Genomic DNA, 550,861 nt, shown 5'->3' with positions numbered 1-550,861 from the left:
TTTAAAACTTTCTACAAGTGTAACGTAATCATTAAAAAAACAATGTCAGGTTTTGTAAAAGCTCCATTTAAAAAATACAAAAAGACGATTTAATTAAATATCCTTTTTGTGTGTCATAATAATCTTCTAGGCTGTACTTACGTGTATGATAAAGTAAAAGGTGCACAATGAGATATGTGTGATATATATATCTCCTTGTACAACACACACACGCACACGTATATATATAATAAAATGCTAATCCCATATTATATAGAATATATTTCAAATAAATATATTAATATACTTTAAATTTACACTGTAAATTGTAGCCTGAATTAAAATTTATGATAATACCATATTGTGTTTAGTTTTGATACTCTTGAAAAAAAAAGCCACGGGCCCAAATTGCTACTTAACATGATTAGTGGAGAAGCCACCTACTAAAAAATATTATTTTGATTTTCCTCAGTTAGCAAATAGCATTGAATGTTTCCTTTCACAGTGCAGTGAGTAGACACTGTCATTTGCTATAATTTGGACTACTTGAATGAGAAAGTTTAGAAATGAACAAAAATACTCAGATAAATCTCTGTTTCTCATGTAATTTAGGTTTAGATGCATGAGATTTATTCATCATATCCTAGTTTGTACTAGGGCACATTTTAACAACAGAATGCTTAATTATGTGTTAACCTCTCCAGTGCCTTGGTATATGTGTGTATGTGTGTGTGTGTGTGTGTGTGTGTGTGCATACACATTATACATATATATACATATATGTATACATATGTATGTATATATATACACACTAAGGGTTATATAATGATAGTGTACATAGTACAAGCTTGAACGGAACATTACATTATATGTACTTGGGTCAGAGAAGGGAAATCTTTGCTAACTACTATAATCATGTATTTTGCCTGATAAAGAATAACAATTCATTTAAGCTGAAGTATATTAAAGCAGGGGCATTTTTAATTTGTTATATTGCAACAAGTATTTATTTCAAATACTTTAGTAGATAATGTAAGTATAATGTGTACCCCAACATGTACCATCCAACACTGTTTTTAAGGGAAAATAATCAGCGTATCATTTCTTGCCCATTTTTCAGGCATGTACCAACTAAGCGTTTTAAAGCCTTTGATCACAAAACTCATTCGGCAAGAAGAAACGTAATTCCCTGAAAATAAATGTCAATCCCATATTCATTAGGTCAGCAGAGAGACTTTCCTTTTGTACATTAGTTTAAAGTTAGAGATTTCCCTCATTTTCTAAAGCAAAGCTTGTCATCAACTTTGTTTACATGGCATGCTGGATTTGAGAAATGCTTGATTTATTACTGTGGAAAAGTAATCAGCCTAACAATGATTTAGAATTATCACTACAAAGCAGCAATGTGGGGAAGCTTTAAAAGCACAAGGACGATCTCGTGCTTAACTTTTTAAGGTAAGTGTCGATTTCTGATAATATTAACACACATGTTGCTACCCTTAATACTGAAGTCCTGATGACTCTCCACAAGGAAATGCTTTATTCATCCCTCTAAAACTCTTGTTTATGATTTATTCTTATTCCTGAATACTTTAAAATCATAATTCACTTCTTTGCACATTTGAAGTTGCTTTTAAAGATAAATAAAATATTATAAATGTTATATATTTTATACCTATTAAAATGCAATGAAAATACCAGAAATATGAAATGTATTTATTTCATTTTTAATTGTTTTGGTGGATGTTTGTAAAAACATTACCTGTGTTTTTAATTAATATCTGTGACAAAAGCTTGTCACTTTGTTCTTTAAGTTCATTAACGTACTACTAGTAAAACTGTACCTTTTTTAATGATGCATACTGGAAAATAAAAACAGATACTTTTTTCTACATCTGTGTTTTCACTTCTTGGGTTTGATTTGTAAGTTTTACAGATATTTAGAGCATGACCTTGGAAGACTTAGCTGCCATGAACAGGGCCAGTGGTGAGCGGCCTGCCTTGGGTTCATACCTCTTAAGACATGATTTCTTCTTGTCCATCAATATTTATGAAGATTACCTATCTGACCCCTAAAAGGCCTTAAAGACTAAACAAAGATGATATTTGCCAAATTACTTAAGCAATGAGAGTTACAGCATTGGAAAACAAGACAACTTTGATAGCCTCACAATGGTCCATTATGAGCTGAATCTATACCGAGAGGACTGGTCTGAGTGGGCATCATTTGCTGGTCATTTGTACCTGAGAAGAAGCTCATCACTTTATGTCATAAAAGACCACAGTTGTCTTTCAGGTAATTACAGTGCCATAAGCGTGAGTGATCATAGAAATAATTTTAAAACAACTCTGATATCTACATTATTCTAGTTGTTGAATGCACATCTTTACCTTCTCTCATTTTTTTAGTTTCAGAAATAACTCTGCTGAAAAATTAACACATGTTCATCATAAGTAATTAAAGCAATTAAAAAGAATACAAAAAATTCAAATAGATATCGTATTAAGTCTCACCACCACAAAAAAATAAGCACAATTCATTTTTGATGAACTTTATTCTATACATATATCTATGTTTACATAAAGGTAAAAAGAAATATAATTAGTTGATGTACAACTACATAGATTTAAATGCTTATGTAAATATATTGCAGCAAAAAATACAATATAAAATAAATAGATTACTATGTCTTGGAGGAATATATGAACAAGAATAGCAAAATGTGAATTTTTGAAAGTTACCTACATATTAGCAAAAAGTGAAATTATGAATATATTTTAAGGGGATCATGACCTCAAGAATATTCTCTTTTAAAAAATTTTTAAGATAAATTGAGGCAAATTTTTAAGATAAATTGAGGCCAATTTTGGACATTACAAGAAAAATCAAACTTTTCAGAGTGTAGTTTTGTAAGTTCCAAATAATGAGTATGATTGGGAACAACCACCAAGTTCAAAATACAGAACAGTTCACTCTCACCTGTAAGTCCCTAGTGTCATTTTCTAGGCAACCCCTCTGCTACTCCTGAACCTTGTCAACTATAGATCTTCTTTATGTCCCATAGGTTTCCCTTTGCAAATTGAAATGTATGGGATATTGTCTTTTGAGATTATTCTCTTTTTGGGGATCACTTCTCTCAAGAAAGTCTTTCTGGGAATGTTCTCTTAAGAGGATACCTGAACATAATACTAGCAAACAGAATCCAACAGCACATTAAAAGGATCATACACCATGATCAAGTGGGGTTTATCCCAGGAATGCAAAGATTCTTCAATATATGCAAATCAATCAATGTGATACATCATATTAACAAACTGAAGCATAAAAAGCATACGATCATCTCAACAGATTCAGAAAAAACTTTTGACAAAATTTGACACCCATTTATGATAAAAAAACCCTCCAGAAAGTAGGCATAGAGGGAACATACCTCAACATAATAAAGGCCATATATGACAAACCCATAGCCAACATTGTTCTCAATGGTGAAAAGCTGAAACCACTTCCTCTAAGATCAGGAACAAGACAAGGTTGTCCACTCTCACCACGATTATTCAACATAGGTTTGGAAGTTTTAGCCACAGCAATCAGAGTAGAAAAAGAAATAAAAGGAATCCAAATTGGAAAAGAAGAAGTAAAACTGTCACTGTTTGCAGATGACATAATACTATACATAGAGAATCCTAAAGATGCTACCAGAAAACTACTAGAGCTAATCAATGAATTTGCTAAAGTAGCAGGATATAAAATTAATGCACAGAAATCTCTTGCATTCCTATACACTAATGATTAAAAATCTAAAAGAGAAATTAAGGAAACACCCCATTTACCATTGCAAAAAAAGAATAAAATACCTAGGAATAAACCCACCTAAGGAGACAAAAGACCTTTATGCAGAAAACTATAAGACATTGATGAAAGAAATTAAAGATGATACAAACGGAGAGATATACCATGTTCTTGGATTGGAAGAATCAACGTTGTGAAAATGACTATACTACCCAAAGCAATCTACAGATTCAATGCAATCCCTATCAAACTACCAATGGCATTTTTCACAGAACTAGAACAAAACACTTACAATTTGTATGGAAACACAAAAGACCCCAAATAGCCAAAGCAATTTTGAGAAAGAAAAATGGAGCTGAAGGAACCAGGCTCCCAGACTTCAGACTATACTACAAAGCTACAGTAATCAAGACAGTACTGTACTTGCACAAAAACAGAAATATAGATCAATGGAACAGGATAGAAAGCCCAGAGATAAGCCCACGCACATATGGTCACCTTATCTTTGATAAAGGAGGCAGGACTATACACTGGAGAAAAGACAGCCTCTTCAATACGTGGTGCTGGGAAAACTGGACAGCTCCATGTAAAAGAATGAAATTAGAACACTCCCTAACACCATACACAAAAATAAACTCAAAATGGATGAAAAGCCTAAATGTAAGGCCAGATACTATAAAACTCTTAGAGGAAAACATAGGCAGAACACTCTATGACATAAATCACAGCAAGATCCTTTTTGAACCACCTCCCACCTCCTAGAGAAATGGAAATAAAAACAAAAATAAACAAATGGGACCTAATGAAACTTAAAAGCTTTTGCACAGCAAAGGAAACCATAAACAAGATGAAAAGACAACCCTCAGAATAGGAGAAAATATTTGCAAGTGAAGCAACTGACAAAGGATTAATTTCCAAAGTTTACAAGCAGCTCATGCAGCTCAATATCAAAAAAACAAACAACCCAATCCAAAAATGGGCAGAAGACCTAAATAGACATTTCTCCAAAGAAGATATACAGATTGCCAACAAACACATGAAAGGATGCTCAACATCACTAATCATTAGAGAAATGCAAATCAAAACTTCAATGAGACATCAGCTTACACCAGTCAGAATGGCCATCATCAAAAAAATCTACAAACAATAAATGCTGGAGAGGGTGTGGAGAAAAGAGAACCCTCCTGCACTGTTGGTGGGAATGTAAATTGATACAGCCAATATGGAGAACAGTATGGAGGTTCCTTAAAAAACTACAAATAGAACTACCATACGACCCAGCAATCCCACTACTGGGCATATACCCTGAGAAAACCAGAATTCAAAAAGAGTCATGTACCACAATGTTCATTTCAGCACTATTTACAATAGCCAGGACATGGAAGCAACCTAAGTGTCCATCAACAGATGAATGGAAAAAGAGGATGTGGCACATATATACAGTGGAATATTACTCAGCCATAAAAAGGAACGAAATTGAGTTATTTGTGGTGAGGTGGATGGACCTAGAGTCTGTCATACAGAGTGAAGTAAGTCAAAAAGAGAAAAACAAATACCGTATGCTAACACATATATATGGAATCTAAAAAAAAAAAAAGAGGTTCTGAAGAACGTAGGGGCAGGACAGGAATAAAGATGCAAACATAGAGAATGGACTTGAGGACATGGGGAGGGGAAGGGGAAGCTGGGATGAAGTGAGAGAGTGGCATGGACATATATACACTACCAAATGTAAAATAGATAGCTAGTGGGAAGCAGCCGCATAGCACAGGGAGATCAGCTCGGTGCTTTGTGACCACCTAGAGGGGTGGGATAGGGAGGGTGGGAGGGAGACACAAGAGGGAGGGGATATGGAGATATATGTATACGTATAATTGATTCACTTTGTTATATAGCAGAAACTAAGAGACCATTGTAAAGCAATTATACAATAAAGATGTTTTTTAAAAAAGAACATAAAAGGTAATAAATGAAATATACAAATAAAAAAAATAAAAAATAAACATAAACAAAAGAGGATACCAATCCTGACCCGTTTCATTGTGTCCATAAATATTCTACAAACACCTTTGCCCTTTGTCCACAGGAGCCCACCTGTCTTCTGTCAGAGACACCACAACCAGCTTTAGGGTTTTCCAGGCATCAGTCAGGAACTACTCCCTTCACGAGCAAGTACAGAGGGAAGCAAAGAAACACATTCTTGTAGAGTGAGCTCCATTCAGGAAAAATCCACAATCCAAACATTTGAATTCAAGGGGATGCACGAGTTCACTTTTTCGTAGACACAAGTTTTCCACTTATTTGAGGAAATACCAAGGAGGATGATTGCCAGATCACATGGCAGGAATATGTTGAGTTTTTCAAGAAACTGCCGAACTGTCTTCTAAGTGGCAGCACCGTTGCGCGCTCCTGCCAATCACGTGTGAGTTCCCGCGCTCCACCTCCTCCCCGGCACCTGGTGGTGTCAGCGTTCTGATTTTGGTTCTTCTCATAGGTGCGTCGTGTCTGCGTTTAACCACGAGTAGAATAAGATTCTCAGGTCTCAGTCTGGCAGCTCCTATTCTTCCCAGCTGTTTCAAATGGAAACTCCTCTTAGTCTTTGTTTGCTAGGCTGCTGTCACAAAGTACCGCAACCTGAGTGGCTTAAACAACCGAGATGGATTAGCTCACAGTTTGGGAGGTGGGAAGTCCAGGATCGAGGTGTCCTGGGGCCGCGCTCCTCTGAGGGCTCTAAGGAAGGCTCTCCTCCCGGACAGTCCCAGCGCCTGGTGGTCCTGGGCTCGCATCCGTGTAATGGCAGTCTTCACATGGCGTTCTCCTTGGGTGCGTGTCCTTTTCTGCAAGGACACCAGCCAAACTGGATTAGGGGTCTGCCATTCTCCGATATGACCTCATCTCAACTAACTGTATTGTCAACAACCTTATTTCAAATAAGGTTGCATCTGATGTCCCGGGGTTAGAAATTTATCCTATCAATTCTGGGGGGGGAGGGCACATTTCAACCCATAACAGTCCTTTAGGTTTCAGCTTAAATGTCCCCTATAATGGAAAGCTTTTTTCCTCTTCTCTTCCACCAAAAAAGCTGAATTTTTTTCTGACATGTATTCATGTTGCTTGGCCACCTTTACTGCTCTGGCTGAATTTACCATCTCTCTCTCTCTCTCAAGCCTTAGTTTCTACAAAGGCAGTGACTCTGGCTACTTTGCTTACCTTTGTACCTTCACCACTGAGCTCCATGCCTGGAACACAGAAGGTGCTTAGTGAAAGGTGTTACTGCTAAAGGATTTTAATAAAAATAATAATTAAAAGGGAGGTTTTGTTCAGAATTAAAGGGAATGACATTACAAATTTATCCTGACATAATTGCTTACTTTTCCAAGAAAACACCTAGTTGGAGAGTTTGCTCTTATAGGGAACTGCTAATTGTATAAACAATACCTGACAAATAGGAAAACAAGAATTGTTACTACTTCATACTTTTCTTCTCTCTTTTTTTAGGTCTGCTGTTTCTTGTCTTGCATTATCCTTTTGTTCAAAGCGTCATCCAGTAACATATATAATGTGTGTTAACAAATTTTCAACACTGTCAAATTTTAGTTGTTCTCTACAGAACAACTAAGTTCTTTATTTAAAGTGAATTTTTCCAAAAGCAAATGTAAAAGAAAACTCTGCAAAATTAAGGCATTGCAAAGTAAACAATGAAAAATATATACGGATATGGAATTGTACAGAGGAGCTCAATTTACTATTTTTGTGAAGTGCACTCTGAAAGATGAAACTATCAGAATCCCTCCCATGGAGGGTTAGGTTCTTCTTCGCTATCTAGCAGAAAACAGCTACCTTTCTGAAGAATATTCAGGGTAAAGTAAACTACGTCCACTCTTCTCTTCTTGATTTTATTAGCGATTTTATTCAATAAACAAGTGAAACCAAGGAATCAGAGTCAAATAACCCTGAGTATGGTATGCGGACATTCCTAATTGACTTTGAACATGCAGTAATAGGAATTGCAGATCGGCTTTGCAGCACTTCCCACAAATGATTATGTGGAACAAAATTATATCATTCCTGAAAAATGATTGCATTGGCATGGTCACCTCTGTCAGGAACACTAGATCTAATTTCTTATTTTCAGTTGGTTTTCCCTTTATACAGAGCACTTTCAGCTCCATGATCCAGTTAAGTTCTAAACTTTATTGTACGGTAATTATTTATGACTCTGTATATGGGAATCCATAGAAAATGTTGTAAATGACCACCAACTACTCTCTTAAGTAACGTATTGAGGTGAAAGACACATGACATAAAATTAACTATTTTAAAGGAAACAAGTCAGTGACACTGAGGGTCATCACACTGTTGGCTATGCCATCAGCCTCACCACCACCTCTGTCTAGTTCAAGTCATTTCCCTCATTCCACAGTAAACTCCCTGATCCAGCGGCCGTTTCTCCCCCTCCCCCTCCCCCAGCCCTCGACAGCCATCAGTCTGCATCCTGTCTCCATGGGTTAATCTCCTCTGGTATTTCCTATAAGTGGAATGACACAGTTTGTGGCCTTTGCGGCTCCTGTCACTCAGCTGAGCGTGTTCCAGGCTCATCTAGGCTGTTGTGTGAATCGCTTCTTCATTCCTTCTTATGGCTGACTAGCCAACCACCCAGATAACACACAAAAGGCAGGTAATAATTCTGCTCACCTGAGCTCCAAGTCCCCGTGGCAGGGGAGACTCTAGTGCTGGGGGCAGAGGATACAGTGGAGAATCCCACGTCCATGGCTGGATCCGGAATGGCCACTAGAAAGCAAACAAATGGACACAATTTGTCTTTGAAATTGAGCCAGTTTTCCCCTCCTCCTCCTTGCATGTGCGTGCATAATTTGAATAATTTGTATAGTGCTCGAACCTTCTCAAGGCTTCTTGTCTTACTGTTGCCTAGCATGCTCCAAAATTATGATATTTCCATCTCTATTTTATCAAACTTCTTATTCCCTAAGTTCCAATAAGCTAAGAGAAATATTGGGGAAAAAATCTGAGTGAATTCAAATGAATGGATACAAATGACAACAGGTGACACTTTGATGGCACTTACTACGCGTCCAGCATGATTCTAAGTTCTTTACGTATATTAACTCATGTAATCCTCATAACAACCTCTGTAGTAGGTACTATTATTATTATTATTACAAGAATATAGAGTTAAGATAGATTTCCCCAAATCCTCCAGTAAGTTATAAAAGCAAGAAGAATGAGTAAAGCATTACTAGCATTCAAATTATTTTTGGATAGCACTTAAGTGTGATTTTAGTTCCACTAACTAATTGAAAGGAGGATCACCAAAAAAATCGGTCAGCTTTTTCACTTGTTTGCTTTTTGCTTGGGATCAGACCAGGAAGCAGAGGTCAGTGACACTGCCAGTGATGGACGGTTTGGCCTTGTAGACTCCCCGGAGGGGTTCACGGCTCAACACGTTTTCTGCGGGATGCTTGGCGCCTCAAACACACTGAATTCCAAGCGGCTTCTCCGGGGAGGAATCTCCGGCCCCGTTAGCGGGCAGCAGGGACATCCCTCCGGCCAAGACCGTCTCTGTGAGCTGGGAGGAGATTACACGAGACTCCCTGCCGTGTTGTTTAGTAACCACATGACACTCAGGAGGCCCCGAGACGGGCAGGCGCTATCACAGCAGGACCTTCCTGGCCTCGGCCCTGTCGCTGGCTCACCTGTGTGTCCCCTGTGCCCCCCCCCCCCGGGTTCCTCTAAGCCAGGTCCACTTGACCCACCCTCTCCGGACTTTTTCTAGGTCTCTGTTGCCCTGTGGTCCCCACCCCGCCTCCGCCGGGGACTGTCGACTGAAATAAAATGCACAGCGTGAGAGTTGTGAGTTGTCTTGTTTAGGGCAAAATGAGGACTAGCGCCCAGGAGTCAGCATCTCGGGGAGCTCTGAGGGGCTGCTGCAGAGTGCTCGGGGGGAGTCCGTGTAGACAGGATTTTAGTGAAGGGCAGGCGTGCATCAAGCGCACACGTTGCCAGAGGCCAGCTGCTTGTCACGAGGAGCAGACGTCACCGTTCATGATTCTAGTGCTTTTCTAGATACGACGAGATGCAAGCATTGGGCTCATAAAATCTTCCCCTGAAAGTATAGTTTATCTGAAAGCCTGTTCCGCCAGCTTTTCCCAGAGCCCAGAGCACCTCGTTCCTGATCTCCACCCTGAGCTCCTTTCAGGGGGTGCTGAAGCCCGGCGGCTGCAGCGACACCTGATTTAATCCTCGTAGAGGCAGGTGGCGAGTGGCAGTTTCCAGTTGGCAGGGCTCATCCACCGACACACATGGCTCGCTTCTACTCACCCCAGCTTCATTTCGTTTGAAATGTCACTTTCAACACATCTTTCCCTGACGCCACTCCTTCCCGCCACCATCACCGAGACCTGTGAGTCACATTTCGTGACCTCCTTTTTGTACATAAGGAAACTGAGAAAGGCAGCTTGTTGGTTTGTACAAGGCTAAGCAGAGGGTGAACGAGACAGGCCGGAGGTGACAAGTTTCTTAGCTACAGGAAGCACGGACAGCAGACGGCACCCTGGAAAGTCAGGACCCGAGCGAGGGAAAGGCAGGGGATTCCAGAGCTTCCTGTTGTCTCCTGTGTCCCAGACGGGCTTCTGGAGGAATCACAGCCCAGAACACCAGGGAGCACGGAAGAAAAACGGCTCCACGGAAAGCATGTTCTCTGCAACCCTGGGGGCCAGTAACGGATGAGCTAGCCAGACGGAAAACACGTGGGCAACAGAAGTCATCAACAGGTGTGAAGACAGGATGGTAGACGTTATGAAAACTGGACAAGAAAGAGAAAAGAAACTGACTGAAAAGAAACAAGCAGAGCCTCAGGGATATGTGGGCTCACAGCCAAAAAAATCTAACATTTTTGTCGGGGGAGTTCCAAAAGGAGAGGAAAAAGAAGGCAGGGTTAAAACAGTATTGAAGAACTAATGGCTGAAAACTGCCCAAATGTGCAAAAGATACACACATAAATTCAAGAATCTGAGTGAACTGATAAAGTCAAAGAAATCCATGACAAAAATATGTCACAGTCAAACTGTATCAAAGTCAAGACACTTCTACTGTCAAACTAAAGGCAAAGAAACTGAAAGTAATAAGAGAGAAAGGATGCTTTCCCTATAGGAGGAAAAAAACAATTATAGTGATAATAGTTTCACTTCAGAAACCTTTGTGGCCAGAAGCGAGTAGCACAATACTTTGCAAGCACTGAAAGAAATGCATTAACAGCCTACAATCCTATATCCAGTGGAAATATCGGAGAAATACAAACATTCTTAGATTAAGTAAAACCAAGAAAATTTATGGGCAGCACACTTATCCCAAAAGAATGGCTGAGGGATATTTTCTAAACAGAAAAGAAATTACTGTTAGGAAAGAAAGAACAGCAGAAAAAGTCAGCGTATGATTAACGACAGTAGACTTAGCTTCTCATTTGAGTTTTCTAAATTATGACTAATGGTCAAAGCAAAAATATTAACACTGGTTGATGAAGTTCTCAAGGCAATTATAAATGGAGAAGGCTAGACAGATGTAAAGGAAAGTAAGAGGGCTATGCTTCACTTTAACTGGTAAATGACAACAGAAATAGACATGTTATGAAGATACAATGTATCACCTACCACACTCAAGGAAAAAAAGCTATGCAGACACACACTTAAGAACACTAAAGATAAATCCAAATAAATAGAATTCCAAACAAATTGTTCAAGAAAACTATAGTGAGGCAGAAAAAAGGATGAGAAAACACACACACACACACACACACGAAAAAGAAACAGAGAGAACAAATAGAAGTCATGCAAACATTAGCAAAAGGAAGCAAGAGTGGATATAGTAATTGAAAGATATTCTGTGTTAATGGATTGGAAGACTCAATATTGTTAAATTGTCAATTTTACTAAACTTGATCTATAGATTCAAAGCAGTCCCCAACTGAAACTCCAGCTAGCTGTTTTATGGATAACCAAAAACTGATTTACAGTTTATTTCAAAAAGAAAAGGCCCAGAAAAGCCAACACGATACTGCAGAAGAAGGACAAAGTTGGATGACTCACATTATCCAAGTTCAAGATTTAATATAAGGTTATAATAACCAGTGCAGCATGATACTGGTAAAATAATAGACACAGAGATCAATGGATGTTGAATGTAGTGCCCAGAAATAGACCTATACAAATATTACCCACCAATCTTTGACATGTAACAAAGACGGTTAAATGGAAAAAGGACAGACTTTTCAACAAATGGTGCAGGATCAGTGGTACACCTACATGCATGGAAAAATCAGGAAAGCAGGACAGGTCAAGGGAAAAAGACAAACAAACATGCGATTACAGTCAAATCCCAGCTTTCGCTCAAGTCCTCAGGGAACTGATTTGTCCAGGAGGTAAGGGAGGTGGACTTTCATACTTCCAAACTGGTGAGTGTGCAACTAGTGCACACTGCTTGGTTGGCACAGAATTATTTTAGGAGTGAGCTTTAGGAACAGAAGCACGCGGAAGTGAGGAGATGGGCCCCTAGAAACGTTCAAAGGAACGTGATGGGATCTGAGAGAAGCATCACCTGTCATAATTCCTATACGTCACCACGTTCAGGCTACTATCATCTCCTGCTGAGAATACTCATCTCCTTCCTGTTTAGTCTCTGGGCTCAAAGTTTTGACCTGTCCTAAAAACCCACCATGATGCAGCCATAAGGACCTTTCAGAAACAAAGATCTGACTGTGGTGTGTCACCCCCTATTCGATAGTTTTCAGGAACGTCCCACACCTTTATTGTAAATTTCAATCAGTTAACGTGACACAGAGAAAAATGGATGACCTGGCTCCTGTCTGCCTTCTCACCGCTTCCCCTTTACAGTGTGTATTTTAATCATACGAAACTATACGGGACAACTGGCCGTGTCATATCTGTTTTACACGGCGTTTTCACATACATCTTCTTTACTTGGATGCCCTCTCCTGTACCTGTACTGCTCTTCCTTGTCCTTTAGAACTACTTCTGCTATTTCATATAGTGAAGAGGCTCTTCTGACTTTTGTCTACCTTGAAACTCCAGCCAGAAGCTCCTTTACATGCCCTGCTTTTGTATTTCCAGGATAACTTCTGTAATGTCTCAGAAGATTGTAGAATATACTTATAATTGTCTATTTATCAGTATCCACAGAGACTATGAGTGCATGACTGCTGGAGCTGTTTCGTATCCGTCAATGTATCCTCTGTGTAAGAACAATGCTTGGGGTCTAATAGTAATTCAATACATACTATATGCAAATTAAAAATTAATAATGAATGTCAGAATAAGGATGTGGGATCCTTCATATCACTTTGTCCAATATAAGTCCTTTCACATGAATAGTTTCCCCTACATACATTTTATAAAAGTTGCTTATGAAGCGCTGTTATCTGTAACTCCTCTTCATTATAAAATTTCCAGAAGTGTGAGCAAGAAGAAATAATTTCTTCACCTCATTGAGAATAGACGTAATCAAAACATCACTCAAGTATGATTCAATTAAAAATATGAAAACTACAAAGATGGAATTCTCAGCAACACTTTTTTTTAATATATCAAGCTCAATAAATGCCTTTTATCAAGGGAAACAAATATTTAATGAAATGATAGCACCTCAAACAAGTGTGTACATTCTTTGAGATTGCTTTGATTGAATGACACACTCAGATATACTTCAAACTCATGGACTCAACCTCATCAACCCCATGTCTCGGAAACAGCTGAAAGTAACTGACATTAACAAGCTTTGCTAAATGTTTCATATTTACCAGAGAATTTACAAGATCTAAAAGGTTTATAAGGAAATAGAACATCTTAAAAGTCTACAGAATCAAGAAGTTTGCTCTGCCTTACCAATTTTACAGATGTCACTTGTTTCCGTGGAGAGCAATATTTTGATGAAATACGTCTCCATGCAGCTTCTGGGCAGAGTGCTGTGGATTTCAAGATTCTTGGGAAAATAGCCAGAGAAAGCAGTTCTGAGGTGGTATCTGCAATCTGCATGTGTGGATTCAGGCATTTTTCAGCCATCCCTTTCTCTGAGAAAAGGGCATCCACGCCAGAGAACATTTGTATGAATTAAATATGTTAGCTTTTATTTTTAAAAGGGTTACTTTTTTTAAGCATGCTTCGTTTGAATGACTGTGTAGCTAATTGAGCTCACAGCTGTACTTGTTCAGACATTAATATTTTCAGCAGATGGTATGTTCAAATCTAAATTTTTGGAATTCCTAATGTTCTTATGGCAACATTTAAGTGAAAGATTTGGAGAATCACTGTTTAATTCTGTGGGTGTGAGTCATTATGTGTATGTATAAAATTATTGCTTCTTTTAGTTTAATTTTTATAATTTAGATTCAGTTCATGTCTTTTCTAATGGAGATAGCTTAATAATTAATATCTTCTAATCTTCTACCTATCTGAAATATTAATATGTAAGACCTCCAAATGTAGAACACATTTTCTTCAGCCTGACCTAGTCAAACCGATTTTGATTCCTAAATTTATGCATAATGAAAGTAGAAAGCCATTTTTTATATTTTGATGACATGTAGAGTTGAGATGATTTTTAGTGTTATTATAAGAAAACATGTATCTGTCACATGTAAATAAAAAGCTTAATTCTCTGTGCTGCTTCTTTCCCAACACTGAAGTTTTAAATTTTTTTCTAAAAACTGTGTCTATATTCTACTTATTTTTATTATTGTATTATGCATTTCTAATCATAGGCCTAGTCAATTATGTTATACTGTCAAAGACCCCAAAGATTTTTTTCCTTTCTTTGCATAAGTGTATACACTCATTTTCCCATTCCACTGATTTTGCTATGAGCTTTCCAGTTATTAATATGAGGAGCTATTATTGATTGGCAGTGTCTACAAGATCATTTTTTCAATTGCTCATAAACTTCTCAACTATTTTCAGTAATTAGGTCAGGAAAAAATCCTGTTCTATTCCTTCTGTAAAAGACACTGATAAACAAACAAGCAGGGACTTCCCTGGTGGTCCAGTGGTTAAGTAATTCGCCTTCCAATTCTGGCGGTACAGATTTGATCCCTGGTCAGGGAGCTAAGATTCCACAGGCCTCACAGCCAAAAACCCAAAAACATAAAACAGATTGTAACAAATTCAATAAAGCGTTTAAAAATGGTCCACATCAAAAAAAACTTAAAAAAAAAAAGCAAATAAAAATACTGCTAGAAAAAAAAAAAAAAAAAAAAAAAAAAAAATACTGCTAGAAATAGCCCTTTTATTAAATACAGAGATGAATTCATTCAAAATGGATAAAACAAATATATTGAAGATGGCAAAAAAGGGCAATAAGAAGCCAGAAGTTACCGTTTTAAACTATTTTTCCTTCACTCACAAGAAACTCTCTCGCAAAAAACAAAATTATGAAAAACACTTAACATGTACCTAAAATTTTGTTGTTTTTACAGTCATGTATAAAGATACATAAAATAAAATTTTAAAGTTTCCTATAACTTACCTTGGCAGTGTAAATGGAATATGTTGTCTAAATTTATGTTTAAAAAAATCAATGAATTTTTCCAAAAATAAATCTAAATAACAGAAAGTTCTATTTAGTATTATCAGAAATAATTTTAATATAAGATCTGGAAAAGGTTTTGACATAAACTTTCAATATTACATCTTTAATTCCAAACATACATCAAATTTTGGAAGCAATCAGTTCTGTTGTCATAGACTTTAGTCTTAGACGAGCATATCTTTCATGTGTGAATCCAGCATAAACAGACCATTCAAAGACAGATACAAGAGTATACGGAACTTATTTTATGAGCTTTGTGATAAACTTAGCAGCTATATCCAGTGGTATTACTTATTTTTATTTTGCTGTAAACTGTACAGAACATTTTTATAACTTTTTCATTGTCTCTGTTTATTATAAATACAGCAATCTAACTCATACTTGCTACCACATAAATGTTAGTGTGCAAACTTTCTAGTGACAAGCAATAAACAGTATTACTAATAAAATAGGTGACATTTTAAGAATTATGTAAATTTATATTAGTTGAGCAATTGTTAGCTTGATTTCACACATGTATTTGCTTTTAAGTATTATGAAGGTCTTTTTTTAAACAACAGGTTTATTGGGTATAATTCAAATAATACAAAATTCACCCTCCTGAAATGTCCAATACAGTGGGTTTTTTCAGTCTTCTCAGAGTAGTGTAACCATCACCACTGCCTAATTCCAAAATATTTTCATCACCACAGAAAGAAACTCCAGACCCATTAACACTCCCTACTAAATGACCCATTTCCCCAGTCTCCAACAACTACTAACCAACTTATAGACAGACCATATGTGCTCCTTTTGGCTGTCTTCTTTCAGTTATAATGCTGTTTCTAAGGTTCACCCATGTTGTGACAGGATCAGTACTTCACTTCTTTTTATTGTCAAATAATATTCTGTTACATGGATAACATATTTGGTTTATCTAGTCATCAATTGATGGACATTTGGGTTGTTTTTTACTTTCTGGTCTTCTTTACTTTCTTGCAGCAATGTTTTGCTGTTTTATGTATACAAATCTTGCGACTCTTTATTAAAAATATATTCCTGAATATTTTATTGCTCTAACTAAAGTTGTTTTCTTGATCTCACTTTCGATTTTTCATTACTAGTGTTTACAAATAAATTTGATTTTTTATGTTGGCCTTGTATCCTGAAACCTTTCTGAACTTGTTTATTAGTTCTAAGAGTTTGGGGGTTTTGTTGTGGGTTCCTCAGGAATTTCTCGTGTTCTACAAGATCACAACATCTGTGAGTAAGGATAGCTTTATTCTTTTTTCTTTCAAATCTGGATGACTTTTTTTTTTTTCCTTTTCTATTTGTCCTTGCTAAATCCTCCACAAAAATTTTGAACAGAAGTGCAGATATCCCTGTCTTTTTCCTGATCTTAAAGGGAAATAATTAAAATTTTCAGCATGAACAATGATGTTAGCTGTGGGTGTTTTTAAATGTCTATTGTCAGATTAAGAAACTTCCTTTTCTTTTTTAGTTTGTGGAGTGTTCTTATTTTGAAAGATGTTTTGATTAGGCCAGTGTTTTTTCTGCATCTGATTGATATGGTTGTGATTTTTTTGGTTCTTTATTCTACTGATATGGTGTATTACCTTAATTTTTTTAACATTAAAGCAACCTTGTCTTCTAGGATAAATCCACATTAATGCATTTATTTATGCATTAAAGATGCTCCTTCATTCTTGATTTTAGTAATTTGATTCTTCTCTCTTATTTTTGGTCAATCTAGCTGAAGGGTTTTCAATTTTGTTGATCTTTCCAAAGAACCAAGTTTGGGATTTGTCGATTTTCTATATTGTTTTTCTTTTATCTATTGTATTTATTTCTGCTCTAATCTTTATTTATATTCTTCTTAGACCTTTCTGGTTTTAATATAGGCATTTATTGCTATAAATTTTTGAACTCTCTTTTAATTGCATCAATAGGTTTTGGTATGTTGTGTTTTTGTTTTCATTCATATCACAGTGCTTTCTTACCTCTTTTCTGTGTCTTCTTTACCCCATTTTTTATTTAGAAGTGGGTTTAATTTTCAAATAATAATACATTTTCCAGCTTTTCTTCCATTATCGACTTTTAATTTCATTCCACTGGGTTCAGAAATTATACTTTACATGGTCTCATTCCTCCATTTAAAATTTATTTTAAATTCCCTGTTGTTTTTCTTATTATGTGTTTATCATTTTCTTAGTAGATACTCTGGGGATTAAATTAATATCTTAACTTGAAACAATACAGCTTGGATTAGTACTAAATTAATTTCAGTAGTATACAAAAAAATATGCTCCAATAGAGCCCCTTTCTTTCTCCCCTCCTTTGTGCTGTTACTGTCATATTTATTGCAGCTTGGTACATTAAAAGATCAATACAGTTTTTCAATTACTTTTATGCAGCAGCCTTTTAAATCAGTTAGTAGAAGAAAAGAGTTACAAACAAAAATTCGTACACACTATTTTTTAACTTCCCCTGTGTACCACCTTATCAGAGCTCTTGATTTCCTTGTGTGGATGGAAGTTACCACCCTAGAGCCCTTTCTTTTCAGCCTGAATGATTCCTTTAGTTCTTCTTACAGGGTAGATCTGGTAGCAATACATTTACTGTTTTTGATTACCTGGGAAATCTTAAGTTTTTCTTAATTTTTGAAGAATAGTTTTGCTGAATAAAGACCTCTTGGTTGACAGTCTTTCGCTTTCTTCATTTTGCAAATGTTATCTCCCTGATTTCTGGAACTCTAAGGTTTCTGATGTGAATTGAGCTTTTTATCTTATTTAGAATTTCTTGTACATGATGAATCACCTCTCTCTTGCCTCTGACTTTTGATTGTTTGACAATAATATCTGGGTGTGGATCTCTTCTCGATTAAGCTTCTTAAATCTATAGATTAATGTTTTTAATTAAAATTTTAAATGAAATTTTGGATGTTTGGGCCATTATTTCTGCAAGTGTATTTCCTATCTTTTTCTCTCTACCTATTCCTCAGTCTTCCTGTTACGTTATCCTTGCTATTGTCATACACGTGGCTGAGTTTCTGTTCCTTTTTTCTTTATCCTTTCCCCTTTCTGTTGCTCAAACTGGAAAATCTCACTTGTCCTGTTTTCAAGTTCACTGATTCTTTTTTCTGCAAGTAAAATCACTCTAGGAAAATTTTTATTTTAAATCTGAAATACCTATTTGGTCTTTATTATAATTCCTCTTTGTTGATATTCTCTGTTTAATAAAATACTACCATCATACTTTAAAAAATTCTTTAGAGAGAGTTTTATTTAAATCTTTGTACATTTTAGGAAGGGTTGATCTTTGTCTCCTCACCCCAGCGGCCGGGCTTACTTCGGCGATTTTGCCTGTTTTTCTTCCTGTGTATTGGACATACTTTCCTGTGTTTTTGCATGTCTTAATTTTGTTGTTGTTGACAATTGTACATTTTAAGTTGTATAATGTGGCAACTATGGAAATTGGATGCTCCCTTCCCAGTGTTTGTTGTTGCTATTTGCTGTAATGTTGTTGCATTTGTTTGTTTAGTCGTTTCTCTGCACAATTCGGTGAAGCCTGGGTTTTGTGTTAGGAGTACCCTCTGGAGTCTCAGCTTGCTTAGCTTACTGACCGGCTAATGGCTGGACAGAGATTTCCTTAAAGGCTTTGGGCTGAGGGGTCCGTGTGTGTCGTGGCACGCCTGTGTCCTTCTGGAGGTTACAGCCTTTGCGCGCTGCTTTTGCACAGAGCCTGCGGGTCAGCCGACCTGACACCTCAGTGCTCAGCCCTTTCAAGTCCTGTGCATGGCCTGTACATGCCCCTGGGTTCCAAGCACTATTTTGGAGCTTTCAAAGCCCCGTATGGATATGTCATTTCCCAGATTCTCCTCTTAAGTTTTGGGGACAGTCTTTTGCTAGTGCCCGCTGGGGATAACATCACTTCAGGTGGCTGCGGTGTTAAAACATCGTCATGGATTCTATTTGATAAATGCCGTGGGAATAGGGCTCTTCCAAAGGAACAAGCTCTGGTGAGTCTAACAAAGGGAATCCCTGAGGATGGAGCTTTTCAGGGAGCTGCCAGGAAGCTCAAACTATTAAAATTCTCTGGGGATGGGAGATCTCCTGGAGGAGCTCTAAGCCACTCACCCTCTCAGGTGTCCGCCAGACTGTTTTCACACCTACCATAGTTAAAAGGCTGTTGATATTCATGCCTGCCTTGGCATTGGGCATGTAGGGCAAGGTTAAACCCCACAAACCTTGCTGTCTCTACCATGATGCATCCATTCTTTTTTTTTTTTTTTTTTTTTTTTTTTCCCCAAGGATTTTTCTTTTTTATTTATTTATTTATTTATTTTTGGCTGTGTTGGGTCTTCGGTTCGTGCGAGGGCTTTCTCCAGTTGCGGCAAGCGGGGGCCACCCTTCATCGCGGTGCGCGGGCCTTTCTCTATCGCGGCCCCTCCCGTTGCGGGGCACAGGCTCCAGACGCGCAGGCTCAGCAATTGTGGCTCACGGGCCCAGCTGCTCCGTGGCATGTGGGATCTTCCCAGACCAGGGCACGAACCCGTGTCCCCTGCATTAGCAGGCAGACTCTCAACCACTGCGCCACCAGGGAAGCCCCATCCATTCTTTCTTGATAAACACTTTTGGGTTTTTACAAGCTTTGGGTTAATTTCCTGTGCTCTGAATAAGTGTATTTTGACAATTGTTTCTAGTACTCTTTTTTCTTTATGGAGGACTGGATTGTCAGAGGTCTTTGCCCTGACATTCTAGATGCGCTTCCTTCTGTCATGAAGTTTTATCTTTCCAGGGAAAGCGAAGAGAAGCAGAAAAAATGGTAGGCACAGAGTTTAGAAAGAGGAAGGAGTATTTTCCCTTTCAGAAAAATAAAACTAAACAAGCAAGGAAGAAGCAGGGAGTTGTTAATGGGATTTTCGTCCTGTAAGGTTTTTAAAAATATACTTTAAATCGTTATTTTATTGATTCCATATTATGTCCATACTTTCAATTTTAGACTTTGTTTTATTGACTCCTTTTTGATAGAAAATGATTGTCACCTTCTGTGTAAAAAGAGTGACCAGAGTTAGTCTCCAAGGACCCAGTGTCCTTTTTCTAGTCTCTTGGCGTGTCCTTTGTCTTCTTCCTCCTAAGCTCCTGCTGTATCCTGTCTTGAGCCACACACCTTTTTTTCTCTAATACTCTATAGTTTGACTCCTTTGCATATTTTTTCTATATAGGTAAATATTGTCTCTCCAAATACTGTTTACTTTTTGGAAAGTGTACTAACCTCCCTTCTTTCCTTCTGATTATTTATTCTTTTGGTTGGTGAATATATTATGATCACTTATTACATGCCTGCTGAGCACTAGAGAATTTCCACAGTGTAGATTTAGCACAGTGCACTATAAATATTCAATAAACATTAATTCCTGAACATAGCTATATATTGTAATATACAGAAGCACTTGCCTATTCAATCATAATTAATCATTTTCTGGCACCTATAATAGACACACTTAATATAAACAGACATAAAATTTATCCTCAAATGACTTAGCAATTCATTGTGGCAGGTAAAAAGAAAAATGTAAAACTCAACTAGCAGGGCAAATGGTTTAATTTTGATGATCTCCAATTTATCATTTTTTGTTTTGTTTTATGCCTCATGCTTTTGGTGTCATGTCTAAGAACATCTCACCAAGCCCTAGGTCCTCAAGATTTTCTCCTGCGTTTTACATTTAAACCTATGAACCATTTAGACTTAATTTTTGTATAAGGTATAAGGTGTAAGGATTAGATTGCATTTGATTTTTTGCATATATATACTATATATATTGGAGAACCAAGCCTCACCCATCAGCAGGCAAGCAGATTAAAGTTTTACTGAGCTCTGTCTACCAGAGCAACAGCCAGCTCTACCCACCACCAGTCCCTCCCATCAGGAAGCTTGCACAAGCCTCTTAGATAGCCTCATCCACCAGAGGGCAGACAGCAGAAGCAAGAAGAACTACAATCCTGCAGCCTGTGGAACGAACACCACATTCACAGAAAGACAAAATTAAAAGGCAGAGAACTATGTACCAGATGAAGGAACAAGATAAAACCCAAGAAAAACAACTAAGTGAAGTGGAGATAGGCAACCTTCCAGAACAAGAATTCAGAATAATGATAGTGAAGATGATCCTGGACCTCGGGAAAAGAATGCAGACAAAGATCGAGAAGATGCAAGACATGTTTAACAAAGACCTAGAAGAATTAAAGAACAAACACCTAAAAGAATTAAAGAACAAACAGAGATGAACTACACAATAACTGAAATGAAAACTACACTAGAAGGAATCAATAGCAGAATAACTGAAGCAGAAGAACAGATAAGTGACCTGGAAGACAGAATGGTAGAATTCACTGCCATGGAAGAGAATAAAGACAAAAGATTGAAAAGAAATGAAGACAGCATAAAAGACCTCTGGGACAACATTAAATGCAACAACATTCACATTATAGGGGCCCAGAAGGAGAAGAGAGAAAGGATCTGAGAAAATATTTGAAGAGATTATGGTCAAAAACTTCCCTAACATGGGAAAGGAAATAGCCACATAAGTAAAGGAAGCGCAGAGAGTCCCAGGCAGGATAAACCCAAGGAGAAACATGCTGAGACACATAGTAATCAAACTGACAAAAATTAAAGACAAAGAAAAATTATTAAAAGCAACAAGGGAAAAAAAACAAATAACATCAAGGGAACTCCCATAAGGTTAACAGCTGATTTCTCAGCATAAACTCTACAAGCCAGAAGGGGGTGGCAGGACATATTTAAAGTGATGAAAGGGAAGAACCTACAATCAAGATTACTCTACCCAGCAAGGATCTCATTCAGATTTGATGGAGAAATCAAAAGCTTTACAGACAAGCAAAAGGTAAGAGAATCCTGCACCACCAAACCAGCTCTACAACAAATGCTAAAGGAACTTCTCTAAGTGGGAAACACAAGAGAAGAAAAGGACCTACAAAAATAAACCCAAAACAATTAAGAAAATGGTAATATGAACATACAGATCAATAATTACCTTAAGTGTGACTGGATTAAATGCTCCAACCAAAAGACACAGGCTCACTGAATAGATACAAAAACAAGACCCATATATATGCTGTCTACAAGAGACCGCTTCAGACCTAGGGACACATACAGACTGAAGGTGAGGGGATGGAAAATGATATTCCATGCAAATGGAAATCAAAAGAAAGCTGGAGTAGCAATACTCATTTCAGATAAAATAGACTTTAAAATAAAGAATGTTACAAGAGACAAAGAAGGACACTACATAATGATCAAGGGATCAATCCAAGAAGAAGATATAATAATTATAAATATATATAAACCCAACATAGGAGCACCTCAATACATAAGGCAAATGCTAACAGCTATAAAAGAGGAAATGGACAGTAATTTCCTCTAATGCAATAATAGTGGGGGACTTTAACACCTCACTTACACCAATGGACAGATCATCCAGACAGAAAATTAATAAGGAAACACAAGCTTTAAATGACACAATAGACCAGATAGATTTAATTGATATGTATAGGACATTCCATCTGAAAACAGCAGATTACATTTTCTTCTCAAGTGCACCTGGAACATTCTCCAGGATAGATCGCATCTTGGGTCACAAATCAAACCTCGGTAAATTTAAGAAAATTGAAATCATATTAAGCATCTTTGCCGACCACAATGCTAGGAGATTAGAAATCAATTACAGGGGAAAAAGCATAAAAAACACAAACACATGCAGGCTAAACAATACGTTATTAAATAACCAAGAGATCACTGAAGAAATCATAGAGGAAATCAAAAAATACCTAGAGGAAAATGACAATGAAAACACGATGATCCAAAACCTATGGGATGCAGCAAAACCAGTTCTAAGAGGGAAGTTTATAGCAATACAATCCTACCTCAAGAAATAAGAAAAATCTCAAATAAACAATCTAACCTTACACCTTAAGGAACTAGAGAAAGAAGAACAAACAAGACCCAAAGTTAGTAGAAGGAAAGAAACCATACATATCAGAGCAGAAATAAATGAAATAGAAACAAAGAAAACAATAGCAAAGATCAATAAAACTAAAAGCTGATTCTTTGAGAAGATAAAGAAAATTGATAAAACTTTAGCCAGACTCATCAAGAAAAAGAGGGAGAGGACTCAAATCAATAAAATTAGAGATGAAAAAGGAAAAGTTACAAAGGACACCACAGAAATACAAAGCATCATAAGAGACTACTAAAGCAACTTTATGCCAATAAAATGGACACCTTGGAAGAAATGGACAAATTTGTAGAAAGGTATAACCTTCCAAGGCTGAACCAGGAAGAAATAGAAAATATGAACAGACCAATCACAAGTAATGAAATTGAAACTGTGATTAAAAATCTTCCAACAAACAAAAGTCCAGGACCAGATGGCTTCACAGGTGAATTCTATCAAACATTTAGAGAAGAGCTAACACCTACCCTTCTCAAACTCTTCCAAAAAATTGCAGAGGGAGGAACACTCCCAAACCCATTCTACGAGACCACCATCACCCTGACACCAAAACCAGACAAAGATACTACAGAAAAAGAAAATTACTGACCAATATCACTGATGAATATAGGTGCAAAACTCCTCAACAAAATACTAGCAAACAGAATCCAACAGCACATTAAAAGGATCATACACCATGATCAAGTAGGATTTATCCCAGGGAAGCCAGGATTCTTCAGTATATGCAAATTAATCAATGTGATACACCATATTAACAAACTGAAGAATAAAAACCATATGATCATCTCAATAGATGCAGAAAAAGCTTTTGACAAAATTCAACACCCATTTATGATAAAAACTCTCCAGAAAGTGGGCAGAGAGGGAACCTACCTCAACATAATAAAGGCCATATATGACAAACCCACAGCAAACAGCTTTCTCAATGGTGAAAAACTGAAAGCATTTCCTCTAAGATCAGGAGTAAGACAAGGATGTCCACTCTCGCCACTATTATTCAACATAGTTTTGGAAGTCCTAGCCACAGCAATCAGAGAAAAAAAAAGAACTAAAAGTAATAGATTGGAAAAGAAGAAATAAAACTGTCAGTTTGCAGATGACACGATGCTGTACATAGAGAATCCTAAAGATTCCACCAGAAAACTGCTAGAGCTAATCAATGAATTTGGTAAAGTAACAGGATACAAAATTAATACACAGAAATCTCTTGCATTCCTATACACTAATGATGAAAAATCTGAAAGAGAATTTAAGGAAACACTCCCATTTACCATTGCAACAAAAAGAATAAAATACCTAGGAATAAACCTACTTAGGGACAAAAAAGACCTGTATGTAGAAAACTATAAGACACTGATGAAAGAAATTAAAGATGATACAAACAGATGGAGAGATATACCATGTTCTTGGACTGGAAAAATCAATATTGTGAAAATGACTATACTACCCAAAGCAATCTACAGATTCAATGCAATCCCTATCAAATTACCAATGGCATTTTTTACAGAACTAGAACAAATCATCTTAAAATATGTATGGAGACACAAAAGACCCCGAATAGCTAAAGCAGTCTTGAGGGAAAAAAACGGAGTTGGAGGAATCAGGCTCCCTGACTTCAGACTATACTACAAAGCTACAGTAATCAAGACAATATGGTACTGGCACAAAAACAGGAATATAGATCAATGGAACAGGATAGAAAGCCCAGAGATAAACCCACGCACCTATGGTCAACTAATCTATGACAAAGGAGGCAAGAATATACAATGGAGAAAAGACAGTCTCTTCAATAAGTGGTGCTGGGAAAACTGGACAGCTACATGTAAAAGAATGAAATTAGGACACTACCTAACACCATACACAAAAATAAACTCAAAATGGATTAAAGACCTAAATGTAAGACCAGACATTATAAAACTCTTAGAGGAAAACATAGGAAGAACACTCTATGACATAAATCATGGCAAGATCTTTTTTGACCCACCTCCTAGAGTAATGGAAATAAAAACAAAAATAAACAAATGGGACCTAATGAAACTTAAAGGATTTTGCACAGCAAAAGAAGCTATGAACAAGACAAAAAGACAGCCCTCAGAATGGGAGAAAATATTTGCAAATGAAGCAACTGACAAAGGATTAATCTCCAAAATATATAAAGAGCTCATGCAGCTCTATATTAAAAAAGCTAACAACCCAATCAAAAAATGGGCAGAAGTCCTAAATAGACATTTCTCCAAAGAAGACATACAGATGGCCAAGAGTCACATGAAAAGCTGCTCAATATCACTAATCATTAAAGAATTGCAAATCAAAACTTCAGTGAGGTATCATCTCACACCAGTCAGAATGGCCATCATCAAAAAATCTACAAACAATAAATGCTGGAGAGGGTGTGGAGAAAAAGGGAACCCTCTTGCACTGTTGGTGGGAATGTAAATTGATACAGCCACTATGAAGAACAGTATGGACGTTCCTTAAAAAACTAAAAATAGAATTACCATATGACCCAGTAATCCCAGTACTGGGCAAATACCCAGAGAAAACCATAATTCAAAAAGGTACAAGCACCCTAATGTTCATTGCAGCATGATTTACAATAGCCAGGTCATGAAAGCAACCTAAATGCCCATCGACAGATGAATGGATAAAGAAGATGTGGTACATATACACAATGGAATATTACTCAGCCATAAAAAGGAATGAAACTGGGTCATTTGTACAGAAGTGGATGGACCTAGAGACTGTCGTACAGAGGAGAAAAACAAATATTGTATGTTAACGCATATATGTGGAATCTAGAAAAATGGTACAGATGAACCGGTTTATAAGGCAGAGACAGAGACACAGATGTAGAGAACAAACGTATGGACACCAAGGGGGGAAAGCTGTGGGGGGGTGGGGGTGGGGGTGGGATGAATTGGGCGATTGGGATTGACATGTATACACTGATGTGGATAAAATACATAACTAATAAGAACCAGCTGTATAAAAAAATAAATTTGAAAAAAGAAAATATACTGAGGATATTTTTTCTTCTCATTTCATATTTCTTATATAAATACCTTTGATGACTGAGGTATCCTTTGTCTATTATTTTAAAACAGTTATATTATTTCCCACCTGGATTGATACCAATTGAAATACCAACCTCTTTAAATTCACTTATTATGGATCCACATATATAAAGATTTCTTATAACAGAGCTGGACAAATTCCTGAAAGTAGAATTATAAGATCAAAGGTAAAAATAATTTGAGCAGCTCTATTTACAATAGCCAGGTTATGGAAGCGACTTAAGTGTCCATTTACAGATGAATGGATAAAGAAGATGTGGCACATATATACAATGGAATATTACTCAGCCATAAAAAGAAATGGAGTTATTTGTAGTGAGGTGGATGGACCTAGAGTCAGTCATACAGAGTGAAGTAAGCCAGAAAGAGAAAAATAAATACCATATGCTAACACATACATATGGAAACTTAAAAAAAAAAAAAAAAGTTTCTGACGAACCTATGGGCAGGACAGGAATAAAGACTCAGATGTAGAGAATGGACTTGAGGACACGGGTAAGGGGAAGGGGAAGCTGGGACGAAGTGAGAGAGTGGCATGGACATATATACACTACCAAATGTAAAATCGATAGCTAGTGGGAAGCAGCCGCATAGCACAGGGAGATCAGCTCGGTGCTTTGTGACCACCTAGAGGGGTGGGATAAGGAGGGTGGGAGGGAGACGCAAGAGGAAGGGCATATGGGGGTATATGTATACGTATAGCTGATTCACTTTGTTATGAAGCAGAAACTAACACACCATTGTAAAGCAATTATACTCCAATAAAGATGTTTAAATATTTTAAAAAATAAAAAAACAAAGGTATAAATAATTTGAAATGCTTCATACATATTTAATGAATGTCCCAAAGAAATATTCTATCAATTTACATGACTTTTAGCCATATATATCCATAGGACGAGAACTGATAGGACGAGAACTGATTGTGGTATGATTGGCTTATTGATTTAATAACTAAAAGGGTTGAAGTTTCTTTTCAAATACTCACTGATTATTTTTTAAAGTATCCATTTATGCCTATAGCGTTTTTTGCAATTTGTCCATTGATTTATTACATATGGTCTTGCATGTACATTAATATACAATATTAAAATTTATTTTACAGTGTTTATAATTATTTTATATTGTTTTCCAATTTAACATTTGCCTATTATTTGAGATGTCGTTTGCCTGTTGTTTGACATGTGTATGTCTCAAATTATTACCTAGTTAACACCCACCAACTTTTTCTTGATGACTTCTTTTATTTTTAGATATAAAATGCTTCCCTCCTGCTCAGATCAGTTTTTGGAGAAAATTTTCCCCTATGTCTCCCATGATTCACACATCTTGCAAGTGAGGCACTGCCTGCCTCTTTTTCTGAATTATATTAGCAAGGATGCTTTTCTAGCCAAGTGCCTTGGACGGTAGAACTAGTGGCTCCCTAAATAGCAAATAACATTTTGGCTTTCAGCCGTGGGAAATAGAGATAATGGCTCCCCCCAGAGCAGAGGGCAGGCACGCTTACTACTCAGTATAATAAGATAACAGGGTCCACTGAAGCCCTGTTCAGGAGCGCTTACTGTCTTTACAGCTCTGGGCTTCTCTGTAGTGAGGCAGCCCTGGTCATGTATCAGCCGGCCCTCTTTTCACTGCTCCATGGGAACTGAAGGTCAGGAATCCAGTACCAAACTAATGAAGCTCTGCCTGTTGCCATCACTGAGACTAATAAACTAACCATCAGCGCATACCTGGGAGTCTCCTGTCTTCTGCCGACAGCCATGAGATTGAGAGCTGGCATTCAGGAAAATCTCAGAGCCTTCACAGTTCTTGACAATCATTATAATACCTTGCAATATTTTTCTGTTTCATTTTCTATTTCATTCAGTTATTTCTTTATTTAACATTAAAATAGTTTAGGCATTTCTAGGCTGCATATTTGAGACAGTAAAATTCTTAAGAGCAAAAACTGTAGGGCCAGACTACTTGGCTGAAGCTTACATGGGATTGATATGTACATTTTTTAAAAATTCTGATTAATCTATGATTATTCCAAAACAAAAAGTTAAAGAAACTTGGTATTTAGCCAAAGAAGTTGAAAACTTACAGCCACACAAAAACATACACCCATATGTTTATAAGCTTTATTCATAATGGCCAAAATTTGGAAGCAATTATGATGTCCCTTGGTAGGCAAATGAATAAATAAACTGTGGTACAGACCATGTCATATTATTCAACCCGAAAAAAATGAACTATCAAACCATGAAAAGACGCCTTCCACATGTGTTTTTCCGTATTTAATTGGTTAATACGTGAATTACACTAATGGATTGTCAGATTTTGAACTAGCTTTGCATTTCTCAGCTAATCTCCACTTGACAGTAGCACATATGTTTAAGATGGTCAGTTTCATCTCAGTGAAAATTTAGCTACATCCCTTTCTCTATCTTTTTTTTTGGTCATTCTAGTAAAAGATAACCAGAGCTTCCACATTAGCTAATACACAAGTTCTGGGAGGAGGTGCACCTAGAGAAGGCAGGGAAGCTCCAAGCTCCCGCCTCGCCATATACATCTCTTCCAAAAGTGTGTCTGAAGCTGAGAAACAGAGTGTGGTGAAAATTTTAGGGAAAAAAAGTGTAGAAGTTAACTTCACAGAAACCCTCTGTGTACGGCAGCTGACAATGTAAAAAAGGATATGACAACTACCAGAGCTAGAATTCCAGGACCTACGTGAAAAGGCACAAACAAATTATCTAAGACTGCAGCTGAGAGCAACGACAGAGAGATGTTTCTGCAGACAAGCATATAAAAAGTGCAAGAAAAGAACTTCTTGATACAGTGAATGTCTTCAAGAAATATCCATACCAGAGGCACAGAGTGCTGGATCACCAAAAAAATAAAATAAAATAAAAAGAAAAGAAAGAAAGAAAAAGAAATCATTATAAAACTAAAAAATTTCAGTGAAACTCTGAAAATATATTTTAAAGGTGGCAAGGCAATAAAACTGTTCATAAGTGCCCACTAACTCATTCATCAAACAAACTTGATGCTTCAGACCTTCAAAACTGTGCACTGAAAGTCATACATGTTAAGAGACGCACTTCTCACTGGCTGTATTCAACTGCCTTTATCTGTAAATGTTTGACTCTAAAAATGATCAGTCCTTTCTGAAAAGATCTAACTGAGGATGTGAATGGGATTTTTACCCTTTTATACTGTATCTTTGTAAAATGTAGCTTAATCATAATCTCACACTGAGAATTTTGCATTGCTTTTGGTATTATCATTCTTTTAAGAATTATAAGCCAACAGAATTTATACCTTAATGTGTCACTGTATAACATTCTTTAAAACAGTTGTAAATATTGGCTTTCATTTCTGACATTTTTAAAAAATTTATTTATTTAATTTATTTATTTTTGGCTGCACTGGGTCTTTGTTGCTGCGCGGGCTTTCTCTGGTTGCAGGGAGCGGGGCTACTCTTCGCTGCGGTGCACGGGCTTCTCCTTGTGGTGGCTTCTCTTGTTGCAGAGCATGGGCTCTAGGTGCGTGGGTTTCGGTAGTTGTAGCACGTGGGCTCAGTAGCTGTGGCTCACGAGCTCTAGAGCGCAGGCTCAGTAGTTGTGGCGCACGGGCTTAGTTGCTCCGCGGCATGTGGGATCTTCCCGGACCAGGGCTCGAACCCATGCCCCCTGCATCAGCAGGTGGATTCTTAACCACTGCGCCACCAGGGAAGCCCTGTTTCTGATGTTTTAACTCGAACATGGTATGTGGTGAGATAATGTATTTAACAATATTTGGTGATATTTAATAAATAGTTTACATGTGTTTAAGAAAGATAATCAGTCTAAACTGGAAAAGAATAATAAGAAAATCTGTCTACTACTCTATCTATTAAAGAGTTTTAAAATTCTATAATAAGGTACCTTGGAGTTCACCAACCACAACCTAATTTAGGAGCCAGGAATAAATGCTTGGGGAAGTTATCCATATCCTGAAGCCTGAGGATAACAGATTTAATCTGTTGAAGTAGGTGTAAATGAGATAAGAAAAATATTCCTACAGACAGGAAGATTCACTGACAAGGTTATAGACTATGTTGCTAAAATAAAGAGATCCCAAGAGTATCTTTAAAAAGATGAATGTTTATTTCTCTCTGTAATGAGAGTTTAGAGTTAGGATATGCCCCAGAGCAGACAGGCAGCTCGAATACACGGATCACTCTTGGTCAGATTCTTTCCATTTTTCCTTTCATCATTTTTTGGGTGATTTCCTTGCTGGGATCCAAGATGCCTGGATTCACATCCAGATTTAACTCCCAGAGGATGGAGGAAAAAGAGAATTTTCAGGAGAACTGGCCTGACTTTAAAATTGGAGAGAAAGTAGGTGCTATACAAATACCTCTGCTCACATTTCATTACCAAAAACAGGTTGCCATGGCCACACCTTACTTGTCTAAGATAAATTGCATGGGAGAAACTCTGGAGTCATGGTGAATAAAACAAAACAAAACTGGAAGGATTTGTCAAGAGAGTCTACAAACTGTCCATATCTGGGTTTTTTTATTTTTTTGTTTTTGACCATTTTTCCTCAGAAAAGTTTAAAAAATTAGAAATCCATTGAAGCTGTTTTTTCTCTTCTTTAATGCCCTCCTCCTCTTCCAATCATAGGCTTTGATACATAAATATTTGGTGTGAGTATCTGTGTTTTTTTAATAAATTTATTTATTTTGGGCTGCGTTGGGTCTTCGTTGCTGAGCGCAGGCTTTCTCTACTTGCAGCGAACAGGGGCTACTCTTCGTTGTTGTGCACGGGCTTCTCATTGTGGTGGCTTCTCCTGTTGCAGAGCACGGGCTCTAGGCGCGTGGGCTTCAGTAGTTGTGGCACACGGGCTTCAGTAGTTGTGGCTCATGGGCTCTAGGTGCACAGGCTCAGTAGCTGTGGCGCACGGGCTTAGTTGCTTCACAGCATGTGGGATCTTCCCGGACCAGGGCTTGAACCCGTGTCCCCTGCATTGGCAGGCGGATTCTCAACCACTGTACCACCAGGGAAGCCCCAGTATCTGTGTTTAAACCAAGAGTATGGTAGCATTTTTTATAACACTTTGTGATTTAATTTTTATTTTAAGACATTGTAGAAAATAAGTTCACGCAAATTTAGGTTCTAGAAGCAATTAAATTAAAAATATATATTTAGTTGTGTACACACTGCCCAAGAGAGCCTCTTGCACAAATTAGACACTCAAAGTTTCTTGAGAGGCACTGTGAGAGTTGTCTTATTTTTCTTAGTTTTATCCATCCAAAGTGCCTTTGTCTTTACTGTAATCCATGCTGTCAAAAACACATGTATCTTTAATTGCCTGGTGTCAGCAGCTGGAACTAAAATTAAATGATATAGAATGAGCTAAGCGGCCACTTTATTACTTGCCCTTGATTTTAAATGTCCTAATAGCTATGGACTGCCCCATTTATACTGAGATATTTTCCCTTCTGGATTTGCCAACCCCAGGAATAAGATAGGAGATGTTCAGGCACAGGCATTAGGGAACCTAGTGAAATGGTAGAGAGCCTGATGACTTTACCTATTTGCATTTTACAAGCATTTAGTCTCCTTGTAGAGCTAAGTGCACATAATAATTTCATAAATAAAGAACTTGATTTCAGAAAGTAAATACAGCAAATAAATTGTTTAATTTCAATTGTGCAAATATTTATTGAACCTATAGCACCACAGACCTATGTATTAAATTACCTCTTCTGCAACACTCAAAAAGAATACTAGCAACTAGCTAGAGTCCAACATGGTCATTTATTCTAAATGTGTACTTTGCCTTCAGAGAATCTGTTAATTTTGCAATTTTTAATTTATAGAGTTACAAAACTTCAATACTTCAGTATAGATCATCTTTGTAAACTGCCTATTTCCTGGATTATAGTCAAAAATATGAAAGAATAAAAGGTTAATAATGAAAAAAAGCAAGCATCCTTCTAGAGAGACTTTTCTCCCAGGACATCTAGATTTTGTTTTCCAAGGACTGAAAGTTAAATTTTAAAATGTTAATTCAACTGCTAATAAAGAAGCTTTAAAGTATGCTCGTTTAGAACAAAGTTTTTACACACATAAGTTTTAGTAACACCACATAGTGTATGAGTTTATCTGAATCTTTGTCATTGTTTTTTCAAACTTTCTTGAGCTCAACAGAAATTGTAAGGCAAACACTCTGTAGCTTTGAGAGGCTACTCAGCATCTTGGGAGCTTGGTGAACGAGACTGTGATCGGATGCTGATGGTTTTGGTTTGCAGACACATAAAAGACATATGCCCTTGACTTATTCCAGGGAATAACGGAGCAGATTTTAGAGAGTCTGAGACTGTGATTGATGCATCGAAGTAGCAGAGCAGAATGAGGAGACCAAGCCCGGCTTTAATTGCTGCACAGAAGCAGCTGTTCACCGTTATGGGCCACGAGTGTCATTGGCTTCATCTCCGTCCTCCCCTCACAGGTACAGACGTGATGTCTCCAGGTGATGGAGCACAGCTGTTCCATGAAGAAGCCAGTAGCTGCCCGATGCTGTAGAACGATCGCGTCTACCAGGGCACCCTCTGGCAGGCTCACGTCTCACAGGGGGACAGTGGCATTCACCTTATGGCAAGCATATCTGCACACCTCTCCCACGAGTCCTGGAGCTGAAGAACGAATGCCTTTCAAGAGCCATCGCCCTCTGCTTGGCTCTACCAGTGGGCAGAATGAACAATACCTGGGTGCTCAGGTCATAAATGATCCTGTTTATACAGTCCTTTATGCAGAACTTGTTTTCCTGAGGTTGTAAATGATCAAATACAGACCAAAAAAGCTTCTAAAAACAATAAAATCATTAGAAAAATCATAGAAAATATTTTTGTTATGATATTGGGACAGGAGGAGTCTTCCCTGGGAAATATATGTAACCGCAAAGGAAAAATAAGACAAATACAGCTACTAATAATTACAAATGCTCGTAACATGAAAGTTACCGTAAGTCGAGTTTAAAACAAGGGGAAAAGAGAAAATATTTGCAAGTCATACGACAGATGAAGAATACAGTTTTCCTTATATGCAAAGACTATTCATAAGAATGTGACAAAAAATCTGATTAAAAAATGGGCAGAGGACCTAAATCGACATTTTTCCAACAAGCACATGAAAAGATGTTCAACATCACTATGTATTAGGGAGAATTGAAATCAAAACTATAATGAGATATCACCTCACGCCTGTTAGGATGGCTATTATCAAAAAGACAAGAAATAAATGTTGGAGAGGAAGTGGAGAAAAGGGAGCCCTCGTGCACTGCTGGTAGAATTATACATTGGTGCAGCCACTATGGAACATAGATATGGAGATTCCTCAAAAAGTTAAGAACAGAACTAACTAACATGTGGCCCAGCTCTTCCACTTCTGGGTATTTATCCAAAGAACATGAAAACGCTAATTCGAAATGATACAGGCACCCCTACGTTCATTGCAGCATTACTTATAGCCAAGCTATAGGAACAACTTAAGTATCTATCAGTGGATGAACTGATAAAGAAGATGTGGTGTATATATTCGATAAATATTACTCAGCCATTAAAAAAAAGAACGAGATCCTGCCATTTGCAACAACATGGATGGACGTTGAAGGATCATGCTAAGTGAAAGACAAATACCATGTGATTTCACCCATATGTAGAAGTTTAAAAAACAAAACAAAGTAAAACAAAAACAAACTCATATATAAGCAATCAGAGGGGAAGGAGATGGGAGGGCAGGCAAAACGGGCGATGGAGGTGATGGATGGTAGTTAATCTCACGGCGATGATCACATTGTGGTGTATGCAGATATCATATTATAACGCTGTACACCTGAAACTTATATAATTTAAAAAAAAAGAAATTCTTTTTCTAATCTGATTGCGTTTCCCCTTTCTCTGTTTTTTCAAACATTTCCAGAAGTTGCCTTTTCCTTTTGAAATTCCTTTCTCTACCTCCAGGCTTAAGATGAAACAAACAAACAAACACAAAAAAACACCAATGTTAATCATTTGAAGACTTTTGTTTTCTTTTTCTCCTCTTAGAAACTCCTTTGAAGTTTACTATCCTGTCTGTTATACAGAAGGAATCTAGGCAGCAATAATTGAACCCGATCTGTAGAGGAGTTTGAAAGTCTGGAGGTTGGGATAAAGGACTTGAAGCTATTCCAGCAGCAAGCTGAGAAACCAAGAACTTCTCCAGCTACCCGGGCAACCAATATTCTCCTAGGGTAAGAATTTTTATTAATTGCTCAACTCACTAATTTTTTAATGTCGTGACGCAGTGGCATGTGTGTGTATGTGTGCACAGAGAAAGTGAAAGACAATTCATTTAGCTTTCAAAAATATAAATGTCAGTAGCAATCACCTTAAAAATTGTAATTTAAGTGTACTCTGTGTAAAGTACTGTATTCCCAATATATTTGCTTTAAAAAGGATTCTTCAATAGCTCTATTACCTGCCCGTCTCTCTAGAAATGTCTACCTTGCATCATCTATTCACATCCTGTCCTTTTCCTGACTTAGAAGTTTTTACCGAGTTTCATTTTGTTTCAGAGTTTTGTAAATTATTCTTTTTGTGAACCTGAGATTGATTTAAAAACAGCATTTCTGAAGTATGGAAAAGATTTGCCTGTGATAGAAAGTTCAAAGGAAGTTTTTGTTCAATTATGAACACCAAGTACAAAAGAGTCAAAGTATTCCTTTAGGATTCCATGGCTTGATAAGCAGCAAACAGAAGCAAGCCTTGAGAGAGAGCTTTGCCTTTTCCTTGACATTGGATGTATTCAGAAGAGTAGACAAACATTCAGTGCTTCCTTTCTGATTCACTGGATTATTGACTCAATTCAGTCCGTCGGCTTCTCTCAAATAACGCTCCTGTAACCAGGAAATAGAAAAGGGTGCAATAGAGAATTCAAAACTGACTCTGAGCCTCAGAAAAGTATATTTTTAAAAGGAATCAAATAAATATCATCTGAGATATATTGGCTGTGTGTATTCACAGCTCCCAGTTAGGCAGTAGGTCTTGTGAACTCTGCTGCAGCTGATTCCTAGGAGATTTCTGGCTGATGAAGGTAATCAACCTCAGGAAGAAAAGAGAAACAGAGGGAGAGGTATGTAGCTGGAAACATGACTATTTCCTGTGTTTCCTAGTAAGCAGACTGCCAGCGCACCAGAGCCCACGTGTCCTGGGTTAGGGAGAGCACACCAGGGAGAGGGGGTGGATTTGTAAAAGGGAAGGGAAGAAAGAGTCTTTACAGCTGTCGGCCTGTGAAAGAACCAGAGGGAGAGAGAGAGTCAAAAAGGGAACATTTTAGAGATCACATATGTATTTGCTAGCCTTTTAACAATCACTGGGAGACTGTCAGAATGCATGAACTTACTTAGTTAAGGGAATCAATGGCCTATTGAACGATCTTCGAAGGTCACTGAATCTTCCTTGGCTCTGCTCATTCTGTTGATGAGACCGTCGAAGGCATTTTTCATTTCACAGTGGTGGCTTTTTTTCCAAGCATTTTCCTTTGATTCTTTCTTTGAGTTTTCACCTCTCTGCGTACATTGCACACTTACTCCTGTATATAGTTTGCTTTTTTCCATTAGAGATCTGACTCTATTAATCAGAGTATTTTTTAATTTCCTGTAATTCCAAAACCTGTATCATATCGGAGTCCAGTTCTGATTGCTGCTCTGTCTCTTCTGACTGCGTTTTCTTTTGCCTTTCAGCATGGCTGATAATTTTTGTTTAAAGCCGGACATGACTTGGGGACAATAGTAACGGGGTAAATAGGCCCTTAGTGCGAGGATTTGTTCTGTGCTATGTTTCATGTTTGTTTACCTGTACATGTGGGAGCTTCAAATTCCCCAAGTGTCCTGGGTTTTGTCTTGTTGTCTGGGGCTTCTCTGAGAAGTCCTTCCCAAATAGAGACTGTGTCATGTAGTTTTTACAGCCGTAATTCACCGTTATTTCACTGGAGCCCTCTTTGTGTGGTGTTAAGGTGTAGGGGGGAAGCACTGTATAATTTTACTCTTAAATCTGAATCTTTAGAGGTGTGTGTCCCTGGTGTGTGACTTACTCAAGTGCTTCTTACCCTCAACCACTCTTAAATGAGACAGAAACACTGGAAAGGGCTGTGCCTTTTAAATTACACTTGTTTGAAACTCTCAAACATATTGACGTAAAATATATTCTACATCAATGCTTAGTACTTTCAGATTGCCTTAAGCATTTTTAAAGCAAAAGATTACTTCTAAAATCTCTTTATTCAAATTATTTTTTAACATACAATGCTTTAGGTATCCACTAAATTATATGTAACAGGTCAAGAATATATGTTAAGAGAAATATGTTCATTTACAAATTTTTTCCTGAGTTCTGGGTTCTTGATTAAAATGTAGCCTGTGATTCAACAGAGTTACAGAAATCTCTCAAACATACATACAACCCTGATAACTGATAGCCTGAAAGCAAATAGTCTGGCTTCAAATTACGAATCCTGATTCCAAAGACGACGCTAGACAGAATTTGCTAATTATATTTCACGAGTATGAACATGATTTACTATTCATTCCTGTTAGATACACCGTCCACTCTAGATTTCATATGTTAATGAGTAGCAGGAGAGATGCTGACATATGTACATTCAAAAGATGATGATACCAATAATATTCATATTTAAATTTGGAATGTCAAATGCACAGTAAATCTCCATTTATGATGTAAGAATAATGCAAATAGACACATAAACATTGCAGGCTGATTATTTGAGTTTTAAATCATTTTTACTCTATTTACAGTGTTAGTTAACTAATCAGAATCACTGTTTTTGCTCTTTTGTACTGTGTGTAGATATATTTTATTCACTTGGTATTAGTTTTCCAGTGGCATATTACTGAGCTAATACTTCCATTTTTTTGAGTGGTGCTTTATTAAAAGATAAAGATGAGTATTTTGTAATAAGTCTACATTTATAAAATACTAAAGAAGTAATACCTGTCTTAGAAAAGTCTATGTTGAGTAACCCAAAATCTTAGCTTGAGGGTGACCAGATCATTTAAAGTTGTTCATGTATCTTCTTTATTTCTATTGATTGTTTCTACCAAATTGCATTGTTGAAGCTGTAGACTGTCTTCCTCAAACCCAAGTCCATTACGTCAGGTTCTTAGGGAAGCATCACTACATCTGTCATCTTAGCAGCAGCTGCAGTGCTGTCTACAACGAGACCTTGACACTCCTCTTAGGGGGACTTGGGGGATACCTCAGGCTCACTGCCCTTTTTTCATTCCCTCAAGTGTCACCAGGCTCTAAAGCACAAAAAGCTTCTGTTCCATCTCACTTAATTTTTCCCTGACATGCGAAGGTGACAAGGTCGATTTTATCCCTGTAAAGTTGAACTTGCCTTTGACTAGTGACCTAGAAGGCTGTGGTCTTCTTTCCCTACCTGAATGGCGTCCACCCCACCCCCTTATCCTCAGGGTAATTGTCATCCTTGATGTCAATCACTGTTTTAGTTTAAAAAAAAAAACTTGACTATTTAAAGTCTTTGAACATTTTAGAACATAAGTTCATCCTTCTCTGGCATTAATCATTTTCAGGCTATGATCAAATCTCTCAGCCTTTACCAGAGTTTTCATCTTTTAATCTTGCCTCAAAAAAATCTTTCCATTTTTCTTGATCATTTTAGCTCTCTATCTTTGACTTGCTAGAAATATGTATAAAGATTATTCCAATCTCAGACATACTAGGTTTCATATACAAAATAAAATTTCTCCCTTGCTTGCAATAATGTCTTAATTGATCTCCCTGGGTGTTTTGCTCTGGCTGGTTGCACTAGCACAATGAGTTAATATATTAAGACTTTGGAAAAAAGTCATTTTATGACATTTATCATATTCAATTATCATTTAAAATTAGAAGTCTTTCATTGTTATATCCACAGTTCCAGATATAAAGTAGACTCTCATTCAAATGTTTTAATTATCTATTATATAATGGCTTATTTCTTAATTATAGCTATAGCTTAAATGTAAGATTCTTCTTTTTAAATTGAATAGACAACTGAGAAGTAACATGTTTCTAGGAATAATAACCTACATGTTATATAATTATCTTTGTTTATCCAAAAAATATTATTTCTCTCCTACTCTTCAAGCTTCCTAAAGAACTACAAAGTAGGTAGAGTAGATGTGTGAATTTTACATTTATCCGCATAAGTAGTTCTTCACTTATCCATTTTGACTGGATAATGAAAAACTTCGTACCTTCCACAAGAAAGGAGGAGGAGTGACTATTACCATTGCAGATTTCACAGAACTTTTGTAAAAACATCATTTTTTATATTCCTTTTTGCAGGGCTGGGCACGTGCTGCCACACTCAGAGTTTTAACTCCTTCTTCTGGTATTCAGAGACAGAACACGAGAAGTGGAACAAAACGAACGCTCGAGTCTTCTTTCTTCCCTGTTGAAATCAGACATACACCCCCAACTTGCTCCCCACTTCCCTCTGCAGAACAATTCTTCCCAGCTCCATATATTATACCCTCCAATTTTTATTCTCCAAGATATCAAGATATTCAGTCTACACAATTCTCTCCCTTAGAAGACAACAGAATTTTACATAACAAGGAAAACAGCCAAAGTCTTATACCAGGTAACATAGAGAAGCAGACATCAATCTGTTTTCACCTATGTCCTTCAGAAAGCCACTTCCAGGGTCGGGATTAGCAAGGAAGGCTTTTCACTAGAGTGACCGAGTTTCAGGTCATGTTCAGGAAAAGACATCTGAGGAACATCACGCCCCCTGTTCCACCAAGGTCTCCGCGTCCTTTTGTGCCTGCTGTTTAGTTATACAGCTGATTCAATGGCCTTTTTAAATTTCATACACTCTAAAACAAGGTGCACATTCTACCGCGCTAAACCTTTCAAAGAGTTCTTACACATTTAAAAATCTTCATATAGAAAACTTCCGTATATCTAGCAAACTCAATGTCCCTGCTTCCGGAAATAAGCAGATTTGTCCTTGTTCTGTCCTTCTTATGGGTGGGGAACAGCCGGGCGGTCTCCTCGGTGCTGATGCTTTCTACCTAGAGATAGTTAATAGGGCAACGTTCAATCTTTCTTTGGCTCACTGAAGTCATCCTAATTGTTTTACTTTTCCCTTGGGTTTTACAAAAGTCATACACGCATATCTCATTTCCCTAATTCATAAATCACTTTCATTCTCTTCTTTTAGATCATTTCTTCCAATTTTATTTTTAAAAGGTGTAACAATGTAGCCAATAAAAGTGGATTAGGATGGTAATAAAAACTGGAAACGGTAGGCTGAAGGCTTAAGGAATCTAGGACAGCAAACCCTACGCCTCCGTGAATAATCTCACTGCCATCAAGTTTTTCATTAGCCAAGTGGTTAAATTATTGTTTTCAAGTGTTTTGGAGGAAGGCATGTCACAAAACAGCAAAAGTGGGGAGATAAGTAGAGGGTTATACTGGTCAAACTGTATAACACTCGGGTTTATTTGGTCAGTTACAGTGAGTAACGTGAAGTTATTGTATAACATATATACACCCTAGATTTTCCACTTAAGTTCTTTAACAAGCAAAAGTATAATTATATAATCTTTACAGGTTCATCTAGCAGTAAAATGTATCTGTATTGTTTTCAGGTTGTCACACTAATTAGACTACACGTCACTTGGCTGAGCGTAAGAAACGTGTCTGTCTGCCTATTGGATTGTTTACAGTATCTTGCATAGTTTTGTATGTGAATAAAATAATTTTTTAATGAGTGTGAATAAAATGAAGTATGTTTACTGCAACCAAATATCTTTTTGTTTCATCCATATCTTTGCCCTCTATAAACATTCACACCCACACATTTATATTTATATATAAATGTGCATAAATATTTATAAATAAATTAATGTTCATATGTACACTATATGTGTGCACATGTATATATGCATCTGTGTGTTTATCATTCATATATATAGAGACATTTATATATATATGCCTTAAAAGTGAAATAATTTCATGAGCTTACAGTTGGGATAATCATTTTATAAATGTAGATTAATATATTCTAAAGGGAAACATTTTTGTCCTATGACCAAACATAATTATTACTTTGCTTTTCACAGACAAATGTAATTAATACTCAGTTTTGGATGACTTACAAAGGAAAAGAACAAAAGGTGTTCCGTGTGAGAATACTTCTCAGCGATTTTAACATCTCTTAAAAATTATGGGGGGACGAATTGTGCTTTTTTCTAATGTGGGTTATGTATATATCACTATTTCTCATAGAAGTTAAAATTTTTTTTAAATTTTAAGTGTTATATGTTAATTCAGTGAAAATAGCAATATTGAACTTATTACATAATGTAAATAATTCAAATATTTGAAATACTTTAATATAAAGTATTTCAAGAATAAAATATATAAACAAAATATCTTTAAAGAATAATAACCATTTTTAAAAAACAGTGAACTGAGTGGTCGCATTGTTTAGTTTCATAAATCCTTAACATACAGCATAAAGAATGCAGCTGGGTTCTGCATGCAAACTCTGTGCTAAGTTGCGTTGGTTCAAGTCAATGAAGCCAATCTCACGTCACACACATGTATATTAGTTTGAAGAGAGAGGCCTATTTTAATAGTCTTTTTGGACAATTGTGGCCCTTTCTCTTTAATACTACCCTGAAACGCAACAAGTGGTAGTTTCTTAGTAGCAACGTGGAATCTGAAGCCACTTCAGTGAACTTTTTGCTGGTTATTACACAGCATGCATTATTCTAAGGCTGTTTGAATCTACCTTTGACTCATGCATGGTTTTGCAAGTGCATGCATTGATCCTTTAACAACTGTCCTTTCACTCGGTTAAGTAGGTATTCCAAACAATGGCACGTTTCATTATATCACAGTAAAAAAGTCCCTTTCATAATACCATTCCCAATCTCATCCAAAAGTCTTTGCATTATCAGAAAGCTGCCTGGCTGCTGGCAGATACAAGTTTTCCAAAATTTTAACTCTTACTTAAATGCTTGCATTTAGCAAAGACAAAACATCAAACAAACCTATTGGTGAATTTTCTGGATGGGATACGCTCACTTTTTCCATTTTTGTGAAAATATCCATCAAGAATCCAAATTTGCCTCAAACTAGTTTGCGTGTCCATCATTCTTTCCAGTGAAACATGATGTTTGTTCCGTGAAAAAAGCAGTTAATTCAGCTCGGAACCCAGATGAGCCCGGACAGTCCTGGACCACTTCTCCTGGAGAAAAGGGTGGTATTTCAGGTTGTGTCAGAGATGCTTCGTGCATGTTTTCACACTAAATACTAAAACCCAGTGTATGCAAGGGTTGAGGTTTAATAAAATTGAACATTTTTGCTGAATCCTCAAGGATATTCCACCGTGAACCTGACTTTCCTTTCCTTTCCATAGCGTGTGGCAGTTAGGCCACAGTGGCTAGTAGCATAGTTTGGTGCCAGTGACTGAACTCACGCCAACCAGCAAGCAGGTTAGTCAGCATTGTGTATGTCACGTGTTAACACAGTGCAAAAGGCCAACTACATTCTCTCATTATTATGAAAGTAGGTTTTCCACTTAAAGACCCTCCGAACAAACAGGTCTCAGAGGCCCTGGGGGACCACGAAGCACACTTTGATTATCACTACCTTGGAGGAGGGGAAGGAACTTTGAAACCCAGAAGAGAATGAGCTAGAAAAGAGGTGGAAGCTTCTGTGTCCAAACTCACAGGAGGGGAAAATCTATAAACAAGGTCTCAGGACCAGTGTGGGGCTGCGCAGAAGGGAACCCCCCGAGGTGTGTGTCCTTGAGGGAATCTGAGTGCACACAGGTCCCCAGATCAACAGCACCGTTGCCTCTGTGAGGGTCACACCCCATCATAAGGGGATAAAATGCTACTCAGGTATTATGTGGTAACTAGTGCTTCTCAAAGATATTAACAATCTTTAAAAATTAAAAAAATAACTTCAAAAAAGACTTTGAAAAAGAAATCATTCAACCCACATTTTATAGGAACTTCTTATAGGATTAGAAACTCCTAGAGTTTCTGAGCAAGAAGGGGTTTTAGGTATCAGACACCTTGTATTTCAGCACCACGCGTTTTACTAATGGTGAATTTACAGGTGGTGAAATTAAGGTTAGGTGATGTTCTCACCTTGGAGTCTGTCAAAGGCAGAGCCACGTCTTACACTCACTTGAGGTTTTGGATTTCACAGCTCTTTCTGTGTTTACTGAAGTGAAAATGATTGTTTTCCCACCATATGCTTTAGGTCTACTTTTACCTGTCATAACAGAAAACCCAATTACACTGACCTGAGCAGTTGTATTTTTCTCACCCAAGGAAGAATCCGAAGGCAGCAGTGGAGCTGTCTCAGGGGCCCAGTGATACCGGTGGGCATCTCTGTGATGCTCTGGCTTTTCCCTCTTGATCACAGGACAGTGCTGTGGGCAGCTGTCATACGTGCTTTACAGTAGGATTAATGAGGAAAACAGGGTTATATCTCTCAGAGAACTGGGCCTGGGAGGGAACACACCCAGAACGGTGGTAACTGCCAGCCCCTGGGAACAGTTGGAAAAGAAGGGGAGGATTTGGTGTGTTGGGGAGCACCCTGGGTGCTCCCTCAGCACCCCTGTTCTTTTCCCTGCAGACCCATTGCCTCAAGGAAGCTGACCCTTTTCCTAACGCTTAGGTGTGCCTGATGGTCTAAGGGTATTTCTCCCTGGTCCAGGTTCTGTGACCCAGGAAAAGCACTCACTACCTGGCGATCCATTTGCAGTAGGGATTAGAATCAGCATAGGCATTTTACTCAGTTTCTGTCAATAAATTCCAAGGAAGTTTTCATCCTAGAAATTCCCTCTGCTTCGAGGAATAATCTGCCATAAGAGGCCGTCTCTATTCCTCTGTGTAAATCCAGACACGTGCACCAACCTAGGACCTGTCACAGCCTGAGACTAAAACTGTATTTGGAGCAGGGCAGAGACAGGGCATCATCTGAGAAACGGGGACATTGCAAGCCCCGGCCTCTTCATAGTCCTACACTTAGACTTTATCAGTTTCAGGAGCCAATACCTCATTTTTATGTCTTAAGCCATTTTGGATTTTCTATTGCTTGTAGCTTAACACAACCATCTGATAAATTGACTGGTGCAACTAAGAACTAAAATGGGTATGAATGATTCAAGTTTCTGTTCAATCTAAAAATATTTGCTGAGAACCTATCACATAAAGCACTGTCTAGGTGGCAGAAGGATAACAGGAACCCAATATTTCTTTTAAGATTTTATTTTAGTGTGTACATAAAAGTATGACTTAACTATTAAATAAGAAAAATATGTATGCTGGATAAGCTGTCTTAGGGTCAAGGTTTTTTATGATGAGGCAGAATTTGTAATATGGGTCTAACGTCCGGGTAGAATTTTGTCAGCTATAGTCGGATGTAATAACACGAGCAAAGGCATGAGCTCGTAATGTAAGGGAGCATATATGCGGAGTAGCCACTGTTTCGTTTTTCAGATGTTTAGAACACATGCGAGGTAAGCTTAGAATTTATAACTAAACGTAAAGCTCCAATCATATTTCGAATGCTGGTCTGAGGCATACAAAGACTATTCAGTAGGAAGTTTTTGAATAAGTGAGTGACATTAGCAGTCCTGATTTTACAATGCACCTCTGACCATAAGGTACAGGGTAGACAGGGGAGGACAAATCAGGACGTTACTGTAGTATTTCAGGTAAATCCATAATAAATGCCTGGGCCTGTGTGGTCATTGCTGAAATGAAATTAAGGTGATTATGGGGAAACCAGCTTGATTTCTGACCCAGTGTGCTTTCTACTATTCCACACAGTCACAAAAATGGCACTCAAAGAAGGGGCCTGCCGAGAGGCGTGGGCACCGCTCTCACAGCATTTTATGGTAGCATTTTTTTTTAGCTGCAAGTAACTTAATGGGCTCTGATTATGCAAGCAGGGTTGATTGGACGGACACCTGAGTATCTCAGAGAATCAAATAAACATACTTTAGCAATGACAGGGACGAGGCAGCTCTGGAATGGTGAGCAATGGCTAGTGTCCAGCCATCTCAGGAGACATCGCTTCTCTCTTTTATTTCTAATCATCCTCTTCTCAACACTCAGATTCTTTGTAGAGCAAACCTGACCTCCCTCACTTGGTTCCACAGCCCTGTTAGAAAATCAGCAGCAGGTTACCGCGGATGAGTGAATTCCTCAAACGGGCTCTTATCTAAACAGCAGAGTGGGGAGAAACTGAAAACAGTCAAATGAAAGAGCATGTTCCTCGCTGAAGAAAACAAGCCAGGTAACTACCAGATGCACTGTGGCCTCAACACAAAGTAATGCACAAGACAACAGACAATATTCAAATGTTCTTTTGTAAGAAAGGTGCAAAGCAGATTAATCAAAGATATAACATAGCTTGTCCAAGGACAAAGATATAGTTCTTCCAAAAGAAAACCTAATTCTTCTTTTGACTTCTCTCCTTGTGCTTAAAATAGGATGCTTTAAACATAAGCTTACATACTAACATAAATCACCATGTCACTCTCCAATTTTCAAAAATGGCATCACTTCGCATGAGCTTTAGAATAATGTAGATTTAGTCATTTCTGAAATAACCAGAGACCAAGAAGAATCATGAATTTATGTATCACAACTTAGAAAATTTTGTTAGTACATCCACGGAATTTTAAAGACGTGAGATTGGAAGTCACTTCAGAGTTTCGATTTCATTTCAGTTAAATATGTATTCGTGTATCACATTGATACTGAATCTTCATGTTTTGGCAGGAAGTATTTATAAAAAATTAAAGGGGCTTCCTTGGTGGCGCAGTGGTTGAGAATCTGCCTGCCGATGCAGGGGACACGGGTTCGAGTCCTGGTCTGGGAAGATCCCACATGCTGCGGAGCAACTAGGCCCGTGAGCCACAACTACTGAGCCTGCACGTCTGGAGCCTGTGCTCCGCAACAAGAGAGGCCGCAACAGTGAGAGGCCCGCGCACCGCAATGAAGAGTGGCCCCCACTTGCCGCAACTAGAGAAAGCCCTCACACAGAAACGAAGACCCAACACAGCCAAAAATAAATAAATAAATAAATAAATAAATAAAAATTAAAAAAAAAAAAAAAATTAAAGGAGCTCTTGACCAGGGTGGTCATCAGGGAATTCCATGAGGACCCTGAAATGCAATGTAAATGTACTTACGCATTTTGAGGATCTACAGCACAAAGAATGTTTATAATTATAGTTGGTGAACTCATGATTTTCTATTAAAACAGTTAATGGGGTCAATCCACATAATAGTTTTTAAGGGTTGGATTGGGTTTCCTGCAAAAGACCATGTTCGTTAGTCACCTTTGCTGGAACAACAAACAATCCCAGAATATCAGCGTCTTATAATACGTTATTTCTCATTTTTCTCATTCCAAGACACAAAGGAGAAGAAGCTTTCTGGGGCATGGTCTTCTTACAGCACATGTGAGAGAGATGGGAAGAAACACCCACTGCCTTTTAGAGCCTCTGTTCAGAACTGGACCTTCTACCTGCATTAAGTTGCGTGGAAAATCTCAGCGTCCTCCAGGGCAACATGCACACTGCTTCCAGAGGCACTGCGAAGGCCTGGCTGTATAATCCTGCCCTATAATCTTTTTTTTTTTAATTTTTTGGCCATGCCACGGCTTGCAGGATCTTAGTTCCCCAACCAGGGATTGAACCCTGGCCCCCGGCACGGAAAGCACCAAGTCCTATCCACTGGACCACCAGGGAATTCCCAATCCTGCCATATAGACAGATGCAGATTATTAGGAACAATGTCTGAGTCCATCCAATTGGCCAGGAGTTTCTATTTCTTTCAGACACACAAAATACACTCAATCCTCCTTCCCCAAATCACTCAAGGCATTTTGGGCATCACATATAAAATTCAAAATCCCATCATCTACATCACGTCCTAGTCCGGCTCCTACGGATCCAAACAAGCAGAATGTCTATCCACCTCTCACAACCCAGTGTAACGGCAGGGGATAAACTCAATCATTCCCGTTCCGTACGGGAAGGGGCGGAAGCCCAGAGCTGCCCCTCATCCCTTGCAATTCTGAAAGGTCACTTGGAGACCTGGTAGTTTGTGGATAGAGAACGTACTTTTATCAAGTGCTGATTTGACTCCTAGGGCCTAATGACTCCTGATTCATTGTGCCCCCAAGCCTTGGTTCCGCTCCTGTAAGGCCCTGTCTTTTTCATTTCCTTCTTGTCTACATCTAAAGAAGGTGATGGGGAAAGTACCACGTGTTACTATGAGAAAACTTCTCAGCTAACTTGTGGGCCTGTAGAAATTTGGGACCAAAGGTGGTTATATATATCAGTTACCAGCAGCCATCATCTCTTAGCCCAGGTGGGGCTAGGTTCATGTGTGTGTTTGTGTGTATGTGTATGCACACGTGCACATGTGTATATGTGTGTCTGTATTACTGTAGCTTCATAGCAAATTTTGAAATTGATGTAAAAATACCTTTGGGGCATTGATCTCAATTTATCAGTCTTACTAAATTTGTTTTTTATTTTAAATAATTTATCTATAGATTTAAACAAATACAATGAATCTATCTGCAAATGATAATTACGTGGTATTTATTGCTGGTCTTTTAGTGGATGTCCTTTTCAGATAAAAGGCATTATATTTTATTCCCATTTTGCTAAGGAGTTGAATCTTCTAATGAATAGATATTGAATATTATCAAGTGTTCCATATTATTTATTGCAATGAAATATAATTTTTGTCCTTTTCTCTTTTAATATAGGAATTATACTGACTAATTTTAAAATGTTAACATAAATATGCATTCTTGCACAATCACACCTTGGTTGTGATACACAATACTGTTTATATGCTGGTAGCTTTCAATTTGGTAATATTTTGTTTATAACTGTTGCATTCCTGTTTATGAGTGAAACTGGCTTCTATTTTGCCTTTCTTGCAATGCCCTTGTTGTGTTTTGGTATAAACATTACACTGCTATCATGCAAACGGTGGGCATGTCCTCCTCTTTTCTAATCCACGGCAAATTTTGCACAACATTAGACTCATTTCTCTCCTGATGTTAGTAAATATGAATAGGCAGAGCATCTACTTTCAAGAAATGGGATTTTCTACATTTTAAAAATATCATTCTTGTTTCTGAGAATTAATGTTCTGAAATCCAGTTATTAAATCTTTTCTCAGATTTCATGTTTAGAAAGTAAGGGAGCATAAGGCGAAAGTCATGCCCATTCAACAGACGGAAATGACCGAGGCCTGACGTGCAGCTACACGTGAATGAAGAAGTCGGCATTTACTGGCTGTGGAGGAAGCGAGGAGGCCGATGGGGCAGGGGGAGCTGGGGGGGGGGAGCTGGGGGGGGCCCGGTGGGGGGAGCTGGGGGGCTCCCCTCCCAGGCTGAGAGAACCGAGTGGGCAGAGAGGAGACTGGAGAGTCAGGGGCTGGGCCCAGTGAGGACCAGCGTCCTGGAGACCTGCACGCCCCTAGGAGGAGGTGCCCTCCTGAAGTGTGGCCGACCCCGCCGGGCCTCTGTGGGGCTCTTCCAGGGAGGAAGCCCTCAGCGCAGACTCTGCATTCCCTAGCCATGTGGTCAAGCTCCTCCATGGTCAGGGGCTGACCTGTATTCTCAGACCTTTCTCCCCGTCCTCTGCTGTGTGTTTTTTTACTCCAAACAAGTGTGTGCACGTGTCCTGTGCTGCAAACACTACCCCACAAAGCGCCCTTTTTCACAACTGGTTCACACCATTTCCTCTTGCTGAAATGCCCTCCCATCTCTCTTGCCCTTCTGCCTCTGGCACAGACCGACCCATAGATTGTGACCTAGTTCTAAAGCCACCACCTCCAAGAGGCCTCCCCCAGTCCTTCCACATGTATAGGGTCTCCCAAGGCTTTGAACCTCCCTCAGAAAGAAAGAAAGAAAGGAAGGAAGGAAAGGGAGAAAGAAAGAAAAAAGGAAGGAAGGAAAGGAAAAGAAAAGAAAGGAAGGAAGGAGGAAGAATAAACCAGCACTAAGGCCCACTTAACAGACTGATGCTGACCAAGGTAGTGATTATTCAGAATCATACATCTTGTTTCTAACAGTTTTCATAACAAGCCACTGCCAGGTGACAGCTGGACAGCAGCATGTTGATAACTATTTTATTCAAAAAGGAGCATATGGTCTGTCTCGTCTTTGCCTACATGGGAAGGAGGGATGTGTCTGCAAGTGGAGTGGTGGAGATCAAGCTGGACCTCTCAGTACACTGAATACATTTGATTTTTTTTTAAACAACATTAAAGGGTTTTAAATACCTCTTTCTCATATAGATGCACAATCACATATAGGCAGTTCTAACTTGATTGCCTGAAATCTGCCTGGGATGTTATTACCACAGCAAGTCTTATCTCGGAGTAATAAATAATTACCATGGCAACATGGCCCTCTCTCAATGGCTGCAATGAAAATGAAAGGAAGGAAGTGAAAGACTATCAGACATTTTTTGGCATTATACATATAATCACTGAAGGGAAGGATGCTTTTAGAAAATCTAATTACTTTTTCTTATTGAAAGGACCTTATTGTTATTGCAGCCATCTGTCACTCAGGCATGTGTGAACATTTAGAACACGTATGTCAGGACACACACACACACACACACACACACGTTTCGTTGGTGAGGAGTAGCTTCCAAACCGTAAATTTTCTTGCTTGATAGTTAAGGAAACTAACATACTACTTGAAATTTTCATAAATAATAGGAAATGCCTTTGTGACTCCACATGGAAAATTATAAAGACAAATATGAACTTTGAAAGCATTAAGGAATATTAATGTATCTAATCAGTAAAGCTGCTTGCAAATGGGAATTGGGGAGCAGAATCAGGGTCAAACATCTAGGCTAAAATTGGCAGGTCATCACTCTACCAAGTTTCCCAATGATTTTATAATGTTTTACAATTTAAAATAAGCTCCCCCAAATTTGTAGATTGGTGCGTTTATGAAAAACTGTTTAATCCTTTGGTAAAAATGAGAAAGAAAGACTAGAAACAATTATTTTTTAAAAGTAGTGAGAATAGAGATTAACCAAGATGGCGGAGTAGAAGGACGTGCTCTCACTCCCTCTTGCGAGAGCACCAGAATCACAACTGGCTGCTGGACAATCATTGACAGGAAGACCCTGGACTTCACCAAGGAGGACACCCCACGTCCAAGGACAGAGGAGAAGCCACAGTGAGACGGTAGGAGGGGCGCAATCAGAGTAAAATCAAATCCCATAACTGCTGGGTGGGTGACTCACAGACTGGCGAACACTTATACCACAGAAGTCCACCCACTGGAGTGAAGGTTCTGAGCCCCACCTCAGGCTTCCCAACCTGGGGGTCCGGCAAAGGGAGGAGGAATTCCTAGAGAATCAGACTTTGAAGTCTAGTGGGAATTGATTGCAGGACTGTGACAGGACTGGGGGAAACAGAGACCCCACTCTTGGAGGGCACACACAAAGTAATGTGTGCATCGGGACCCAGGGGAAGGAGCAGTGACCCTGGGGGAGACTGAACCAGACGTACCTGCTGGTGTTGGGGGGTCTCCTGCAGAGGCGAGTGGTGGCTCTGTTTCACCGTGGGGATAAGGACACTGGCAGCAGAGGTCCTGGGAAGTTCTCCTTGGCGTGAGCCCTCCCAGAGTCTGCCATTAACCCCACCAAAGAGCACGGGTAGGCTCCAGTGTTGGGTTGCCTCAGGCAAAACAACCAACAGGGAGGGAACCCAGCCCCACCCATCAGCAGTCAAGTGGATTAAGGTTTTACTGGGCTCTGATTGCCACAGCAACAGGGAGGGAACCCAGCCCCACCCATCAACAGTCAAGTGGATTAAGGTTTTACTGAGCTCTGACCGCCACAGCAACAGTCAGCTCTACCCACCACCAGAGCCTCCCATCAAGCCTCTTAGATAGCCTCAACCACCAGAGGGCAGACAACAGAAGCAAGAAAAACTACAATCCTGCAGCCTGTGGACCAAAAACCACAGTTACAGAAAGACAGAGAAGATGAAAAGGCAGAGGGCTATGTACCAGATGAAGGAACAAGAAAAAACCCCAGAAAAACAACTAAATGAAGTGGAGATAGGCAACCTTCCAGAAAAAGAATTCAGAATAATGATAGTGAAGATGATCCAGGACCTCGGAATAAGAATGGAGGCAAAGATTGAGAAGATGCAAGAAATGATTAACAAAGACCTAGAAGAATTAAAGAACAAACAAACAGAGATGACCAATACAATAACTGAAATGAAAACTACACTAGAAGGAATCAATAGCAGAATAACTGAGGCAGAAGAACGGATAAGTGACCTGGAAGACAGAATGGTGGAATTCACTGCTGCGGAACAGACTAAAGAAAAAAGAATAAAAAGAAATGAAGACAGCCTAAGAGACCTCTGGGACAACATTAAACGCAACAACATTCGCATTATAGGGGTCCCAGAAGGAGAAGAGAGAGAGAAAGGACCAGAGAAAATATTTGAAGAGATTATAATCGAAAACTTCCCTAACATGGGAAAGGAAATAGCCACCCAAGTCCAGGAAGCGCAGAGAGTCCCATACAGAATAAACCCAAGGAGAAACACGCCGAGACACATAGTAATCAAAGTGGCAAAAATTAAAGACAAAGAAAAATTATTGAAAGCAGCAAGGGAAAAACGACAAATAACATACAAGGGAACCCCCATAAGGTTAACAGCTGATTTCTCAGCAGAAACTCTGCAAGCCAGAAGGGAGTGGCATGAAATACTTAAAGTGATGAAAGGGAAGAACCTACAACCAAGATTACTCTACCCAGCAAGGATCTCATTTAGATTTGATGGAGAAATCAAAAGCTTTACAGACAAGCAAAAGCTAAGAGAATTCAGCACCACCAAACCAGCTCTACAACAAATGCTAAAGGAACTTCTCTAAGTGGGAAACACAAGAGAAGAAAAGGACCTACAAAAACAAACCCAAAACAATTAAGAAAATGGTCATAGGAACATACATATCGATAATTACCTTAAACGTGAATGGATTAAATGCCCCAACCAAAAGACATAGACTGGCTGAATGGATACAAAAACAAGACCCATATATATGCTGTCTACAAGAGACCCACTTCAGACCTAGGGACACATACAGACTGAAAGTGAGGGGATGGAAAAAGATATTCCATGCAAATGGAAATCAAAAGAAAGCTGGAGTAGCTATACTCATATCAGATAAAATAGACTTTAAAATAAAGAATGTTACAAGAGACAAGGAAGGACACTACATAATGATCCAGGGATCAATCCAAGAAGAAGATATAACAATTATAAATATATATGCACCCAACATAGGAGCACCTCAATACATAAGGCAACTGCTAACAGCTATAAAAGAGGAAATCGACAGTAACACAATAATAGTGGGGGACTTTAACACCTCACTTACACCAATGGACAGATCATCCAAAATGAAAATAAATAAGGAAACAGAAGCTTTAAATGACACAATAGACCAGATAGATTTAATTGATATATATAGGACATTCCATCCAAAAACGGCAGATTACACGTTCTTCTCAAGTGCACACGGAACATTCTCCAGGATAGATCACATCTTGGGTCACAAATCAAGCCTCAGTAAATTTAAGAAAATTGAAATCATATCAAGCATCTTTTCTGACCACAACGCTATGAGATTAGAAATGAATTACAGGGAAAAAAACGTAAAAAAGACAAACACATGGAGGCTAAACAATACGTTACTAAATAACCAAGAGATCACTGAAGAAATCAAACAGGAAATCAAAAAATACCTAGAGACAAATGACAATGAAAACACGACGACCCAAAACCTATGGGATGCAGCAAAAGCGGTTCTAAGAGGGAAGTTTATAGCTATACAAGCCTACCTAAAGAAACAAGAAAAATCTCAAGTAAACAATCTAACTTTACACCTAAAGAAACTAGAGAAAGAAGAACAAACAAAACCCAAAGTTAGCAGAAGGAAAGAAATCATAAAGATCAGAGCAGAAATAAATGAAATAGAAACAAAGAAAACAATAGCAAAGATCAATAAAACTAAAAGTTGGTTCTTTGAGAAGATAAACAAAATTGATAAGCCATTAGCCAGACTCATCAAGAAAAAGAGGGAGAGGACTCAAATCAATAAAATCAGAAATGAAAAAGGAGAAGTTACAACAGACACCGCAGAAATACAAAACATCCTAAGAGACTACTACAAGCAACTTTATGCCAATAAAATGGACAACCTGGAAGAAATGGACAAATTCTTAGAAAGGTATAACCTTCCAAGACTGAACCAGGAAGAAACAGAAAATATCAACAGACCAATCACAAGTAATGAAATTGAAACTGTGATTAAAAATCTTCCAACAAACAAAAGTCCAGGACCAGATGGCTTCACAGGTGAATTCTATCAAACATTTAGAGAAGAGCTAACACCCATCCTTCTCAAACTCTTCCAAAAAATTGCAGAGGAAGGAACTCTCCCAAACTCATTCTATGAGGCCACCATCACCCTGATACCAAAACCAGACAAAGACACTACAAAAAAAGAAAATTACAGACCAATATCACTGATGAATATAGATGCAAAAATCCTCAACAAAATACTAGCAAACAGAATCCAACAACACATTAAAAGGATCATACACCACGATCAAGTGGGATTTATCCCAGGGATGCAAGGATTCTTCAATATACGCAAATCAATCAATGTGATACACCATATTAACAAATTGAAGAATAAAAACCATATGATCATCTCAATAGATGCAGAAAAAGCTTTTGACAAAATTCAACACCCATTTATGATAAAAACTCTCCAGAAAGTGGGCATAGAGGGAACCTACCTCAACATAATAAAGGCCATATATGACAAACCCACAGCAAACATCATTCTCAATGGTGAAAAACTGAAAGCATTTCCTCTAAGATCAGGAACGAGACAAGGATGTCCACTCTCACCACTATTATTCAACATAGTTCTGGAAGTCCTAGCCAAGGCAATCAGAGAAGAAAAAGAAATAAAAGGAATACAAATTGGAAAAGAAGAAGTAAAACTGTCACTGTTTGCGGATGACATGATACTATACATAGAGAATCCTAAAACTGCCACCAGAAAACTGCTAGAGCTAATTAATGAATATGGTAAAGTTGCAGGTTACAAAATTAATGCACAGAAATCTCTTGCATTCCTATACACTAATGATGAAAAATCTGAAAGAGAAATTATGGAAACACTCCCATTTACCATTGCAACAAAAAGAATAAAATACCTAGGAATAAACCTACCTAGGGAGACAAAAGACCTGTATGCAGAAAACTATAAGACACTGATGAAAGAAATTAAAGATGATACCAACAGATGGAGAGATATAACATGTTCTTGGATTGGAAGAATCAACATTGTGAAAATGAGTATACTACCCAAAGCAATCTACAGATTCAATGCAATCCCTATCAAATTACCAATGGCATTTTTTACGGAGCTAGAACAAATCATCTTAAAATTTGTATGGAGACACAAAAGACCCCGAATAGCCAAAGCAGTCTTGAGGCAAAAAAATGGAGCTGGAGGAATCAGACTCCCTGACTTCAGACTATACTACAAAGCTACAGTAATCAAGACAATATGGTACTGGCACAAAAACAGAAACATAGATCAATGGAACAAGATAGAAAGCCCAGAGATTAACCCACGCACCTATGGTCAACTAATCTATGACAAAGGAGGCAAAGATATACAATGGAGAAAAGACAGTCTCTTCAATAAGTGGTGCTGGGAAAACTGGACAGCCACATGTAAAAGAATGAAATTAGAATACTCCCTAACACCATACACAAAAATAAACTCAAAATGGATTAGAGACCTAAATATAAGACTGGACACTATAAAACTCTTAGAGGAAAACATAGGAAGAACACTCTTTGACATAAATCACAGCAAGATCTTTTTCGATCCACCTCCTAGAGTAATGGAAATAAAAACAAAAATAAACAAGTGGGACCTAATGAAACTTCAAAGCTTTTGCACAGCAAAGGAAACCATAAACAAGACGAAAAGACAACCCTCAGAATGGGAGAAAATATTTGCAAATGAATCAACGGACAAAGGATTAATCTCCAAAATATATAAACAGCTCATTCAGCTCAATATCAAAGAAACAAACATCCCAATCCAAAAATGGGCAGAAGACCTAAATAGACATTTCTCCAAAGAAGACATACAGACGGCCACGAAGCACATGAAAAGATGCTCAACATCACTAATTATTAGAGAAATGCAAATCAAAACTACAATGAGGTATCACCTCACTCCTGTTAGAATGGGCATCATCAGAAAATCTACAAACAACAAATGCTGGAGAGGGTGTGGAGAAAAGGGAACCCTCTTGCACTGTTGCTGGGAATGTAAATTGATACAGCCACTATGGAGAACAATATGGAGGTTCCTTAAAAAACTAAAAATAGAATTACCATATGACCCAGCAATCCCACTACTGGGCATATACCCAGAGAAAACCGTAATTCAAAAAGACACGTGCACCCGAATGTTCTTTGCAGCACTATTTACAATAGCCAGGTCATGGAAGCAACCTAAATGCCCATCAACAGACGAATGGATAAAGAAGTTGTGGTACATATATACGATGGAATATTATTCAGCCATAAAAAGGAACGAAATTGAGTCATTTGTTGAGAAGTGGATGGATCTAGAGACTGTCATACAGAGTGAAGTAAGTCAGAAAGAGAAAAACAAATATCGTATGTTAATGCATGTATGTGGAACGTAGAAAAATGGTACAGATGAGCCAGTTTGCAGGGCAGAAGTTGAGACACAGATGTAGAGAATGGACATATGGACACCAAGGGGGGAAAACTGCGATGAGGTGGGGATGGTGATGTGCTGAATTGGGCGATTGGGATTGACATGTATACACTGATGTGTATAAAACTGATGCCTAATAAGAACCTGCAGTATAAAAAAACAAACAAAACAACTAATACTAAACTTTCATTGGGTTATTTGTATGGAAATATGTTAATATAAATGTTTCAGACATTACATGAAATTTCTAAAAATCTTATATTTGTATTTGTATGGAAATATGTATGGAAATATGTTAATATAAATGTTTCAGACAGTACATGAAATTTCTAAAAATCTTATATTTGTATTTGTATGGAAATATGTATGGAAATATGTTAATATAAATGTTTCAGACATTACATGAAATTTCTAAAAATCTTATATTTGTATGGAAATACAAATGGAAATATGTTAATATAAATGTTTCAGACATTACATGAAATTTCTAAAAATCTTATATTTGTATTTGTATGGAAATATGTATGGAAATATGTTAATATAAATGTTTCAGACATTACAGGAAACGTCTAAAAATCTTATATGTTCTGGTATAATGTTATAAGTAATAATCCTAGTTATTACTTTAAAATGTATATCTCAGAAATAACTAATTTTCTTGTCAACTGCATTATTATGAACTTTCATCAAATCTTTAACCATGGTCATTTTTAAGTCTTTTGTCATTTACAGACAGTTCTGGGTGTACTCTGATGATTTTGCAAATATGTTCCTATAAAAGAGTTTCATCTTCAAGAAATTCATGGAAAAGACTCTGACAAGTACAGGTTTCTGGTAACTGACTGTACTGCTGAACTGAATGAATAAGCATTTTCAGAACTCTAATGAAAAACTGATGAACTCATAAAAGTGCTAACAAAAGATCAAGATGAAAAAAAAGAAATTAATTACATGGGACTGAGTGAACTGATGAGGATGAGTATAATTTTTGTGACTTTCTGTCTGAATTAAAAAAAAAAAAAAATCCCACAAGGACTCAGAGGAAAAGAATATACAAATCAATTTTCACTGCAAAGTAAAGGAGCTGTTACAGTGGAGGATTACTGGACTGAATGTCAATGTTATGACATAGTATAAGTGTGTTTCATGTTTGGTAATTGCAATCATTGTTGCTTTTGTTGTGGTCATCCATGTACAATGCTTGGTGTCAGTCTATCTATCTCTTGTAAAAATAAAATACAGTGTGTGTGTGTGGAAAAAAAAAAAAAAAAGTAGTGAGAATAGAACTAACTTATGATCCAGAAACTCCACCCCTGGGTGTCTATCACGAAAAAACAAAACCACTAATTTGAAAAGACACGTGCACCCCAGTGTTCATAGCAGCAGTATTCACAATAGCCAAGACATGGCAGCAACCCAAGTGTCCAACAAAAGATGAATGAAGAAAGAATATGTGGTACATATACACAATGGAATATTACTCAGCCATCAAAATGAAAGAAATTCTGCCATTTGCAGCAACATGGATGGACCTAAAGAATCTTATGTTTAGTGAAATGTCAGGCAGAGAAATACAAACACTGTATGATATCACTTATATATGGAATCTTAAAATTAAAACAAATGAATATATATATATATATACACACACATATATATATAGCAAAAACAGAAAAAGACTCACAGATATAAAAAACTAGTGGTAACCAGTGGGAAAGGGGAGGGGCAAAATAGGGGTAGGAGATTAAGAGACATAAACTACTACGTATGAATAAATAAGCAACAAAGATATAATGTACAACACAGGGAATTATAACCATCATCTTGTAATAACTTTTAATGGAGTATAATCTGTAAAAATAATGAATCTCTATGCTGCACACCTGAAACAAATATAATATTGTAAATCAACTGAACTTCAATTTAAAAAAAAAATGTAATTTGTTCTTTCAGAGTTTCAAAAAACTGTTGCGTGTAAGAGTTTAGTATCTACCTATTTTTAATTCTATATCCATTCAACATATTAATTTTGCTTCTAATTTGTGCAGAGTATTGTTCCTGTTGTCTTAAAAATAAGAACATACACACACACACATGCACACACACACATACACACATGCACACACATGCACACACACCAACAAGAAAAGTAGAATCTTTTATTTAGTATTCTTTTTTGAATAATTATATGAAATACAAAAACAGTGCTAACGTATCCGCTACAGGTATCATAACTCTCATGGGCGATACCTTCTAAGGAACTGATGTGTTACAGCATTAAAAGTAATCTATATCTACGTCAATTTTTTACCAGATGAGTGATCTTCCAGGAGAACACACAATTTAAGAGAGTATACCCTGGTGGCACAGTGGTTGAGAATCTGCCTGCTAATGCAGGGGACACGGGTTCAAGCCCTGGTCTGGGAAGATCCCACATGCCGCAGAGCAACTAAGCCCATGCGCCACAACTACTGAGCCTGCGCGTCTGGAGCCTGTGCTCCGCAACAAGAGAGGCCGCGACAGTGAGAGGCCCGCGCACCGTGATGAAGAGTGGCCCCCGCTCGCCACAACTAGAGAAAGCCCTCGCACAGAAACGAAGACCAAGCACAGCCAAAAATAATTAAATAAATTAATTAATTAATTTTTTTTAAAAAAAGAGCGTATACCCAATTTTACATGCTAAGAAAATATTTCTTTTCAATAAACATCCTCAAGAAATATCTTGAAGAAAAACACTGAGATAGAAGGATTTATGAATAGTAATTAGTAACGTACTTGAGTATTATGAGAAGTGACTCTATTAGTTTATACAGATTTCCATCAAAAAGTGGCAATAAATGAATTTAATATTCAAATGAGAATATTTTATAGTGGAAAAAGTAATTTTAACTATGCAATATACTAAAATTTTAAGCATATTCAGGCAGTAAATCTCTGAACCCAGGGAGAAAAACATTCTGTTTCGATATTTTTCTTCTGAAGAAGCAAATTAAACAAATGTGCCTTTGTAATTGTATAAAAAATATTAAAATTAATAAATTTTTAAAAGGACATTTATAGTCAAAATTCTTAAGCTCCTTCTCTTCCAGGAATAGAATTTTATTAATCATTATGCACATTAAAGTAAAAAATGTCTCCTTTTGGGAAGAGAGTGTGGCGACTATTTTGAGAGGTGCCCCCTATATAATTCTACTGAGAAAAAGACATTTTAGTGATAATTTTATAAAACAACTTTAAAAAGACTGAAATCGGTTGTATCCTAGCAACAATAGTGCATTTAGTCAGAGAGAAGAAAACAATGTTTTTCTGTGTAATCTTCTAGGAGTGGCAGATACAGGGCAGAGGAAATTATTACAAGTGTATAATGTTCTTTTGAGAAATGTTAAAGTAGATTAAATTTATTTTAACATAAAATGTGAGACTATATATTTAGCAGTTATTTTAATTACATCTTATTATTCTTATCTTTTCTCATCTTTTAATCCACAAATTATTAGCAATTCACACAGCAGCAGGACATATTTTAGCAATTTTAATCCAACTGACTACTTCAGTGGCCCTCATTTGAGTTATGCGAAATTTAAGTACTCAGGCATCATTCACCTTCTTAACTTACCACAGTCTTAAGCAAACATAACTATGGTAATAAGAGGAAGCTAAATTCATTCCAGAATACATTACATATTAAAGGATAAGGAATAAGTAAAATGTTAAAATAGGCTATGCTAAAATATGGTATTTTTATATGTTACACATAGAGAATGTAAGAATTGCATAGAAGCATAAAGACCACTTCACCCAATATTCTTAGTTCATGGATCAGAAATAAAAGCTACACAGATGGTAAATCAAGTTGTTTGGGAAGTTAAGTTGAAATATTCTACACTGAATAAAAGGTTCAAGTCTAGTGGTTTATTATGCGTAGTACACTTTGCGTCTATCACCTGTCTTTACCTTATGTAGAACATTTATCATCAGTGTGAAGGTAGAAATAGAACATGAGATACACAAGTCAGCTGCTCTCACATGAGGCTACAATCACAGGCTCTTGTACAGCACCAGATTGCAATTTAAGAAAATATATTCTTTTAAAAACTATGCTCAGAAACAGATGTGTCAAACGTAATTAACATAAGGATGTTGTTCTTCATTTAATAGAATAATTCACCACGACTTAAAAGTTCTTAAGTGGATTTGTTTTTGTAACAATTGTTAGTATCCACTCCATAGAAGACACAGCTAAGAAGAATTTGCAGACGAAATTATGACAAAGTTAATTCAACTTCTGCTTTCATCCATGAGAGTATCTGGTACCAGACTTGACATATTTCCTTAAATAGCTATAAAACTGCACAAAAAAATGAGGTAACGTTTTTCAGGTATTAGATGGTCATTAGAGAGTTGTCAGCCCCAGGAGAAGGGCAATACACAAGGAGCGCCTCAGGGTCCCTGGCTCGGCCTGGGGACAAGGTCACCCTGCAGCGGGGGAGGGGAAGCAGAGGTCAGTGGTGCAGCGTCCAGGGCTGCGGGAACTTGGGCAGAGCCAGCTTCACGGCCCGTGACCTGGGCGACTGTGCAGGCCCCGTGCTCGGAAGGGCCCCGCTCTTGGTTTAATCCTCTGCTGGTGTCATCTTGAAATTCTCAATACTTTGGTCTTTGGGTTGGTGTTTGGTACTTGAAGCCCCGCGGGATAAAGTATCCTGCACGGGAGCAGAGGAGACACAGTGTACGTGTCTGCTGCTCCGGGCTGTCTCCTTCCTGAGAGCATCTGTGATGCCCCCCGGGCACAGCATTGGTGGGCTCAGCAGGTGGGGGCCTCACGGAGTCGGCGAGCGCCAGGTGAGCCCGTCGCCCCTGTGACCGACTATGGCGGATGCTCTGTTCAAACTAAAACCTTCTTCAAACACAAAAAGAAGGAACGTTCTAAGGAGCCCTGTCATGTCCTTTTTTATTCATGTTATTTCCATGTACTAACCAAACACTGATGCTGAAAATGATGACAGAGAAAGAAGGCGAAAGACTGGTCAATCCAGTTACTACTTTCCTTTTAGTCCTTTCTAACTAATCAGTAAACCAAGGAGATCAAGCCAAATTCTGTGTCATCTTTGGATTTGATAATAAAGATAGCACTGTTGAAAAAAGTCTTGATGAATTTCATCTTAAAATTCCCTGAGGAATCAGTGGATTAAGGAGACAGCAATGTTAGAATAATGCACCATAATGGACGGGTTCCCCCCCATACTCACCAGTGGGACTTTAAATCTTCATTCTGTTACTGATAAGATTGTCATTGATGATACCTCTTAAGCATCACTGCTAAATCAGGAGAAATGAAATAGAGGAAACTCTAATGAAGATAGATTGTTCAGATAGATGATAGATAGACCAAAAAAAATAATAAAAAGAAAATAGCAAATAGATGATAGAAAGATAAAGAGACATCTCCAAATAGACTGCTCCAAGGAAAATAATACAATCATAATATGAATTCCCAAAACTCTGATTAAGCTGGCATTCCTGAATAAGATATCTGTGTATTATGCCTTATAATGCTCTTATTACTTGCAGAGATCCAGTGAATGAATACTGTTTGAATCTGATAACTTATGCATTCTATATGAAAATATATGTATTATTATCTTGGTAAAAAAATCAGAAAAATAGCCAAAAAACAAATGAACTGATTTTTTAAAATCCTGAAATGTAGCAATTTAAAGAGCCTTCGAAAAAGAAAATGAAAGTGTAGTTCAGATAGTATTTTTTTCTATTTTGAGTGCTAAATATGAATTTAATCTTCCTTTATACACAGCGACTTAAAAACTGAGACAATAAAGGTACTGGTAAATGCTTATGATTTGATTTTTAGTTAGTAAAGTCATACCAAACAATTACCAGTGGCATAATTTAAAAGAACTCTGTTGCAAACCATCTGGAAGGAAACGTTTTCCTCTAATGGGAATATTTGCAAATATAGTTTTTTTTGTATATATGTATGTGTGTATTTCCTGTATGCCAAAAAAAAATGAATCTTAGTTGCAAATAACGGTGAAAGATACATAAAATACTTTTCTGTGTGCTTTTATTTTCCTGGCACTTTATATGACATGGATTTCTTTTTATGTGAGCACTATTGAAAGAAAGTAATTTTGGCTTTGCGTAGTTAATATTTTGCTGAAAATCTTGGGGTTATGCACCAATTCCATTACATGAAAGCAAAGTTAAATGACCTGAGCCCCATTGTTACCAACCCTCCAAGTCAGGCCCCAACAAGAGTCCCTCTGCCCAGTGTCTCTCCCACCAACAGGAGGAGACCGAGTCTGGTTCTGAAGCAGGGCGAGCGTTACTCTCTGATCCAAGAATGGAGCGCTGGGAGCGCGTTCCGCGCCGTAAGGGCTGAGAGCGCGGCTGCTTTCCAGGGAGGCGAGGCGCCGCGTGCGGGCAGAGGAGCGCCGCTGGGCTGCTTGCAGCTCCAGATCTTCGTGCTGGGCGCAGCATCTCTGCCTGCGGCCCGCAGCCGAGGTGTCGCCGGGGCCATTTCCTCACCAGGAACTCGCGTCCCAAGGGCCCAGGCGAGGCCTCTGCACGCGGTGCCCCGTGAGCTGGGAAACTAGACTCAGCACAGAGGAAAACACGTAAAAAAGGTTAGACTTTATTTTGTTGCCCAGATTCTATTTTTCTTCCCCAGGAATTGTTGGTGGGCTTGGCTGGTGACACAGTGGCTACCACTTTGTCTCTTAAAAAATAGTGTCACTTGAATTGAAATGTGCTTCATTTGTTAACTCTTTCTCATATTCACACCCTAGAAACTTAATTTTTAAAGAATATTTTTGGGCGTACCTAATGGTCTCAAATGATTGCTTTTACTGCTCTCAAATTCACTTATATAAACAATTAAGACACTAGAAAGTTATCCATGCTCTAGGCCCTGAAAAGGCATGCCAAAAAGTAAGATTTTTTAAACTTAACCCATTTAAACAAATATTTGTAATTACATTCTATTAAATGTAGGTAGTATTGTATTATTAGTAATATGCCATTAGTATTATTACTATTATTATTATTACTGTTTTAGTCCAAAGAGGATTTCTGTTTTAATCTCTACTAAATAAAAACATTTTAATGTTGAATTTATGTATAACTAGTTGATTCTTTGTAGCTGCCAAGTAATAAGTATTCAGAGTTAAAAGATTGTGAGAACAACATATAAAAACACAAAAACACAATAAAATGAAACAATGTGATGAAATGTTGAGAAAATAAATACGAGAGGACACTTGTTAGATAATTTATAGTTCGTCATTTTTAACCCAATAGAGTGGAATGCACATTAAACCTCAAAACTCTTTGGCATTTGCTGATTGATCCCGGTGTCTCTAGGACTTAAATAGATGGGAAGTCTACTAAAGCGTAAGTGAATTGACAACAGAAAATCTCCAGGTCTGGTGAAAGGAAGTCTCACTTGAAGGTCGCAGGAAAGTCACGGTCCCTTAACCAATTCTCAGACTTGAGCCAATTCACAAACCCAGAGATCCTCAAAAGACAGAGGCCAGGACTTCAAGGAAGGACCCTGCACATCTCCAAAAGTGTATATACTGTAAATCAAATGCCAGCAAACTTGTTCTCTGCAAGGTAGGAAGGTGACTATTTGAGGCTTTGTGGCCAGTACTCAGGGCTGCAGCTGCAGAGCAGGAGAGAAGCTATGGACTGTGTATGTGGACGGGCAATGGCTGTGTTCAAGCAGAACTTTACTTATCAGTCGCTGGGCCCGATTTGGTCCGTGAGCCGTAGTTTGCCAATCCACGCTGTAAATCGTACGACTGACCTTCATCCACAGAACTTGAAGCCATGGACCGGGCAACTGTGCACTGAGGAAGAGGAAACAGCCCCACTTCGATATTCCTGGACCCTGACTCAGATCTGTCACTAATTCCTTAAGGTGCAAAACAACACCGTGACCTAGCTGCCCAGTGATTCCTAGAGACAGATGATGAACGGAATTTTGTCCCCGCTCAATCCCCAAGTGGTACATATGCTGGGACCCACCCAGTGGGTTTAGCCCCACTTCTGAAACGCAGAGTTGAGACGGACGCATTCAGTAACCAGCAGAACCCAGCCCACGCCCTGGTTCCCTGACACGTGGCGCAGAGGCTCTCCTGACGGTGAGATCTAAGTGCACCCACCAGGCCGACCTCTGCCCACCTCAAACGCAAGCCAGCAGCAAAACGGGACTTCAGAGCAGTGTCACCAACACCCAGAAAGGTGCAGGTGCGGTGATTTCTAGCACATCACTATTCAGCTTGTCTGTTTGGCCGGGACACAAGACAGAGCGGCTCAGAGGATAACGACAGAGTCACTTAAACACGTGGTCTCCAGGAGCTATTCCAGACACGTTTGGTGGAGGGAACCCTCACGTGCCCGGCACCAGTATTCCCCCCTGAACTGACAGACTCTCTCTCTAGTGAACAGTGGAAGCAGTTTGGTTGAAGCAGCAGAGGTACATTACCCTTCTTCTGCTGTCCTGTGGCAGGTCTGCCACCCCCTCTTCAGCCCTCTGCCAGGCTCCAGGGCTCAGGAACTGTGATTTCCGATCTGTCCACTGGACCTCATTCGAATCCACTACATTGATGCCCTCGGGGGATGGGAGTAGCAACTTCCCTGAGGCATTTTGGTGAGATACACGTGTGCCGATGGTTAGGGGGGAATCCCACTGAAATTCAGGGACACGCTGCCTTGGAAATCTTAGAGCGCCCGTTATAAGACGTGTCAAGATGTATTTGCAAGAAGGACAATTGTTGCACCTGCTCCCTCTTTCCATCGAGGAAAGGTTGCAACCCTCAGTGGCCTCCTGGGATTTTGGAAATGGCACGTACCTCGTCTGGGAATGCTGTTCCAATCCGTTTAGTGGAAAAGCCTCCTTAATTTGGAATTGAGAGAGGATACTTTGACAGAGTGCATATGTGTATGCCTCTTGATTCAGAGTTACAGAAAAGTAGGTGTAAACCTCACCAAACAAACACAGAAAGAAGCATCTTATTTTGTTTTCAAAAACAAGTAAACTCAAAAGTGAAACAATATTTTTTACTGGCTATTTTTAGATCATCAACAAATCCAATATTATCAGTTTGTCAGTGACATCTGAGCAATTACAGCAAAAACAAAACCAAGGAAAATGACAAAAACTGAAACAGAATGGGCACCGAAATCACATTTTTCTAAAGTTCAGGAATCCTGTTGTGAAATATTTGCAAGCACTCCTGGTGTTGTGTTGGATGATTATCTATCTGTTTGTAGTTCACTAAGAAGGGCTGCTTGGCATAGAGGAATGAGCATGAAGTCAGGAGATGTGGGCTTCCTTCTGCACCCAGACAAAAACTTGCTTTGAGAATTTACCTGTCAGTTTTTCTAGGATTCAATCTATGCCATGTAAAAGTGAGCCATAGACTTCATGACTTCCAAAAACCACTCAACTAGATTAAAAAGTAACAAGGTACAGTGGAGCTACAGACTTGGAGTCAGAAGGCCTGGGTGGAAATTCTGCATCAGCTGATTTACTAGCTTATCATAGGTGAGGATTCCAAGTACCTAAGCTTCAGTTTTCAAGCTTTCAGTTGTGAATAATAATATGTTGTCTAACACAAAGACAGCAAATATTTTTAAAGATCTTTTAAAAATTAATTAGGGGCTCCAGATAAGTGTACTGACTGTCTGCCAATTCATTTATTGTGTGATGTCACCAACCTCTTGCACGGTGGTCTCCATCAGATGAATCAACTTTGACTGGCTCATATTTCCTGGTAATATGACTCATAAGGTCGGGGGGCTGGGAGTTGGAATGCCTTAATAAGGTATCAAGGCCCATTCACATCCCTTTACAAAAGGAATATTGAGGGCTTCCCTGGTGGCGCAGTGGTTGAGAATCCGCCTGCCAATGCAGGGGACACGGGTTCGAGCCCTGGTCTGGGAAGATCCCACATGCCGCGGAGCAACTGGGCCCGTGAGCCACAACTGCTGAGCCTGCGCGTCTGGAGCCTGTGCTCCGCAACAAGAGAGGCCGCGATAGTGAGAGGCCCACGCACCGCGATGAAGAGTGGCCCCACTTGCCGCAACTAGAGAAAGCCCTCGCACAGAAACGAAGACCCAACACAGCCAAAAATAAAATTAATTAATTAATTAATTTTTTTAAAAAAAGGAATATTGAAAAAGCGAGACCAATATTTTCCCTCTAGTCAGAAACATATCATAACTAAGACTATCACAACTACATTAAGACTAAATAAAAATCATGTGGGTAAAGACTTCTTTATGTGGAATTTAAAACAAATTGAACACAAAAGTTTGAATTTGAAATTAACTAAATGGTGGCAAACATTGGAATATAGTGATGGGACTTCCTTTCAAATTACCTTACCATTAATAAAATAGCTTCCTTCGAATGTGAGATTTGAACATGGGTTTAGTTTTGTATGAGGGCTAAAAACTAAATTAGATTATTTCCTAAGACTTTTGTTAATGGTATGGAATTAAAAAGAAGATAAAGATATTTCTGTGTTGTAGTAGTAGACACAAGGTTTGCTGCAGTAGAATAAACTATAAATAATGACATTACTCACCTTTATCATGCTTTCATGTGTTTTTCTCACCTCATTTAATGTATCTTATAAACAATAAATATAGTGTCTCCCTAATCTCGATAACATTACTTGCACACAAAGCCCATGAGGTAAACGTGAACAAAAAGTGTTATTAACTGTTAGAAAATGGCTAAGCTAACACTGTCAGGGAAATAGCAAAACCCAGAATATATATGCTTTTAGTTGAAAAATTCTAGGTACTTCATAATTGACCTTTTGATACAAAATGACATCATAAATTTAGCAGTGCCTATTTATCAACTCACCTTTCTGTTTAGAAATTTATGTTTACCTGCTCTATGAAAGCAGTGATTCAGAAGACCTAAGAGAAGACTGATAGCACCTGCTGTGCTTATTTGGGGTGTGGGAGGTGCTCTGCTCTAACCGGACAACCGCCTTAGCTCCTTTCAGCACTTTTTATACTAAGTTTACTGTTCGTCAAGCTCTGTGATAGGCACGAGGTGTACTGCTGTGGAAGGAAGGAAGTTCCAGTCTACAAGAGGAGATAGATAATGTAAAATAGAGAAAAATACAAGTCATGAGTAATGAAGAATGAGTAGGCGTTAGTTAGGTTAGGAGGAGAGAGAAGATGGAGAGAGAAAAGGAACGGCGATATTTCAGGCAGCTAGAAAAGCAGCAGCTATGATTTAGCGCTTAAAGGAAATGCACTATCAAGCCATGGAGAAAACTGTAAACGCATATTCCTAAGTGCAAGAAGCCAATCTGAGAGGGCTACACACTCTACGCGCTGTACGACCTTCTGGAAAAGGCAAAGCTATGGAGACAGTAGAAAGGTCAGAGGTTGCAGGGTGCAGTGGCAGCAGAGAGATGAGTGGGAGACAGAGGATTTTAGGGCCGTGCAAATACTCTGTATGATATTATACATTTGTCCAAACCCACAGGATGTACAACACCAAGAGTGAACCATAGCGGACTTTGCGGAATAGTGATGTGTCAGTGTAGGTCCATCCTTGGTAAAAAATGTACCATTCTGGGGAGTGATGTTGATAACGGCGGAGGCTGTGGATGCACAGTGTCAGGGGTTATGTGGGAAACCCCTGCAGCTTCCTTTCAATTTTATGGTAAACCTAAAACTGTTCATGAAAAACAAAGGCTTAAAAGAAAAGCAGCTCCGGAACCAGAACTAGAGGTAGGTTGGGGTCTACGGTGGACTGAAAACAGATGTAGTTACTGTTATAACCAGCCAAGGACAGCCAGCCAGCAAGGTCAAAGTCATCCCAAGGAAAGTTGAGGCCATTTTTTCAGAACGGAATTATTGTCAAAAGTAATGAGTATTTTTTTCTTACAGCCATATATATGGGAATTAAATGTACTCATTTAAAAAGTGCAAATCAGTTATGTAAATATCAGTTTATTTAATACCCATTTAATTCTCAATGACAAGCGATGCTTCCTGTGTCACACATACTAAAAAATAATAAATTTGGAACCCATTTATTCTGCTCCATTTTGTTTATTTTTATGTTCATGCCACACCACACTGATCTCTCCATTTAACAAACTGATATTCATGTGACACTGACTGTAGTAGCATTTTCTTGGCCCAGTTATGTTTTCATCACATAAATGCTGATTATTCAGTCATTTTCCTTGGTAGATATATTTTTAAACCCACAATATGACAGGCATTATGTTAGGCAAAAATTCTTTGTTTCCTTCCCTCCTGGGATCTGCAGTCGGTAGGCTAGAATGACTTTAATAAAAGAGCCACTCAGATAAATACACAGTTACGTTCTTTAAAGTAAGTCTCAAGTAGGAATACAAAGCGATGTAATTTTATACTATAAAGAGAACAGCCCAAGGAGGAAAGTACAGGATTCTCCCATGAGGGCATGGAGATGAGCCCACATAGGAAGGAAGAGTGGCATGACCTGGAGAAAGAGGGGGAAGAGATAACATCACAGCGAGCACAGAAGGTGGTCCAAAGGTACGGCTGATGGAAGGGAGCACATGAGGGCGGGGAGGCAACGCCCAGCACACCCACACTGGCCGGGTCTTATCCCGAGAGCATCCCAGCTAGCAAACATTCTGAGAAGGTGGAGAGGAGGTAACTGAGACATAAGGGAATGAGTGACATAATTAGATACGTATTTGAAAAACAAAATCCTTCTACTTACAGCGAGTGAGGGTGAGGAGTTGAGAGCTGGTATAAGGAGGCCAGTTTGGAAGATACTGTAGAATCCAGAGGAGAGCTGACGGCCATCTGGGAGAGGCTATGGTGGTACCATGGAGGAGAAGAGATACACTTGAGGACTTCCCCGGCAGCCCAGCGGTTAAGACTCCGTGCTCCCACTGCAGGGGGCGCGGGTTCGATCCCTGGTCGGGGAACTAAGATCCCACCTGCGGCATGGCCAAAAGAAAAAGAAAAGAGATGCGTTTGAGACAGAAGAACTTAGGATGAAAAATCAACTAAAGTTGGTGACTATTATTTTATTATCTTTGTGCTTTTGTGATGTGACCTTTTATAAGCATTTTATATTTTTATATAATAAATATAACACCTAAAACACTTGGGGATCTAAAGTTGTAGGGACAATATTTCTACTCTGTTTCTACTGTCCTTCATTCACTGTGGCTTATTTCCTACGCTGGATTTTGCTTGTGTGTTTTTTTTGTGCTCAATCTTCATTTGTGTGTGTTTTGAGGGCTTAAATTAGCCAAGCTTTCTTCAGAAAGAATGTATATACCTTCTTATGGAAAGCAAGGGTCACTACCAAAATTGGATCAATTTAGTATCACTCAAGATTCCTAGGCTTAACATTCCAGATTCCTTTTGTCATAATGTACCTTAGATTTATAAAAAGGTCCATTTTCCTCACCTGGCTACTACTGCAAAGTTTAATTGCTGGGCTGCAGAGCTGCTATGGGTGCACACCTCCAGATAATCCTTTTCATCCTCTGTGGTTAACTGTCACTGATACTTGTTATCAGGTAACAATTTTGGAGGAGAAATTCAGATGAGAGAGTCCATTTTCTCACCTCAGTTCAGGACCTTCCTTTATCTCCAGATAAAAAGTCTACCAGCATCCACTGAACTTTTAGTTTGAGCTTTTTGTGCTGTTAAAAGAATTTGCAAGAATTGGTATTTCGTTATTTTATTCTTATTTAGATATCATTCAGAAACCAAAAATAAAATTTACTATTGCTGCACAGAAATTATTCCCAAGGAGGCTAAAATACACTGAAATAATGAGGCAACAAAAGAATTATGGCATCCTTAAACAGGTCTGGCAGACTGCAGCTGTGGGTCAAATCCAGCCTTCCTCCTGATTGTATAAATAAAGATTTATGAGATCACCTCCAAGTGCATGCATTATATATTGTCTACATCTGCTTTCACGCTGCAAAGACAGAGATGAGACAGGATGACACAGACTATATAGCCCCCAAAGCTAAAATATTTACTGTTTGGTTCTTTATAGCAACAATTTGCCTACCCCTGCTTTAAAGGATGATATAAAAGTACAATAAACTATCGCTATTGCATTATCATTCAATTTTCTTATTGCATTGCCCAGAGTTCTGCATTTTCAAAAATGTATAGAAGACTGGAGACACCATCTTCAGAGACTGTTTTTTAAATTTTACTGAAAACAGCTGAGAATGAATCTTGTATCCTTCACTAAAAATGGCAAAGAGACAAAAATTGGCAGTGAAAGACATGTCACAATTATTTTAAAAACTCAGAAAGGAGAGCAAACAGATAGCAACACTTGAGACTGTAATGATGGTGATGAATTTGATTATATAAATGAGATATCAGAGAAATACTCAGATGACAACATCCTAGACGAATCTTCTCAAACTTAGGAATAATGGATAGACAACGTATGCCTAAGTTAAAAAGGCAATATGATGTTCGTATTAGTTTAGCCATTCAACAGGAAGGATTTCATCATGCAGTATTTTGTGACAAGATCCTGGCCCATCCCAATTTACATTTTTCATTCTTCATTATGTTTATGTGCCAAAAGTTACTTGACGCTTTTTGGAAGTTGACAAATGATGAAGCAAGTGAATAAACAAAGGTCATTGGAAGGAAAAAAATGGTGTAGATATTTTAAAATTATTGGATAGATCATTCTGAGTGATGCTTACAAATAAAAATTAAAGACATGTAGTAATATAGAAAGAAGATGGTCATCTTCTCTTCAAGATAATTATGAGTGATCAGAGCTTTTAAAAATTATTCAAGTATTGTACTTTGATGCTGGAAATGCAGGAGGAATCACTAGTAATGATAAGCTGGAATTGACATATTTGGAATCTAGTATTAGCATTTACAGGATGGATATTTTTCCAGATCCATGATGATGATTATGAGCAGTTAATTTGCATCCAGAAGACATTGCCCATTTTGGGTACATATAAATTGAAAACAAGGGAAATGAGGAATAAATTTGGGGTTTGCTATGGTTAAATTTTATCACAATTTCTGATAAGTTGCTTTTCATTATTCCTTTCATATAAAGTGAATAAAATGACTTAAAACATAAAGAATTTAAAAGGGTTCATTAGACCCAAAAGGTAAATGATGATGACTTTATTTCCAAGTAATTGATTCCTTGTAATCATTAACTTTTTTCCATGTCTATAATTTTGTCATTGCAAGAATGTTATGTAAATGGAATCATACATTATTGACTCTTTTGAGATCGACCTTTTCCATCAGCAGTATCCCCTTGAGATCCATGCAGTTGTTATGTGTCAATATTTTGAGTTTTTCACTGCTGCGTAGTATCCCATGGTATTGATGTTCTATAATTTATTTAACTATTCATTTGCTGATGGACATCTGGGTTGTTTCCTGCTATTGACTATTATAAGTAAACCTGCTATGAACATTCGTGCACCATTTTCATTTCTCTTGGATAGATACCCAAAAGTTCAGTATATATCATAGTAAATTAGTCTTTCCTTTCGATATTAATAGATATTTATGTAGCTTACAGTTTGTAACACATTTTTTCCTATGAACATTTTTGAAACAATTTTTCTAGTGAACTATCTCATAAACTTTTATGATCATCAGTAATTGGGAGATAGTGATGAAATCCTCCTCTATTCTTATGGACTTAATATCTCCTTGTAGGTCTGTTAATGTGCAAATTATGTATATTAAGGCTATGGTATTCATTGGCTACGAGTAGCAAATTATGTCTTCTTGATTAATTACTTTCTCGTCCTTATGTAGCAGTTACATTTATCTTTGGTAATGCTTTCTTTTTTATTTAAGGTTTACTTTTTCTGATACTAATATGGCTTTACAACTTTATTTAGTGTGGTTTATTATATTCCCACATTTCAGTTTCTGCTTCATAGCTGTGTTATGCCATATTTTTAAAAAGCTAATTTGACAATCTATGATTTTTCAATGGATAGTTAATCCCTACATTCATTATGCTTAGTCATACATATGGATTTATTTCTACCTTCTTATTTAGGAAATTTCTGTCTAGGTTTCTCCTTCTCTGCTTTCCGGCATTTCTCTTGATTTATTTCCCAGTCTGAGACTGCCATGACTGCAGTCTGTGACTCTGATGTCTGGTGTTCCTTCTGGCTTTCATGGTATTTGTTTTTGTCTTGTTTTTTGTTTTTGTGTGTTTGTTTTTGGTTCTGTTTTGTTTTGCTTACTTTGAGCTCATATTTTTGGGCTTACAAATTTCAAATATTATGAGTCCTGGGCTAAAGGTCTGTTCCTTGGAAGAAAATTAGCATTTGTTTCTGCCAGGTGCCTAGAGGCACTATAGACCAGAGTCTAGCTCTAAATAAGTTGTCTGAGGTTTTCAGAAACACAGGGAGTTGGAACTCAAGCTCCAAACTCATGTGAAGCCTGGATTTTGGTTACAAATTCTCAGGGGAATATTTTTCTATTCCTTCTATCAGCGCCGAGTGATAACCATAAACATTCCTTTGCAGTCCTCTCACAGCAGAGCAGACCTCTTTAAATTTATTCAACAGATATTTACTGAGCATTTGTTCTCAGCCTCTATGACCCTATGAAGCACTGTTCTAAGTTCTTTGATGCATCAGTAAAAAAACAGAGAAATGTCCCCTCCTCTGTGGAATTTTACATCCTATATGAAATAAAGTATAAAATAATAAGCAACAAAGTAAATTGCATGGTACCATAGAAGGTGAGAAGCGCTGCTGAAGAAAGAAAAAAGTAGAGAAGCTGAGAGGGGTGTAGAAGCAGTGTTGTCTTTCTCTTCATCTTCCCACTTCTTTTTTCTACCAGTGTGAATCCTGAGCAGAGTCTTGTTTTACATGATATGGTTTTATAACTGCATGTGTCTATTAAGTGCTTAGTTTGTGCATGCACGGTGTCTTTTAATCCTCAAACTATTTAAGATATAGTTGCTATTGTTGGTAGTGAAGCAAATTTTTCATGGTCAAAAAAAGCTGGGAAGTGATAAAGCTGAGACACAAACATAGACATGACCCCAGCAGGCTTTAACTTGTACAGGATGGAACGTCCAACCATTCTTAATTAAGCCGACAATAAAATGCACTGGCTCTTATAACTGGGAAATCTGGGAATAAGTCCTCTTCAGAGAATTCAGAGAGTTGAAGGATATCCACTAACTCTCACCTCACCTGAATTCTTGGTTCAAAATCGTCCCTTTTTTGTCAGCCCCATGTTCCCCTACTACATGCATACTTCCTCCAAGTGTGGGTGGGAGGTGTAGAGGGAGGGCAAGGCTACAGACCCCTTCAGGGTTGTGTCATCATTGATCAGTGATTCCTGATCAAAAACGGTTTTGTTCTCTCGTACACCCATGGATAAATAACTAAACAAGCTAATGAGATGTGATTATTGGAAGCCCTATCAGAACCAGATAATGCAAGAAAGGAGGATTTCCCCAAATAAAATTTAGAAAGTACTAACACATAGAGCTGTGCAATGCCCAAGTTATATACCCATCTTGGTGATGCCCAAGTTATACACCCATCTTGGTGATGAGTGCAATCTTTAAAGAACTAGAAGAGAGTAAAAATACAAAACCAAAACAACACACAAACCACGTGCCTGAAGAAAATACAAGCATCCACCTACAGGACAAATACTAAATGACTTTTTTAAAACAGTTCATGTAATTTTCCTTCTTTAACATTATTTTAAGAACTACAGTGACTCACTAAGGTACTCCACGGCCTCGCGAATATACTGATTGTCATGTTTGAATAGAGGAAGTCCAGAGAGGAATCTCGCTATGCAAAGTCTGGCTCTTGGATTGGAGGAGCAGCTTCGGCACCACTGGGGACTCATCAGAGACGCAGGATCTCAGGCTCCGCCTCAGACGTACCGAATCGGTGATTCACGTGCACGTCCGTGTCGGGTAAAGGTTAGAGACACAGTCTCTGGAGTAGCTCAGTGGGGCTCTTATCCAGACTTAAACACTTACAGGCTGGGTGATGTTGGGCAAATTTCTTATGCTTTGAGTTTTATTACCTTTTAAGTGGGGTGAGTCTAATATAGCAAACACTTCAATATTAAAAAAACTGAAATATGTATTGTACACTTAGTGCATGACACATTTAAATAGTCAATAAAAATGACATATTTTTATTGAATCTGTAAATGTAAGCCAGTTTATTCATAACCTCTTCTAGTGGAACATTCATGTGAAAACCATGGTAGGGAAAAAAACATGTGAGTGAGTATGCTCTTTGGTATTCCAGGTACAGTGAAAATTAATATTCTCTTTGACTAATTTAGTTTTTGACTTTTAATGACTAGCTCCAGTGCTAGTTATTACAATTTTGTTTATATAAAAACTCAACAGATCTAGAAAATTGTATACCTTAGTATTTATGAAATACTATTTTCTATAAATATTTAAAACTTATAATAAGGCTATTTATACATTAAAAATATAAATGTTATACTTCCCTTTGTATTGTTATAAAAACTATAAATAACTATGAAGCAGAAATTTATTTTTATATTTAATACTATATAATATATTTAGTCCTAAAAGTAACAGAAATATGACCTGGTAATGTACTTTCTGCGGATTTGTTGCAGCACTCACTGAGTTGCATGTCTGCTTCCCTCTGCTTACCTGGTACATGGATCTTTCCTTCTCTCAGTGGCCCTCTCACCAACCTCACCCCACACAAACCATAACAACTGCAGCAGTCACTATATATTTATACCTCCTAGTAGAACTCACCTTGCTCATAAGTACAGAAATCTAGCACAAATCAAACTGAAACAAATACACAACAAAACTAGAACATGCCTCACCCATCGTTTTCCTTCCAGATACTTCCTTTGCTTGGGTTTTATCTGCTGCCTTGGTGTGAGGAATAGACCATTAACCTCTAAAATTCCTCAACTTCACTCAAAATTCTAAAGTGCATTCCAGGCAGAAAAGGCATCCACTAAAGGCCTCCAAATCCAATAAGCCCAGGAAGGTCCAGAATATCTCAGAGGTTCAAACACAGCTGTTGGAGGGAAAACACTGTGGTGTGATGGAGGTTGGAGACAGGGCCACAGAAGTGAAAATGCAGGTAATGCATCAACCTTTGGCTTTCTGTGTCCAGCCTACCCCATTTGCGATTGTAGACCATGTGTTTCTTTGCTTCCTTCCTCCTTGGCCCAGTAGAATCTGTTGCCCCTACTAAGGAAGGATCACCTGCAATGATCCAGAGCATGTGACCAGAGCTGTAGTGGACGCCCCCTGGCACCTGGGCAGTTACACCTGGATGCTGGCAGGATCGGGGCCCAAAGAGCAGACAGCACATTTTGCTGCAGCAACACTCGCTGGGGGTCACTTCCCCCTGCTGCCAATCTGCGCATCTGACTACTGCTGACCCAGACCTGTTGAAGGCGGGGGATGGCATCAGGGCTCAGGACTGTCTTATGAGATTTATCTGCGCTATTTTGTGCGACACACCCTTACCTCCACCCAACAGGACTTCCCTGCCTTGGATCAGCTGGAATGGTTCTACCAAATCCTTATGTGGTTTACAGGACCCACAGGGTACCTGCCTGCATTGTCAAACCTACAGGACTCAGGTCCCTGAGCTCTAATCTTTGATATCTGCCCAGGTGGCACCTCCAGCCCTCCTGGTATTAATCTGCTTGCCTTTGCATCACCTCCTTTTTGGACTCAGTTATACAGCCCACTGTCTGGTATTTGGTAGGAAACCTGCACAGCCTAGGATTTCATCTTTGGGCCTCCTTGGTTTTAGGAAAACAACCCAAGCAAAACTACGGTTTCTTATGGGTTTTTCACAGTCTGTGTTAATATTTAGGTATTCTTTTCTGAGGAAGTCTCCTTCCCTACCTCACGTCTCCACACCTATTCAACGCGCTTCTCTCTTTAAGAGTTAACATTTTCCTACCTTGTTCACAGTTGATCAAATAACATAAAAACTAAAGAGAATAATGGTTGTCACAAAAGACAGGATATATATCAGGCTGAAGGGCAGGGAATGTTACTCTAAGTAATTGCATTTTAATGGAAAATTTAAAGGACCGGCAGTAATTAAGAAAAGAGTAACCAAATTCACCTCTTCAGTGAAGAATTAAACACATTGACCAAGTAAAGAAAAGGAACACAAGGGTAGTTGTAGGATTTTATGGATGGAGAACAGTGAAGAAGAATAGAGGTGAGGAGAGAATACATCATCTCCATCATCAGTGGAGAAAGATGGGCACCTCAGCTTTCATAGTCCTTCAGCATCATGAATCTTTTTCTAACTATTTAGACACCGGCTGTTATTCTCCCTGCCCTTTGCTCGTAGATGGCTGTATTGACTTTGGATTGCTGCTCTGTGTAGCTATTCTTTGCTATTCTTTTCTTTAGTGGCCCGATTTACCACACCTAGGCACCGACTTCTCACATCTCTGTGTTCAGATATTATTTGCATTCTAATAAGACTTTCTACAGTATCCAATAGCACTTTAATTTTAAAATGTAAATCAGGCAAGGAGTTTTAGGTCCTGACAATAGTGCCTCGACTTTTTCTTTTCTGTTAATTGTGAAGAAAAGCTGATAAAGGATTCTGAACAAACCGCCTGGACTGCTGAAGTAGCATTAGGAATATTCTTTTATATCAGTAAAATCTACTTTTATTTTCTAAAAAGTCCAATTGTAGATTCAATTTAATTTCTTGCTTTTGCATCTGAGTTTAAGTGCTTTGAAAACAACTTCACGTATCACACCTCATTAGATGATTTTAATTACAGTTCTTAATATATATGAATGGCAAATTCATTCTGTCTTGCACGGATAGAACTTCAAATAATACTATTTTTATTATGTGAAGCAGGCATAATATTTGGATGTTATTCATATCTTCTTTAAAGTTGAAAGCCTTTTTCCCCTTGGCTTTCTCTGCTTTCATATTTTTTGGGTCTAAACTATACAGCAAATTATTACTCTTATAGAAAACTAAATTTCAAAAGAAACACTGACATTGATGCATTGAAATTGATTTCAGCCTCAGGCTCAAATCATCCTGTCCCTCAGGAGGTGTTAGCAAGCACCAGTGTCTCAGTAATGTCTGTCAGCTAAATATGCTTTAAGCACCCAAGAACTGGTTAGGCACCAAATGCATTCCTAGCTTAAGAATCTAATTTAATACTGTCTTCCCAATATCCCTAATGCTAGTAATACATTTTTTAAAACTACTTAGAATTCTCTGGGTTTTTTTACTTCATTTTTTCTATTTTCTAATTCTAATAAAAAAAAATTACTGGGAACAATTCAGTGGTACTCAGTACATTCACAATGTTGTGCAATCACCACCTCCATCTTGTTCCGAAATATTTCTATCAATCCAAAGTAAAACCCCTACCTATTAAGCAACTTTCCCCATTCCTTACTGCCCTCCCCAACGTCTGCCCTTGGCAAACAACCAACAGCTTTCTGTCTCTATGAGTTTGCTTATTCTGGTTATTTCACATAAATGGAATCAGTGCAATATGAAATTTTGTATCAGGCATCCTAAAAATGTTACTGCATACATCCATGTTGTAGCATGTTCCAGTTCTTCATTTCTTTTTATGGCTGAATGATATTCCATTGTATTCACATGCCATGTTTTGTTTATCCATCCATCAGTTGATGGGCATTTGGGCTGTTTCCACATTTTGCTGTTGTGAATAGTACTGCTCTGAACATGTGTGTACCTTTACACTGGTCTGAGAACCTGTTTTCGACTCTTTGGTTATATACTGAAGAGTGGAATTACAGGGTCAAGTGGTAATTCTATGTTTAACTTTTTGAGGAGTCACCAAACTATTTCCACATAGGCTGGAGCATTTTACATTCCCCCCAGCTATTTGTGAGGATTCCAATTCTCCTTAACTCACCCAAACCTGTTATTTCCTGTTTTAAAAAAAACGTAGTAGAGCCATCCAGTGGGCATGGAATGGTACCCCATTGTGGTTTTGACTTGCATTTCACTAAGGAATAATGATGTCGAGCATCCTTTTGTGTGCATGTTGGACATTTGCATACATTCTTTGAAAAAATGTTTTTCAAGTCCTTTGCACATTTTCCTAATTTTTGTTTTGGTTTTTATGTGTTGTAAAAGTACTTAATATAATCTTGATACTAGTCTTTATCAGGTCTAAGAGTTGCAAATATTTTCTCCCATTCTGTAGGTTGTCTTTTCACTTTCTTGATAACGTCTTCTGATACACAAAGTTTTAGCTTTGATAGTTAGATTTATCTATTTTGTTGTTGTTGTTGTTGTTTTTGTTTTGTTTTTTTAACATCTTTATTGGAGTATAATTGCTTTACAATGATGTGTTAGTTTCTGCCTTATAACAAAGTGAATCAGTTATACATATACATATATCCCCATATCTCTTCCCTCTTGCATCTCCCTCCCTCCCACCCTCCCTATCCCACCCCTCTAGGTGGTCACAAAGCACTGAGCTGATCTCCCTGTGCTATGCAGCTGCTTCCCACTGGCTATCTATTTTATGTTTGGTAGTGTTTATATGTCCATGACACTCTCACTTTGTCCCAGCTTACCCTTCCCCATCCCCATATATTTATCTATTTTTAATTCTGTGCCAGTGTTTTTGGAGTCATATCTAAGAATCTACTGACAAATCCAAGATTACAAAGGTTTACCCCTGTGTTTTCTTCTATGAGTTTTATAGTCTTAGTTCTAATATTTAGGTTGTTGATCCATTTTTAATTAATTTTTTATATGATGTGAGATAGGGGTCCAACTTCATTCTTTTGCATGTGGATATCCAGTAATTCTAGGACCACTGAAGAGACTATTCTTTTGCACTGAATCGTGTTGATACCCTTATTGAAAATCAGTCAGTCATAGGTGTATGGACTTATTGTTGTACTCTCAATTCTATTCCATTAGTGTGTGTGTGTGTGTGTGTGTGTGTGTGTGTGTATACGTATATAGTTATCTTTACTAGAGATCTTTGTTTCTTCTTGTGGCTTCAAGTTGCTATATAGGGTCCTTTTATTTCAACCTGTAGGACTTCCTTAAGCAGGACTCCTTTTAGGGCAGGTCTACTGGTAATGAACTCCATCAGCCTGTGTGTATCTGAGAATGACTTAATTTCTCCTTCATTTTTATAAGATAATTTTGCCAGGGGCTAGTATGGAATTCTTGACTGGCAAGATTTTTTTTTTAATATGTTATCCCACCTCCTCTGGCTGCCATGATTTATGATGAAAATTCAGATGCTAATATGCCTGAGGATCCCTTGCACATAACACACTGCTACTTTCTCTCTAGATTCAAGATTCTCTCTTTGTCTCTTTACATTCTGATCATACGCCCTTCACTGTGGATCTCTCTGAATTTAGCCTATTGAGTTCGTTGAGCTCCTTAGATGTGAGGATTCATGTATTTCCTCAAACTTATAAAGTTTTTGGCCATTTTTTCTTCAAATATTCTTTCTGCCTCTTTATGGCTCTCTTCTCCTTCTGTCTCTTTACTGACTCTCTTCTTGTAATGTGAATGTTGATCTGCTTGATGGTATCCTACAGGTTTCTTAGAATATGTCAATCATTCTTCATTCTGTTTACTTTCTGATCCTCTGGATATTTTCAATTGTCGTGTCATCATTTTCACTGATTTTTTCTTCTCATTTGAATACCCAGCTTTTCCAGTGCCATCTGTTGAAAATGCTATTCTTTCTGCATCATATTGTCTTTGCTCTTCTGTGAAAGATCATTTCTTTGTCAAAGATATTTTTGCAAGTTCTTTCTGAGGTCTCCATTCTCTGCCTTTAATTTATGTCTATCCTTTCACCAATAACAAGTTGGTGTTGATAGTCTTATAATAAGTTTGAACTCAGGAAATGTGAGTTCATGAAACTTATTTTTCTTTTTCAGAATTGTATTGGCTATTGTAGGTCCTTTGCCTTCTGATATTATAAAATCTCGGAATCATTTTGTCGACACCTACGAAATACCTTGCTGGAATTTTACTGTGAATTTTTTTAATCTATAAATCTACTGGGCAAGATTTGACATCTTAAAAATATTGAATCTTCTAATGCATGAATATGAACATGTCTCCATTTATTTTGGACATTTCTCAGCCATTATTTCAAATATTTCTACTGCTCTGTTCTCATGTTCTTCTCATTCTGTGACTCCATAAAGCTGAGTGTTCCATAGCCCCTGGATGTTCCTTTTAATTTTCCTTTCTTTTTTCTCTTTGCATATCAGTTTGGAGGAGTTTCTTTTAACACATCTTCAAGAACACTTCTTCTTTCCTTGGCCCTGTTCAGTCTATAAATGAACTCATTGAAGATATTCTTCATTTATGATACTGTGCTTTTAACTTTCTAACATTTCCATTTTTCTTAGCATTTCCATCTCTCTACTTATATTATCTAACTGTTCTTTTAAGCTGTCTGCTTTTTCCATTAGAGTTCTTAAAATATTCATCATTGTTATTTAAATTGTCTATCCGGTAATCCCAACATCTGTATTATATTTGAATCTAGTTCTGATGGTTGCTTTGTTTCTTTAAACTGTTTTCTCTTGGTTTTTGGCTGTCTTACAATTTTTTATTATCAATATGAAATGTTATATAGGTAGTAGAATTAAAGTAAACAGGTCTGTAGTGTAAGTATTTACATTAATTTGGCTAAGAGTTGGGCTGTGTCTACTGGTTTTTTCGGTATAGGTACAAGAGTCTTCAAATTTCTCTACTATCTTTGTTTTTGCCTTTCTTCTGGACTGTAGGCTTCCATATTGTATGCTTTAGTAAGTTTGTGGGAAGGACTTTCTATAATGTCACAGCTAAGCCTTAGTGTTTTATTTGGCCGATGTCTTGGGTCTCTGATCTTCTTGAGTGCTTCTCCAGTGGCGTGGTTTCTTTTTCCCTCCTCTGGATCCTACTCCTTTCCCTGCCTGATTGATTTTCAATGCATTTCTATGAACTATTAACTCCTGACTAAGGGTTACCCTCCCCCAGGTAATATAAGAAGGCTGGGGAGGGCAGGAGTAAGGTCCCTTCCCCAGTTTGGCATAAAGTTTCAGGGTTGGGCTCTGGCACTTTTTCCCCTAGAGTGTAGGTCTTTGGAGAATTCTCAGTGTTTCCATAGTGGTCACTTTCTCCTTTCTCTGCCAGAGCCAGGAAGACACCCTTCCATGCGGATCCTGAAGGGGTTCCTGGAGGTGGAGCCCAGGGAAGCAGACCCCTCACGTAGACTGTGGTCTCCAGGAGCTTCTCACTCTCACCCTAGTTCACACTCATCCTGAAGCGCTGTTCATCAATATTACCATCTAAGTGTTACTATCAGTTTATACCTCCTGTGACTTCCGCTCCAGCTAAACAAATCTGTATCTTTTTGTATTCACTTGTCTCTCCACAGCCTGTGATGGTGGTTTGCCCTGTTAATTTAGGATACTGGGTCAATAATTTTCTAAGTCCTTTCTGAAACATCTAACAACATTCTCAGTAAAAAGAGATAATTTTGCAAGGATATGAATACATTACTAGCTTCTGACTTTTCCTAAAAAAGGAAGTTTGTTTCTTTATGAAGTACGTAAAATTCAGTCATTCAAAGAATATGTGTCCCTCATTATCTGGAAGAAAATTTTGCTGGAAAAATTAAATAATTTAAATGTTTGGTCCTGTTAAAATGACAATTTGATTCTACATGGTATTCTTTCTTTAAAAAATGGGTATAACATTTTCCTCTTCAAATATTTTTGCCTTACTTTTATAAATAATTCATAAATTATACATACCTTTTCTTCCACTGAAAAAATACTAAAAATTTATCCTTTACATTTATCCACTCCCAAATTAAGTGTATTTTCAGCCCACTGTCTCCTTAAATATGAGTTGCAAACACAGTATTTTCCCTAATAATTTGCTTACTGCCTAGAAGACTGCCTCAGAAATTCTAGCCTACAAAGTTTAGATAAAAGCAGCTGAAGAAGTGTGAAATATTTAATTAACAGTTTTATTGAAGACAAATGAAAGATTAACATTTATGATCACACCTTTAAATTGAAGAGAGTTTTATTGAGATGATGAAATTGTGCACCTGATGTATTCAGTCTGTTTTCAGCCTGAAAGAGGAAGGATAAGTAATATTATCTATTTCTCCATTTAAAAATGTCAGGGAGCATCATAGGCTAAGATGAGGGTAGGCCCAAGTAGTGTTAGTAATAATCTTAAATTTTACTTTGGAAGATGATTAATCCTTCTTTAACACTAAAATACTGAATAATGTGTTTGATTCATTCTGCTTCATTTTATTGCAGTGGCCTGAAAAATTAAACCTCAAAAGAAATACTTTTTAACATCTCAAACTAAGTCTACTAGTCCCCATAATATTAAGTTTCACAGTGTTTTAAAACACTGACATACGTCACATAATGCTAGGGCTATTTAAATTGCCCCAGAGCATAGAAAGGAAAGGAAACATTCCAACTTCTTCTAAGAAACAGAAATATAACTATATCATAAACATTGCATACAATAGACAACTCTAAGCCTATCTCACTTCAAATATTAATACACAAATCACAAATAAAATAGAAACAAACAATTAAATTGCATATTGAAATACATAACAATAAATGGGACTGATTCTAGGAGTGAAAAGTTCTTCGTAATTAAGATATACTATACATTCAAACATTTATGTTTATAAATCTTAATATAAAAAGAATGTGATAATCTATATACTTGCACAGAAAACATTAGGCAAAACACCACCCTGAAAAAATAACTAAACAGTATATAAAATAGGAATTCGTGTATCTTTTTTAATATGTAAAAGATATATTCTCAGCCTAAAATCCAGCATCATACTCATTTACTTATTTAATGTTCGGCTAAAGTCAGGAACTAGGCAAGAACGGTCATTTCAGTTAAAATGGCATAGTAGGGAGCTCCAAGGACCTGGCCCTCGACAGAAACATTGAGGGAAAAACAAGCCAAATCTGTCTGAATCAAATTTGTCAGAACTCTGGAAAATAATCAGATTTATAGAAACACAGTGAACACTTAATCAGAAAAAAGTTGACTTAAACATAGTAGGAAGGCTTTGTGACCTTTTAACTTAGTTGTTTCACTTCCCCTATCTGACTCATTGGTGGTGAGGATGGTAGCCCATGTTCCCAGGGTGGCAGTCTGGTTATGGAGGGAGCAGAGTGGGCTTTGTTTTCAAGGAATTGTGTTGTCTGTTAAGCCTTTCTGATGGTTCCCTGATTGATGCAAAACATTTGCATCTGTTTAGCCTAATTTGAATTCTCTTAGGGAGTGAAAATCCCTAAGTGAACAGCATTGCTTGACAACATTGAAATTAACAAGCTGCTGATGCCTGGGATGAAAGATTACAGTTGGGACATAAATAGACATGCCAAAAAGCCTTGGAGGGAAAGCCAGGGAGAGAGTTAATTTAGGGTATAAGGACTTCAAAATTCTCTGGCATATAACAGGGTATCTAGAAAGCTAGCCACATACTCAGGGAAAAAGTCATGCTCAGGAAGAAATGGAGAAGACCCTAGGCTTTCACCTCCAGCTGATCTTTTGACTCAGTATAAGCAGAGTGGAGGCTAAGGAAGACAACTAAACAGTCTGGCTAAGCACCAAAGGAGTGCCACAGCACAGAGCCAATCAGCAAATGCCAGGCACTAGAACCTTCTTCTCTTCTTTCTGTGTCTCTAGACATTAAAGGAATTCTGTGTCAAGCCAATAGTTTACCATAAGCTAAAGGAACAGAGACTTCAGAAACCACACATGACAAAGAATACAATCTATAAAAAATAGGATAGCAAATGTATTAAACAACAAATGACTACGATGTGTAGTAAAGAATAACAACAAAACTGAAAGAGGTCAGCAATTTGATTTTCAGATTTATCACATCATAATATTCAAAATGTTTAGGCTTCAACATGAAATTATGAGACATTCAAAGAAATGTAAAAGTACAGCCCACTCAGAAGAAATACAAGAATTGACAAAAATGATCGCTTCAGAGGACAAACTTGGACGTACTCAACAAAGACTTTAAATCAACTGCTTTATATATGATCAAAAGCTACCGGAACCATGCACAAAGAACCAAAGGAAACCAAAATAATGGTGTCTTGACAAATTGAGATTATGACTAGAGCTAGAATTCATAAAAAGGAACCAAACACAAATTCTAGGGTCAAGAAGTACAATAAGTGAAATGAAAATTTCACTAGAGGCGTTCTAAAGTAGGAGAAAGAATGGTCAATCTTCAGAAAAAATTGAAATTACCCAGCCTGAGGAGCAGAAAGAAAACAGAATGAAGAAATGTGTAAATATTCTAAGAGGCTTGTATGACACCATCGAGTATACCAACACACACAGAATGAGCATTCCAGAAGATGAGAGAAATAAAGGAGCAAAGGTGTATTTGAAGAAATAACAGCCAAAAATTTCCCTAAATATGAATCTACAAACGGGAAACATAGTCAAATAGCTGAAAGTCAAAAACAAAGAGGGAATCTTGAAAGCAGCAAGAAAAATGATGCATAACTTAAAAGTTCACCTCAGTAAAATTAACAGCCAGTTTCCCATCAGAAACTACAGAAGACAGAAGGCAGTGAGACGAAACATTTAAAATGCTGAGAGAGAAAAATGTTAACCAAGAATTTTATATCCAGCAAAATATTCTTTAAAAATGAGGGATAAATTAAGACATTTCTAGGTACACAAAAGATGAGAGAGTGTATTATGAGTAGACCTGCCCTAAGCGAAATGCTAAAAGGAGTCTGTCATGGTGGAATCAAAGCCATATGAAGAAATAAAGAATCCTGCTAAAGGTAACCACATTAGTGAATAAAGACTGTTATTACTGTGCTTTTGATCTGTAAGCCCTCTTTTTTCCCCTGTGTGATTTAAAAGACAAATGTATAAAAACAATTTTAAATCTATGTTAGTTGTACATGTGTAAAAAGTAATTTGTGATAACAACATAAAGGAGGAGGATGGAGCTGTCTAGGAGATGAGTTTTAGCATAAAATTGAAGCGAGGTGGATAATTTAACTGCTTTGTTATAAGTGAAGATGTTAACTGTCATCCCAAGGGTAACCAGTAAGAATATACCTTTAAGAATATACAGAAAACAACGTGAAAATGGAACCAGGTGAAGAGATACATGGGGGAGAGCTTCCAAACAAGGGGCTTCCGTCCTCCTGGAGCTTGGGGCCCCATCCACGTGGCAGCAGAAGTGTTCTGGATCCCTGATGTAGAAGCTCTCCAACAAGGGTGAAAAAGCTCCCCTTTGAGGTTTTTTTTTTTGGTTTGTTTTTGTTTTTGTTTTGCAGTTTGATTGCCATATAATTGACATACAGCACTCTAGAAGCTGAGGTGTGCAGCATAATGATGGGACTTACATGCATCAAGAAATGATGACCACAGTAAGTTTAGTGAACATCCATCATCGCATATAAATAAAAAGATAAAGAAAAAGAAAAAAAATCTTTTCTTTGTGATGAGAATTCATAGGATTTACTCTCTTAACGTTCATATATAACATACAGCAATGTTAATTATATTTATCATGTTGTACATTACATTCCTAGTACTTATTTACCCTATAACTGGAAGTTTCCTTTGGGGTTTTTAATGGAAGCTTCATTACATAGTCATGATGGACTAAATCATTGGTCAATGATGACTGATTCAACTTCAAGCCCCTCTCTCCTCCCTGGAGGTCTGGGGGTGGGACTGAAAGTTCCCACCCTCTAATCACGTGGCTGGTTCTCCTGACAAACCAGCCCCACCCTGGGGTAGGATCCAAAAATCACCTTCAAAAACATAAACCCCGTAATGATGGAAAGGGACTTGTTGTGAATAACAAAACACCCATTTCACCTTTATGGTTCTGAAGCATTTTCAGGAACTGAGGACAAGAGACCAAATATTATAACAAACAATGTGCCCATTGCTCTTATCAATCAGAAAATTCTGATCTGGGGAGCTGTGAGCCAGGAACTATGCAAGAAGACCAAATGCACCTGAGAAATATATTTTGGACACCTGAATGACCAAATATATATATTTCACATAAATCGCAATATCTCAGAAGCCCGTTGTCAAAAGAGGATTTTTAGCGATGGGAACAGATTGGCCTCAAGTGCATGCTGAGGGAATGAGAATAGGAGAGTACATAGCAGTGGCTCTCACTGTTTCTATGTCTCCTCAAAGTACGTACCATGAAGTGTAATCTCATAGACACTGGCAATACATCATTCACACAACAATTCCAGGGCTAGGAAGGGTGATTGAGAGGAGAGCAGGTGAACCTAGAGCTTAGCAGTGGTGAGTTCTGTGTGGCTTGAGCCCGCTGCCAGCCTCTCGCACACTCTCCAAGCCCACCCCCAACTCAGTCACCTCTGAAGAAAGCTGTGTGCTGTCACCACCTGTATGCCATACAACTGCCCACATAAGAGAAATGATGTTTAACTTATTTAAAATTTAAAATTGGGGACTTCCCTGGTGGTCCAGTGGTTAAAACTTCACACTCCCAATGCAGGGGGGCGCGGGTTCAATCCCTGGTCAGGGAACTAGGATCTCACATGTCGTATGGCCAAAAAAAAATTTAAAAAATTAAAATCGATCGCTCTGAAATATTTGTAGAAAAATGGGAAACCATATACAGGAAGATAAAAGAACCAACCAATAGATGTGCCCATTCACTTTTCGAATAAACACTAGAAACTGATGCTTAGAAAAATAAATAAAATTATCTTTAGAGTTGAAAAGAAGCTTTGCATACTTTCAAGATTAAAAAAAATATGACAAAATGTAGTTTGGGGGTAATTCTTACTATTTGTTATTAAAATAAAATATAACAGCCTGAAAGTGATAATAACCACACAAGCCTTTGGTCCACACACTGACTCAGCACGTTTCCTTCTTTTCCAGCACCTCTCTGGCTTTCTTTTCATTTGAGATGAATGCTCGTGTATCTAAATGAACAGAAGATTAAAGGAATGAACAGAACAGGGAACTACTGTTTCTCTGTTACTTCCCTGTACTTTAGGGAAAAGTTATATCCCAGTAATGCTCTCAAGTTATTATCTGTTTACCCTTTCCTTTAAAACATACATATTTGAGAAAATGAAATGTCAAGGACTCCCATGGTAATACTTTCTTTTGCAACCCTCATGCTGAAAGAAGTTTCTTGGTAATGTCTCAGCTAAATTGCTTCTATTACAGTTGAAGCCAATTTTCTTCAGCTCTATCCTTAGTGAAAATAGAGGGCAGTTCCCCCCAAATACAGTGCTCTTGAATACAACTTAATTTACCTTCAGTCTCTCCTATCCCACATAAACTGTTTCATTAACCTTTTTCCAAAGAGGCTGCTTAAGTCTCCTCATCACCTTATGAATCTGGGAATGAAGTTTCCCCCAACTGCAAATAATAGATGTCACAAATCCTAATTAGAAAAAGCACAACCTCAAATTATTTTTATTCTATGTTGCTGCTCTACATATATCTGTATGTAACTCTGCTGCATCCAAATATATTATCGCACCTGCATTTTAAAAATGAGCACTCCGTTACTTTCTCACTTTTAGTTTACTGAGCACTGAAATCTGTGCACTTTCCCCAAAAAACAGTACCGAAATCGACTAACTGTGTAACTCTCATTTCATAGTGTAAAGAGAGAAGAGGCTTTACCTCAGTGCAAACAGCTGTGGGCAGAAAAGCAGAAGAAGAGACCTTTAGAAAAAAAGACTAACAATGAATCTAAAATATTTGTAAAATCAACAACTAAACATACACCAATAAAACAATGATGTTCTTCATATGGGCTACAATAATAAGGCCAAGAAAGAAAAGCACGAGCCAAAGATAAAATAGTGAGTTTTCCTCACCACTCCTCTGGAGCTCTGCAGGTCTCTTCAGGAGCAACCTCCCCTCTGAGTGGTGGAGAACTCCACTGTCTGGGGAGAGGATATGTCCAACAGGGGAGTCGTTAGCCGCCCGGAGCTACTGGACAGTTAAAAGGAAGCTTGTCTGAATTGAGATGTGCTGTGATGCAAATTATACACTGGAATTTGAATGTTTTAGAATGAGACCAAGGTTGTAAAGTACCATTAATAATGCTTTGTGTCGATTATATGTTAAAATGATAAAATTTGTATATTTAGATCGAATAAAATATATTAAAATTAATCTCACTTTTAAAACTTAGGTGGCAAGTAGGAGGTTTAAGAGTACATATACATGTTGCATTTATGGCTGATGTGTCATCGTTACAGAGTGACCTTCTTGTATCCATTTTAATATTCATTTCCCTGAAGTCTGATTTTCCTTGTGGTTATTTAAATTAGATTTCTTTTTGACAGCATGGAGTTGAGTCTTTATTCTATCCAATCCAACAACCTCTGCCTTCTAAGTTGCCCACTTAGATCTGTAATTATTGTGACTATTGATATTAAGCTTAAATCTACCATCTCAATATTCTTTTTCTATTTGTCATATATGTACTTTGTTCCTTTTTTTCTCTACCTCTCTCATCTCTTGGATTAACTAAGATTTTTTTTTTTACTGTTTCTAGTTTATCTCTATTATTATTTTATCATTTCCTCTCTTTCTCTCTTTTTACTGGTTGCTTTACATTTTTAACTTGATATAAGCTATTGTAATTAATATTATATTTCACTTATTATATAAGAAACTTACAACAATATACTTCAATTCCTCCAACCCATTCTTTGTCCTATTGTTTTTAGATCTTTTACTTCTACATATTCTATAAGCCCCAAGCTACAATGAGTGTTTTTTTAACTTAAAATTTAATAATTTTTGAAAGAGATTAATAAATGAGAAAAGTCTTTAAACTTGCTTACACTTTTACCAGTTTCATTCCTTTGTGGAGATTTTAATTTCCCTTGTGTATAATTTTTCTTCTGCCTGAAAGACATCCTCAATATTCCTTTTAGTGTAGGCCTCCTGACAATGAAATCTCTCAGCCTTTGTACGTCTAAAAAAGTCTTTATTTTTCCTTTAACTTTGAAAGACATCTTTGGTGGATAAAGAATTTTAGTTTATGTATATTTTTTCTTTCAGTTCATTCAAAATATATCTTCATTTTGTTCTGACCTACACTTTTTCTTAACAGAAATCAGCTACTATCCTTCTTCTATATTTAATGAGTGTCTTTTCCTCTGGTTTCCTTTATGATTGCCTCTCATAAGTTTTCAGAAATTTCACCATGCTTTTGTATAGTTTTGTTTATGTTTATTCTACTTTTGTTCATTGAGTTTCTTGGATATATGTCCTCTCTCTTTCTGGAATCCCACTATGCCCACGTGTGACTGTTTAATACTGTCTCACAGATCAGGAACTCTCTGTTCAATTTTTAAATTCTTTTTTTGAGGAGGGAAAATTTTTGGATAATTTCTATTGCTATGAATTCAAGTATGCTGCTCTTTAGTTTTGCATCAACTAATTGTCTGTTAATTTTACCCGAGAGGAATTTTTTTAAATTTCAGATACTATATTTTTCATCTTTAGAAGTTTAATTTGTCTTTATATCTTCTATTTTCACCTTATAATAGTTATGGTTTCTTCAACATTTTAAGCATATATAGTGTGTTTATAATTCACCTTTTGATGTCTTTAGTAGTTCCATCTTTATTATTTCTGTAAATGTTTTTATTGATTGCTTTTTCTTCTGCTCATGTGTCTTATTTGCATGCTTTTTTGAATGGCTGAACATTTTTGATTGTATGCCCTACATTAAATTTTTTGTTGGTGGTGGCTCTATTTTGTTGTATTTCTTTCAATAAACTTTAACTTTGGGCAAATAGTTAAGCTTATTTGAATTAGTTGCATCTCTTTGAGGTTTGTTTTCAAGATTTGGTAATGTTCATCCAGGTAATGTAACCTTAGAAGTTTTATCCACTCTGCCTTGTGTGCACACAAACTCTTCCCAGCCCTGTTAGGACACTAGACATTGTCTGTCCACCCATTGAGGGTGGTTCTTTCCCTTGCCTCAAACACTTTTATGCAAACACACATCAGTTCTCAGCTAAAGAACCACGGGGAGCCCTCTGCAGATCTCTGGGGTTCTGTCCCCCTGTGAAGCTCCATCCTCTGTTCGAGGTGGCCTGTCCTCCCTGAAATCAGAGCTGTGCCTCTCAACTCAGTGAGGTCAGCGGACTCCCTGGGGGCTCCTTCTCCCTGCGCTGCAGACAGAACGTTGTTTCTGGCACGAACTGGGAGCTACAGTTGAACTGACCTTGTTTCTTCCCCTTCTCTGGGGATATAGTGTGCGCTGTCTTTTGTCTCATGCCTGACCACCAGTATTTCATATATTCTGTCGTTGCTGATTGTTTAATGCATTATTGCATATTGTTCAGAACTGGAAGTCCCTTAGTCTCTTTCTTAAAAAAGTTTTACAGTTGCCCTTCTCTTCATTTTATCTTCCCTTTTAGCCATTTCCCATTAGGTTTACTTGCTTTTGTGTTCCTTTTAATTTTTTTCTTCATCTTGAAATGTTTTTCACTTCCAGTTCTGACATATTTTATTTTATTCCTGAGTTTTCCTAATTTTACTGTGCTTTATTTCTTCTATCATTTTCTAAGCGTGTTCTATCACATTTGGAAGCAGTAGGTGACATTTAATCTGTTTTATGGGGATGTCTTCCTGGCATTCTTTCACTGTCAGTGGGGTGCTGTGCTGCCCCCCTGTCATTGTGAATGACTCTGGGTGGAATCAGAAGTTGACACTTTTCTGCACCTCACGGTTTATATTAAATTAGTTTTCCTGAAGTCAACGTGAGGCCATATTTAGCAGAGCTTTTTAACTTCTTAGAGCCCTCTCTGCTGTTGTTTCTTGTTTGTAGGTTTTCAAGCTTCCCTAGATCTGTTTCTTCCATTAGTTTTAGCTGAGATTTTGCTTTCCTTTGTTTTAATATCCTGGTCCTACTCAACTTTGTTTCCACCTTGAGTCCTTTCCCCTCAGTGTGGGACTTAAAGCTGACCAGCCCTGACTGGTCAGTTTCCAGAGACCACAGAAGTTCAAGAGTTCAGGCCCTTCAATCCGTGCTGCACTGGACCAGTGATCTCAACTTTAAGACGGAGCAAAAGTCGTCCCAGTTTCAGCTGCTATACTTGCCCCACTTTATTTGATTACCGGTGGGCTATTTTGTTCTAAGTTTATCATCCACCTTATTTATTCCTTGTGATTATTTCTACACAGATGCCGATTGCATGCAGGTGTTAAGGATATTCTCCAGCCACTTGTACTTTGAGGTTTGTGAGGATATTTTGTTTTTATTTTACTGAATTAGAGATTCAGGGAAATTAAACAAAAACATACCACCACTGCTGCTGTCCTCAAACGCTAACACCCTTCATGCTCATTATCTCTCCTGTTTGCCTTTGCTCTATTTTTAAAATCAGAAGATTAGTTTGGACCATGGATAACCTTCATCCTAAATCAGTTTCTAAACTGTTGCTTCAGTCCCCACGTGCCTCTACTTCTTCTGTAGTTGCAAATGTGTTTTATATTATTTTGTTGTTGTTATTCAAATGTATTTATACCCAATTTTTTAAAAATAAATTTATTTATTTATTTATGGCTACATTGGGTCTTTGTTGCTGTGCACAGGCTTCCTCTAGTTGCGGCGAGCGGGGGCTACTTTTCTTTGCGGTGCACGGGCTTCTCATTGCGGTGTCTTCTTTTGTTGCAGAGCCCGGCCTCTAGGCACACGGGCTTCAGTAGTTGTGGCATGTGGGCTCAGTATTTGTGGCTCATGCACTCTAGAGCGCAGGCTCAGTAGTTGTGGCGCGCAGGCTTAGTTGCTCCGTGGCATGTGGGATCTTCCCGGACCAGGGCTCGAACCCATGTCCCCTGCATTGGCAGGCGGATTTTTAACCACTACGCCACCAGGGAAGCCCTATACCCAATATTTTTACTTTCATGAGAGCTTCGCTAAGGCTTCCCCAGCCAGTGTGGTTCTAAGATGTGAAGTCTGTGAATAGAGCATCCGTCATCTAAGTGGAAGTCGTCACCAAAATCTAGAGAGTATGTGAAGCAGCAAGTTAGTGTAAAAAAGCTCATGAAGGAAAACAATGAGTTTAGCAAAATACAGAAGGTAATCTAAAAAAATCCCAAAAATACCATTGTTCTGTGTGGTGGAAAAGGAAGCATTAGGATTCAGATTTCTCTAGGGAACCCTTTTTGGCTGCCAAGTTTGAGGTGATTTGAAGTCTTTTTTAAATTGGCTTATGTTGCTTAGACACCCTCAGGGTGATGGTTACCCCATAAACATCCCACGGACATTGTGCAGTTAAATAAGCAGTTTTTTTTTTTAATATTCTCAAGGTTATTTTTTAAAACTGTATCTGTGTAAAGTTTAAAAGCGATCAAGTGTACATATTAAAGCTTACACATTCTTGGGGCTTTTGTAGAACCCTTAGCTATCTTTGTCACAAAATCTGCAACACTCTGTTAAAATCATCTGTGTTTATGTCTGTCTCCCTCCTACTGGCAGGGACCATGTCTTTTCCACGATTTTGTATCTAGTACCCAGAAAAAGAAGATATAATATAAAAATCCTCACATAAAAATCCCAGACCAGGGCTTCCCTGGTGGTGCAGTGGTTGAGAATCTGCCTGCTAATGCAGGGGACACGGGTTCGAGCCCTGATCTGGGAAGATCCCACATGCCACGGAGCAACTGGGCCTGTGAGCCACAATTACTGAGCCTGCGCATCTGGAGCCTGTGCTCCGCAACAAGAGAGGCCGCGATGGTGAGAGGCCCACGCACCGCGATGAAGAGTGGTCCCCACTTGCCGCAACTAGAGAAAGCCCTCGCACAGAAACGAAGACTCAACACAGTCATAAATAAATAAAGAAAAGAACGTGAATTTCTTTAAAAAAAAAAAAAAAATCCCAGACCAATGCACCAGACCAGTCCGTAAATTTAATTAATTCGTCTGACAGTATGAAAATGGAAGAGCTCACTAAAAAAACTGGGAGCTATAATCCAGTTGGTGGTTAGACTGTGATTACCTGCTTGAAGCCTTACTTTGCTTGAGGGAAACTTTTCATCGATTTCTACAAGAGCATGATAGGATCAATGAACTTGGGACGGCTGCAGAATTTCCCAAATGGTTAGTAGGTGTCAGGTAGATGTGATAGGAAGAAAAAACTCACAAACTTGTGCTAATTATATATCATTTGTCCGGACTACTCACAACTTTGGTCAACTTTACAAACCATGGCTAATATTAGTCACAGCAGTTAAAGATATTAAATGATATCTTTAATCCTCTTTGCCCTTTTGTATTTTCCTCTTCTTATATTGAATATTTTAAAATCATTAAGTCCATTTTCTAAAAGAAATTCAATGTCTGCAAGATACCTGAAGCTAACCTATTTAATTAATTTATATTATCAATGATTGACTTCCTTTTAAAGTATTAAATGACCTCTTGGATTCCCACACAAACATTTCTGAGAAATGAAAAAAAAAATTCTCTTATGAGACTAAGAACGAAAACCAAGATTTCCTAAACAATTATTAGAATACAGGGCAAAGTTTATGCAAATTGAAAGGCATATGGGAATAAAATGGGGAATATAATTGCTATTTTGCTATGTCAAAAAATACACAAATGACTGAAAGTTTTATGAGAAGACATTTCATCCCTCAAACCCTCTTTTCTCTGGTCAAAGATCCAGGGTTTATTTCTAGCAGAGAGCTAGGCATCTCTGTCCCTACAGATGGCATACGGTCCTACATCTCCTCCATCTACACCCTCCCAGCACCATTTTAATTCTACACAACCCCTGAAAATAACAAACAAAGACTGAAAAAAAAACATTGTGTTCTAAACTTTCTCAATTCCATTGGACCCAAAAAAGCTATGCTGCTTTTTTTTGGATTACTAATTGTGTATTGAAAACAGTAAGAGGTTCCACGACACCAAATAAACCAGTTCTGAGGTTTTCCCCAAGATAAAGTTTAACAGCTCCAGCTTCTTCATTGTTTATCAAAATACAAAAGAAAAAAGTAGAGGTTATCATTTTTCGAAGGCAAATCTGACCCCTGCAGGCTGAGGTAGTAAAAGCACACGTAGACAGGGGCTCCGAGGGGCTGGGGCTCAAGGATGACCCCCCGCGCTCCCGCTGGTGAGACCCCAGAGAGCCCGGAGCAGGCAAACAAGGGGATTGCAGGGCTCCCGCTCAAACCAGAGCATTCCAACCCAAGTGCCCATGCGGACCCAAGAAAGGCTGGCGTTCCTGCAAGGGGTCTGAGCGCGGTGGCTGCAGCCCCCAGCCCGTCTCCTGGGCGGCCACGTAAGCACAGATACAAGCACAAACGCTATGGGGTGTGGGAAGACCCAAGACAGAGCAGATCACAGGGACCCTATTGTGACCATGCAGAATGGATCATGGCTGGTTCTGACCCGTTTCACGTTCCCAATGGGAAACAGACCACTGGTGGAGTGGACTCAGGCCATCACTGCAGAACCTACACTAGGCACATTCCTCCCTTCTGTGTGTTCAAGCGTTCTCCTTATCCTGTATTTGTAACTATTTTTAAAAATGCACTGAGTTTGGGTTAAAAACCAACCACCAAAATGGATCTCAACACAGATGTAAAGCCCAGAAGAGGAACGTCAGGCTTGCCTGACACAGCGACTCCTGGATGACCCGTGTGCCTAAAATCCCTTCTTGGTACTAAACAGTGGGTTGATTTTCTTTCTACAATAAAAAAAGCTGAGTAATATTTCATAGGAGTACCAGAAACTGCCTCATTGGAAACAAAAACTATTTACATTAAATAAAAACCCAGTTGCAGGCTGCGTCTGCACATTTATAGCATGGTGAAGCACACTGTGACCGACCGTGGAGATAGCTTCTGGCGCTCACAGCCCAGGGGCACGTTTGCCACATGAGAGTAAAGCGAGGGTAGAAGGAGGGAGTGAGAGGGGAGGGCTGCCATTTGTCATGTGCTCCGTTAGACTTTATATCGAGGTGAGGTTTTATTTCCATTCTTTGGACGGATTCCAGATGAACGGCTACATAGCTCATCTTCCAGCTGTAGAAGGTTTAATTACCACCAAATACTATGGCAGTCACGTGCTTGTTCTTGTTTGGAAAATTGGGTGCTTGTGTTTTCTCCATTGGAAATAAGAATAAGGTCTAAAGTTCCTGATAAGGTTGCCAATTGAAGATGAAAAGATGAGTCAGAATGCCCAGTATTTTTCTCAAATCTAAGAGGTTTACAGCAAGAGTCAGCAAACATTGCCTGTAATGAGCAGTTAGTAAACGTTACAGGCTTTGCGGGCTGTACAACTCATAACTCTGAGTTGTAACTTTGTTACAACTCATAACTCTGTTGCTGTATGACACTGACAATATGAAAATGAATGAGCCTGGTCGTGTTCTAATAAAACTTTATTTGTGGTCCCTGAAATTTGGATTTCATATAACTTTCACGTGTCATGAAATATATTCTTTTGATTTTTTTCAATGAATTTTAAATGTAGAAAACCTTCTCAGCTAGTGGGCCGTAGCAAAATAAAAACCTATCCAGTGCCATTATAAATATACATTTACAAAGTCTTACTACATGAATATTTTTACATCACAACTTAAGAATGCAATCTTAAATTAGTCTTAATTTTAGTTTTAGTTTATGAAAATATATTCAGAAAAAATCCTGGAAACATATGTGAAAACATTAGCATTTTAATCTCTAAGAGTAGGAATTTTGCATTCTTTCCACTTAGTCTTGTATACATTTTAAGTATTTTTCCAAACTATCTGATCTGAATTATAATTTTAATTCCAAAACAAAGTAGTCTCAGTCACTCCAATGTGAAAGATTGAAAGGATTCATAATTGCTATTGTATAATACCATGTGCTCCCACACATGCTTTGTTTTCGTATAGTAAACACATATTCACCTTCTAATGATAAAAATGTTAACATTTACTAGCACTAATAGTGGTTTGTTTTACTACCTTCTAACATTTTGCTTTCTTAGGGCTCTATTGCTTTTAATTAGCAAATGGGTAGGCCTGGGGGTAGCGGGCACTCACCGTGGGAGCAGAGCTGGACCAGGAGACCGGGCACGCCATCAGGTAGCATCTAATCGTCCATCAGGCCAGATAAACGAATTGAGGCAGAGGTCAGAATTGCTTGTGTGAGGACTGGCTCTGCTGTCATCACCAGTGGTCAGGTTCTCTAGTAGACAGGTAAACAAAACCACAAACAAAGTATCAGTTAGCCAGAGTCGACCAACTCTCATTTAAAAACTCCCACCCAGGTGACGAGTCTCACCTCAAGACCAGTGGCTCCCGCGACCCTCCCCAGGGCGCCCCTGCCTGATGTGGCAGGTGGAGGTGGCTTGGATGGAGCCCTTGGACAAATGCAGGGGAACCTCTTTGGTGTAACGTATAAGAGAAAATACATGTGATTTGTAAGGAGAGATACTTGGGGGCTTTTGAACTGTCGAAAATGTACGTTCAAATGCAGACTCTCCGGAAGCGTTTATGTTGATAACATCTTTGTGTTGGCTGTCGGGGCCGTTGCTTCCAGGGTGCTCCTTATGTGGGTCTAGTTCATCTATCGTCTGCATCTCTGGAGCATCGCTCTAGCTCTGCCACCAGCATCGTACCGGGACCCAGTCTGGAAATGCTCAGGGTCAAAGCCTCGCGGATGCAGACTCCCGGCTCCCGCGAGCCTCTGGGCCTCAGCCTCCCGTGCTCGGCAGCCTCTCCTCCGCGTCGTCCTCGGCAGCGTTTCACGTCAGCATCCCTCTAGCGGGCTTGCGTTCCGCGCTGCAGCTGCAAGAGGTCCTGTCTCGCTTTGCTGGAGGCCCCTTCCCGCTCTTGTCTCGGTTTCTGAGGATTTCCTGTGCCTCCCGCTGCGTCGTACAGCAAAGGCACTGACGCTGGCGGCCGAGTGGCTGGAGCCTCTCAGCTCAGCTCCTGGGTTTTTTTTTAATCTTTCTGAATCGCTCCCTTTCTCTCCTCAAAGCTTCTCTGCCTCTTCTGCAGACGCGTGGGCTTTCTTGTTTTCAGATCCTGACTTCTCTGTGATCACACCCTACAGAAAATACTGACTTAACAGATGTCCAGACGTCGGATTGTTACAGTAGGCAAGGATTTTCTGTAACCAAATACATTCCCAGCAAGAGGTCAGCTTTTCTAGAAGATAAGCTTTGAGGGCAAAAGGGCTCGACTTCTTGCTTTGTTCTAATGGTATCCACCTCCTCCGGAATGAATGAGAATCCCTGGGCCGTGTGGTCTGAGCCCTCAAAGCAACAGCCTCTAGGCAGCCTGGCAAAGCACCTGCCTGCAGGTGCATCTTTTCTGCATCATAATGTTGTAGCTTCAGGCCTGTGAAACTTGGATGAATCCTACCATCTCTTCTGCATTACGTGGGGACTGTCCTGAGTGTTTCAGGAGGCAGTGGCCTGGGTACAAGCAGACGCCACGATCGCAGTGAGGATGGTCACAGGCAAAGAGCGCTGGTGATGGAGGAGCCCGGGCCCCTGGGGGCTCAGGCGTGGCCCGTGGAGCCCGCCACCTGTGCTGAGACAGGACTCGGGGCCACGTAAAGGCCACTCGGGGTCCCCTGTGCTCGTGCTCTCTGCTGCCTTTCCCTCCGTCAGGACTCATCTCTTCAAATCCGTGACCACCTCTGGACATCCTCTCAGTAAATGTAGCCAAGTGCCTCGGACAAGATGCTGGCTCCTTCTGCCATGACCTCTAACTGGTTTTCAGAATTTCTCTGCAGAAACCATTCGTCATGACTCATTTCTCCCTGAATTTTGCCACCAGAGGACAAATAGTGGCAATGAGAGTTTTCTTTTCAACGTGTTTGCTGCACTAAAATTCTAGCTTTCTATCTGTGCTTGGGGAACATTCCGTCTTCTCTTCATATTCAGAGATAAAATAAGGTCGTGTAATTTACAGTGGCATGATCCCAGGTGGCACAAGTTCAGAGCCGAGAACAGTCTCTCCTCCAGAGGACACGTGACCCATGCCTCTCCTTTGCAGGACCTTCAAGGGCCATCTTCGACAACTGCGAAGTAAGCTTCATGTAGGTCAACTGTGGAGCCTGTAACTCTTAGCAAGAGATTGATTGGCCAAATTTGTGTGAAGCCAGAGAAACTTATTTTTTGTGAGGCAGGAGAAGTTGGGATGATGGGAGAGAAGAGATGACAAAGTGAGCAAATTATAATCACACTTTTTATTCATAACTTACTGCCCAGTAAAAGAAGTGTACTTGTAGGAAACTGGACCACGGGAACCCGTAGTGGGACAGGAATGCGTGCATTTATGGAAGCAGGTGAGCGTCGACTCCAGTTACCTGGGCGCGATGATGCCACGCAACCACACCACCCACCCTGCAGCAGACGGGGCCCGAAAGAGCCCCAGCTTACAGACACGTGCATGACGCACAGTGAAGTGAAGAACGCGATGTGTGCTTTTATGGAGTGCCGTCCAGGAGCATTCTGTGTTACTGCACTGAAAGAAGCCAGATGTGCCCAGAGATCACATATTGCCTTGCATTCCATTTAGAGAAAAGCCAGCCTAGAAGACTGTCCCCCGTGTTTAAAAGCTAACAAAAGAGGCTGTTAACCTTAACCTTGGAATAACCTTGATTCTGGGCCCAAATTCAAAATGTTCACAAAAAATCCTACTTAGCCATTAATTATTAAATTAAAAAAAAAAAAACCTTCAAGAGAATAATGGTTTTTATCGAATGTATTAGTTTACATACATTTAAATACATTGGGGGGAAGGGTACATTTACTTTTGATCATAAAAACACGTCAAAGGCAAAGATGTCAGATAGTGTGCGTATACACAAATTTACAAATGCTGAACCAAAAGTTAGCACATCTTTGAAAAGATATTTCTTGTCCACAGTAAAATGAAAAATAAAATAAAATTTAATTTAATTTAATTTTAAAAGCTCAGAGCAAATTTGTAACAAATTTAAGTATCTCTAAAATGTGACTTTCATTCTGAGATTATGTCATTGCCACATTTTTCACAGTGCCTACCTGTAGAAAGTTGCTTGTGTAAACTATCATTGCACAGTGATAAAGAGAGCGGGATCTCCTGTGAACCGACATGGGGTGATTTCTAGCACATATGTAACAACTCACTAAATTCAAATGTGAGCTATAACTTAGATAACAGCATTTTGTCAATGTTAAATTTTCTTATTTTATCAATTGTGCAGTGGTTATATAAGGTGAATATTCAGGACTTTGGAATTACATGTTAATGTAAAATGTGTGTGACTGTCAAATTTAAATTCCATTTTTCTTTATCTTAAAATTGAAAAAAATTAAAATATATTAAAAATTAGCATAAACTTATAATCTAATGACACTTGAAAACTAATAATTCCAATATGAGGAATTTATGCTAGGGAGAGGACTTTAATTTGAAAAAGAATTCATAAAGCCGAATCATAATTGTGAAAAACTAGAATCTTTTTCCATGTCTGAACATTGGGAAAGGTTAAATAAATTTAACTTTATCCAGGTATTAGTTATTTATTAGGAGTCTGTGAAACATGATAAAGACGTTTGACTCAGTTTATGGAAAAAGCAAGATACAACTTGCTTTAAACTCTTTAAGAAGCAAATACTAGTAATAGACAAGAAATGATCCCAGCATAGCAAATACAAATAGCAGTTGACATTTTCATATTTTTAAAGATTTCTCTTAATGGAATTAGCAGCCCTGTGTTTTCTGGTTCTCTGGGAAGCTACAGGCAAAGATTTGAGCAGGAACCCTGCTTCCTCCTTCTCTGTGACCAATTTCCCCCTTAGAAGAGCTGAATTTGATGTACAAACGTGTGCAACTGATATTTGAAAATACCTAGAGGTGAGGCTACATTTCCCTGAGATCATGAGGTCCCATAATAAGACCTGACAAGGTCCTCCTGCCCTCAGAACTCAGGGCCCAAACAAGGGACATGCGTGGACAGGCAGAGCCCCAAAAAGCTGGCATGTCCAGGAAGCAAGGCCGCTACTTTCACAATGTTATAACCATAGGAGACGTCTCTGCAGGCCATTCGGGAATCCAAACAATACTGCTTTATATCTTGATTTATCAATTATCTCCCAAAATAGTTCAAACAGAGATAATTCTCCCTATGCTAAACTTTCTCTCTTTCTTGTTCAGACATCTGTTACCTCTGATGAAAAGTCAAAACCAAAGAAATAAAGAATAAATAGCTCCTCATCAAAAATCCAAGACCATTCATTGAAATAAAATAGCATGCCTGCAAGATAAACCAAAACAACTTGTTGGAATAAATGTAGTGGAAGGAATAATGTGAGAAACAAAATAAAACGAGGTTTATTTTTTTCTCACCCCACTTGCCTAACTCCAACTCTGTCCCTCTTTCTACCTCTCTCTGTCATGTGTGTGTGTGTGTGTGTGTGCACACGCGTTAGATGGGCTTTGCCGTGGTTGGGGTCCAGCAGGTCATCTGAATCTTTGAAGTCACCTGCGGTACCACACAAAAAATCCGCAAATGGAAAGACACCACTGTGCCCTGAAAACATTTAAAAGCCAACTTGGCTAACAGGCCCCTGGGAAAATAACAAAGCTTCTGCTCATTTGAAATCTTGCAGGAGAGGAGAAAGGAAAAAGGACACTGCCACTATATCAGATGCAGAGGTGACAAAAGAAATTTCCCAGCTCTGCAGGATGCAATGTGGTTAGTGCCTAATGCTATGCATCTTGGCTGAAACCTGCTGTAGTTGACAATTACAGAAACGATTATTTATCGTGGTACCGATGGGGTAAAGCTCGGGACAGCGGGGAACAAGGAAAGGCTTGCTTCTGCTCTCGATGATTTCGGTTTTGATTATGGCAGAAAATGGTACCATTTATCTTACTCACCACTTTTAAGAAAGAGCCTGGGGTATGGTTCATAGAAACCAAACTAGAAAAGATAACAGTGATTTACTAGGGAATAAGAGAATAGCAAGTTTAAAGACGAATTCAAAGGAGGCTCAGGATGTGTACAATATTTATGCGAGTATATAGAATGGCATATTCCACTTCTCCAGGTGTACACTTCATGTGGCAACTGTAACACCAATCGGCAGAAATATTTTAACGCAAATTCATGAATGGTCAAACCTAATATTTAATATATAAGTGTTTTAAAGTTAAAATGTTGCATGTTAATCAACTTTATCAGCAATCGCAAGCAGTTTTTCTTTTATGTGAAATCTTGACTTTATTATAAACATTTCCTGGCTCTCAGGAACATTACTCTTGAATTATATAGTGGGATTTCTAAACAGAAACACACCGGTTAGTGGATATTTTCCCAGGAGGGTTCTCTCGCTGACTGAGGCTTTTCTTCCATTATCTTTCCCATGGAATATTTTTCCCCAGAAACTACTATAAAGAGGACCATAAAAAATGAATTTTCTTGTTTGATACCAATTTTTTATCAGTATTTTAACTTTTGGAAATCTAATTGCACACTTTGGTGATGTATGAAGGCGGCTGCTCTCTTTGGGTAGCATTTCAACACAAAATCAATTCTGTTCGTATTTTAAAGGAGCAAATGGAAAGCAGCTATAAAAGACAACATTCACTCGACAGAATTAGATTCTGCATCTACCAGCCCAAGGCCAGCACTCCTGTGCCCTGATTCATTAAGTCCAGTTCGTGAATCCATGCCGAGCCGTGGCCAAGAGGCTCTGCTGTGGGCCAGGGGCTGTGTGCGTGCGACCCGCCTGCCTGACCCCTACCTCCGTCACCAACCTCTCCCCCACTAGCGTCCTCCCAGAAGCCTGTAATCTAGTCTCTCCGCCCCGAGACAAACAAAAGAACTCGGCTGAGTCCTTGAGCTTGAATTTCCTCACCCACTGCTCCTCTCCAGGTGGATTTCTCCTCGAAGCCCCGTCTGCGTCCACCGCCTTCACGCCTTCTTCCCTCGGTCACCCCACTGTCCCATCCCACCTTCAGGTCTGTCCCTCACACTGTCCTCAAATCTGTTTTGCAAAATTCATCAGTGATGTTGTGAACATCAATATAATATTCTGCCACATTATTGTTTTTATTATCCGCAGGGTTTACTGTGTCTATCTTGGACTCTGCAATGTGCTAAATGCTTTATGCTCATTACAGGATTTCTATTAACCATAAAATGCTTAGCTGAAATATTGCTATCTCTGTTAAGTCTTCCTTAAGTTCCTTAAGGCAAATCAATTCCTCACTCCCGTTCATTTTCTTAACACTATTTCTCTCATATGGCATGATTCATATTGGTTTAATAAATAAATACTAAATTACACAACATTTGACATATGGATAACTAAAATTTAAATTTATTTATATATTTTCTTCTGAAACAGAAAAGGTCTCTGGGGTAGGAGGGTGGAATATGTGTATCCCGCAATGACTGTATAGTACGGTGTACATTGTACAATAGGTGAGTGTTTATTAAACATTATTGGAAAAGTTGAATAATTAAATTCAACACAGACATTATCAAAAATAGCTAATACTTATGGCATTAATATACTTAATATAGTCGCAGCACTCATGCCAAAGCCATTATTGAGTTTAACTGCCTTGCCCTTTTTTAGTTCTTTGACCAGTTTACAACCTTTCTATTTGCCTTTACAGACCCCTTGTAAAAGATTCAAGCTACTTGAATTTAAGGATTACCGTGTTGAATAAAATACAGTGATCCTATTCAAAGTAGAAAATAATGATTTGTTTCATGATTAAAAACAAAAATATCTCATTCTTTCTTTTTAGTATATAAAAAATTGAAAATTATATTTTCTTATTAAAGGATCATGTTTCATGAAAAAATGTATATTTTTTTCAGTTGAGCCCCTTATAAGGTTTTCTCAGTGCTTTTGTCAAATAGTGTCAGCATGTAAAATTCCCCCATCTAGAAACTCCTAAATCAACAAACATTTCCAATCAGAGGTCTGCAGTGGCCTCAACACCGGATGACAGAGGGAGCTTGTGTACCTGGGGCAGGACTGCCTGCTACAGGTGTGCCCGTGTGTAGTGTGGGTGTGTGTACATGTGTGTGTTGGGGCAACAATGGATACTGTGTTGGGGTGAGATGTTCTATTGTTCTTCATTTTCATAGGAACGTATTTTCTTATTTTCAGCCTCAACTTGCTCTTGGGTCTTCATTGCACAGTAACAGAAATAAAGCCATTGGGTGCTGAGTCCACAGTTAGCCACTGGGGCGTTCAGCCCCTTTCCAAGAAACACAGGCAATAAAATTTCTCGCATTGATTGATAATCACAATGTAATAATTTTAATTCTGTTTTCACTGTCATCTCTTAAAGAGGCCATCAGATAGTGCACGGTAAGAACCAGGTAGTGTCGGAGATGATGAAGATTTACTGGGCATTTAGTCTCATTAAACAGGTGACAGGTCATAGCCATTATAATTTTTAGTGTCTAATAAAATTGTTTTCTACTGCTTTGGTTTATTAGCCAAGTCATAGGGTCCAAGCATTAAAGTCAAATAAAAGTTACATCTCTTTTAAACAAAGGTACATTGCCAGCATTTTTAACTAGAGTATAATAAAACTGCCCAGCACATAACTGGCTGGAGGAGTCTTTTAGTATCATATTTACAGTGGTCTATAATCAAAGCTGATAAAAAAATCATTTGAGGAAGCCAAACAAGAAGCTAGCAGTACTGTGAACAGTTTTATCACATTAATTTAACAATTAGCGTGAAAAAAAGTTTAACACCTAATATATGTCTTTCAGTGCTCCCATTAGAAATAATCTTCATTCCCTCATAAACTTAAACATTAGCTCTGAGTACATTCAACTGACTTTAAAGCTGTTACATGTGATTCTCCTTTTTATCCTTATAGATTTCTTTCTCGTTAATGTCCACTGATATTATGAGGCTGTACTTTTTAATAATATATTCCTTTTATTCCACTGCCAAAATAATTTAGCGATATTGTAGTTTTCTATGAAACTTTCATCAAAACAATGACACTTTCTTAGAATTCTTATGATGAGTCTTTTTTTTCCCTACACTTGACAGAAAAATAATACAAGTTTCTGATTCCCAGCCATCCTGAAGTCTATCACATTAACTAAGTCTTCATAATGCAGAACTCATTGTACACAGGACAGACCTCAGCGAACAGTCAGAGACAGGCAGGAACTGTACGAAATGAGAACTGGAACTTTTGTTATGGAAAATATAAAGGTCAGAGCTCTGTTCTTTGATTATGAGTGTGCTTGGGAAATAACGCTGGGCCTTAGTCGTTCCCAGCATCTTACAAACTCCCTGACAATTAGTCAATAGGTGTCAGAAGTCTATTAACTCTTTCAGGATTTTGGGAGCTATTTAATATTGTATAATATTTTCTATTACATTTCACTAAAGTAATGTGATACCATTAATATGTGTCCTCCAGAAGCTGATATACCATCACAAGATGAAATGAACTAGTTTGTGAGATCACTGCACACAAAATTCATACCTCAGTAATGTCTCCTGGTTTGCTGAGAAGTCTGCCTTGGCAATTCGATATCTCTAAAACCACTGCTTGGGGCTTCCCTGGTGGCGCAGTGGTTGAGAATCTGCCTGCCAATGCAGGGGACGCGGGTTCGAGCCCTGGTCTGGGAAGATCCCACATGCCGCGGAGCAACTAGGCCCGTGAGCCACAACTGCTGAGCCTGCGCGTCTGGAGCCTGTGCTCCGCAACAAGAGAGGCCGTGATAGTGAGAGGCCCGCGCACCGCGATGAAGAGTGGCCCCCCCTCGCCACAACTGGAGAAAGCCCTCGCACAGAAACGAAGACCCAACACAGCCAAAACTAAATAAATAAAGAAATAAATTTAAAAAAAAACAAACAACTGCTACATTTCCCTTTTCCATTTGAGTCCCAGCAATTTGACAAGAATAAAGATTTGAATATAAACATTGAAAACTTGCAAAGCTGTGAGTTTAGGCATTTACCTTCCATAGTGACCTCAAATATGTATATTAAAGATGAACACACATATACAAACCTTATTTTAAAGTTAAAAATTAGAAATAGTTTTTGCAAACCACAATCTACCACAGGTTATCAGGAGTCTTTCTTACAATTTTTTTTGTAATTTCAGCCAAAAAATAATACAATAAATATAAAACTAGTACTTTCAGTTCCCAGTACAACTACAGCTATCTGAAAAAATATAATGCTTTTACAAAGTAGATAGGATCAGAACCACCTAATTTTTATCCAAAGATAGCATGCCAGTTCTGTGCTTTGCCCACATTTGTTAACCTCTCTGAGCCACTGATTTTCATATAAAAACAGAATAAATCCACCATTCTCACAGAACTGTAAAGATGAAATAAAATGATGTATGTGAAATCCTAGCAAAATCCTAGTTACATAGAAGAAGTCAATAAAAGTTGTCTCACATGTGTTATATGGATGATATGAATCCCTGTATATCTGCAAATATTTCTCTTTAATCCCAACAGGGAAGACATCTTGCTTGTATATATCATTTTATTAGTTTCAGTCTTTTAGTCTCAGTATTCTGATGATGTCATTTCAACTTTTCAGATGAGAACGCTGATACCAGTCTAGTTTTTTTTCCTTAATAGATAGTATGTTCTTTCTAAGATTATCTGTAGAATTTTATCCTTATCTTTGAAATCTAGAAATTTGAGAACATTTAGGAATTGTCCATGGTATGCCACAGTGTATTTCTCTTCTAATCAATCTACCCTAGAGGCTGGACTCTGAATCTAAAATTGTGTATCTTTCTTTAGCTCAGGAAAACTGTATTTTATTGATTTAATTATTTCCCTCCTCTGTCAATCCCTTTTACCTCTTTGGATATCTTATTATGCATATATAAGATATTCTGAATTTATCATCTTATCATCATTGTGAGTTTTTTCTTGTATTTTTGCCCTGGGCTTAGAAATATGTCTTCCTCTTGATCTTCCAGGACATTAATTTGCATGTAAATAGTAACCATTGAATAAACCATATCTACTGAAATTTGCATTTTAAATTTTAAGATTCTGTTATAACTAAAAAAAAAAACTATGCTTAGATCGCAGGTACTTTCATTATATTGTTAAGTTTTAAATTTATCGTTCAAGTTACATCCCTTCAAGAAACTATACTTCCTTTTTTGGACATCTATTCTATTTGATCTTCTGCCTGGTTTCTAGGTGTCCTTAGGTATGCAAGTAGTTAGTTTGTTTTTTATTTTGCCCACTAGCAATTGGAGTAAATTATTGGGGCACCATATCAGCAGCCTAAAGCCCCGTAAAGTGTGTGAAGATAAAGACTCTTGTGTTAATCCAGGTGCCTGAGAAGCAGATAGCAAGGTGAGATGCTGAATGTGCAAAGAGACTGATCAGGGGAGACGCTTGTGGGGGAAATGGTGAACCAGCCAGAGGAGGGTGCCTAGCTGACCGACAGCGGTGCCCATCTGGACAGGTGAAGTACGGACTGTGGCGCACGTTTAAGGAGGTCTGGTAGGGCTGATGAGAGCTCCTCAGGCCAGAGTTCCCCACTAAATGAGACGCTGTCTCCCGGGAACCAGCATGCCTTAGCATCCCTGCTGCAATTGGTCTTTGGCCAGGAGCAGCCCCTGAGGGTTAGTTGGCCTCTGCAAGGAACATGGTGATGAATGTCAAAGTACTGAAGCCTTGGTCAGTTGTGCTTCCCAAAGTACAAGTTCTGAGAAGTGCAGTTTCAGTACTTCCACAAATCATCTTCCTACCAATTTATATCCGCAGTTAGATTTGCTGAGCCCATTCTCTCCGGTCTCCTTGAACTCGGTCACCTGTTCATCTTCACCTAGACTCCTGGGGGCCAGGAAGCCCCATCACCCTGTCCGGTGTCCGTGCTGGTCCTACGTCTGGAGGACCGTGGGGTCACCCGGGGTCCTCCGGGGCCTCAGCCTCGCTCACACACATACCCTGCAGCCACGGCGTGTCCTTGCAGCGGGGGCAGCAGAGACTGGAGTTACGATTAGTGAAGGTAGAGATGTGCTCATGTCATCACTGGCTTTGAATCTCTAATGACAGGGTTCATTGCATGTTTCTCTCTGCCTTCTTAGAATGTGAAATTCTTGGAGGTGAAGCCTGCGTGCTACCGCTCATTAAATTGCTCACATCTATCACAATGCTTCTATGTCAAGGCACTTGAAGGCATAATTAGCTATCTGTGGGTTGTCATTAGAGTTTGGATTTACTTTAGTGAACATGTATCCCGGTAGTTTATTTTGATGCTTCCATTTTTTCCCTACGGTTCAACCAGTGACTATATTATAATCCCAAATGCTCAGTAATTTATAGTAAAAAACCACTGTCCCCAAACTGCACACTACATTAGGATTTAGGAAAGCTTCACACAATTTTTATATTATTTTCCCTGAATTACAAAACAATAATTTTGTGCTCTCCTCATAGAAAAGACTTGCTATTGCTTTAAAAAAGCAATACTTAACATACTTAAAATTATACGATTTCACTTTCTAAATAAACTTTCCACAAACACACCACCCTATTATCCAGCAGTTGCTGTCCTTGTCAGCCGTGGGAAAGTTCACTTGTATAAAAATCAGTTATTCACCTCAGAGTTCAGCTATGACAGGGCAGAACAATGCTTTGAATTACTTTCTATCGTGTAAAAGGAGCAGATTGATGACTCTGGGCAAATTTTTCACAACGTTCTGGTAATAGAAGTATGCAAATAAAATAACTGAAAGTGCTAGAATTACTCGGCAAATTCCTTGACTGTGTTTGCCTCGATCTTTCCACTGAAAACGGGAGCATCTGCACTCCATGTGGGAACAGGAGTGAGGGCCGCCCTCCTCTGTGTTGGGAGGTGCTCTGGAGAAAGGAACCTTTCACTCTGACCTCACGTGACCTTGGCTGCCAAGTTTTCTCCCCCTGCCTCTTGCTAAACCCAAATTCCCCAACCACCACTGTTAAACCACGAGAGCAACGCCTCTTTCTTTGAAGAGCCACACCTGGACAGCTGTTCCTGAAAGTAGCTGAACTTGGGCTGACCGCCTTGCTGAAGCTCCAGGGAGGCCCCACCTTGCCTTCCCAAGACTGTACCCCGTTGGAGGGGTTCCCACCCTGAAGCCTGCCTGCGGGCGATCTGGTTGATTTCTCTGACAGTTTCTAGCGACATGACTCAGATGAGGTTTGGACCTTGTGTTTCTCCACCACGTCGGCCACCTTAACGAGGGCAGAATACTCTGGGGACTCTTCTCAGAGTCCTAGTGAGTGGACAGCCAAGTCATGCCGTAACAAATTCTCTGCACCCCTGCGCTGAATGCCACAGAACTTTAAAATTTTTCCTCCTGTCTTTGGAGAAAATGTTTAATTTGGTTTGTTTTCTTTACTCAGGAATCTGACCAGTGAAGTGAAATTGTAGTGCTGAGATTTTCAAGCCCTGATCATGTGTATTGATTGCTCCCAAAGTTATAGTATGAGTAATAGGAGGCATATCAATGATCCTTTAAATCATTGTCCGGCTTCTTACACGTGTAATCATGGTGTCAATAGCACCAGACGTTTGAAGCTCAGGTGGATATATTTTAAATTAGATGTTTATTTTTCAGTAACTGTAGATTTACCTGTGGTCATAAGAAATAATATGGAGAAATCCAGTCTATCCTTGACTCACTTTCTCCCAAAGGTAATATCTTGCAAAAATATAGTACAATATAAAAACCAGAATATTCGTATTGATAAAATCCACTTATATTCCTCAGATTTCCCCAATTTTAGTTGTATTCATTTGTGGTATATGTCTATTTAGCTCTATGCAATTTTATCACATATGTAGATTTGTTTATCCACCAAAATAATGAAGATGACAGAACAATTCCATTAAAAGCATCCCTGTTATAATAGCAATGCCAATCTTTGCCAAGCCTTCTCAGCTGCTAGGTCCTGGCAAACACTAATCTGTTCTCCATTTCTAAAATATTGCCTTTTCAGAAATGCTGTACAAATGGAATTACAAAGTGTGTAACCTTTTTAGATTGGCCTTTTACGTCCAACATATATCCATGGAGATTCGTCCAAGTTGTTCTGAGTTCCTTTTTACTGCTGAGTAGGAACCCATGATAAGGATATACCACAGGTTGTTAATTCAACAATGTTGGGAACATCAGGGCTGTTTCCACTTTTTGTTTATGATGAAAAAACCTAATATGAATATTCATGTCTAGGGTTATTGTGAAGAAAACTTTTCATTTCTCTGGGATAAGTGCTCCAAGATTGGAACTGCTGTGTTGTATGGTAGTTGTACAAGAATATTTTTAATGAAAGAGTCAAACTTTTTCTCAGAGTGGCTACACCATTTTACTGCATTTACGCTCTACTCATACATTTCCACTGCCAATGTGTGGGTAAAACAGCTTCTCCACAATCTTGCCAGCATTTGATGTTGCCACCATTTAAAATAAATAAATAAATTTATTTATTTATTTTTGGCTGCATTGGGTCTTCATTGCTGTGTGCGGGCTTTCTCTAGTTGCAGTGAGCAGGGGCTACTCTTCGTTGCTGTGCACAGGCTTCTCATTGCGGTGGCTTCTCTTGTTGTGGAGCACGGGCTCTAGGCACGTGGGCTTCAGTAGTTGTGGCACGCGGGCTCAGTAGTTGTGGCTCACAGGCTCTAGAGCGCAGGCTCAGTAGTTGTGGCACAGGAGCTTAGTTGCTCCGCGGCATGTGGGCTCTTCCTGGACCAGGGCTCGAACCCATGTCCCCTGCATTGGCAGGTGGATTCTTAACCACTGCGCCACTGGGGAAGCCCATGATGTCGCCACTATTTTTAAAAATTTTGTTTTAGCCATCTGATGGTGCATAATGATTTCTTTTGCATTAAGTGAAAATTAATGTAACATTTTTTTCACTATATTGTACTACTTTTTTCTTTAGTAGTTACTCTAGGGCTTGCCATATACACTTTAACTTAGCAAAATCTATTTCATATTTATACTATATATTAATTCCAATGAGATATAAATGTGTTATTCTATGTAGCTCAATTTCCCTTTCCCTATTTTTCACTTTATAGATCTTGTTTATTGGTGTAAAATACAAGAATTCTTTGCCTAAACCTAGATCCCAGTAAAAGAGGAATAGAGAAACAAATAAGATATGACACTTACAGAAAACAAAAGCAAAATGGTGCCACCTATATTAATAATAACGTTAAATGTAAATGGGTTAAATAATCCAATAAAATAGAGATTGTCAGACTGGAAAACGATCCAGCTAAAAGGATGAAGAAAAATATATATTATGCAAACAACAACCATAAGAGAGCTGGAGTGGTTACACCAATATCAGACAAAACGGACTTTAAAACAAACAAAAGTAACTGTAGATATAGAGGGGAAATATAAGAGCCAAAACTATAAAAATCTTAGCAGTAAACATAAGAGTAAATCTTCATGACCTTGTATTTGTCAACAGATTCTTAGACATGACATCAAGATCACAATGAACACAAGAAAAACATATAAATTGGACTTCATCAAAACTGAACTACTACGCTTAAAAGGATACTATCAAGAAAGTGAAAAGACAACCCACATAGTGAAAGAAAATATTTGCAAGTCATATATTTGATAAAGAACATGTGTCCAGAATATATAAGGAACTCTTACAACTCAATAATAAAAAGACAAAGAAAATTTAAAGTGGGCAAATTATTTGAATAAACACTTCTCTAAAGAAGATATGCATATGACCAATAAGCACATGAAAAGATGTGCAACATCATTGGTTAGGGAAATGCAAATGAAAAATCACAATGAGATAACCTCTTCACATTCAGTAGGATGGATGTAATCATAAAAACCACATAATCAAATAAATAAATAAAAAGATCCATCCTGAAAAAAAAAAACAGATAAGTTGATGAAAATGCGGAGAAATTGGAACCCTTATAAACTGTAATTTATGTAATGTAAAATGGTACAGTCACTTAGGGTTACAATCTGTAAGTTTCCCAGAAAATTACCAAAACGTGACAAAGGGACATGAAATAAGCAAATGCTGTTGGAAAATGGCACCGATAGACTCGCTCTACACGGGGTTTCCACGACTCTCCAGTGTGTGAATCTGTGAAATGCAATAATTCGAGGTGCGCCTATCCTCTAAAAATCCACCCTACCTGAAAAAGTTATTTATTTTCACACAAAAGTGATCTTTTCGGGTTCATTGGCCAAGACTGTCAGGACTGTCACTTAGAGCAGAGCAAACAGACCACGATGTGAATGGTGTCCAGTGACATGCAGGGCACACCCCCAAAAGGAGTGCTGAGGTGGTCCTGAGCACAGAAAATGGACTGTCGTCAGAATAACGGGCATCCTCTTCTCCTTCAACTAAAAGAACGTAGGACGGTGAGTTGAAAGGGTGTGGGTTGTAGGCTGCATTTGAACAGAAGAACACGCTCCAGAAGGTTGGGCTTTCCTGCACAGTAGAGTGAGGAGCTTAGTGGACCCTCTTCTCAGCAAATCAACCATTTAACTAGTGAAAATTATAAAAATAACTGCAGTCTCTGGGAATTACCCTGAGGGCATACAGCAAATGGAGATAGAATCATTCAGTTAAAACTGCTCACTGTAAGAATGGGGCCAGTCTCTGGCCACGGAGCAGAACCCACTACCTTAACCCCAGCCGAGCTCTGTTCCAGAAACTCTGCTCTAGAACCTGCCACCCCAGGAGGCCGGCCACTGGCATTTCTCATCCTCTCAGCCCCCGGTTGCGAAGCTCCCTTCTGGTTGGTGCAGCCAGAAGGACTGAGACCCTGCTTGTGGGAGGGAGCTCTCCCCGGGGGCTGCCTGCCGGCGGTGAGCTTAACCCAGGGAGCTCCATGTCCCCACCCCAGCTCATGCGAAGCTGGCACAAGGGGCTGACCTGCAACCTTGACCAACACCAGCTCAGCAACAAGCAATTCAGACTCAGCAATTAACTTCTCGGTAAGTACCAAAAAGGACATGAACACATAAGACCTTGCAAAAGTCTGTGTAAAATATTTCTAGCAACGTTATTCCTAATGGCCAAAAAGTGGAAACAACCGAAATGTCTACTGAATGATGAAAAGATAAACAAAATATGGCATAATCTACACCAGAGAAGATTATTTGGCAATAAAAATAAATGAGGTACTGATGGGCGCTACTACACGAATGAACTCTGAGATCATGCCGAGTGAAAAGCTGGTCACAAAGGGACACGTCCTATATGATTCCATTTATTTAAAATGTCCAGAATAAGCAAATCTTCAGAGACACAAGGTAGATTACTGGCTGCCTAGGCCTGAGATCTAGGGGTTATTTCATCAATTAATTAAAATTTGTCAAATTTTCTAATTCACAATCACAACTGTGTAAAAGGTTGAGGCTTTATTTCTCCATATTCTCATTTTCCGCTCCTCTGCATTTTCTTTTGCAATAATAAAAGTTCAAAACTGGGTTTGCGGTATATCTTTATAATCCCTAAATCCCCTTGCAATAACATGCTTTATCCAGCCTAATGTAGACTCTTAAATAAGCTCTTTTTTAAAGATGTTTATTTAAATCTAGTTACAATAAACTTTAATAGATGCTCAATTTTTTTTTCATTTGATTAAAATGGTGTTGTATTGAATACAAATAAATGGCCTCAATAAATGTCAGGGCCCAGAAATCTTATTACATAGAGATTTTCATTCTAATCTTTAGAAAAAATAATAATCTAGTCATTGTATAAGGATTTTCTTCTCCTTTTTAAGTCCAAGCTCACTTCTGATAAATCTGGATATCAGAAACCTCTAGATAAGCTGTTGACTTCCATCTCACACAAAACTGCTTTCTTCCTGCTAACCTACTTGTAAATTTCCTACTGTGAGCATCCCATAACCCAAGAAGATTTTGCCAAACTTTAATTTCACTGGTTTATATCACAAAAATAATATTTTTGTTTGGTTTTCAAAATATAAAATATTATAATTTTGAATACACTTCCCCCAAATAACAATGATCTCTAAGAATATCACCCAATCCACCTGCCCAGTGATCGCCACTGTTGTCATGTATAAGTGCATACATATATACACTTCATACATATATACAAACAGATATATATCTTATTTTTAACAGCAGTACTGTAAATCCTCTTTTGAACTTTTTTTTTAACCTAAGTATATTTAAAAAGTTATTTGTGACATTTTACTCAATATCATGCCAACATCCCCATTTGTAGATATATCACACATTAGGGACCTAGTTCTCTATCGATAACGTTTATATTGTTTCCAATGTTTTCCTATTCCAAACGATAATGTGGAAAAATCCTTGGAGTTATGTTTTTTTAATACAATGCTTATAATTATTTTCAGGAAAAAAAAAAAAAACAGGGAAAAGGCTTTTAACTAGACTAGAATGAACTTCCAGTCAAGTGAAATAAAGACAGCTTTGCCCCTGAGGTCTTCCAGATCGAAGGATTAGAGTCACCTGAGAAGAGGCTTTGAAGGGGCTCCAGCCGAATCCTGTCCCCTTGGGTCCCCTTGGGTGGCTGCCAGGCTTCTGGTTTTCACCCTGGAACTCTGGGGAGGAGAAATGTTCCCTTCTACCCTTTTAGGTTGTGTGGCTGGTCTAAGTATTAAATTGACATAAGACAGATTAAAAGAAGAAAATACAAATTTAATTACTTACATATGCATGGAAACCCCACAAAGATGTGAGGCCCAAAAGGTGGCCAGAGACGGAGGCTTTTACACCATCCTGAGCTGAGGAAAGGGAGAGCGCTTGGGGGCTTGAGGACTGGGGGCCTTGGGGGTGGGGAAAGGAGGAAATGATGATGGACAAAGGTTGCCCTTGGGCTGACAAATCTCCCAGGTGAAATGTCACCTCCAGTATAGGCCCCCTTTGTAATGGAAATTTCTTTTATAAATGCAGATTCCCCTTACAAAAGGGCAACTTCTACTCCTCTGCAGTTTCTCAAAGTAATTAACTCAGAATAATCCCATGCCAACGAGGCACATGCTGGGATGACACAGTCTGCCACCCTTCACTGGGCTGTTGGTTTTCAAAGCTGGGGGCAGGGGATGGAAATTGACCAGGACCAAAAGCCGCAAAAATTGCTGTTCTCACCAAGATTCAGCTGTCTTTCTTTAATAATGCTCAACAGCCTGGGGTTAATTTCTAGAGTCTGAAAATGTTGATTCTGACAATTTTGGCCAGTTTTTTAATTCTTGTTGCTTTTATGGAGGAGAAGATTTTCGAAGTTGTTACTATGGCATTTTCACTGACACCTGAGAACAAATTGATTTTTATATTGACTTTGTATCCTGGGTTCTCACTAAATGTCACTGTTACTTTTATGTGTTTTCTTAGTATTTTCTACATTGATTATTTCATCTGCAACTACAGTAATGGCTCTTTTAACCCTTTCTTTCTAATCTGTAATCCTTGGTTTCCCTTTTTTGCTTTACACTGATTCAGACCTCCAGGACAGCTAGATGGAGGTGATCAGAGAACTACATTGCTCATTCCCCAAATAAAGAAGAAAACATTAAACCGTTCACCATTAGGTATGTCGTTAACTGTAGTTTTTCATAATTGCTTTTTATCAAGTCAATAAAGTTTCTTTTGTTAAATTATTAAACAGGAGGCCATCAGACTGAGGTCTTAGCAGCCTATGTAAGCAAACCAAAGCCTCAGCCTGAAATACTAATTGAGTTGCTATGAAATGATCCTGTAATATATTGTTAAGCTAAACTCTATTCTAATTATGCTAAATACCTAATCTTGAAGGAATAGAATATAAAGAATAACTACTATCATTAATGCTGTCGACTGAAAAAAAAATGCACAACCTGAAAGTTGAGAGTTATGCTTTACTCAATGGACATTCTGAGGACTTCAAGCCCAGGACACAGCATCTCAGATAATGCTGAGAAACTGTTCTGAAGAGGCAAGGGTGGGAGCCAGGATATATAGGAGTTTTTACAGCAAAGCCCAGATAGTTGGAACATTGAAAGATTACTGTTAACAAAAGAAAACCAGATATCTCAAGTTAATGAATTTAGCACTTTTCTTTGTATGGGAAGATGCAAGCATCTGGGCTCATTGAAATCATTCCTTTGATATGCACCTCAGCTGTCTGGGGCCAGTCTCCTGTGTTTTCTTGTCCTGAGTTTCCCCAGGGTGCACTGTTGCAGGGGGAGGGTGGGGGGCTGCAGTGTCTGATGATTCGATGGCGGGGGATTATGTTTCCATCCTGAGTTCCCTCAGGGCTCACAATCGGGAGGCTGTAATGTGATGGCTTAATGGCTGTGACATCCTTCGTTTACTGATACGGATGGCAGGTGGCATTTTCAGTTCACAATGCTTTAGGTAGTTTTCTTCCCTTAGGTGACATCTTACCATCATATAATACAATAAGGGGATTTAATTTACCCAGTAAGCCTACCCTCCCAGGACACATGTTTGCAGGTATTTGTCACAGATAAAGAACAGTATATATCCTATAGTTGTACCTTAGTTGGGGAGCTAATCTTGACTTTGAAATTTACTCTTTTCAAGAATTAATTTCATTAAAGAATGAAATATTGGTATAGTCACAGCAATTCTTGTTTTTGGCTTTTTTTAGACACTTCAGAAAGTTATCTATTTTTCCTTATGAAGTTTTGATGACCGTTCTTTAAAAGACTTCTCTGTGGGTCCAATGTCATCTTGTCTCAGTGCAGACAAAGACATCACAGGTTTTTGCCTCAGGTACATAAACATAGTATACAAAAGGGCTTCACATTATTTTAGTGGGTATTTTCCAGTGATAATATCTTACCTCTATGAATTTTCTAATTAATATTTTGGAGTGGGTAGAAAATTTTTGAGTCAACAAAGCCATGCCCACTCTTCCAACATTATATTAAACAGTTATACCTTTAAAAGTCCTAGGTTGTATGTCATAAAATCCATTTTCTCACATATAGTCATAATACATTCACAATCTGTTTCTGAGCCAGGAGTAAATCACCACTGAGGTCTTTCACCAACTAGGAATAGAGAATAGACCACTTTAACCTTAAAACACCTAAGTCTTACAAAAGTTCATATTTTATCTATTTTATGATGTCAATTTCCACATTTTAACATCTCTGCAATTGAATATATCTTTCCATCAATGTGTCTGAAAATCATGGTCAGTGGCTACAAAAAGTATCTCTCAATGCATGTGTGTATTCAAATTTGGACAGAGATGTCCATATTGTCATTTACTTTGAGGAATGTATATTATTAGTTGAACATGTGTTCAGCTTAACTGGTGTTTAATATGTCTTTAAAATTATGCTACATTTCAACATTGAAGTAAAAAAATATGGAAATAAAGCAGAATCTAAACAAAACTTATAATCAATAAATTTGATAAATATTCATCATTTGAGGAATGAGCATAATTGAATATTGGCTCGTGACTCAAAAACCAACCTTTCAAGGATGTAAGAAGATACTTTGAGGTAACTTTGTTGTGTTCTGTTAGAAATATACTGCAAAAAGATTGTCTTTTATACAGCATCCGATGTGAATTAAGGTAAGAAAACATTGCCCAATTCTTCCTAATGGATATAAAAAATCCACAGCAAAGAAAGTCCAATTCATGCACAATCTGGTACTATTTTAAAGGCATCAGACATTAATGTGTTAGAAATTTCCTGTCTACTTTAGTAGAGCAGAAGCTACTTAATTTTCATTGTGACTTACATCAGGAAAAAATAAAACTCTATACAAAATACTGGTTTATCCAGTTTTTGACATGCCTTAAAGTTGCAGTGTCGGTGCATTGAAGACCAAGGTGATGAATGCGGGTCGTGAAAAGCAGCACGTCACTGGAAGCCATGAATCACTGCTGGGCACTAAACGTTCTTCCATATTTAAGTCTAACCTGTACACCAGTTCCTAGGAAGGAGATCCTCCCCAGCGATTTGCTGTGTAGGCACAGAACCTGGAATGGGGGTCAGGTGAGCAGGGAGAATTGGCTAAAAGTTGCACAGCACGGAGATCCTGGAGCCCTAGACTGAGCCCTCACGTGTCTTGGTTCTTAATGCAGTTCACAGGCATGTATTTGAAAAGGTGAAAAATGAGATGAAAGATGTGGTGACTCAGTTCTATTCCTGGCGACTTGTGTGGTCAACTGCAGCCCCTCAACATGTCAAACAACAGGCCTCTGAGGAAAGACTATAATTGCAGTCTATTGTCGGAAAACATTCCAATAACACCTTTGATATCACCAAGAAAGCACCAGCCTCAAACCTTGCAGAGTGGATGGCAGCGATGTGGAAGAAAACATCAGAGGGGAGCCTACTTTTCAGAAAATCTCCATCACTTCAGATCTTTGTAGCAGAGAGAGGAAAATAATTTGCAGGAAAGCATGGACATAATGACTTTGAATTAAAAAGTTATAGAATTCAGTTGGACTCAGAGTCAGGTTTTTGTAGGAATACCATAATCAATACATTGATCTTATTTTTTTTTACTAATGCGCACGACATGAAAAAAGTCCATGTTTAAATAAGTATAGAATTTTTAAATTCTTGAGTAAAAGACAGAAATACGAACGACACAATATTATGATGTAATTTATTTTACAGCGCTTTTTTCGTGGCCGCCCCTTAAATACTGACAAATCTTATCGCCTATGGTACCATATGTTAAATGGCGTTGTAATATTTTCATCCTTTTGTCTTATGGGATTTTTAAAACCCAGATAATTAAGAAAAAATGATTTTGCGTTATACCTTGAGGATCGAGGAGATGGCTCTAAATATTTTTTAGTATGCCTCTTGAGTATAATTAATTGAAGAGTATAAAAACAGAAATATGACATTACATAATAATATAAAATTATATAGTATTATAATGTATATGTTTCCAAAAGCTATTAGACTCCCTACGGGTAGAATATTGCTGTCTTTCATTCATTCTTCTTTTATTAATTATCACTATGGTTTACCAGAACACAAGGAAAGTATCCCTGCCATCAAGATATCATTTTACCAAACACAATGAATTAACATGTGAATAAAACTCAGTATCTTCCCTAAAGATGCTGTGTTCTAGGGTGATGTTGTTGAGTAGAACTCGATTTTGCCATGAAAAACAAACCTATCAGCTTCTGGGAAATTACTTCCCATTTGTGAATTCATTCAACATTTACAAAAAGCCTACAATGTGCTAAGTACACTACTAGGTACAGCAGACAAAGATAAAGAAACACGGTTGCTGCACCCAAGGGAATGATGACTTGTTCACAGTATAAACATCCTCAATACTGTTGACCCTTGAACAACATGGGGGGTAGGGGCACCAACCCCCTGCCCAGTCGAAAATCCACACGTAACTTTCGACTCCCCCAGAACTCAACTACTAATAGCCTACTGTTGACCAAAAGCTTTACTGATAACCTAAATGGTTGATTAACATGTATTTTGCATGTTATATGTATCACATACTGTATCCTTACAGTAAAGCCAGCTAGAGAAAATAAAATGTTATTAAGAAAATCACAAGGAAGAGAAAATACAGTATTGCACTGTATTTATCAGTACCATAACTTTACAAGATGAATTGTCAGAACCTACAGCATGAGTTTTATATGATATAAAAGATTGTAGATGTTGTGTGTATTACTAACCCTAGACATCAAAAAATAAAAGATAATGTGAAAAAGAAATTCGTATTTATTTACAGGTATAACTATCTGCGTTGATAACAAAGAAGCAGCAGTATGATTGTTTCATGGTAGCCTAGAGTCATTGATACAATTGCTTCATAGCTCAGCTTATACACTAATGAACAATAGTTCTAACCTTTTTCTGGCATGCAGTATTGCAGTCATATTCAGAATACCGTATTGGAAACATTGTTACATTAAAAAAAAAAAAACCACACACCTGTGCTGATAGGCTGATATGCAGTTTCTCCAATTAGGATAAAGAGAGGCATACTGTCCAGTAATATAATTCTTTAAGAGCAAAGTTATAAGACAATAAGAAAACTAACACATTATCATATCACTCCCCTTATGCCTATGTAAGGCTAGGCTATCCACTTCAACACAAACCTTGCACACGATGTTGTACACGATGAATACTTAGGTGGTGACGATGACACAGAAATGTCTCATACAGTTCTTGCCTTTCAGTTACTAGATTTTCACACGAAGACACATAAATACATAACATGCAAATCTCCTAAATTGCACTGGGAATTTTTGATCAGTATGCAATAGATGGATCAGATGCTTTAGATAAAAAGTTGCAGAGACACATTCTTTGATAATTTTTTTCTTTCAAGGTTTTATTGTTTTTATATATTTACAACACTTTGAGCTTAAGTCTACTAAGAACAATATTGAAGAAAGGAAGCATGAGATTTCCAGAATCAGGTCTAGATTGTGAACATATTGGAAGAACAGACCTATTAGAACAGAGAGGCGACAAGTATGACTTCACATACTCCGTCTAACTGGTAATGACCATCCGAGGCTCCGGCAGTTAGAATTCAGACAGGATGCTCACTTAGGCTTAGTGAGACCAAGCGCTGGACAGTGGGAGCCAAAGGCACACACCTGTGTGCAGGTCGCCCTGATCCTAAGCTCATCCTCTATGTTCTAAAGCACAAGATGATTCTCAACCAATTTTCTTCATTTTATGGGAAAAAATCCATATGTAGGACTTTTTTTTCTATGGCAGGGATTTAAACTGGGCACTCTGGATCTATAAGAAAACAACAGCCAGCATGTTGTTAGGTATTTCATATCAGCATATCATAAAGTGAATAAGTCACTTGTACTACATTATGAATGGGTATGTTTAAAAACTCGTTTGTTTTTATACATTGACATAGACATTTTATAATCCATGCATTCAAACTCTGAATTGTTGGGAAGAATGTCATAAAAGTTACATAAATAGCTCGTGAGATTCCATTTGTGTCAACAGGAGGGCAAACACAGAATAACCTATTTTTTTCTAATTCACAGAAAAAAGAATAATGATGATATAAAATTTCCCCAACCGTCTTCCCATTAGGGGGATGAACACAGCTGAAAATATAACTCCTTTCGAATCCCTCTGAAAGATTTGCAGAATTTACATAAATTCCGCAGGGGACAATATTAATTGTGCTTCATCAGCAGGAGTGTTCTGTATTTTATGGCTTTCTCTTATGCAAATATACTCTTAAGGAGATATATTTTAAGTTACATGAATTAAAAAAAAAAAATCGTGAGTGCCATGCACCTGTTAGAGGTACATGTAGGACTCTACCTGTAGGTTGTACTCTTTGATTTTTTGCACATCTTGTATTTTATATATTGAGAAATAAGTCCTATCTCTGAAAAATAACCCCTTAACAAAGCCATTTAATATTTTTTTCAAACAATTAAAAATTTCACAATGGTTAGTTGCAAAAAAATATTTAATATCTCAGGTGGGATGCCCTTGACTATAAGGAAAATAAACCCTCATTTCATTTTGGCTTAAAAAATGAGGTCATTGGGCTTCCCTGGTGGCACAGTGGTTGAGAATCTGCCTGCTAATGCAGGGGACACGGGTTCGAGCCCCGGTCTGGGAAGATCCCACATGCCGCGGAGCAACTAAGCCCGTGAACCACAACTGCTGAGCCTGCACGTCTGGAGCCTGTGCTCCGCAACAAGAGAGGCCACGATAGTGAGAGACCCGCGCACCGCGATGAAGAGTGGCCCCCGCTTGCCGCAACTAGAGAAAGCCCTAGCACAGAAACGAAGACCCAACATAGCAATCAATCAATCAATCAATCAATCTTTAAAAAAAAAAAAAATGAGGTCATTAATTATCTCCCAAACAGGAGGCCTGGAAATAGGACCGCTCCGACGATGGTGTGGCAGCACTCAAAACACACTTCTCTGCACACGTTTGACTCTGTCCTCCTGATGTGCTGGCTTCATACTAAGTCTCCAATCATCAAATCCATTGGAGGTGCAAGGAACAAGGCAACTAGGAAGTATTCATTTCCCAACACCTTCCACCAAGAATTCCCTTCATAGTGTTGAGTCCCCTGGTCATTCCTAAACCCATCGCTCTGGAGGAGAAAGAGATTAAGAAGAAGGGCTTAATTTGAGGATCCAATGGGTGTTGAGGAGACAACCTCCAGAAGTCCCACATCTTAATCCTTGGATGTGATACCAGGACCGGAGCTTTCCTGGGGAGAACCCAGGGGCTATGAAAATAGTGCAAATTAATAAACATGAAGTTTTAGCTTCAAATCTTTATTATTCAGCTATCAATTACTAAAACAAACATTCTTTCCAGACAAATGAAAACAGTTGACTGACAAATAGTCTCTGACGATTGATAAGCAACAGAATCTGAAAGACAACCAGGACACCCACTTCTATTAAAATCTTGTTCTGGGCTGTTTTTGTAAACTCCAGCATGCCAGATGGTGAATGCACAGTGCCGCACTAGTATTTAATGTCACTGTCACAGTCAATGTAAGAAGCTGCTATCTAATACACACACTGCGTCTCGTTCCACATTGCACACGCTGCACTCTGTGGTCCGTGGACACTTGGGTTTGCATACAATGAACACAGAAGCTTTGGTAGGTGAATAATATACATGAATGGACTTTCTCTCTGTAAAATTGTTTGGGACAAAACAGCATGATTCAATAGTAGTCAGGGTGCATAGTCTTCAGTCAACCAGGTAGATTCCACCTATGTCAATAGAGGAGCAGATACAGAATAACCTCTGTCTTAATTCACAGAACAAAATAATAATGATGGCCTGACTTTTCCCCAACTCCTCTCCCTAAGCAGTGAACATGGCTGAAAATATAATTGTCCTCCCTCCCCTTTGAAAGATTTGTGGGATTTGCAGAAATTCAGCAGGGGATCATATTAAGTGTGTTTCAATCAGCAGGAGAACTTTGTATTTTATGGTTTTCTTCTATGCAAAAATGCCCTTAGGGTGACATATTTTAAGTTAGGTGAATATTTTAAAAATACAAGTGCATGTACATATTAGAGCTGAAGGTGAATGCATGAAAAATTGCTCATAATTTTAAAGGAAACCTTGCATTGATGACCACACTCCTCCCTTTTGTGGGAAGTAATGAGCTTTGATTATAACCTGGGTTTTGATTTAAACATCCTCCTTGACTATTAGTCTTGAAGCTGTATTTCTAATATGTCACTTGAGGAGCAAAACAGGAAAAAAATTAATGAGGGAGTGAGAATAAGGAAGTCTTTTATACCTTGTTGCTGATGTAGAAGCAGAAATTTGTGTGGTAAAATAGAGTGGCAACAGCAGGTGGCAGTGATGAAAAAACACAAATGTTCCTGGTATAATATACCGTATCCAGCACTCCTGATATTGGGGGTAGCTCTTAGAGCTGAAAAGAAAGAGATAAAAGATAAAAATCCACTAAAATTTGGTGCTTAAACCTTAAAAAGGTCAGCATATGACTTTATGATCTCAAATTAAATAATAGCAATGCTGGATCCCTATCAGTTTACTAGCTGGGGTTACAGTTTAGCTCCCAGTCTGGCTTTCAAGTCATAGCCAACCTGTAGTACCCCTGGGACTTGCAAATGGTGTATAGCAGATCCGTGTTTTGGAGAAGGAGATACAGAAGAGAACTGTTCCAGTTTCTCTGAGGATTTTCCCTCTGTTGGCATAATGAATGGCCCTGGGAAACCCAAATGTCTTCCAAGATCTCCCTTGCTAAAGTGACACAACCTGCAGTGTGCAGTTAGCACTTACTGTTTGCTTAGAGTGTAATCCAAAAACCTCCATTCAAAATAAGGTGAAAAATATTAAAACGTTTTTGTGAGATAGTTTATTGGATGACTTACCAATTTTTTTTCCAAACACAAAGTGCAGGGATAATTGCATCTCCAATAAGTTAATTTTCATGACTGAATTTGGGAGGTGATAGATTTGGCGCCTATATCACTGATTTAAAAGGGCTTCTTTCAAACATGTGAGCTAACACTGTAAAGTCCCTACAACTAAACATATGAGAAAAACTTTTTGAACTTAACACAGGTAAAGATTTCTTAGAGAGAACAAACACACACAAAAAACTCTATAAAATCAAATAAGTAATAAATCAGACCTCATTTGAATTAGAATCTTCTGAGCATCAAAAGACACTGTTGGGCTTCCCTGGTGGCGCAGTGGTTGAGAATCCGCCTGCCAATGCAGGGGACACGGGTTCGAGCCCTGGTCTGGGAAGATCCCACATGCCGCGGAGCAACTAAGCCCGTGAACCACAACTGCTGAGCCTGCACGTCTGGAGCCTGTGCTCCACAACAAGAGAGGCCACGATAGTGAGAGACCCGCGCACCGCGATGAAGAGTGGCCCCCGCTTGCCGCAACTAGAGAAAGCCCTCGCACAGAAACGAAGACCCAAGACAGCCATAAATAAATTAAAAAAAAAAAAAAAAAAAAAAGACACTGTTAAGAAAATAAAAAGGTAAGCCCCAGTCTTGGAAGAAAATATTTATAATACATATATATGACAAAAACTTATATTCAAAAAGTAAACTCGAATCTTAAGAAATGATAATAAAAATACAAAATAAGGACAATGAAAAAGCAAATAACCAGAACAGATACTTTACCAACAAAGCTTTAGAATGGCCAAAAAAGCACATGCTCAGTGTGGGAACACAAATTAAAACCACAGTGCAATACCTTGGAATGGTTGAAATTAAGTAAGAGGACAATAGTAAATATTGGCAAGATTGTAGAGCAATGGGAACTTGCGCACTGCTGGTGGGAATGGTTTGGTAGATCCTTACAAAGTTAGATGTATATAAACAAAAAAATTTAAAGGGCTGATCTCCATGGGTGTGAGGGGTAGATTACAACGGTGGTCCCCAGCATAGAGGGTGCAGCAGAAAGCACCGCAGGCACTAAGGCAAATGTTGTAATGCCACCGTTTGCCTTGACAAGCCCTACTCTACTCTGTGGAGTCTATCTCTGTTCAAGATCCCTTGTCTTAAAAACACATTGCTTCTATTTATAGTACACAATGTTCATTTTTAATAACTGTTAAATAATGTCAATAAACAGAAAACTCAGATTTTGCAGAAAAAGATGGATTCTAAATTACTATACAAACTGTTTTATACAAGTAATTATCTAAATACAATAACTTTTTGTCCAACATATACCTAGATATTCCTTAGAAATTATAGAAACCTATTAATACTTACAAGGTAGAGTGAGTATTAAATTACCTATTTCCCCTAGATATAAGCTTATATCTGCAACTACCTGCTGAACTTCTCAATTTTGAATGCCAAGTAGAACCATATATCCCAAAGAGTTACATATTTGAGTTTAGCACCTATAGACTCATCCTTGTTCCTGAATCCTGTTGCCCTGTTAGACGTGTTTCCTAGGTTTTTATTCCTGGTTCCCTCACCTGCTACCGAGTTGTCCTTGGGCATTTGCTTTAACCACTCCTCCCCTGAATTTTCCTACTTGTAAAATGAGATTAATAACAGTTTCTACCTCACACCTTTTTAATGAGGATTAAGTGCGTGCTTATATGACACGTCTATAGAAAATATTACACAATTGTTAGCTTTTGGTATTCTTAGACTTATTTAACCACTTCATCTCACATAGACTCAAACATGGAAATAAAGATATGCCATAAAGAATGGAGAACACCAGAAATGCTTATTGAATATCAATTATATCTCAATATTGCTATTAAAACAAAAGAGATAGGAGAAAAACTCATCCCATAAAAGACAATTAACATACCCTACAAGAGGAAAAAACAGAATCAATCAAGCTATCTAAAAAGAATGCTATAACTAGTATGTTCAAAATCATCCCAAGGATAAAGGGAAAAATAAATTCCATGAAATAAGATCAGAAATTTGTGATGAAAAAATATAAGATGAGAAAATTAGTTACAAAAACTAGCCAGGTAGACTATAAAAAATAGACAATAGAGTTTAAATTGCCTAAGAACAATTAGTTAACAGGACGTTGCTCCCCAAATGAGAAAACTGGCAAGTAGAACTTTAGATATTATAGAAAATAAGAAACTATGGAAGAGGAAATAAGGAAATGGAGCATAGATGGAGAAGGTCTAACATATGTCTAATAAGCTTTCTGGGAAACAAAAAATAGAGAACACAGTGAAGAGGAAATACTTAATGGATGTTGCCAGGAGTGTTTTGAGAAATTAAGAAAAACACAAATCCTAAAATTGAAAGATGTCCCCAAATAATAATCAATTGGGATAAATCATAAATAAACACAAAATACATACTTAAGCATGCGGAAGGCAACTCTACTGAAAAAAATATTGAATTAGAATGGATTTCCTGAAAGACTCAATGTAGACAGTAACTCATAAATCAAGCTGAATTTATTTCTCTCCAATAAATGGAAGGAAGCCTGCATAGTCAAGGGTTAATGTCTGAAAGTTCAGAAAAATTGTCCTGGAGAGACAGAAGTAGAAGCTTCCAGACCCTGAAAGGTTTACAAGGCATGTATAGAGTTTTGAGTGAAAGCAGCTGCTGAGTGAGAGGCCTATCAAAAAGGTCAATTCTGCCTCTGAAGCCTCAGCCATATTTGCACACACGCACACACACAGAGGCAGTCAATTAGCTTGAGCATTTCTGTAGGGAGGCGAGTCTGGATATGTGTTAGGGACAGCTCCAGTGGCTTCATTAACCTTGAAGATATACAACATAAAATACAGCCATAGCAGGCACTGATGTTGTTTACAGACATATGCAGAGTCCCCAGGTATTAATTCAAAGCTGTAGAATGAGGAAAAGAGTCTGATACCCAAGGTCTCTGTGAGTCAGGCCAACGGCCCCCTGCAGAATAATAGAGGAAACGGCAGAATTTTAAAAATAAAATAACAACATTAAAAACTATAAAGGGACAACATTCAGAATAAACAGTTGTTTCCAAGTTGATAAAATGCTATAAGACAATGTACTAACATCCCCAAAATGTGAAGGAAAATTACTATTTAAAATTCTATGCCAAAGTACAACCCAAAGTGAGAATAAAATAGACTTTTTTCAGATGTAGTAAAACAAAGAAGACTTTATATGTATAGACCATCTTCAAATGAGTTACTGGCTAGAGGATGTAATAAAGCAAAACTAAAAATAAAAATGAACCCAAAAAGAAATGGTGAGTAAAGTACCAGTAAGGCCTGCACCACATCCACAGACCGTTGCTTAAAATGACCATCATGCTGCCAGCAACTGTGTGTCTGTGTGTGTTTATTTAAAGCACATTAGAATACTAGAAAATAATATCATAGGGCTTGAAAGAAAGAAGTATAAAAAGGTCTCTTATTCTCAAAGGAAGTAAACCAAAGGGTTAATATAGTACTCCTAAAGAAAATTATATATCTAGATATGTATATTAAATATTTATGGGTAACTACCCCCAATATGCAAAGGATAATGTTCAAACCAGTAGTGAAAAATGGGACAGAAATACTCTAAAGAGAAAGAGGTAGGCAGCTTTTATCAAAAATCACAACACCTTAGGGCCCGACTCTTCATTTGTCATTATATATATTTTTTAAAATTCCAGAAACTCGACAACAGAAAAACAAACCCAATTCAAAATGGGAAAAGTATCAATATTTGAATACACATTTCTCCAAGGAAGGTGTACAAAAGGCCAAGGAGCACAGGAAAATATGTTCAATATCATTAGCCAATAGGAAAATTCAAATAAAACCACAATCACACACCACTTCACACCTACCTGAATGGATATTTTTTTTTAAATAAATAAACTGGGGAAGAGGATGTGGAGAAATTGGGACCCTTGTGTACTGCTGGTGAGAATGTAAAACAGTTCAGCCTCTAGGGAGCATAGTTTGGTGTTTCCTCTAAAATGAAACAAAGAACAACTGTGTGACTCAGCAATTCCACACCCAGGTATATATCAAAAAAAAAAAAAAAAAGAAAGCAGGGGCTTGAACAGATATTGGTACCCCAGTATTCACAGAGCACAGTAGCCAAAGATAGAAACAGCTCACATGTCCATCAACAGATGAACGGAAACACAAACTATGGTATTTTATACAGTGGAATGTTAATCAGTGATAAAAAGGAATGGAATTCTGATACATCAACAGGATGGATCTTGATAACAATATGCTAAGTGAAGTAAGGCAGACACAAAGGACAAATATTATATAATTCCACTTAGATGAGGTACCTAGAAGAGACAAATTCAAAGAGACAGAAAGTAGAACGGAAGTAGCCAGGGACCATGGGGAGGGATGAATAGGGAGTTATTGTTTAGTGGGTACAGAGCTTTTGTTGGAGATGATGAAAGTGTTTTGAGAAGAGACAGCTGTTATGATCACACATTGTGAAGGTATTTAATGCCCTTGATTATATAGTTATAAACGGTCAAAATGATAAATAGTATGTTACGTACATTTTGGCACAATAAAAAAATTAGCAAACATGGGGAATCTGTCCACAGTAGGACGAAGTTGGCCCCTTTACCTCATACCATGTCAAAAACTAACCCAAAGTGGACACAGACCTAAGTGGAAGTGCTAAAACTGTGAAGCTCTTGGTAGAAAACAAAGGAATAAATCTTCATGACCTTGGCTTAAGCCAAAAGACATTAAAACAGCAAATCAATCCCTGTGAATATACGGAACAAAATGTACCCACGTGTTGAAATCATTAACTTTGTGTGGTGAGATTATGAGTACACATTTCATGTTTTCTACTTGTATGTTTCCAAATTTACTGAGTAAAGATGGATTTTTATGGAAAAATATCAACTTTATTTTTAAAGTATTGGTAAGTTTCTTCTCCAATCATTTTAATTTCTCTCTCTTCATCTCTCTTTCTATTTCTCTCTCTCCCAAATATGTGTACGTACTTTTGAAAGTTTAAAATATTCAGAAGATAGACACTAGATGAATAAGAACTATTATTAAAAGATGGAGATTTCTCAGATTTTGAACTGCATTTTTTTGCCCCCAAATGATTTGAAGAGCAACTAATAAAAATTCTCTCAAAAACTTTTTTTAATGCCTAAACCTAAAGAAATTTCTACAAGTCCAGTTAGACTGTGATTCTAACCACATTTACGTTAAAGTAACATTCAGCAGCTATTTGTTTAAAACGGCATTTGTACATTATTAATTAGTAGGTTCTCTAAGAGTGATACATATTTTTAGCTACATGTCAGATGTTTCTTCAATATTTCCTGCATCTTCTTTGCACCTATCAAGTAATAATAATAATAATAACAACATTAACAGCAAAAGCCTTCCTATGTGCCAAGCACTTTCAAAATGTTTTGCATTCATTAACTCATTTAATCATGAAAACGACCCTTTGAAATATTACTAATCCCTCTTTATGGGTTGAAGGGACGGGGCACAGAAAGGTTGGGTAACTTCCCGTGGTCACACAGCACATACATGGTGGAGCTGGAAATCCAGGAAGAATGATTTCAAGGTAAACTTCTCACCAGTGTGCTCTACTTTGGATCTTCCTGTAACGCACACGCACACACTCGCACACACGCACACGCTCGCGCACACGCACATAGATGACTTCCTTTAAATTTTGTTTAAATTGCAACCTTCCCCAAACCGACAACTCAGTCTTTTCCTTTGTTTCATGTAATATCCCACGGAGCCCCCAGTGGACCGTTACCCTCAAGGTGATGAGTCAATAAAGTCAAACTTGACTTTATTGTTTGCAGATCTGTCCCTGGGGGTCTTAGGCTGATTACATACAATAATTTCCACATATACTCTAGGAGGTACCTTATTATATGCCTACTTTATCGAGGTCAATTAATGTTCTCAAGTTTACACAAATAGTAATTACCAAGGACAAGACTCACATCCCAGCCTGATGTCTCTAGAATCCTTACTCTTGGTGATGGTGGTGTCAGGACCACAGTCAAGACTGGGGATAAGAATTCTTGTATTCTTGTCACCAACATTTTGACAGCTAAAACCAAAAGAGAGTACAAAATTGCCCAAAGAAATCAGGTAAATTAAGAAGAACTATGGGCTGGGTTTGTAAAATATAAGCATTAAAGATAGAGGCCAAAAAAGGGAGATGAAGACAATGTGAAAGGTGGGAAAAACACCAGCTTTGGGGAGGTGGCACACAGAGCCCAGAAGACAGCCTGGACAGAAAGAAGGTGAGGTGTTGTCACATCTGTGAGCCTCAGTAAAGTTAAAAAAAGTCTTTGCATTGAGTAGAAATATCCATAATCCAGAGAGGTTTTAGCAGAGTGATGGGGTTGAACCCTACATTTCAGGGGTAGAAGTTTGGGGAGGGAATTGGATGTAATAAAATAGACATAGCAGATATAAAGCCTTTTTTTTTTTTTTTAAAGAAACTGGCCTTAGCAAAGAAAAGGGGCTATTTTCAAGTGTGATACAAGGTCATTTTTTTTTACATTTGGTTTACAGAAAAGTAAGAACGTTTATAGCTAGAGGAAAAAGTTCTAGTCCAGAGAAACAGGTTAAAAATAGAGGTGAGAGAAAAAGAGGGAACACTTACTAGAGGAAATTATGGGAGGAGATAAAAAATAAAATCAAGATTATAGTTTTGGAAGCTGACACTCTTGGCTATTGGTAGAGAAACTGGAAACAGATAAATGCTCCCACTGAGAACAATTAGAAAAGTTAAATAAAATACCAAAAATAGTTTGAAGGAATTAGACGGTTTCTAGCATACCCAGGACTTAAATGGCCAGAGCTTGGAGGAAATGGGAGCTTATGTGGGAGAGTTTAAGTTTAGGCAACTGCAGTCCCGAGGAGACATTGCCCACATTTGTCTACATGATGGACAGTAAGCCAATCATCCACTAATGCAGGAGAGTAAGGAGCAAAGCACAAAGGATTGCAAGCAGAATGGAGCTGCTAGGACACAAAACAGACTGTGGGATCCAAACAGAAGGTGAATCCTCAGAATCAGTTCTGTCCCTGCGGTCCTACCCTCCAGGAACGTAGATGAACCGAACGGAGACTGTGCTTTGCAAAGATGATAAACTCTAGGCTATAAACCACCAATCAGGGTCTAAGAGATTTAAGGTTATCTGCCTTTCCGTTTCCTGCCGTAACTGCCAGAGTACAGGATAAATCTCCTCTGAAGGTAGAGAACATCACCTGTAACCTCTTCATTTTTTCATATAAAATTCCCCGCAGTCATTCAAAGAAGTAAAAAGCATGCTAAGACAAACAAAGGAGAAAAACAGACAACAGAAACAAAGCTATAAGTGACCAACATCAGAGTGGGTAGCAACAACTAACTACAGGTATAATATTTATATTTCAATGAAAAAAATAACCATGATACCAGTGGAAAATGGGCAAAAACTTGAGTAGACACCTTACAAACAGAGATTTCCAAAAGGTCAATAAGCATCTGAAACTGTGTTCAACTTCATTAGTCATCTGGGAAATGTAAATTAGGATCTCAGTTAGATTCTATAGAACACAGTTTCAGAGAATTAAAATGGCTAATTTGGGGGGTGGGTGCATACAATTATGCATCAAAAGACACGTACAAAACTGCTCATATCAGCACTGTTCCTAAGAGCTATGGCATGGAAATAGCCCAAATATCCATCAACAATACAAGGATAAATTGTACTATAATCACATAAATTTACACTAAATAATGAGAATGAATGAAATAATGATAAACAGACAGCATAGTTGAATGTCAAAAATACAACCCTGAAAAAATCTAATCACAAGCAGTTTGTATTATATAATTCCACTTATGCTAAAGTTTAAAAACTGGGAAACATAACCTAAGCTGTTAGAAGTCAGAATAACAGCAATCTTTGGGGTGGGTGGTGACCAGATGGGGACACAGGAAGGACCATCTCTCTGCCCCAAATCACGTTGTCTTACCTATCTTTATGCTTTAGCCATGGCTGTAGCCTTGAGCTCTGAAGGCAGGTGCTCTCTGGCTACGTTTACATCACTTGCCTCTGTGTCTCTCATCGTGTGCCCGGAGCATCTCTGCAGCTGCGCTCGGGATAACTACGGGAATCCCCTCAGACACTCTGGAACCGTAAACTTTCCCATTTGTAGAACTCATTGTAATTATGACTAGATATTCGATATTTACATACCTTGTGAAAGTAGGAAATGTCTGCTCTGTTCAGTATTTGCCTTCTTTAGGTTTGTTGAATGAATACAAAACTCACATCCTCTCCAAATGACCCCCTCCCTCCCCACTTCCTCCCTGGTCTTGGTCTCCTTCCCCAGTCTGCTGAGTTGGATTGGAAATGTTCAAGAAAACCTCAACAACTCCAAGCTTTATATAAAAGATACAGATGTTTTAAATCCATCAGTAAATGCTATGGATAAGGTATTATGGGGATACACGAATGAACACTGTGATTATGCCGGGCGGGGTAGACGAGCAGCTCTCCAGGGAGGATTGAGGTCTTGAGATAAATTTTGCCGAAAGAGAGCAACTTGATTTGACAGGAAGAATTAGGACAAGAAAAGCCCCCAAAGGGAAAACATGTGGCTTCTTCCACTCAGGGCACACAGTTCCGGGGCGCACAAAGATAAACACCCATCAGCTGCTCCATCAGATGCTGAAGCAGCACGGGAGAAAGTGACCGGCCAATGACAGCAGCGACACGTGCGCAGGGCTCCCAGCTCTCCGCAGCTCTGTGGCGTGTGAAACCGCTTTGGCTGAACACCCGAATAAAGAGGCCAGCACGGTACGGGTTTATTTCTTCCATATACGGAAAAGTCCGGGCTAGGCGATTCCAGGGCTGCTCAGAGACTCGGTGTGAGAACGCGGGGTCTGCGCGCTGCGATCCCACAGGCTGGGGCCGGGCCTGCAGTGGTACCGGCGTCTCATTCTGATGCGATGGTGCCCCAGGCGGCCTCCTCTCCTGCCTGCTCGGAGCAGGCGGCGGAGCAGGTAACAGGGCGGGGGCAGCCCTTTCCCTGAGCCCTGCACCCACCCCGGCTCGCGCCAGCAGTGGTTGCACCGCCAGGCCTTCCCCGGAGCCCGGCTGGGAAGAGGAGTCACAACACCCCCTACCCCGGGAGCAAGAAAGGGAATGGCAGCAAGTGTGGGTGCTGGGACCCAGCCCCGCTGTGCGCACGTGTGGAAGCAGCACGGATATTCACCCCGAGCTCCGACTGCAGAGGAGGGTCTTCAAAGAGGGGGCAGGGAGTTAGTCCGTCGACTCACGTGGCTTGAGCACCGACACCGCTCCTGGAAAGCAGGTGGCACCGAGGGAGAACTTGGGGGCGCAAACAGGCCCTGCACCTGCTGGAGCATCTCCTGCTGGAGCATCTTCTTCAAGACACACACGCGGCTGCCTGCGTCCGGTCCCTCCACACCTGCTCGCGAATCACACCGTCTGTACCCCTGCAGACGTCTTCGTTACCAGGGCAACCTCCCTTCATCTGAGTTTTATTCCTTCAACCTGCATTTCTTTCCTTCGATGCACGTAGCATTATTCAAAAACATATGATTTGTTTTTTCTTCGTTTTCTCCAAGAGAATTTAATTCTAAGCAGACAGGGAACTATTCGCTGGTGAACTAGTACATGGTTATAATGTGCTGTTTAAATTATAAAGCCCTTCAAGTTAGGGCCTGTATTGTTGGTGGTGAGACCTGTGGGAACAGACTAATAAAACTTGAAGAAAGACAAAAATGAATGTCCAGATAAATGATAGAAATAGATGGATAGGTATAGATACACACGCATATTCTCCAGTTTTAATGATTACCTATATATTTCTAATCTTAAACCTTTGGCTTCTTAGTTGTGTTTTTCCTACCCTCTTTTACTTTCAAGATTAGAATAAAACTACAAGGATACAGTTTGAATTGTAATAACGACAAAATGAATGAACAATGAGTAGAAAAAATGGCTTGATGCTTTCTACTTCCAATGGCTGGAAATCACACAAATGTTTGGACTTAATAAACTTAGTGATTCAACTTTTCAAAACTATTCCAAGTTCTGTCTCTTATAGAACAAGCCAGCCATAAAATGTCTTCTCATGCTTTGAGCCTCTCTAAAAATTGAACTGGAAAATATTCCACTTTCATTATTTTGCAATGAAAAAATGTGGTACCCTTAAATGTGGTCGTTTTATTTCACATGTTATTTATTTGAAATCTGAGCTACTCTATGCCCTATCAACCTATGTAACTCTCTTCTACCCTGACGAAAACTTGCCTTTTACGAGGTCATGATTAATAGTCCCCAATTCTAACGCCATGCTGACAATCAAAACAAAAATAAACCACAAACTACTACACATTTATATACAGACAAAAATGGTAAGTAAAATATAAACAAATAGAATGACATTTCAGGAAAATAATAATAGACCCTGACAGAGTGGCTTTGTTCTCAGAAAACAAAGATCAATTGCAAAGACAAGATTCATTAATGTAATACATACAAAAATGGCCAAGGAGAAAACACATTATATACTTGATTGTACTTGAAATCCCATGGGAAATAATGCAACATTTGTTCTTAATAAAATCTCATCGTGAACCAAAAAAAGGAAAATTTAATTAACATGGTTATTCAGTCATCAGCATCATGCCTAACCGGGAAATCACCACGGGGATTATTTTATGATAACATGAAAGCCAGCTTGAATAAAAATCAAGAGTCAGCTACACCCACCCCAGTAACTACAGTGACGACTCACTAGTGCTCACGGGGATAAAATCTTAGAATTCTCTCAGGGAGGAGCCAGTGTCTCTCTCTGCATCTCCTGGGAAGGGGCCCCCTGAGGTGGGAGAGCAGGAGACAGATGGGAGAGAGGCCCCCATTAGACAGGAAGATGAGAGGCCTTGAACCTTCTACCTGGGAGGACGTAAAGCAGAAGGTAGTTAGGGGAGGGATGGTCCAGGTAAGGCTGGAGTCTTGGGTTCTGACCCTCGTCCCACCTGTGAGGAGGAAGGAGAGAATAATACGGTGAAGAGAAAGCCAGAGGGGGAGGAGAATTCCTATTTGGATTTCTAGGAGGAGATTACCCCACCTCTCTTTTTCCACTCCATGGATTTGAAGACATGCCTCCCACAGACACACACACACTCAAGGTGAAACGTGGAAGGAACACACGAAAGTGCTACCCTATTTCCCAGGACTGTTCTGCTCACCTGCCCTCTCCCTACCGGGAAGGATCCTGGCTCTCAGAAATGCAGGCGTTAGAAATCTGAGGCTCACGCGCATGTGGGGAAGGGGGACCCCAAGGTGGAAGCAGCCTCTGCATGATGGCCAGTGCTCCCTGGGTGAACCTGTGCACCAGGACTGCGGGGGGGGGGGGGGCGGACCTGCACAGCAGCAGGGGGAGCGCCATTCCCCGAAACCAGCCGCTGGCGCCAAGTCCCATCTCACTGCAATCGCGCCAGCTCTTCCATGTCACCGAAAACACTCAAATCCTCCTTTTAGCTGCATCTTAAGACCATCAGGAGTATGTTTTCCAAAATTTCTTTTAAAATAGGATACGCATTTTCAGAGTCTTTCCATATCCAAGAATATTTTTCTGCTGACTTCGGTCATGACATACAAATTTCTAAAACTGAATCTCTCCAGTGAAAATCTCTTCTCACTCAGCACTCTCTGAGGCCATTTGGATCTGTTTAGCTTTAAGTCCTTTTCGGGCTGACTTCCCGATGCATTAGTTAGCTCTTTTGTTCAGAATATTGCCAAGGCAGCAATTTTTTTTTGTAACATGCTGTGTTATTGCTTTAGCTTCATTTATTAGAAGATCGTCCTGGGGTCCACCCCTTGTTTTCAGTCTGGTTCTGTTCAATATTCCCCATAACTCCTGCGCCGGTTCCTGGTTTTGATGAGGATTGGCTCGGGTGTGCTGTTCAGTGCTGAGGGGTATTTTCCCATCACTCCCCCCAGCTCCCAGGCACAACCAGGGATGGAGCTAAAACACCAGGTCGCCCTCCCTGGGCGTTCGGTGCTGCATGCCGCCGTCTCCACAGCTGAACGACAGGACTCAGCGACATTCTGTTTCTTCCTGCGCTTTGTTTCTCTTCCGTCAAATTAGCGGATGCCCACAGCCTCCGTTTCTTGTAATGAGGTCATTGAATACCTACTTATTCCAACCACAAACGCATGGACATAGGAGGGAAACTCTTCTTTTTTTTTACAGATCTTATTATTAAACCATTCTCAACAATGAATCAAGAGATGAAGTTAGTCTTTTGGAAGATTTTTCTGGAGGTACTCTCTCTGAAACATAACCACTGTCAGCGCTTGTTTACAGTGGCGCTTTACATGTTTATTAAATTTGCTTAATTATAAAGTCTTTTTAAAATTTTATTTAATTAATTAATTTATTTTTGGCTGCGTTGGGTCTTCGTTGCTGTGCACGTGCTTTCTCTAGTTGTGGTGAGCAGAGGCTACTCTTCGTTGCGGTGTGCGTGCTTCTCACTGCAGTGGCTTCTCTTTTTATTTATTTATTTTTATATTTATTTTTGGCTGTGTTGGGTCTTCCTTTCTGTGCGAGGGCTTTCTCTAGTTGCGGCAAGCGGGGGCCACTCTTCATCACGGTGTGCAGGCCTCTTCACTATTGCGGCCTCTCTTGTTGCGGAGCACAGGCTCCAGACACGTAGGTTCAGTAGTTGTGGCTCACGGGCCTAGTTTCTCTGCGGCATGTGGGATCTTCACAGACCAGGGCTCGAACCCGTGTCCCCTGCATTAGCAGGCAGATTCTCAACCACTGCGCCGCCAGGGAAGCCCGGTGGCTTCTCTTGTTGCAGAGCACGGGCTCTAGGCGTGCAGGCTTCAGTAGTTGTGGCATGTGGACTCGGTAGTTGTGGTTCATGGGCTCTAGAACACAGGCTCAGTAGTTGTGGCGCACGGGCTCCGTAGTTGTGGCATGCAGGCTCTAGAGCGCAGGCTCAGTAGTTGTGGCGCACGGGCTTAGTTGCTCCACGGCATGTGGGATCTTCCCGGACCAGGGCTCGAACTCGTGTCCCCTGCATTGGCAGGCGGATTCTTAACCACTGCACCACCAGGGAAGCCCTAATTATAAAGTCTTGATACTGCTTAGTAAGATAATGTGATTTCAGTCTGAAATACTCATGTTCTATGTATCAGATTCGTCATCTGGCTTTATATCTTCAATTGAATAAATGTAATATTTTATGAGAATTTATTCATTTTCTCAATAGTCAATGATTCATATTCTTGTCATTAAAATGTCTTTCTTTGCACTGCATCAAATTGTCATTGATAAAGTTTGGGGTTTTATTAGGGCAGATATCCTTTGTTCTAGTTTTGGGAACAGTGTTTTAAAACGTGAGTTCAATAATTCATGAATAAGTGAATTTTCAGATAGTAGTCAGGAAATGTCATGAACATTTTTCAGGTTCTTTAAATTTATTCTTGACAGTTAATGAATTAAGTCTTGTCCTTGAAATGTCTCATTTTATTTTCCTATTCTGGTATGAAATATTTACCAGTGCTTCACCTGGGGATATCACTTTACATTAGAAATAGAAGACAAGGGCTTCCCTGGTGGCGCAGTGGTTGAGAATCCGCCTGCCAATGCAGGGGACACGGGTTCGAGCCCTGGTCTGGGAGGATCCCACATGCCACGGAGCAACTAGGCCCGTGAGCCACAATTACTGAGCCTGCGCATCTGGAGCCTGTGCTCCGCAACAAGAGAGGCCATTATAGTGAGAGGCCCGCGCACCGCGATGAAGAGTGGCCCCCGCTTGCCACAACTAGAGAAAGCCCTCGCACAGAAACGAAGACCCAACACAGCCATAAATAAATAAATAAATAAATATTAAAAAAAAAAAAAAGGGCTTCCCTGGTGGCGCAGTGGTTGAGAATCTGCCTGCTAATGCAGGGGACACGGGTTCGAGCCCTGGTCTGGGAAGATCCCACATGCCACGGAGCAGCTGGGCCCGTGAGCCACAACTACTGAGCCTGCGCGTCTGGAGCCTGTGCCCCGCAACGGGAGGGGCCGCGATAGTGAAAGGCCCGCGCACCGCGATGAAGAGCGGTCCCCGCACCGCGATGAAGAGTGGCCCCCACTTGCCGTAATCAGAGAAAGCCCTCGCACGAACCGAAGACCCAGCACAGCCAAAAATAAAATAAAATAAATAAATAAATAAAGTAGCTATAAAATTAAAAAAAAAAAAAAAATAAAAAAAAAAAAATAAAAAAAAAAAGAATGGTGGTGTCTGCTGTTGCATAAAAAAAAAAAAAATAGAAGACAATAACAATGACATTCGACAATTACTTTATTGTGACAGTGATTATACAGTGACCATATAAGTATATATTGTTTGTCTGAAAACTTTAGGCAGCTATCAATAGTTACCTAGAATTCCCTGCTAAGTTATTGATGACTAAGCTATAGTAATGCAATTCCCGAAAGAGAAAAAAACACCATTTTAATAGACTGGCCGGATGATTTGCACAGGTACCCAACTCATGGACAATAATTTGATGTGATCTCATTTCTTTAAACTGTCTACTGACCAACTCTCTCAGGAGACATCTCTTTAGATGTGTGAGTTAGTAATGACTTTTTAATTAATGGTACTTTATCAGTTCATTTACCTATTCTGAGGTAGATCTGATATGTCTGAGATATATGAACATGTATTTGAATATGTATGAACTGAGCAGGATAATAACAAGATGCTTTCCAAAGGCGACCAAGTCACGTGTCCAGTAAGATGTGAAAAGTCTGAGTTAGAACAGGGTAAGTAGAGCGGCTCACTGGTCACAATAAAATCATAAAAGAAACCTTCTAAAGCCCCAATTGCATAGAATAGACACAGAGAAACCATTATGTACCAGGTACTGGGTGTCTGGGGACAGAGAGGTGAAGAGGACGCTAGTGATTTATGCTTTCCAGATGCTTCCACTGAACCGGTAGAGGACACATGTAAACACACACATGAATGCTCTGGAAGACCATCAATAAATGTGCCTGGCAAATATAAGGAGTCTTTCCACAGACGTTAGGCATTTGGTTTTCATGGAAGTCGGACCTGAATTACAGTGCGGGCTCCCTGGAGGAGGTATTCACTTAGCCCAGCCAGCCAGCCGGTCTTCAGTACTGAAGGAGTCAGTTTTCTGGAAAGACCAGTGAGGACCCGGCAGCCTCACCCTCCTGCCTGTGCTCACGGCGGCCTCTCTGTCGTCCCAGCACCCTGCTGCCCTGTCACTGCTGACCAGCGACTCCCTGGGCTGGAGGAGTTCCCGTCACCTGGCGCTGGAGAAGCTGAACTGGTCTTTGAGAACAAGCTGATTTACCGGTCATTTTTCCAACATCCTCTGCTGAAGTCATCAGCCAGGTTAAGTCAAGGGGAGGGAAAGTGTGTCCCTCTCAGTTAACATAGATATTTCAATGATAAAGTAAGAAACAGACAGACGGCATAAGGTCACGGCTCATTGGGTACACTTAGCCTTCAGAAACAAAAGCAGTAAACTGGCTGAGGCCAAAGCTGCCCGTTCTCCCTTCACTGCTGTGTGCCTCAGAAAGTTCTTCATCCTATCCGTGTCTATTTTTTAATCTACATAATGGATTTAGGAATAATGCCAATTTTATAAGTTACTCTGAGGATTAAATGAGGTAATCCATATGAATTGACTGTTGGGATTCACATAAAAGCTCAAATTATGTTACATAGTATTGTACCCTGTATTAACCTAGTAATGGACATGTGTTTAAGTGACTTTAAAGAGCATTTCCCACGTTTGGGGTTTTTTTTAACATCTTTATTGGAGTATAATTGCTTTACAATGGTGTGTTAGTTTCTGCTTTACAACAAAGTGAATCAGCTTTACATATACATATGTCCCCATATCTCCTCCCTCTTGCGTCTCCTTCCCTCCCACCCTCCCTATCCCACCCCTCTAGGGGGTCACAAAGCACCGACCTGATCTCCCTGTGCTATGCGGCTGCTTCCCACTAGCTATCGATTTTACATTTGGTAGTGTATATATGTCAGTGCCACTCTCCCACTTCGTCCCAGCTTACCCTTCCCCCTCCTCGTGTCCTCAAGTCCATTCTCTATGCCTGTGTCTTTATTCCTGTCCTGCCCCTAGGTTCTTCATGAACTTTTTTGTTGTTGTTGTTTTTACATTCTATATATAGGTGTTAGCATACGGTATTTGTTTTTCTCTTTCTGACTTACTTCACTCTGTATCACAGACTCTAGGTCCATCCACCTCACTACAAATAACTCAATTTCGTTCCTTTTTATGGCTGAGTAATATTCCATTGTATATATGTGCCACATCTTCTTTATCCATTCATCTGTCGATGGACACTTAGGTTGCTTCCATGTCCTGGCTATTGTAAATAGAGCTGCAGTGAACATTGTCCCACATGTTTTAAACAGTGTTACTATTTATTATAAATCAGTAATGTTTAAGGTGGGTAACTTAGGACCTCGGGGCCCACCACGGGGGTGGAGGGGAAGCTAAGCCCTCATTCATGTCCGGGAGGTCTGAACCATCAACGTCCCACTGCCAATGTTTAAAACTCATTATAACTTATTACATCCTTTGCAGGTGTGGGCATTTAAACATTTTTATAACATACACATTGAAAAAATGTTGAATTTTCTTAAAGAAAGGGCATTTTAAGCCCCTACAGCAGGTGTTAGCTGCACCTACCGTGCAATTGTGTTTTACCTCCTATGCCTCCTTTTGTGGTGAGTGTTGACCTGAACACTTACACTGAATTTTAGAGCTTTAAAAATACCACTCTATCTATTCATTCAGAAAGCACATAAGGCGCCACTGTCTGTACCGCCATCATGCTGGGCCTAGAGGTACAAGTGTTACCGGTGCAGCCCTGGCCTCAGAGCCACACAGCCTGGAGGGAGCAGGCCAGGGACCATGCCCAGTCGACAGTGGTGAGAAGGACCTGCAGGTCTGTGAGCATCTAGCATAGGAACTGGCATCCTTCATACACTCAGAAAAGACTTGCTAGACTGAATGAATGAATAGATAAACTACGGGCATAACAGGGCTCCTAGAAGCCTTTAAAGTTGTAATGCAGAATTACCTAAATTAGATTGAAAATGCATGTATGTACATATATTTTCTCTCTTGAATATTTTTTCTCTAAGAATAAAAGCAAAAAAATGTACATTATGGATGATTAGGATGATTTAACAAGGTAAATTTATAAAATAAATGCCATCTGTATTCTCAGGACTTTGAAGTACATTAAAATTGTTGATGTATTTTCTTCAAATTTTATTGTGTTGAAAATTTTCAAACAAAATAAGTTATCACAGAATGTATTAGATTTTGATCCCTTTTTAATTAACATTATGTAATGAACAACTCAATATTTTTAGACATCATTTTAAGCCTCATAATATCTCATTCTGTGTATCAGTACATTAAACTTTGTTGACGATTTCCTTACTATAAATGATTGCTCCCATTTTTGTCCCATTAGTAAGAATATGATAGATGAAAATGTGTTTCTAAATGTGTGTTTCTAGTTATCTCCTAGCTACAGTTTTGTCCTAGTTGCTGTTGTTTTCCTTTTATTACCAGTCTACCACTGAAAAACTACCAAAAATAGAAAAGGACTAAAAAGGATGAAAGATCAATATACAAGTTTTATTCTAAGCCCATGAAAAGGACTTTATGATGTTTCTGAACAGTAGAACTCTGCAAACAGAAAAAGGAAAGGATCATGATATTTGAGCTCCCTGAAATGAAGTTTTGATCCATTTTACTAAGATCTCTGATTATTTTCAGTAACTGCTGGAACCAAGCAACGTAGCTGGAGTCTAGACAAGAATTGATCAATGTAATAGCGCTCTGTTGGACCATTAAACTGTGAGGGAGAAGAGGAGGTAGCGTGACCACTAATGACTGAGACCCTAGTGCTGAGTGAACACAGGCTGACTGGAGTGACCACCTGTAGATGCCGACATTCCAGGGGACAAGCCAGGCTGTTTATGTGATGCACACCAGCAGCTTCTGTATAGATAATGCTCCTCTTTGCTCCTCTAGAGTTCAACTGGAGATTTTAAAATGATTAACAGTAGCTGAGAATCTATACCTGGCAAGATACTGGTAGGTAAATAAAACCTCATTCCCAAGGCATTTACAGATCAGAACTGCAGTTTCCTAAAAACATAAACAATAGCTGAATGGGGACAATTGTAATGAGAATTGCAATGAGACGAACTACCATGTAAATAAGACAGCTTTGTTCACACTGAGGAATTCAGGTAGAAACATGTGGAAAGATCATTTAATTTGACATCTATTCAACACATGTTCATTGAGTGCCTCTCATATTTTCTAGATGTAAGGCATGTAGAAATGAACAAAGCATAAGTCTTGATCATGGGTAGCTTATATTCCAGGAGAATAAGGCAAGCTAAAAATAAAACAGGAAAAAAATAGGATTATCAGTTCCAGAGACGGGCAAGAGAAAGAAAGGCCTGACTTGAGGCACGGGGTGACAAGAGTTCGGTTTAGCCAGGGTTAAGTTTAAAACTTGAAAGCAAAGAATGAATTTTTAAAGATAAGAAAGAGAATTTTGTATAAAATGAGAACTGTAGAATCAATTTCCTGGAACTCTAGAAACTAATCCAAAACTTCCAGCAACCAGAGGACTGTTTAATAATGAAAAGGGCAGGTAAGTTTTGGTAAGAAAGTGTGGCGTTTCTGTTCACCTATCTATTGTGCCACCCCCTTTTTCACACCAGTGGAAAAGGAGTGGCTGCCACGATGGGTGTGGAGACCCACGTTCCCGGTATGCTCCATGGTTCAGAGGCTGCTATGGACCTTGTTTTTTAAAATACTGTGGTTCTTAAAATACATACTCTTAAAATACTGTGTTTTGAACTTTCAGAAGTTCCCTGAGGGACAGGCACAGAAGCTGACCTTGTTTTTCCTCCCCGCTGCCTGGGGCTGGAGCTGTTTTCCTGACAGTGGCACTGGTGTCTGTCAACACACCAGCTGTGTTGACATCCACCACCCATGCCCACCTGGGGCGGGGACAGCAGACAGGTTGTTCAGATAGACCCAAGCATGAGGAGGAGCAGAGAAGGACGTCTGCAGGAAGCATGTCCCAGAACAACCACCACATACACCAGTGAAAAAGGGAGTGCAGACTGCATGCCCAGCCCCGGATACATGCTCAGAAAAGACAGGAGGAGACCTAGGCTTGACTCTCTGGCAGATCTGTGGGCACCCAGAAGCAGGAGGAGATGGCAAAGCAGAGCTGCAGGCAGTCCAGCTTAGTATGGAAAGATTACTCCAGCTCAGAGCAATGGAAAATAACCAGTGCTGCGGAGGATGTGGAGAAATTGGAGCTCTCATATGTTCTGGGTGGGAATGTAAGATGATGAAGCCCCTGTGAAAACAGGTGGTGGTTCTGCAAAATGTTAAATGTAGAATTACCCTATGACCCGGCCATCCACTCCCAAGTATGGACCCAAAAGAAATGAAACTGGTACTCAAGCAAATACCTGTACAGGCATATTCATAGCACTTCTATTCACAGTAGCCAAAAGGTGGAAATGACCCAAACATCCATCAGTGGATGAGCAGATAACAAATTGTGGTATATAAATACAATGGACATAAAAATGAGGTACTGAAACATGCTACAATGTGATAAACCTCAAAAATATCACATTGAAAACTGAAACAAGGCAGACACAGAACTTCACATATTGTATTATTCCATTTGTACTAAATCTGTACAGATTGCAGAGAGGTATTTGTGAGGGGGTGAGACCAGGGAGATATGGAGGGAAATGGTGATACAGATGTTTTGGAACTAGACGCGTAGGGTGGTTGCACGACATTGTAAATGTGCTAAAGGTTGCTGACTGAATTGTTCCCTTTAAAACGGCCAATGTAATGTTAAATGAATTTCATCTTGATTTTAAAATGTCTACAAACAATAAATGCTGGAGAGGGTGTGGAGAAAAGGGAACCATCTTGCACTGTTGGTGGGAATGTAAATTGATACAGCCACTATGGAGAACAGTATGGAGGTTCCTTAAAAAACTAAAAATAGAACTACCATATGACCCAGCAATCCCACTACTGGGCATATACCCTGAGAAAACCATAATTCAAAGAGTCATGTACCAGAATGTTCATTGCAGCTCTATTTACAATAGCCAGGACATGGAAGCAACGTAAGTGTCCATCGACAGATGAATGGATAAAGAAGATGTGGCACAGATATACAATGGAATATTACTCAGCCATAAAAAGGAACAAAACTGAGTTATTTGTAGTGAGGTGGATGGACCTAGAGTCTGTCATACAGAGTGAGGTAAGTCAGAAAGAGAAAAACAAATACCGTATGCTAACACATATATATGGAATCTAAAGAAAAAAAAAGAAAAAAAAATGGTCAGAAGAACCTAGGGGCAAGATGGGAATAAAGATGCAGACCTACTAGAGAATGGACTTGAGGATACGGGGAGGGGGAAGGGTAAGCTGGGACGAAGTGAGAGAGTGGCATGGACATATATACACTACCAAACGTAAAATAGATAGCTAGTGGGAAGCAGCCGCATAGCACAGGGAGATCAGCTCGGTGCTTTGTGACCACCTAGAGGGGTGGGATAGGGAGGGTGGGAGGGAGGGAGACGCAAGAGGGAAGAGATATGGGAACATATGTATATGTAGAGCTGATTCACTTTGTTATAAAGCAGAAACTAACACACCATTGTAAAGCAATTATACTCCAATAAAGATGTTAAAAAAAAAAAAAAAAAAAAGTAACGCAGGACATCCCTGGTGGCGCAGTGATTAAGAACCCACCTGCCAATGCAGGGGACGCAGGTTCGAGCCCTGGTCTGGGAAGATCCCACCAAGGAGCAGCTAAGTTCGTGCACCACAACTACTGAGCCCACATGCTGCAACTACTGAAGCCCACATGCTCTAGGGCCTGCGTGCTGCAACTACTGAAGCCCGCTCACCTAGAGCCCGTGCTCCGCCACAAGAGAAGCCACTGCAATGAGAAGCCCGCGCACTGCAACGAAGAGTAGCCCCCGCTCGCCGCAACTAGAGAAAGCCCGCGCGCAGCAACAAAGACCCAACACAGCCAAAAAAAAAAAAAAAGTAATGCAAATGACCTCAGTAAATTAAATTAAATGAATTCATGAAGAAAATAAAGGAAAGAAAATTATCCAATGTCCAATAATCCCCGATTATTTCCTTTCTCCCAAGTACAGTTTCCCTGGTAAAAGGCGACAGGTCCCTTTGGAGAAGGCTAGGAGAAAGACGGACAGTATGAATTTTCAGCCATGTGTCAGGGTCCTTCCTCTAGGGAGCCCAGCCCCCCATGCATTCCAGGGGCTCTGGGTCTGTAAATTGGCTCAGGTCTGAGAGCTCCCTTTACTAATGGAAGGGGCGTCGGTCAGGTCTTTAAATCAAATCATGTTCAAGAGCCAATTCTGAGCCAATAAGGTGTCAGCTCCTGTGACTCTGGAGACTGAGGAGGCCCAAGAGCTGCTGTCCAGGAGCTGGAGGCCAGGAGAGCTGGTGGTGGGGTTCTAAGCCCTGGGAGCGGAGAGCCCAGGGTGTAGACGCCACTCTGGGTCTGAAGGCCTGGGGACCAGGAGCACGGGGGCAGCCAGGCCTGGCTCACAGCCAGGCAGAGCAAAGCCTCCCTGCCTCCACTTGCTTAGACTGTCCCTGGGAGGCTGCGTCCGGGGGACAATCTGCAAATGCTAACCTCCCATGGAAACCCCCTCCCAGACACATCCAGAAACAACATTTAATCGGGTATCTGGTGTCCCACGGCCCAGAAACCATCACAGTCTGCGTCATAACCTTGTACTGAGGAAATCAGAATGTCACTCACCATAGAGATTTAAATGCTAAAATATGAGAGATGTATCTTATAAACCATTGTGTGACGCAGAAAAAGATTTTACATTTTTTTTCTGGAAATATTGAATTAATTTTCTAGGCTCTGCAACTTCACATGAGTACAGACCACATAAAGAGGAATCACTTCACTAAGTCTTCAAACACTTCTGCAGCGAGATGTACATAAATATTCATATGCTCATTTTAATTTTAATTTTTTAAAAATCCAGAGAATTGAGACTTTTCAAAGATTGAAACTAAACTAATCCCAGATTCATATAAAAATGCATTTTCTGCCTTTTAATTAAAATGATTAATGCAATTAATAGTGATTATTTTTTCTAATGAATACTTAATTTACTCTTTGGGAAATCACTTATGATTACAACTCATTACCAAATAATTACATGCAATTTAGTGATTTGTGTCATGCTGTTAATTCATACTGATGAAGGGGATCAACAACCCTAAACTTAAATTTCTAGCCTTCTGTATAAATAGTTTCTTTTGGTAATAAAAATTAGTATTAATCCACATACTCTTTTGCAATTGCCCCATGTGTCTTGAAAAATCACTGATGGGATAGAAATATTATTTTTGTGTCAATAAGGTATCAATATTGCGGTATGGGTTAGGCTGGATTTTACTTATTTTGGATTGTGGACGAATTGTCAGTAAAAGAAGGGACGTTTTGGAATTGGAGGCCAGATCCCTGTTGCTTGCACTGCAGATACAACCTACAACCTGCTTCATGTGTATCATTTTTCTTGGAGGAGATTCTCCCGTGAAAATTTCCATTATGCGAATATATATGTATATGCAGAACTGAATCACTGCGCTGTACGCCTGAAACTAACAAGACATTGTAAATCAACTCTACTCCAATAAAATTTTTTTTAAAAATTTCCACTTTGCGTTGAGTGCAATGTGCTGTTCCCCTCTGCCGGGGAGTCCGTCTACCCAACAGCCACTTCCACCCTGAGGCCCTCTGCCTGCATCCATGTCTTGAGTGAGTGGTGATGGGAAAGGTGGATTGAATGTCGGGGCTCAGGGCATCGCACATCTGTCAAGTCAAACATCTGCGTTAGCTCCCAGTGCCACCAACGGTACGCCATGCGGACCTCGGACAAACTTCGTATGATGTGTTAGCTTCCGTTTCTGCATTTGTAACAAGGGGACAACCACAGTATCGCGCTAAGTGAAAACTGTGCAAGACTCTTAGCTCCATTCCTGGCAAATTCACGTGTCCACAGCTGAAGGCCATTGTCACTACTAGAACAGTCATTGCCTGAGTGTATTATCCACAATGATTGCTACGTGCAGACTGTGATACACACGACATAATATTCTGTATATTTTGCCTTATTGGGAAGAAAACTTCTAAGTGAGGAAGTTCAGTTACAAATACACAGGAAAATGAAGATATAGATTATAGAGCCATCCAATTTACACTGGATATTTTGCAACAGCACTTTCAAGGTTAAATGGCAGTATTTGGCACTAAACCTGCATTCTTAGTAAGGGCTCAAAAGCACCCAATTTTTAATGTCTGCAATCTTTATCATCGAAGTGCCGTGTTCTAACATCATTTTATTAAATAATTTTAAAATGTCATGCTAGGGTCTTAAAGTTTGTAGTATTTAATTGTATTTGATTTACACTCATCAGAGTTTCTCAAAATGGGGCCTCAATATATTCTTAGCCATCTAAGAACGTTTGTTGCCTTCTTTTTGTTACTAGTCTCGGGTGTGTGTGTGCGCGTGTGCGCTGCACATGTGTGTGTGTGCGTGCGTGTGTGCTGCACACGTGTGTGCCCAGCCTGGGTCATTTCGACAGCCACCCCCTCCCAGAGTGCCATCAGGCAGTAAGTGTGTGTGTCCTTCTGCTGAGGTTGGGTCACTGCTAAATGACACTTGACTCTGCGGTGGTCTGTTTTTGATGTTTTGTTCTCAAAATGGGAGCAGAGGACACTCGGGGTCCCAAGGGGGATCCTATAGTTCTCCATCGACTCTGGAAACTTGTGTTTGTGCTTCAGCAAGACGGCCTCACTGCCTCTGTCATCCTCCTGAGCTGTAGACCCGGCTTCCAGGAAAGACCGTCAGTCTAACTGCCACCATGGGGTCTGTTTCCTGAGTCCTGAACAGCGTATTAGGAGAAGGATTTAGTCTGGCCTTTCCATCCTCATGAGTCTGAACAATGGACTTCTTTAAACTTTTTAAAAATTTTCAAAAAGCCTATTGTGCATCTTAATAAAACATCACAGATGAACACTTAACTCATTTCAAACATTTCAAAAAATGCTACATAGGAGGCACATAATGTTTCGGAAGGAGTAAAAACAAATCAAACACGTGGGGATCACTGAATGAAATGTATTGATAACAATTTTTATTGACTCTATCTTGGCATATATCATTTTTACAGACCTTAGAGATGACCATTAACACGGTCAGACTCGTGTCTACGTACTAGACTGTCAGTCATGTGCTAATCTCTGTATCTTCTGTAAAGCTTTGCAACTTCAGTTTCATACACACCACATAACGGAGAGTTTTAGGATGGGAAGATGTGAATGATGTTGATCAGCACAGAGACACAGGTTAACACCATAAATACAAAGAATAATACAAGACAGACAGTCAGATGGACAACAATAGTACAAAGACATCACTGACAATGGATAGCTAAGAAGGGCTTAGCTGGGACGCACCAGGAACTAAAATGAGTTGTTAGCGGAATACAGTTCCAGTTGGAACAACAAGAATTGGAACTGTGAAAAGTCATTCAAAACCAGAGGCTGAAAAATGCAAAAAGATACCTTCATCAATTATAATCACTTAATTTGAAAAGTCTCTCTTACAAATGAAAAGTCGATACGAGCATACTGAGATGGAAATAAACACTAAGTAACTGATGCTCTGAAGGAGCAGCTCTCCGAGGGGCTGGAGGAACGTTCCACGCCCTGCCTGGCTCACCCCCAGCGCCTAGCAGTCCAGCCACGTCCGCTGGGCAGGGCAGGCCTGGCCACACGGAGCCGGCAGCCTCTGCATGGATATCGCGTGTGCATCGCCTCTGACCCCCTTCTCTGACATCTACCCCGGTCCCAATACTAAGCCCGGAATAATCTGCAGTGTTTTGTTTGTCAGTGACTTTGCTGGTGGAAGGATCATCTGACAGAGGGTACAGAACCCCTGAAAGTGGATCGTTTGAACATGGGTAAAGTGTGACAGTAACACATTGCACACTGTTCAATCATCACTCACTCAATTACTCAATTAAATCATTTCTCCATGAAGCAGGGGATACGTCCTTTTAATCACCAAATTTACTGTTAGTAAAGTACCCTTCATAACGTCATTCCAGAAACATTTGGGGGGCAGCACTTGTAAGCACCTTAGATCCAGAACGTACTGAGTTGCCAGATGGCCAGAATGACTGCGGGTGTGGTTTGCTGGCCCAGATGTAGGCTCCGCTCCCCCCGTACACGCCCTCCAGGCCTCGTGTCCAGGTGGCCAGAGGAAGATGCCATCAGCCTCAGGAATTGAAGGGAGAAACAGGAAGTCCCAAAGGTCAGGCTCTGTGACCATGGTTTTCCATCTTGTAGATGACAGAGCAGGAATTTAAAACAAGCCTCACCTACTTCACAACCATGTTTTATTTGTGGTTACTTTATCAACTCATCGTGATGAAAAAGACACAGACTTTCAGAATTGAACTCAGAGCCAAATTTCTTACTTGTTACCAAAGTTTCTGAGACTTTGAAACAGGCAGTACCTACAACAGCGTCTGACATATAGACGATGCTCTATTCATATTTGTTAAATGTTTTTATTTTACTTATCTGAGTTTCAGTTTCTCTAACCTCAGAATCGACTAAAGATACCACTTCTTGGTTTATTAGCAGAATTCAGCGAGATAACAGCCAATAAAGATCTACATGTGCTTTGCTTTCAATAAATGTTAGTTTATATTGCCTTTTCTCCCTCTTACAACTTTAGTATTTATTGCACTTAAACAAGAAACAACCAGAAGTATTTGATATCAGTCTGATTGGGTTAATATTGCATAACTTTTACATCACGAGGTAGCTTAGACAAGAGAGTCTGCTTCCTGGTGTATTACATATTCCATCAAAGTAAATGAGCCTGAGAATCTATCTCCTTATACAAGATTACTGAGTTTTAAGTGGAAATTACAGAGCATAACTAACAATGTAGCATGCATAATCTATAATCCAAAGGAAACATCAATACAAATGGAATTTTCTAATGTAAAAGAGATGACTTGGGTTTTTTTCCTTTTTCTTTTCACTAAATAAGAAAATTCCCGAGACTATCAGCAGGTAAGCAGATAAGGTGACAGTATGAAATGATCTTGCATTGTAAATAAGATTAGTTAATATTTTTTAATTTAATTGTTATCTTATATTGGAGCATAGCCTGACTCTGATTAAGGAAATATTTTCCTTCCAATGATCCCCGATCAGATTGTCTCTTCCAATCTTGTTTCACTTCCTTGTTTCAACATTGATTTACCCCATTTCTCAGGGACTTTCTATGGATGCCATGCAAGTTCATGGTGATTTCATTCGTGCTGTGTGCACATGGTGTGAAGAGTACTTGGAGAAACAGCCTTACTTTCCTTGGGAAATTAAAGAAAAACAACTACTACAAATCAGTATTGAAAACTATATTTAAAGGCATAGGTTTACACTGGAAAAGAACTCACAGAGAAGAAGAATATCCAGGGCTTCCCTGGTGGTGCAGTGGTTGAGAGTCTGCCTGCTAATGCAGGGGACACGGGTTCGAGCCCTGGTCTGGGAAGATCCCACATGCCACGGAGCGGCTGGGCCCGTGAGCCACAGCTGCTGAGCCTGCGCGTCTGGAGCCTGTGCCCCGCAACGGGAGGGGCCGCGATAGTGAAAGGCCCGCGCACCGCGATGAAGAGCGGTCCCCGCACCGCAATGAAGAGTGGCCCCCACTTGCCGCAACTGGAGAAAGCCCTCGCACGAACCAAAGACCCAACACAGCCAAAAATAAATAAATAAATAAATAAAGTAGCTATAAAGGAAAAACATAACCAGTAAAAAAAAAAAAAAAAAAAAGAATATCCACTAAAATGGCAGATGAGTGAGTGTAGAGAATTACCTTTTAATAATGAGAGGGTTTTTATGACATCTTAAATAGGGATGGCTTGGCTCTTGAAAGATAAAAGTTGGTATGTATTCTTAAAATTTTCCATTTGCAGCTGCAGTGGAATCTAATACATATCCAAGGAAAATTCTGTAATTTATTAATTGTATTTAGTAAAATAATAAGTCCATTGATGAATTCAATAAGCTTGAAGAGGGAGGCTGCTTTCTTTCATGGGTGGGGATTTGGTGACAAAACGGAGGAAGTAATTACCTTTGTCAAGATGGGTTAAGGGGGATTCACAGGGAAAGACCCTCAGTCTGGCTCAACAGATGTGAGAACCTTTCCTTCAGGAATGGCTGGAAAGAAATGGTTTATTTCCTGAGGCTCTAATAATTCTGTCATATTTTAATTAAACTGGAAAGAAAAACCAGGTTGTCTCAAAGGCTGGCAACAAGGAGGAAGAACATATTAATTCTATATTGCTCTGGAACGAATAACCACAAACTTAGTGTCGTAACACCACACCCATCCCAGGGGCTAAGAGTCCAGGCATGCTCTGCTGCATGCTCTGCTCAGAGTCTCACAGGCTGCACCCAAGGTGTTGCTGGGCTGCATCCTCACCTGAAGGCTGGACTGGGGAAGAGCCCACTGATTCCTTTTGTTGGCAGAGTTTGTTCCCTGGGGGCTGTGTGACTGAGGACCCTGGGTTTTGCTGGCTGTGAGCTGGAGGCCATCCATAGTTCCTAAAATCCACCTGCAGGTCCTTGTCAGGGGGATGCCTCCAACATGGCCAGTCACTGTACTGAGCCAGCAAGGAGAGCCTTTCACCTCAGGGAGGCCCTGTCCATCCTTCAAGGCCTTCACTTAATTGGGTCAGGCTTCCTGAGATGATCTCCCTCTTGGGTGACTTACCATCACCTGCCTTGGCACCTCAATTACATCTGCAAAATCTTTCACCTTGGCCACATTCTACTAGCCAGAAGCAAGTCTCAGGTCCAATCCACATTCATGAGAGGGGATTATAGGGGCGTTAATACAGGAGCAGAGTCAGGTGGGCCTCCCCAGGGTCTGCTCAGCAAAAGGGGAAAGAGAACACTGGAGATGAAGCCGGGGCCCTGTTTGCAGGGCTTAAAAGAGCAAGTCTGCTGTGTGGGCACAGACCTGTCTCCCCAGCAGAGGCAGGTTAAGACCTTAGGTACTGAAAGTATTTTGCCAATCCCATATGCAATTAAAAATAAAAATAATGCTACTTAAATTGAGAGTAAAGAAATAAAGTGTAAGGAAAACTACTTTTTCTTATGATAACTAACTTATCTTTTTAAAAAATATTTCATTAACTAATTTTAAATGTTCTTTTTTTACTGTTTCTCTAGGCATGTACGTGTTTTGTCTGCTCCCTGGGTCACCCAGTTTTGCTCATTGAAAAAAATATGTATCGTTCACCCATTCCTAAGAGAGAAAGAGGTACGTTGGGTTGTGTGTGTGTTGGGGGTGTGTGTGTGTGTGTGTGTGTACACTTTCTAATAACCACTTACAGGTTCACCTATCACCCAGAGGAAAGAAAAAATATGAGATAATCTATCATTTTCAAAAGTGGCTAAATCTTGGCAATTCACCACTTCTTTCCAAATAATTTCATGAAAGACCTATACTTATACTGAAAGGAATTTAAAACATTTTAAAATGTTACAATTCTCTATTGTCAATTTTTACTAACTGGCTACTAAATAATGTTACCTTAATAATTGCCTATAAAGCTGCTTTCTATCCTATTATTCTTAGACAAAAATACAATGTTCTTTGTTCTATGTCTAATGTTCTTATTAGACAATATTCAAAATGAAGAAAGCAGTATCAATTATTTTAAAAATTATCTCAATGTATTACACGTATTACATAAGTCCCTAGTTTTGCCTTGTGAACTATCTGGTTTTAATCACATAAAACTCCTGTGCAGCATTTCAGAAGAAAAGGAAACACAAATTTTGAGTTCCGTTGCCTCAAATGTCAAGGTACCTCACTAAGAAATTCTGGACTGCAAAGGTCTATAGATCTGCCACATATTGTAGAGATTTTTCTACTTTTTTCTCTTATACTCCCTCAGTATGCAACCTCACACCTGTAACACAAGCATTACCAGACACGTTATATTCTAGACGTAATTGTTGTGAAGTGATTGTCGGACAACACAGCAGTTTTCCATTCATCTCTCTGCTGTATTGTATGTGATGTCAATCTGAACAGCCCCTGGTTAGCGCTCCTATAGCATCTGCTTACGTTTAGTTAATGGGAGTTAACCTCCAATCTGAGCTCACTGCTGCGCAGGCTGATGAACCAATTTGCAATCCTCCTAGTCATCTTGCTTGTGGCTCGGTTTATTTGTGTTGCCTGAGGGGTTGCCAGGCTTAAATTGCAGGTCCCTCTGCACAGACCAGACCACACAGAGCCTCCACTGGGGTGGGGGAGGCAAACTCCCCATGGGTCCCTCCCCTCACTGACCGATTTCATCCCGAGATTATAGATGCAACAGCAGTGGCCACTGTGACTCAGGCCACTGTCTCTGCTTTTATTTGTTTTAACTTTAATTTTATAGTGGAGTAGAGTTGATTTACAATGTTGTGTTAGTTTCAGGTGCACAGCAAAGTGAGTCAGTTATACATATACATATAGCCATTCTTTTTCAGATTCTTTTCCCATATAGGTTATTACAGAGTATTTTAAATCATAACGAGTAAATACCAAAAAAAAAAAAAAGTCACAAAAACGGCATTTTAAAAATCTGGTACTAGAATAGATCCCCCTTAAATGATTTCACATCAGTGCTCAACTCAGACCCACCTAGAGATTTTGGAAAGCAAAGATCTTACTTTACCTCCCAAATGGAAATCCACAGCTACTGATACGGAGCTGGCTGTACATTCAGTTCTTGACTGTATAACAATATCCATTAACCATGTGAATGAGCAGAACACCTACCAAATAACATGGCAATAGAGATTCAAGAAGAGACAGACCAAAGATTCAAGGTAAAATATGACGTTAAGCCTCTCGAGGATGGTTTTGTGTTCTAAAGCTGGCAGTATACGATTCTATAGCTGCCTAAAATCATATTAAACAAAGAAATCATACTGTATTTATCACTGAAGAATGCAAATGAACTGCTGAAAAATAAACTCGTGTCTAACAACACATTACGAACTGTGTCCTAGCAATGAGAAGCAACCATTTTATTATTAATCTAGTTTTCTTTGCAAAGCAACATTATGCAGCTCAAGGTGAATAATATACAAAGTGAAGCGACTGCGCTAAATAAAATCAGAACAACTTTGACTATTTTCTACAAAAATGTCATCAATATATTTTCCCATCTTTTCTTATAATGGTTCTTGCAAGTAATACTAGGATCAAAACATTATAAAGCGTGAAGTTGTAACTCAGCTGAAAACCACTGAGCTGATATCCACAGGAAAGTGCTTGTCCCATCATCTGCTCTGACAGACACTGGGAAGTTTTTGGCAGACAAAGAACGTAGAATGATCATTTACCAAAGTGTTCTATTTCCTTTAAGAACAATTGAAGCAAAATTTCTAAGATGTTTAAAAATTGTGTAGGTCCAGGTATCTTATGGCTGTGCTTTTCTTCTACCTCTTTTTTTGCCAAATCATCCAAAATGGGTGACCCATCTCAAATCTAAAGGGAACTCAAATATGTCTGGCCACTTCATGTGGCCAACCTCTCCTTTACACTTACTTTCAAAGGAGCTGAGGCCATCTGGGAAGAGAACTCATCCTCGGGGGAGAAAGTTCGGGAAGCAGTGAGCCTGGCTCAGGAGGAGAGCCCGCGCCGGGGAGGGAGGTTGTCCCGGCCGGTGTCCATCACTGCCGTTTTCCTCCGCAGGGTTCATGCAGCCCCGTCCCGGGGATGGAACTCACTCAGCGACTGTAACTAAAAACAGAAAGATCAATTTCGTAAAAACTAAGACGCTGAGATTCTAGGAGCACTGCTAAGGCACCTCTCCATCAAATGATCAGATTGTAACATAAAGGGGGCGGGGAGTTCTTACAGAGTCTCAACAGAACTCTCCAAAGCTTTGCCCTTGAGCTTTCTCACACTGTAGGGACGGAGGGGACAGGTGATGGTAGTAGGTAGAGATGGTCGTTCTCACACTACCCAGTGGGAAACATCTGGTCTTGGCAGGGCATCCATGGGAAATCATAAGAGATTTTTCATGAACTCTTAGGAAGTACCCCATTAAAAACTCTAGAAATACTTGAATACCACTTTATTCAGGGATATAGATGCAGAGAACTCATAGGATGTATAGTTTTATATTAATTTTGATTGTATTGCTGCAGTTCTATTAAACAGGCTGATGAAGCCTGGGAAGACACAGTTACACATTGGTATGACCTCTATCTCAGCTTTTATCACACCAGACCCTTTACCTCCACCCTATTTTTTTGCAGCCTAGCTTTGTTTCTGTTTTAATAATATAAATCTATTATAAACTTCTGAATTTCCTCTTAAATATGTGTCTGTAAATTTGTAAGAAAACTATTATAAGTTGGGCTTTTTTTAAAGCAAGAAGATTGCTTACGGGCTCAGGTAGCAGGATGGACACAGGAGGACGCATGGAGGAGGAATTATGACAGGAAATTGGGGGCCAGGGCCCAGGCGATGGTGGACGTCGGTCTCCCCTGATGTTTCTCCTCCCTGTAAAGCAACTTTCCCCCAGGGAGGGGACATGAGCCCAGCAGCCATGTTTCCAATCTATCATCCAAGCAAAGGACCACCTGTCCATCCCAACCCGAAATATCCAGGGAAGAAGGGCCCAGGCTGAAGTCACGTGTTCATACTGAGCACAGGAGAAGATGTCCAGGTTATTTTCCATTTCTCATAAAAGTGAATGCTCAAGCAACCTGAAGTCCATCAGATGAATATACTTATTATAAAGACTCGGATAAGAGAAGCACTTCTGGAAAAAATGAGGTCTTGATCAACACATGACATTTTTGTGTGTTTTACTTTGGTCTTAGAGTCAGAGCAACAAACAATGTGAATTTGATTTTAAAAGACACTTACACATATAAAAACTTAACAAGTCTATTGATTTAAAACATTTATCCGATTCTTTCATCCAAGTCGATAAGTTATTTGTTAGTTTTTATAACTATGGAGACTATCACACTCTACTCATTAGAAAAACCTTCTTTGGCTGTGTCTTCCGCAAGGGCTGTGATCTTTCTGGTGTTACTGTCATCACCTTGCACCAAGTGCAATTTGCCAATGTTGGCAATCGCATTTAGTGATATGTCATCAGTACTTCTGATTCTGACCTAAAATAATAGCAAGGATGCAAACTTCTTAACAGTGGAGGAAGAATGAGACCAATGATTGAGAAATGTTCCATAACAAAAAAAGTTTGTAGAACCCACATCCAGGATATTCTGAGTTTAATTTCTATGGCTTTTGTTCTGTACCAAGCTGGTTTCCTGTAACCTGTAAGTTATGTTACTTTCTTTTGGATGCTTAATACTAATTTAGCATGTTTTATGAGAATCTTTATTACCCAGCAATACTATTTTCTTTATATTACATGTACACAGTATTACATTTGAGCAGAATGTATTTTCTTATTCTTACCTCTTTTAGTACAAACAATGGAAATGGACACTTGAAACCTGGATGAACAAACATTTTAGCATCTGAATATTACGGTCATTCAGTAGCTGAGTAGGTCAGACACATGCTCTGTAGTGACATGAAACTCCAACGGTGCCCTTACATTGATCTCAAATTCAGAGCTCTCCTAGGTAAGATTAATTCTGATATACAGGGAGGCCAATGTTTGATCAAAACTCATAAAGCCGATCCTGGTTCGCTAGCAGTTTTATTTCGGGCTCGACTGCCAGCAGGCAGGGTCATTACCAGCCTTCTGCCAACTGCAGTGAAATCCTCTCCCATTCCCGTGGTGTTTGGGGAGGTTTCTTCATGTACCAAAGGCAGGAAACCTTTCTACCAGCACCTAGCAACACTGCACACACCAACATTAACACCTGAACTTGAAAGGTGACAGCCCACAGCTAACATTGAGCTTTTACAGATGTTCAGTATATTTTCAAGCTCCTCAGCTGATCAGATTTTCATGAATTATTCAGTTGGAAACACTAGGAGGGCTGCCAGTTCTGCTCTGACAAGGCCATATGTTTCACGAATCAAATTCTTACACCTTTCTCTGCTATTTAGTGATGACATTTGTCATGTAAGTGCCAGCACCAGAACCTTGCCTGCCCCTTTTACGTTTCACTTTCAAATTCTTTAAAAATATAATTATCGCTCTTCACAGTAGTTGATCCTTAAAAAGAGAGACAACATTCTAAACTAATCCTTCTCCCATCCTGGAGGGGTCGTACTTAAGCTTTAATTATCAAGGCATTTTGACATCTTCTATGTGGAGAGCTAAGGAGATGCTCTCACCACCACCAACGAAACCTTGCCCATACTTTCAGGCAGCACTCAGGTGTGTGTATGACTATATGATCCATATCTATGATGAGAAAAGGGTGGGAGAAGATATTTGATTCCAGGTCACAACCCACTGAGTTAGTAGTAAAAGAACAAAATGAAACTTACTAAGGTCGAAATTGACAGGTTTGCTTGATAACATCAAAAAGCATCCATTTGAGTAATTTCACCCCAGAAGAAAATGCAGTTGGAATAAACACCAAGCTTTAGAAACTCCAATGTTCTGGCTGCCCTGGAGTCCTTAAGTGATTTCAGTGCGGTAGCCTCGCTATCAAAAAGGATCCTTTGTACCGTTTCCAAAATGCTTGGCCGTTCACCCAAATGACCAGTCAGAAGTGCGCCATGGATAACTGTGTGATAAAAGCTCCTCGCAAAAACATTTAGAACAGAAATGCAATGATAAAATAGCTCTTCTACAGGTTTCTGCTTATTTTATGTCAAAGGTATATTCCTTTTATAGAGGTACAGTGCCTCTATAAAAGGTGTCATTGGAATATTTAGACTATCCTTTTGCTTACGTGTAATTCTTATACCTACATGCATTCTCTCTCCAAATTCTATAACTTAATATTACTTTTTCATTCCATTTAGGTTTGATATGAAACATCACTTAAATCCCTCCCTGCTTAAGCTAAAAAGAAAGAATTTGGTGGTCTGCCACTAATAATTACTGGCCATTACAGTAACTGGTATTAGAAACAAGGATTTAATATCTGCTCTGATTGACTAAAGGCCAGTGAGAATTAGCATTAAATTATAGGATATCTGGCAGCTCTGGATACCAGCAGGGAAACAGATAACTAGAATGAAGTGTCAGCAAAGGCTTTGTCTAGACTGTGGGACTATTTCCCTAAGCTGTTAGGATGGGCAGATAAAATGCCAGGAATGTGGGATGGGACGGCCATTTTTACCTGCATTGTAGAACTTGTAATAAAAAATTACAGTGTCAGATTTTATTTTTTTGGCTTAAATTATGGTCATAAAATGAGCATGTTTTTATAACTGCCTCAGAATAATTTATAATCTCTGGTGCCTTGTGGATCAGGGCAAGGGGAGAAGAAAATCAGTCACAGAGTCGGTTCTGGATATTGCTGTATGCATAGCTGTCTTGACCCTTTTGCTTCTCAAAATATAAAAACTTTCGTTAACATTTTTATCTCAATTGCCAGAGTCAGACAAGTAATCCCAACGAGAGCCACTTTGAGATGGCCGAGGGTTTGCTATCAGATCCATTTATGTGCATCTCATGACCTTCAGGGCAATTTCTGATCCAGGAGTCTGCTTAGTCTTCTGGCAAAATGATTCTCCCCACAAGGCTACCAGGAATCTTCTTTGCAAACCCAACTTAAAAACTATGAAAGGAATGACAATCTTTCATTTTTCTGTAGACTTGCTCCTTTGACTTATGTTTTAAAGCGGTGTATGGGGAGAAGAGGTTTGGATCGTGCTCTGGTCTAGCTCAGGGTTAGTGGGTTTTAATCCAGCAGTCACTCTGAGGTTAGAGGTACAGAGCATCCCAAGCACTGAATTGCTCTGCTCACACGGGAGCACCGAATCCTCTGGGGTCACTTCCTTCACCTTCAGCGGCTACAGGAGCTGCCCCCTGAAAGAGGCACCCATCGCTAAACCAACACTCATCAGCTACGATTCAGAAGAGTTCTTCTCCAAATTAGGACCCTAACCTAGACCCATTTGCTGCGAAGGTGCTTTTCTTTGTACCCAGGTGAGTGGCATCTTCTCACCAGTGACACACCATCACTCCAGGTCGCTCAACCCTAACACTAACCACCGCCCTCACCAAGGATCACAACCTACCTTTTCCAGCGAGAGTGGGTACCACCACCCACACTCGGCAGGCTGATTTTGCTGGGAGGAAGCTGCAATTTCAACTTATTGAAAGTCATATCATTGCCATAATTCATGCAACAATAACTCCTCTAAATTGGAGTCATGACATGAGAGAATGAACCTCAATTCCACATACAGTAAACCCAAAAGTTTACCCGAATGCTAGCAGTAAGTATACACCAACATCTTATCAATATCTTCATTTGCATCTTGACACAATTCTTCTTTAGATCAATACTCAACCAACTACATCATTTCAACAGTGTCACAGGACATTTATGCATTGGCTAGGGGAAAATCACTTCTTTATTTATAGTTTTCTTCATTCTACTGTTGGCTGTAAAGCTTTCTTCAGAAAACTTAGATTTTGACTAGTCTTGACTCACTGATGCATTCCTCATTTTCAGTTCCCTAAATAATTCCATTCTTTTCTTACATAACAGAATGAAGAAAGTGCTAACTCGTGTTGCACTAAAGTGCCATAATATTCTCAGATTATATTGTAAAAATCTTGTTACGCTTTGAGTCATTAAAGTACTGGCTTTGAAAGTCTGTCAGGCAAAGTGTTTATAGGTTTGTTCCTAAGACACCCTCAATATCATGTTAAACCATAAAAATCAAATTGAACTTGAGCTGGACTTGATTTAATTAGTTTTGTCTATTGGAAATTACAGTCAGGATTTTGAAGGAGCTTCTTAATTCCTCTAGGCTTTATTACTTGGCCTATTCTCAGCATGGTTTTTTCTTTCCTGTATCAAGTTATTAAAAAGCCCAGTGTAGCTGGTAAGGATCACGCTGTTTCTCAGGAGAGGTAATGACTCTCAGAAAGAAGGGATGTTATTTAATTCTTATCTTTGGCACACAACGGAAAAGAGCAAAGATAGTGTTTTTTCCCTGGGAGAATCTTTCTATTGCATATTTCATCGTTATCTTTTCTGGGCACTATGAAATAATGATTTCAGAGCTCTATTTGGCAAGAGACAGATGTTAAGCACCCTTTAACTACCACTGTGTATTCTGCTCGATTCGTAGAAAGAAAAAACGGTGATCACACACCTGACGATATCAGTTCTACTCCACTGAAATATTCACTTTTAACAGCTCCCAGTATACCCTTCCAAAAATTTTCTACAACTATAAAAATATAAGTGATTTTAACTAATGCAAATTTACCCATGTTTGCATGGTAATTTGTGCAAAGTTATCTAAATAACCTTCTCAAAATTGTTGCTCTATGTCAGACAAAACATCAGCCACTGGTAGGTTGTATATCTAAATGTAAAGGGTACAACAAAAAAAGCTTCTCAAATAAAACATGGGTAATATATTAGGATTCTCCAGAGAAACAGAACCTACAGGAAGTATATATATGGAGAGAGAAAGAGCTATCTCATGAGAAATTGGCTACTGTGAGTATAAAAGCATGTCCAAGTCTGTGTAACTGATGTCTCAGTTTGAGACTGAAGGCTGTTTGGCTACTGTAGAGCCAGGTAGAGCTGATGTCCCAGAGTGAAGACTGCAGGCAGGAAAATTCACTCTTACTTGGGGGAGGCCCGCACTTTTGTTCTATTCAGGCCTTCCACTGATTGCATGAGGCCCACCCACATTAGGGAGAGTAATCTGCTTTGCTTAGTACAGATTTAAATATTAATCTCACCCGAAAACAACTTCACAGAAACACCCAGGCTAGTGTTTGATCTGGGCACCCATGGCCTAGTCATGTTGACATATAAAATTAGCAATCGCAAGTAATATTTATAAAAATGTAGCTTGAAGAACTATTTCTTAACAGAAATTGGAGAGATTTTAACCACAAAGGAAAGATTGTTAACATATCACATTAAAATTAAAGTTAATAAATCCTGTTATTCAACAGACAACATTAAGAGAATGCTATTACACAAGGGAATATGGTGCAGCCCTCAAAATCAATTATTTACTGTGACAAGAAAGTTGAATGAAAGAAGTTAGATGCAAAAAGAGAGAATGTTCTTATATTTCCATTTATTTGAGCTACAACAACTAACAAATGTCATGTTTAGATTTAGAAATGAAGGATAGCAGTTATGTTTAGGGAGAATGGGGCTGGAGACATGAGAGTTGTTTAAATGCTTACATTCACTTTGTGATAATCCGCTAACATACAACTTTATATCTGTGCAGTATTCTTTATGTATGATATACATGGATAAAGAATAAGCTAGATCCTAATTTTCTTATATTTTCAAGCAGCAATTAAATTGGCCCTCTAAACTAAAAGAACAAAAAATAAAAATCTCTGTATCTTCTAGAGTTATTAAAGTAATGATCAGGGGAACTGAAGAGAAAGAGAAATACACAAATACAGGAGGAGAACAAAATCTATATGGCAGAAGAGCGTTGTAAACTCAACTGCAACATAAAGCTAGAGAACATAATTAGGATTAACATATCCATTATATTTAACAATGCTAAACCTCATATTAGGAAAATATCTGTCAGGTTTGTTTTTAAAAACTTACAATACATAAGATAAAAATAAGAAAAATTTAAAGTAAAAGAATAAGCAGTTATGTTAGATAAATGCAAACAAAGAGATGGTAGAGTAGTGAAGATTAAAATTAGACAAGCATAGAATAAGAGCCTAGAAATAAACCCACATAAACAGAGTCAACACATGAGGGAGGGCAATCTTCCCTACTCAGTCTATGAGGTTAAATGTCAATCTCATCCAAAACACCCTCCCAGAAGCACCCAGAAATATGTTTGGCCAAATATCTCGGCAACCCACAGCCCAAGAGCTGACATAAAATTAACCATCCCCATTATTAAAAATAATGTGGAGATTTACTCTTTTTCATGACATGTAATGATTTAATTGGCATAATAAGTTTTCTGTTTCTTGTAGATTTGAATGAATTTCATGAGGGACCAAACAGATATAATATAATAAGGAGTGGGTTTAGCTCTAAATTCAAACTGAAACATTTGTATTGTGTTGTACAAGCCACAGAGAGTATTCGGCCTGAAGAGGACTCATCACGTGGGTGGAGCCTGGAGAATCAAGTCAGCTACTATTATTTCCTTTCAATTCCTGTTATGTATTTAGATGCAAGGTTATGTGATACATTCAAATTCATAGCAATATTATCTTTATTACACAAATTTATTAGAATAAAATCTTTGTCTAGTTTTTGCTATATGAATATGAAATTGTCCTCATTTTTTCATAGACTTTATTTTTAGAGCAGTTTTCATTTGCATTTCTCTGACAATTAGTGGCATTGAACATCTTTTCATGTACTCATTGGCCATTCACGTATCTTCTTTGAAGAAATGTCTATTCAAGTCATCTGCCCATTTTTGAATAAAATCAAAGAAAAAAGCTAACAGAAAATTATTGTGACCTGGAGCTTGGTGAAGAATTCTTAGACTTGACACCAAAATAAAAAATTAGTTAAATTGGACCTCAATGAAATTAAATTTTTACCCTGTTAAGATAATGAAAAAACTTATAGACTGGAAGAAAGTATTTGCAAACCACATTTCTGACAGAGGACTCATATCTAGACTATATAAAGAAATCTCAAAACAACAGTAGAAAAAAACAACAGCAAATAAATTAGAAAATGGTTAAAAGGCATGAACAGACATTTCCCTGAAGAGGATTTACAGGTGACATCTAAGTACATGAAAATTTGGTCAGCATCATTAACTATTAGGGAAATGCAAAATAAACCATGACAAATTATCACTACACACCTATCCGAGTGGCCAAATTTTTTTAAAAAGACAACATCAAATGCTGACAACATCAAATGTGGAAGAACTGGGTCACTCATACATTGTTGCTGGGAATGTAAGATTGTATAACTTCTCTGAAAACAGTTTGGCAGTTTCTGAGAAACTAAATATGTCCTCACCCCATGACCCAGCAATTGTACTCCTGGGCATTTATCCCAGAGAAATAAAAACGTATCTTCACACACAAAATCCTAGACATGAATGCTTCTGAGAGCTTTATTTGTAACAGCCAAGCACAGGAAACAACACATATGTCCTTCAACAGTTGGATGGTGAAGCAAACTGTGTTCCATCAACCATGGAAGCCCATGTAGCAGTAAAGGGAAGAAACTGTTAATACACACAAAAACCAGGATGGATCTCAAGCGGATTTTGTTGAGTGAAAAAAAGTAATCCAAAAGGATTACACACTTTATCATTCCACTTATATAAAATTATTGAAATGACATGACTTATAAACATGAACAAGGCATTAGTGGTTTCCAGGCTTTAGGGATGAGCGGAGAGGGAGCTCTTGGCTTAAAAAAGGCAGCACAAAGGACCCTTGTGATGAACGGTTCTCCACCTTGACTGCGGTGGTGGGTCCAGGAATCTGCACACGTGATAAAATTGCATAGAATAAAATGTGCACGCACACACACACACCACACTCACACTGGACTGCCTATAAAAATGACAACATTTGAATAAAGTCAATGGATTGTATCAGTACCAATTTCCTATTGTATGATTGCACTCTAGTTAAGCACGGTGACCCCGCCGGGTCAGATGGGGTGAAAGGTATATGGGTTCTCTCTGTAATATTTCCTACAACTGCATGTGAACCTACAATTGTGTAAAAAATATAAATAAATCACTTAGACCAAACGCATATTTTAGTATGAACAAAAACTCAGAATTTGAGTAGTAGTGATGTGTCAACGTAGATTCATGGATTGTGACAAATATCTCACTCTGTGTTGATGGTGGAGAGGCTGTAAGTCTGTGAGGGCAGGTGGTACAGGGGAGCTCTCTGTACTGTCCACTCAGCTTTGCTGTGAACCTGAAGCTGCTCTAAAGGTTAATTTGAATTAAAGAAGTAAATAAAATAAAGCCTTTATTATTATAATTTATTATTATTACTAATCAATTGTATTCTGAAATCCAAGGTTGTCATCTTTCTCTCATCATCAAGTTGCAGCAAAGAATGGATCAAGTCTAGTTTCCTTCCAACAGGCTCATGCATCTCCTTAAAGACCATCCTGAACTGATTATCAATTACTTCCCTCTTTAATCTTTGTTTTGTTTCATTGAGTAGCAGCCTTGCAGCTATTTAAACAGAAGCCCACTTACGAGGCACTGAGCACTGTATCTTCCCCAAGAGACGTATCATTAATTTATATTCCATCCATTTGAAGTGATTCATTCCTGTGGTGACATTGCTTCAGTAATAGGGACATATTTCTTCACTATCCCTGGATCTCCCGCATGTGGTGACAAAAGAGACTCCTTCAGGACTCGTATTCGTGTGTAAATGACTCTCTCAAGTCATTGGTATCTTTCTGAACAAAGCTGAAAACAACATTTCTAGCTCTATTACTTTCCATCTACTTGACAGATGTTTCCCATTCATCATCCATTGGGAGAGAAGAGTTTTGAAATTAAATCAGCAAAATAGAAGCCAGAGAATCTCCCCACTCAATCTTCCTCACTGACTTCCTGGAAACATTTAAGCAGCTACAGAAGCTGTGTTTCTTTTTAAGGAATCAAATCAATATTCTCTCTCTCTCTTTTTTTTTGCAGTGGCAAGAATTTCTTTTGAATTAGCTCTACTTATCACTAAGATTGCTTGCTAAAAACACACATTTGAAACCACTTTTCCTTTGAAATATTAAACTATGATATATGTACAAAATATGTCCAGGTCTTAATGTACATTTTTTTCCAATTGATATTACTATGTCTGTCTTGCCTTGAGTTTTTTTTTCAACACGCTAAATGATGTTAATTGCTTTTTGAGTTACTTCTTGAGTTGAGATTTCTTCAAGACATTGAACCAATGGAAAGACCAGGTCAAATATTTTGAACAGAAGCTGTCTTTAGTACTGTTACCGCACCAACAGTTTGAATTTCATCTGATTACATTCTTTTGTTCCAAAAACATATGAATTTCCCACTTGTTGGTGAGCAGACTTCTTGGACATCGTATTCTCGGCCTGACTCCTCACATTTCTAATCTGAGTCTCCAAGCAGACGTCTCATGTTTAGGGGGCTTCACTCCTAGGAGGTGAAGTTGGAGGCCGCAGGAAGGCGGTTTAATCGCTGTGACAGTTGCCCACGTGTTCCCGTCACAGCAGGCGAGCCCGGGAGCTCTTGCTATCAATGGAAGGCGTGATTGCAATGCGGCCTCGTGCTTTCCGTGATGTGGGATTTCACGCCACGTTGTATTTGTCTTTAATCTTTTTCTGGCACGTTAACTATGTTGCACACATAATCTCTTACCTGATTTCATTTGCTCAGGAATCATACACATTTTATATGCTATTGAAAGAAGCTTGCCGTTGATGTAAGAAGCCTAGAGCTTAAATTTAAAATGTATGAATCGTTACTGCACATTTTTAACATGCTTACCCATATTTCAAACAAAATTCCAAACCAAAATGTATAACACTAAATATATTTCACCTTGATATGAATGATTTCATGTACGAACAAGTCCAAGTAAAAGAGAATTTATATAAAACATGGATGTTTTATTCTCTACTTAATATGCTTATGTATGATAATGCAAATGGAATAACCTGCATGTATCATGATGGAGTTTGAAAATGTAATTGTGGAAACTATTATCTTTATGAATGAAAGAAAAATAGAGTACAGAGTATTCCTTACTACATATAATGGAAGCAGCTGATATGTGAGTACAGCTTTACAAGTAATGAAGGGTGACTATCATCAAACAAAAGGGCATACACACAAAATACTGGTCCCTCCTATCAGAAAACATAAACACGGAATGGACAGGTTTTTCACGATGAATTTTCTTAGAATTTAATCTGCTTTTAGTCCCCAGTTGTCTATCAAGTGGTTCACAACTGCTCTGGTGGTTTTGGAAGAAAAGGCAGAGGTAATTTGATATGTAAACATTTCTCAACTTTCATGAATATCCTATTAATAGTTTTACATAGAGATTTTTCTGTATTTTGCAGAGCCATATGGGTGTCTCAGCAAAAAAAATAAAAATCAGTAATATTGATCTTAGTTTAAAAGGTTGATATTTATCATGGATTTCTGCATTAATTTTGATTTTTTAAATTATTGCATAAAGTACTATTGACCTGTTTTATTGTGTGTTTTGTACCCTTAAATTTTGCACCTGAGGGGAGAAATGAGTATGAGTAGTAAGTAAGTGAACTGGTCCAGCCAACCTCGAGTCGGGGGCACCATTCCCCTTCGTGTCACTCACACACCATTGCTTTCTTTGGTTACATTAACATTTGTAATTAAAATACTGCTTATGGGGCTTCCCTGGTGGCGCAGTGGTTGAGAGTCTGCCTGCCAATGCAGGGGACAGGGGTTCGAGCCCTGGTCTGGGAAGATCCCACATGCCACGGAGCAACTAGGCCCGTGAGCCACAACTACTGAGCCTGCGCATCTGGAGCCTGTGCTCCGCAACAAGAGAGGCCGTGATAATGAGAGGCCCGCGCACCGCGATGAAGAGTGGCCCCCGCTCGCCGCAACTAGAGAAAGCCCTCGCACAGAAACGAAGACCCAACACAGCCAAAAATAAATAAATAAATAAAATTAATAAAATTAAAAAAAAAATACTGCTTATGGATCAGTGACTCAAAAGGACTCATTAAAGCAAAAAGTAATAATTACCAGTGAAGAAATACTAACACATAAAGTATAAAAATAAAAACTGAGAATAACAATATAAATGGAGACTATGAGTCACAGAGTGTGATTTGAAATACCAGCGAGAAGTAAATATTTAAATGTTTTGGTTGCACCCAGGCTCTGAAGAAGTAAATTTTGAATAGGAAACACAATTATAATGATCTAAAAAGTGGGTTTTTTTTTTATGATACCAAAAATCCCTACTTCCCTGTATATTACCTTTTATAAACTTTGTCAGAAAATGGCATAAAGCCAGCAAAATGTGTATCATTTTTCTGAAAATTTTGGCTTTCTAAAACATGATCCAAAGCATGTTTTATAATAAGAAATGGATTGTTTTTTGCCCTGAAGACTCAAAAGAGACCCAAACTAGAGAAATTTCACTTAAAGGAATACTAGTCATGGCAAAAACGTGCCCAAGAAACTCTATTACTGAAAAGTTTAAAAACCAGTACCAAAATTAATGGAAAGGTCCTATGATTGAGGCAAAACCGAATGAATGTTGACCAACCTATTTATCATATGACACTGTGGAAATTACACATCGGTAGAAGAATGACTGTACTCATGCTGCTGGAAGAAATCACGAGAACGTGGATCAGCTCTCGGCATACATGTGAGAACCACTTCGGGGAGAGTGCTTATTCTGCTTTTCACTGAGTGGGAAAGGTTTTTTATTTATTGAGCAACTTTTTTTGTGAGCCATGGAGGAGACTGAAATCGTGTTTTAGAATCAGCATAGGTACAGCAAAAAATGCCTTAATGCCAATCTTCAGACTGTTTAACCACAGACAATTGGTCATAAACAATATACTTTATGGTTAAAAGAAACAGTGAAGTGTATGACGTTCGCAAATCACAGACACACCCATCAGCTGTCCATCACGCCACGTCCAGAAATGGGCCGTAGGGTCAAGCCTGCCCTAAACAGTTAAGTATGTTCTCTGCCCAGGGCACAGATGCGCACTTCCTTTGTCAAAATGAGCGATATGATTTCTTAAATTCTTCAGAAAGGCATATTTTAACATATTATGTTACACTGAAAAGCCTGACCCTCTCACTTCAGTCCTGAGTTAACAATTTCTTTTTCAACGTTGAGAAAAAGCTATCATCATTTCTTAAACAAACGGTGGAAAATCTTGATCATTGAGTAATTTTTACCCACTTCTTAAGTCTTTTTAAAACCATATCGAAATTCAACAACAGAACATTCAGAAATCTATTCCAGGTGTGACTGAAACCAAAGAAGTGAAAGGAAATCCTTTCTTTGCTTTCCTCCAAGCTTAAATTTTAAACTTCCAACTTTTAGGTTTTGTTTATTCATCTAATCTGAAAAATGTCTCTGAAGTTTTTAAAACTGTCAAAGGCAATTAATTCTGAGTTTCCAGTTTCCTGTTAACTGTTTAACAAAGGTCCCAACACTGTTCCTAAAAGTATAAGTATGAATTAGAAATGTCCACCCTAATAAAGATTTGTTACAGAACGTAATGGCACGTTAAACCTTATTTATTGCTCAAGCCCTCTCTTGAGTTTAATACGTGTGTCAAGAATTGCAATCAGTATAGCTTCCTGAAATGAGAGTATGCACACACACACACAATTGAAATGCATATTATTACAGTTTTATTTGATTTTTCTTAAATTTCTTGTCTCTTGTGTGGAACAACCATGACTAACTGATTCCAAATGTTTGAGAAACTTTACTTCAAATTTAATATCATTTTATTTTTACTTCAATACAATACCAATGTGATTGACAATAACTGACTAAATGTTAATTAATTGTTAATTGATTAAATATTAACAAAATGTATTTGGCTTTAAATCTGCAGTTCAAACAAATGAAATGGTATTTATTTTATGATTGTTTTCTCATCACAAGCATGAAGAAACAGCTACAGAGAGCTTCCTTACTCTCCCACGGATAGTCCTTAATTGCTAAGAAAATAAATGATGAATTCAGCTCATTTAGTACAGCATAAGACGTTGTAGGCCAGAGCTATAAGTCTGAATTTTTATCCTGAGGTGAGAAGGCTCGTAGGTTTCAAGCAGAGATGAGGAATTTTCTGAATTATGTATTTAGAAGATCTCTCTGTAGAGATAAACAAGGGTGACGGATAGAACGTACCATAGATGCCTGGATTAGAGTCAGGACATAGGTGAACTGTTAGCTTGACATAGGTACTGATGGGAGATGTATATATACACACACAATTAGTATGCATGCATGTGTATCCTAGCCCTGCCCACTAAAAGAGCTTAGAAGCAAAAGCATCCCATAGAGAACACCAAAAAATGTATGCAGATACTCTCCCCTCAGAGAGGTGGGACACCCTTGAAGTGTCCTCTACATGTAGTGACTTGTTTCCCAAAAATACAGTGTGGAAGAGGGGGGAGGGGAGTTAATGTTTCAGTGGAGAAACCGGTAAACTATACCTTAGTCAGGAGATCAAGGCCAACATTATTCACGATAAATCATGTTGGTAGAACGTAACTTTGACATGACGTGTTGAGAATTGCACTTACCTCTGTCGGCTTCCTCCCCAGAACACAAAACCTCAGCCTAACCTTAAGAAAACCTTGGACAAACCCAAATGAGGGACATTTTACCAAATACCTGAGAAACTGGCAAAGGCCAGAGTAGCCTAAGTAGATACAGTGACTAAATAAATATAACATTATGGAAGGGATCCTGAAGCAGAAAAAGGACATTAGAGAAAAACGAATGCATCTTAATAAAGTTTATTTTAGTTTAAAAAACAAAGATCACTCTGGCTGCTGTATAAAGAATGACGCTAAGAGCCTGGGTCTCTGTGTCTACACAGCTATCACACCAGCCTTTTATAACCTACTCAGGACTCCTTATTTTGTAAGAGAAAAGCGAGCCTTTACATGTTGAAGTCATGAGTTTTCTTGATGCGCAGTTTCTCCAGATGTGAAAATACGATGTGTATTTCATTCTTTTTCCATGAAAGATGACTCCATTGACACGTTACCATTTGGAATGCTGATTTCCCTTCTACACACAGCGCTCATGTTATCGCTTCATTCAAGACACTGAAATCCTAAAAAATGATCTTTTCACATTGAGGGTGACACCACTTTCAGTGACAACAACCTACGGAAATGTTTGCCAAATCAGTCATGTGTCTAGCGAGGGGTGTACTACTATTTTGGTTGACAAAAATGTATCACCAAATTGGGTAATTCTAATATAGAACATGAGACACAGCACTTTTCTACAAAAGTGAAAGAGTTCTATTTCAAGTCAGACCCTACTCAGTGGTTTGGAGCTAAACTTTCTAACCTGAACTTTCCCTTTGGCATGCCTGCTCTGTGTTCTGTAAACTTGTTTGCGGTCTGTCTATTTCATCTTGCTTTTCGACAGTTGTACTAGGCTCCTGTTAAACCTTGACTGCATCAGGATAACCAACAGAAATGAGTCAAACTGGACCCCTTGGGGAGCATTCACCCAATGGCTCTTCTGTGATGTTGATAACATCACCAATATCTGCATATAGATAAACTACAACTAAGCAAAAAACACAATTACCCTAGGTTAATCAACTAACAAATATGTGACCCATATTTATTTTATTTTATTTTTTAAACATCTTTATTGAAGTATAATTGCCTTACAATAGTGTGTTAGCTTCTGCTTTATAACAAAGTGAATCAGTTATACATATACAATATGTTCCCATTTCTCTTCCCTCTTGCATCTCCCTCCCTCCCACCCTCCCCATCCCACCCCTCTAGGTGGTCACAAAGCACCGAACTGATCTCCCTGTGCTGTGCGGCTGCTTCCCACTAGTTATCTATTTTACATTTGGTAGTGTATATATGTCCATGACACTCTCTTACCCTGTCACATCTCACCCCACCCCCTCCCCATATCCTCAAGTCCATTCTCTAGTAGGTCTGTGTCTTTATTCCCGTCTTGCCACTAGGTTCTTCATGGCCTTTTTTTTTTCCCTTAGATTCCGTATATATGTGTTAGCATACTGTATTTGTTTTTCTCTTTCTGACTTACTTCACTCTGTATGACAGACTCTAACTCCATCCACCTCATTACCAATACCTCCATTTCATTTCTTTTTATGGCTGAGTAATATTCCATTGTATATATGTGCCACATCTTCTTCATCCATTCATCTGTCGATGGACATTTAGGTTGCTTCCATGTCCTGGCTATTGTAAATAGAGCTGCAATGAACATTTTGGTACATGACTCTTTTTGACCTATGGTTTTCTCAGGGTATATGCCCAGTAGTGGGATTGCTGGGTCATATGGTAGTTCTATTTGTAGTTTTTTAAGGAACCTCCATACTATTCTCCATAGTGGCTGTATCAATTTACATTCCCACCAACAGTGCAAGAGTGTTCCCTTTCCTCCACACCCTCTCCAGCATTTATTGTTTCTAGATTTTTTGATGATGGCCATTCTGACCGGTGTGAGATGATATCTCATTGTAGTTTTGATTTGCATTTCTCTAATGATTAATGATGTTGAGCATTCTTTCATGTGTCTGTAGGCCATCTGTATATCTTCTTTGGAGAAATGTCTATTTAGATCTTCTGCCCATTTTTGGATTGGGTTGTTCGTTTTTTTGTTATTGAGCTGCATGAGCTGCTTGTAAATCTTGGAGATTAATCCTTTGTCAGTTGCTTCATTTGCAAATATTTTCTCCCATTCTGAGGGTTGTCTTTTGGTCTTGTTTATGGTTTCCTTTGCTGTGCAAAAGCTTTTAAGTTTCATTAGGTCCCATTTGTTTATTTGTGTTCTTATTTCCATTTCTCTGGGAGCTGGGTCAAAAAGAATCTTGCTGTGATGTATGTCATAGAGTGTTCTGCCTATGTTTTCCTCTAAGAGTTTGATAGTGTCTGCCCTTACACTTAGGTCTTTAATCCATTTTGAGTTTATTTTTGAGCATGGTGTCAGGGAGTGTTCTAATTTCATACTTTTACATGTTCCTGTCCAATTTTCCCAGCACCACTTATTGAAGAGGCTGTCTTTTCTCCACTGTATATGCTTGCCTCCTTTATCAAAGATAAGTTGACCATATGTGTGTGGGTTTATCTCTGGGCTTTCTATCCTGTTCCATTGATCTATATTTCTGTTTTTGTGCCAGTACCAAACTGTCTTGATTACTGAAGCTTTGTAATATAGTCTGAAGTCAGGGAGCCTGATTCCCCCAGCTCCATTTTTCGTTCTCAAGATGGCTTTGGCTATTCGGGGTCTTTTGTGTTTCCATACAAATTGTGAAATTTTTTGTTCTAGTTCTGTGAAAAATGCCAGTGGTAGTTTGATAGGGATTGCATTGAATCTGTAGATTGCTTTGGGTAGTAGAGTCATTTTCACAATGTTGATTCTTCCAATCCAGGAACATGGTATATCTCTCCATCTATTTGTATCATCTTTAATTTCTTTCATCAGTGTCTTATAATTTTCTGCATACAGGTCTTTTGTCTCCTTAGGTAGGTTTATTCCTAGATATTTTATTCTTTTTGTTGCAATGGTAAATGGGAGTGTTTTCTTAATTTCACTTTCAGATTTTTCGTCATTAGTGTATAGAAATGCAAGAGATTTCTGTGCATTAATTTTGTATCCTGCTACTTTACCAAATTCATTGATTAGCTCTAGGAGTTTTCTGGTAGCATCTTTAGGATTCTCTATGTATAGTATCATGTCATCTGCAAATAGTGACAGCTTTACTTCTTCTTTTCCGATTTGGATTCCTTTTATTTCTTTGTCTTCTCTGATTGCTGTGGCTAGGACTTCCAGAACTATGTTGAATAATAGTGGTGAGAGTGGGCAACCTTGTCTTGTTCCTGATCTTAGTGGAAATGGTTTCAGTTTTTCACCATTGAGGACAATGTTGGCTGTGGGTTTGTCATATATGGCCTTTATTATGTTGAGGAAAGTTCCCTCTATGCCTACTTTCTGCAGGGCTTTTATCATAAATGGGTGTTGAATTTTGTCGAAAGCTTTCTCTGCATCTATTGAGATGATCATATGGTTTTTCTCCTTCAATTTGTTAATATGGTGTATCACATTGATTGATTTGCGTATATTGAAGAATCCTTGCATTCCTGGGATAAACCCCACTTGATCATGGTGTATGATCTTTTTAATGTGCTGTTGGATTCTGTTTGCTAGTATTTTGTTGAGGATTTTTGCATCTATGTTCATCAGTGATATTGGCCTGTAGTTTTCTTTCTTTGTGACATCTTTGTCTGGTTTTGGTATCAGGGTGATGGTGGCCTCGTAGAATGAGTTTGGGAGTGTTCCTCCCTCTGCAATATTTTGGAAGAGTTTGAGAAGGATAGGTGTTAGCTCTTCTCTAAATGTTTGATAGAATTCACCTGTGAAGCCATCTGGTCCTGGGCTTTTGTTTGTTGGAAGGTTTTTAATCACAGTTTCAATTTCAGTGCTTGTGATTGGTCTGTTCATATTTTCTATTTCTTCCTGGTTCAGTCTTGGCAGTTTGTGCATTTCTAAGAATCTGTCCATTTCTTCCAGGTTGTCCATTTTATTGGCATAGAGTTGCTTGTAGTAATCTCTCATGATCTTTTGTATTTCTGCAGTGTCAGTGGTTACTTCTCCTTTTTCATTTCTAATTCTATTGATCTGGGTCTTCTCCCTTTTTTTCTTGATGAGTCTGGCTAATGGTTTATCAATTTTGTTTATCTTTTCAAAGAACCAGCTTTTAGTTTCATTGATTTTTGCTATTGTTTCCTTCATTTCTTTTTCATTTATTTCTGACCTGATCTTTATAATTTCTTTCCTTCTGCTGGCTTTGGGGTTTTTTTGTTCTTCTTTCTCTAATTGCTTTAGGTGCAAGGTTAGGTTGTTTATTCGAGATGTTTCCTGTTTCTTGAGGTAGGCTTGTATTGCTATAAACTTCCCTCTTAGCACTGCTTTTGCTGCGTCCCATAGGTTTTGGGTCGTCGTGTCTCCGTTGTCATTTGTTTCTAGGTATTTTTTGATTTCCCCTTTGATTTCTTCAGTAATCACTTCGTTATTAAGTAATGTATTGTGTAGCCTCCATGTGTTTGTATTTTTTACAGATCTTTTCCTGTAATTGATATCTAGTCTCATAGCGTTGTGGTCGGAAAAGATACTTGATACGATTTCAATTTTCTTAAATTTACCAAGGCTTGATTTGTGACCCAAGATATGATCTATCCTGGAGAATGTTCCATGAGCACTTGAGAAAAATGTGTATTCTGTTGTTTTTGGGTGGAATGTCCTATAAATATCAATTAAGTCCATCTTGTTTAATGTATCATTTAAAGCTTGTGTTTCCTTATTTATTTTCATTTTGGATGATCTGTCCATTGGTGAAAGTGGGGTGTTAAAGTCCCCTACTATGATTGTGTTGCTGTCAATTTCCCCTTTTATGGCTGTTAGTATTTGCCTTATGTATTGAGGTGCTCCTATGTTGGGTGCATAAATATTCACAATTGTTATACCTTCCTCTTGGATCGATCCCTTGATCATTATATAGTGTCCTTCTTTGTCTCTTGTAATAGTCTTTATTTTAAAGTCTATTTTGTCTGATATGAGAATTGCTACTCCAGCTTTCTTTTGATTTCCATTTGCATGGAATATCTTTTTCCATCCCCTCACTTTCAATCTGTATGTGTCTCTAGGTCTGAAGTGGGTCTCTTGTAGACAGCATATATATGGGTCTTGTTTTTGTATCCATTCAGCCAGCCTGTGTCTTTTGGTGGGAGCATTTAATCCATTTACATTCAAGGTAATTATCGATATGTATGTTCCTATTCCCATTTTCTTAAATGTATTGGGTTTGTTATTGTAGGTGTTTTCCTTCTCTTGTGTTTCTTGCCTAGAGAAGTTCCTTTAGCATTTGTTGTAAAGCTGGTTTGGTGGTGCTGAACTCTCTCAGCTTTTGCTTGTCTGTAAAGGTTTTAATTTCTCCATCAAATCTGAATGAGATCCTTGCTGGGTAGAGTAATCTTGGTTGTAGGTTTTTCTCCTTCATCACTTTAAGTATATCCTGCCACTCCCTTCTGGCTTGCAGAGTTTCTGCTGATAGATCAGATGTTAACCTTATGGGGATTCCCTTGTGTGTTATTTGTTTTTTTTCCCTTGCTGCCTTTAATATGTTTTCCTTATATTTAATTTTTGACAGTTTGATTAATATGTGTCTTGGCGTGTTCCTCCTTGGGTTTATCCTGTATGGGACTCTCTGTGCTTCCAGGACTTGATTAACTATTTCCTTTCCCATATTAGGGAAGTTTTCAACTATAATCTCTTCAAAAATTTTCTCAGTCCCTTTCTTTTTCTCTTCTTCTTCTGGTACCCCTATAATTTGAATGTTGGAGCGTTTAATGTTGTCCCAGAGGTCCCTGAGACTGTCCTCAGTTCTTTTCATTCTTTTTTCTTTATCCTGCTCTGTAGTAGTTATTTCCACCATTTTATCTTCCAGGTCACTTATCCTTTCTTCTGCCTCAGTTATTCTACTATTGATCCCATCTAGAGTATTTTTAATTTCATTTATTGTGTTCTTCATCATTGCTTGGTTCCTCTTTAGTTCTTCTACATCCTTGTTAAATGTTTCTTGCATTTTGTCTATTCTATTTCCAAGATTTTGGATCATCCTTACTATCATTATTCTGAATTCTTTTTCAGGTAGACTACCTATTTCCTCTTCATTTGTTAAGTCCAGTGTGTTTTGAGCCTGCTCCTTCATCTGCTGTGTGTTTTTCTGTCGTCTCATTTTGCCTATCTTACTGTGTTTGGGGTCTCCTTTTCACAGGCTGCAGGTTCGTAGTTCCCGTTGTTTTTGGTATCTGTCCCCAGTGGCTAAGGTTGGTTCAGTGGGTTGTGTAGGCTTCCTGGTGGAGGGAACTAGTGCCTGAGTTCTGGTGGATGAGGCTAGATCTTGTCTTTCTGGTGGGCACGTCCACGTCTGGTGGTGTATTTTGGTGTGTCTGTGGCCTTATTATGATTTTAGGCAGCCTCTCTGCTAATGGATGGGGTTGTGTTCCTGTCTAGCTAGTTGTTTGGCATAGGGTGTCCAGCACTGTATCTTGCTGGTCGTTGGGTGAAGCTGGGTCTTGATGTTGAGATGGAGATCTCTGGGAGATTTTTGCCGTTTGGTATTACGTGGAGCTGGGAGGTCTCTTGTGGACCAGTGTTCTGAAGTTGGCTCTCCCACCTCAGAGGCACGGCCCTGATGCCTGGCTGGAGCACCAAGAGCCTTTCGTCCACACAGCTCAGAGTAAAAGGGAGAAAAAATAGAAAGAAAGAAAGAAAGAGGCTATAATATAGTGAAGTAAAATAAAGCTATTGTAAAGCAAAGCTATACAGACAAAATCTCACCCAGAAGCATATACATATACACTCACAAAAAAAAGGAAAAGGGGAAAAATTAATATCTCCTGCTCCCAGAGTCCACCTCCTGGATTTGGGATGATTCGTTGTCTATTCAGGTATTCAGTAGATGCAGGTACATCACGTTGTTTGTGGAGTTTTAATCCGCTGCTTCTGAGGCTGCTGGGAGAGATTTCCCCTTCTCTTCCCTGTTTGCACAGCTCCCGGGGTTCAGCTTTGGATTTGGACCCGCCTCTGCATGTAGGTCGCCTGAGGGCGTCTGTTCCCCGCCCAGACAGGACGGGGTTAAAGGAGCAGCTGCTTCGGGGGCTCTGGCTCACCCAGGCCGCGGGGAGGGAGCGGTACGGAGGAGGCGGGGCGAGCCTGCAGCGTCAGAGGCCGGCTTGACGTTGCACCAGCTCGAGGCGCGCAGTGCGTTCTCCCGGGGATGTTGTCCCCGGATCCCGGGACCCTGGCAGTGGCGGGCTGCACAGGCTCCCGGGAGGGGCGGTGTGGAGAGTGACCTGTGCTCGCACACAGGCTTTTTGGAGGCGGCAGCAGCAGCCCCAGCGTCTCACGCCCGTCTCTGGGGTCCGCGCTGATCGCCGCGGCTCGCGCCCTTCTCTGGAGTTCGTTTAGGCGGCGCTCTGAATCCCCTCTCCTTGCGCGCAGCGAAACTAAGAGGCAAGAAAAAGTCTCTTGCCTCTTCGGCAGCTGCAGACCTTTTCCCGGTCTCCCTCCCGGCTAGCTGTGGTGCGCCAACCCCTTCAGGCTGTGTTCACGCTGCCAACCCCAGTCCTCTCCCTGCGATCCGACCGAAGCCGAGCCTCAGCTCCCAGCCCTGCCCGCCCCGGCGGGGGAGCAGACAAGCCTCTCGGGCTGGTGAGCGCTGCTCGGCGCCGAGCCTCTGTGCGGGAGTCTCTCCGTTTTTCCCTCTGCGCCCCTGTTGCTGTGGGGTCCGCGCTGATAGCTGCGGCTCGCGCCAGTCTCTGAAGTTCGTTTAGGCGGCGCTCTGAATCCCCTCTCCTCGCGCACCAGGAAACACAGAGGGAAGAAAAAGTCTCTTGCCTCTTCGGCAGCTGCAGACTTTTTCCCCGGACTCCCTCCCGGCTAGCTGTGGTGCGCTAACCCCTTCAGGCTGTGTTCACGCCGCCAGCCCCAGTCCTCTCCCTGCGATCCGACCGAAGCCCGAGCCTCAGCTCCCAGCCCCGCCCGCCCCGGCGGGGGAGCAGACAAGCCTCTCGGGCTGGTGAGCGCTGCTCGGCGCCGAGCCTCTGTGCGGGAACCTCTCCGCTTTGCCCTCCGCACCTCTGTGGCTGCGCTCTCCTCCGTGGCTCCAAAGCTTCCCCCCTCCGCCACCCGCAGTCTCCGCCCGCGAAGGGGCTTCCTAGTGCGTGGAAACCTTTCCTCCTTCACAGCTCCCTCCCACTGGTGCAGGTGCCGTCCCTATTCTTTTGTCTCTGTTATTTCTTTTTTCTTTTGCTCTACCCAAGTACGGGGGGAGTTTCTTGCCTTTTTGGAGGTCGGACGTTTTCTGCCAGCGTTCAGTGGGTGTTCTGTAGGAGCAGTTCCACGTGTAGGTGTATTTCTACTGTATCTGTGGGAAGGAAGGTGATCTCCGCGTCTTACTCTTCCGCCATCTTCTCCCAGAACCTTCTGTATAAATCACAGGAGTGTAATGACATCTCTCAAGTAGCCAATATATTTTGAGAAGAATCTCAGATATGTTCATCTTCTGTAGCGTTTAGGAAGGTGCAGAGGACTGAAGATTCAGCTTCCCAGGGCGGAGGTCCAGGCCAGACCCGGGCACTGCAGTCCCGCCTGGGCCAGAGGACGGCCCGAGACGTCCCGCGACGTCCCGCTTCTGCCCCCGCCACAAGAACGCCGCTCTCAGCGAAGCTTCAGGCCACGCAAGTCCTGCACCTGCCACGACCAAAGCTCCCGTGACCCATATTTAAATCCAGGTCAGCCAGCTTCCTAAGCCTGTCTGTCTTCTACTGATAACCTGATTATAAAATTAATAAATTATATGTTTTACATTTGCACATAGAAGTACAATTCCTCTTTACTTTTAAAGTCACCAACTCCAAAAATGCACTGTTCTGCTTCTAATTACTCTATATCGAATACAACCTGGAAGGCTCAGGAGGAAGAAAAATAAAGTGTAGAGAATGCCTTCTGTATGCCAGGCACTAAGCTAGAAATTTCACAAATTTTAATCATTTCCAACTGGCCACTTCCATCTAGCATTTTGTGGGAAATCTTAATCTCATGGGGAATTAGAATTAGATAGTAGGTTCTGTGAATTTAGAGGAGGCAATCTATCCTAGTGATCTTATTCACGATGTATAACTTCTCATATTCAATTAAAGACAAACTGGTTTAACAAAATAGTTCAGTTTGATGCATAATCATTTATTTCAATGATCTATACAATAATTTATAATCCTTGCCAGATAGAGGATCTTAAGGTTGTAACTAAAATCTTTAGTTTCTATCCTTTGATATCATGGGCTTCTATATACTATATGAAAGGCACTTTTAAAAAAAAATTTTATTAAAGTATAGTTGATTTACAATGTTGTGTTAATTTCTTCTGTACAGCAAAGTGACTCAGTTATACACATATATAATTCTTTTTCATATTCTTTTCCATTATGGTTTATCACAGGACATTGAATAGAGTTCCCTGTGCTCTACAGTAGGACCTTGTTGTTTATCCATCCTGTATATACTAGTTTGCCTCTGCTAATCCCAGACTTTCTAAGTGCTGGGAATTCAACAGTGAAGGAGGAAGACAGAAGCCCTACTTTTATATCTTATGGGCTCCTTTCTCGTGGGGTAAACAGGTAATAAATGTAGTCAGGTGATATTCAGTGCATAGTGCAAGGCCTTTGTGGGTTTTTTTTTTTAAGAAATCTCAAAGTTTTACTTTATATTTTCCTTTTGATGGGTGAAATTGGAATCATGTCTTGTGTTGAGAGTATTCTGTAATTTCTGAGAATTATTTATTCTTGGCATTTGCCCATTTCTCCAATGGATTCTTGATCTTTTTCTTTGGTTGGTAGGAGTTCCTTAATGTTAATTAATTAGCTTTTGTGATGAGTTGTCAACATTTTCTTGTTTTCTTTTTTTTTTGTCTTTGCCTCTATCAAGGCCTTTGTTTAATTAGGCCTTTCCCCCCCTTTATCCAGCCTTCTAACAAGGTGGATATAAAAGTTTAGGGCCCCTAAGTCTCTGTTTTATGCTTTCAGCCTACGTGGATTGAATGTCCACTTGGATGAGCAGTAGTCAGGAAGAGGAACTTTCAGAAACCTTCATGAAGTTGATCACAGAGGACACGTGGCCTTATTAATTACTACCCATCATTCAACCTGTGCTTTTAATTGCGACTCTCTCCACACAACCTGGCGGACGCTGTTTTACTTACATATAAATAAAAGTAATTTATGTCAAGCACATTTTTCCTCTGTTAACAATGGACAGAAGAACTAGGGTAAACAATGCTGATGTAACGTGTCTTTAACTTAAATCCTTTGATAAAACTGAGAAAAGAGAATTTAAGTGATTTAAGTGTTTATTTTTTAAGAGTGTGGGACATTCTGTATGTAACATTTATTTGTTCACATCTATTTTATAGACTCTCTCAGCTTAATTTAATTTTATTGATGCTCTAATGAGTCAAATTTTTAAAAAATCCTAGTTTGATATTGATATTGATGGACCATGATATGGGTAAAAAGAACACGTCAACCTCTTCATTACTAATTTAGTTTATAATTTTACTTTTCCACAAAAAAACAATTCCATGACTAACAGACTACCAGAAATGTTTGAATGAAGTGCTTAAACATATTGCTATTTTCCTGGCAACTGCCTGTCTACCTTCCTTTGAGAACATCTAATAGTTGTATTTATTGTGGTCAACTCTTTGGAGAATTAACAGCATATTCTAACTTGCTTTGCAATCATTATTAGCATCCAAGTGATGTCAACAAAGATGTGAACAAGGATGAGAAAACAAATCAATAATCAATAGGAAACACGTATTTGAAGAGTCAATAGAAAATCCAGATGTATGTAAATGATCACTGATGATCTAAGCCTGCCCTCTCTCTGATGGGAAATGCCATCCACTTCTCTTGTTGGGTAGCACAGCTGGAGGAGATCACCATAATGATACAGGAGAGTCATTGGTCATAGATAGGCTCTTCTATTAGCAATCCCTACTGCACAAGGCAATTTGCATTAACACAATTGCACAATTCCTCTTTGTTTACTTAAATGAATTCTCTCTTTCACGCTGCAGAGAGGGGGCTAGTGTCCTCAGAGCTACAGAGACAGTCCTGAGCCAGTTTCTTTGAGGTAGGACGACAAATTCTCTGACATCGAATCCCTGTGGGGAGCGCCTTCCATGGATGGCCACACAGAAGTAGACATAAACCTAAAGACAAAACTATCAAATCTCGAGAATAAACAAAAGAAGAAGAACGCTTTCTTCACCTTGGAATAGACAGAGGTTTCTTAAACAGAAGCCAAAAAAAGCATGAACCATAAAAGAAAGATGAATACAAGTCAGTAAGACTCATTACAAGAATCAATAGATGAGACACACTGGGAGGAAATGGGTTCCAATACATATTCACCTGAAGACTCATATCCAGGGTACATAAAGAACGCCGAAAAGTCAACCGCACGATTACAGAAAGCCAAACATAAGAAAATTAAAAATTAAAGTAAGAATGAAATGTCACACATAAGCGATATCATATGATAGTTGTCTGTCTCTGTCTGAGTTACTTCAATCAGTATGACAATCTCTAGGTCCATCCACGTTGCTGCATCTAAAAAAGAGTGGATATATGTACATGTATAACTGATTCACTGTGCTGTACAGCAGAAATGAACACAACATTGTAAATCAACTCTACTCCAATAATTTTTTTTTTAATTAAAAAAATTTTTTTAATTAAAAAAAAGAATGAAATATCACTATAAACATACCAGAATGGATAAAACAAAAATGAGAAACCAGTGTAACAGGGATGTGGAGCAGTGGAAACTCTCATATGTTGTTCGACAGGAGTGTAAATTGATCATCTATATTTTGGCATCTATAGTTTGACAGCATTTACAAGAGTGAATCCTATGTACATGTTATGACCCAGCATTTCCATTCCTGACAATGAATGCTTACGTTCACCAAACAATACATAAAAGAGTTTTCATGTGAGTATAGTTCATAATTGCCAAAACTTGGGAACAGTTCCCATGTCTATAAGCACCAAAATAAATAAACATATTCAGGCATATTCTTAAAAGTGCATTCTACACAGCAAAAAACAGAGCTAATTACTGATACAAACAAGCATATAAATAAATTTTACTGCACCAAAAAAGTATATATGGAATAATTTCATTTATCTGAAGTTCAAAATCGGGCATAACTAGCCTACGGTGCTGGGGTCTGCAGAGCACTGGGGGCTGACTCAGGGTGTCACGAGAGCTCCTTCTGGCGTCTGGTGATGTTCTACATCTGATCTGTGTGGCGACTGCATAGGTGTTCACGTATGTCAGAATTTACAGAGATACACGCTCTGGATCTGTGTACGTTACTGTGTATGAGTTTTGCCTCAGTATAAGAAAAGAAAAATCTCTAACGGCCAGATGTTCTGCAGAATTTAATATCAGAAAGATAGACAGGTTTTCAATGGCAATGAAGTTTGGATATTGTTTGTGCATGCCTCATGGAAAGAGAATAAATTAATGGATTTCTGGAGGCTAACAGTGAACCAGTGCATCAAATGGGCCACCTTGCGTGACGAAGAAAGTGATGGACTTCTCCAGAGTGAATGGCTTTTCATTTAAATATTAAAATTTTATTTAAATATGCAAAAATTATCATTCTTTTTGGTCCAGCGTGACATTTTATACAGAGATAAATGTGTAACACTTGCTCAGTATACCCTTACTGAATTTATTACTGAAATGAGAGCAGCGAGTATTTAGTAATTCATTAAATATTTACTTTGTGTCTATTCTGTGAAGAGCACTCTGTTTGCTACCTGTGTTGGTAGGAAAATCAGCAGTACTATTTAGACACAATTCCAATCCTTATAAAACAGTACCGACACATAAACCCATATTGCCTCGAAATTCGATATAAAACTTTTAATCCTACTATTTTACCCACGAACCTTGTTCTGATATTTATCTTTACTGGGCCAACACTCGCACACAAGAGTCAGGTACATTACATCATATGTTAATGATGATGAGTAATACCAGTTATAAAATAAACAACAAAGAACCTCCTCAATGAAAATCAAAGTTTCCAGACTTCATGCCCATCATATTCTGATGCAAGAATGCTACTATAAAATAAGGGAGAAAATATGTCTACTCATCCTTGATAAAATTGACCAAATGGTATATAGCTTTATATCTCATTATAATAAGGAACTTGGGACTCCCCTGGTGGTGCAGTGGTTAAGAATCCACCTGCCAACGCAGGGGACACAGGTTCAAGCCCTGGTCCGGGAAGATCCCACATGCCGTGGAGCAACTAAGCCCGTGCGCCACAACTACTGAGCCTGCACTCTAGAGCCTGCAAGCCACTACTGAGCCCATGTGCCACAACTACTGAAGCCCGCGTGCCTAGAGCCCGTGCTCCCCAACAAGAGAAGCCACCTCAATGAGAAGCCCGCGTATAGCAACGAAGAGTAGCCCTCGCTCGCCGCAACTAGAGAAAGCCCGCGCGCAGCAACGAAGATCCAACGCAGCCAAAAATAAAATAAAAAAATAAATAAATTTATTAAAAAAAAAATAAGGAACTTGGACATTTTACTGGAACTGTAAAATAAGACAGAAAAATATACTTTTATCCAAGAGGAAAGAAAATTTTGTTATTTTGTTTTTATGAAATTAGAATCTACTTATATTTTTTTAAATTTTCTACTTAAAACCACGTAGAAAATAACCCATGTTGTCCAAGTTCATTCGTTCTTTGAGAGAAGCTGTAACCTTTGGTTGAGGGATGTAGTCACCCAGGGACGACCTCATAGAACGTAACACCCCACCTCTGCTCCCTCCCCACCTCATGCTCTCCCTTTGGCCAAATCCAGTCCTAAGCCACAGGCTAAGAAACCCGCTGCCATCACCCCGTGGTCAGCCTCTGGGACAGAAAGCAAGGTGGGGAGAGGGGAGAGCAGCTCTGAGGGGGCAAAGAAGACACGCTCGAACTGCAGGTTCCCATCTCTCCATTTCACAATGCCGAGCCAGCATTTTCCAGAGCGAGTCTAGATCACCTTTAGTCAAGGGTAATGCTTCTCATTTCACCTTCTGGTTTCTTTTCTGGTAAAAACAGCATTATGAGTAATTAGGTCAAGAGACCGAATGCCACTGAATTAAGTCTGGAGGTATATGATACAAGTCGAGACATTCGATAGAGAGGTCAAGGGCTTGGGTTCTGGAGTCACGCCTGGGTTCTGATCTGTGCCCCAGTGCCCTTACATCCCAAGATCCACTGCTGACGGTGACCTCAGTAGGTGGGTGAGGGTTAAGTGAGATAACGTAGGTAAAGCTTTCAGCAGGAGCCCTGACACACAGGAAGTGGCAGCTACTTCTTGTAAGAAACTTACATTACAATACACGGAGGTGTCCCATTCCTAGCTCAGGTTGAGTAGGGAACAAATGACCCTTGGGCTAACCTTGAGATAAGTGAGGAAATGAGAGGGTCTGAAAAAGGAGTTAATCAAAGAGACTGGTCAAGCCAAGCACAGCAAGTGAGTGATTTAGAACATACACACCTGGAGCAGGGGGAAAGCTGAGTCACTGGACTGTTTCTCTCACCATGATTAATGAACAGGTACATATAACTGGAAATGGAAAATTGATTACAGGTCATTGGGAAGCCTTGTTACCAGTCAGCAGGACCCAGTCCAAAAGAGAAGGGCATCAGAACAGCATCTAGCTGAGATCACATTCCAGGCAAGAGCTGCACATGCGTGGAGAACAAGGGCTGTTGCTTCATTCTGAACCCCCTTCGTCCCAACAAGGCAAAACACTCTTAAAATCACTAAGGACAACAAAAGCCCACATAACCACAATGTCAGGAAATAGAGAACAACAAAATCTTCAAATTACTTTAAGCAGAAACAAACCAACAACAATTCCAGTAGCCCTCCAAGCTCCCACCCACTGGAGTCCTAGATCAGAATCTGTGCTGAAGGAAAATAATGCTACAGAAAACAGCACTGGGTCAATTGACAAAAATAAAATGTGAGGGGTAGATTAGATTTTTAAAGGACCGTTCTTTTTAAATAGCAAGCTGAATAGCACATCCGTGGAAAGACTTTGACATTTGAGAAAATGACAGCAGGGGTGGCCCTTTGGGGTAAGGAGCTGGTGACTGCTGTGGAAAGGGTCAGAGGGAGACTGACTTTTGTATTTTCTTAAAAGTTGTGCCATGATTGCGTGTGTGTTTATTTCTGATGACATATACTTTTTTTGAAATAAAGTGCGGGTTCCTGGAATGTGACATGCTCAGTTGCAAAGAGCATGGGCCCCGGGTCAGACAAACCCCATCGGTACCACTCATTCCTTGGCTGACCTCAGTCAAGTCATTTAACTTCTTAAGTCTGTTACCTAGACCATGCATATCTTGCACATATATATACACAATTAACTATGTGTTATCTATAAGAAATTCACCTTTAAAATGCTGAGATAGGTTAAAAGTAAAGAGATGGATGGGAGTTCCCTGGTGGTCCAGTGGTTAGGATTCTGTGCTTTCACTGCAATGGTCCGGGTTTAATCCCTGGTAGGGGAACTGAAATCCTATAAGCCGTGAGACACAGCCAAAAAAAAAAAAAAAAGTAAGAAATATGTGCCACGCTAATGCTAATCAAAGGAAAGCTGGAGTGTCTATTAATTTCAGACAAAGCAGCCTTCAGAGCAAGGCAAATTATCTGGGGGGAAGAAAGAAACATTACACAATTATGAAATGGTCAACTTTCCAAGAAAACAGACATACACTAAATGTATATGCATAAACAAAAGAGCATCAAAATATGTGAGGCAAAAACTGATAGAACTGAAAGGAGAAATAGACCGATCCACTATTACATTTGTGGGATGCCAACGTATCACACCAGTAATCGAAAGACGAAGCACCGGGAAAATCAGTGGAGATACATAAACCTGCGCTATCAGTTATAGGACACGTTCAACAACTGAAGAATACACGTTGTTCTCAAGCTCACAGGAAACATTTACCAAGATAGACCACAATCTGGGCCATAAAACACACCATTAAATTTCACAGAATTTAATCAACACAAATCCTCCTCAAACTCTCAAAATATTGGAGAGGGGAGAGTATTTCCAAACTCCTATGAGGCCAGCGTTACCCTGATAACAGCCAGACAAAAACACTACAAGAAAACTTCAGACCCCAAAAGGAGTTGGGTAGCCCTGTGTCTGGTGGAGAGTTTTAAGGCATCTCGTTTCCCTTTTCATGCTTGTTGCCAAGAATGTCTCGATCTTCTTTTTCTCTCCATTTATATTTTCAATCTTGATATTTTTCTCTATTTTGGAAAGCCACCTCAACTCTACTTGACAATTCCAATAACATGGATGAACCTGGGAGACATTATGCTAAGTGAAATATACCAGTCACAGGAGGACATACTTATATGTGATTTCACTTATATGGAATACCGAAAATGGTCAAACTCATAGACACAGAGGTAGAATGGTGGTTGCCAGAGACCAGGGGCAGACAAAATGGGTAGTTATTCAACAGATACAAAATTTCAATCATGCAAGATGAATAAATTCTAGAGCTTTGCTGTGCAACATAGTGCCGTGAGCTACCAATACACTGTGGTGCACCTCAAAATTTGTTGAGACCTGCTGTGTCGCACAGGGAACTCTACTCAATGCTCTGTAAAGACCTATATGGGAAAAGAATTTTAAAAAGAGTGCATATATGTATATATATAACTGATTCACTTTGCTGTACAGCAGAAACGAACACAACATTGTAAATCAACTATACTCCAATAAAAATTAATTAAAAAAATTTGTTGTAGTGTCCTTACCACAATTAAAAACAAAAAAATTTTTAAATGTAATTAATATAATTTTAAAAAGAAAAAATGTAGACCATTTATCCTTCATAGGAGAATGATAAAAAATACATACATCAAAACCATCATTAAATAAGAAGTATAATACATTATTACAAGTGGACGTATACTAGAAGTCCAAGTTTGGTGTAATATGAAGAAGTCAGTTAATGTAATTCAGTACATTATTTGTAAATAGAATAAAAGACTATGGGTACGGCTTAGCAAAAACTTTCCCCTTCTTCATGAGCATCAGACCTTTGGTTAATCTCCTACCTTTCTTTCCCTGGAAGCTGATGATACATATGAGTAGGTGGTGGTGTTTTTGATAACAGTAACCCTGGGAGATGAAACACTTCTGTTTAAGGATCGCTGTACATACACGACGGGAGTCCTCTATCTTTGTGCTTTTAGAGTGAGGGTCCTTGGGACTGGGCAGGCCCTTTTGGGGGGCACCAGAAGCTATGTTCTGGAGTCACTACTCGGATTATTTTCAGGGAGGGTTGCAGCTTCTAGACCAGGGGGCTCCTGCACGTACAGCAATTTGGTAAGGATTAATATTTAGGGTTTTGTATCTTCACTACCCCTTGACCGTAGCTCTTATTCCAGACACTGAATCAACACTTTTTAGGTAGGTCTATTTAATGCCAGCTAAACGGTTTCATACACAATCCACTGAACCATACACTTTGTTGTCAACACACTCTTTGGCAATTTTACTCCTCCAATTTTAATATTCAGTTCTTTTCTTAGCCAAAGGTTCTATGGTTTTAAATATGTACCTTCATTAAGAGTTTTAAATATATATCTTTGTTAAGAGTTAAGCCATGTATTTTCTGGATGGTGTGACAGGAACAATATTATATTTAAATAGACAACTCTAATTGATTTATTAAAGTATTGCTTTTAAAAAGATAAGCAATACTAATCAATTCTAATGATCAATCAGCTCCGCATTGTGTGACGTTTGCGATGCAGGCTATAGTCTATAATGAGCCTGTATGCTTTTCTGAGCCGAAATAATTGGGTTTTTAAAAGTCCTTTTCTCTACTAAAACACTGAAATTACAAGATTGTTCTCTTGAGTAAAAACATGTTAATATATTTCTCCTGCTAAGGTCAAACCATTTTATTGCGGCGGGAGGGTACATGCCCTGCTGAGAGAACATAAGTGGCTGCAGTTTCCTGAGAGTGTTTCATTCCAGTAACAATCCACTCTGCCCTACACCACAGCAGGTGCAAATGACTCACTTCTAAATCCAGTGAATAGCCAGACACATTTAAAACTTCGAAGTGTATTTTACAAGAAGATGTTTAATATCTAAGATATTTGATCAAATTTTCTTCATTGATTAGTGTATCAAGAAGGACCACTCAAATCTCCAGATTATAAGAAGTTATTGATTAATGCCACTTGTCAAAGGCTTAGAAGGTTATGGCAATTTAATAAAATTCACACATGAAAACACATTTCCCCTCTTTTGGAAAACACACAATTTTATCTCAGGTTTCTAGAACAACATTAGCTGAATGTAGGCTAACAATTTGTGTTAGGGTAGCTAGACAATTGATTTAAACTTTGATCTTTTAAATTTTCTGTGATATTGAGGGTGATATTCTGACACTGAAACATTATATAGCTATATCTTTTTTCTCCCCACTCTCACCATTTTTATTCAACATAGTGCTGGAAGCTCCTTTTTTTTTTAATTAATTTTTATTGGAGTATGGTTGCTTTACAACGTTGTGTTAGCCTCCACTGCACAACAGAATGAATCAGCCATACACATACAGATATCCCCTCCCTTTTGGACTTCCCTCCCATTTAGGTCATCACAGAGCACTAGGTGAGTGAGTTCCCTGTGCTCTACAGCATGTTCCCATCAGCTGTCCATTTTATACATAGTATCAATAGTGTATATGTGTCCACCCCAGTCTCCCAATTCCTTCCCTCCCCCACCCCTTTCCCCCTTGGTATCCATACATCTGTTCTCTACATCTGTGTCTCTATTTCTGCTTCGCAACTAAGATCACCTATACCATTTTTCTAGATTCCACATATATGCGTTATTATATGATATTTGCTTTTCACTTTCTGACTTCACTCTGTGTGACACTTATATCCTGCCGGAAAAGTTCAGGAAAGGTGACAACTGATATCAGTATAATATTGATGGAAATCAGACTGACTCCTGATTCCTACAAAGGTGCTTCCATGTATCAATCTTCCCCATGAAATAAAAAATATCTTTCTGGAATGAAGGAAGGATGGTATGGAAAACTGGGTGGTATAAATGCCTGCACTACTCCCTTCACCTTCTCTAACTTATTCTCTGCCCCTTTACCATACACATCGTCTTGGTGACAGTTTTTAATTGTGCCCATTCTGTCCACTTGTATATACTGTGAGTGCCTGATGATTTTGTGGTAATCAGTTGCTCTATTTGATTGCTTCTAATACATTCTCTACTTTATTAATCTCTGCTGACAGAAAAAAATAAAATCTTCCCAAACCACCAGATACAATAATTTGTGTGCAAATCCTCTAGGAACCTCTACACAATTTTTCAAGCTTATGTATAATGTCATGATTTGAGTGCTTTATTACACTTATTCAATTTAAGCTGATTTAGGCAAGTGCTATGTCTTATTCTTCATATATTTAGACTTTTCCTAGTCAAGTCTAGCACAGAACATGCTCAATCAAGGTTAGTTGAATTTAATTAAGTTCCTTTTCCATGGAAATACATTCTTAACTCCATTCAATAGTTGTTCTTCAATGTCTGTCCATTTCTCCAACACTCCTCTTGTCTCAACAGCACAGCCTAACAGACACACAAGTTTCCTCTCAGATAATATAACACATTCGGCCTCTACTGATCTTTTGCCTGCTTGTATACTCATCCAAGCAAAGATTATTGCCAAGGTCTCGCATGTGAAGAAATTCAATTAACGTGAGCCCGTTTATATCAAAGTACCCATGGCTAGAATGCTGTTTACACACTCATATTTTGTAATCAGAGCGTTACAGCGTCCTTTTAAAGTCTAGCCCTACTTCCATCTCTTTCAAAAAGCCTTCTGGGCTTCTAATTCACAATTCTTGCTGCTGTGTGAAGCCTCTGGATGGCCAACGTCAAGGTAAGAGATGGAGGCCTGCATCAGGGTGATAAAGACGGAGACTGAGAGTAAAATTGTTGCCATTTTGGTGATGGAAACCATTAGAATGAACAATGGTTTAGATGGATGTGGGGTAGGCTGAATAATGACCCCCCCCAAAGATGGGGGACCATGTCTGAATGCCAGCAGTTGTGGCTTGTTACCTGGTGTGTTCAGAGAGACTTTGCAGATAGGATAAAGTGGAGGATTTTGAGATGGGGAGAGTACCTGGGATTACGCCCGTGGGCTGTGTGGTCATATGGGTCCTGATAAAAGGGAAGCCGCAGGACCGGAGTCAGTAGTAGGAAACGTGACCATGGAAACGGGGTTAAAGTGATACGAGGAGGGAGCCCTGAGCCAAGAATGCAGGCAGCCTCTAGAAACTGAAAAAACATGGAAACGATTCTCTCCTGAAGCCTCAAGAAGAAGCACAGCCCTGCTACCATGTTGATTTTAGATCTCAAACCTCCAGAACTGAAAGAGAATAAATGTGTGTTGTTTTAAGCCACTAAGTTTGTGTTAATTTGCTGCAGCAACAATAGCAAACCAATATAGAAAAAATGAGCTAAACAATCAAAGAGATCTCCATCAGACGTGACTAAGACTCCCCCCACCACCAGTGACGTCCTGGAGGCCAGATGGGGAGACAACCTCCACCTCCACCTGGTAGTAATGAGGTCCCCCTCCCCTTCAGTACTGGGCTGGTGTCAGTGGAGACCAGTCAGTGGGAGCAGTGATGAAGCCCTCCTGACCCCCGGGGCAGGGAAGTACCCGTGGGAACGGGAACCTCCGTCCATGCCCAGCAACAGCAAGGGTGCTTCCCACTATGTATCAACGAAGGCCCAGTGGGGACCTTGGACCTCTGCCTACCCCTGTGTAATAAGGGGGGACCCACATTCTCCTGCTGGAGCAGTATTAGAGAGAAACCCCTGAAATAAAAGGTTTATATAAGCTCCTGAGCCTGGATTAAAATTACCGCAAAATTATTAATATTATCCATTTAAAATGAACTGGTACATCTACATAAATAAGCAATAGGTTGCTTAAAGAAAGAACTATCAAATCTAAAAGTCTCAGGCCAATATTCTCGGTTTACTCCAAGCTTCAATTTTGCTAATGTGGTTGGCTTTCTTGAAATCTTGGGCTTTTGCCAGTGGTGACCTCTTTGTATGGTTTTGAAATTTTTTAAATGTAGTGTATGTGAATGGAAGCTGTTAATCCAAACATTCTTTTTCTTGTGCTATAATTAGACTTCCCAGTCATCCAGTATTTTTAATAATAGCATAGTTTCCATCTTGGCCAAAATGTAAATGCCAACGAGGAAACACGTTTCTAGAATGAAGCTGCTTCTTTCTTTTCACCATGTCAGTGTGCAGGAGATGAGGCATTTGATTTCAATAACCTTAATTAACATGAAGAATGTTCTGCTTTGATGTCACTCATTTTTTACTAGCATTATTCGCCTACCTGTTAGTTTGAATCCAGTGACGGTTGAACTATTTTTAATAAACTTCCTTATCAATACAAGACATACATGTCCTTGGTATGGTTTCTGGTTCCCTGATTGGATGCTAAAGTTTTAATAAACTTCCTTATCAATACAAGACGTAAATGCCCTTGGTATGGTTTCTGGTTCCCTGACTGACACTGAATAAGGTAAAAATAAGAAATATTTACCTTAACCCATAGCCCCATGTCCTGACACTCCAAATATGTTCTGTCTCAGTCCCATGTTTGTTTCACTTATAACTTAACCATATTGTGAATTTGTTCATGGGTGTTTACTAGGTTTTTGTCTGTGTTCCTATCTAGACTATGACCTACAGCCACAAAACTCTGTCTTTTTACCGTTCAATTCTCACTGCCTTGCCAAGGTCATGGATTAGCCACTTAATGAATGTTTGTAGAAGAAATGAGTGAATCACAGTAAACAGTCAGTTGAGTTGCTTCTTACAGACTTGGATTTTTGTCTCACAATTTTTCCACTGCAGTAACTTTACACTATTTCAATGATTTCTGTAATTTGACTATGCACAAATTGGACAGATAGATAGATAGATAGATAGATGATATAAAAGTGAAAATTTTACCAATTTTAACCTGTTCTAGATGAGCAACATATCTTTTATGGTCTAAGTTGTAGTTCCTTGGTGTATTTTATATTTATGCTTGCATCTTGTTCACAAATAATTCTGTAAAAAAGGTGTGCTTCAAATAATCAAGTAAGTGGATTATGTAGTTATTTTCCTTTTAACCATTATTCCCAAAAATGCTGCCAAATTATAGGTTTCTGAAAAGAATCTCTTTATTTCCATTATTATAAAAATGATGTGTAAGTACACTGACATTCTTTCTGAAGTCTTTTGAATGCATTTATCTCCTTGTCAGGGAACTAATTTTTATCTTTTCTTCATGACTATCTTTGTAGGAAGATATCATTCACGCTCATGCCTTTCCTTTACACTCTCTGACCTCATCCGTAAGTTTTCTTCACACTGTAGCTCGCACGTGGTGTGTGCTGCATCCACACAGAATCACAGGACATGCATTTTGCTCTGAGCTTTTCTTCTCTCCCTAGTTCGAGAATCATTCACCTGATTTATAACTTTTCCAAGTTTCTTTTTACCTTGACTTCCCCATTTTTTAAGGCATTCGGCAATTTTACTTTCTTTCCGTTCTAAGTATTTTTCTCTTCATCACAAAGCAAATCAATTGTTTTAATGCACTAGCCCGAGGGCAGGAAAAGCTGCCAGGCAGACCCTGGAGCCTTGCATAGAGACTCTGACTGGAGGCGGGGGAGCAACCATGGGCTTTCGCGGAACAGGAGGCCCAGCACGCAGCCTCAGGATTGACAGGGAGGGGAAGCATGCCCAGCACCCAGGGGACACTGTCTATCTGGATCAAGGTTGCCAGTTCCTACCTTTGCCCTGATTTTTCAAAGATTGACTTCCAACTTGTAAGGCAGATGCTCTAAATTTCTGAGAGGGTTCATGAATTCTGGCATCTACTTTGCCCCAAGCCCAAAGACTGACATAAAAAGAAAGAGACTTTTAACAATGTAAGTATTTAAAGTCTTGTTTGTTCTCTCTCTCGTTCTCTCTCTCTCATTCTCTCTCTCTCCTGACTCTGTACATGTGTGTGTATCTGTGTGTGTTATATTGAAGACCCCTTATTAATTTGCTAAAACTGTATACATAAATGATGAATTAAAATCAAATTTTCATTTTTCTGGAAATCAAGCCAATATGTAATACATAATTTATAAAATTTGGAAAATGAAGAAAATAAGAAATATTTACCTTAACCCATAATCCCATGCTTGTGCTCCTTTGTGATTATTTAATTATTTTTATCTAATTAATTGTGTGTCTATTTTCTCTCCTTGATGGTAAACACTATGACAGCCAAGACTGTGCCTGGTTTTCTTCTAACTATTAAAATTAACAATGCTGGGCTTCCCTGGTGGCGCAGTGGTTGAGAATCTGCCTGCCAATGCAGGGGACACGGGTTCGAGCCCTGGTCTGGGAAGATCCCACATGCCGTGGAGCAACTGGGCCCGTGAGCCACAATTACTGAGCCTGCGCCTCTGGAGCCTGTGCTCCGCAACAAGAGAGGCCGCGATAGTGAGAGGCCCGCGCACCGCGATGAAGAGTGGCCCCCGCTCGCCGCAACTGGAGAAAGCCCTCGCACAGAAACGAAGACCCAACACAGCCAAAAATAAATAAATAAATAAATAAATAAATAAATAAATTAACAATGCTTTGTGTGTAATATGTGTATATACAATATGTAGTTAATACCTAAAATCAAGCCTTGCTTATAGTGTATGTATATCCAAATACAGTTTATACACACAGAACATGATTGTGTAATTAAAAATTGTATTATATATTAGTTAACATTCTGTATTTTACTTGTTCACTCAACATTATACCATAAGTTTCATCATAAGCATTAGATCTTTTAAACTCACATGTTATTACACTTCTCTTTCACAGCTGGGAAAATTGAGGCTCAAAGAGGTTAAGAAAGTTGTCCAGTATCACACAGATAGTAGGTGGCAGAAGTGGGACTCTCATCTAAGGTCTATTTACTCTGAAGCAGTAGTACTCAGCCCCTAGTTTATTAGTCAGTTCAACACTACTAAAAAAAAATTTTTTTTCTCTATAAAATCTTGATGAATATCTTTATTTTGCCAACATCTCTGATTATTTCCTTAGAATATAATCCTCAAGGAAGTCAAAAATTCATAGAGTATGAGCATGTCTAAAACTATAGGAAGGAACAGCCATTCATGATGTTTTCATGGAAGTTTCTATGTCACTGTGCCTATAATGTGTTAAGAATAATTACTTTTATAAATAATATTTGCCCACATGATATTCTTTTGATTGCTGGGTTTGGCATTTTTAAAAAACCTCTTTATTATTACTGAGATTGACTATTCCCTATGTGTATTGGGATGTATTTTTTTTTGTGAGAAACAAATTCCTGTTGCCTTAGAACAAATCCAAACTCACTCTCATTATCTCCAAGAACCTTCACATTCTGTGCAATAAAAGTGCATTGACTGAATAAATTGACGCTATGTGAATGTAACCCTTTTCCCCACTATATATCTCAATTGTTCATAGTTAATATGTTGGAAAATTTTTTTCCAATTTAACCTATATCTGGACATTTCACTGAAAACTCCTCTTGAGCATTCTCACTGCAAACTGACACAAAGCATTGGGGTCTGTGTCAGGGTTGAGGTTCTCTGAATGTTTATATTGCTTCTCTTGGTTTTCCAAGTATGTAATCACATCATTTGCAAATAGCAATCATGCTTTCCCCGTTCTAGCAATTATATCTCTCATTTATTTGTCCTATACACAACTTTTGGTCATGACAGTAGGCAATCTAGACCTCTCTTTTCCCAAATTAAAGGCACTGTTTTACTAATTTATAATGTTAACTAATAGTAGGGTATAAATATTTTTTAAAATGTTAAAGAAGATATTTCTATTTCTAGTTTCCCAAGGATTATATGGAAAAATATTTTTGAATGTTATTAAACGCATTTTCAATGCAAATGAATGTCTTAATTTGCAGTTGTTCTCATATGAAATATTTTATTATTTTGTTAGATATCTTAAACTTCATCTTTTTTATTATTGTAATGAATTATACTCATTTACGCTGACATTAAATACTGTAGAATATTTCAGTTTATATTCTAAGTTGGTAGATCTATAGTTTATTTTTCCTGTGTTGTTTCCATATAAGAGTTGTGCAAGATTTAAAACTTAGAAAGCTTTGCACATGTTTCTAGAATATAAAAACTGCATATAAAATATGTTCCTTAATTTTTTTCTTATGTAATTCCCTGCAGTGGTCCACTTTCTATGACTCATCATCATAAATGACTAGTGTTAGAAGATCGGCTCGTCTATCTTCTCTGTTTTACACATGAAGAAGTAGAAATCCAGGCTCTACATTACCTGTCCACTGTCACAGACGGTAAGGTGTCATCCGCACCCTCTCATAACATGTACACCTGCAGCCCCCGGCAACGGCAGAACCCGAGAAAGGGGTCTGGCTCCTGAATCACCATAGCAAGTAGCTCTGCCTGCCACACAGAAACACGGCCATTGCACTGCGCCTGAGCAAATAATAACAGATATGAATAAAAGGATAAATCCAGGTGTTCTGATTTCTAACCTGGCCATTTGTAGATTTAATGATCGCCCCATTATTTAATCATGGCGATCTAAATATAAAAACAAATAAATATTGATATCAACTACTTTTTGGCCATGTAATTTCAGACAATAGTTATATGACTCCCCACTTGTCCTAGCTGGTCAGCATGTTCCGCAGAACCTCCGCAGATAGAAGGAAACACCAACATGTGAATATAGCCTATCCACGTGTACAATATATTGAAATTAGAAGCAACAGGAGACAGAAGATAAACAGAGACAAATGACTCAGCTGAGCAAACAGAAATGCAGCTAAGGTCCACTGGACATATGTTATTGTCATTTTGTCTTTTTTGTTTTTGTTTATCTTCAATGCACCTGGGCAAAACTATGATTTCCAGCTATAGATGAGGCTGGCATTCGCCCGTAAATCCAGACATGGAGATAGCAAGCTCAGTAAGAACATGAACCATGCCCCAGAATCAACACTATAAATTTGCAATGCTAACATGAATAATTAAAAAGCAGAATTAGTCTGACACAGTTATTTCTTTATTATGTTAACATTTTATATAACCCTGGAAGGTGTGGTAATAACTGAATAAAATCCACATCCTGTATAATTACATAGGATTATCCAAATAACTGCTAAGATAATGACACCACCACCGCCTGCAATCAGTGACATGACGAAGGGCATGGGTAGCCAATCTGGTGGTTCCATCAAGACTAATATTAGGTGAACCTGGAAAGCAGGTAAGTGCCCTGCGGTAAGCAGGTATCTCACACTAAAAAGAGGGACTGGGCTGAACATGATGAAGGAAAACTGAAAATTCAAATTCTAAAACAGAGCTAAGAATATATGTGATACAGGGGAAAATGGGAAATCTAAAATACATACTAGTCTTGGGCACCAAAGAACTATAGGTGTGAAGTTTTATTTTGTCTTTTATTATTACTTTTCATAGCTAAGATAGTTAAAACTTAACCTGATATTCTTGAGCAGAGTTGAATTTCAATTATTTTTAAATTTGCACCATATATTCGAACTGCTTTGGAATATACATTCTCCACACATTTAAATGGCACTGTTTTGAAAGTATCATGGCTTAAGACATGGAAAGGGGTTGACAGAGTGTTGTTCATTACAACAAAATTCTTATAATTATTTTCAAAGACTAGCTGGAATTTTTGTGAATAATGTATTAACCTGAATTAATCTGAAAAGTAAATTATCTTTTAAACTTTTTTCCCTCTCATATAAATTAATGCTACTTGTGGGAATATATTGATCTGACTCAATCAAACAACACTTGTAAAGTTAATGAAAACCGGAGTATCTGTAGATTAAACATAGAGGATGAATTGCTTCATGATATTTTGTCAAGCGCAATGTGAGTATTGCTGTTGAATCCTGTTTTCCATTATCGCTGCAAAATGTTATTAAAAGTATTTGCGAATTCAAAATCATTAAATCTTTTGACCTCTACAAATGAAATAAGCCCTGAAGACACAGCATCAAAATTCTAATTCTCCTTCAAACCATTGTATATTTGAGGACTCTAATTAATTCATTAGTTTTTTTACACGATAAAGTTCATCTTGACTTTGCATTCCATTTTAATTACTTTAAGAGTTCAAGAGCTGATTTGAACTTATGATAATTTTACTTGAGATATGTTATCTTGAAAAATTTCCTCAAACTCTCATTTGCAAATACATAGTCTAAGATATCGCAAATATATTTAAAGGTAAAAGTAGCAAAAATGCAATAACCACAAATGAAAACATTGAAAATAAACACAAGGATGTGTTTGCCAAATCCCTTTATCTTATTTTCTTACCACCCTGGCCTTTTCTCCAAATGGAAATGCAAATGTGAAACCATAGTCGTCTGCCACTAAACCTCTTTCATGCCTCTTTTTAAATGTTTCATTCAGACTAGAGCAGGTAGTTGTTCCTGTGCTGAGCTGTGACTAGTTCTGAAACCTATTCTTTACAGACACTTCCCCAACACTCACCTCTAACATTGCATAATAATCACTCTTTAGGCGAAGGCTTTTAAATGAGCCTGTTAAAACACACATGTTGGAGAGGGAAACCCAGGGAAGACTAGATTAATTCAACAGTCCCAAGATATTTTAAAAGGATCGTAGGGTTTATGGATAATTTTTATTCATAAAGTTTGGCCAAATGTATTTGACTAATCATTTCCTTAAGACCCCACTTAATCCCACGTTCACTTATTCCTTCACTCCATAAATACTTATTTCCTGCCATGGACCAGGCACTGCCCTTGGTACAGAAACTGTTGAAGCACATTCTCCATGAGCACATCTTCCTTTGCTCCACCCCACGGGGCACCCTTAGTTCTCCTGTAGTCCCACAACGTACGGTCACTTAGCCTGCACTGACCCATATCCCTTGTGACTTCTGCTTCCTCTACCTGGACCGTCAGATCCTGGAGGGTGGTGGTCTTATTCCATACACAGCACTGACCAGCGTCTGATTGTAATGGTGCTGGAGATGCTGGTAGCCTAGAAGTTAAAAATGTGTTGTATACATGTATATTCTTTAGCTTCCAACTCACATGCTCTATTTCCTAATGCCCTGTTTGGGCTGACTGGCTTACTACCCACTGACAATTTGAACTGATTTCAGAATATCCCGATAGACTAAAAAAATATAGGGCAATATTTCAAAATCCGGTTTTCCAATTCCAATCTTGAGGGACAATTTTCATAATATATTTATTTCAGAGACTTTTAAGATATTGATTTGGGGGAGGAAAGGTGAATTTAGGAGTAGAATCTCTATTGCATTTAAGCTCTAGCTACATGGCTTTTCCCACAAAATAGCTTCCATTAACAACAGTGTTCACTTAGTACCTACTATGTGCTAAAAAGATGTGCAAGGTGTTATCTCATTGTAGTTTCGATTTGCATTTCTCTGAAAATTAGTGATGTTGAGCATTTTTATGTACTTGTTGATCCTTTATATGTCTTTTTTGGAAAAATGTCTATTCAGGTTTTTTGCCCACTTTTTCAGTTGGGTTATTTGGTTCTTTTGCTATTAAGTTGTAGGAGTCCCTTATATATTTTGAATATTAACCCCTTATTGGATATAGGGCTTGTAAATATTCTCTCACTTTCTATAGGTGCTGATTGTTTCCATTGCTATGGAGAAACTTTTTAGTTTGATGTAGTCTCACTTGTTTATTTTTGCTTTCTTTGCCTGTGCTTTTGGTGTCACATCCAAAAAATCATCGCTAAGATCAGTGTCAGTGAGCTGTCTCCCTATGTTCTCTTCTTGCTGGATACCTTAAATATGTGCAAGTTTAACACATCAATCATCCTCCGATAAAGCTGGGGAAACCAAAGAAAGAAATTATTCATCAAAATTGAAAAAAATATGCAAGACACTGAGGTTTTCATTGTGAAAAATATGGGATCCTTGTCAATGCACTTAGGGTCTAGGAACAGCTAAATAAACCATTACAACAACCATTAAGGACAGTCTTGAGGTTTGTACAGAAAGCAAAGGAAATACATGGGAAGCACATCTATTCTATTTTGCAGGATTCTTTGGAAAAAGATAGGGAGAAATTAGCCAAGAGGAGGAAGGTAAAGGATAAGCAAAGTGTTTCAGGTGGAATAAACTGGGAAGGTCCCGATGGCAAGGGCTATCGTTTATTGATTAAGCTCATGGGAATGTATGTGTCCCATCTTAAAGCAGCAGAGGTAAGACATGTATATCCATCTCACAAGGGTTTATTTGTAAAGCTCAAATGAGGTGAAAGTGTGAATGTGCATGAGAATATGGGCCTTTCTAACTTCACTAGGGTGGCTTATATTTACAGTAAAGACTTATTTTTAAATTACTATTCAATTTACTTAATTTATTGAAGTACAAGTAAAAATAATTTGTTATTAAATCTACTTTATACATATTACTCTATTTATAAGTATAGTACCACTTATCAAGTATTTACAAGGTTTTTATATCTTAGATGATTAAAATCCTTTATACATTGTAAACATTATAAATTTAATATATGCAGTTTCGTAAGTACCTAATTGTCTATCTAACAAGCAAAGTATTTCTAGTTATTAAATAAGTCTTATAAATCTAATGAGTTATGCTCATAAAGTTGATTATTATAAGTTCTAAATATTACAATACTGCTTAAAATCTTAGTGAAAATTCCTTTATAACTTTCAATCATAAATGTTAAGGTAATGAGTCTCTTTACACATTTCAAAAAGAAAAATAAGTTTTATCTGTTAAGCCTCTAACCTGCCAAGTTCTTTTAAGCATAATAAATAAAACAATACTAAATGTTTGCAGTTGTTCTCAATGGAACACAAGAATATTCAGAAAATGGGCTTGATTTTCTTCATAATGTTTCATATTTAGTTCCAGTTTTTCTGGAATTCATATTCAATATGCTTACCCACTGACAATTATTATCATTCCAAACAAATCGAGATTCCCTTTTCAGTATTTTTATATCACCCATAGAGATACTTGGCCAGGATGATGGCCTGATTTGTACCCCAGACACTGTTTGAGAGCAAGAAGCCCTATAGTCACAAGAACAGAACTCCACAACTACTGAGGACTACAGGGTCTACAGACTTATCTGAGTTAAATCTGAAGCCTACCAACCAAAGCTCTCCACCCACTGATTGAATTAAACACATTTATTTACCGCTTAATTCTGTTCTGAAGTAATATTCCTCTTCTTCGCATCTGGTAGGACCAGTTTCTTTAGATATTTCCCTGACGCCCCACTGGGCCCCCTTCATCCCCGGAGGGTCTGTCACCTCACGCACATCACTGATGTGTAGTCAGTGCCGGGCGCTGCAACCAACACACGGGAGACTCATTCTTTCATGAGGTTTCCATGCTAATGAATTAGTGTCCCACTAGTAGTTAGGGCATTAAATGAGATCGTGGAAGAGTAACTGAATGACTCCTTCCTTAGTTGGTCAGGTAAGCCCTTTTCAAAAGAAAATAAACAAGATGTGTAAAAATCAGAGAAGAAGAGGAGAGAAGGAAGCGCTAGTGAGTTGGGATTGAACACAATGTACTTCAGCGTCTGAACGTCAGTCAGGCCGGAACACAGTAAGTTAGGGAGAGAAAGGCTAGAGAGAAAACCACAGCCAGATCTTGCAGACACTTTTAGGCAAAGATAAATTTGGGGTAAAAAGCCATCAGAGATGTAAGCAAGGGTGCGGCATGGTCACATTTTAGAAAACCTTTCTATTGATTACTGTGTGAAAAACTGGTATCAAGGATTTAGAATGAAAGTAGTGGGACAAGGATGTAGTGAATCAGGTGACGGATGGCGGTGAAATAAAGGTGGAGGTGGTGAGAAGAGGTCGGGCTCAGGATGTTTTCCAGGCACAGAATAAGTAAGACTTGCGGATGGAGTGACTCTGGGCACTGTGTGTGGAGACAATCAATCACTGATGATGGATTAACTTCAAAACTTGGGCTTTGAGAACCATGGTTGTGGGAGCTCTACTGGGGGCATGTTGAGTTTGAAATGCTTATTTAACACCCAACTGGAAAAGTCAAGGGCACACCCTGACATACAGGCCTGAGTTATACGGAGACGAGTCAGGACTTAGGAATATATTTGAGAGTCATGACCTATAGGTGTATTTAAGCCATGAAAGAGTTGAGATCACAGACAGAGCAGGTAGACGGCCAAGGTTAAAGTGCCCGGGAGCCAGGTCTGCAACATTTTAAAGACAAGAAGAAAAGGAAGACAAACAAGGGAAAAGAAAAGAAAGGGAGCTCATGGGGAATATGGTATAGAAGGAAAAACTGAACTTTTGTTTGGATAGAAGCTCAGGGGAGAGAAAAAGTGTTCAAGATGGAAAACACGGTGAATGGTGTCAAATACTGAAAAGCATCTGGGTGAGGAATAAACAGAGAAGCAAGTGCTGGATGTGAGGACACGGACGTGAGGCCAGAGCCTGACCAAGGAGGGTCGCGGTGGGGAGCGCGTGCGGAGAGAAAGAGGACAGCGGCTCAGCAAGTCCTCTGGGTAAACACAGGCGATCTCGTGCTTCTACTCAGTGGAGCGGAGAGATGAGGGGACAGCTGGAAACCGTGTGGGCAAGGAGGCAAGTGCAGATGTTTTCATCAGGAGAAAACGTGGTTTTAGGATGAAAGAACTTAAATAATAAAAATAGCTGTACTGATGGTGCAGGGGAGAGGAGCGGTCCCAGCAGGAGCCAGGCTTTGAGAAGCGAGGCCAGCTCTCAGGTAAGGGCAGGTCTCTGACGGGAGCGGAGACAGCGATTCCCCGTCACGGGGAAGGAGGTGGAGAAGAGGGAGGAGGGGCACGCACCTGGCTGATGTGCTGGTTAGGAAACAGAAAAGGTGAAGAGGATTTCCATTTTTCTCAATGATACGTAAAGGAAGACCATCAACAGAACGTGGAAGGGGGCTAGATTCAAAACTTATGAAGAGATAGAAGTTGTCAAACAGACATTTAGCAAAAGCAAAAGACACAGTGAGAAAGTATGGACAGTTGGCTTGATCTGATGGTGTCCGTTTGCCATGTTCCCAGGCAGAGGAGGGCTTGAGGCATTCTGCCAACGTTAGCTTTCTCTCAGGAATTTAACAGGAGAAAGAGATGATGGGGTAAGAATGCCTGCAAAAGAGAAATTATAGCAACTTACCATGACATCCAAGCTGAGTAGGGAGGATTTGACAACAAAATAGTGAGAAAAAGAGGCAGTGGCTTTACTGGTGGTGATGGCGTGAGAGGTGTGACATGGAAATGGGGGAGGGAATATGCAAAATCAGGTTTTATACATATGAATATTTGACTTTACAAATATTTGAAATTGTAGCAACTAAATATGACTGAGTTATTCACAGTTGATTGTCCTTCTAAAGACACAGCATATAGACATACCCAGTATCAACATACTTATTATCAACTTTACACACATGTATGCCTTTCTAAGACATACATATTTCCCCCCTTTGGGGGGAGAATTTATCATCAAAATGAACTTAGAGGAGTTCATTCAAATAAATTCCCTAAAATAGAAACTTACAACAGCTATTCATGATTTAAAGGATGGAATAACAAGAGAATAAGATATTCAAAGTGGTTTAGGTAACTTCCAATTTCCAGTCGGGCATTTAAGGAGTTGGGAAGTCATGGCACCTACAACAAGAAAAAACTAAACCAACTGAAAATCAAAACTCTTATTAGATCCATCAGACAGGTGAGGTCAAACGGCACATGGCTGCCCCCGAAGTTAGAGAGAACAGGCAGATACAGAGAATCACACTCACCAGCAGAAGCTCAGGGGCAGACGTGCTGCTGGAACCAGTACGAGGACAGGAAAACCTAGCTAAAACTGACAAACAGCTAGAAGCTCAGTGCAGACAAGTTGAAATCTACACCTAGGCTTATCATAATCAAACTGCAGAACTGAAAGACCAAGAGATGATCTTGAAAGAAGCCAGAGGAGAAAAAAAACTTTACTTACAGAGGAGCAGGAGTAAGAATTACATCGGGCATCTCTTCAGAAACCATGAAAGCAAGAGAAGAGTGGGACAAAATACTTAAAATATTGCAAGAAAAAAACAACCACCCAGATTTCTGTACCCTGTGAAATTATCTTTCAAAAGTGAAGGAGAAATAAAGACTTTCTCAGACAAACAAAAACTGAGAGATTTTGTTGCCAGTAGATCTGCCTGCTTTGCAAGAAACGTTAAAAGAAATTCTTCAGAAAGAAGGAAAATGAGAGTGGTCAGAAACTAAGCTCTACATAAAGAAAGGAAAGACATTAGAAAATGAATAAATGGTAAAATAAAATCTACTTTTCTTATTCTTAACTGACCTAATAGATAAGAGTTTGTTTAAAATAATAACAAAACATTTGATGGTTATAGCTTAGAAGTATATGAAATGAACAACAGAAATGTTATAGGAAAGGGAAGGAGGAATTATGAACCCTCTGTAATAAAATATCTTCACTACCCATGAAAAAGTGATTTGTGTTGTTTGGAAGAAAACTTGGATTAGTTTAAATGTATACAATAAACTCAAGGGCAATACTAAAAAAAAATTGATATGCCAAGAGAGAAGAAATAAATGGAGTCATTGGAATCATATATCATTTTAAATGTCAGTGGTCTAAACTCACTAATTAAAAGACTCAGACTGTCGAGTGGATGGAAAGACAAACCCAACCATATGTTGATCATAAGAAACAGTGATTTAGGGCACATGTCATGATGTTCTGCTGTAACATAGTCTCTCCGTATATACTGTCCCACATACACACCTTCTTAGCCTGGACGCAGACTCTTAAGACATCTACTGATATAGTGATTAGAATATCCACGCTTCCCCACTTGGTGAAAGCACAGGGCATCTCCCGAGGCTGAAGGTTTAGTGTTCTATTTGGGTAATTACGTAATTCGGCTATTCACCTAAAGCGCCGTTGACACCTCTCTGATTTCCAGCTGGGCCCAGGGTCCTAGAAGAGTGCTCGTTAAGTGCCCCAAAGCAGTCTTTTCCATCAGGGTGATGTGTCTCCTAGATTTTGACCTGATTTAGGAACCAAGACCAGCGTCTAAAATCCCTAGAGAACATGGCGTAGCCCGGCCCACACTGACCAGGTGATCACGTGTGCCGCGCCCCTGGGCATTCACTTCCTCGGTGCTACTGGAGAAACGGTCTGAGCCCTAAGCTATCGTGTTTTCCACTAGACTGGCGATTAGGTGTATTTACCTCCCAAATGTGTCTCCACTTGGGAATGCCATGAAACCACCTGTGAACATTCTTTGCGTGCTTTAGGAGAGGACTTATACTAATATTGGGTCACCAGGCCACAGACTGAAAACTCCGGAGAGGAATTATCAGGCTAACAGAAGCATCCCAAACTCACCTCCCTTAGGCTGGCAAGTTTCCATTTCTGATTTCCTTACATGTGTTTCATCCCCAGACACAGTCTTATATTCAGAAGAGCAAATCTAGTCCTTACGTGCCACAGGCAACCACAATCTGCGTCCCGTTATACACAGCAGATGCCTTAGCAACAGACCATCTTGATTTACGGCCACACAGAATTATGACAGCTATGCCGTTTGGCATTTTCTACGCTAGATGGTCGTGGTATTTCTCAAAGTCATTGGAAGAAACTAAGATTGTACACATGCCCTTGAAACCACAAACTGAGAAGCAATGTGGTCATTTACCTAGAGGATGAATCAGGAGCATTGCATCACTTCTTTTCACCAAATTATCCAGGTGGGATATTTAGGCAGAGCTAAAAATATCCTCTCCTATGGACGAAACAGAGGTGTCTCCCTGTACTGGCTTTCGGTCAGCACCACACCCAAGAAAGGTAGCTCAGTGTATCGCTCCCTGGTGCTGAGTTACCCTCATGGCAACGTGCTGTCGCGTCCTCCTGGGCCTGTGGCCCGTGTGTGACTGAGGTCCATGGTCTCCCCACGTGGACTAACTGCCTGTCTCACCCCCATCCTTGCCCGGTGGTCAAGTTATCCACTTCTGACGTAGAGCTTACCCACGGCGCCTGCAATAGCGGGGACCTTGTAATGTGTCTTGGCCGCCCCCCGCCAAGGAGAGGTCGTGGGACTTGGCAGGTAAAGGATCACAGTGCTGCCTAGGTAGCCACTTACTATTGGAGCTGTTTTCACAATTATCTGTACATTGGCAAAGCTCTGACCCACTCTGATGTACCTTTAGGAAATTCAATGGAAGCCATTTAAGGACTCCCCTGGCGGTCCAGGTGTTGAGACTCCACGCTGCCAACGCAAGGCGCGCCGGTTCGATCCCTGATCGGGGAACTAAGATCCCACATGCCGCGTGGCACAGCCAGAAAAAACCAAAGGAAGCCATTCAATGCCAAGTATAAAGGGATGAGTGTCACCATGTGGCAGCTTCCAGCACCTCCCACACATACGAGCAAGTTTAAACATGGACCTGGGACCACTGAATTGGGCAAAATGAAAGAAACATTTCGTGAGGGTCAAATATAAATTTATATCATTGCATCCTTCCCCGCTTCTCCGGCCAGAACATGAAGTGCGTGCTTCTCTCCCCTTCATGTTCATCATAAAGGCAGGGTCAGCTGTGAGTCAGCCAGCCCTTCAAACCATTTTTCACCCTGTTTACGTAACAAGTGTTCACAGGGGTCATTGCAATTTTCAATGTGACAGCTGCTCTGAGGGTAATGGGGAATGTGGTCTGTTCATGGAATTATGTCTTTTTGTCTTAGAGAGACAACCACAGGCTAAATAGAGAACTTGCTGTTTTCAAACCTTTCATTGTTTTTTCCAGAGATGCTTGTGCTACAAGATGGGGAAAGAATAGGTTAGAATAAGCGTGCGTTTCAGTCAACACCCATTTGTCATCCCCCAAAGGAGTCAAAAGGCCAGCAATGCACTCACACCTTTTTCTCGGGAGTTCCATCAGCAGCTGTTTTCAAGTGTTCGTTTCCTATTGGCGATGGATGCTATTTCTTATCACGTCAGTGGTTTCCTCTTGCCCGAGTTCACTTGGCTACGACACAACACCGTAGATTGGGGGGCTCGTAAACATCAGAAATTGTTTTCTCACACTTCTGGAGGCCAAGTGCAAGTTCAAGGCACCAGCTTGGTTAGGTCTGGTGAGGGCCCTCTCCCAGCTTCACAGCCAATCCTTCTCACTGTGTCGTCACAGGGCCTCTCTCGGGTCTTTTTATAAGAACGCTAATCCCGTTCATGGGGGCTCCACCCTCAGGTCCTCATGACCCCCCCCAAGGGCCCCACCTCCCAACACCATCATCCTTGAGGGTTAGGATTTCAACATACAGATTTTGGAGGGACGCAGACATTCACACCTTAGCACCTCTGACGCGAGGAATGAGCCATCTCTCCACGCGGGGTGAGTGGCCTAAGTGCCTGCCTACATATTTCACGAGCTCGGCTAAGAAACAGGCTAAGGCACCTTCCTTCGCATTGCAATACCCTCTGAGCTGGTAACAGCTTTTTATGGGGGCGGGGGGCAGGGAGGGTGGACAACTACATGATCCAATTGAAATGTCATCGACGTTTACACACAGGGGACAATCATGGGGAGTGCTCCTTTCTGCCTGTATTTTCCTGACAGTGTATGTTTGATATCTGGATGTAACCAGAAGACAAACTTACAATGTCTCAGTTATTAACACGATAGTCATTAGTGCCACAGATTAATGTAATATCCCTAAAAAAATTTTAATAACTCACTAACCAGCAGAAGTATAGGTACTTTTACTTCAAAATTGTTACAATATTCAAACTCTCTGCCTATAGAGAAAAGCATTTCTAGTTTAACATCAATGATCAAAGACATAAGTCATGCCCTAGAGACCTGTGATTTAATATTTGGTTTTTAAAAAAAATTTTTGGTTGCTTCTTTGTTTTTACAAAATATTACTTCCCTTTAAAGGATCTAAAGCATCTGGTTACATTACGTAGCTCACCCTAAGATACTTTTAATAAAGTACTCCATTAAATTATCCTGATACATCTCACCTAAATATGGAGTCTTATGAAAATATTCCAAGGAAATTAACATGAGGAAACATATAAGTTGCCCCTTTTAAAGGAATGAAAATTAGGTAAAAAAAAAAAAAAGAAATACCAATGAAGCATCAATATTAATGCAATAAGAGAAAAAATTATGAGGTGGCAAAAGAATCCTGCAGAATACTAATATCAAGTGACATATCTCCCAAGTCAGAGATGAGCTGATATGACACTGACAGATTCAGCCTTTGCTCTCCGAGCTCAGCGAGTGCCGGCCGTCATGAATCAGTCCGCAGAGGCAGGCTGCAGGCAAAGCAACTTCCTTGGCAATGCCGATATACTGTGAGAAGCCTGAAGGAACCATTTCTGTCTAAAGCCCAACGAGTACGAATTCCACAGAATTTAATTAAAAACGTCTATGCATGTCAATTTTTAAAAATAATAGGAAAAAGATGATAGATTTGTGAAATAATCTCAAAAATACATCATTCCTTCCAGAGCAAATAAAAATGCCCAATTGGATATAAATAAATTGCACAAGGATTATGTCTAAATTTCCAACATCAGCAGAACTGAATATAAATAAGATTAGTATGGCTTTTTATGATCTGTATTAGGATTAATTAGAAGAATATGGAAGAAGCATCAGTGAGATCAAGTTAGATTCCATATATCTGGGAACCAAAATAACCATGGTTTAAACAAGATAGTGATTTCTTTCTCTCGTAGAAGAATTGGAAAGCAGGACATCCAATAATATCTATGGCAGCTCCTGACTATCGTCTGAGAAGCAGCCTGCAAACCTCTGTTCTCCCTACCTCAGCACAAAACAGCATACTCAATTCACCGCATGCTCCAACAGGGGTCCCTGGGACTCCGTCCTCCTGTCAGCCCAACGGGCAGTCAAAAGGAGGAGAGAAGGTGCAGCTCAGTCCAAACGACCTCAGGAAACTAGACTGAAATCCCACGGAATAATGTCGCTTCGATAGCATCACTTAGTAACAAGGCCACACCTAGGAGCAAGGATGCAATCTTTTAATAAAATAGCAAAATGTTAACATTAGGGTTTTTCAACTAAAGAAGGAGGAGGAAAAATAGATAATTTTTTTGGCAATTGGCAGTTTCAGCCGGAAAAAGGAAAATAAGGAATGTATGTTATTATTGTAATTGTTAAGAGACCAGTTTTGTTTGGAGTTAGACATCCTAGACTGAAATCCAGGTTATGCGAATTCCAAGGTTACAGATCAGGGCTAGTTATGTCAGCTCCCAGGCCCCCTTTCCAACTGTGAAATGGAAATAATGATCATACCTCCCATATGACTATTTCAAGGACAAAACAAGATAACATACTAATGAACAGCTAGATTTGATTTGCTAATACTTTGTTGAGGATTTTTGTATCTTACTTCATTATAGATATTGATCCGTAGTTTTGGGGCGGTTTTGGGATACTCTGTCTAGTTTGCATATCAGGGTAATATTAGCCTCATAAAATGAGTTGGTAAATCTTTCTTTTTCTTCTATTTTGTGTTTGTAAAATTGGTCTCAATTCTTTAAAATTTTGGTAGAATTCTTCAGTAAAGCCATCTGGGCCTGAAGACTTCTTTTTCAGGAGCTTTTAAATTACAAATTCAATTTCTTTTATAGTTACAGCAAGATTCAGCTTTTCTATTTTACCTTGGTTGAGTTTTGGTAGTTTATGGTTTTTGAGGAATTGGTCCGTTTCAGCTAAGGTAGCAAATTTATGAAAGCAAAGTTGTCTGTAGTATTTCTTTTTTTTTTTTTTTGTAGTATTTCTTTATTATCTTTTTAATGGCTACAGAACCTGTAGAGATATTCTGGTTTCATTCTTGATACTGGTGGCATTTGTCTTATCTCTTATCTTTGCGAATCTTGCTAGAGTTTTCCATTTTGATTTTCTCTAAGAAATAACTCTTTATTACACTCATTGTCTCTGTAGTTTTCCTGTTTTCAATTTTATTCATTTTTGCTTTTACCTTTATTATTTCCTTCTTCCTGTTAACTTGAATTAATTTTCTCTTCTTACTAGAATTTATGGATGGAAGAATTTAGACTATTAATTCAAAACATTTTCTTTTTCTAATGTGAGTGTTTAATGCTATAAATTTCCCTATCAGCACTATTTTAGCTGAATCCTCATCTTTTGATATGTTGTATATGCATTTTCATTCACTTCTAATTACTTTTAATATTTCCTTTGAAATTTACTCTTTGATCCATGGATTATTTAGAAGTGTGTAGTTTATTTTAAAGTGATTGGAGATTTTTCCTCTTATCTTTTTCCTATTGATTTCTTTTTTTTTAAGTTCTCATTTTTAAAAAAATTTATTTAATTTATTTTTGGGCTATGCCACACGGCACGTGGGATCTTAGCTCCCCGATGAGGGATCAAGCCTGCACCCCTTGCATTGGAAGTGTGAAGTCTCAACCACTGGACTGCCAGGGAAGTCCTCGCTTACTGATTTTTAGTTTGATTCCATTATTGTTGAAGAACATACTCTGTATAATTCAAATATTTAAAAAAATTAATTGAGATTGTCTTATGAACAATCATATGGTCTCTATCTTGGTGAATGTTCCATGGGTACTTGAGAAAAAATGTGTATTTTACTATTGTCGAGTGTGGTGTTTACACACATATGTGAGTTAGATTCTGTTGGGTGATGGGATTAGTCTTTCCTTACCCTTGCTGGTTTTCTGTCTGGTAGTTCTTCCAATTGTTGAGTGGGTTATTGGCGTTCTCAATTGTAACTGTGAATTTTTCTCCTGCCTGTTCTGTCACTATTTTTGCTTCACAAATTTTATAGCTTTTTTGCTCAACACATGCACATTTAGCATTACTATGTCTTCTTTGTTAATTGACCCTTTAATCATTATTTAATTGTCCTCTTTGTCTCTAGTAATTTTCTTTGATCTGAAGTCTACTTTACCTGATTTTAATATAGCCATTTATGCTTTTTTAAATTAGTGTTTTCATGGTATATTTTCTATTCATGTACTTTCAACCTAACTATATAACTGTCTTTTAAGTAATGTTCTTGTATATGGCATATAAATGATGGTGTTTTGTTTTGTTTGATCCACTGTGCCAATCTCTACCTTATAATTGGTGTATTTAGACCATTTACATTAATGGTACTTATTGATGTGTGAGAGCTCTAATCTGCCATATTAATATATACTTTTTGCTTGCATCCCTCCATTTCTTGACTTTCTGTTTCTCTTTTTTTACCTTTTTTTGGGTTACTTGAATATTACTTAGGGTTGCATCTTGATTTATTTATGTTGTCTTTTTAATGTTTTGCTTTATATAATCCTTTTAGTTGTCACTCTGGGTATTAGAACATACAGTACGTAATCACTGCCTACTGCTATCGATGTTTTATCATTTCAGGAGGAAATCCTACTTCCACTTAGGTCTCTGCATGCTCCCCACTCCTTAAATATACTTTTCTTAAGTATCTCTTTTGCATCCAGTGAACATCCTATCACTTGGTGGTTATCATTTTTTGCTTCAGCTATAAAATACCATTTAAGAACTTCTAAGAAAAAGAGTAGTCTATCATAGTTATTCTTATTTTTACTCATTCCCATGTTTTCTTCCATTTCTGAAGTTTTAACCTTTCCTCTGTCATCATTTCCTTTCTCTTTATAGACCTTCTTTAGCCATTCTTTAAGGGTAGGTTTGTTAGTAACAAATTCTCTGAGTTTTGTTTCTACTGAGAATGTCCTGATTTCCCTTTATACTTAGAGATATTTTTACTGGATAGAAATCATGGCTGGCAGTTCCTCTCTTTCAGGATTTAACACGTGAGCTGCTACTTTTATGGCCTTCATGGTTCAGATGAATCATCTGTTAACATTCAAATTGCTGTTTCCCTGCAGGTAAAGTGTCATTTCTCCTAAGACGCATCCAAGGTTTTTTGTTTGTTTGTTTTGTTTTTTGTCTTTATTTTTCAGAAGTTTTAGTTACGATCTATCAGCACAGAAGTCTTCGTGTTCATCCTTTTTGGGGTTTACTCAGCTACTTAACTGTGAAAAGGATCAGAATATGCCACCCCAAAATATGCCACTTTGGGATAAGGATTATTTTGACCTGAATATTTTTGAGATTCAATGATGAATGTAGAAAGAAGCCTTCCCAGAGTTTCCTTTATCTGACTGAAAGCAGAAACTTCTGATAAAGGAGGACCACCATAAATCCCCCCTCAGGGAATTTTTACGATAATGAAGAAGACAGAAAGTTGGCACCAGAATGAACCTTCACAAAGAAGCCTTTTTGCTAAGATAGCCCTTACCTTGCATTAGTCTCTCTAACACATCTACCTACCCACAGTTTGCAGCCCTTAGAAGCCTAAAAACCCTTTTTGTTTGTGAAGTCACATCTTTAAAGTTTATCACCCTATGTTAAAAATGGAATCTAAGCTCTTAGACCTTTTCTAGGAAGGTGCCTGTGTCACGTAAAAATTTACATCAAGTAAAATTTGTACTCCTTTTCCTCCTGTTAATCTGTCTTTTGTCAGTCTAATTTGCAGGGCTCTGCCAAAGAACATAAGAGGATTGAGGAAAAAATTTTCCCACCCCTACAGTTTTGTATATTTGTCTTTTACCCTATTGGAGAAGTTTTCAGCCAGTTTTTCTTTGAATACTTTTTGAGTTCTACTATCTTTCTTTCTTGGACTTCAATCCTGTGAACATTAGCTATTTTGTTACTGACTCACAGATCCCTGAGACTCTGCTCATTTTTTTTCATTCTATTTTCTTTATGTTGTTCAGATTAGGTAAATTCTATCAATCTGTCCTTCATGTTGCAGATCTACTCTCTGTCATGTCCACTCTACTACTGACCCCAGTCAGTGGGAGGTACATTCTACCCATCAGTGGAGCGCTGCTTTCTTCAGGGTGGCAGGGGTGGAGGAGGAGGAAGGTCAACTCCCACCAAAACCTAGGGCAAGGGAGAGAGCGGTTCCGCTGGTGTTTGTCTAGGAGATCACTCATAGGTTCAAGAGGGACTCTAAGACTCCACCCAAATTAACAAATGAGAAATGTGTACTCCAGAGCAACCTAAGCTGTAGGCAGATCAGCGAGAAAGAGTACAATGTCAACGCAAAACAATTGGAAAGAATAAAACCAAGGGTATAAGCTACTAAATTACATATAAAGAATAAGAATATTTTCTATTAAAAAATACATTTGGTTTGAACATCAAAACAAAGAATGAGTAGTATAATAAAATTTTTCAGGGAAAAAAAACTAAGGAATAAGTTTCAGGAATAAAACTAGGGACCTTTCTTATTTTTGCTGATTAATTTGTAGGTAGCTATTTCAGTAATAGAGTCATCTCCCTAGTCTAATAACAGGAAGTGGAATAGGAAATAGACATCTAAGAAATGGAGATTAATCCAGGTAGAGCACATATTGGCAAACTTTGGTAGTTAACTGAGACACCTGAACGAAGCAGTAGATGCAAAAATTAAGAGACCGTGCCCACTATACGGCACTTCCCGTCCATGGTTCACCTTGCCTTTCTCCTTAAACCAGGAAGGCAAAATGAGTTAACACTTTATAGAATACCAAAGGCCATTATCTAGACTAGGTTTTCAGATACTTGGTTAGGTCATCTATGTTTCTATTTCTGATTGATAAATACCCACTAAGAAGTTCACAGAAATTAAAAATACTATATAAAATTCACCTAAAATTTTTATAACTTAAATTTGATATGATGCATTTTTAAAAATTTAATCTTATGCCTCTTTTGCATAAAAATTATAATAAACTGCCTTACTTCCTAGTATTATGGTTCCATCAAGATATATGAAGTACATGACTGAAAATGATGAGCTTGGTATTTGGGGCTATATAACAGACGTCTATGTTGCAGAATTCTCTCACCCAGGATGAAAAAGAAGGAACAAGAAAAATTAAAGACTCTAAGCTTGGTGGCAAGATAGCAGAAGACAGAGAGAAAAATGAGAGAGAGAGATTTCTGAATCATTTAAAATCCTTTAAGCTACAAGTAAAAGAACCCAATTCCAAATATGTTAAGATATAAAGGGGCTTCCCTGGTGGCGCAGTGGTTGAGAATCTGCCTGCCAATGCAGGGGACACGGGTTCGAGCCCCGGTCTGGGAAGATCCCACATGCCACGGAGCAACTGGGCCCGTGAGCCACAACTACTGAGCCTGCGCGTCTGGAGCCTGTGCTCCGCAGCAAGAGAGGCCGCGACAGTGAGAGGCCCGCGCACCGCGATGAAGAGTGGTCCCCACTCGCCGCAACTGGAGAAAGCCCTCGCACAGAAACGAAGACTCAACACAGTCATAAATAAATAAATAAAAGAACGTGAATTTCTAAAAAAAAAAAAAAAAAAAAGATATAAAGTAGCAGGCGTTGGTCCGATATCCTTCGAATGGACTCCAGCTCAGCATCCACGGTTCTGTCCCCTCCCCACCTATGTGTGGCTTTTATCCTTCAGGTTTCGCACCAGGTCGGGCTCAGAGGAAGAGAGAATCCACCTCTGCAGCTCCTTCTGGAGAGTCAGACGCTTGATCCCCCCAAAACCCTCACGACCACCGCCGGGTCCTCCTGGCTTCTGGCCAAGTGTTCATTCCTGAACTAATCCTCTTGGCTAAGAAAATGGGAACGATTTATACCACCGGAGGAAACCACTGTCTGGAGGCAGAAAGCCCGTCCTGAGGCAGGAAAAAGGATCAATCTTCCCACAAAACACAAGCTGCCAGAGACGGGCAGAGAAAAGCGTTTTGGGGAAACACCCACTGTATCCATCAGACTTCCAAAACACAGAGCTCTAGAAAAAGAAGTTCCTAATTTGTGAGTCCACAGGTGGGTCATTTCTATCCTTCATTCATCCACCACCTGCGGAATCCTGAACCTCTGAGTACACATCAGGCCTTGCTAAGAAGGTGGCCCAGACGTTTATTTGATTCACATGCATCTATGATAAGCAAATACAATATAATGAAACATTGTATTTTTCATAAAACGACACACTGGTTTGTCTATTCAAGGTTACATAAAAATAGTACTAGGGTACTTAATAATAAATTAAGCAAACAAATTGATAAATATTTATTATTAGACAAACCAATTATATAATAATTGATTAAATAATTAATCATAGAATATTATTCTTTTAATTTTAGAATTTTATTTATTTTTTTTATACAGCAGGTTCTTATTAGTTATCCATTTTATACCTATTAGCGTATATATGTCAATCCCAATCTCCCAATTCATCACACCACCACCCCCTGCCACTTTCCCCCCTTGGTGTCCATACATTTGTTCTCTACATCTGTGTCTCTATTTCTGCCCTGCAAACCGGTTCATCTGTACCATTTTTCTTGGTTCCACATATATGTGTTAATATACGATATTTGTTTTTCTCTTTCTCTTTCTGAATACTATTTTTTTACATTCATTCATTCATTCTTTAATATTCATGAATATTAATTTAATATTCATGAACACATACTATGTTATTTTTCAATGCCAATAGCTTCATCATAACTCTAGGTGCTGTCAATTCATAAAAGCATGTCTATCAGTATTTGAGATAGTTCATTAATATGATGAATATCACTTCTAAATAATTATAAGCAATACTAGAAAAAGTAAACTGATTATCAAAAGCAGCAAAGAAAATCTGGAATGCATTTGTTTCATCTAACAACTACTTACCCAATAACCATAAAGCAGTTAGTATTTTATTATCGAGCATCAAACAGACGTCATTCCATGTCATTTAGAATTCTGACTAAAAGCTGTCTGTGTCGACTTATGTTTTAACAAGTTTTCATACTATGAAAGTAGCTATTTTCTCCCCGGAATTGACAGCTGGTTTCCCAAAGTGTAGCTGGTCCTTAAATTTGACATACCAGCCAAGCCACCAGGAAAGAACAAGATACGGAATTTGATACACCAGCAAAGCCACCGCAAGAGAGTAAAATGCGGAAGCCAGTATATATATTATGATAGAAAGGTGAAAATTAGAGATGAAGAAATTTTGTTTTCAAATAACAAATGTTAAAGAAGTTTCAAATGATCCACATTTAAGAGATATACTGATAATGACTTTTAAAACATTCTGCCTAAAACAATTTTTTTAATCACCCTTCCTGAGATTATTCAAATCATTTAGGATAAGACCTCCCCCCATCCTGCCTTCTCCCGGCCTCCTGCTGTAAGAGCCTTCGTTTTTCTTCACCGCAGTCCTTCCATCTCACAAATGAGGAAACTCACCAAGTCCACACCCAGATGGGAGGAAAGTCCCAATTACAAAACTGGATACTAAAGCCTCCTCTCCATTGTTCCAGACCATTTCTCTCCTCCAGATCATTTCCCCAGTGACCCCAGGTTCTGCCCGCTTTCACCTGTCCACACGCACCTGTTTGCCCTGAGCTCCTGTGGGTCTCCACTGGAATGTCTTCCAATAGGTGTCTCCCTAATCCTGCTTTCTGATAAAATTCAGCTTAAATTCTATAAATTCTGGGAAGCTCACCCAGATCTCTACACACTTCTTAAATTCCCTTGTCTCTGATCATTGAGATTGCCTATAAAATATAGAGAGGATAAATAGCACACTCATTTTGTAAAACCTCACCCGTTTCAGGATCTGCCCGCTTTGATCGCTACCACGGAGACAGGGAGGGTGCAAAGGGAGGATGTCGGAGCCACAAAGAGTTTCTTATCTGAACTGCACATCCAGCAGCTATGGCTCCTGGTTGTGTCCCATGCCGGCTACTCCAGACCTGGTCCACCTGCCCAAAAGGTAAAGCCTTGTTGCAAATAAACTTCACACCCACAAAATATAAAAATAAATTCTGGGCTTCCCTGGTGGCGCAGTGGTTAAGAATCCGCCTGCCAATGCAGGGGACATGGGTTCACCCCCTGGTCCGGGAAGATCCCACATGCTGTGGAGCAACTAAGCCCGTGCGCCACAACTACTGAGCCTGCGCTCTAGAGCCCACGAGCCACAACTACTGAGCCCACGTGCCACAACTACTGAAGCCCACGTGCCTAGAGCCCGTGCTCCGCAACAAGAGAAGCCACCGCAATGGAAGCCTGCGTGCAGCAACGAAGACCCAATGCAGCCAAAAATAAATAAATAAAATAACAAATTTATAAAATAAAATATAAATAAATAAATAAATCCTGCAGTTGACTCCTAGATTCAACCTTGTAGGCAAGACAATGAACATACGGAAAATAATGTTTACTACAGCAGACTTTAGAGTGAATTTTCATAAACTGGAAATTTGATCAGGATACACGGATACACTCACCTCAAGATAAATCAAGCACCCATTCACAAGGATGAGTTAGAATCAATGAGTCAGAATTATTTCCACAAAGTTTCTCACCAGAAGGATGAAGAAGAAAAACAGAATGTGGAAAAGGATGCCTCCTGTGATGTTATTTTTAAAAAGTTAACGCTGAAAAAAAATCAGCGTTTATAAATATGTATATGCTTACAACACAATGTTGGAGGACACACACAAGGCTGTATAGATCACCAAAAGGCAGACAACAGATGGCATAGGGACGGGGAGGGGATAAAAGATCCACGCAGAAACGGAAAAAAATATTTAAATACACTAAAAAGAATTCATATTCTCATATGTGTGATTAACGTAAAAGTCTGTTTAGGTGTGTACATGTGTAAAGAAATTAAATAGATGTTTAATTAAACAAGCAAATTACTATTCCTTGATGATCTCAAATTGGCTTTTCATAGCTACATGGTGGGCTTAGGACCATCAGAAATGAGTACACAGCGGTGTTGGTTCTCAAAGATACTCAGCGCAAAGCGTGCATGAGCAAATCCAGGCATACACACCCCACCCCATCGTCATCCTAGACTCTGTTCTGTTGTCTTAAAACTTAAAGAAAATCCACCTTCTCCTCCCATGTTAACGTTTTTAATGTTATGGGATATATGCCACCTGTTTCAAACTGAGACTATTCCAATCACTACTCTGTCTGTCCATTCCATCCACTTACCGATTCATACATGTATATATATTTTATTCACATGAATCTGTTATTTTGAAAACCATTTCCAATGAAAAAGAGTTATGTGATGAATTAGTAAATGCAGCATATATTCCTCAAGGTGGCAAATCTAAATTTTGTTATCTGGAAGTGCTTTAAACATGGGCTTTCACAAACCAATCACCTGCTTTCTTTGTCTCTGACTTTTTTTATATGTCAGTATTTTTGAAGATGCCAAGCTCATCTGTGGTTTTTTTACAGCATTTTTTGGAATTTTTGCTTTAGGTGAGAGCTGTTATTTTGACGGAGTCCTTTATATCCTTGGCCTGATGACAATCTACAATTTAAAGCAGCCAAAATTCTCTTTTGTCATTTTCAAAAGAAGAATCTCCACTTGCACTGTGCTACTGACCAGTGTATCCAAACAATTCACTTTGTTGTATCGAGGAATATGTTAGCATTCACGATATGAAATATACAAGGTTAGGAATAAACTTTGACATTATTCTATATATAGAATAATTAATAGCCAGAATACAAAACTAAACACTCACTTGTACTTTCTGAAGAAACACATTTTCTCTGTGTCCTCTCTTAGTGTCTATTGAGAATTTCTATTTGTTGAAGTCAAATCCTTAAACAGCCTTTGGGTCCTCAAGATTTTTCTAGGCGGCACTTGAAATTCCTGATGCTCTCAGTTTGTTGCCTGCAGTTTGCGCTGCTGCCTCACCTTGGCATCCTTAGTCCCTCTGCTTGTGGTCAGCACTTTGGTTAGGATTGGTTAGGTTAGGTCAGGTTAGGTTAGGTTAGGTTAGGATTGGTTAGGTTAGGTTAGGTCAGGTTAGGTTAGGTTAGGATTGGTTAGGTTAGGTTAGGTTAGGTCAGGTTAGGTTAGGTTAGGATTGGTTAGGTTAGGTCAGGTTAGGATTGGTGAGGTGAGATTAGGTTAGGTTAGGTTACATTAGGTTAGGATCAGTTAGCTTAGGTTAGTTTAGATTAGGATCAGTTAGGTTAGGTTAGGATTGGTTAGGTTAGGTTAGGATTAGTTAGTTTAGGCTGAGTTAGGATTGGTTAGGTTAGGTTGGGTTAAGTTAGGTTGGGTTAGGTTAGTTTATGTTAGATTAGGTTAGGTTAGGTTAGGTTAGGTTAGGTTAGGACTGGTTTCAGTGTGGGTTTTGGCTCAGTGAAGGGACTATACAGCACGTCGCTTCCATACAGACCTGACCTCTTCTCTGCAGTTTACAAAGTAGATATTCACCCTCCCTAAAATTCAGTGATTTATTTTTTCAGCGACTAATTTGTCACTCATGGGACTCACCACTGAACACCTAAATCTGATACTAAACCGCTGCTGGTTTGAAATATTCCATTTAGAAAATAATAAAGTTTTATCCGAGATATTAGTAATGTTAATATTCATAGGTGTGCAGGGCATTTTTCTATAGAATTCCAATCAGCCACATGTAACGAATCTGCTCTTCCTCGTGAATAAAGCAATGGCCTACTCTCTGTGGAGCGTCTTTTTCTGCCAGGTGAGTACAGAGCGGGCAGCAAAGAAGCATTCAAAACCCACAGGTGCAGGAAGTCAGCTGGTCCAGCCATTTCGCCCATCCCAAGTAAATGTAACGAGACTCTGATAGAAATCCATACTGATAAGAAGGAGGAATACAAATAAATGAACACACCAAAAACATTCTTGGTGTGTTTATTTGAAAATAAATAATCCAGTTCTAAGGTATGAGCATCTATTTAGATATAAGTAAGCACAGCAGCTATAATATAGATTACGTGCTCATCTAGGAACCACTATATTATTAAAAGTCTAAAAACTCTATTGTAAGATTTTTAATTTAAAAAACTTTATGCATTTAAAAAAACACTTAAAAATTTCAGGAAAAAGGCATTTTATATGTTTTCCTTATTCTTACAGAATATACAAATTTCAGGCAACTTGGGCTCCTCTTACAGAAGAAAACCCACCGTCGACGGCCTCATTTCGTAAACTGCAGATGAACATGTTTTAGACTTTTTAATTCAGTCAGTTTATAACTCAGTCAGCAAGTATCAAGATTTGTGAGATGCCTACTAAGGAAATGGGTAGTAGGTTAGACTGAAGGTAGATAAAGATAAAAGGGATTGTTTATTAGCACAAAGACGATAAGTCTCTTGCAGGTGACAGGTGTGGAGAAACGATTACAAGATAATAGACTTGTTAGAACTGACGTCCATATTAGGAGCAGTGATGTCCATATTAATACCCATCTGTGCATCTCACCTGAGCATGTGAATGCAATCAAGGTGAGAAAGACATACTTGTCCAGGGCGGATTTTAATTGGCCTTTTGATAGTATAGTATCTAATTAATGTTTATTCAACTTTTACCTTAAGAGGTAGAACTGGAGGAATTTCAGCTGATACGTGTTTAAAATCTCTCTTCCTTTTCTTTCTACTTTGTATTAAAGCCATTATAATGGCCACCGATGAGCCTTTATGGTAACTCGCGGAAAACTGTTCACTTCCGGCATTCATAGGACACATTTTATCTTTGCTGTCAAATAAGCACAAAGCACGCCAGAGTGAAAGTTCTGTAATGAGACTGAAGGAAAGGCAAAGAACATCTCTACCAGGAGCAGAGAAAACATCAGCCCTGCCAGGGCAGCAGCGACATTAGAAAAAAATTCAACAACCCACAGAAGCCATAAACCAAAGGTCTCCTAGAATAAGGATTAATAGGGGGCTTCAAAATTAAGTTCTACCCAATTTAACTACTTAGAAGTCTTTGAGTGAAAAATATAAACATTTTTAAAGCAAAGTCTGTTGCAAGAATTGGCTATTTTTTTTTCTGTTTTCATGGTACCTCTCTTTCACTGAATTATAAATAATATTCTCCTTATTCCTCTGCATCTTGTCTATTACCTCCTAATCAAAATGGTTCTCCCTTCTAAGACCCCTTACTTTACAACTTTTAGCCTTTTTATCACGGACCTTTAATCTTCTTCCTTTAATGCACACCTTGTTTTTACTTCATACAAGCATTTCATATCCATTGGAGAAAATGACTATTTGGATAGAGATTGAATAAGTGATAGAGACTTAAAATATATATTGGTAGTTAAATTTATTGATTATACATATCAAGTCTTTCTTACCATACTTCTTCAAGGTACTTATTTACTGAAAACCATATGACCTGTTATACGTTTTGAGACCTCGCAACAATAATCACTATTATGTTTGCTAAATGCCTCTCATTTACTGGATACTCACAGCCATTATTAACTCAACTTCATCATATAAGATGTAAAATGCACAACCGACATTTAAAAATAAAAATGAGACTTTGACAAGAGAAGAAGTTAGAATTTAAATTCAGATCTGTCTACCAAGTATATGCTGTTTTTTACAGTCCATTTAATTTCCATAAGGAATGAAACGCTCCAAATGCAACAGATTATGTCCATGAGAGGAAATAATTAGAGGAATCTGAGATGATTCCAGATAAGAATTAGCCAAATTACAAGCAGAAATGGAAGGAAAACAAGTAAGATCAGAAATTGGGTATTTGCAATGGTTGGAAAAGGTACATGCTTCTGAAGGTAAACAGCAGGGGATGCAGCCCTTACCTACTCCCCTAAACCAAATATATGCAGAGAACCACACGCTACCCATCCTCAAATGGACAGAAATGCTTAACCAGACGTAAGAACTAATTCCACAAGAGAGCTCTGGCTTGGGCTCCTGGCTTACAGAATCAATTGGGGGCCACAGATCCAAAGCCTACCCACCCCCCGGGGTCAGGTCCTCAAGGACCTAGAGCCTGCGGACAGTTTACGTGGAAGGTGTAAGCTCACGATTGTGACAGGGATAGAGACGGGAGGTGAGACAAAGATGCAGGTTGGCTGGCGCTCAGGATACGCACCGAGGGATGCAGCGCGTTTCTCAGCAGAGGCTGCGGCCGGCCGGACCACAGGGCAGCCCACGAAGGAGGGCGATGCATCTGCCTGGCCCCCTGCACCCCATGCCCCGTCAGTCACGTCTTCCTTGTGGGGGTGAATTCAGGTTGTGTCCCCAGCCCCGCGGTGCTGTGCAACGTTCACTCCCCCCGCCCCCGTGGACCCTCGCACCTGACCCTGGACATGGAGGTGACTCGGGTCCGCAGATGTGGACGGCGTGGGGACCAGTGTGGCCTCTGGGCAGCCTGGGGTGGCCCCGCAGCCCATCTGGGTAGAGGAAGCAAGGCCAGAATCTGAAACACCGTCTAACTTGTGCTGCCTATGAAACTCCGAGCTGCTACTGAAACCGTCTGTGATTTTTCAAGTCTTAAACTGCCTTTGTGCTCTCGAACTTGCTAGCCTGTTAGTTTTCTGCTCTTATTTTGAAGAGGATATTCAATAAATGTGTGTGTCAACAGAGCTGCACACAATTTGTCATTACCTCTGTCTCTTAATATCTATTCCAACGAGTGGATTTCATTAACAGCCTTGCTGATTCCACATCCGTGACCCTGTTACCCAGGATGTGAGATAACGTTGCTAAATGACACCAAGATTGTATGTGTGACTCCACTAGAAAATGAGTGCGTATGTTGGTCTGACCTCCACTCTCTCAAAAACTGTTCTGTTTGAACTGAAGCAGAGACAAATATGGGATTGAGACTGAATCGGTAAAAACATATCTCCACTGCCATTAAAAAAACAAAAACAAACTTCTTTTTAGTAAATGTACTGGATTCATTATTTTGGTAGAATCATTATTTCAGTAGCTTCATCATTTCATTCCTCATATCCCTCTGGGTGACTGAAGTTTCTTTGAAAGTTTATTTCATCCAATTTTATAACAGTTTTCCAACATGTATATATGGCATTTTTCTCTCTTGTCTACTGGCCCAAAGAGTTTTTGTCCTTTTCTTCCAAATAACCCAGAATTCTGCATTAAATATTCTAGCATAATCAGGATTTCTGGCTCTCCTTTCACACATAGGCATACACACATTTTAGGCTAATTCATAATCTAGGATAATTTGTAATCTTCCCAGAGATTGCAATAATTCACATACTACTGAAAACTAAATTAAAAACATTAAATTATTCCCTTCTCAGTTATGAATTTCACCAACTGAGATGGGATTTCTTCTTAGAAAATTTTTACAAATGGAGATGAATATTAAGTGAGATATTTGAACCACTTATCAATAATCTATAAACATGATCCCTAGAATTAGCTGACTTGACGCATTGGCTGTACCACGTTTTAGCTATAAACTTGTCTAAGTCTCTTAAGTAAAAGTAAGCTCTCTTAAGTAAAAGACCCCTTTTGTAAACCAGGTGCACGATTAGTTCTCACCTCCCTGGGAGGTGAATGTTAAAGACAGTCAGACACTGTCACAGCAGGATAGGCAAAGCCTGGTGGAAACGGCAGCTGTAGCCATAACAACAGGAGAAGTAGTGGATTTGTTCATTTAATACTTCTAAGTCCAGATGAACATTGAGGAGAGACCAGTGTGGCTGTCGGTAAGGATGTAACACTGAATAAAGTTACCCGAGGAGAAAGTGACAAGTAAGGAGAGAAGGATGTGAGGCTGAACCTAGGACAACTCCCACATTTGAGAGGAAAGTGGAGGAAGAGGACCCAGCATCAGAAAACTCTGAGAACAAGATGGGGGTAAGTCCAGTAGGAAGGAATTGTGACCCTTGCCAGACTCTGAAGAAAGTTCCAATAACTGGAACACTGGTAAAGTGTGGAATGGGCTGAAAAATTATCTCTCCTCCAAGTAGTGATGGTGAAACCCAGATGATAATGAGCTTAAAAAAAAAACTAAAATAGTGGCAGTAAAAATGATATCTCTTGAGAAGTCTTATGGTAAAAGAAAAGAGAAGACAAGGATAGATCAGTATTGGGAGATTTAGAGAACAGCTTTTTTGTGAATAAAGTTTTAATGAAACACACCACGCCCATGTGTTTACACAATGTGGTGGTCTTCTTGACTGTCTCATGGGGACAGAGCTGAGAAGTTGTGACAAAGACCACATGATCTACAAAGCCTAAACTATTAACTACCTGGCTTATTATAGAAACAGTTTACAGACCTTTGCTCCAAATGGTCCTAGAAACACTGACTTTGGAACTCATAGATAGAAACTTGTTCTTCTTTGATCATATATATTTTAAGATACAATATTTGTGCACCTACTGTATAGCACAAGGAACCCTACTCAATGCTCTCTGGTGACCTAAATGGGAAGGAAATCCAAAAAAGAGGGGATATATGTATTGGGTCGGCCAAAAAGTTCATTCGGGTTTTTCTGTAAGATGTTATGGAAAAACCCAAACAAACTTTTTGGCCAACCTAATATATGTATAGCTGATTCACTTTGCTGTAAGTAGAAACTAACACAACGTTGTAAAGCAACTATACTCCAACAAAAATTTTTTTAAAAATATTTGTGCAGATTTATTAACTTATTTATGTAGATACTACCTCTTGCCTCTTGACTAATTAGCTTCTAAATTCCATGAAGAATACACTCTGTACCCTGATAACTTATTTTTAGTGTCTCACGAAACAGAAACAAAAAACAATGTTGTTCCCTCAACTACATAAAACTAAATGTAATTTAAAAGTAAAAGAATTTTCATCAAAATATATTTTAAAGAAAGAACCTTATGAAAGTCAAATGGCTTCCCTTACCTCTTACCATTTGAAGTTTCTTTTTACAGTAAATGATTCAATGTAAGCCATATGCGATAAATCACAATTAATTAGTAAGTATGTTTAATCATTTCTGCATTAATTTTTTAATATGACGAGTCATTCAATAAATTATCATTCAAACAAGTAAGGCGTTATTTTAAAAAGTATTTTTCACGCAGATGTGTATAGTGTGATGAGCACAGATACCAACAATTTTGGTTCCACAAACACCATCTTGGTGAGTTATGGTTTCTATAGTGCCCAAGAAAAACATATACCAAATTCAATTCCATTTAATTGCAAATGTCTAAGGACGTGCTGGAGTATACTGGATTTCAGAAATGCTAAAAATTACTTATTGGCTCGAGGCACAAACAGTAGGTATTTCTTGTATCTTTTAGGAAATGAAAAGTAACATCTGACCTCTCAAATAATATGCATAAGAAGCAAAATTGAACGTGCTGTTCAAAATCTTAATGGTACATGTGCTGCAGATGCCAGATACTGAAGTTCCTATTTGATGAGAGTGTGCAGTAAAGGTTAAAGCGATGAGCCCAGTGATTAAGACGAAGCACACATATGGCTTCTATGCTTTCAGTGAGGTTTACAGTGCTTGCAAAGACTAAAGGCTGCAGCATTACTCTCATTGAGAGTTTTTTTATTACTGTCCTTTAGAGAGTCTGGGTATTTTCAATAAAAAAGAGAGTTACATATTTCCAAAGTGAATTGGGAGCAAGTGATTAACAAATACAAATATATATATATATATATATATATATATATATATATATATATATATATATATACACACACACAGACACATATATATATAAAACAATAAGATTAAAAAAAAAACCAGGACTTCCCTGGTGGCGCAGTGGTTAAGAATCCGCCTGCCAATGCAGGGGACGTGAGTTAGAGCCCTGGTCCAGGAAGATCTCACATGCCGCGGAGCAACTAAGCCTGTGTGCCACAACTACTGAAGCCCGCGTGCCTAGAGCCCATGAGCCACAACTACTGAGCCCACGTGCCACAACTACTGAAGCCCGCGCACCTAGAGCCCGTGCTCCGCAGCAAGAGAAGCCACCGCAATGAGAAGCCCGCGCACCACAATGAAGAGTAGCCCATGAGTAGAAGGAAGACCCAACGCAGCCCAAAATAAATAAATAAATTTATGGGAAAAAAATGAGATTATATTTAGTTTTCTAATTTTTTCTAACTATCCTTTTGCATTTACTTTGGCCTAATCAATTTTCGATCTAAGTTTCCAAATATTTAATTGCATCCTGCTCAACCATTAAGTGTTGTGATGTATTATCAGAGGAGATTCAATCCTACCATACGTTATGTGTTTGTACCAAGTAGTTATTTTCAGTGGTTTTCCCACTCACTTTTGCAGGATACAGAAGCATAAATAACTTTCAGACATGAATAATGCATCAAACAAAGTTCAGCTCAATAGCACTAATCTACTTTTATATAAAAATCAATTGCTCCTTTTTTGGCATTCAATTCCAGCTTACTGCCTATCAATATCTTCTCATTTGACATTCTTGAGGAAAAAAAACCAACCAAGGCAGCTGAAATGTACCATTATTTCTATAATAAAGACATGAAATACACATAGATCTGTCAGAAAACATCTCAATATAATGAAGGGACACTCAAAAGCCAGAATAATTGGTCTAACTTGTACACCTTATTGATTCTTGGCTGGAAATATACAGTAGAACCCAATCTCTTTTTTTTTGTTTTAACATCTTTTTTGGTGTATAGTTGCTTTACATTGTTGTGTTAGTCTCTGCTGTATAACAAAGCGAATCAGCTATACGTATACATATATCCCTATATCCCCTCCCTCTTGCATCTCCCTCCCACCCTCCCTATCCCAACCCTCTAGGTGGTCACAAATCACCGAGCTGATCTCCCTGTGTTATGCGGCTGCTTCCCACTAGCTATCTATTTTACATTTGGTAGTGTATATATGTCCATGCCACTCTCTCACTTCGTCCCAGCTTACCCTACCCCCTCCCCGTGTCCTCAAGTCCATTCTCTATGTCTGCATCTTTATTCCTGTCCTGCCCCTAGGTTCTTCAGAACCTTTTTTTTTTTTTTTTTTTTAGATTCCATATATATGTGTTAGCATACGGCATTTGTTTTTCTCTTTCTGACTTGCTTCACTCTGTATGACAGACTCTAGGTCCACCCACCTCACTACAAATAACTCAATTTCGTTTCTTTTTATGGCCGAGTAATATTCCATTGTATATATGTGCCACATCTCCTTTATCCATTCATCTGTCGATGGACACTTAGGTTGTTTCCATGTCCTGGCTATTGTAAATACAGCTGCAATGAACATTGTGGTCCATGACTCTTTTTGAATTATGGTTTTCTTGGGGTATATGCCCAGCAGTGCGATTGCTGGGTCGTATGGTAAGAACCCGATCTCTTGAATGATTTCTTCACCGATTTTATAATAATTCTGAGCCATGGAAGAAACTGATGTGTCCGTGACAGACGCTGAAGGTCCTCTGACCGGCTCTCACCCCCAGCTTCCTTCTCCCGGGCACCCTCCCACCACAGAAACCAAGAAGGCTGACCAGCATGGCCCAAGGCTCCTCTGCAGGTGGGTGGTCAGGTGACACGGTGCCAGCCAAGGTAGCCAGAAATCTGCTGGGAGCAGGGGACTCTGTCCGGGTCCTGATTCTCTACTGAAAGGGACAGAAAGCTTTGAGCATAGATATCTCCTGGTATCAGCACAGTCTTACTAAGACCCAGGGCAGCGGACGTGGGGGGCCCCAAGAGGGGGGCCCTGTCCCTACACCGGTGCAAGCAGCCACCACGTCCACAGTCCTTATTTTTAAGGCTTTATAATCAAGGCTAAATGCTGCTCACAAACCAAGGTATTTCTAACTTAAAGAGCAAATAATTCTGCCATCGATCTGGCTAGTTGATTTATAAAGGATTAGTTTCTATTATTTTCCTTTCAAATATCTCTTGCGATGACATACGATTTTTCATTTTTTCTTTATGGCTCTAGTTTAAGTTACCATCTCATGCCAAAAATCCAGTTATCACCGTTTATTTGTCATTGGACCACTTGTAAAAGAGCGCGTTGGGCTGATTGTGGATCCATGGCCCTCTGTTTTCTGGGTCTCACCCATCCTGTCTTTATATAATACACCCCAAGTGTAAAACTTGGGTCCATAGGATCAAAGGACACGTGTCTTAGTAGTTCTGTTTGATAGAACTCTCTTGTGACAGACTGTCGTTTATCTGGGCTGTATAATGTAGGAGCCACTTGCCACAGCTGGCTGGCAAGCGCCGGAAACGTGACTAGTGCAACTGCGGAAGGGAAACTTTCGCATCATTTAACTAATTTAAATGTATATATCCACATGTGGCTAGGGGCTACCATATTAGACAGCAGAGCCTAGAACAACTAAATTCACTGGTACCATGGCTTTCAAACTAAACTTTATACTTAATTGCCTCCAATCCTTCATTCTCTCATCCAACATGCATGTGTTCTCCAGAATTAAATTCCTTAGGCACTGGATAATTTCACCTACTTTCTCAAAAGTCTATGTAGGATTCTCATGTCCTACAGAACTGAATTCCAGCTTCTAAGACTGGCATTCAAGGTTCCTCAAAACTTAGACCTTCTTGGTCTCCTGAGGTTCCTCTAGCCATGTGATTATTCTTGCCAAAGTGGTCTGTTCACTGTGCTTGGAACACATTCATGATGTTCTTCTCTGCTCATTGTGGTTTTCTCACCTGAGATGGCCTCCATACATCTGGAGATCAAATTGGCAAGTACTGCCATCTTAATATTAATTCTTCACCTCATAAATATGGCATGTCTTTCCATTTATTTTGGTCTTCTTTAATTTTTTTAAACATACCATTGTTTCCAGAACTTAAAAGAAAAAAACTTAAGTTCCTTTTTTAAATGCATTCCTCAGTATTTTATTCTTTTTTGATGCTAAAAAATAAAATCATTTCCTTCATTCATTTTCACTGTGCTTCTTGCTAGACTATAGAAATACTATTGATTTTTATACAGTGATCTAGTATTCCTGCAACCTTGATGAATTTCTTTATTATTTCTAGTAGTTGTTAGTGGATTCCTTAAGATTTTCTACAAACAAGATCACATCTTCTTCAAATAGCGATAGCTTTACTTCCTTTCCAAGCTAATGCCTTTTATGTATTTATTTTCTTGACTTATTGCTCTGGCTAGAAATCCCAGCACATAAATGAATAGAAGTGATGAGTGGACAGCCTTTCCCAATCTTCAGGGGAAAGCATTCAGTCTTTCCCCATTAAGTATGATGTTAGTTCTGGGCTTTTCATAGATGCCCTTTATCAGCTGAGAAAGTTTTCTTCTAGTCCTAATTTGTTGAGGGTTTTTTATCCTGAAATGGTGTTGGATTTTGCCAAATGCTATTTCTGCGTATGTTGAGGTAATTGTATTTTTTGGTCTTTTATCCTATTTATATAGTGTATTACATTAAGTGATTTTCAGATGTTAGACCAAACTTGCATTCTTGGGATAAATCCCACTTGGCTGTGATATATGATATTTTATATATGTTACTGGATTCTATTTGCTAGAATCTGCTTGAGGATTTTTGCATCTATACTCGTAAGACCAGTACAGACACCTGAAAGTGCTACTTTCGGTGTTGTTTAACATTTGAGACAACTTGAGGCTGGGAGACTCTAAGAAGCAGCATTGGCTATTTTTCTAAGACTTTTAACCTACTGGTTCCACGACATTAGGCCATGACTGTATACACAAGGTATAAAACAGGCACTCACAGCTTGGCCATCATTCATTCTCTCCTCTGATTTTTAAAGATACCATTTCAAGTTCCTTGTCATTCACAATAGCAGTAATACCTCCACAAACAGGTGATTCCAAGACAGTTAGCAATTAGAAAACTGTACTTAAGCGTACTCCTCTCCCCACCAGTATTGCTCAAATCTTGACTAACTTTTGTCTGCTTGATATATGCCAGTTTCTGAGAGAAGTGAATGCAAATCTGAAGAAGGGAGAATTATAGATTTGTAAATTTCACCCTGTGAATCTGGCAGTTTTTAATGTGAACATTATGATGTTTTATGTGTATACAGGTGCAGGATTGCTGTATATTTCTGATAAATTGTTTTTGCTTCACTACTAAATGACCATATTCGCTTTGTATTATTCTTCAAGGGCAGTTGTAATAGAGTTCTTTATTTCTCCTTTCCTGCCTTCTTTGGAATTGATCATGCTTTTCTGAATGAAAATCATACATTTCTATTATTCCAGTCATTACACTTAAATTTTTGAATGCATGCTCAATTTAGAATATACTGTTAATCAATACCTCTATACACTTTACAAAAAATATAAGAACTTTAGAATTCTTCAACTCTCAATGCCTCTCACATTGTTATGTCATATTCTTTAATTCTTTAGTTTTATCCCATTTAAGAGTAGTCCAAAATTAGTTATTATTATTGTTACCTTGTAAAACCTGTTTAACATTTTCTAACTCTGTCATACCACATTGCATTCTGCACAATTCCCTTACATCTATATTACAGTTAAAAATTCTCTTAAACATTGCCTAAATCTTCTGGTTAAGCTAACTGGTATTTATTTTGATTGTTGTATTTTCATTTTTAGACATCATATTTGTTTCTTTCCAAACCTGACTCTCTTAAATTTGCTGGATCCTATTTTACCACAGCTCTAGTCCTTCTCTTCTTTCTTTAAACCTCTAAAGGTGGAGTCGTTCATTCTCTTTCAGAAGTTTCCATCAGCTCACATCCTCGAGTTTGCCGTGACCCTGTTCTGTGATGAACTGTTTCGTCACACGGTTTGTGATATCTTTATTGGCAAGGCCAAAGGTTTTCATTCACGTCTTGGCCTGGGGTGTCTACAGCCCAACAGCCGTGGGAACTGAACTCCACTTCTTCAAAGGGTCTTCAACCCAACTGGAACGTTCTCCAGACCCAATATTCTGTGTGGGTCCCGCCTGTTTCCTAACTGTTGTTGTCATAGTTACTCATACACCTAGCTTAGGTGCTTTACCCTTATCAGTTGTTTTCCTTTCTTCCTTCCTTTTTTTTTTTTTTGGTGGCAGGGTGGGGAGCAAACAGCGTCTATGCATTTGCTTCCCATCTCAAGCACGTCCTGCCAGCAAATTATCTTGTGTGCTTTGCATGCTTCTCGCTAAACAGATTGCTTGATTCTTTCTACTTTTTAGAGGCTTCTGAGTCTCCAAAAATCCAAGTTTTCTTCTAACTAAACTTAGTTCCTGTGCTCCCAAAGTAGTGTAACTACTTAATGTGGGAAACTTAGATCGGCTTATGGAGCCTTTATTCAGCTGTGTATCTGACACGGTATTTTCCTTTAAAATCTGAACAACTGGAATCTCCACCCATTCAAAATTCACTAGTAATTCTCAATAAGTCAAAGAGCAAACATTCTCATTCTAGGCCCTCTCAGCCTGCACATGCCGTGTATGTATTTTTAGTTAGCAATTGCTTTTCATTAAATAATGTGATATATAGAGATGGAAATACACAAGGCAATTTATTTTAAGTGTTGAATCAGAGATCCTTCCTTAAATGATCTCCATTTATTCCTCATATTTTAGGATATATTCATGTACATGGAATTAAGAGTAGTCTCAAGACTTCGTTGACAAAAATATGAATGATGGATGGCTGGATAAATGAAGAATAAATAATTAGATAGTATATTTCCCTTCCAAAGATAAAAATATAATTTAAAAGTTTTTCATTGGATCTTTCTCACATGTAAAAATTCTAAATGTACAACAATATTTAGGTACAAGGTATAAGAGAAGATATTTTAACTTTTGTTTACATATATTATACATATTATATATAAATGTATACAGTATTTATTATTTAGATAATAAATATATATGTATTTATATATACATTGTTTTATATACATGTGCTGAGTCTTAGAGTTGAACCATTTTGACTAATAATTAGTTTAAAGAAATTCTCTTCATTTGTTTTACAAAGTATATTAATAGAACAGAAAATGAGCTTCATAAATTTGGGAGAAATTATATATTTTCTCTCTCTTAGTTTATGTTTGAAATGCAAATTTAAGCATCAATTCATTTCTGATGCTTCAAACAAAAGTCAGCAAATTATCTGACACAAGGGATAAAAATACAGCCTACGGAGTTATATTTAAACTACAGATTTTAGCACTATTTATACATAGTACATCATCACTCATTTTGTATATTCATGAGGAACAAGTAGATTTTACATTGTTTTTGACAAACTCCATCAGGCCAATCAGTGTTGAGGACAGTCAACTAAACATGGCTGTTCTGGTGCACATCCCTCCTGAAGTGGAAGGCGGGATTTCTGGGTGAGCTATTCACAAACTTAACTTACTGATGGAAGATATTTCATTTGAAAATAAAAATGTATTATACCTGACGTTGGTCAAGGGACATTTGCAGAAATTGCCGTCCAGTAAGTCTGTGTTAACATCGTCTCACAAACTAAAAACAAAAGATCCTTACCAGAGCACCAAACAGTCGGCCCTCCCTCTGCCCTGTAATGTTCAATCTAGGAGATAAACAAGTCGCATTGAGACACATCTTCTCAGACACTGTTCCTTGCCTGACACGCATGTTAGACTGACTGTCGGATAAATGCTGTTTTCAGTCCCAAACCACAGTGTCTACACCCTCCAACTGCAGGCGTGTGGTTCCTCGTGCCTGAGGCCATTTGTGCACAGGGGGCTAGGACAGAGATGACAGCGCCCCTGCAGGAAAGGGAGTTGTTTTCTCCCTTTTCCCACAATCATACTGCCCAGTTAAAAACTTGGCTTTTCTTGATCAAAGGAAATCAGGGAAACAGTGAGCCCCAGAGTGGTTTCGTCTTCTTGGTGTGTACCGCCCCATCAGAGAGGGGGCCCCAGATTTATTATGATCAGAACAGTGTCACGTATTGGAAATGATCAAATCTCTCTGGATTTTGCAATGAGAGATTTTCTGCAACACTCAGAGTTCTAAAAAATATGACATGCCATTCTTTTTATTTGGACTTATGGTATAGGAAGCTGATAGGTTACAACAAGAAATATTTCTTAAGCTAGAAGAGTCCCTATGCACGTTACAGCCTTTAATTGTGCATTATTTCAAGGAGTGTTAGAAAATGAAAAGAGAAAAGATCTTCAGTGTGTTGAAGGCTTAAATGAACTCACTTGCTCTTAAATCAGCGGTTTCCATGTCAAATGTGTGACTACAGGTTAAATAGTAGAAATCCCCGCCCAGGGTTCAGGGGCGGGTGACACTGCCCGCGTTTCTCTGGGAAATCAGCGGGCATCCCAGGGTCTCTGCAAACCAGATAGCGGGTTCCCTTCACCAATTCAGGGCTGAGACATGGAGCCGGGGGGCAAATCCCCCCCCCCTCAACGGGTGACCTGGCCACTCTGAAAGGCAACATCCAAAAATTATCCCCGTGGGGTAAATTCTGGTGAAATTACTTTAAAAAAGTTGTTTATAATACATAATCTGATAGGCTGACTGCCTCAATACAATGAAAGTTACCCACGGGATGAGTTCATTCTTACATTAGTTCCTATGAATTCTTCCTCTCTACACATTTGCAGCGTGAAGAACGTGGCTAGAAGCGCTGGCCTATAACATGTCACCTCCCAAACCGCATGGCGTGGGGTGTGGGATCCACGGGCGGGGGTAGATGTAAAAAGCCACTAAATTAACACAGAGCTTTTGTCTTTATACAAAAGACATCATCAGGTGGATGATACCGTGACAACACCTTCTATATTCACGTAGAATTGGGTCGTTCACCCAGCGCTTTCAGGCAGCCTTTGCAGTGAGCCTGCCCAGAGAACCAGGAGATGAGTTCCAGCCCCAGCTCTGCCTCAGTTTACGTGTGTGACCTTGGACTACGTTCCGTAAGCTTCCAGAACACAGACCTCTCATTTGTTGGTGAGAATGTGAAAAGCATGTAGCATCGGTCAAGTACGCATAGAGAGTAGTCGTATTTATATGGAAAATCAGAAACCTCAAAGTCTCACACCACTACCCTGACCTTACGAATATGCCTAGAGTCTGTTCACCAAAACAACTTTTTTTTTTCTCTTTTTGAGTTGTTCGGGTATTTCTCCACTGGCGCTGGCCCACCCCTCGCAGACCCAGGAAGCGCAGTCTCCTTCCTCCCTCTGAATCTCCCATCACCCACGCATCCTGCCGCCCAAGTCCTGCCTCGAGCTTGTTTATCTAAAGAGGAGAAGGAAAGGAAAACGGAAATTGTAATAGCAGCAGCAGAGCCGATAAATAACACAGTCTGACGAAATGCTCTGTTTTGTAGGCACACACCCAGAAGGCAAAAGACACTTCAAAGTCAACACGATGTCTCTGCATTTTTACCCAAAACGTAATGAATCTGAATCATCCAGTGTCTAAGCTAAGAAACAGCTGCTTGTGTGTGGCAAAATATTGTATATGGATCTAATATCTGAAACTGAATTTATAAAGTAAATTAAAAATCAAATGAATAAAATGACCTCTTTGGAAAAATCTTCTCAGTGAGCACAAATACGAATTCAACTAACCAACCGTTTATTTTTTGTACCTAGGTTATCAAAAACAGCATTCTTGTAACAAGTATTTATTAAGTTTCATAGATAAAGCAAACACTGCAGGGTCTCGAGGAGCTGAAATTTGGTAGGAGACAGACCAGTAAACCACAGCTATAAGCCAGTTGGATAATGAGGGTCTACAGATGTCTGGGAGGAACAGAAGACTAGCCACTCCCAATGCTGCCTCAGGGCATGGGGGGCTCACAGGGGGAAAAGCACTTGAGCTGTAAGTGGAACAAAGACGAAGCCCTTCAGGAGAACAAGCAGGGAAAAGGCACTTCAGACAAATGGAAACGAGTTTTGGCCAAACCATGGGGACCCAGAGCAGGTGGGTATTTCAGTAACGTAAGCTGCGGTGGAGGGTAAAGGCACAGTGGGGTGTTGGTGGGCCCTAAGGCTGGGGAGTGGGCAGCAGAGAAAATCAGGACCTTACCAGTTGTATAAATTAATTTAGATATTTAAGTTAGTGTCTAGACCATGGGGGAAATTCCAGTGATCACTACATGCAAATGTGAGGGGCAGCCTTGTGAGAGCTGGGACAGAAAGCAGAGAAACTGGCAGGGCAATGCCCCTGGGCTCAGGTGAGGAAGGAAGAAGGCGTCAGCAGAGCCATTAGTGACAGAAGCGCTTGGCTGGCTCTGGGGGAGACGATACCAAAGCTCCACTTCTCATAGGTGCATAAATGACGGCTACTCTTACGTAATAATCCATGGAGTAATAATCCAAGGAGAAATTAAAAATGTCTAGTTGAGACAGATTTTAGAAATGATGAAAAGAATAGTTTTACAAAAGAAGAGGCCAAGTCCAAGAGTCCTGTGATGGGTGAAGGTGGCAGCTGCATTGTTACAGGCTGACGTGTGTCCTCCAAAAACCCATGTGTTGAAGTCTCAACCCCCAGCACCTCGGCATGAGACTGTATTTGGAGTTAAGGGCCTTAAAGAAGTAATTAAGTTAAAATGTGGTCACAGAGATGGTGCCTAATCCCAATAGGACTGGTGTCCTTACAAGAAGCGGAGATTAGGACACAGACACCCACAGTGGAAAGACCATGTGAAGATACAGAGAGAAGACAGTCATCTGCAAGCCAAGGACACACCTCGGAAAAACTCAACCCTATCAACACCTTGACCCTGGGCTTCCAGCCTCCAGAACTATGAGAAAGTACATTTCTGTTGTTTAAGCAGCCCAGACCGTGGTGTGTGTGATGGGAGCCCTAGCTTACTAGTACATGAGTCACTAAGCCTAGAGCCCATACTCTCAAACAACCTTTCTAGTGTCTCACACTCTACCCATGCATCAGTATGTTCCCATCCTCCGGTGAGCATTCCTTTCAGATTCTTCCAAACTCTGTTTTTTGGTTGTAAATTATAAACTAATTTCTAATACTTGACCAAGGTTGTTTATATGTAACAGAAATTACTGTGCCCAAGAAAACATCTGAGACAAACCATTGACCAGACTGGATGTCTTGAGGATCATCAAAGTGATGATTTATTTTTAAATAGTTGTTGAGCACCTACTATTTGTCAGCTCTGTCTAGAGGACATTGTAAGGATAAACAATCCTGGGTTTCTATTATTAAGGTATCTGCAGTCGGGTAGGGAGAGAGAATTTGTACAAAACTAAATGTGATAGAAGCCCAGATGTTGCATGCTATAGGAGGACACACACAATGGGAGTTCAAGGAAAAACAATTATTCTTAGAAAAATGGAGTGGGAAAGGGAGTAACCAGGGGAGAATTTATGATTTAATTGGTACTCGGCTAGTCCTTGAATAAAGGTGGCATTTGGCTACAGGAGTATTTATGCATGCAGGCATGTGGGTGGAGGGTCTAGAGCATTTCAGCTACAGGGAAAATGTGTGAATAAACTTAAAAAGAAGGGAGGGGAAACAGTGAGTATTTCAGTTTGAAAAGAACATAAAATATGTGAAACACTTATAAAAGATGGGTTAGGTCTACCTTTTAAAGAGCCATGAAATCCACGAAATTGGACTTCACCGAGGAAGCAAAAAGTCTTGATGTAAATAAAAAACAAACCAATTTGATTCTGTAAAGTATTTTACCACATGCGATTGAAGCAGGACAGCATTACGAAATTACCTTTGAGGTCAGTTAGTATTACAGTGCCTATGCTTGGGAAGTGGCATTCATTTTTCATTAATTTATTCATTACCCAATAGAATATTAAGTACCAAGTATGTGCCAGCTAAACACCAATGAGCTAAAAAGACCACTCCTTGGCTCTATGTGATCAGTGAGAATGGAGGGGATGATGGGGTAAATTAAAAATTATGATGGAGGCAGGAAGGGTAGGATTTTACCATGAGTAGGTGTAGATTGAATTATCCATTGCCTAAGTGGATCCAGGGTGTGAAGAATGAAAATCTCAAAAATCTCTAGAAATATCTGTGATTATAGCCTAGAAGACTAAGACAAAAAAAAAAAAAAAAAAACAAAACACAACTTTTATTTCTAAAAATACTGGGGAAATGAAATAACATTAGTCAAGTTGAGTAAATTCCAAAAAAATTTAAAAGAATAGAACTAGTTCTAAAACATGGAAAAGAAATTCAGGTGGTAACTTCTGTCCTCAAGAGGAAAAGTAGAGAAAATGAAAATAAACAAACGACAGCAACATACCCATTGTAAACTTCAGGCACTTTGAGGAACAAAATATTTTCAAATTTTAAAGAACTGACAAAGAAACTTTTTAAAGAAGGGAGACAGTCTGAAAATCTTCTGTGAGCCATAAATATGAGACATAGTACATGATGAAGTTTTGTTTTGGGCTAAGTTACAACATCTTGAGAGTAAAAAGATGTCTGGGGGGAGTCAGAACATGCTGGACTATACTTCCCTTTCCCCATCCTCCATGTGTTCACTGCCAGGATACAGAAATACAATTCATTTTTGTTTACTTATCTTGTGTATCTTGTATCCTGTGACTTTGGTGAACTTGCTTACTATGTCTAGAAGTTGTTTGGTAGGTTCCTTGTGATTCTCTACAGAAGTAACTGTATCATCTGAAAATAGCTTTGTTTTCCTTTTCAGTCTATAGACCTTTTCCTTTTCTTGCCTTATTGCACTGGCAAGAACTTCCAGCACCGTGTTTAATAAGACTGGTGAAAATGGACATACTTACTTTGTTTGCAATATTTGGGTGAAAGCATTTGACCGTTCACCCTTTAACCTGTTAATACAGTGGATTACACTGATGATTTTTGAATATTAAACAAGCCTTGAATTCCTGGGCTAAACCCTCTTAATTATGCTATATTATTCTTTTGATATATTGCTATATGCTATTTGCTAATATTATGTTAAGGGTTTTTGCATCCATTTTCATGAGGAATATTGGTTAGTGGTTTTCTTTCTTTGTGCTCTCTTTGTCTGGTTTTGGTAACAGAGTAAATACTACCTTCAAAAATGAATTGAGAAGCATTCTTTCCTCTGCTATTTCTGGGAAATTAGTGTTAATTTTTCCTTAAACATTTAGTACAATTCTTTAGTGAAGCCATTTGCACATGAGGATTTTTGAACTAATTCAACTCCTTATTACAAGGAAATATCCCCTATATGTGATTATTATTCTGCTATTGTGCTGTATCTCCGGAGAGTTATTGGACATGTTTCTTTAAAGTTTAGTTATTCCGATCTATACGACAAGGCATGGTACTTAGGGAAAAAACAAACTTGCTCTTTGAGAGCTTTAACAGTTTTTTGAATTTCTGCTGCAAAATTGCTGAAATCCTGAGCAAATTTTGCTTTTGCCAGAGGCCTTGCATTCCTACCATCTTCATCCACATTCAAGTTATCTTGCTGCCCGTTTATACAAGAAGTAAATGAAATGCTGAAAAATGGAAGTGGCATGAGGATAAAAAGAAAATCAACTAATATTCCCTAGGCATTTGGAACATACAAGGCATTGTGATTGCTGCTCTGTGTGATCACAGAAAGAAAAATATGTGACTGGGATTAGAAATTAAAATTAAATGCCATGTGAGAAGATAATCCAGAGTCACACCTGCTTCACATAGCTTATTTAAAATGATAACGAAGTATTTATTGTGAAATAAAGGGAACGTCATGTAGTATTACATACATATTTGACATATCATTCAGATCTCAATGAATTGTTCATTTCACTTCACACAGTGAAAGAGCGATGACAAATTAAATATTACATATTATGTAGCACCAGGTGGGAAAGACGCCTGCTCTATTATAAATTCATGGCAAGAACTAAATTAAGGACACCACGACTAACAAAAATCTAATCTTGTACCACATGCAAAATAGCTCAGTATTGTTGATAATAAAAGGAAATAAAAGTCTTGGGTTGAGTTTAAGATATGTTTCTTAGAGCTTAACTGACGTTCTCAAGAGACAGAGGGAGATTGAAATGAAAGTTCCATCCATCTACGATTATGATGTATTGTTTCAAAAAAATTTATATAGATTTGATTTAGTTGACATGTTATCTGTGCCTCAAGTTTTCAGCTTTTTGTCCAAATTTTGTTAAAAGGTGTTCCTTGTGAAGAAGCCATTGTAACTTTCAAAATGGCTCTGCTTTGCTCTGCTTGATATGTGTCATCTATTGCTTAGTAAAGAATGGCTTACCAGAAACACCACATCCTATGAGCTTGTAAAACAATTTGTGAATCAGGGACATGTTACAGAGCTGACATCAGAGAGGGCATTTAGAAAAGGGAAGCACTGAAAAAGAGCCGAAGTTACCAAGGCCAGCCTCTTAGCCACTAGACAAACTCAGTTCCTTAAGACACTGTGGGGCTTCCCTGGTGGCGCAGTGGTTGAGAATCTGCCTGCTAATGCAGGGGACACGGGTTCGAGCCCTGGTCTGGGAAGATCCCACATGCCACGGAGCAGCTGGGCCCGTGAGCCACAATTGCTGAGCCTGCGCGTCTGGAGCCTGTGCCCCGCGACGGGAGGGGCCGCGAAAGAGAAAGGCCCGCGCACCGCGATGAAGAGCGGTCCCCGCACCGCGATGAAGAGTGGCCCCCGCTTGCCGCAACTGGAGAAAGCCCTCGCACGAACCGAAGACCCAACACAGCCAAAAATAAATAAATAAATAAATAAATAAATAAGAAAATCCTTTAAAAAAAAAAAAAAAAAAGACACTGTGAATTACAGGCACCATGAATCACAGCTTTTACTATGGCACTGGGTGAAAATCGATTCCAGTTTACAAGTATTGATATGGATAATATCAATAAAAACAGGTAATTTTAAGTAAAATAATGTGACACTTTTGTTTTCTTAGCGCTCTCTCCTGTAAACCCTCAGTGTCTCATCAAAGAGGATTTAAGCACAAAGAAGTCTGGATAATCCTATAAAGGTATAACCAAGACTAAAAGCACTGAGTGTAGGAACGTGGGGAGCGGCTGATGCCGCTTGACCGAACGTGCAAGAGGGGCTCCCACCCAACAAGGATGCACTGGGCGCTGCCACATGCCAGGAGTTCTGCTGAGACAGATACGCGGGCGCTTCCAGCAGGCGGCTCGCATTCTCCCAGAAAAGACGGGTTGGCAAGCAAGCGGGGGATGAAGCATTTGTTCCAGGAGGACAAAGAAGGAGGCAATGACCTCTGCCTGGGGGCGGAAGGGGGGGTCAGGGAAGCTACATAAAGGGGACTAAAGCTCTCCATCCAATTTGGGGACCATGTCATGGTGTCTGCTCTACCCCAGGCTGTAGTCTAAGTGTTGGGGACCCCGCTGCGTCCCTAGATCCACCTTCCAGGGCTGAGACACTTCACATAGCCCTGTTTTCAGATGAGATACTGCAGCTTAGAAAGTTGTCAGCATGTCCATATTATATTGCTATTAACTGACACAGCTGAGATGCAAACCAGGATTTTAAAAATTTCTGAAGCCCCTCTCACCACTACACAGACTGCTCTCCGCCCATGGAGAGCCGAGGGTCATGTGACGCCTGATCAGATGTGTGTTTTAGACAAGGTGGAAGGAGAGAAGACAGACATGGATACCAGTTAGGGAGATTATTGGGGGAAAAGGATGGGCATTATGGATGCTGCTATATTTCAGATTCTTATTGAAAACGTGAAACTTAGCATAGAGTTTGTAAGAAAAAGTAATGATATTGATTAAATCAAATGGATTTTAACTCATGAATAGTGTATGGAAAGGAAGGCTCCAGGATGTGAAGGACAAAGTTCCTACAGAGTGTGCCTTCTGTCTGCCTCAGCTGGGGGGGCTGGGACTGCAACATCCTTTGGGGAATTTAATTACTCAGGGATCTGTTGAGTGTTTACTCAGTGAAACGGATACATCCAGGCACAAGCCACTGCTCCTGTTTTCAGAAGCTTCCGAGGAGATGGTGAGGAGACACTTTGTAGAGAAGTAACTATAAGCGAGCATCTAGGTGTCACAAGAGAGGTCCTGAGAGATTTCAAAGGAGTAAGATGGACATTTCTCAATTTTCTAAGACTTCAAAAATATTCCATGTTGGTCGCAAATTAAGCCTTTCTTGTAATACCTTATACATGAATTAAAATCAACTTAACTTGGGAATTCCCTGGTGGTCCAGTGGTTAGGACCGGGTGCTTTCACTGCCGCGGGCCCGGGTTCAAAACCTGTTCAGGGAACTAAGATCCCTCATGCTGCGCAGCACGACCAAACAAACAAAAAAAAAACAACTTAACTTGATAAACATGATTCCCTTTCTTGCAAACAATAAGCTGAGTTTCATGTTCTCCTAAAGAATCTGACTCTGCTCTTCTGCCGCGGGCCCACGATGCCGCAGTACCAGACCCGGGGGAGTTCAGTCGCGCAGCAGAGAAACTCTGCCTCGCAGACCCTATGAAGTCACGTGTGGTTCTCAAATATAGGCATTCTGATGGGAGTTTGTGTATTAAAGTAACAGATGATTTAGTTTGGTTGGTGCAGAGAACTGACCAAGCTCAAGATGTACAGAAGATTGAGAAATTCCACAGTAAACTAATGCGACTTATGGTGGCCAAGGAATCCCGCAGTGTTGCCATGGAAACGGACTGAATGGTTTGAAACGAAGACTGTCTTGCTCTTAGGAAGTAAATATCTTTTGAATTTGAGAAAGTGTTGGGACAGAAAATACTTTATGTAACTAAGTGGGCTATTCAGAAGCCAAGAGATCATTTTTTGTACTTTGTTTTTTTATTTAGAGAGCTAAGAATGTAAATGCTTTCAGTTAGAAAGCCTTTATTTATTTTTGGAAATGGAACAAGGAATGCCTCTATCTTGGAAGCTTTTTGCAGATTGTTTGATGTTAGGCAAAATAAATAATTACTCTCTGGTAAGTTTGCATCAGTAATTTGAAAATGAGATATCAAGAAAAGCCAATTCTTCCATAAATTTAGTTAATCTGTCTTTAAAAGAAAATTAAATGTAACCATTTTGCTGGATTGATATATTTCTTTTGGAGCATAAGTTTTGTGCTGTTGATGACCAGCAAATATAAAATACAGTAACTGGAATTAACTGTGCACAGCAGTATAGCTGATTATATACGGTAGTGTACTCTCAATTATATCTAAAAATAACTGAAAACAAGTATGCTTTACCTTAAACTTTACAAATTTAAACTATATATTTTTGTTTTGTTTTGTTGTTGTTTTTTAACATCTTTATTGGAGTGTAATTACTTTACGATGGTGTGTTAGTTTCTGCTTTATAACAAAGTGAATCAGCTATACATGGACATATATCCCCACATCTCCTCCCTCTTGCGTCTCCCTCCCACCTTTCCTATCCCACCCCTCTAGGTGGATACAAAGCACCGAGGTGATCTCCCTGTGCTATGCAGCTGCTTCCCACTAGCTACCAGTTTTACATTTGGTAGGGTATATAAGTCCATGCCACTGTCTCACTTCGTCCCAGCTTGCCCTTCCCCCTCCCCCTCCCCGTGTCCTCAAGTCCGTTCTCTACGTCTGCGTCTTTATTCCTGTCCTGCCCCTAGGTTCTTCAGAACCATATTTTTGGGGAGGGGGGGATTCCATAAACTATATTTTTAAATATAAGGGATTCATAGTATCACTAACCTGTTGAGCAAAGACTTACTTTGAATCTAATTTTCAGTGCTCAGAAACATCTGCCGTTACTTTAAATGCATGAACAGAATGCTCACTAATGGATTGAAACCACCGTATTACAGAAATATTTGCCACATATTTGCCATCTACATTTTCTCAGAAGGGCTCAGGATTATTTGAACTGTTAAATTTTTGCATACCTCTATGACACCTCAACCCATTTCTCTCATTACTTAACCAACGTGTTAAGTATGACTGTCACAGCTGTTCTCCATTAAACCAAAAGTATGATATTATTTGATATTTATATTATATTTGTAACCTGAATTTTACCACCTAAATACAATGTTCACATGTTGATTCCCACATTAAAATATTTTTTGTTAGGAAAAAAAAAGAATTTGAAAAATAACGACATACATATATATGTATATATACTAACGGATCTACAGGTACCTACTTTTACACTGTTACCTCAACCTACTGTCTTATCAACAATCAATAAACCATAAATATTTGCAGATCTGGGTGAGGAAAAAAAGAAACAGAAATGAAAACCAAAAGAATACAGCTAAAAAATAAGTTTCAATCATGTAATGAAACTCAGTTTTTCTATTTCTGAACAGTATATAATTTTTGTCAATAAATATTTATGTAGAACTTTCTAAGTTAAGGTATTAGACTAAGCACTGCAGGGGAAATAAAAATGAATGAGGCGTGGTTCCTGATTTTGAAGAGTTGGCCAGTGGGTAAACACAGCATTTCCAGTGAAGCCAGATAACCCCCCTTCTAATCCTCATATAAAAAGGAAAAAAATACAGAGAAAAGGTGCTGCTGGCCATCTCTCATTATCTATTTTCTCTCGTGTATTTTTTTAGAAAGGTAGAACTTGAGAATTTATTTCAAAGCACCAATGGAATATGAAGGTCATTTACATAAAAGCCACAGCAAAGAGTGGCCTCTGTCAGGTGACAGGCACACAGGGAAGCACCCTGCACAGCACCCGGCGCTGTCCTGTCACAGAATGAGCGCTGGGGGTCCTTCTGTGGCGGGGAACTCAGGCTAGCAACCCTGTAGGACCAGCTCACTTAATGTGACAGCTGAAATGTTTTATTCCTGACGTCTACTTTTTTAATTTACCTTGGCATTTATCCCTAATTATTACTGAAGAGGCAAAGCATCCTTGATTGCTGACTGTTTGGCTTCTACATACACAACATCTGAATTTAAACAGTATGTTAATTTGGTAGATGCTTTGATCATATATACATGCATATATATCTTATATACATATATCCGTATGTATACATCTGTATGTGTGCATGTATATATACATACACACACACACACACACACACCCGCACAAGTGTTCAAACTCTGTTCTTAGGCTTAATACGAAACTTCAATTTGAAACTTTACAATACATTGTGTTGCACATTATTAACCCTATTGTTAACTTGAGAAAACTAAAGCACACAGGGGTTACATTACCTTCTCCAAAGTAGTACAGCTTTTTAATAGAAGAGCCAGGATTTGAATCCAGTCAGACTGACTCAAAAGTCCAACCTCTTAACCACTACACCACAGCACAGAATGAGGATAATAGAAATAGCAAGATTAACGCCTAGATCTCTGGCTTGTGCAATGTGGGAATAATGGTACTGTTAACTGAATGAATGAATGAATGGATGAATGAATGAATGGGTCTAGAGCGGGAGATAGAAAAGAGATGACTTGACTTCAGATTGCCTCAGAAGTGTTGTCAGATATCAGGTCTACGTATGACGTGAGGCGCACGAGACACAGCAGACAGGGTGTTTCAAGACACCAGTAGGAGGTGTGGATAGAGAGACAGCACCGGGCTCATCTTTGGGAAGAGGACGCCGTGCGTGAGCCTGGGTACCGCCCCCCAACCCCCCGGGCAGCCTCGCTGACCCCCAGCCGTCGCTCTGTGGATGGAGCCCTAGGTCCTTCCTGGGTCAAAGTCCCCCCCGTACACACCTGTTTACCTTGCCATCCTCACTTCTCTCAGATGCACCAGTCACAGCCATGATCCAGCTCAACTTCATTTGATCTCACCTGAGTACAAGTGCCATGGGTGTCAGGTCACCTTCTCTAGGGAGCCTTTCCTGAACCGCCAAGGCTGGGCCAGGTGGAAGTTCATCACACCTCCTCAGCACCTTCTACTCACACCTGCCCCACCACCCGCTGTGGGCCAAGAAGGTACGGAAGAGGAGGGCTCTGATCTACCTAAGTGTATCCTCACCACATCACACAGCGTCTGCACGACACACACTTGATGGGGTTCAGGGCAGGCCGCCCCCGAATATGCCCTTTGGCATATTGATTATTTTGAGTTAAAGCTACTTGAGAAACAGCCAGTGCAAGAAGGGCACTCTGACTCTCCTTCGTCCCCCTGAAAGCAGGAGATAAACCTCTCATGTGAAGATGCTCTCCCGGTACCAGGAGGGTTCAAGGCAACCTTATCACCAGAGGCAGGGAACTCAGGGCCCAGAGGCTGTACAAACAGACCCTGGGAATTCTGTATGAATTTGCTCCCCAAGCCCAAACCCCTCTGTTTTGCCAATTCTTCATAAATTTATTGTTTCTTTGTCTAAGTATAAAAGCTGCCTGCTTTGGTCACTTTTTTGAGCCCCATATCTTTGAGGCTCCCATACATACAAAATTAAATTTGTTCCTGTTAACCTGTCTTACGTTAATTTACAGGCCAATCAAAGAACCTAGAAGAAAAGAAAGAAAAAGATTTTCCCCTACACACTCAATAAATATTTAAATGAATGAATGAATGAAATCAAAGAGGCCAAATCATTATTTTTAAATAACCAGTTCTTTGTTATCTTCTGAGTTTAAGACTATGATGTCAGGAATCAGACTGTCTGGGTTTGTATCCTGTCTTCCACATTTAAAATATATTATATTGGAGAAGCCATTTAAACATTTTTGACTCTGTCCTCTCATTTGTAAATGAGGAGGATAATATAATCTATTTCATGGGGCTGTTGAGAGTATTAAAGGAGTTAATGCAAGTAAAGCACCTTGCAAGAATGCCCTACACAGAGTAAGCTCAAATGTGGCTCTTAGTTTTGGAATAAACTTTAGAGAACAAGATAACTGACTTACTTAGTTCATAAATAACTTTTGCATAATGCCGCAGTTATAAATATATTCTTGTTCGTAACCCACAACTGCCATTCAAACAAGGCTGTTGAATGAATTAGAACTTAAGAGATTATGTTTGCAAACTCTTTTGCGAGGTAATTCCAAGTGAGTTTAAAAAACATTTTCCCCCAAAACAATTGGGTGTATGCATTTTAGGATTTTTTTAAAAATTCACATTTCTTTATAGTGAAAAATAGCACAGAAAATTTTGCAGAGCTTTTTAAAGTGCAGCAATTTGCTGTTTAAAATTAAACCAGTAGAAACCAAATTAAATCGGGCTTGATGGTGAGTGCTGAAAAAAGGAAAGTTTAGTTCAGTGTGTGTGTAGGTTTCAACCGTGTCCCAAAGAGTCACATCAAAACTCAGACCACATCAGGTCTGGCCCAGAGATGGAGATATGTAAGTAGATACTTCAGGACAAAGGTTATGGACATTAATGATTAATTTAACGAAATCAGAAGATTCTGAAAACGGCGGGCTGCTTTAGGAATATGTCTGGACGCTCCGATTGTTGGAGGGGATTGACATCACTTCATGGGGATACAAGTTCACGGTGGGAAGGGTGAGCTTCAGTAGCTCACACATTTTTCCATGAATTGATCAAATCTCTGCAACTATGTAGTGTCCCAACACTGCACTCCACATATTAAAAATATACCAATAATGACAGACTTTAAAAATTCACAAAAATATACGACACTTTCTGATTTTATCTTCAACACTTGTTTCTTACATTTTAGCACTTCTCACTTGTTTGAATGGAAAAAAGTACAAATAACAATTTAAAGAAAAACTAAAAATGACAATTTTGGGGGGTGTTTGAGAACAAGATTATCTAATGCTGTGGCTTTATGTTGTGTATATATGCTATAATAGCAAAATGTAATTCCTACTTCCTATGAAGGAATGAAGTATATAAACATTTCATATCTTTAGACGATGTTTCATCTGAACTAGTGAGACATACTGAACTTCCTCCATGATTGTTTTGAAGTGAAGGGTTCACAGCAGGAAACCATTGATATTTCTTCACACTCTTACTGGCATTTCATTTTCTTTTTACTTTACAATTGTTTTCGTTATCTACTGCAGTGTAACAAGTTACCACAAACAAAGTGGCTTAAAAGAATACAAATGCACGCTCATGGATTGAATTGTGTCCTCCTAAATTCATATGTTTAAGTCCTAACCCCAGGACCTCAGGATGTAACCTTATTTGGAAATAGGGTCATTGCAGATGTAATTAATTAAGAAGAGGTCGCACTGGGGTGAGGGGTTCCTGATCCACTGCAGCTGGTGTCCTTATAAACAGAGGGACCTCGGACTCAGAGGCACAGGGGTTGAACATCATGTAAAGAACGAAGCAGAGACTGGGGTGATTCAGGACAAGCTGAGGATGCCAACGGTGCCAGCAACCCCAGGAGCTGGGCGAGAGCAGGGGACAGAGTCTCCCGACAGCCTCAGTCGGCACCAACCCTGCAGCACCTTGATCTCGGACTTCTGGCCTCCAGGACAATGAGATAAGGACGGTCTGCTGTCTAAGCCACCCGGCCCGTAGGACGTTGTTATGGCAGCCCTAGGAAACTAGCACACGGATGGTCTCTCAGTTTCATGGGTCAGAATCAGGCACCGGTTAGCTGGGTCCTCTGCTCTGAGTCTCGTCAGGCTGCAACCAAGAAGTCAGCTGGGCTGCATTCTCGCCTGGAGACTTACTGGGAAAGAATCGCTTCCGAGCTCATTCAGGTTGTGGGCGGAACTCATCTGCCCCGAATATATGACCGAGGGCCACCTGCAGGGCCCAGAGGCCACCGGCGTTCCCCACGTTCCCCACCACGTGGCCCTCTGCACTGACAGCCCACAACATGGCTGTTTGCTTCCTCAAGACCAGCGGGGGAAGTCCTCTCACTCTGGTTAGATGGAGCTTTATGTGATGTCACGTAATCGTAGGGGTGACTTGCCATCCCCTTTGCCATATTCTATTGGTTAGAAGCAGGACCGGGTTCTGTCTACACTGAGGGCGGGAACGCAGAAGTGTGTGACTCGCTGGGGCGACCTGGGGGCCTGTCTCTGCCCCAACAGGCATTCACCCTGTGCACCGCACTCGACTTCTTTACATGAGTCAAGAGGACTTTTCTCACAATAAAAAAATACTGTACTGTCAATACGTAACACACCACAAATTCTATCCTTTTCCTGTAATTATAGCTCTTTAAAAATTATAAAGTCTTTATTACCAATTTTGGAGGGAGTATTAAAAAAATTAATAAAAGCTCTTTGTATCAACTTTAGAAAATAAGGTACAAAAAAGAAAACAACTAAAAAGCATTCATAATCCTCAGAGTCTCAAGGAAGATAATTGCTGTGAATGTCTTCAATTCATAAATTTTAAATTCTGATACATATTTTGATACATAATGTTATCATTACTATTTTTTAACTATTTCCACTTAACTTTCGTTAACCTTCTTGACAAACTATTTATTTGCTCAAATGATTTAAAATTTCTAAATAAGAATTTTATTTTCAATTGAATCATTTAATTTTAGATTAGTTGAATTGAAGAGTATTGCCCATGTGAAGTTTGTTCTTGAGAATTTTAGTTTTCCTTGTGATATAGCATATAACCAACTTTTGAAAAGTCTCCAGGAATATTTGAAGGTAAAATGAATTTTAGTTTCCAGGGTACGAAGGTGGATACATCTCTCATAAATTGATCTCATTAATGGTGCTCAAATACACTTCGGTTAAAGAGAGCTGAATAGATGCTAAGCTATTTCAAAGGCAAGAGTTTCTAATTATAGCACGTATAGATTACTAAATGAAAGTAGACTATCCTGTCTCAGTTAATGACCTTCTTCTTTAAACTCCGCCTTCTTTAAAGTTGCTATTGCCACTCCTGTTTCTATCTCTTTGGAAGCCGGACTTACTTTTACCTATACTTTTATATTTGAGCATTCTCAATATTTAGCTTATGTATGTCTCTTGCAATGGTGTAGAGTTGAAATTTGCTCTGGACACATCTATGAATTTTCTACTTTTAACAATTCCCTTAACGCATTGAAACTTCAGCTCTATCTGGGTCGTATTAGCTTTCTTTAATTTCACTTTTGGTTCATTGATGAAACAAAAACCTTCAGTTTCAACATTGTTCATGTTATTCTCCTTGGGATTTGCAGGGCATACATCCTGGTTTTACAGGTAAGTACCTTTATATTTCATGGGAGACTATTTGAAATGAAATCTCACTAATTTTCAATAGTAATACTTAATATTAATAATTCTAAATACTAAATAATAGTAAATGGGAAATGTCTGATGGAAAAACAAATTTGGGGGATTAAGAGACCATTTCTTAATTTAAACAACTTAATGAAACCTTGCTTATAAATAACCTAGGTCTGATATAGGAAGATGCTGTCCCCCTGGGATGTCATAGATTATAATGCTGTATTTGGAAGATAACTTAATATCCTCAGAACTTATAAGAGGCTATTTTCAAGCAAATGTTTTATGTTCTTTGTAAAGTGGGTATTATCAGCAGAGTCTGATTCATTAACTGTATCACCTTTTGAACATACCATGTTTTGCACCATTTCAGGGCTGTTTAGTGCCCTTTCTCCTGCTATGAGGTTTGTTCTCACCTTGATTCCAACAAGCTTTTCATATAAGATATTCTGTACTAGCAGATCCAAGGAGAGCAGGAAGTGTCCTTACAGTGTTGTATTAAAAGCAGCAACAGGACTTCCCTGGTGGCACAGTGGTTAAGAATCCGCCTGCCAATGCAGGAGTCACGGGTTCGAGCCCTGGGCTGGGAAGATCCCACATGCCGCGGAGCAACTAAGCCTGTGCGCCACAACTACTGAGCCTGCGCTCTAGAGCCCGCGAGCCACAACTACTGAGCCCACAAGCCACAACTACTGAAGCCTGCACACCTAGAGCCCGTGCTCTGCAACAAGAGAAGCCACCACTCGCCGCAACTAGAGAAAGCCCACGCGCAGCAACGAAGACCCAACGCAGCCATAAATAAATAGATAATTTTTAAAAAAAATAGTGACAACTTTCAAAGACCAACCTGAGAACACTCTTGCAATTAAATTGGTTCATTAAAATCTTTATAAGAATTGCTAAAATCTTACTTCTTTAGCAATACTTTGAAGGCTTTTTGTAAGTTAAACATGAAACAGCCATAGCATCATGAAGTATTATGGTAATAAGATCAGTCTCTTATGGAAGAAATTAAACTTTCACTAGCTTATAAACATAAGAACAATTTATTTGAACGAAAGTCATGAGTAAACATAAATATTTTTACATTTGTACATAAAATATACTGTATTGAAAATTACTTGATGTTTTAAAGACAGAGCTGAATGTGAAGTATGTGGCTAGAAATTCCAAGACCAGATGGTTCCACAAACCCCAGCAGAAAATATGCATCTGCTGGCTCTTTGTGAAACTGTTTTGTTTGAAGGAGGTTTTATTTCATCACGTGGCATGGTGTCTTAACAGATCATTCGTCTTGTCTTAGGAACGTACCACCTGCATTAGGTGTTATTTCTTATTTCCAGAATGAGTGGAGAGCAAGTCGTTTTCTGTTTGATACTCAAGGAATTTTATCAGTGGAGTTTGATTTACTTGATTTACGGCACAAACAAATGTGCCAATTATAGAGTTTGCTGAAATAAGTAGATAGGTAATAAGGACTTGTGAATACTATTTAATTGCATCTGTAATCCTACAACATTATGCAAAGACCCTTGTCAATTGATTAGATGATACTGAAAATTACTTTAAATTGATGATAAAATGTCAAGTGTTGCATTTACAGTGTGTTAGCATAGGATTCCAAGTAGGAAGGTCAGCCAGCTGAGGAAGAGTTCCCATATTTACGCGGAGGAACTTGTAGAAAGTGGAAAAAAGACTAGCTACGAGATTCACGGCAGGAGAAGGAGAAACAAAAACAAAAACTGTACTTGGACTTGGGTCGTCCAAGTTCTGTCCGGGGCTCTGCTAATCAGCTGAGGGTAAGTTACTAAGACCTTTCCAACTTTTGCTTCCTCATCTTCAAATGGAGTGTTTTGTTTCATTTTTTAGTCAAACGATCTCTCAGGACATCTCTAGCTCTGAAAACCTATAACTAAGAGAACTAAGGGAAGAAAAGAACCTAGAAACATAATGTGAAATGCTTTATAGTTTATAAATTAAATGATGTAAGATATTAAATCTCAATGAAGATTTGAGAAATTTTGCATTATCTTACATACTGGTAAAATAAGATTCCTAGCTTTCTTATTATTTTCGTTGGTTCTGTCATTTGCTAATCTTGATTGCTGTGATCTTTTGATAATTATAAGTTTACATTTCCTTTGTGAGGCTCCCATGTTCCCTTTACTTTAAAAGCAAATCAAATCAATCATTACTTTGAACGCTTGTAACTTATAACTTCAACAGTGCAGGCTCTATCTTAGACCCCTCACTTCTCCTCATGCTTTGCTCCGTATTTTCAGTGAGAACCTACTGTTTCCCAGCACAAACCTATGGCACTTGTACTACATGGATAATGTACAATTACTATGGCATTATTACTACTAGAATTACTACTTTTCTGCTGAAATAAGAGTAACTCCAGGTCAAGCAATTGACTCATCTATAATTACCCCTGCCAGCTAGCCTGGTGTTTAAATATGCTTTGAGTCACCTTGTTGGTTGTTTTGACACAGTACAGACACGTGTCAATTGAACAGCATTTTCTCATGTACTCGGAAAAATAGAAACCTCATGGACAATAGGTAAAATAATCGTTCACCAGAATCTTCCATGATTTGAATTAGAATATTGTTTCTTTATCCTTACCAGAATTCACCATTCCAGAGTGTTATACTAAAAGACTAACTCATGAATGTCCCAATTTTCTCCTGTATAACTTGCACCAAAGGCCTGCATCTACCTCACGGCAGTTTGTACCCACCATCGGCAGATGGCTCCCGGCTCACCTCGACTGTTTTTCCTCGTCCTCTGCCACCACTGGGAGCAGTGCCAGTGCAAATCGCGGGCTTCCCAGAATGACTTCTAGTGCCCTGCTGGGTGGCACGACAAAAAAATTCAACAGGGAACATCGAGAATTAGTCCCTGAAGGAGGTCATCCTAGTATACGGCACCGAATTTGTCTTTAGATACATGTGATCATATTAGTTCACACATATTTGGATGCAGCTGGCCCAGAGGGGAGACAGCAGACATTTTAAAAGCGTGTGTCAAAATACAGAGGCCCAGCAAAAAAATAAACCCACAAGGCAAAAGCAAGAAGTTGGCAATGCCAAAATAGAACACATGGGATGCCTCAGGAAGAGGGTTCCCTGAACTTGGGGAAGTTAGTGGTGTGATTTTTGTTTTTCACCGAGAGCCTGTGGATATGCCTTTGGTGAGGAAGGGAAAACAGCCAGTTGGACCATCAGCCCACTGTCTACAACACACCTTGTCACTTCTGGACAGCACACTTTAATCAAGATTTTGATAAATTACAGTGTTTTGAGAGACTAACCGACATGCAAAATCAGAACTGTGAAGCAAGTCTAAAAAAATGGGGCGTTTGAGGGCTGGATGTCTATTTAGTGAAAATGAAGACTTACTGGAGAAAAGATCCATCTTCAAAGAATAGATGCCACGTCCCACGTTTCTCCACACAGAAACAAAATGACCAAATAGAAACCTCTCATGGTAAGTTTGGTCTCAGTGCAATATTAAAAATAAACCCTAATAACTTGTTTTTAAAGGAAATAGACTCTTAGGAAACACAGACTCGGATCCCATGGGATTTACATCTTCGCAGATGTCAGGGCAAGAGGGAGGATGGATGAGCCCACAGTCAGTGTGTTTGCTTTTTCCCTGGGGTAACCCCTCAGGTTCTGTATAAGAGCAATTTTAATCTTAAAATTAAAACCTGTGCTTTATAACTCAATTCCAGGTCCTACCTTAGCCTCGGAGCAAAACTGGTTTTCTCACCGCTTGCCTTGGCATATTTTTAGCGCAGACCACAGTGCGCAGGAAATGATTAGACAGGAACCTCTGTGACCTGCAACAGCCAGCCTGCTGCTTAAGCCTTAAGCTGCTTAAGTCCCACGGGAAAGCTCTGGTGCCCAGGTTTTCCCCAAGGAGCTCAGACCTTCATCAGAAGGCAGCTCATCCAACGGCAAGAAGAAAGGTCCCTGCCAGACAGGTAGATCGCTCACCACAGGACCCTAGGATCTGCAGGCATGGACGTGGCCTCACGGGTTCCAGCATCTGGAGGACAGTCCTCCCCTCAGCTCCCAGCCCCACAGGGACCTGGAGGCCCGTGGGTGCCAGTGTAGGCAGACAGGGCTGTGCTGAAGCCCTGGGGACTGAACAGCCAAGAATCCTCCCGCAGGGCTGCAGCCCCAGAGAACCACGCCCCGCCTGGCCGAGGGCTCAGGGCGGCTCAGCTCTGGAAGGATCCGAGGCCAGGTGTCTGGTCTCAGAAGGTGAAGAACCTGGGTAGGTGGGCTGCCTTCCTGCCCCAGCCTGGGAGGGGCTGACGTCACAGCCCAGTCCCTCACCTTCTGCCAGGTTTCAGCCCCAGAGGCACCTCAACAAGCTGGCCTGAACCCCATGATCCAAGAAAGGAAGAGCGTCCAGTTTAGGAGCCCGAGAGCCAGAGAGAGAGGATGCCCCATGGGGTGGAAGAGACACAGATGAGAATACAAGGACTAAGCCATCGCAAATGCTGCAGAAAAAAGCTTTTCAAAGCTTAAACAGATGATGCTGGAACTAAGAAACTAAATAGGTAAATTTAAGAGGTAGATGTTCCCTGCTGAGACTGAAATCAGTGAATCTGATACGTGTGGTCATGTGCAAAAATAAATCAGAGCATTTAGCAAAAACATAAAAAAGGTGGAACTATGAGGATAAAGCAGAGAGATTGGGAGGGTAGATCCTGCAGGCCTAGCTCCCAGGGACATTTCAAAAGGGAAAAAAATTATATAACACAATATTTAAGGACTATACAATAATCAAGGAAATATGAAATTCAAATTTCCCTTTGTTGAATAAAAATGTGTATCTGTGAATTGAAATTGCTCACTAAGTTTGAGACTGGGTTAGTAATAAAAGTTGCCTTTAGGCATATTGTGATCTAATTCTGAAACTCTGAGAAAAAAAAGAATAAAAAGATCTAATATAATCATTGTACTAAAGAATCTGAAAAACCTATATAAACAGGAAAAAATTGGTATCTAAACTTCCAACTGCAATATAAGAAGGCAAAAATCAATGAGGGTAAAAAAAGACCACAATTCAGGAATCCTATACAAAGTAAGTTAGCCTTCACTTTTCAGAGAGAAAAAGATATTTGAGGGTAAAACATAGCTCAGAACATTTTACACAAGTACCCCAAGTGAGAAGAACATTACTTGAAAAAAAAAAAAAAAACTATATAGGTTTTTCAACCTTGGGAATCTCACGGCCGCTCATGTAATCCCGCGGGGACTCTGCCTTCACATGCACACCAGCCTGGCCTTGCTGAATGCTGTCACCACTGTCGCAGAGCACACAGCCCAGCGACGCCTGTCTCAGTCAAGCTAGCTGCATGGGGCTGAAAACTCGGGGGTTTTGGTACCAGAACCTGGTGGTGAGCAAAGAACGATGCGTGTGACAGTCGGTCCTGGGCTGAGCCGAACACAGGCAGCCGAAGGGAAGCAGCTGGAAAGGCGGATACTCGCTCTCCAGCTAAGGAGGCTCTGAACTGCCACCAATAAGTTCTTAAACCCCATGCTTGTGAACTATCCCTTTCTATTCAAGTTTTACAAAATGATTCAAGGTATAAGTTCTGTCAAGTTTTTTTTTTAAGCACATCTTTTCATCTAAAACTTCACGAATTGGCCTTAGGAATTGCACGATTTAATATCCACATGTTAGCCTAAAAGGGATATATTGCTTTTAATTATTAATATATACTAGCTGATTATCTCTTGACTAATTAAAACAAACACATGCATTTTTAAATGAAAGGATACAGTTTCAAAACACTATTAAAGGGAGCACCTGTGTTCATTGTTTCAAGAAATAATTGAGTACCGCATGCCAAGCACTTTTCTCCTGCTGGGTACACCACAGTAGACTACGATGGGACACAGGAGAATCGGTGCCACTGACATGGTCCTATGAGCGGAGTGGTGTCCCCCTCAGATTCACATGTTGAAGTCCTAACCCCCGGTACCTCAGAATGGGGCTGCATTTGGAGACAGGGCCTTTAAAGAGTAGTTAAGTTAAAAAAAAAGGTCATTAGGATGGACCCTAATCCGATATGACTAGTGTTCTTATAAGGAAAGGAAAAGTGGACCCAGGCTAGAAGGAAGACCACGTGAAGACACAGGGAAAAGACGGCTGTCCCCCAGGCAAGGAGAGAGCCCCCAGCAGGAACCAACTCTCCCAACACCTTGATCTAGGACTTCCAGACTGCAGAATTGTAGGACACTAAATTATCTTATTTAAGCCATGCAGTCTATGCTATGCTGTCATGCAGCCCTAGCAAACTAATACACGTGGGGAAGACAGCTTACTCAAAAAACCAAAGCTTTCTATTTTACATTTGGTAGTGTATACATGTCCGTGCCACTCTCTCACTTTGTCCCAGCTTATCCTGACCACCTAGAGGGGTGGGATAGGGAGGGTGGGAGGGAGACGCAAGAGGGAGGAGATATGGGGATATATGTATATGTACAGCTGATTCACTTTGTTATACAGCAGAAACTAACACACCATTGTAAAGCAATTATACTCCAATAAAGATGTTAAAAAAAAAAAACCAAAGTTTTCCCAACTTTGTTTAGTTTTTGACTACATATATCCTTAAATTATTGCCAATTAAACATACTGGCCACATTATGTGTTGCAATAAATCCAGGGTGCTAAAAATAATCTATAAGAATTAATGAACTATATAATGAACTTATAATCTATAAGAATTAATGAATAGTATAATAATACTATTAATGTTTGCCAATGTACAATAAAAAGAGTTAAATCTTTTACTACTTTCTTTACAATATAATTCGTAAATGGAAGAGATTTGGAAGAACAATTTTAAGGAAAGAATAATTTCTAGTATAATGTTCATTAAAACTAAGTTCTAGGCAGTGTTTTACGTCCTTTGTATGTATCACCTCTGCAGTAACACAAAAGGCTTGTCAAACAGGCTCACAAGAGTCCTAGCTCTTGCTCAACTTCACTAATGATTCCGAAGCTACAACGTCTGTAGCACATTTGGTCCAAGTGATACAAGAGTAACAGTGGGTTTCATGCCAAATCGGGGGCAGCTGCTCAGTTTTTGTTTTCTTACTTTTTGTACTTGGTCTGTCTGGCAACTGTAAAGATGTCACACGACTAACTTACATTCCCCTGCCAGCTGAGTCCCGTGATTCCATAGATTCAAGTTTATTTACAATAGACACTTCGGGCGAACCAAGAGATTCCGGGCAGGATTCCCAGTTACCTTTCCACTAGGAAATGCCCTCAGCACACAGCTTTGCAAGGAGGTCTGGACAGAGGTCTTCAGCGAGGACGCGGCGGGAGGGCTCCGCCCTGCTGTCGAGTCCTGCGCCCCCACGTCATGGCCAGCTGCCACGATCCACGAAAGCCACGAGCTCTTGTTGTGCACACTTTGCAGATCAGGAAGCAGCTTTAGAGCAATACGCCTCCCAGAGGTAAACGGCTGTGAGTAGAGGTGCCTCGACTCAAACACATGGCAGTGAGTCTACACAGCCTCGTAACCACCGGCTTCCTACGCCTTCCTGGACAGTCTATTTCTTTTCTTCTTACAAAGATTTATAAGAATTTGCAAAAACGGATGCTATCTGGTATTATCAGTGGTGAGAAAAACTCTGTAACCAGATGCTATCTGTTATTTCTTGCATTCCATATATTTTATATAACAGAAAGCATGGAATCACACTATCATGTTTTCCTACATATACTTTGGAGCAAAAAAACCAATTTTGTTATCTCTGAGAAGTATAACAGATAAAGCTTCACCGCTCTCCATCTCTCAGCCGCTGAAGCTGGTAACGAGCATGCACATCAGCCCTGGTCCCACCCTCGGACCAGGCTCAGGTCCCCAACCAAAGGGCGGGCCAGAAGCCAGTGTCACGCGGGGTGCCGTACAGCCTGGGACAGACAGGAGGATGTCACACGCTAGAGTCTGAAAGTGACAACGGCAGTGTGATTTATACAAATGACGGCAAAGCGTGATTTTATTTTATGCATACAAAAAGGAAATGCAGATATTACTACTATTCCCATTTCACAGGTAAAATCACTGAGGTGATGAAAGAATTCAGGGATCACCCAGCTGGCAGGGAGCAGAGCAGTGACCTAACCAAGGACATTTCACAGCAAAATCATGTTGCATCCACTGTGTTATTCTCTATAATTAACCTATAAGTATATGGAATATAACTATATCTGTGTGTGTGGGTATGTGTATGTATGTGTATGTGTGTGTACATATATCCAACCAATTCTTTCAGAAGCATTTAGAAAATAAACGAATTAAGCATTCAAAAATTTACATGTCAGTGTATAGGATAGGTATGCTAAACAGCATAAAAAATAATGTGTAGAAATAATATGGAAACAGAGCAGGACCCTATGGTCCTTACCCCCCATTTCCTCCACCTGCCTTTTGTCTGTAGAAAAACTGTAGCCAAAGAATATGTTTAATCAGAGAGGTCAGAAAATGCAGAAGCAAAGAAATACAGCCAAAAAGGACAAAAAAATAATAGTTTAGTTATTAAGCAAAGTCCAGGACCTTTAGTTCCTCAAGGGCTACTGATAATAATCTGACCTGTATCCTGTGAGGTGTCTTGCAGATACTGAAACCCTCACCAGGTGGAAGAAGTTAACTACATGATGACCAGACTGTAACCATGACGTAAGCTGCTACAAGTGCAAGAACTGGCCTCAAGGAAATGGGAACAAGCTGACCCTGGAGCTGAAGATTACCTGTACCTAAAACAATCGAGATGACGCTGGTCAGACGACCAGTGACCAATTTCAAGATGCCTGTCGGGGCTGACTGTGCTGTTTCTGAATGTAGACCCCTCCCTCTGTCTATAAAAGCTCTTGCCCACTGATTGTCAGTCGGGGGAGTCAGCCTTTGGACACAAGTTCGCCCTCTCCCCGGGTTGCCGGCCTCTGAAACAAAGCAAACTTTCCCTTCCACCAAAGTTGCCTCTCGAGTATTGGCTTTAGGGCGGCGAGTAGCCAGACCCCACTTTCGGTAACAATATAATGTGTTAGATAAATTTTCTCTTGCTAAAAAGACAATGATCATTTGATCTGGAATTTAAAGCAGTTTTTTAAAACTAAAAAAAAAAATCATAATGCAAATGATGATTTAAGACAAACAGCTTTGGACACATCACCCACTTAAAGAAAGAAAACATGACCAATACTTTTGAGGCTCGTGGGAGCTGCTCTGACTGTGTTTCTCCTACCCCTGAAGATAAGCATGGGGACAGCGGAACATACTTGACTCTGTCGTCTTATTTCACCCCTGCAACTCCACAGGTTCCTAGAGCACAGCTGCATGTGTCACCCTGACACCGATGGAAACTGGGTGCACTTCCTTCTCTCACTCCGCGGTGCATCTGGAGATCCAGGCACACGGGCGCACGTCTCTGCCGTTAGGAGCCTGTTATTGGATAGCCCCCCAGTTCAGCGCTCTGCCCTGCTAGTGAGGAATACTTGCGATGTTTTCAGCTTTTGTACCATGAACAGTCTCACACGTGCTTCTTCACATGCACAAAGGTCTCTCTAGACCAGCCATCAGCAAACATTCATTGTAAAGGCCCAGAGAGTAATTGTTTTCAGCATTGCCTTCCACACGTTGCAATCACTCAACTCTTCCATCTTGCACAAAAGCAGCCAGAGACAACACTTAAAAGTGGACACTGCTATGAGATATCATCTCACACCGGTCAGAATGGCCATCATCAAAAAATCTAGAAACAATAAATGCTGGAGAGGGTGTGGAGGAAAGGGAACCCTCTTGCACTGTTGGTGGGAATGTAAATTGATACAGCCACTATGGAGAACAGTATGGAGGTTCCTTAAAAAACTACAAATAGAACTACCATACGACCCAGCAATCCCACTACTGGGCATATACCCTGAGAAAACCATAGGTCAAAAAGAGTCATGTACCAAAATGTTCATTGCAGCTCTATTTACAATAGCCAGGACATGGAAGCAACCTAAGTGTCCATCGACAGATGAATGGATAAAGAAGATGTGGCACATTTATACAATGGAATATTACTCAGCCATAAAAAGAAACGAAATCGAGTTATTTGTAGTGAGGCGGATGGACTTAGAGTCTGTCATACAGAGTGAAGTAAGTCAGAAAGAGAAAAACAAATACAGTATGCTAACACATATATACGGAATCTAAGGGGGAAAAAAAAAAAAAAAGGCCATGAAGAACCTAGTGGCAAGACGGGAATAAAGACACAGACCTACTAGAGAATGGACTTGAGGATATGGGGAGGGGGTGGGGTGAGATGTGACAGGGTAAGAGAGTGTCATGGGCATATATACACTACCAAATGTAAAATAGATAACTAGTGGGAAGCAGCCGCATAGCACAGGGAGATCAGCTCAGTGCTTTGTGACCACCTAGAGGGGTGGGATAGGGAGGGTGGGAGGGAGGGAGATGCAGGAGGGAAGAGAAATGGGAACATATTGTATATGTATAACTGATTCACTTTGTTATAAAGCAGAAGCTAACACACTATTGTAAGGCAATTATACTTCAATAAAGATGTTAAAAAATAAAAAATAAAATAAAATAAAATAAAATCTTCTTTTATAAAGCATCACTTAAAATATTTTGCCCATTTTTATACTGTGCTGTTTGTCTTAATGTGTTGAAAGAGTTCTTCATGTATTGTGGATAAAAGTCCTTCATGAGATATATGTTCTATAAATATCTTTTTTACAATTTGTACTTTCTTTTCCTTAATGGTGTCTTTGAGGAGCAAAAGTTTTAAATTATGTTAAAGTTAAATTTATCAGTTTTGGGAACTTATAATTTTTGTGTGCTAGATAAGATATACTTACTATAAGGTTTCAAGGATTATTCTTACATATTATTCTATAAATTTTATATCTTAGACTCCACACTCATGTATAAAATCCATTTCAATTTGATCTTTTCTGTATGGTATATGGTAAAGATTGATGTTCATTTTTTTCCCACAGAAATATTCAGTTATTCTAGCACCATTTATTTAAAAGGATCTCTTTCCCCATTCATTTATATTGGCATCTTTGTCGAAAATTTACCGTATATATGTGAGTCTATTTTGGATACTATCTATTCTTTTCCATTGAACTCTATACCAATATCACATTGTCTTGACTAATATATATTTGTAAGTCTTGAAATCAAATTGTATAAATCCTTCAGCTTTGTGCTTTCTTTTTTAAAATTTTTGACTGATGTGGGTCATTTGAATTTCCATATAAATTTTAGAATCTGCTTGTCAGTTTCTCTCCAGAAAATCTTGCTACTATTGTAATTGTGATCTAGTTGAACCATTGGATCAATCTGAGAAAAATTAACATTTTTTAGTAATACTATTGAAATTTTATTTTTAACCTTTTAATTTTCTAATTTTTAAAAATTGAAATATAGTTAACATACAATATTAAAAAAAAAAAAAGTGGACACTGCTGTGTCCCAATAAAACTTTATTTACAAAATCAGGCATGGGTGGGATTTGGCCTGTGGGCTTGGGTTTGCAGATCCCTGCTCTAGAACATGCCAAGGGTAGAGCTTCGAATGCTGTGTGCAGAGCATGATGTGTGGAATTTTGATAGATAATGGTAAACTGCTGCCCAAAACATGTGTGCAACACTAGCTGCCTGGACTCCTTGCTTGGTGCCTGCCATAAACGCTGTCCTTCCCTTCACCACACACACACAAAAAATATGTGTGCAACTCATACTCTCACAATGAGCCCACAGAAGGTCTCTATCATACACATCCATGTGCATAGCTTCCATCTTAATAGATGGTACCAGCTGCCATCCAAAGCAGCACGTCGTACTCTCCCGATAAGCATTCGGAAATCTTCTGTGATACAGTTCCTAGCTGAGTGAACCTCTTAGCCTTTGGCACATTGTCATCTATTCTTCAAAAAAGTTTTGAGTTTGGTCAACTCTCATTACTGCTGCCTTCCTCCTCCTCCTGCTCCCCATCCTGCATTTTTTTCCCTTAATTTCTGAAGATAGCTGGGCTTTTTATATCTCCAAGTACTTGTTTGTGTGTTTGAGTGCTTGTTTAGTTCAGACTCGAGTATTTCCCTCTGTTTCAATCTATTTCCTGGGAGGATTTTTCTCTGAAATGTTTTGATCTGCATTTCTGTTTTCTTGCTACACAGTTTTATAGGCAATAGGTCTTCTCTCTCTCTTTTTTATTCCCAGGTGTTTCATGAACTGGGTTTCCAGCCAGTAGCACAGTCTTCTGCCCCCACCGCGAGGCATGGCATCTTCAACTGCAACGTTGGTGGTGATGGGATTGGAGCAGGCAGCACTGGCTGGTTTGTTTCTCTTTCATCCCTACAGATTCTTGATTTCATTTCCTTCTGCTTTCACGTCACCGTCCCCAGAAACAATGCTGTCTCTGGTTACGTTCAGCCTGTAACTGGCCTCAATTCCCAAGTTCCGGAGCTGCGTTAGCTCATTTAGTACCTGGTGTTGAAATTTTTCTTTCAATCAACTTTTTTTTCCTGCAGTTCATGTTTGCCCTGCTCCCCTTTCTTTGTCCACAGAGATGTTTTATCACCCATCCTTCTCTCCACACCCACAGACATGCAGTGGAAGTGGCCTTCGATGGAACTTGGTGGTTATTCTCAAACTTACAGTAACTTGAAACTCATGCCATTTTCTGTCTTCCACTAATTCTCAATGTATGAGTCACATGTTTTTTGATGTGTCCTCTTTGCTGGTCTTAGAGTTTTGTGGGAGACTGTGTTGAGAGATTTAGAATCAAGTGACCGTTATTTTCCAAGGACCTACTTGAAAATAAGTCTACTTTGAAATTTTGTGTTAATCTGATGAATGTGAAATGGTGTTTCACTATGATTTTGCATTTTCCTGATTGATTATGTAGCCGAGCATTTTCTATATATTTATTCGGCATTCTTTTTTTCTTATGTAAAATTCCTGCTTATACCTTTTTTATCCATTTTTCTATTGGGTTATGTTTTTCTTTCTTACTTTAGGAGTTCTGTATATATTGTGGATGCTAATACTTTGTTTTCTATGTTCAAATGTATTTCTCCAAATTTGTGACTGTTTTTTATCCTTCTCATTATGTTGGACTTTGATGGGAATATTTTCTTAATTTTAAGGTCAGTTTTATCATTTTTTTATAGTTAGTATTTTTTCTCTTAAAATATTCTTTTCTTTCTCAATGTCATAAAGATATTCTCCTTTATGTTTTTTGTAAAGTTAAAAACTTTTCCTCTCAGATTTAAATCCCTCATCTATTTGGAATTGATTTTCATATATGCTGTGAGATAGGACTCCATACTCATTTTTAGCCAATTGTTACAGCACCATGGATTAAATACGTTCTAATTTCTCACTAATTTGTCTTAAGTTCTTTCAAATATCATGTTTCCATATATAAGCACATTTTTGGTGGCTCTCTTTTGCATTCTATTGGTCTATTTGTCGATTCTGGAGTCAGTACTGCACTGTCTTAATTACTGCCTAAATGTTGCTACCTGGAACATCATATCATTCCACTGGGCTCTTCTTGGCCATCTTCCCTACCAAGTTAATTTTAAAATCAGCTTGTTGATGCCACAACAAAGCACTAGTTGGATCTTAATTGGAATTACAATAAATATATCATTTGGGGGCAGTGCTGGCCCATTTGTTTTATTGAATGTTACTACTCCTGAATAAGATAGTGGTCTCCATTTCTGTAGGTATTCTTTAACAACTCTCCACAGAATTTTATAATTTTCTTCCTAGCACATTGTACAACTTTTGTTAATCTTTCTCCTCATTTGGTATTGCAATTTAATTTTTCTAATGTTCTTCTTAGTTTACTAAGTAATTTGCAAATATAATTATAACAGTATTATTGTATCCTTTCCAGTATTTCTTTCTTTTCTATTTTATTGTCTTGGTTATGATTTTCAGTACAATCATACCTCAGTATTCATGGGGGGACTGGTTCCAGGCCCCCCTCCATGGATACCAAACTCCACGGATGCTCAAGTCCCTTATATAAAATGGAGTTGTATTTGCATGTAACTTATGCACATCTTCCTGTATACTTTAAATCATCTCTAGATTACTTATAATTCCTATTACAATGTAAATGCTATGTAAATAGCTGTAAATATAATGTAAATGCTATGTAAATAGTTACTGGAGCATGGCAAATTCAAGTTTTTCTTTTTGAAATTTACTTGAATTTTTTTTTTTTGATCTGTGCTTGGTTGAATCCCTGGATGTAGAACTGAGGGTATGGAGGGGTGACTGCACAACTTTGAATATAAATCATGGCAGTTGCCATCCTTGTCTTACTTATGTTTTTAAATGAAATGCTTTTAACATTTAATAGTTTGCAGTAGATTTTTTGAGATGCTCTTTATTAAGTTAGGATACTCTATTTTTCCTAGAACGCTAAGGGCTTTTCTTAAATTCAAGAGAGTTGTTCCATTTTTCATGGAATGTTTTTTCTACCAATACTGAAATGATCATTTTTTTTCCTTTTTAATCTGTTCATGACATAAATCTCATCAATACTTAAAAAATTTTGTACCAATTATATTACCAGAATGAAACTATTCTGGTCATATTTTATACATACATTGCTCAACTTGGATTTTCAATGCTTTGTTTAGAATTTTTATCTAAATTTATACGAGTTATTATCTTACAAAAGTTCCTTTTTTCAGACTGTCATTTTTTTTAACGTCTAAATGTTGCTGTCCTCAGAAAGCAAGTTAGTGTTCTGTGTCCCCTCCTTTTATATTCCCAGAAAGACTCCACGGGATTTGGAACTGTCCAGATTATATTTATAAATCAAGTACTAGGTTTGATTTGAAGAACATACGTCTAAAATTTATTTTGAAAAACTTCCTTCCCCTTTGAAGTCATAACATCTAGACTGTTTTGCCAAAGCTTTGAGTTTCTCGTTATTGCTGTGTGCCCTACCCTGCACTTCCAACAAAATAAGTAAATAATGTGTTATGTTAAAAATAAGTTTTAATTATTGGTGTGAGCTGAACTGTGTCCTCAAGAAAGATCTGTTGAAGCCCTCACACCACGCCTGTGCATGTGGCCTCATAATTTGGAAGTATGGTCCTTGCAGATGTTTTCAAGTTAAGATGAGTCAGTAGGCTGGGCTCTAATCCATCATGACTGGTATCCTTATGAGAAGAGGGAAATGCAGACGCGGACATGAAACCGCATACAAGCCCCCGGGTCCTTGTCTTTTGAAGTAAAGGCTGACTCAGGAGTTAATGATGAGAAACGTGAAGATGTAGAGACAAAGAAAGAGCTGTTGGGCTGGGGACCTGGTAACAGTTTAGACTATAATTCTGCCACATGGCAGAATCACCAAACTCCCAGTTCCCTAAAAGATACAGATAAAGGCCTGACACACATTCCTAAGTTGTTTGCACAGGACACAGATCCCCACCGGATGAAAACTGCTGACCACAAGCACATAGACCCCAGACTGGTTGAAACCAGAAGGTTGATGATGCTTGAAACTTCACCTTGGTGCCAACCATTCCGAGAACTGCCCACGAGCTGACCACGCCCTGCTCCTTGGACACTGTAAGACTCCTCACTACCCCGCAGGGCGGGTCACACAGTCTTGAGGGCGTTAGCCTGCTGCGGGCCCCTTTGCCTGGCAAAGCAATAAAGCTACTCTTTTCTACTTCACCCAAAACTCTGTCTCTGTGTTTCTATTCGGTGAACAGAGACCGAGTTTCGGCAACAGACACACAGTGAGGACACCACGGATGACAGAAGCAGATGGTGTGTGGCAGCCACAAGCCAAGAAAGGCCAAGGATTGCTGGCAAACCGCCAGAAACTAAGAGGTAAAGCGTTCGCCCTTAAGGGTTTCAGAGGGAGCGTGGTCCCGCTGACCCCTTGAATTCAGGCTTCTAGCCTCCAGAACTGCCAGACGCGACATTTCTGACGTCTGCAGCCAGCCAGTTTGTGGCTCTTGTTAGGGCAGCCCTAGAAAACTAATGCAATTATTAGCTCCCATAATTTCATACTAAATTCACTCCTAATTTCTAAAATAGTTTTCCTGCCAAGTGTTACCACTGCCCTGTTTTTCTGCTCATTTTTAATGTACGGTAATTTTGATTGTACCTTTGAAGGTATTTTTAAATTAATGTCTTAGAATAAGTTCTAACGATATGTTGCATTCTGAATTGTTAAATCATACAGCATGAGAAATAATGGTTAATGGAAATCGGAAAGTTGAAAAGGTGAAATTAATGGCCATGAGTTGTAAGAGTTCAGAAAATATGTGGTAGTTTGAGTTTTTAAAAATTAGAACATTGAACTTTCCCTGACAGTGTAATCTTGGTTTTGTTCATTTCAGTCCTTTACTACTTATCTGCTTTGCTGCTCATAACCAATTCAGCTAAACATTAAACATTCCCGTCCCTGTTGTAACTTGCTGCTTTATACTGTGGCTCACCCCAGAGCTCTGAGAAATGCTGAGAGTCTTTTAACCGTGCTTAGTATAAGTACCATTCTGAGTAACTTATTCATGCTACGTAGCTGGTGCTTGAAGCATTACCAATCGTGAGCTCCAACCTCATTAGAGGGAAGTTGGAGAACAATAAATTCTCAAAATGCTTATTGATTCATGTGCATGACTCAGGAGAATGTCGGCTCTATTTTTTTTTTAACTTTTTCAATTGTAGACATTGTCACTCCTCTTTCTTGGTTATAGTTAGTCACTCGTGGCGACAGAAAGAGCTTCTGCAGTGGTATCTCGGGTGTGTCACTTCACCTGTCAGGGTTCCTCCCTAAACCTAGCACTCAACGACGTATGTTCCGTACTCAAAATACTAACCCGGTGTAAAGGCGGCATGGCTATGGCTGTACAGATTTATACAATCTGAGGTGGCATCTGATGCACAGAGCTCCTGAGGGTGACAAAGACAGCGCCCACCGACCTCCTTCCTGCTGAGCACAGGTGCGAACCTGCAGGCTGCAGGTGCGCCTGACCGCAGCACTGCCCGAAGTAAGTGCCAAGTTAGAAAGCACTGCCCAGAGCAAGTGTGGAAACTGCCTTCACGGGGTCTCCTGGCTTTGACAATATAAAGTTTAACTGTGTTTATATTTGGCTTCTAACCTTCCTATTACTGCCAAACAGAAACACACATGGAATAATAAGAGGAAACAAAGTCTAGCCATGTTTAAAAGTGGTACTTTTGTTGCTACTTTGATGTACAAAGAATCGAACGAGAAGATTCTCAGACCTTGAAATGAGCTACTTCATGCCCCAAAGACAAGGATGTTGATTCATATCTAATTTCATAAGGACCTTAATGTTTGCCTTAATGTCTGTTTGAAAAGGATGGATAATAATAAGAACTCTCATTTAACTGGACCTTTCGGAGAGACACGAGGGCAGAAGGTCCTGCATGGAGTTTTTCAGGGCTGTACCTGCCCGCCTGATTCAGGGTGAAGGACCGATCATGCAGCAATTATGACTTAAATGAAACAAAAGCCTTTACCACAAACACTGAGGAATGGCGTTTTGTGATAAAATGTCCTTATGGAAAAGCTTTCGGAGACTCTCCTGAATTTTTAGTACAAATATAATCATTTAGTAGCTTTTAGGGAGAAAATATGAAACGTCATTCTAAAAAGCCAAATGCCCTTGTGACTTTGAGAATTCCCCAGAGACAGAGAATTCAGGGGGAGAAGCCTATGGAAATAAGTCTTGTGACTTTTTAAACTGACTACCCCAAGCCCAAACTCTGTTTAGATTCTTCACTAATTGGGCACCAAAACCTAAGTTTCTTTGTCCTGCCAATTCCTCATCAGTGTACTGTTTCTTTGCCTAAGAAGTATAAAAGCTGCCTGAATCAAAATTTGTTTCTTGTTCATCTGCTAAGCTGTATTGTGTCAACTGTATTATTAGTTCAGCCACAGGACTCAAGAGGGGCGGGGGGGTGGATGTCCCCTCCAGCTTGAGAGAAGTAAACAACACACTATCACACACTAAGACACGTCCAGCATGACGGTCACATCAGAAACACTGACAGTGTGACATTACAGTTAATTGAGAGCCACTTAAACACCAGAAAGAAAAGTTAGTCTCTTCACCTGGAGGAAATTTTCCTCAAAATTCCTTTTTACTAAACGCTGACATCAGGACTCTAAATGCTTCCTGAAAGATTTTACTGCACTGTAACTTTTTTCTTTTAAAATTCTTCTACAATTAAAATGTTATGCATTTTGGAGAGCTATAAAGCTCTATCTTTAAGATACATTATCTCTGTAACTGAAATGGCACAGAAAATTAAGCAAATGGGGAAAATGAACTGTCACTTTTTTTTCTTACAATGTTATCCACTTTTTGCTTTTATAGGAGGAGGAACGTTTCTACGGCTACATTACAGGAGGAAAGTAATCTAAGCTACTTTATGTGATATTTTATAGAGAACTAAAAATGTAATGGTCATCAAATTTTCAAAAGCAGACTATAAAATATAGAACTCAATAAATATGTCCTATAATAAAAAGAATCATTTAAACTCTACCTTGCGATCAGTTAGAGAAAAAGGGAAAGAGATGGGACTAAAGAATAGTTTTAAGAAAGAACAAGAAGAAAGAGAAGGATACAAACATAAAATCAATGACGGCAGAGAATCAGGAGCAAGACAGAGGTCGGTCCACGAGGTCACGGAGCCTGGGACCAACTTCCACACAGGAAAAACTATCGGTTTGCGTCTGCCGGAAATTCATGTGTATGGAACACCGGCATTTTGAAAAAACATTCTGAGGAAATCTTTCATGAATATAAGATTTCGACATTTACGGCATGGCAACTATTAACAAGAAAATCCCCTCCTCTTTTCTTTCACCCCGGTGGTAGACATGGATGAAATACAGATACTGAAAAAATAAACACCTTTACTAAATTCTACCAACATACAGTAAACTTTGAAATCTCTGGCCCTAAGAAATGTTTTCTTTTTGCTTAAAAGGCTATTAACAAGTAAGTATTGGGGTTAAAGACATGTAAGCCCCAGACAGACTTTTCCTCATATCACAACCATAAATAAAAATAACTAAAAAGGGAAAGGAATATGTTTTCCCCTGTGTGAGACGTTACTGAATGTCACGTCTACAAACCATATAAAATTAACACATTTCCTTCAGTAAGCATCCCACACTTAAGGAAATACAGTAATAACGCATGGTGTTAGTTCCTGACTGTGACATAAACTGAGGCAGCAGATGGATGGGCCCCTGGGCTGGACAGCTGGGGTTTGCCCATGGAGTAACTCTGAAGCTTGGTTCTCACCCAGATGCTCCAAGGACAAAGCCAGTGGCAGAAGCTGAGCTCTGCTGAAGTAAAGAGATAAGATGAGCACTCCTGAGGTCAAGGAAAACCTCCTGTCTGCACATGCGCAGGAAGGCTCCTTGGGGGTCAAAAAGGGAGGGGCTGCCACCCCGTAATAAGTGTGGACCTGCACCCACAGGCCTCTGCGGTGGGATCTGTCTTAGCAAAAAGTTGTGCACGCATGTCGGGGAGGTCCTGGGACCAGTCAGGTGTGAAAAAAGAAACAGGACAATTGGCCACATGTGAACAAAGACCTGGAAGGACTGTCCTATGTAAGTGATTTAACTCACCTCCTTACTGTACTCCTCCTCGTTAGAGAGGACGCCCACACCCTTTCCTTCTGGGTGTGTATTTCTTCCTAGCTTCTGACTTAAATAAATAAACTGCTTCTCTGTGTGCTCTCCCACTTGTCCTGCTGTGTCTCTAATAATAAACTTTGCACCTGTTTTTACAGTTTTTGCCTCCTTGAAACATTCTTGTTTGCTAACGGAGAAAGAGCTAGGGCCAGTTAGCTTCTAGCCTCTAGCCCCTGGTGGTCTGGCGGCTAGGATTCCTGGTTTTCATCCAGGCTACCCAGGTTCACTCACTTCAGGACCAGTCACTGCTGCCCCTCCGAGATCAAAACGATTAACCCTTTTCACTCAGTCCACAAATTCTTAATGACCCCTAGAGCTTTCTAGCCACTAGTCTGGGATTAAAAATATGACTAATTGACAGCCCCTGCTCTAAAAAATCATAGGCCAGTCAGGAGGCATAATCAGATGTTTGAGACATAAACTATAGTTCATAAAAGCATGCCATGGTAGTATAAATAGGGGGCAATGAACAAAAGTTATCGGTGAAATTCAAGGCATTTGACAAAAATGCTTGGAGATTTCTTCAAGGTTTTGAAGTCATACTCCATGTGATTATAGTAGTAATAGTAAGATAGCTTGAGATAGAGATAGATAGATGATGATAGATAAACAGATAGCTAAGAGTCTTTTCTACATGATAGCTAGGAGATAAACATTTTATTTTTATTGTCCTATTTAATCTTAACTATAAAAATTTGATTTATAAATTTCATTTGTGTCCGCAAAACTGCAAAACGATTTTGGTTTGGTACCCTTACAAAAGGCTACCCTGTGAGAAAGAATCAGGAAGAGCATCTAGAACCCCCATGGTCTGACATCAGAGCCTTTATCCCTATGTGCTGTCTTATAACATTTCTCACCATCTCCTTCTGTTCCAAAGCCAAAGCCACCAATGGCAATTTTTTAAAAGGAAGAAATTGGCAATGGTGAGTTTTGCAGAGTGGCTATGTACCCCTCACCCCCCAAAGATGCGCATATCCTAATCCCTAGAACCTGTGAACATGTTAACATAGCAAAAGAGACTTTGCAAATGTGATTAGGCGTGAACCTCCGACACACTTACCATGGTTCTATACCCAGACAACCGTTCTGTTTCTCACTCTCAGTACAGTATTCAATACATTACATGAGATAGTCAACACTTTAGTATAGAATAGGCTTGTTTGTTAGATGGTTTTGCCCAACTGTAGGCTAATTAATGTAAGTGTTCTGAGCTTCTGAAGTAGACTAAACTATGATGTTCAGTAGGTTAGGTGTATTAAATGCTTTTTCAACTTCTGATGTTTTCAACCTAGGATGGGTTTATTGGATGTAATGCCATCATAGGTTGAGGAAGATCTGTACTCAGCTCTACCGTTATAGTGGGAAAGTGGCCGTAGATAATATACAAATGAACAGGCGGGGCTGTGTGACAATAAGACTGTAAGCGCAGGTGGCCTCCTGTAGGCTGCAGTTTCCTGAGCCCTGTGTTCGAGTCTGGCTCGCAGGGCGTCCACATTCACGCTGACGTTTTAGCACTCACAGAGCTGGCTTCCCTCCCCGAAGTGCCCTGGGGTCCGTGGGCTGCCAGGGCCTCCCGAGAGACTGGGCATCTCCCTCTGGAGCAATCACCTAAAAGATGCAGCAGAGCCACCGACCCTAAGAGAGATGTGCTTGGACCAGGAAAACACCTGGGGTGGGTCAGGCTAGTCACTGAGCGACTGCTTGGAGGCACGTTCACCACGAAGCAAGCGAAAGTAACTCTCCAGAGTCAGGGCCCCAGCGTCCCTCGCAGGCCCTAGAGCTCGCCTGCGATGTTTCCAGGTGGCACACGTGCTCACAAGACGCTTGTTTGCATAAGCTTCGGGCCCCGCGATCCTGGACCCTCCCTGCCTGTCAACACTTCTCCAGATGCTGGGAAATCACCGTGAAATGAAACAGTCGTCAGGATGACCGAAACAGACAAACGCCTTGAAGTCACACTTTGGAGACTGTTAAATGCAGGAATGGCATGGATTTCATCTGTCCTGCCCACTCCTCCCGAATCCTGGTTTATAAATAACAGTAACATAATAAATGTCTGTGGAGCTAAGATGCTACTGAGAGAATCAATGTGTGGAGAAACTAAGTCATTGTAGAAGGAAGGTTTTTTTTAATGGATTAAAGAAATTAGAAAAAGAGAGAATTAAGAAAATTATGGGACAAAAGAAACTATCAAATTTTTTTAAAAGAAAGGTATGCTTAATTAAAAAGTAAAAGTTGAAACTATGGAAGAGAAAACAGTGAAGGATTGAAAGACATGATAAAATGTGGTTTTCAGGGGGAAAAAACAATGCCATAGAGTAACTGAAGAGACATGAATGCTAGAAGCCATCACAGTAAGTCAAGGTATATTGGAAAACAGGCAACAGACAGCTATGCTATTGCTTTCTTTCTTTTTAAAATGTATTTTGTAAGCAGAGGTTTGCAAGACTTTTAAAAAAATCTACTACTCCTGATGAGACCCACCCTCACTTCAGGTGACTTTCAGGGTGGTCAGACTGCCCGACCCTTTAAGCCGCCAGCAGGACGCCTCTGGCTAATGGGACCCTCACCGACAACTGCACGGCCCCCCGCGGCTCCTTTCTTAGTTTCTAAGGGAAGATTATGTGAGATTCTAGCAGACGACGGCTGCGTGGGCCTCTCTTGCTCCAGCTACTGACACTAATGGATCTTGGCTCCGCTCAGCTGAGAGATAAACGTGGTCTGGAGATTTCCTGCAGTCACAAAAACCAGTTCCAACCGACCACCCACGGTCCCCAGAACAAAGGAGACTGGACGGGGAACTTGAAGGTAGGACTCGCTTCTGCTTGATTTGCGATTGAGATGCAGAAGCTGAGTTTTTGCCCTTTCCACGTGTCAGAGAGATTCCGTGTCTGAGACGCCAGCGGGCGGCATCCCTGCGGTTCTGTGTGTACCGACCGTGGGCACAGGGACCCCGGGACCCCCGGCCCCGAAGACCTTCCCCAGCAGAGTGGATGGTTCCTTTGCCTCCACTGAGCTCAGCAGTAACTGAGTCCTAGGAGGCGGGCAGTGACACGCGAGTCTGGAGGAAAACAGCATTACATTAACCATTTCCATGCTAATCAAGACATGAGTTCCAACTGGCCCTGCTTTTTCCTCAAGAGCTTGTAACAAAGCAATTTTCTAGGTTTAACTCACAGAAGGGAAAACAAGGACTTGATCACATTTTTAGTTTCTCAACAGCAACTCTTCCACTTGAAATCTAAGAACCTATGTGTTACATTTTATTTTTTAATATTTTGGTGAATGTTTCTGCCATCGCCCTTTTAAGGACAGTCACAGATATGGCATATATGAGCCCAAACACACCAGGGCTGATACTAACACAAAATATTTTACTAAGGATTTAGGGTAATGAATAGAAAAGTTGATAAAACATTTTGGTCTATTATGTTCCTAAAGGGATTATCTACTGGGGACTGTTCATGGTCAGCAAGTCTTTATGAAATGAGAAAAATAAGCTTAAAATCCAGATTTCAATTCCCTAACTAGAAATGGGTTGCAAATAAGTTCCAGTGCTAGTATTCATGTTAAAATCACAAAAAAATTACACTACTACATTTAAAGGTTTTTTTTGTAGTTGTTATTGAAATGTTTTGTTCTCTGTTAAGATATATTAAAAAGGCTAATGATTTAATAGTCCACATCCCTAATCTAAAGCAACAGGAATGAAAATACCTGAAAAACAAAAATAACTTTAAAAATCTGTTCATTAATCCTCTGCCTATTTAACAAGTATTTCTAAAAACTGGGCGTTGTAGACGCAAAGGGTAGAAAGCTTAAGGAGATGCTATTTTTCCCCAGAACATTTTAAGTTTAATGAAAAGTTGATAAACAGTCACAATATGAACTATTTTAATAGAAACAAGTACAAGGAAAAGTTGGGTCTTTAGGAGAAACAAGATGAGGAAACTGATCTGGGTCCGGAAGACCGAGGGAGTCCCTGCCAAGCAGGTAAAGGAAAGAAATGTCTTCTAGGTAAAAAACAGAGCTTATGGGGCGACCTGAAGCCTGGAAAGGTCACCGCATTCTCAGGAAAGGGGAGCGTGAGCGACAGTACAGTTTGGGTTGGGAAGCGACAAGAAATATGGCTGAAAATTTAGATTAGGACCAGAGTCTGAAGGGACTTGTTCTCAAGTATAATATTTTTCTTAACCTAATTGGAAAGAGAAAATCCTATGATGTTGTTAAGCAGAGAGGTGATAGGCTCTAATTTGTCCTTTGCAATAAATCTGATGCTGTAAGAAAAAAGGAAAGTGGTGCAGGCAGAGAGAGCTGCTGTGAAAATTCAGGTGGAGAGAAGCCTAGAATACAGACTGAATTAAGGAAGGAAAAACCTCTGTTTAAACAATGGTATCAAGGCGAAAATAGTAGGGAAAAAATACATAATTTAGAATGAGTGCATTTTCTGCTTCTGACTATGGAGCTGTAAGCTGCATACTGGGAGCAAACCAGTCCTTCCGTTACAAACAACCATAAAAGAGAACAAAATAGATGAATGCATGGTTTTCAAACACTGGAGAATAAGCAGCGTAAAACTAAGAAACCTGAGAAAAGTAAAACTTGTAACAATGGTCCAGCTTTCTGCCAGGCAGGGTGCTGGAGTCCAAGCAAAGCAAGGGGTGCCGGGTTGGGGGTCCTCTTGGCTTGTCCTGCACTTCCACTGAGACAAGGCACGAAGCAGCATCTACACAAGTCCAGGGTGCAATCCAGTAATTGACATGTATTTAAAAGTTACAAGACACGCAAGGAAACTGAACATATAGTCCAGACCTAAGAAAGTAAGTAGTCAAGAGTAATCACCTCTGAAACTATGGATGTGATGTTGAATTGATCAGAGATGGACATTAAAGCAGTTATTATAAATGTATGCAAAAAATTAAAGAAGCTATGTTCTTAATGAGCTAACACAGGCAAATGTCAACGAAGAACTAAGAACCATAAAAAATGTAAACTCTAGAACTAGTGTGACTAAAATGAAAATTTCACTTGACATATATTAGACAGCAGAAGAGTCAATGAGCTTGAAAGAAAGATGGTGGCGCAGTGGCTAGGAGTCCGCCTGCCAATGCAGGGGACGCGGGTTCGAGCCCTGGTCCAGGAAGATCCCACATGCTGTGGAGCAACTAAGCCCGTGAGCCACAACTACTGAGCCTGCACTCTAGAGCCCACGAGCCACAACTACTGGGCCCACATGCCTAGAGCCTGTGCTCCGCAACAAGAGAAGCCACCACAATGAGAAGCCCACACACCGCAACGAACAGTAGCCCCCGCTCGCCGCAACTAGAGAAAGCCCGTGCGCAGCAACGAAGACCCAGCACAGCCCAAAATAAATAAATAAATTTATTTTAATAAAAAGGAAGAAAGAAAATATCCAAACCTGAAGAACAGATAAACATAGTGATCCAGAAGTTACGAGGTTAGGTTTTTATTCAAGAAAATGGATACATGAGTCCACAAAAAGACCTACATGTGAGTGTTCATGGCAGCATTATTCAGAAGAGGTAAAAACTGGACACAACCGAAGTGGCCACCCAGGTGAAGGAATAAACAAATACTCATACGTTCACACAGACAAGCTGCTCACAACTGACAGCAACAAAGTATATCATCTGTTGATACATCTGACACACAGATGAATTTTCAAAAACATGGTGAGCAAAACAAGCCAAGCTTAAAAGGAAACCATAAACAAGACGAAAAGACAACCCTCAGAATGGGAGAAAATATTTGGAAATGAAGCAACTGACAAAGGATTAACCTCCAAAACATACAAGCAGCTCATGCAGCTCAAAATCAAAAAAACAAACAACCCAATCCAAAAATGGGCAGAAGACCTAAATAGACATTTCTCCAAAGAAGATATACAGATTGCCCACAAACACATGAAAGGATGCTCAACATCACTAATCATCTGAGAAATGCAAATCAAAACTACAAAGAGGTATCACCTCACACCAGTCAGAATATCCATCACCAAAAAATCTACAAACAATAAATACTGGAGAGGGTGTGGAGAAAAGGGAACCCTCTTGCACTGTTGGTGGGAATGTAAATTGATACAGCCACTATGGAAGACAGTATGGAGGTCCCTTAAAAAACTAAAGATAGAACTACCATATGACCCAGCAATCCCACTACTGGGCATATACCCTGAGAAAACCATAATTCAAAAAGAATCATGTACCACAGTGTTCACTGCAGCTCTATTTACAATAGCCAGGACATGGAAGCAACCTAAATTGTCCATCGACAGATGAATGGATAAAGAAGGTGTGGCACATATATACAATTGAATATTACCCAGCCATAAAAAGAAACGAAATTGAGTTATTTGTAATGAGGTGGATGGACCTAGAGACTGTCCTACAGAGTGAAGTAAGTCAGAAAGAGAAAAACAAATACCGTATGCTAACACATATATGTGGAATCTAAAAAAAAAATGGTCATGAAGAACCTAGGGGCAAGACAGGAATAAAGATGCAGATGTAGAGAATGGACTTGAGGACATGGGGAGGGGGAAGGGTAAGCTGGGACAAAGTGAGAGAGTGGCATGGACATATATACACTACCAAATGTAAAATCGATAGCTAGTGGGAAGCAGCCACATAGCACAGGGAGATCAGCTCAGTGCTTTGTGACCACCTAGAGGGGTGGGATAGGGAGGATGGGAGGGAGACACAAGAGGGAAGAGATATGGGGACATACCTATATGTATAGCTGATTCACTTTGTTATAAACCAGAAACTAATACACCATTGTAAAGCAATTATACTCCAATAAAGATGTTAAAAAAAAAAAAAATCAAGCCAAGCTTAAAAGAGCACATGCAGTAGGATTCCATTTATATGAACTCCTAGAACAGGCAAAACTGATATTTAGTTACAGAAATCTGACCAGAGCGTGAGGCAAGTTTCCGCGTGAGGAGATATTTTTTGTCTTTACTGGGTGATGATTACACTAGTAGGAATACTATTCAAGTCATCAAATTCAACATTGAAAACATGTGCATTGTACTGAATGTTACTGTCACCATATAATGATAAAAATTTTTATTTTTTTCTGTCAGATTTTCGTGATTTAGGCAAAATACATCAAACTGTGTTCAGATGCAGAGATTTTTGGTAAAACAGAATTAAAAAATAAAATAAAGCATGCCTCTTGTTCATTATAAAGTTTTCCTTTTTTGAATTTTATTTTATACAGCATGTTCTTATTAGTTAGCTACTTTATACACATCAGTGTATACATGTCAATCCCAATCTCCCAATTCATCCCACCACCACCCACACTTTGCCCCTTGGTATCCATACATTTGTTCTGTACATCTGTGTCTCTATTTCTGCCTTGCAAACTGGTTCATCTGTGCCATTTTTCTAGATTCCACATATATGCATTAATATACAATTTTTGTTTTTCTCTTTCTGACTTACTTCACTCTGTATGACACTCTCTACGTCCATCCACATCTCTACAAAGGACCCAATTTTTGTTTTTCTCTTTCTGACTTACTTCAATCTGTATGACACTCTCTACGTCCATCCACATCTCTACAAATGACCCAATTTCGTTCCTTTTTATGGCTGAGTAATATTCCATTGTATATATGTGCCACACCTTCTTTATCCATTCATCTGTTGATGGGCATTTAGATTGCTTCCATGACCTGGCTATTGTAAATAGTGCTGCAGTGAACATTGGGGTGCATGTGTCTTTTCGAATTATGGTTTTCTCAGGGTATATGCCTGGTAGTGGGAATGCTGGGTCATATGGTAGTTCTATCTTTAGTTTTTTAAGAAACCTCCATACTGTTCTCCATAGTGGCTGTATCAATTTACATTCCCACCAACAGTGCAAGAGGGTTCCCTTTTCTCCACACCCTCTCCAGTATTTATTGTTTGTAGATTTTTTGGTGATGGATATTCTGACTGGTGTGAGGTGATACCTCTTTGTAGTCTTGATTTGCATTTCTCAGATGATTAGTGATGTTGAGCATCCTTTCATGTGTTTGTTGGCAATCTGTATATCTTCTTTGGAGAAATGTCTATTTAGGTCTTCTGCCCATTTTTGGATTGGGCTGTTTGTTTTTTTGATATTGAGCTGCATGAGCTGCTTATAAATTTTGGAGGTTAATCCTTTGTCAGTTGCTTCGTTTGCAAATATTTTCTCCCATTCTGAGGGCTGTCTTTTCGTCTTGTTTATGGTTTCCTTTGCTGTGAAAAAGGTTTTAAGTTTCATTAGGTCCCATTTGTTTATTTTTGTTTTTATTTCCATTTCTCTAGGAGGTGGATCAAAAAGGATCTTGCTGTGATTTATGTCATAGAGTGTTCTGCCTATGTTTTCTTCTAAGAGTTTGATAGTGTCTGGCCTTACATATAGGTCTTTAATCCATTTTGAGTTTATTTTTGTGCATGGTGTTAGGGAGTGTTCTAATTTCATTCTTTTACATGTAGCTGTCCAATTTTACCAGCACCACTTATTGAAGAGGCTGTCTTTTCTCCATTGCATATTCTTGCCTCCTTTATCAAAAATAAGGTGACCATATGTGCATGGGTTTATCTCTGGACTTTCTATCCTGTTCCATTGACCTATATGTCTGTTTTTGTGCCTGTACCATATTATCTTATAAAGTTTTCTATAAAGAATTTATTATGATTTCATATTGTATATAACCAGGAACAATTAAGTTAGAGTATAATATTAGTATATATTAGTAAAAATATATAGTATAATAGTATAATATACTATAGATTTCTTCAGTTGAATTATTATAATTGTAAAATAATCTAACATAGCATCCAATTTCAAAGGTGGGAATAAAAGCAGATTCGGAAAAAAAGATAGATATATATTTATCATTTCATTTCATTTCTAAAACACAAGTACTAAGACTCACAACTATAAAATCCACACAAGTGATGCTAAATTCAATGTCATGCTTTAAGGTGTTGAACTAATTATTTTGCATTCTGTTTCTGCAAAATGAATGACACTGACTCCTTCTAAGCCCCGGACCTTGGGGGTATCTGACTGACAACCAGATTTTAATTGGCCTCTTGTCACTTTTTATTTGCTCAGCCGTGTGTCTCCCTTCCCTGCAGGGCTACAGAGCTGACTGAAAGAGTTTTTAATTTTTAGAAATTGGGGTTAAGATAATGCAAGAATCAAGTATGTGGTTTTCTCTGTAGTCACTTTTCATTCCTTTTTATTATATAAAATTAAGACATCGTAGTTGACTGAAGCTGCTAAATAGCTGAAGAAAATAAGTTGGTATGGATCAGTGTCAAAACCTAGTTTTCACTTAAGAAAACTTTATCTGGTCAGGGTTTTACCCTGAGGAACGTATAAAATCCAGGGCCCTCGGAGGCTGAACAGAGCCACCCAGGCAGGTCACACATCCCGGGGTCCCTGGGTGCTGGCCCCGCGCTGAGCCCAGGGAGTTAAAGGAAAACTGGACAGTTGATCTGCAACCAAGGAGGACGTGCTCTCTGTCCCCTGTCATTATATTACAGGTTCCCCAGAAAGGCAGGGGCAGGTGGGAAGAAGACGACCAGGAGAGGGGAAGCTCTGAACGCCGCATTGACGGGCAGATAACACGACTTGGCGTATAATTGTACAAGATGGAATGTTTACAACATGATTGCTTGAAAAAACCTGATGCTCGGGGTTCCTGTCCCAGCTATGCCACGAAAGACCCCATGTGATCGTGGGGCTGGGGGAGAGCCGTCCTCAGGGCGCCAAGTACAAAACAGAACAAGGGAAAGTGGAGACGGGGAGAAAAACTAAGCCTGAACACAGAGCCGCCAAGACGGGAGGTGGAGAGACACACAGGGCCTCGGAGGCCTGGCTGTATTGAAACAGCCCGGTCTCCTGCAAGGCAGGGACAAAACCCCTCCCTCCCAAAGGGACAGGGGACAACGACGGCTGAGCAAAAGGACTGAGAAAGAATGGCAGTTTCACATCTGGGGGCTGCTCTTCGGCGGGGGTTCCCTGGGGCGATGAGGTGAGGGCACGCACTTCACACGCCTGCTGAGCCCCGGAAGGAAGGGCGGCCAGTAAATAGTTGTTAATATGGACGTGGCTTCCAGGAATCTCTGAGTCGTCTAAAAATGAAGGCAGAATATGAGCGTGTAGTTTTGTTGTCTTTTTCTGCAAAGAAGGCCCACAGTTTCTATCAGATTTATAAAATGGTCCTACATAAAGTGGTTAAGAATCACTGTTTTACAGCAAGTGAAGTCGCTGCTACACGTAAAGATGAAGGGATGATGTTATGAAAGGTCCCTGAAGGCAGGGACGGGTGTGAAACTCGAGAAACCATTAGAAGCATGAGTCAGAAACCCTGGAGAAGGAAGGCCAAGCATGGGAAGAGCGGACATCTCCCTCGGACGGCAGGGAGGAGAGACAGAAGCTCTGAGAAGGTCACTGAGAGCCTCACCGAGGGACCCAAAAGTGGACAGAGGGGAGACACTCAACGGCTCTATTTTTGGTTTTTTGTTTTCTTAATATTGTCAAGCGAAGCAGCTACACGATGGGTGCAGAGGCTGAACATGTTCCTTAACTGGTGAGTCGTAAGCTATTGCGTAAAACAGCCGAGGCAGCCGCGCACCCCTGTGACGATGGGCCACACGTGAGCTTGTGTTTACACTCCAGAGCAGCAGTGGCCACACCCACAAAAATATACACGTGACATTTTCAAAAGAGGGTCCAAAAATAGCTTTTAAAATGCTCTGCCTCTGAGAATTTAGGTTCGCCACTCAATGGACAATTAATCTTCACATTCTGCTCATTATGTTTTGTAAAGAATAAAAAGAAACAGGCGGTATGATTTTTTAGAGCAAAGATAATACTATAAAAAGAAAATAATTCATTTTCGTAGGGGCTTTAACTAAAACAACTCTTTAAAAAATAGAATCCTTTTGACAAAAAATAAAATTAAATTTAAAAAGTTTTTAAGATTTCCAGAGATTACCAAGGGATAATCTTTAAAAATTACCAAAGGGCGTGCATGGGTTTGGATTTATGGCAGGCCCGTCCCCCTGGGCCTCTCATAGTGTCCCATGCCAGAGCAAACTGGCCCTGAACCATTGCCTGGCCTCTGCCCGTAGGCTGCAGGCACTGAAGCGGGTTGCACAGTGGAAAAAAAAAAAAAAAAAAAAAAAATTACCAAAGGGGAAAGGGGGTGGGTATAAATTTGGAGTTTCGCTCCCTGCCTTCCCCATGGGGAGCTCTGAGAAGCCACCATCTTTTCGGTTACTTCTGCATCCTTACACGCATCCATCGTGGACACAGCAAGGTGTGCTTAAGTTGCTGACATCTTGTCTTCTCTACTAAAGAAAGACTGTGTTAAGGATGAGATGATGCCTTATTTACCTTTGTACCTCAAGTACCAATCCCCCTGACCTGCACATAGTACTGGTTTATACACATTTGGAGAACTAAACTAAATAAGTCAAAGAGAATAAAAAGGTCACTGAGGAGGTAAAGCTGTCTTAGAGATTTTGGTCAATGGACGCACATCAAGCCCTCTATGTCTGGAATCATAATACCTGTAGATCATGGTCACAGCAGTAATGATGGTCACAGCTCACTTCAACTAAGCCCTTTCTACGTGCCAGCACTGTGGAAGAACTTTGTCTGTATTAATTGATTCAATCCTCCTGGCAGTGGAGTAGATCCTACGATTATCCCGAGTTTACAGGTAAGAATCCGACGTACAAAGATGTCTGGTCACTTGCTCAAGGTCTCTCAATGGTGCTGAGATGAGGAATCACAGTAAGAATATAAACAGGCTGCACAGCATGAGTCCAGGACCACCATGCCACGCTGTCTGGGGAGAAGCAGGAGCAGGGCAGTGCTGCAGGATGGCATTTCAAGGTGCTCCTTTCTGGACCAACCACTGCAAAGCCTCAGCCTGAGCTTTATTTGACCGTGAAGACAGCGATCATGTTATCTTGAATATGTCCTGGTGTCGCAAAGCATCCCAGGTGCCTCCATCAGGACAAATGGGGCGTTTGTGGCTTCACTGGTCTCAACACACTCCGACTCCAATTATAATAAAATAGCGCCTACCTGCAGCACGATGCTCATCTGTGGGCAGCAGCATACAACCAGGTGTGCCCGACCCGACGAGGCCTGGCAGGGCCACTGGGTCTGACACTGCCTGGTGGAGGCTGGCGCCACCGAGCCTGCTCCCTGGGGTGGGACCACGTGGAGCGGACCCATGGCATAAACTAACGCCACTTAGGTTCTGCGAGGAACAAGTTTCCTTCTCTTTGAGACTGACCTGACTGCGATGGCCGCCAGCCCAGGGGTGGTACCTGCACATGAAACTGAAAACACCCTGCAGTCACTTTGTTATAAAGCAGATACTAACACACCATTGTAAGGCAATTATACTCTAATAAAGATGTTTAAAAAAAAAAGAAAAAGAAAAAGAAAACACCCCGCAGTCTTCACTATCCCTGTTGTGATTTACGGAGATCATAAAAACTCAGTAGAACTGAAGGGACAACAATTTTGTAATCAAGATAAAATAAGTTCTTACTGTGAAAACAAATGTCTTCGTGTGGACTTAATTGCACTGTCAACCTTCGGCCCAGCATCAAGAATGGATGCTTCAACAAAGCCATCCCCAGCTCAACTACCCTGTATGGCTTTGAAAATCAATTCTCTAACTAAACATATCAAACATCAATGCATGCCAGCGTGTGCCTCGGCCGTGGAAGCGTGCGCTCGGCTTCCTGAGGCAACCCTTTCCCCTTCGCGAGTAGAGCCTGAGTACACTATGTCAACATCCTTTGCCTGATTTCATCAAACAAGCCTTCTGACAGGTCTCCCATCCTCTAGCTTTCTCCTGGCTTCAGTCCATCTCCTCCAGGATGAACCACCCACATGGCTGACAGGACCTTGGTGCTCCGGGCAGGTGTCAGGCCTGAGCTTCTGAGGTGGGAGAGCCGAGTTCAGGACATTGATCCACCAGAGACCTCCCGGCCCCTCGTAATATCAATTGGCAAGAGCTCTCCCAGAGATCGCCATCTCAGCGATAAGACCCAGCTCCACTCAACGACCAGCAAGCTCCAGTGCTGGACACCCCATGCCAAACAACTAGCAAGACAGGAACACAACCCCACCCATTAGCAGAGAGCCTGCCTAAAATCATGCCACATTCACAGACACCCCAAAACACACCACTGGACGCAGTCCTGCCCATCAGAAAGACAAGGTGCAGCCTCATCCATCACAACACAGGCACCAGTCCCCTCCACCAGGAAGCCTGCATAACCCATTGAACCAACCTTAGACACTGGGGGCAGACACCAAAAAAAACCGGAACTACGAACCTACAGCCTGTGAAAAGGAGACCCCAAACAGAGTAAGTTAAGCAAAATGAGAAGACAGAGAAATGTGCAGCAGATGAAGGAGCAAGGTAGACCCACCAGACCAAACAAATGAAGAGGAAATAGGCAGTCTACCTGAAAAAGAATTCAGAGTAATGATAGTAAAGATGACCCAAAATCTTGGAACTAGAATGGAGAAAATACAAGAAACGTTGAACAAGGACCTAGAAGAACTAAAGAGCAAACAAACAATGATGAACAACACAATAAATGAAATTAAAAATTCTCTAGAAGGATCATAGCAGAATAACTGAGGCAGAAGAAAGGATAAGTGACCTGAAAGATAAAATAGTGGAAATAACTACCACAGAGCAGAATATAGTAAAAAGAATGAAAAGAATTGAGGACAAGTCTCAGTGACCTCTGGGACAACATTAAACGCACCAACATTTGAATTATAGGGGTCCCAGAAGAAGAAGAGAAAAAGAAAGGGACTGAGAAAATATTTGAAGGGATTACAGTTGAAAACTTCCCTAATATTGGAAAGGAAATAGTCAATAAAGTCCAGGAAGCGCAGAGTCCCATACAGTATAAGTCCAAGGAGAAACATGCCAAGACACATATTAATCAAACTATCAAAAATTAAATACAAAGAAAAAATATTAAAAGCAGCAGGGGAAAAGCAAAAAGTAACATTCAGGGAATCCCCATAAGGTTAACAGCTGATCTTTCAGGAGAAACTCTGCAAGCCAGAAGGGAGTGGCAGGACATCGTTAAAGTGTTGAAAGGGTAAAACCTACAACCAAGATTACTCTACCCAGCAAGGATCTCATTCAGATTCCACAGAGAAATGAAAACCTTTACAGACAAGCAAAAGCTAAGAGAATTCAGCACCACCAAACCAGCTTTACAACAAATGCTAAAACAAGTACTCTAGGCAGGAAACACCAGAGAAGGAAAAGACCTACAATAACAAACCCAAGACATTAAGAAAATGGTAATTGGAACATACATATTGATAACTACCTTAAATGTAAATTGATTAAATGCTCCCACCAAAAGACATAGACTGGCTGAATGGATACAAAAACAAGACCCGTATCTATGCTGCCTACAAAAGACCCACTTCAGACCTAGGGACACATACAGACTGAAAGTGAGGGGATGGAAAAAGATATTCCATGCAAATGGAAATCAAAAGAGAGCTGGAGTAGCAATTCTCATATCAGACAAAATACACCTTAAAATAAAGACTATTACAAGAGACAAAGATGGACACTACATAATGATCAAGGGATCAATCCAAAAAGAAGATTTAACAATTGTAAATATATATGAACCCAACATAGGAGTACCTCAATACATAAGGCAAATGCTAACAGCCATAAAAGGGGAAGTCAACAGTAACACAATCATAGTAGGGGGCTTTAACACCCCACTTTCACCAATGGACAGATCATCCAAAATGAAAATAAATAAGGAAACACAAGCTTTAAATGACACATTAAACAAGATGTACTTAATTGATATTTATAGGACATTCGATCCAAAAACAACAGAATACACTTTCTTCTCAAGTGCCCATGGAACATTTTCCAGGATAGTTCGTATCTTGGGTCACAAAGCAAGCCTTGGTAAATTTAAGAAAATTGAAATCATATCAAGTATCTTTTCCGACCACAATGCTATAAGACTAGATATCAATTACAGGAAAAAAATCTGTAAACACATGGAGGCTAAACAATACACTACTAAATAACCAAGAGATCACTGAAGAAATCAAAGAGGAAATCAAAAAATACCTAGAAACACATGACAATGAAAACACGAAGACCTGAAACCTACGGGATGCAGCAAAAGCAGTTCTAAGAGGGAAGTTCATAGCAATACAATCCTACCTCCAGAAACAAGAAACATCTCAAATAAACAACCTAACCTTACACCTAAAGCAATTACAGAAAGAAGAACAAAAATACCCCAAAGTTAGCAGAAGGAAAGAAATCATAAAGATCAGATCAGAAATAAATGAAAAAGAAATGAAGGAATTGATAGCAAAGATCAGTAAAACTAAAAGGTGGTTCTTTGCGAAGATAAACAAAATTGATAAACCATTATTAGCCAGATGCATCAAGAAAAAAAGGGAAAAGACTCAAATCAATAGAACTAGAAATGAAAAAGAAGTATCAACTGACACTGCAGAAATACAAAGGATCATGAGAGATTACTACAAGCAACTCTATGCCAATAAAATGGACAACCTGGAAGAAATGGACAAATTCTTAGAAAAGCACAACCTTCTGAGACTGAACCAGGAAGAAATCACAAGCACTGAAATTGAGACTGTGATTAAACATCTTCCAACAAACAAAAGCCCAGGACCAGATGGATTCACAGGCGAATTCTATCAAACATTTAGAGAAGAGCTAACACCTACCCTTCTCAAACTCTTCCAAAATATAGCAGACGGAGGAACACTCCCAAACTCATTCTACAAGGCCACCATCACCCTGCTACGAAGACCAGACAAAGATGTCACAAAGAAAGAAACCACAGACCAATATCACTGATGAACATAGATGCAAAAATCCTCAACAAAATACTAGCAAACAGAATCCAACAGCACATGAAAAGGAGCATACACCATGATCAAGTGGGGTTTATCTCAGGAATGCAAGGATTCTTCAATATACACAAATCAATCAATGTGATAAACCATATTAACAAATTGAAGAATAAAAACCATATGATCATCTCAATAGATGCAGAAAAAGCTTCTGACAAAAGTCAACATCCATTTATGATAAAAACCCTCGAGAAGGTAGGCATAGAGGGAAGTTACCTCAACATAATAAAGGCCATATATGACAACTCCACAGCCAACATCGTTCTCAATGGTGAAAAACTGAAACCTCTTCCACTAAGATCAGGAACAAGACAAGGTTGTCCACTCTCACCACTATTATTCAACATAGTTTTGGAAGTTTTAGCCACAGCAATCAGAGAAGAAAAAGAAATAAAAGGAATCCAAATCGGAAAAGAAGAAGTAAAACTGTCACTGTTTGCAGATGACATGATACTATACATAGAGAATCCTAAAGATGCTACCAGAAAATACTAGAGCTCATCAATGAATTTGGTAAAGTAGCAGGATACAAAATTAATGCACAGAAATCTCTTGCATTCCTATACACTAATGATGAAAAATCTGAAAGAGAAATTAAGGAAACACTCCCATTTACCACTGCAACATAAAGAATAAAATACCTTGGAATAAATGTACATAAGGAGACAAAAGACCTGTATGCAGAAAACTATAAGACACTGATGAAAGAAATTAAAGATGATACAAACAGATGGAGAGATATATCATGTGCCTGGATTGGAAGAATGAACATTGTGAAAATGACTGTACTACCCAAAGCAATCTACAGATTCAATGCAATCACTATCAAACTACCAATGGCATTTTTCACAGAACTGGAACAAAAAATTGCAAAATTTGTATGGAAATACAAAAGACCCCAAATAGCCAAAGCAATCTTGAGAAAGAAAAACAGAGCTGGAGGAATCAGGCTCCCTGACATCAGACTACACTACAAAGCTACAGTAATCAAGACAGTATGGTACTGGCACAAAAACAGAAATATAGATCAATGGAAAAGGATAGAAAGCCCAGAGATAAACCCATGCACATATGGTCACCTTATCTTTGATAAAGCAGGCAAGGATATACAATGGAGAAAAGACAGCGTCTTCAATAAGTGGTGCTGGGAAAACTGGACAGCTCCATATAAAAGAATGAAATTAGAATACTCCCTAACACCACACACAAAAATAGACTCAAAATGGTTAAAGACCTAAATGTAAGGCCAGACACTATAAAACTCTTAGAAGAAAACATAGGCAGAATACTCTATGACATAAATCACAGCAAGATCCTTTTTGACCCACCTCCTAGAGAAATGGAAATAAAAACAAACATAAACAAATGGGACCTAATGAAACTTAAAAGCTTTTGCACAGCAAAGGAAACCATAAACAAGATGAAAAGACAGCCCTCAGAATGGGAGAAAATATTTGCAAGCAAAGCAACTGACAAAGGATTAATCTCCAAAATATACAAACAGCTCATGCAGCTCAATATCAAAAAAGCAAACAACCCAATCCAAAAATGGGCAGAAGACCTCAAAAGACATTTCCCCAAAGAAGATATACAGATTGCCAACAAACACATGAAAGGATGCTCAACATCACTAATCATCAGAGAAATGCAAATCAAAACTACAATGAGGTATCACCTCACACAGGTCAGAATGGCCATCATCAAAAAAATCTATAAACAGCAAATGCTGGAGAGGGTGTGGAAAAGAGGGAAACCTTTGGCACTGTTGTTGGGAATGTAAATTGATACACCACTATGGAGAACGGTATGGAGGTTCCTTAAAAAACTAAAAACAGAATTACCATACGACCCAGCAATCCCACTACTGGGCATATACCCTGAGAAAACCATAATTCGAAAAGAGTCATGTACCGCAATGTTCATTGCAGCTCTATTTACAATAGCCAGGACATGGAAGCAACCTAAGGGTCCATCGACAGATGAATGGATAAAGAAGATGTGGTACATATATACAATGGAATATTACTCAGCCATAAAAAGGAACGAAATTGGGTTATTTGTAGTGAGGTGGATGGACCTAGAGTCTGTCATACAGAGTGAAGTAAGTCAGAAAGAGAAAAACAAATACTGTATGCTAACACATATATATATGGAATCTTAAAAAAAAAAAAAGGTTCTGAAGAACCTAGGGGCAGGACAGGAATAAAGATACAGACATAGAGAATGGGCTTGAGGACACGGGGAGGGGGAAGGGTAAGCTGGGACGAAGTGAGAGAGTGGCATGGACATATATACACTACCAAGTGTAAAATAGATACTAGTGGGAAGCAGCCGCATAGCACAGGGAGATCAGCTCGGTGCTTTGTGTCCACCTAGATGGGTGGGATAGGAAGGGTGGGAGGGAGACACAAGAGGGAGGGGAAATGGGGATATATATACACATATAGCTGATTCACTTTGTTACAGCAGAAACTAATGCACCATTGTAAAGCAATTATACTTCAATAAAGATGTTAAGAAAAAAAATATCAAACACACCTTGAAGTTAGGAAAGGTGTGCTATAAATGCCATCACAAAAACTAAGACAATAGCAATGTTATACACTGTCCACATGATACTGTCCACTGCAGAGAAGTAGCTAATTACCCTGAAGTAAAGCTTCCACCAAGTATTATCTAGAGAATTAAAGCATTCCAGAATCTGGCTAAGCTGTGTGAAATATTTCCTTTTTTTACAACACTGATTCAAATAGGATTCAAGTATGTTAGCAATTTGTCATCTTGGGAAAGGCATGAAATGCTTATCTCTTCAGCCACCTTGCTTTGATGTTAAACACTAAAACAAAATAAATATTATTACATCCGTATGGATATTTCTTAAAGCAAGAATTGAACTCTCAGTAATATTTCAGTGAAAAATAATTCATGCTGTTTCTATAGCTCTTCAATGTGTGAGATTTCTGTCAAGTTCAATATTATAGACAAAGGAAGCTTTTCACTTAGAGTTGATAATCATTGACAAATTAAATCTTCTCGAGATTATGGTTTAAGAAGTTTAACCTTTAAAAAAAATGCTAAATAAAAATGATCATGATTAAATGTTTAAAATTCATAAAAGAAAAATAATCAAGCATAGCCATATTGTCTATTTCATTTTTGAGAATATTCAAAGTACAATAAAAATTTATATGACATAGAATGACAATTAAAACAATAACTTTTTTAAACTGTTAAATGTTCAAAAACTGAGTTGGATAATAATGTCATTAAGGAGAAATAAAAGAGCTGAAAAGCATTAAAAAATCGGAAGGTGTGTGTCTTTCATATTATCAACTATATAATGTAGTAATAAATATAATATATATAAAAATAAATATTATATATTGTATTATATAATACAACATAGTATTAAGTATTATATGTTTATGAGTGTGTATATATGTATGTTTATATACTTTGCAATACATGGGTCTAAACAGCATTCCACATCTGGGTGTTATAAGAAAATTCCTTTACATTATGACCATATATACATACTATATTGGTTTATTGTCCTTAAAAGTCCAATTTCTAGAAAAAAATACCAATACTATGGATATTATAAGAAAAACAGCAAAATCAGTGACTCTGCTGAGAGAGCTTCCCAGTAAATTAAATTATGTGTAGTAGTTATGGGCTGCAGGCTACACAGTCACTGCAACTCAGCCTGTATCCTGAGCACAGCACTGAAGCTCCAGTAGGTCAGTTAAAACCACTAGTCAAGGGCTTCCCTGGTGGCGCAGTGGTTAAGAATCCGCCTGCCAATGCAGGGGACACGGGTTCGAGCCCTGGTCCGGGAAGATCCCACATACTGCGGAGCAACTAAGTCCATGCGCCACAACGTCTGAGCCTGTGCTCTAGAGCCCTCGAGCCACAACTACTGAGCCCACGTGCCGCAACTACTGAAGCCCACGCGCCTAGAGCCCGTGCTCCGCAATGAGAAGCCCAAGGATCGCAACGAACAGTAGCCCCCGCTCACTGCAACTAGAGAAAGCCCACGTGCAGCAATGAAGACCCAATGCAGCCAAAATTAATTAAATTTAAAAAAAAAACAAAAAACCACAGTCAAAAAACCACATTGGGTTGATCATACATTCACTAAAGGTAACTGAAAGAAAAAAAGGACAGATTGATTTGATTTTCATTTAAGGAAGGACATGAATAAAAAAGGTAAAAAGGTCACAGGCAAATGACACAATAGCTAACATTTGCAATTTCTAAATCTGACACAGAATTAATATTCTATTTCATATGAGGAATTCTTGTAATGCGCTAAGGAAAAAATATAGGCTATAAGGAACCCTCCTGCACTGTTGGTGGGAATGTAAATTGGTGCAGCCACTATGGAGAAGAGTATGCAAGTATGGAAGTTCCTTAGAAAACTAAAACTAGAGTTACCATATGATCCTGCAATCCCACTCATGGGCATATATGCCGAGAAAACCGTAATTCGAAAACATATATGCACCCCAGTGTTCATTGCAGCACTATTACAATAGCCAAGACACAGAAGTAACCTAAATGTCCATTGACAGATGAATGGATAAAGAAGATGTGGTACACATACACAATGTAATATTACTCAGCCATAAAAAGAATGAAATAATGCCATTTGAGACAACCGGGATGGACCTGGAGATTCTCGTACTGAATGAAGTAGGTCAGAGAAAGACAAATATCGTAGGATATCGCTTATATGTGGAATCTAAAAAAAATTATACAAATGAACTTATTTGAAAAACAGAAATAGACTCACAGACATTGAAAACAAACTTATGGTTACCAAAGGGGAAGGGGGGAGGGATAAATTAAAACGTTGGGATTAACATATACAAACTACTATATATAAAATAGGTAAACAACAAGGACCTTCTGTATAGCACAGGGAACTATACTCAATATCTTATAATAACCTATAATGGGGAAGAATCTGAAAAAGAATATGTGTGTGTGTGTGTGTGTGTGTGTGTGTGTGTGTATAATTGAATCACTTCACTATACACTTGAAACTAACACAACATTGTAAATTAACTACTCTTTGATTTTTTTGAAAACTAAGCATGAGCCTACTTAATTTGTCACTTTTACTTGGAAATAAAGCAACGGAGATCAATCAGGTCCATCTGTGCTGGTCTGCAGGCTGACTTGCTTATTGATCCAAATGTTAGCCTTTCCTCTGTCGCTTCCCTTTTGCTCCTTCATTTGTGAAACTCAAGGGTAGAAAGTGGCAAGAACCCTGCACTCTTACTCATGACAATACCTGGCTCTGGGCCACTGCACCTGCGGGCATAATGGGTAGTCACAGGTCAGCCTGGATTTGGAAGAGAACCCGTGAGCTGGGACCCAGTTCCCCCACTCCACGCACAGTGGTGCTGAGTTGCCAAAGCTCCAAAGGCAGTTCACAGTGTCAGACAGAACCTGGGAAGTGATATCTAAATTTCAGGAAAGCATCATTTAGCACATAATCTGAATTTTACCTGTTTGATAATATTGCTTTTATTCTATTTCCAAAATAGTTTTGCTGTCATAGTTGTATAAAGTTTACAAGCATAAGGAATTTGACAACACTCTTGTTTATCTCTTGACTCAACCATAAATGAGAAATAAGACTTGTTCAGTATCTACTTCAGGCCTGGTGGTTGTCAAATGTGATTATCAGATTAAAAAAGTTTTGCCAAGTTCCTTCAGAACTACATGTCACAGAGCAAATATGAGGTAACGTTCCAGGATTACTGAGTCCTAAACCAACAGGTAATCTGTAATATATCCTCACGTAATTATCAATCGATATTGTGCTGTCTTGTCACTTTCTTTCACCTGACCTGCTATTTCCCTGTATTAGTAAGAACCAACAAGAGTGTAGATGTGAAAAGGAGGGGAAAAGGAGTAAGAAAGGTGGCATAATATGCAAATATTCTTTCAAATCATTAAATTCTAACAAAGAGAAAACACATAAAAGTTGTTTGTTCACAGATTCTTAAAAGTGCATTCAGAAAGTGCATAAATGGGACTTCCCTGGTGGTGCAGTGGTTAAGAATCCGCCTGCCAATGCAGGAGACACGGGTTCGAGCCCTGGTCTGGGAAGATCCCACGTGCCGCGGAGCAACTAAGCCCGTGCACCACAACTACTGAGCCCACGTGCCACAACTACTGAAGCCTGTGTGCCTAGAGCCCGTGCTCCGCAACAAGAGAAGCCACTATGATGAGAAGCCCGCGCACTGCAACGAAGACCCAATGCAGCCAAAAATTAATTAATTAATTAATTAATTAATTTTTAAAAAAGCACACTGGAAATAACATTTTTTTAAAAAGCGCATAAATGTTCACACAGAAAATATTCTTAACAACGTTAACTCTCACTTTTATGTCATTTTAACTATGAATTTTTTAATCTTTCCTAGTTTTAGGGTAAAATAAAGCAACCTTTTATTACTCATTTGGTTTCAGTATTGTTTGTTTTGGTACAAATAGCAAAAAGATTCCTTCAGAAGAGCACTGTATTATGCAAAATAAGTTTATTCAGTTTATTGGGGCTTGTTAGAATAAAACAATACTCTTAATACCTTATTTGTGTCAAAAACCTCCTGAATTAATGGCATAACGGAGAGAATAATCAGAAAATTCTGAGCTTACTCTCCATCTTTTTATGCACAATTTTGCAGAGGTCGAGGAAGAACTAGATCATTTTCCTTTGTTAAGTCTTGGCATTAACAGAAAGGGGAAAGGCCTCAGTCGGTTCACAGGATAAACCCGCACTTAAAGTTGTCTGATGGACATCAACTTTCAATACCGCTGTGAGACCCCGTCACCTCCACTGGGGATAAAGTCGAGGCTGAATTGAGTCCTTTCAGGAAAGGGGAGCTCGGAGGGTGGGGTGTCAGTCAACTGGGCTGTGCCCACCGTGTTGAAGGCCAGGCTCTGGGGACAGGGGACAGACCCAGGGGAGGGCACCTGTGCCCCTGGGGCCATGCTCGCCAAGAAACACCAAGACCTCCATGAAAGCAGGTCCTGTCACAGCTGCCAAGGGGTTTTGAGTACTCGTTATCCCTTCCTCACCCCTGCAGAAAAGCAGCCAGCTAATGTAACTCTCGCAACTACACAGGCCTTTTCACATTAAACCTCCCCTGGAAAGAATGGCGCTGACTAGTCCTGACACTTGAGAGCCCGTCCTAGGAGACCAGCTACTTCCAAGCACAGAAACTGACACCAGCAACTGCCTTTGTGATATGACCGTCTCTGAACAGCAAGAAGCCTGCTTCACTCACCATTCTGCATCGTTAAACATGTAAACGCTCCTTGTCTTGCAGGCTCCGCCATTTCTGCAGAGCCTGGGAAAGGAAAGACACCAACTGTTTCTTTTAGGTTTTAATATTTGAGTTATGCCATTTATTTTGATTATTTGTTTCTCTATAATTTTTAAACTATCCAAAATCTGGAACTGCTACTTGCTGATCTTGAAATTTAATGCTAAAAGTTTTGAAAACGTGTGGCTTATCTCAGGATAGAACACATAGATTTTAAATCAGGAAAAACATGAACGCATAGAGAATATCAGAGTAAGACTAGGATTTTGTAACATTAAGAAGTACTATGTGATAAAGAATTCCTGACCCAGGGCTTCCCTGGTGGCGCAGTGGTTGAGAATCTGCCTGCCAATGCAGGGGACACGGGTTCGAGCCCTGGTCTGGGAAGATCCCACATGCCACGGAGCAACTGGGCCCGTGAGCCACAATTACTGAGCCTGCGCGTCTGGAGCCTGTGCTCCGCAACAAGAGAGGCCGCGACAGTGAGAGGCCCGCGCACCGCGATGAAGAGTGGTCCCCACTCGCCGCAACTGGAGAAAGCCCTAGCACAGAAACGAAGACCCAACACAGTCATAAATAAATAAATAAAAGAACGTGAATTTCTTTAAAAAAAAAAAAAAAAAAAAAAGAATTCCTGACCCTACTAGAATAAAGAATTGCTGGTTACTAGCTACTCTGTTATAATTTAAATAATAATGTTCTACAGAGAATCCGGTTTTACCATACAGTATTATAAAGACGTGAAGACTGATGTGGCATGAATGAAAATATACTCTTTGTAGAAAATACTCAAAGAAATGGAATATTCAATATTCAGAAGTTTGGTATCTCAGAAGAATTTGCCGGTGGAAGGATGTGAACCTATTGAAATACGATCTCCTATATGGTAGGAAAACAGTGACATCGCTAAGGATTCTATTTGATTAAAGAAAACTATTTTTTTTTTAATTGGGGCGTAGTTGTTTTACAATGTTGTGTTACTTTCTACTGTACAACTAAGTGAGGTGGAGTTCTCTGTGCTATACAGCAGGTTCTCATTAGTTATCTATTTTATACATATTAGTATATATATGTTAGTCCCAATCTCCCAATTCATCCCACCCCCCCTTTCCCCCCTTGGTATCCATACGTTTGTTCTCTACATCTGTGTCTAAAGAAACCTATTTTTAACCTCTATTTATAATGAGAAGAGTTACCCAATATCTTTTATAGACCCATAAGAGCTGGGAAAACTAAGAGGAAAAAATAAATACGCAAAACCCTATTTAAGAAATCTGCCCATTTCCTAAGGAAACCAAAAAAACAGGCAAAGCCCAAAACAGCACTCCATATGCTTATAGCTGAACTCATTTATTTCAACAGCTGATTGTCAACACGGCAAAAATTCCTAAACCCATCTGCACAAAAAGCAACTCTGATGTCAGCTCACGTGTGCAGACACACGCCACACGGGGATACGGCACTCCCGCATCACAGCCTACCTGCATTGCTAGGACCACGGCCGAGGTCCGGTTCAGTCTCCTGGAGCCTGCCTACACATGGACTCTCTTACCTCCAGGATGAGCTCATTAGTTGAGAAAAAGGGCTGTATTTTGTATAAATGTCTGACAATCAACTTTTTAAACAGTCACCGCTGATAATCAACTCGCAGAGGGCTAGAGCCCTATAACCAGATTGATGATTAAATGTAAAATGATGCCAATTATGCTGGCCAATTATAAATGCTTTCAAATATTGAGATAGTTGTTCTCATAGCTGCAAATTTTACCTAGAAGCTTGATTCATTGATTTTTAATTTTAAGGTGGGATTAAATACACTAGGCCAGAGTAACTCATGTGTTGTGAATTCCATTCATCCTTAAATCTCTGGCTCCACATTTATTTGGCTAAGATTACATCTTACATTCCGTAATTTTCAATTCCTAAGAAAACATGATATACGTTTGCAAATTCTTGCTTTTGCTGTTCCCCGCTGGCATTGTTATTTTTGCTGTTTGATACCCGCTTACGAGCTTAGATTTTAAAAAAACATACAATAGCTTTGATTTATTAATAACATTAACATGTTAGACTAGAAAGAACATATAAGGCACGGAGGGTAGTGAGGTGAATCCTTTAGGACGAGGGGTAGAAGCTGTCCAAGGACACTTATCCAGCTGTGTGAGAAGCTTAAACACTGCCCGGTGACAACAAGAAGGACTGGCCACAGTGAGGCCAAAGGAATTCCGAGCCTCACAATTACATCTTCCTTGGTCGGCAGCCCTGCGTCCACCGAGGACCTGGAAATTACCACCCTCTGGAATCAGAACCCCTGCCTGGGGGTCAAACAGAACTGTCACTGAAGGAACGGGGATTCCTTACAAAATAACATCTTATGGTTTGATGCAGTGTCATTGTTCAACAAATATCCCCTAAGCGCCTACTGTGCGTCCAGCACTGGGTGAGGAGCTACATGACTCCAGCGGAGAGAAGGAGAGAAAGAGAAAGTTTCCAGAAAGCGTGGTTTGTGTCTCTAATCAAAATAAATATCACACTCAAAACTTCAATCATGTAAGTCTTCAATATGATGATTATTTTAAACTCACATGTCAATGAATGTAGGTATAGTTTATTCACACCCTGCTTACTTCTAAAAAAGAATTTCTGACGGCAATAAAAGTAAAACCGGAAAGGGGAAAAATGCTCACAAACCCACCACCTAAAAACATCAAAATATTTTCACATTTCTGATTTCCCTTCTATTCCTTCTTTGTATGTACTCACAAGTTTTGTACAGCTGCAAAGTTTTTATATACGAGTGCCTGTCAATTAAAATTATCTACCTTAAGAAGATTAAAAAAACTACATTCTCTATGGAATATTCTTCAAGTGCATCATTTATAATTGGCATGGATTTATGAACTTTTCATTATTATACCATTAATTTTAAAAAGTCAGCGACGTTGGCCCTGTGAGCCTGCAGTTGGACGGCAGGCAGATTGGGGATGCCTTCCCCGCCCCCTCCCCAAAGACTCACAGCAAGCTGAGGCCGGGACGTATTCTTTCAAAAGAACTCACACTCCAGGGCAGATCAGTAGGACAGACGGTGACCACAAAGGTTTAGAGTGGGAACTGTGCCCTAGGTCTTCACGTTCTCACAGCTGCCTCTGGCCAGTGATGGGAAACAAGTCCAAGGTGACGGGTGACTTGCATCTTTGGAGGAAGAAGCAAGGGCCCACCAGTCGCAGGCAGATGGAATGTGTGTAGAACGGGGTAAGGCGGCCAGGGGCACACAGGAGGCCCAGAGGCCCTTTCCTCAGGACGGCCACCCACGCTTCCTCTGGCTGGACCACTGCTGCATCTTCTCCCAAAGCTGGTCCCTCCCGTCTCATCTCCTCCAGAATGCTTAGGTTGGACCCCCAGGTCTACAGCTTTGCTGAGAGTCTCTGAGCCAGCACATAGCTTTCCAATAAATTGTTTATCTGCTCTTTTTAGGTAGTTTCTGTCGCTTGTACAGAAGTATCCTAACTCATACCCTCCCAAACTTGTGAACTGGAGAGGACTGCTATGAAGATTAAACGTGACAGGGATGTAAAATGTCCAGGTGTAGTCAGCCCTCAACCATTCGTGATTAGAAGCTACCTTTGAGAAATGAGACTCAGGTAATTTGTCAACATGATCACATGATAAAGCACTGAGTAGACTGCCACAGAAGGTTTTAGATACCGACCAAAATGTATATTTTTCACACTTCCTATTTTTAGTATAAAAATATTTGTGTTACATAATATTAAATTGAAAAGGGTATTCAGACTATTTGAGAGAACATGAGCCTGAGGGTTCCAGTTGAGACCTCTCAACCTTGTCTTTCTAAAAAACTGCCTGTGTTCTCAGCTGCAGCACAAAAGAAATGTGGCACCAAAAATAGAAGGCACTGTTTCTACATGGCAACAACAAAAATTAGCCAAGTGGTTTTGGAAAACAGCTTCGTAACCCTTCACAGATTTTATTTTGTCAAAATTTTCATAAAAACTGCCGTTCAAATGTACGCGGGCTTGTGTATTTTTAGGAACACCAGAACCTGAGGCCAATCATTTCATTTTGATGAAAAACTTAAAATGGAAGAAGCAATTGTGTTGGGAAAATATGGCTCCAAGGACCAAAGGACATAAGAAATATAAGTAAGGAGCTATTATTTTTTAAAAGCCACTCAAGTTTCGAACCCATGAAGTCCCGTTTTTCATGTCACTTTGTTTTAGTAACAAGTTTTTCATCCTTTCTTGCTTCAGCTAATGACCTAATTTTAAACCACTTCTGAGTTATTAATTCAAAACTGTTTCTTGCCAGTCACTGAAACTCTTAATTTATACACGACAAAAGCAATTTTTCCTTACAGGAATTTAGTTATGTTTATGAAGCTTTCATCCCCAAGCAAATGAGAAAGAATAAACTTTATCAAAGCCCTGAGACAAAATCAGATACAGTCACTTAAAAAAAAAGAAGAAAGCAACAGATCCGTTTCAGTGTAAGAAGTATTACTTGCTAGAAAAAATCACAACAGCAATAAATCAACAAAGAATCATTACCTCCATTTCAGCGGGCCAATCTATCTGTCAGTGTTTTAATATTACAGTACTTTTAGTTGAGATCTTACCTTATTCCATGTAATTATGGGCTATGGTTCTCCCCGAGCCTGACATGAAATGTTCACGTTCTTTTCAACTTCTACACTTGTGTCCCTAAGCAGCTGAGTAAACACTGGGAGAGCTGTGGAAACAACCCAAAATAATGTCACGTCATATCATTTTTGTCAATATGTGCCGACCAAGTCAAGCAGTATAAGTCTGGGGACTATATTGGTCACCCATTAAAAGTTTTTAAAAAATTAATTACTTTGACATCTGAGAGAATAATAAACATCAAACCCAGGGCAGTGGTAATTGGAGTAGAGGTGAGAACAGGGAAAAAGCAAGTAGAATGCATAGGCTTTAACCATATTTGTATATTTATTTCTTCAGCTGAGTAGTGGATACAAGGATTTTCATTATTCTTTCTCAGTATTTTTTTTACGTCTGAAATAAAGGTATATGGTAATATCAAAAAGTTGTTGCTGGCTAAGATGAAAAGATTTAATCTTACTCATTTCCTCAAAAAACACAAACTACCATGACTCACCTAATATGAAAAAGATAATTGAAATAGCCCTATCACTACTAAGGAAATCAAATTCATAATTTTTTAAACTCCCAAAAAAATAAATCTCCAGAAAAGAATGAAAATCTTCTTACTGGAGAGTTTTACCCAATAATTTAAAAAGAATTAACACCAATGCTATACAATCTTGTCTAGAAAATAAAAGAAGAAGGCATGTTCCTAACTCTTTCGAGAAGATAAAGACAAGACCAAAAACAAACAGGAAAAAAATACAGACCAGCACCTCTTGTGAATGCAGACACAAAGATCATTTGCAAAGCACTGGCAAATAAAATTCATCAATATAAAAAGGTTTATACACTATGACAAAGTAGAGTTTATTCTTGAGATGCAAGACTGGCTCAGTATTTGAAAATCAATCGATGGAATCTACTGTACTAAGAGCAAGGGAAGAAAAGCCACAGGATGATATTAATGCCCAAAAAAGTGTTTGACTAAATTCAATACTCATTTATGATTAAATAAAAACCCTCACAAATATAATAGAGGAGAATTTACACAGCTTGAAAATGAACACAGGTAAAAGGCTACAATAAATGTTCTACTTGATGGTGAAAGAGTGAATGCTTTCCCCTCAGCAATCAGGGCAAGGACACCTGCTTTCACCACTCTTATTCAACATAGTGCTGGAGGTGCTAGCCAGTGTGATATGGCAGGAAAAGGACACAGAAGGCAGACAAATTAGAAAAAAACAAGAAATAAAACTACCCTTATTTGCAGATGATATTATTGTCTGCATAGAAAATCCTAAGAAATCTTTAAAAATACTTCAAAGTGAGCTCAGTAAGACTGCAGTATAGAAGATAAATGTAAAAAAAAAAATCAATTGTATTTGTATATTCAAGCAATGAACATATGGACACAGAAATTTTAAAAAAATACTATTTACAAGTGTTTAAAAACATTCAAATATTTAGGTATAAATCTAACAAAACATATACAGAACTTATTTGCTGAAAACTACAAAATGCTGATGTAAGAAATTTAAGTAAAATCTAAATAAATAAAGAGACATATCTTCATGACTTGGAAGTCTCAAGATAGTAAAGATGTCATTTCTCCACAAATTGATACTAGGTTTAATGCAATTCCTATCAAAATCTTAGCAAGACTTATTATTTGGAGCTATAGACAAGATTATTCTAAAAGCTGTATGAAAATGCAAAGGAACTAGAATAGCTAAACAATTCTGACCAAGAACAATAAAGTGAGAGGAATCAGCCCACCAGATTTTAAGGCTGATTCCATAGCTGCAGTCATCAAAACTGTATGGTGTTGACGAGTGGTGGACACAGACATACATCAATGGAACAGTGGAAAGAACCATACAAATATGCCCAACTGGTTTTGACAAAGGTGCAAAAACAATTCCACGGAAGCCTTTTCAACAATGCTGCTGGAGCAACTGGGTAGCTATGGGCAAAAAATGAACAGCAAAGTAATGTCATTCCGGCACAAAAATTAACTCAAAAAAAGACAGCAAACTTAAATATAAAATGTAGAACTCTAAAACTCTTAGAAGAAAAATAGGAGAAAATCATTGGGATATAAGGCCAGGTAAAGACTTTGCATTAAAAGCACAATCCACCAAAGGAAAAAAAATGATAAACTGGACCAAAATTTAAAACTTCTGTGTTGTGAAGGACCATGTTTAGAGGATGAAAAGACAAGTTACAAACTAAGAGAAACTATCTGCAAACCACATACACAACAAAGGGTTAGCATCTAGAATAAAGAACCCTCGAAATTCAACAGTAAAAGACCAAGCAGTTCATGTAGACAATGGGCAAAAGGCATGATCTTGCCCTGAACAGAATACAGAGATGACAGATAAACATAAAAGATGCTCAACGTCATTAGTCATGAGGGAAACACAAATTAAAACCAGGATAACATATAACCATTACACACCTATCAGAATGGCTGAAATAAAAAATGGTGACAACACAAATGGCTTGGAAGAATGCAAAGAAACTGGATCACTCATACATTGCTGGTGGGAATGTAAAAGGGCAAAGCTGCTCTGGAAGAAAGTTTAGAAATTTCCTTAAAAATTTAAACATGCAACTAACATACAACCCAGCAAGTGCACTGGTGGGCATTCTTCCCAGAGAAATAAAAGTGTAAATTCACACAATAACCTGTGCTTGAATGTTTATAGCAACTTTACTAGTAATAACCACACATTAGAGTTCAACCCAGATGTCCTTCAATGAGTGAATGATTAAACAAAGTGGGGTACATTCATACCATGACATACTACCCAGCAATAAAAAGAATGATCTCTCTATACACCCCCTCTTTGCTCCCCTCCCCTCCTCAGGTAAACTAAAGAAACACGTCTTCTCTTATCTTAAAGGCAAAGTGCTTCATTGGATTTGCAAAGCCCATCCCTCTTGCCACCTGAGAGATCTTGGACCATCCGTCACTCTCTTCCATCTTTCTGACTTCTCCTCCTCTTTGGAAACACCTCCCTGCCCCATCTTCACTGACACCTTCTTACCGCTTCCCGTCATGACGAAATTTCTTTAAAAAATGGTCTCTGCTCAACACCTTTATCCCCTTTTCTCCTTAGCCTATTTTCACTAAGGCTCTGGTTCCCTTGATTGTATGGAAACTGTTCTTGTTTAGGTTCTCATATCCAGAATCCTTTAAAAAAAAATCTAGTCTTTATGGAAAGCACCTTTCTGTTGCTTTTGACACATTTGATCGCTCTCTTCTTCTGGAGATAATTTCTTTCTCAGCTGTTGAGACTCCTGTCTCCTCCCAGTTTGACAACTGGTAGCTTCTTTTGCCAACTTCCTTCACCACACACACTAGGAGAAGGGTCAAGATTTAATAAGAGTACTATTTCCCCCTTGTTTTATCAATAACTTTCTTAAGTAAAATTACTTTTTTCCACTGCAGGTGGAGAACACAAAGCTCCCTAGCACAGTTGGGGCCACTGCCTTGGTTCCCACTCAGGTGCCAGCACCAGACTCACCACTGCTTTTGTGCTATCAGGCAAATGTCAACCCAGTGCAAACGGCAAATAACATCTTGATATTGTTATGAGATAATTTTGACCCAGAAAACCCCTGAAAGGGTCTTGGGGCTTTCCTCCAGTGGAACACATTTTGAGGAACACTGCAATGTACCAAATGTCTTCAAGAAAGAAGAAAATAACGGGACACAAGAACCATTAACAGAGTTAGTTTATGATAATTTTCACAAAAAAAATAGTATTTGAATCTTCATAAAAAAAAGAACAGATAACGCCATAAGGGAAATTCAATACTGGAAGTCTTAGACAGAATGAGGCTGCACATAAAAATTCATGAAAACTTATACAATATGCCCAAAATATTGCTAAGGAAGCTGATTCTCTTCAGGAAAAAAAAGGAAGGGTCTGCAAAATATCATCAGGGGTAGTTATTAGAAAAATTAAAGACTATTGCTCATCATTTCAGAGGTAAAATGGTTCCACCCGTGACATGTTGACTTAAGTCCATCCCCACCATCATGGATGTTCAGGTCTCCAAACACATCACTTGGCTATGACCACAGCTCTTCTAATGGTTTCTTACTTTCACTGTTTCTTCACTCCCACTGATCCTATTCACTTGGGGCTGATTCATATTCTACATAGCAGACCCGATGAACACTTCCAACAGTTCCATAGCCTAAAGTACACTCTGACATGTCCCAACTCACCCAACCAACCCGTCTGTCTCCTGCCACCTGCCCTCTCTCCTGCTCCACTCACACCATCTGCATTCACCAGGGAGGGCTCTCCATTCCCTAAAAATCGTGTTTCTTTGTTTCTGCATTCATGCCTGTGGCTAATGACATCTTCTCAGCTGCGGATATTTGATAAAATGTATCAGTGTCACCTACATCTGTCAACTATTAGATTAAATGGCATATCCTAGTATTAATTTCGAGGGTCACTTTATGATACCTTAGAGAGTCAAGGAAGTGAAGCGGCTTCTACCTGGAGACCTAGAGGGTCAATGGGAGACGGACCATCAAGGTGAAAGGATGTAATAATGGGGCAAACGGAAGACAGAACTAAGACCCATAACTTTAACATCCTCACGTGCTATTTTATTTGATTAATGTTTCTTGACTTAATACGTCTTCTTTTAAAAAAACATACTAATGTAAAAAACCTCCTGATTTTTTAATTAGTTGAAAACCAACTCAAGAGAAGTTTTAAGTATTCTGCAGACCAGCATCCGGCATTTCCTCTTAGACAAACGAGCCAAAGAAGTGGAGGTTGCCAAGGGCACGCCATGTCCTTTCATCCTCCTACAACGGTGTTTTCAAAGCTTCTCTTGAATTTGAGCTGCTATTTGCACACCCTCCCTCGTATCTTTCTTCTCTCATAGAAACTCAACCTCCATCAAAAAAAAAAATTAAATAAGCATTCGGTGCATCTAAAATACAGTGAGGAAGGGCTTGACAACAGACCGTATATAGATGTTAGCTCAACGTGGTGCTACATCATGTCCCGGCAGTGGCAGCACCTGAACGTGACTAATTCTTCTTCTCACGTTGACACTGTGGAGTCTGACGGCAGCTTGTTTAGGCATCTGACATGCTCTTATCTACATATGTGTTGCCTCTGAGTTTAGTTTTACGACATCAAAACAAATTATAGCAAATTTGTGGAGAAACCCAGGAAAATGTGTTGAAATGTAAAGCAGTACTAAAAATGGAAGTTAGGTGCTATATACATTGTAACTAAGATCCTTCATTTCAGCGTTAAGCCGGGAACTAAGAAACTTCAATAGCCTTTAATAACAATCATTTTTCACTCTTGTATTAGAATTATCTTTAAAAATTTAAACCTTGAGTTTCCTTTTTTTACCTGTCATTTAACAACAAATGATGGACAAATAACACAACCTCATTCCAGAATATTACTCCTTATGATAAACCAAAATACTGTTTTTTACATGATGAGCCTGAAGCAGAGTGTCTGCAGTATTTTCCCAATAACCCTGAGCATAAAAGATACATCAGTAGAAGACCAAGATTCAGCACATCAGGTGTGAGAGACTGCATCCTTCTGTAGACGGTAGAGCTAATTAACGAGCTTTGTAAAAAAGGAAGGAAAACACAAAATGGTTCTTTTGGAAGAAAACGTGATATTAACAATGTGTTAATAGAAATAAAACTCTAAAGCAAAAAAAAGTCTGTAGGTCCTATAAAACACTCCTTAAAAGTAGTAAGGTCCTGGGTGTGTCAAAGGCACAGAGGGCGCCCCTCCAGGAAGTGTAAAAGCCACCACGGCCCGCGTTAGGGCCAGACGCACAGACTCCTTTCTCACCCGCAGTGGCTGACGGCTCGACGTTCATATTGGCCTTGATCCTGACGCGCTGTGTGGTCAATTCTCAAAGCGCCCGAGGAGAGGACCACCTGCCCCCCTCCTGGGGTGTGAGGCCGCCCTCCTGCACAGAGGGAAGGAAGCTCTTCGGGCTGTGTGTGTCTCGGAGCCAAGAGCCATGCCTGCAGGAAGGTGGGGTCTGACGGCAGGAGCCCTGGGTACCGGGATGCTGTGACAGTTCCTCCCCAACCCTGCATCCAGCACAGAAGCCCCACCCTTGACGACCCCAACGGAGCCGCTTAGCCTCCTAACAAATTCCCCAACTTCAGGCTCCCCTCACCTTCCCTCACCACAGTCAGAGAACAAAATTCACAGCCAATCTGATCAGGGCAGCAGCACTAGCCTTAGAATAAAAGCTGAAATTCTTCCCCAGGCTCCTGGGGATGACACAGGCCGGCCCCGCCCTCCTCTGCAGGCTCAGGCCTGCGCCTTCCTTAATGTAGCACTACCAGGGCAAAGTTTGGGTAGGAGAGGAATCAGATCTACACTCCTTTGCATTAACAACGGTTTTTAGTCCTAGATTATCCACCAAATGAATACTAAATGCAATCTGCAAATACCTCCAAACATTTATCACCTGTATGCAATGTATGCAATATTAAAACACTATTGAATTATACCATTTAAAGGGCCAAGACAGCATGTCAAGCACGGTGATTCTGTGACCCTCACAGCTGTGCCCCCAGCCTCACTGCACTCTGACCTCTGAACTTGGACCGAGCCCACATTCCCCGTCATCGCTAACATCTCTAAGTAAACGGATTGACATTTTCAACTGTTTCAGTGAAAATCTGTCATGTTCAATGTCTTGTTATAGAAGGAGAAAATAATAGCTAATCTTTATTGAGTATGTACACAAATGTGCCAGCTACTGTTCTAAATGTTTCAGAGTATAAATACATTCAAATCAATCTCCACAATCACCCTACGTTGTAGGAAATATCACCCCCTCCCACATACAGACAAGGGGACGCCAGTAAACAGCAGCTAACCCACCCGCCCCAGGTCATCCAACTAGCAAATGAAGACGCAGAGATGTGGGTCTCAGCTTTCCAGCTCCAGCGTACATCTCCTACCCTAATCTTACGCAGACTAGAGCAAAACGTTCAGTCAAGAGAAATTCACAAACGTAGAGGTATTTAGAATCTAATCTGATACCTGAGTTAACATGGTCGTTCGGAATTCCAAGCCCAGAGAAACCTTAGACAAGCTCTCTTCTCACAGACTGTGGACCTTGTTCTGTGACGTCCCAAGGGTTCCCTGGAAGTTCCTGGGTCCCACGGGGATGGGGTCGGTGGTCCGGCACCCTCCCCACTCTTCACAGACACCTGCTCTCCTTTAACCGTTTAATATCTTAGAGCTTCACTTATGATTTCATTTCACCTACAATTTCATTTTGTACTAAAAGAGGATTCTGCCACTTTTGAAAAATGTTTAAAACCACTGAACTTTCCAATAACTTCATTTCAAAAATCAGGAAACTGAGTCCCAGACAGGATGCTCTAAGGAAGGCCACACATTCAAATGCTGAAACTTGAAACACAGCAAATTATGATGACATAGTTAAATCAAAGATGACCTTCTGTGTGATGTTTTCATGACCATGACAGTCCTATGATAATTAGTTTAAACTATTTTTTTTTTGCTCTCGTGAAAAGAAAGTATTTATTTGTTCCCACAATCACTTCTCACAACCACAAATACCTTCTTTTGTCCAGGCAGTTCCTGGAGGTAGGCTGCCCTCAGCTGCACAGATAATTCTGCAGCCTGTCCTTCTAACACCACTTGATCTTGGGGGTTTATTGTGAATTGTGGGTGAGCTAAAGAGAATTTTAAATTACATCAAAATTTAAAGTTATTTGATAGTTTTTTATTCCAAGGGAAAAATGGAAATATGTTTAAATATGTTGTGTGACTAGAATGTCTCTAATTATTTATGATGAAGGCTATTTCGAGTGTGTAGGTGCCTGCATGTGTTTGTGCCTGTTTGCAAGGAAGCCAGAAATATACAGATCCGGTTGGCAAAGCAGAAAAGCAGTCATCAATAAGAAGGGATTATTTCTAAATCTTAGGGGAGCTGCTTCATGATTAAATCCTCACAGCTGTGATTTATTAGATGCGATAGACACATTTAAAATGCAAATCATATTTGAATCATTAACAAAATTTTCTGCAAACTCTCACACACAGTAAAATGTGAAACAATTTGCTCTATTCATTTCAGAGAGAAAAATGTGCTCCTTAAGATGAATGAATGTCCCTCTAACATGTGATATGATCCCTTTGACTAAGTCACATTCAGGTCAAATTCTAAAGATTTCCAAACACTCAGATCTTTTACCGATGAATTTGTTTAGTGAACAGCTAATAGCTGCATAAACAGTTATAAAATCTGTTCATGATCCTTGAATTAATATGGAAAATAAATATTCTTTTATTTAAAGTCATCACTTAGTATTATTGGAGATAATACTAAGTGATGACTTTTCCAAGAGCTTTCTGAGATGACCTGACACATCCCTTCTCCTTGTTGTTCCATCTTTTCACAATCCCTGCTGCTCTTTGCTCCTGCCCACCCTCTGGTAATACAAGAAACATGACAAAATAAATAATATTTGGCAAAGTGTATTTGTTTCAGGTTTCATGTTGTGTGCAGGTAATAAAGGTTTTTTAAAGTCTCCAATTGTAAGGGAGGCGCTAGGCTAAATAACTATGGTAGCAGGTAGATTCTTAGGACACCCAAACCCATGAAAGCCCTCGGGAATGCCTGCAAGATATTGGTAATCAGGTCCCAGAAAAGTTGACCTGGCTCCGAGCTCCACGGATGAAGAAATTCCAGCTGTGGGAGGCTGAGGGGAATGACCCTCAGAGCTAATACTAGACAGAGACAGTATGAGACTCTAGGTCACTCAACCCCCGGCCAGCTGTTCTTTCCGGAACATTACACTCGCTCTTAAAACTACCAGGAATTGGGCTTCCCTGGTGGCACAGTGGTTAGGAATCCGCCTGCCAATGCAGGGGACACGGGTTCGAGCCCTGATCCAGGAAGATCCCACATGCCGTGGAGCAACTAAGCCCGTGCGCCACAACTACTGAGCCCACGTGCCACAACTACTGAGCCCACGTGCCACAACTACTGAGCCTGCGCTCTAGAGCCCGCGAGCCACAACACTGAGTCCACGAGCCACAACTATGGAAGCCACGTGCCTAGAGCCCGTGCTCCGCAACAAAAGAAGCCACCGCAATGAGAAGCCCATGCACTGCAACAAAGAGTAGCCCCCGCTCGCCGCAACTAGAGAAAGCCCGCGCGCAGCAATGAAGACCCAACACAGCCAAAAATAAATAAATTAAATAAATAAATAACTACCAGGAATCGCTTGCAATGAATAAAAATATTTCTACATTAAAAAATGAATTCATGACACAGTAAAAGCAGGTTGTAAGTAGTTAAGACAAGTCATCTAGTCAAGGCACCAATGATGAGAAATTCAATTTCAACTTTTTAATAGTAACTAAAGCTCACAGTTAGCCAAGTCAGGGTGGAAAGTATTGTTATAGTCAATGTGTTCTCACACACAAAAAATATTGTTTTACATTTCCTAAGACTCTACATCCTACAAAAAATAGGAAAAAAAAACCACTAAAATGACCAACTTGCTAGATCACTGACGAAATTTTGATCTAATGGTGAGAAACCCCCGAAGTCCTTAGCATCCAAAGGCAGGAAGTGTGGGCTGGAGGAATCAGACAGGAACAGTGGGTCGACATTTCTGGGCCGCCTTCTCACGACAGTGGCCAGGAGTCCCACCCCAGCGCTATTTTATTAAATCCCACACTTCTGGTAGACTTTACAAAGTCCTTGACCATGATGCTTACACAGAAAAGCATTTTTATTTACACTGTTGATGACTATAGGCTTGTTCACCCGAGTGCCCACACCGTGATTCACACCTTTTCTTGAATCTCTTTCTTTTTTAAAAATTTTATTTATCATTTGCTAGGCCTGTCTAGGGAAGGAAATTAATCTTTGGGTAACTGTGATCTTGGCTTAAAAGGACATTAAAAGAACTAAAGAAAATTGATACAGTATCTGTTAAGATGACACAAAAAGGGTACATCTTAAAATAGTCTCTGCACCAGTCAAATAAAAGAAGCCTCTTTTATAAATGTAGTGAATGATTAATGGGCCATTTCAAGACCAATTAAAAGTCTCAACACACAAATCTACAAGTATGCAGTTGCAAGAGACAAAAGATAAGCAGATGGCAATTTCAGTGCCAACCGATTGGCAGAAAGAAATCATTAGCATATTGTAGCCTGAGAAATGAACAGGACCTTAGACACCAACCGATGCAGATGAACAAACAGAAACTAATGCAAGAAACTGACAAGCTGGGTGTGAAATAAGGGAGCCAGTTAGAGGGCAAATGTCTAATCAGGTACCTTGCTTCCGAAGAACAGCCATTAAATACAAAATAACGCAAGCAAAACAAAACTAAACACCATTTCTTCAAGAGCATTTTTCAATCTCGACACACTGAAAGCCTAAAAATAATGTTTGGGTCCTTTAAAGGTAATTTCTCCCAGGAGTCACCAAGAAAAAACTTCATTTCTGCACCTTCTTTTCAGAGCACAGAAAATTTTTTTCATGATATTAACATTTCTAGGGGAAAACACACTTTTTTCCTCAGACATGTCAATGGAAACAAGAAATTATTGATCTATTGCTACTTAAGGGGTTGGTGCTGAACAGTTCTATTCAGAAAACACTGACTGACTTCTGGTGGGTCAATCCCATGGCTCACACCGCCTAACGCTGCCCAACCAGGACCCCACGGGGCTGGGCAGGTCCCTATTTCTAAATTCTTTTAGAAAGAGTTTCTCAAGGTCGGGTTTTTTTTCTCTTATTCCATATGAATTTTTATTTATTTATTTATTTATTTATTTATTTATTTGTTAACATCTTTATTGGAGTATAATTGCTTTACAATGGTGTGTTAGTTTCTGCTGTATAACAAAGTGAATCAGCTGTACGTATACATATATTCAGGGTCAATGTTTTGACAGGTAACATCCTATGTAAATGTAAGATAAGTAAAGTAATAAAATTTAAGTAAGTTTTAAGTAAAACTATTAAGTAAAATAATAAAATTTCTTAACTAAGTGACAATGTCTATGGCTCCAGGAAATGCTTAAAAAGGATAACTGTAAATTATTATGTTCTTGTCCGGAGATGAAAAACCGTCTTGGACAGCACAGGACTTCCGGCATCCCTCCAGCATCACAGGACAGGACTTCCGGCATCCCTCCAACATCACAGGACAGGACTTCGGCATCCCTCCAACATCACAGGACAGGACTTCCGGCATCCCTCCAACATCACAGGACAGGACTGCCGGCATCCCTCCAGCATCACAGGACAGGACTTCCGGCATCCCTCCAACATCACAGGACAGGACTTCCGGCATCCCTCCAGCATCACAGGACAGGACTTCCGGCATCCCTCCAGCATCACAGGACAGGACTTCCGGCATCCCTCCAGCATCACAGGACAGGACTGCCGGCATCCCTCCAGCATCACAGGACAGGACTTCGGCATCCCTCCAACAACACTCACACTCTGCTCTTTACTGACCCTCTGAGCCCACAAAGAGTGTTGCACGCACGTGTGTGCACACGCATACACACATGCACACATAGCCCTACACCCACACACAATACCCACGACAGAAAGGGAGGGGCAAAAGAACGGCAGAAGAACACGAGGGCTTCGCAACATCGCTGCACGCCGGGGCCTATCAATTATCTGCTGTGTTCAGAACAGTTTTCTTAGAGCTTGGCTCCCGCAGCCCAGGCTACCTGCACGAGCCTTGGGCGCCCTCCTCAGCTGTGCTGGGCAGGCAGCGTGGTCAGCAGAGGATGCACCTTTCCACCTTCCCGGCTGCAGGGTCTGCCCTGCATCTGTGAGGTGTTCGCAAGCACAGGTATCTTCTGACCGTTCGCTGCCAGACTAATGACTTCACCCCTTTTATTGCTCATGGTTGATTACGGCATTTGGATAAAGGCTGAAGTTAAAAAAAGAAAAAAGCCAAGTTTTAAGGTGAAGCAGATTAGTTTTGAAAATTTTATTGTGTCCAAAAAAACGGCAAATAAAATTCTGTATCCACTGATTTACGTGACGTTATTTTTTAAGTTGAAAACTAATTTTCCGAGTGTGGCAGCATGAACATTTCCACCTGCCCTCCTGCCCCGGTGCCTTGTACGATTCTGTCGGCTGCAGCTTGAACAGAGCCTTGGTCACCGTTGGCGGGACGGGTGAGCCGGCCGTGGTCCCCAGTGGGATACTCCGCAGGTGGAGCTGCCCGAAGCAGCAGGTGGCGGGGTCCGCCCAGTGCCGCTCCACCGCTCCTGGTCCAAGTGACACGGGGGCATGGGTGGCCAGTGGCCATAGACTGCACAGCTGTGCTCGTGCCACTGAACACCTCTGCGTCCCCAGGCTGGATTACAAAGCTGGGCTTGGCCAGCGGAAAGGGAAGAACCGAACAGAACACCGCAGTAGCAGTTTAGAAGGTGAATTCACTCGACATTGTGGTTTTAAGATTGTTGTCATTTTCCAGACGCCTTTGTACTAAAATATTATGTACACAAGTTAAATTCTCAAATAATGCAATCTAAAATAAATTAAATCTGGATTTGATACAAATACATACATATTTTTTAAAGACTGGTTGTCTTGATGCCATGATGTACTGCAGACACTGCTAGAGCCCACCTGTTCCTTATTTTAGGGACTAAATGTTCAAATGTTCCCATTGAAAAATATCCTCTCCAGGTCCCCATTCAGTTAAGGACATTCATGTGACACAGTTCTGCAGTGACACGTAGGCACAGGTCACCAGGAGGAGCTTTCTTCCCAAACAAAAGGGCAACCTAGCTAGTCAGGGCTCTTCCCCGTTTGCTACCTGGGATTCAGGTTACAGGAGCCACTTTGTGACCAAGATGTGACAATTATGAGGAGGAGAAAAAGGCTGACATGCAAAGGATTGAAAAATAATAAGATATCATTGCACATTGGGCTAATGAAGCAGCTCTGGGCAGACCTATCCTGCACTATTTGGGGCATATGAATAAGCCACACACGTATACACACGTACACAAGTGTACACACGTACACATGCACACACACATACGCACACATACACGAGTTTAAGCCGTGTCTAATCAAGTTTTCAGTTACTTTCAGCTAAACACATTGCAAAATGATTCACCAAGTACCCTTGTAAACACAAAATTTCAACTTCCATATAGGGTGTTCCATTCATTGATTCATAAGAGTTCCACCTTTTCTGGGAATTTCAAGCAGAAGTTAGAGATTTACTGGGGTGATAAAATGCCTAATTATTAGGCTTAAGTTGTGGAGGCAGCCTTAATTCCTGAGATGAATATACGCTGAAGAGTAAATTGATTTAACCTATTTCAGCAATAAAAACTTAATTCAATTTTGGCAATGTTAATACCTGACGTATGTTAGTAAAATGGTAGATACTGGACAGAGACGAAGATGCACAGGACACACGCCTTCCCTCCTATGCTCCTGCAGTTGCTACGGGGACAGAGGACAGAACACACAGTCTGTAAAACTACAATACTCCTTGGCAATCGTTATATTAGAATCAGGTGTAAAGTGCTACAGAAAAATAAAGTGTCAGCAGGAGGGGAGGGAGAGCATAGGGAAAGCTACTAATAATCAAGGTAAGAAAGGTTTGGAAGTGAGTCCCCTGGCAGCAGAAGTGGAAAGGAAGATAATCTGGTATGTCTCGGAACTATGTTTTTAGGGACTTGAAGAAAAGGTAGCTGTAGGGGCGGACTGCCTTTAATAAAGGTTATTGATCCTTCTTCATTAAACCAAATGTGTTTATTGGCACATTTTCAAGGAAAAAAGCCAATAAGTAAATTCTTCTTATGCAAACCTGAGTGTTTTTACATCAAACACTTTACCTTTAAAATTCTCTCTCCTTTCCTTTACTCAGGTTGACACAGTTTTCTTTAATCGCTCTTTCTCTTCTCCTAGCATGGAAGTGATATTCTCTTCCTATTTTTTAGTATTTGAGTGTAATTTTTAAGAGGCCTTCTTGAGTTAGCAAAATCCAAACTTTGTATTCCTCCCCATCTCAGAAAAGAGGCCTGGAAATGATTTAATTATGTCTCCTGTCCTTACAATTTTTGGCTAGTGTGGTCTAACTTTTCTCTTCTCCCTTACTTAAACTTGGTCAGTACTTTACTTAATCTCAGTTAGTTCATATTTATCAACGTGTTTTAAAAACACTTTGTTTTCACTTTTGCTTCTTGCATATCACATCTTCTTATGGATCCAATCTCCTACTAACTGAGGCACATGTATTTGTAGTACTTTCAGCAAATACCCCCAAGTAAGGCTCAGTTCTTTGTCTGAAAATGTCTTTATTTTCCTTGACAGATAATTTAGCTGGATAGAAAACTGAAGGAAACCAATTTTATTTTTCCTTAAGACCCTCAGTATATGTCATTGCCTTCCGGCTGGTGTAGAGTTAACTGTCAGTGTAATTGCTATACATTCGAAGGCAATCAGAAAGTTACCGTGGAATGAAAAACTTTGTCTCCGACTTTCAATTTTCTGATCATAATGCACCAGGCATAGATTCTTTTTAAGCCCTGTTTGGGAGTCAGTACAATTCTTAATCTGAAATCTCATGATTTTTGTCATTTCTGGAAAATGCCTGGTTGTTACCTCTCCAAACATGGCCTTCAGTTCTTTGTTTCTAACCTCTCTTCCTGGAGCTCCTCCTGGATCTGCGTGGGATCTCTGCACTGTAGTCTCCATGATGCTCAACCACTCTGAAATCTACTTTATTCCAACAAATCTACCTTCTAATTCTTTAATTCCACTTTTGCTTGTGTCTAATCAGTTTTTACCCCACTCCTCTAAGGACCTTTTTTGTTTTGGCCATGCCACGCAGCATGTGGGATCTTAGCTCCCCGACCAGGGATCGAACCGGCACCCCCTGCGTTGGAAGCGCGGAGTCTTAACCACTGGACCACCAGGGAAGTCCCTCTAAGGACCCTAAAGTCAGGATAGAGGTTATCTCCAAGGGAGGAGAGATGGGTGATGCTAAGAAAGGGACACTAAGTAGCTTCTAATGAATTGACAGTGGGGTGTTTTTTCTTAGCCTGGCTTATGTTAAACAGATATTTGTTCAAAGTATTTGCTATACTATATTTTACCTTTCACGAACTTTCAGTATACGTTTTATCTTCCTATAAAAAAAAATACTGACCAACAAACAGTAAGTTAAGACTTGCAGATGTTAAACATTTCTTGGTATAAATCCTTCCCTTTCATCTGTAATTTTTCTATGGTTAATATTCTAACAGACATTTCCACCTCTACTTCACCTTTCCTTCAATTTATTTCTTCCTTTTCAATTTCTTGGTTTCCTTTTTAATGATCTTAGTTTCTTTATTCATTGTATTTAAAAACCTTTATGTCATATTTTCCATTAGGCAATATGATTCTTGATTTGTCCCTTTCTAAATACTAGTCAGTGCCTTTGTAACCTTGAACACATAATGACTGAATTTAAACTGTAAGAAGGCAGAGCAAGCAGTTTTAAGACATTACAAGCAGCAATTTCCATTTCCCAAGTACTCTTGAACACTCTCCAGATAGAAATAAATTGAAGTCTTCTATCAACTGAAGTCTTTCTCCTGGGCTATATGCCAGATTTAATAGTATTCATAATCACCTTCTTGCCAAAGTATTTTTAACCTACACTTATTAGTTTTTTGCAAGAATTAAAAACACATTCTACAAACATGTCTGAGTTTCTGACTACAATTAGATACCCAAATTATACACAAAAAGGACACAAACTATTTATAATATCTCTTAGAATATTACATGAAGAAAAGCATAAAAATTCAGAGTTGACTATACGCTGGCTTGTCAGTAAATGGAGCATTAGAAAGCAAATTTCTGTCATAAGCTATCATCCGAGTAATCTTCCAAGGAGTCCAAATGTCACACACATATCTACACATGGGCATGCACATGCACACACACACACACACACACACACACACAGGTATGTGTGTATTTATATTCGTCAATTCGTATTTAAAGCTAAGATAGGAATATATAAACAAGCATATAGATATTCTTTCATTTACATTAAAAGCTTGAAACGAGAATCAAATAATATCCCAAGAAGCCACACTCAGCTCTTTAAGAAAGGCCTGATAGCTTTAATAAAGCTGCCAGAATATAAAATATGCTTATTTAACCCAAAGTTGACATTATCTAAAATATACAAAAAGATATTAAAACAAATTTTCATCACTTTAGCAATATTTGTGGTCCTATCTCACATGGAAAAAAGGGCAGATTTGTTGAGTGTTTCTCCTAGCAATGAATATTCATGACTATTTTATCTAAAGTTGGGAAAGCTAAATTACTGATTAGCCCTAAGCAATACTGAGGTATAAGTGGAGACTTTAATGCCGGCCTGAATGTCCTGTGATCTTGTTGAAAAATAATTTCTCAATATTTCTCCTTTGAAACGTGGAAGTTGGATTAAATGATCCTCAAAGACACTCCCGGCTCTAACAGCTCATGATGATAAAAACCTCCTTAAGTAAAAATGCAGATGATGAAAAGGAAATTGACCACACTTTTCACTAAATGCCTAAAAATCATTTCTGGTATTATGCTCTTCCAAATGCAACTTTATATATAAACTTCATAGAAAGAGGACAAAAAAGGCATTTCCATTTTACATGCACAGAGAAAATTACACACCGCAGGTGAATTCCCTTACTGTAACCCATACTAGCGGCCATCCACGGAGTGCGCTGGGGTGTTCACACATGGCCACCGTGGTCACAGCCTCCCATGAGCTCCCCCTGGCCACAGGAAGTCATGGTCACACCACAGCCCTGAATCCAGATGCCTGGGCAGGCAGGCGAGACTTACAACTGGGGTTTTTTTGTTTTTTTTGTTTTGTGGCCGCACCTCACGGCATGCAGGATCTTAGTGCCCCGACCAGGGATCAACCCCATGCCCCCTGCCAGGGAAGTCCAGGCAAGACTTAAATAGTCCAGTTTAACTGTTTAAGTGACTATTAATGACTATTAATGTCTATTTTAAATCTTCTGAGTTAAAGTATTTAATTTCCTCTCATTTACCTTCTCTGTCTGTTTTGACTCCAGTTCTAGTTACCAAGAAAGAGATTAAAACAAAGGCTTACCTGATGGCATATCTTGAACAGAGGAGGTACATTTCCATATTAACATTGTTTTGTAAAGCACTATATTCATAGATTGTAAATGAATAACTGTAAGATGAAATGAACACATATTTGCTTTTTGAAGGTTTTCCTGCATCAATATCACACCAGGTGTGCGGAACAAAAGACAGCAGCCTCCTGACAATATCCAGTGAATAATCACAACGCAGAAATAGTTACTCACTTGGGCCTCTTCTCTGCTCAATGGGCAATTTCAAAGAAAAAAAAAAAGCATTAGGTAAATTTATCTCTTCTATTTGAAAATAGAGGAATACATCACTTGACTTAGAAAATCCCTTTCGTTTAAAGGTCCCAAAGCATTTTTTAAAAAGCATGTCTTTAATTTTCTCAGTAGGTGTGTGAGGAATGGGGTGGTCGTGAGTTAGAAATGATAGCGAACAGGTGGAGAAACCAAGGCAGGTGTCGCACGCAGATCCAGTGTGACTCGCAGTGAACTGACACCCCCTCCCCCCGTTGTGGAAAGACTTCGCAGTGGGAGACGGGATTTACTTGATAGTAGGTGGCGCCTATATATTAGCCCTCAGCCACTTTCTCGCCTTCTCGGTTTCTCATCTAAATTACTGTCTGGACAGGCACAGGAGAAGAGGATTTGGAATCACTAGGTGCCGGTGGCCACAGTCTCAGCCCGACCAGGACTCCACAAAGCCTGGAGCAGCTTGCTCAAGTCACCTTTATGTCACTTTACCATCGATGGTCAGTGTACCACCTGTGAAAACAGATGCTTCATTGACACAACATACTAACAAAATTATCTTAAAAGTGGCTTAAAACATTTGAAATAGAGTGCACACACATAAGACACATACTGGGACATCATTGTAAGCAGGGTCTCCCTCTGCTTCTTCATTAGCATTTATTTCTCTGTGTCTGTCCCAGCAAGGGAGTGAATGCTATTTCATTAAGTGTAAGAGGTCAGAACAAGAAAGAATAATAGAAAGAGATAAGAAAAAACTAAGAGATTTAGCATTTCAAGACGTTTTAAGAGTCTTAGAAGCCAAGAATGATATCTAGATAGAAATCTATGTAGAGAAGAAAACACTTAATGGGAATGATAATTGCTAATATACAGAGACAGTGACTCTTTCCATAAGTGATGGAACAGATCCAGCAAAAGAGAAAGCGGGCAAGTAAAAAATAAAACACGATATTCCTCCCACTACTAAAATAAAACATCCTTGGACCTTGTTACAAAATGTCTTCGCATTTTTCATTTCCCAGAAATGACTGGAAAACAAGAATGTTACAACAACAAGATACCACTACCCACCGATTACAGTGGCCAAAATCCAGAGCACTGACAGCAGCGAACGCTGGTGAGGGCGTGGAGCAACAGGAACTCTCGGTCACTGACGGTGGGAATGCAAATGGTGCGGCCACTTTAAAAGACAGTTTGGCAGTTTCTTACAAAACTAGACATACTTTTACCATATGTTCCGGCAATTGTGCTCCTTAGTATTTATCCAAAGGAAGTAAAACTTATGTCCAATCAAAAACCTGCATGTGGATGTTTATAGCAGCTTTATCCGTAATTGCCAAAACTTGGAAGCTACCAAGATGTCCTTCAGTAGGTGAATGGATGAATAAACTGTGGTCCATTCAGACAATGGAATATTATTCAGAGCTATAAAGAAATGAGTTATCAAGCAATGAAAAGGCTGCATACTGTATGATTCCAACTCTATGACATTTATGAAAGGCAAACATTTTAGATACAGTAAAAAAAAAAAAAATCAGTGCCAGAGGTTGGCGGGGAGGAGGGGATGAATAGGTGGAGAACAGAGGATTTTTAGATCATTGAAAAATACTCTGTATGGTACTATAAGGATGAATACATGCCATGACACCTTTGTCCAAACGCACAGAATGTACACCACCAAGAGTGAACCTTAAGGTAAACTATGCCCTCTGGGTGATGATTACGTGTCAGTGCAGGTTCATCAGTTGTAACAAATGTACCAACCGGTGGGGATATTGTCAGTGAGGGAGGCTATGCGTGTCTGGGGAAATCTTGGTATTTTCTGTTCAGTTTTGCTGCTAACCTAAAACTGCTCTAAAAAATAAAGTCTAGGGCTTCCCTGGTGTCACAGTGGTTGAGAGTCTGCCTGCTAATGCAGGGGACATGGGTTCGAGCCCTGGTCTGGGAAGATCCCACATGCTGCGGAGCAACTAGGCCCATGAGCCACAACTACTGAGCCTGCGCGTCTGGAGCCTGTGCTCCGCAACGAGAGAGGCCACGATAGTGAGAGGCCCACGCACGGCGATGAGGAGTGGCCCCCACTTGCCGCAACTAGAGAAAGCCCTCACACAGAAACGAAGACCCAACACAGCCAAAAATAAATAAATAAATAAATAATTAAAAAAAAAAATAATAAAGTCTATTAAAACACCAAACAAACAAGAATGGGTGTGTGTATTACTGCTGGCTGTGGTGCAACCGATTCTGACAAGTGAGAAAACTTTGGCAGGAACAGAGGACCATCCGGCGAGGCCTTTGCAGGTTTGAGCACAGAGAGCACAGCCCAAGGAGGAAAGACCGTGACAGCAGCCTACAAGGCGGGGAGTATAAACTTGGAGAAACGGGCAAGGACTGAACGGAATGTCCCCCAGATTGTTCATGATCCTTTAAACGAGCGTTATTTCCAGACACCAATTAAACATAAATTTATTCCCCCCAGTGTCTGATTTGTACTTAATCTTCGCCTTCCCTTGCTCACGGACCTGGATCTGGGCACACAGCAGCCCAAGGGCAAGGGCAGCAGAGTGGCCTCGGGCGGGAAGACCTACCCCTGCGCTCTCTCCACCAGGTGCTCGACAACTCACATCGGAAGCCGGACACTTGACCTTCACCTGATAGCTTACGTTTGTGGTGCCGAGGAAAAAATCACAAAACAGGAAAACATCAACAATGCAGAATGTACACAGAGGTGGGGTGAAGGACAGACAGATCACAGTAAAGGCACGTGATTCACCAGGCATAACAGCGAGGCCTGCGGAGAGCACGTGGGGACTGCAATTGGCATTTTTGTCCGGTTTGTTTAATGAAGGAAGAAACGGACTGAACTGGTATCCACACGGGGCCTGTCTCCGGAACTTCTCACATCTCTTTGTTACTGAAAAATTAAAGGAAAAGGAAGTCTTGGGAATCTTTAGATTTACCAGTAAGGAAGTTCCCGAGAACCGAGGAAAACGTCTGTCTTCAACATTCCCTTTGACTGTGACTTCTAAGAGAACACATGAAAGCGTGGCGGACAATCTGGGTCCCCCGTCAATCCACAGCTCACAACAGAAGTTTTCTCCGTAACGCGCTAGAATGTAATGACCGCATGTGGCAAAAGGAGATGAAGGCACGTCACTGCCTGGGGTTTAGTTATTTTGGAGAAAACCATAGGTTTTTGTACTTATGCCTTTGCTTTCACTTACAATCTCTTTAATGAACCCAGATGAGAAAAGTTCCCAGCCGGGATTTCAGGTCATTTGTTGTTATGCAAAAATCTGAAAGCTGAAAGATAACTTTTAGTCACAACGGAGCAATGATGAGTTTAGGGGACAATTTTTTTCACCTAAATGTGAACCCAAATACATTTTTAAAGTATTTCAGGAAGAAAGGGCAAATATAACACAAAGCAGAATGTCAACTACGCAAGCATTCGTTTTAAAGATTTACATGGATGCATCTTGCACTACATTGGTATTTTCTCATTGCTCTTTTGAGTTCTTTGTTTTATTTAGTTATAGATTGCAAATGCTAATGAGAAATTCACAAAAATAAGGCTTTAAACAGATAGGAAATCAAGGTGGATGGTGTATTCATCAAAAAGAACAGCACAATAATAAATACATGACTGCAGAAGCCTGCAGATGAGCCCTGATTAAGGGGACCTTGAGGATGGCAACCCTGTGTCTGTACTTCAGCTTTCGGCTGGCCGCGGTCTTCCTCACCTATATTCCCATTTGATGCTGCTCAGGTCCCTGGTCCCTGCAGCTCCAGGCCAGCCCTCTCCCCGGGCACCTTCACAGAGAAGTGATTCCCGGGCTCTGGGCCCAGGCTTCCTCTCCCTGGTCAGATTCCTCAGGGGTTGATGGAGAGAAGCAGGAAGCAGCGGAGACCCAGCCACAGTGCTTCCCCCCTCCTGCTCCCCGGACAGCCCTGCAGCCCTGGCCATCCCACCTCCTCCCACTGTGAAACTGAGCTGGACTGGGACCAGCGAGAGATAGTCTGGCCTCCAGCACCACCCAATGCATCTTCAACAGAGAGCACAAGGACGGAAGAGGACACGACAGCAGTCTCTACAGCACAGCGGAAAGACAGCTCCACGCCCCTCGTGTCTGGAGCCTGGAGGAGAGAGCACCAACCATCAAACACGTCTGAGCCTGGAGGAGAGAGCACCAACCATCAAACACGTCTGAGCCTGGAGGAGAGAGCACCAACCATCAAACACACGTGGAGCCTGGAGGAGAGAGCACCGACCACCAAACACATGTGGAGCCTGGAGGAGAGAGCACCAACCATCAAACACATGTGGAGCCTGGAGGAGAGAGCACCGACCACCAAACACATGTGGAGCCTGGAGGAGAGAGCACCAACCATCAAACACATGTGGAGCCTGGAGGAGGGAGCACCAACCATCAAACACATGTGGAGCCTGGAGGAGGGAGCACCAACCATCAAACACATGTGGAGCCTGGAGGAGAGAGCACCGACCACCAAACACATGTGGAGCCTGGAGGAGAGAGCACCAACCATCAAACACGTCTGGAAAGTGTTAACAGTCAGCTGCACCAGCCTCTCGCTGAGTTCCCTTTCACGACTAGTGTCCCGCCTCAAAATTAAATAAGATCACCTGACCGTGTTCTCTTGTCAATGTTCTGTCCGTAGCTTCACTGCAACTGTTTTATTTATCAGGGGTTAAGGTCAAGGGGACCCAGCAGAGCCGTTCTTTTTATGGGTTTGGAAATGCGACGCACATCTGAGTAGATATACATTTTCCCTGATTCTTTCTATTTCGATTCCTTATACTCATCCCCTGCCCCACCCCATCCACCAAACTCAGAAGCAATGACTGGAGAAGAACCCGTGGACAGTTCGCTTAGGAAGGGTGTGCAGTGGGACTCCTTCCTCACCGCAAGCCCTAGCCGTAACTCAGGGAATACTGGAACACAGTCTCATGATGGACGGAGAAACAGCTTACAGTACATTGCAGCTGAACCTTGGGAAAAGCCACATGATTTGGACAAATTATGCATGTTTCATTTTTGCTAGGCTACAAGCTTACTTCATTATTTTACCACTAGGGTAGTTCAATGTGATAACAACAGTACAAAGACTGCTGTTCATTCTCTTACCATCTTTAAAAGGCTGGAAATTGCATCAATAATCACAGATTAGAAGATGTTATCAGATTGGGATTGACATATATACACTAATATGTATAAAATGGATAACTAATAAGAACCTGCTGCATAAAAAAATAAATTAAATAAAATTTTTAAATTAAAAAAGAAAAGATGTTATCGATTTTCTGAGCCAAGTAGATGGAATTAATTGCTTAACAAGCAAAACAAATCAAGAAAAAAGCACAGCATTTCCATCATTACAGATTTTGAAGCAAGGTATGTAAATATTGAAAAATCATTGTAAAAATTTTTTCTTAATTTTGTATAAATGGTGACAAAATATTCCAAAATAATGTTATTTCAACATTAGTCTATGTCATACACATTATTATGGTCCCCAAATCAGGTATTATTTCTACTTGTTATTTCTGTAACTGCTTGTTTTCAAGCAGATTTATCTCTTTCAGTCTCAGTATCTTTATCTATAAAATTGGGAAGCATTATGATAATAATTATTATTATTTACCCCCTAGATTACTATCTCAATGACAGCACTAAAACAGTAACATTGTTTCAGGAGTCTGTTTAGCAGGGGTGCAAAAATGTATGCCTCTATTCTGCTTTTTCTTTCTTTTGTCCAACTTCCCTGAAGTTAATCTTCAAAACATTTCTGCAATGTTTTTGTTGATTTCTGCTTTTTTGCAGAAGTATTGCTTTGATTGCTTTACTGCCAAAAACAACCGAAAAAGCACTTTTACCTGTAGTGGGAAGTTTGTGAAATTACTTGCTGCTGCTGTCTTCCATCAAAGATACTTGGTCAAAAAGATAATATTTTGGCAACATCCTCTGGCTGGAAATTAACAAAAAGACTGACCTCTCTCCTGGGGCAGAAATATACACGTTAAGAAAGCCAAGCCACCAATGAGTTTTCTCAACAAAAGTGTTCGGAGAAGGAGAGAAAAACGAATCTTCAGCCTGAATTTTAGGATAGTGTTTCGAGAAGGACCCACTGGAAATTCGAGAGACTTCTGAGAAGCAGAGAAAACTTCATACTCGGCTCCAACTCCCTGAGAAAGCTTTTGAAGATGCCTTGGCTTTGGTGAGGTGCAGGCCTGGTAAAGAAGGCGTCTCCCGGGCTGGCCAGCTCCAGGCCCGTCCACGCAGCTCCATAAACCCCCAGCGGGACGTTGTTGGGAGTCTGTATTCTCCCCAAACCAACAAAACCAAGGTGTTCTCAGTCACCACAGCGTTCTTTCTGGGCAGAGAATACCAAAGTTTTCTTCTTCTTGATGTTTTTTTCCCCCATTTTTTACAGACAGAATCACTAAAGATTCCAAAAGAAGCATGCAAAACACAAAGCATGGCTCGATGGGATCAGTGTGCACGTACAAGATAAGCACAAGGAGCCGGGTTAACCAAGGATGCCCCCAGTCTCACCGATTTGCAAATTGCAAGTGCTGTTAGAGAAAAATGGCCCGGTTGTTAGGGCCTTCAATACCCATCATGAGTCATTAGACAAAACACCAGGATTCTGTACACTTTCGCAGAGGCATTACGGCTCTTTCCTGCCTGTGCATGACGCTCCAAACCACCTTGACCATTTCAAGCCATGTAGCTCCACCAAATGTGCAGAGCTTCCTTTCCTTGGCGATGCAATAAAAAATAGTTCATGATGCTGAAAGATAAGGCTTATCTACTGGAGAAAAATCTAACTATGCTAAAGCGCCAGGATTTTCCAATCATTCCTTCTATCGGAGGAAAGATGAAGACGGGTTTTCTCCTGCCTACGTGGGCATCGTGCCTCCCCTGAAAGGACATTCCCATCAAGTGGGAGGGTGGATACTCAGGAACGAAACCCGGGGGCAGGGGTACTTTTCTCAAGTCCCACCAACGAAGAACTAGTCTCCATATCCTGCTGCTGCTGAAGCAGTTACTTGAGAACATGAGGTTATCGGCAGAGTCGCACCGAATTTGCTTAGATTCAGAAATCCCTTAATAGAATAATTTAAGTTTAATTTTTAAGGTGTTATTTCAACAAACAAATTTCAAAGTTATAGGGAGAAAAATTCTGATTCCAACCTGAGCTGCGTACACCAATTTGCGTCATTCTCTTTTCGAGACTGCACTGAAATAACAGCCCAGGTGGTCAATACAAATAAATAAACCCATGACAATCAAAAGGCCAGAATGGGAGAGGTCGCCAACAGGCAGGAGATTTCAGCAAATTCTGGAAACAGGTAAAACGCATGGGAGAGGGCTGACAGATGAGACAGACAGGGAGAGGCGTGGGGCAGGAACCTCCGGATCCTCGGGGCCCAGAGACCCTGCGCAGTGCCGGGGGCAGGAGCGCAGGAGGGAGCCGGAAACACAGAGGCTCAGGAAGCCCCTCTGTGGATGCGGACACACAGTCAATCGGTAGCTGCCACCCCTACAAGGACACCAGCTGCTAAGAGGAAAGCACCATATATATAATTCTTAAAGAAACTGAACAAACTGACAGAAGAAAAAGGATGGATTCTGTGTGGAGCTGAACTCAAGAGAAGCCGTTCCCATTCTAGTATTCTGGGAGGAGAAATCTGTCGTTTTCCCACCCGACTGTCCAAACTATAATTCCCACCAAGGGGAAATTTTGTAAGAAAACAGACCTACCTACAGGAGCGCAGAGGAAGCTCAGACCATCTACCCAATGTCTTCAAGTATGAACAGACAACCAAGGAGTACAAGGCAGAAGAGGTTAGTCAGGACCATGACAAAGAAAGACCAAGAGAAAAAGAAGGAAAACTAATCCCAGAAGAAACAGGGAAGTTCAAAGAACTAAGGAAAAAGGAAAAAGTAACAAAACAGATTATGATGAATACGCTCAGAGATCTTTCAGGAAATATCAGTATATATATTTCTTTAAACAACAGGAAGGAGACTGAAAGCCCTGCCTTTCTTGTTAGTCTGTTCCCGACCCCTTTGAGCCCTGCGTGGATCCTAAGATGAGACCCCCCTCGATAAAGGCAGGACCTGCCATCCCTGCTGTAGGGCCTGGGTGGGTTCCCAAACGTCCGTCAGGCACCAGGAAGTCCCTTCCCAGCTTTGTAGCTTTCAGTGCTGCTGTTTAGTAAAAATAGGGCAGGGGCTTGTATTTCTCAAAACACATCAAACTTCAACGTGTAAAATTTCTATATTTAATTTAAATATGCCACATTTAAAAAAAAAAAGGGCAGGGGGTTTGAGAGTCTGGTGGTTCAGTGGGCGTCTTGCTACACAGGAGGAAAGTAACGCTGATTCATCAGCAGAATGTCCCCCAAATTAGAGGTGATGCCCCAGGCTTTTTGAGGTTATTGATCATCGTGAAGCTACACCTTGACTTTGCCAGCGTGGGCCTCACTGCTCACACCTGCTAGAGCCAGAGACGGAGTCCCAGGAAAGGGAGTTAGAGCCTGAAAGAGCCTTTTTCCTGCCCAGACCCTACACTTCCTCACATGCCTCCGGCAAAACAAACAAAACGAAAGCATGTAATTTTATGCATTACGATTCCTGTGCTTCTATATGCAAATAGGATTGGAGTAACAGTATGAGAAAGTGGTTGACTAGCTCTGTTTATCTTTCAATTTTACCCTCTGTTTTGTGTATTAATATTGAAGGGCGTCCTTTCAGAAACCTACAAACTCCTAATTCAGATTTTTTTCAGATCTATTTTAATTCAAGTAGCTTCCTGATTAAGTTGAACTATGTGATTCTTCATTTGCTTTCTTTTCAGGAAAAAATACCGTATCTTTAGCTAAAGACACAATAAACGTGTTAATATGAGGCATTAGAGGACATGAAGTAGATTATCCTCATCTGATAGAAGACAAAACAAAAGGAGGCTGTCCAAGTGTTCCCTTGGTGTCCACTGTTACTTAATGAAGCGTTATTAAGACAGAACCTTCATCAGAAAAGTGCACACATCCTGACTTTCCCCAGAGTGAAGGCAGCTATGTAGCGACCATCCAGGAAGAGCAAAAAAAGACAAAGGCTTGCTAGGCCTGCAGAAGCCCCCGCAGCCCCAATCCCTCCCTCTCTCCAAAGGTAACCGCTGACTTCTCAATACTATGTCTAGTGCTGCTATCTGTTTTTGAACTTCTAAAAACAAAATCAAAGTATGCCCTTTTCAGTGTCTGGATTCGTTTTTCTCAAAATGTTTCTGAGATTCATATGTGTTGTATAGCATTCTACTGTATGGATCTACAACAACTGATTTCTCGTTCATTGTTGGATGCTTGGATAGTGTCCAGGGTGCAGCTATTATAAATGACACTTCCGTCCACACTGAAGAACCCGTCTTCTGGTCACATAGACGTGCATTTCTGTTGCGTCGATAACTAGACATGGAACTGAGAGGTCACGGAATGTGTGTGTTCAATCGTAGAAGTTTCTGAGCCATACGTTTTCGAGGTGGTTTCACCTCACTTGTGAAGTGCTGTTCGCCTCTGTTGCCCTATTTCCATTGAGTTATCCATCTTTTCTCCATTGATTTCAAACCACAGAATGTCTTGAGTAACTCCATTTTATGGTACAAAGGTGCAGACTCTGCTTCTTAGGCTGACAACAAAATGTCCCGATCTCCAGGACAGCCGCTGTGTTGTATAAACAGAATATGCAAAGCGGAAGTAAAGGATGTCTAAAGAGTCAACACTCACAGTCTCTCTAATTTCAGAAGGTAACCAAAGTCTCTGGCTGGGGTGTTTCTATTTGGCTGACATGAAGATACTTGGGAGGCACGAAATCAAATTGGTTATCCCCTGGCCTGGTGAGTGAGATAGAAAGGTCTGAGGAATTAGCTGTAGCTTCAGCTGACGTTCAGCTCTGAGGGATTTCACATCTCTCCTGCTCGTCGCAGTCCTGGGTCTAAAAACCTGACGTTCGGACCGGAACTGGAAGAGGTAACTTGATGTGGTCCTTTTCTCAGGTGGAGCTCCTGAACGGAAAGATGCTGGGTAGGCGGGGGGGGGGGGGGGGGGGGGTTCACTTCTACTCCTTAAAACTTTTCAAGTGAAGCCAGACTAATAACTGAGATTGGAGTCATAACATGACACATTGCAAGTGACCACATGCTCATTGACATTTCAGAACAGAGAGAATTTTCCTGTCTAGAGAAGACAGAGAATGACGTATCTGATGTACTATGATGATTATTTGAAATGAATTAACTATACTGCTGGAGGAGATAGGAGAAGTAACGTGTCCTGTTTTCATCCCTTTAGAATGAGACCCTTTCAGCCCTCAGTGTCCCGCTGCAATTCATCCAGTAGGAGTTTCCAAAGCTGCCATTTCAGAAAGGCTTCTCTTGAAGTCAGAGCAGCACAGCTGAAGACGGAAGGTGTGCGTTTCCCTCAGAAATCCTGTGATGGAATGGAGAAGCCTGCCTTCAAAGCAGAGGGGCGAGCAAAGCAAATCTTAGATCCACTGGTGAGGCTTCAGACTCCGCTACGAAATTTCACCATCCACCCTGTGCCTCACTTCTGAACACGGATTTTTCAAACCATCAAAATGACACCGACAGAGATCCCCAGCAGTCCGCAGGGGGCCACCTGCAGAAAGCGCCCCAAACACAAAAGGCACCATGGAAAGGAGCAAACCAAGTCTCACACCGCTTCGTGCTCCTATAGAGGACGTGGCAAGTCACGCCTGACTTCTCAGCAGGAAGCTCTGGGACTGGAAGTGAGGACACACGAAAAGAGAAGCTTTATGTTTACATGTTTACATAAAATCTGTTTATTTAATCACAATGAGAAATATTTTTGAAAGAAGAAAATAAAAACATTAAAGGGAAAGAAACACCTCTACTTTACTCATAGGCTTCTTTCCTATAAAATCATTATTACAGGACCAGCACTTCAGACACTTAACACAAAAGCATAATAATTACAGTAGAACGAAAGGATGTCGTTGGAAAGGAACAATTTCCAACTGGTTTAGATTGGAGCCTAAAGTCAGAGCTGCACCCTCTGAAATTTGGCATCATGGCTGGTGGTCACAAGCGTTCTTCCCAAGGCGTCCACCTGTTACAAAACCTACAACGGGGACACTGTGTAAGACGCCGCAGTGATTGCTTTAGTATTTGCAGAAGACAACTTTGTAACTTCACACACACACTCACATGAATGCACACTCACACATACAGACACAGGCCTCTACAAAATCCCAACCTCCCTGATGGGTCCAGCACGTAAATGAAGAAGAGCCAGGAGGAGCTGCCGAAGCAGAAGCCGAGACGGGGTGGGCGCTGGGGGACGACGGGGGGCAGAAGCAGGGGGAGAGGGCCATCAGCGACCCCGGCGAAGGGCACTTTGGAAAGGGCTCCATGGCAGGGCGTTTCTTCCCGGTGAAATGCACGGCATCGCTGGGCCCCAGGCTCACTCAGGTGAGTGCAAATAGACACTTTACGGTGCATATGAATGTGCTGATTAGGGCTCCAAGTTCAGCACGAACTAAATAATAATAGTAGTAACAACACCAAACATGTACTGTTCTGAGTGCTTTACATGCATTTAGTCATTCTTCATCCTCACAACTACTCTGCGAGGTGGGTCCTATGAATACGCGCATTATTTAAATGGGGAAACTATGGTACAGAGAGGTTAGGTAACTTGCTCAATTTCGCACAGCACGGAAATGCTGGGACCAGAGCTCAGTTCAGGCAGAGCCCAGAGGCCTGCGTGGTGGCACAGGGGTGGCCTCAGCGGACAGGAGAGCAGGCAGCTGAGCAGGTGAACGATGACCTAACAAGGCCGGAGCAAGGCCTTCCTCAGGCATGGAAGCCACGCTCCACGTGGAGGAGTCGGGGGCCCGAGGCCATGGAGCTAATCCTAGTAACTCCAAGCCACAAACAAGGAGCCCTGCTCACAGCCATCCCTGCCCCCGGAGGCTGCCCCCTCCCCATCAGGGCCAGCCCTGTGGGAGGGAAGGGGTAGGTCTCTTCCCTGAAGAGAGGACCACCTTCCGGGCCTGGAAAGCCCAGTGGGCCCTCAGCAAAGAGGCATAGCCAGGTCTGCCCTTCGGCCACCTAATGCAGCTTCCAGATTTTAAAAGTGAATATTCTGGTTTATGAATGACCTAGGCCCTTCTTTTCCTCTTTCCCACTTTTTAAGCTTCTTTTGAACAATTCCTTTATTAGAATTTCCCCCATAAATAAAACTGGAGTTTAGCGCAAGCATCTGTCATTAGCACGATTTGGCCATCATCGATCAGACATGCACCTGTGTGGTTTGCACAGGTACCTGGGTACCTGGACAGAAGGTAACAAAATCAAGAGAGCTTTCTGTTGGGAGGGTGTCTTACACACCGACACACCAAGTAAAATCAGGGCCAGAGACAACGGAAGGGTTAAAATAGCACACAGCATTATACTCAACATCATACCGTGACATTAAGGACAAATCATACGGTTATATTTCTCATCAACAGAATTCGTGATTTGTATTCCACAGTAATTAAAAGAATTGACAAATATTGATTTTTACATTTAAATATTTTATACTAGCAATTTATACTAAGTCCTTCACAAGGAATGCATAATTTCTTCCAGCACAGACCTACTGAGGACCTGCTAATCACAGCCTGTTTATTTCCTCCAATGCTTCCCTGGAATAAATCTCCCCAATTCTAGACTCATCCAGGGATGCCCTGTAGGTCGAATGCTTTCTGCTGGACTTCAGTCTCATACATGGTAGGATAAGCCACTAGTATTTGAATTCACTACTAATGAATGTAGAAAATGCACAAAAGCAGATTTTGTTCCCAGCAGGGAAATAAGACAACCCAGAGAGTTCTATTTTATGATAGTGCAGACGTCTTTAAGCTGTTTGTCCACATGACTGGACAAATTTTCTAACAAAATTTTTCCCCCCCCAAAATTTTTGTATTACTTTAATTCAAAACAGTATGATATTTTAAATTAGGTTTGTTTGACATATGTCATGGCTTCAGCCCCATCAAATCAAGATGGATTTAGCTTTGATTTTCACTCCCTTCTCAATTTGATAACATTGCAAGTCTACCCTCTCCTATAACTTTATTTTTACTAGACTGTTGAAATTCCTGACATTTCCAGGCATCTATTACAAGTAGATAAATGTAAATGATCACCTGAAAGGATCTGAAATCTGTTTAAATCATTTCAAAGAATTTAGACATAAATGAATTAGTAGCTATTTCTTCATATGTTGAAAGCGGAAAGTTATCACCGTTGTCATTTCATGTTTATCCAAATACAACCTCTCCAGATAATTTCACCTACACCCATGGCTTTAGTTAGTATTTCTATGCAGCAGGCTTACAAACTACATCTCCAGATTTATCTCTAAGGTCTAGATTCATACGTGCAACAACTTCTTTTTTTTTTAATTTTTATTGGAGTATAGTTGCTTTACAATGTTGTGTTAGTTTCTACTGTACAGCAAAGTGAATCAGCTAGACATATACATATATCCCTTCTTTTTTGGCTTTCCTTCCCATTTAGGTCACCAGAGAGCACTGAGTAGAGTTCCCTGTGCTACACAGTAGGTTCTCATTAGTTATCTATTTTATACATAGTATCAGTAGTGTATATATGTCAATCCCAATCTCCCAATTCATCCCACCCCCCACCTTGGTGTCCATACGTTTGTTCTCTACGTCTGTGTCTCTATTTCTGCTTTGTAAATAAGTTCATCTGTACCATTTTTCTAGATTCCACATATATGCGTTACTATATGATATTTGTTTTTCTCTTTCTGACTTACCGCACTCTGTATGACAGGCTCTAGGTCCACCCATGTCTCTACAAACATCCAACAACCTCTTAAACATCCCCTGGATACCTACAAAGGCACCTCAAACCCAGGATGCCCGAAACCCAGTTCATAATCTTCCCCCACCGCACCTGCTCTGCTCAGCGTCACTGTCTCAAACAGCGGAACCCCTCATAGCAATGTGTGCAGGGTGGCACTGCCACGTCTTCCCTCACTCCCTGCATCCTATGCAACTCCACATTGTTTTGATTTTGCCCCCGCTTACCTCTTGAATGTACCCCAATCTCCTTTCACCCACTTCTTCCGCTCTAGACCAAGCCAGCCCTCAGGAACTGTGATACCCGAGGGGTGGTCTCCCCACAACCTCCTGCTCCCCTCCCGTGCAAACATTTCTTTAAACTCTTTTTTTTTTTTTTTTTTTTTAGAATATTTTGATGACTCCAATTTTTTTTTTTTATAGCTACTTTATTTATTTATTTATTTATTTATTTATTTTTTGACTGTGTTGGGTCTTCGGTTCGTGCGAGGGCTTTCTCTAGTTGCGGCAAGTGGGGGCCACTCTTCATCGCGGTGCGGGGACCGCTCTTCATCGCGGTGCGCGGGCCTTTCACTATCGCGGCCCCTCCCGTAGTGGGGCACAGGCTCCAGACGCGCAGGCTCAGTAATTGTGGCTCACGGGCCCAGTTGCTCCGCGGCATGTGGGATCTTCCCAGACCAGGGCTCGAACCCGTGTCCCCTGCATTAGCAGGCAGATTCTCAACCACTGCGCCACCAGGGAAGCCCCTCTTTAAACTCTTAATGCTTTCGGTGTAGAAGCATTAAGGTACGATCCCTTGACGGAGCCCAAGTCCCTTCCTGGTCCTGCCTGAGACATTTCTCCAGCCCCCCACCAGCCCTGTGTCCTTCACCATCTCTCTCTTCCCCCCGCAACCCGGTCTCTTGTATTCGCCACACTCCTGCCCACACGGTCTTTGCACGATTGTCTTCTCAGCCTGGTAACCTTTCCCTCCTCGCCTGCCTGATGCTGTCCTACTCAGCTTTTGGACCTCAGCTGTGTCACTTCTTCCAGGAAGGCTTCCCTGAGCCCCTGTCGAATCCCCCTATTCCAGGCTCTCACAGCACCACACAGTTGCGATGTTATGGTATCTGAGTGAGTCTCTGACCCGCGTCTGTCTTCCCTAACTAGATTCGGAGCTCCAGGAAGACAGAGACCACGCCGGGTTTAAGTTCATTCGCACATCCCCAGGGTCCTAGCCCAGGCTTAGTGGACAGGTCCTCAACATACAGCTGATCACTGGGAGAATGAATGACCAGCCGGTATTTTTACACAAGCTTTGCCTTCACAAACGTGAAACCTCAGCACATCCTATGGAATAAAACAGAAGATGGGTTTATGAACCTTAATAAAAACTTTCTCAATTAGTATTGGCTCAACATCCTATAAGGGCATCACATTTTCTTGAATAAGAACTGTGACAAACGCCGACGTGAGCCTGACCTTTGTGAGATCTGTGATAATGTCTGTTTCACTGAGTTTCCTAAGACCTTATAGAATCATTAGGCTCAATGAACCTAGAGGACATCTAGCAAATTCTCCGTGGAGTTCTCTGAATCAATCCCATTCCAGGGTGACATCTTAAAATCACAAGTGTCTGACAGCACTTACGGGGGTAAACGTTTCCTTATACAACCAACCCCCAGGTCTCAGGCCACCAAAATGAGGACATGAGTCCTCCCAGGGTCTCTGAAACATGCAGAGCGAGCACACGTGGCCTGAGAATGACAACAAAAGTGGTACAGGGAGAAGGGTCGTCAGGGCGAGAAGTTGCTGCTATGGATTTGCCTCTGGCACAAATGCACTGAGCAGATAACACCAACACGCTGTGCCGTTGCCGGACATCACCTTGGCAACCCCTCCTGACATGAGAGCAGAGACGGGGCAAGAAGACCCTCTTTGTCTGGATCCAACTGCACCATCAGAAAAGGACCTAAGTTCAGTGCCCCAGCCTTTCTGTGAAAAGGAGCTACTTCTCCTTTCCGCAAAACCTTGAGATCCCAAAGGAGCCAGGAGAGCGGCAGGCAGGGGAGGGTGGGTTCTGCCTAAGTCTGCAGAGCACAAGCGAAGGAAATGGCGACTGGAAGCCTGCAGCTGAGATGTCTGAAATAAGAGCTCCACGGTCTCCGAGAAGGAGCAGCGAGGTGGCAGCTGGCGTGGAGACCCACCGCATTCTGCCTCCACGTGCCGGATGCAGCCCTGTGACTCCAACTCTCCCTTAAGTCAGGTGACATCAAGATACGCATTTTTCTAGCTTCACTGCACAATAGCAAGTATGAGTGATGTTAGAGCAATAAATTATTCATACCGTTTAGAAGTTAATTAAGCATCTGAACGGAGATCTGTATTTCAGAGCACACTAAATTATTCCAAGTGATTTTAAAGGAAAAATAGACTGAATTATCATAATCCACTAGGCGCAAGAGAAAAGCTTTCGAGTAACTTATTTGCATGCTGTGCTGAATTCAATAACAGTGGATTCTACCACAATGTATTCTAAAAAGGACTACATTTATTCTTAAATAGTCAACACCAGTTAAAAATCATGCTGTACAAGTCTGAGTCCTCAAGAAGTTACTTCAATCCTAAATTAGAATAGTTACCGAAAAAGTCATGTTTCTAAAGCAGTTTAGGTAAAGTCCAACGGAGAGTTGTAAAAAGTTTTTCACCCTCTTATTTCAAGTCTGTATTTCTTTTTTTTTTTTTAAATAAATTTATTTATTTATTTATTTAGGCTGCATTGGGTCTTCGTTGCTGCACATGGGCTTTCTCTAGTTGCAGCCAGGGGGGGCTACTCTTTGTTTCAGTGCGCAGGCTTCTCATTGAGGTGTTCTCTTGTTGTGGAGCACGGGCTCTAGGTACGTGGGCTTCAGTAGTTGTGGCACGCGGGCTCAGTAGTTGTGGCTCGCAGGCTCTAGAGCGCAGGTTCAGTAGTTGTGATGCACGAGGTTAGTTGCTCCACGGCATGTGGGATCTTCCCGGACCAGGGCTCAAACCCATGTCCCCTGCAATGGTAGGCAGATGCTTAACCATTGCACCACCAGGGAAGTCCCTCAAGTCTGTATTTCTTTTTGCCTGAACTAATAGCTGTAAATAGTCCATCTAAACTAAGTCTCCTCTTTCCTGTCTCCTATGTCAGATTATCTGACAAGCCTCCAGAAAATGTGCTGATTATAGCATCCCTTTGTTAGGATCACTAACGTCTCCCCCACATTTTCCGCTGGAGTGAAGGTTTCCCAAGATCTAGTGCCAACGTGTGACTCACCTCAACCCTCACAGGAGTCTAATCACCCTCTAACCAAATTTCTACTTGCTTATCCCTCAATCTCCCCCGAGCTTTTTGTTCCTTACAATGTCCAATGTTTAAAATATTTTCTCGTGCATTTAGGCTCAATTCAAATGGTACCTTCTCCGCTGAGAACTAGATGATTGCTAAGGTCAAAGGTAACTTCACTTTGCCGCGATCCTTTAAGCCTACTGAACACTCGTGAGCTTTACCGAGTGCCTGTGAAGTGTAAGACAAGATCTTGACCTTTTCAGAGATTAAAGTCTGGCAAGAGGTAGAACACAAGAAATCAATGACCACATCTCACAGGATATGTATTCTGATAATGGGATGCAGGGACGACCACGAGAGAAGAAAGGATCTAAACCAGATTTAAAGACAAAGAAAGGCGTGCAGAGAATAGGATTCTTTAGCTAGTTTTTATGGACAAGCCGTACTCACTGGATGCAGAAGAGGAAAGATGGTTTAGGAAGCGGGAAGACAAGTGTATTGAGCACAGAGGCAGGAAGGAGCATGGCTCCTCCAGAACAGCAGGGGAGGGCCGGAAGTCTAAGTGCCTTCAGAGGTTAGGAAGATGGAGCTGGGAAGCAGAGCCCTTGTTTCCTTTGTGCTCAACAAGGAAGTTTGAACTTTACCCTGAAAGCTATCAGAACACATTACAAGATTTAAAGAAATGGAATTTCTTAATGAAATTTTCATTATAAAGACATCATTCTGGTAGCAGTGTGAACAAAGTGGAAACTAGCTTGAGAGACACACACACACTAGACTAGTGGTTTCAACTCAGGAACAAGGGACATTTGATGACGTGTGCACATATTGCTGTCTGTCACGACTGGAGCTGATGGTGCTACAGGCATCTCATGGGAAGAGGCCAGGAGGTCACTCTACATCCCGCAGGGGCAGGACGGCCCCCTGTCCACAGTGCCCAAGTAGCCAAGGGCCGAGCAAGAGCCTGGTTTGATCTTCAAGCAGGAAAGGGTGGTGGTGACTTTTGGTGACAGTGTGTGGACCACAGGCTGCAGGGTTGCTTCCAAGCCCAGAAAAACAACACGATGGGAAGCAATTAAAAGAGTGCCAGAGAAGAAGATGTGGTACATATATACAATGGAATACTACTCAGGCATAAAAAAGAACGAAATAATGCCATTTGCAGCAACATGGATGCAACTAGAGATTATCATACTCAGTGAAGTAAGTCAGACAGAGACAAATATCACAGGATATCACACATATGTGGGATCTAAAATGTGACACAAATGAACTTATCTACAAAACAGAAACAGACTCACAGACAGAGAGAACAGACTTATGGTTACCAAAGGGGGAAGGATGGGGGAGGGATACATTAGGAGTTTGGAATTAGCAGATACACTACTCTATATAAAATAGATAACCAACAAGGTCCTACTGTAGAACACAGGGAACTATATTCAATGTCTTGTAATAACCTGTAACAGAAAAGAATCTGAAAAAGAATACATTATGTGTGTTTATATATGTATATGTATATGTACATATGTTTATATATGTATATATCTGCACGTATGTTTATATATGTATATGTATCTACACGTATGTTTATATATGTATATGTACCTGTGCGTATGTTTATATATGTATATGTACCTGTATGTGTGCTTATATATGTATGTGTACCTGTATGTATGTTTGTATATGTATATGTATCTGTACGTGTGTTTATGTGTATAAGTACCTGTACGTATACATATATGAACTGAACCACTGTGCTCTACACCAGAAGCTAACACAACATTGTACCTCAACTATACTTCAAAGCAGTGTTTTTAAAAAGGGCACCAGAGGAGAAGAGTTAAAATAGCAGCAAACGGAGGCAGACCCCGCAGAGGAGGGCCGGGGGGGACAGAGGGAAGGGCACAGCCGGGAAGCCAGCGTCCCAGGGCAGCAGGCTGGCCACACGCGGGAGGCTGGCGGACGTGGGAAAGCCGGGGGACAGCGGGACCGTGGCCCTCGACGTCCGCCCGAGGGTGAACGGCAGAGCCACTGCAGTGTCCGAGGAGCGGCTGAAAGAAGGGCGGGGAGCGCCTCCCGCGAGCCGCCGCCCCGGCGGGATGAGGGCTCGGCGCGCCCGCAGGGCTGGGCTGTGGTCCTGGCCCGACTCGGCCTTTCCGGGACCCGCGCCTGTCGCCGGCTCCGACCCGCTCCAGACGCCGCCTGCGCTGCTCTCTCTTCCGCCCGAACGGCGGCGGCTGCTCCGCCCCCTGTGCTGGCCACGCCCCCTCACGCAGCCCCTCGTGCGGCACGCGCAGCGCCCCGCCCCCAGCGCGCTCCCCCTTCCGTGCACACGCGTGCACACGCGTGCACACGCACTGCGGCTGGGCCGGGGCGGGGACGCGCCCTGAGGCCGCGGAGCCCCCAGCGCAGAGCTCAGGCGCTTCTAGGAGCCGCTGGAAACGTGCCCTGCGCCCATTTGCCATCCTGATCCCCCACCCTCCCCCTCTCGGCCGACGACACCTCCTTCCAGGTGCTCATGTCAAAGTCCTGAGAGCCCCCCCACCCCGGGTTCTTCTTCCCGACGTCTCCGTCCAAGAGGTTCTTTCCGAAACACCCAGAAAGCGCACCACGCGAAAGCTACACTGCCGCCTCCCCGGCTGGGTCCCCCTCTGTGGCCCAGTCTACACCGGGGGCGCCCGAGCTGCTCCCCACGCCCTCGCCCGGCCCCAGTCGACTGTCAACACAGAAGTCGGAAGACGGCAGAAGACGCAGAGGCCGCGGGATCTTCTAAGGCCGGTCAGGGGAATTCTGTCACCTCCTCCTTCAACCCCCGCAGGGCTCCCTCAGAACCAGAAGCAAGTCACTGGGCACAGGACAAGGCAGGGCCGTCCCCCCGATCCCCGAGGTGCGGGGCTAACTGAGCCTGTCTCTGCCCCTCGGCCCGGCCACGCAGCATCCGGGCCAGCCCCCCACGGTGCCCGCCCCGTGCCCTCCCCGGGCACGCGCACCCTGTTCCCACCCGCCCAAGTCTTGGGTGAAACGCCCCCCCCAAGGGAGCCTGCTCCGGCCCCTCCCAACCGCTCCCCCAGTTCCTGCTGGTCTGTGGAAACACACTGTCAAATCCCTGCCTCAGACGTGCACGATGCTCTACAGTATCTTGCCTGTCGTTTGTATCGCTTGGCTTCCCTGACAGAACGTCTCCCTGGTAGATCTGCACCTGTTTGAGGAAGTGATTAAAGGGTGGAGGGTCGGGGAATTGATGCCATCAGAACAGAGGTGTCGGAAGGGATGAACGAGGCCTGGGAGGAAGCGGCGGCAGGTGTCACACGACGCAGGGACTTTGGGGGACGGGATGGCACAAGGGCGAGAGTGCGAGCTTGGGGCCCGGGAGCCCCCCTCATCTCCTGCCTCGACCCCTTACTGTCTCTGCACGACGGAGTACACGAGGCCTCATTTCAGGGTGGTTAGGGTCACATATGGAAGTCACTCGGCACCTGCTGGACGGACGGCAGATGGCCGTGCAGCTGGCGGGAAGCAGAGGGCAGACGAGGCTGAGGGAAGCCACACGCTCGGAGCTGCGGAGCGGGGCTTGGAGGAGGGGGTCCGCCCAGGGCTGCCCCCGGCCTCCTTTCCCTCATCCGGCACACACGGGGGTCCAGGGCCCCCTGAGAGAAGCTGCTGACGTATCCCCACACGTGACTCCCAGGGCAGTGCCCTTTGTGAAAACCCGGGGGCACAACTCGGGTTAGTGCTGAGGCCAAAGCAGGGCCTCCCTCCGCCTGCTTCCAAATCTGTACCGCGGGACCCTCCTCGGGCTTATCTTCAGAGGCAGGCCCGGGACTGGAGAGCACACGCCAAGGCCACTTGGCAGCCAGGCGGCCTGGGGGGGACACCAGGCCACAGGGACGGGGCAGGGGGGCGGGGCAGAGACCGCACGACGGGCCGGCCCCCACTGCGGCCACGTGGGACGACACTGGTCCAGAACATCAATCACCACCCCTTCCGATCCACTCCCCCGTCTGTGGGGAGGGGCAGGGGAAGGAGAGAACGCGGCACCGCCTCGTCGGGGACACAGTGGAGAGCGAGCTTCAGGATGAGCCCGAGAGAAACCAGGCGAGGGAAGAAGTGGATACCCGTCCCCAGGGTACCGTGTTCGTTATGCTTCCTCCAAGCTCCCAACTCTAAGGCCCCATCATTTGGCCAAGGCACTTGCTAAAATATTGTAGCGGAATTTAAAGCCAAGGAAATAACTACAGGATCTCGCATTTCCATCACGCACCGTCACTTTAGGATGCTGTCACAGTGGACAGCCTTCTCAGGTCAGGTGGTTCCTCCTGAGATCGTTCCTATAAAATCTCCTCAATGGGGGGCTACACACAATTGACACATCTACTGAAACTTTGAAAATGGGAAAAGTATAGAGTACTTCAGGTCAGAGCAGCGTAATGTGGAAATTTCAGAGTTTGTGCCGTGAAGGAAAGAGAACAACAAAGTTAGACCCAGTGAGGGAAGAAATATACTGAAGAGGAGGAGGAGAAAGGAGACGCCACCTGCTACGAGAAGACGAGCTGAGAAGTAGACCGGATGCGACGTGAGCCCCAGGACCCTGGGACGTAAGACAGCACAGCCAGAAGTCACACAGGAAGGGTCGACATCAGAAGGAGGAAAGAGCTGCTCAGCCATAAAAAAGAACGAAATTTCGCCATTTGCAGCAACATGGATGGACTCAGAGGGCATTATGCTGAGTGAGATACGTCAGACAGAGACAAATACTGTGTGATATCACTAATACGTGGAATCTAAAAAAATACAACAAACTAGTGAATATAACATGAAAGAAGCAGACTCACAGATGTAGAGAAGAAACTAGTGGTTACCAGTGGGGGGAGGGAGGCCCTATAGGGCTGGGGGATGGGGGAAGGCACAAACCACTGGATGTAAGATGGGCTCAAGGATGTATTTATTGTACAACATGGGGATATAGCCAATACTCTGTAATAACTGTAAATGGAAAGTAACCTTTAAAAATTGTATAAAAATAATTTTTTTAAAAAAAAGGAAGAAATAGTCCAGCATGTCCGTACCTGGTGCAGAGAGTGTAGACGTGTTGTGAGGATAGTGTAGATAAAGGATGGTCTCCAAGGAGACGAACAGCATCCTGGAAGGGTTCACACCTACTCATTAGAGAATGAGCTCCTTTCCCCCAGCCTCCAGAGTTTCCATGCAAATAAAATCAGTTTTGTAGGAGCATCAGGAAGATGAGATTTGTCCAAACAGAATGGACTCCGGCCGACAGGGAGAGTCACAGGTGACAGGTGAGGTGAAAGGGTGCTGATGCCAGCTGAGGTCTGGGGGCTCCTGGCCACGCCAGGCCCTGGGCTTCCTGTCTCGTCCTCAGCCTAAAGGGCCAGATTAGAGGAGAGAGGGCTCTGAGGATGGAGCAGAGAGGAAAGCACAGGAGGCCGGGGCCTTACACCCAAGCCCCACAGCGCCAGGGCCAGTCCCTTTCCCCTCCCCTTCCATGAACGTCGTTTCCGAAGCAGCTGGACTAACCTGCGGATGAGGGTGGCGCCTCAGCTGAGGGCCTGGGGGTGTTGAAGTCTGGCGAAGGAGGACCAGAAAATCCTCAGTTCTCTCACCAGTACACCTTCCCTGCCTTCTTTTTACCACTGGACACAAGCATTACATGCGACCACTGTACACGTAACAGAACTCTCCAAAAGGAAACAGGATGAGGCTATAATAAAAATTACTCAAAAATCAACAAGGGGACGTCCCTCGTGGCACAGTGGTTAAGAATCCGCCTGCCAGTGCAGGGGACATGGGTTCGAGACCTAGGCCGGGAAGATCCCACATGCCGCGGAGCAACTAAGCCTGTGCGCCACAACTAGTGAGCCTGCGCTCTAGAGCCCGCGAGCCACAGCTACTGAGTCCGCATGCCGCAACTACTGAAGCCCGCGTGCCTAGAGCCCATGCTCTGCAACAAGAGAAACCACCACAATGAGAAGCCCGCGCACCGCAACTAAGAGTAGCCCCCGCTCGCCACCAACTAGAGAAAGCCCGTGTGCAGCAATGAAGACCCAACACGGCCAAAAACAAACAAACAAACAATACGGGTCACTAGATGCACAAGATTTATACATTTACTATAAACGTCTTTGCTCCCATAATGAGAGAGCGTCGTACTATGGGTAATTGTTTGTCCTCACGTATGCCGGCCTCCTTTTGTTTTAAACTGGCAGCAGAAGCCCAAATCCACTTTCTAAATGCATCCATGGCAAGCCAGATTTCAGTTTGCTCCACGAGATTCGTACCAACTCTAAAATTCCACAATTCTCTAAACGTCCTGGGCTGGAACACACTCTCAACTGAACCATTAAATCCAATTTCCGGCCATGGTTGATTGCCACCTGGGGATTCACACCTCAGAGGGAACTAGAAATGTCTCTGACCAAAGCTTCCCATAAACAGATACTGCTTTCCCTATGCCCATAACTACAGTTTTATTTTATATTTCATTTCTGGATTTAAGCCATATACAGATTACAGGAGGCCTGTCAATCATGAATAAACCAGCTTAAAATAACTGGAAAAGAACCCAGAGCTGTATTCCTCACCGAGGAACTTTGTTGCTATTTGAAATCCTGGGTATATTAGCATTGCTTTGAGAATCAATTGCATGAGAAAGAAATGAATTCAGCTTGTTGTGTCCATTAATAATACAATTTTCTATTGAAAGAGTTATAATCATATATGAAGAGTTCTACATTTTACACAAAGCCAGTAGCCTGTGAACAATTTGTTTCAGACAACATAATGAAAATATACACCAATTTTCTTAGCAGCTTAAATGTTTTCTTGTTGTATAATAAATACATCACTCTACATTTGTGTTGAAAAAAAAAAGAAAGAAATGAATAGCAGATAAGCTTTTAACATGTAGAAGATAACAGGATAGGAAAAGATATGAAGACAAAATCATACAATAGTTGTACAAATTAGTTAATGAATAAAATTGCAAAGAAGATTCAATTGTTCAGTCAACAAATGTGACATATTTCCAAATTATAATCCTTGTTCCTTTCCTTTTAAGCCATTCATTTCAAATGTAGAAGAAAGTGTCAGATTTCTACATATGGAATGTCATTAGAGGAAGCTTTCCAAATGCAAAATTTAAGACCCTCTTAGGTATATTCAATATTATATTTTGAAAATTCACTTGATTTGATCATGGAAAGATTTATGATATAATTATTTTTAATACACCAATCTTCCAGGTTACACTTTCCAACAGAACAATCTAAATTCCTTCCCATACACAGGAGTGATAAAGGAAGGTAAAATAAATCAACTTGGGTTGCCAAGCCTCCAAAGATCCAACACTTCAAACAAATGACCTCCACTTACGTGTGTCCACTGCCCACATACACGGCGTCACCCCACGTAGAGTCCAGCTAACTGTGTAAGACACTCCAGGTCTCTGTGGAGAACCTGCAGCCCCAATAAACACAGTCCTGGAAAAATGGGGGGGAAATTACGTCCCCACAGTGATCTCTGGAAGCCAATGACAGAGAAAAGATGCAGCTGTGAATAAGCCAATGTTCCTTTTATGCTTTAAATCACTGCTGCCGGGTGCAAAATTTGTTTGCTAACATACACTTTGGAGAAACATGCTTTGAGAAACATTGATCAGAAGCACCGTGATATTATCTCAGACAGAGAAACACACGGTAAAAAATAAGAAAACTGTTGGACCTGAAATCACACGAGCTGCTGAAACAGCAGTGCAGAGCTGGGAGGGTGCCGCGTCCTCACCTGGAGAACGTCAGGGTTGAAGAAACAGAGCCCAATCCCAGCGGAAGTGAGAAGGTGGTGAGAGCTTCGTTCAAGGAAAAACCTGAAGCTATGGAAGCATCTGGTCTCCGAGCTGCAGAGTGCTCGAGGGCACAGTGGAGGAGAGTGTGGATGGGGGATAAAAAGGGAAGCCCATCAGGGAGATGGACATTCCCTGGGGAGGGTCAAAGGCAAGGAGCACAGCCAGCGGGAGGGTAGCACCGTGAGGTTCCGGACGAGGAAGACACAGAAGAGACCCAAGTAGAGGGAACCCGCCTTCAATTTCCATCCAGCCTTTCTGGTCGCTCCTGCTGGCCCCTCCTCATCTTCCTTACCAGGAACATTGGAAGTTCTGTGGATTTATTCCTTTTCTTTATATAAACTTATTTATTTATTTATTTATTTACATATGTATTTTTGGCTGCGTTGGGTCTTCGCTGCTGCACGCGGGCTTTCTCTAGTTGTGGTGAGCGAGGGCTACTCTTTGCTGGGGTGCGCGGGCTTCTCATTGCGGTGGCTTCTCTTGTTGCGGAGCAAGGGCTCTAGGCACGCGGGCTTCAGTAGTTGTGGCACGTGGGCTCAGTAGTTGTGGCTCATAGGCTCTAGAGCACAGGCTCAGTAGTTGTGGCGCACGGGCTTAGTTGTTCCGCGGCATGTGGGATCTTCCCGGCCCAGGGCTCGAACCCGTGACTCCTGCATTGGCAGACGGATTCTTAACCACTGCGCCACCAGGGAAGCCCCTAGATTTATTCCTTAGTTCTCTTTTCTTACCTATCTACACTCACTCCCTAGGCTTTAAATCATATTTACACTCTGAAGATCCTGCATTTCTCTCTCTGGTTCCTACGACTCCGCTGAGCTCCACTTGCACACGAGCACCTGCATCCCTGAAGCCTCAGCATCCAGAAGACATCTCACACTTAGCTCGCCCAAACCAAGCCCCCGATGCCCCTCCACATCCTCCTCCCTCCCCAGCCACAGCTCAGAGGATGGCAGCCCCTTCCTTCCTTCCCAAAGTCTGGGGTCTCTCCTCAGCACCTCACCTTCTCCCATTCCACACCCAATCCAGCAGCACAGCTCGTCATTGCTCCCTGTCAAATATAAGGACAATCGGCCACTTCTCAACGCCCCCAGCCCCACCAGAGGAGACCAAGCCAGCATCACGTCTCACCCACACTAAGCTAGTCTCCTACGGATACGCCCCCAGCCTGCTCCCCACACAGCAGTGAGTGATCCCCTAAATGTGCAAGTCAAATCTGTTACCCCTTTGCTCAAAACCTCCCCATGCCTTCCCACCTCACTTTCAACAAAAGCCAGGTCACCAGCCCACACACCCTTCACTCTGGCATCAAAGCAGCTCGTCAGCTTTCTCTAAGCCTGAGATCTTCTATACAGGAGACACCGGTCCGCTCTGCCCCCCAAAACTGCAAGGCACACAGAAGGAAGCTTTGGAAATGGCCTCTTACCGGAGGGTGGGGAGGGATTGATTCCTGTCCCTCAGCGCTGGCAACGAGGAGAGCACGACACACTTCCTTCCAGAAAAGGCTTCTTCAGAAATCCTTCTCCCCAAAGCCACAATGAGGCACCACCTCACACCAGTCAGAATGGCCATCACCGAAAAGTTGACAAACAATAAATGCTGGAGAGGGTGTGGAGTAAAGGGAACCCTCTTGCACTGTTGGTGGGAATGTAAACTGATACAGCCACTATGGAGAACAGTATGGAGGTTCCTTAAAAAACTGAAAATAGAATTACCATATGACCCAACAATCCCACTACTGGGCATGTACCCAGAGAAAATCATAATTCAAAAAGACACATGCACCCTAATGTTCATTGCAGCACTATTTACAATAGCCAGGTCATGGAAGCAACCTAAATGTCCATCGACAGAGGAGTGGATAAAGAAGATGTGGTACATATATACAATGGAATATTACTCAGCCATAAAAAAGAATGAAATAATGCCATTTGCAGCAACATGGATGGACCTAGAGATTATCATACTAAGTGAAGTAAGCCAGACAGAGAAAGACAAATACCATATGATATCACTTATATGTAGAATCTAAAAAAATGATACAAACTTATTTACAAAACAGAAATAGACTCAGACACAGAAGACAAACTTATGGTTACCAAAGAGGGAAGGGGAGGAGGAATAAATTAGGAGATTGGGATTAACAGATACACACTGCTATATATAAAATAGATAAACAACAAGGACCTACTGGATAGCACAGGGAACTCTACTCAGTATCATGTAATAACCTATAATGGAAAAGAAACTAAAAAAGAATATATGTATGTATATGTGTAACTGAATCACCTTGCTGTACACCTGAAACTAACACAACATTGTAAATCAACTATATTTCAATAAAAATTAAGAAAGAAAACAAGCAAAAAAAAGCAATCCTTTTCCTGACCCCCCTCCCAGACCTTCACTCCTAATGCAGATACACGTTCCTTATGCCACCGTGAAGTGTCTGCATCTGGGCTGCGCTCACAGGGGGGTCGTCCTCGGATGCAGCTTCCATTGTAAACCCTTGACCGGCGCGTGCGCTTGTGTGTGCTTCTCCAGCCAGGATGCGGTCACCCGGCTCTGCTTTGCCGGCGGCTGTGTCCCCAGGGCTGTAGCCGCGGCACAGCGTGCAGCTGACAGGAGGTGCTCGGGGTTGGCTGAAGGATGGGTGATGTTCTGTCCATTTCTGGGCCAGTCTCCTCAGGAGCTGGACTGAGGTGGCCTGGAGCTGGTGCGGGGGTCGGAGGGGAGAACCCCTCCTGCTCAGCCCCGGCCGGGCCTCCTACAGGCCCCTCCCGCCTCGGGAGACCCTCCCCCGCGGCTCCCCTCCGGGACCCCCCCAGTCTCCCTGCTCCAGTCCACAGGCAGCGTTCTCCCCGACGGGGCGTGGTCCAGAGACTCTCACGCTCAGCGCGCAGACAAACCCTGGAGGGTCTGCGGTGAAACGAGCCTGACACAACGCTGGCAGGTGAGCTGTCCTCTCCATCACCCCACGGGCTCATCTCTCGCAGTTCCCCGCACACCCCTGCCTCCAGGGAGTTCTCTGTCCGGGAAATTCCTCCACAACCTTCAGGACCCACTTACGACGTCCTGATCTCTGTAGACTCTCCTCACCATCCCGGGCATCATCTGTGTTTCTATTCCGTCACTGCTGTGCATGCAAAACACATGTACTGGGCACTAGCCGAGGGCCTGATGTGGCCCAGGAGCTGGTGAATCACAACTAAAGGAGGTTGCCCTCCTTCCTCCGGAGCGAACAGTCCGGTGCTGAACAAAGACGGTGAATTTGAAACTGTCGTGCAAGGACTATCACTTGAGATACAGGATTCTGGGGCGAGCCGTCCATTGATGAGGGAGGAGGATTAGGGAATATTTTAGAGCCTAAAATGCCTGATTAGTGTTTTGAAAGACAAAAAGGAACTGCCTCCAGGTAAACAGGCAGAGGACGGAAAGGGCAGCCCAGGTAGGAGAAGGTTCTGTCCGTCCCCGCAGAGGGCAGAGCCCGGGCATGGGAAGGGGCGGGAGCGAAGTGAACAGCGTTCCGGACACGGGCCGCGTGGCTCTGGAAGGTCACTCAGAAATCCAGTGCCCGGCATCGACGTGTTCACGGCGCTTGATACACACGTCCATCCAACACCGATCCAGTCCCATTAGTGATGTTTCTTCGGGTGCTTATCTCCCGCCACCGGGGCTAACATCCCTGGGAGTCGTGATGAAAGCATCATATTCTCCTTCTCCTTCTGCCCCTCCTCCCTCCCTCCCTCGAGAATTTAACGCAGGGTTTAGGGAGAGAACAGCCCTCCTCCCCCAGGGAAGAGACTGTGCTCTCAGCACGATCTGTGTTGCTTCTGCTGCAAAACCAAAACTCCCTGAGATCTAGTGTCCTTACTTGAGACACGTGGAAATAATATTCTGGAGGTTTGATGAGGGTCAATAAAATATCATTTATATAGATATATAGATATAAACACATTAAACACATAATGCAGACTGACACTTAAAAATTGTGACCATCTTGACATCCTATTTCTATTAGTTCCTCCCTCTTCCCTTACTTTAAATTTCATGAGATTTTCAAGTATTCACGTGATTCAAGTTTTTATATTAATAAAGATATATAATAGTTTTTGAAACCCCTTAAGTAACTTTTTTTTAACATCTTTATTGGAATATAACTGCTTTACAATGGTGTGTTAGTTTCTGCTGTATAACAAAGTGAATCAACTATACGTATACATACATCCCCATACCCCCTCCCTCTTGCATCTCCCTCCCACCCTCCCTACCCCACCCCTCTAGGTGGTCACAAAGCACCGAGCTGATCTCCCTGTGCTATGCAGCTGCTTCCCACTAGCTATCTATTTTACATTTGGTAGTGTATAGATGTCCATGCCACTCTCTCACTTCATCCCAGCTTACAGTTCCCCCTCCCCATGTCCTCAAGTCCATTCTCTATGTTGCAGAGCCACTTTTGATTAGAAATATAAGTTCAAGTCAACTCTAGAAGGAAGTTGATTTTCACTTGGCCCATTGAGCAGATAAACTGGCATTTAAGCCTGAGTCCCTGAGCATCTTGGCTTTGACAGACATAAATAACAGTCTTTCTAAGAATATACTTTCATTTATATTTCTCCTTCAAAGTAAAAGGATTGATAGTCAGAAAATCCACTGTGATAAGTAACTAGAATTTTTCATGGCTCTTCATTTTACTTTAAATTGACATTCTATCCTGGTATATTTCTAGATAAAATTAGTTTTAAAATATTAGCATTCCCTAGAGATTACAGTATTACTCTCATTTGCCAAAATGAGATGAGAAATACGAAGAAATGACAGCATTTGCCTCAAGTCACACAACCACCCCTGTTCTTGCCATTGGCTGTACTGTTAGTCACCGCTTGGTGGTAGACACTGCCAGAGGGGCTTTAACTGTTCACGACACTGGGGATCAATTAATCTGTGTAAGTTATGTATTAAATAGACACTCAGTGCCCCAAAAGAGTTAAAGTACCTCTATAGCCCTAGTTCAAGACCAAAGCTTGACAAAGAAAAGAATTAGAAGCTATGAAAGGCTTAGAACTTGAGGCTGTTAACTCTTATTTATCATCTATTCCAATTATCAAAAAGCTGGTAATTGCAATCATTGTTGCTTTTGTTGTGGTCATCCATTTACAATGCTTGGTGTCAGTCTATTTATCTCTTGTAAAAATAAAATACAGTGTGTGTGTGTGAAAAAAAAAAGCTCTAATTACCTAGTTTTTGTTTTGTTCTAGCATTTGCAGCCCTCTTATTTCTTTGGAGAAAAAAATTCAAAAATACTAGAACAATATTAGGACGTCATTTCAGCTCAGTGTAACCTTTCATCACTAAGTCTCAACCCTGGTTGAACATTACAATCGCTTGGAGAACTTTTTTTTTTACTGTGGATTTGAGGCACCCACTCTGAGAGATTCTGACTTAATTGGGCTGGGGTCACACAGTCATTGTTTTTTTCCACAAATTCTCCAGGTGAGTCTTACAAAAAGCTCCAGTGAAGAACCACTGCTCTATCTCAACAAAATCAATAAAATATGATTCCCATACCATAACTGCAATTTGCTGAAATATATTAAAGTACTTGCTGAAGCAAATGTGAATTACATAATGTATGAAGTGCTTTTATTGAACCCAAACGAGTTTAAAACCAACACACTAATATATATATATATTTTTTATACGTATATATATATATATATATATATATATATATATATATATATATACACACACACATATAAAACATCTCTCAGGGAGCTAGAGCATCAGTTAATAAAACGCTTTCCTCGCCATTTTTGATGGACTTGGCTGTGTCTCGCTCATGGTTTCTAAGACTTGGTCTAGCTTCTTTATCAGAGTGGTAGGTTTGCTATTTCTGAACTGTGAGCGCAGAATAAAATTTATCACACTAGCTCTGTATGGTACATCAAGGTGAGTGATAATATAATTATATGTGTAACTGCTCTTTCTATGTTTCACCAGGGACATTTTTATACAAACTTGTTCTCTTTCCTACCTGGTGACAAGCTTTCAGCTAGCTTCAGAGGAAGAACTGAGATTAATTGCCGTCTAGAAAATTGTAACTGTTGCTTCCAGTTTTCCAGGATCAGCATCTAATCAATAATGTATTAATGACTTTATGTTTTGAGCCCTTGGAAGTTAACAGCTAAAGGCAAAGAGCTGTTTTTGTTCTCCACTCAGCTCCTGCAGAGTTTAGCGCAAAATCAAAAAGAAACATAGCTTGGGTTTGGATTAATGCTGACTTTCGCAGATTGCTTCTGTTTAGCAGAGTGAGTTCCTCCATTTATCTTCCTGTCATGGGCGAGACTGTGTCTCCAGAAAACCTCGCCAAGGCTACAGAGATGTCTCCTAACCGTGCTCCTCCTAGAGGTCCCAGGCAGTGTGTCTCGTCTGGGCTTTGGCACAGGTTTCTTTAACATGCTAATCTTTTCTAAGCACAAATAAGAAATAAGGGCCAACTTCCATATTAAATGAGTAAGAGCTTCTGGGGGGTTATCGTCACCCCAACGTGAAATGTGAACGGCTCCATGAGAGCTCCTGCAGCTCCAGGTGCGCCCGTGTCACCTATGCTCGTGTCCGAGACCACCGCAGTCCCTGTGCCCACCGAGTGCACAGAACGCATGCGAATCAGGACCTGCACTTGTGAAACAACCACAGTACCACGCGGCATACGGTATATTCTAAACAGTGGGATGCAGCCCAGTGTTTTAGCTGGAGCGACAGAGATCCTCTGGACTGAAATTGTCAGGGAACATGGTCAAATAACTTGATTTGTGTCTTGAGGAACGTTTACAGGGAGGGGAACATGAGAAAGAGGCTGGTGATGGGAAAACAGCATAAATCACAGCAGAAAAAAAACTAACCTCACTGAAGGATTATATGCACTATGGAAGTAAAAGGAGATGATCATCTGATGAGATCACACAGCACCTTGAGAATGAGAGGGGAGAGGCTGGTTTCATCCCTGACGGTGGCACGGCGCGCCGGACATTGATGAGAGAAAAGCGGCTGAAGATAAATCTGACAGAGATGCAAAGAGTGAACGAGAGACGGGAAAGGATGGTGCAGAAGACCCGCTAGGCGCAACTGCAGGCATCACATAATGAAGAGAGGCCCATGTCAAGGAAGAGGGAGGGTGAGGAAGCGGAGAATCAAAGGCCAACATACAAGATGAGAGAGAAGGGAAATAAAAGAGGACTCCAAGATTTCAGTGTGAGAAATTTTTATGAACAGAAGTGGAAATTCTGGAATAAGAAACTGGCTCGACCATTAGGAAAGTAGAAATATTGGAATAACATCTGATTATTCTTCTGTTGAGTGGATGAGAAGAAATACAAGCAAAGATGTCATTAGTAATTTTAATTCTGAGTTTTTAGGATAAATGAAGTAAGATACAAAGATGTACACTGAATATGTATAATGAAGACTAATATGAAAGTGATATCTAAGCCCAAGAGCAATCAAGAATTTTTTGAAGAAATGGAGAAGGAGGATAAGACAGGAGAGGGGGAAGCAGAGGATGAAGAAAGCTGCTGACCATGTGGAGCAGCTTCAGCTGGGATGGCAACATGCAGCCCGACTCTGAGTCCATTAGGAAACGTGATCAGGAGCTTAATAACAGCAGCAACGGAGGTCAGAGCAGAGGAAGTGCTGCAAGGGTCAGTTCTCTCAAGAGCAAATAATGATGAGAGACTCAGGCGTGTAAAGTGAATAGACATTTTTCCAAAGGAGACCTACAAATGGCCAACAGGTCCATGAAAAGATGCTCAACATCATTCATCACCAGGGAAACACAAATCAATAAGGTATCACCTCACACCTGTTAGAGTGGCTGTTATTAAAAGCCAAAAGATAAGTGTGGTTGAGCATGTGTCAAAGGACACCAAGAAGGATAAATTAAACACACACATCTAAACGTGACATAGTAAGACTGCAGACCACAATGTCGGTGCCTTGTCCACAGCAAGGGCGACAAGAAGCTAGTTTCCTTAGGACCAAGGAGGTGCCCTCGCACCTGCAACACTACTTGTTGCCCCATCCATAGCGAAGAACAAGCTTCCTGTTATGGCTGCAACTGCTAAGAAGCCGGCCTTGCTGCGGTTTCTCCCAGACGTTTTTCTAGATAATGAGTCTGTTCCAGAGTGTTTCTCAGTGAAGTCCTACATGCAGATGGCCGTGGATGTATAGCAGTGAAGGTCAATGAAATTTAAAAGATGAAGGAACTGAGAAGCTCAGGGGCTGCACGTTTCCTGCATTCCTGGCCAGTCATATCAGGAAGCATGAATATCACGTTTAGTTGAAATCCTTGCTGAAGCCACGTGGCTGACAGGGTCTTGGTGCTCCGGCCAGGTGTCAGGCCTGTGCCTCTGAGGTGGGAGAGCCGAGTTCAGGACATTCGTCCACCAGAGACCTCCTGGCTCCATGTAATACCAAACAGCCAAAGCTCTCACAGAGATCTCCATCTCAACACTAAGACCCAGCTCCACTCAATGACCAGCAAGCTACAGTGCTGGACACCTTATACCAAACAACTAGCAAGACAGGAACACAGCCCCACCCATTAGCAGAGAGGCTGCCTAAAATTATAATAAGGTCACAGACACCCCAAAACACACCACCAGACGCAGTCCTGCCCACCAGAAAGACAAGATCCAGACTCACCCACCAGAACACAGGCACCAGTCTGCTCCACCAGGAAGCCTACACAACCCACTGAACCAACCTTACCCACTGGGGGCAGACACCAAAAGCAGTGAGAAATATGAACCTGCAGCCTGTGAAAAGGAGACCGCAACACAGTAAGTTAAGCAAAATGAGAAGACAGAGAAACACACAGCAGATGAAGGAGCAAGGTAAAAACCCACGAGACCAAACAAATGAAGAGGAAATAGGCAGTCTACCTGAAAAAGAATTCAGAGTAATGATAGTAAAGATGATCCAAAATCTTGGAAATAGAATAGAGAAAATACAAGAAATGTTTAACAAGGACCTAGAAGAACTAAAGAGCAAACAAACAATGATGAACAACACAATAAATGAAATTAAAAATTCTCTAGAAGGAATCAATAGCAGAATAACTGAGGCAGAAGAAAGGATAAGTGACCTGAAAGATAAAATAGTAGAAATAACTACCACAGAGCAGAATAAAGAAAAAAGAATGAAAAGAATTGAGGACAGTCTCAGAGACCTCTGGGACAACATTAAACACACCAACATTTGAATTATAGGGGTCCAAGAAGAAGAGGAGAAAAAGAAAGGGACTGAGAAAATATTTGAAGAGATAATAGATGAAAACTTCCCTAATATGGGAAAGGAAATAGTCAATCAAGTCCAGGAAGTGCAGAGAGTCCCATACAGGAAAAATCCAAGGAGAAACACGCCAAGACACATATTAATCAAACTATCAAAAATTAAATACAAAGAAAAAATATTAAAAGCAGCAAGGGAAAAACAACAAATAACATACAAGGGAATCCCCATAAGGTTAACAGCTTATCATTCAGCAGAAACTCTGCAAGCCAGAAAGGACTGGCAGGACATATTTAAAGTGATGAAAGGGAAAAACCTACAACCAAGATTACTCTACCCAACAAGGATCTCATTCAGATTCGATGGAGAAATTAAAACCTTTACAAATAAACAAAAGCTAAGAGAATTCAGCACCACCAAACCAGCTTTACAACAAATGCTAAGGAACTTCTCTAGGCAGGAAACACAAGAGAAGGAAAAGACCTACAATAACAAACCCAAAACAATTCAGAAAATGGTAATAGGAGTATACATATCGATAACTACCTTAAATGTAAATGGATTAAATGCTCCAACCAAAAGACACAGACTGGCTGAATGGATACAAAAACAAGACCTGTACATATGCTGTCTACAAGAGACCCACTTTAGACCTAGGGACACATACAGACTGAAAGTGAGGGGATGGAAAAAGATATTGCATGCAAATGGCAATCAAAAGAGAGCTGGAGTAGCAATTCTCATATCAGACAAAATAGACTTTAAAAACTATTACAAGAGACAAAGAAGGACACTACATAATGATCAAGGGATCAATCCAAGACAAACATATAACAATTGTAAATATTTATGCATCCAAGATAGGAGCACCTCAATACATAAGGCAAATGCTAACAGCCATAAAAGGGGTAATTGACAGTAACACAGTCATAGTAGGGGACTTTAACAACCCACTTTCACCAATGGACAGATCATCCAAAATGAAAATAAATAAGGAAACACACGCTTTAAATGACACATTAAACAAGATGGACTTAATTTATATTTATAGAACATTCCATCCAAAAACAACAGAATACACTTTCTTCTCAAGTGCTCATGGAACATTCTCCAGGACAGATCATATCTTGGGTCAGAAATCAAGCCTTGGTAAATTTAAGAAAATTGAAATCATATCAAGTATCTTTTCCGACCACAACGTTATGAGACTAGATATCAATTACAGGGAAAAATCTGTAAAAAATACAAACACATGGAGGCTAAACAATGCACTACTAAATAACCAAGAGATCCCTGAAGAAATCAAAGAGGAAATCAAAAAATACCTAGAAACAAATGACAATGAAAACACGAGGACCCAAAACCTATGGGATGCAGCAAAAGCAGTTCTAAGAGGGAAGTTTATAGCAATACAATCCTACCTCAGGAAACAAGAAACATCTCAAATAAACAACCTAAACTTACACCCTAAAGAAATTAGAGAAAGAAGAACAAAAAAATCCCAAAGCTACCAGAAGGAAAGAAATCATAAAGATGAGATCAGAATTAAATGAAAAAGAAATGAAGGAAATGATAGCAAAGATCAATAAAACTAAAAGCTGGTTCTTTGAGAAGATAAACAAAATTGATAAACCATTAGCTAGACTCATCAAGAAAAAAACGGAAAAGACTCAAATCAATAGAACTAGAAATGAAAAAGGAGAAGTAACAACTGACACTGCAGAAATACAAAGGATCATGAGAGATGACTACAAGCAACTATATGCCAATACAATGGACAACCTGGAAGAAATGGACAAATTCTTAGAAAAGCACAACCTTCTAAGACTGAACCAGGAAGAAATCACAAGCACTGAAATTGAGACTGTGATTAAACATCTTCCAACAAACAAAAGCCCAGGACCAGATGGCTTCACAGGCGAATTCTATCAAACATTTAGAGAAGAGCTAACACCTACCCTTCTCAAACTCTTCCAAAATATAGCAGAGGGAGGAACACTCCCAAACTCATTCTACGAGGCCACCATCACCCTGCTACGAAGACCAGACAAAGATGTCACAAAGAAAGAAAACTACAGGCCAATATCACAGATGAACACAGATGCAAAAATTCTCAACAAAATAGTGGCAAACAGGATCCAACAGCACATTAAAAGGATCATATACCATGATCAAGTGGGGTTTATCCCAGGAATGCAAGGATTCTTCAATATATGCAAATCAATCAATGTGATACACCATATTAACAAACTTAAGGATAAAAACCATATGATCATCTCAATAGATGCAGAAAAAGCTTTTGACAAAATTCAACACCCATTTATGATAAAAACCCTCCAGAAAGAAGGCATAGAGGGAACTTACGTCAACATAATAAAGGACATATATGACAAACCCACAGCCAACATCATTCTCAATGGTGAAAAACTGAAACCATTTCCACTAAGATCAGGAACAAGACAAGGTTGTCCACTCTCACCACTATTATTCAACATAGTTTGGGAAGTTTAAGCCACAGCAATCAGAGAAGAAAAAGAAATAAAAGGAATCCAAATCAGAAAAGAAGAAGTAATGTTGTCACTGTTTGCAGATGGCATGATACTATACATAGAGAATCCTAAAAATGTTACCAGAAAACTACTAGAGCTAATCAATGAAATTGGTAAAGTAGCAGGATACAAAATTAATGCATAGAAATCTCTTGCATTCCTATACACTAATGATGAAAAATCTGAAAGAGAAATTAAGGAAACAATCCCATTTATGACTGCAATAAAAAGAATAAATTACCTTGGAATAAATCTACCTAAGGAGACAAAAGACCTGTATGAATAAAACTATAAGACACCAATGAAAGAAATTAAAGTTGATACAAACAGATGGAGAGATATACCATGTTCTTGGATTGGAAGAATCAACATTGTGAAAATGACTATACTACCCAAAGCAATATACAGATTCAATACACTCACTATCAAACTACCAATGGCATTTTTCACAGAACTAGAACAAAAAATTTCACAGTTTGTATGGAAACACAGAAGACCCCGAATAGCCAAAGCAATCTTGAGAAAGAAAAACAAAGCTGGAGGAATCAGGCTCCCAGACTTCAGACTATATTATGAAGCTACAGTAATGAAGACATTATGGTACTAGCACAAAAACAGAAATATAGATCAATGGAAGAGGATAGAAAGCACAGAGATAAACCCACACACATATGGTCACCTTATTTTTGATAGAGAAGGCAAGAATATACATTGGAGAAAACACTGCCTCTTCAATAAGTGGTGCTTGGAAAACTGGACAGCTATATGTAAAAGAATGAAATTAGAACACTCCCTAACACCATACACAAAAATAAACTCAAAATGGATTGAAGACCTAAATGTAAGGCCAGACATTATCAAACTCTTAGAGGAAAACATAGGCAGAACACTCTATGACATAAATCACAGCAAGATCCTTTTTGACCCACCTCCTAGAGAAATGGAAATAAAAACAAAAATAAACAAATGGGACCTAATGAAACTTAAAAGCTTTTGCACAGCAAAGGAAACCATAAACAAGACAAAAAGACAACCCTCAGAATGGGAGAAAATATTTGGAAATGAAGCAACTGACAAAGGATTAACCTCCAAAATTTACAAGCAGCTCATGCAGCTCACTATCAAAAAAACAAAAAACCCAAACCAAAAATGGGCAGAAGACCTAAATAGACATTTCTCCAAAGAAGATATACAGATTGCCAACAAACACATGAAAGGATGCTCAACATCACTAATCATCAGAGAAATGCAAATCAAAACTACAATGAGGTATCACCTCACACCAGTCAGAATGGCCATCATCAAAAAATCTACAAACAGTAAATGCTGGAGAGGGTGTGGAGAAAAGGGAACCCTCTTACACTGTTGGTGGGAATGTAAATTGATACAGCCACTGTGGAGAACAGTATGGAGGGTCCTTAAAAAACTAAAAATAGAACTACAATATGACCCAGCAATCCCACTACTGGGCATATACCCTGAGAAAACCATAATTCAAAAAGAGTCATGTATCACAATGTTCATTGCAGCTCTATTTACAATAGCCATCACATGGAAGCAACCTAAGTGTCCATCGACAGATGAATGGATAAAGAAGATGTGGTACATATATACAATGGAATATTACTCAGCCATAAAAGGAAACGAAATTGAGTTATTTGTAGTGAGGCGGATGGACCTAGAGTCTGTCATACAGAGTGAAGTCAGAAACAGAAAAACAAATACTGTATGCTAACACATATATATGCAATCTAAAAAATATATATATGGTTCTGAAGAACGTAGGGGCAGGACAAGAATAAAGACACAGACATAGAGAATGGACTTGAGGACACAGGGAGGGGGAAGGGTAAGCTGGGACGAAGTGAGAGAGTGGCATGGACATATATACACTACCAAATGTAAAATAGATAGCTAGTGGGAAGCAGCCGCATAGCACAGGGAGATCAGCTCGGTGCTTTGTGACCACCTAGAGGGGTGGGATAGGGAGGGTGGGAGGGAGAGAGATGCAAGAGGGAAGAGATATGGGGATATACGTATATGTATAGCTGATTCACTTTGTTATACAGCAGAAACTAACACACCATTGTAAAGCAATTATACTCCAATAAAGATGTTAAAAAAATAACAATTTCTCTTTATCAGTTGTGTACACAGTCAGCATGGCCTGGCAGTCACGGCATCCTGGGAAATAACCGACCGGTGCTCTAAAATCCTGGCTTCCAATTCTGGCCAGCCATTCATGTGCCTGGTAATCTTTGAGAAAATCAGTTAACATATCCAGTTCCAGTTAACACAATAATGCAAAAAAGAATGGAAGGGTTGAGCATGATGACGCTGCAAGTCCCTTCAAGATCAGCAAGTGACGCTTCTGAGAAAATGCCAGCTAGTGCCATCCGGGAGCACTGCTGCAAGCCACATCTCCAGCTTCCCCCCAGTATGGCAGCAGTCAGCTGTTCGCCACAAGACCTCCAGAGTCATAGCTTAAGGTGGGTGCATGTGAACTTGTCCCCTTTGTACATCAGGTCCCTCGGGCCAAGAGGGAGCCTGAGCAAGGGACGGGGAAGAATTTAAAATTGATGCAAGACTGAACTAGATCAGGCTAGATTGGTTTGTTTTTTTTTTAATCCCAGAAAGAAATCAGAAAATTCTCTGATGTTCCACAGGTGAAAATAAAGGTTAGAACAGGAAAATCTCCAAGGTTACAGATTCATGTTAGAAACACTGCCAAGCCCAGACCCTTGGATAGACAGTTTAAGGGTGTACGTGAGACCAAGAGGGGCTTTGCAGCAGGACAAGGGCAGGCTCCAGGGCAGGTGGGCACCACCTCTAGTGACCACATTTCACAAGCACAGGTCACTCAGCTTCCTCATGACTCACAAGTTATGATAAGAATTACACCGTCTGATGTATGACCCTGTTCTGAACATAATCATCTTTCTATACGTTGTTATACACTATCCCTTGCGTGAATAATTTATTTTACTCCTCTGAAACACTCTGGTTTCTTATGATGAAAAGAGATGAATGCAAAGTGCTAAGCACAGTGCAGCACATCATAAACAGACACAGAAAGGATGCTCAACATCACTAATCACTGGGGAACTGCAAATCAAACCCACAACGAGATAGTCACCGCACACCTGTCAAATGGCTATTATTAAAAAGACAACAAATAACAAGTGTTGGTGAGGGTGTGGAGAAAAGGGAGCCCTCATGCACTGTTGGTAGGAATGCAAATTGGTGCAGCTGCTACGGAAAACAGTAAGGAAGTACCTCAAAAAATTAAAACTTGAACTACCATATGATCCAGCAATTCCACTTCTGGGTATATTTTTTTCATAAATTTATTTACTTTATTTATTTTTGGCTGCATTGGGTCATCCCTGTGGTGTGCGGGCTTCTGACTGTGGTGGCTTCTCTTGTTGCGGAGCACAGGCTCTAGGCACGCGGGGTTCAGTAGTTGTGGCTCGCGGGCTCTAGAGCGCAGGCTCAGTAGCTGTGGCGCACGGGCTTAGTTGCTCCGTGGCATGTGGGATCTTCCCGGACCAGGGCTCGAACCCATGTCCCCTACATTGGCAGGAAGATTCTTAACCACTGTGCCACCAGGGAAGCCCCTGGGTATATTTTTGAAGAAAACTAAAACACTAATTTGAAAAGATGTATAGACCCCTATGTTCATTACAGCATTCTTTACAATAGGCAAGATATGGAAGCAACCTAAGTGCCCATCAAGAGAGGAATGGATAAAGATGATGTGGTACATATACACAACGGAATATTACTCAGCCATACAAAATGATAACATCTTGCCATTTGCAGCAACGTGGATGAGCCTAGAGAGTATTATACTGAGTGAAAAAAGTCAGACAAAGAAAGACAATACTGTAGGATTTCACTTACATGTAGAATTTAAAAAACAAAACAAATGAACAAACATAACAAAACAGAAACAGTCTCATGGATACAGAGAACAAACAGGTGGTTGCCAGAGGGAAGGGGGGTGGTGAATGAAATACGTGAGGAAGATTAAGAGATACAAACCTCCAGTTATAAAATAGAGTCATGGTTATGAAAGGTATAGTGTGGGGAATATAGTCAATTACATTTTGATATCTTTGTATGATGACAGATGGTAACTAGACATCATGGTGATCATTTTGTAATGTATAAGAATACTGAATCACTATATTGTACACCTGAAACTAATATAATACTGTAAGTCAATTAAACTTCAATTAACAAAAAAATAAATAAATAACCTCCTCAAATCCCTTTCTCTGGGCTTTTCAAAGACTGTCACAACTCTCAACATTTAGGCAAATCTTCCCACTTAGCGTGGAATCAAGGACATCATATAAATGTGTGACACTGCATTTTCATTTTGGATGTGAAATTCTTCTGAGGATGCAACCTTTAACTAAAAAAAAAAAAAAACCATTAATATAAAATGTTTTCCTCTATTAATTCTCTACTTGTCTTTCAAAAGGTATCGTTTGAAGAGTTGGAATGCATTTCTGAAAAGCTTCTTTTACTTTCAGTTCGCACCTAGTTACTGAATAGGAAATCATCAAATTCTATTATGTGGTCACCGTTTCTCTCCTGAAATAGAAACAGCACAATTTCATAGGAAATTGCTCTTGGGAGTTTTCCAACCCAAGGCTGCAATCTCGAAACTTTTGGAATCTTTGAAAAAGTTTAAGGTTAGAAATGCAAAAGTTCCAAACCATTCCAGAAAACACTAAAATTGTTGAACTGCATACCCTGCTTTACTGAAATAAAGGCAGCTTGAACTATTCTTGATACGGTGCAATCCCAGGGGACTGAGAAAGCAGAACAATTTTAAAGCAAACTCTGCTTCTGTTTTTAAAAATTGTGGTTGAGCTGATATGCCACCTTCATCCAAAAAGTCTTCTAAAATTCTCCACACATATGACTTCTCCCACCACAGGAAAAGTACAGGAAGGCATGTTCGGTGAAGCCCATCTTTTTTTTGGTCTGACCTGCCTGTGGTTTTTAATGGTGTCATGGCTTTTGTAAAAATTACATACTGCTTTAAATGGGTGAACTTTATGGTATGTGAATTACACTTCAACAAAGCTGTTTAAAAAATGACATATTGCCTGAGGAAAATTCAAACAGTGCAGAAAAGTACATTAAAAAAAAACTCTTAAAAATCCCACCCCCCGGTAATTACCAACTGTAACATTTTTGGACTGCCCATTCTTCTGCTTCTCTCTCTCTCTCTCTCTCTCTAATTACACACACTCAGAAATATGTATCCAGCTTAATATAACATCTCTTTTCCCAGCTGTTGCAGCAAACAGTTCTAAACGTGGCGCCCTCTTAACAAAAGGCAGGTGGAGCCAGTGCTGTCCGGGGGGACCAGGTTCAACGGGACAGCGCATCAAAGACACCGCCATGAGCCCCGTGATTCCCACTCGGGAACCCGTGGCCACCGCCCTGTCCTCATCAGGTGATCGCTGGAAACCAGAAAGTGTCACGTTCAGGGTCACTCGGATGATGACCGCAGAAGGTCACACGACCTGGCAAACTCGAGGACTCACGCTTGATTTTGAGCCTGAAAACACAATCACTGGTTATACAGAGTTGTGCAAATCAGAAACAGGACGCCCAACCCAGGTGGGCTGCTGCGTGTAAAGACAGCCCGCTAGTTGCTACAAATCTGGGGAGGGAGGGAAAGTTACCAAAAATCCAGGTATCTCTCCGTCTGAAACTGTGCACCATGTATAGTTTTTCCCCTCACCGCACGGAGAGTGTCGCTGAAGTATAAATGCCGCCCTCATTTTGCCGCACGCATCCCCGGGACCCCGCTAAGGAGCACGCTCTGGGCGGGCAGGCTGGGGCGGATGGATGGTGCGTCCCCGGCGGCGTGGCAGCTGCGGGGCCGAGGCCGGGACCGTGAGGACACAGCGCCACCTGCAGGAGGCAAGGGGCATAACCACGCCTCAGAGGCCCGTCCGGCCAGCGCGACCGAGGAACAGGAGCCGGGGGTCGTCACCGTGTCACAGTGGGAGACAGCCACGCGGGCAGCGTCCGTGTCCACACTCAGCCTGTTCAGCCAAGAGCGTGTAAGTAAACCTCTGCCTGACACATGGTAGCTAAGGCTGCAGCCCCATCCGGAAGTGATGTGAGGAACGGTGTCCCGGCCGGTGAGCGAAGCTTCGTTTCTGGCACAGGCACCTCGACCACCTGTTTCCATGCCCCTCCCTCCCACCTTCCCCCGCCAGGTCTACTTCTGCCGCTACTCGGCTGTCCCTGCTGCCACCAAGGTCTGCGCCTCCAAACGCACAGCACGCCCTGCTAATCAGTCTTTCCCGACGCGACCGAACGGAAACCGTGCCCGCTGGTTAAGGGCCCTGTGAAGACAGGGCTGCCGATGACCCCACGACAAAGCCTCACCCACCACGCGACCGAACGGAAACCGTGCCCGCTGGTTAAGGGCCCTGTGAAGACAGGGCTGCCGATGACCCCACGACAAAGCCTCACCCACCACGCGACCCCCCGGCCCCCCTATGCTGACGACGCCCCAGCGTGTTCCTCCGGGTCGGACCTGCATTGCCAGCTGCCTGCCAGGCGTCCCCCGGGGGTCCCCTGGGCCCCTCCGGCCCAGCCTGGCACGGGTGCCCCGCACGGCCCTTCCGGGGCCTGACCCAGGGCTCAGCGCTGCTGTGGGCTCGGCTGACGGCCCCCTTCCAGCCCCTGCCCACCCAGGGCTGCTGGGGCTCCTACCCCACTGCTCTGTTCCCACTGCACTTGTCTTCATTCTGACTATGCTTTTAACTAATTTCTTTACCTGCCTCTCACTTTGGACGCATGCAGACATTTACTAATCGGCCACCAAAAAATGTGTATAAATCTGGTTCAATTGCTTCTCAGCACCTCCTTAGCGATGGGACCCCTCAGCACAGGCCCGCCGCGACCTGGGTCTCCGCGGCCCTCCCGCCTTCGAGAAGGCAGCTCTGTTAAGCCTCCCACCCACCAGCCTTTCATGCCTCCGCGCCTGGCCTCACGGGTCCCCTCGTGCTCCCATCTGATTGCTGTGCCCCACCCCCCGACCTGCTTCTGCTTTCCGCCCTCGAGTTCCAGTCTGCACCCGGCGAACGCTCACTCCTCCAAGAGGGTCACCTTAACAGTAACAAGAGCAAACACCTCTGTGTCACTTACTGTCTGCCAGGCACTGGCCCGGCCACCTTATATAAACCACCCTGTTTACTCCTTACAGCAAGTCCGTGGGGAGCTACTACCTTCATGCCCTGGAGACGTTACAGTCCAGGGCTCAGGAAAGGTGTCTAAGTGGCCGCTAGTTTTCTGCACGTCAACACCTAGCGTGGGCCGCGTGGTAGTCACTGCTAACTAACCGTGGTGGTTAGTAGTACACACAGGACCCCCACGATCCTTCCAACCTGCAGGTAGAAGCAGAAGCCTCCACGGGGAGGGGTGACGAGATCGCACAGAGTGGGAAGCCAGAGGGGAGAAACAGAGGCTGCTCTGACCTGGCTTTGAAGGGAGAGGCCATCAGGAAAGGAGCGCAGAACGGGCAGCACGCGTAGAGGCTGGGAGCGCGGATCTGGACCCGGACCCCCGCTCACTAGCCGTCTGACCTTGGCGGAGGAGCTAAAGCACTGGGTGCCCCGCTCGTGCGTCTGATCTGGTGGTGGCATGCAAGGTGGTTGGGAAAAGGGAAACACCAGGAGCCGCTGCACTATTACAACCATGAGTGGATTAAAATGCTAATAAAAAAGGCCACTGGACGCATCCTTAAGTTATTTAGATAACTGCCCTGGGACTGAAAGTGACAGACCCGCCCAGGTTTCTTGCCACCAAGGAAAGGACCTGGTGTCAAAAAGACATAAATGATTTCACTTAAGGATGTAACAAAAAAAATGAAGGCCGAAGGGATATCCCCACACTGCTACTTAAAACAACACAATTGGAAAACATACAGACCTCCAATAATAAATGTTTAACATTAATCATAATACATCCATATGGCTAATAATACAGAACCATTAATTGTGTTATCAAAGAAGGTTTAACCATAATTCAAAAGAGTCATGCACCACAATGTTCACTGCAGCACTATTTACAATAGCCAGGACACGGAAGCAACCTAAGTGTCCATCGACAGATGAATGGATAAAGAAGATGTGATGCATATATACAATGGAATATTACTCAGCCATAAAAAGGAACGAAACTGAGTTATTTGTAGTGAGGTGGATGGAGTTAAGAGCCTGTCATACAGAGTGAAGTAAGTCAGAAAGAGAAAAACAAATACCGTATGCTAACACATATATATGGTATTTAAAAAGAAAAAAAAGGTTCTGAAGAACCTAGGGGCAGGACAGGAATAAAGACGCACATGTAGAGAATGGACTTGAGGACACGGGGAAGGGGAAGGGTAAGCTGGGACGAAGTGAGACAGTGGCATGGACATATACACACTACCAAACGTAAAACAGATAGCTAGTGGGAAGCAGCCGCATAGCACAGGGAGATCAGCTTGGTGCTTTGTGACCACCTAGAGGGGTGGGATAGGGAGGGTGAGAGGGAGATGGAAGAGGGAGGGGATATGGGGATATATGTATATGTACAGCTGATTCACTTTGTTATACAGCAGAAATTAACCCACCATTGTAAAGCAATTACACTCCAATAAAGATGTTTAAAGAAAAAAAAAAAAGGTTTAGTGTTACTGTGGAAGCAGAATAGTGGCCTCCCAAAGTGTTCATGCACTGATCCCAGAACCTGGGGTACGGTGTTACCTTACATGACACGTGGGACTGTGCAGGTGTGATTAAGGGTAAGGGCTTTGGAATGTGGACATTATCTCAGATTATCTGGGTGGGACAAATCCAACCATAGGAGTCCTTAAAAAATGGAAAAGGAAGGAAGAGTCCATGGGGAGATGTGACAGAAGAGTGAGCAGAGACTAGGGTCTGAGAGGGACAGACCCCGCCTCTGCTGCTTTGAAGGTGGAGGCCAGGCCGGGAGCCCCGGGCCGAGGGGTGCAGCGGCCTCTAGAGGCCAGGATGGGCCTTCGGTTTACAGTCCTACAGCCGCAAGGAGCTGGATTCAGCTGAAACCCAACCAAGCAGGAAACGATTCTCCCCTAGAGCATCCAGAGAAGCAGGAGCCCTGCCGACACCTTAACAGTAGACAGGTGAGACCACCCCGCAATTCTGACCACAGGCCTGTAAAAAACTGAATGCGTGTGCGTGTGTGGTCTAGACTGCTAAGTTAGCGGCAGTTTGTTACGGCAGCACTAGGACACTAATGCAGCTAAAAACATTATAAACATGAAGCTTAAAACAAAGCCCAACCTAAGACTGCACGTACCCTTTATCCTCACTCACACCGCATCACATCCATCGCAGGTGCACATGTGCACAGCAGGATCGGAAAGAACTACGTGAGAGCAAAAGTGTTCTTCAGAGTTCTGGATTTGGGGAGTTTTTACTGCCCTCTTCAGCTGTTACAGCCATCACTGTGGTCCTCTCTTCCGCACCCGCCGCACCCTTGACTCGCATCCTGTGGGCCCTGCCCCGGGTCCGCGCTGGAGAGACTTGCTGGGCCACGGCGGCCCGGTGGGCGAAGGCCCCGCTCCCCGTGCGTCCTCGTCTGGACCCCTGGACAGCACGCAGGGGCTCGCCGCGCCTTAGACCCGACCACGCGGCCTTCTGGACCACCTTCTCCAGGTTCCTGCGGTTCCCCGCGTTGCTGAGCCTCCCCTCGGTTTCCTTCTGTCTCTGGATCCCCAGGCGTCTGAGTGAGTTAGGAGCCGGGCGCGGATCTCCACTCCCTTCCGTCTTCACCCCCCTAGTCACCACGTCCACACAGTGACGGCCCCCGGGCGCCGAGCGCCCATCGGGGCCTCTGTCCTGAGCTCGAAGCACACACCCGGCGGCCGCCCTGTCTCCCCTCCGACCTCCGACAGGCGCCGCCGTGAAGCCCTGCGTGAAGGCCGCCCTGCGGCCAGGTGTGCGCCCCGGCGCCGCGGGCATCCTGGCTGGCTGTGTGAGCAGCGACCCCGGCTGCCGCCTGTTCCCGGGCTGCGGCAACCCGCCCCCAGCGGTGCGATGGAAAAGGCCCCCGGCGTGTCCAAGGGCCTCCTTCCTCTCTTATCTCCCCCCGCTGGCTGTGCAGCGACGCGCGAGACACTGACTTCGAACTCTCTCTCTTCTTTCTAACCTTTCTGACGGCGTCACTTACCTCCCAGCTAATGCCAGACTTAATGCCACGAAGTGTCCTCAGCAGGTGGCCACGAGGACCCTGACACGGGTGCGGGGCTCTTACCATCGCTGCCGTCTGAGCAGGAGTGGAGGGTAAAGCCTCGGTTTTTGTTCCTTGAGGGTTTTTTTTTTTTTAAACCTCTCCTTTGTCGAGTCCTTGGATTACGAGTTCCCTTTCTCACCTGAGCCATTTCTTTAGTTTCGTGTCACTCGAAATGTAACGTGCACGTGGTGACACACACAGGAGGAAGGAAGAGGACAGAAGCTCCGTGAGAACGCAGGCTCTCTGGGACAAAACTGTGAGCGGAGCCGGAAAAGAAAGAGACTGGGAAGGAGGGGAGATAAAAGTGAAGGAGACTCGGGGAGGAAGAGTTGCCATGCGATCCCGAGCCCAGAGAGGGGCGGTGCCTGGGGTCAGGGTGGGTTGTCAAGGCCTATCGTTTGTTAAATAACTCAAGTCTTCCTTTGAAGAATCATTAAGTGCATTTACTGTTTAAGTTTTGGATTTTTTTTTCTTGACAACATATCACGTATTTTATGAGACCTGCGTGGGCTGGCCCAACGTGAATATTCTCTGCAACACAAAGCAGAACTGGAGGGTCCAGGCCCCAGAGGCTTCCGTGCAGTGACCTCAGGAAGGGACATGAGTATGGGAAAGTGACACCAGCGGCCGGGGCATCGGGGCAGGGGGGAGGGCAGAGAAACACGTGAGAGGTCACATGGTGATGGTTTCTATTTCTGCAGGACCTGAACCCAAATATTTATAATAATTCACTTGAAACCTAAGCCTCACTGTTTACTTGACTGGAAGCCGGCACAGCTTCTCTGCAGATAAAGGTTGCCTTACAGACAGAAAGGTTTATGAACTACGGGTGACGATTGTTGGGAGAGGGCTGGAGACAAAAAAGGAAACCTAAACCCGACAAGACTGGCGAGCATCTTTAGCTGTGTGACACCTTCAAGGTGGAGAGAGTGACTCTAAACCCCGACTGCTGCTAGATTCTTCCAGGGAGCGTGAGAGGAGGCCGCCGCCGCCAGCATCCTCCTCCTGAGCCTCTGATGCCCTGGGGGACGGGGTGGGGGGGCAGACACGCTATTTCTATGAGCTCGCCGGCTGATTCGAACAGGCTGCCAGGCTGGGTGTCCTGTGGTTTGGGAACACGCCCGAGCTCATTGCAGGGCAGATGAAAGTTTTAACCTGAGAACATTAATCCACAAACTGCCCTCTTAAAACATAAGTCAGAAAAAGAAATTCAATCAAAAACTCAAACGCAGATGAAGTGGCAGCGATTCTGTTTACAGAATGACTTCCAAACCTACTCAGACCCCTGAATCATTTTACCTTCCAGACATCGTTTGAAGTCCGACCAAGGCCTTCCTTCCCTCTGATCCCCGCCGAGCGTAAGCCCCTGTATGCAGGCACAGGGACCGGAGACAGGAGGTGCTCCACCCCCGGCACCGACCCGGCTCTCAGTGTGAGAGTCTGGGCCTCCCCTGGGAGACCTCAGAGAGCCCAAGGATATCAGAGAATGCCTCTGTTCCTAACATACACTTCCTATTGAAGAACAAACTTGGACATTTTCAAAGTCAGGTTACTCTTTATGTCGTACAGATTTTATCTGGGATGGTACAGAGAGGGAAAAGTCCTCAAAGCCTCCTTTTCAGGCAGTGCCCAAAGAGGGCTCACCAGAGTGAAACTCCTGCTGGGGCATGTCAGCGAGGGAAAGGGATGAAACTGTGGGGTGGGCTGGATGATGCCCCTGGCAGGCAGCCACTCCTGCCCCCACGTGGGATGCTCTGGGTCTTGACCACAGGGGATATGGTACCACTGCTTTCCCAGCCAACGTATCTCAGACGGGATCACAAAGCCAGCTGGAAAGACACAACTGAATAATGGAAGAACAAAACTATTCCTAGAGAGGTGCTTAGAAACTGAATTTTAATGATGCTCAGGAAATAAGATCAAATATGCAGTCCCCACAGATGCACACTAGCCCCCAGGTGCCTCAGGTCCCAGGAGAGCTGCCTGATTGCTCTACCCAAGGTACACGTGATGTTACCCGCCGAGGATGTGATATGATTTTACCCACATTATTAATGCAACTAAAATGTTCTACTAAAAATAACCCATTTTATTCTGCCTGGTCCGAATACATGTATGGTGTGTTTGTGTTTGGTGACAGACGCCCCAACAAATTGATCCACAGATTCAATGTAATTCCAATCGGAATCTCAGAGGCCTTTGACTGGGGGTGAGGGAGGGGTTTAAAATGAACGAGCTAATTCTAAAATGCATATGGGAATGCAAACTATTTCCTAAAAGAAAAAGTTGGAGACATTTTACTTTTTGACTTCAAGACTTACTATCATCCACTATATAAGACGACACAGATTTAACAAATGAAAATGGGAATGAGGGTATATTCAGAGAAATATCTGTTAAATATTAATGAGATATTTATATTTGTCCTTTTTGGTCAGCTTTGTTGAGGTATGATTTACGTACAATAACTATTCACCAGTTTTAAGTATATAAAGAAATTAGTTGTGATCAGTGTATGTGTCTTTTAACCAGCACCACAATTATGACATGGAATAGTTCCATGACCCCAAATAATACCCTCACATCCTCTGCAGCCAATCCTACCCCCGCCCACCCCCGGCCCCAGGAAACCACTGATCTGCTCTTCACTGCTACAGTTCACTCATATATTCTTTTGTTCCAGTCAAAATGTTTAGATTTTCAAAGTATCTATAAATTCAAAAGTATCATGCTAAGTATGCCATTCCTTGTAACATTAGGTTCTTAAAGAATTTTAATTAGGTTTCTGAAAAAGAAAATAAGATGCTTAAATAAAACCTTTGAAATATTAACTTTGTGATTAGGGGATGTTTCATGTTTAAAATTTTTTTTTAGCATTTACAGCCAGTTATGGCTTATCTTAAGAAATAAAATTAGAAGGTCCTTTAAGATAAACTAGACAAGATCAAGGTCAAAGAAATAAAGTTAATGATACTTTTGTATCACTGGCTAAATTTAAAACACACCATTTAAAAATTAGCTCTTTCTTCAAAGAAGTTGTGCAGAAAGTAATTACTGAAATAATTATCACAAAATAATGATAAGAATGGTAACAAATATAATAAGTATTTAAGTATTATTATTGCAGGATTTACTCTTGCCAAGTGCTTCACAGAGTCATTCAGGTAAATCACCATTGTTATCTCCATTTAAAAAACAACAAAAGAAAACTAAGGTTTAGAATTTTTCAATGAGAAGCTCAAGACTAGCTAAGAAGCACCACACATTTTCGGTCAGCTCAAACTGAGTTCAGTCTGATTTCTTACACCTTCCATAATTGCAGTAGGTGATGGATAAGACATTTATATTTAGGATACGGAGCTACACAAAACAACTTAACGCAAGTATGAAAGACTGCTATTATCTAATGAAGATGCTCCAGATCAAATATCCCACTTAGAAATAAGTAAATATCTAAAGAAAAGGAACAGGAAGAAATATAAAGTCATGCACTGAAGAGGAAATGCAGGTTAAAAGATAATGACTGACTAAAACGAATAACATCCCTTCTAGTTCAGTGGTCCTATGAGGAATGTGGCTATGAGGTATCATTTCCACAGAAGAGATTTCTGGTGCCCTACTAAGGAGACAAGAAAGGACAGAGGGAAATTCATTGGCAACGAAAAATATAATCAGTGAAAATATGTCTACTGTATCAGTGGAATGAAGACTGGAAAGCAGGTTGATAGACTAATAAGACAAGAAATATTAAACTGCGCTTTCAAAGAACACACCAGCTGCTCATGCTCTGATACGTGGAACCATTAGCACCCTCTGTGTCGTCTGTACTTTGGAAACACCACCTGCCTTACCAGTGGTGTTCAGCTATACACAGAGCAGAAAGTTATACCGAAGGCAACGGTCTTTACATTCAGTGAGATTCACTGTATCCTCACAGGTTTGTGCATTTTAATATACACTCTCCTAGTATGTGATCATTCTGTTTTCCTACATAAAAATTCAATGGTTATAACTCTTATAAAGATAACTACTCTTCCCTGCACCATCTACACAGTCACTATAAGAACAAATTATGCTGAATAAATAACTATGCCTTTTTTAATAACTTTTTAAATTTATTTATTTTATTTTATTTATTTATTTATTTTTGGCTGTGTTGGGTCTTCGTTGCTGCACGCAGGCTTTCTCTAGTTGCGGCGAGCAGCGGTTATTCTTCATTGTCGTGCGTGGGCTTCTCATTGCGGTGGTTTCTCCTATTGTGGAGCACGGGCTCTAGGCACGTGGGCTTCAATAGTTGTGGCATGTGGGCTCAGTAGTTGTGGCTCGCGGGCTCTAGAGCGCAGGCTCAGTAGTTGTGGTGCATGGATTTAGTTGCTCCGTGGCATGTGGGATCTTCCCAGACCAGGGATCAAACCCATATCCCCTGCATTGGTAGGTGGATTCTTAACCACTGCGCCACCAGGGAAGTCCCTAACTATGCCTTATTAATGCTTAAAATAACACACTTGTGTTTTAGTCTAAGCCTTTGTTGGGTTTCATTACAAAATTTCTCTTTATGTAACCAACATGTAGAAAATGATATAATGTAGCATAAAAAAATCATTTATTCTTGAAGCAGAATGTGGTTTGACACTATTTTGTATAGTAGATCTCTAGGCTTTTTAGAATAACTGAAACTTTGTACCCTTTGGTTAGTAATACCTCCCCATTTTCTTCTCTCCCAGCCTCTGGTAATCACTATTCTGTGCTACTCTGTGCTTCTATAAGTTTGACTATTTTAAATTCCTCATATAAGTGATATCATGTAGTATTTGTCCTTCTGTATCTGGCTTATTTCACTTAGCATAATGTCCTCCAAATTCAGCCATGTTGTCAGAAATGGCAGGATTTCCTTCTTTTTAAGCTTGAATAATATTTCATTGTATGTACATACCACATTTGCTTTATCCACACATCTGTCAGTAGACAGATTGCTTCCATGTCTTGGCTATTGTGAATAAAGCTGCAATGAACCTGGGAGTGCAGGTACCTTTTCAAGATTCTGATTTCAATTCCTTTGGATAAACACCCAAAAGTGGGATTGCTGGATCATAAGGAAGTTCTATTTTTAATTTTTTGAGGAACCTCCATACTGGCTGCACCAATTTCCATTCCTATCAACAGTGCACGAGGGTTCCCTTTTCTCTACATCCTCACAACACTTATCTCTCCCTTCCTCCCTCCCTCCCTTTCTTTCTTTCTTTCTTCCTTTCTTTCCTTCCCCCCTTTCTCCCTTCCTTCCTTCTCTTTCTTTCTCTCCTTCCTTCCTTCTTTCTTTCTTTCTTTTTTTTTTTTAATAACAGCCATCCTAACTGGTATGAAGTGACTTCTCATTGTGATTTCAGTTTGCATTTCCCTGATGATTAGTGATGTTGAGCATCTTTTCATGTACTTGTTGGCCATTTGTAGATTTCATGTTGCGTTCTTATTAATAATAATCATCATAATCATAAAGAGGGCAGGAGGAACCTTTTGGAGGTGATGGGTATGTTTATGGCACAAGTTGTGATGACGTTTTCATGGGTATATGCTTATCTCCAAACCCCTCGCTTCGTACACACTAAATATGCACAGGCTCCTGTTTGTCAATCATAGCTCAGGAAAGTGCTTTTTAAAAAAGTATGTGGGGGGGCTTCCCTGGTGGCGCAGTGGTTGAGAATCTGCCTGCTAATGCAGGGGACGCGGGTTCGAGCCCTGGTCTGGGAAGATCCCACATGCCGCGGAGCAACTAGGCCCGTGAGCCACAACTACTGAGCCTGCACGTCTGGAGCCTGTGCTCCGCAACAAGAGAGGCCGCGATAGTGAGAGACCCGCGCACCGCGATGAAGAGTGGCCCCCACTTGCCACAACTAGAGAAAGCCCTCGCACAGAAACGAAGACCCAACACAGCCATAAATAAATAAATAAATGCTTTAAAAAAAAAAAAAAGTATGTGGTCTGCCAAATTTTCAATTGACAGAAAGAGTTTTTTAAAAAGGAATTAGACTAATAAATCCTTCTTCAATATCTCTTCCTCATTTCCCATGCCCATTTGGGGGAGTCAAAGACTGTGTTACGAGGACCACAGGCATACCAAAAGGTGTATTTTATACTAATTGTGAACAACTATGTCAGCAGCAGAATTAGCAATAAATGCTTTACTATTTGCAAGGCTATGCAAAGATCTATCATGCAGCTCCGCCCTCCTCAAAAAGGAACTTGATCCAGAAAGGATATATACAATAAGAATCATTAAAAGAAAGGCAGTGTCAATAGATCTTAATGAAAAAATGTCTTGGGCATTTCAAGTTCTACTTTAGTTTTGTAGAGAAAACTACAAAAATAAGCTACTCTGAAATAAAATTGACTTTCAGAGCTATAATTAAAATTATGAAAAATTCCAAGGATTAGAGACTACATTTTTGGATACCAAAAATCTTCTTTGAATAGTGATTCACAAGCACATGGAATCATGCTTTAAAAATAGAAAGCAAAATTGCCTGTTTCCATGGCTTTAAACATTAGCCATTACTCAATATTCGTAAGACCAGTAATTATTATCAGAATATAAAGCACTTGCTGATGAGAAGTATTTGCAATTTAAATGGAAATTACAACTTTTCACTTGCAAATTTTTATAAACCATCTGTAAATATATTTGCTGAAAAACACATCACAGTGATAAGAGTTTTGTTTGTTGTTGTTGTTATTAAAAAATTTATACTTAACTAGCTTTTGTGATGATTCTGCAGTATAGTAAAAATTACCTAAAACATTACACAATTCAAAATGAAAGGAAAAGATGAAGAAAACACTTTGCTTCAGGGATGGCTTATGTAAAAGAAAATTAATAAGGGGGAAAGTAGAAGCAGTAATAATTTTAAAAATATATTTGATGATTGATCATATTTTAATACTATAAACTAACCCTTTGGCCTTCTAGGAAAGAAAAATCCAGATTTCTTGAGGCACGTTTGTTATAGAATGACGGCAAATAGTTTTCTTTTGAAATTAAGAGGCCACATTGAAGACAGAAACAAAGTTAGGAATCAAAGCCTTCTGGTATTTATTAGTCCTATTAATTAAAAATCAAAGAGCATTCTACTTATATTGGAAGAATTAACATTGTTAGAATGGCTATACTACCCAAAGCAAACTACAGATTTAATGTAATCCCTATCAAGTTACCCATGACGTTCACAGGACTAGAACAAATAATCCAAAAATTTATATGGAACCATAAAACACCCAGAACTGCCAAAGCAAGCCTGAGGAAAAAGAACAAAGCAGGGGCATAACCCTCCCAGATTTCAGACAATACTACAAAGCTACAGATATCAAAACAGCATGGTATTGGCACAAAAACAAACATATGGATCAATGGAATAGAACAGAGAGCCCAGAAGTAAACCCACACACCTACAGTCAATCTTCAACAAAGGGGGCAAGAATATACAATGGAGAAAAGACAGTCTCTTCAGCAAGTGGTGCTGGGAAAGTTGCACAGCTGCAGGTAAATCAATGAAGTGAGAACACACCCTCACACCATGCACAAAAATAAACTCAAAATGGCTTAAAGACTTAAATATAAGACAAGAAACCATAAAATTCCTAGTAGAGAACATAGGCAAAACATTCTCTGACATAAATTGTAGCAATGTTTTCTTAGGTCAGTTTCCCAAGGTAATAGATATAAATAAAAAATAAACAAATGGGACCTAATCAAACCTCATAAGCTTTTGCACAGCAAAGGAAACCATAAACAAAATGAAAAGACAACCTACATACTGGAAGGAAATATTTGCAAACAATGCAACCGACAAGGGCTTAATTTCCAAAATATACAAACAGTTCATGCAGCTCAGTATCAAAAAAAACACAAACAACCCAATCAAAAAATGGGCAGAGGATTTGAATAGATATTTCTTCAAAGAAGACATACAGATGGCCAAAAAGCACATAAAAAGATGCTAACATTGCTAATTATTAGAGAAACACAGATCAAAACTACAATGAGGTCCACTTCATTGTAGCCAGTCAGGATGGCCATCATTTAAAAATCTACAAATAATAAATGCTGGAGAGGGTTGGAGAAAAGGGAACCCTCTTACACTGTTGGTGGGAGTGTAAATTGGTGCAGAGAACACCATGGAGAACAGTACGGAGGGTCCTTAAAAAACTAAAAATAGAACTACTATATCATCCAGCAATCCCACTCCTGGGCATATATACAGAGCAAACTCTAATTCGAAAAGATGTATGCACCTCAATGTTCATTGCAACACTATTTACGATAGCCAAGACATGGAAGTAACCTAAATGTCCATTGACAGATGAGTGCATAAAGAAGATGTGGTGTATACACACACACACACACACACACACACACACACACACACACACACACACTGGAATATTACTCAGCCATAAAAAAGAATGAAATAATGCCATTTGCAGCAACATGGCTGGACCTAGAGATTATCATAGTAAGTGAAGTATGTCAGACCTAGAAAGACAAATATCATATATCACTTATATGTGGAATCTAAAATATGATACAAATGAACTTATTTACAAAACAGAAACAGACTCACAGACATAGAAAACAAACTTATGGTTACCAGAGGGGAAAAGGGATGGGAAAGGCATAGAATAGGAGTTTGGGATTAGCAGACACAAACTAGTATACATAAAATAGATAAACAAGGTTCTACTGTATAGCACAGGGAACTATATTTAATATCCTGTAATAAAGCATGATGGAAAAGAATATATGTATATATATATATATATATACACACACACACCCACATATATATATATATATATCACTTTGATGTACACCAGAAACTAACACATTGTAAATCAACTATATTTCAATTTAAAAAAATCAAATCAAATCAAAGAGCATTTTACATATCTGAGCTTAAAATCCCATAGCTTGTGATCAATGGGGAAAAGTAATTTAAATTAGTATTTGTGTCACAGACACTAACAAATGAGAAAAATCTCAGAATAAAATATCAAATTGTAGTTCAGTAGCAATGGAACTACGTAACACGACTTTTTTATACTGGGGAATTCATATTTCACACAGAAATTCTGACAGGTGAATGTAAGGTTTTAGGGATTTCAAATGTATTTTTGAAACCAGCTGTAAGGTGGCAAATGCTAAACAGGGCACTGAGGTAGCAGCAGGGAGGCCTGGGTTGTAGTAGTAACACCACGAACTTTTACTCCTGGGCAAGTAATTTAAATTAACATTGGTTTGGTTTTATCATTTGTAAAATGAGAGCTTAGATTAGATATTCTGGGGATTCCCATATCAGCTAAATGTCTATGAGCTTGTTTCATAAATTAATAATAATCACAACTACCAGTATCAGTAAAATGCCAATTTTGTGTCAAGCGATAAACTATTCTTTGCATGCAATATCTCAGTCCTCAGAGCAGAAATGTCTTCATTTCAGAGATCTGTGATTCATGCACAACTGATCAACATAGAGCTGGGATTCCAGCTGAGCTGTCTGTCTTCCTGCCCTCATGCCAACTCAACCACACTTTCTGGCCTTTATCCAACTAATGACAGAATATTCAATCATTCAAGCTGCATAACAAAGCTTAAAATAATGGTTCAACTATTCCAAAATGACATTTTAAAAGCTTCTATTTGAACCATAATGTCAGATAAGGAAGTTTTTATTACTTACAGCTGTTCCAAGGATGAGTCCTTTGAATGTCTGCTTATCTCGTATACGAATTCCATCCTTGTAGAGGTACCTGGAAAACATACAAGATCTTATTAAATTCTAAATTAGCACAAATACCACATATCTTAGATCAGGATTTTTTAAACTGTAGTATGGACCCAAGGAGCTTTGGGGTGTTAATAGATTCCGTAAAAATATAGGGAAACTTTGATTTCATATCAATATGTTCAACTGTCTGGGTAGGAGAGCTCCAAGGCTCTCATCAGAGCCTCAGAGTGATACCGGACCAAAATATTGAGCATCAGTGCCTTAGCCTCTAAAACTTGGAATGGTTGTGGGAAACTTCCGACTGATGAGGTCACATCTACCGGGTAGCAACTACTCTAAGAAAAAGAAAAGTTTGACAGTAACAATTTTTTAAAATCCAGTCCATCGTACTGAATATATTGAACTAGGAGTTACATTTGCAAAGCTGGCAAATATCACCATTAGGACTCATGTGCGGCGGATGAAAACATTCACAGTCGGCTCTCCCATGGTTGCTGCCAAAAATCTACACACAGGAAAGGACACTGTCATGGATTTACAGACACACTGCAACTCATCTGACCCCAAAAGTGACTGGAAACAAACTATATAACCTACTAGCACCTTCTTTGCCTTTTTCCTTCAACTAGAGGATGGCAACATTATTTCCTCTCTAAATCTACCAAAGTTTGCTGTTATTGGTTTTTTTTTTTTCTTAACAAATAGTGAATTGATTTAAACTGGAACCAATGTTGTATATTTTCTGAAGTGATTGAACCCAAACTAACACCGAACTGCAAAATACAGAATCTTAATATTAAACCCGAATTTAATTGAAAAAAATCTCTATGGTTTCTGTGAATGCCGTGGAAGTGAATACCTTTTTATCTAGAGGTTACAAAAGGAATGGGGCCGACTCCAAGGAATTTTAGAGACTGGGAGAGATGGCAAAGGCCAGTCAATGCTCAGTTAACAACTGCAAAGGACACAGCCAGTGACCCAAGAAGGTGAATTTGCAAGAGCTGGGCCAGAAGAGGAAGAAGCTGTAATTCAGAGAAGAAGCTAAACCTAGGAAACGGGAACCACACCAGAAACAGATTCATGGATTTGAGTGTGGAAGAAATTTCCTCTTTAAATACCACCCATGATGCTCAGCGTATCTCCAACCTGCGCACGTACGCAACAGTTTCTGCCCAGGGGATTTGTTTTTTAATTGTTCAGTGCTCGTAAGTGATGAGATCAGTATCACTTTGTAGATGGCCAAGATGTTTCTGAACAAGTAAACATTACTTGGGAGTTTATCATTAGACTAATTCTAACTTGGTTAACAGTTTATATACAGGGATGCTGTCCTTAGTTGCTGGTGCACCAAACCAAAGAAAAGGAATGTTTTTCTTTTTTAATTTATTTATTTTATTTATTTATTTTTGGCTGCGTTGGGTCTTCGTTGCTGCACGTGGCTTTCTCTAGTTGCGGTGAGCAGGGGCTACTCTTCGTTGCGGTGTGCGGGTTTCTCATTGCAGTGGCTTCTCTTGTTGTGGAGCACGGGCTCTAGGCACACAGGCTTCAGTAGTTGTGGCACGTGGGTTCAGTAGTTGTGGCTCGCGGGCTCTAGAGCACAGGCTCAGTAGTTGTGGCGCATGGGCTTAGTTGCTCCGCGGCATGTGGGATCTTCCCAGACCAGGGCTCGAACCCGTGCCCCCTGCATTGGCAGGAGGATTCTCAACCACTGCACCACCAGGGAAGTCCTGAAAAGGAATGTTTTGCTCTCAGTTTTTCAGTGGAGCTCAGGTCTCAAATTCAGCTAACCTTAAGTGAACCACAGTTCCCAAAGAGATCCTCAAACAATTGCACTTTTTCTTATGAATCTGGAAGCAAATTTGTCCTAAGACATTTCAGTCTGTTTTACCCAAGGGAATCAATGATACATTTTGGACCAAAACATGTTAGAATTTCAGAAGAGTTCAGAAAGGCTTTTGTTTCAGAGAAAAATCTGTGCTCTCCTTTGTGTCTGGCAGGGCACAACTGCAGTCTGGTGGTGTGTTTAGTCTAAAGAAAATTAGCCTCCTGGACATACATGCACTATAGCTACGTTATGTAAACACCCGAAATGCTTGGGAAAGGCCACCACAAAAATCACTGATGGACACACGTTACTGAAAAAGCTGAGGCGTTTACTGGTCTGATCCTCCCTCTCAATGAATAATGAACTCAACATGACTAAGACTGTTAATCAATCATGTTGAGCATTTATTGAGCACCTTATGTTCTCTTCTTTATTCCCCAAATATTTCATGAGCAGTTACCGCATTCTCAATGCTGGGTTATGTGGTGAATTAGAGGAGACGGCCCCTCGCCTCCACAGGATCCAGTGGGAAAATCAGAACATGAGTAAATAAAAACATATGAGAGAAAAACATTAGCTTCTGTGGTGTAACAAATGAACAGGCACCGTGGGAGAGAAAAACAGAGAGGAAGCTTCCCAGAGGAGTTGACATTAAAGGTGGGACAAGACAGAGGAAAACGTCACCAGGGAAAGACCCACAAGCCTCACATGCAAAGGCCCCGCAGGGGGGGACAGTGAGCACTTACCGTGCGTGGAGAGATTAGAGAACAACGCATCCAGTATAACAAACAAAGCAGGGCTTCCCTGGTGGCGCAGTGGTTGAGAATCTGCCTGCCAATGCAGGGGACACGGGTTCAAGCCCTGGTCCGGGAAGATCCCACATGCCGCGGGGCAACTAGGCCCGTGAGCCACAACTACTGAGCCTGCGCGTCTGGGGCCTGTGCTCCGCAGCAAGAGAGGCCGCGATAGTGAGAGGCCCGCGCACCGTGATGAAGAGTGGCCCCCGCTTGCCGCAACTAGAGAAAGCCCTCGCACAGAAAACGAAGACCCACACAGCCATAAATAAATAAATAAATAAATGAAAATTTAAAAAATAAATAAATAAAGCAAATAATTTAAAAAAAAAAAGCAAAGGATAGAATCCTTAAGATGAACTTACATGTGTGTGTGGATCTGAAGCCACACTGGGCTGTGGGCGTCTGACTTACTAAAATGGAACGTGGAGCAGGGAAATAGCGATTCCTTGAACTAGGGTAGGTGCGGGGGACACGGGGCAAGCGGACACATCAGAAGTGCTCTTGGGGGCGGAGCGAACGGGGTGTGCTGGAGAGCCCGAGCGGGCGGCTCCCAGAGCAGCGGCGCCGGTTCACTGAGCGGGCGCGAGACACACGGGTGTGCAGCAGGACGGGCGAGGCTGCGAGAGCAGAGAAGCGAGTCCTGCGCTTCGTGTGCGCTGCACGGAAATACAAGCAGGACCCCGATTCTCAAGCATGCCGCTGTGCGCGCACACACACATACACAGCCTGACTGCTGGGAATGCTCTTCGCGGGTTATCAACCCCACCCTTTGTGACAACTTGTTTCTCTGGCCATGAGGGGACAAGACGATACATCTGCAGGGTGCGTCAGAGCTGAGGTCGCCACAGACGTGGTGCCCACGGTAGCAGGTGATTCTTGGCTTTAGTCAACGCTGCAGTAATTCACAAGCACCCCCTTATCTGCAGCCTTGCTCGCCCATCGCACGGGGAGGCGGAGCCATCCTCCCCCACTGGGCCACCACCACGTCCGTGTGTGTCTAGATTCCAGAGCCCGCCCAATTGGCCTCTAAGTGTGGGCTCACCCCCCAGACAAGCAAGATCTAAGCCTGAAGCCTGTCTCTGCATCTCCACACACCAGCTCCCACCCCAGTGCCTGTCTCAGCACCTTCACAGACCTCCAGATCAACGAGCGGCCCGGATCGCAGGGCCTCTGTGAACCCCACCCAGAAGGAGCTCACGTCGCTCCGGGCGTCTCCGGGACTGGCTCACACGAGGCTTGCATCCACGCGTGTAGCAGAGTCTACCATCCTCAACTGCCTTTGACCCTGACATTTCCTTCCAAACCTCAAATTCCACTTTCTTCTAATCTGGACAGGGGGTGTTGGTGCGGAAGAGGTCTCCCAGCCCACAAACTCCTTTTTTCTAAGAACACCTCTGTTTTGAGAGGCTATCCCTACTCGGTAATGTTACTGAAAACAGGGAAAGATTGGCCTCAGGGGCCACATGAATGAGTTCACCACCTACTGTGTCATAAAACGTTGATAAACTGTCCTTCCCGTTCCCTGAGTCACACAACTTACAGAAGCCCAGAGATACGGTTAGAAGAGCGTTGACTCGAAGTGTCGTTAAGTGCTTTTCTTGTTCTCACCCAGAGCGCATAAAGCACTTGAGCATGTAACGATCCAGCCGCAGCAATGTTGCCCATTCATCTTATCCAAAATTAGCTTCTTGCTAATAATTCATTGTACTAGGTTTCTTCATTGAGTATCGCACTAGCAATAAGATTTCTTCCAAACCATATTTACAAGTGATGAAGTTTTTTGTCTTGTGCTGTTTATCAATTTGTTTGTTTTACTGTTGGGGAGATACTCCTTACATGCCAATGAGTAAAGAACCCCAGACCCCCAGAACTGGGATGAAACACAGTGCGGTCAGGAGTGGACCACTCACAGCACCAGCCTAGAAGCCCGAAGAATCCTTAGCAATGTTTAACACATGGAAATCAAGCATGCCATGTGCCTGCTGGGCATGGGGTTGGTTGTGAACAGCTAGGAGAGCTAATACTATAGAATGGACTGATTCTAAACAGGAACCAAGGTTTTAGGACTGAGGGATGAAAAGAGCTGTAGGAGGTCTTGTGTCATAGGCTGGGTGTCTCAGTTGAACACAGCAGGCTGCAAGGCTCTTGAGCTGGGGTGTGATGTGAATTCTAGTGACTCAGGAAGATGCTACAATCATTGCATAAATTAAATGGGAGAAAAAGTGTCGGGACAGCATCTCCTCTTTACAAGAATAATTTCAGCTTTTTCCCCAGAGTCCTTAATGAATCCACAAATGGAAATATTTCTATAAAAATGTTAATTACCTCCTTAATGTTTTTTTAAAAAGAAAGTTGCAGCACTCGCTCCTTAATTAAACAAATGTCCTTCCGGTTTCTTTGTCCAGCATTCCACATGAGTGGCGCAGTCATGACCTCCCAGCTTTCAACTCATCAACACGCATGGTTTCTGCATCAAAACAGGCAGTCGCTTAAAATACCTTTACTCTCATTTACCTGCAATACTCAAAAGAGCGCCACAATGGCCAACGGTCACATGTGTGAGCTCACTGCTTCGAAGTGTGGTTCTTCCCCAAGTTCACTAAAGTCCCTAACTGTGGAACTGCCCTGGTGGTCCAGTGGTTAAGAATCGGTCTTGCAATGCAGGGGACGCCGGTTCGATACCTCATCGGGGAACTAAGATCCCACATGCCACGGGGCAACTAAGCCCGTGCGCCACAACTACTGAGCCTGCGAACCACAACTACTGAGCCTGTGAGCCACAACTATTGAGCCTGCACACCACAACTAGAGAGAAGCCCTCACACTGCTACGAAGAGCCCAACTGCAACGAAGAGCCCACGTGCCACAACGAAAGATCCCGCGTGCCACAACTAAGACCTGATGCAGCCAAAAAGATAGATAAATAAATATTTTTAAAAAAATAATAAAAAAACTAAGGTCCCTAATTGTAATGTGCTCACTGCTCAAGAAGGTCTTGGATGGCTGAGTTGTTGACATACAGCTTCTCTTGGATCAATGGAATTTTTACAAGTATTGATTAATTAGATCTGAATATGAAAGTTGCACAAACTCTGTTTTGTTTTTATTTTTCTCCAATTTAGAATTTTTGTAGCAGGGATGGAGGAATAGAAATGTGCATGAATATTCAAATGTTTTCAGATGAATAATCTGTTGAAAGCAACAATGGACTTCACTTAAAAATGGTGAAATGAGCTTTGTTGAAAAGCGGACAGTGTTTTTTAAGAAGATGAAGAATTACTTTAATTAAACGAAAAGGTGAAAATAATCTATCAGCACTGTACGTCACTGTTGATTTTTCTTGCAACTTACAAGTACAGCAAATTTTCAAGTCCCTCAAAAGCATTTCTGGAAATCTTTCTGATTTGGCTGTTGTGCAGGAGACTGATAAAACGGAACGAACAAACAAGAACTCCAGGATGAGAAAGAGATTCTTCAAACCTTATGCTAGATCTGCTAGACAGAGCTTCACACAGCAGAAAAACATTTACCGACATGGTTCACTAAATTTAGAGATTTATAACTTTCTGTTCAAAAGGCTATATTATTAGCGTGTCACAAAAAACTTTCCAAGAATAATTTTTATTTAATTAAATCACCCTAAAATACCCCTGAAAGAGCACTATACACCCAAGGATAACATTCTTGTTTTCCTGAAGCCTATCCTTTAAAAGGAAAATTATCAACATGGTCATGGTAACAAAGGAGCATCTTTCTAAATAAACATATGGAGAGTTACACACACTCAGGCTTAAGCATTTTCCTTGAAAAAATAGCCATCACAGCCCTTGGCATGCAGTGAACTCCCATTGTGCATTTGCTGAATTGTCAAACCAGAGTCAACTACACCACAGAAAGGGGAGGCTTATATAGGGCTATCAAACGGTCCAAAAACGACTTCTCAAAAATCCAGGGAGAAAAATAACCGGTGGCAGAAATAAATTGTATTTGAACAGTAAAATGCGTTACCCAAAAATCACCTTTCAGCAACTTGGAAAGCTTTGGGGAAAACTCCGGCAAATGAAAAGTACAGATTGCTTCGGATAAATATACTTAAAATTTCTTTCAAATTTAAATGATCATGGCATGTCTAAATGTATAGGGAAAGTCGGCTAATTGGATTGGCACACATGTTTCTGAATATCCTATAACAGCTACAAAAGGCAAAGCTTCTAAAATCTACTGCCAGCATCAAATGCTAGAGGGTTCATTTTTAGAGTATTATAAAATATTTGTTTTGTGCTTTTTTAATGACTGATCAGGATAACAGAAGCGCTTTGGCTAATGGAGCAGGTGACTATTTTAGCCATTATACACAATTACACAGACAGCCAGGGGTCCAGAACTGCTCGTAACCTCTCACCGCTAAAGGTTCAGCCACAATTCTCCCAACAGCACCTGGCCTGCGGACACCCCACCTGTGACACTGAGGCCACTCCTCGCCATTTGTGACTGCCCAGTGTTCTGGCCGTCAGAGCCGGGGGGGCAGGACAACCAGTCTATGGTCTGCATCAGAGCTGATGCCATACAGAGATAGTGGCCATCTTCATGCATAGTTCTCAGCCTCAGTCAGTGACCCGGTAAACTTTATAGCCCTCCGTGTGCTCAAGGAACTCTTAGGCTGGCTGAAAGCCACGTGGCTAGTTAATACCTAGTTAATCCCAGACACTAACCTTGTCCTGAGAGAATTTGTCACTCAGTTACTTCCTCTGTATATTCTCTTAATTTAATGTTCAAAACCCATTACTATACTTCCTTTAGGTCCCCAAACTACCAGCATACCAATATTTTTAATTAAAGAATGACAATTCTGTTCCCATACTTTATTAAACACATGTACCAAGGCATGCAGAAGAAAGTGCATGTATGTATGCACATGTATATGTCTATGTACACATGTTTATATACGTGTGCACATGAATATATGTACACATACATGTGCGTGTGTGCTTATGCACATATAACGTAAGTTGTGGTCTGCACATGTGATGTGTGTATACGCGTGGTATGCTGTACACACTGTATTTTCAATCTCACCTGACACACAGAACACAGGAAACAATTTGAGTATTTTCACAATTCTCCCAAGGCTGGGGCCCAGGAGAGAAGTCGTTCCATTTAATGCAAAGAATGCCTTCCAGCCTTACTGCTAATTCTCTTCAATTCCACAGGTGAGAGGGGAAAAGATACTACATATCATAATTCATACTTCTTCAGTATATAAATGTGCTTGAATTCTATGTTTCTGGATATTCTTATACAGTTATCTAGATTTTGGTAAAAATAAAACGTGAAATTTCTAAAACTTGCACTGAAGTTGTTTTTATTTCTTTAACATTGTACTTCACTATGAACGTGAATGCTCTAAAGCAGGGGCCCCCAACCCCCTGGCCGCGGATCAGCTCCAGTCCGTGGTCTGTTAGGAACCGGGCTGCACAGCGGGAGGTGAGCGGCGGGCGAGCGAGGGAAGCGTCATCTGCCGCTCCCCATCGCTCGCATTACTGCCTGAACCATCGCTGGCATCACTGGCACTACCACCTGAAGCATCCCCGCCCCCTGCCCCCGTCCGTGGAAAAACTGTCCTCCACGAAACCGGTCCCTGGTGCCAAAAAGGTGGGGGACCTTTGCTCTAAAGTACGAGATAAAGTATTATGAAACAGAAACAGATTCACAGATACAGGGAACAGACCTGTGGTTGCCAAGGGGGAGGAGGGCGGGGGAGGGATGGAGTAGGAGGTAGGATGAGAAGTTGCACACTATTATATACAGGATGGATAAACAACAAGGTGCTACTGTAGAGCACAGGGAACTCTATTCAATGTCCCATGATAAACTATAATGGAAAAGAACATGAAAAAGAATGTAGTGTATATATGTATAACTGAGTCACTTTGCTGTACATTAGAAATTAACAACATAGTAAGTCAACTCTACTTCAATTAAAAATAATAATAAAAAATAAAGTATGAGAAAATATTTACCTCACAGGTTTTCCTGGAAACTTTTTATTGCCAACAAGAACAAATCCATTAAAATGGTTCACAGTTGACTGTGTTTTCCAATCACAAGTACATATTTCTTCTCGAGGTTTATTCAAAGCATTATGCATTCCATCAAAATACCACTGTTATGATTTTAACGGATGGAATATTTTCCTAACAGAGTTTTGGTTAAGTGATTGCAGATACTGTCATTTATATTATTTTTGTTTTATTTGCATAAAGGAGATATATTCAAAATTATGAGAGAGTCTACTGAAATTCAGGGTATAAAACAACACCTGACACCCGTTCACCAAAAATCAGCTCAAACTTGGGGAAATGTGTGCTTGTCTACTATATCCTAATATTGCCTATGGGGCCAAGGGCGGAGAAAAATGAAGCAAATAAAACTCCCAAGAAAAAAAATGTTATGTTTTATTGAGGAAATAAAATAATTCTGGACGACAGGCGATCTGCTTATCTTGATGATCAAAACCTTGGCGAAAAAGAGGAACCAGCAATACACCAACAGGTCTGTTTGATCAGCTGCACCTTTTCTTGCTGAAACAGTGTCTTACACATCGTGTTCACACATATGCTCGTACGACTGATATTATACGAATGTGTACTTTGTGGTTGGAAATATTTTGTTAAAAAGCAATAAGTAGGGGGACCTTAAACATGGCGGAGGAGTAAGACGCAGAGATCACCTTCCTCCCCACAAATACATCAAAAATACATCTACATGTGGAACAACTCCTACAGAACACCTACTGAACGCTGGCAGAAGACCTCAGACTTCCCAAAAGTCAAGAAAATCCCCACATACCTGGGTAGGGCAAAAAAAGAAAAAAGAAAAAACAGAGACAAAAGAATAGGGACGGGACCTGCACCAGCAGGAGGGAGCTGTGAAGGAGGAAAGGTGTCCACACACTAGGAAGCCCCCTCACTGGCAGAGACGGCGGGTGGCCTGGGGAAGCTTCGGAGCCACGGAGGAGAGCGCAGCCACAGGGGTGCGGAGGGCAAAGCGGAGAGATCCCCGCACAGAGGATCGGTGCCGACCAGCACTCACCAGCCCGAGAGGCTTGTCTGCTCACCCGCTGGGGCAGGCGGGGCTGGGAGCTGAGGCTCGGGCTTCGGTCGGATCGCAGGGAGAGGACTGGGGTTGGCGGCGTGAACACAGCCTGAAGGGGTTAGCGCACCACAGCTAGCCGGGAGGGAGTCCGGGAAAAGGTCCGCAGCTGCCGAAGAGGCAAGAGACCATTGTTTCGGGGTGCATGAGGAGAGGGGATTCAGAGCGCCACCTAAACAAGCTCCAGAGACGGGCGCAAGCCGTGGCGATCAGCGCGGACCCCAGAGACGGGCATGAGACGCTAAGGCTGCTGCTGCCGCCACCGAGAAGCCTGTGTGCGAGCACAGGTCACTATCCACACCGCCCCTCCCGGGAGCCTGTGCAGCCCGCCATGGCCAGGGTCCCATGATCCAGGGACAACTTCCCCGGGAGAACGCACGGCGCGCCTCAGGCTGGTGCAACGTCACACCTCTGACGCCGCAGGCTCGCCCTGCATCCGTACCCCTCCCTCCCCCCGGCCTGAGTGAGCCAGAGCCCCCGAATCAGCTGCTCCTTTAACCCTGTCCTGTCTGAGTGAAGAACAGACGCCCTCAGGCGACCTACAGGCAGAGGCGGGACCAAATCCAAAGCTGAATCCCGGGAGCTGTGCGAACAAAGAAGAGAAAGGGAAATCTCTCCCAGCAGTCTCAGGAGCAGCGGACTAAATCTCCACAATCAACTTGATGTACCTGCATCTCTGGAATACCTGAATAGACAACGAATCATCCCAAAATTGAGGCGGTGGACTTTGGGAGCAACTGTAGACTTGGGGTTTGCTTACTTCACCTAATATGTTTCTGGTTTTACATTTATCTTAGTTTAGTATTTAGAGCTTCTTATCATTGGTACATTTGTTTATTGATTTGGTTGCTCTCTTCCTTTTTTTTTAATACACATATATATATTTTTTCCCTTTTCTCTTTTTGTGAGTGTGTATGTGCATGTTTCTTTGTGTGATTTTATCTGTATAGCTTTGCTCTTACCATTGTCCTAGGGTGCTGTCTGTCCACTTCAGTTTTTTGTTGGTTTGTTTGTTTTTAGTATACTTTTTAGCACTTGTTATCATTGGTGGATTTGTTTTTTGGTTTGGTTACTCTCTTCTTTCATTCTTTTTTTTAATTACTTTTTTTACCTTTAATTTTTTTTTTTACTTTTTATTTTAATAACTTTATTTTATTTTATTTTTTTCTTTCTTTCTTTCTTCCTTTCTTTTTCTCCCTTTTCTTCTGAGCCGTGTGGCTGAAAGGGTTTTGGTGCTCCAGCCAGGTGTCAGGCCTGAGCCTCTGAGGTGGGAGAGCCGAGTTCAGGACATTGGTCCAACAGAGACCTCCGGGCCCCACGTAATATCAAACGGTGAAGACTCTCCCAGAGATCTCCATCTCAATGCTAAGACCCAGCTCCACTCAACGACCATCAAGCTACAGTGCAGGACACCCCATGGCAAACAACCAGCAAGACAGGAACACAATCCCACCCATCAGCAGAGAGGCTGCCTAAAATCATAATAAGGTCACAGACACCCCAACACACCACCAGACATGGTCCTGCCCACCAGAAAGACAAGATCCAGCCTCATCCACCAGAACACAGGCACCAGTCCCCTCCACCAGGAAGCCTACGCAACCCAATGAACCAACCTTACCCACTGGGGCAGACACCAAAAACAACAGGAACTACAGACTTGCAGCCTGCAAAAAGGAGACCCCAACACAGTATGTTAAGCAAAACGAGAAGACAGAGAAATACACAGCAGACAAAGGAGCAAGGTAAAAACCCACTACACCAAACAAATAAAGAGGAAATAGGCAGTCTACCTGAGAAAGAATTCAGAGCAATGATAGTAAAGATGATCCAAAGTCTTGGAAATAGAATGGAGAAAACACAAGAAACGTTTAACAAGGACCTAGAAGAACTAAAGAGTAAACAAACAATGATGAACAACACAATAAATGAAATTTAAATTTCTCTACAAGGAATCAATAGCAGAATAACTGAGGCAGAAAAAACGGATAAGTGACCTGGAAGATAAAATAGTAGAAATAACTACCTCAGAGCAGAATAAAGAAAAAAGAATGAAAAGAATTGAGGACAGTCTCAGAGACCTCTGGGACAATATTAAACACACCAACATTTGAATTATAGGGGTCCCAGAAGAAGAAGAGAAAAAGAAAGGGTTGGAGAAAATATTTGAAGAGATTACAGTTGATAACTTCCCTAATATGGGAAAGGAAATAGTCAATCAAGTCCAGGAAGCATAGAGAGTCCATACAGGATAAATCCAAGGAGAAATACACCAAGACACATATTAATCAAACGATCAAAAATTAAATACAATGAAAAAATATTAAAAGCAGCAAGGGAAAAGCAACAAATAACATACAAGGGAAACCACATAAGGTTAACAGCTGATCTTTCAGCAGAAACTCTACAAGCCAGAAGGGACTGGCAGGACATATTTAAAGTGATGAAAAGGAAAAGCCTATAACCAAGATTACTCTACCCAACAAGGATCTCATTCAGATTCGATGGAGAAATTAAAACCTTTAACAAATAAGCAAAAGCTAAGAGAATTCAGCACCACCAAACCAGCTTTACAACAAATGCTAAGGAACTTCTCTAGGCAGGAAACACAAGAGAAGGAAAAGACCTACAATAACAAACCCAAAACAATTCAGAAAATGGTAATAGGAGTATACATATCGATAACTACCTTAAATGTAAATGGATTAAATGCTCCAACCAAAAGACATAGACTGGCTGAATGAATACAAAAACAAGACCCGTATATATGCTGTCTACAAGAGACCCACTTCAGACCTAGGGACACATACAGACTGAAAGTGAGGGGATGGAAAAAGATATTCCATGCAAATGGAAATCAAAAGAGAGCTGGAGTAGCAATTCTCCTATCAGACAAAATAGACTTTACAATAAACACTATTAAAAGAGACGAAGAAGGACACTACATAATGATCAAGGGTTCAACCCAAGAAGAAGATATAAGAATTGTAAATATTTATGCATCCAACATAGGAGCACCTCAATACCTAAGGCAAATGGTCAACTGCCTTAGATGTTGAGGTACTTTATGGCATGATCAACTGCCATAAAAGGGGAAATCAACAGTAACACAATCATACTAGGGGACTTTAATACTCCACTTTCACCAATGGACAGATCATCCAAATTTAAAATAAATAAGGAAACACAAGCTTTAAATGATACATTAAACAAGATGGACTTAACTGATATTTATAGGACATTCCATCCAAAAACAACAGAATACACTTTCTTCTCAAGTGCTCATGGAACATTCTCCAGGATAGATCATATCCTGGGTCACAAATCAAGCCTCGGTAAATTTAAGAAAATTGAACTTGTATCAAGTATCTCTTCTGACAACAATGCTGTGAGACTAGATACCAATTACAGGAAAAAATCTGTAAAAAATACAAACACATGGAGGCTAAACAATACACTACTAAATAACCAAGAGATCACTGAAGAAATCAAAGAGGAAATCAAAAAATACCTAGAAATAAATGACAATGAAAACACGAGGACCCAAAACCTATGGGATGCAGCAAAAGCAGTTCTAAGCAGGAAGTTTATAGCAATATAATCCTACCTCAAGAAACACGAAACATCTCAAATAAACAACCTAACCTTACACCCTAAAGAAATTAGAGAAAGAAGAACAAAAAAAACCCAAAGTTACCAGAAGGAAAGAAATCATAAAGATCAGATCAGAAATAAATGAAAAAGAAATGAAGGAAACGATAGCAAAGATCAGTAAAACTAAAAGGTGGTTCTTTGCGAAGATAAACAAAATTGATAAACCATTAGCCAGACTCATCAAGAAAAAAAGGGAAAAGACTCAAATCAATAGAACTAGAAATGAAAAAGGAGAAGTAACAACTGACACTGCAGAAATACAAAGGATCATGAGAGATTACTACAAGCAACTATATGCCAATAAAATGGACAACCTGGAAGAAATGGACAAATTCTTAGAAAAGCACAACCTTCTGAGACTGAACCCGGAAGAAACAGAAAATGTAAACAGACCAATCACAAGCACTGAAATTGAGACTGTGATTAAAAATCTTCCAACAAACAAAAGCCCAGGACCGGATGGCTTCACAGGCGAATTCCATCAAACATTTAGAGAAGAGGTAACACCTACCCTTCTCAAACTCTTCCAAAATATAGCAGAGGGAGGAACACTCCCAAACTCATTCTACAAGGCCACCATCACCCTGATACCAAGACCAGACAAAGATGTCACAAAGAAAGAAAACTACAGGCCAATATCCCTGATGAGCATAGATGCAAAAATTCTCAACAAAATACTGGCAAACAGGATCCAACAGCACATTAAAAGGATCATACACCATGATCAAGTGGGGTTTATCCCAGGAATGCAAGGATTCTTCAATATACGCAAATCAATCAATGTGATAAACCATATTAACAAATTGAAGGAGAAAAACCATATGATCATCTCAATAGATGCAGAAAAAGCTGTCGACAAAATTCAACACCCATTTATGATAAAAACACTCCAGAAAGTGGGCATAGGGGGAACTCATCTCAACATAATAAAGGCCATATATGACAAATCCACAGCCAACATCGTTCTCAGTGGGGAAAAACTGAAACCATTTCCACTAAGATCAGGAAGAAGACAAGGTTGCCCACTCTTACCACTACTACTCAAGATAGTTCTGGAAGTTTTAGCCACAGCAATCAGAGAAGAAAAAGAAATAAAAGGAATCCAAATCGGAAAAGAAGAAGTAAAACTGTCACTGTTTGCAGATGACATGATACTATACTTAGTGAATCCTAAAGATGTTACCAGAAAACTACTAGACATAATCAATGAATTTGATAAAGTAGCAGGATACAAAATTAATGCACAGAAATCTCTTGCATTCCTATACACTAATGATGAAAAATCTGCAAGAGAATTTAAGGAAACACTCCCATTTACCATTGCAACAAAAAGAATAAAATACCTTGGAATAAACCTACCTAAGGAGACAAAAGACCTGTATATGGAAAACTATAAGACACTGATGAAAGAAATTAAAGATGATACAAACAGATGGAGAGATATACCATGTTCTTGGATTGGAAGAATCAACATTGTGAAAATGACTATACTACCCAAAGCAATCTACAGATTCAATGCAATCACTATCAAACTACCAATGGTATTTTTCACAGAACTAGAACAAAAAATTTCACAATTTATATGGAAACACAAAAGACCCCAAATAGCCAAAGCAATCTTGAGAAAGAAAAACAGAGCTGGAGGAATCAGGCTCCCAGACTTCAGACTATACCACAAAGCTACAGTAATCAAGACAGTATGGTACTGGTGCAAAAACAGAAATATAGATCAATGGAACAGGATAAAGAGCCCAGAGATAAACCCACGCACATATAGTCACCTTATCTTTGATAAAGGAGGCAAGAATATACAATGAAGAAAAGACAACCTCTTCAATAAGTGGTGCTGGGAAAACTGGGCAGCTACATGTAAAAGAATGAAATTAAAACACTCCCTAACACCGTACACAAAAATAAACTCAAAATGGATCAAAGACCTAAATGTAAAGCCAGACTATATAAAACTCTTAGAAGAAAACATAGGCAGAACACTCTATGACATAAATCACAGCAAGATCCTTTTTGACCCACCTCCTAGAGAAATGGAAATAAAAACAAAAATAAACAAATGGGACCTAATGAAACTGAAAAGCTTTTGCACAGCAAAGGAAACCATAAACAAGACCAAAAGACAACCCTCAGAAGGGGAGAAAATATTTGCAAGTGAAGCAACTGACAAAGGATTAATCTCCAAAATATACAAGCAGCTCATGCAGTTCAATATCAAAAAAACAAACAACCCAAACCAAAAATGGGCAGAAGACCTAAATAGAAATTTCTCCAAAGAAGATATACAGATTGCCAACAAACACATGAAAGGATGCTCAACATCACTAATCATTAGAGAAATGCAAATCAAAACTACAATGAGGTATCACCACAGACCAGTCAGAAAGGCCATCATCAAAAAATCTACAAACAATAAATGTTGGAGAGGGTGTGGAGAAAAGGGAACCCTCTTGTACTGTTGGTGGGAATGTAAATTGATACAGCCACTATGGAGAACAGTATGGAGTTTCCTCAAAAAACTAAAAATTGTACTACCATATGACCCAGCAATCCCACTACTGGGCATATACCCTGAGAAAACCATAATTCAAAAAGAGTCATGCACCACAATGTTCATTGCAGCTCTATTTACAACAGCCAGGACATGGAAGCAACCTCAGTGTCCATCGACAGATGAATGGATAAAGAAGATGTGGCACATATATGCAATGGAATATTACTCAGCCATAAAAGGAAACGAAATTGAGTTATTTGTAGTGAGGCGGACGGACCTAGAGTCAGTCATACAGAGTGAAGTAAGTCACAAAAAGAAAAACAAATACTGTATGCTACCACATATATATGGAATCTAAAAAAAATGGTTCTGATGAACCTAGGGTCAGGACAGGAATAAAGACGCAAACACATAGAATGAACTTGAGGACACAGGGAAGTGGAAGGGTAAGCTGGGAAGAAGTGAGAGAGTGGCATTGACATAGATACACTACCAAATGTGAAACAGATAGCTAGTGGGAAGCAGCTGCATAGCACAGGGAGATCAGCTCAGTGCTTTGTGACCACCTAGAGGGGTGGGATATGGAGGGCGGGAGGGAGACGCAAGAGGGAGGGGATATGGGGCTATATGTATGCATATAACTGATTCACTTTGTTATACAGCAAAAACTAACAACACTGTAAATCAATTATACTCCAATAAAGATGTTAAAAAAATAAACATAATAATTTAATAAGGATGAAAAAAAATTAACAGAGTTTAAGAGACTTACTGGACACAATTAAGTATACCAACACACATGTAATGGGAATCTCAGGAGGAGAAGAGAGAAAGCGGAAAAAATCTAAACATCCAAGAGGGTCAGTGAACTCCAAGAAAAATAAATGCAAAAAAATCCACAAAGAGAACAACTATAATCAACTTTCTGACAGCCAGAGACAAAGAGAATTCTGAAAACAGCAAGAGAGAAGCAACTCATCATGTAGTGACCCTCAATATGATCATCAGAAACCATGGAGACCAGATGGGAATGGGACATTTTTAAAGGGCTGATAATAAGAAACGGTCAGTAAAGAATTCTATATTTAGCAAATTTGTCCTTCACAAATGAAGAAGACATTAAGACATTCCCAGGTAAACAACCTAGGGGTTCATTATTGGAAGACCTGCCCTACGAGAAAAGCTAAAGGAAATCCTTTAGTCTGAAATAAAAGGACACTAGACAGTAACTCTAAGTAATACTAATAAATAAAGAATTCTAGTAAAAGTAACTCTATAGGTAATTATAAAATACAGTATAATCATTTTTGGATTTAACTCCTTTTTTTCCCATTTGATTTAAAATGTAGATACATAAATAGTAACTGTAAATCTGTGTTCATGGACACACAGTATATGAAGATGTAATTTGTTATAGTAGCATAAAAGTGGGAAACAGAGCTGTTACAGGAGCAGAGTTTTGAATGCTTTTGAAGCTACACTGACGTCAATTCAAACTAGATTGTTATAAATTTAGGACATGAATTGTAATCCCACGGTAATCTGTAATAAAACTAACTAAAAAATTTACAGAAAATAAAATGAGGACAGAACCAAAATGGTACAATTTTTAAAAATCAATTAAATGCAAAAGGGGGTAGTCGTGGAGGAAAAGAATGACAGAAAACAAACAGAGAAATATAGAAAACAAATAGAAAAATGACAGAAGTAATTCTTTCTTATCAGTAATTACTTGAAGTGTAAATATACTGAACTCTCCAATCAAAAGGCAGAGATTGGCAGAAAGGATTAAAAAATGAAATGCAATGATTTGCTTACACATGAAACTTACTTTCTATCAAAAGACACAAATATATTGAATTTGAAAGGATGGAAAACAATATTCCATGCAAATAGTAACCAAAGAGATCTGACGTGGCTATAATGTCAGAGAAAATAAACTTTATATCAAAGAAGGGTACAAGAGACAAAGAAGGACATGACATATTGAATTATATCTTCATAATTCCTCAAGAAGATATAACAATTATATACATCAATACACCAAACAACAGAGCCCCAAATTATATGAAACAAAAATTGACACGTGATATAGACAGTTCTACAATAATGGTTGGAGACTTCAATACCATAGTTTCAATAAAGGATAGAACATCTAGACAGAAAATAAATAATGAAATAGAGGATTTGAAAAGCCAACTATTTATGGGAATCTTTTACAGGAGTCCTAGAAAACTAGTATATCTTCTTTGAATTTCACATACTATGTTTTACATAGGCTATTATGTTTAATAACTGCATTTATTCCATGACCTAGAACTATACTATTTTATAGATACAGAAACTAACATCACACAGCTAGTAAAATCAGAGCTGGAACTCTCACCCAGGGGGACGATTCCAAAGCCATCGATCACTATGTTCATACTTAGAGTGTTATGATGATTTCATGTGTTTTACTAAAATGTTTTACTATGCTTAAAAACTATGTAAAAATAAAACAACATATAATAAATATATAATAAAAAATAACATATGGGTAAGAATTCCAAATTAATACAGGTTGAACCATCTCATCTGCAACTGTTAAAAGATTACTAGGGCTTCCCTGGTGGCGCAGTGGTTGAGAATCTGCCTGCTAATGCAGGGGACACGGGTTCGAGCCCTGGTCTGGGAAGATCCCACATGCCACGGAGCAGCTGGGCCCGTGAGCCACAATTGCTGAGCCTGCGCGTCTGGAGCCTGTGCCCCGCAACAAGAGAGGCCGCGATAGTGAGAGGCCCGCGCACCGCGATGAAGAGCGGTCCCCGCACCGCGATGAAGAGTGGCCCCCGCTTGCCGCAACTGGAGAAAGCCCTCGCACGAACCGAAGACCCAACACAGCCAAAAATAAATTAAAAAAAAAAAAAAAAAAAAAAAAAAGATTACTAAAGAAAAAATCATGGCAAAATTTCCATGTTCAAAATACATCTTGTGGGGAAGAGAAAGCTCTTTGGCTGGTGATTATGCTTCCAATTCTTCAGATGAGACACACCAAAGAAACAAATGGCAGCCACTGAAGTGCCAACCTACAGCCCAGCATTGTTCCAGCTGTTATTCCCTCATCTGTCTGGAAACAGCACACTAAACTTGAAAGAGAAGTGTTGGAAGTAACATACCTGTTATGGGACTTGAAACTTTCCCATTAAATGTATTTTTTTCTTGAATTTAGAAGTTTGTAATCAGACATATATACAACTTATACAGTATGGACAAAAGAAATGTGTTATTTTACCCGTCTAAAGAGCCATGGAAGCAGAGAGGATGAAGGGGTTAAACTCCTTTGTAGAAGGAGAAATCTTTGCAGGATTCAGTCCTCATGATATTACCCAGCACAGAGTGGACATTCAAAATATTTATTACTAAAGGAATGATCTATAAATAAAGTAATTTCCCCAAAATTGTGGTTTAAAACAACTATTGTTTTATTATTTCTCATGACTTCTGTGGGTTGGAAAATGTACTACAGTTTTAAGCTATAATTTTAACAACTTTCCTTGTAAACTTTTCCTGTGGTAGCATCTTTTTTTCTTTGGGAAATAAGTGAATTTGTAATGCTTAGAAAGCATAATCCCTGCACTTTGTGGATGAAGAAACTGTGACCGAGGAAGTCAGACAATTTACTCAAGGTCACCTAAGTAGTCATCGTGAACCATCTACCACAATACTTCACATACAACATGGGTACAATAAATAGTAAATGCTTTTCCTTTATTTTTAATTAAACATTTGATATTGATTTCAGAAAAATTATCATCACTGATCTGTTTCACAGATGAAACATTCTTTGAAAGGTGAAAACACAGTGAGTAACCTTTGCACTCATTCCATAGGAGTTCTGCATCTGACATGCTACGTCATCATACACAGCAAAATACTGACAGTCAAGAGAGTAAGAGAGTAATACTCAAAATTTGATCAGGTATATGCATAGATAGAAAATACAATGATGTCTTCAAATAGATCTTGGAGTAAGTGATTTTCTAGAGGGAAGTTTTCTCTAATCTGCCCTGATTCTTTCTACCAGCCCTCCAGTTACTCACAAACATTTCTGCCATGATCTGTAAAGAAGTGACAGACAGACATCATGACCATTTAACTCGGCTTTATTCTCCTGATGCTGTGGTTTTCTTTTGTAGGATCATGAGGAAAAGAAATTCACTAGGAAGAGATCAGCCAGAGATAAAGAGAGTATGCCCTCTCTTCGTCACCTTGCTGTGACCATTCTTCCAATTGTCTTCAACTGCATTCCATACCCTGGCCCTACTGCTTGTGGAATTTGCTCTATGAGACCCATATCTAGGATCAGACTGGGTCCATAGGCAGAATAATCAGTCTCATGTTGGTGAAGCTGAGTGCAATTTATGCTACAATGTCAAATTTGTGGAGATAAATTAGTCTGTTAGCCACCAGTGATGAGGTTAATTGTTGACCAGCAAAAGTAAGAAAACTGCATTCACTGTGTAATTCAGTAAGAGCAAAGACATAATCATCTCTTATCAGTAAATGTACCACAAATCAAAGACTAGCTCATCCCATGACACTATATTCTCAAAACAAGCCTTACAAAGAAATCTACAGCTAACATCACATGCTATCCCTTAAGGCTGTATAAAGATTAAAAAGAAAAAGAAAACTTTTTCCCCCCAAAGGACATGACTATGTACATATAAAATCCCAAAGATTTATAAGGAAGTGGTTCAATTAATAAGGATTAATTTAACGAGGTCACAGTATACAAAAATCAATTGCATTTTTTAATTAGCAAGAAACAACTAGAAAAAAAATTTAAATGCCATTTAATAATAGCATATATACATATTTATCACGTGATATATATCTATGTATTCTATATACCTATATCTATCTTACCTAGGAATAAATCAAAGAATATGCAAGACTTCTACACTGAAAAGTACACAGAGTGAAGTAAGTCAGAAAGAGAAAAACAAATATTGTATAATACCGCTTAAACGTGGAATCTAGAAAAATGGTACAGATGAACTTATTTGCAAAGCAGAAGTAGAGACACAGGTGTAGAGAACAAACTTATGGATACCAAGGGGGGAAGAAGGGTGGGATAAATTGGGAGATTGGGATTGACATATACATACTACTATGTATAAAATAGATAACTAATGAGAAACTACTGTATAGCACAGGGAACTCTACCCAATACTCTGTGGTGACCTAAATGGGAAGGAAACCCAAAACAGAGGGGATACACGTATACATAGAGCTGATTCACTTTGCTGTACAGAAGAAACTAATGCAACATTGTAAAGCAACTATACTCCAATAAAAATTAATTTTAAGAAAGAGACCAGGGGCTTCCCTGGTGGCACAGTGGTTAAGAATCCGCCTGCCAATGAAGGGGACACGGGTTCGAGCCCTGGTCCAGGAAGATCCCACATGCCATGGAGCAACTAAGCCCGTGCACCACAACTACTGAGCCTGCGCTCTAGAGCCCGCGAGCCACAACTACCGAGCCCACGTGCCACAACTACTGAAGCCCACGCGCCTAGAGCCCGTGCTCCGCAACAAGAGAAGCCACTGCAATGAGAAGGCTGCACACGGCAACAAAGAGTAGCCCTCACTCATCGCAACTAGAGAAAGCCTGCACGCAGCAACGAAGACCCAACGCAGACAGAAATAAATAAATTAAATAAATAAATTTTTAAAAAATAAAAAATAAATAAATAAGAAACCAGAAAAATAAAAGTACAAAATACTGCTAAGAAGAAATTTTAGACACCTAAATAAAAAGAAAGTCTGTATCATGTATTGGATGAGCCAACATTGTACAGAAGTCAATATTCCCCCAAATTGATCTATAAATTCATAGAGTCCCAATCAAAGCATCAGGAAGCTTTTCTGTGGAAACTGAACAAATTTATAAGATTTCCACCACCAGATTTCAAGACGTGCTGTAGAACAATGGTAATTAAGATAGCATTATATTGGTGCAAGTAGACAGATGGCTCAATAACACAGAACACAGAGACCATAACTGTACAGCTCACATAGGCATCTACATCTTCAGTTAACTTACGTCAAAAGTGCCACCGCAACCAGTGAAGCAGGGATGGTCTTTTCAGAGAGGTGAAGGAGCAACTGGACACCCATGTGGAAAATATGAGTCTTGACCCTCCACCAACACCATTCACAAAAGTTAACTGGAGGTAGATAACAGGTCTCTAAAATTCTTGAAAAAAGATTATGATCCTAGGGTAGCCAAAATATCTTAAATAACATTAAAAAGTACTAACCATTAAAGATTGATAAACTAAACTTCATTAAAATAAAAAATTATCGTTAAGTGAGTAAACAAGCCACAGACTGAGATATGTTACATTACATATAACTGACAAAGGACCCAACCAAAATTTATAAAGAAATTCTATAAAGAAAAGACAGACACCCCAATTTAAATGAGCAAAAGACCCAAACAGGTGTTTTACAAAAGAAAATATCTGAATGGCCAATAAGCATATAAAAATATGCTCAACATCACTAGTCATAAGGGAAGTACAAATTAAAACCACACTGGAATATGATTTACAACCATCGAAAATGGCTAAAAACGATTAAGACTGACAATGTCAAGTGTTGGTGTGAGTCTGGAAGAACTGGATTGCTCCTAGGTTGCTTTGGGGAGTAGAAGTTGGTTCAACCACCTTAGAAAACCATTTGTAGTATCTACTAAACTTAAGCATAGCCTATCCCATGGTGCAACAATTACACTGTTATGTGTATACCCAAAGGCTACACAAATGGATCCTGAATTTCAAATGAAAATAAACATGAAGAACATGAAGAACAGCTAGGAAAATGGAAAAGGAGCAATGATGGGGCAGCAGGAGACGTAGGCTATTAAGCCTCTATTATAAAGTGTGGTGCTGGCACATGAAAAGACAAACCAGTGGAAAAGGAACAGAAACCTACCAGACCTTGGTTTCTACGACCGTTTTTCAGTAAAAACATCGGGGGACTTCCCTGGTGGTGCAGTGGTAAAGAATCTACCTTCCAATGCAGGGGACATGGGTTCGATCCCTGGTTGGGGAACTAAGATCCCACATGCCACGGGGCAGCTAAACCCACGCGCCACAACTACTGAGCCTGCGAACCACAACTACTGAGCCTGTGAACGACAACTATTGAGCCTGTGTGCCACAACTAGAGAGAGAAAACCCACCGCCACAACTAGAGAGAAGTCCGTGCACCACAAGGAAGAGCCCACACGCCACAACGACAGAACCTGCATGCCTCAGTGAAGATCCCGCGTGACGCAACTAAGACCTGACACAGCCAAAAATAAATAAAATAAATAAATAATAAATAAATCTTTTTTTAAAAAAAGGGTCTAAAGAAACATGACAACTAAATGGAAATGGCTTCCTGGATGGATCCTGGAACAGCAAAAAGATCTTAGGTAAAAATTAAGGAAGTCTGAATAAACTATGGACTCTAGTTAATAATAATATATCAATACCATCCCATTAATTGTGACAAATATGCCACAGTGTGAGATGTTAATAACAGGGAAGCTACGTGCAATTCGGGGAAGGGGATATTATGAGAAAGCTGTACTATTTGCTCAATTTTTCTGTAAATCTAAAACTGTTCTAAAAATAAAGTCTACTAGTAGAAAATAACAGAAAGTTCAAAATTAACTCAAGAACATATGGAAATTCTGTATATGATAAAAGTGACTGAACTTTTAAAATAAATGGAGTTGGAACAAATTGGTAGCTATTCGGAGAAAGATAAAATTGGATCCAAACCTCAAAAGAAACCCCAAAATAAGTTCTGAATGGCTCAGGGATCTAAATGTAAAAATATGGAACTATATGACTACTAAAAGAAAAACATGGATAAATTCTTCTTCTATGAACCTGGTATGGGAAAAGGCTTTCTAATTATGATTCCAAGATTAAAAGTAATAAAAGAAACAATACATAAATTTAACTACCAAAAATGTTAAACCTAAGGCTTTAGTATTGCAAACAACAAAACATCTTAAAGCCAGAAGAAAAATGAAAAACTATGGGAAAATATTTGTAGTCATATAAAGGGTTAATCTCTCTAAAATATAGAGAGTTAAAAATAAAGACAAAGAGGACTTCCCTGGTGGCGCAGTGGTTAAGAATCCGCCTGCCAATGAAGGGGACACGGGTTCGAGCCCTGGTCCAGGAAGATCCCACGTGCCACGGAGCAACTAAGCCCGTGAGCCACAACTACCGAGCCCACGTGCCACAACTACTGAAGCCCGCATGCCTAGAGCCCGTGCTCCGCAACAAGAGAAGCCACCGCAATGAGAAGCCCGCTCACCGCAACTAGAGAAAGCCCACGTGCAGCAATGAAGACCCAACTCAGTCAAAAATAAATAAATTAAATAAATAAATTTAAAAAAAAAACTTAGGCACAAGTTGATAATAAGTATGCTTTCTACCAAACGAAGAGGTGGATTATTCATTAATAATTAAAGCATCATGTACTATACTGAAAAATGTGGACAAATGCCAATAGAGATTATCATTTTGTTATTCTGCTCTAATGAAGAGATTTGATAACATTTGGTAACATTAACAATTTGATAAATTCATAAGATATCTGGTTATTTATCACCAACATATCTCAGTAGATAGCGGTGGAAGGCTCCCCAAGTAGCAGAACCCCTAGAGACACTCCTTAAGAGGCCAATGTTTGGGCTGCTCCTGAGAAGTGCTGAATCAGAGTCTCTGGGGAGGAGGGCTGGGCATTTTTCTGTCCACATGCACCCCAGAAACCGTCTTTACACATCACAGCTTGAGAACCACTCTTTAATGATAAACAAGAAGTAAACCCTGCAGTCCCTACCTTCTCATGCTCTTGTGTCATCCCAACCAGAGACACTGTGATAAAGTATGTGTATTTGGACATCAGTTACTGGAAAGAAACCAGATGGAAAAGTACAAGTGGAAAGTCATGATCTCAACCCTAAAGTTAGAGGACTAGCTCGGCTGCAATACGGTGAGAAGTTGAGCTAAACTGGTAATATTTCTAACTCTCGTATGAAAATATTCTGACGAGAAGACATGTACCTACATGGTACTAAGAACAACGCAATTTCCTAAGTTTCAGCACTTTCACCTGTGGATTAATCTAGATTCGGCACAGAATGACTTTAAGCACTGCTGGTCCTTCTAGGGTCTGTCATTACCTCCCAGAGTACTCCACTCTTTCCTCGTGGCACTTACTGTGTTCTCATTACTTGTGTCTTACAGTTGGGTCTTTGCTCTTGGACCCACAAGGTCAGACTATCAGCTATTTCAAAGCAGAGTCATGTGTATTTTGATCTGGATCCAAAGCCAGCAAACTGTTACACACACAACAGATCATAAGTATCTGCAGAGTGAATAAAATGAGTGCTTCGAACATTGAAAAGTTTTATTGGAGTTTAGCCATAAAGTTGTCATTTTTCCTCTGACTACACGATTTTAAATGTCTTCACGGTATTACAGAGAAGGAGATGCAGCACCCTGGTGAGAGCATGGGCTTTGGAGTCAGCAAGTCATGAGGTTTAACTGCATTTCTACTGCTTTGGTGATGGGACCCATAGACAAGTCATCAACAACTCTTTCTCTATTTCTTCAATCTCATGAGCTTTTCTAAACCAAAAGACTATAAATGGCAATTAGACAAATAGGAATATCTCCTAATTCAGAAGGTAGCAAAACTACAGGCACTGGGAAGAAGCACAGAATTCTGCTGGTTACGAGGCCCCTAGCAAGGTGCCGATCTCATGTGTAGCTCTTCTTCTCTTTCAAGATGGCTTTTCATGGTAAACTAGAGAAAGCCCGCGTGCAGCAATGAAGACCCAACGCAACCAAAAATTAATTAATTGATTAATTAATTAAAATAAAAAGAACATTCATTGACAAATGATGGATAGAAGGACAAATGCATAGATAGAGGGATATGGGCTCTTCCAAGAAGAAAATAAACATCAATTAAAATAAATATTATTAAAATATTATTAAAAATAAATAATACAGTAGTTTACACACTGAAGTAACTCAGAAATTGTATAATTAACAAATCCATGAATTAATGAATAATAATGAATGAATATATTAAAATACTAACCTACTTTATCCCTCAGGTTAACCAAGAAACAAGATCTGGAAGAAATCTTATCAACCATATATTTCAAACCAGATTTAAGAACAAGGAAACACAGTCTAGAAAAGTTCACAAAATTAACTCGACCTACAAAGGGGACTATATTTCAGATCTCCTGATTTGGATTAAAGTGATTTTCCATTGGGGCACATTACTGTTTGCTTCTAGTAACTAAAATGAAAAAAAAAAAAAGTTGTTCTGTTATGACCTATTTTCAGAGAAATGTTTTTTAATGAGCAAAAGAATACTGTATAATTCATTGCAGTTCCTAGTCAGCAGTTTGATTGTATGACTGGAATGATGGAATGATTATAATTGCTCACTTAGGTTTTGGAAACATTTCAAACTTCTTTGCCAATTTATAATTGATGGCATCCTTTAATCTCTTGATCAGGAGATGGTTGGTCAGACTGTTACCCCCGATGGTAGGTAACATCGGGCTTTCAGATGAACTACAGATTGGCAGGAATTTCTCACGTACGTGGGCACACACATAGTCACTGCACACACATTCATAACGTTAGATTCAATTCCTGATTTAATTAACCAAAGATTATAAAATAACTATCAAAAGCAAGGTGGCCATACTGACAGAAGTAAAGCTACCCTAGCTTCCCTGAACCTCAGAAACCAAAAGAGAGACATGGTAATCTAAGGAGTGGCATTTCTAAACCATTTACAAAATGGTACTTTTCACACACACACACACACACACACACACACACACACACACACATACACACACACACACCCCTCCATGAACGCCGTAAGAACACAGAATACATTACATCCTCCCACAGCTTCTCTGACCCAACAAATGCACTGGTGAACAATGAACATCATGATTTATTCATCATTTTTAAATTGCCCACTGCTGATAAAGTACGATGCAGTAGAAAAAGCATCGCATTTTGGATTAAGGTCTATTGTTACCTAGCTGAGTGGCACTGGCGATCTCCTTAACCTCTGAACTGAATGAAGTGTCTTCACCGGGAGAAAGGTGAGCTTTATCTAGCTCTGTTCTAGGTGCCACTCCTGCCAACCCTAATAATGAGGTGTCAGACGCCATCAGTCTGTATTAGCACGACAATTATCATCAGTCTGTCGGTTCAATTATACAGTACTTGAAATCCATATGCCCCAAATAAGAATCTCGTAAAGTGTCCTTCTCAGGAGTTAGAAGTTGCAAGAAAACCTATGACGTTTTCTCCTTCTGTAGCATTCCAGAAATTGCAGCCACAGAGACCCTTATACCTTTTCACTTTTTACCAAATCCTACTAGGAAACAAAGGTCTGAGTTATCTCCCAAAGTACAGAAGAATTAGATATTGTATCATTTTCCAAATCATGTGACTACATCTTATGTGCTAATTTTTGTCTCTATTTTACACAGATGGTAAATGCTGAGGAAAAGCGTAAACCAGTGCAAAGTCGTCTTTCAGGAGCCTCGCTGCCCGGTCACTCCAGGCTGGCCTCACAACTGGGACCCGAGCCCAGCTCCCGCTGGCTCTTCTGGACGCTGAGCCCACTCCTGGAGCTGACAGCACAGCACTGCTCACTCCCCCTCGTGGGGTTCTATTAACTAAAAATAACTGATTATGTGTAAAGCTAGTATTGGCCAGGATTTGTCAGTGAAAGAGCTAATGGACTATTACACTGCATTATTAGACTACAGAAGAACATTCATCAATTATAGGAAAACATATTCCTAACTTGCGCTGAAATGCTCAGTTGTCAACCAAAGTATTGTGTTCGGTTGTAGGTAAAAGGTACAAGCAAACAAGATTAAATTCAGGAGAAAGCAATTTCGATGGTGAAACGCAGAGAAACTGTGTTAGAGGGGAAACAACTGAAAAAAAACTGAAGGGTTTTTTAACTTTGAAAAGACTCAGAGGAGACATGAATACTCTCTTCAAATATTTGAAAGAAATTCCAAGTTTTATACACGTATGTTTATGTAAACTAAGTGACCCACAAACTCAGGGAATGGTAAATAAATTACAGCACATCCCAATTTTGGACTATTTGAAACCATACTTTTCCCACGTAAGATGTAGTTCTGAAAATAGTGTGAGGAGCCAGAGTTCAATTCCAATTTCACACCTGAGTGTGTTTACAAGCACACATGGGAAAACCTGTAAAAAAAGATACCGAATGCTAACAGTGACTGTGTCTGCAGGGTAGACTGTAGGGGAATTTCATTTTATTTTTCATTCTTTTTTATATTTTCCGAAGTTTCTAAAATGAACAAATACTTCTTTTCTGAATGTGAACAATATTATTATAATAAAAATTTGCTTACGGCTCTCCTCCCAAAAGACAGCAACAAAGACCAGCAGCCGTAGGGAGACAAGAGTTTGGCTTAACAAAACATTCTCAGTTTCTAAGTCAGGTTTGTGCAGCGCGATGAACAGCCCTGGGAAACAATCAGTGCTCAGGACCTCAGACATTTCGACAAAGGCTAGAAGGACAATCCAACTAGTACCTCATAAAGAAGAATCAAGCAGAAGATGTTTTCAACTTTTACAATCCTTTTAATGCAGAGAATCTATGATCCCTTAAATGTGAAAACCCAGGAGTCACAAAGCCGGCCTCTGTGAAGAGCCTGGTTAAACCCAGAGCTGATGTACAGAAAGACCTTAGCCCTCCAGTGACTCGGACTTAGGAGAAGTTTAGGCTTTTCTAGGTTTCTAGACATGGGTATAACTTGTTTAATATTCAATTAGGAAATGCCAACAGATCACAGATGCTAAAAATTGTCTTTTTAAAAATCTCTGAGACATAAATAAGAACTAAGAAGTTATAGTTAAATGTACTAGTTAAAACAATGTGACCCAAAACTCGAAGCTGCACTAAATTCCATGACCAATTTATTAATCCAGTATTTTCAACCATTAAATTTCAAAAATGGCTTTTCGGGGCTTCCCTGGTGGCGCAGTGGTTAAGAATCCGCCTGCCAATGCGGGGGGCACGGGTTCGAGCCCTGGTCCTGGAAGATCCCACATGCCACGGAGCAGCTGGGCCTGTGAGCCACAATTACTGAGCCTGCACGTCTGGAGCCTGTGCTCCGCAACAAGAGAGGCCGCGATAGTGAGAGGCCCGCGCACTGCGATGAAGAGTGGCCCCCACCTGCCAGAACTGGAGAAAGCCCTCGCACAGAAACGAAGACCCAACACAGCCATAAATAAATAAATAAATAAGATTTAAAAGAGATAAGCAAAACATTCTCTCTATAAATTTGATCTTTAAAAAATAAAAAAGGCTTTTCATCTCTTTGAAATTTATGAAATATATTCAGTGTCTCTGAATTAATATACATTTTTCTCCCGTTTTCTACGTATGAGGAGCAGAATCCAAGTCACTGCCTGTTTTTCTCTACGGCTACTGAGAAGGCCCTTGATTCTGGATCCTGAAAAGAAAAAGGGATCGCAGGGCAGCCTCGTGAACGTGCTCAGTGATGCAGGAACCTCAGGCTGCCTGGTGCCCAGACGGATTCGAGGACCGAGGCTGGATCGCCCGGGGCCCTGGACTCCCTCCGCGCCGGTGAACTGAAATGTGAAGGTAATAATGGCAAATCGGCGTCTTGAATTGAGCATCAAGGAAAACCCCTAAAATAACTGGATGCCACGACTTTGGAAAGAGAACCTTCCGATAGGTTGTTCTTTTCAGATAACCTCAGACGTGGGGGGTTCTGTTGTGCACTTAACGTGACTGCTATTGAATGACACACTCCCCAAGGCAAGCAGCACGGTGAGGCAGGTTACAGCATGCACTTCACCTGGCTAAGTCTTTCTTCTGAGATTCCAGGTGGTGTTTGGCACTAACACGGGAGGAGCTTGGACCTGAGTCAGGAGTCTGGGCTTCCGTCCCGGCTGCGACGGCCACGACAGCAAGCGCCTGCTCACGTTTCACCACGACCCGGCGGCACTGGCATGCCACCTTGGCGTCACGCATGAGCACCTAAGTAACTTGCCCAGGGGCCACCAACCTGCTCAGGAAGTGGACAGCACAGCCAGTTTCAATCCACATCTGTCACTTTGAGAGTGCTCACTTAGCAGCCCTGCAACGCTTCCTTAGATTGTAGACAAACCTCATTCCCTCCTTGGGTCTTACTTTCCTGGGCTGCGATGCTGTCGGTCAGTGACCCGGCCGCCTCTGTCGTGATGACATCCCGAGTCCGTGGGAAACCGAGAGCAGCTCCTGGTTCCCGGTCACCCCGCACCCGCACGGCCCCTCGTCTGCCGAATGCCGCCCTGCTTCTCCGGGGCGCTGACTTCACGCTCGGAACCCGCCTGCCCTTACAAACCCTCTGTCTGTGTCCAGTGGAAGACTGTTCCCTTCAACGGCCTTCCTGCTGCAAAGTCAACATGGAAACCTTCTGAAAGTCACTTGTGTAGATTCTTAATCCAACACATCTCTTAGAGTTTTTGCCCCTACTCACCTCAAGTGTAACAGGCAGTAAGCGGTGCTGGCTGGGGAAGTCACTAAGAGCTCCAAGCCACTGCGCCATCCTTCAGTAAAGGAAGGATGCGGGAGCTGAGTCTCCAGTGAGCGGTCCTGGTGCTCAGGTTCCTGCTGGCTGAGCTGCGGGGACTGTTATCTTCACCTCCCCGGATGCCCCGCTCGCGTCTTCATACACATCGGTTCCTTCCTCTGTCCTGGCCGTTCGCTCTCTGACCAGCGCCTGTTTTCTCTGTGGTCCTCTCAGCGCAGAATGGCCTTTGACCGCTAGCCCTCCTTTCCCGTTTGTTCTCCAGCAGAGGAGACATGTCATGTTCCAGAAGCTTCCGGTCTCCCATCTAAAGTCAACTAGACCCTCCCACTTGGCTTAGAATTTCCAACCATGTGGGTATGATGTGCTTCTGGCCAAAGGCCTTATCTCTTCCATCTAATTAGTTCTAGAACCGTGAGCACAGGCTTACGTTTGTGTTCTCTCATCGCTGTACATCACCCAGCTCAGTGCCAGAGAGCCCTTGCCCACATAATAAAAAAAAGCCCTTGCCCTTCGACCTTGGTGATGGGGCCCTGGGGTCCTCCTCCTGGCACAGGGTTCACGTGACCTCGAGGACAGACAGCCCCAGCCCCTCTGTTCACACACGGCTCCAGCCTCGGCTGTTGGCTCCTGAGCATGGTGGTGGCCTCGGACCACCGACTTCCTCCCCACCCACCTCCTCATTACCCAAGCTTACCTCGTTAACTAAACATTCTAACTTCTGTAACTGTATAGAATAGTGTTTACTGTCTCCAGTCTTTCAATAAAAAGTTCAGGGATAGAGAGATGATAGAGACATAGGTATTCGAGAGAGAGAGGAGGTGGTATGACTTGATGGGTCTCCAACTAGAGTTGACCAGACTCCTCTGCAGGGCTTGTTGAACACCGACGGCTGGACACACCACCCGCTCCCTGGCCCGCCAGGGCTCTGGTGAGCAGGCCTGGGGTGGGCACTGAGGATGTCCATCCTCACACACTGCCAGATGATGCTGACACTATTTACACTCCAGGAGCCGTGGGTGCTGTCCTTGCTCCAAACCACGGGTACCACAAATTACAGACGAGTAGTGACCTAGGTCAAAGCAAGATCATAGCTTATATAAAACACTGAGATCAATCAAAAAGATCCAGAAATATTAATTAACACATTATGCATAGACAGATCAACAAGATGAAATAAGTAAGACACAGGAGCAAAGCAGAGGACATGCTCCCAGCCTCTCCTCTAAACGCCTCTAAATCTTCCACACGAAAAGCATCATCACGGACCATGCTTTGAAGCTATACAGAGTCTTAGCAAGAGCCCAAGAAAAGAGGCAGTCACAATTTTGTGCCTTTAATAACTACTTTGGGGGGAATTTTCAAATGCATTTTCAGGCAGGTTCCCTGGATTTAAACACAATCTATGTCTTCTAAAAACCATGGCGCCTCTATCCACTTCAAGAATACTACTCAGTGAGCCCACTATGCTCACTGAGTAAATAACAAATTATGTCCATTCTAACATAAACATAAACGCCATGAAGGCTGCAGGTAATAATAAAATCTTTGCATTTACCAGAAGAGATGAGCACAAAGTAGCAAACAGTCAAAACACTAGTCAGGCTCAGTGTCATAAAGAATACGTTGAAGATTTGTGTTTTCTGGGTCAAGACTGCTGCTCTGTACTGTGGTTGTGTTAGGATGAAAAACGAGTTATTCACTTCATGCCAAACACTGGGTTTGTGCTCTGCATTATTATCCTTATTTCACAGAAGATAAACAGAGACTGAGGTTCAGTTTTCTGGTCAACATCAGCCATCTACTAAGAGAATTTGAAACCAAGGCTAATATCTCTTCAATTCAGCCTCTTAACACACAGGCTATAAATGACACAGAAGAACATCTTTCACTGTCAACAGAAATGTGATCACAGTGTACATGCTGTTTAGAGAAAAAAGCTAGAAACAAGAATTTATCTTAATAAAGATGATAATAAACTCAGAGTTACTAAATCACAGTTCTGTTTTGCTCCCAAACATAATTCTTTTTGGGGAAACACAGCAGCTTTCTCTTCACCACCCTCCATCCCACCAACGGGAACACAGAATGCCAGCCTGGTCTCCTGGAGAAAAATGCTTCACCAACGCCCGTGCCCCTGACATACCTGATCCCATAGAGCTGGTGCCCTTGTGAGAGAAGAAACAGCAGAGCCCTCTCTCCACCAGGTGAGGACACAGGGGGAGGCGGCCATGTGCAAGCCAGGGAGAGGGCCCTCTCCAGAATCTGACCACCCCGGCACCTTGATCTTGGTCCCTCAGCCTCCAGAGCTGTGAGAAATTTGTGTCTGCTGTTCACCACCCAGTCTGTGGTATTTGTTATGCAGCCCAAGCTGACTAAGACACTGGTTCAACTCAGAGGAGCATCTGGACAGAGAAGGCAGGAGGCTGCTCCTCGCGGGACAGGACTCGAGGCTCAGGGAAGCACACATGTGCGCATACACACAAAAACACACACATCACGTATACACATTCACACGCGTGCACAAAGGCACATACAGATGCACACACATACAAATACATAAACACATATGCACATACACACACATACATGCTACTTTGGAACAGTCTTTGTTGGTCGTGGTGCTGCTTTTTCAAAGCAGAAACCAACAGACAAAATAGATGCATATATGAGGAAAGTTATAGATAAAGAACAGAACAGTTCTTTAGATTTTCATTTAAACATGGAGGAATACACTCAAAACTAAATAAGGAAATAGAAGAGGTGATTACTCTTGTTCTAAAAAGATTTAATGAAGAGCTTATTGGCTTAAATGTACTTAATGGTGCATAAGAAAAGCAATCTATTCTGCTAGGCAGTATACACTGAGGGAGGGGTGGATTGTAAAACGACGTAGGCCTTCAAGGTGCTTGCTATCCGGAAGAGTTTCCTCTAGAAAACTTCCTAATGACTACTGGTTAGTAAGTCTTTTACTCAAAATTATATAATTACAAGTACTTTCAGGAAAGCACATTCTACTTAGATGACATAAATTACATACATTAGCATCAGCAATTTTGTTATTAGTACTTCATATGTATTTATATAAACAATGTTTATCTTCATCCTGCTTAGACCATTATGTTTATATTACAGATGAAATAAAATAGAAATGCAGGCGGATGTGGACGAGCAAGCCCCGCCCCGGCTCCTTCACCCAACGTCTGCGTTGAAACCTCCTCCTTCACGTTCAGCAGGTCTCCAGACATTGCTTTGAATGATTTGTGGTGACTATCATTCCAGAGCAGATGTAATGCGTTATTCAATGATAATTCATTTTCCCCTTGTTTTAAAAGAAGAGCTAGAAATTCTAAGGTTTCGCTTTCAGGCTGGAAACCGATGGAACCGTCTCCATTCCACTTGGCCAAGCTGAGGGATCCCTTCCTTTCAGTCCCTGGCGGCTCATTAAAGCAATCAGCATCACCTCGGTGATGTATTTCCCACCCCTCTCTACATTGCTGTAATTAAACAGATTCCAGCATGATTGCTTCACACGAGCGTCTCTCCACTGCCCATTTCTCTAATCCTAGCAAAACCAACTCTGAATGTCTGGTTGTGTTTCCATCAAGGGAGGTTTAGGTACTCGATTACACCTCGATTAAAAGATAAAGGTGAATAAAAAGAACGAAAGAGTGCCATTTGCAGCAACACGGATGGACCTAGAGATTGTCATACTGCGTGAAGTAAGCCAGACAGAGAAAGACAAATATCATATGATATTGCTTATATGCGGAATCTAAAAAGAAATGATACAAATGAACTTATTTACAAAACGGAAACAGACTCACAGACGTAGAGAACTAACTTATGGTTACCAGGGGGAAGGGGAGGGTGAGGGATAGATTGGGAGTTTGGGATTGGCATGTACACACTGCTCTATTTAAAATGGATAACCAACAAGGACCTACTATATAGCACAGGGAACTCTGCTCAATACTCTGTAATGGCCTATATGGGAAAAGAATCTAAAGAAGAGTGGATATATGTATATGTATAACAGATTCACTTTGCTGTACACCTGAAACTATCACAACAGTGTTAATCAACTATACTCCAAAATAAAAAGTTTTAAAAAAAGGTAAAGGCTGGACTTCCCTGGTGATGCAGAGGTTAAGAATCCGCCTGCCAACGCAGGGGACACAGGTTCAAGCCCTGGTCCAGGAAGATCCCACATGCCGCGGAGCAACTAAGCCCGTGTGACACAACTACTGAGCCTGCGCTCTAGAGCCCGCGAGCCACAACTACTGAGCCCACGAGCCACAACTATTGAAGCCCGCATGCCTAGAGCCCACGGTCCACAACAGGAGAAGCCATCGCAATGAGAAGCCCGCGCACTGCAACCAAGAGTAGCCCCCGCTCGCCACAAATAGAGAAAGCCCTCACGCAGCAACAAAGACCCAACTCAGCCAAAATTAAATAAAAAATTTTTCTTAAAAGATAAAGGTTAAAAGATAACTGTTAAAATATTCCTTTCTCCATAGTGGTTGCACCAATTTACATTCCCACCAACAGTGTAGGACACATGCACCCCCATGTTCACAGCAGCTCTATTTACAATGGCCAGGACACGGAAGCAAGCTCAGTGTCCCTCGACAGATGAGTGGATAAATATGACGTAGTGTACACATATATAGATATAGATATATAATGGAATACTACTCAGCCATGAAAAGGAGTGAAATAATGCCATTTTCAGCAACATGGATGGACACAGGGATTATCATACTAAATGAAGTATTAATAAGTCAGAAAGAGACAAATACCATACGATATCACTTATATGTAGAATCTAAAATATGACACAAATGACCTTATCTACAAAACAGAAACAGACCCACAGACATAGAGAACAGACTTGTGGTTGCTAAGGGGGAGAGGATTGGGGAGAGATGGATTGGGAGTCTGGGGTTAGCAGATGCAAACTATTATATATAGGATGGATAAACAACAAGGTCTTACTGTATAGCACAGGGAATTGTATTCAGTATCCTGTGATAAACTATAATAGAAAAGAATATGAAAAAGAATATATGTATGTACAGCTGAGTCAATTTGCTGCACAGCAGAACCTAAACAAAGCATTGTAAATCAACTATACTTAAATAAATAAATAAAATATTCCTTTCAAACCTGTTTTGGAAATGTTTTAATATCCTATGATTAATGGGTAATAAAATACAGCATTTCTTTATTTACAATTTTGCAATGTTTCAGAGCACTAATTCTGAACACTATTTCACATTATGCAACAATAAACCACAGAAAGAAAAAGTATGGAAGACTGAGCCAAAAGGGTACTGACCACAATTAAATCCTTCATGTGAACTAATTTTAAGGTCATTTTTATCTTTCTCCTAAAATGTGAGTGAATAAAAAATCAGATTAACCAATACTTGGGGTTTAATCCAGGTGAATTTTTCTAAATGACTTAATAAGGAAAACATTACCTGAAACTGGTTTACATCCCTTCTCTTTAGAAAATCTCGTTAGACAGATATACTTAAACATTACCGAGAACTTATAATATCAGCTGAGCTGTCCTAAGGCAGAGGTAAGGCTAAAACATACAAAATCTCACTTGAAATACCACCCAAGGCACCTCTGAGGTTTGATATGCCTGTGCTTTTTTTTTCTTTTAATTCTGGGGGGGAAGTCTTTAGTATTATTTTTTCTTATAAATTTATTTATTTATTTATTTTTGGCTGCGTTGGGTCTTCATTGCTGTGTGCAGGCTTTCTCTAGTTGCGGCGCGTGGGCTTCTCATTGTGGTGGCTTCTCTTGTTGCAGAGCATGGGCTCTAGAGCACAGGCTCAGTAGTTGTGGCACAGGGGCTCAGCAGTTGTGGCTCGCGGGCTCTAGAGCACAGGCTCAGTAGCTGTAGCACAAGGGCTTAGCTGCTCCGCGGCATGTGGGATCTCCCCGGAGCAGGGCTCGAACCCGTGTCCCCAGCATCGGCAGGCGGATTCTTAACCACTGCGCCACCAGGGAAGTCCCTGCCTGTGCTTTTTTAATGAAGAAACTTTCAATCCCTAGAGCAGTCTTCTGGAAAGCAGCAGCTGGCTAACTGTAAAGTGACGGTGTGACTTGGCATCCAAACAGGGACCCTTGAGGGTGGAAAAAGACACCTTGACCCCGAGAGCAGCCTTGCATCAGCCTGGTCCTCCGACGAGACTTGGCCAACCCAGCTCCCACTCCGTGTAACCAGTTCAAACCGCTGAGCTGAAGGTCAAACCACCAGCATATGGACGCTAAGGACCAACTGTTCAGCCACGGAAGCTCCGCTAGGTGTAAACTAACATATGCTGCAGGGCCCGTTCAGTGAAGCGGGCTTTATCCTTTTGTCGTCAAAGTAGAAAAAAATGCAATGAGAAAATGAAGCGTTTGCCACAGAGAAACATACATTTTTCTGAGAAATCACTGGTAATACAGAAGAGCTGATTAACAAAATCTGAATTTACCATCGTGGGCCATTTATCTTCATTAGGGCTGAAATATATTCCCAAAGTATATCAGATGTCAGATCCAAGCAAAATAGTCACTAGCTTTATTAAAATAAAAGTGGACTATTATTTAAAAAAAAAAAGCCTTGCCTTTCCTCTGTATCACTCTAATTCTCTACACAATTATATTTGCAAAATCCATGCAATAAAAATGTAAATTGTTTTGTCAGTGCTTTCAATGAAGGAAACTGCAAAAATAAGATCCAATAATCACCCAAAAACGCCCTTTAAAGCTATTTAAAATAGACAGTACATTGTGATTTCAACCTCTTGTTAAGATTAGAATATTGTAATGAGTGAAACTGTCATCCCTAATGACTACTGCATAAATTGGTCACATTTTATGGAATGTTTTCCTCTAGGCCTCATATTTTTGAGTTAACAAATATGTCTGTACTTTCTTTGGGCCTCCAGATCCCTTTTCCGCTGCACAGACTGACTGCTAATCACTGACTACATCGCACTGTTAATGAATCCAAGACATCATTTTGCTGATTTAGTAATATTGCAGCGCTCTCACCCAGCACCATCCTGTATGGCACTGAGGAAATCTCAGATAGCGTTCCATCCCCACTAGACTGTCTAAACATATCTCTAGTGAACAGACACTGCAGTCATTCTGGAAAGCTGTCTGCACTTTCTTTGAATGGCTCAAGGCAACAAAAAAAGCTTTTCCGAGTATAATATTCAGGAAAACATTCAAGTTTAAACATTGAGATTGTTAAATATTGAGATCCTATTACCACAATAATCCAATTCTGAAAGCACTTGAAAATCTAGAAGGAATAAAGTGTCAGCAATTTTCACAGAACGATTCAAGGGAGAATTGTCCAGAGAAGAGAAGCGTCCAGAGAGAAAAATAATTGACAAGAAGGGGGGGAAAAATGATGACATAAGGTGTTTGTTCCAATGTGTCATTTTGCAAACTAAAATGAATCTGATTGAACAAATGAAATATATTTCCAGATGCTTTTTTTCTTTGCACTATCTGCTATTTTCCCACTCAATTTACAAATTCAAAGTCCATCAACAGATGAATGGATAAAGAAGATGTGGCACATGTATACAATGGAATATTATTCAGCCATAAAAAGAAACGAAATTGAGTTATTTGTAGTGAGGTGGATGGACTTAGAATCCGTCATACAGAGTGAAGTAAGTCAGAGAGAGAAAAACAAATACCATATGCTAACACATATATATGGAATCTAAAAAAAAAAAAAAAAAAAGGTTCTGATGAACCTAGGGGCAGGACAGGAATAAAGACGCAGACGTAGAGAATGCACTTGAGGACACAGGGAGGGGGAAGGGTAAGCTGGGACAAAGTGAGAGAGTGGCATGGACATATATACGCTACCAAATGTAAAATAGATAGCTAGTGGGAAGCAGCCACAGAGCACAGGGAGATCAGCTCGGTGCTTTGTGACCACCTAGAGGGGTGGGATAGGGAGGGTGGGAGGGAGACACAAGAGGGAGGAGATATGGGGACATATGTATACGTATAACTGATTCACTTTGTTATACAGCAGAAACTAACACACCATTGTAAAGCAGTTATACTCCAATAAAGATGTTAAAAAAAAAAAAAGTTCAGTTTTCTTTTGTCAAGGAAACAGAGAAAGCGTCAAGGAGGTATTGATATTCCTCCTTCTGTAAAGAAAGAAAGTACAGGGCCATAAAGCACTTCCAACCTCCCCAAGTGTCCACTACTCAGACATCACCAGGCAGCGTTACCTGCCCACATCCTTGCCGTTTCCCTCAACTCTTCCTAAGGTTTCCGTTGCTTCTGAAAGCAGCTCTTTTGCCCCTTTCCTGTTTCCCCATTTCTGTCCCCCTCTAACCTTAAAAACCTGATTACAGGAACGAGATCACTAAGCAACTGAACCTAACTCTTGACTTGTGCTCTCCTGAATGCACACCATGCCTTGCCTGACCTGTTGATTCTTTTCCTAGATAAAAAGAAGTAAGGGGCTTCCCTGGTGGCGCAGTGGTTGAGAATCTGCCTGCCAATGCAGGGGACACGGGTTCGAGCCCTGGTCTGGGAAGATCCCACATGCCACGGAGCAACTAGGCCCGTGAGCCACAACTACTGAGCCTGCGCGTCTGGAGCCTGTGCTCCGCAACAAGAGAGGCCACGATAGTGAGAGGCCCGCGCACTGCGATGAAGAGTGGCCCCCGCTTGCTGCAACTAGAGAAAGCCCTAGCACAGAAACGAAGACCCAACATAGTAATCAATCAATCAATAAATCTTAAAAAAAAAAAAAAAAAAAGAAGATGAAGAATTAAGCAGTTAAAGAATGACTAGCTCTCTACCCCCAGCGGCCCCCTTAGCAATCCTGCAGGCAGATCACGTGGGCAAGATAACACCTGAAAAGAGTCAGCCGGTCTGCACATAATGGAGAATGATGAAGAATCAACCTTCTGCCTCGATGATTCACTGAGATTTTTCAATCCCACTTTCCCCTTTAAACACGGTCCTGGCTGAGCAGAATCTTCAGAGTCGGTCTCTAAACACAAGTCCACCTTCTCCGCAGACTGCCGGCTTTTCTGATGAAAGCACCTTTCCTCTCTATGGACACTTGTCTCTCGAATTATTGGCCTTTGAGCGGTCAGCAGCCGAACCCGAGTTCGGTAACAACTGATGAACTGAATTTGGTTCAAAGATGAACACTAAACGTAGACACACCTCACTGACACGGATGAGAAAGGAAGACTTCCTTTCTAGATTTTTACACCCTACATCACAACGACGTCAGTAAATGCAATGATGCTTGGTTTACTCCGCGGGCATCTTCCGCCGCGGCCCTGGTCTCCAGGGCCCCCTCGTCTTTACTGCCTCTGCTCCCTGGGCCAGCACACAAGGTCACCTGCGTGGTCTGTTTTCCTCTCCTGTGTCACTCACCTTTATTTCTTCCATATCATCCTCTTGTTTTTGACAAACTCTTTTTCAAATTTACTGACTTGGATGCTCTGCTTTACTTTCCTGATTCCCCTCATTCTGTTGTCTATAAAATGATATGTCAGGGCTCTGATGGCATCAAGAAAACTATAGATAAAAATATGATTTTAATCTTCGGTGGTCTTGAAACGGGGCATTTGTTGGTGATACAGAGGCAATGGCCCCCTAACATACTCACGAAGGATAAGGGGGAGAATAACACCAGGCTCAGCAGGAAGAGGCCCAAAGGATACTTGTTTGTTTGTTTGCTGCTTGGTTTTCTAATTTTATGGATGAGGGAGTTGAATCCTTGAGGAGCTTGGTCTGAAGCTTCATGTCTAACAGGGGGAAGGAAGGGCGAGTCCCAGGTCACCTGACCACCCCGCCGTGCTCCGGAATCACAGATTTCAGCAACATCCCTCAAGAAACACAGGACCGTTCAGGTCTACGGAACCATATGGTATATGGAATTATTTAGCTCATAAAAAAGGAGCCAAGTTAGCATGTCTAATCATTTGCATATTGTCAAATGCTTTCTTCGGCTAATCTCTCCTACTTTACAAGTCCTTAGTGTCTGAATAAATAAGGACCTTAAGAAACCTTCAGCACCATCACACACAAATCTTCAACTTTCTGAACAACTGAAACCATCAGTGTCATAACACGCGAACCTTCAACTTTCTCCACAACTGCTAGTGGCTTAGCCGTTATCTTCATGTATCTATCAATGTCAGAACATTAGGTTCGTTAAACTTAACGTGTTTACTCTTCACTTTTATACAGACATGAGAATCTAATTAGTGAATGTGGTGGTTCTTCCTACACATCTGGTTCAATGGAAGTGTTGTGAAAAAATTGGTATTTGGTCCATTTGGAAGACTCTTGTTTTGGGGAGGGTGAAATTTCCCCCTCTACCCTTCTTGAGTTCTTCAGGTTGGACTAATAATAAAGTTGATACAAGACAGATGAACAGGAGAAAAAGAAACAAATTTTAATTTGTGCACATGGAGGTCTCACAGAAATGGGACCCAAGAAGTGGCCAAAGCAGGAAGCCTTTATACTTCTTAGAAAAAGAAACAATACATTGGTGAGGAATTGACGGGACAAAGAAACTTGGGTTTGGGTGCTCAATTAGTGAAGAATCTAAACAGAGTTTGGGCTTGGAGGAGTCAACTAAAGGAGTCACAAGATTTGTTCATCCAGCCTTCTTGGCCGAATTCCCTATCTCTGGAGATAAGGACATCCTTCTACCTCTGGATGCAGGGAGAAGCACCTTTCACATGAGAGACTGACTTCCTGCTTTCAGGGAGACAGAGAGGAGGGTCAGAGTGTCCCTCTTGCGTTGGCCGTTTCTTAAGTAACTTTAATTCAAAATAATCAATCAAGCAGAAACTAACACACCATTGTAAAGCAATTATACTCCAATAAAGATGTTTAAAAAAATCAATCAAAATAATTAACATTGATTACTTTGAGGCATAGTTGGAGGCGGCCCACCCTGGGTCCCAACAGTTCCAATATGAAAATTTAAATTCAAGAGCTTACTTTTACCTTTCTGATTCCTAGATACTGATTCTCTCTGCGGGCCTCAACCACAGGCTGACCTGGCACTTACAGATCCCTCCAGCATCCGAAGGTGGGGTCCCACCTGGACCAGCATTCCTCAAAACCTATGGTGAGACCTCCGTCTCATTCATCAACGTCAGGAACAAAAGGCATCCCCAGGGATGCCTGCCTTCAAAACACTAAATTCCCATCTGGCAAGATCCTAATGACAAAGGAAAGCTCTGTGTTTAGTGAAGCAGTTCCCTTTTGGTCCCTGTTTCTTGGCAGCTGTTCCCTGGGGCCACTGCAGTTCTGGCTTCAACAGTGCCCCTTCAAAAACACAAAACCCTAAAACAAACACGGGTTCAAAGGCTCACACACATAAAACAAAAATGCTCTTTTACCTCTTGCTTATTCCATGGAATGGGACTGACTTTCAATCTGAGAGAACTGTTAAACTGAGGTGAAGTTACCTAATTTGTCCTCATGCTGCGCATTTTTATAAGCTACAGCACTCGGGCTGCAAAACGCAGCTGGATCAGTGAAAGGCAAACACACTTTTCGTTAGGAAAAAGCCCCATGAAAAATAAGACAGTTCAGAATCCTTAAGGACAATGGTCTAGGAGCCTGAATGCATGCCATGATCCCTTCCAGATGATTTTCTGGGTCTAATTCCTATCAGAAAGTAAATGGTAACATGAGAAAGGATGAAAACAGTAGTAGCTTTGGACAGTCCCCAGGGCAAGTAGGAAGCCACTGTGTGTGCAGCTCCTGCAGGCACCAAGGAGAAGGTGGGGATGCTTCCCCAGACCCCCCAGCACCCGTTGGGGGGAGACTGGGGCTTAGAAAAGCAAGGTTTTAGTCACCACCCAAGGATGTGCAAATCCAAGTGGTTTTGGGGGGTTTTTTGTTTGTTTGTTTGTCTTTCCTATTGTATCAGTTAGGCATAACTTAGGCTGCAAGTAACAAAATCTGAACCAGCCTCAAACAGACACATCCCAGAAGACCTGGGGGGCTGCCAGGCTGCAGCCCCAAGCGTGTCGTCTGGGACAAGCTTTTACGTTTCCACCCTCGGCATGTGGGCTTCTTACTCCGCATCGTTAACAGTGGCTTCTTTTCTTGCTACCAGAAATGAGACAGAAGAGACCTGAGGCTGAATGTCCCTGGACCCAGCGTGGGGAGGGACCTCTCGCCCTCCTGTCGTGAGTGTCCCGGGTCCAGGACCACCCGTGTCACTGGCTGCATTGGAGGCTGGGCGACTGAGGTGTAAGTTACCTGTAATCCAACGACCTACTTTCCAGCATTACTATTGTTTTTCTTTTCGAAAAAGGTGGCAGCCACCCACAGGGAACCAAGAAATACCAATCACAGCTAAAACTTAATAGTTTGCCTTTACCTGTATTTTCCTATGGTGCCCTAAAAGGGTACTTTTCATTGCTTACCAGTCACATTTGCTTTGGTCATTTTTTTTAATAGAAATTTTTTTAAGAATGTTGTAATTTGTCTTTTCAAGTGCTATAAGACTCAAAGGTGAACACATCTGCTTGCGGGATCTCATTTTACAATTTCCTGTGACAACTCATCTGACTCCCCAAGGACTGGAGATTTCCACTTCTTTGTAAATGGATTTGGAAATTCTTATACAGATTATCTGCATGAGTGCCTCCACTACTTTTATAACCATCATAGCTGGATGTTTTAAATTCTTCGGGATCCCGAACTTGTCATTGTGTTGAAATGCTCACAGACTAAAGATAAGCTTTATCTGAGTGACACCAGCCTGTGACCTCACCATCAACCAATCAGAGAACTGACGAGCTGATCACCTACCCTGTGACCCCCTCCATCACCTGGCTTTCCTGAAATTCATCCTGAAACTCATCGGGGAGCTCGGGCTTTTTGAGCACTAGCTGTCCTGGACTCCTTGTTTGGTGCCTTAACAATAAACGCTGCCCTTTCCTCCACCAAAACCTGGTGTCAGTAGATTGCCTTTACTGCGGGCAGGCTAGCGGACCCAAGTCCGGTTCAGTAACAAGAGTAGGCATGGCACTTTTTCCTCTTGCTGCCAGCTCCCCGCCGGCCTTAAATAATTTCAGACCAAGGGCCCATGGACACGCAGATAAGAACGAATGTTAAATTCTGACAAATATAACAAGACTAGGGCACCGGCACTCACACACAAAGGCAAATCCCATCCTCTTCCCAAAGCCTGTCCCATCATGGCCCCAGGATATCTAGGCACTAAAGGAAGCTCCCAGGTGGGGACAGAGAGGGCCAAGGCTGATCTCTCAGAGGTTACAACACCAGAGAAAAACACAGCAGAGTCTCCTCGTTGGGCCAACGTTCACAGGCAGAAAGGAGCCCTGAAACAAAGAGGTCCTGCCAAAGGTGGAGCTGTCATCGGCTGACAGCCTTCACGTGGCGGACGAGGCCTCAGAACTGCAGTCTGATCCGTTTTACCTGGCACTGAAGACTAGAATCGCTCTTTACATTCAAGAATTTATTTCTATAGCTGTGCTACTGTGATTTATAAGAGATACACATTTGATCCTTGGTCCTAGCACACGGCTCCTAAAGCCCTTGGAATTTCCTAAGGAATAAGAGCAAGGAGAGAATCTTTTGTTCTCAAATAGCTCCAGCTCCTGAAATAGCTCCAGACTGATAAAGGAGAAAGAAGTGTCTTGTTATTCCTAATGGACCCCTTCCAACTCCACCAGGGTTTATGTTAATTAGGTAACTACTGGAAGCACCTAAGGGTGGGGGCTGGTTGCCAGGGGAACCAACCATCCATCTGAGAATGGTTGGAATTTTCAGCCCCACTCCTTCATCCTTCCACCCCCAACATACTGGTAGGGAACAGGGACTGGAGGTTGAATTAATTACCAATGACCAATGACTTGATCAGTCATGCTTGTGTCATGGAGCCTCCATAAAAACCCAAAAGGAGGGGCTCGGAGAGCTTCCGGGCTGGTGAACAGCCGGAGGTGCTGGGAGGGAGGTCCGCACCCTCCCCACACACCTCACCCTGGGCGTCACTCCCATCCGGCTGTTCTTCAGTTACATATACCCTTTTAGAATAAACAGGTAATCTGATAAGTAAACTGCTTCCCTAAATTCTGTGAGCTGCTCTAGCAAATTAATGGAATTCAAGTAAGAGGTCATGGGAACCTACAATTTGTAGCTAGTTGGTCCACATGTGACACCCTGGACTTGTAACCGGTGTCTTGGGGCGGATGGGCAGGGCTGTGGGACTGAGCCCTTGACTGTGGATCTGACGCCATCTCCAGGTAAACAGTGTCAGAAGTCAGCTGAATTGTAGGACGCCCAGCTGGTGTCACAGAATTGCCTGGTGTGGGGAAAACCCCACATGTGTGGTGACCTGAAGTGCCAGAAGTGTTGAGAGTAATGTAGACGAGATGCAGACAAGAAACACAGGAGTCTTTCCTTTAAAAAATACCACATACCAAAATAGAAAGAAAGAAAGAAAAAGAGAGAGAGAGGAAGAAAGAAAGAAGAAAGGAAGGAAGGAAGGAAGGAAAGAAAGAAAGAGAGAAAGACAGAAGGAAAGAAAGAAAGAGAGAAAGACAGAAGGAAAGAGAGAGAAAGAAGGAAAGAAAGAAGGAAGGAAGGAAAGAAAGAAAGAAAGAAAAGAAGGAAGGAAGGCAAGAAGGGAAGGAAGGAAGCAAGGAGGGAAGAAAAGAAAGAGTTCCTCCATGTCTGTAAGCAAAACTTCTTGGAAAAATGTATAAAAAGCAATTATTCTCCCTCTGAACAGTGTGGAATAAAGAATGTCGCCCCCCATCCACTTCTGCGAGGACCGTGTCATCTGCCGCTGCAGTCGCTGCGCACCCCGAAAGGAATTCAGGACGAAGGTGAGGATGAGACACTCTGCGCTCTGGGAAATAGGCAAGATAGGCCCTTAGACAGATATATTTCGGGAAGAAACTTCAGGAACGCACACACCTGCATCTCCCCACACTTAGAAAAGCAGCGACAGCGTTAACCGGGAGGTGAGCTCCCCGTGAGCGGGCGCCCTCCCCCGGGAGGCGTGCTTGCCGGCCCACGTCCCCGGCCGGGATCTACGTCCACCCGCCCCGGCCCTGCGTCTTCAGAGGCGCCGCTCCGCGGGCTGCGTCCTCGGTGAGACGCTGAGTGAGGCTCAGCTCACAGACCTGACACTGTGCGTTTCCTTTCAGTCGACAACAGCATTCCCCGAAGCCTTCACTTTCCGGATTAGTGTGAAGATAGCGGCGTGCGGCGGACACAACACCATCCGAGGCCAGCTGACCTGGATTCGGATCCAGACTCTTTAGCACTCCTAATTCCTCGGTGCCTTGCAGAGACGAGGGAGAGACGTAAAGAGCGAAAAGAGCAAACACAACAGAAGCCAGACGCAGCACCGCCTTCACAGCACTTGTGGCGCCGCAGGAGGGCCCACAGCCGGGCAGCAATTCCGCCGCGATGGGCTCGGCCTCAGAGCCGCCCCGCGCCCGTTCCCGGGGCCGAGCGTCAGGAAAGGCTGCCCCGCGCCCCGCGGGGAGGGCAGCCCGTCAAGGAGGCCAAGAGCTGGCGTGCGCGCCTCGGCCGCAGGGGCGCTGGTGGGAGGCGGCCTCCCTCTGGGCAGCAAGGGCCGCCCCAACCGTGCCTGGACCCTCCCCGGGGGCAGCGGGAAGCCACGGGGACATCACACAGGGCAGTGTCCTGACCACACCTGTTTTGACACAGAGTCTGCGTCGGACGCCCAGGGGACCAGACTGGGGAAGATGAAGCCGGCGGCCGGGCGCCGGAGGAGTGACCCGGGGACCGGCAGTGAGGACAAAGCAGAGAGCGGAGAGCGGTCCAGGGGCTGGTGGAGGCACTCGGCCAGCGTTCGGAAGGGAGTCTGGGGCTAGCAAGGGCTGTTTCGGGACCCTCCAGGGTAAGGCCGTCGTGGAATGAGCCTGGGAGGGGCGCCCAGACCTCCCGGGGAACAGAGCCCCATGTGTTTGGCCCATCGTACCCTGAGGTCTCCGAGCCGTGACGGCCACAACCTAGGTGTCTGTCCCACCAGTCAGCACAGGGCCCCGCAGAGACAGGGAAAGGTGTGGCGGGCAGCAGAGCCTGCTCGAGAGGACCTGAACTCGTGTTCACCCGTGGCTGCCGGGCCGTCTGCCCTTGGGGTCGGCCCCCGGTGGAGACGCCAGGCCTGTTCTTAGGCGACAAGGTGCCACCCAGGGGCAGCGCCAGCACCGTCCCCAGGAGGCTGTAGGGGGCTCACCTGGCTCTGCCCGAGGACTCAGCCCAGAAGAGACTCACTCCGGGGCACTTGGTGTCTTTCCCAGTCAACCACATAGGAAGGTCCTGAGGACAAAGGCCTTTTCACCTCCCCCCCGTGGTGCTCACAGCAACGCCTCGAACATACCAAGCTTTCCACCAAGGCTTGTCGCCCGGGCCCTGGCACGTCGGCGTCACACCGTGCTCTGCCGATGGGTCACAGGCAGGGCAAGACATTGGCCATGTTAGCGGGTCCCCACCTTCCCCTTTCTCATCAGCTAGAAGCACCAGAATTAGAAATGAAAGATGTGTTGCTCTTAGTAACACGTGAAATGCAGGAAAAAGAGATTAAATAAACCGAGTGCAAATCCTAATAGTTTGTGTACATGTGTGTTTCTAACACCACTTATTGTTCTTTGATGAACTGAGCTACAAAGCTTCAGGCAGCACCTCCAGCAGGTGAGGCTCTGAGGACACGCTCAAGGGCAGCGTGCGTACTCCTTCCTTCCTGGGAGCCGCCGGGGGGACGGGACACTGGCCACCTCCGGCTCCACCGGCTGCCAGGTGTTGCAATATCGGGATGAGTGAGCGCTCTCAGGCCAGAGTCATAATCCTAGGAGGGGACAACCGAGGAACAATTTGATGGGGAAGGTCCGGTTTTCCTTAATACACATTATCATTTTCGCTTTTTGTGAATATGGATTGTAAATACCCAGACATAACTAGTTAACAGGCAAATATTCAAATTCAGGTAGAAGATCATCCCTGAAGTGTAGGCCAGTTTTATTGGCTTTTTAAGATCTCCTTCACTAAAGCCCTGCAGAAAGTAGGCATAGAGGGAACTTTCCTCAACATAATAAAGGCCATATATGACAAACCCACAGCCAACATTGTCCTCAATGGTGAAAAACTGAAACCATTTCCACTAAGATCAGGAACAAGACAAGGTTGCCCACTCTCACCACTATTATTCAACATAGTTTTGGAAGTGTTAGCCACAGCAATCAGAGAAGACAAAGAAATAAAAGGAATCCAAATCGGAAAAGAAGAAGTAAAGCTGTCACTATTTGCAGATGACATGATACTATACATAGAGAATCCTAAAGATGCTACCAGAAAACTCCTAGAGCAAATCAATGAATTTGGTAAAGTAGCAGGATACAAAATTAATGCACAGAAATCTCTTGCATTTCTATACACTAATGACGAAAAATCTGAAAGTGAAATTAAGAAAACACTCCCATTTACCATTGCAACAAAAAGAATAAAATATCTAGGAATAAACCTACCTAAGGAGACAAAAGACCTGTATGCAGAAAATTATAAGACACTGATGAAAGAAATTAAAGATGATACAAATAGATGGAGAGATATACCATGTTCCTGGATTGGAAGAATCAACATTGTGAAAATGTCTCTACTACCCAAAGCAATCTACAGATTCAATGCAATCCCTATCAAACTACCACTGGCATTTTTCACAGAACTAGAACAAAAAATTTCACAATTTGTATGGAAACACAAAAGACCCCGAATAGCCAAAGCCATCTTGAGAACGAAAAATGGAGCTGGGGGAATCAGGCTCCCTGACTTCAGACTATATTACAAAGCTTCAGTAATCAAGACAGTTTGGTATTGGCACAAAAACAGAAATATAGATCAATGGAACAGGATAGAAAGCCCAGAGATAAACCCACACACATATGGTCAACTTATCTTTGATAAAGGAGGCAAGCATATACAGTGGAGAAAAGACAGCCTCTTCAATAAGTGGTGCTGGGAAAATTGGACAGGAACATGTAAAAGTATGAAATTAGAACACTCCCTGACACCATGCACAAAAATAAACTCAAAATGGATTAAAGACCTAAGTGTAAGGGCAGACACTATCAAACTCTTAGAGGAAAACATAGGCAGAACACTCTATGACATACATCACAGCAAGATTCTTTTTGACCCAGCTCCCAGAGAAATGGAAATAAGAACACAAATAAACAAATGGGACCTAATGAAACTGAAAAGCTTTTGCACAGCAAAGGAAACCATAAACAAGACCAAAAGACAACCCGCAGAATGGGAGAAAATATTTGCAAATGAAGCAACTGACAAAGGATTAATCTCCAAGATTTACAAGCAGCTCATGCAGCTCAATAACAAAAAAACGAACAACCCAATCCAAAAATGGGCAGAAGATCTAAATAGACATTTCTCCAAAGAAGATATACAGATGGCCTACAGACACATGAAAGAATGCTCAACATCATTAATCATTAGAGAAATGCAAATCAAAACTACAATGAGATATCATCTCACACCGGTCAGAATGGCCATCATCAAAAAATCTAGAAACAATAAATGCTGGAGAGGGTGTGGAGGAAAGGGAACACTCTTGCACTGTTGGTGGGAATGTAAATTGATACAGCCACTATGGAGAACAGTATGGAGGTTCCTTAAAAAACTACAAATAGAACTACCATATGACCCAGCAATCCCACTACTGGGCATATACCCTGAGAAAACCATAGGTCAAAAAGAGTCATGTACCAAAATGTTCATTGCAGCTCTATTTACAATAGCCAGGACATGGAAGCAACCTAAATGTCCATCGACAGATGAATGGATAAAGAAGACGTGGCACATATATACAATGGAATATTACTCAGCCATAAAAAGAAATGAAATGGAGGTATTTGTAATGAGGTGGATGGAGTTAGAGTCTGTCATACAGAGTGAAGTAAGTCAGAAAGAGAAAAACAAATACAGTATGCTAACACATATATACGGAATCTAAGGGAAAAAAAAAAAAAAAAAAAAAAGGCCATGAAGAACCTAGTGGCAAGACGGGAATAAAGACACAGACCTACTAGAGAATGGACTTGAGGATATGGGGAGGGGGTGGGGTGAGATGTGACAGGGTAAGAGAGTGTCATGGACATATATACACTACCAAATGTAAAATAGATAACTAGTGGGAAGCAGCCGCACAGCACAGGGAGATCAGCTCGGTGCTTTGTGACCACCTAGAGGGGTGGGATGGGGAGGGTGGGAGGGAGGGAGATGCAAGAGGGAAGAGAAATGGGAACATATTGTATATGTATAACTGATTCACTTTGTTATAAAGCAGATGCTAACACACTATTGTAAGGCAATTATACTTCAATAAAGATGTTTGGGAAAAATAAAAAATAAAAAAAAAAAAAGATCTCCTTCACTCGGTTTAGATGGGGTCACTGACCATCCGAACAGCGCTGCACAGACGCTTCGGCTCAGCCAGTGACGAACGATGGAGCCCTAACTAAATCACTCCACCCTCTCAGCCTTAGCTCTCTTAGCTGTAAAATAAGGGTTGTCTACAATCGCCGTGAATCTCCAGAAATTCTAACAGTGATTCTGTGATGGAAACAAGACAGATCCCGCCCCGCTGTGTGCGTCTCCGCTGCAGCTCTAACCGCTTCCCGGTCGCACCGGTGTTTCCATGGTCCAGTTCTCCCACAGAGAGAGCTGGGGGAGCAGGGCTGGTTCCATCCACCGTCCCTGCAGCCCTGGGGCAGGGTCAACCACTCTCCGTGCCTTTGGGCCCAAGTCCCCCACTGAGTGGCGCCCCTGTGCTCCTCCTCTACCCCGTGGGCACCCCACCCCCGCCAGGGCTGGGGCAGCCCAGAAAAATGGCATTCACACACATGCCTGCACATCTGCCCTCACCTCCCACTCGTATGCCCTTTCGTTCTCAGCAAAACCACAAGAAACAGCAGGCATGACTCTGCAAAGAGAGACAGAAAGTGAGGAAGCCGGGCCTTCACACCTGCCCATGAGGCTTCTTTATTAATCAGGGTTCTTTACTATTTATCTGGACCTCTCTTTAACTCAAAGTCTAAGTTATAAGATAACAGCTTCACGGAATGTCAAACAACACTTAAAACAGCATACGCTTAACCTAAGACCCGCAAAACGAAGTAATTTACAACGGTTATGAATCTGGTGTGAATTCTTCTGACAGTTTTGTTACATTGAGCCATTAAAAGAAACTAGTATTTGAAAAAAGAGTCAACTCTATTGAAAAGAGTGATTTCGTTCATCAACCTTTTAGAATATTCCATTTGAAATTCATTACAAAGTAGTACTAGATTTTTAGACCCACTGGCCTTCCTCTGCGTCCAAGAATGTTAATACTTCCTGAGTAAGTCTAACCAGTACACTCATACTTATAAGACGATACCAAAACAGCACCAATTAAGTGTATCTTGCATCAAGAAAGAAATCATTCCTGAGATGCTAGAAAACAAGTACACATAATAAGTACAGACTAGGAACGAGACAGTTTGCCTAAGAATGCCAAATGCTGACCCCAAAGGCCTCACAGGGTTGCTTTTACAAAGAACACGGCATTCTGTTTTGTTTTGTTTTGTTTTCAATTCATGGACCATTTTACAAGTGAGCACACTAAAACTGAACTGAGTACAAACACATAACATCTGCTCCAGATACTCGTACAGAGTAGGAGTCCAGAGCATTTGTACCATAACCCACTGAAAGAATAAGTGGATGAATATTAAACATTCTCAGTAATGCAAAGTACCATAAAAATGTTTCTCTTCGTGGCAATGCATTTAAAATTGTCTGCTATTGTAGGATCACTTATAAGAATACAATATCCAAGAATTTATTTTGGGAACATAAAGAAAGAAAAAAGAAAGAAAGAAAGATAAAAGTAAAATTTTGTTCTCTTAACTTTTACACATTTATTCTCTTTCTTAAAATATTTTTAGGGGCTTCCCTGGTGGCACAGTGGTTACGAATCCACCTGCCAAGTCAGGGGACACGGGTTCAAGCCCTGGTCCAGGAAGATCCCACATGCCGCGGAGCAACTAAGCCCATGCGCCACAACTACTGAGCCTGTGCTCTAGAGCCCACGAGCCACAACTACTGAGCCCACGTGCCACAACTACTGAAGCCCGCATGCCTAGAGCCCGTGCTCTGTAACAAGAGAAGCCACCGCAATGAGAAGCCCACGCACCGCAACAAAGAGTAGCCCCCGCTCGCCACAACTAGAGAAAGCCTGCACACAGCAACGAAGACCCAATGCAACCAAAAATTAATCAATTAATTAAAAATATATATATTTTAAAATATTTTTAAATGCTAAATGCTTTTGGCCAATTTCTTATTAGCAACAAATTCCAAATAGTCAGTCAGCAAAAATATGTTTTGTCCTACTTTTAGATTAGAACAAGCCTTTCACTTAGGACGCATAGCCCCTGCCAACATCCCATAACTGCACAATTTGAAGTGTAAAAACTTAATAAACAGAAACCTCAATTAAATAGAGCCGGGAGGCCGGAAGGGGGCGCTCTCATGCCTGTGCTGACAGCAGAGCCCAGCAGGAAGAAGACAGACTCCTGTCTCCTGGCCAGGACTCGGCCAGTGACAAGCCACGGACCCTTTGTTCACTACATCCCTCCTCAGTTCCTTTCCCCTCTATAAAAGGTCTCCTTCCCTCGCCCTGCGGGGACTTGCTGTGGTTGCCATGGTTGCAGACCCCGAATGGCAATTCTCTGCTGCTCTGAATAAACCCACCTTTGCCGGAGCAATATCTGGCAGGCTATTTGTTTCAGGTCGACAGAAGCACAAGTGACCTCCACAGTCACTGATCTTATATTTTCATCTGAAGTCGGATTATGCGGTAGAACTAATTTCATGACTACCAAACAGCTGGAGAAGACACAAGAACAGTACTAAATTCCAAATATCATTTTGTCTTCCTCTTTTTAATTCCCATCTGTTTGCTGAAAAGCCTACATCTCACCCAAGTATTTATAAAACAAATACAGATTATAAACAAAACCAGATTCTAGATTTCAAACAAGCTTACGTATTTTGTTTTTCTCAGATAGATTTGTGGCAAAGATCAGGTCTAACAAAGCCTGTAAGGGCGCCCTGGGTGCAGCGCCTGCCCTGTGGCAGGCAACCCTCTGTAGCTACTGTACCGCGATACCAGTGCATCTGCAAGAGTGGGGCTCATCAGCGCCGCCCACCTGGTTTTCCAGCCAGCCATCCAGCCATCAGTACAAAACCACAAGGTAGTCACATCGACACTAAAAGCTTTCCTGGTCCAAATGCCGGGTATGTGATCTTAATTATTCTCTGGGTTGCTGCTAATCCAATGGCTATTTTCTCATGTGAGTTTATCATATTTATAATTAGGTTAATGTAAAAAGTTAGATTTAGGTCCTTAGAATTAGATTTAGAATTAGATTAAGGTAAAAAGTTGACAAAACAAATCTCACAAATTACCATTTAAGGCATGAGATTAAATTTTAAATTAAATTAAATTAAATTACCATTTACGCCTAAGAAATCGTTTAAAGTTGGAAAGAGGAGATTCTCCACGCCGTAAGGAAGAAGCCGTGCAGGTCCCGGTGGAGCCTGAGCGGACGCCTTCAAAGGCCGCTCCAGCCTCAACGCCTAACCAACAGCAGGGATGGGGAGCGGCCACGTGAATATTACGAACCAAAACAAAAGGGAATCAAAAGCCACCAGAAGGAAAGAACAAAGGAAAATAGTTTCTCTTCAAAGAATTGCTCCTGCATCACGCATCTGTGTATATCTTCCCCTTTACATCTCCTACCTTTTATAACAATGCTACACTTCATATTTGCAAGGCTTAATATCTTTATCACTTTTATAGTTATTGCCTGCGAGGCAAACATTCACTGCAAGGCCGGACACCGGGCACCTTGATGGGGAGAGAGCAGGAACACGACCCCCCAAAGTCCCCGCGTTCCTGGAACACACGCAGTGGTGGGTGGACAGGTACGGGTGACAGAGACGGAAACGGAGGCCCTGACAAGACCACAGGGGGCACTGAGAGGAGACAGGAAGATACCTGCAGAGGACAGTGTAACGACGATGGACCTGACACCCACAGACAACGGGCAGCCGTGCAGGCTAGCGATGGCGTCAGGGGCGCCTCGCGGAGAAGGGGACACTGCAGGGGTCCCGTGAGCCAGGACGAGCCAGCATCTGAAAACCAGAAGTTTGAGCTTTTCCCGGCACTGACTCAGCAAACTGAGAACAAGGGGTGGGTCCTGGGAGAACAGAGAGCAGCTGGGAGGGGGCGGGACCAGCTCAGATGGACGAGCCCTGGCCCCTGAAGGCGGTCTGAGCCCATCCCAAGGACCGTGGACACTGCCTGGAAAGTCTTAAGCAAGGGAGTGTGACAACACAAGTTGTGTTTTAAAAAGATCACCCTGTGTGATATTGTGTACTATTTTATTTGGCCGCTGCAAAAGATCTATGATGTAGTCAGCTCAGATAAATTACCTTATATATACATATCAGATATAGATATAAGGATTTTGTATTTTATAACCTTTTCAAAATGTAGTACCAATCTTAGTAGAACTGGGGTTAGGAAAGAGGCTTAATGAGGGGGATTTGGTATTCCTAAGGGACATATATAAAAGCTATGCATTGTACTCTACAATAATCATGTTTGCAGAACAGTTTTCAGTGGAGAAGCACTTAATTAATTAAAAATCAAGTTCCCTAAGCAAGCAGGAAAGCTTTTCAACTTTCCTTTAAAAGTCAACACAATATCAGACGGCATGATTATCTACATAGAAAATCCAAAAAATTGACAGAACAACTCCTGGAACTAATAAGCAATTACAACAAGGTTGCAAGTATACAGGTTACTATACAAAAGTCAATTGCTTTCCTATATACCATCAACGAACAAGTGGGATTTGAAATTTAAAACACAATACATTTACATCAGTACCCCCAAAATTAAATCCTTAGGTAAAAGTCTAAAAAATACATACACAAAATCTACCAAATTCTGATGAAAGAAATCAAAGAAGAGCTAAATAAATAGATATTCCATATTTACAGACTTTTGAGGAAGACTCAAAATCGTCAAGATGTCAATTCTTCCCAAAATGACCTACAGATTCAACACAATCCCAATCAAAATCCCAGCGAGTTATTTTGGGGAGACTGACAAACTGATTCTACAATTTATAAGGAAAGACAAAAGACCCAGAATAACCCACAATACTGAAGGAGAAAAACAAAGTCAGACGGCTGATACTACCTGACTTCAAAATTTACTGTAAAGCTACAGTAACCAAGACAGTGTGGTGTTGGCAAAAGCACAGACAAATAGATCAACAGAGCAGAGCAGAGAGCTCAGACCTAGACCCACACATTTATAGTCAAATGATCTTTGACAAAGGCGCAAAGGTAGAATAATAGAGAAAATATGGTCTTTTCAACAAATGGTGCTGGAACAAGACGCCCACAAAACCAAAAAAGAATCGAGACAAAGAACTTATATCCTTCACGAAAATTGACTCAAAATGGATTATAGACCAAACGATAAAATGCAAAACCATAAAACTCCTAGAAGATAACATAGAAGAAAATCTAGAGGACTTCAGATTTGGTGATGCCTTTTTAGGTACAACACTAAAAATGCAATCCATGAAAGAAAATTGATAAGCTGGACTTCATAAAAATTAGAAACTTCTGCTCTGCAAAAGATAGGTCAAAAGAACCAGAAGACAAGCCACAGACTGGGCAAAAATATTTACAAAAGACATATCTGATAAAAGATTGTTTGCCAAAATATAAAAAGTGCTCTTAAGACTCAACAATAAGAAAACAAACAATCCAACTAAAAAACTGAACAAAAGACCTCAAAGGACACCTCACCAAAGAAGGTAAAAACATATGGCAAATTAGCATATGAGGAGATGCTCCATATAATACGTCATTTGGGAAATGCAAATTAAAACAATGAGCTACCACTACACGCCTGTTAGAAGGGACCAAAGTCAGAGCACTGACAGCACCAGATGCTGGTGAGGGTGTGGAGCAACAGGAACTCTCATCCGCTGCGGGTGGGGATGCAGAGTGGTGCAGCCACTTTGGAAGACAGTTGGGCAGACTCCTACGAAAGTAAACATACTCTCACTATACTCTTACTACGCTCATACTCTTGCTATAATCTAACAATTGCGCTCCTTGCTATTTACCCAAATGAGTTGGAAACATATGTCGTCAGTATAACCTGCACACAGATATTTACAGAAAGTTTATTCACAATTGCCGAAACTTGGAGGCACCCAAGATATCGTTCAGCAGATGAATGGATAAATAAACTGTGGTCCATCCAGACACTGGACTCTTAAGAAAGAAACGAGCCATCAAGCCATGAAAAGACAAGGAGGAACCTTAAATGCACGTGACTAAGTGAAAGGGGCCCATCTGAAAAGGCTACACACTGTGTGATTCCAACTATAAGACATTCTGAAAAAGCAAAACTACGGAGACAATAAAAAGGTAAGTGTTGCCAGGGGTTAGAGGGAAGAGAGGGATGAACAGATGAAGCACAGAGGATGTTTAGGGCAGTGAACATACTCTGTATGGTAGTGTAGTGCCGGATAATGCCCGTATACATTTGTCAAAGCTCACAGAATGTCCAAAGCCAAGGATGAGCCCTAACGTAAACTACGGACTCTGGGTGATAAGGAGGTGTCAGTGTAGGTTCACTGACTGTAACAAATGTACCATCTGGAGGAGGATGTTGATGGCGGGAACCTGAGCTTGGTAGAGGCTGTGTCTGCCCGGGCGGGCGGGCGGGTGGGGAGTCTACGGGAAATCTCTGCATTTGCCACTCAGTTCTGCTGTGAACCCAAAACTGTTCTAAAACATAAAGTCTATTTTTTTAAGTCAACACAATCAAATAACCTTTCCTGAATTTTGTTTCTCTTTCCTTCATTACGCATCCCATATTTCAGAACCAGTTTTTAATTACAGCACATTCTGTGAATAAATTATAGCTTTATTTTCACAATCTGGCTTTGATCAAACCACAGTCCTTGTTTTGCAATGATAAGGGGGAAATCTCTAGTCTACGAGCAGGTTACCGATTGTCTACTATATGCCGGTGATTGTCTATATGCTGTGGATACAAAGATAATTAAGAGGAAAGCTCTGACCCTATGGTCAAAAGTAAACACTCATAAGAGGTGTTTATACATAAAGAAATGCCGACATGGGACCCCATGTGTGTTCCACCGACGCACGGTTCTCTGTTCGCTACAAACACTCAACGCCTGTAGCTGCCCCTGGAGCAGGTTCCTTCCTGACAGCCCTAATGACAGTCGGAACCGTGTGCTCTTTCTGAACGGTGCCCGTCGTGGGGTGAGTGCTCAGTGGCCGTCTGGGGCACGAGCACAGCTCCGGGAGCAGTCACCTTAGAATCCGATCTGGGAGTGAAGCTAAGGCCCAGGGGAAAGGGAAAACCGTGCCGTGGCCTTGCCTGGGAGGGTAAAACTTACCTCAGGAGCATCTGGAAGAAACCAGATAAGCAGCACAGTTTTTGCTTCCCTCTTCTCTCTTTCCATCCCCAAAGGGGCGACCACAGCTCCCACTGTGCCCAAGGGGCTGCCCCAGGACTGACAGACCTCTCGGAAATGTAACTCAAGCATACTCAGGTGGGCAGGTTTTGGTTTTGGAAAATTAGAGGAGTAAAAGATCTGCACACCATGTGCTTACCACGAATAGAAATCAAGTTTATTGATGATTCATTTTTGGAAAAGGAGGAGACATGAAGGAGAAAGGAACAGAAGCGGGTGGGATATAAAGAAAGGAAAAAAACAACAGAAGAGATACAGGGAGGTCTGCCTGGCTCAGAGTGCATTTTAAGTAACACACCTGCACAAGAATAGCTCATGTTAACAAACATCTTGAATACCTACTTTGTCATTAATGCCAAACATCCTTGTCTAAAAGTGTATCTTTCTTTTCTTTTAATTTATTTATTGAAGTATAGTTGGTTTACAATGCAGTGTTAATTTCTGCTGTACAGCAAAGTGATTCAGTTATACATACATACACATTCTTTTTCATATTCTTTTCCATTATGGTTTATCACAGGATATTGAATATAGTTCCCTGTGCTATACAGCAGGACCTTACTGTTCATCCATTCTCTATATATAAAGTTTGCATCTGCTAACTCCAAACTCTCAGTCCATCCCTCCCCCTACCACCCTCCCCCTTAGCAACTGCAAGTCTGTTCTGTCTGTGAGTCTGTTTCTGTTAAGTAGATAAGTTCATTTGTGTCATATTTTAGACTCCACATATAAGTGATATCATATGGTATTTGTCTTTCTCTGTCTGACTTACTTCACTTAGTATCATAATCTCTAGGTTGCTGCAAATGGGAGTATTTCATTCTTTTTTATGGCTGTGTAATATTCCATTGTATCTATGTACCACATCTTCTTTATCCATTCCTCGTTGATGGACATTGAGGTTGCTTCCATGTCTTGACTTACTGTAAACAGCGCTGCTATGAATGTTGGGAAAGTGTATCTTTCAAGCTGAGGAACGATGGTCTCATCGTATCAGCAAAGAAACTTCACTTTCAGTATATTACGGAGCTTTGGTCAATAGGATAGCATCTTCCTAAGTTTCTTATTTTGGAAATTATTTTACAACTTACAGCTTCAAGAATTTTTTTTAAGAGTCTGCTAGGGGAGAGTAGAGATAAACAATGAGTTCAGACTAACTAGTTTTTACATCATTTACTGAGAATAAGAACTGAAGAGAACTAAAACAAAAATAGAGGACAGGGAGGGGAGGGAGAAGATGGCGGAAGAGTAAGACGCGGAGATCACCTTCCTTCCCACAGATACAGTAGAAATACATCTACACGTGGAACTGCTCCTACAGAACACCCACTGAACGCTGGCAGAAAACGTCCGACCTCCAAAAAGGCAAGAAACTCCCCCCGTACTTGGGTAGAGCAAAAGAAAAAAGAAATAACAGAGACAAAAGAATAGGGACGGCACCTGCACCAGTGGGAGGGAGCTGTGAAGGAGGAAAGGTTTCCACGCACTAGGAGCCCCTTCGCGGGCGGAGACTGCGGGTGGCGGAGGGGGGAAGCTTTGGAGCCATGGAGGAGAGCGCAGCCACAGGGGTGCGGAGGGCAAAGCGGAGAGGTTCCCGCACAGAGGCTCGGCGCCGACCCGCACTCACCAGCCCGAGAGGCTTGTCTGCTTAGCCGCCGGGGCGGGCGGGGCTGGGAGCTGAGGCTCGGGCTTCGGTCGGATCGCAGGGAGAGGACTGGGGCTGGCGGCGTGAACACAGCCTGAAGGGGTTAGCGCACCACAGCTAGCCTGGAAGAAGTCCGGGAAAAAGTCTGCAGCTGCCGAAGAGGCAAGAGACTTTTTCTTCCCTCTGTGTTTCCTGGTGCGCGAGGAGAGGGGATTCAGAGCACCACCTAAACGAACTTCAGAGACTGGCGCGAGCCGCAGCTATCAGCGCGGACCCCACAGCAACAGGGGCACAGAGGAAAAAACGGAGAGACTCCCGCACAGAGGCTCGGCGCAGAGTAGCACTCAGCAGCCCGAGAGGCTTGTCTGCTCCCCCGCCGGGGCGGGCAGGGCTGGGAGCTGAGGCTCGGCTTCGGTCGGATCGCAGGGAGAGGACTGGGGTTGGCAGCGTGAACACAGCCTGAAGGGGTTGGCGCACCACAGCTAGCCGGGAGGGAGACCGGGAAAAGGTCTGCAGCTGCCGAAGAGGCAAGAGACTTTTTCTTGCCTCTTAGTTTCGCTGCGCGCAAGGAGAGGGGATTCAGAGCGCCGCCTAAACGAACTCCAGAGAAGGGCGCGAGCCACGGCGATCAGCGCGGACCCCAGAGACGGGCGTGAGACGCTGGGGCTGCTGCTGCCGCCTCCAAAAAGCCTGTGTGTGGGCACAGGTCACTCTCCACACCGCCCCTCCCGGTAGCCTGTGCAGCCCGCCACTGCCGGGGTCCCGGGATCCGGGGACAACATCCCCGGGAGAACGCACTGCGCGCCTCGGGCTGGTGCAACGTCACGACGCCTCTGACGCTGCAGGCTCGCCCCGCCTCCTCTGTACCCCTCCCTCCCCGCGGCCTGGGTGAGCCAGAGCCCCCGAAGCAGCTGCTCCTTTAACCCCGTCCTGTCTGGGCGGGGAACAGACGCCCTCAGGCGACCTACACGCAGAGGCGGGTCCAAATCCAAAGCTGAACCCCAGGAGCTGTGCGAACAGGGAAGAGAAGGGGAAATCTCTCCCAGCAGCCTCAGAAGCAGCGGATTAAAACTCCACAAACAACGTGATGTACCTGCATCTGTTGAATACCTGAATAGACAACGAATCATCCCAAATCCAGGAGGTGGACTCTGGGAGCAGGAGATATTAATTTTTCCCCTTTTCCTTTTTTTTTGTGAGTGTATATGTATATGCTTCTGGGTGAGATTTTGTCTGTATAGCTTTGCTTTACAATAGCTTTATTTTACTTCACTATATTATAGCCTCTTTCTTTCTTTCTTTCTATTTTTTCTCCCTTTTACTCTGAGCTGTGTGGACAAAAGGCTCTTGGTGCTCCAGCCAGGCATCAGGGCCGTGCCTCTGAGGTGGGAGAGCCAACTTCAGAACACTGGTCCACAAGAGACCTCCCAGCTCCACGTAATACCAAACGGCAAAAATCTCCCAGAGATCTCCATCTCAACATCAAGACCCAGCTTCACCCAACGACCAGCAAGCTACAGTGCTGGACACCCTATGCCAAACAACTAGCTAGACAGGAACACAACCCCATCCATTAGCAGAGAGGCTGCCTAAAATCATAATAAGGCCACAGACACACCAAAATACACCACCAGACGTGTACGTGCCCACCAGAAAGACAAGATCTAGCCTCATCCACCAGAACTCAGGCACTAGTTCCCTCCACCAGGAAGCCTACACAACCCACTGAACCAACCTTAGCCACTGGGGACAGATACCAAAAACAACGGGAACTACGAACCTGCAGCCTGTGAAAAGGAGACCCCAAACACAGTAAGATAGGCAAAATGAGACGACAGAAAAACACACAGCAGATGAAGGAGCAGGCTCAAAACACACTGGACTTAACAAATGAAGAGGAAATAGGTAGTCTACCTGAAAAAGAATTCAGAATAATGATAGTAAGGATGATCCAAAATCTTGGAAATAGAATAGACAAAATGCAAGAAACATTTAACAAGGATGTAGAAGAACTAAAGAGGAACCAAGCAATGATGAAGAACACAATAAATGAAATTAAAAATACTCTAGATGGGATCAATAGTAGAATAACTGAAGCAGAAGAAAGGATAAGTGACCTGGAAGATAAAATGGTGGAAATAACTACTACAGAGCAGGATAAAGAAAAAAGAATGAAAAGAACTGAGGACAGTCTCAGGGACCTCTGGGACAACATTAAACGCTCCAACATTCAAATTATAGGGGTACCAGAAGAAGAAGAGAAAAAGAAAGGGACTGAGAAAATTTTTGAAGAGATTATAGTTGAAAACTTCCCTAATATGGGAAAGGAAATAGTTAATCAAGTCCTGGAAGCACAGAGAGTCCCATACAGGATAAACCCAAGGAGGAACATGCCAAGACACATATTAATCAAACTGTCAAAAATTAAATATAAGGAAAACATATTAAAGGCAGCAAGGGAAAAAAAACAAATAACACACAAGGGAATCCCCATAAGGTTAACATCTGATCTATCAGCAGAAACTCTGCAAGCCAGAAGGGAGTGGCAGGATATACTTAAAGTGATGAAGGAGAAAAACCTACAACCAAGATTACTCTACCCAGCAAGGATCTCATTCAGATTTGATGGAGAAATTAAAACCTTTACAGACAAGCAAAAGCTGAGAGAGTTCAGCACCACCAAACCAGCTTTACAACAAATGCTAAAGGAACTTCTCTAGGCAAGAAACACAAGAGAAGGAAAACACCTACAATAACAAACCCAATACATTTAAGAAAATGGGAATAGGAACATACATATCGATAATTACCTTGAATGTAAATGGATTAAATGCTCCCACCAAAAGACACAGGCTGGCTGAATGGATACAAAAACAAGACCCATATATATGCTGTCTACAAGAGACCCACTTCAGACCTAGAGACACATACAGATTGAAAGTGAGGGGATGGAAAAAGATATTCCATGCAAATGGAAATCAAAAGAAAGCTGGAGTAGCAATTCTCATATCAGACAAAATAGACTTTAAAATAAAGACTATTACAAGAGACAAAGAAGGACACTATATAATGATCAAGGGATCGATCCAAGAGGAAGGTATAACAATTGTAAATATTTATGCACCCAACATAGGAGCACCTCAATACATAAGGCAAATACTAACAGCCATAAAAGGGGAAATTGACAGCAACACAATCATAGTAGGGGACTTTAACACCCCACTTTCACCAATGGACAGATCATCCAAAATGAAAATAAATAAGGAAACACAAGCTTTAAATGATACATTAAACAATATGGACTTAATTGATACTTATAGGACATTCCACCCAAAAACAACAGAATACACATTTTTCTCAAGTGCTCATGGAACATTCTCCAGGATAGATCATATCTTGGGTCACAAATCAAGCCTTGGTAAATTTAAGAAAATTGAAATCGTATCAAGTATCTTTTCCGACCACAACGCTATGAGACTAGATATCAATTACAGGAAAAGATCTGTAAAAAATACAAACACATGGAGGCTACACAATACATTACTTAATAACGAAGTGATTACTAAAGAAATCAAAGGGGAAATCAAAAAATACCTAGAAACAAATGACAACGGAGACACGACGACCCAAAACCTATGGGACGCAGCAAAGGCAGTGCTAAGAGGGAAGTTTATAGCAATACAAGCCTACCTCAAGAAACAGGAAACATCTCGAATAAACAACCTAACCTTGCACCTAAAGCAATTAGAGAAAGAAGAACAAAAAAACCCCAAAGCCAGCAGAAGGAAAGAAATTATAAAGATCAGGTCAGAAATAAATGAAAAAGAAATGAAGGAAACAATAGCAAAAATCAATGAAACTAAAAGCTGGTTCTTTGAAAAGATAAACAAAATTGATAAACCATTAGCCAGACTCATCAAGAAAAAAAGGGAGAAGACCCAGATCAATAGAATTAGAAATGAAAAAGGAGAAGTAACCACTGACACTGCAGAAATACAAAAGATCATGAGAGAGTACTACAAGCAACTCTATGCCAATAAAATGGACAACCTGGAAGAAATGGACAGATTCTTAGAAATGCACAAACTGCCAAGACTGAACCAGGAAGAAATAGAAAATATGAACAGACCAATCACAAGCACTGAAATTGAAACTGTGATTAAAAACCTTCCAACAAACAAAAGCCCAGGACCAGATGGCTTCACAGGTGAATTCTATCAAACATTTAGAGAAGAGCTAACACCTATCCTTCTCAAACTCTTCCAAAATATTGCAGAGGGAGGAACACTCCCAAACTCATTCTACGAGGCCACCATCACCCTGATACCAAAACCAGACAAAGATGTCACAAAGAAAGAAAACTACAGGCCAATATCACTGATGAACATAGATGCAAAAATCCTCAACAAAATACTAGCAAACAGAATCCAACAGCACATTAAAAGGATCATACACCATGATCAAGTGGGGTTTATCCCAGGAATGCAAGGATTCTTCAATATACGCAAATCAATCAATGTGATACACCATATTAACAAATTGAAGGAGAAAAACCATATGATCATCTCAATAGATGCAGGGAAAGCTTTCGACAAAATTCAACACCCATTTATGATAAAAGCCCTGCAGAAAGTAGGCATAGAGGGAACTTTCCTCAACATAATAAAGGCCATATATGACAAACCCACAGCCAACATTGTCCTCAATGGTGAAAAACTGAAACCATTTCCACTAAGATCAGGAACAAGACAAGGTTGCCCACTCTCACCACTATTATTCAACATAGTTCTGGAAGTCCTAGCCACAGCAGAGAAGACAAAGAAATAAAAGGAATCCAAATCGGAAAAGAAGAAGTAAAGCTGTCACTATTTGCAGATGACATGATACTATACATAGAGAATCCTAAAGATGCTACCAGAAAACTCCTAGAGCTAATCAATGAATTTGGTAAAGTAGCAGGATACAAAATTAATGCACAGAAATCTCCTGCATTTCTATACACTAATGACGAAAAATCTGAAAGTGAAATTAAGAAAACACTCCCATTTACCATTGCAACAAAAAGAATAAAATATCTAGGAATAAACCTACCTAAGGAGACAAAAGACCTGTATGCAGAAAATTATAAGACACTGATGAAAGAAATTAAAGATGATACAAATAGATGGAGAGATATACCATGTTCCTGGATTGGAAGAATCAACATTGTGAAAATGACTCTACTTCCCAAAGCAATCTACAGATTCAATGCAATCCCTATCAAACTACCACTGGCATTTTTCACAGAACTAGAACAAAAAATTTCACAATTTGTATGGAAACACAAAAGACCCCGAATAGCCAAAGCCATCTTGAGAACGAAAAATGGAGCTGGGGGAATCAGGCTCCCTGACTTCAGACTATATTACAAAGCTTCAGTAATCAAGACAGTTTGGTACTGGCACAAAAACAGAAATATAGATCAATGGAACAGGATAGAAAGCCCAGAGATAAACCCACACACATATGGTCAACTTATCTTTGATAAAGGAGGCAAGCATATACAGTGGAGAAAAGACAGCCTCTTCAATAAGTGGTGCTGGGAAAATTGGACAGGTACATGTAAAAGTATGAAATTAGAACACTCCCTGACACCATGCTCAAAAATAAACTCAAAATGGATTAAAGACCTAAGTGTAAGGGCAGACACTATCAAACTCTTAGAGGAAAACATAGGCAGAACACTCTATGACATACATCACAGCAAGATTCTTTTTGACCCAGCTCCCAGAGAAATGGAAATAAGAACACAAATAAACAAATGGGACCTAATGAAACTGAAAAGCTTTTGCACAGCAAAGGAAACCATAAACAAGACCAAAAGACAACCCGCAGAATGGGAGAAAATATTTGCAAATGAAGCAACTGACAAAGGATTAATCTCCAAGATTTACAAGCAGCCCATGCAGCTCAATGACAAAAAAACGAACAACCCAATCCAAAAATGGGCAGAAGATCTAAATAGACATTTCTCCAAAGAAGATATACAGATGGCCTACAGACACATGAAAGAATGCTCAACATCATTAATCATTAGAGAAATGCAAATCAAAACTACAATGAGATATCATCTCACACCGGTCAGAATGGCCATCATCAAAAAATCTAGAAACAATAAATGCTGGAGAGGGTGTGGAGGAAAGGGAACACTCTTGCACTGTTGGTGGGAATGTAAATTGATACAGCCACTATGGAGAACAGTATGGAGGTTCCTTAAAAAACTACAAATAGAACTACCATATGACCCAGCAATCCCACTACTGGGCATATACCCTGAGAAAACCATAGGTCAAAAAGAGTCATGTACCAAAATGTTCATTGCAGCTCTATTTACAATAGCCAGGACATGGAAGCAACCTAAATGTCCATCGACAGATGAATGGATAAAGAAGACGTGGCACATATATACAATGGAATATTACTCAGCCATAAAAAGAAATGAAATGGAGGTATTTGTAATGAGGTGGATGGAGTTAGAGTCTGTCATACAGAGTGAAGTAAGTCAGAAAGAGAAAAACAAATACAGTATGCTAACACATATATACGGAATCTAAGGGAAAAAAAAAAAAAAAAAAAAAGGCCATGAAGAACCTAGTGGCAAGACGGGAATAAAGACACAGACCTACTAGAGAATGGACTTGAGGATATGGGGAGGGGGTGGGGTGAGATGTGACAGGGTAAGAGAGTGTCATGGACATATATACACTACCAAATGTAAAATAGATAACTAGTGGGAAGCAGCCGCACAGCACAGGGAGATCAGCTCGGTGCTTTGTGACCACCTAGAGGGGTGGGATGGGGAGGGTGGGAGGGAGGGAGATGCAAGAGGGAAGAGATATGGGAACATATGTATATGTATAACTGATTCACTTTGTTATAAAGCAGAAGCTAACACACTATTGTAAGGCAATTATACTTCAATAAAGATGTTTAAAAAAAAAAAATAGAGGACATATCTGAAAATACCCTATTTTTCCAGTACCCTAAATTCCTTTCTGTGTATGGCCTAGATAAACTGGTCTATTTGAGTCCCAGTTGTTCTTTCAAAATGATGGAAACAATTTGGTTTTGATAGCTGAGGCCTGAAAACGGGAATCTCGGAAGGAGAGTGAATAGCCTCCAGCCCTTCAGGAATCCACAGCTCATCAGTATCAAGACACAGCGTTTGTGTGAGAATCTTAACGTTTTAATAGGAAAGAGATAAACAACATAGACAATACAAACAGGCATCTTGCCCAGCAGTTTCAGACGCGCATGCCTCTAAATATAAGGCGGGAAAAAAACAGACCAAACCATCCGCTACCTTCTAGGTTGACACCTAATAAATCAAGTGTAGACAGTATTTCCTGCTCTGCTCTTTCAAACCTCCAAGGAAAATTAAAAGACAGTGTTAACTCAAGCGTGGAGTCACTGAGACTCAAAATTACATAACTTGGCAATATTAGCACCGCAGAAACCTGAGAACACGAGAGGTGAGTCCCGTGACCCCCCTGGAAGTCTCCCGCATGGAACACCAAATTAGAGTAATCACAACCAGTCCTTCACCCTGATGTTCTAGAAAGAGATGCTGGGGCAGAGGGACAGTTCCGTGATAAAGGCTGCATCTCTGGACAGGTTTGGAGGCGCCTCCCAAGAACTGTTGTCTTTCTCCCTACGTGTCTGTCAAGATAAAGCTTCCAGCTTTCAAAAAAACTCAATCACTAGTCAAAACAAAATAATACAAAACAAAATAACCAAATAAGAGGAAGAAAATCAATCCAAACAAACAACAAAACCCCTGATTCTGTTGGTCCAGCCGGCCTTCCATGCTTCATTTAAAAGCTGTCCACCTCTCTAGCAAGGCTTTAAAATAAGTTATCTTCAAATTTATATTCATAAAAAAGATAGATAATCAAAAGGAAGTATGTGCTAGAGTAGCAGATTTTATTCACCTTTAGACTATTTAATCTAAACCAGAAGGCAAATCGCTACTCTGCTCCCAGGGTCATAAATCAATACCTACCGTCCTGAGGCACAGTCCTTACCTGAAGGCAGAGAGCAGATGGGGTACCCTGTTACACACTCCCTTCAGGGAAAATCAGAGTCAGCAATCCTCACAGAGCAAACGCCCTTACATCCCACAACCACCTCCAGCTCTCATATGGGGCTTAAGTCTGCAACACTCTGGTGCAGACTCAGAACCCACAGTGTCGTGGTGATGTCATTAGTCAGGAAGATCAGGCAGAGAACAGAGAATTGAGGCTCTATCTTTATCCGTGTGTATTGTCCTCATTAAGGCACCCGATGAAGGGCAGACACCATTTCAAACAGCAAGGTGCATTCAGATCTTCTGGGGATCTGGCTGAAATGCACATGCTGAGTCAGAAGGTCTGGGTCACTGCTGAGATTTAACCACCTCCCAGGTGGTACCAATGTTGTTGTGATTAGTTGTTCAGGTATAAGAACATTCCTTCCATTACTAAATACTATGTTATTATTACCATCAGCAGCTGCTGCATTATTGTTGTTGTAGGCTGAATAAAGTTTTCCCCAAAAGGTCTACGTCCTAATCCCTGGAACCCATGAATATGTTAACTTATATGACGAAAAGAATGCAGGTGTGGGGCTTCCCTGGTGGCGCAGTGGTTGACAATCTGCCTGCTAATGCAGGGGACACGGGTTCGAGCCCTGGTCTGGGAAGATCCCACATGCCACGGAGCAGCTGGGCCCGTGAGCCACAGTTGCTGAGCCTGCGCGTCTGGAGCCTGTGCCCCGCAATGGGAGGGGCCGCGATAGAGAAAGGCCCGCGCACCGCGATGAAGAGCGGTCCCCGCACCGCGATGAAGAGTGGCCCCCGCTTGCCGCAACTGGAGAAAGCCCTCGCACGAACCGAAGACCCAATACAGACAAAAATAATAAATAAATAAATAAATAAATAAATAAAAAAGAAAATCCTTTTAAAAAAAAAAAAAAAGAATGCAGGTGTGATTAAATTAATGATCTTGCAATGGGGAGATGACCCTGAATTATCCAGGCGGGCCCAGGGTAACCACAAGGGTCAGAGGTAAGAAAGAGGCAGGACGGTGAAAGTTAGAGAAGATGGAAGGTCAGAGGCAGAGATGGGACAGAAGAGAGGACGCCATGCTGCTGACTTTGAAGCTGAGAAAGGAGCCGTGAGCCCAGAAATGCAGGCACCTCTAGAAGCTGCAAAAGGTCGGGAAACAGACTCTCCCCTGCAGCCTCCAGAAGGAGCCAGCTCTGCCCTCACCTGGACTTCAGTGGAACTGCTTTCAAACTTCTGGCCTCCAGAACTGTAAGAGAACAAATGTGTGTTGTTCTGAGCCACAGAGTTTGTGGGAGTTCGCTACAATAGCAATAGGAAACTAATACATTAATATCAACAGTAACAGTTTATAAAGAGCTCACTATATGCCAGGCATTGTCTTAACTGCTTTACATATATAATTTCTCAAAGCAACCCTATTGCTACATGGATAAACCTTGAAGACATCATGCTAAGTGAAATCATCCAGTCCTAAGAGGACAAATACTGTACGATTCTTATATGAGGTCCCTAGAGCATCAAATTTACAAAGACAGAAAGTAGGATGGAGGGTACCAGGAACTGGGGTTGGGGGGAGATGTTATTTAATGGGTATAGAGTTCCAGTTTGGGAAGATGAAAAAAAATTTTGGAGATGGATGTGACGCTGGTCCCACAGCAGGTGCATGTGGTGAATGCCACTGAATTGTACATTTAAGATGGTAAGTTTCATGTTAAGTTTATTTTTACACCATTTTGTAAAAACCTATCATCTAATGCAATCTTTGGGAGACCTAGAAAGCAACGCTCTGTGGCAGGAGGAGCCCAGGTGTGAGGTGAGGCGACCCAACCACTCACAGGTCGCCCTGTCCTGGACCTTTGGGCCTCAGCTTCGGCTGAGGAAAGAGCTGAGGGCTTCCCAACATCCAGCCGTGAGCAAAGTCCTGATGGGAAAAGAAGCTATTTTTTAAAAGCCACCATTGTGGGTTTTATTATGATGATTTATTAATAAATCCCACACAGAGGCTCCCGACCCCAGACATACGTCGCCCAAAATGAAATAACTCAACCCAAGGAGCTGAATGTCTCTTTCTAAATAAAAGATGGCAGGTATTAGAAACAAAGATTGATTACGATAGTATTTAGAGAAAGAAGCCTCCCGTGATTAAATTCTTTCAACGACTCTTTGGTAAATTGTACATTTATAGTCATAACACAGAGTTTTTACACTTCTTTTAACGTAACTTGGCCAGGCGGGATTTCAGTAAGTCTCTCCACAGTAGAGTCCAGGCTCAGCCAGGCCCTGGAGCCCAGCTCTCAGTTCTGCCCTGTCATTTGTGTCTCCTTGGACACACTGCTGTTCTCTTATTTCTATAATGGGGACAATAATAGAACTTTTCCCATAAGTTTATTACGAGGATTAAATGAGTTAATCATTTAAGGTACTTAGACGAGTGTCTAGCACATAATATGCATTATAAATTTTTGCTATTTTATTATTATGATTCCTCCCAAATGCAACATAGAAACCTATGACCATGATATTTTAAAGGCAAGTTAAGGCTGTGGGTAGACTACTGACATACTGACATAGTTATTGTTAGTTAATATATTAACACTGCTCTCTCTGTTTAAAGACAAAATATAAGTAGCTACAAAAGCTAAAACATAAATACCTATAAAGATATCCAAAACTCTATTAACCCTCATAATCAGAGACATAAAAATTAAAACAGCGAGCCAGTAACAGGCGTGACCAGGACGGTGTCTTGGGAAGCCCCGACCCAGCCTCCCAGGGGCCCCGAAGAGCCTGCAAAGCCACGACTCTCCAGAGCATCTCCATAAGCAGCACGTGGGCACCGGCAGAAAGGAGCTTCTGGAACTAAAGACACGAAGAAGGAACCACAAGGAGACGGGGCGGGCGAGATGCGGTTTAGTTGAGCCCCACCCCGGGATGGGCAGACAACAGACGGAGGGTGACCACACCGCAGAGGTTCAGCCGGGAACAGAGGTCTGTGCCCCACGGGGCTCCCCAGCCCGGGTCCTGCACCAGGAGACGAGCCCCCAGAAAGTCTGGTGCCGAGGCCAGTGGGGCTGACTCTCAGGGGAGCAGAGGGCTAAGGGGATGGAGGCTCCAGGCCTAAAAGATGTGCAAAACCTCCCAGGCTCCAGGTGGAAGCAGTGACCTGATAGGAGCCTGGGCACCTCCACCAGCTGGTCCTGGAGGGCCTCCCGAGGAGGAGGCTGAGTGAGAGACAGGGAGGGGAGGGGACCCTGTGCTTCCCAGGGACACAGACAGGGCACAGCCATCCTGGGAGCTCACTCTACCGCCAGGGCATCTCCAAGTCATTTGCAAACATCTTCTCCCATTCCGTAGGCTGCCTTCTCGTTTTGTTGATAGTTTCCTTTACTGTGCAAAACTTTTTCAGTTTGATGTGGTCTCATTTGTTTGTCTTTGCTTTTGTTTCCCTTGCATATTTTTATAGAGACAGATCCATAAAAATATTGCTAAGACCAATGTCAAAGAACATACTGCCTACATTTTCTTCCAGGAGTTTTATGGTTTCAGGTCTTACATTTAAGTCTTTAATCCATTTTGAGTTTATTTTTGTATATGGTGTGAGAGAGTAGTCCAGTTTGTTTCTCTGGCATGTAGAAGTTCAGTTTTCCCAACACCATTTATTGAAGAGGCTGTCTTTTCCCCATCATATATCCTTGCCTCCTTTGTTGTAGATTAAATGACCACATAAGTGTGGGTTCATTTCTGGGATCTCTACTCTGTTCCATTGATCTATGTGTCTGTTTTGGGGCCAGTACCATACTGTTTTAATTACTGTAACTTTGTAGCAGACTTTGAAACCAGAGAGGATGATACCTCCAGCTTTGTTCTTCTTTCTCAAGACTGTTTTGGATATTTGGGGTCTTTTGTGTTTCCATACAAGTTTCAGAATTATTTGTTCTAGTTCTGTGAAAAAAATGCCATTGGTATTTTGTTAGAGATTACATTCAATCTGCAAATTGTCTTGGCTAGTAATCTTTTAACAATGTTAATTCTTCCAATCCATGAATATGGTATATCTTTCCACTTGTTAGTGTCATCTTCTATTTCTTTCATCAGTCTCTAATAGTTTTGGGAGTACAGGTCTTTTACCTCCTTGGTTAAATGTATTCCTAGGTATTTTATTCTTTTTGATGCAATTGTAAATGGGATTGTTTTCTTAATTTCTCTGATAGTTTGTTGTTAGTATATAGAAATGTAACAGATTTCTGTATATTAATTTTCTATCCTGAAACATTACTGAATTCATTTATTAATTCTAATAGTTTTTTGGTGGTGTCTTTAGGATTTTCTATATATAGTATCATGTCACCTGAAAACAGTGACAGTTTAACTTCTTCCTTTCCAATTTGGATTCTTTTTATTATTATATTTTTTAGTCTGGTTGCTATGGCTGGGATTTCCAATACCATGTTGACTAAAAGTGGTGAGAGTGAGCATCCTTGTCTTGTTCCTGATTGTAGAGGACATGCTTTCAGCTTTTCACTGTTGGGTATGATGTTGGCTGTAATTTTGTCATATATGGCCTTTACTATGTTGAGGTATGTTCCCTCTAACCCACTTTGTTGAGAGTTTTAATCATAAATGGAGGTTGAATTTTGTCAACAGGTTTTTCTACATTATTGAGATGATCACGTGATTTTTATTCTTCAATTTGTTTAATGTGGTGCCAGTAGGCTGGTGGGTAGGACTGGAAGTGATAACAGTACCTTCATCAGCATCTTCTGTGAGGAGCAAATGAACTGCTGCATCAAGAGTGCTCAGTCAAGGGACTTCCCTGGTGGTGCAGTGGTTAAGAATCTGCCTGCCAATGCAGGGGACATGGGTTTGAGCCCTTGTCCGGGAAGATCCCACATGCTGCGGAGCAACTAGGCCCGTGAGCCACAACTACTGAGCCTGTGCTCTAGAGCCCGTGAGCCACAACTACTGAGCCTGCGCTCTAGAGCCCGTGCACCACAACTACTGAGGCTGCGCTCCAGAGCCCGCGAGCCACAAGTCCTGAAGCCTGGGTGCCTACAGCCTGTGCTCTACAACAGGAGAAGCCACCGCAGTGAGAAGCTTGTGCACTGCAGTGAAGAGTAGCCCCTGCTCGCCGCAACTAGAGAAAGCCCGTGCACAGCAACAAAGACCCAACGCAGCCAAAAATAAATAAAAATAAATAAATTTTTAAAAAATAAAAGAAAATAAAAATTACCTGGGAAGGGCGGTGCTCATTTTCACAATTAGGGCATTAAAACTAAGCAGAGAATGTATTTTATTTAAGAACCTCATTTGCTTTAAAACTACCTGTTGTTTCTTTCAAGTTTATTTAGATTTCATTATAAATTCAAAGACTTAACTAGTCTAGGTGTAAGAGGATCAATTTAGCGCATAATAACCTGAGGAAAAAAAAACAATTTTAAAGGAATCAGGGACTTTCCTGGATGCCCAGCGGTTAAGACTCCACACTTACACTGCAGAAGGTGCAGGGTTCGATCCCTGGACAGGGAACTAAGAGCCCACATGCCGCGGGGTGCAGCCAAAGAGTAAAAAATAAATAAATAAATAATTGTAAAAAAGGAATCATTATGAATTCTTTTAAAACAGTTTTAAACCTTTTGATACCAGTATTCACTGCATTGGTCTGTAGGCTTTATTCACTGATACCAATTACCTGATTCAAGGAATGTGTGCAGATGATCGTATTTATATAAAAATAACCTTCCAAATTATGTCCTAGGACCCTCTAGGAAGGCTTGAGATGTAAATGGACAGCAATCTATCTGAGACAGATGGTCGGACAATTATTTTACACCCAAAGTAGCATCTGAGCCAGAGCTACTTAGAGGGCAGGAGACAAGTTCTCTTACTCACTTACCCTTCGAGTTACCGAAGCTTCCTGAAAGCCTTTTTCTTGGAGACAGTCCCAGTGCCCAGTGGTATCTAAGGAAATGTGACATAGGCTCCAGAACCCCAGTCCCCCTCGGCCGCCCCTCAAGGTCTCATCAAGACGTGAGGGGACCTGTGCTGCCCGTGGCTTCCTGGGCAGGAGGCAGCCTCCCGGGGTGGAGGGAACCCCCCTGTCAGAGTCCCAGCCCTGGCTGACCTCCAAACACTCCTTCTAAGGCCTTCAAAGCCCTGTTTACAAGAGTCCGCTGGCCTAGACCCAGCGGCCACAGGGATCACTGGGCGTTTTCTGAAGCTCTGAGCAAAGGTGTGGACTGAATTGGGAGTCTCAGGAGATACCGCAGGTCCAGAACCCAGCCAGATCCCTCATCAAGATCACCTTCAGCATCTTTTGTTTCCTCTCCTGTTAACTGAAATACTTATCTACCCCGTAGCGAATGTGGAGGCTGATAAATGTTGTTGAATTTAACTATAAAATACTTTAGAAACGCCTTCAATAAGACAAACGTGATTCACAAACTTGGGATAAGCCACAGTGACCCCATGCGCACTGCCTCTCTCTTCCTGGTCCCCTGCTTCTCACCCAGAGTGTACTCTTCTGTTAGGGCAGGTGACGCAGCGCTGACTGATGAAAAGCATCCCAGGCCACGTTTACGATGATGCACAGCACTGCCTCCAAAATCCCTCATCATCAACACACACACACACACACACGCGTGCACGCGCGCACACACACACACACACCCTCCAATAATAAGGGAGAAAATGGCACAAATGACGTGAAGTGGAGGACCGGTCAGTACCTTCGTGAGCATGAACCACATCAATACTCACAATTCATCCCGAGTTTCAATCTGAACCAGAGGCCACAGGTGGATTAAATCACCCACATCAAGCCCCGCAAACATCATGGAAGAGGCAACAGAAAACAAAATCCTTTCTTTCTTACGCTGTCTACCCAACGCTCAACCTAGACAACTTTCTAAAAAACAGCAGGCCTTAAATACACACATTGTCAAAAAAAAACCCAAAAATACACACATTGTCTTTGCTAATAAAGAGGCAGTTCAGACAGAGAAGTTTCCCTGGCTTGGGACAAGGGCTGCTATGGCTTTGGCAGTCTCCAACTTTCTGCTTACGGCAGGGGAAATGCAAAGTCTCTCCAGAGAAAATGCCAGTTATTTAAATATATATATATCCATAGAGGAAAAGTGCTTACAGACAGTTGCAATGATTTTTCAAACAGAAATGTCATCGCTCTTATTTTGCCAAAGGGAAACTGAGAGACCTCATCGTGGGTCATATCAACGTGACCTGGTGACAAAATGCTTCAGACACCATGCTAGATATGGAGCAGACCCCTTCTAATTTTAATTACTTGAAAGCTTAAAGTTACTAACAAAATACAATTTACAATAACATAAGAGACACTATAGACATATAGCGCCACTAAAGACTGTATTTTCAAGATCAAATACTATCCAGTCTTCGTTTTCTGAGTAATTCCTCGGCAGATTTTGTCCCTGTCAAAATGTTTTTTATTTTCCTTCTAAATTTTAACCACCATTTCCAATCAATGATTTCTCTGTGATGTGTGAATAAATGAATTGGCATGTTTCTTTTACACTATGCTCGAGCTCATGTTTTCTCTGAGCTAAAGCTCATGTATTAGATGATGCTGTCTGACTCCAAGTCACCATGGATTCCAAAGGTCTGATAAGAAAAAAAAGGAATGTTGCATTAGAATATTTGGTTTAATCCCAACTGAGCCCTCCTAGCTTGCCCTCCGATCATGTCCAGATTCAGCAAAGAAAACCCAGACACAAGAAGCTGGGTGGGGGACAGAAGGGGTTTGCTTTTATTGTCATCCTACCTGGTCCTCGATAACCTCAAAAAGAGAATCAAGGTTTATAAAAGTAAGTACTTTTTTGGTAGTTATTGTATTCTCCCTCCAAATTCCTTTCTTTATCAGCTAAAATACGTACTTCTGTAATTTCAATTCACACTTAGTTAGGGCTGTTTTGTTTTTTTTTTAATTAATTAATTTATTTATTTGGCTGCCGTTGGGTCTTCGTTGCTGCACGCGGGCTTTCTCTAGTTGCGGTAAGCGGGGGCTACTCTTTGTTGCAGTGCTCAGGCTTCTCATTGCGGTGGCTTCTCTTGTTGTGGAGCACGGGCTCTAGACACGTGGGCTTCATTAGTTGCAGCACCCAGGCTCAGCAGTTGTGGCTCATGGGCTCTAGAGCGCAGGCTCAGTAGTTGTGGCGCACGGGCTTAGTTGCTCCGTGGCATGTGGGATCTTCCCAGACCAGGGCTCGAACCCGTGTCCCCTGCATTGGCAGGTGGATTCTTAACCACTACACCACCAAGGAAGCCCAGTTAGGGCTGTTTTAATATAGATCGTGTATTCTAGCATCATGAGCCCAAACTAAAGACCACCACCCACCATCTCTGGCCACATGGGTTCAGATGGGGGAGGTCAGGTGTGCCCACACATCTGCAGTAAGGTTTACTGTCCTCATTGTTCATTTCCTCAGTGCCTACCTTATTTAAAATTACTGTCATGACATCAGTGATATCTGCTTGCATTGTAACAAAGCACCAAGTTACAGCAGCCCCAGGAATTCCTTTGGCAGTGGGGAAAATCCTGGCTTTGCAGATGGAAGTGAATTTGGTGGTCACATCTCAGCTCCCCAAGAAAACTTTCCACATGACAAAGTCTGCTCACAAAGGATGAGCAAACTATGTGTGTGGGCGGAGGTGCTCTCCAAGCTGGTCGCTGAGGTGTCCCAGGTCAAGACGGAGGTGAAGACCTGGAAAGGCGGGGCGTGCCAGCCAACACCCGGGCACCACCAGCCCTTGGTCAGTGAGCACGTGACCATTTACACAGCAAAATGGGAAAAGCACAGTCACCATTCAGGGCACGGATCCGTCCTCCAAACAGATCTCTCTTGGTCGCGTAAAATCTAACAGAATAGTTTCCAGAGAAATCTAATTCCCCTTTCCATTGTTCAGTAAAGATTATCCAAAGCCGTAAACTGCTATTGGCTATTTTTAAAAACTATTTTTGAATACTGATTACTCATTTTCCTCTTGAAGCTGCCATCACATGACCTCCCAGGTGTGAGACAATGAATACCAGGCAGAATCCTTAACAGAGAACGTCCTGAAGGAAAGAGTAAAGACCCAAAGGAATTGCAATCATCCCTCTATTTCTATCAAACTGGTGGAAAATGAGGATGCATTTCAAATGTTTATAAACTGACGTCATTTCATTTGGAACTGCTTTTTAATAAAAAAGAACACTTTTTTCTGTTTTCACTCTGACCCATAATATCACAGTCATCCTAAAATAGCACCTCAGTGAAGTCCTGAAACCCGCACGTCTCATGCCAAATGGTTCATCAGTGATCTGGTTCATTTTCTGCCTGAAGCAAGCAGAATAAAAAAGAACAGAACGGAATTCAGCTAAGGTCAAGCTGGGAAGATTCCTTCACAAGGAAGGAAAAACGAAAAAGAAATAAGGTGCTTAAGGGGGTATAAAGTTTTCTGAGAAAATTATAGCAGCTAAAAACAGATCATCTATAGCAAGCAAAGGTGGTTCCAAAAGCAGATTTCCAATTAAATAAGCAGGGCAGGAAGATCCTGACCCAAAGCCTGGTTGTGGCGAAGCTCTGGTCCACACAACCTCTCAGACCCAGTAGACTAGCGTGCACTCCTTTCTTTGACTTTATAGAAAAGCACATTTAACCTCAACAGATTAATGCATCTTTGACCCTCAAACTATGTATTTCTTTGATCAAGCCACCAGAGATCTGAAACTTATTTTTATATTTTTCTCTTGGCTATTTTGATAGCAGCTTATAAAGATTTATCCTGAAACATTATAAAAATCATTCACCAGTCTCAAAATGTACAGTGTCTGTTATGTATGTATTTAATACAAGGTTAAAAAATCTGCAGCAAAAGGACAAAACCACAAGTACTTATTTCATAAATGTGGAGGAATAGGGATTTTACTATAGGATTTATGTATACTAATTTCTTAAAATATGATAGTCAGTAAAAGAAAACATGTACTGAATACCCCCATGCCAAGTCCTGTGGGCAGCTGCAAAGACCAGTGTGTTTGCCCTAAGGCTGCTGTTGATACAGGGACAGAGGGGATGCTGAGAGCATCTGCGATGACCCTCTGTGGGATGCAGCCAGACGTAAGGTCTGCAGAAGGGCAGAGGGAGAAGCGATGGCTCGGGCTGATGGGGGAGGGGAAAGGCTTCTCTGAGAATGAGCCAGTCCATCCAGGCTCTGAAAGGCAAGTCGTAGTGACAAGTGGAATTGCAGGAGGGAGTACCAGGTAATACGCGTTCATCTGGCAACACTGATTGGGCATCACTTCACACGAGGTCCTGGAGGACACAGGAGGCCCCAGCACTGAATGACGGAGGCTCGTCCACCCAGGCCAGCACCTCCACTGCAGAGTCTGGACAAGACTACAATAGACCCACACTGAGCGTCTACACTGTAAAGTAATGGAAACCAAACTATTAAATAAGATATATTCTGCCACCCTCTCCTGACAAGAATGCCTCCATAATCATAAGATCTTTTGAATATATAATCATCACCTGTGCTGAGATGTTCTGATGATGGACCAGTGGTGGTGGGTGACTAATAAAATGAAGACCTAGAGAACTCATAAATACTCACATATTTATTCCACAAAATTTATCTCTTGCCTTCATGTCAAAAAAAATCACTAATTATGTCTTTACAATCCAGATTGTCCACATAATCTTGCTCTATTGAGAATAATGCCAAATTAAACCTCATTTCTAGAGTCACTGTAATTCTTGGGAGAGATGTTTTCAATTTGGAGAAATTTTATTCACTGAGGCAGCAGTAACTGTTACTAAAATTCTTAAAGTGATACTTAGATTCAGAAAAAAAACCCAACAGATTTTACATATAGAATTGTAAAGGCAGACTGAATACGAAAAATTATCATTATCATGGAAAATACCATGAAATATTTTAACTTCTTCCTTCATATGAATCATTATTACAGATCTCAACATCTCTTAAAGAAATATCTAAAAAAGAGTGGATATATGTATATGTATAACAGATTCACTTTGCAACACCTGAAACTAACACAACACTGTAAGTCAACTATACTCCAATAAAAATTTTTAAAAAATAATAAATGAAAAAAGAAATATCTGGATCCTTACAATATTCCCATTATATTAAACATTTCACTTGATTTTATCATTCTAGATAGTTTTAATTTGTTTTATTATTTTTATATTTATCTGACATATTCAGACATTCTAGCCTCAAATTCCAAAGTTACTTCTTCTATACTTAGAATCTATCCATTGTTTTCAGTAAATATTGGACACTGTCAAAAAATAAATAAAGTGTCATTTTATTTGACTAAATATGTTTGGCTAAATATTTTTAGAACATCATACCAATGTTTTTATATTGACTGTTACTTCTCTTTGTTAAATACTGCCAATTTTTTGCTATTTCTCCAGAATTTTTTCAATTCTAGCCATTGTATTATGTGTGCTTTTCTCTATAATAGTGATTTTTTTATATTCTCTTCATAAAGAAGCCAAATGCTTCCATCACAAATAACTTCACTGACAAAAGCTGCTCTCCAAAATTAGCTCTAAAACATAGAAAAATAGTAATAAAATATAGATTGTCTGCGAACTTAAAATAAAGGTTCGTCTCTATTTCTTCTTCATCCAATGAAAAAGGTTTTTCACCATGAACCCGAATCAGCTTGTTTTCCGGAAGCAGGGCCATCCTCCGGGATCAGCTCCCAAAGGACAGCGGGGCTCCCAGTCCTGACTTTCTCCCCCGATCTGCTGGTTCTGGGAAGGCGTTTTCTTTGTCATCTCACACTGGACAGAACCGCCTTTGTGCTTCTGGGTTAGAAATTTGATGTAAATACTTGTCATTTATTCTCATTATTTTGATCAGTAACTCAAGCTTCATTTACTAAAGACTGTAGTTTCATAAATTTTATCAGACCTGATAAAATTGTGGATTTGATGAGAGTAATTTTCTGTTCATTTTCATTATTTTGATCAGTGGTAAAAATCTAAACAATTTGCAATGCCCAGTTGGCTTGTTTTTATTGTTTTGATCAGTAATTAAACCTGAAAAATGTGTAATGAACTCTGCAGATTTTATATGGGTCATGCATGACAGAAGCCTACTCTTTCATTATTTTCAGATTTTAAAAATTTAAGCAGATTGTTTCTAAAATCCTATTTTTCTGCTGTTTTTCCCCTTTTCTGAGCTCTATTTTTGTGTCTTCTTTTCCAGCCCTTCCTTGGCATGTACTATAATATTTCTCAATGATCTAAAGAATTTTTAAAACATAATTGTATCCAAAGGCTGTTTGAATATATATTCATAAAAATCCAAATCAAATGTAAAAACTGAATAAATTATTTTTCATATGTATTTTGACAAAATTCATTTTTCTAAAATAATCTAAACTGAGCAAGATGAAACAGTAGGAGATACCAGCCTTCACTCCCCTCACAAAAAAACAATTAGCTATTCACAATTGAAAAAAGCCTTAGGAGGGCTAAAGAATCCAATTAAGAACCTACAGCAACACAGTGGAGCAAAAGAAGGAGAAAAACTGCACAGAAAGGACTGCTGGGGAGATGAGCTCATCAGGGACATCAGAGGCAGCGGGGAACAAAGAAGAAGGGGGTCCAACAACATCAGCCAAGCAGCAGGTGCCCCTGTGGTGCCCATGGCCTGTTCTGTGGGGCCCGGGCAGCCTTTGCCACTGGGGACCACGGCAGCTGTAGATTTCCTGCAGCTTTCCTAGCAAAGGACCCCTACTGTTATATGCACAGGCCCCCCAGAGGTAGACACTGCCATGCCCCCCACCAAAAGGAGCCTCTGCTACACTGCCCCATGACCACAGCTGCCAGCAACCTCACCCCAGTGCACACCAGCCCCCAAAGCCTGCTCTGCTTGCTCTGCACTCACCTGCACCCCAGACAATGGCTCTGCACCCGTATCTCAGGCTCCCCGAGCCAGCGCTGCTGCAGGCTGGCCAGCACCCCGGACACAGGAGCTGCTGCTGGTCCACAAGTGCCCACTCTCCAGACCCCGGCTCCACGGCTACTCCATGGGCACCCACACATCCAACACCAGTGACACACCACCATGAAGGCAGCCACAAGCTGGACCAATTACCAAAAAAATCCCCCTCAGCCACGACATCCCCCGTGGAAGAAAAAAATATCAGGTGGTCCCAGCAGACTTTGCCACTAAAGACCCCAGCAGCCCTCAGCACCACTGTGGACACCCACAGCCTTGGTCCTCTAGAAGCCCTGCAATCTTCACCAACACTGCCCCCAGCTGACAGAGCTGCATAGAGCCTAACACAGAGGCGTCCCCAGAGCCAGAACCACTACTCCAACCCAGCCACACCCTCTCACCCACACACAGGTGAAGGTCTTTCCACACCAAAACCAGTCTGTCAAGTATGAAAGAGGTGACTGCTCCATCAAAGACGCAGACATCAGAGCAAGGCTACAAGAAACACAAAAAATCTGAAAAACGGGACACATCAACGGAACACAACTTGAGCTGCTGTCAGCTTAAAAGAGACTGCTACATTTACAAGAAGGTTCATGTAAGCCTTATGGTAACCACAAGGCAAAAAAACCTATAGTAGATACACACAAGACAAAGAAAAAGGAATCAAAGCATACCACTATGGAAAATCATCAAATCATAAGGAAGAAAGCAAGAGAGGCAGAAAAAAAAGAGAAGAACCAGAAAACAATTAACAAGATGATAACAGTGAGTCCCTACCTATCAATAATTACTTTAAATGTAAATGGATTAAATTCTCCAACCAAAAGACATAGAGTGGCTGAATGGATTTTTTTTAAAAAGAGAGAGACCCAACTATAGATTGCTACAACAGACTTACTTCAGCTTTAAGGACACAGGCTCAAAGTAAAGAGATGGGAAAAGATATTCCACACAAATAGAAACCAAAAGAGAGCAGGGATAGCTATACTTATATCTGACAAAATAAACTTTAGGTCAAAAACTATAACAAGAACAGAGAAGGTCATTATATAACGATAAAGAGGTCAATTCATCAAGAGAGTATAACAATTGTAAATATATATTACCCAACATTGGTACACTCAAATACATAAAACAAATATTAACAGATCTGTAGGGAGAAATACACAGCAATGTAACAATAATAGGGGACTTCAATACCCCATTTTTAACAATAGATAGATCATCCAGACAAAATAAATAAGGGGATATTGAACTTAGACTACACATTAGCCAAATGGACCTAACACACATATACAGAATACTTCATCCAACAACAGCAGAATACGCATTCTTCTCAAGCTCACATGGAACATTCTCCAGGATAGATCATATGTTAAGTCACAAAACAAGGCTTAACAGATTTAAGAAGATTGAAATCATATCAAGTAAATATCTTTTCTGAACCACAATGGGATGAAAGCATACATTAATAACAAGAGGAAAACTGGAAAATTCACAAATATGTGGAAATTAAACAGCACACTCCTGAACAATCAATGGGTCAAAAAGAAACCAAAAATGAAATTTTAAAAAAATCTTGAAACAAATGAAAATGTAAACACAACATAGTAAAATTTATGGGATTCAGCAAAAGCAGTTCTAAGTGGGAAGTTGATAGCCATAACACCTACGGTAAGAAAAAAGAAAGACCTTAAATAAACAATCCAGTCTTACACTTCTAAGAACTAGAAAAAGAAGAACAAACTAAGCCCAAAGTTAGCAGAAGGAAGGAACTAACAAAAATCAGAGCAGAAATAAATGATATGGAGACTAGAAAAACAGTAAAAAAGATCAATGAAATGAGGAGCTAGATTTCAGACAGGTAAAATTGACAAATCTGTAAGTAGACTAAGAAAAAAAGAAGACTCAATTAAATAAAATCAGAAATTAAACAGGAGACATAACAACTGATAGCACAAAAATACAAAGGTTCATCAGAGGCTACTATGAAAAATTATATGCCAACACACTGGATAACCTAGAAGAAATGGATAAATTTCTAGGAAAGTACAACCTACCAAGACTGGATCAAAAAAAATGGAAAATCTGAAGATCTATAACTAGTAAGAAGATTGAGTTAGTAATCAAAAAACACCCAAAAAAGAAAAGTCCAGGACCAGATGGTTTCCATGGTGAATACCATCAAACATTTAAAGACAAATTAACCTCAATCCTTTTCAAACTCTTCCAAAAATTTTAAGCTGAAGGAAAACTTCCAAACTCATTTTACAAGGCCAGCATTACTCTCAATAACAAGAATAGTACAAGAAGAGAAAATCACAGGTCAATATCCCTGACAAAATATACATGCAAAAATCCACAACAAAATACCAGCAAACTGAATTCAACAGCACATCGAAAGGATCATACACCACGATCAAGTGGGATTTATCCCTGGGATGCAAGAATGGTTCAACATACACAAATCAATAAATGTGATACACCACATTAAGAGAAAGATAAAAATCAAATGATTATCTCGATAGATGCAGAAAAAGCATTTGACAAAATTCAACATTTTTTCATGATAAAAACTCTCAACAAAGTGGGTTTAGAAAGAACATATCTCAACATAATAAAAGCCATATATAGCAAGCCCACGATTAATATCAGACTTGGTGGTGAAAGCTGAAAGCTTTTCCTCTAAGATCAGGAACAAGACAAGAGTTCCCACTGTTACCATTTCTAATCAACATAATACTGGAAGTCCTAGCCAGAGCAATTAGGTGAGAAAAAAAAATAAAAGGCATCCAAATCAGAAAGGAAGAAGTAAAATTGTTTCTGTTTGCAAATGACAATCTTAGATTTAGAAAACCCTAAAAACTCCATCAGACTAACTGAAAGAGAAATTAGGAAACCAATCCCATTGACAATTGCATCAAAAACAATAAAATACTTTGGAATAAATTTAACCAGGGAGGTAAAAAAATCTGTGTGCTGAAAACTATAAGACGATGATGAAAAAACTTGAAGACACAAGCAAATGAAAAGATACCCCATGTTCACAGATTGGAAGAATTAATATTGTTAAAATATCCATACTATCCAAGCGATACACAGGTGCAATGCAATCTTTATTAAAACTCAATGGCATTTTTCACAAGAATAGAAAAACCTATTTATAAATCCTAAAATTCATATGGAACCACAAAATACCCCAAAATAGACAAAGCAATCCTCAGAAAGAAGAACATAGCTGGAGAAATCACACTTTCTGAGTACAAGCTATATTACAAAGCTATAGTAATCAAAACAATATGATACTGGCATTAAAAAGACACATAGACCAATGGAACTGAATAAAGAGTCCACTATTAAACCCACACATACGGTCAATTAATATCTGCAAGGGCACCAAGAATGCACAATGGGGAAAAGATAACCTCTTCAATTAATGGTGTTGGGAAAACTGGACAGCCACACACAAAAGAATAAAACTGGATCACTAATTTATACCACTCACAAAAATTAACTCAACATACATCAAAGATTTAAATGCAAGAACTGAGACCTAAATCTCCTAGAAGAAAACACAGGGGAAAAGCTCCTTAAGATTGGTCTTGGCGATTTTTTGGATCTGATCCCAAAAGCAAAGGCAACAAAAGCAAACACAGGACTATATCAAACTAGAAAAACTCTACATAGCAAAGGAAATCATCCACAAAATGAAAAAGCAACCTATAGAATGGGAGAAAATATCTGCAAATCATATATCTGATACATGGCTAATACCCAAAATATATAAAGAACTCATACAACTCAATAGCAAAATCCCCAAATAGTCTAATTTTAAAATGGGCAAAGGACCTGAATAGACATTTTTCCAAAGAAGATATACAAACGGCCAACGGACAGATGAAAAGATGCTCAACATCACTAGTCATTAGGAAAATGTAATTCAAAACCACAATGAGATATCACCTCACGCTTGTTAGGATGTCTGTTATCAAACAGACAAGAGATGACAAATGTTGGCAAGGATGTGGGAAAAAGAGAACCCGTGTGCACTGTTGGTGGAATGTAAACTGGTGCAGTCACTCTGAAAAACAGTATGGAGGTTCCTCAAAAAAATGAAAAATAGAACTACCATATGATCCAGCCATCCCACTTCTGTGTATATCTCCAAAGGAAACAAAATCAGGCTCTCAAAGAGATTACCTGCAGTCCCAGGTCCACTGCAGCACTGTTCACAATAGCCAAGATACTGGCAACGTGGATGACCTGGAGGGCTTCATGCTAAGTGAAATAAGCCCAACAGAGAAAGATAAACACTGTGTGGTATCACTTATATGTGGAACCCTAAAATTAAACTAAAGTTGAACTCACAGAATCAGAGAATAAAACGGTAGTTGCCAGAGGCTTGGGAGTGGGGGAAATGGGGAGATGTTCGTCAAAATGTACAAACTTTCAGTTAAAAGAGGTTCCGAGGATCTAATGTATACCATGGTGACTATAGTATTGTCGATGTGAAATCTGCTGAGAGAGTACAGTTAAAGCATTCTCACAAAAACAAAACAAAACAAAAAGAGTAACTATGTGAGGTGATGATGTGTTATTTAACTTGGTTGTGGTAATCATTTTATAATGTATACACAGATCAAATCATCACATTGTACATTTTAAATATATACAATTTTGTCAATTATACTCAATAAAGCTGGAAAAACAAAAAATATAATAATCTAAACTAGTTAAATGCAAATGCAAATCGTAACCTATCAAATTTTAAATCAAATGTATTAAAATTAAATCTTTACTTATAAAAATGTAATTAAACCTCATTAAATATTTTTACAAAAGTAAATCTATTTGTAATTAAGCATTCCAAGTTTATACAGTTACCAGAGTAAAGAGTCTGTTATCACACTTCACACACATTACGTCTAGACATACAAGTATACAAATGTAGAGTGTGTGAATTCAAGAGGAAGATGCAAATCCCTTGCTAACTTATGAGTACGTCCAGTCCAGGGATGGGTTCATGAAGAGAATCAAGGAAACGGATGATCAATGAGATAGGGAAATTGATTATGTGAGAGTGAGAATGGCTGTCATGCTATTGTGAATGGAGGAATGTGACAAGGTAAAGTATTTGTGTTCTCTCCTACCTACATGTTCCTATAGCTCAAATCGCCTCTCTGCTCCAGGGTCAGCACTGGTATCTCCCACAAGTCCCGGCAGCCTTTGGAGAGGTAACATCCCCTTTTGTTTTGAGGCATTAGGGCAGGAGGTGAGGAGAAGCATCTTCTGGGACCACATGGTGATGGCCACGAGAGCAGACGATCGGGTTCTGGGTGCACCCTGCCAGCACCGAGCCCTGGCTCCCAGGGACAGAGGCCCAGGGGCTGCTCGCCTGCCCAGGCTTGGCTGAAGGAGGTTCTCCTCTACTCACCTCCTCTACTCGACGTCTTGAGACACTCTCCTTCCAGCCACGAAGCCCCACTGCCCTTCTTTCAGCTTCTCTAAGAGCCAAAATCTTCTCAACCTTAGACTTCACTCCTCTGCTTGGAAGTTCTTTGACTGGCTGTCTCCTCATTCTGTAGGTTTCAACTTAAACCCCCTTCTCAGGCAGGCCAGCCCTGATGCTTCTAAGTAAGCTCTCCCTACGCCCACCTCCGCTGGCAATGTTCCATCCCTGCACAGTTTTCTACATAGGACATCTCAGAATTTGCACTCTATATATTTGGGGGGTTGGGGTTTTTTTCTTTATTATCTATGTTCCCATTTTTGGTATAAGAGCCAGAGGGAAGGACCAAGAAGCAAAATATAGCTCTTTTTTTTTTTTTTTTTTTAGCTATTAGTATAAAATAGGCACTCCATGAACATTTGTAGGAAGGAGAGAGGGAAAGAGACTGGAAAATTCTCTGTAGGCAGGAATTATTTATAGGTCAATTCTCCACTTAAAAATACTACTAAAGGGACTTCCCTGGTGGTACAGTGGTTAAGAATCCGCCTGCCAATGCAAGGGACGTGGGTTCGAGCCCTGGTCCGGGAAGATCCCACATGCCGCGGAGCAACTAAGCCCGTGCGCCACAGCTACTGAGCCTGCGCTCTAGAGCCCGCGAGCCACAACTACTGAGCCTGCATGCCACAACTACTGAAGCCCGTGTGCCTAGAGCCCGTGCTCCGCAACAAGAGAAGCCACTGCAGTGAGAAGCCCGTGCACCACAACGAAGAGTAGCCCCCGCTTGCTGCAACTAGAGAAAGCCTGCATGCAGCAACAAAGACCCAATGCAGCCAAAAACAAATAAATTAATTTAAAAAAAAAACACTGATGAAAGAAATCAAAGATGACACCAACAGATGGAGAGATATACCATGTTCTTGGATTGGAAGAGTCAATATCATGTTTTCGTTTTTCTTGGACCAGAATTGCTGGGTCATACAGTAATTCTACGTTTAAGGTTTTGAGGAATTGCCAAGCTGTTCTCCAAAGGGCTCTGCTTCACAATTCCATCAGCAGTGTTTCTCCACATCCTTGCTGACACGTTATCATCTGTCATTTTTATTTTGCCATTCTCAAGAGTTAAAGTTGTAGCTCATTCTGGCTTTGATTTGCATTTCATTAATTACTAATGATGTTGAGCGTCTCCAGATGGGCTTTATTGGTCATTTGTGTACCTTCTTTTAAAAAATAGCTCTTCAAATACTTCGCTCAATTTTGACTGGGTTATCTGGTTTTTTAAATTGTTGAGGTAAAAGGGTTCTCATATATGATTTGAAATTTTTCTCCCATTCTGTCTTATTACTTTTTTGATGGTGTCCTTTGAAGTGCAAAAGTTGTTGATTTTGATGAAGAACAATTTATCTATTTTTTCTTTTGTCATTGTGCTTTCGGTGCACAGTATCCAAGCAACCACTGCCGAACCCAAGACTACGAAGGGATGTGGTGGAGGACGGGGACCCTTGGGGGAGACCAGACGCCCCTGGGGCAGACCTGGCCAGTCCTCCAAGGTCCCTTCCAGCCTGCATTCTGCCCTGGGGCTCCTCTTGGAAGTCAGGTGTAACAGAGCACTTTGCTATAGTTTTACCTGATTGGCTACCTTTATTTACCATTCATCAAATTCAACTTTCTGCTAAGAAACAGAGTATCTTGAAACTTTCACATTGAAAAGTCCTTCCAATAAGCGTATACCATTTACACAGTTTCCAGCAGCGGTCCACTTTTTTTTTTTTTTTTTTTTAATTTTTATTTCTGGCTGCATTGGGTCCTCGTTGCTGCGTGCGGGCTTTCTCTAGTTGCGGCGAGCAGGGGTTACTCTTTGTTGTGGTGTGCGGGCTTCTCATTGCGGTGGCTTCTCTTGTTATGGAGCACAGGCTCTAGGCACGCGGGCTTCTGTAGTTGTGGTGCCTGGGCTCAGTAGTTGTGGCTCGCGGGCTCTAGGCGCGTGGGCTCAGTAGTTGTGGCACATGGGCTCAGTAGTTGTGGCGCACGGGCTTAGTTGCTCTGCGGCATGTGGGATCTTCCCAGACCAGGGCTCGAACCCATGTCCCCTGCATTGGCAGGCGGATTCTTAACCACTGCACCACCAGGGAAGACCCGAGAGTTTCAAAATGGTAGTAGAATATTTGGTAAACGATATGTGCTTTGATATCTTTATAGATGGAATCAAATTAAACTTGAGGAAGGGAATAGCTTTGCATTTTTCTAATCTTAAAGCCCTGATTAACCATAATCTTTAAATATAGTGAAGTTTTTATCTATGGTTAAGAAAAATATTTTCTACATTAAGGTTAAAATTCTAAAAGCATGGAAAGAAAAAAAATCAAGGAAAGTATCAATATAACAAGACTACAAATTAACACTTACTAGCACTTTGGCCATTTATAGTGTTAAATGTGTTCTTTACACTGTTTCCACTGTTATGTGACAAAACACATATATTTAAATGTGCTTTAACAAAAACTCAATTCTGCTGTTAGGGAGGAAGTGAGCCAGGCCCCACATGCCTTTGCTTTCACAGGCTGATTTGCCTTCTCTTTTTCAGAATTTTTATCTTAATCAGTTAGTTGTGGTCCTTCATGATATTGCTTGCATGAAAATGTAATCCTATGTCAAGGTTTTTTGGCCCCAAAGAAGTAGAGGACCAATCTGTACAGACTTTGCATATCTCTCTCTCGGCTTTCATACCATGTCTCCAACAGGGGTCAAAAACTGAAGGTTCTAGGCTGAAAGCAACCTGCAAATACACGTGGTCGGGCCTTTCACTTTGAAAAACTGTAATTAGCTGCTAATATTTAAAAGTCAGGGGGCCCTCCCTGGTGGTCCAGTGGGTAAGACTCTGCGCTCTCAATGCAGGGGGCCCAGGTTTGATCCCTGGTCAGGGAACTAGATCCCGCATGCAGAAACGAAGATGCCGTGTGCCGCAATTAAGACTTGGCGCAGCCAAATAAATAAACAAATGTTTCTTTAAATGAATAAATAAATAAAAATAAAAGTCAGAGAGGGAACTTCCTGGCAGTCCAGTGGTTAGGACTCCATGCTTTCACTGCCTAGGGCCCAGGTTCCATCCCTGGTTGGGGAACTAACATACCTGCAAGCCGTGTCGCTTGGCCAAAAAATTTTTTTAAAAATAAAAACCAGGGAATTTCACTTTTGACTTCCATATTTTCTTGAAAAATACAGCCAGCTCATTATCAATGGGCCCCAAGCCCTGAGGGCAGCGCCCACTCGGGAGCTGGCTGGCCCCGGGCTGACCCCCCTCCCCAGGACTCCAGCTGCAGGTCAGTCGCTGCCCATCACTCTACTCAGGGCAGGTCGTCTTTCGCCCCCCCTGCTCCCCTCAGAGGACCCTGCCAGCCAGCTTCCTGTAGGTATGTGAGTCCGAAGCTCGTGCCCTGAGCCGTAAACAGTAGTCACAGCGAACCCTTCCATAGCGCTGGGCAGAGCCAGATCCTCTCCTAAGCGTGTAACGCGCACGAGCTCGTGTCACCTGAGAATAACCCCAGGGGGCAAACACCGCTAGCATCCCCATTTTACAGACGAAGAAACCGAGACCCCAGGAAGCTGGGAACTCGCAGGGGGCCCGGCTGGGGACCTGAGGGCCCAGCCACTGGATGTCATTCTCCAGCCGAGGAAGGCTCTGCACAGCTCCAAGGACAACGCCCTCTCCCTTCCGCTCAGGGCCTCCAGGAGAGGGTGTCCGGCGCGGGCCGACCGCCGACCTTGGCACCTGACGGACAGGCCGCCCTGCGCCCGGCGCTGGGGCTTCTGCAGAAACTGACGCCGCAACACGACACAGGCAAGGTTCAAGGCCAAAGGCCCCGCTCGCCCTGCCCTCTGGCCGCCGCACGCGGAGGGGCCCCGGGCTCAAGAATGCGTCTTGTGAGTTTTTACAGTAAGACTGTTTTTCGTATTCACGACCACATAAAATTAAGAAGATGCTTAATAAAAATTACTCTGGGCCGAATATAAGTGGGCTTATGTGCAACGACCAGCCACCAGCTTCAACTTTCATGACCCAGCTAGATCCTCACTTCACGATTATGACGAAAAATGACCCGGCGCTGCTCGTGCTACCTCTTGCTCAAAATTCCCAGCGTCTCACTCGGGCCACTTCGCTCCGCCCAGGGATGCACCCGAACGGGGCAGGCGGCTCTCTCCCGCGCGCACCCGCCACGACCGGCAAACACTTGACCGGGAACGCTGAGCCCTTCAACCGGCTCGTCCTAGAGGCACTTCTCCTCTTCTCCTCTTGGGGCGTAAAGCCCGAAGACCACGATGAGAAGGGTGCGCGCGCCACACACACTGTGCGACCCGAAGGACAGCTCAGTGATGCGGCTTCTCTCCCCACACGGAAGGCGAGGACGGCGCATGAGCACCCAGGCCCATCTGCCCGCCCACTCCGGCGTGGCTCCCGGGCGCCTACGTGCCTGCTCGCCGGGGCCCACGCCCCGCGCTCCCGGCTGCTCTGCGGACCCGGGAGCATCGCCCACCGCAGGGCGCGGGGAGGCCCAGCCGGGAGCGGGGAACACGCGGCGTGGTCGGCTGCTTCACCCAATTCAGAGTAGGGAAGATTTGGGGGTGGGGGGGCGACGATAAAGGGGCTAAACTGGGACTCTACGCAGGCAAATTACCCAAGGAATGAAGATGGGAATTCTCCGTGGTAAGTTCTGGAAGATGCTAGAAAGGAGACCCGTTCCTTTCACCGCTTCAGGGCTCGCGCTTTCCACTCTAAGCGCGGAAGCCTGGGGTTGCGGGCAAGTGAGGACCCTGCTCCGGCGACCCGAGCGGGGTCGGCACCTGGCGGGACCGAGGCGCGGCCTCGACGGGCGGGCGGGGCGGGGCGGGGCGGGGACGCACGCCGCGGGGGCGGGGCGGGGAGCGCGGGGCGGGCCAGGAGGCGGGGCGGGGAGCGCGGGGCGGGCCAGGAGACGGGGCGGGGAGCGCAGGGGCGGGCCAGGAGGTGGAGCGGGTCAGGAGGCGGGGCGGGGCGTGCCAGGAGGCGGGGCGGGCGGGTCAGGAGGCGGGGCGGGGTGCGCCGCGGGGACGAGCACCCGTCTGCGCCAAAGCCGTCCTGCAAAGGCACCTCCTCTTGGCGCGTCGCTGCACCATTTCCGTGAGCCCAGCCTCTCAGCCCCCGGCCGGGCTTCGGCAGCTCACGTTGATTAATTATTTATTGCCTCCACGCAGGACAGCTTTTCTTCTTTTTATCCGGTAACACTTCCAAACCCTGAAGGGCGGGCGCAGTAATAAGTGGCTGACCCAGGGGCACATACTCCCTACTCCAAACTGTATATTCCACTCCTGAAACCCAAAGCGCTGCACTAATACGAGATTCCCACCAGCTGCTTCTGGTTTCTTCCTTTAACACTGGGTGTTCAGCGCCCGCGCCCGGCCCTGGGGCAGACGCACCCACGGTCACGCGTGTGAGCACGTGAAGTGGCACCGATGAGCCTCCAGGACCCGCCGCCCCGGCGGCTGCAGACCCGCCTCTCACCCGCTCGGTGCCCCGGGGGCGGGCGGCCCTCTCCCGGCGACACCGCCGGAAACAGAAGACTTCTGCCACAAGTATGCCTTGCAGTTCAACGTGTACTTTTTGGCCACTCTGTAAGCAGGTATTTAAGGTTTTGGTTTTATCTTTAAAGACTGAAACTTTCAAACAAATCTCATCCCTAAAATAGAACTTTAAAAAATGCAAAACAGAAAAACGAAGTGAAACTTGGATGGTTAATTTAGGCAGCAACTCCAGATGACCAGGCTGGGAGACAGAGGTAATAAGTGGAGAACGTTTTGTCAAATTTTATCAACCTTGTGAGTATAAAGAAGAAACAAATTCATTCTCCTTCTCTCAGCAATTCTTCCGTCCCTTTACATTCTACTGTAGGTGAATACTGCCCTCTTTTGGCAGAATGTTGCAACTTTTAAATATGTGGGGTTTGGGGGTTTTTTAAATACAAAAATCAGAAGAAAAAACCCAATCTCCATGAACAAGAATGATTTTAAAATAAACTTGAACTATGCTTGACATCGTTCCGTGTGTCTTTTACTGTCTATATCAATAAACGAAAAAGCCAGCTTCGTCCTTTCAGGCCCACCGCTAACAATTCGGATGCTCTTGGTGATGTTTGCAATTTGGAGAACTTGGACAAGACATGCGGGTTTGTGCGTCGTTTTCAGTTCAAAATAGTCAACATAATAAATATTACATTGTATTCGTAGGGCATTTTTCTGGAAGGAAAGACTAAAAACTTTCTACTTTTAGAAACCTAAGCTGACAGTCAATGAAAAAAACACCTCTGCTGTTACCGTCCATGCGTATAAGGCCAAGAAGCGCAAGGCCCAGAGGAGCACATGAATGCCAGCCTCGTCGTGGCTGTGGGACCTTTCCTTGCAGGCCTTGGGAAACTCTCCAGCAGAAAACTGTGTGTGCTAGACAAAGCATTAGAAACATTTTTTTTAAAAAGGCATCAGTGTGCTGAGTGAGCAAGTCAATAAGACATATACAAGGGTCCAAAAACAAAGTGAAAAGGGAAGCCAGCAAGGTAAGTAAACACTGGAGTCTTGTTCAGCTGGAGTATTTGCTTAACTTAGTGACATTAACTTCAGATTTGGGGCAGCAAGCCTACAGGAAGAAGGGAAAAGCCCTTTCCTAAATGGGGAGGGCTTCATTGGAATCTCCACATCCCCTTCATTAAGGAGAACTAGAAATAATCCACCTTATCCCCTCCTTCCCCCAGAGAATGCAGAGAAAACTGTCTATTTCAAAACTTGCTATGAGGAGGAAGGGAGTAAAATGTCCCCGAAGATGTAACGTCCCCAGGTTAGCTTTCCCGTGGATGTTCAGGCCCCTCTCCCTGAGTGGTGTGAAACCCTTAAACCCAGGACTTAGTTTAAAGAGGCCGTGAGCCAGCAGTGCTTCTGGCAAAGACCAGTCGGCCTCTAATAAACTCTCACAGATAAGAGTTCCACAAGCTCAGTCAAAGCCCGCAAAGCACAAGAGAAACGGGGTCGTCACAGCTAGCCCTCAGAGACCTCCTGAGCAGAAGCCCACCGTGGAGTTCAGATACTGGAATCAGATATGGAATAGAAAACAGGCTCAGTGTGCTTACCGAATTGAACGTAGTAATAAAGAGCAGGAAATTATTTTTTAAATAAAATTTAAAAAGCAGAACTAGAAAATTTAACAGACATTAAAACTCAGGGTAAGGGTTTAACAGCAGACTTAAAGCAAGTGAAGACAGAATTAGTGGTTGGAAGATATATTTGAATAAATTATTTAGAATCCAATGCTGAGAGGCAAAACGTTGAGGCAATGTCTGTAAGAAAAGAAAATGGCCAAGAATTTCCAGAGCTGATCAAAGAGGCCAATCCACACACCTATAAAACAAATACCAAGTAGGATTAAAGATAAAAATTAACACCTAGCACATTATATGAAACTACAGAAAATCAACAATGCCAAGACAAGAAATATTAACAAGGTCAAGACAAAACTGTAAAAACAGAGATAAAAGATAACCTTCAAAGAAATGGCTCAGTGGACTTCTCAACAGCTACAATGAAAGCCAGAATGTAGAGAAGTAACTCCATTGTTTTAGAGAAAAATACTGTCATCCTAAAATTATATTAGTCATATTTTTCAAGAACAAAGATAAATTTTTTTCAGACAGACAAAACTAAGAGTTAGCTAGCCAGTGTCTTTCACCAAAAGAAATTTTTAAAGATGTACTTTAGGCAAAAGAAAATTGAGATGATCTAAGAGTCAAGAAGAAATAATGAACAAAAAAGTGGGAATGTGGGAATCTAGCATCACTACAGACAACAGGGACCAGCCTCAGAAAGACAACATGTAGTGAAAAGTAGGTGCACAGGAATGAACAGGGGTGATTCCACTCATACCGCTTGGAGATACAAGTGTACGTGTAAAACCGCAGCAAAAAGCCAGGTGTGATCGCCACAAATGGGCACCCTGAGAGGGGGGTTAAGATGAGCTGGGAAGAGGGGCACACACAGGTAACGGTAGTGCTAGCAGTCAAGCCTCATGGTTTGTACTCACATGTACTTACATGAACACTCAGTCATTCCTTGGACTTTCCATGCATCTTATAAATATCCTTCGTATCTACTTGAATAGTTCATAAAAATAAATTTTTAAAAACCCTACACCCTTCAGAGGTGGCAAGAGTCAAAAGGAAATGAGATGTCCAAATACAGACCATTCTATACCATAATTCAGCATATATCCACAGGTGTACTGACATTTTCTAAATTTAAAAAGAGAAAAAAGGCAGGCCACTGGAGAACGATGCTTAATTATATGCAACTGTTTATTTAAAATAATTTTCCAAGTTTTCCCATAAATTAACAGGTTTTGCTTCACTTTTGTCCTCTCAAACAGCTAGAAACCAACACTTACACATTCTGTATTTTAACTACTATATATGCTATTTTAATGACATTTTTCTTTATTAGTACTAGAACCAGATATATCGACCAATAAGCAGTACAGATTTAAATGCTGTTCCTGGCAGTTATGGTGTTGCTGGCAGTTTCTCGGGCTTTATCAGATTCTGGATGCTATTTCAAGCCATCTCCAAGCAGCAATCTGACTGAGGGGGGGGGGAGTCGTCGTGCTCCCTCCCTAGGCCTACTTTCTCGCCGCAAAACAAATAATTACCCCACTGTAAAATCCCATGAATACACTGATCATTTTCAATTACTTCAACTTTATTTGCGACCTCTCCACCTATAAAGCATAATTATCCACACTCAAATATAACATGATTCATTAAAAAATAAACACCCAAAATATTCTTAATCATTCTAATATATTCCCATTAATAGATAAAAGGGCTTTTGCTTAAAATTTCATTTTTTATTTCTACTTCTTTAAAGTCAATAGTAAAGTCACAACTGTGAAATAAATGCATTTAAAAACACAAAAGATACATTTCAATGACAAAAAATAGGCAATGATTATGAAAACCTACTGTACATTTTGCCAAAGCCAACAGAATGAAAGCTGATATGAAAAACTCCATCTTCAAATATATCCTTAACAAAAACGTCCCTCATGAATAGTTAACACCATGATTTAAGAAAACGTTGTGTTTACGTATCTGAACACTTGCCCCAAAAACAACAAACTGGTGGGGGGGCGGCGAGATAAAAATAAGTTTAACTTAAAATTAAACTTCTAAAATGGACACTGATTTCAAAATAAAATGAACATTTCTAACATGATAATTGTATGAAACTATTTTTTTTTTCCTTGATAGAAATGAATGGGGCATTTCTTAACAATAACAGCTTAGGAATCACCTAAGAAAAACTGTGGAGATACCCCCAACGCCCAAGCCCAGTCAATGGTAAAAAACAAACAGCTTCCACGAAATTATCTTTCACATTACTAAAATATCCTGATTTACCTGGGATAATTCACGCTTAGAATATTTCAAACAGTTGTTTTTAGATGTGTGGAATTACCAGAGCTGAGATTTTTTTAAACCATTCATCTAACGGTTGAATCTTTGCAGAGACATAATAATCCTTCCACTACACATTGAGTGCGTTTCCTCAAGCATACTTGTTCAACAGTTGTTAACAGTGATGCTGGTGGTGGTAAGTGATACTCTCAAATTTTTCCTTTTAAAAAATATATAATCCATGGAACACTAAATAGTAAATATGCTACACTGTATACTTTCTTAAACAAGGAATGACTCTTCAGGCCCTAGTAGGAAGAAAAGAAACACACTAATAATGGCATTTACCACCTGTTTCACTACTGACATTCAAATAATGAATACAGTAGTATGTGATATTAAGCAAAAAAACGAAAATCACTGTTACTTTACCACAAGAAACAAGAACAAAATAAAAACATGGGAAGAAATTAAATGAGCCCAACGTAGATCCCAAAGATTACACAATGATTCCGAAGTTTCAAAGAAAAGGTCACCTACATATAATTTCTGTGAATACTTTCTATGCTACAAAGATGACTTTCAAAGCAAATGCAGGCTGGCGCAGCCCTACTTGTCAAGGGTGAACCTGCCAATGAACCAGGAGTTCCCTTTGCTAAAGTGCACCCGTGACCAGCCCACTCAGGCCGATTCACCGATGAGCCACCCACAGTCGCGTAGGACAACGGACTCTCTTAAAGCAAATACTTTATACGGTGGGCTACAGGGAAAACCGTCCTAAATATACTGTCTTCTAAAACTTCAGAGTAAGATAACCTCATCATTGTTAAATACTGAAAATGTAAAGGGTCCACACAAACTAAGAGTTGTATTAAGTATATACATTTTACTTCAATATTCACTTGACGTGCTCCTAAAATCTCTATGAGAGAAGATGTTTTCCGCATGTCTTTTGGCAACAGATTCAAGAGCAAGAGAGCAGTGCTGTTGAACTCCCTGAAAGGAGGCTTTTTAAAGCTACGTTACTCCGTATCTGCATCGTTATTGCACTCATACATTGCCCGGAACAGACCTACAGCAACTCAGCAATAGTGACTGCAACACACAAAGCTTCTGATTTCCTTGTTAGATAAAGGTTTCATGGAGGAAATGCAAATGGCTGCAATTCGAATCAGACTACATATGCTTCACGATTACTTCACCTTATGGAAAAGCAAATCTAACCCTCACCACTACTAGTCTGTAAGGAACCAGACGAGGATCTGAAGGACCCAGTCTCGACTACTGTTACATTCCTCTCTTGAAGTTGCTCCGAGTTAAAACAGCAATTTTTCCAAGATTTAAAGAAAAATATATTTTATAAAAGGGATTCTTTTTAATCACAGAATACATCATTTTTATTACTAAGACAGAAACAAGTTATACTTTTTCCACTAAAAAGTCACTGTGATGAAAGAAAGAATTCTCTTTTAACCTCTAACAAATGCTACATTTTCAAGACTAAAGGAATTATCAGTAGGCATTCTTTCTTCTCGCTCTAAGCTATTTTTCCCGAAAATACGTCAAGTAAGCTTTCAGAGACTCGGGCAGGGGGAGCCTCATGATCTTCTCCCGCAGCAGGTTCTGGGGCGGCTCCTCCAGCTTCTGAGTTTCGCCGCGCTCTCTCTCCTCCCCCTCTTCATCTTCCTCCATCTTCTCATCCTCCTCACTGTCTAGAGGCTGAGGAATGAGCTGATTCCCCACGAAGACGTAAGTGTTAATCCTCTGCTTGACCCTCTTCCTCTTCCTTTTGGGCGGAGCCCTCTGAGAAATCCCCTTGGCCTGCATCTCATCATTTATGAAATTTCTAAGTGTGCGTCGAATGTAAATACGAGCCAAGTCCTGCAGATTCCTGACAGCACAGGGGGCTAAAAACACACGAAAAACATAAAAAGTAAAACGTTATACACTGTTCACTTCTTAGTGAATATCAGAAGACAGAGACATAAAAAACTGTGACTTGCATCTGACACAGATTTTAGGAAGGGCGCTTACTACGTGCCAGACCACCGCGGGACTGAGGACGGCGGACGACACCGGGGTCCGTGTGTACGGGCGTGTGCGCGTCCCCAGGTATGAGCATAAACCCTCTCGGGAAGGATAAATAACTTACAACAGCTGGAGCACATGTGAATTAAGTAGTGAGGGGACAAGAATAGAAGAGATTTTACCCTACACATTCTCTGTACTTTCTGATGTCGAAAAGCATGTGAAGGACCTATTTAAAAACCTCAAATGAAGGCACTGTTTGAACAGCTGCCTCGGTCTGAGCTCTAAACTATTACACGCATGCACACGCAGTTTCCATCTTTCTGTAAATCAACAGGCAGAACTGGTTCAGAGGGAAAGGGCCACCAGAAATCATGCCGCAACACTTCAACAGCCCCCAAACACCACAGATCTAAGTTACTGACGCTCGCTTCTATCAAGCGCACAGGCAGAGTCGGAACAGGCCCTGTCTGCTTCACTCCCGCCCCCCCCCCCCCCCCGCCGACGCGCAGATGTTAAGACCTAGAGCCACACGCCCCTCCTGGTGGCCTCCTCCAGTGCTTTGCACCCAGAGAAAATTCTCAGGTCCCCACCTGAAATTCGTTTTTCCTAGTTTCCACCCCTGTGGGAATAAAACCCTTATCAAGGATTCTTCTCAAATACCTAGCAAAGCACAGCCCTCCTCAGTTCAACAGCACGAGAAAGCCTTCATCACTTTTCCCCTTACTTTTAGTGCTTTTTCTTAGCTACCTCCTTCCAAACCTTCCTGTTATCATGTCAGTTACCCAAATGTGTATGTGGTCGGTCTTTGCCCTCAACTGTGAGCTCTTGCGGGTGGGAGGTAGGAAGGAGGCCTGGGGCCCTTCCTCATCCTCCCCCCATAGGGCCTGCAGGTATACATCCTGTCCTGTGTGCTCCCCTCCTGCCCTAGTGCCCGGGGCTCTGCCCAGTCACAAGCTGGGCACAGCCTGCAGCGGGAGATGTGGTTTTTCATAAAACTCCAGGCAGGAGGCATTTTAGACCAATTCAAAGATCCCTTAGCACATACTTCCTGGCCTGCTACAAAACCTTGTCTTCAGACTCTCTACTGAAACCCAAAATGGAAAGGAATTCAAAGAGCCGTGTCGGGCAGGTTCAGCTGGACCGTCTATCCTGCCGTCTGCACCTGCCCCCAACCATGCGGGGAAACTGGAACAACCTGTAGCAACTCTGCCAGCAGCCAGCTGTGTGAGCACGCAACAGACTGAAACTAAGAGAGCCCCTGCTCTTACAGAGCGTATACGTCTGGGGAGCGGCAGATAAACAAGTACGGAACCAACCAGCAACGACGTAGCAAGTAACGTGGGGGCGAGGCTGCTCCCGGCTGGGTGGCCCTTGCGGTATCCCCGAGGAAGTCACGACTGCGCTTGCATCCACGTGGCAGGAGGCGGCCAGCCCGCGAGTGCCTTGGGCGGAGGCAGGTGGGCAGCCAGCGCGGGGGAAGCGTGGAGCAGGAGGGCGCAGGGCGGGGCCTCGTCGTGGTCTGCAAGGCCACGCCATCAGCAACCGCACGGTTCTAGAGAGGCAGGGTCATAACGGATGACGAGGACGGCCCGGCCCCTCTGTGGGGTGGCGGCTGGCAGGGGAAGGAGCGGGGGGCCGCCGGACGTGGCAGGGCCTGCGTGAGAGGGGACCACGCTGGGGCGGAGAAGGGGGACAAGGCTGAGCTCTGCTCTGAAGACAGGACGGACGGGGACGGGACGCGGAGAGGCTCTGGCCCCAGCGGCGAGGCGGATGCTAACGCTGGTTACCGACGTGACAGAGAAAGAACAGCTCGGGGAGGAGAAGATAAAGGTTTGCTTTGCGCGTGCTGCGTGTCCTAAGTGGAGGCCTGGGCGCTCCCGCCACCCCGTGCACGTTTCAACGTGGCAGCGCGTCAGTGCCGGGCGAGGCAAGCGGGGAGGGGCCGGCAAGGTGCTCGGGGCCCCAGAGGCCACGCCACGTGCCGGCCCTTTGCAGCCGCGGCAGTCCCGCGGGATGTCAGCCCCAAAGGCCAGGACGGCCCCCACGGGGGGCGCCGGCGGGAGGGAGGGAGGCCGGAGGTCCAGGGCCCACTGCAGGAAGCGGGGTAGAGGACCACCGGGGAAGAGCTTCAGAAGCTGCGAAGAAGAGAAGGAATAACGTAGTCCCTGTGGGTGCGACCCGCCCGCACCCCGGGCGCTCTCCCAGCACCTTCACCGTCCTCCCCCCCTCCCCCCCCCACCGGCACTGCCGGCTGCTCCAGTCACAGGATCACCCCCTGGCCCGACTTCAAAGGCACCAACCGGACCCGGAGTGCAGAAGGATTCAGACCCGCTTCAGTCGCTCCTAACACTCACAGGTCCTAAAGCAGCACCCACAAGAGCCTCATTCAAACGTTTTTCTGATAATAGGAAAACTTTCAGACGATTCTCAGCCCTCCTTCTTCAAAACTCCCAGCATTTCCTGTACTCCAACCCTCCTTGTTCCTAATGCTTGCAGTCACGAGAAGGATCCAATACAGCAGGCAACACGGGTCCTGACTGCTGTAAGACTTTACTGTGAATTGAAGCTTTCAGGCCAGAACTACAATGAAGGTTATCTCTAACACACACGTGTCAGCTCTATTTGTTTCCCAAAAGGTGGTCTCTACGTAGATTTTATAGGAACCTAGCAGTCAGCACTTTCATTTTTATTTGTTACGTAAGACTGAAAAGGGCACTGGATTTAGGTCAAACCCCATTTTTAACCTACAAAACCGCAACTTCGTATGGCTCAGTGTGGTGCAGTTCCACAGTTCATGAAATCTCCTGACCTCTGTGATGCTGAGATTTATAAGAAGAAATGTACATTTGGCTTCCCCTTCCTGACACAGAGCTCCTAAAGCACGTGGAATGTCCTAAGTGATGAGAGCATCAAAGTGAAAAGCAGTGCCTTTCAGGGCTCACAAGAAGCTCCTTCCAACCACACGTGAGTTGACGTTACGGGGGTGACTTTCAGTAAGCCCTTCAAGGTGCTAGGCTGGCTGTCGGGGGCACCAACCATGGGATTAGAGAACTGGAACTTTCAGGCTACCCCTCCAGAGAAGGGAAAGGGGCTAGAGGTTGAGTTAATCACCGAGAGTCGATGATTTAATCAATCGAACCTCCATAGAAGCCCCTAATGGAAAGGGGTCAGAGAGCTTCTGGGCTGGTGAACAGCTGGAGGTGCTGGGAGGGTGGTGCGCGCAGAGAGGGCGTGGAGGTCCGCACCCTCCCCACACACCTCGCCCTGGGCGTCACTCCCATCTAGCTGTTCCCCAGTTAATCTAATGAGTAATCTGTTCTGCTGCATTCTGGGAGCCGCTCCAGCAAATTATCGAACTCGAGGAGGGGTCATGGGAGCCTGATTCATAAGCAGCCTGTGAGAAGCTGGAGGAGGACAGAGCCTGTAGCCTGCGGGGTCTGCGCTAGCACCGGCGAGCGCCGGAACTTCGCCAGACCACAGTACAGCTCGTTGGTGTCTGCGGAGGACTGCAGGATTGCTCAGGGAGGAGAACCCACGGGTCCGGATGACAGGAGGATTCGGTAGGTGGTGTATAAAGGAAACAGAGTTTTCCTTTAGTTGGTGTAGAGTTTTTCCTTCACCCCTTCTAAAGGGCCTGCCGTGAAATTTATTTTTAGAATGTCTTATACATTCTAAAAGAATGTATAAGACATTCTAAAAAGAAAGAAAGAAAGAAAAAGACATATGACTTTAAGTTGAATAAAAATTTGTGATGAACCTGAGGAAAAGTTATAAATACATTTTAGTAACTTTATATGAGCAATTTCATAGCTACAAAATACATTTGGCAAAGGATTTGCACGTGTATTTTTTAGGGTTTTTTTGTGCTAACATGCTTTCACGTTTTTATTCCCTATAATTAATGAAATAATGTTCTCTACACAGAAACCTATTTTAACTTATTTTAACAGAAAAGCAAACGTGTTCTTATTCTCCACACATCCTATTCCATTTCAATTCCTAGCTACCTGGTCCCCAAGTCCACCTCTCCACTGGTAAGAACTTGAGCACGGGAAACGGGTGTAATTTACTGACCTTCCCAAAATCCCAACACTATTCTTTACTAAGCCATTTATTACCTGCTAAGCACTTTATAAACACTACTTCATTTAATTCTCAAAACCACCCCAGGGCTTCCCTGGTGGCACAGTGGTTAAGAATCCGCCTGCCAATGCAGGGGTCATGGGTTCAAGCCCTGGTCCAGGAATATCCCACATGCCTCAAGGCAACTAAGCCTGTGCCTGCAACTACTGAGCCTGCGCTCTAGAGCCTGCATGCCACAACTACTAAGCCCGCGTGCTACAACTACTAAAGCCCACGCACCTAGAGCCCGTGCTCCGCAACAAAGAGAAACCACCGCAATGAGAAGCCCACACACCGCACGGAAGAGTAGCCCCTGCTCACCGCAACTAGAGAAAGCCCGTGCGCAGCAACGAAGACCCAACACAGCCAAAAGTAAATAAATAAATAAATGAAACACCCCAAAACGCCACAAAACCACATGGGTTGCAAGAGGGTAAAATAACCCTGAAAATAAAATGAAATCTCTCCCAGGTTCCTATGAAATAAATTCATTTAAAAAGCAGATTAAACCCAGAAGTCTACTATGGTAAAGTTCTAGAGCTCATTTTTGGCAAAGAACCTTACTTATTGGTTTCCAAAGCCATGATTCACGCTGGGCCAACCACTGCCGCGCTCACCGTTCTTCCTCGGGGTCTCAGCAGCCCTCAGGGCGCTCCGTGCTCCCGCCTCCTCCAAAGTCTGGCTTCGCACAGCTCACGCTGCTGTCCTCCCCCTTCTCGGCCCTGCCTCTGCTCGCGGCCCAGCTCTGATCTGCTGGGTCACAGGCCCGGGCCCAGCGCCTCCCCCAAGGCCCCTCACCCGTCCTCACGGCGCGCGCGCAGCAGGGTGACACCCGCATGCCCACCTAACAGGAAACTCAAGCACAGCCAAAATAAAAGTCTCTGATCTTCCTACACCGATTTCCAAGCTATTCACCCTCAGTCCTCAACAGCAATAAATGGTACCATCACTCAGTGAGGGGCTCAGGGTAAAACTTTAGAGCCCTCTTTTTCCTCCACCATTTTCCTACCTTCAAACAACTCCACCCCCATCAACACTGACTCTCTCCTTGAGGACAAGGAAAGTCTCCATCAGCTATCCTCTGCAGCCCAGCCGAGGAGCTTCAGCGACCCTGAAAGTTATTGCTGGTCTTGGAACGAGCAAGCTCTTTTCAGCCTAAAGAAAGGCTTCTGTGTTTGCTGTCCCTCTGTATGGAAAATGATGCCACCAAATTTACCATAATTAATAAATTCACAACTGTAAGCAATAAATTCATCTTTTCGTTTGACCTGCCCCTTCTTTTCATGCCTCCATGAAGGCAGCTAACAGGGTCTGGTGCAAGGTAGGCGCTTTATCCAAAAAAAACAACAAAAAAACAAATAAATCCATGGAATATATTACTGCATTATTTACTTAACTCTTCATAATTAACACAGTCCATTAATCCCAAGCACAGCTGTTGAACAACATAAGCCAGAGTCCAGTCAGAAAGGACCAGCGGTTACTTACGGAGGCCCACAGAATCTGGTTTGCCATTGTCATTCTTGCTCGGCTGCACAAGTGGGGCAAATGACACAGCAAGGATGTTTTTACTTTCCCAAGTGTTCTGTCCAGTTCGCATAATTTGTGTTAACTATTTAGAGGGAGAAAAGGAATAGAACAGCTTAATCTTGGAAATGTGATCACCTTACAGTCACAATTTAGTTTTAACAGAATAACAGCAGTGATTGCTATATAATCACTTGTATCTGAATGCAACCAAATTACTTTCGTTTAAATATTTACCATAAAATGATACAGGAGGAATCACAAATACTTGCTGTTCAAGACAGACACTTGAGTGCAAACGGCATGACTCCGCAGGTTGTATCTGGGGTCTGAGGGCTTCTAGGGGTACTCTTCCAACCCACACCTGCCACTGGCCCCCAGAACACATGTCTCACACAGCTTCAGTTGTTTGGTTAAAGTGTTGTATTAGTAAAAACACGTTTTCATTACTGTACCAACGAATCAACTTCATGATCTTCCATGGTGGTTATAAAATACAGATTCTAATTCTAATCCCAACTTGACATTTCATAGATAAATGTAATTAGTCACAAGGGGATTAGAAGTTTTACCCACTCAGCAAATACCCACCATCAGTTCTTGAGAAAAAATATGAGCTCAGTACATGACTGAAGGAAGATGAATTAGTATCTTCAATTTACATTACAGAAATCAGCCTATTATATTTTACATTAGTACAACAGTATATAATAAATATTCAATAAAATACCAATGGGAAACCATATTTTAAATGTTTAAAAACGTCTCTTTAAAGGAAAACAGAAAAAGACGATTAATCTGGGAGTCTCAACTCCGGAAGCATTCAAGCAACATTTTTCCAAGAATGTGTTTTAATGAATGCTTTATATTCTGTCTTTTTAATAACTGACAAACACAGTACGTGGTGATGGTGAAATCCTCTGACCTGCAAATCACACGTGCGAACTTAGGGGACCCTCAGATATACAAACTCCAAAACGACCACACTACGTCCCAGTCATCTTGGGCAATCTATCTTCTACTTACAAACCACAAGGTGTTTTAAACATCTCAGATGTAGGTTAATATGAATATAGAAGATATTTTTTGAAATGTATATTTATAAAATTTCAAAGTAAAAGAGCCACCCATTTTCTGAATAAATTAGTATTTCATACAATTATTATACCTAATAATTCCAAACCAAAGGCAGACAAAAGGTGAAAAATACTTTCAAATGCGTCTACGTATACTAAAAGAAGATCCAAAAATTTACTCGTGTCTGGAATGGAGTTAAAGCAGTTCAAACCAAACCCCAAACAGGATTTCCTTTTCGCATGTTCAGCTAGAAGCAGTTACCACATTCAGCGGCACCCCCTCCCCTCACCCCGGCCGAAGGCGGAGCTGCAAGGCAAACACCAGGCGGGCGAGGCTCTCCTAACCCTGGTTGACGGGTCTTTTCCGCACCTGCCTTGGTTAATAGTCAAGAGCCCGTTTCAGTGTTTTCCTCTAGAGACAGATCTGGGAAGAGTATTTGTTTCTTCCTTAAGACTTACAGGGTACCTTTCACTGAGGCGACACTGCCCGTCTTACACTAAGTGCGTTTCCCACGTCTAGCGAGAGGACGGCGGCGGCTACCTGGTCTTCTATAGGCATCACGAGGATGCCCCCGACCTTCAGCAGGATCTTCATGTAGTGCTCATGGTCCTTCTGCACTCCAGCCCCACAGTAGACCCGATCATACTGATGGCTGTCGGACGCTATCTGCAGACAATTACCAACCACAAATGCAGGTTCACAGAACTCAAATCTATACGGGAAACAGACAGTATTTTAGCTCATTAAGCAAAAGCTCAGATCTAAACAAATTAACATAGTCCAGCTTCTTGAAACAGTGAAGTTACCAAATTAATGATAAAGATAAAATATTATAAAATTTGATTGAAATATCAGATTTATGAAGTTTAACACTGATCAAATATTGTTTTATTATCAGTGAGGCAGTGTACATTTTTTCAAAACATTAACCTTTTTTTTTGCCACACTGAAACCTTACTTAAGGCTTAAAAGGTGAATATAGTGAAAAGCCATCACAACACCAATCTTGTGATGCCCACAAAGGACATACAATAAGGATGAGAATCCCAAGGGTCCAACAAAAGAGAAAAGGCTTCACTCCCCCCCGCTCCTTCCGAAAGAAGCTGGGGGCCAGTGGACATGGAAGGGCTTGTGCAGTCTCCACTGCGGGCTTCTTGCTGCGGTTAACAGCGGCAAAGCTGGTCAGGAAAAGATGCCGGTGCCCTTACCCTATGCTCTTGCAACCACTAAAGAGTAGGGAGATTTTCCTAACACATTTTGGCAGAACTATGTTACAGGGTTGGAAAAGAGAGCAGAATGAAGTGTTTTTTGGCCCCCGTGATCTCCCTACACAACAAAAGAAGAGAGATGGATGGTTTCAAAGCAAAGGCATCTTATCCAGGCCGCCTGTTCCTGGTTACGGTGTTGATTCATCGTATACAGAGTTATGCTTTTACAAACTATCCTATTTAGACTTCTACTTTATTCTTTAAGTTCTGGCAAATCTGAAAACAGCCTCTAAAATACATAATTAAAAGCCTAATGCACTAATAAAACACGTACGGTAATTTTTTAAAATTAGTTCATGAAATATCCTTTCACTTTTAAGCTGATGGATGTTAATTTGACCACACAGCAAAATCAGGCTATCATTTGAGGATGAAATAATTTACATTAAAAGTTTCGGCCTGCAGTGAAAAATGACTCTGAATCATAATCATTTTTATTTTGTAGAACGTATCCTGTCCTTTGGTAATTAACAGACTTATTACGCAGTAAGTTCCCATTAGAAGTCACTGAAGTACAGACACACTCTGGTCATCGATATTTAAAGGCGACTTTCGCAGCATGACGCCGTCCTCGACTTCCCGTCCGCTTGGTGGAGGGGCTGGGGGCGCGAGGGGCGGTGTAGAGCCTGCGGCCTCCTCTCCACACGGGGCCGGCCCCGCGCCGCCGCTCCTTCTGCGGCACCTGCGCCCCGGTGCTCACGCTTCCTGGCTCTCCCCTCCCTCCAGCGCTTCCCGCACGGCTGCTCAGCACAGGTCCGTGCCCCTTAGAGGGCCATGTGGGGCTCCTTGCGCTTCTACCTGGACGTCCCCCCTTCCAGACTCACTCCCTGGCTCCGCCCCCGACCCCACACACACTGCGCTGCGGCCACAGGTTGAATTACTGGCTTCTCATCACTTAGAGGAAATATTATGAAGTGTCTCCTGCATCTGTGTCTGTGCCGTTCCTTTGACTGAAAGGCCCGCCCCTCTCTTCTTGATGAACGCCTAGCATCACTTGGAGACACAGTTCAAATATGAGCTACACAACGAAATCTTACCCAACGCCTTAATAGGATCTCATTCTTTGTACTTGCATAATACACACAAAAATGTAAACTTACCTATGTAATGGACAATGTTTAATTTCTCTCTTACACTCAACACAACCTAGGACTGTCTAAAATATGGCTTTCAAATAACTAAATAATGTGGATCACGTGGTTTAATCATCTCACCAAACTCACAGTAAGCATCCTTTAAGAAGAAAAAAGACCAGTATTTTCAATCTAAAAATCCTCATTCTTATAAAAATTCATTTTAAATAACTTAACTTTATAATAATTTAAGCCAGTCTTAAAATTTTCAGGATGTACGTGAGCAGGGAATTTAAATTTAAAAATCTGAATTATTAAACCTCTTTTACCGTTAAGTCTGTTAAATCAACTTAAAAATATGCTTATAGTTTAAAAGTTTCCTACTAGTTAAAAATACATGATCGCTCACAGAACTATTATCTAGGAAAACACCATTACAAGTAAACAACCTACAATGAAAACCACTTCTCACATTCGTGACATTTTTCTATACTCTCATCCCAGCAAAATGAATTAGAAAGAATTTAGTGTCTGATTCTAAAATCAAATGTGTGACTCTGGCCAAGTGGCCTGACACTAGTGATTAGGACAATTCATTCCAAATACTGTTTGTGGAGCACCAGTTGTGTGGAAATACAATGGGAAACACTCATGCCTACATCTAGTGGAAGAGACAACCATCTCAGTAATTAAAGATTAATTTACAAGTGTGATAAATGCTCTAAAGGTATACGACTCCACAAATAAGACTGAGGATGCAAGGAAACGGACAGCCCTGGGGAGTGAGAGAAAGGCTCCCTGAGGAATGGTTAAGCCGTGATCTGAAAGGTGAGACAGGACAATCAAACCACACTATCCGAGAAGGGGGCCACTAGCCACATGTGGATAAGAGCCCCTAAGATGTGGCTCATCCACACTGAGATGTGCTGAAAGGACAAAAATCACACAAGATCTCAAATATTCAGTATGAAAATGTAAAATATCTCAGTATTTCTTTTATATGCATGTGTGTGTATATGTGTGTATACATGTGTATGTGTGTGTATATGTGTATATGTGTATGTGTGTATGTGTGTGTGTATACCTCAACAGCCACATAAACTGAAAACACTGAACAACTACCCTGCTAACTTTATCACCTGTAAACAAGAGCTTCAAATATTAAGTTAAACAAACTTCCCTTTGGAATATTCTCCTGGTTTTCCTGATATCTGTTTGAACACTTCCTCTGAATTTTAATTGTATCTCCATCACCTATTACAGGCCTCAAAAAACATTTACTAAGTAGGTGAAAAATATAAGAAACATAATTGTTTTGTCAGCTGTTCCACCTACCAACTTTGAATGTGAACCCAAACTTGACAAATTAAATATGTTAATCACAAGAACCCCAGGACTAGAAGAGAAACCTGCACAGAAACAGTTACAGAAAAAATATGTGCCCACAGCACCTTCTACATCACTATGATGGTTCTTGTTTCACTAAACTGGATAACTATAAATAACTGTAGCTTCATGTTACAAAATACAGGATGTTTTCCCCAAGTGCCAAAAAAAAAGCAAAACTCAAACAGTAAAAAAAACAAAGCAAACCCTTTTGCCTTTAATGAATAAACCAAACCAACTGTCCTCTAACTGAAAGGTACTTTTTAGGGGGCTTTCTGAAGATCTCAAATAAGCCACCTTATTCTAGGAAAGAAAGTCTTTTCCCTTGTAATGCAGATCTGAACAAGTATATCTGCCTCCACTTAGCGAATATTACAAAGACTCATTATAGAGAAAAATTAGACCTCTAAATTTATAAATAATTTCTACTAATGCAAATGGACCATATACCTCTAACAAATGCATATGGGGTCTTTACACTTTCATTTTACATACCAAATTAATTTTCTTTACCAGCATACTCAAATTTTAAAGTTTAACTGAACTTGAGACAACACTCCAAAAAGAGTAGAAGGACTGGACTATTTCTAGACACAAAATAGTAAAGCTTCAAGGACATATCAGGTAGAAAGGTGAATATTTTTAAATATAGGCACGAAAACACCTAAAACATAGTAATTTACTAGTTATAAGAAACATGTCTAGCAGAGACAGTGTTCCGTCTGGGTACTATTTATTACACTTACAGCTATGGCTTCACCTTCTCCACCAATAATTCACGAATCCTTCACGTTAGCAAAGAAAAGAAAACAACTCTCAAACTGCCTGTACTTATAACATTTTTTTAAATACACAAATGGGTTATAGATTATCCTTCCTAATAAAGGATTCAGAGATGAGCTTTAGTATTTCTGACTAGGTAGAGGTGAGGATCTTACTTAGACATTTTGTATTCTGATACTGAAATTATGGCTCATTTTTAAAATGGCATCTCATGTAAGTAAATTCATACAAATCCTACTGCTAATAATATTTTTTCAAAAGTCTATGATTAAAATTTTTCAGGCAAATGTTTACGGATGTGCTCATATACGTATGAAGAACAAATGACTGATGTGAGGCATGGGTGACAGCTACCGAGTGGCTAGAGTCAATTACAACTGCTATTAATTCTTCCAGTGTAAAGAAGACAATAAAGACAACAGTTTCCTCCTTCAGCTTTAACTGGATTCTGAAAGCTGCATCTTCCCTAAGTTCCCACAAACCTCTATAGGCAAAGGACATATTTTATAACAAAAATACCATTCTGTATAATCTGGAAGACTGTAGTAATAAACTAACCAGAAGTTTTCACTTTATTACAAAATAGTGCTACATTATTTATAGATCTATACATAAAATCTAGGTTTAAAAATAGTGAAAGAGAAAATCCAAATTCCACCTTTTCACATCAACCACACACAAATGGAACCTGAGAAGGGAAAAAAAACACAGCAAAACAAAAATAAACAAACAAAAAAAAGAAAGACAAGAGACCTACCAAAAGGAGACTTCCTATGTGGTTATCATTTTAATCCTAAAAGTATGGTTCTTGTGTTCTCTTCCAGTTTTCATACTTGATTTAGGGGAGCTCATTAAAATGTTATGTCTGTTAGTAACATGAAAAGTAGCAATCATTTTTATCCTTTGAAGAAAATTTCCAAAACAAAATTTCCCAGATTCAGATATCTTATACTCCTATATTACACCAAACTATACTTGCTAACAATGTAAGTTACCTGTATATTAAAAAAAAAGTTAAACAGTTCTAAAAATTCATCCACTTTAGACTTTAATTATTTATTGATTTAAATCTGAAAATCTAATGGCTTTTTAGACTCTTACGTCAAGAGGGAAAATTATTTATTTGACATGCCCTTACTAAAATAAAACATGCACAGAAAATCATTCGTGGGAAAAGAGAGAGCACAGATAGCTTGGTTTACGACATGAGCGCGTGGCCAAACTAGCACCCGGATTCCAATCACTTACCTCAGCAGTGCTTTTCTTTACAGGTGCATGCTGGATTATCTTCATCTCAAGACGGACAGACGATTCCATTCACAGCAGGGACCTTGCCAACTTGCCCATATAATTCTTTTGATAAGCTGCTAGGAGACCAAGGTGACCTAGCCTTGCCCTGCAGCTTCCCTCTTAGACAGATAGTCTAGGTCTAGGAGCTGACTGAGAGTAGAAAAAACAACATTCCCCTTCAATACACCGCTGGAGTGGGAGCTGACAGTTTGCACACCTAGATTTCAGACTATTATTCCCGTGGAATAAAGGACTTCAAGGACAAAGGAAAGAATCCTATCTTGTTCTCATACCTCGTCCAAAACAACCTGCCAAATGAATCACAGACACTTCTTTTTCTTAAAACACTTTGTCATAATATACATTTTGAACTCTAACAGCTAGGACTACTTCATTAAAACAGAACTTCACAACCTTCCATTGGGAAGAAAACCCAAGGAAACGTTCATCTCTTGATCTCCAAGTACAGTTATACCATTCAAAAACTCGTACAACCGAGGATTAAGCTACTGAATTTCAAAAAATTTTAAAAAACAAAGACTTTACCTTTTCAAGTGGTTTCCCTTCCAACTGTATCAAACTCATTTCAGAATAGTTCAAGCATTATTTCAAGCACAGTGTTAAGAGTAAATGCACAGATTTCTCATTGAATAGAGCTTCAGGAGACTCCACAGGACCAAAAACAATCTCTAAACATCTTATAGGGAATGTGACAGGTACGTCGTGTAAAAGTGAGCCTTCATGTATTTCAACGATAATTTCTTTTTCTAGTGTTGATTTATTCAACACTAGAGTAAATCAGTTTTTACATCATCATAGCTAAATCAGAACTAAACAAAAAGACTGGTCTAGCTGAAGTTATGGACTGTCTAACCCTGTTTTCCCATCTGGGAAATGTGGACATCGATATTGCCTCTAGGACTGTGGGTACAGCACTTAGAATGGTACTTGGTACTTAAGGAACAGATAATACACATTACCTGCTGTTATTCTTATCATCTCATTACTGTCTTCAGGACTCACACCATGACTCATTTCTACAACAAACCATGTAGAAACAACAGTCCTCCACTCAAAGAGAACGAAAATCTTCAATTAGTCAGGCTACGCTGCACTCACGTGGCTACTGACAGGAGAGCATTTCCAAACTCAGGTACAGCCTCCGTGGAGGGGCGAGGAGACAGGACCTACGGTCTCACAGGGACTGGCGCACCCCAAAGCATGCCCTCTAGGGAGCCAAGGCAGCTCTGGGTATACATCGGATACAAACACATAAAGGAAGCCGTAAATAAATGCTATGCCAATTACCAACTTACTCGCAAAGCACTTACAGGGTAAAGGTTTATAATTCACGCTCCTTTCACTGACTTACTCTTCCAAGTAAACACAGCTGGAGAGATTATTTTGCTTACTCTACGTGCACAAACACTTATTCAGATATTCTGACCTTCCCCAAACTTCTCCTTCTCTCATGAAAGCCAGACACCTAAGGGCCTTTAGAACTTAGGCCCAAAGACTCGTTTATATCAGAGTGGGCTAAAATTAAAACGCCGTGGAGAGTCTGTGTGAAGAGCAGGACAGGAGTCGGCAAACCACGGACAAGAGGCCAAATGCAGCCTGCACTTGTTTCTGTCCGTTAAGTGGTACTAGAAACCCTCGCCCACCCCTCCACAGGGTGTCCCAGGAGGCCTCTGCACTGCAGGGGCAGAGCTGAGCAGCTGCAAGAGAGACCACTTGGCCCAGGAAGCCAGATACATTAACTATCTGGTCCTGCATTTGAAAAAGCTTGCCAGTGTTTTAGAGAACCTTTGAAATCAAATGTCAGTTCATTAGGGAATTTCGGTGAATGTGGGTATAGCACAGGCAGAGCAAAGGAATAAACCACACAAGAGAACTCCCCCTTTCCTCCTGTCTCCAAGTACAGTAAATTCAGGGTAGCCTCTCCAAATTATTTCATTTGCTGATACAGAACCAAGACATAGAAAGTTTAACAGTACACACATTATACTAAGGATCTTTTTTCTGAAAGAAGAAATGGTACTTTCAAGACTCAGGAACCAAGCTTGCTTCATAAAGCACAAACAGAAACATACATCTGTATATTTTTTTTAAAATATGTATCTTACATTATATATTCTAATGTTGAGTAGTTTATTGAATCTTTTCCCACCTACTATGGGAGTTCACTATGATCTCCAATAGATATACATAAGAAAACTTTAAAGATACAGTTTAAATCATAAGTGACATGACAATACTTTCGAAAAAGAAACTGATAAAAAAGATCCAAACCAACAGGATAAATAAGATGGGAAAAGTACTAGGTTTTAGCTTTCTACTGTCTTCGTGTTACACACAATCAAGGATAGCCTGGTACTAAGGAACAATACTAAGTACTAAGGAATACATAAATATCAATTTGTTTTCCTGAGTTACTTTATATTTTATTAATTAAAACATGTATTTTGATGACCCGTACACAATTAAATATAATAAAATTGCTTAGGAACAGAATTTTAAACATCACTTTCCAAAGCAAGTTTTTCAAATTTAAAAATTGAAAATAACTAGGAATATTATCAACAAACGCCAAGAAAAATCAAAGAAATCATCAAAACACAAGGTAAGATAGGAAGAAAACTACTACATCTTCATCATTTCTATCACCAAAAGCAAATGACATTAAAGGAGCCCATTAAATGACTCAACTTTGATTACTTAACTTCCGCCCAACTCACGATCTTGTGCAAAACGAAGCATTTCCCAGTACCTACTACCCCTTGTATGTGCAAGATACCTTTATAATCTGAAGTACGTAACCACTATTTCAGGAGTTACTTGAAAACCAGAATAGATAACATTTCCAGAACTGTCTTTTTTTTTTTCAGAATAGTTTATTAATATAAGAATCTGTTTTAAAAGTAAGTTGTAACACTTCAGAAACAACCATATTATAAAGTCTGATTATTTTAACTAAAGTAACAAGACCATTAAAAATTATAAAGAAACATTTAGATCAGTCATATCACCATATTTGATGATTTGCCATTTTATGAATAACAAACCTGTATAACACAGTAACAACAACACTCACGAAATACAAGCCAAGGACATTTGATCATCTTACGATTACATGAAAACAATTTTAGAAAAATTTTTTAAAATTGAGACACTTAAATATATAAAATCTTCAAACTTATCTGTGTTATAGATGATTTAATAATTAAATTACATCAACACAGAAATACTTCAAAGAATGACATATTTTACTGTTTGCCAGGACCATGCCCACTTGTCAGCAAGAAACTTGACTCCACAGATATTGTAAAGAGGTACTTCGATGATTCAAAGATCTTCCTTGAGTTTGTTCTGTCTGATTAATGACCCAAAAGTGAATTATCTGTGCCTTTATGTGTTAACACCTGAAATATATTATCTAATATATAGTAGTTCTTAAGACAGACCTTAAACATTTGCTTTTAGTAATATTACTTTCACATTTCCCAAGTTTACTTGTATTCAAAAGGTCTTATGTGTACGTTAAGTTTCAACATCAAAACAAATACTTAGAACAATAGAAATTCAATAAATTCAACAAAGTTCCATAGTTCTAATAACCAATATAAAAAATATCCATGCCCATATCTTAAGCACTTACCATACCACTAATTATAAGACAGACGAAAATGATGAAGACACAAAAGGATACTAACATTGAAACTCAATTTATCAAATAACTTGAACTCAAAACTATTTTATTTGTCAAACAGTATGTTATTCTTGGAAACAGGATATGAACCCACATGGTAAGCATTTGAAAAATGATTCAAAAACATGAATTAAATGTTAACTCTTCAGAAAGACAGAATAAATAAGATACAGAACTGTGTTCAGCAAACTGGTGCAGAAAATTCAAGTGACTTGCTCAGACCCACTGGCTCGATCACAGAACAAAGCCAAAGCCGAGCGAGCGTGCCTCGCAGCTCCCAGCTCCCAGCTCCCAGCTCCCAGCTCGCAGCTCGCAGCCCAAGGGCGGTGACACCCAGCCACACTCCCTCCCCGGCCCCTCCCCCTGCACTGCGGCACCTCGGCTGGTTTTCTGTTCTTCAACCCACCAAGTGCCACTTGCCAGGGGACACATACAAACTGGCCGCGGCAAAGGGGACTGAAAGAAAAGGGCCAGGGAAGGAAGGGGAGGCGGGGCAGGGAAGGGAGGAGAGAGGGGAAGACGCTCCAGGAGACCCTCAGAGGCCCTCCTGCTTCGTTCCTAGCGCTGACCCCCAGGAAACAGCCCTCAGCTCGGAACCCACCCCCAGCCCAGGCCCCCACTTCCAGGCCAGGCCAGGCCAGAGCTGAGTGAGGCCCACTCCCAACAAGCTGGGTTGGAAGCCTGGACCAAAACTGCTATACAGTGAAGGGCCTAGGTTCTAAGCTTGATTCCTAGCCGTTTTAGGCCTTTCTCTCTTTGAAAATATGACTAGTTGAGAGAGATAAATGCCCACCACATTTTCCAGTTTCACAAGAGTTCACGGACTTCAGCAGAAGCAGCCTTTGCTCCACAGTACTACCACTGCTGAATTTTAGGGACATTACACAACAGACAGACTTCCTCGCCCGCACAAGGACCAACGCCTGTGCAGTATTTCTTCTAAGGGAAAGTAAGAGTTCAAAACAATGGTTCTATAAGCAAATTTCTCAAACACAGCCCTCACAGGATACATCAATATATTTCGATGATAATTTCCTCTGACTTAAGTAACTTCATGTTTTTAAGAAAGTCCTCCATATTCTAACAGTATCACTCTTATGCTACAAATAAAGAGGGCAGACTATTAAATTACCATCCCAAAGGTGTAAACACAGTTCCCAAAAAGTATTCTAATGCCAAGCACATCTTTACATTCTATCTTCAGGAAAGGTACTTGTATGATGTTTAATGAATGGAACATTACCCTACTAATAAAGTGACAGTAGCATATAATTAAAACATGAAAGTTATTTGTTTGTAATTTACTATATACGTACACAGAATAAAAATTACAGCACAGTTTTCTCACTTAATTTTTTCTCTCATTTTACACCACACTGATTTTTGCTGCACTCAATTGACAACTCAGGATCAATAAACTAACAGTAGTGAGGAACAGACATGTCACACGTGTCTACTTATCAAGTGCTTTCAAAGCAGAACTATAGATATGAATACTTACTTATCAAAGCTATCACTATTTTTGATGAAGCTCTCCAGTTTTTCCTTGGCATACTCCACCACATCTGAATGAAGCTCAATCCCATGATTTATTCCAAAAGGACCTGCAATTGTAGCAGCAGCATTTATAAAAAATATTAAGAATGTCTTTATAGAGCTCTTTTAATTTCTGCTCATTTATCTATCACAGGAGCATTTAAAGAGGGCTTGAAATATGTATCTGCTAGCCACAGATTTAAAAAGCTATATGGAAATCTATTTACACTGCTTTAAAAAAAAAAAAAGTCACAAAGAGTTCTCTCCAGGGTGTAGCTTATCTGTCAGGACAATACTGCCAAAGAAATAATCACATTTCTATATGAAGTTTAAGTTAATTACCATTATCTTCTCCTTTATCATTTGTTAAAAATTCGGTAATTCTCAAATGTCTGAATCCATGGGCTGACACAGGTATGACAGAAGCTTCGCACAGCACCCCACAACCCAGTGAATGCTACCTTCCTCCAGGGCTGAGACCACACCCTCTGCCTCTGGAGCTCCCACTGTCCAGGGGAGTGGGGCCACCGGGCGGAGCTGGTTCTGCTCTCCTGTTCCCGCACACTTCACACCGCTTACTTGGTATTTCTCTTTGCACACAGCCAAGGCTGACTGACAGTCCAGGAACGAGGAACAGGGGAACGATCTAGGGACTGCTCCTTCCCCCACCCTGGTACTGGCCGAGAATGTGACCATCAGGATTCACGTTTCCTAAGGCTACTGTGCCTCGTGCCTGCCCCGTGACCCCGTGACAGTAACACACTGTTCTGAGCTAGTCATCTCATTCCTCCCAAACTTCTGAGACTGAGCCAATCAGGTTTTCCACTCTACATTTTTGTTACATTTCTGTCTTACTTTGAGATTGGTCTCTCAGGAAAAAGTGTGTGTGTGTGTTATTTTCCGTATCTGGTACGTATCTTAGGAACTACTTAACTGGATGTGCCCACTACTGAATGCCATTAAAATACAACAAACACTGGAGTTCTACCGACCTCTAAGAACTTTACAGTAACAAAAAAATCACAGTCCCCAATTAACATTTTTGAATGTACAGGGGGCACATGACAATACCGGTTTGTAATCTAGGAATTACCTAACTATAAAAATTAAGCCAAAATGTTCAGATACTATCTTCAAGTCAAAAGCAGATAAACCTACTATATTTCTATTGCGTTTGATTAATTTTATTTTTAAAAAAACTGATTCTGGGGCTTCCCTGGTGGCGCAGTGGTTGAGAATCTGCCTGCCAATGCAGGGGACACGGGTTCGAGCCCTGGTCTGGGAAGATCCCACATGCCATGGAGCAACTGGGCCCATGAGCCACAATTACTGAGCCTGCGCATCTGGAGCCTGTGCCCCGCAACAAGAGAGGCCGTGATACTGAGAGGCCTGCGCACGGCGATGAAGAGTGGCCCCTGCTTGCCGTAACTAGAAAAAGCCCTCGCACAGAAACGAAGACCCAACACAGCCATAAATTTTAAAAATTTAAAAAAATTTTAAAAAAACTGATTCTACTTGGAAAATGTATTCAGATAAAAAAAAGATTAAATAAAAAGGTACTTGATCCATCAGACCACAACAGTTATAGCATTAACTTCCTTTGAAATGTTTTATACTTTTTTAAATAAGTTATTCTGATCAATGAAATCTTAAATGTTCTGCTTCTCATTTTTTGTTTCCTTACTGTCAAACCGTCAGTCTTCATCTGCTAACTGGAACACCCATCCAGTATCTTTTAAAATCTCTTGTAATTCCTTAATATTACCAAAGACAAATTGACAAAAACTTGAATTCCCTTTTTTCAAAAAATAAACGAAAATGGCAAAAAAGATTAAACTTAGAGAAGTACACGCAGTAAAGTCACTTTTTAATTTAGTACTGAATCTATTTTGAAAACTTGAATTTCCGTAAGGAAACAAAAAAGGCTAGGAAACACTGAATAAAGTTTTCCTCATTTAAGAAAACTCAAATTACACTACAGTTACTTAACATTATATACATAGTAAGGAAAATATTGCTCTAGGAAATGAATCTCATTTTCCTTCTACCCTTTTAAATAAGGTAATCCACTGAATGTAAAACATGACGGAGACTTATTTTATTTTCATTAAGAATCTAGTTATACTCATCAACCATCTGGAAAACAAAAGGAGGGCCACATGGATGCGAGGTCAATAAAAAAAAGGTCATTATCGCTGGGGTTGAAGTTTCCAATAGGACTGAAGGGATAAGCACTATAATAAAGGCGGCAACCCGTGAGCCACAATTACTGAGCCTGCGCATCTAGAGCCTGTGCTCCGCACCAAGAGAGGCCGCAACGGTGAGAGGCCCACGCACCGCGATGAAGAGTGGTCCCCACTTGCCACAACTAGAGAAAGCCCTCGCACAGAAACGAAGACTCAACACAGTCATAAATAAAATACATAAATTAATAAATAAAAGAACGTGAATTTCTAAAAAAATAAAAAATAAAAAAAATAAAGGCGGCAAGTAAAGAATGTAGAAATCAAGGCTTCTGTTCAGTACTTCAAACGGCCTTACTAACAGAGGGAGTCTGAACTTGAGAGTTCTAAGTCAAAAGGGACTACGTAGGCTGTTTGTCACTTAAGACACCACTGGTCTCATTTTCCTTTTCTTGCTTTCTGCTTATATAATACCGAAAAGCAAAGTGGCACCTTTTGGAAATAAGGTTTAAAGTTTGTTAAGAAAATTTCTTAAGATTGTTTTTCACATCACCTTGACATAAAATAAAGACAATTTCATTAACATACAATGGATTTGTTTGATAGTATCATAAACACACATGTACGATATACTATCATTAATTTCTAGTACAAACACCATTCATGATTTTTTAATGGGTGGAACTGCTTAATTTTAAAATATCATGCAGATATATCTTTAATTATCATTAATAAACTGAACAGTAATTAACATGTTGAAAAAAATAAATTGAAAAGAATGCATTAATAGAAGGCAGAACTTAACTGGCAATGTCACCAGTATCTCATTTATTTAGAACGCGATATACAACTAGAACACATCAAGTATATGATAAAATTGTAGTGTTCTGCTCTTTATTACAACTCATTTGACACCTGTATTAAATAGAACGGAAAAATAAAACACAGAAAACTAAAAAAGCATACACAGCTGCTTCTAAGGAAGGGGACTAAGAGGTCTGGGGTGGGAAAGAGACATTTTCACCATTACACTCTATTGTCTAAAGTGTGTCTTAACACATGCATGTATAACTTTTTCGACCAAAAAATAATGAGCTAGTCAAAGAGATTAAAAAGAAAAGTACAAGATTTTCAAATAAATAAGTAATATACAATAATTCTAATAGAAAGGTATAAGCTGTTGCTGGAGAAAACTGAAATGGCATCCAAAAGACAAAAGCTTAAGACCCCCTAACACCATCTAACAGACGAACCGTTAATTTGACTGTGCTGAACAGATGCCGGTGTAATTTTGTATGTGCCAATGTGAAGAGATTTTTCTATGAAACAAGAAAAGCGTAATTTTTGTCATATAAATTCTTAAAAAATCAAAGTACTGACAGTTGACCACTATCTTTAATTGCTAAATACTAAAGAGAAAATAGAAACTTACACAGAAGTCAAAGTTTATTAAGACAAATACAGCTATTAGAAAAACACAGGTATCCTGTATTAGAAATTATTTTTAAGGCTGGCAAAAGTCCATTTATTAAGAGCAATAATATAACAAAATTCCTATATAACAAAAAAATCTAAAGACTGTTTTTCTTTTGTAGTATTTGGACCTAAACCAGCTTATTTATTAGCTTCCAGTTAGTCAATAATGAGAGCTGGTACGTAAAGGTCGCTGATTATTTGGTCTAGGTATCAAGCGTCTATCAACAGCTCCATTTCTTACCTACTTGGCTGCTGGCCCTGTGTGACGCCCAGCACCCCACGCCCCCTCTGAAGCACTGAGTGTGGCGTGCAGGCCCGGGCGCCTGAGAGCTGCACAGGGCCCGGGATGCCCGGTGTCCTCCGTGCTGTGCGGAGAGCTAATCCGCGGAACGGCCACAGGCAAAGAGCACCTCCCAGTGCACAGCGCGTAACCAGAGGAGCTCCAGAGATGCACAACTGACAGTCCATCTGAGACCGGGACACTGCGGGGTGCTGAGACACCAGGTGGACTTAAGGCCAGCGCCTTCGTTTCCAGTCCCGGCTCCTGCTACAGCCGTATCATCACACCAGTCACTCACCCTGTGAGGTCCTTCCCACTGCATGAAACAGGTCTGTGCGAAAATCATGTAGATTACGTAAAAGCCTTTCACACACCATAAAGTACAAGATGGGTACAAATCATTAGAAATTATAACATGCTCTCCCCTTGAATACAGAACTGGTTAACTGTAGAAGCAAAACTGCAGCCTATAGGTGGTTCTCTACCCTGACTACATGTTAGAATAACCTGTGAATTTTACAATCAAATTTCAAGGTAGATTAAATTTAATTTGATTTAAACTGTAAACAGAGGGAGGGAATCTCTCAGGGTGAGGCCCAGGCTCTGCAGGTGACCCTAACAAGGCAGCTTGGGTTGAGCACCCTAGCTACACCCTCCTAATTATTGCAATGCCCAATCTAAATGATTTTTTAAATCTCTTTCGACTATTCAAATCTGTGCTCTTGTTGCTAAAATGATAATCAAGAGTTAATAACTACAAATAAAAGCATCAGGATAAAACTAAGTATTTACCACAAGAGGGAGTAGGTGAATCAGTTATTCGGTTTCCATGAAAGTAGCATAACGTTTCTCAGAGAGAATTAAAACATACAGTCATCCTTCAGTATTGGCGGGGGGAGGCTGGTTCCAGGACCACCCCCTGCAAATACCAAAATCCGTGCACGCTCAAGTCCCTCATATAAATGGAGTCGTGTCCGCACGCACCCTGCACATCTGTACACCCTCCCCTAATCATCTTGACTACTTATAATACCCAACACATAAATGCTGTGTATAGGAAATACAGCGTAAATGCTATGTATATAGTTGCCAGCACGTGACAAATTCAAGTTCTGCTTTTAGGGACTTGCTGGACTTTTTTCCCCCAATATCTTGATGCGGATGAATCCATGGATGTGGATGAATCCACAGATGCGGAACCAGTGGATACAGAGGACCAACTGTATATGTAAAAACACCTTTAAACAAGTTACAATGATATTTTATTACTAATTCTAGTTGAATAAAATAGGCATCTTTGGGAAGATTTACAAGTAACTTTAGAAGAATTCAGAGATGGTAACAGGTGAAAAGCAGACAAGAATAGGTTTCATTCTTTCTTTCCGTGAACACCCTGGGGTATAACGCCAAGAAACAAAATAGTGCAAAGGTAGATGAAGAAAAGGGGAGAAAAAATGAGATCAGCAAAAGATTAAGTAACCAATAACTAGATAAGAGAAACTGATCGAATGCATTTCCACTTATGACATAAATATTTTCTTATGGTTCTCCACCTTATTATATATCACATTAAAAAATCATATTAACAAAAGACACTGTCAAACATTAACTGAATCTTGCCATGTTAAGCCTAAAATTCTTTAGCTAGTGGGACATACCTAAGACTGGAGACTTGTTCTCTGCTCTCTAGGTTTGGGAAAGGCCTCGTGAAGCAAGCCTTGGAATTCACCAGAATGTTCCAGTCCCTCAGGCTTCTCTCAGCTTATGGATATAAGTACTGTTTTCTTTCACTACACTTGAATCTTAAAAATATGTTTACACGAAATCTGAAAGTGTCGGTTTAAACAGTTACGGAGCATGGACCCAAGATCCTAAGTAAACTCTAAAATGTCTAAAATGTCAAAATATCAAGAACACACGTCACCATCAGCTGCTTCAGGTATTTCCACCCAGTGGGCTGATAATACCCAAGTCCATCATGGCCAGGGTAACTTACGACTGTCTCTCACACGTCGACACCAGAACACTACGCCAGAGCAGTCAATACACTGAGTGTGCGCAACTGTAACGTAACTGAACATGGTTTAAAAGGCAATGTGAACAGCTTTAGGTCTTGACCCAACTCTGTTAGCGCGCTCACTTCCCACAGAAACCATTTCATCAGCCCTTCTGTTGTACTGCGAATTCACCTGTGAAGATACTCCAGGGCCAGTGCAGTGACCAAGTCACATCAGTTCTCAATAAAAATTCCTGAACTAAATGAAGGACAGCCAATAAATCTGACCCACTGTTTCTACTGCTAGTTCAGAAGCGACGTGCACGGTTTCAAGGGTGTGGGCTGTGTCTTCTGCACTGCTGTGTCCTCAGCAGCTGACTCAACCGCACGTATAATAAATACTCTTTGGGAGAACGATAAAGTACATAAACTTAGCTACCATCCCAAATTTAAAAGGTTCACAAGGAAGACTGAGGCAAATGATATATACAAAGCATACAAATGTGTATTTGTCACGTCTTCATGTGTCAAATCTGTTTTATCACAGAATGAGGCATTGTACAGGAGTAAATCTTACAGAAAAGTATATGTCATTGAAAATAAATTTCTTACTAATTTTAGCTGTTCGCTAGAAATCTTCTAAAATGCAATACAGACTTTCCTTTGTGTACCTAGGAAAGTTCTTCTGATTTCAAGTCAACTGCCACCCGCTAAGCATCCTGCGAGTCTGTGCGGAAGTGGAGGTGTCCCCAGGGCTCCGTGCGCTGACTGCTCTTCAGGTGGGAAGACGAGACAAAGCGGAGGAGACAGGTGAGGGGCCTTTCAGTTCTTTCAGGTTTCTAACCCTGTGAATAGACTGCCTATCCCGCAAGATAAAGTGAAGGACAGAGACGAGAGACTGCTGTTCAGGCCCTGCCTTGAGTAATTTTTGTAGGAAAAAGTACCTTTCACCAAAATTGAAAACACAGGAGGTATAAGCCACTTGAGCTGTTCTGTCTTGTGTGGGCGAGGGCAAGGAAGGGCACCTTGAGCTGGAGACAGACTTGGGCATCTCGTGCACACTGAAGAAGAGGCGTGCAGTAAGCACTGCATAATCAAGTATCCAGCTTGTTGGCCAGCTTGGAGGATGCGGAGTGTCCAGAGCTCAGCAGACAGACCTGGTGCTGGAAACCTGGGAATCCTCTGCCTGTGGAGGTGACCTGAAGACAGAAGGAAGAGCCACCCTTCACCATAGGCTGAAGCCAAAGAAGCTTCCACAAAAGGACAGAGGAAGTGTACGTAAAGGCAACGCAAAGAGAAGCGGAATCCAGGGGAAGATCCTTTGCAGGTCAAAGGTGAGGGAGGCTGGACGCACAGACGACGTGAAGGCAGGTTCCAGGACCAGCCCTGCGACACAGGTGAGCCTCTGACGTGGGTGCTCAGTCCAGCACCCAGCTCAGCCTAGGGGAGACTGTCGGGAGAGAGACACGGCCGTGGGCGCCAGCTCCGGAGGGAGTCACTGGGAGACGGAGATTCACAGATTATTTTACACAGAGACACAAATTCAGAAAGGGTTAGGAGTGTTCTGCAGTATACAGGCAGCACACGTTATCTGTGGTCGTTTATGTTCTGTAAAATCCAGAAAACACCTACTAAGCAAATGCTACACCACGGCTACTAGGGAAATACGCACACATACACATACATACGTACCTCACAGAGATAATAACGTTCGGTCCTAAAAACTCGCCCTGGTAGAGTCTATTTCTCTATTTTACAAAATAAGCGAGCTTCAGGAGAAACGGGCCCAGCACCCAAGCTGCTCGCACCGCACCGCGACTCGACCCTCTGGCCGCCGCTCCGAGACTCTGAAAGCAGGAGCAGAACCGCCCCTCGACCCAGGCCAGCTGGGGCCAGGCCCGCAGAGCGGCTCCCACCACCACCGCCCCCGCGGCACCCGCGCATGCGCACGCGCCCCAATGGCAGATACTGACGTCAGGGTTACAGACGCATTTCAGCAAGTCGGCAAATTCGCAAATACAGTTCAACTGGTTTTGGTTCACGGATGATCCGGGCTGGGGAGCGTTAAGCCTGAACGTAAAAACTCGGGATGCAAAGTGACCCACCTGAGACTTCTCACAGCACTGAGGAAAGTGCCTTTCAACCGCGAAGAAGAGCATGAAGAAATATAACCAGAAGAAATTACTATGAAAACTTGGTAAAACTTCTACAGCTTGCACTGTTCCCTAAAACTGTATTTTTATTACTATTAGCTGCCCTGTAATAATCAGCAGTAACACCCATAAACACAGAATCATCTGGGGACTTTCACAGGAGCAGCAATGAAGGAGACGGCTGTCAGTAATGACCTCCGCTCCACAACCAGAAGTGAGGGAAAAACCCCAAGAAACACAATAATGGTAGCAACTCAATGCAGGGCATATGGGCTGAAAAAAGATGCACGGAAGCCCAACCAGGACTAAGAAGTAACGGTGTAAACAGTAAGGAGTTTAACTGATTTCGGAAAATGGTAGTAGCCTAAACGAAAGGGTTCTTTTCAAAACAGATTTGCTCAGAGCCCAAAATAAAGCCCATACCAAGAACAGTCTTTGTAATTCTTAAAAAGAAAAAAAAAAAAATCTCCTAAAAAAGAAGAAGTAGGGTAGAAATATAGAGGGAAAACTGAGGTTTGGCTTAATGCAGAGAAGAAGAGAAAACAATCTACCTTAGAGAGAACCCTGGAAACCTGCAGAATGGGTTTTGTCTCACGAAAAAAGATGGGGGAGATGAGGCAGAAGACCACTCTGGATCTCCCTCATTCTCAGGCCTGAAGTGGGCCATGGGAATTTCTAAAAGGGGTGCTTAAAAGGATATGAAACGATTATTTGAAAATCATATTTCTGATAAAGGGCTTGTACCTAAAATATATAAAGAACACTTACAACTCAATAATAAGGACACCAACAACTTAATTTAAAAATGGAGAAAAGATCTGAATAGACATTTCACCAAAGAAAATAGAGGAATAACCAAAAAGCACAGGAACAGATACTCCACATCATTAGGCATCAGGCAAGTGCAAGTTAAAACCACAAGATACCACTTTATACCCACTAAGATGGCTATTAAAGAAAAAAAAGAAAAAACCCAGCAGTGCGGCTATGGAGAAACTAGAACCTCGCGTATTGTTGGTGGGAATATAAAATAGTGCAGCCACTCCAGAAAAGAGTTCGGCAAGTTCTTAAAAAGTTAAACATCAACTCACCATACAGCCCAGCAATTTTACTCCTAGGAATCCACCCAAGAGAAATGAAACTGGATGTCTCCACCAAGACTTGTACATGAATATTCACATCAGCATGATTCAAAATCAGCATTAACTGGTGAAAGGACAAACAAAATGTGGTATACCCACACAACGGAGTATCACTCAGCCACCAAAAGGAATGGAGCACTGATACACGCTACAGCACAGATGACCCCTGAAAACGTAACGCTAAAGGAAAGAAACCATACACAAAAGATCACAGACTGCATGATTCCACTGACATGAAAGGTACAGAAAAGGCAAATCTACAGAGACAGAAAGCAGGTAGGTAAGTGGCTGCCAGGGGCTGGGGTAGGGGATCTTTATGGGTGATGGAAGTGCTCTCAAATTGGATTATGGTCATGTTTGTACAACTCTGCAAACAGACTACAACTCCCTGACTTGTACAGTTAAAACGGGTGAACTTTACGGCACGTAAATTAGAACCTCATCCAAGTGAGGAAGAGGGCTAAAATGAGAGAGAAAGCACGAATGTCTAAGGTCAAAGGCAATGTCAGTGTAGCTGAATCAGTAAGTACCACCTAATGTCCTGTGGTAAAGAGAAAGAAAGAGTACAGAGACCAAACATGACGGCCACACGCAGCTTGACCAGCCCCCTTGGAGGTGAAGGCATTTAGGTACACTGGCAGTGCTTTTCCCGTTAAGCACGCAAGCCTGCCCACTGTGTGACCTGTAGGAACTGACGCTGCAGAGCTGAGGCAGTGGCGTGCGGAGTGCTGGGTGATTCTGGCAGTCTCTCCACAGTCACGCCTACTAACTCAGGACCTAGGCAAGAGACTAAGAAAGTCATTAAGCCCGATATTACAGGTTTTGTAAGAAACACCTAAGTTTTATATCATGGGTTACATAAGGAGTGAATCCCTAAGCAAAAAGGATCAGAACGGAGACGAGCCATCCCCACCGGCATCAGAAAGATTATCAGAATAACTTGCCTTCACGGTTCTGATATTTAACGAGGACGTGAGAGACCTCTTCTCCCGCACCCCATTCAATGGGCTTCCCTGGGTAGAAGACAGCACTGAAAGGAGGATCAACTAAGGACTAGATTCTCTGTGAAAATCCTTTGCTCCAGGAAGACTCCTAAGGAGATGAGAGTGGAACAAGAATTTATCTTCAATTGGCAACGAAACGAGTTGTCCCAAATGAGGCATGATTTAGAACCCGGAGTAATCCATTTTCTCAGCGCGGGGCAAAACTAAATTCCATTTATGAGTAGCCGCTCCAAGTGTGGTGGAATCACAAGCCGTTTCCTGCAGTCAGGGTACCCTAACTTCTCTCACCGAACTGCTCTCAGGACTGCAGCCCGTCCTCTCCAGGCGGAGACCCCTCAAGGGGCCTCCTCCTCAGACACCCTGCCCTCCCGGCCCCGGCCCCGAGCCTCCAGATCACACGGAGCGTGTCCTCGGGCGAGGAACGCTGCCGACAGGGAGCACGCAACGCGCCATCCTGCGACTGGAGAGCAGGGCTGAGGGCCAGGGCGCTGGAGCGGTGCAGTAAGGAGACAGCTTCTGTTGCTACGGCCACTGGGAGGCACTGGGGCCAAGCCCGACACACCGCTCTCAACTATCACAGGGAACACGGACGCAGCCCCCTGTGGAGCTGGTTCTAAGTGATTTTTACGCATGTATCCCCCTCCTTGACTTGAATTAAATGCTCGAGAAACACAAACCAAAAAAGGGGAGCGGGAGAAAAAATGATTAGCTTCCTCAGAAGCTGGAGAGATCCAAGATTTATTAACTGTAATCACAGTTCTACAGACTCCGTTCTCTCTGCCTTTCCTTTTTTAAAATGTTTTTATTTTACCTTTCTCATCAAATGAATACGTACAACAAAAGGAGAGGTGTTATATCTCGGTCTTGCCTGCAGGACCACACACAGACCAATGCTGGAATACTGTCCAGTAAGTGCAGTCACACATGTGACTGAAGCCGCGTGACTCCCTGGAGCCGGCTAACAGGAGGAAGTGTCATCATCGTGGATCACTCAAACCAGGGTCTGTTTCCCCACAATGCCCGCGGGTACAGAGGAGAAAACCATTCAAGATACGATCAAGTTTGCAGCCGGCCTACAAATGTATCTGGCCCCAGTCATCTAATTTCTTGGAGACAAGTACGAAGGAATGGAGTTTAGGAGGGTGACCTCACTGCTGGTAAGGCTGCTAGCTAGGACCCCTGCTCTCCCCCCACCAGGCCTTTGGCTAAACTGCCCTCCCTCAGCAGGAGCCAGCTGACCGGCTAGGGGAGTGAAAGGCAGAACAACAAGTGCCTGGACGTGGAGTGAGGCCTGGACTTGAGTCTTACGCGGCCACAGCTAGTCAAGAGACACACTGGCTCAAGGAAGGCAGCTCCCACTTTGGAAAAGCAGCTCTCCCTACTCCCTCCACTAAGTTCCTTTGATTTGGAGACCGTCTCAAACCCTAGAGATCCCTTTTTCAAAGCGGCTCTAATGATACAAGTGCTAGGTTTCTGGGATTCCCAACCTGATGAAAAACTGCTCTCTCAGGATCAGCAGAGCACCAAATTTAAATGTAAGCTGCTAAATTTCTTTCTTGGCAAAAATTAATAATGTTACCGTTTTTGACCAGTTATTATGTATCGGGAACTGACTCAGCTGTGGGATGATAGGGCTTTTTTTTTTTTTTTTGAAGTGAAATGATTGCAGGTTCCATGACTAGGGGAGCAAGTACAGAGCTAGTCAGTGTTTAGGAAGGGTGAACTTCAGGCCTGAAAATGCCTAAAGTCGTGCGATGTGAACACATAATTTGCCGTCCAGACTGGGACACTCTGGGAAAGAGAAGGACATCATTAACACTGATGCTAGGATGACCGGGAAAAACCAGGAGTGCCTCAGCGCACCAGGACACGGATCGCCCTCCTAGAGTACGGCCATTTCTCTATTTAAAACCCTTCCAGGATCCCCATCACTGCAGAGTAACCTGTAAACCAGTCCCATCCCTGTAACTTGGGCACACACCCCAACCACAGCACGCGTCACACGGGATGAGAACCGTGCGTTGTCCTACGTCTCTCCACTCCCACCAGTCTGCAAACTCAAGGGCAAGAGTCTATGTTATGGGCCTGGCGCCCTACCTTACTGCTTGTCACACAGCCGTTCTCAGTAAATACTAAGCGGCTCAGTGACACTCACGGTTGTTCATCCTCCATCCAACATCACAATGTCTTAGAGCAGACTCTCCTGCACGCGTGCTTTGTCCACCCGCCTTCTCAGTCTCCCAGCTGTCATTTCCTAGCTACATGACACTAGGCGAGTCACTGAACCTCTGTGCCTCGGTTTACTCACCGACATACGCAGGAATCATGACCCTACATACTTCACAGGGTTATTGGGAGCATGAAATGAGTTACTGTACGTCAAGTGCTTTCAGCAATGCCTAGCCCTCGCAGTAAGCACCCAGTAAGCTTCTTGAAGGCAGAGACATTTGTCCCTTTTGATCACTGCTGTATACTCGCCCCAGAAATAAGGCCTGGCAGAGAGACACTCAACGAGATGGCTGAAACTTAATGACATACACACTTCTCCCCCCGGTCCTGTGCTTTGCCCCGCAGTGCCACACCCTCCATACCCCACAGACTCCTGCACCCTAACAAGAGCACAGCACCATCCCCTTCACCATGGGGCACTGACTGATAGCCATCAAACTCTCTACGCCAGCTGTCAGGATGCCAGCTGTCAGGATGCCAGCTGTCAGGACACTTTACCTGAAGTAGATTACATGATACTCCTGAGTTTCCCACCTTCCAACTGTTCACTTCTAAGTACAGACAATGGCTGGGGGTTCAAAAACAGTTCCAAGAACTTTTTAAGTCTAGGACTGAACGCAAAGCTAACTATCAGGGTCAGGGGTGAAAATAAGGAAAGATTACTACTATGACCTTGTGTTTCCACACTTAAGGAAGGTAACTACTTTTAGAATATACATTCAAACATACATTGTACACAAAGTTACAAACCCTATAAATCATAAACAGTAATACAAACTCAGCTTACTTTTTAAAATAGAATTTTACAAAAATAAAATTACCTAAAATTAAGCCCACCATTGTACTTAAATATCCGGTTCCACTTCCCAGGTTAAGAAAAGACAATCCTGGTTGAAGTTTCAACGCTTCCATAACTTCAGAATAAATGCAAGGTGCTGACAAGTGTATGTTGCCATGCTTCCAGGCTAAGTCTTTGTAAGCATTGTCCCGGTAGCCTTCCAAATAGTAATCTCCGCGATCAATCGCTCTGAAGGCTTGCTCCACTCTCTCAGTGCGGATATACTGCGCTTCTTTTAAGTTATCAATCAAGTCATCATTATCTTCCCCAGCACTCACAGCTCCTCCCATGACAGTATGCAAATCAAACCATCAATTTTAAAATGTAATAAAATTAGCAGAAATGGCTTCCAATAATGTAGTGCGGTTTGCTTTCCTTTAATATTGCACTTGATTTCCAAAAATAAATTAATCCTGAAAGGGAAGAATAAAAATAAACAGGTTTAAATGAATGCTCAAAAGGAAAGTAATTCCAGTTTATTAAATATATAATAGTCATTTTAACTAACTACCATTTCTCAAGGACATATTCTGCTCCAGGCACAGAGTTAAGCTCTTTAAATGTATTGTTTTATTTATTCTTATAACCACCACAAAAGGCAGCTTAAGTTTGATCTCATCTGTACAGACAGGAAACCTGGGACACAGAACTAAGTTAAATCACCTCATACTGTGAGGCCCAGTATGGCAGCCACGGTCACACACGGCTACCTAGACCTAAATTAATTAAAATTAAATACAATTAAAAATGCAGTCACACCGGCCACACTCCAAGTGTTGAAGGGCCCCACGTGGCCAGTGGCTGCCATAGCGGACAGTGCTGCTCTGGAAGGGGCGCTGCTGGGGCGTGGTCCCCGGCCTTCCAGACTCCAGAGACCATGCTCCTCCACCACTGGGCCACGTGGCCTTCTTCAGAGTGTGGAAAGCCTAGGTAAATATACACGAGTTACTGGATTTAAAATTCCTAAACTTAAACATCCACTATCAATTCCTAAATGCACCACATAAATTCAAAATGTTAACATAAAGAAGAATAGATTACCTAAACACGGAATACAAAATGGAACTACAACATGTTTAAAATGTGTGTATATAAATAAATATATATACATATATGTAAATATACATATTAAGATTGTTGTGTTTGGTAAATCCTGTCATGATAAATGAGACCACAAATTTTGTTAACAACTTTAATAGTTTAAGCGTTAGAACGTATGATACACACACGTAGGTACAATGAACTTCTCTAACAAGTCAAACTCAGCATCTTTGAATGGAGACATAAGTGCAACTTGATAAAATAAGAATTTCAATAGCACTATTTAATACACAATTTAAGCTTTATTCAATGCGCTAATAAGCAAATTCATGTATCAATTAATTTCTGAATTAATAAATCAGGCGAGGGGGAAAGCGAGGAACGAAAACACCCGTGGCCAGAAGCAAGAGCTCTGACAGCGCACTCAGTCCACTCCGGATGGGAGAGAAGACAGCAGCCAGCCGGGCGGCCGCGCCCCCAGGGCCTGCCCCAGCGCCGGTGCCCCTCCTGTCTCTCCTCCTCTCCAAGCAGGGCAAACACCGCAGACTCGTGCCGCGCTCGTATCTGACGCACACACACGGCCGGCTCCGGCGTCCCCACCCGCTCCCCTTGCAAAGGGCCAGGGCCCGCAGCGCCGTCCTGCCCGCGAGCTGAGCGCTCCGCAGCCGCCACGCAGCGAAGGCGGACGGGACAGGCCCTCTCCAGCTCCAGCACCTCGCGCCGCGCGGGGGGCAATGCCAGCATTTACCGGTGGTGGGATTTTGGCCGCGCTGTGAGGCTGGCGGGATCTTAGGGTCCTACCGCCGGCCCGCCAGGGAATTCCCCATGTAGAGGTATTTTTGACAGCGTGGCCTCTAAGCGCAGGTTAGCTTTCTCACCTGGTCCTAAAGTCTTCCCGAGACGACAGAAAAGCTGGCGACGCTAGGCTGCGGCCGCTCCCGTCAGCCCCCGTGCAGCACTTGCTGAGGATTGACGAGAGCGACGCTGGCTACGCAGAGACATTTTACAGACGGCTCTACCGAAACGCCATCATCCACTAGCTTGAAAAATTATTTCCCTTCTGCTCTGTTTTATGGCTGAAGAGTGACCTGACCCTTCTCGGGTCCTCCTGAACCCTACCCAAAATCATCATAGCAAAACGCACACGTGGACCTCACCACACGGGAGCTCACACTCCCGGTGAGAAAGGCAAGGGGAAGACCCAAGCAAGCAGGGGCTACCACCATTTGCTGCCATCTGTGTACTACCTCATCAAAGCCACCGTAAGCCTGGAAAGAAGGCCCTCGCATGCTCACTGTCAAGTGAGAAACCGTCCGTAAAGGGACGGGGAGCTCCAGGTCATGTGACAGACGGCGGCCGAAGGAGCCCACGGAGCCCGAAGAGGGAACTGGCTCCTGGGGTCAAGGAAGCTCTCTTAAGGGCATGGACTGTGCAACACAGTAAAGGGAGGTAGGGAATTACAGGCTGCGGAAACGGCTCAGCCTGAGTCGAGAGAGCAGAGAAATTACATGGAGCTGGGTAGACTTCATCCTGTAGGCCAGTGATTTCTTTGGGGGGGACCCTTTTGAGAGTTTGATCACAAACTCCCCTCTATTAAAAAATGAACAAACTAGAAGTGTTGCATACAATTTCATAAGGCTCCTGAGTTCCTAGAGACCCAGGAGTCCACTCTAGTTTAGGAACATCTACTGTAGGCAGCAGAGTCAGTCAGGTATTAATTACTTTTCCATTTTAGAAAGTGCACTGCATCTGTGTTTCAGATCTACTGCAACAGACCAGGCACTCAGAAGGCTGGAAAAAACATCACCTTGTCAACAGGGTGTAGCGCCCAACTGCGATTTCCCAGACTCCTTTCTCTCTGGTCTGGTAGGAAAGAAACAGATCTGAACAGAAAGCTGAAAGGGTATGCAGGAGGGAGGAAGGCAGGAAAGGCTTCCTGGAATAGGAGGTACAACCTGCTGCAGTGCATGCTTCTTCAACACAAACGAGCTCACACGTTCAGCATACGCGGTAATGAAGTGGAGATAATGAAGGTGTGGTGGTTTACAATACATGTTCGTGTTCTGAAGTGACAGGAAGGCACAAGCTTCCACACACTAAAGGCACACCGTAGCAGCTCATAAAGACTTTAAGCAAAAAGCTTGGAATAGAGTACCTTCCTATGTAAGACAATGAGATGATGGTACAGTGTCTTCAAGTAATCTGGGGGACTGTGGATGCAGATGTAAAAATGCTTAGACGTTTTCCCTGAATTGAAACAACAGACTAATGAAGGCTATACCCAGGTTCAGATTTTTTAATTTTAATAAAAATGACATCTATATGCAAATAAAATGATAATCCATAAGCAAATGGTCTTCCAGGGCCTGAATGTCAAAGGAGGACGATGAACCCTAGGGTTTAAGGCTGTGAAGGACTGACTGACTGTTATGCCAGCTGCAAACCCCAGTAGAGGTTTAGCTGTCCCAGAAATTTTATTAGGATTGGTATTGTTTCTGCTGGTAAGCTGGTTGCACAGGCTTTGAGTGGCATGCCCCAACGCTGTTTTTCCCACAAGCCCTGCTGTTTCGCAAAACATTAGGTGTTTTCAGATGTTATAGTAGAAAAACCCAGTACTTGACCTCTCAGACCCTTGAGAAGATCCCAGGAGACCTCAAGGACCCCAGAGCACATGTGGCAAGCAACTGGCATAAACAATTACAAACTCAGATGAACAGAGCACAGCAGCTGCACAAGGTGTTAGGGGGCACCCAGCCCAGACACGGTCGGGGCAAGGGAGGGGATGGAAGGCCCGCAAGAGTTGCCTAAAGAAGGCCTGGGAAGCAGAGACAGCAGAAAGCAGGAAAGGCATTTCGGGACGCAGAAGGGACAGGGGCAATCCACCCGCTCAAACACTGCAAACAGCACCGCAGAGGTGAGCCCGGGGGCAGAAAGCAGCGCTCCGGAGGCCAGAAGGACCAAGGGGCCTGGCAAGCTCGCAGGCCACAGCACATGGAGCCCGGACCTCCTCCTGCAGACGCGGCAAGCCAGGGAAGGACTTCAGACAGTGAGAGGCGCGCTGAGTGACTGAAACAGGATGTTAAGGGAAAACCAAAACCGTTAAGAGAAAGGGATTGTTAGGATTGGAATACATGATTTGGTCTGCGGAAGGCAATATTCACATAGTCTAACAGAAAACATGATTGCTGACTTAATTTGAATAGTCATTTAACCACACTGGGAGGATGAGAGGGAGGTAAAGGGGGCATGGGAGCTAACCCTTCATCTGTAGCAGAACGTAAAAGCTATCTTTTTAAGTTCCCTCTGGAGTGTGAGCCTCCTGGGGGGGGGGGGGGGGGGGACAGGTGAAGCCAGGAACTGCTATGCTTTGTCTCCAAGGCTCGTAGTATCACTTAACTTTCTAAACTGTGTATTTGCATTATTTGAACAAAACTGACAAGGTAAAAATAAAGACAGCTGTATATATTTATTTAGACCAGATGAAGTACAATAAAGACACATGGAGAATAGTTTCCTAAGGAATAAAAATACATTTAACAAATAAAATAAGTCTACAGCAGAAAAACCACAGAACAAAAAAGAGATCATAATATAAATAATAATTTACACTACAGAGCTTCAAAGATGTCATTTTATCATATACATTGTTCTGAAAAACTGAGTGAAAAATGAATCACAGAGTACATATAAATTCTATGTATAATTATAATTACATTTTATAATATTCATTAATTTGATTATAAAAGTAGTATATGCATTTGCAGAAAACCTGAAAACCAAGTAAAATAAATAAAAATTATTGATAAGCCTAACCTTTGAAGAGTCAGTTATTATTTACTTTCTAAGCATCAATATTCTTATTTTTTTAACACAATGTTGGTATTATACCTGTATATATTATTTCAGACTTTCACTTAATATGTCTTAAGCATTTATTCGTGCCATCAAAAATTCTTCTAAAATCCAGGGGCATGATATTCCATCAGACAGATGCACCAAGTAACCAATCCCCTGACTACTGGACCATGAGATTTTAAATTGATTATAATCAATGTACATATGAGGAGTTCGCAAGTTAAATCTGTAGTGAATATTTTGATACTTCAACAATCTCTTAACTTGAAATACAGTTCATTTTTTATGAGTAAGGCAAACAATAATAATCTCCTAACTTGAAATACAGTTCATTTTTTATGAGTAAAGCAAACAGTATTAAAAAAGCCATTACAGCCTTAGGTCATGGAATGCGTTTGCCATTTGTTAATTCTGAGATAATTCCATCTCGATCATGGAAAGGTGCCAAACACAAGTCAAGAGACCAAGGTCTAGCCTCGATCCCACTGATAGCTTTGCTGTATGGCTCTGGGCAACCCTCCAGACCATCACTTCCTCACCTGTGAAATGAAGAGGCTAAGTCTCTGATTCCTAAGGTTCCCCAGGGCTCTGATTTCTCTGCTATTTTGGCATCAGTTAAACCTGCATTGAATACAACTGAGTTTTAGTTATCTAGGAATAAGTGTCTGAGCCTCAGCATTTCAATCACAATTTTTTCTGCCCCACTCCTGCCATTTTCTGTAACATAGAAGAAAAAAAAAAAATTTAGGGGTGTTCAAGTCCTGCATTAAACAATAAAAGCAAAATAAGGATTCTGAGAAAAAGAAGAAAGGGTAAAGGTAGACCAGGACAAAGTGTCAGAATCGAGGACTGAACAGCCTGAGCAGCCATGCCCCAGAAGGAAGCTGCCGCACTTACTCCTAAGAACAGCGCTCGCTCCTCGAGGGCGGAGGAGCAAAGGGCACCCTCACGTACGCTCGCCTGACACGATCTCCAAGCGCTCCAAAAGCTGCTTGCCATGCTTTCAACATTAGGTCTGTGACTTCAATGTACCTGGCTGTGGGAAAGAACTACTGGCAGCCCCATTCCATACCATGGTGTCTTTCAGGCAGCTCAGGGATGCTTTCTGGAAGGTTAAAGCCAAGTCAAAGGAGGCAGGAAGCAAGCCGGTGGCAGACAGACGCCACAGGGCGGGAAGAGAACAGGCTGGAGGCTGACCCCTCCCGGCCTTCCCGGCGCCGGTGGCCAGCGGTCGCTCCTTGTGCTCCTGTCGCCGCAGAGGTGGGGACACAGCTCACCCAGCTCTGGGGGAGGGAGACTGGTGACCCAAACAAAGGAGAACACACTACTGGAGGGCACGAACATAGGCTCTTTCTTCCTCAAGCCCTCAAGGATCTTGCCGTGGGAGTCATGGACCAAGGCCGCTCTGAATACAGAGAGAACTGCATGGGAACCTTTCTCAATGATGACAGACAAAACACGAGGAAACACAGAGACTTATGAAAGGAAGAAAAAGAAAAAATAGGGTGAGCCAAGGTTCGCTACTCCATGCCAAAAGCTGCTGAGAACATCTCATTAACTCTACATCCAAGGATAATGCAAAGCTTGCCCTTCTTTCAGTACTAATAACACACACATGCAATCCTCTATGTACCTCTACCTACCAGGCACTGGAGTCTGTTTCTTCAGCATCCCTACAGAGCAGCACTAACAAAGTCTGAGCAAAGTTCAAAGACCACGAGACAAGCTCACAGCCGGCAGGGGTGAGCCACCACGCAAATCCGGTCTGTCAAGCCGTGGACCCTCCTGAAACACAACAGTTGGCCCAGAGGCTCCTGACCTCTCACCCAGAAGAACCTTTCATTCTCTTAGCTGAAAAGATGTTCAGTTCAGATCTCCTTCCCTCTCCTCAACCTCTCATTTCCCTTTTTTCCTCCCTTTTGTACTCTTGGTTCCAAAGAAAGAATGGATGAGAACAGCGGTCCCCAACCTTGTGGGCACCAGGGACCAGTTTCGTGGAAGACAATTTTTCCACGGACCGGGGGCTGGGGCGCAAGCGATGGGGAGCGGCAGATGAAGCCTGGCTCGCTCGCCCGCCTCCCACCTCCTGCTGCGCGGCCCGGCTCCTAGGGCCGCGGACCGGTACTGGTCTGCGGCCCAGGGGTTGGGGACCCCTGGATTAGACGGAAATAAAGCATCTGATGTCATTTACTGACTGTACAGCCTCGGGCGAACTGTTTAACCTGTGATCTTCAGTTTCCCTATCTATAAAATGGGAAAAATAATTATCACATCACCAATTTGTGAAGAGTAAAGAGTGTGCTACATATAAAGCTCCTAATAACACACAAATCCAGTAAATACTTCACTTTCTTTCACTTCTATGACACAACGCACATTCCAAACTTTCATTTTTCAATCTAGAAGACCAAAGAGGGAACACAAAGAAGGACCAGTTCTGGAATCTGGCGCAGTTATCACCTAGGGAGTGGCCTCCGTGAGACACGGTTCTAGAGGGAGAGTGTGAACCCTGAAGCTGGAGCACCAGGAAGAAAGGCAAACTGATAAGCCACTGTCTCCTCCCCAGCCCTTCAGTTCACTACCACAGACAGTCTGAAGAAACGAAAGAAAATCTGTTCAAGCGTCCACACTAGATACTCTGACATTCGGCAAGTGATAAGATGCCTATATTCACAGATGCGGACTTCTCAGTTACCTTCTCAACCCCACGACTCCAGAGCTGCTCCCGCTGCCTTTCCCCACAGTGCCCCTCATTCTTCTAATTCCCCCCTCCTCCCCACCACCTGGGACAGTGGACAACAGCATAAACTCACAGACGGACAGAGAAGCAGTAGGTGGCGGCTCGCTGAAGAGTTCAATGTACAGGACATGAGGGGATAAAGAAATACATTTTTTTAAAAGAAGAGATATGAAGCAACTCAATCTGAAATCTTATTATTTTGAAAATTACAGAACTTCATATAGCTCCAGGAGTCTCTCCTCCTCTCCTCTTACTCAAAGATCTGAATCTACGGCCTTGTCAAACCTCTACCACTGCCGCGCAAGCACGTGGTCACTGGGCACAGCCCTCATCGTAGACCACAAACACCCTCACTATACACGTGCGTCTGTGACCTAAGAAAACCAGTCCTCGGGGAATAACCTCATCAGGTTTGAGGATATTTACTTAACATCTTTCAATTTTTCAAGAAGTATTCAGAAGTGCTATACTACAATCCTTAACACTTAACAACAGTCCTCACAGGAGCCCCAGCCTGCAAGTTGTTTACCTCCTCTAACTCGGGGACAGTCTGAACCAGAACACTGAAATGGCAGCTGTGCTGTCCGCTTTCAGTCCGTTAAGTGACAATGTTCTCAGGACGTAATGAGATCGATGGGGAAGCATGAGAGAAAAGCATACATATTTTCAGCTCCTCTTGGGTCATGCTTTCAAAGTGGGGCTTATTTGAAAAATTATGAATTCACACAGGACAATACTCATCAGTTCAGATGATTTGTATCTGTTCCCTTCCACTAATTTGTTCCAATATTTCCTTATAAAATAAACCAGAAGATGAGCTCACGCCAAAGACGTTCTTTCTGTGTATTAACATATACTGTGTAACGCAAAGCCTGGCCTTGTCACACAGGATGATTCTGAGCAAGTGCTTATCTTTTCTGGTTTTGGTTTTTCAACTGGGAGACAGTCATTACATCAAATTATTTTGATGGCACCTTTAAAAACTTTCAGAAAGTCTAAGTAAGCGCTTTACCAAGCAAAGATAAAGAATGTAAGTAGGTTAACTACAGTTTTCCAGTATCATAAAATGGCATCTTTTTTTTTTAACATCTTTATTGGAGTATAATTGCTCTACAATGGTGTGTTAGTTTCTGCTTTATAACAAAGTGAATCAGCCATATATACATATATATATATATATATATATATATATATATATATATATACACACACACACATCTCCCCATATCCCCTCCCTCTTGCATCTCCCTCTCACCCTCCCTATCCCACCCCTCTAGGTGGTCACAAAGCACCGAGCTGATCTCCCTGTGCTATGCGGCTGCTTCCCACTAGTATCTATTTTATATTTGGTAGTGTATATAAGTCCACGCCACTCTCTCACTTCATCCCAGCTTACCCTTCCCCCTCCCTGTGTCCTCAAGTCCATTCTCTACGTCTGCGTCTTTACTCCTGTCCTGCCCCTAGGTTCTTCAGAACCTTTTTTTTTTTTTAAGATTCCATATATATGTGTTAGCATACGGTATTTGTTTTTCTCTTTCTGACTTACTTCACTCTGTATGACAGACTCTAGGTCCATCCACCTCACTACAAATAACTCAATTTCGTTTCTTTTTATGGCTGAGTAATATTCCATTGTATATGTGTGCCACATCTTCTGTATCCATTCATCTGTCGATGGACACTTAGGTTGCTTCCATGTCCTGGCTATTGTAAACAGAGCTGCAATGAACATTTTGGTACATGACTCTTTGAATTATGGTTTTGTCAGGGTATATGCCCATTAGTGGGATTGCTGGGTCATATGGTACTTCTATAAAATGGCATCTTTCTGAAGTCCATCATGGTCACTTTATCTACAGACAGACACTAGTAAAAGCTGCATAAAACAAAAACACCTTGTTATATTTCAGTACCAACTCACATAATATCATAATTACCTTAGGGTATTTCAGGACAGGTGGTATTACCTGCACCATACGAATGAAGAAAACCAACTAAGAGTAAATTGTTCTGGATTTCCTAAGTACAGAGATATTTCAGCCTTATTCATAGATCTTATGTCATACACTACTACTAATATTCACATTATCAGAAATAAAATGACTAGAAATGCAGGTCTGAGACCCTTGAGAAATGCAAACACACACACACACCACACTGATACTATAGCTTTATTTCATTTATGGGGACAAATAGTTCTATCCTTATTTTTACTTACAACCCAGAGAAAGTTTAAGAAGTTCTGAGAAATGAACTGTCGTCCTAAGATGACCATAACAATGCTATGGGCTCTGAAGTAAGTGCTAAGAGCTTCACCTTAAGTTCAAATGATTAATTTGTCATCAGTGGTTCCTTTAGTTAATAACTCTCATTTTGAGAAAACTGTCCAAACTAAGCAATCAAAATGCTTGCAAAAGCTTTTAAAACTATAGCTCAGTACCTCCCTCCAGGCTGCACTGAACACTTCTTCACCACGGATCCGGCAAGATGAGCACGACACAGGCACGCTGAGGAAAGAATGTCAAAGGATGGCTTCAGTGCACACAGTCTCTGCTCAAGGAAATCAGTCTCTTAAATAGTTAGCATATTTTCAGAAAAAATGTTTAAAAATTACTTTTAATTTGGCTAAAATGAATTCACAGAACTAAAGATCTCTAGTAATGTAAGAAACCGTTTCATTTTAAAATGAAATTAGACTGGTCTTCAAACTATAAACAGTAGTCAAACTGGGTTAGTAAAATCATGTTTATTAATAGCGTATTTAAAACACTAAATGTTCCCTCAACAAAAAGTTACTCAAAGCAGATAGTACTACCTTACGTTTGGATATTTTAATTTTTAAGTGTTTTGCACAAAAAGACTTTACTTGATGATGTCCTCATTTAATAAACAAACACTGATAACCTCGTCTCAGGCACTCTGATAGGCCCAGAGGTTGCCGTGCTGAGTCACAGCCTCCGCAACGCGAAATTCTGGTCAGAATTCAAGCCACAGCAAGAGGAATATAACAATTTTACTTTACTCTTTGCTACCCTTACAAGGATCATCTGTAGAATGATCATTTGTAGAATGAGCATTAGTATATCAAATCGTAACTTCGCATCAAGTTGTATGTTCATTATGAGTCATATTCTAACAGAAAGTGCTCTTTTAAAATAAAAATAATACTTAAATAAAGGCTCATAGGATACTGTGTGGGTTCTGGGTCGGAACCCTAATGGTACAGCTTCCCAGCTATGCGGCCTCAGGAAACATAATCCATCTCTCCAGGCCTCAGCTACTACATGGTAAACCCAATATTAATAATAATAACTACCTCAGGATTAGTGAGAAATATATGGGATAATCTACGTAAACTGCCTGTGACAGTCCGTAACACACACCATGTGCTCAACAGCTGTTTTTATGATTTAATACAGACCTACTTAGTCCTCTCACAAAAGAACATGTTTCCATTTCAAGAGACATTCATCAAATGTACAGAAATCTAGCAATAAAATATAATAAAGACACATAAAATACTGTGGATGTTAGGTGCCAATTGTCAATGAGATCTCAATAACCCTATGGTGTTTCTGAGGGAAACCAAAGCATGGAAAGATTGGGGAAAGACTGTGAGGATATATCTTGTGAGCTGGATGGAACTGGAGGAATCAATGTGAACTCACGATACTAGTTTAAAATACATATATATAAAATACATATGTGTCTGTGTATACATATAGACATATATATACACACACACATATAAAAATAAGAAGCTATAGAAAACACATATACATACATAATCTTCCGTGTTTAAGAAGGCCTAGAAGATTGATAACGACTGCTTTTCACTCTTGTTGGAAAAGGTGCAGAAGATGTTGTGCATTTCTACCTCCCACTCCACTCTCCTATCTGAGCACATGGATCTCCCCACCCGCACACTGAGGACCCTGAGGTGTCCACTCCCCCAGTGTCAGTGGGGACTCTGGCATCTCAGCTGCAGGTTCTCGGCCGCCAGCTCTCACCACCATCCTGGGCACCTTCAACAACTGCTCAAGCACCAAAACTCCAACAACGGCAACTGTCTCATCTCTGAGGACCTGCCCACCCACTGCCCCCAGGAATCCTTATTTCACTCTCCAAGCACATCTTACATCTAACTTGCTGATCCTTCTACCACTACACTTAATCTTCAGTGTCCCCAGTCCTTGAGCTAACTTTTTCTACAAAAGGTCAGAGAGCAAGTATTTTAGGATTTGCAAGCCATAGTTTCCACCACAACTTCTGAACTGTGTGCTTCTAGAGCAAAAGCAGTTACAAACAACTTATAAATCAAACAGTGTGGCTATGTCCCAGAACTTTTATTTATGGACCCTTGAAACCTGAATTACATAGAATTTTCACATCATGCGACAGTACTCTTCTTTTAGTATTTTTCCAACCATCTGAAAACGTAAACACCCTTCTTAGCTTGTAGGCTACACAGAAACAGACAGCGGGCCCAGCTGAACCCATGGGCCACAATCTGCTAACACCTACCAGTACCACTTTCCTCCCAAACCAGACAGGTCCCACGAACAAGGCTTCACCGCCCTTACTCTGCTCCGCCTTCCGTTCCTCTCAGCTCCGCTCCCTAACTTTCTGCCCCACTCGGCTTGCGGACTCCTGGCCTTGGACGGTCCAGTCATGTCTCGGCAGGCTCCCACAGAGCAAGAGGGTTCCCGGCACCCGGCTCCCTCAGCGGCCGCCCTGGGCACTTTGCGGAAGGCAGCCTCTGGTGAAACACCTCTCTAACATTTTTGCCTCATACCCCAGAGAGCAGATTTCTGGAAAATTCCATCAAGGAGGCACCAGAGCAACTTCCCTGCCATCCAATGAGCCACACACCCTCTCAACAAGGCCTGGATCTCAGCCCCAGGTGGGCCTCCTCCTTGCGTGCTCAATCACAGCCCCAGGAGTAGTGGCCGCTCCTTGTGTCATTTCTATATTCTTTAGGGCTCTCTTTACTTACTAGCCAATCCCATTATAGCTAACAATTCTTCACACTAAACTTTCCCTGTTCAAATTACCGTGTGGTTTTCCTTTCCTGTATAAACTAGACTCATACAAACCTGAAAACCAGAAAGACTACATTCACGTCCATCAGAGAACGAAAGACAGTTAGGCAGTAAAATGAACTGAGGATACACGAGACCCTGACACTATGCCAGCCAAAACACCCACGGTCCCATGGATCTGACGCGAGTTGCTATATCCTGCAACGACCCCCCCTTTTTTTAAAACTTCTAAGTATGTGACTGTGTTTTATCTTAGTTTCTTGGCAAGATGTGAAACACTTGTCACCAGCTTTTCTGTGCTGTGAGAGCTGTCCACCACGATCACAGAGGGAAGTCAGACGGCCAACAGCAACCAGGAGTCTGAGGGCAGCAGGCGCCAATTCCGCCGTCTTAAAGCTCTTGCTCAGGGGGGCTTCCCTGGCAGTGCCATGGCTAAGAATCCGCCTGCCAATGCAAGGGACACAGGTTCGAGCCCTGGTCCAGGAAGATCCCACAGGCCGCGGAGCAACGAAGCCCGTGCACCACAACTACTGAGCCTGCGCTCTAGAGCCCGCAACCCACAACTACTGAGCCCACGCACCACAACTACTGAAGCCCGCACGCGTAGAGCCCGTGCTCCACAACAAGAGAAGCCCCCACTTGCCGCAACTAGAGAAAGCCCACGCGCAGCAACGAAGACCCAACACAGCCAAAAATAAATAAATAAATTAATTAATTAAAAGTTCCTTCTCAGGAGATCCATCACTGGGTCACACTCTTAGACAGAAGGATGCCTGGTAGCCTCAGCTACTGGAGTCAGCTTAAACATGAGCTTGTTAACTGAAACACAGCATCTTTCTGGTTCCCTTGTTTCCCCTGTAGAGACTTCAATAATTATTAGCACACCTGGAAAAGGACAGAATAAAACCAATGAAAAACTCATTAAATTTCATGTAGGCATGGTAGGCAGGCTAAAAATAGAGACCCACAAAGGAATGAAGGAACAGGGAAACAGCAAAGCCAAATTCTTGAAACAAATGCCAGAGATAAGCAATAGTAAAGGTTACTTTTTCTTGCCAGTGGCATTTCAAATTGAAAGAAGACCATCAAAAAACATTTATTGGAAAAAGCAGTCCCAGAGTTGTAGGAACACAGAGGGAAAACTAAATATACAAACAGGCCCTAAAGAATTCAATGGATTTGTTGTATTACTCATTTAGCAGAAAATAATTTTGGAAGAAAGCAACGGTAAAAAACGCTAAATAAGCCATATAAACGTTGCTGCTGCCCTAAAAATGTGATACACTGAACACCAGAGAAGAGCAGGAATAGCCAGAAAGACATCCGTATGTTTCTACAGAGCATTTAGTTTTATTTTAATGTGTGTTGTGTGGGGAGGTATATGTGTTCTGGAAAAACAAAAATATTTTCAAAAATAATAATTTACCTTATCCAACTACCTTAATGTCATTTTTTCCATTTTTTACAGCAGGGGAGCCTAGGGTAGAAATTTATTTATGTCTATTTACAGTGAATGCAGAGGGACAGTCTTTCTTTCCTACTGAGAACGAAGAGTATATACAACTTCTTCAAATACAAGACTCTTTCCCCCAAACTGGAAGGATTCCATGTAGCAAATTCACAAGGACCCCAGCTTCTGTCTGCCAGAAAAGCGACTTAAATAGCTGTTAATTTTGTCCATGTCTTCCTCCAGCGTACTGCCTCAGGATTTTGAGGGCAGGTATGTATTTCTCCTTTCTCCTGCTCTGCTGATTCAAAATCACCCTCCTCTTCAGTACAAATTTTCCAGTGCATTTAATAAATTACTAGGTTAATTTCACAGGGCCGGGGGTCCCCACCATCACTGCAAATACAGTACATCCAAAGCCTTCTACACAGCCCCCCACCTTGCAGTGTAGCTACTCTCTTCCATTACTCCCACTGCTCTCAGTGAAAATTCCATTCTATCACCATCCCTATCAATTTTAGCTAGATTACTACAACTAACTTCAAAGTCTTCAAGTATGAAGATGGTCTTCATACTTGTGGTTCTCCCAACTTCAACAGCATCTGTACACCATTTTGATTCACCTACCCAATATAAAGAAAGGACGAAGCTCCAAAAACTCAGAGGTGTCTCCAGGATGCTGCAAAAATGAGAGAAAATCCCACCTGGCAGGGCTCAAGACCACCCCCATTTAAAAACAGCAGTAGAAAAAAACTAAAAAATAAAAACAGCAGTAGGACTTCCCTGGTGGCACAGTGGCTAAGAATCTGCCTGCCAATGCAGTGGACACGGGTTCGAGCCCTGGTCCGGGAAGGTCCCACATGCCGTGGAGCAAATAAGCCCATGCGTCACAACTACTGAGCCTGCGCTCTAGAGCCCACGAGTCACAACTACTGAGCCTGCACTCCAGAGTCCGCGGGCCACAGCTACTGAGCCCGCGGGCCACAACTACTGAAGCCCGCGTGCCTAGAGCCTGCACACCACAACAAAGAGTAGCCCCCGCTCTCTGCAACTGGAGAAAGCCCAAGCGCAGCAACAAAGCCATAAATAAATAAAAAGAACACTAATATAAATGCTCTAAACCAAGCCTTTAAAAAATTTTTTTTAAATAAAAATAAACACAGCAGTACTAGTTTTTTATCAGCTTTGTAAATGTCATCTAAATATTCTGTTGGGGGAAGGGGTTGCTTAGCAATCATTTCACTAAGGAATCAAATGATCACAATGTATTATTACCCGTATACATTTTCTATCACTGCCTTAACAAACTACCGCAAATGAAACTGCCTAAAACCACACAGGTTCATTATGTTACAGTCCTGGAGGTCAGAGTCTACCACAGGTCTCACTGGGCTAAGATCAGGGTGCAGGCAGGGCTGCATTCCCTTCTGGAGGTTCTAAGGGGGTCACTCTTGCATTTTCAGGAGTCCCGTGTCCATCTGCTTTCTGTGGCTTACGCCCCTTTCCTCCGTCTTCACAGCCGCGTCAGGCCGAGTCCTCGCTCTGCCTCTTTCGTCCACTTTCAAGGAGCCCTGCGATCACACTGGGCCCATCAGGGTAACACAGGACACTCTCCCTATCAAAGTCAGCTAATCAGCAATCTTAATTCCCCTGAGCCATACAGGGTAACATACTGACAGGGTCCAGGAATTAAAGCAGGAACACCCTGGGGAAGGGGGCATTATCTGTCTACCACACTGCCCAAAGTCTACAGCCAAATGCTGCTCCACAGGGAATTGTATCTGTACACTTGGGGACTGAATCCATTCTACTCACCTAAGATACAGGAAACAGAATAAGAGATCACAAGGATAATCAGCGGCAAGAGATACGCTCATATTCCTTGACAGAACATGGAATTCATTTTCTCTTACAGATAAGGCACAGTCACATTAAGACAACCCGAAGTCCCCTGAAACAACAATAACTATACCGCAGACTATACAAGGACTTTAAAGATGACCCTGCAATTCAATTTGAAGTACTAACTGGAAACCGCAACGAATAAAACCATCAATTTTTTGGTTTGGTTATTCTCAAGGCATGTAATCATTTTTTCTTATAAATGAAAATGTATGCCCAGTCCTAACCCTTGAGCAGTATCACAAAAAAAACTTGAGCATTCCTAATATGCTACACCATTGGCAGAAATTGTGCCTAAGCTTAAAACCACTTAGGGCTCAAATCTGCTCAATTCCTGCCCTTACTTTTAGGAGTGGGAAGCCACTGCACAGATTCATTCTGAGGGCTGACAAAAATTCAGTTCAGCGTGAGTTAAGACCCTGTACGTGAGAGTTGGCACCTTTTCTCAGCTGTTGGTACTTGTCAGGATTTTTGCAGCAGATTCAAAATTGCTCAAACTCTAACGTAGTATGATTCCAGGTTAGCCTCAAGAGGGAGCACCCTTGTAAAAACAGACTGCCCTACAGGTGGTGCTTTGCGTGTTATCACTAAAAACGAACGGAGGACAAGCGCGCCTAAGGCGGCTCCCCAGCGCCCGCGTCCCGGCTCCCCGGCTACTCCTGACCCCCCCACACCCGACACAGCACTGACGTGAGGTTGCTCCCAAGGCTGGCCTCTCGTTTAAATGGACACTGCTGCTGTGCAAGTCCCTCGCTCTGCCGAGTGACGACTCATCTCATGATCTTTGAAAAGCAGTGTGCGACTCATAAGGCATTACTACCTTTATCATTAGTGCAACTGTCATTAGTTGAGCATTTACTGCATATAAAGCTTTGCCATTTTAATTCATTTAATCTTAACAAAACTCCATGTAACAGTATTACTTCCAAGGAAAGGGATTACCTAACTTCCTTAGGAGGCAGAATGGGCTTTGAGTTCTAGGTCTATTCTCACACCAAGCCCTTTGTCCTTAAAGACCGCAGATCATTTCATAGGAAAGAAAGCAGATTCAGCAGATTCAGGAAAAGGAACTAACTCTGAATCTCAGTTCATGCATCTATAAAATGAGACTAATGATACTCACCAGACAAGATACTCTTTGACAAGGCTGTTGTAAAGATTAAATAAAGGGAAAGTTATACCAAAGTGTGAAAATGTTAAAGCACCAAGATATTAGCATCTCGTACTGCACCGTTCCAGGGAGCATCAGTCACACACAGTCTGAGACTTCCTGAGGCAGCGCAGGGAATGGCAATCATTCTGTGTCTGTGTGAATGGGGCCTCCTGGAGCCGTGCACGGCAGATGTCCGTGCGCACGTGCATATGCAGGTGTGGTCCCAAACACATACAGGATGTACTATCTAGGCACAATAAAACCAGCGATGATTACTAAACAGCGACAACTGAACAAGTTCTTAACAAGAAACAGAAAGCTTACAAAAAGCTTTTTTGCCATAAACAATAAGGTGGCTCAACTAGTTTAAGACCATGGTGATCTCTCCCTTTCCTTCAGAATCAAACCAATTTCAGGAACAGTTACAATACAGATATTTATATAAATCACTGCAGAAAAGCCTAAATCTTTCTTTTGCCACTTCTAATTTCTCTGGTTCATAAAAGAATAAAGGTTCAAAATTACTCTATTTGCAGGAAAAAAGTCAAGTCCATTGAACCATTAAAATGGTTTAGAAGTATTTGAAGTAATTCTTTCACAATGGTATTTACAATACATGTTAAATCACTACAGACCACTGCCAGGCTTTTTCTTAAAACTAAAACTGTAGTAACTACCTTCATGTGTTCCAAAATCTTCTCTTATATTTGAGTATCAAGATGACCATGAATTTAAAAATCCACCCTAGTCATCAAGAGACTACAATGCAGGGGGCTTCCCTGGAGGCGCAGTGGTTAAGAATCTGCCTGCCAATGCAGGGGACAAGGGTTCAAGCCCTGGTCCGGGAAGATCTCACATGCCACGGAGCAACTAAGCCCGTGTGCCACAACTACTGAGCCCATGTGCCACAACTACTGAAGCCAGCGCACCTAGAGCCCGTGCTCCACAACCAGGGAAACCACCGTAATGAGAAGCCCACAGCACCGCAATGAAGAGTAGCCCCCGCTCGCCGCAACTAAAGAAAAGCCCGTGTGCAGCAACGAAGACCTAACGCAGCCAAAAATTAATTAATTAATTACTTAATTTTTAAAAAGAGACTACAATGCAAACAGGAGACTAAGAGTACCAGGACTCACAGGAGTCACAGGGATAAAATACACCATCCTTCGAAATACTGTCAAACAAAGAAAGGTTCATTTTGTGTTTGTTTTTGAGCTACGGCATTTCTAAATATTTCTTTCTAATAAACTGAAGATCCAGTATTTTAAAGACAGATTACAAAAATACAATGATACACAATCAGAATAAAAGCTCTGAATTATTAAACCAGGAACAGCAATACAGGTGGATACTAAGCCACCTACTGCCACACGTGGGGCTCCCACCACCAACAGCTAAACCACTCAGCACTTGGCCGTTCATGTGCACAAATCACTTGACATGCTAAGTTGAGGCCCTACCACAGCCTTGGTTACCTGGCAAAGCATCCAGGTCAGAGAAAATTCAAGCACTCACATTTTCCATGCTTGTATCACCAAATGTATTTGCCTTATATGGCAGCAGGATTTATAAAGCTGGGCTTTTCTAGTTGGTGTTCTCATTAATACAGAAATCTCTCAGAATTAACTAGAGGACACACACCCCGGGTGATTACATTCCCCACAATCTGTTTCTTTTTTATCCATATTTTCTAGTCTTTCTACAAGGAATTCTTACTGCTATTATATGTGGCGGGATCTGGGGATGAACAAAGACAAATGACCTTTTTACCTATTATTTCTACGATGGCCAGGAAAGTGTGTATAAGTGACCAAAAGAGAATCATAGGTGTTCAGAAATGAGTCAGTGCAAACGAACCCTTGTTACAAAAACCTGAGCCATGTGGACCCAGGCAGCATATACAGTATGAGCATAAAGAGAAATGACACAGCTACCAAACACCTAAAAACTAATTTTTTGATGCCTATCAGAAAAACACTCAAATCCCGTATTTAGGACAGAATGACTGAAAAATAACAAAGAAAAGGTAACTCATCCTATTCAGTAAGCCATATCTACTATGTTTAAAAAACAAACAAAAAAAAGGCACAGCTTGGGAAACCTTAAATGACTTGTTAGGAGTAACCTGATAGACCAGCTACACAACTTTAGCAGCTGCTACACTTGTATACAATAACAGTCTGTATTTATAGCACCCTTGGTCAGAAGGTATCAAGGAGCATTCATTATTTACCTGACATCCCATCATCACCTTATTCACTTGTTATTACATTCAATTCTGACTTTTCATCATTCTTACCATGACTTTTTATTCAATAGGATTCTGACTGACATTTTTAAGATACATGAATGTTATTTCTGTTTGTACATAAAGTCTGAAAGGATTCACACCACACTGTTAAAAAGCCATTATTACCCAAACAACCCAAGAGCAACCGATGTGGATGGCAGAGGTTTGCTGAAGGAGGAATTTGTTAAACTTCATTTATTTCAGTAGTTTAAATCTTATGTCTGAACATACAATAATACTACAGTAAAAAATTTAATGACCTCATAAAAAATACTGTGTTGTTGGCCATGACATTTCCTTCTAGATGACACCCAGGGATCTTAGTTCATTCCCTGAACAGATTTCCTATGTTAAATATACTATTACAGGCCACAGTCCCAGAGACAAGTTTCCAGATATCAAGAATCCTTTCCAACCACAGAACTTCTGAACACAGGCAGAGATGGCCTCGCCCAGAGCAGACAATTGGTCCTGGGAGCTGCTGCCAATCACCACTGCCGTTCCTCCTCTTCCCACCCAACCATCCACCAGGGACTCCAGCAAGCACCTTCACATGGTCCCATCCTTCGCTTACCATTAATCATCAGGCCTGAAAAGGAAACCATTTCATTCCCCAAGAAACATCCATTTCAGTTTTCAATTTTTATTTTTCCCTAGAGAGAAAGATCTTTTTATTTCTCTTCCTTCAAACGGGTGCCTCAATGGGTATAACAGTAGAAAACTGGAAACAATCTAAATGTCCATCAGTAGGGAATAAGGTTAAATAAATGATAATATATACAATCTATATATGTAGCAATATATAGCAGATACTTTGAGGCTGCAAAAAGATTTTTTTAAAGAATGAAGAAATTCTTTACTGTTACGGAATATTAGAGATACACTGAGTGAAAAATGCAAGTGAAACTGTTTGCAATGAACCTCATCCTAACTGGAAAGAAAAAGAGTATTTATTCAAATTTACTCGTATACAAATGGTTTCTTTTGTATCATTCCAGAGATAAGTGGCTACCTCCCAGGGGGGAAAATGGGCGGCTGAGGAGTCATTTTCAGTCTATAAACTTTTCATAGCACTTAAACTTTGAACCATGGGACTATAGTACCTATTTTCAAAATCATTTATTTTAAACTTGCTTAAAACTTTTATCTTTAGAGAAGTATTTGTGATTACTTTAATCCTTTATGAAGTCGAGAGCAGGAAGACTGACTAATTAGTCTGAGAATCAATCTCACTCTTTTATAATCATACATTTAGTATTCCAAAAAGAAACCCCAAATGTGTCCCCCCATCACCATCACCACGATATCCTACATTCTCAACTCCTAACAGAAAGGATTATATTTTTATATGATAAAGCAGAAACTAATTACTTAATATAATACTTATATTGTATTACTTATACTATAATACAAGATGCAGAGGCAGATATAAGAGAAATATAAAATTTTAACCTTTGCATGGTAACCATTAACCTTGGTAGATTCAAAATAATCTGAAATTTCACATGAACTCTTCAGGAAGCAGACTGATGTATAATCTGTGTGAGGGCATTTCAGCTGACCAAAAGTTGGAGCTTCCTGGTGTCACAAAAAAGGAATAAATGACACTGCAGAATAGGCCCGTATCTACATAAGCACAGAGAAAGGTGTGAGGCCAGAGAGCTTATGAGAATATTGTAGTTCATTTGTATTGTAGTTCAATATGTCTAATTCAACAGCATCGAAAAGAATTCAAATGTCAAACCATTAATTTTAAGAATTTATATACATATATTATACATATGTACAACTGTCAACAACTCAGACACGTACATACAAAAAAAAAACTGAATTTTTAAGAAAAAACAACTTATCATAATTACCTAGAAATGAATCCGAAAATTGAACTCATTAGATAGCCTACAACAAGAAAATCTGGTTTTATCACATACACAAAATTAAAAACTCCAATAAGCTGCTGGGTGTCATCTACCAACTAAAATCAAATACTACTTAAATTGCCATTAACGGGGTGGGTGACCAGAGACCATGTTCATATTCGTTCACACCCATCTCCTGAGCATCCACAACACACGGTTTCTGTTTTCGAGCATTTTTTAATCCAATTACAACTGTTAGAGTACTCAAAAACAAATTCAGAGTAGAAAGTTCTCATCACAAGGTTAAGCAACTATATGAATGAGAGGAGACCTTACTCGCAGACGGGGAAGAGGAGCCCTAGGGAAATACAGCGCATCAGCAAGCCTTCCACAAGGAGGGCCTCAAAAAGTAGAGACAGGAAAGGGAGGAAACTCCGAAAGAAAATGCGTAAGAAACCAGAAGTTTGAATAAAACTAGGAACACATCTGAGAAGGAGCGCTGGAGCCATGTAATGCAGTTCTGAAAAGGCAAAGGTGAAGAACAAGGACTGTATTCCAGAGTCGATCAGGGCCACGCGGTGGAAGCACAGAGGTCAAGAACACAAAATTGCAAGACATGCTTGGGATTCCAACTCCAGTTCACCTACCTACTAGCAACTCCTTCAGGCTCATGAAGTCTCAATTTCTTCCTCTGTAAAGTGGCATAATAGCACCTACAACATAAAACTATTACGAGGACCAAATGAGACAAAGCACCCAGCACAGTGGCTGTCAGAAGAAACCCTCCGTAAGTTCTGGGGTTTGGTTTTGTTTGCAAGCAGGGAAAAAAAAATGATCAGGGCTGCATTTAGTACAATTAATTTGATAGCAGCAAACATGATGGATGGTAAAACCTAGAGATTAGAGATGTCTCCTGTTAATGGCAGTTGAAGCAAAGGGATTAAAATTACTTAACTGCTGGGAAAATGGAAAAGAGGCAGGAGAATCAGGAACCACATGCAATAAAATGACAAATCATTTATAAGAAAGGGCAAAGTGAAGAATCAAAGGTGTCCTTTGATTTTGAGTCTAGATGACTAAGAAAATGTGAGGATCATTAACATAAACAAGTAAATGAAGGAAAAAGAATTAAATTTGCAAGGAAAACACTTCAATTCTGAATCTATTTGATTCAAGATAACAAAATGACAGCCACTTTAAAGAGTTTGTCAAGGAAAACAACCAAAGGCAAGTCTGAAGCTCTGGAAAGAAAATGAAGCTGGTGATGCAAACTGGGGCCTCAGCAAAGAGGGAATGAACAGTGGGATCCAGGGGCCTGAGGCGGCCAGAAAGGAGAAAACACAGCTCCAAAAAAGGGAGACGAGAACTCTGTCTCAGGTAACACATGTACGTGAGTGAGATGAGAAAATAAACAAAAGGCCCCAGGGACAGCGAGTCCAAGGCGCTGGCCTCTGGCAGGAACAGGGGAGACAAGGGCCTCGCGACACTTCACACTGCACAGCTCCCAGATGCTCACCGCACTTGAGGTCGCGCACTGAACTGACTCACTGCACTGCGGTTACTACAGGCTCACAAGAGCCCGCACGCTACCGCAAAGTGTTAATTATTCCAACTCAACACCCAGCAGGACACAGCTCCCACAGCATAATAATCGTAATTAGACTTTCTTTCAGTATCTCGAAGAACTATAACTTTTAAGTTCTTATCTCCCTTGACCTCCAACCACAGAGCTGACTCTTTGAGGACCCCCCTTTCCCTCTGTCTACTCTGAGGGCCAGCTCTCAGATTATCTCCCCTCTCTTTTGGCTTCTCTTGCATCTTAACTAGTTTCTCCCTAGAAACAGAGCTATCAGTGAACAGGTCCTTAGGCAATTCCACAAGACTTCTTTCATACTTAGCTTTTAAATCTCATCTAGATTTTAAACTCTAGATCATAGCTGATGCTTTTGTTACCATTCATATGCCCTAAATAGTTTATTGATGGCTACTCATGAATGTATGCCACCCCAAAAGGATTTTTAGGCTAAACTGGAAAACTCTGTATTTCTCCCCGTCAGCCACAAGATCTCTCCTATTAACTTTTGAGACTATGCACACACAGAACTGGATTCCCCATCCTCCAACAGCTGGAAGTCCTAACGTATTCTAAAGACATCTCACTGGTGCTGAATTGTTTTTCTGTATCCCACAACTATAAAACCCACTCACATCCAGTTTAAGTTGTCCAAGAGACAAGTGATGGCAGATATGCCATTTAAATGTGAATCTAATTACCATCCGTAACAAATGCCAACAATAAAAGCTCAAATATTTTCCTATATGTGGGTTTCTTCTCAAATACATATTACAACTGATCATACTTTTAACTTCAGTACGTGCCGTATTTCTTTAAACCACACAGTTGTCACATCTGCTGGAAAACCAAAACAGATCAATAACCATAATATTATGACATATACTCTATTAAACTGCCTGTCATGATGCAGTTTTAGGAGGCCAAAATAAATAAGCAAATTTCAATCTTTTTAGGACCCTCTTTGTATTGTTTTCATATTAGTTTACAAAGAGTGTAATGGGGTTCATAAAAATAATACTAAATGAAATGAGATTAGTCTATAAGGAATAAAAGCATCTGTAAGAGCTACAATTCACTATGACATCCAAATTTAGCATGGCATCAAATGGAGTGACTGAAAACTAAAGTAACACAATCCCCCATCTTCTTGCTTAGTGGCATCACCTCAAGGAATTCAATATTTTAATAATACACCATCAGAAACCTCATCTAAAAGATATCATTAGAGGGACTTCCCTGGTGGCGCAGTGGTTAAGAATCCGCCTGCCAATGCAGGGGACACAGGTTCAAGCCCTGCTCCGGGAACATCCCACATGCCGCGGAGCAACTAAGCCCATGCGCCACAACTACTGAGCCTGCGCTCTGGAGCCCGTGAGCCACAACTACTGAGCCCATGAGCCATAACTACTGAAGCCCACGCGCCTAGAGCCCGTGCTCCGCAACCAGAGAAGCCACCGCAGTGAGAAGCCCGCACATCGCAACGAAGAGAAGCCCCCACTTGCCGCAACTAGAGAAAGCCTGCGCGCAACGAAGACTCAAAGCAGCCAAAAATAAAAATAAATTATTAAAAATAAATAGATATTGTTAGAGTTTCACACTAATTATCCTTTAGATTATTTTTCAATGCATACAATTATATTTATGTCTCTACTTTATAAGGAACGTTTCCAAGCCAAAAAAGAGAAGGAAACTCTAAGATCAGTAATTTTGTAAGGTAATTTTCATTAATGGGGGGCAGCACAGCAGAGCAAAAAGCAGGTTCTTGGAAGCATGTCTGAAGCATGAAGCAGGCCTGAGTCTAATGCAGTCAGCACCACTAAAAAGGCAGTGGGGTCTTCACCAGTTTAATCTCTCAGAGCCTCTGTTTAAAAACTCATAGAATGGAGAGACTGCCACCTATGTTATGAGAAATACATAAGAAAGAGCATTCTATTACCAGCAAGGATAACTAAAAATGCCACGGATGTTTTTGATTCCTTCTAAACACAGTTTCCCAAATAATAAAATGCTACACAACTGGGCCTCAGATTTCAGGCTATACATGTTGAGAACCACATGGTTCTCTGTGATTACCTTACTCAGTTCTGTTTTCCCTGGAAGCCAGCACCAAGATGAATGCACAGCACATTTTTAATAGATACAAGGCGGTGATTAGATCAACAAAGCCTCCAGTTCTTCTGCGCGCAGAAATATCAAGTGTAGTAGAGATTCCGTAGTTTCCCGTCCTCTTGAACAGTAAGCAGCCGCTATCATCCCTCCACTTAACAGCTTACTCCCTATGGTGTACCTGCCTGAGACACAGACTTGCGGGCCACTGGCCTCCTACCTTTACCTCTTCGTCACACAGGGGCCAGTTCACATTTGAGGGACTGAATCTGTTTTCAACTGAGCATATGGAATTTAAGTTTACTCTGAAAAATGCACTTAAAAAAACAAAAAATGAAGTATTTTAGTAACCTGCTTTATGAAGTCACCCAGGCCTCCTGTAAGCTACCATTAAGCTCTATGTAAACATATTACTCAACTTCCTAATATGTAAGTATCCCCAACTGGCAGACATTCTGAAAGTTCTACCACATTATGTTTCAAAACATTAGTTTGTAGACCTTATTAAAAGCTAACTAAAAGCTAAAAGATTACAGAACTATGGACGACAATGTTCATCGATTAAAAGAATAGAGCTCTGTAGGTTTTTAAAAGAATGAGGTACGTCATAAAATGGAGAAACAACCATGAGTAGAACTAGCCAATAAGAACTATATACTATATACGATCCCAATTTTGTTTTTTGTTTTGGTTTTATTGAAGTATAGTCGATTTACAATAACGGGACAACTGTGTTTTTAAACCATATTTATTACACGCACAGACAAATCCTCAATGGCTAAACACCACACTTGCAGACTGGTTCCCCTGGGCAGTAAGCGGGGGGGAGATGGGTGGGGGGCCGGCGCGGGGGGAGGACACACTTCGTCACTGTGTGGCTGCGCTGTGTTTCCTTAAAGAGCACATAGTACTTCTGCAACAATGATACATAACAAACTGCGAGCAGAAACTATCGGGAAGACCGTACTTCCTCCTCCGTACCCAAAGGATGCCAATGTGTAATTTAAAAAACACAGTTAGGATCTCTAAATTTTAAGAAGAGGACAGATGGAAACACAGTTCTGGAAGTGGGGAACAAACAAACAAAAAAATAATAGGATTCGCAAAATTTCTCCCCGTGCGGTTCCACGCCTGGGTCCCCGCTACTCCGGCGGAGGACGAGCCCGCACTCTACAGCAGTAACCGCCCAACCGAGACCCGAAAACGAGAAAAGGCGGCGCCGCTCCAGCCCCCGAGACCCCCTCCAGCCGCAGCGCCGAGGCCGCGCGAGACGCCGCGGGCAGGTCCGCCTCCTCCGAAGCCGACAACAACAAAGTCGCGGCGGCGGCGGCGGGGCCCGGGCCCGGCCCCCCGGCCCTTCCGCCTCCTTGGACCCCGCGGCCCCCAGCCTCCCCTCAGCCCCCAGGCCCCCTCGAACCCTCAGCCGCCGACCCCGACCCCCGGCCCTTCGGCCCTTCCGACCTCCCGGCCCCAGACCCGCCTCCACCCCCAGGCCCAGCCTCCCCCCGCCCCCTCGGCCGCCCGGCCCCGACCTCCCTCCCTCCCGGCCCCCGACCACCCCCTGACTCCCTCAATCCCTCGGCCCCCTTCGGCCCTTCCGGCCCCTTGGCCCCCGACCCCGCCCCCAGCCCGGGGCGAAGGCCTTACCTGTGGCGAGGCGGTCGGTGGGCCCGCCGCAGCGGGCGCAGGTGAGGCGCTGGGACTCGGCTGGCTCCGCGGCAGCCAGCGCCGCCGCCAAAACAACACGTCCGCCGCCGCCGCCGGGGGGAGGGGCGGGGCCCGGACGCTGGTTGGGGAAGCCCGAGCGCCGCGGCCTCCGAGCCGGCGGGGACCGGGCATGCGCGGACGGCGGCGGGCGCGAGGGCCGCCGCGAGGGCGCTGAAGTCAACAAGGCCCGGGAACGCCCCATCCGACTCCGCCCCTCGGCTCGCCCCGCCCCTAGCCCAAACCACGCGAGGTCTCGATGCGGCCCGAAGACACGGAGGCAGAGAGAGATCCCGCGAGAGCAGCCGCCGCCGCCGCCGCCGCCGCCCTCCCGCCCCCGCCCCCCGCGTGGGGCGGCTGTTTCCGGAGCTGGGGCCGGTCGGTGAGCTGGTGCTGCTCCGCGGTGCCTGGCGGCGTGTGGGCGCCTGTCCGTCCGTCACGGCGGGCGGCTTGCACCCACCTCGGGCGGCGCCGGGAGAGGAGGCGGGGCCGAGGGCTGCCCGGCGGGAGGGCTCTGCCCGCGGCTGCCGGCCTTGCAGACGTGCGGACCGTGTCCGCGGGCTGCCTCCGCGGGTGAACAGTTAGAGCGCCCTGGATGCCGCGCTGCTTCCCACCGTGGCTGTCTGTGTGCAAAAGCGGTTAAATCAGATACTGTTGGCGGAAACCCTGCAAGCGAGGTCAGAGCCGAGGTCCCTAGGGAGGAGCTCGCAGACGGAGCAGAGTTGCTAAGAGCTGGTCGGCGTTCAGTTCAGCAACTGTGTTTGCAGTGAATGGAGTGTGAATGCAGGTCCGGCGGCCGCTCCGCTCCTCCTGCAGTCTCTCCATCTGCGGTGCCCTTGACCCCTGCATTCCTGGTCCGGGGCCCTAACTGTGTACTCACCGTGATGGGGTCACGGAACAGTCTTACAGGGTTCGCTTTCTGAAATTCCCAAGCAGGAATTTCTGCACCCGAAAGTCTCCTACCGTAAGCTAAGTAAGTAACAATGGTCAAGTTAGGAAAATAGCTGAAATCATGAATCACCTGCCACAGCATTTTCCCTCTTTTCTCCCCTTCATTTCTTTATGCATTTACTTTACCCATTCTGCAAGAGGAATTTTTCAGAGTTCTAGACTTTTTTTTTTCTTCTTCCGCAACTGCATTAAACTTGACCACATGTCATTTTTAGTAAGACTACCAGTAAGGATGTAGTTAGCAAACAGGACCAAGTGCTGTTCTTGTGGGTGAGTGATTCAACAGCAAATCGGCCGACAGCTCGGTGTCTTCCCGGGGTTCTCCACCTTCAGACCATTTCTGATTACGCCTGCATTTAGCACTTCTCGTGCATAATTTACTTCTGGTGAGTGTGTGCCTTCCTACTGATGTGTAATCCACAAAGTCTGGGCGCAGGCCCATGGTGTTCCCTGCTGCTCTCCAGCACCCAGTACAGGGTCTCCCGCAAGACTGGTCCTCTGCAGTTGTTGAATGGCTGATACAATTTTAAATTGTCCCATCATCCAGAATTATTTAGAGATTTGTTTAGACTTCGATTAATCTAGATGCCCATAAGACAACTTATTCCTAGAGCGCTTGGTCCAGTGTTGCAGCGAGTGTGGTCCTGGCAACAGGAAAGTAACACTTGCTGCAGTAACTTAATTCTTCACACCAGGTTGCTTCAGTTTTAATATTAAGCAGAAAATAGCCAGAGTGCATACTTCATGAATACAGAATCCTGTGTAGGCAGGAGCCTTGTAATATCAGAAATGCTCTGTTATTTGCACGCAGAAGGCTGTCGACTGAAAACAAATGCACAAAGTGAGAGTTGTGAGTTAAGTTTTATTTGGGGGAAGATCAGTACTATAGTCCGGGAGACAGCTTTTCAGATAGCTCTGAGAAACTGCCCCGAAGAGGTAGGGGACGGTCAGTGTCATACAGGACTTTAGTGAAGAGGGTGCACACACGTTTTGGCAGAGGCTGGCTGCTAGTCACGAGCTGATGTCACTGTTTATGCTTTTAGTGCTTTTCTAGGTATGAGGAGATGCAAGAATTGGGCTCATAAAATCTTCTGAGAATATCTGACTGTCTGAAAGCCTGTTCCGCCAGTTTTTCCCGGAGCACAGAACGCCTGATTCCTGATCTCCACCCTGAGCTCTTTTCTGGGGGTGTTGAAGGTCAGCAGCTGCAGCGGCTCATGATTTAATTCTTGTAAAGGTAGATGGCGAATGCCAGTGTGTAGTTGGCAGGGCATTCAGCAAATGCTTATTAAACTAAACCAAATTCAGAATACAAACTACTGTCACCATCCTGGAGTTCACATTTCCCAAAGACATGGCAAGAGTTGTTGCATGTTCTCTTCAGCCTCAGGATTGGAGGTCTTCGTGTGTTGCCCAGATTAACCTTAAATCACCTAGTTATTTGCAAACACCTCTGTTGCATAATGGGCCTTGGTTATGGTTTATAGTGAGTGCCAAGTCTGGTCTGAGGCCTGAAAGAATTTCCTTGTATCTTTCATTTGACCTGCAATGTCTGGGGAAAATCCAGGACTAAATCCTACTAAATATGGAACTGTTTTGTTCTGCAACTAAATTTCCTTGTACTATTTTCAGTACAGTTACAAGTCTATCGCCTCCTCCTTCCCCGCCCCACAAAAAAATAAAAATAAATATCTCCCCTCTAATAAAAGAGAATTAGTTTCACTCTACTTACTTTTCTGTTTGAAAAACAAGGGCCACACAACGGCATTTCCTTACTGATTTTAAGAAACATAAATTTGTTTTTTTGGGAGGAGGGTAATGTTTCTAGGGTAGGACTAGAATTTGAAAATGAAGGAGAAAACTTCAGACCCTACATTCCAGAGAAGTGATATCTATATAATTTACAAATCGAGGAAATACAAAGCAGTCTCAGAGCTGACAGAGATGAAAGGGAATCCTTTAACTTCGTGACAACCTTTGTTTATAGCCATTAGCACTTTGTTTTATTACAAGGTGTCTCCTTGGTGTTGCGTCCCACTGTGATCACTTAAGATTATTCCGCGTACTGAGAAACATTAAAGTCAAAATTAAGGATTTCTCTATGACAACATAAAAGTAGCTATCCTCTAGAAGAAAAGTGAAACAGACTTTAAGTCAACGGTTCTCAAAATGTGGCCTTGATCTCGGGTGGCCTCAGCCTGCAGCGGCTTGAAGCACGGTTTCAGTTCCTGGCCAGTGACTGAGGTCGGGTCCCGGCAGTGAGAGCACCAAATCCCAGCCTCCGGACCAAAGGTCAGCGACAAGGCCCTGGCCCTACAGCTTTGCAGAAAAAGAATTCCCACAAAGACGGAAAGTAGTGAAACGAGTGAAGTATTTATTAGGAGGAAAGAAAGAGTACAGTACGTGTGGAGAGACACACGGGTGGACTCAGAGAGTCGTGCCCTCGTGAATCACTTTTATGGGGCATTTCTGCTGGCCTTTGGCCAATCATTTTGATTTGCCTGATTCTGAGTCTGTATTTGGTTTATCTCAGGATTTCCCCACGTGTGCGCGCACATCTCTTAGCCAAGATGGGTTCTACTGAAGAGGCCTATGGGCCGCTTAGCGTCACTCCCCTTTTGACCTCCAAGGAGCCTTGTTGGGCGTGTGTAGTCGGGGAGGTCTCCTGACTTCGAGAAAGGGGAGTATGTGGTCTCTTACCTTCTATCTGGACAGGGCCCAGCCTCCGCTCTCAATTGTCCTGCTATTCTCCTCGGAGTATCGGTCCACAGGGAACAAACTCCGACCATTTGCCCCGGGGGCCCGTCTATTTCCTGCCTCAGTCTGGGCCCAGAGGCATCAAATCATAAGGGAACTCACCAGAAGTGCAAATCCAAGGGGCCCAACCCCAATTTTAGCAAGTCCTCTGGGCGATTCTGATCAGTGCTAAAAGTTTGAAAATAGACTTTTTCAGTACATCTTTTTTCTAAAGTATATATAGTTCATAGATATGAAACTGGGTGGAAAACAGGCTTGCTTTGGTGAAAATACTCCATTCCTGGTATTCCCAGTGGCTATAAATCATCTCCTAGTAAGGAAATTGTACTCATTGTTCATGGACCTTCCCCAGTGTTTCTTCCTTTATAAGCCTTTCTTGATCCTTTGAGCCACAATATGATGTTGTTTTGTTGATATTTTTCACATTCAAAGATGCTATTCGTGATGGCGGGTGTGATGGGAAAGACTGCTCAAGCAACCCTTCCCATGTGGGAAAATCGCCTGGAATTGTGCACCACTGCTGCTTCTGTGGGCCTGAACCTTTAGTGACTCTTCTTTATTTTTTTTCCCTCTGAACTACCCACCCAGAATGCCACATTGATCTGCAAACTCCATTAGTTTCCCAGCATTTCAAAGCTGTACAGTATTTTCTGAAACTTCTTAATATGTTAAAAACAAACAACAACAAAAAAACTATGACAAAGTTTATGTAAAGTTATTTTATAGTAAGAGTCTTAAAAAACCAACCTGGAACAGCAAAGAATTCAATTCTTCTGAGACCAAACAACAAATGTAAAAACACATACCTTGCTGTGTCTAACCGCCTCCCTCCACTGGAAGTATTTACAGCAAAACACTGAAAAGCAGAAAAGTTGCTTTTAGCTTCTCAAATTCAGTAACCATTGAAATCTAAGTAATAAAGGAATTGTATGTGCAATTAAAAATAAAATTATACTTTCCCAAAGTCACTTGACCCTATTCTTTGAGTGGATACTTCCAAAATTTCTGCTCTATTTAACATTAAGAATGAAACCTGTTTGTGCAGACTATATTCAATTAGAAATGAATTTTAATTGGAAATTTAATCTCTAATAATATTAAGCCATAATATACATCTATTTGTGTTACACTTTTTATACATAGATCTCTTTTATTCTATCTGACAATACATAAAAATACCAAAGACATTTAAATGACTATTTTAGGCCTCATTTCTCACTTTTTCAGGATTTACTTGAAAATAACTTATCTGATAATGGACTACTGATTCCTACATCAACTCTTTTTCTCTTTTCTGTTGGCTTAGAAATCTTTATACTCAAAGAAGCTATGCAGATAGCCCCTTTGATCACCTAAATTGAGAAGTCTTAAGGTTACTTATCTTGTTGAATTTGCTAAGACTCTAATTGTATACCATGTAATATTAAATTGGCCAGATGGTTTTCAAAGTGATGTATAATATCCATTTTATTAATAAGTAAGTTGATACAGATTCAGCGAAAATAAGAATAAGAAAGAAAAAGGACAAGGGCCAGCCATGTTAACGAGAAAATTTCATTTATAAAAAGATTTGAGAGATTGCTATATTTATGTTCATATGTTTTTATCACATGGGTCTAAAATGTTGATGAGTTCGATAGTGTATTATTATATACACTTAAATAGATGAAACTACTATTTTGAAGTGATGACATAACTTTAATTGCTTCATCCTAAACAATTGAAGGGCTCCCCTGGTGGCGCAGTGGTTAAGAATCCGCCTGCCAATGCAGGGGACACGGGTTCAAGCCGTGGTCCGGGAACATCCCACATGCAGCGGAGCAACTAAGCCCGTGCGCCACAACTACTGAGCCTGCGCTCTAGAGCCGCGAGCCACAACTACTGAGCCTGCATGCCGCAACTACTGAAGCCTGCACGCCTAGAGCCCATGCTCTGCAACAAGAGAAGCCACTGCAATGAGAAGCCCATGCACCGCGACAAAGGGTAGCCCCTGCTCGTGGCAACTAGAGAAAGCCCACGCGCAGCAACAAAGACCCAACACAGCCAAAAATAAAATAAATAAAATAATTTTTTTAATTGAAATAATTGTTTAATGATTGTATAGTTATCTTTGCCTACTTTTTCTCTTACCCTGGAACGTGTGTTCCCTCCACATGTCAGATTTCGCCCCCTCTCTGACAGATTAAAAGTACAAGAAATTAAAATCATTTCCCTAAGACAAATATTTGCATTATATCTTTGTTTCAAATTTTGCAAAACAGGCTTTTTTCTGGAACTCAAATATGATTATGTGGTTTCCTTTTTCATTAGAATAACAGCTTAAGGAAGAAATTGCCCTAATAAGCTAACTATATATCATAGGTTTATATATTTTAAGCTACTAACATAATAGATATAATGAAGATTTTTTATTGACAAAAATAGCATTTAAGATACTCTATTTCCACGAAAACTTTCAGCCTCTTCCTCTCCTCCTTTCTCCACGTCTTCACCATCTTTTCTACTGTGGGCATTCAGGCGCTAGTAAATGGAAAGAGGAAGTTATTCCATTTTCAGAGATCATTAACATTTAAGAGAAGAGAAATCTAACCATCTTGCATCTGGCTTCAGATCCACCTTTGGTGTTTTTGTTTTTGTTTTTGTTTTTTCTATCAAGGCTTTTTCCAGAGAGCTACCTATGGGCAAACTTCTATTATAAACTTGAAAAGCAATGGCATGTAACCTTCACATTTGATAAGATTAGGTTTTTTGTTTGTTTGTTTGGGGGCCACTCCCGCTTCTTGTGTGTCTTAGTTCCCTGAACAGGGATTGAACCCCGGGCCCCAGCAGTGAAAGCGCCGAGTCCTAACCACTGGACCACCAGGAAATTCCCAAGATTAGTCTTTTATGAATGACTGAGAAGGAGAAAAATACTGGAAGTGTACCCATTTTCATACTTCCTATTCCCTGGTACTATGAGAATTATATTCTATAAAATATATATATATATATTACATTTGTGCTAAGAAGGAGGAGGGGGAGGGGGAGGGGAGGGGAGGAAAAGAAAAGCCTCCCACTCTCCATTTAGTAAAATTCATATAGGCCAAATTAATTGATTCTTCTAATCCTTTTGAATTATCATTCCCATATTATCTTATTTTTAACGGCTCTTACAGCTGTGTTCACATTTAATTTATGGTGTTGACAGGCCTCTCCACATAGATTGTGAGAAGCTTAAAAGAGGCCTAGGGCCTAGCACAGTGGCCCGCGGGAGGGGCTCTACCAAAAAAGCATCAGTAGAATTTTCATAGTCTATAAACCTCTGCGGGAGAGAGACAAACAGTCTGGTTAAGTGATGCACTCATTCATTCAACAAGTGTTTATTAGGATGTGAGCTCTGCTGGGCAAGGAGATACAGCAGGTAATAGTTGGAAAAGGCCCTGCCTTCTTAGAGCTTATGTTTTAGTGCAGCTGTACATAAACAGATAGAGGAAATTATGGGACAATAGTGTAAAGAATTTCAGAACTAACCATTACCCTAGAAGGCATTTGGTCAGCTCCTCATGTTTTACAGATGGATTGAGTATTAACTGTAACTTTGCAATTACAGTAGATTTAATATTGATAGGATACTGGAAGTTCTTCCAGTAAAAGGAAATATAAAAATTATCAACAAAAAAGGAATTTCTTTTAGGAAAATAAGCATTTCTACTTCATTGTCTGCAGTAAATAGTGACCTCAACTCTAAAATTAATATGTTTTTTAATCTATAGTGATGCTTTCCCTTCACTAGGGATACTGCTTGTAAATTAGATGCATTGGAACTATAGATTTAATTTTTTTTTAATTTATATGTAACTAAATTTTAAATTAATTTTTAAAGAATCTATTAAAAATTTAATGAACATTTCCTGAGAAACTGTGATAGATGTTCAAGATATGGAGCAAAATGTGACATCGTTGCTTTCTTAATAAACTTGTATTCAAATAATGCAAGGAAGAAAGTGACGCGTGACATAACAAAAAGGGTAAAAATAAGATGCTATTCCTTCGTGGAAGTGCTCCATGACAGAAGTCAAATTTGAATCATGATCCAAAATTTAGATAGAAGTTTTGCATTGAAAAGATGATGAGAATGGTCATTTTAGGAAAGGGGATAGCACAGAGGAACAGTGAAATAGGTCGTTCATGGTGCGCTCTCAAAGAGCAGAGATTAGTCTCATTTATCTAGAACGTAGGGTACAAGGGGACAACGGGACTAAGTCTGGCAGGTAAACTGCAACTGGGCTTGCGGTCTAGATTCATGAAGCGATGAGAAGCCACGACTCCAGTGCCTTATCTCAGAGCTAAAAACTATACTGTACGTAACAATTGCTATAAGAGTTTGCTATCATCTATCTGAGAGTTTGCCTCAGTGAGTCATGGTGTAAATGAAGTGTGTGTGTGTGTGTGTGTGTGTGTGTGTGTGTGGCATGTGCTTAAGCTATGGCATCTGAATTCTGAGATGAAGATGATAAATTCCTTGGTCAATAAGCCTGTCTTTATTGATCAGATAACTGAACCATAGTAATGGGTCCAGGCACTGAAGTGATAACTAGTATTGATAGATTCTTCCTGCTCTAAATGGGTTGATAATCTTGAACACAGTAATTAGGAGGAATTGACCAGAACCAACTGGCCTTCAAATAGAGTGGTTTTTTTAAAATCCCATTAAATGGAATAGTTTGCTAAAAATAATACTAAAAATAGGGGTTGTGACAACAATTTCATTATTAGGGCAGAACAGAGAATTTAAATGAAAAATCCTAAAACAAAGCCTTGGCCTAAATAATCATCAACACCCTTCCTTTTAGCAAAAATGTGGGATAAATCAGAATGTGACTTAAAGTCTATGCTTTTCCAAGGAGATATTTACAGAGTCTGGTCCACCCCAAACACTCTGGAAGAGTGTTCAGTGTAGTCCAATTTGAAGGTCATGGTTAAGTGGCAGAGGCAGTCCAAGAGCACAGGTGCTTGGATCACACAGCTCCCCTGCCAGGACCAGCTATAAACCAGCACTTAGCATGAGCAACACATCAGCTCTCGTCCTCTGCCCAGTGCCGTCACGCTGCCTGGCCCCTCTGTGGTCTATCCCCACCTTCCCCACCAGCATTCCCTCTGCCTCTCTGCACTGTGTCCTGCTGGACCCAGGACTAGCACCATGTTGGAAAGAACTGATGATGAGGGATTCACGCCAAGATGCTTCGTATACAAAACCAGCTTGGTTTCCCTCCAGGAGTATTTTTACCTAGACAACGCTCTAAAAAATGCAGAATTCTTACAAAGGAATTAACTAACGATGTTCTAATCACAGAGGACTTTGGCCTCAGAGGTAAGCCGCCACTGAATGTTACAGGGGGAGGGCTTTCTGTCTTCTTAGCTTCCTTCAATTTCTAATTAAAAGGCTGAAATATGAAATAACATCTCTGACACTAGTTTATATTTTTATTCTGCGTCTTTTCCTTTTCCCTTGATCTGCTTGAGCAGGTAGGCAAGACGTGTGGCTGCTTGCCTTGTGGGAGAGGTGAAGTTGGCAGGACAGAAAGCTGACTTTGTTTGCATAATTATGCCCCAAGGCCTCCCTCCCCAGATGGGAATGAAACAGATGACCCTGCGTCCAGTGAGCAGCAAAACAAAACAAAAACCTGTTTACCAAGCCAGGGGCGAGACCTCGGAGAAAACGGATGCACGGTATAGCTAGAGAGGCTGGACTTTTAGACTTGGAGTTTCCAGTTGCACTACATTATCTCACGCCCATAGGGTAGAGTGGACTCAGTAGGACCTCCAGAAGCAAAGGGTCTACACCAGGTGGGACAATGGGCATCTCAGCAGTAACTACTGTGAGTTGATGGCTCCAGGCCGGGAGAGCCTCCTCGAGGGTTTGACCTCACACAAGAACCCAGGATGTTTAATCATTACGGACATAGGAGACCTGAAAGTATAATGCAAACTGAAATTTCTCATTGGTTCCGTAGGTTACGAACTCACACTCAAAATTCATTTGACTAGGAAAAAATATTTGACTGTGTTGACTTAGGCTCCAAAACTGCACAGTCTGCTGTGGTTTTAACTGCATTCCAACATACCACTGGAGAGTAGTACTGGACAGCTGTCTGGCGGTCGGATATTCTCAGCCCACAGACTGAAGGTGACCACCCATCCTGGTCTGCTCATGGCAGTCCCAGTTGATGACTGCTGTCCTGTCGTGATTATTAACAGTGTGCCCTTTTACTCTCAAGTGTGCAGGTTTGGATGATACCCTGCATGACTCCCTGATACAAAACTCTCAGCTACCGTCTGCACAGGCTAGATTCTGCCTCTGTAACAACACAAAGTTGCAGCGGTTTCCCCCGACACAAGTTTATCTGGTGAACTCTAGGCCACTGTCCCCGTGGGTTGGCTCAGGGTTCCAGACCCCACCATATTAACATGTGCTTTCCACGACCTTTACAACGGGAAAAGAGAGCTCTTAAAGTGTCTCATGCCAGCAAATAAATGATCCAACTTGCTGGCCAGGACTATTCATATGGCTCAAACTGTTGGCAAGGGCAGGGGTGGGTAATTTTCCCATTTTCCGAGAAGAGCAGAATATGAGTTTGAAAGCTCTCACTGCTAGCTCTTCAAGCAAGAAGCCAAGGGGCCTATTTATTGTGGTGTTATGAAGCTGAAAAATGTACTCTCAAGTAGGCGGATGAGTTCTTTGCCACTTCCCTCGTGCTTAACCACAGCTCTAGCAAAAGTGACTCTCTGAGGTCCCTAGTCCCAGTTCTTAGAGTCAAGGTAAGAGGGTTTAGGGACTTCCTTGATGGCACAGTGGTTAAGAATCCTCCTGCCAACACAGGGGACACAGTTTCGAGTCCTGGTCCAGGAAGATCCCACGTGCTGTGGAGCAACTAAGCCCATGTGCCACAGCTACTGAGCCTGCACTCTACAGACCACGAGCCACAACTACTGAGCCCTTGTGCCACAACTACTGAAGCCTGTGTGCCTGAAGCCCATGCTCCACAACAAGAGAAGCCACCGCAATGAGAAGCCCACGCACTGCAACGAAGAGTAGCCCCTGCTCGCTGCAACTAGAGAAAGCCCACGCACAGCAATGAAGACCCAACACAGCCAAAAATAAATAAATAAATTTATTTATTTATTAAAAATATATAAAAAAAAGATAACAGGGTTTAAAGTTTTGTTTGTCACTAAACAAGAGAATCAACAGCAGACAAGAAAAAAATCCTAAATACAATTCAAGATCCCTTGAGTTTGGGCTTCCCTGGTGGCACAGTGGTTGAGAGTCCGCCTGCCAATGCAGGGGACACGGGTTCGAGCCCTGGTCTGGGAAGATCCCACATGCCGCGGAGCAACTAGGCCCGTGAGCCACAACTACTGAGCCTGCGCATCTGGAGCCTGTGAGCCACAACTACTGAGCCTGCGCGTCTGGAGCCTGTGCTCCACAACAAGAGAAGCCGCGATAGTGAGAGGCCCGCGCACCGCGATGAAGAGTGGCCCCCACTTGCCGCAACTAGAGAAAGCCCTCGCACAGAAAAACGAAGACCCAACACAGCCATAAATAAAAAAATAAATAAATAAAATTAAAAAAAAAAAAAGATCCTTTGAGTTTGAGAACATTAACTGTTAAAAATAATAGTCATAAAACAAATGCACACTTCATAAATATATATGTATTGCCTAGCCCCTAACGTAACTAGTAGTCAGGAGAAAAATAAATAAATAAATAAAAACTAAGCTAATTCATGCATATGCATTAATGGTCATTAGCATTCCTGTTGAAGAAATTAACCATTTGTTTTGACTGTAGAGAGAAACTGTATGTTTCAACAGAAAACCATAACACGCCCTTCTGGGTTATCAGATTCTAGCCCTAGTCACTGTCTAGGAGCTGTTTTTCACCTCTTTATAACCTACATGGTGTTCTTACCTACCTGTCAGTTGGACTGGATTCTGCTGTTGTGCACATTTTGTCCATCCTTACCAAGTTTTCAATTCTTCACATTGGTTCATATTGTTTTTCTCCCCTCAGTGTGATCTTGGGAAGCTTGCCCAGGGGGCTGGTGGCTGTGGTCTGATGGAGCCAGAAGGTCACTACCTCAGCCCAGCTGTTACTAGGGCTCTGCAAATACTGCTCACCCCAGAAACACTTAGTGACCACTTAAGAAGAAATGTTTAACTTAGCGCTTCTTTGTTATAATACACCATGGTCTCCAAATCATCCCATGTTGTCATTTTGCTTGATTACAAATTTTTTGTTGTCATTTTTCTTCTGAAGGCTACTTTTGTTTTCCTTATTAGTAAGAAAAAATATTCCTTCTTCAATATATTTCTATTATCTTAAATTCTTAATCATTCTGTTATTTGAATACATTTCAACCTGTTCCTTTTCTTAACTTTTTTTTTGGAAATAATTATAGATCCACAGGAAATGATAAAGATAGTACAGAGAGTTCCCATGTACCTTTACCCAGTTTAATATCTGATGTGTTTATAATATGATACCAAAACCAAGAGCTTTGGAGTTCTCTGGTGGCGCAGTGGTTAGGTTTAGGCGCTTTCACTACGGAGGACTGGGTTTGATCCCTGGTTTGATCCCGTACAGCAAGCCACACTGTACGGCCAAAACAAAACAAAACAAAAAAAGCAAAAAAAACAAAGAGCTTGACATTGGTGTAGTATGCACTCTTATGCTTGATCCAGTCTGAAGCTCTCTGTTGCTTTTTTCATTTCATTCATTGAATTCTTCAGCTCCAGAACCGTCCTTTGGTTCTTTTGAATGATTTCTCTCTCTTTGTTGAACTTCTTGTTTTGTTCATGGATTGTCTTCCTGATCTCATTGTCTATCAGTGTTCTCACTGAACTTATTTAAAACACTTACTTTGAATTCTTTGTCGGGCAATTTGTAGATCTCCATTTCTTCGGGGTTGGTTACTAGAAATTTAGCGTTCCTTTGGTAGTGTCACATTTCTTTGATTTTGTGTGTTCCTTGCAGCCTTGGTGGGTGTACAGTGGCCCCTTCCAGACTTGACGGACTGGCTTGGGTGGGAAAGACCTTCCCCTGCAGTAGGTGTGAGGGTGCCTGCTGGTGGGGGGGGGTCACACCGCGACACGTCCAGGGATGTGGGGTGCCGTGGAGGCATGGACTCCGGGGGGGGGGGTGCGGTGAGAGGGTCTCAGGAGTGCCTCCAGCTGGGCAGGGGCCGCGGGGGCAGAGGTGGCTTCACAGAGGGAAGGTGGGGTCTTCGGCCCCTCGATCAGCATCAGCAGACTGTGGAGGCCCTCCTGCTCTCCTTTTTCCCCCCAGAGGGAGGCTGCAGCCGAGGGTGTCCCACTCTGCACTCAGCTGTGCAGTCTGCAGGAAGAGGCCGACGCAGGTAAAATGCTCCCTACGCTTTTCTGTGCAGCCATCCTTGGTTTTTACGCTCCACCGGGTCGCTGCAGCATTTTAATTGTATTCTGGAACTTTCCCAGAGCTACTTTCTTTCTTCCATGGGTAGTTGTTCATTGTTCTTCTGGGGGAAGGAGGGCCGGGAGGTCCTAGTCTACCATCTAGCTGACATGACTTCTGTATGTAGAACTCTAGGTGATCTTACTACATGTGTAGATTCCTGTAATCACTACTGCAGTCAAGACACAGGACGATTCTATCATCACAAAGCTCTCCCATCTATTACCCCTTTATAATCACATCCACCCCTTCCCCACCATTCCTAACCCATGACAACCACTAATCTGTTTTCCATGTCTATAATTTTGTCATGTAAAGAAAGTTATAAACATGGAATCATACAATAATATGACATTTGGAGATTGGCATTTTTCAATCAGGTTAACGTCTTTAATATCCATCCAAGTTGTTGCCTGTATCAATAGTGTGTCCCGGGCTTCCCTGGTGCTGCAGTGGTTGAGAATCCTCCTGCCAATAAATAAATTAAAAAAAAAAAAAATAGTGTGTCCCTTTTCATTGCTGACTAGCATTCCATGGTACAGATGTACCACCGTTAATTGAACTTTTCATCATCTATTGAGGGACACCCTGATTATTTCCAGTTTGGGGCTATTTCAAATAAAAGTGCTATGCATAGTTATGCATAATTATGCTATGCATAATTTTTCTGCAGACATAAGCTTTCATTTCTTAGGGATAAATACCCAGAAGTAAAATTTCTGGGTCATATGGTAAGTGTATGATTAGTTTTTTAAGAGTTTGCCAGGCTATTTTCTTTCTTTTTTTTTTTTTAATAAATTTATTTATTTATGTATTTATTTTTGACTGCGTTGGGTCTTTGTTGCTGCGTGCAGGCTTTCTCTAGTTGCGGCAAGTGGGGGCTACTCTTCCTTGCGGTGCATGGGCTTCTCACTGCAGTGGCTTCTCTTGTTGCAGAGCACGGGCTCTAGAGCGCAGGCTTCAGTAGTTGCGGCACGTGGGCTCAGTAGTTGTGGCTTGCGGGCTCCAGAGCACAGGCTCAGTAGTTGTGGTGCACGGGCTTAGCTGCTCCGTGGCATGTGGGATCTTCCCGGACCAGGGCTCGAACCCGTGTCCCCTGCATTGGCAGGCAGATTCTTAACCACTGCGCCACCAGGGAAGTCCCTGCCAGGCTATTTTTGAGTGGTTGTACCATTTTACATTCTCACCGGTTTGTATCAGAGAACTATATTTTCCACATCCTCACCGGCCTTTAGTATTGTCATTATTTTTTTTTAACTGTCCTACTAGTAGTGATGCTGAACATCTTTCTATGTGCTTACTTACCATCAGTATATCCTCTTCAGTGAAGTGTTTCTTTAGGTCTTTTTCTCATTTTCAAATCGAATCTAAAATAGGACACAAATGAACTTACCTACGAAACAGAAACAGACTCAGACATAGAGAACAAACTTGTGGTTGCCACCATTAGGTTTCAGGACCTCGGAATAATCATCTGGGCTCACAGATTCACCCTCCGAATTCCTGACTGTCCTCTGGGCTTGTAGTCCCACCCTCTGGTTCCCTGTCTCCACACGTGAAGCCATCCTTCTTTTTTCATGAAAGGTAGCAGGTTTGCGATTGAGTAGTTTTATCAGCCTGTTTCCTGCCTGGAGAATTTGGGGAGTCTGACACCCTTGGCATCCTTCCTCCATTCTATTCTGTCTGGTCCATTTCAGCTCAGTTCAGTGTTTCTGCCAAGAACCGTGTGAGTCTCCCGTGTATGTCTTAGGGATTCACTCCATTAGAGGCAAGAGGCTTCTCTACACATCTTTCCTGGATTGCCCATATCTATTCCTTGTTTACACTTAGGTGGCTGAGGATGTCCACGAGTCAAATACCTGATCTCTTCAAAGAGCCCCCTGTGTGCTTGAATACTCTTCCCGACAGCAAAAGATGTCCAGCCACACTCCTGGCTTGCTCTCAGAGAATGCTTTCCTGCCAGTGAATCTCTTACTTCTAGCATCTTTTGCAATCTGAATAGAATGTCTCCCAAATCATCAAACTCTGATTCTTTTTTGCTTCACAGTTCTTCCTTCAGTTTCTCTCTTTCCTCTCACTTTTTACTTAAAAGCTGCAAGAAGAAACCGGGCATCAACTTCAACATTCTTGAAAATCTCCTCAGCTACATAGTGACAAGGACTCTCTCCTTTGACCAGACTCTCTCCTCGGAGCTCTGGTTTTGACTAGGTCCTTGCCCTTGGGCTCTGTCCTTGGTTTATTTTGTCCAATTCTAGCAAGAATCCTGCTGATTCAGTTCAGTGGAAAGCCCCACCCTGATCAAATTCCTCATCCTCAACCTTTGCTAGCTGCCTTCAGCAAAAATCCTATCAGGCCAGTGTAGCCAGAATCCCCCTACCCAGAGTGCTTCCTCTCAGTAATTTTCCATCCACGACCGCCACCTGCTACTTGGAGTACTTGTGCTTGTACTTGGTGTTAAGCTGAATCTCTTTGCTTCCTGCAAACCCCGCCATAGTGGTCGCTGAATGAAATCAACCTTACTGTCTTTCACATGAGTCATGAAAATTTTTCTTTACCAATGTCCAAGTTCATCACTCACAAGTTCTGCTTTCCACAGAAAGGCAGGAAACTGCCAGTATGTAACAAGGATCCCCTTCCTCCAATTTCCAGTCATGTTTTCCTCATCTCCTTCTGGGCCCTCACAGCAGAGCCTTCGGTGTCTTTGTTAACAATCTCTTCCTGATGATTCACGAATTCTCTAAGACAATATCCTTTCTCTGCCATGCTTCTCACTGCCTGCTGAGTCCATACTAGCAGGCCCACTAACAACCACATTCTCTAACAGGGAAGAACAAATCTCCTTTAACTTTAACCTTTGTATTCTATTGCGTTTGCTCCAAATTCATCACTAACGGGAAGTTGCCTATAGCTTAAAGTATACACAACTGCCCATCTCAGGGAACCCTGCCCCCATGCTTGAATGTTAAACTAGAATACCTTTGTTCAGCTCACAGGGAACATCCAGACCTCGCCCACCTGTAAATGGCTGCAGGAAAGAAGACATTAACACATCCCCTCCAGAGTCTGGCGGAAACCAGGAGATATTTGTAACAACCTATAACCTAGATTGCCTTTTTTGTTGTTTCTTGTGTTAACAAATGTGCGACTGAGCCTCTGATAAAATGATAATGTATAGTTCCAGATGAGATGGTTGACTTAAAAAAAATGCCCAATGTGAGAGTTACAAGTTAAGTTTTATTTGGGGCAAAATGAGGACTGCAGCCCGGGAAACAGCATCCCAGATAGCACTGAGAAATTGCTCCAAGAGGCGGGGCGGGGGGGGCGGGAAGGTCAGTATATATATATATATATATATATATATATATATATATATATATATATATGTGATTTTGGTGAAGGCAGAGTACCTGTAATCAAGCACATATTTTTTACAGAAGGTTGCTGCTAGTCTCGTGGAGCAGATGTCACCATGAAGGAATTTAGTGCTTTTCTAGGTATGAGAAGACGCAAGAATTAGGCTCATAAAATCAGCTCCTGAAAATACCTGACTATCTGAAGACCTGTTCTGCCCGTTTTTCCCAGAGCACAGAGAGCCTCATTCCTGATCTCCATCCTGAACTCCTTTCAGGGGGTGTTGAAGGTCAGCGGCCACAGCGACACCTGATTTAATTCTCGAAGAGGTAGATGGCGAGTGCCAATGGCGAGTGCCAATTTGCAGTTGACAAAATCTACACAGTAGATAGTAGATTGGTAGCACAGTTAATCTTTCCCAAGCCAGAAAACTTCAGGTCAGCCTCCCTCCTGGCTCTCAATTGACCAGATGTTTTACGTCTTGACTCCCCTCCACCTGCACTGGCTTCACCCACGTCAGGCCTGATAATCTCACCCCTTCGGGGCTCCCCAGTTCCAGTCTGAGCGCCCGCCAACTGACCTTCATTCTGCTGCCAGAAATTTTAAAAGGCATATCTTGTCATGTTGTTCTATTTAAAATTCTTCAATGGCTTCCTCTTTTCTAAGTTTAAAAAACAAGCATTTATACACACCATTGTAAAGCAATTATACTTCAATAAAGATGTTAAAAAAAATCAACAAAAAAACAAGCATTTAAATAAAGTATTCGTATAAGGCAGATTCTTCACAGCCCAACCCAGTGATTCTTTTTTTTTTTTTTTTTTTTTTTAAACAACATTTTTTTTTTTTTTTAATTAATTAATTAATTTATTTATTTATTTTTGACTGTGTTGGGTCTTCGGTTCGTGCGAGGGCTTTCTCCAGTTGCGGCAAGCGGGGGCCACTCTTCATCGCGGTGCGGGGACCGCTCTTCATCGCGGTGCGCGGGCCTTTCTCTATCGCGGCCCCTCCCGTCGCGGGGCACAGGCTCCAGACGCGCAGGCTCAGCAATTGTGGCTCACGGGCCCAGCTGCTCCGTGGCATGTGGGATCTTCCCAGACCAGGGCTCGAACCCGTGTCCCCTGCATTAGCAGGCAGATTCTCAACCACTGCGCCACCAGGGAAGCCCCCCCAGTGATTCTTAACCCCAGATATTCCCTAGAGTCTCCTGTGCAGCTTTTAAAAATTAAAAGTTCCTGGGCCTCCCACTTGGAAACTCTGATTTAATTGGTGTGGATTAGTGTCCTGGGCTTTATTATTATTATTAATTTGCATTTTTTGTTGAGGTAAAGTTAACATGACATAAAATTGACCTTTTAAAAGTGAAGAGAGGGCTTCCCTGGTGGTGCAGTGGATAAGAATCCACCTGCCAATGCAGGGGACATGGGTTCGATCCCTGGTCCGGGAAGATACCACATGCGGCGGAGCAACTGAGCTCGTGCGCCACAACTACTGAGCCTGCACTCTAGAACATGCGAGCCACAACTACTGAGCCCGCATGCCACAACTACTGAGCCCGTGTGCCACAACTACTGAAGCCTGTGTGCCTAGAACCCGTGCTCTGCTGCAAGAGAAGCCACCGCAATGAGAAGCCCGCACACCACAACAAAGAGTAACACCTGTTGGCCACAACTAGAGAAAGCCTGCGCGCAGCAACGAAGACCCAACGCAGCCAAAAATAAATAAATAAATAAATTTATTTATTTAAAAAAATAATAATAAAAAAATAAAATGCTTACGGTGCTCATTTCTTGTTCTAAAATCACACGTAAACTGCTGTTCAGTGATTATCATACGCAGACGTTATCATCCTCTTCTGATAGTGGATATGGAAGTGGTTCACTTACCTCACTGCCGCTGCTCTCCTGTGTTTACTCCTTTGCATTTATTTCTTCTACTATCGCTTCTGTCTTTAGGACAATCTGTGTAAGCCCACGTTTCCTGACCGCTGACCTCGGCTCCCGCCTTGTGCGCTGGTGTTCTCCCTTCCACCAACCCTTTGCCTCTTCCCTTCCCAGCCTCCAACCTCTGTGACCTCTCAAGGTCATTATTGTTTTTATTATTTGTAATAAAATTATAATGATAATGAAATTAGAAGGGTTCTTCCACCTGGGACTTTATGAATACAGACTGTAAAAAGGACTTAATGAGAAGGATAACTAGGGAATGTTAAAACTCCAATTGCTGTGCTCTGTCCCCAGGGATTCCGATTGAGCAGATCTGCATGGGCCTCATGGATTTGCATTTCTAGCCAAGCTCACAGGATCATACAGTGAAAACAATGTTCTAGGGCAGACCATACGTCCTTGTTTGTGCCAATACGTCTGTGGCTGCAAGAACTGAGAGCTTTCGTTGTTTTGTTTTACTATCTAACTGTCTACTACTTCTACATAATTTCCTCCAAAGGAGCCAGGCCTACAGCATCCTCTTCTCTCGAGACATAGGCAACACACGTACCCAGGGCTCGGTCTACCTTGTCCATCTCAAATCCACCTTCCCCTTTGTCCCGGATGGAGTCCACGCATTTCATCTTCCTCCTGTCTGAGGATAAGGACGTGCCCACCTGGGGCAAGTGGCAAACTATTTGAGATGGCCTTTGTCCTGTCTTCTTGTTAGAGTCTTAATCCCAGTTCTAAGCAAGCCTCGTGTAAACAAAACACAGAGACCTGGCTCACCACCCAGTTTTGCTGGGACTGACCCGCTGCGGGCGCTATGCCCTCTGTGCTTCAGCCAGAGGAGATTAAGGTGATAGCGAGAGGCCGTCTGCGCTTTGGAAAAACAGGCCCCTAGAGAGTTAGATGTGTATCTCGGGAAGAATTTTAATGAACCCAGAGTTTTGCATCTTCCCATATGTAGAAAAGCACTAAAATCATTAACTTGAGATACCTGTTCTTTGTGACTTGCAGTAACCTTTCACCGAGATGTATAATGGGCTGCACGAATTCCCCAGCCAAAATGATAAATAAACTAGCCTCCCTCCCTCCGTCCCTTTTTTTTTTTAATTAATTAATTAAATTTATTTATTTTTGGCTGCGTTGGGTCTTTGTTGCTGCGCGGGCTTTCTCTAGTTGTGGTGAGCGGGGGGCTACTCTTCGTTGTGGTGCACGGGCTTCTCATTGCGGTGTCTCCTGTTGTGGAGCACAGGCTCTAGGCGGGCGGGCTTCAGTAGTTGTGGCACGTGGGCTTCAGTAGTTGTGGCACATGGACTCAGTAGTTGTGGCTTGCAGGCTCTAGAGCACAGGCTCAGTAGTTGTAGCGCACGGGCTTAGTTGCTCCACGGCATGTGGGATCCTCCTGGATCAGGGCTTGAACCCGTGTCCCCTGCATTGGCAGGTGGATTCTTAACCACTGCACCACCAGGGAAGCCCCCTCCATCCCTCTTTGGAACAGCTTCTCAGAGCCACTGAGAGGTTGTCTCCCAGGCTACAGTTCTCAATAAGACCCTGAATAAAACTTAACTCACAGCCCTTACGTCGTGCACTGTTCTTTCAGCCAACACTTGTCAGTTACCCCTGCTCATCACGAGTTCTTTAGGGTCTCATTCTGCAGGAATTCCTGGGTACCCACTCTGGCCTGTGAAAACACCTGTGTAAATGAAGATTAGGAGTTGACTTTGGGACCCTAATTAAGTGGGGAAGAAATGAGTAGACAGAGAAGAAATATTACACATTTTGCACATAGAATTAAATGAATAAGATGAAATAATGTCTTTTCTCATATAACCTTCAATTTAAAATTGAACCACAGGTCTTATAAACCTTGCTAAAATATGATGATAGATACAACTTTTACTACTATCTGGTTTTTGCAGAGAACGTAAAAGAGTGAGAACTATAAAATACGCATCAAGAATGGTCAGATCCTAAAGGTAAAGCTAGAACTTTTCCGCAAAGATGGTCCAGAGGCTGTGAAGTAACTTCTCCCAGCCTTGACAGGTCGCCCACCCCAGGCAATGTCAGGGATGGTGAGGAATTCTGGGTGGCATTGAAGAGGCAACCAGGAGAATATGGGGAAGAATTGGTGTTTGCTCTGACCACTCCCCTCCCCCTCCCACGCAGGAGGCCAAAGGAGAGGATCTCGGCAGCGTGGGGAGCTGTGGTCCCCTGGGACTTGGGGGGGGGGGGTTAACGGGGCCGCTAGGCTCATTCGTTCAGCAAATGGGTGCAGGAGTCACAGTGGCTGCTTTGAACGTCAGCTCTGCTACCGGCAGTAACGCCAGCTTGGGTGTGGTCCTCAGTACCTCCATGCCTTTGCTTCCTCATCTGTAGAGTGGGGTCACAGACGACCCACTTCCCAAGACTGTTGTGGGGATTTAATGCCGTTTGTGAAGAATAGTACTTCTGGGGCTTCCCTGGTGGTGCAATGGTTAAGGGTCTGCCTGCCAATGCAGGGGACACGGGTTCGAGCCCTGGTCCGGGAAGATCCCACATGCCGTGGAGCAACTAAGCCCGTGCGTCACAACTACTGAGCCTGCAAGCTACAACTACTGAAGCCCGTGTGCCTAGAACCCGTGCTCTGCAACAAGAGAAGCCACCGCAATGAGAAGCCCGCACACTGCAACGAAGAGTAGCCCCTGCTCGCTGCAACTAGAGAAAGCCCAGGTGCAGCAACGAAGACCCAACGCAGCCAAACAAAAAAAAGAATAGTAGTTCTGACACATGGTAGGGCTATGTGTGTTAGAACTCCGCTGATTAATCCTTGAGTGCCAGGGATTGTTTCTGTCTCCAGGGAAGCAGCAGAGGACTAAAGTACACAGGCACTTTGTGATTCTGACAGTTGTCAACTGTGATCTGAACATCTCTGATTTCAGGATGCTTCATCTTTCAAAATCTTTCCAGCTCTGAAATTCTATGGAAAAGGGAAATATTACTAAATTGACAAAACACCTATCAATTCAATGCTAATTATTTTCCTACTATGATGGTTAATTTTATGTGTCAACTTGGCTGGGCCACTGTTCCTAGATATTTGGTCAAATACCAGTCTAGATGTTGCTGTGAAGGTGTTTTTAAGATGGGATTAACATTTAACTCAGTAGGCTTTGAGTAAAGCAGACTACCCTCTGCAAGGTGGGTGGGCCTTATCCAATCAGTTGAAGGCCTTAACAGAAAGAAGACTGAGGTCTCCTGAGGAAGAGGGAATTCTGCTCCAGATGCCTTTGAAATTGAGCTGCAACTTCAGTCCTTCCCTGGGTTTCCAGCCTCACAGCCCACCCTTTGGGCTTGCCAGCACCCCCATCATGTGAACCAATTCCTGAAAATAAATTTCTCTCTCTCTCTCAAAAAATATATAGACAGTTGGATAGATAATTGGTTCTCTTTTTCTGGAAAAATTCGACTAATGTACCTACCAAAATTAATGTATGGGCCTTATGTTTTCTTGTTTGGGGATTGTAAGCAAGATTACATTGGTTAAAGTGTGATATACACTAGCTGATACGTGAAACTGCACGAACTCATCTTTTTATTTATTTATTAAAAATTTTTTTTTTCTTTTTATAAATTTATTTATTTTTATTTATTTATTTTTGGCTGTGTTGGGTCTTCGTTGCTGCGCGTGGGCTTTCTCTAGTTGTGGCGAGCGGGGGCTACTCTTCGTTGTGGTGCACGGGATTCTCATTGCGGTGGCTTCTCTTGTTGCAGAGCACAGGCTCTAGGCGCGCGGGCTTCAGTAGTTGTGGCATGTGGGCTCAGCAGTTGTGGCTCACAGGCTCTAGAGCACAGGCTCAGTAGTTGTGGCGCAAGAGCTTAGCTACTCTGCAGCATGCGGGATCTTCCCGGACCAGGGCTCAAACCCGTGTCCCCTGCTTTGGCAGGCAGATTCTTAACCACTGTGCCACCAGGGAAGTCCTAACTCATCTTTTTAAATTGCTCAAATCATTAACCAAGGAGGTGAGTATATAAAATGGGCAATAGTTAACAGATGTTGATTCCTTCCTGTATCTCACAAGCCTCTCCACTTTCCTACTAAATTTGGATACTGTAAAATATTAAAAGAAAAAGTCCCCACCAATTTAGGTTTTATTTTATAAGCTCTTCTATCCTTCTGGAATTAAAAAAAAAAAAATTCCCAAGTTTAGCTGCTGGAAGCTGCATCCTTCTTAGAGGAGTTTTCCTGTGATCTGGGACCACCTTCTCTTCGCCAGCTTAAGCCCAGCTCTCACCCACGCAGGACTGGTTAAAGCAGCATTCAATGCCCTGCTTGTATTTTACCATTATAAAGGTGAGCTGTAGTTTCTGCATAAGTTAACTTGTCTCCAGATTGAGGTTTGCTGGCCTGGGGATGCAAGGGCGGCCCGAGCTGGCCTGGCCTCCCCGGCTTGTCAGGTGCCCTGGAGGAGGTGACAGCTTCTGTCCTGTGTTCCCGACTCCATCCCAGAGATTTGGAGTCTCCAGGTCTCAGGCAGCTCCCGGAATTTGGGGGGCTTCTGATCCAAATGTGAGGAGAGACTTCCTTTCCCTTTGTTTTGTCCCAAATTTAAAGTATGAGCCCCCTAGAGAAGAGTTTTCAATAGTGTTTTAATTTTCAACCCCAAATAACACTCAGAAATAAGATATTTTCTGCACCAGTTTCTCGATCTTCTACTGAGGCAGAATTGCTTTGCTTGTTGTGCTTTGGGTTTTGGTGATGTGTTTCAAAGTTCTGAGAACGGGAGGCCCAATGTTCTCAGGAGAGGTGACCAGAAAAGTGTTCATTCATAATTTATCACGGGGCTAACAATAGTACCTACCTGACAGGCTGACCTGGAGGTTTGCTAAATCAGCACCACAGTCAAGCTCTCCAAATACCAATTAGCACATAACAGGTGCCACGGATCTCAGTTAGGGGAACCCGTGGTCAGGCTTTGTAGAGGCTGCCTTAACCCTAGCAAGGGGACCTGCCGCCCTCTTTTACTACCCCAATAGCATTCAATTGCAACCCTGCCTTTCTTATTTGAGGGCATGGAGGGGAGAACTGGATCTGTTTTGTAACAAAAATGTAGCAAAGTTCCAAGCATACAGAAGCGCTAGAGCAAGATGTAAAGATCAAAGACCATCTCCTGCTTTTGTTCTGAGACGAGAATAGCAGCATCGCGGTTCAGTAAGGCAGGTTATCCAGGCCAGATTCATTCGCAGAGGTGAAAGAAACACCGTCCACGGCCGGGGAGGCAAGCTGTGGCGTCCAAGGGTGCCGAAGTGTTTCAGGCACGTTTAGGAAATGGTATTTTTGATACACACCTCAGATAACTCTCATGCAGGTGGTTTAAGTATCACAATTTTGAGAAACAAGGGTCTAGTCCCTTATTAAATTTCAATCAAACTCAGAACTTTTAAAATACATTGCAGTTTAATTGAATAAACTGCCTAAGGTTTTCTATTCTTTGTAATTTTAGATGAGATAGGAATAAAGGACTTAATAACAGTTATGCTGGATTTTTACAAAATGTAAAACGTGCAAAATGTTCTTTGCATAGGAGCAGGTTCCTTTATTTAACATTTCTGACCTACTCCTTAATTTCACATTAGAGTCCTTAATTCTTTTTCTGTTTTGTAAACTACTGAGAAGCTTCAAACAACCCAGGTGCGTGCATTCCACGCGTCAGTTGTCTGGGTCTATGCAATGAGGACAGTTTTGTACACTGGGATTTTGTTCAATGCTTTTGCAATGTGCCACGAAAGACAGTCCAACAATGTTTTAATTGGTTATATCAAAAACAAGAAAAAAATTCATGGTGGATCAAGCTGTTAAGAGAAATGTTTTTAGCCATAAGTTATATAATAGTACATGAAAGTGTTTTGCTTTTTTTTTTTTTTTTTGAATTGATAAATGTGGGCATGTTTGTGGGTAAATTTACTTGAGGCTTTACTTCTAACTTTGTCCTTACGTAACTATTAGGAAATGGCTCATATGGGACACTTAAAAAAAAAACAAAACACAGTGCCGTAAATAATTGTCACATCTCACAGAAATCATGATTTTCCCAAAGATGAAAATTACAGGAAACAGGACTGTTGAATTCTAGGAAGTCGTTGTCTGTACCAAGGACAATGGTCTTTTAAATTTCGACATTCCTTTTAAATTGTGCCTTTTCAGATAAGCCAGTGGGCCGGTAGGTGGTTATACACAAGGCCTTTGGGTTCTGTTGATGGATTGGGAAAGTTCTGGCCTTTTCAAAGTGCTCAAAGTTACCATGTCATAGCCCAGCACCCTCCTTGTGTCTTTGTTGAAAATAAGAAGACATATACTAATGGAAAAAAATCTACACTGTTTTTGTGAAGTATTTTTTTCCTAAAGAAAAGAAATGCCTTTAGTGAAAAAAAAAATTATCTTTCTATCTCCAATATGACATAACAGAGCCTTTAAATATTCCTTTGTACTCATATGGTGAAACTACCATTCCCTACTTATGAGGATTAATTCATGAAAGTAGCAGATGGTAAGGAGTGGGTATGAAAGATAGGGGCTCAAGGGGAACTACAGTGTCACAGTGAGTGGGAGAGAGAAGAGAAGTAATGACCACCCTTATATAAAATAATCTGAGGAGAGAGAGAAGAAATCCTCAGAAGATGCAGAGAGCGGTGAGTGGCGGGTGACAGAGGTGATGTTAAATGAAACAGCATGAGGACCCAGATCGTGTGAGCTCCTATAGGCTGTGGGTGATTTTATTAAGGAAGGTATTCGTGGCCCAAGTGTAGAAGGATGCCCATTCCAGAAGATTCCAGAACATTCTTCCCAACCTCATTGTAGGCGAGGACGTCGTCTTTCTTGCCTAAGCTCTCTCCGCCACTTTCCACACGGCCACGAGGACAGCGCCCCCATAAATGCCTCCATATTTTCACCGCTGCTTGGAGAAAAAAAAAATTCCACCCTTCTTAATAATTTAAACTCACAACCCTTCGGATCCAAAAGATCTAGGTAGAATTGGGCGAACCTTGGCTGTTTCGGAGCCTGTGGAAAACGAACCTCCCCTAAAGATTTTATGGGAATTTCAGGGCCTGTTCTGCGTCTACACTTCTGTTTCTACGAGAGCGGTCTCTGGGAAACACCACGCTGTCCCACGGGTGAAGCCCACGAATAATCAGGGTGATCCACTCATACAAACCGTGGGTCTACGTGGACGTGCCGAGGTGCTGGAGGCCTGTGGTCCCTGGGGAGTGACACTGGGTCCGGGGCACACGGGGTCCCCACCCCGCCCTTCCCTCCTCTCTCCTCACACTGTTCCCCATCTCCTTCCCTGGGGCAGAACCACACTTCTCCCACGGCTGCCTGTGTAGGCATTTAACCAGCGGCGTTTGGGGTTGCTCGGGTGTGATTTTGGGGTCTCACCATCCATCTCAAGGTGCCCACTGAGGCATTTTTCCCCAGAAGGAGTTCTCCTGAGCTGCACATCCTCTCATTGTCCCTCGGAATTTTCGCTCTGTCTGGCTCTGCGGCCCAGCGAGCCTGGGGACCACATGGGCCAAAGTCCCTCATCTTAGGCTCTGGTCACATCAGCCAATGGAGGCCCCGAGGTGATGGGGCCGGGGTGGGGGCCCCCAAGTCCAGGCGGGCCTTTCCCTGGCAGCATCCCCGGGGAGTGGCGTTAACGCTTTTCGGCATCTTGAAGCCGTGACCCCGCTTTGTGAATCGTCTGCTGATGATCCTCCAATTAGCAGCCTGACGAGGAGGCAGGTGCCTCTGCCCTGAGTGCTGGACTTTCCCCACTTGATGTCACAGGAGCACCGACACGTCGCGGTTTGTTTGCATCCTGTCTCCTCTCTCCAAATGCCCGGCCTCTCCTTGAACCCAGCAGTGCTGTGACTTTGCTTCCCCTCCTGCAACACAAGTCTCCTTTCTGTCCACACTTGCCTCTCCATCTCCAAGGCCCTTCTCAAACGTCCTGGGTCTGGGAGCCTTTTCCCTGCCCCCCTCGCCCAGAAGGGCGTGGATTCCTGCTCCTGACTGTTTTGCGGCGTGTCTGTCTGCCCCACAGGAATGATGTCTTCATTCCCCCAAACAAATGTGCATTGAGCATCTTCTATGATTCAGGCACTGTTCTACATCATGGGACACAGCATCGATCAAAACCCCATCCCTGCTCTCCTGGAGCTGATACCCTCGTGGAGAGACAAACAATAGACCAGGAAGCAAGTAGGTCTGTGTGGCATCCAGTGGGCATGGGTACCACGGAGATGAATGGAGCGGACTGAGGGTCCGTCTGTGTTGGAAAGAGGGGTCCCCAAAGGCAGAGAGTTGTTGCCAGGGGGGCCTGAGTGAAGACAGGGTATTTGAACAGAGACCTGAGTAAAGTGCGGTGATCTCTGAGGCTACCTCTGTAAACCATGGAAACAGCAGTGCACATGTCCTGAGGGAGAAATGGGTTTAGCACTTCCTTGTGAGGAAGAGCCGGGAGCCGTGGGCTGGGGGAACCCTAGGACAGGAGGTGGGGGTTCCCCAGGGAGGTGAGGCCAGGAGCACAGATTCAGAGGCCCCTGGAGAGCTGTGAGTTGGGGGAGGGGCCCGGACTTGACCGTGCATCCTGTTTCCCCTCCCCAGGGCCCGGAGGAGCTGAAGGTTAAATTCGAGTCATTCACAGTTAATTCTGTGATTTTTCTTTCCCCTTTTGCCAGCATACTTTCCTAAGTGTTATCAAAATAACTGTGGCTTTTCTTAACTACGAAGCACCAGGCAGCACAGCTGACAGCCACGGGGACAAGGCTGGGAGGTGGCCCGCCCGTCCCCAGCTGGCATCTGCCTGTGTGTGGGGGTCTCTCTGTGATGTGCAAAGTTCCTTTCAGTCTCGGGTGCCTGGGTTCCCTGCACAAGCGTGAGGGCAGGAGGTGACGAGGCTGTCCACCTCTGTCAGGACCACTGCGCACAGTGGTCACAGATTTTTTTTTTTTATATAAATTTATTTATTTATTTTTATTTTAGGCTGCCTTGGGTCTTTGTTGCTGCGTGCGGGCTTTCTCTAGTTGCGGCAAGCGGGGGCTACTCTTCGTTGT

At 41.2% G+C, this 550,861-nt stretch overlaps 1 protein-coding gene, 1 long non-coding RNA gene, 1 other non-coding gene and 1 pseudogene across 12 annotated transcripts; 2 read left to right on the top strand and 2 right to left on the bottom strand.

Moving 5' to 3' along the window:
• Positions 1-69,053: 69,053 nt before the first annotated feature.
• LOC103010026 (uncharacterized) lies at positions 69,054-458,905 on the bottom strand. Of its 4 annotated transcripts, XR_009005837.1 has the most exons (7): positions 458,719-458,905; positions 368,494-368,563; positions 294,068-294,180; positions 193,713-193,873; positions 153,317-153,511; positions 121,813-121,950; positions 120,891-121,273 (listed from the first exon to the last, which is right to left on the bottom strand). It is a non-coding gene; the product is annotated as an uncharacterized LOC103010026 (long non-coding RNA). The 4 variants fall into 4 exon arrangements; XR_009005839.1 differs by lacking the exons at positions 120,891-121,273; positions 121,813-121,950; positions 193,713-193,873 and adding exons at positions 69,054-69,115; positions 95,587-95,731; XR_009005838.1 differs by lacking the exons at positions 120,891-121,273; positions 193,713-193,873 and adding an exon at positions 120,389-120,636.
• Positions 238,632-238,891, top strand: LOC103009739 (signal recognition particle 9 kDa protein-like; annotated as a pseudogene).
• Positions 277,135-277,266, top strand: LOC114236151 (small nucleolar RNA SNORA42/SNORA80 family). The gene has a single exon (XR_003622163.2). It is a non-coding gene; the product is annotated as a small nucleolar RNA SNORA42/SNORA80 family (small nucleolar RNA).
• A 3,483-nt stretch (positions 458,906-462,388) lies between the features above and the next one.
• PCMTD1 (protein-L-isoaspartate (D-aspartate) O-methyltransferase domain containing 1) lies at positions 462,389-523,521 on the bottom strand. Of its 7 annotated transcripts, XM_057531736.1 has the most exons (9): positions 523,271-523,412; positions 506,689-506,755; positions 502,048-502,129; positions 496,596-497,025; positions 490,272-490,445; positions 483,277-483,379; positions 472,807-472,978; positions 471,151-471,274; positions 462,389-465,416 (listed from the first exon to the last, which is right to left on the bottom strand). In XM_057531736.1, the coding sequence occupies exons 4-9, from the start codon at positions 496,900-496,902 to the stop codon at positions 465,052-465,054; spliced, it is 1,245 nt and encodes a 414-aa protein (XP_057387719.1). In that variant the 5' UTR covers positions 496,903-497,025; positions 502,048-502,129; positions 506,689-506,755; positions 523,271-523,412; the 3' UTR covers positions 462,389-465,051. The 7 variants fall into 7 exon arrangements, with proteins under 7 accessions (XP_057387719.1, XP_057387720.1, XP_057387721.1 ...); XM_057531737.1 differs by lacking the exon at positions 490,272-490,445; XM_057531738.1 differs by lacking the exons at positions 496,596-497,025; positions 502,048-502,129; positions 506,689-506,755 and having other exon boundaries at positions 490,191-490,445; positions 523,271-523,521.
• Between the last annotated feature and the right edge of the window lie 27,340 nt (positions 523,522-550,861).

The sequence above is a fragment of the Balaenoptera acutorostrata genome, chromosome 17 (genome assembly GCF_949987535.1).
Source record: "Balaenoptera acutorostrata chromosome 17, mBalAcu1.1, whole genome shotgun sequence".
In the NCBI taxonomy this organism is placed as follows: Eukaryota; Metazoa; Chordata; class Mammalia; order Artiodactyla; family Balaenopteridae; genus Balaenoptera; species Balaenoptera acutorostrata.
This window is presented reverse-complemented; position numbering and strand designations above follow the sequence as displayed.

Bases quoted from the DNA above. Each gene is read 5' to 3' on its own strand.
- PCMTD1 (XM_057531736.1), bottom strand. From the start codon at position 496,902: ATGGGAGGAGCTGTGAGTGCTGGGGAAGATAATGATGACTTGATTGAT. The intron at 483,380-490,271 runs GTGCCCTTCCTT...CTACAATTGCAG, and splicing joins AAGTCTGTCTCCAGCTCAAG to GTCCTTTTGGAATAAATCAT. The intron at 465,417-471,150 runs GTAAGTAACCGC...GTGTGTTTTTAG, and splicing joins ACCAGATTCTGTGGGCCTCC to CCCCCTGTGCTGTCAGGAAT.